Below are 537246 nucleotides of genomic sequence, written 5' to 3' on the forward strand. Positions count from 1 at the left end.
AAATCCCCTAAAATACAAACAGCTTCAGAAGAGAGAGAATGATTTCGATCAGTTGTAGGGTAATTAGATGTTCATTTTACCCTAGTCTTAACCCACCCGACCTTGGCGAGATCTACGACGTTTGATTCGTCCCATATCACAATCCTATGTGATACCTATTATGATTCCAGCATGGCTATTTAAGGGTTCGGCGGCGGAACGGTTAGAGCCTTAAGCCTTCATAACTTCCAAAATACTCAAAGAAATATTCATATAAACTTGATTCATTTTACCAATTAGGGATTTCTATTGAAACAAAGTAATATTTCCTTTACATCAATTACAATTAATTTTGTTATAATTCATGTTTATAATTTAGATATATATATATATATATATAAAGTATTAATATTATTGGAATAAGTTCAAGAATTAAATTTAGCTACATTTTAGATTAAAAATTAATAAGTTTGCGAGGATATAGATTCAAATTATTCAAGATTCATGACGTACAAAATTCACTTTATAAGGCAAAAGTATATGTGGTTTCTTTCATTGGTATCCACTTACCGAAGTTCACCGCCATTGAGCTTAAGGACTGGAACGCTATAGGTGTTTAAAATAATAATTAATAAAAATATTACAATAAATTTGTTTGGCCATGCTCAAATATTATCGCAAAGTTCGTACTTCAATTAAATTCCAAATATTACTCTTTTAAATTCATCGTGACTTATATATATATGTCAAATCATGTTCGATGTTGTTGTTCTTGTTTTCCATTGCGGCGCAACGAGTTTCAGCCTTGTACACACTTCAAGTTCTGGTACGCAACTGCCAGCGTCTAATTCTCTACCTCCTGTGCATACTACCGAACCTCGATCGGCGACAGCGACACAACGCTGTCGCCTCGCTACAAAGCGACAACATCCTAGCAACGGTTGCCTGGCAACCTGGAGGACTCTGGGACACGAAAATGTGTATTCGCACACACACACACATACATTCGCCGACACGGCCATCCTGACCCTAACACGACCTCGTGTAGAAAATAGCAACATTCGAATTTTCTTTCTTTCTTATAATTATTAGACTGAACATTAAATAGTTTCATAACAAAAATCAATTTTTTTATCTTAATTCATAACAAATTATCATATTGACAGTTTCACAAAACAGTATTCAGTTCCATAACTATAATTTTTTTTCATCAATTCAATTTTCTTTCTTTCTTTACATTTCATTGTTTTTCTTCTTCTTTTATATAATCCATTCTTCCTCATTATTCACTCTTATAGTCGCATAATCAAATACCCCACACGCCATGTTCAAAACAAACAATATGTTTTGCACTTGTGCTTGCATTATATTTTATGGACTCAGTACTCTGCCATTTTCATCGGCCAGCAGTACAACTTTGTCACCCTTATTGGTGTACTTCATTTTCTTCTTCAATACTCTCAGTATTTCATTTTCACTCTTTTCTTCAATACTCTCAATATTTTCATTTTCACTCTTTTCTTCAATACTCTCAATATTATCAATATTTTCATTTTCACTCTCTTCTGTAGCGGTTACGTTTCTTACATCTAAATTATTATAATCATCGTACACATTTAGCTCTTCGGGCACTTGCCCCTCTGGTAATTTTCTTAAATCCTCATGTGCATATTTATAATTTCTTTTATTAGTTAAAGACTTTAAAATGTACCTGTCACCTTCCAGAACTTTTACTATTTCAAAAGGCCCCCTAAATTTTGGACTTAGCTTAGTCTGGTGTCTTTCTTCGCTCTTAAGTAATACAAAATCTCCTATTTTGTGCCTTTTTACTTTTGCCTTATTCCTATCAAATCGTTCTTTATCATAAGCTGCACTGGCTAATACATTCTTTGCAGCTTGCGCTCTTACGTTTGGCAAATCAATAACATTTTCTATATCACTAGGTGGAAGTAATCCCAATGGGCGTGCTACCTTTCCAATAACATTTGTAAAGGACTTGCTTTCGTAGTGCGATTGGTTGTACAATTAATTGCCAACTGCACCTCTCCCAACACATCCTGCCAAGACTGTGTTCCCGTTTCAACCGCCGTTAACATATTCTTCAACGTGCTCATAGTTCGCTCCACTTGACCATTAGCTCGACTTGCACCAGTGGCTATCAAATGCAAGTTTATTTTTGATCTGAACAAAATTGACTGAACTTTGCGCCTGTAAAACACCTCCCCTGGTCAGCTATTATTCGGTTTGGTACTCCAAACAATGAAACGGCAGATTGAACGGCCCTTATACAACTCTCACTGTCCAATTTAAGACTATGACTAAGATAGACATATTTGGTAAACGCGTCTATCTGAACAATGACATACTCCTTCTGATCACTCTTGCCACTTAATTTTCCTGTTATATCGATGTGGATAGTGTGCCAAGGAATAGTGACTTTTGGTATTGGATGTAATTCCACCTGTATTTTTCCTGAAGTGGATTTTGACATTTTACAAGTGATGCAGTTGTCGACAAATTTTTTTACGTATTTTGACATATTGTCAAACCAGTAGAAATCGTAAGTTTTATCTAATGTCTTTTCGAAACCTAAATGCATTATGGACTCATGCACTTGATTTATGACAGACCATCTGAAAGCTCGTGGCACCACTGGTAAGCAACGTGTTCTCCCATTTCTTTGTATCTTTCTATGAAGAACTTCTGCCCTTAATTCATAGGTTTTCGCAATATCTTCAGGCAGAGAAAAGTTTTTAAAATTTTTAACAATTTCGACTATGTTCAAATCTCGACGTTGTTCAGCAATAAGCCAGTTGCTTGAAATTTCAGCTAAATTTACTCTTTTTTCTTCGACTATTTTTGCGGTTGTAGTATACTTTTGTGAAAGGGGATTTCTTGATAAAAAGTCAACGTGTGCCATCCTTTTCCCTTCTCTATACTGAATATCGAATGTGAATGCCTGCAAATAACCCCACCAACGCTGAACTCTAGTGGTTAAATCTCGTTTATTTCTCGACGCCTTAAGCGAGTTGCAGTCAGTATAAACTACAAAATTCCTGCCCAGCAAATAATGTCGAAAATGCTTAATGGCGTTCACGACAGCTAAGGTTTCCAACTCGTACGAGTGATATCTTGATTCTGCCGGTGAAGTAGTTTTGCTATAGTATTCTATTACCTGGGGTTTGTTATTAATTTTGTGTAATAAAATTGCACCGTAGCTACTGCAACTGGCGTCTGTGTGTAATTCGATTGGATAATAAGGGTCAAAAATAACAAGGACTGGTTTGTCGGTAAGAGTGGCAATGACCTTTTTCCGTATCTGTTCATGCTCTGTTTTCCAAATAAATTTGTTTTTATCTGCAGTTAAGAAATATAGCGGTTTCATTAATTGTGAAAATCCCTTAATAAACTGTCGGAAATAGGATGCTAGCCCAATGAATTGTTTAAGTGAAGTGACTGACTGTGGAGGCGGAAGAGCAGTCAACGCTACAACTTTCTGTGGGTTTGGACGAATCTCACCCGCACTTATATTGTAACCCAAATATTGAACCGATGTTTTCATGAATGAGCACTTTGTAAGATTGAATGAAAACCCAGCCTTTGTCAAAACATCTAGAACGATCTGTAATCTTTCTAGCGCCTCGCATTTTGTTGAGGCGGCTATCATGATATCATCCATATAGACGATGACAAAGGAATTTGCTAGATCCCCTAGCGCCTGTATTACTAATCGTTGAAAAACGGAAGGTGCGTTTTTGAGCCCAAATGGCATGGACAGGAACTCGTATTGACCATCCGGAGTCACAAACGCCGTGTACTCGATAGAATCTGAATGTAAAGGAATTTGGTAATATCCGCTGGCCATGTCTAGACATGTAAAGTAATTAACTCCCCCAAGCCTATTGATTTGATCTTGTATAAGTGGTAAAGGGTATTTATCAGCGACCGTATTTGAATTCAGCTCTCTAAAGTCAACACAAAGTCTGTCCGTACCATTTTTTTTCTTCACTAATAACATAGGGCTTGCATAAGGTGAGCAGCTTGGCCTAATTATATTGCATTTTAGCAGTTCATTAATTTTGTCCCTAACCAAATCTCGCTCGCATGGACTTAAACGATATGGCCTTCTCTGTACGGTTTTTGTTGGATCAATCAACCTAATTTTCATTTCGCCAATTCTGACTTTAGTACTTGGGATCCCAGTTATAAATGAATTTGAGTACTTTGCCAACAGTGAGTGTAGTTTTATTTTATCTTGTCCCTCAAGCTCAGTATCAATATCGGCTGGCTCATTGCCGGTACACAAATTAACTACTTTGGTCTTTATTTGGGTTGGGCTTTGTTGGGTTTTATTAGTCGCGAATTGATTTTGTTGTTTCTTGAATCTGCATTCAGACATTTATGGCCCACTTTTCCGCAGACACGGCCCCCTATCGGTGATTGTTTTTGCCGTTTCCCATCACCCTCAGACTGATGCTCCATAGCGCCGCTTTTCCTTTTAATAAAAGTGAATGCTTTTAATTCGGACTGTAGATCGCCTCTGGTTCGAACATTTGATGTAAAACTTAAACGCTGCAATCGGTGATCGAAGCTTGCCAGCAGCGCAAGGGTCACAGACACAGCAATCTCTTCGTTATCCATTTGACGCCATTTCGTCGTTAGTTCGGTAACCATGCGACTTGCATGAACAGCCAAACTCTCGCCATCAGTCGGTCGATTTGATAGCATATTAAGAAACATAGCGGCTGGTGTTTCTATAGTGTCGAAGCGTTGTATAAACAATTCTTTAAGCTCAGGCCAAGTAATTTCAGCATAGCACACTTGCGAAAGCCTTTGCGAAGCACTTCCTTTTAAAGCCGAACTCAAAGCCATAACTAACGCACTGCTTCTCAATGTGTTTTCTTGTAAAATTATTTCCACCGTTGTGCACCACGATGATGCGTTGGCTCCTGGTTTGTCTGGGTTGAATTTGGGTAGATGCACAGTTTTGTTCTGCCCTGCATCAGGTACAGTTGTTTTTATGGCTCTGACTAGTTCAATTAAATTTTTATTTTGCAATTCCATCAGGGTACGCCATGGTCCATCTAGTGTTGAAGGCTGGTGGCCAGATCCCACTTCTGATGTCAAATCATGTTCGATGTTGTTGTTCTTGTTTTCCATTGCGGCGCAACGAGTTTCAGCCTTGTACACACTTCAAGTTCTGGTACGCAACTGCCAGCGTCTAATTCTCTACCTCCTGTGCATACTACCGAACCTCGATCGGCGACAGCGACACAACGCTGTCGCCTCGCTACAAAGCGACAACATCCTAGCAACGGTTGCCTGGCAACCTGGAGGACTCTGGGACACGAAAATGTGTATTCGCACACACACACACATACATTCGCCGACATATTTATAAATATATATTTATTTATACTAAAATTAATCAAGAAACTGTAAATAATTATGAATTAGGAATAATTCAAATAATTAGAAATTTATACATTTAATTATTTGCAAAATTATAATAAAAAATAAAAAGTGTGAGGGAAATTTTCTTCCGTGAAAACTCCATAATGAAATAAGCTAAATATAAACTGGAAAGCTTTGTAATAATTATTAAGCAGGCTAATGATTATAAAAACTCACTGCTGATAGATACGACCGTAAACATATCATTCGCCGGAGTTTCTTTCCGTGTAGCGAAATTAAGGTGTCCATTATGTCACCGGAAAAACTGCAGTCGCCTTTTGACTCCAAAGTTGATCAAAAATGATTCTATCCGATTCTGTCGGAATTAATCCAGGTCTAATATTGCTGCATTCCTTAGCTCCTTCACTAAGCTAGCCGATTACGTAACTCTGTACTAGCCGATTATATAACTCGGTACTAGCCGATTACGTCATCTCATACTAGCCGCACTGGCACGTGGAACTGGGAAAATAATTCTTTAAAGAAAACTGCACTGCACTAACTCCAAAACATACCTGGCATAAAATTAACTAAAATCACTAATTCACTGATTTCCACAGCTAGTTCCGCTGGGATTTAATAAATTCTTCCTTGGATTTTGTTTTAATAAAATACGAGTTTATCTCAGCCTTATGTATGCAGCCTTATCTCTTAAGCGTATGCAAGTTAGTGTCTAAGCTTCCCTATATTAATCTAGCCCTAACTATGCTAGAATAAAAATCTCTAAAAAGCTTTCACATAACTGATGCTGCACTATTATCTCGAAATGCAAAAAAACCCAATAGATGAGATCGCGTGATATTTTTCGTTCACTTATCCAAGGTGACCGGAGAATAATAGATACAACACTTTAGCTTTTAAAAAGATCTTAATTTCTATGTTGCCCTGTGATATGAATGCCCTGTTAGAAATTCACACACTACACCACAGTTAATGCCACAAAAATCTTATTCGCAGGGGTCATTAACTGAAATTACTAATATTAACCAAATGAACTATTTTTATTTCCGATATGTTCGATAAATGATATCTTCCTAATATTTTTCCTACCTCATTTACCAATTCATAATAAGAACGTCCTACTTTCTACTTTACTTTGGCTTTTATAAAAAGAGGTGCTAAATTAGCGTTAAACTTCTTGGTGGCGTTACTTTGTGCGAAATTGCAAGCAAAGACTTCATCACCGCTTTTAAATTCTATTGATCTACTTCTTAAAGTATAAACTTTGGCGTTTGTATCATGTGCCAAAGATATGTTATTCTTAGCTTTATTGCGAATACACTGCAAAGCATCGGAAGGCTGTATTTCCGCATTATCTTTTAAGAGATTTAAATTTCTTAACAGTTCGTGAAGAACCATATTCTGACCGAAGGTCATAAAATAAGGCGAAAATCTAGTGCTTTGATGGATACTGGCTCTTAGCGCTGTGCTTATCTCCGGCAGATGTCTATCTTAATTGGAATGATCTGAACCTATATATGCGCGTATCGCGGAGAGAACGGATCGGTTTAGGCGTTCGCTGGCGTTAGCCTGTGGCGAATAGATAGCTGTACAAATATGCTTCGTTCCAAACTGGGCCAAAAATTATTTAAATTTGGATGATCGGAACTGCGAGCCATTAATTTCTGCGAGAAATTCACAGATTCTGCTCGAAGTGAACTTTTTGATCGGATGCAAAAAGTGGAACTTAGTATAATGATCGACTATGACTAGTATGACGATATTTCCTCTTTTGGATCTTGGATATGGGCCTAATAAATCCATGTACAATTTTTGAAAGGGTCTATCTGATGTCATCGGCTTTCCCATTGGAAGTTTCAGCACCGCATTTGGGCTTTTCGTGGTACGACATACGGAACAATTCAAAACGTAATCCCGTATTTGGGTTACCATTTCTGGCCAAAAAAAAAAATCTTTTAAGATTTCTTATCATTTTTCCGATTCCGCAGTGAGCTACATCCGGGGGAACATGTGCTCTGTATAAAATACCTGATCTTAGTTTTGAAGGTACCCATAGTTTCCATGAATTCATTTCTTGAACAACGTCACCTGTTTCCTGCTCTACTCTTTTATAAACAAAATTGTCTACGATCTTTAGATCGGTGTATTCTGCTGATTGGAATTCGACTGAAGTCAAATCTATCATCGGTCCGAAGTCGGTGATTTCAGATACTGCTGGTTCGTGCTGACGGGAAAGAGTGTCGGCTACTACACTGAAAGTACGACGCCTATGTTTAATCTTCATATACTTGACAAAAGGCTGTAATATGACCGCCCATCGTCCAACGCGACCTGTCAAATCTTTCTGTTCCATAAGCCACTTCAATGACGCATGGTCCGTGACTCCGGTAAATTCTAAACCTTCAATATACGCTATAAATTTCTTTCCACCTTTGACTACTGCCAAGCACTCTAGTTCGGTCACCGTGTAATTGCGCTGCGCTTTCGACAGTTTCTCGGACATATAGGCAATCGGCATTTCGTCGCCACTAGCGTTGGCTTGTGCCAACACGCATCCCACTCCATATATACTGGCATCACATAGTAATATGAAGGGTCTGGAAAAATCGGGGGTGTTCAGTATCGGTGCAGATGTCAACTTGTCTTTCAAGTCAACGAATGCTTTGTCTGCCTCTTGGTTCCATTCTAATGGTCTATTTTTCCGTAAAAACTGAGTTAACGGAAAACTAACAGTTGCATAATTGTCTACAAAGCGTCTGTACCATCCTGTGAAACCTAAGAAACGGGAAATTCATTTATAGCTCTAATTTTGTCGGTGTCTGTCTTAAGCTGACCATATCCGATAATGGATCCAAAATATTTTATTTCGCGCATGCAAAAGTTTGACTTTGCAACGTTTATTGTCAAATTGGCTTTCCTTAGACATAGAGCTACTTCTTGAAGAAGCTGCATATGCGACTCAAAATCTTCAGATAAGATAAAGAGATCGTGCAAACAAACAAAAACTCTTGTACGCAAATGAGCTGGAATCCATAGTCCATTAATCTACAAAGTGCCTGGGGTGCATTGCACAGGCCTACAGGTCGCCTACATCGATAGCGTGTTCAATGAGATGAGTGCGGCCCAAGCCTTCTCTGTCAAAAGATGGGAATCTTTGAATGACCTTATCGAGGTTGCCTTGTTGTTCGGGTGACAAAAGGTGCATCTTCGGATTTTCCTTTTGTTCATCCTTATCAATATTTATTTCGGAAATCTTAGGACTGATCAGGCTGTGGACCAAGTTAAAGAATTTCCAAAAATCTATTCCTAAATAAACATCCTGGCTTAATGTTGGGATAACGTAGAATTCAATGGGCTTTGTTTTGCCACGGTAAGAAATGTTAAACACATATTTTCCTACCACGGGACATTTATTATTATTAGCCGTTCGAATATTTCCCGAATATTTTTTAAGTTTGTGATTGCTCATTTTGGTAGCCGCGTTTCCTCCTAAACAACTTACGGATGCTCCTGAATCTATCAATGCAACATAATTCTTCTCTCCTACAATGATGCCTGTATATAGCCTGTCATCAGAGTTACCAAGTATCGAGGAAACTAAAGGGGCCCATCCACAGGCGAGCATGTTCGTCAACCATGTTCGTCAACCTGCTCGCCTAATTGAATTTTATTTTCCTCACTAACTAGAAACAACATTCGTGCGAACATCATTTTTCGATAAATTTTCAAACTATAAACATGTCAACGGACAACGACTGCGGCACTGTAATTGCACTTATGGCAATAAGTATTTGCTTAAAAAAAAAGAAAAAAAAAATAAAGCGAAAAAAAGGAAGCACAGTGCTGATCGAACTCTTTATATTTTTTCAGTTGAACTTCTTATGCATTAATACACAAATGCTTGTTTTTATCTTTATCGCTTTTGGCGTGCCATAATGCAGGCTCATTTTTTAGGCAATAAATAAAATCTTGCAGGAACTTTCTATTCATTTTTCTCTACCAAAACGTTTTTCAAACTGACGTTCGTGCCAACATTGTCATCCATTGGCGAGCATGTTGTTGCAAACGTTGTCAAAATAGAACGGTTTCAATTTCATTCGAACATTTTGAAGAACACAAAATTTGACAACGAACACTACCATCCACAAGAAAAATTTCGGCGAGCACAACATGTTCGCCCAACATGCTCGCCTGCGGATGGGCCCCTTAAATTTCTCCTGGTATTAGTAATATTTCTCCAAAATGATTTTAAACGAGCGGTCGAGCGTTTTTAAAACAAATTCAAAAAATTCGTTTGGGCGTCGAATTTTCGTATCCGAATATGCGACACTTGGCTGCATTATACCTATTCCATCTAATGTGTAGAGGTGCGAATGGGTTTCGCTCGGTAACTGCGTTCAGTTGCTCTTGCGCTTCTTTAACGTTAATATTCTCGGGAATAGGTGTTGAGTATTCCGTTTGAGAATAAGCTTCTTTAACTAGTGGTTTGGGTTGTAAGGATGCGTCAGATTGGTGGTGTTCTGCGCATCCCTCTTTAACTCCGCTAGACATAGACATCTTTAGCAGACAAAATACTGATCGGACTTCCATACAATCGTCGAACCTATGTCCTGACTTCTGACAATTCCAGCAAACTATCTTCCTCCTATGGATTTCGTCTACTTTCATTTCTACTTGATCTTCTGACATGGAATATAAGAAGAGACATGGATCTCTTCGCGTATTCTAGTGAGAGTATTAATACCTAAATGCATCAATTCGTAACGTAACGAGTTATTTGCATTCTTTGCATGGATTTTTCGGAAATGGGAACCTTGAGTCTTCCTAACAAAGTTTCTACAGCAAACTGGTATTCTTCGAATGGTTCCTGTTCTAATTGCCGTCTAGCATTGATCAAGTCCCAAATGTCCATGTCGGAGTCTACCTTCTGGAACTTTTCTCGAAATTCTTGCTGGACGGTTTTCCAAGTGAAATTTTCACAAGAACAATGAAACTTCCAAAACCATTCATTCGCCTTTCCCGCGAACAACAAGTACAAATGATCACACAAAAGTTGATAATCCCCTCCTAAGTTTTTTGATGTAAGGGAGCGAATACGATATAAAAAGTCAATACGATACGATAATACGAAGCTTGCTCTATTGATGTGTTAATTATTTGGGATATGTTCTGTAACATAGCTATTTTGCTGAGCTTGTATACAAGATTGTACTAGATCGGTTATTTCGGTCTGCCTAACCCTTCTCGATTGTTATCAACCTCAAGGAGTTGTCCTTTACGTTGCATTGACCTTGTCTGTACCCCTCTTTTTGGTATAGCACCTTTCCCTGTGTTACTGGGATTACCTCTGGTTGGTTCAACGCTAGGATCTAAAGTTTCTCCTACAGTCTCTGCCCCGTTCAATTCAATCATTAAATTATTGTTTGCAAGAGAAAGCAGGTTAACCGAGCAACTACTATTGCAAACTGGACAAATTGACTTTACTTGTAAAAGTGGCATTAAACAGCTGTAATGAAATTTATGATTACAAGGAGTCGTTGCTAACATCTCATTCAATGTCACAGGCTCGCAACAAATGGAACAAATAGTATCCTGCTCTCCTACGCTTTCAGCCGGATTCTCTAAACTGTGTCTTACTGCCATGGTGAAATATTATATTATCTCTCCGATACACAAATGATCAAATTTAAAGAAAAAAAATATAGAGTTAGAAATATAATAATAAAAAATACCAAACTAAAAAAATCAACAAAAATCCAAAATCAATAAATCAAAAAAAAAAAATTAAATCAAATCCAAAAATCAATATCAAATCCGAAATCAAAAAAAAAAAAAAAAATTAAATCCGCCACCAAAACTCCTATATAGCTCTTCGGGAATCCGAAGTGTGATGGAACACTTAACTGATTAAAGCTCTCATTCTCTGATTCTATTTGGGGACACACTATTAGATTACTGACCCGTATAACTTCCGATAAAATGTACATCCGGTTGGTCAAGAGCTAAAATTCCTCCAGCGTCTTGCAGTTCCTAACCACGATTTATTATACGGACCTGATACGTCTGAAATTATAAAGCGTGGTGAGGTCTGGTTATGCAAAGCAGTCGCTCTGGTCGATCAGTCCAATCTGCTGAACTGCAATCGCAATTCCGATTATGGATTCCATTACTCTCCAAGTTAAACAGACTTCCTAGGTATTACGAGGAAAAAAAAAATACTATTTAGATATATCATTGTCTGACGGGTCAAGATGCCAAAAAAACTGTAGCTTCTTGCAGTTCCACGAAAGACGATAAAAAAAAAATAAAAAGGAATCTGACTAGTTAATAGCCTTCTAAAGCCAAAACTCTAATCAGGCCCCTCAAGTTAGGCGCCAATTTTGTAACGTGTGGGATCTTGTATAAGTTCCAAATAGAACCAAGATGCAAGGTCGAGAGGATATACCTTAGGGACGTATGGATGGGAGTGAAGGGCGTGCACTTCTTGTGGTCTTAGACTTATGATTGATGATTTAATGATGATTTAATGATTTAAATTTATAATCAAATCCGAAAACAAGGAAACAAATCCCCTAAAATACAAACAGCTTCAGAAGAGAGAGAATGATTTCGATCAGTTGTAGGGTAATTAGATGTTCATTTTACCCTAGTCTTAACCCACCCGACCTTGGCGAGATCTACGACGTTTGATTCGTCCCATATCACAATCCTATGTGATACCTATTATGATTCCAGCATGGCTATTTAAGGGTTCGGCGGCGGAACGGTTAGAGCCTTAAGCCTTCATAACTTCCAAAATACTCAAAGAAATATTCATATAAACTTGATTCATTTTACCAATTAGGGATTTCTATTGAAACAAAGTAATATTTCCTTTACATCAATTACAATTAATTTTGTTATAATTCATGTTTATAATTTAGATATATATATATATATATATATAAAGTATTAATATTATTGGAATAAGTTCAAGAATTAAATTTAGCTACATTTTAGATTAAAAATTAATAAGTTTGCGAGGATATAGATTCAAATTATTCAAGATTCATGACGTACAAAATTCACTTTATAAGGCAAAAGTATATGTGGTTTCTTTCATTGGTATCCACTTACCGAAGTTCACCGCCATTGAGCTCAAGGACTGGAACGCTATAGGTGTTTAAAATAATAATTAATAAAAAATATTACAATAAATTTGTTTGGCCATGCTCAAATATTATCGCAAAGTTCGTACTTCAATTAAATTCCAAATATTACTCTTTTAAATTCATCGTGACTTATATATATATATAAATATATATTTATTTATACTAAAAATTAATCAAGAAACTGTAAATAATTATGAATAATTAGGAATAATTCAAATAATTAGAAATTTATACATTTAATTATTTGCAAAATTATAATAAAAAATAAAAAGTGTGAAGGAAATTTTCTTCCGTGAAAACTCCATAATGAAATAAGCTAAATATAAACTGGAAAGCTTTGTAATAATTATTAAGCAGGCTAATGTTTATAAAAATTCACTGGTTATAGATACGACCGTAAACATATAATTCGCAGGAGTTTTCTTTCCGTGTAGCGAAATTAAGGTGTCCATTATGTCACCGGAAAAACTGCAGTCGCCTTTTGACTCCAAAGTTGATCAAAAATGATTCTATCCGATTCTGTCGGAATTAATCCAGGTCTAATATTGCTGCATTCCTTAGCTCCTTCACTAAGCTAGCCGATTACGTAAATCTGTACTCGCCGATTACATAACTCGGTACTAGCCGATTACGTCATCTCATACTAGCCGCACTGGCACGTGGAACTGGGAAAATAATTCTTAAAAGAAAACTGCACTGAACTAACTCCAAAACATACCTGGCATAAAATTAACTAAAATCACTAATTCGCTGATTTCCACAGCTAGTTCCGCTGGGATTTAATGAATTCTTCCTTGGATTTTGTTTTAATAAAATACGAGTTTACTTTCATAAATTTAGGCTTGTAACATATTATCTCAGCCTTATGTATGCAGCCTTATCTCTTAAGCGTATGCAAGTTAGTGTCTAAGCTTCCCTATATTAATCTAGCCCTAACTATGCTAGAATAAAAAGCTCTAAAAAGCTTTCACATAACTGATGCTGCACTATTATCTCGAAATGCCAAAAACCCAATAGATGAGATCGCGTGATATTTTTCGTTCACTTATCCAAGGTGACCGGAGAATAATAGATACAACACTTTAGCTTTTAAAAGATCTTAATTTCTATGTTTCCCTGTAATATGAATGCCCTGTTGGAAATTTTGCGGGCTGACAAAAGTTTAAATTTGTTATAAAACAAGAAAGTAAAGCTAACTTCCGGCGGAGCCGAAGTTGATATACCCTTGCAGTTCAAACCGGATATATATCGCAAACATCGGATATAGTTGGCCGATCCTTATAAAATTTGGTAGATTGGATGAACTGACCAAAAATAGAATCTGTATTAAATTCCAGCTTTCTATCTTCAAAAACACGAAAGTTGGGTCATTTCTGATCGTTCAGTTATATGGCAGCTATAGAATATAGTCGGCCGATCCTTATGAAATTTGGCATGTCGTATTATTTGGCCAAAAATGTCAAATTTGAACTCTCTTACTCTAAAAACACCAAAGTTATACCATTTCCGATCAATCAGTTATATGGCAGCTATAGGATATAGTTGGCCGATCCGGGCCGTTCTGACTTATATACTGCGTGCAAAAGAAAGAAGTGTGTGTGCAAAGTTTCAAAACGATAGCTTTAAAACTGAGAGACTAGTTCGCGTAGAAACAGACAGACAGACGGACAGACAGACGGACAGACAGACGGACAGACGGACATGCTCATATCAACTCAGGATGTGATCCTGATCAAGAATATATATACTTTATAGGGTGGGAGATGTCTCCTTCACTGCGTTGCACACTTTTGACCAAAATTTTAATACCCTCTGCAAGGGTATAAAAAGGTACTACAAACATTGCTGGTTTTAAATATAAATTGAACAGCCACACAAAAAAAAATTTTTTTTTGGGTCTGGAGGTCAGACCATGTTTACTCTATGTTTTCGGGGTCACATTTTTTTTTCCGAGTTCTGGGCTCAGATCATGTTTTCCATATGTTTTTGGGGTTGCTCGGAAAATAAAAATTTTATCAAGTTTTTGAGGTTATGTCGTAACCCTGACATCCTGGAGTTTTTTAGACCTCGGATTAAGATTCAGCGACCCTGAAAACATATATTAAACATGGTCTGACCCACGGACTCGGTTTTTTAAGGTTTTTTGAGTTTTTTTGAGGTGATGTCAGAACCCTGACTTGCTGGGGTTTTTGGGACCTCGGATTCGGATTCAGCGACCCCGAATACATATAGTAAACATGGTCTGACCTCCAGACCCAAAAAAAACTTTTTTTTGTGTGGTAATTTATGTTTATGAATGCAACATCTACTCGCAGGTCACAAAACCTTTATTTTCGTTAACTACATACCTTGAACTTTGAGAAAATGCTAAAATTGATTTCGATCAGACAAAATCAAAAAAAGTGTCGCAAATATAAAAAGACGTCGATCAAGCCCAATTCAACACCTGAAAATTGTATAGTACTATATGTTAGCATTGAGAGCTAACAGCTGATCGAGTTGATCAAGTTTATTGGTTTTGGTATTTTTGTACCGATATTCCATTATTTGACTATCGGTAGGAAAACAAAATTTTAATGCATTTTAACAGTTGAAAATTTGGTTAGTGGAACTTGCTGCCCTTGTAGAAACCGGAACTCTTTTGCTTGGGGTTTTGGCTTGGATAAATTGTCGATTTGTTGATCGTAGAGTTTTGCGTGGGCTTGGAACATTTCCGGTTTTCAATTCCGGAAACTCGGAATGTCACTGGAGTTTCCCAAGCAAGGTTCCCAGGCTTGTATAGCTGTCGTAGATAGTCTAGCGATCAAATGATGAACTATTCATTGTGTGCTAGAATGGATATTCGTTTTGAGACGATTGAACTCGTTTATGCATACGTTAGTTACATTCAGCATATGTTTGATCTCTAATGAGCTTTTCCTTGAGATAAAGGGTTAGTCGTAGAGGGCGTTCATGTGGTGCATGAATTGTAAACGTGGGTTATCATAGCGTTTGATGATAAGATTCCATACGATAATGTAGGCGCCATCCGTTAGTTCCATTTGGAGTACATCTTGATCCTGCTTTTTAAGCAGTTCATGCTTGAGGAGAAGGACCCGCTGAATATTTGACAACGCCTGCTTCTGGTGAAGTAGTTGCATAAACAGATCATGGAAAGCTGGCCAATGTGTATACCTTCCAGAAAAGTTAGGTACTGGCAACTTTGGAAGTTGGACTGTCGCACCAGGGCCGAGTATTTTAGGAACAGGCGTCGCTTGTTGCTCGGCGCACATTGGTAGCTGTCTGAGGAAAAGTGTTTCGGACTCCGTAGATATTAAACAGAACGCTGTGATAAATTCATCTTCGAACTGGTACGCTAAATTATCGACGAAGTATGGGTGTGTGGGGTAGCCAGCGCTTACAAACTCCTGATGGTTCTTGTTGAATTGCTGGCTTAATAAGTTGAGTTTGGAAAGGCACAGTTAGAAATAGCGCTTAGTTTTCCGAGAAGTATTGTCCTTCTTAAAGTTTACTTGGAGTTGGTTGAGCTGATTGTGAAGATCTTACTGGAACGCAAATAAGCTGTCGGCGTTGCCACCCTTTGCCATTATTTCAGACTCTGCACTGGAAGTGCTCGCTGGCTTGGGCTTACTCATTTTGAGATAAGGTTTCCATTAACGAACTCGATGAAAGTGTCGGAGATGACCATGGATTGTGGAGTCGTGTGTGGATTGTTCCCCTCATGGGCCACCAAAAATGTTGTGACAAATTCCGTTCATGGGCGGAATGTCACAGTTGAGCACAGTTCTGCTCGGGGGTTTTGAATCCAAACGACTAGCCAGAGTTATGTATTAAACTTCATTTATTTATTTACTTGATAAATTAATTAATTAATGCTAATTAATGTTGCTTATGTTGGTTAGATTAAAATTATTTTGAAATTCATAACGATCAGAGCAGTAGAACCGAAGTTGTAGCTATTTATAGCGCACTACCTGCACATCAAATTTGAACAAACTTGAAACTTTAAATGTGATTATCTCAGAATCTTTTTTTTCGAAATTACCTTTGCGGTGGAAACGATTACTAAAAAACTATTAATCCGATCAACACCAAATTTTGACCACTCATTAATTATGATAATAGCTAGTCCGTGAACGAAAGATTTTCAATTTTTTCAGAGCATAAAAATCGAAAATCTTATACCTTAAATTTTTTGGAATTTTTGATTTTGGATAAACCGTTCTCGGGATATGATGTTCACCGCAAGACACCATCGAAAAAAGACGTTCTTGGAATTCGGCTATACAATTTTTATTATTTAATTTTTTTTTATGAAAAAATGTAAATAAGTACCCAGAAACATAACTAAACAACGTCGGTAAAATATTTTTAATAAAAATTTTCTATGGTGTCAAAAAAAAATCGACAAAATTTCATTTTTTTGGGCGGTACAACGGTATATAACCCCGTAATCCCTCGTGGTTTATCCCTGACCTTCTCCACCACTCCGATCGCCTTGCTTGCTCTACGACTCTTCTTAAAAAACTACTTTACTAGGGGAGAGAAAAAACAACTAAAGCTTTGCGAAGATTACAGGCAGAAATCTGGGTGGATTTTAAGGTCGCTGAAGATGGAGCGATAAATCGAAAAGATAAATAACGCCCGTACAAGTTTTTTATAACAGTTGTGATGTGCTAAACCAACACTAGTGCATTGTTCTAAATAAATAAGTGGGACGCAATGAGCTCATAAAGCAACGATCAAAAGAACGAGCGTAGAAGTTCAGTGAACCAAAGAAAAGGCTTCGGTAAAGGAATTATAGGCGATTAAGGGCAACCCGGCTCTACTTATCGCAAAAAGCCAAAGGGCACGGTCTCCGACTCTTGCATCATGGAGTTTGCAGTGTAAAACTACACAGACTAGAATGGATTCCAAATTAAGCGCAAGCATAGCCCGCAGAGTAATCCGGCGGGCAATAAATAAAAAATTAACCGCGTCCAGAGGATCGACAAAGAACCAGGCAGATCCAGTAATAACAGATTTGCCCTACTGGAGGAGGTTGGACAAAAAAAAAAAAAAGACACCGCTCAAGCCTCCTCCAATCTATATTCCTCACTTCCTCTCTTTTTCTCTTAGGCGAACGGCCGTGTTTTTTTTTGTGCGCACTGCGTTTTATGATAAATATTGCTAAACCGGTGTTTAATCACTAAATCAATTGAATATATTGAGAATCTTAAGAACCTTAAGCTTAAACCGTATCGCTTCGCGAGTGCTGTGGTATATTTGGAGTCAAATAAATAATTTGTATAATTTCAATTCCAAGCATAGCTCAGCTCTGCTTCTTCCCCGGCTTATCTCTATCTCTATTTCTGCATTTTTCTTTTGCACTGTCAAAAGCTCCCGCTTCGGCTTCTTGTTTGGCACAGTGGTTCAAGCTATTGTGTTTTTTAACTTTTTATATATAAATTTTGTTTTATTAATTAAATGGTTATGTGAAAACGTCGTGCACGCCAAGTGTGCCGGATTCACTGCCTCAGTTTCGGATGCCATTTCCCGTAGGTCGGGTATACACTATTGTTGTGAAAATTGTCGTGTTGTCCAAGGCGAAATGAGGTCGTTCGTGAGACAGACCAAAAATGGATTTAAAGAAACATTTGTCTTTAAAGCCCGATTTAAAGCCAGATCTCTGGCCACCCCAAGGGCTAGAACTGAGAACAATTCGCCGTCCGAATTTATCAAGGAAAATGAACAATTGTTTGAGCAAATGTCCTCTGTGGTATCCCTTCAAGTGATACCACAGGTCCTAGTAAATGAAACCCCCGTCAGAGCCCCCTGCTTTAACGAACTCTCTAGTTCTCATCTAAGCAGATGATTTAAAGCTTTGTCTTCAGTACAAATCCATCTCTGCCCAATGCAGTCTTCAGTCTGACCTTGATAACTTTCAAAAATGGTGTTTAGCTAATGATCTAATACTTAATGGATCTTCTTGCCCTCTTCTTGCCCTCTGCAAGCTACTTATTATATTAATGGGATTGTCTTAGAAAAATTAACCCAGGTTAATGATCTCGGCATCCTATTAGACATTAAACTTTAATTTGCCGACCATATTTCCTTAATGGTTAATAAGGTTAAAGGAGTCCTTGGTTTTATCATAAGGTGGTCAAAAGAATTTAATGACCAAAACATTTGTCATTTCTTTGGTCCGTCCTATACTAGAGTACGGTTCATGTGTCTGGCGTCCCCAATATAGAGTACATAAGGACCGCATAGAACCGCATGCAACCTTATTGCAAACTATTGAGACTGTATGGTGTACAAGGAGTTGAAGAGTTGCATGCGTCAAGCGACCGCAACGCGCAACCAAAATCCATAAAATTTGTACATTGCATCAAAAACTACGCCAAACGTTTTCTTCGCCAAAGCTGCAAGGTCCTCATTCGGTCCCGTAAACACCACCAACGGTTACTCCTATGCCGATGCTCTACGATCTGGAAGGGAAATTCCAATTCAGCCTAACTTACAAAGCGATCAACAGGCCTCAGAACAGCCACATAGAAAAACGAAAACTATGATGCTATGATGATGCTAACATAGTATGATGGAGCTTATGTCATTCATGAAAGCGACCATGCAAATACTTTTTCAAAACCAGAACATGGTAATACAGCTGCTCGTAGAACAACAATCTATGCAGGCTCTACGAATATCAATGTGGAACGCCAATAGTGTCTCATGGCATAAGCTAGAATTGTCACAATTCTTGACCGAAAACCATATGGACGTTTTGGTACTGGTGGAAACGCACTGACTTGTTTTGGGAAAAGCGTTATAACTTTTGTCGTGCTGTCCAAGGCGAAATGAGGTCGTTCGTGAGACAGACCAAAAATGGATTTAAAGAAACATTTGTCTTTAAAGCCCGATTTAAAGCCAGATCTCTGGCCACCCCAAGGGCTAGAACTGAGAACAATTCGCCGTCCGAATTTATCAAGGAAAATGAACAATTGTTTGAGCAAATGTCCTCTGTGGTATCCCTTCAAGTGATACCACAGGTCCTAGTAAATGAAACCCCCGTCAGAGCCCCCTGCTTTAACGAACTCTCTAGTTCTCATCTAAGCAGATGATTTAAAGCTTTGTCTTCAGTACAAGTCCATCTCTGCCCAATGCAGTCTTCAGTCTGACCTTGATAACTTTCAAAAATGGTGTTTAGCTAATGATCTAATACTTAATGGATCTTCTTGCCCTCTTCTTGCCCTCTGCAAGCTACTTATTATATTAATGGGATTGTCTTAGAAAAATTAACCCAGGTTAATGATCTCGGCATCCTATTAGACATTAAACTTTAATTTGCCGACCATATTTCCTTAATGGTTAATAAGGTTAAAGGAGTCCTTGGTTTTATCATAAGGTGGTCAAAAGAATTTAATGACCAAAACATTTGTCATTTCTTTGGTCCGTCCTATACTAGAGTACGGTTCATGTGTCTGGCGTCCCCAATATAGAGTACATAAGGACCGCATAGAACCGCATGCAACCTTATTGCAAACTATTGAGACTGTATGGTGTACAAGGAGTTGAAGAGTTGCATGCGTCAAGCGACCGCAACGCGCAACCAAAATCCATAAAATTTGTACATTGCATCAAAAACTACGCCAAACGTTTTCTTCGCCAAAGCTGCAAGGTCCTCATTCGGTCCCGTAAACACCACCAACGGTTACTCCTATGCCGATGCTCTACGATCTGGAAGGGAAATTCCAATTCAGCCTAACTTACAAAGCGATCAACAGGCCTCAGAACAGCCACATAGAAAAACGAAAACTATGATGCTATGATGATGCTAACATAGTATGATGGAGCTTATGTCATTCATGAAAGCGACCATGCAAATACTTTTTCAAAACCAGAACATGGTAATACAGCTGCTCGTAGAACAACAATCTATGCAGGCTCTACGAATATCAATGTGGAACGCCAATAGTGTCTCATGGCATAAGCTAGAATTGTCACAATTCTTGACCGAAAACCATATGGACGTTTTGGTACTGGTGGAAACGCACTGACTTGTTTTGGGAAAAGCGTTATAACTTCAACAATTTTTCTAATTTTGCTTTAATGAAATTTCTCTCGTTTTATTCAGATTAATGAGACAATATTGATATGTGACAAAAATGATTACATTTCTCGTAAGTGGTACCGAAAAAATGGCGTCATAATCCTAAAAACTCGACAAAAATTCAAAATTGTCAGTTTCTTGTATAAAATTTTTATTCTTTTTGTTTAAATTAATTGAAGATTTTTTTCATTTTTTTTCAAAAGCTACAATATTTAACTATCGTCGGAAATTTTAAAATACGCTTAAAATTTCGCGTTAAGGAATTTATAAGAGCAAAAAGGTCCCGAAAAACCGCTTTTTCAATCAAGATTTTGAGAGTGTTAGAAATATTTCAAATACGATTTTGTAATATTTTCGACCTTATTACCAATTTCTACTGGGTCTCTTCAAAAGTTTCAAATTACTGTCGCACTGTGTAATCCTTCTATCTTGTTTGTCTAAATTGTATGAAAAAAGCTTGGTCACTCGCATAATACCTTCTGGAAGTTTGCAACATTATCCCGGCACACCAATTTGGCTTCCGAAGAAACCACGAAACCATCGAGCAAGTGAACAGATATACATCCGAAATACACTCAGCGAAAATACTGTCGCGCTATTTTTCTCGACGTACCTCAAGCTTTTGACCAAGTTTGGCTTAATGGAGTCATGCACAAAACTAAAACGTATTTGCCAACCTACACCTACGAGCTACTGGAACCATACATCTACAATAGGGTATTCTCAGTAAGATGCAACGCAGCTACTTCGGGCGACTACACCATCGAAGCTGGAGTTCCACAAGGAAGCGAACTCGGCCGTGTCTATATGTTTTGTATACTGCGGATATTCCTACGAACGCGAAACTAACAACGTCAACGTTCGCCGACGATACCGCTATCCTTAGTCACTCCAGATGGCCAACGCAAGCAACAACCCAACTGGCTAATCATCTTATAATAGAGAAAAGGTGGCTGTCCGTCTGGCGCATTAAAATAAACGAACAAAAGTGTAAACATCTATCGCTTACTCTTAATAGTCAAATATGCTCTCCGCTTTCACTAAACGGTATGCAGATCCCTCAAGCTAATGAAGTAACGTACCTTGATAGACGACTTACCTAGCGTAAGCACATTGAATGCAAGAAGATGCACCTAAAACTGAAAGCCAGCAGCCCCTACTGGATGATAAACTCACTTCAAACTCACTTTTACTACTCTACAATTCTACAACCAGTACTCTACTACTCTACATCATACAGTGCGCACAATCAAAAATTTTGGGAATTATCACTCGGGCACCTTGGTATGTTCACAACGAAAATATTCACCGGGATGGGTAGTGATAGACGAAATCCAGAAGCAAAAAGAGTCATACAAAGAAAAACTGTCTTCGCAGCTAAATTTCCTCGCTCGGGGATTGATTCGGGTTTCTAGCGGATCCTGCCTGCGACACAACGACCTCCCAACCCAGCAATTGATTTTTAGGGCCGTCTAACTCTGTATTATCCAATATGACTGTAAGTTAGGTTAAAACAAGAAAGGAAAGCTAACTTCGGGCGGAGCCGAAGTTTATATACCCTTGCAGTTAAAACCGGATATATATCGCAAACATCGGATATAGTTGGCCGATCATTATGGCAATAGGAATATATAATCCAATTTTTTACAATACAAAATCTAAAAAAAATCCCAAACTTCTATCTTCAAAAATACGAAAGTTGATATTTCTACCAAGTACCATTTCCGATCGTTCAGTTATATGGCAGCTATAGGATATAGTCGGCCGATCCTAATGAAATTCGGTAGGTCGGATCAACTGACCAAATATATAATCTGTACCAAGTTCCAGCTTTCTATCTTCAAAAACACGAGTTGGGTCAAAGTTGGGTCATTTCCGATCGTTCAGTTATATGGCAGCTATAGGATATAGTCGGCCGATCCTTACGAAATTTAGCATGTCGTATTATTTTGCCAAAAATAGCTCTCATGTCAAATTTGAACTCTCTTACTCTAAAAACACCAAAGTTATACCATTTCCGATCAATCAGTTATATGGCAGCTATAGGATATAGTCGGCCGATCCGGGCCGTTCCGACTTATATACTGCGTGCAAAGGAAAGAAGGGTGTGTGCAAAGTTTCAAGACGATAGCTTTAAAACTGAGAGACAAGTTTGCGTAGAAACAGACAGACGGACAGACAGACAGACAGACAGACGGACAGACGGACAGACGGACATGCTCATATCAACTCAGGAGGTGATCCTGATCAAGAATATATATACTTTATAGGGTCGGAGATGTCTCCTTCACTGCGTTGCACACTTTTGACCAAAATTATAATACCCTCTGCAAGGGTATAAATATAAGATTTGAAACTCTTCTTGTTAGTCTCGCAAAAAGAAGATTCAAGAAATAAAAGAATGGTTGAAAAAAAAGAGAAAAACCCAAAGTTATGAAGAAGAAACAGTTTCAATAATGAAATTTTTAAACTAATTTTAAGCGGTACAAGCGGTATCAGGTTGATGTACCAATTTCAAGCGGAGTCAGCTATTTTATGCACCAGACAAGTTTTAAACGAACAAAAAATTTAGTTGTTCTAAGTATCTATTCCCTAGAAACACGAAAGTAAAGCTAACTTCGGGCGGAGCCGAAGTTAATATACCCTTGCAGTTCAAACCGGATATATATCGCAAACATCGGATATAGTTGGCCGATCCTTATGAAATGTGGTGAAATGAAATGTGGATGAACTGACCAAAAATAGAATCTGTACCAAGTTCCAGCTTTCTATCTTCAAAAACACGAAAGTTGGGTCATTTTCGATCGTTCAGTTATATGGCAGCTATAGGATATAGTCGACCGATCCCTATAAAATTTGGCATATCGTAATATTTTGAACTCTCTAACTCTAAAAACACCAAAGTTATACCATTTCCGATCAATCAGTTATATAGCAGCTATAGGATATAGTCGGCCGATCCGGGCCGTTCCGACTTATATACTGCGTGCAAAGGAAAGAAGGGTGTGTGCAAAGTTTCAAGACGATAGCTTTAAATCTGAAAGACTAGTTCGCGTAGAAACAGACAGACAGACGGACAGACGGACATGCTCATATCAACTCAGGAGGTGATCCTGATCAAGAATATATATACTTTATAGGGTCGAAGATGTCTCCTTCACTGCGTTGCACACTTTTGACCAAAATTATAATACCCTCTGCAAGGGTATAATAATAATAATATCTAGCTAAACTGGCGAAAGCTCTTTCGGCAAGAGATACTTTAAAAGAGCATTAAAGGACTGTGAGTTAGCCAATTTTATCTACTATTATTTATAATTCTGTTCCAAAGCTGTCCCGATTTTAAAACCATAATTCATTTCTATAATATGTCCGAAATTTGGTTATCTTTTAAAATATTTAATAAACCTTACCGCCCTAAAATCCTTGAATGTTAAATCTCGTCGCAAGATTGAATTGACTTTTTTCGGGAATTGCAACTCTTACTCACGGTCGCCACATAGTTTCCAAATAAAGTTTTCAAGCATTGAACATTATTATATATACAAATTCTTATGTTTCAAGGGATCGGACCCATTAAATAAGAGACAAACAGCATGGTCTAAAACCGATACCCTGCAGCCTAACACAAACACATACATAAGTGGTGCGCTTATCGCACTTGAGAAAGGGTCGCATGCAGCGTGCAGTGCGTTGATAAAAAGTTTTAAATAGATTTAAGATTTTCATGATTTTTAAGATTTACTTACCTATTAGAGAACTTTACCAAATAAAATCTGTTTCCAAAAGGAACTCATTGGAGTAAGACCTATTTATTTAGGGCTCCTCTTAACACAAAGATTTAAATGATTTTGGCTTAAAATTAAAACGGTATTTAGAAGCGCTGACCACTTAAGTTTAATGTTATGACTGGAACATTTTTATACTCCATTGTTAAAGTGAATACTTTTTATATGCAAATGCTACTATACGAATGCCATAACAAACGTCGACTTGGAGCTTGTTGCTGCAACGTTCAAAACGGAATTTGTCCAAACGGAGTATTTAGCTGAAATTACCATAATATAACTATCCGATTAAAACCCTGGACTCCTGTGGTATCCACACAGATCTAGTTTATGTCTCAAAAGTTTTTGAGACATTAATGAAATCATATTTGAGCGCCTATTTTTACATAATTTTTTGATGCCAATCTATTTCAATTGCTTTAATTCAATTGCAATTGCAAATAAATTCAGATTTATTTGACCATTTTTAGGGGATCTAAGCCCTTTATTCCGGTTTCTAAATGGATTGCTTCGGTTGTTATGCAACAACATTTATTTTATTGATAATATAAATTTTATAAATTTAAGTGTGGGTTGGAAATGATGAATTCGAGGTGTCTTACATATAATACCTTAGAGTGGTTTCGGGCTCAACCAAAATCGAGCAGCACTTGGCAGGAGAATAACACTCCACAGTGGATTCGGGTTAGAATAATGGCGACAAGAGAGTTTATCTAAACGAGAAACAGCGCTGTTAATAAAAAGGCCTACGTCGTCCTACCCGGTTTGAGGCGTATGAAAAATCCATGCCCTCCAGTAAGAGACTTAGACATTGCGGAGCTAAGGTTCGCTAACGATAAATCCGTTGAAGTCGAGCGGCCGAAAAAGATATGTGTCTGCGACCAACTAAGGCGATAAGTGTACACAAGAAGTGTATGGCAAATACCTTAACTTATTTAAGTGACGGCTGCTGCGAAAAGTTTCTTCATCGTCATCGAATATTCAAGAGTTCAAATACCTTAACTTATTTAAGTGACGCTGCTGCGAAAAGTTTCTTCATTTATGTATTTACAGGACGGAAAACTTTGACAGCATCATCAAATATTCAAGAGTTCAATTACCTTAACATATTTAAGTGACGGCTGCTGCGAAAAGTTTTATCATTTATGTATTAACAGGACGGAAAACTTTGACAGCGTCATCGTCATAGCGTCATACAAGAACTCACGACGAGAGATTAATGGCCCAAGCCCATTAAAGTGGACCCTAAGACCAATTTCTGTCAGATGTCGTTTGATATTCTGCTGTCAAGCTTGCAGGCGTTTTAGAAAGCGGGAAATAAATGTTTCAAATTTTTTCTCATAATAATAAGTCAAAGAACTAGACATTTAGTGTTTATTTTTATTGAGCAAATAAATAAGTCTCGATCAATCTATCAAAAGAGGGACGATGAGAAATATACTAGAAGTGAGTGCGACTTAACGTTTTACAATATGGGTGGAGCAACCAAGTACGAAACCAAACAGAGTGCCAAAAAGATGGAAATAGGAAGTGGCCAATCGTTTGAATGGGCGATTTAAGGGTGGGCCATTTAGTAATGAAATGACTTTGTATTTGATGCTTCTTTTAGGTTTTTAAAGCTGGGTTTTAGTTATTCAAATGCAGTATTACAGTGCTGCAAAAAAACCAAAGTGAATGAACATTTAAAGCTGGTCAAAATTCTCACTTTTCATAGCACGCGTTGATAGGGTAGGCAATTCTGCCGCAGCGCTGCCGGCACACTGACAGTGTGAGCACTCTCAAATGTTTTTTAAACTTTTGAAAGTTTAAAGTTTGACATAATTAGCAGTTAGACCATGATTGTTTTCAGCAGCTGCATTGCGAGCTCTTAGTTTACGAAAAGTGTCATCATTTTTTAAGCAAAGTCACATTTGTTTTTTGCGCGATATAACAGGGAGTCGTTTTTGGGCTTTGTGTTCCATGGTTCCATGTTCCATGGTTCCATGTTCCATGGTAATAAAATTAATATTAAAGCTTAAATTTGTTTTTGCTTACATATGTATGTTACATATGTAAAAATTTTAGATCCGTTATTGGTCAAAGCTGGGGAAAAAATTGGTTTATATTTATACCCTTGCAGAGGGTATTATAATTTTGTCCAAAAGTGTGCAACGCAGTGAAGGAGACATCTCCGACCCTATAAAGTATATATATTCTTGATCAGGATCACCTCCTGAGTTGATATGAGCATGTCCGTCTGTCCGTCTGTCCGTCTGTCTGTCTGTCTGTTTCTACGCGAACTAGTCTCTCAGTTTTAAAGCTATCGTCTTGAAACTTTGCACACACCCTTCTTTCCTTTGCACGCAGTATATAAGTCGGAACGACCGGGATCGGCCGACTATATCCTATAGCTGCCATATAACTGATTGATCGGAAATGGTATAACTTTGGTGTTTTTAGAGTTAGAGAGTTCAAATTTGACATGAGTGCTATTTTTGGCAAAACATTACGACATGCCAAATTTCATAAGGATCGGCCGACTATATCTTATAGCTGCCATATAACTGAACGATCGGAAATGACCCAACTTTCGTTTTTTTGAAGATAGAAAGCTGAAATTTAATACAGATTCTATTTTTGGTCAGTTGATCCAACGTACCAAATTTCATAAGGATCGGCCGACTATATCCTATAGCTGCCATATAACTGAACGATCGGAAATGACCCAACTTTCGTGTTTTTGAAGATAGAAAGCTGGAACTTGGTACAGATTAAATTTTGATCCATCCTACCAAATTTCATAAGGATCGGCCAACTATATCCGATGTTTGCGATATATATCCGGTTTTAGCTGCAAGGGTATATAAACTTCGGCTCCGCCCGAAGTTAGCTTTCCTTTCTTGTTATACCCTTGCAGAGGGTATTATAATTTTGGTCAAAAGTGTGCAACGCAGTGAAGGAGACATCTCCGACCCTATAAAGTATATATATTCTTGATCAGGATCACCTCCTGAGTTGATATAAGCATGTCCGTCTGTCCGTCTGTCCGTCTGTCTGTCCGTCTGTCTGTCCGTCTGTCTGTCCGTCTGTCTGTTTCTACGCAAACTAGTCTCTCAGTTTTGAAGCTATCGACTTGAAACTTTGCACACACCCTTCTTTCCTTTGCACGAAGTATATAAGTCGGAACGGCCCGGATCGGCCGACTATATCATATAGCTGCCATATAACTGATTGATCGGAAATGGTATAACTTTGGTGTTTTTAGAGTTAAAGAGTTCAAATTTGACTTGAGAGCTATTTTTGGCAAAATAATACGACATGCCAAATTTCGTAAGGATCGGCCGACTATATCCTATAGCTGCCATATAACTGAACGATCGGAAATGACCCAACTTTCGTGTTTTTGAAGATAGAAAGCTGGAACTTGGTACAGATTATATATTTGGTCAGTTGATCCGACCTACCAAATTTCATTAGGATCGGTCGACTATATCCTATAGCTGCCATATAACTGAACGATCGGAAATGGTATTTGGTAGAAATATCAACTTTCGTATTTTTGAAGATAGAAGTTTGGGACTTTTTTTAGATTTTGTATTGTAATAAATTGGATTATATATTCCTATTCCCATAAGGATCGGCCAACTATATCCGATGTTTGCGATATATATCCGGTTTTTAACTGCAAGGGTATATAAACTTCGGCTCCGCCCGAAGTTAGCATTCCTTTCTTGTTTTGTTTAAAATTGTTAACATATCATTTGCTTTATTTTATGGCTTATATCAGTATACCTCGCATGAGAAATCGCCCAATAGCAGTGGTGCCCAAAACCCTATGGCAGTGGTCGGCAGGGCATAGGAACACAAAGGAACGCACTGCCGTACACATAAGGTTTAGTCCAGGGGTGCCCACCCACATTGCTCAATTTCCTCCCTTGTTTTTGGCTTGTTCTTTCATATGGAAAATGAATAGTCACTTACATGTGTGACTCTCAGCATAGGCAAGGGGAAATTGCCTTGATGCGGATTTTTTTTTAATATAACAGTGTGAGTGTCAACACTCCCACCGCCCACAAATAATTGAAAAAATTGAAATTTAATAGCATTTTTATACCCTTGCAGAGTGTATTATAATTTTGTTCGAAAGTGTGTAACGTAGAGAAGGAGACATCACCGACTCTATAAAGTCTATATATTCTTGATAAGGATCACCTCCTGAGTTTATATGAGCATGTCTGTCTTTCCGTTCGTCTGTCTGTTTCTACGCAAACTAGTCTCTCAGTTAAGTCCCGCAGTATATAACTGATTGATGGGATATGCTATAACTTTAGTGTTTTTGATTTAGAGATTTCGTATTTCGTATGATTTTTGGTAAGATATCTATATCCTATAGCTGCCATATAATTAAACAATCCGGAATGACCCAACTTTCGTGTTTTGGAAGATAGAAAGTTGTTACTTCATATAGATTATATTTTTGGTCAGTTGATCCGACCTACCAAATTTCAAAACCAATATAAAAGAATACAAAATTTAAAAAAAAAGTCCCAAGCTTCATCTTTAAAAATACCAAAGTTGGTATTTTTACCAAATACCAAGTTTCGATGATTCTGTAACATGGGTCGAATGCGATACCGAAAGGATAGCCTTTATGACGTGGACAGCGCAAAGTTTTTTGGACGCAACAGGTGTTGCCTGGTTAGTGCCTGAACGAAATGATGCAGCGTTCGCCCAGAAGGCATCCTCGTCTGAGCGATGGACAGAAGATAGTGACGCCCCAACAGGATGGTAGCGTGTTGGTCCCGCAGCCGCGTGTACAGTTGTATACGTGTACAAGACACTACAGTGCAAGTCGGACGTCGATACCAGATGGGATTATTATGGAAGAAGGATCACATTGTGCTGCCTCGTAGCTATGATATGGCGCACATTCGGCTGATCAATATAAAAAAGCGGTTTTTAGTAACATCAAGGAGATATTTCAGCAGGTGCTGATCGGACCTGAAGAAAGATGTGTGCAAAATTTATTGTGAAGAAATGGGGATGACAAACGAGATATTCAAGATTTTGAGATGTGCGTGATGACCTTTGGAGCTGCATGTTCACCGAGTGTGGTGCATCATGTGAAGAGTGTAAATGCCTGGCAATTCTTGGATTCGATGTCTAGAAAGGTCAAGACCATCGTGGATTATCACTAGGTGGATTACTACTACGTAGACGACTATGTTGACAGTTTCGCTAAGGAGATTGAGGTGATTGAAGGAGGTACGTGCAGAAAGCGGGTTCGAGTTTTGCAAATTCTTGTCTAGTTCGCCCACAGTAGAGAGGATGCTCGGACCCAATGGTCACGCCCAGAGTATTATATGGGGCGAGGCCGAACAGAAATTTTCGGGAATGCGGTAGCAGTCAGCCACGGACAACTTCAGGTTTCGAGTGAAGTACCTCAAAGTTGCTCCCATCGTGCTAGGTGGAAAGAGAGTTGCTACAAAAAGGGAATTCTTGAGCATTGTTATGTCGACGATTGGTCCATTAGGATTCGTGTATTGCCTGATGATAACAGCGAAGTTATTATTCCGAGAGGTCTGGAAAAGGAAGATTACATGGGACAAGCCACTATCGGCTAAAATTAACAACGCCTTTATGAATTGGCGCAAGGAGATGAAGAAAAAGGAACAGTTCAGGAGCCCCCGTCACTATTCTGTGACGATTCTGTATTCTGTATTCGGATGGTGCCCATTATAGAAATCGTGTTATGGATTTATTATGTTATGGACAGATTTAAAGAAAGTGCTACGTTGGATTGGCAACGGGCACAGGCGCTAGAAAAAGTTTTTAGGGAACAGAGTAACTGAAATTCTGGAATCAACTAAGGTGGCCCAATGGAGACGGCTACCGTCCGCCGACAACGTGGTGGATGATGCGATTCGGTCGCTATGCAGCGTGGACCTAAGTGAAGAGTCACGCTGGTTAGAAAGACCAGCATTCGGGAGGAGGCAGCTGGCCAGGATCTCCACTCGGTAACGAATCGGATTATAGAGGATGAAGAAGAGATGCAGAGTGAGTTTGTGCTCGTCGGAGCAAGTGATACGTTTATACCGTTGTAGAGGTTCTCAGTCCACAGGACTTGGTAAGGACTATGGCCTGGGTCTTCACACCTAGTCTTCGTTTCGCTAAAGGAAGTGAAATATATTGACTTTCGCCATACCTATATGACCAGTGATCCTTTCGCACTGGCACAGTCTCATGGAGATGATTGTGCGCGATGTCCACAAATCATGGATGAAGCATTTTGTGGATGTTATTTCACTTTATTCATTACAAACTTTACCATCAACAATGGTAAGTTGCAAAGAATGTTCAATATTAATATTTCAACAACATAACAATGAATCAATTTATATGATGCGCCTAAAAGCAAATCTGACCGAAGAATCAGATTGCATTTTTGCGCATGTTATTTTAAAAAATTAAATATTAAGGCTCTACAACAATATGAGGGCCAAGTTAAAAAATCAAGTGAGATTCAAAATTTAAAGGATGTCACAGAGTTTTTAGACCAACGGCTTAGTTCGTTGACATCAGTGGGAAATGAGGTCCCAACAAAGAAAATAATACAAAATATTAACACAAGTGACCAAACATGCCCAATGTGCCAAATGCCCGGGCATTAATTAGTTTATTGCTACAAATTTAAAGCATTAAGTCCACAGGCCAGAAAGGACGTGGCTAAAAAATTGAATTTGTGCTACCAATGTTTAAAGAACAGTCCAAACATCAAATGTACAAGCGAGCTAGTATGATCATATTGTCAAAAATCACATCATAGCATGTTGCATTTTCAAAGGGAGAATTTAAATACATGCATGACCTCTGAAACAGCGTTGTTAGCCACAGCGTATGTTCAGATTAAAGGTCATGATGGTGAATTCGGAAAGTTCAGAGAATTGATTGACAATGGGTCACAAAGCACATTGATTTCTGAAGAAGCGGCACAAAAACTTAAGTTGCCTAAAATAAAAGCGCACACTGAAATAAGTGGAGTATCACCAACAAGTGCGTATGTGTCAAACCACAAGCTAAAATTAAAAATTAAAAATAACAGTAAATATTCTAAAGAATTTTACACAAATGCTTTTATTTTACCCAAATTAATGAAATGTTTCCCCACTAATGAAATTTCTATAAACAAGTCGGATTGAAAAGAATTCCATTTAGCGGATCCCAATTTCGACCAACCTGGTCGAATTGACCTTGTAATTGGTGCGGATTTATATCCACTAATCGAACTGCCGGAGATAACCAAAAAAGGTATTCTTCTTGGGCAAAAAACGGTCTTTGGATGGACAGTGTCAGGGTGCACAAAATCCAGAGGAAGTAAATCGATTGTAGCAACCAGTATAGAACTAAAACATTTGGATCGATATTGGGAGGTAGAAGAAGAGGATAGCAATGACTTAGAGACAGAAATTTGTGAAAATAATTTTAAAAAATATACTAAAAAAGATTCCAATGGAAAATATATTGTAGCTATTCCCTTTAAAGAAAATATAACATAAGGTGACTCAAAGAATCAAGCAATGGCTCGTTTCATGAATTTAGAAAAAAAATTACTAAAAAATGAAAAACTTCGAATTGAATATTCAAAATTTATGAAAGAATATTTAGACTTAGGACATATGGTAGAAGTAAATGATGAAGGCAAATACTATCTTCCTGATAAATTGGCGTAAATGGGAATATGTAGTATCATCGGACATTGAGAAAATGTACCGACAAATCAAAATAAAACATTGGGATCAAAAATTGCAATATATATTGTGGAGGAATGACCCAAAAACAAAAATAAAAACCTACAAATTAACTACTATAACTTATGGTACCGCTTCCGCCCCATATTTAGCAACCAGAGTATTGGCAGATGTAGGTGAAAATTGCGAATACAAAATGATCGGTGAAATAATAAAAAATGATTTTTTTATGGACGACCTTAATAATAGATTAAAATAATAGTCCAAATTTAATTAAGAAGAAGATGCCACAACCATAGATCAATTAATTTCTAAGGAACTATCGAACTGTGGGCTTAATTTGAGAAAGTGGGTTTCAAATAACCCAAAAATATTAGAAATGGTAGAAAACTCGGGAGATAATCAAATAGTTAGCATCAAGGAAGATGATTTTATAAAAACCTTAGGGCTACAATGGGACCCTAGCAAGGACGAGTTTAAATTTACAGTATGTTGTACTGAACCTAAAAAACTAACTAAAAGATTCGTCTTGTCCACATTAGCAAAAATATTCCATCCAGCCTAGATCCATTAGGCTGGTTGGCACCGGTAACAACAATTGAACTATCGAACTGTGGGCTTAATTTGAGAAAGTGGGTTTCAAATAACCCAAAAATATTAGAAATGGTAGAAAACTCAGGAGATAATCAAATAGTTAGCATCAAGGAAGATGAGTTTATAAAAACCTTAGGGCTACAATGGGACCCTAGCAAGGACGAGTTTAAATTTACAGTATGTTGTACTGAACCTAAAAAACTAACTAAAAGATTCGTCTTGTCCACATTAGCAAAAATATTCCATCCAGCCTAGATCCATTAGGCTGGTTGGCACCGGTAACAAATGTTGGAAAAATCGTTATGCAAAAATTGTGGACAGCAGGAATCAATTTGGATGAAGAGCTATTTAATGAAGATCGTAAGCAATGGGAAGAATATAAATCAGGGTTAGAGAAATTAGGGCAAATAAGGGTCCCTAGATGGATTAATTTCAAATTCGAATTATGTTTTTAAATTCATGGTTTTGCAGATGCTTCGGAAAAGGCTTATGCGGCCGTAGTATATGGGATCGAAAGTGACTATAATCGCTAGCAAAGTAGCGTGAATCCGATAAAAAATAGAAAATCTATTCCCAAAATAGAATTATGCGCCGCACATTTGCTGAGTAAGTTAATGATGCGCATAACGGAAGCCATGAAAAATCACAAAGTAGCAATATATGCATGGAGTAATTCAACCATAACGCTACCCTGGATTAAGAATGGGTTGAATAAGGTAAAATTTATCAGACGTAGAACGGACGAAATTCGGGAATTAAAAAATACTGAATGGAATCATATAAGATCCGAGGATAATCCAGCAAACCTTTCCAAAGTGGTTGACTGAGCCAAAAAGCCAATGGCCACAGCCACCGATCATTGAGGAATCCTTAACACTAAATACTTTGATAAAAACCAAAGATGACAGGATTTACGAATTGATGCAAAAGTTCTCTTGTATGCATAAATTAAACCGAGTAATAGCTTACGTACTGCAATTTTTAAAGATAAAAACAAGAACAAACTCTAACCCAAAGTTTTTAACAGCAAAATAATTAAAAGAAGCTGTTCAAGCATTGAACACTATGTTTTATAGAAATTCTTAAGTTAGAGTTTCAAGGGATCGGACCCATGAAATACGAGTCAAACAGATGGTTTAAAACCGATCCCCTGCAGCCTAACACAAACACATACATAGGTGGTGCGCTTATCGCACTTGAGAAAGGGTCGCATAGCAGTTCAGCGCGCAGTACGTGCAGTTTCATAATTAAATAGATTTAAGATTCTCATGTATCGTACTTATAAGAGAACTTTGACGAATAAAATCAGTTTTGAAACGGAACTCATTGGAGTACGACCTTTATTTATTTAGGGCTCCTCTTAACATTTGGTCCTTCGGGGCACCCTGACGTTTTCCCCCCTGTGGTAAGAGACTCAGGGTTAAAAAACTGGCACCTGTAAGGGGCTGAAGAAAAATAAAAATTCTCAGCCCATGGTAGCTAAAAAATAAGGCTGCAATCTGGGTAAAAAGGAGCCCAGCTTAAAAACCGTAGTACTCTGTCGTTTCCCCCCAAGAGGTAAGGGACACAGAGAATAAAATTATATAAATGCCAATGAGCATAAAATAAAAAAAAAATAATAAAAATGAGTCAAAAAAAAAACGGCTCAAGGAGTATTCTCAACCGTATTTTGGGGCTCCTATTAAAATTGGCACCTAAATAGTGGCTAGATGTGCATTGACACAGTCATTCAAAGGTAGCTAAGATGGCTGCGAACTGGGCATAAAAGAGCTCAGTGTAAAATCGTAGTCCTCTGTTGTTTCCCCCAAGTGGTAAGGGACACAGAGATTGAGAATTGCCATCGAGCAATAAGTGCGTTTTTGGCTTAGCGCAGGACTGTCCGAGGCCTTACATCGGATTATTTATGAAAAATCTTTGGGCTGGAATTCAGCCATCGGATCTCCAAAGCGATACGGCGCAAGGAGTTAAAAACACAACTTGTGTAAAAAAAATATATGTTTTTCCGGAACAACACCGGAAATTCATAAATATTGAAAATAATATACGGCGTGTTCGAGGCCAAATATCGAGCAAAAACAAAAAGTCGGGTCCTGGGAGCAACGACAGCCAAAGTCTTTGGCATTTTGTACGGCGGGACCAACGTCTGCGGCAGGACCACCGGCGAGTAGAAGAACAGCATCAGCGGCAGAAAAAACAACGAGCTACACCATCAGCAGCATCAAGGGCGGATCCTTTTACATCATCTTCAAGAGGGACACGCATCAATAAAGAAAATTTAAAAAACTGTATGGTATGGTAAAAAAAAAAAAAATATTTACAATTTAAAAAATAATAGTTAAAAAAAAAATCGGTAAAAAAGATATAAATTATCAATTAAATTTTATACAAAAAAAAAAAATTTAAAAAAACATTAGCCCTCAGTAAAACTAAAATTTAAAAATTACAGTCTACTAAAAAATCGAAGAAAAAATACATTTTTCAAAGTGTACATCTAAAATGGAAAAAATATATACTAAGGCACTTTTGTGGCCCCTTGCAGGATGTTCAAACATTAGGTTGAACATAACATATAAAAGCTTAAATAATTTTAAAATATTTAAAATTCAAATTAAATAATTATTTCACAAATTATTAAAAGAAAAAAATGTTTTAACAAGATACAAGAACAAAAATTTATACAGTCCACTAAAAATTATAATCGAAGAAAAGGTTAAAGTAACATCAAATTTATTCAAAAAATATTAATCAAAAACACATTAAATTTACGCCTCTTTTTGTGGCCCTTTCCAGAATGTTCAAGCATTGAACACTATGTTTTATAGAAATTCTTAAGTTAGAGTTTCAAGGGATCGGACCTATGAAATACGAGTCAAACAGATGGTTTAAAACCGATCCCCTGCAGCCTAACACAAACACATACATAAGTGGTGCGCTTATCGCACTTGAGAAAGGGTCGCATAGCCGGTCAGCGTGCAGTGCGTTGACAAGTAGTTTTACATAGATTTAAGATTCTCATGTATCGTACTTATAAGAGAACTTTGACGAATAAAATCAGTTTTGAAACGGAACTCATTGGACTACGACCTTTATTTTGGGGCTCCTCTTAACAGAAGCTGAAATAATCATAACTAAAACAAGAAAGGAAAGCTAACTTCGGGCGGAGCCGAAGTTGATATACCCTTGCAGTTAGAACCGGATATATAGCAAACATCGGATATAGTTGGCCGATCCTTATGATTACATCATAATAAAACCAATAAATTACAATAAAAAATCTAAAAAAAAAGTCCCAAGCTCCTATCTTCAAAAATACGAAAGTTGGTATTTCTACCAAAAAACATTTCCGATCGTTCAGCTATATGGCAGCTATAGGATATAGTCGGCCGATCCTAATGAAATTTGGTAGGTTAGATCAACTGGCCAAAAATATAATCTGTATTAAGTTTCAGCTTTCTATCTTCAAAAACACGAAAGTTGGGTCATTTCCGATCGTTCAGTTATATTGCAGCTATAGGATATAGTCGGCTGATCCTTATGAAATTTGGCATGTCGTAATAGTTTGCCAAAAATAGCTCTCGTGTTAAATTTGAACTCTTTAACTCTAAAAACACCAAAGTTATACCATTTCCGATCAATCAGTTATATGGCAGCTATAGGATATAGTCGGCCGATCCGGGCCGTTCCGACTTATATACTGCGTGCAAAGGAAAGAAGGGTGTGTGCAAAGTTTCAAGACGATAGCTTCAAAACTGAGAGACTAGTTCGCGTAGAAACGGACAGACAGACAGACGGACAGACAGACGGACAGACGGACAGACGGACATGCTCATATCAACTCAGGAGGTGATCCTGATCAAGAATATATATACTTTATAGGGTCGGAGATGTCTCCTTCACTGCGTTGCACACTTTTGGACAAAATTATAATACCCTCTGCAAGGGTATAAAAACAACAGGAGTGGCAATTTAATAAAGAAATAAAATACCTAAGAAATAATAAAGAGATTGAAATTAGTAGTAAAATAATAGGTCTGAACCCGTTTTTAGATACTAATGGAATATTTCGGGTAGGTGGAAGACTACAAAATTCTAAAGCGGCATTTGAAGTTAAGCATCCTATAGTTTTAGACAAAAGTCACATTTCGACTTTGATAGTAAGGGATGCTCATAAAAACGCGCTTCATGGAGGTATAAATCTAATGAAAAACTTTGTACAACGCAAATATTGGGTATTTGGGTTAAAAAATTTATTAAAAAAGCAGCTGAGAGAATGTGTAAAATGTTCAAGGTATCGAAAAAACACCATAGAAGAAAATATCGATTATGCAGGGCCATACTTTATAAGATGCTCCAAAAACCGAGGGCAAAAAACATTTAAAGGATATATTGCAGTATTTGTTTGCATGGCTACAAAAGCTATTCACTTAGAAGTAGTTAGTGACTAGCTAGCGGTTTGTAGCTAGAAGGGGAAAATGTGCAAACATATATTTAGACAATGGAACGTAGAACGAATTTTGTAGGAGCGTCAAGATAATTAGATGAGGAGTTAGAAAAGGCCATTAGGGAAAATAGTAAGATAGCAGCGGAGTTACAGAGGGAAAGGATAGAGTGGCATTTTATTCTCCCGGAAAGCCCCCATTTTGGAGGACTATGGGAAGCAGGAGTAAAATCAATGAAATACCATTTAAAACGAGTAATCGGAGATAATGTACTAACAAACAAAGAAATGTCTACATTGCTTTGCCAGTTAGAAGACGTTTTAAATTCAAGACCTTTGTACATGTGGTGCTGACTCCAGGTCATTTCTTAATTGGAAGTCCCCCATTAGATGTAATCGAACCTAATAACGAAACTGGGAAAATTAATAATATAGATAGATGGAGACTTATTCAGAAAATAAAACAAGATTTTTGGAATAAATGGAAGGATGATTATTTAAATACTTTGCAACAAAGATACAAATGGAAAAGAAATTCTTCAAATATAAAAGGAGGTCAAATTGTCATATTAAAAGATGATAGTTGCCATCCGGCAAGGTGGCCTCTAGGAAGGGTTGAAGAAGTCCATAAAGGAAAAGACGAAAAAGTTAGAGTCGTTAAGCTTAGGGTGGTAGAGAATTTGGTAACCAGACCATTAAATAAAATTTGCCCCCTAGCTGGTGTAAATAACCAAGATGATGCAGAAGCACATCAAAATAGATCCAACTCGCCCAGAACAAGAAGCTGTGCTAGATTGTCTAAGCTGGGAATGAAGATGGCCTTAATGATGCTCTCATCACAAACGCAGCACCGGCAATAAAAGATCCAAAATACCGTAGTGAACAAATTTCTAAATCCTCGTCCATATATTTAGATCCGATGGGAGACATAGAAGTCGTCTCATCATCAAAAAATTTGGTGATATTCTACGATATGGAAGCATATTTCGAGATGATCCATAATGGAAAGAGCACAATCACCAAAATGAGAGTAGTTTGTGAAAAACTTTATGGGTTTGAGGATCAGTGCTACCTTATTTTGGGCAATACACTCAAACAGATTTTGGAGGTGGAGAGCCCTTGTAGAGGCCCTAAGCTCCCGAGAGAAGTAATACGGAAAAAAAAAAAAACTCAAACAGATTTTAGAGTTGGAGGAGAATAATAAACTCTTCATGACTCATAATAAATCGAGGCAAAGGCGGGCACCGTTTGAATTTATAGGATCTTTATACCATATTCTGTTTGGAGTAATGGATGAAGATGATCAAAATGTTCAAATGGAAATGGAAGAAAACATGAAAAATTTATTGAGCAACCAACAAAATTTAAAAGAATTAAGCAAAAAAAAAACTTCATTAGTCGACTCCACTACTAATATTCTAAAGAAAACAACGGAAGAAGTCAATGCAAACTTCATAAGTATGAATAAAAGGATAGAAAATATAACTTTAATATTGCAAGAGTCATATTACGTATACAAAGAATCTATTAAATTCTTTATGGTCACGAATGAATTAAGTATTCTGATCGATGAATGTGAAAAAATACAAGCAGGCATCATAAGCCTGTTAATTGACGTTAACCATGGAAGGCTTAACACCAAAATTTTGCGTCGAAGTCAGCTTAAAACTGAAATTGCTAAAATTAAGGACGTCCTCTCCGAAAATTTAATTCTTTCAGCAAAAAGATCAGGTACGGAATTAAAGGATGTATACACCTTCCTAACCGCAAGAGGGTTGTCCGTTGATCAAAAACTAATCATCAATGCGAAAATTTCTGTTTGGGCGGCATGCATCTAAACTGTATAGGGTTATTCCTGTTCCAGTCGGAGCAGAAAATCACACTATTACAACTTTGAAATTGATTCATACCACTTAATGACGGAGTCTACAATTAGTAAATGTCAGAAGTGGCAAACAAACAAAAGAGTTTGTGACGGCAGCTGGCCATGGAGCAATGGCACCGATAATAGTTGCCAGCTAGGACCCCTTAAACCTAATAGACCTTCCAATTGCTTTTACAAATCTGTCCTTTCATCAATTTCTTTTTGAGTAGAGTTGGTTGTTTAAAGTTGAGGAAAACACTAAGTTGAGGCTCCAATGTGGACAATCCAAATTCCAGATTATTGATTTACCAGAGCAAGGCATATTAACAATCAGTTCAGAATGTACAGCCCGGACCGATGATAAAGTTCTAATTGCTCAGCACATTATTGAAACTGAAAGTCAATAGGGATTAGCTTTGGCTTATATAGGAAAAATAAGGGAAATTCCTAGAATTGCTTGGGACCCTCTGAAGCCTCCTGTTATAAATCATACAGTAGAAATAGCTCACCTGGCCAAACAAATTGAAGATTTCAAAGCACAAAATTTAGAGTTAAGAAATGTCGATTTTCATCGTGTGGCAGGTGATAGCTCTTTAATTTTAGTAATAATAATCATTGCTGTACTGATTATATCATATTATAAAAAATTAAAATCGAGAAGACAATTGTTGGCTATAGCACTGCCAACTCCAATGTTAAATGTTTAAAAAAAAATAAAAATTTGTTCAGAATTAATATAATAACAATTAAAAAAAAGATATTTTAAATAGAAGATACAAAATTACAGTCCACTATAAACAAAAAATCTAAGAAAAAATTAATTTGTACATCTAAAATGATAAAAAAAAAACATATACTAAGGCACTTTTGTGGCCCTTGCAGGATGTTCAGACATTATGTTGAACACAACAAATAAAAACTTAAACAATTTTAAAATATTAAAGATATTAAAATTCAAAAAGAAAATATATATACAGTCCACTACATTTTGTTATCGAACAATTATAATAATTTTCTAATACCGAGGAAATAAAATTTATAAATGTAATAGAAAAACAAAAATACACATATATATATACAATCTGTTAAAAGATATAAAGTAAAGAGAGTGATGTTGTTAAATAAAATGTTAATCTACAACAACACACACTTTTTTGTGGCCCTTTCCAGGAGGCTTCGTTCAATTTGATCTGTAGTCAAGTCAATTTGACTTGAAGTTATCCGAAGTTATATCGGACAATTGCTCATTTATAGTACAATATTTGGCAGGAAGATATATTTTGGTTCCACCCCTTGGGGCAGCCAGAGATAAAATATGAGTGGCTGCGTAATTGTCGGCTGAACAATGGATGATAGGCTGGGGTGAAAAGATTGTCTTATTTCAAGAGTTAATTGAGCAGACCAATTAAAATTTAATGTTTTATGTAGGGAATTTAATGTAGGGAAGGGTAAGGGAGGAGGAAGGGCGAATCAGGGGAAAAGGGAATGAAGCAGAGCCATTTACATTCCTTTTAGCATTTGAAAAAAATAAGAGGGTATCCGTTTTTAAAATTAAAAAAAAAAACCAACAAAGGAAAGCTTATTTCGGGCGGAGCTGAAGTTGATGTTCCCTTGCAGATACAACCGGATTTGTATCAAAAAGATGGGATATAGTTGGCTGATCCTTATGATTACATCATAATAAAACCAATTTATTACAATACCAAATCTAACAAAAAAGCCTAAGCTTTTAACTTCAAAAATACCAAATTTGGTATTATTACCAAATACCATTGCCGATCGTTCAGTTATATGGCAGCTACGGGATGTGGTCGGCTGATCTTTATACAATTTGGTATGTCGTATTATTTTAAAAATAAAAATAGCATTCATAGAAAATCCGAACTCTCTAACTCAAAAAAAACCAAAGTTTTAACATTTCCGATCAATCAGTTACATATATGACAGCTACAGGGTAATGTCGGCCGATATCAGCAGTTCCGACTTATATACTGCGTGCAAGAAAAAGAACGGTGTGTGCAAAGCTTTAAGTCGATAGCTTTAGCATTTCAAATCGAAAGTGAGATATTATTTCGCGTAGAATCAGGCAGACAGACAGACGAACAACGCGGAATCATTTGAGAACGTTGAGATTGAATTATAAGTAGTGTGGGTAAAAGAGATTGTGAACGGTGTGGGTAAAAATTTGCCAAAAACAGTTCCCGTTTTTATTTTATTTGGCCCTTATCAGCAACCAAGACCCGTGGCCTAGGTAAACCCCCATCGATTCTGCGATCCGTAGAGTTGATGCTCGGTTAACAAGAGCCGCAACTACAAATCCCTTGAATTGGCTCCACTATAACGAGTCAGTAAATAATAGTCGGTTGACCATTGTTAACTACTCTTCCTTTTTTTATATGGAAGTCCTCGGCTATTTCCATGCTCGCTTGGACTTTGTTTCATTGTTCCTGTATTATCCTGAATGAATTATCTTAGGTGCCTGAGATGCCAACAACAGAATGGTCAACCATGTCCCGCAAGGTTTCTTCATTATTGTCGTAAACGCAGCCCTGACACCGATCAGAGTCATTGTACACTGCCACATCAGAGACGAAAAAAAATTTAAGTGTTGTATTTAAGTACTTCATGCCATTGACGAAGGAGACAACTTCTACCATGTATCCCGATGTTCGACCGATGCTACCGACCGATCCGCTTCCAGTCTTGGCCCATTGATAGACCGATCCTAATTTCTTTGTATGATACTCAGCGCATCTAGCTTGACATGATGTTGGGTTGTGGATCTATTGGGTGCAATTTTCTCTAGCGTCTTGAGGTAAATGAGCGGGCGGGCCATTGCATACGGAAATGGAGACTATGTTAGACTATCTAGCTGCATGGTCCAGAGGGAAACTGAATCGCTTAAATTTAAATGGATAACGAAGTAAAGAAGTTTACATAATGTATGGTAATTATTTGGGCTTTATCAGGTAGCAATGTTATAGTGACATTTTCAGAAATTTCTTTAATATCCTCCTGTGAGTTTTCAAATAATTTATGGTCAAAGCGCTTATTTCGCAACGGCTATAGGTATCTTTAAATGTATCGAAAAATGTTGGCTAGTCTTGCGTCATTCATTTCATGAGCTCTATCTGATATTATCCTTGTAAGCCACTCTCCCTTTTACAAGAACCGTGGTTCCCAGATTTCCTGGGGCGGTCTTGAAGAGCGTCTGTTGAATTTAACCAGGACCGTGTCGCCTACATCGAAAAGTATATTTTGTCGAGCCAGATTATTTCGACTCAGCTACTCCTACTGTGCTTTTACAAGTTTTCCAACTATGTCTGGAGCAAGGTTAAGGCTGGCAACGTTCTATTACATTTGATGGCTGCTTGGAGAAAGAACTGTTTGGCAGTTTCAAGCATCTGGCAATCTCTGAAAGAGTGCTGTGAAATCTCTCCTCCTGACCTTTTTAAGTGCTATGTAACAGTGGAGCGCTAACCACATCTTACCGTATTGCAATCGAAGCATTTGGCTGCCGAATTAGAACTTGGAAAACTTATCAACTGCCGTTAAGAAATATTTTCTGGCCGTTAAGAATATATCGATGGGACGTTGGGTTCACTCCAAGCTCTTGCTTTTTGGGATGCAGGACGTATTTTCCGTTCTCGCAAACTCTGCAGTTTATGGTCACTTCAGATGTTATCTTGAGATAAAACAAATAGTCGCGTAAAACCTGCTTAAAATTTTTCTGGGTAACTCTGTGAGCTCTGTTATGCTGTTATGCTCTGTTATCTGTCACCAAATGCCTGCAGTACCAGAACTTGGTCCGACAAAAAAAGTCTAACCAATTTATCGTAAGTATGAACCAGAGTAGGCAGCTCGCAATGTATCCAGAAGTTACATCATCCTTTATAAGATCTACCAAGCTGTCCCCACTATTAAACATATTATAGTGCCGTGTTTTTGAGCTGAATAGTAATAATGTCCTACAATTTTTTTGTGACTATTTCTTCCATAATTATTTGATTCTGGAAGCAGTTCATAGGTCTGTCAGTAGCTTTGATAACGTTAGTTAACAACTATTCTCTTTGTACCGTCGCGGCATCCGACTCAAGCGACTCTGCAAAGCATAAACGTTCTGGTGCGACAAGGCATCTGCTACGTATTTCTCCATCCCGGCGTATATAAAACCATAGCCATTCTTCGATCATCTCTCCTTGTCAGCATGGCTTTATTAAGCATCGCTCCACCACAACAAACTTATTGGAGTTGACATCCTTTGTCATAGATAGCTTTCGTAAGGGATATCAAACCGATGAAATTTACATAGACTTCAGGAAAGAATTTGATTCAGTCAATCACTCACTCTTGTTGAGTAAACTGAATATTTTTTTTTTATTTTTGTAATAGCAGGGTAACGTTTATTTAAAACTGTCCATTAGGGACAACCATTAAATGTTATCACATAAACTTCACTTATAGATAATTTTAAATATTAAAATTGGAGAACTAAATTAGAGTAGTAAGGGGAGGTCCAGCGGGTGTGTCATTCTTAGTCTTCTGGGCTGCTCGCTGTTGTCCAGCAGGGAGCTGGCCAACAGGTTCGGGTGATTATGAAGCCTCTGCATGTAACGTGCGCTGCTTTTTGGATCTCGTCCTTGACCCAAGGGAAATTGAGAACCTCGTGGATGGTGCGATTGTAATGATAGACGTGGGCCCCAGTGGCGATTCGAAGGGCTCTATTTTCGAAAGCTTGTATAGTTCGGACATTCGTCTTGCTCGCAGTGCCCCAGAGCTGTATGCCGTACGTCCAAATTGGGCGTATTATGGCCTTGTAAAAGAGGAGTTTTGTGGAAGTTTTCAGCTTCGATCTCCTACCCATGAGCCAGTAGAAGGATCGAAGTCTTTGATCAGCCTGTTTCCTCTTCTTAATCAGATGGGGCCTCCAGGTGAGCCTCCTGTCTAGGGTGAATCTCAGGTACTTGGGATTGTCTTCCTGTGGGATTGGAGAGCCGTTGAGGTTAACTGGAGGGCAGTTGCCTTTGCAGAGAGAAAATGTGGTGGCAGTGGACTTCTCATTATTGACGGAAATCGCTTTTGCCAGTCGCTGAGCAAGTCAAGCTGCAATTGCATCGTTTCGGCTGCCCCCATGGCGCTATCGGCGGTGGTAAGGTTATAGGTGGCATAGGTTGCTGCGAGCAGGTCAGGCCTCTGAAGAACAGGGAGGTCGGCCGTGTAAGCATTGTACATCAACGGGCCAAGAACGCTGCCTTGGGGTACACCAGCCCGAGCTTCTCTTATACCGGAGAGGGCCTCGCCACATCTAACCGCAAATTTACGGTCTTCCAAGAACGACTTTAGGAACTGGAAGTATGGTCGGGGTAGGCCAGTCTTTAATTTATAAAGAAGACCGGGATGCCAGACTCGGTCGAACGCCTGCTTCACGTCCAGCATGACGGCCATGCAGTACTTCTTGGTTTCAAACGCGTCCAGGATGCACTGCACTACCCGATGGCACTGCTCTGGCGTACCGTGTCGCCGCCTGAAGCCAAACTGGTGGTCAGGGATCAGTCCAGACTCGTCAAATACTGGCAGTGCTCTGCTTAAAAACACTCGTTCCATTATTTTGGAGAGCATTGGTAACAAACTTATTGGTCGGTAGGACGAAAGGTTTGCTTCGGGTTTCCCGGGCTTAGGTATCATAGTTACCTGGGCACGTTTCCATGTGGATGGAAAGTACCCTATCTCCAAGCATCTATTTTTGATCCTCTTAATTAGCTGAATGCTTGGAGGTGCTAACATTTTTAATGCAATTGCATTGATACCATCATCGCCCGGGTCCTTGTTGTTGCTCATGATGGTTATGAGCTCAGCTGTTTCCTCCTCAGTCACTGGTGGTATTGGATCGGCGTCCCTGGAAGGCTCGGCTAGCAGACGGGCAGTTTCAGTAGCATCCTCCGGTGAGCAGCGATCGAAAGGCGTAAAGACACCTTCGAGGTGTTCGGCGAAAGCGTTGGCCCTGTCCATCTCCGATCTGCACCAGCTGCCGTACCGGTTCTTTGTACAGGTGGGATCCTTTTCAGCGGCTGTCTGATAGATTTGGTGACTCGCCATAAGTTATGTTGAGGGTCGCCTGGCTCAAGTTGTTCGACGAACCCGTCAAAGGCCTGCTTTCTTAGTCTTGCCAGCGTTTCTGTCAGACATTTGGTCGCTCTATTGAAGGCGGTTTTGTCCAAAGGATTCCTCGAGAGTATCCACACTCTTCGGAGTCGTTGCTTTTCAAGTTTGAGTTTTTCGACTTCTGGGCTCCAAAAATGGATGTCCCTGTCAGTGGCTCTTGGGCGGTTGGAGGGCTTTGGTGCTGCTTCAGAAGCTGCCGCCTGAATATGTGCTGTTAACTCTTCTACAACGGTGCCGATGTCAACCGGGGAGTCAAGTGTTGGGCTGGGGTCGGTAACGTTGTTCAGGTAAGATTGGTACTTGTCAACGTCTGTTGTCTTGTAGATCAGCTTTTTGCGGGCTGACCTGAGCAAGTCTGGGGTGAAAAGTGACACGGCAAAGGCGCTGTGGTCCGAGAAGAGGTCTTCTACTTCTCTCGCTTGAATTCCGGCAGAATCCAGTCCTCCGGAGATGGCGAAGTGTAGGACATCTGGGATTTTGTGGGGATCCGTAGGCCAGTATGTGGGTGCACCGGTCGCGTGACAGCTCAAGTTTCGGGACTGAATCTACCTGTATAGGGCCGAGCCCTTTGGGTTCGTAATCCTGGAGCCCCACCAGGGGTGTTTAGCATTAAAGTCCCCTCCGATTATGAACTTGGGGCCGAGGCAATCCAGTAGCAAGCTGAATTCCTGTTCGTGGATGTTGTGCCTGGGGGGGCAATATGCTGCAGCGATTGTTATGTCACCGTTGGTAGTGGAGATTTTAATTTGGGCACATTGCACCCAGTCTTCGCACATGGCTGGAAATGTCTCATACTTGATGCAGCTGCGAATAAGGATGGCCGCGCCTCCGCGACCTCTACCTTTCGGGTGGTTAGCGGCAATGAGGTCGTATCCTCTAATAGTCAAGTAAGATCTGTTGGTAAAATGCGTTTCTGATATGAGGAGAACGTCTGCTTGGTGGGTCTTGCAATATAGCTCGACCTCTGGCCTTCTTTTTACCAGGCCGTTAGCATTCCATATGGTTATATCTAATCGCGTATGCATAAGGATTTGCAAAGGGTGGCCATCATTTGGGCTATTTGGCTCAAGACCATCATGCGCTCAAACATAGATTCCATCCTAGCCATTAGGGCGTCCATTGGATTACTTGGAAGACTGGGATCGGGATTGGGGTTGGAGTCAAACTGTGGTGCTCCGTTAATGACTGCGCTAGCACAGCTGATGCTAGGGTTAATTTTGCTGAATTGAGGTTGCTGGCGTCTTGGGGCAGTCTGCTTGGGGCGAACGTGCTCTTTGCCCTTTTGTAGGCTGGACAGCCCTTGTAAGAGGCCGCGTGTGATCCGTTGCAGTGGAGGCAGACGGCTGGTTCACTGGCGATTTTGGTGCATTCGGACGATGGGTGCCTATCTCCACACTTTACGCATCTGTACTCCAGATGGCAGTACCGTTTCGTGTGACCGAAGCCCTGGCAGCGATGGCATTGGGGCACATCGTCGAATTTTTTTGGTGGCTCAACCGTAACCACCGTGCTGCATAGCCGCTTGACTTGAAAGGCCTCCTTGTTGTTTTTGGCTGGCTCGAGGTTAATAAAGAAAATTTTTAGTGGCTTCTTTGTACCTTTTTGCGTAGGATTGTTTATATCCCTGACTTTGTGTCCATGGCTGCTGAAACCCACCTTAATATCCTCCGGGTCGGTGGAGAAGTGGAGGCCTTTAACGACGATCCGATAAGCGCGCTCGTCTCGGGGCTGGAATGTGTGGTATCGATGGTTATTTTCGCTCAGGAACTTTTTCAGAGTTGAGTAAGTATCCTTGTCTGGATATTGTGAGTTTTCAAATAATTTATGGTCAAAGCGCTTATTTCGCAACGGCTATAGCAATCTTTAAATGTATCGAAAAATGTTGGCTAGTCTTGCGTCATTCATTTCATGAGCTCTATCTGATATTATCCTTGTAAGCCACTCTCCCTTTTACAAGAACCGTGGTTCCCAGATTTCCTGGGGCGGTCTTGAAGAGCGTCTGTTGAATTTAACCAGGACCGTGTCGCCTACATCGAAAAGTATATTTTGTCGAGCCAGATTATTTCGACTCAGCTACTCCTACTGTGCTTTTACAAGTTTTCCAACTATGTCTGGAGCAAGGTTAAGGCTGGCAACGTTCTATTACATTTGATGGCTGCTTGGAGAAAGAACTGTTTGGCAGTTTCAAGCATCTGGCAATCTCTGAAAGAGTGCTGTGAAATCTCTCCTCCTGACCGTTTTAAGTGCTATGTAACAGTGGAGCGCTAACCACATCTTACCGTATTGCAATCGAAGCATTTGGCTGCCGAATTAGAACTTGGAAAACTTATCAACTGCCGTTAAGAAATATTTTCTGGCCGTTAAGAATATATCGATGGGACGTTGGGTTCACTCCAAGCTCTTGCTTTTTGGGATGCAGTACCAAAACTTGGTCGCGACAAAAAAAGTCTAACCAATTTATCGTAAATATGAACCAGAGTAGGCAGCTCGCAATGTATCCAGAAGTTACATCATCCTTTATAAGATCTACCAAGCTGTCCCCACTATTAAACATATTATAGTGCCGTGTTTTTGAGCTGAATAGTAATAATGTCCTACAATTTTTTTGTGACTATTTCTTCCATAATTATTTGATTCTGGAAGCAGTTCATAGGTCTGTCAGTAGCTTTGATAACGTTAGTTAACAACTATTCTCTTTGTACCGTCGCGGCATCCGACTCAAGCGACTCTGCAAAGCATAAACGTTCTGGTGCGACAAGGCATCTGCTACGTATTTCTCCATCCCGGCGTATATAAAACCATAGCCATTCTTCGATCATCTCTCCTTGTCAGCATGGCTTTATTAAGCATCGCTCCACCACAACAAACTTATTGGAGTTGACATCCTTTGTCATAGATAGCTTTCGTAAGGGATATCAAACCGATGAAATTTACATAGACTTCAGGAAAGAATTTGATTCTGTCAATCACTCACTCTTGTTGAGTAAACTGAATATGCTGGGATTTTCTACAGACCTCGTAACGTGGATCTGCAGCTACTTAGATGGAAGAACACAAAGAGTTCTATTTAAAAATTAACATTCCTGTTTGCTCCGTGCTACATCTGGCGTCCCTCAAGGAAGTCTTCTCGGACCGTTATTATTTACTCTTTTTATTAATGACTTGCCCCCTGATCTTGAAAACTTTCAAAAATTGTGTTTAGCAAATTATTTAATACTTAATGGATCAAAATGCAAGCTTAGGAACGCAAGGACGATTTCTTTTTATCGTTCTTTCACTCTGCAGGCTACGTATACTCTGTATGGGATTGCCTTAGAGAAATTAACTCAGTTTAATGATTTCGGCATCCTATTTGACACCAAACTTAAATTTGCCGACCGGTTCTTGGTTTTATTAAAAGGTGGTCAAAAGAATTAAACGACCCCTACATAACTAAAACCTTCTTCATTTCTTTGGTCCGTCCGATATTGGAGCACGGTTCATTTTTCAGAAGTCCCCAATATGAAGTACATCAGGACCGCATAGAATCCGTACAAAAGAATTTCTTAACATTTTCACTTAGAGGTCTTAACTGGGATGCAAATCTTCACCTTCCATCTTACAATAGTAGACTCCTTCTTATAAACTTGCATACCTTCACAAATCGTGCCTCAATGCTCGGTATAGTTTTTCTGCATAACCTAATTAATGGGGATGTAGATAGGCAGCATTTACTAACACGCTTAAATTTTAACATTCCTAATAATAGCACGACCCTTTTAGGGTCTTATGTTCGAACTACAATGGTCTCTACTCTAATACATCTCTCTCCTAACCTTCAAATTGAAAGTCTAGAATTATAAATTTCCTTACTAACTCAAGTTTTCATGGAACTACCGAACTGAGTGGACGTGCCTTGCTCGAGCTCCGGAGAAACTGCAACATAAGACAGTTAATCACAAAAAAAAAAAAAAAACTGGGGCAACTATTAAAAGCAATAGAAACTATTAAACTATTAAAAGCAATAGACAAGCTTTTTATAACAGTTGTGATGTGCTAAATCAAAACTAGTGCATTGTTTTAAATAAATAAGTGCCACGCAATGAGCTCATAAAGCAACGATCAAAAGAACGAGCATAGAAGTTCAGTGAACCAAAGAAACGGCTTCTACTCTTACTTTTCAACCCGAGATACCGAAGTGGAAAAATAGCGATTAAGAGCAACCCGGCTTTACTGACCGCTGAAAATCAAAGGGCACGCTCACGCTCACTTGGTCACCGGCTCTGCTCACTCCGACTCCCGCGTCATGGAGTTCGCAGTGTAAAACCCCCCCTCCAATATCGGAAACAAATTACGAACCAACGACTAGCAGTGCTACATTTTCTGCAATCACAGCGACAACCACTGCAATTCAAAATACCGCGACGTCAACGACTACAGCGAGTACAAAAACTACAACTTCGGAAAGTGCCAAGGCGGCCACGGCCACACAGACTGGAATGGATCGCTACATCCAAATTAAGCGCATGCTTACCCTTACCAAAAAACACTTTTTCTGGCCAAAAACCATTTTATGAAAATTAAAGGATTTAAATAATTTTAGCTGCATATCATTCACAATAGATTAATTTTTAATGTTGCATATTAGAAATTTTCATAGATTTTCACTGCGAAGAAATCAGCCGTTAAAAACAGCTGTTGATGTTAACATTTACATGAGCTTAAAATTTACGATTTTTTGGTGCGATTTTAAAAACGCGAATACTGAAAATTTTATGGATAAAATCAAAAGTTTTGAGATGAATACTTTTCAAAGTGGTTTATATTATGTGTTTGTGTATTTGAAGTGTCCAAAAAAATTGTGTTGTCCTTTAAATAAAGTAAAGTAGAAATAAAGCACATTTTTAAAAAGAGATTTAAACTAAGTCAAACCGAGTCAAACATTGTAATTTAGACCATGTTGTAGATTGTTTAATTTTCTTCATATGAGCGAAATATGAAAATGCACTTCTATGCGCTTTCGATTAAATTCATAATTTAAGGAGGCAACCTCAAAACTTTGAATGTGAATCTGTTAGCTGTGAGACTAGTGCAAAACCGATTTAAATTTAAAACAAATAAAAGATTTTTAATGAAAAAAAAAAAACCACACCTACTTTTAAAAAAGAAGACTATGGCTATATAAAACACTAAAAAAGAACCAAATTGAAATATCTTGCTTAGTTCTACAGTTAGCATGTTATTTTAAAATAGGGCGCGGTGGCACGCCCACAATTTTTTCAAATCTGAGTTCTTTTGACTATATAAACTCAAATAAAAAATTAAAATCTAAATATCTAGCTTAGTTTTTGAGTTACAATGTGTTTCTTAAAAAGTGGGCGGTGCCACGCCCACCTTTTTTTTTAAATCTTAAATCTATTGACCATGTGAACTCAAATCAAAAATTACAACTTTAATATCTTTTTTCGTTCTTGAGGTATTATATTTGGCCAGAAAAAGTCATATTTTCTATAGTGCAATGTTACCGCCACGGAAATAAAAACCGCCCTTAAAGAAAAGGGCTTCGCCGCCAAGAATGTTTTTAATGTTCTAAATAACGATAAAAAGCCACAACCTCTCTTCAAGGTCGAGCTCGAGCCGGAAAGCAGGGCGCTGAAGAAGAACGAAGTCCACCCAATCTACAACCTGCAATATCTTTTGCATCGGAGAATCACTGTTGAAGAGCCACATAAACGCAACGGTCCAGTGCAATGCACTAATTGTCAAGAGTATAGACACACCAGGTCTTACTGCACACTTCGGGCTGTCTGTGTAGTCTGCGGGGACGCCCACAACTCCGCTTACCGCACTACAAACAAGGGCAGTACCGTGAAGAAATGTGTAAACTGCGGAGGCAACCTTACGGCAAACTATAGAGGATGTATGGTGTAAAAGGAGTTAAAGAGTCGCATGCGTCAAGCGACCGCAACGCGCAACCAAAATCCACAGAATGCGAACATTGCGTCAAAAACTACGCCGAACGGTTTCTTCGCCAAAGCTGCAAGGGCCTCCTTCGGTCCCGTAAACACCACCAACGGTTTCTCCTATGCCGATGCTCTACGATCTGGAAGGGAAATTCCAATTCAGCCTAACTTACAAAGCGATCAACAGGCCTCAGAACAGCCACATAGAAAAACGAAAACTATGATGCTATGATGATGCTAACATAGTATGATGGAGCTTATGTCATACATGAAAGCGACCATGCAAATACTTTTTCAAAACCAGAACATGGTAATACAGCTGCTCGTAGAACAACAATCTATGCAGGCTCCACGAATATCAATGTGGAACGCCAATAGTGTCTCATGGCATAAACTAGAATTGTCACAATTCTTGACCGAAAACCATATGGACGTTTTGGTACTGGTGGAAACGCACTGACTTGTTTTGGGAAAAGCGTTATAACTTCAACAATTTTTCTAATTTTGCTTTTAAGAAATTTCTCTCGTTTTATTCAGATTAATGAGACAATATTGATATGTTTATGTGAGGGGCCGTTGGGCCGCCGCTCAGTTGAACGTAAGAGCGCATCTGCGCTGAAGAGCGCACCCGCGCTGAAAAGCTCATTCGCTCGCCCCTTTATGCACTCTCGCTCTCTCGTTAGCCGTCATCGATCGTCCGTTTTATTGAACAAGTTAAGTTAATCCTCTGTAAGCAGCCCAATAAAGCTGAACGCGCTTCTTGTGAATTTACCGAAGACGCCCCCGACTTCTCATTTCAACTTTACTCCCAAAATCTTTTGCGGCAGCAACGCCCCCTACAACATTTGGTCCTTCGAGCCGGATAATTCCTGGATTTTCTTCTGCCAGCAGTTCTCGGCATTGTTCCGCCAAAAGATAAGTACATTTTTCCGTCTCCTTCTCTCTGCCGGTCTTCAGCAGTGGTCCGAACATTAAATTTCGTTCACACTGCTGCAAGATTGTTTTTCCCTCTGTGTCAACTCCAAGTCCGAGTTTTCCGACACAACGGCAGTTTGAGATTTTCTACTCTTCCCCGTCTTCAAATTCTGCAATTTTTTCCATCCGTCTCCGTATTATGTGCTGCCCTCGCTGTTTTCGGCCTCTCCGTTATCCATTCGCTTGCCAACGGTCGAGGCATATGTGCATCCACATACATACATACGCACATACATATTTTTTTGGTGCAATTAGTCCGCGAAAAATTCGCAAGTGAACAGTGAAATTGTGTGGTGACAAAAAGAAGGCATAATTAATATTGGCCAGCCGGTGTGAATTAGTTCCGGTATTTTCTAATATTTACCGAACATTCCGCCGCTGTCGTAATATTTGTTTTTTATCTTCCCAATCAGTGTCATTTTTTTACACCACATAACTTTTCTGTTCCCCCAATTATACAGTCCACTTATCAACGCGCCACTGTGCCAACATATGCCCACATGCCCTTACATTTGTAAATCCGTACCTGCATGCATGTCCATATATTTTCTGCCTCCAATTTCAGGAAATATCTAACCGATAAAATTTAACATATACAGTTCACTTATTGACGTTCCACTGTGCCATCATATGCCACACATGCCCTTGCCCTACTTGCATGCATGTCCATATATTTCCAAATATTGTCTGCCTCCAATTTCAGGAAATATATAACCGATAAAATTAAAAAAAAAAAAAACTTTAATTTCCTAAAACCAACATTTATAAACCGCCAATTATAAAACGCCATTTCACTCAAAATCCGTGATTGTGTCGCTTAAATTCAGACCTAGCCGTGTTTTTTGGTGCTGTTTTTTTTTCCTTTGGGGTACGTACAGGGTGCCGACGGCATAACCGGCTGCGTAACAACTCACTTCAACCAAAAAATAAATTAATTATAAATTTTTATATTTATAATTATAACCACCACAATTTATTTAATTAATATTTCCGTTCGAGCGAAGGGCCAGTTTTGTTTTAAGTCTCCTTTCCGGCCACTCAACAATTAAAATTATTAAAAAAAAAATTAATAATCGAAAATTATTAATAATTTAATTACTAACCTTCTGTCCGAATAGAGCCGCGGTTTCAAGTCCACCTTTCCGGCTTCGGGATAACTAAATCCAATTAATTAAAGATTAAGGTTTCAAATCCACCCTTCCATAATAATTAAATCCGACAATTAGCCAAAAATTAATTATTATTGATTATTTATTTTTTTTGGTGTTAAATACAAGCTAAAGTCAAGTCCACCTTTCCGACTCCGCAAGTTCGAAAAGAGTTAAGGATTCAATATCTACGTAGAAACCGCACTTGTATACATACATATATACACATATAAATCGTCATCAATTTGTTTTTCGAACGAGCACGAATTTTTCCATTTTTCGTGCCTCCAACGCTGCTTCTACTCCGCATCAGGCAACATCCGCCTACAATCTGAAAACCTCGTCTCCTTTTGGGTTTTTTTCTGGTGCCTGAAAGGGTTATATACCTTCTTTGTCGAAGAAAAAGAGGAAAGTTCGGAGTTTTTTTTATGTATGAAGCAATTATTTAATTACACGGATGTTTTAATTTTTTATAGTACACTTTATTAACAATGTTTGTGCAAAATTTAAGGGGTGACTGTTTCCCTTAGAGGCCTTTTTTGTTTAGAGCCTTGCGGTGACAGTTCCCCTGGTCGAACAGGTCAACTGAAACCATAAAAGTAAAAACATTTCATTAGTTAGAGGGGCCGTTGGACCGCCGCTCAGCTGAACGTAAGAGGGCACCCGCGCTGAAGAGCTCATCCGCTCGCCCCTTTTTGCACTCTCGCTCTCTCGTCGGCCGTCATCGATCGTCCGTTTTATTGTACATACTAGTTAAGTTAATCTCCTGTAAGCAGCCAAATAAAGCTGAACGCGTTTCTTGTGAATTTACCGAAGACGGCCCCGACTTTTCATTTTAACTTTACTCCTGGAATCTTTTGCGGCAGCAACGCCCCCCTACAACAGATATGTGAGAAATATGATAACATTTCTCGTTAGTGGTACCGAAAAAATGGCGTCAAAGTCCTAAAAACTCGACAAAAATTCAAAATTGTCAGTTTCTTGTATAAAATTTTTATTCTTTTTGTTTAAATTAATTAAAAATTCATTTTTTTTCAAAAGCTACAATATTTAACTATTAAAAACGTCGAAAATTTTAAAATACGCTTAAAATTTTGCGTTAAGGAATTTATAAGAGCAAAAAGGTCCCGAAAAACCGTGTTTTCAATCAAGATTTTGAGGGTGTTAGAAATATTTCAAACACGATTTTGTAATATTTTCGACCCTATTACCGATTTCTCGTGGGTCTCTTCAAAAGTTTCAAATCACTGTCGCACTGTGTAATCCTTTTATCTTGTTTGTCTAAATTGTATGAAAAAAGCTTGGTAACTCGCATAATACCATCTGGAAGTTAGCAACATCCGAAATACACTCAGCGAGAATACGCTATTAGCGCTATTTTTCTCGATGTACCTCAAGCCTTCGACCGAGTTTGGTTTAATGGAGCTATGCACAAAATTAAAACGTATTTGCCAACCTACACCTACAAGCTACTGGAACCATACATCTACAATAGGGTATTCTATTGCAACGCAGCTCAAGATGCAACGCAGCTACTTCGGGCGACTACACCATCGAAGCTGGAGTTCCACAAGGAAGCAAACTCGGCCGTGTCTATATGTTTTGTATACTGCGGATATTCCTACGAACGCGAAACTAACAACGTCAACGTTCGCCGACGATACCGCTATCCTTAGTCACTCCAGATGGCCAACGCAAGCAACAACCCAACTGGCTAATCATCTTATAATAGAGAAAAGGTGGCTGTCCGTCTGGCGCATTAAAATAAACGAACAAAAGTGTAAACATCTATCGCTTACTCTTAATAGTCAAATATGCTCTCCGCTTTCACTAAACGGTATGCAGATCCCTCAAGCTAATGAAGTAACGTACCTTGATAGACGACTTACCTAGCGTAAGCACATTGAATGCAAGAAGATGCACCTAAAACTGAAAGCCAGCAGCCCCTACTGGATGATAAACTCACTTCAAGTTACTACTCTACAATTCTACAACTAGTACTCTACTACTCTACATCATACAGTGCGCACAATCAAAAATTTTGAGAATTATCACTCGGGCACCTTGGTATGTTCACAACGAAAATATTCACCGGGATCTGGGCAGTGATAGACGAAATCCAGAAGCAAAAAGAGTCATACAAAGAAAAACTGTCTTCGCAGCTAAATTTCCTCGCTCGGGGATTGACTCGGTTTTCAAGCGGATCCTGCCTGCGACACAATGACCTCCCAACCCAGCAATTGAATTTTAAGGCCATCTAACTCTGTATCAATCAGTATGACTGTAAGTAAGGTTAAAAATATAAGATTTGAAACTCTTCTTGTTAATCTCGCAAAGAGAAGATTCAAGAAATAAAAGCATGGTTGAAAAAATAGGGAAAACCCCACGGTATGAAGAAGAAATAGTTTCAATAATGAAATTTTTAAACTAATTTTAAGCGGTACAAGCGGTATCAGGTTGGTGTACCAATTTCAAGCGGTGTCAGCTATTTTATGCACCAGACAGGTTTTAAACGAACAAAAAATTTAGTTTTTTAAGTATCTGTTCCCTAGAAACACGAAAGTAAAGCTAACTTCGGGCGGAGCCGAAGTTGATATACCCTTGCAGTTCAAACCGGATATATATCGCAAACATCGGATATAGTTGGCCGATCCTTATGAAATGTGGTAGGTTGGATGAACTGACCAAAAATAGAATCTGTACCAAGTTCCAGCTTTCTATCTTCAAAAACACGAAAGTTGGGTCATTTTCGATCGTTCAGTTATATGGCAGCTATAGGATATAGTCGACCGATCCCTATAAAATTTGGCATATCGTAATATTTTGAACTCTCTAACTCTAAAAACACCAAAGTTATACCATTTCCGATCAATCAGTTATATAGCAGCTATAGGATATAGTCGGCCGATCCGGGCCGTTCCGACTTATATACTGCGTGCAAAGGAAAGAAGGGTGTGTGCAAAGTTTCAAGACGATAGCTTTAAATCTGAAAGACTAGTTCGCGTAGAAACAGACAGACAGACGGACAGACGGACATGCTCATATCAACTCAGGAGGTGATCCTGATCAAGAATATATATACTTTATAGGGTCGAAGATGTCTCCTTCACTGCGTTGCACACTTTTGACCAAAATTATAATACCCTCTGCAAGGGTATAATAATAATAATATCTAGCTAAACTGGCGAAAGCTCTTTCGGCAAGAGATACTTTAAAGGAGCATTAAAGGACTGTGAGTGAGACAATTTTATGTACTATTATTTATAATTCTGTTCCAAAGCCGTCCCGATTTGAAAACCATAATTCATTTCTATAATATGTCCGAAATTTGTTTGTTATCTTTTAAAATTTTTAATAAGCCTTGAACATCCGTCTTTCAGATGGTGACAGATATCTACAATGACAGAGGTGGGACAGACTTTTAGGGGACAGTGATATAAGACCTGTGTGCATGGTTCTTCCCAGTAGTTTTTTTTTTTTTTTTTTTAGGCGTGGGCATTGTTCATTCTTACAGTTCTGCCTTGACAGAGGTCATTTAGCTGTAGAGTCCAACCTTCCAGTCCATGTGTCCCTACAGCTCACTCACAAACACACATACATAAATTGGTGCACTTATCACTTGCCAAGAAAGAAGATCACATCTGTGTTGTTGATTTGGATAGTTTAAGATTTTTGTGATTTTGATTTTTTTGTGAGGGTTGATAAGTGATCACTTGTGGAAGGAACTCAGTGGAGCAGGTTCTGTTTGTTTGGACTCCTCTTGTGCTCTGGTGTGTTGACCCAGTTTTTTAACCATGTTGAATAAACAGTGTTGAGGCACATGTATGCTTAAAGTGCCAAGAAATGTTGAAACTGAGGCATTTACTCTTATGTGGGTGATAAAGCTTTGTGCATTACTGCTAGATACCATGAGCTGGAAAAAGTGGCGGGACACAGCATTAAAACGAAATTATTAATCAATGGATATTAACAAGTACCATAATACAACATACTCAATTAAAACACAGTTATACATGTATCCTTTGGATTATTTATCTCTATGGGCGTGAACATTTTGGCACATAAATCAGTTATTTAATTACTATTTTACTGGTTTTTAAGTCTGTTAGTGGCTTTGAGATTAGTGCACATTTTTTGATTTACAGGAAATATTCTCTGGGACTGTTTGAAGCCCAGGGATCTAAGCCCTTTATTCTGGTTTCCTAATGGATTGCTTCGGTTGTTATTACCAAAGCTGCAAAAGCTTTCCAAAGTTTTATGCAACAACATTTATTTTATTGATAATATAAATTTTATAAGTTTAAGTGTGGGTTGGAAATGATGAATTTGAGGTGTCTTACATACAATAGTATACCTTAGAGTGGTTTCGGGTTGGAATATTGGCGACAAAAAAGATTTTTTGGGAAAAAAAGATTTTTTTCGGACTAAATGTGCTTTTCAACCAAAATCGAGCATCGCTTGCACAGTGGTCCGGCTTGTATGAAGAGAGCGGCCAAAAATACTTCTAGTTGAGGTAGGGACTGGAAACTTGGCACAAAATAACACGACCTACTAAATTTCATAAGGATCAGCCGACTATATCTTATAGCTGCCATTTAACTGATTGATCGGAAATGATATAACTTCGGTGTTTTTAAAGCTAGAGAATTCTGATTTGGTACGAATGCTCTTTTTGGGAAAATAATTCAACATGCCAAATTTCATAAGGATCAGCCGACTATATCCTATAGCTGCCATATAACTGAAAAAACGGAAATTACCCAACTTTCATGTTAAGATGGTGTTAGTATTTTTACGATATTAGACACATAGGCAAATTTTGGCAAAAAATTTTTGCCCATTTGTTACCCTTGGAGACCGACAAACACATTGGTATATAAACGAATTGTAGAATTTTGTGGGATCACTACGAAAACTTCAGCTAAACATGAAAAATACGTTCAAAATATAGGAAAAAAACATGCATTAGTTCATAGTAATATAATAATAACAATAATTATTATAAATATATCAAATTATATCTCATTTTATAGAAAATACCTTCAACTTCAAAATTCATTACAAATAATTTGAATTTGAACACGTAAATAATGATCTGACCACTTCAAAGTGCGGTATAGTTGTGAAATATTCGTGATGCGCGCAGCCGCGCTTTACAAATGAGCATCTTCAAATCATTTTTTAGAAAATCCAGTTAGATTTTTAGACAAATCTGGTTTGTCATGAAGAAGCTTGGACATTTTAGAGGCGATTTGTTTACTTTTCGATTATTTTTGTCGTTATAAATTTTTTTATTTTTGGCCTATGGGAGCAACCACTGTGGCTTGGCAGGAGAATAACACTCCACAGTGGATTCGGGTTAGAATAATGGCGACAAGAGAGTTTATCTAAACGAGAAACAGCGCTGTTAATAAAAAGGCCTACGTCGTCCTACCCGGTTTGAGGCGTATGAAAAATCCATGCCCTCCAGTGAGAGACCTAGGCATTGCGGAGCTAAGGTTCGCTAACGATAAACCCGTTGAAGTCGAGCGGCCGAAAAAGATATGTGTCTGCGACCAACTAAGGCGATAAGTGTACACAAGAAGTGTATGGCAAATACCTTAACTTATTTAAGTGACGGCTGCTGCGAAAAGTTTCTTCATCGTCATCGAATATTCAAGAGTTCAAATACCTTAACTTATTTAAGTGACGCTGCTGCGAAAAGTTTCTTCATTTATGTATTTACAGGACGGAAAACTTTGACAGCATCATCGAATATTCAAGAGTTCAATTACCTTAACATATTTAAGTGAAAAGTTGCTGCTGCGAAAAGTTTTATCATTTATGTATTAACAGGACGGAAAACTTTGACAGCGTCATCGTCATAGCGTCATACAAGAACTCACGACGAGAGATTAATGGCCCAAGCCCATTAAAGTGGACCCTAAGACCAATTTCTGTCAGATGTCGTTTGATATTCTGCTGTCAAGCTTGCAGGCGTTTTAGAAAGCGGGAAATAAATGTTTCAAATTTTTTCTCATAATAATAAGTCAAAGAACTAGACATTTAGTGTTTATTTTTATTGAGAAAATAAATAAGTCTCGATCAATCTATCAAAAGAGGGACGATGAGAAATATACTAGAAGTGAGTGCGACTCAACGTTTTACAATATGGGTGGAGCAACCAAGTACGAAACCAAACAGAGTGCCAAAAAGATGGAAATAGGAAGTGGCCAATCGTTTGAATGGGCGATTTAAGGGTGGGCCATTTAGTAATGAAATGACTTTGTATTTGATGCTTCTTTTAGGTTTTTAAAGCTGGGTTTTAGTTATTTAAATGCATTATTACAGTGCTGCAAAAAAACCAAAGTGAATGAACATTTAAAGCTGTGGGGGTCAAATTCTCACTTTTCATAGCACGCGTTGATAGGGTAGGCAATCCTGATTGTTTTCAGCAGCCGCATTGCAAGCTCTTAGTTTACGAAATGTGTCATCATTTTTTAAGCAAAGCCACATATGTTTTTTGCGCGACATAATAGGGAGTCGTTTTTGGGCTTTGTCTTCCATGGTAAGAGAGCACAGGGAAGATTCTCTGATCATAAGATCCTGTATTTTAAGCCTAAATTTATTATTGCTTATATGGACTTACATATGAATTATGTTTCAAGTTTTTAGATCCGTTACTGATCAAAGGGAAAATTGGTTTATATTTTAGTTTAAAATTGTTGACATATCACTTGCTTTATTTTATGGCTTATTAGCAGTATACCTTGCATGAGAAATCGCCCAATAGCAGTGGTGCCCAAAACCCTATAGCAGTGGTCGGCAGGACCCTATTCCAGGGGCATAGGAACACACAAAGTATAGGAACACAAAGGAACGCACTGCCGTACACATGAGGTTTAATCCAGGGGTGCCCACCCACATTGCTCTCTTTCCTCCCTTGTTATACCCTTGCAAAGGGTATTATAATTTTGTCTAAAAGTGTGCAACGCAGTGAAGGAGGCAACTCTGACCCTATATATTATACATATTCTTGATCAGGATCACATCCTGAGTTGATATGACCATGTCCGTCTGTCCGTCTGTCTGTCTGTCCGTTTCTACGCAAACTAGTCTCTCAGTTTTAAAGCTATCGACTTAAAACTTTGCACACTTCCTTCCTTTCTTTGCACGCAGTATATATTTCGGAACGGCCAGGATCTGCCGGCTATATCCTATAGATGCCATATTGACTTATTGATTGGAAATGGTATAACTTTGCTGTTTTTTTTTAGAGTTGGTGAGTTCAAATTTTACATGAAAGCTATTTTTGGCAAAATAATACGATGTGCTAAGTTTCGGCCGACTATATCCCATAGCTACCATATAACTGAACGATCGGAAGTGACCCAACTTTCGTGTTTTTAAAGATAGAAAACTGGAACTTAGTCCAGATTCTATTTTTGGTCAGTTGATCCTACCAAATTTCATAAGAATCGATTGACTAAATCTTATAGCTGCCATATAACTGAACGATCGGAAATGGGTTTTGGTAGAAATACCAACTTTGGTATTTTTGAAGATAGAAGCTTGAGACTTTTTTTTTTGATATTTTATTTTAATGAATTGGTTTTATTATGATATTCTCATAAGTATCGGCCAACTGTTTTCGATTTTTGCGATATTCCATATATCCGCTTTTTAAAAAATATAAAACAATAAAATTTTTACACAAGAAACCGATATTTTTTGCATTTTTGTCCTGTTTTTCGGACTTTGACGCCATTTTTTCGATACAACTTACAAGAAATGGTACCATTTTTGACACAAATCAATATTGTCTCATTAATCTGAATAAAACGAGAGCAATTTCATTGAAGCAAAATTATGAAAATTGTTAAAGTTATAACGCTTTTGCCAACATAAGTCAGTTTAATCTTGCTAGCGTTCCGGAGCAGTAGTGTGCGAATATATTATTATGTAACAATGTGTGCGAATATATTATTATATGTGTGCGAATATATTATTATCTTATAAATGCGGCATTTTAATCGGCGGCATCAGTCTCGTTATCCAGAAGCGGTTTCGGATCTCCGTGATCGTAGCATCCACGTTTTGATTTGTGGACATCGCGCACAATCATCTCCATGAGACTGTGCCAGTGCGAAAGGATCACTGGTCATATAGGTATGGCGTAAGTCAATATATATCACTTCCTTTAGCGAAACGAAGACTAGGTGTGAAGACCCAGGCCGTAGTCCTTACCAATTGCCTGTGGACTGAGAACCTCTACAACGGTATAAACGTATCACTTGCTCCGACGAGCACAAACTCACTCTGCATCTCTTCTGCATCACTCGCTGGTCCTTCTAACCAGCGTGACTCTTCACTTAGGTCCACGCTGCATAGCGACCGAATCGCATCATCCACCACGTTATCGGCGGACAGTAGCCGTCTCCATTGGGCCACCTTAGTTGATTCCAGAATTTCAGCTACTCTGTTCTCTAAAAACTTTTTCTAGCTCCCGTGCCTGATGCCAATCCAACGCAGCACTTTCTTTAAATCTGTCCATAACACGATTTCTGTAATGGGCACCATCCGACCATATGAGTATGGATGTCATACGCGGTCCTCTAGTAGACCACTACCGTAAATGCCGACTGACTCGCATCCACAAACACGTGCTATCATCATCTTCACCATCCAAAGTCCAGAATAGGGACGGGGGCTCCTGAACTGTTCCTTTTTCTTCATCTCCTTGCGCCAATTCATAAAGGCGTTGTTAATTTTAGCCGATAGTGGCTTGTCCCATGTAATCTTCCTTCTCCGGACCTCTCGCAATAATAACTTCGCTGTTATCATCAGGCAATACACGAATCCTAATGGACCAATCGTCGACATAACAATGCTCAAGAATTCCCTTTTTGTAGCAACTCTCTTTCCACCTAGCACGATGGGAGCAACTTTGAGGTACTTCACTCGAAACCTGAAGTTGTCCGTGGCTGACTGCTACCGCATTCCCGAAAATTTCTGTTCGGCCTCGCCCCATATAATACTCTGGGCGTGACCATTGGGTCCGAGCATTCTCTCTACTGTGGGCGAACTAGACGAAAATTTGCAAAGCTCGAACCCGCTTTCTGCATGTACCTCCTTCAATCACCTCAATCTCCGTAGCGAAACTGTCCACATAGTCGTCTACGTAGTAGTAATCCACCTAGGGGTAATCCACGATGGTCTTGACCTTTCTAGACATCGAATCCAAGAATTGCCAGGAATTTACACTCTTCACATGATGCACCACACTCGGTGAACATGCAGCTCCAAAGGTCATCACGCACATCTCAAAATCTTGAATATCTCGTTTGTCATCCCCATTTCTTCACAATAAATTTTGCACACATCTTTCTTCAGGTCCGATCAGCACCTGCTGAAATATCTCCTTGATGTTACTAAAAACCGCTTTTTTATATTGATCAGCCGAATGTGCGCCATATCATAGCTACTAAATGTGCTTTTCAACCAAAATCGAGCATCGCTTGGCAGGAGAATAACACTCCACAGTGGATTCGGGTTAGAATAATGGCGACAAGAGAGTTTATCTAAACGAGAAACAGCGCTGTTAATAAAAAGGCCTACATCGTCCTACCCGGTTTGAGGCGTATGAAAAATCCATTCCCTCCAGTGAGAGACCTAGGCATTGCGGAGCTAAGGTTCGCTAACGATAAACCCGTTGAAGTCGAGCGGCCGAAAAAGATATGTGTCTGCGACCAACTAAGGCGATAAGTGTACACAAGAAGTGTATGGCAAATACCTTAACTTATTTAAGTGACGGCTGCTGCGAAAAGTTTCTTCATCGTCATCGAATATTCAAGAGTTCAAATACCTTAACTTATTTAAGTGACGCTGCTGCGAAAAGTTTCTTCATTTATGTATTTACAGGACGGAAAACTTTGACAGCATCATCGAATATTCAAGAGTTCAATTACCTTAACATATTTAAGTGACGGCTGCTGCGAAAAGTTTTATCATTTATGTATTAACAGGACGGAAAACTTTGACAGCGTCATCGTCATAACGTCATACAAGAACTCACGACGAGAGATTAATGGCCCAAGCCCATTAAAGTGGACCCTAAGACCAATTTCTGTCAGATGTCGTTTGATATTCTGCTGTCAAGCTTGCAGGCGTTTTAGAAAGCGGGAAATAAATGTTTCAAATTTTTTCTCATAATAATAAGTCAAAGAACTAGACATTTAGTGTTTATTTTTATTGAGAAAATAAATAAGTCTCGATCAATCTATCAAAAGAGGGACGATGAGAAATATACTAGAAGTGAGTGCGACTCAACGTTTTACAATATGGGTGGAGCAACCAAGTACGAAACCAAACAGAGTGCCAAAAAGATGGAAATAGGAAGTGGCCAATCGTTTGAATGGGCGATTTATGGGTGGGCCATTTAGTAATGAAATGACTTTGTATTTGATGCTTCTTTTAGGTTTTTAAAGCTGGGTTTTAGTTATTCAAATGCAGTATTACAGTGCTGCAAAAAAACCAAAGTGAATGAACATTTAAAGCTGTGGGGGTCAAATTCTCACTTTTCATAGCACGCGTTGATAGGGTAGGCAATCCTGATTGTTTTCAGCAGCCGCATTGCAAGCTCTTAGTTTACGAAATGTGTCATCATTTTTTAAGCAAAGCCACATATGTTTTTTGCGCGACATAATAGGGAGTCGTTTTTGGGCTTTGTCTTCCATGGTAAGAGAGCACAGGGAAGATTCTCTGATCATAAGATCCTGTATTTTAAGCCTAAATTTATTATTGCTTATATGGACTTACATATGAATTATGTTTCAAGTTTTTAGATCCGTTACTGATCAAAGCTGGGGAAAATTGGTTTATATTTTAGTTTAAAATTGTTGACATATCACTTGCTTTATTTTATGGCTTATTAGCAGTATACCTTGCATGAGAAATCGCCCAATAGCAGTGGTGCCCAAAACCCTATAGCAGTGGTCGGCAGGACCCTATTCCAGGGGCATAGGAACACACAAAGTATAGGAACACAAAGGAACGCACTGCCGTACACATGAGGTTTAATCCAGGGGTGCCCACCCACATTGCTCTCTTTCCTCCCTTGTTATACCCTTGCAGAGGGTATTGTAATTTTGTCTAAAAGTGTGCAACGCAGTGAAGGAGGCAACTCTGACCCTATATATTATACATATTCTTGATCAGGATCACATCCTGTGTTGATATGACCATGTCCGTCTGTCCGTCTATCTGTCTGTCCGTTTCTACGCAAACTAGTCTCTCAGTTTTAAAGCTATCGACTTAAAACATTGCACACTTCCTTCCTTTCTTTGCACGCAGTATATATTTCGGAACGGCCAGGATCTGCCGGCTATATCCTATAGATGCCATATTGACTTATTGATTGGAAATGGTATAACTTTGCTGTTTTTTTTTAGAGTTGGTGAGTTCAAATTTTACATGAAAGCTATTTTTGGCAAAATAATACGATGTGCTAAGTTTCGGCCGACTATATCCCATAGCTACCATATAACTGAACGATCGGAAGTGACCCAACTTTCGTGTTTTTAAAGATAGAAAACTGGAACTTAGTCCAGATTCTATTTTTGGTCAGTTGATCCTACCAAATTTCATAAGAATCGATTGACTAAATCTTATAGCTGCCATATAACTGAACGATCGGAAATGGGTTTTGGTAGAAATACCAACTTTGGTATTTTTGAAGATAGAAGCTTGAGACTTTTTTTTTTGATATTTTATTTTAATGAATTGGTTTTATTATGATATTCTCATAAGTATCGGCCAACTGTTTTCGATTTTTGCGATATTCCATATATCCGCTTTTTAAAAAATATAAAACAATAAAATTTTTACACAAGAAACCGATATTTTTTGCATTTTTGTCCTGTTTTTCGGACTTTGACGCCATTTTTTCGATACAACTTACAAGAAATGGTACCATTTTTGACACAAATCAATATTGTCTCATTAATCTGAATAAAACGAGAGCAATTTCATTGAAGCAAAATTATGAAAATTGTTAAAGTTATAACGCTTTTGCCAACATAAGTCAGTTTAATCTTGCTAGCGTTCCGGAGCAGTAGTGTGCGAATATATTATTATGTAACAATGTGTGCGAATATATTATTATATGTGTGCGAATATATTATTATCTTATAAATGCGGCATTTTAATCGGCGGCATCAGTCTCGTTATCCAGAAGCGGTTTCGGATCTCCGTGATCGTAGCATCCACGTTTTGATTTGTGGACATCGCGCACAATCATCTCCATGAGACTGTGCCAGTGCGAAAGGATCACTGGTCATATAGGTATGGCGTAAGTCAATATATATCACTTCCTTTAGCGAAACGAAGACTAGGTGTGAAGACCCAGGCCGTAGTCCTTACCAATTGCCTGTGGACTGAGAACCTCTACAACGGTATAAACGTATCACTTGCTCCGACGAGCACAAACTCACTCTGCATCTCTTCTGCATCACTCGCTGGTCCTTCTAACCAGCGTGACTCTTCACTTAGGTCCACGCTGCATAGCGACCGAATCGCATCATCCACCACGTTATCGGCGGACAGTAGCCGTCTCCATTGGGCCACCTTAGTTGATTCCAGAATTTCAGCTACTCTGTTCTCTAAAAACTTTTTCTAGCTCCCGTGCCTGATGCCAATCCAACGCAGCACTTTCTTTAAATCTGTCCATAACACGATTTCTGTAATGGGCACCATCCGACCATATGAGTATGGATGTCATACGCGGTCCTCTAGTAGACCACCACCGTAAATGCCGACTGACTCGCATCCACAAACACGTGCTATCATCATCTTCACCATCCAAAGTCCAGAATAGGGACGGGGGCTCCTGAACTGTTCCTTTTTCTTCATCTCCTTGCGCCAATTCATAAAGGCGTTGTTAATTTTAGCCGATAGTGGCTTGTCCCATGTAATCTTCCTTCTCCGGACCTCTCGCAATAATAACTTCGCTGTTATCATCAGGCAATACACGAATCCTAATGGACCAATCGTCGACATAACAATGCTCAAGAATTCCCTTTTTGTAGCAACTCTCTTTCCACCTAGCACGATGGGAGCAACTTTGAGGTACTTCACTCGAAACCTGAAGTTGTCCGTGGCTGACTGCTACCGCATTCCCGAAAATTTCTGTTCGGCCTCGCCCCATATAATACTCTGGGCGTGACCATTGGGTCCGAGCATTCTCTCTACTGTGGGCGAACTAGACGAAAATTTGCAAAGCTCGAACCCGCTTTCTGCATTTACCTCCTTCAATCACCTCAATCTCCGTAGCGAAACTGTCCACATAGTCGTCTACGTAATAGTAATCCACCTAGTGATAATCCACGATGGTCTTGACCTTTCTAGACATCGAATCCAAGAATTGCCAGGCATTTACACTCTTCACATGATGCACCACACTCGGTGAACATGCAGCTCCAAAGGTCATCACGCACATCTCAAAATCTTGAATATCTCGTTTGTCATCCCCATTTCTTCACAATAAATTTTGCACACATCTTTCTTCAGGTCCGATCAGCACCTGCTGTAATATCTCCTTGATGTTACTAAAAACCGTTTTTTTTATATTGATCAGCCGAATGTGCGCCATATCATAGCTACGAGGCAGCACAATGTGATCCTTCTTCCATAATAATCCCATCTGGTATCGACGTCCGACTTGCACTGTAGTGTCTTTCAAGATCTGCTGGGCCCTCACGTCGGCCCTCACATTGTACACGTGTACAACTGTACACGTGGTCTCGCTGACGCCACACAAGCACTTGTTGGGTTAGGTACCGCCAAGCCCGTTGCAAAGGGCGGCTGATCTAACCTAACCTAACTCAACAAAGCGCGATCAGCACGTTCGTATTAAGGCTACGAGCACGCTCCAAATCCTTCTCCAGCTTGGCATTCCTCTCCAAAATGTCGTTCACATGTGGTTTCCTGGTAGCCCCAGTACTTGCCGACTGGTCAGATAAAGTCGGGTCTTCACTGCCTCGGCCGCCATCTTTCTGCGTCCCCGCACTCGGCTGCGGGACCAATACCGTCCTGTTGGGGCGTCACTATCTTCTGTCCATCGCTCAGACGAGGATGCCTTCTGGGCGAACGCTGCATCATTTCGTCCAGGCACTAACCAGGCAACACCTGTTGCGTCCAAAAAACTTTGCGCTGTCCACGCCACAAAGGCTATCCTTTCGGTATCGCATTCGACCCATGTTACAGAATCATCGAAACTTGGTATTTGGTAAAAATACCAACTTTGGTATTTTTAAAGATGAAGCTTGGGACTTGTTTTTTAAATTTTGTATTCTTTTATATTGGTTTTGAAATTTGGTAGGTCGGATCAACTGACCAAAAATATAATCTGTATGAAGTAACAACTTTCTATCTTCCAAAACACGAAAGTTGGGTCTTTTCGGATTGTTGAATTGTATGGTAGCTATAGGATATAGATGGCCGATTCTTATGAAATTTGGTTCGTCATTGTATCTTACCAAAAACGCATACGAAATACGAACTCTCCAAATCAAAAAACACCAAAGTTATAGCATATCCCATCAATCAGTTGTATACTGCGTGACTAACCTGAGAGACTAGTTTGCGTAGAAACAGACAGACGGACGAAAAGACAGACATGCTCATATAAACTCAGGAGGTGATCCTGATGAAGAATATATAGACTTTATAGAGTCGGTGATGTCTCCGTCTCTACGTTACACACTTTTGAACAAAATTATAATACACTCTGCAAGGGTATAAAAATGCTATTAAATTGCAATTTGTTCAATTATTTTCGGGCGGTGGGGTTGTTGACACTCACACTTTTGTAATCAAAAAACAAGAAAGCAAAGCTAACTTCGGGCGGAGCCGAAGTTTATATACCTGTACGGTCATTTTCGTTGTCGTAATGTTCATTACGTAATGTTAGTGCATACCACAACCCTACAATCGATACCTGCTTGATGTCTATCGATCTCGAAAACCCGGTCCCTTTGGAAAGCGGGACATCTCTAAGCTTCTTCCAATTATTACGACTAAAACACATTCTTGTTATACTGCCAACATTGTTTGATCTCTAAAATCAATTCAAATTAAATTCAGTGACATCCTTGAAACAAACCCTGTGTTTTTATAAAACGGCAATAGCAAAGTCCCCATAGGAGACTTCTGCTAATCATTGACTCCCGTATTCTATCGGCGCAGTCACAACATTTTTGGTGGCCCATGAGGGGAACCTGTTGTTAAATATGCCAATGAATGGAGTTTGAATTGATTTGGAACAAACAATTGGGCTCAAATTAATCTGAAACAAACGGCTATTAACCTATGCCACGTGGAACCACGCTTTCTACGAATAACGGACCGAAGAACAAGGGATCGCTGAGCGACGAATAACGGACAAAGGAAGGAGAGATTGCTGCGAGACGAATAACGGACCAAAGGAACGACGAATTGAAACTGGAAACTGCTACACAGACTGACTGGAAGCCGGTGAGTGTTTGTATGTGAGGGCTGTGATTTCAAGCGTGCTGTTGTAAATTTAATAAAACTATGGGTATCGACGATGAAAAGACAGGCACACAAGCCAATCCTTCCCCATCCGACCAGTTTGCTGGTTTGCACGCGAGACAGAAGGATTTATGGAACAGGTTGACGCAACTCGAGCGTAACTTCAAGAAGGATAGCCAATCCCGAAAATCCAAACATTATTTTCTTCAGCGACTTAGCACGTTAAAGGATTTATCCACCCTGTTTGATGCGAATCACCAACATCAGGTCGATCAGCTGTGTCCCAGTCAACATGTATATTTCTCAGACAACCTATACGAGCGGTTTGTTGAAGAGCACCAGCACATCTTCTGCAACATCTCGGAAGAATACGACAACAAGTTCTCAGTGATAGCCCAAGGTTCCCCACCAATCGAGTCCGTCACTCCAATTTTATCATCCAACATTCCGCTTCCGAAGCTTCCAGTTCCACGCTTTTCGGGAAGCTTTACGGATTGGCCCTCGTTTTACGATGGTTTCCTACAACTCATCCATGACAACAACACTCTCTCTAACATCCAGAAGTTTCACTTTCTCAAGCAGGCCTTGCCCGAAGGACGGGACCAGGATGTCATTCACATGGCATTAACGGATTCTGGGTATACGGTAGCCTGGGATCTCCTCGTCAAGCGCTACAACAATCCACGTCTCCACTTTATGCACACCATGGCGGCACTGTATGGTCTTGAGTCGGTTCCCAAGGAAGCTGCAGAAGGTATCAGGCGCGTGCTAACCCTGGCTAATGTTTGCATTAGTGATCTTCGACGTTTAGAAATAAACATTGATTCCTGCGATCACTGGCTAGTGCATCATCTGTTAACCAAACTACCAAGCAGAACTACGCAAGCGTGGGAGCACTCATTGGGGAGCTCCACCGTGATTCCAACCTTTTCGATGTTGGAGACTTTCCTGCTGGAGCGCTTAGTTAGCATCGACCTAATCGAAAATAGAAATCAACCACTTGGAACTCGTTCAGCACCAGGACAATCTTCCCATCCACGTGCGCCTAACCGATCCAACTTCAGTTCCACTAACCGCCAGAGTTTTCATGTGACTACGGAAATGGGAGCACCCCAGTGCACTCTCTGCCAAAGAAACCAAGTTCTCCGGAGATGCCCCAGTTTTCTCGCGAAGGATTGCTTTGCTCGTAAGACGATCGTCGATCGCATAAAGGCATGCCTCAATTGTCTCAGCACAGGCCACGCGCTAAGTCACTGCGGCAGCACTCGCAATTGCTTACAGTGCGGCCAACGCCACCATACGCTACTGCATTGTCCGAACATAGCAACCCAGCCTACCAACTCTGCCCTATCGCGACAGCCAACGAACGGTGTCCATAGCGCGCAGGGCACCCAACAGAGCGTAGCATCCCGCTCATCTGTTTCGTCTCAACAGCACAGCCCCCGGCTTAACTGCTTCGAACGAGACGCAACTCCTCAGCGCAGTTGCCACCTATCAAAATCCATCCACCACGATTCTCGCCAAACGGGACAATCTGTTTTAGCCAGAGCGTTGATTGACCATGGCTCGGAAGGAACACTTATCACCGAAAGCTTAGTACAGACGCTGGGTCTCTCACGCACCCCTATATCTGCGGAAATAACAGGGATCGGCGACTCCTCTCACAATCGTTGTCGACATAGTACCAATTTTGTCCTAAGCTCGATTTCAGGTTCCCAGTTCCCATCGTTTGTATCCACTGCATTTATTCTCCGTACACTTACAGGGCACCTTCCAAAATTGGATGTCGACCCTCGCTCATTCCAACACCTTAAAGGATTGCAACTCGCCGATCCCAATTTTGCCCGCTCCGGTCGTATTGACGTGCTTGTGAGCGTTGATCTTATTCCACAATTGATGCTCCCAGAAATTCGACGAGGAACTCATGAGGAACCAATCGCACAAAACACTCTTCTTGGTTGGATTGTTTTTGGACCAGTGAGGAAATCCATGACACACTCCATCACTGTCCGTTGTAACACCACGACGCTTGATCATCTGGTGCAAAGGTTCTTCGAACTAGATAGCGTGCCGTCTGAACGCCAACTCACCACAGAGGAACGATGGTGTGAAGAACACTTTCGTCAAACCCATGTTCGACAGCCCAACGGGAAATACATGGTTCGCTTACCACTGAAAACGTTGTTCGACCCGTCACAAGTTCTAGGCCGATCAAAACATATAGCCTTAAATCGTTTCTACACACTAGAGCGAAAATTGCAGCAGCGCGATAAGCTTCATCAACAATATCTCCAAGCAATCGAGGAATATTTTGACTTACAGGATATTTGATACAAGAAGTCACTACAAGCAAAGACAGTCACTCTCATGTCAACACAAATGGGAAGCTCGGCGTCTTCTGCAGCACGATTCCACACCATGCAGTCCTGAAGGAGGACAGCCTGACGACTAAACTCAGGGTAGTCTACCACGCCTCTTGTAAGAGCTCCAACGGGAAATCACTGAATGACATTTTATGTACTGGCCCAGCTCTACAGAACGATTTGGGAGGAGTGATACTAAATTGGCGTTGTTATCGCTATGTTTTCGTGGCGGACATCCAAAGGATGTACCGATGTATCGAAATGCATCCAGAGAACTCTCAATTCCAGCGCATTTGGTGGCGTGACAAAACCGGAGAGTTAAAAGAGTTCCGTCTCACCACAGTTACCTTCGGAACAGCATCAGCGCCATACACAGCGATTTGGGTGATCCACCAAATAGCTCAGGACGAACGAGAAAATTATCCGCTAGCAGAAAAGGTACTGAAAAATGAGATTTATGTTGATGACGTACAAAGCGGCCATGTGACCACGGACGGTGCCATTCGAGTGCGAAACGGGGTCATAGCAGCCCTCCGCTCGGCTGGTATGCATCTTCGAAAATGGGCAGCGAACCACCCGGCGTTGCTTAGCGATATTCCTAAAGTAGACCTCTGCAACCACTCAATCTTCAAAATGGACAATAAAGACAGCATTAAAACGCTTGGACTGTACTGGCAGCCAAATCCGGACGTCTACGGATTCAAAATCCATTTCTCGATCAATCCCACACTTTCGAAAAGGGCTCTTTTATCAACAGTGGCACGGCTCTTCGATCCATTAGGATTTTTAGCACCCTTGATAGTCATGTCAAAAATTCTCTTCAAGGACGTATGGAGCTTTCGTTTGCAGCAAACTGATGGCACTTACCGTGCACTCGATTGGGACGACATGCTACCAGAGTCTTTGGCAGCGCGTTGGCAGCGATATCTCGAACATCTTCCAGAAGTTCAACACATTCGCATACCACGCTGGTTCGGTTGCGATTTCAGCAATGTGATATCTCTTCAATTGCACATGTTCTCCGATGGGTCGTCCCTCGCGTATGCAGCGTGTGCCTACCTTCGAGTACTCGACACTGCTGGAATTATACATACACACTTAGTCGCAGCTCGCACTAGGGTGACACCAACAAAGCCTCTCACCTTACCGCGAGTGGAGCTTTCCGGAGCAGTTCTAGCTACCAAACTCGCCAAAACTTCACGTGCCTCAGATGCGGGTCACAGTGTACTACTGGTCTGACGCCATGATCGTGCTTCACTGGATATATGGAGATCCATGCAGGTGGAAGACTTTTGTAGCCAATCGAATTGGCAGCATCCAAGAGGTCAGCTCTGCTTCACAGTGGGGTCATGTGTCTACACAGGACAACCCTGCGGATTTTGCAACGCGCGGTTTAACCCCACTACAGCTCGCGCAGGATAAGCTCTGGTGGAGCGGCCCAGACTGGTTGCAGGAACCCGAAGATCATTGGCCCAAGGTAACTTTTACTTCTCCAGATCCGAGCACAATCTGCGAGGACCAGGCAGCAAAAGTTATCCACGCTCACACCTGCGCATCCACTGATTCCTTTGTTGAGTCATTTTCGTCATACAGTCGACTTGTATTTTCCACAGCATTCATTAATCGCTTTATCTATAATACTCGCTGCAAAAGGGAGGCTCGGCTTTCCGGACCAATTAGCGTAAAGGAGTTTTCCAAGGCAATGTATACTCTGGTTCGCGTTGTCCAACAGGAAGCATTCTCTCACGAACTGTCCAAGTTGCAAGCAAACAAATCGCTCTCAAAATCTAACAAGCTTAGCCAACTGTCGCCATTCATAGATGCCCAAGGGATCCTCAGAGTGCGGGGCAGACTTCGAAACGCTTTGCAGCTCACCACTCAACAACGCACGCCCATCATCCTACCGAAGTCACATCATTTTACGGACCTCGTTGTAAAAAACGCCCATCTGAACACCATGCATGGGGGAGTGCAACTGACCCGTGCGATCATCCATCAGCAGTTTTGGATCATTAATGGCAAACTAGCGGTAAAAAGAGTTCTCCGACAGTGTGTGGCTTGCTTTCAGCATCGCCCTAAACCCTCTCGACAATTAATGGGTGATCTTCCATACCATCGTGTTAATCCGCCGAAAAGAGCGTTCGAAGCTACAGGTGTGGATTACACAGGATCTATCGATGTCAAGGCCTCGAGGTTCAGAGGACACACTACATACAAGGCCTATATTGCAGTATTCATTTGCCTCGCCAGTAAAGCTATCCATTTGGAGCTGGTGACAGGACTCACAGCACAACATTTTCTCTGGGCTCTCCAACGGTTCATTGGACGCCGCGGTTTTGTGCGGCACATGTACAGTGACTGCGGCACAAATTTTATAGCAGCAGATAAATCCCTACAGTTGTGGTCTAACGAGTTCCGGCAGGAAATCAACCAGACAGTCGTCCCAGAACTCACAAAGCGCTATATTCAGTGGCACTTTAACCCCGCACACAGCCCAAGCTTCGGAGGACTTTGGGAGGCTAACGTCAAAGCCGTAAAGTCTCATCTTCATCGTTCCTTCAAAGGATACCCAATCTCTTATGAACAATTATCAACTGTTCTTATCCAGATCGAGGCCTGTCTTAACTCTCGGCCATTACGCCCGTTAACCGCGGATATTAACGATCTGCAAGTATTGACTCCAGCTCATTTTCTCATCGGAGACTCCATGCAATCGCTTCCTACCCCCAGTGACAAGGACAAGTCGATCAACACACAGTTCATGGAGGGACAACGGATCATACGCCAGTTTTGGAAAAGGTGGAGCTCAGATTGGTTGTCTCACCTTCAGGCACGCCCTAAGTGGAGACAAGAGGAAGGAAACCTACAGGTCAATGACCTAGTTATTATCAAGGACGACAAGACAGGTCCAACCGATTGGAACTCGGTCGTGTTATAGAATTACACCCTGGATCCGATGGGATGGTACGAGTTGCAACAATCTATACAGGTTCGGGTACATATAAGCGTTCAGTATCCAGAATACGAAAGTTAAAACCGGATATATATCGCAAACATCGGATATAGTTGGCCGATCCTTATGATTACACCATAATAAAACCAATTAATTACAATAAAAAATCTAAAAAAAAGTCCCAAGCTTCTATCTTTAAAAATACGAAAGTTGATATATCTACCAAATACCATTTCCGATCGTTCAGTTACATGGCAGCTATAGGATATAGTCGGCCGATCCTAATGACATGTAATCTGTTGCCAAAAATAGCTCTCGTGTCAAGTTTGAACTCTCTAGCTCTAAAAACACTAAAGTTATACCACTTCCGATCAAACAGTTAAGTTAAGTCGGCCGATCTCGGCCGATCCCGGCCGTTCCAGCTTATATTCTGCGTGCAAAGGAAAGAAGGGTGGGTGCAAAGTTTCAAGTCGATAGCTTTAAGACTGAGAGACTAGTTTGCGTAGAAACAGACAGACGGACAGACAAACATGCTCATATCAACTCAGGAGGTGTTCCTGATCAAGAATATATATTCTTTATAGGGTCGGAGATGTCTCCTTCACTGCGTTGCACACTTCTGGACAAAATTATAATACCCTCTGCAAGGGTATAACAAAAAAGGAAAGCTAACTTCGGGCAGAGCCGATCCTAATGAAATTTTGTAGGTTGGGTCAACTGACCAAAAAAAGAATCTGTAAAAAAGAAAAAAGACTTTGGTGTTTTTAGAGTAAGAGAGTTCAAATTTGACACAGGACCTATTTTTGGCAACAAATTACGACATCCGTCTGTCTGTCCGTCCGTCTGTCCGTCGGTCTGTTTCTACGCAAACTAGTCTCTCAGTTTTAAAGCTATCGACTTGAAACTTTGCACCCACCCTTCTTTCCTTTGCACGCAGTTTATAAGTCGGAACGGCCCGGGATCGGCCGACTTTGTCCTATAGCTGCCATATAACTGATTGATCGGAAGTGGTATAACTTTGGTGTTTTCAAAGTTAGAGAGTTCAAATTTTACACGAGAGCTACTTTTGGCAGAATAAAACGGTATGACAATATTCATAAGGGTCGGCCGACTATATCCTATAGCTTCCATATAACTGAACGATCGGAAGTGAGGGGCCGTCCATATATTGCGTGACGCGAATTTCAGACTTTTTTGACTCGAATATAATTGGCCGATCACTATGAGAATATCATAATATAACCAGTTTATTACAATGCAAAATCTAAACAACAATCCAAATTTTTATACCCTTGCAGAGCGTATTATAATTTTGTCCAAAAGTGTGCAACGCAGTGAAGGAGACATCTCCGACCCTATAAAGTATATATATTCTTGATCAGGATCACCTCCTGAGTTGATATGAGCATGTCCGTCTGTCCGTTTGTCCGTTTGTCCGTCTGTCTGTCTGTCCGTCTGTCTTTCCGTTTCTACGCGAACTAGTCTCTCAGTTTTAAAGCTAACGTCTTGAAACTTTGCACACACGCTTCTTTCCTTTGCACGCAGTATATAAGTCGGAACGGCTCGGATCGGCCGACTATATCCTATAGCTGCCATATAACTGAACGATCGGTTTTTTGGCATTAACCGAATAAAGTAACTGATTAGAAAAATTTTATAAAACCTTAACAACATTTTTTGTACTCATGACATGTCGCTGAAATATCCGTCAGCTTAAAATTAAAGGCGGCTTTATAAGGCGCCTCACCAACATCAAAAATAGAATTTTAAATAAACTTAAAAAAGAAAACTTTCTAAAAAATATAAATTACTAATATTCGGTCGGACATAAAATTGTCACATGTTTTCTAGGATGCCTAGATTAGGGCTACCGAACGGGTCGCAGGTTGCGGATAGTGACCGATCTGCAGTAGGTCAGGCTTGAACAAAGCAAACAGAAAAATATCATTATGTGTTATAACACGTAAATGAATAATAACACTGATTAATAACAATAATATCTTGTAAAATTGCTTTATTGTTCTATTGTGGACCACGAAAATTCTTTTTTGTACATTCCATAAGATAGCCAGTATAAAAAGTTACAAAATGCAAAAGAAGTTGGAAAAGCTATTCGTGCGATACGATCAATTAGAGATACGCTATTGACATAATTAGCAGTTTGGCCTTGATTGTTTTCAGCAGCCGCGTTGCGCGCTCTCAGTTTACGAAAAGTGTCATCATTTTTTAAGCAAAGCCACATTTGTTTTTTGCGCGACATAACAGGGAGTCGTTTTTGGGCTTTGTGTTCCATGGTAAGAGAGCACAGGGAAGATTCTCTGATCATAGGATCCTGTATTTAAGGAAAATAAAATTAATATTTAAGCTTAAATTTATTATTTCTTATATGGACTTACATATGTATTATGTTTAAAGTTTTCAGATCCGTTATTGGTCAAAGCTGGGGAAAAATTGGTTTATATTTTAGTTTAAAATTGTTAACATATCACTTGCTTTATTTTATGGCTTATAGCAGTATACCTTGCATGAGAAATGGCCCAAAAGCCGTGATGCCCAAAACCCTATGGCAGTGGTCGGCAGGACCCTATTCCAGGGGCATAGGAACACACAAGGTATAGAAACACAAAGGAACGCACTGCCATACATGCAAGGTTTAATCCAGGGGAGCCCACCCACATTGCTCTCTTTCCTCCCTTGTTTTTGGGAGTTTATGGTTTACTCTGTTTCCATAACTGTTTATGGAAAACAAGAAAGGAAAGCTAACTTCGGGCGGAGTCGAAGTTGATATACCCTTGCAGTTAAACCCGGATATATATCGCAAAAATTGGATACAGTTGGCCGATCCTTATGAAAATATCATAATATAACCCAATTTATTATAATGAATATAAGATTATAATGTAATATAATAATAATTTATTATAGTCGGCCGATCCTTACGAAATTTGGCATGTCGTATTATTTTGCAAAAAATAGCTCCTATATAAAATTTGAACTCTCGAACTCGAAAAACACCAAAGTTATACCATTTCCGATCAATCAGTTATATGGCAGCTATAGAATATAGTCGGCCGATCCCGGCAGTTCTGACTTGTTTACTGCGTGCAAGGGAAGGAAGGGTGTGTGCAAAGTTTCGGGTCGGACAGACAAACATGCTCATATCAACTCAGGAGGTGTTCCTGATCAAGAATATATATTCTTTATAGGGTCGGAGATGTCTCCTTCACTGCGTTGCACACTTCTGGACAAAATTATAATACCCTCTGCAAGGGTATAACAAAAAAGGAAAGCTAACTTCGGGCAGAGCCGATCCTAATGAAATTTTGTAGGTTGGGTCAACTGACCAAAAAAAGAATCTGTAAAAAAGAAAAAAGACTTTGGTGTTTTTAGAGTAAGAGAGTTCAAATTTGACACAGGACCTATTTTTGGCAACAAATTACGACATCCGTCTGTCTGTCCGTCCGTCTGTCCGTCGGTCTGTTTCTACGCAAACTAGTCTCTCAGTTTTAAAGCTATCGACTTGAAACTTTGCACCCACCCTTCTTTCCTTTGCACGCAGTTTATAAGTCGGAACGGCCCGGGATCGGCCGACTTTGTCCTATAGCTGCCATATAACTGATTGATCGGAAGTGGTATAACTTTGGTGTTTTCAAAGTTAGAGAGTTCAAATTTTACACGAGAGCTACTTTTGGCAGAATAAAACGGTATGACAATATTCATAAGGGTCGGCCGACTATATCCTATAGCTTCCATATAACTGAACGATCGGAAGTGAGGGGCCGTCCATATATTGCGTGACGCGAATTTCAGACTTTTTTGACTCGAATATAATTGGCCGATCACTATGAGAATATCATAATATAACCAGTTTATTACAATGCAAAATCTAAACAACAATCCAAATTTTTATACCCTTGCAGAGCGTATTATAATTTTGTCCAAAAGTGTGCAACGCAGTGAAGGAGACATCTCCGACCCTATAAAGTATATATATTCTTGATCAGGATCACCTCCTGAGTTGATATGAGCATGTCCGTCTGTCCGTTTGTCCGTTTGTCCGTCTGTCTGTCTGTCCGTCTGTCTTTCCGTTTCTACGCGAACTAGTCTCTCAGTTTTAAAGCTAACGTCTTGAAACTTTGCACACACGCTTCTTTCCTTTGCACGCAGTATATAAGTCGGAACGGCTCGGATCGGCCGACTATATCCTATAGCTGCCATATAACTGAACGATCGGTTTTTTGGCATTAACCGAATAAAGTAACTGATTAGAAAAATTTTATAAAACCTTAACAACATTTTTTGTACTCATGACATGTCGCTGAAATATCCGTCAGCTTAAAATTAAAGGCGGCTTTATAAGGCGCCTCACCAACATCAAAAATAGAATTTTAAATAAACTTAAAAAGAAAACTTTCTAAAAAATATAAATTACTAATATTCGGTCGGACATAAAATTGTCACATGTTTTCTAGGATGCCTAGATTAGGGCTACCGAACGGGTCGCAGGTTGCGGATAGTGACCGATCTGCAGTAGGTCAGGCTTGAACAAAGCAAACAGAAAAATATCATTATGTGTTATAACACGTAAATGAATAATAACACTGATTAATAACAATAATATCTTGTAAAATTACTTTATTGTTCTATTGTGGACCACGAAAATTCTTTTTTGTACATTCCATAAGATAGCCAGTATAAAAAGTTACAAAATGCAAAAGAAGTTGGAAAAGCTATTCGTGCGATACGATCAATTAGAGATACGCTATTGACATAATTAGCAGTTTGGCCTTGATTGTTTTCAGCAGCCGCGTTGCGCGCTCTCAGTTTACGAAAAGTGTCATCATTTTTTAAGCAAAGCCACATTTGTTTTTTGCGCGACATAACAGGGAGTCGTTTTTGGGCTTTGTGTTCCATGGTAAGAGAGCACAGGGAAGATTCTCTGATCATAGGATCCTGTATTTAAGGAAAATAAAATTAATATTTAAGCTTAAATTTATTATTTCTTATATGGACTTACATATGTATTATGTTTAAAGTTTTCAGATCCGTTATTGGTCAAAGCTGGGGAAAAATTGGTTTATATTTTAGTTTAAAATTGTTAACATATCACTTGCTTTATTTTATGGCTTATAGCAGTATACCTTGCATGAGAAATCGCCCAAAAGCCGTGATGCCCAAAACCCTATGGCAGTGGTCGGCAGGACCCTATTCCAGGGGCATAGGAACACACAAGGTATAGAAACACAAAGGAACGCACTGCCATACATGCAAGGTTTAATCCAGGGGTGCCCACCCACATTGCTCTCTTTCCTCCCTTGTTTTTGGGAGTTTATGGTTTACACTGTTTCCATAACTGTTTATGGAAAACAAGAAAGGAAAGCTAACTTCGGGCGGAGTCGAAGTTGATATACCCTTGCAGTTAAACCCGGATATATATCGCAAAAATTGGATACAGTTGGCCGATCCTTATGAAAATATCATAATATAACCCAATTTATTATAATGAATATAAGATTATAATGTAATATAATAATAATTTATTATAGTCGGCCGATCCTTACGAAATTTGGCATGTCGTATTATTTTGCAAAAAATAGCTCCTATATAAAATTTGAACTCTCGAACTCGAAAAACACCAAAGTTATACCATTTCCGATCAATCAGTTATATGGCAGCTATAGAATATAGTCGGCCGATCCCGGCAGTTCTGACTTGTTTACTGCGTGCAAGGGAAGGATGGGTGTGTGCAAAGTTTCAAGTCGATAGCTTAAAAACTGAGAGATAAGTTCGCGTAGAAACAGACAGACAGACGGACATCGAACATCTTCACAAAAATTATCTCTTTATAAAATTGTCTTGAGGGGGGACATCTGAGTAGAGTTTTGAAGAAATCGAAAATTTTTTTTTCGCTTTAAAAATTTTTTATGGTCTTAAAAATAACATATCAAAAGATAGAGTCCGGCCAAAGTGTCTCAGTGTCGACATTTTCCATTCTGCGGCGATGCCTCACAGGTATATTCCACAGTACTTAAAACTTTAAACACGTTTTTCTCGGACGTTTTTCCACACTTTGGCCGGACTCTATCTTTTGATATGTTATTTTTAAGACCCTAGGGAATTTTTTAAGCGAAAAAAAAATTTTCGATTTTTTCAAAATTCTACTCAGATTTTCCCCCTTAAGGGCTTCTCGTTGGCAGCATATGTACATTGGGGAGCAAAAGTGATTCCATGTTCAGCATATGCATGTTCAACCTCTCATAAAATGTAAACCATGAACCAAATGAAAAAAACTCTTTTTTCTCGATTACTTATAATAAAATAATACAAGCAGAAATGTAAGAAATAGAAAAAACCAGAAAGGAAATATAACTTCGGGTGGAGCCGAAGTTGATAACCGCTTGCTGTTAAAACCGGATATATTTCGAAAACATCGGATATAGTTGTCCGATCCTTATGAGAATATCATAATATAACCAATTTATAAAAAATAAAGCTCAAACAAAGTATCAAGGTTCTATCTACAAAAGTTGGTATTTTTACCAAAAACCAACATCCGATCGTTCCGACCATATAACTGAACGATCGGAAATGGTCGTTCCGACCATATAACTGAACGATCGGAAATGGTATTTGGTAGAAATATCAACTTTCGTATTTTTGAAGATAGAAGCTTGGGACTTTTTTTTAGATTTTTTATTGTAATTAATTGGTTTTATTATGATGTAATCATAAGGATCGGCCAACTATATCCGATGTTTGCGATATATATCCGGTTTTAACTGCAAGGGTATATAAACTTCGGCTCCACCCGAAGTTAGCTTTGCTTTCTTGTTTTTTTATTACAAAAGTGTGAGTGTCAACACCCCCACCGTCCGAAAATAATTGAACAAATTGGAATTTAATAGCATTTTTATACCCTTGCAGAGTGTATTATAATTTTGTTCAAAAGTTTGTAACGTAGAGAAGGAGACATCACCGACTCTATAAAGTCTATATATTCTTCATCAGGATCACCTGATGTTTATATGAGCATGTCTGTCTTTTCGTCCGTCTGTCTGTTTCTACGCAAACTAGTCTCTCAGTTTAGTCACGCAGTATATAACTGATTGATGGGATATGCTATAACTTTGGTGTTTTTTGATTTGGAGAGTTCGTATTTCTTATGCGTTTTTGGTAAGATACAATGACGAACCAAATTTCATAAGAATCGGCCATCTATATCCTATAGCTACCATACAATTAAACAATCCGAAAAGACCCAACTTTCGTGTTTTGGAAGATAGAAAGTTGTCACTTCATACAGATTATATTTTTGGTCAGTTGATCCGACCTACCAAATTTCAAAACCAATATAAAAGAATACAAAATTTAAAAAACAAGTCCCAAGCTCCATCTTTAAAAATACCAAAGTTGGTATTTTTACCAAATACCAAGTTTCGATGATTCTGTAACATGGGTCGAATGCGATACCGAAGGGATAGCCTTTGTGGCGTGGACAGCGCAAAGTTTTTTGGACGCAACAGGTGTTGCCTGGTTAGTGCCTGGACGAAATGATGCAGCGTTCGCCCAGAAGGCATCCTCGTCTGAGCGATGGACAGAAGATAGTGACGCCCCAACAGGACGGTATTGGTCCCGCAGCCGAGTGCGGGGACGCAGAAAGATGGCGGCCGAGGCAGTGAAGACCCGACTTTATCTGACCAGTCGGCAAGTACTGGGGCTACCAGGAAACCACATGTGAACGACATTTTAGAGAGGAATGCCAAGCTGGAGAAGGATTTGGAGCGTGCTCGTAGCCTTAATACGGAGCGTGCTGATCCCGCCTTGTTGAGTAAGGTTAGGTTAGATCAGCCGCCCTTTGCAACGGGCTTGGCGGTACCTAACCCAACAAGTGCTTTTGTGGCGTCAGCGAGACCGCGTGTACAGTTGTACACGTGTACAATGTGAGGGCCGACGTGAGGGCCCAGCAGATCTTGGAAGACACTACAGTGCAAGTCGGACGTCGATACCAGATGGGATTATTATGGAAGAAGGATCACATTGTGCTGCCTCGTAGCTATGATATGGCGCACATTCGGCTGATCAATATAAAAAAGCGGTTTTTAGTAACATCAAGGAGATATTTCAGCAGGTGCTGATCGGACCTGAAGAAAGATGTGTGCAAAATTTATTGTGAAGAAATGGGGATGACAAACGAGATATTCAAGATTTTGAGATGTGCGTGATGACCTTTGGAGCTGCATGTTCACCGAGTGTGGTGCATCATGTGAAGAGTGTAAATGCCTGGCAATTCTTGGATTCGATGTCTATAAAGGTCAAGACCATCGTGGATTATCACTAGGTGGATTACTACTACGTAGACGACTATGTGGACAGTTTCGCTACGGAGATTGAGGTGATTGAAGGAGGTACATGCAGAAAGCGTGTTCGAGCTTTGCAAATTTTCGTCTAGTTCGCCCACAGTAGAGAGGATGCTCGGACCCAATGGTCACGCCCAGAGTATTATATGGGGCGAGGCCGAACAGAAATTTTCGGGAATGCGGTAGCAGTCAGCCACGGACAACTTCAGGTTTCGAGTGAAGTACCTCAAAGTTGCTCCCATCGTGCTAGGTGGAAAGAGAGTTGCTACAAAAAGGGAATTCTTGAGCATTGTTATGTCGACGATTGGTCCATTAGGATTCGTGTATTGCCTGATGATAACAGCGAAGTTATTATTGCGAGAGGTCCGGAGAAGGAAGATTACATGGGACAAGCCACTATCGGCTAAAATTAACAACGCCTTTATGAATTGGCGCAAGGAGATGAAGAAAAAGGAACAGTTCAGGAGCCCCCGTCCCTATTCTGGACTTTGGATGGTGAACGTGTTTGTGGATGCGAGTCAGTCGGCATTTACGGTGGTGGTCTACTAGAGGACCGCGTATGACATCCATACTCATATGGTCGGATGGTGCCCATTACAGAAATCGTGTTATGGACAGATTTAAAGAAAGTGCTGCGTTAGATTGGCATCAGGCACGGGAGCTAGAAAAAGTTTTTAGAGAACAGAGTAGCTGAAATTCTGGAATCAACTAAGGTGGCCCAATGGAGACGGCTACTGTCCGCCGACAACGTGGTGGATGATGCGATTCGGTCGCTATGCAGCGTGGACCTAAGTGAAGCGTCACGCTGGATAGAAGGACCAGCATTCGGGAGGAGGCAGCTGGCCAGGATCTCCACTCGGTAACGAATCGGATTATAGAGGATAAAAAAGAGATGCAGAGTGAGTTTGTGCTCGTCAGAGCAAGTGATACGTTTATACCGTTGCAACGGAAAGGAAGTGAAATATATTGACTAACGCCATACCTATATGACCAGTGATCCTTTCGCACTGGCACAGTCTCATGGAGATGATTGTGCGCGATGTCCACAAATCAAAACGTGGATGCTACGATCACGGAGATCCGAAACCGCTTCTGGATGGTGAGACTGATGCCGCCGATTATAATGCCGCATTTATAAGATAATAATATATTCGCCCTTTCATTTTCCTAGTTCTCCGGAGTAACAGTGGTTTAAGAAAGAAATAAGCGCAATGGAAGGGCACACTACTGCTCCGGAACGCTAGCAAGATTAAACTGACTTGTTTTGGCAAAAGCGTTATAACTTTAACAATTTTCATAATTTTGCTTCAATGAAATTGCTCTCGTTTTATTCAGATTAATGAGACAATATTGATTTGTGTCAAAAATGGTACCATTTCTTGTAAGTTGTATCGAAAAAATGGCGTCAAATTCCGAAAAACAGGACAAAAATGCAAAAAATATCGGTTTCTTGTGTAAAAATTTTATTGTTTTATATCTTTTTAAAAAGCGGATATATGGAATATTGCAAAAATCAAATAAAGTTGGCCGATACTTATGAGAATATCATAATAAAACCAATTCATTAAAATAAAATATCAAAAAAAAAAGTCTCAAGCTTCTATCTTCAAAAATACCAAAGTTGGTATTTCTACCAAAACCCATTTCCGATCGTTCAGTTATATGGCAGCTATAAGATTTAGTCAACCGATTCTTATGAAATTTGGTAGGATCAACAGACCAAAAATAGAATCTGGACTAAGATCCAGTTTTTTATCTTCAAAAACACGAAAGTTGGGTCACTTCCGATCGTTCAGTTATATGGTAGCTATGGGATATAGTCGGCCGAAACTTAGCACATCGTATTATTTTGCCAAAAATAGCTTTTATGTAAAATTTGAACTCTCCAACTCTAAAAAAAACAGCAAAGTTATACCATTTCCAATCAATAAGTTATATGGCATCTATAGGATATAGCCGGCAGATCCTGGCCGTTCCGACATATATACTGCGTGCAAAGAAAGGAAGGAAGTGTGCAAAGTTTTAAGTCGATAGCTTTAAAACTGAGAGACTAGTTTGCGTAGACGCGGACAGACAGACAGACGGATATGCTCATATCAACTCAGGATGTGATCCTGATCAAGAATATTCATACTTTATGGGGTCGGAGATGTCTCCTTCACTGCCTTGCACACTTTTGGACAAAATTATAATACCCTAGAGAGTTCAAATTTTACACGCTTAAAAGATACCTTCCTATGACTTACCACAAATATGCTTCCACTGTTCAAGCTGAGGAATCTCACTGCTAGCCAGCTTAGTAAAGTAGTGTACTCCAGCAAATTCTAATAGCGTAGCAATGCAATATAGAAAGCTCATTAATAAAAACCAATCCAGGGCAGTGGCATATTTTACTTTTGGCAAATCCGTCCGGGAGTCTAAACTAATAGTTGAAAGAGTTAAAACAGCTGTAACACAAAGACCGACTCTGTCGCTAGTAGCTTCTCGATGTATCCAAAATGAGACCCATGACATAACCACAATAAGAATACATGGCACGTAAACCTATAAGATAACAAAGTTTATTAGTTCGAGCTAGCGCTCCGGTGTAAAAGGGTGTAAAAGAAAGGAATAAGCGAAATGGAAGGGCACACTACTGCTCCGGAGCGGAGCGGGAGAGGGGACTAGACGGCGGCGGTCCGAACAGCGCGAGGAGCTTGTGACAAGTGCAGCTTCCCGGAGCTTAGAGGTCAAAAGCATAGGCGTGCGCCTAATTAAGAAGGACAATGCATACAGATGTCCGTCCGAAACGCATCGTTCAGAGAAGAGCAAGCCAACCAGAGATGTGCAAGCGACTGAAACCTATGTCCCTAAAAATTAATATATACAATATAACAGCATAATAATATAATGAATAAATTGACAACATAACTAAAATAAATGTTTTCAGCTGCTCATACAAGACCAAACAGATCTTGTATGATCTGTATGAAGCCAAAAATCTGTGCCTTTAACAAAATTTCTGTAAAGGCTTTAATTTGGATGTGGTAAGGAAGGAACTATCGAAATATAATTTAGTGAGCATGCTACGTAGCCCCTAGAGGCTTGATAGGTAAGTGTTATGAGAAAATTGTTAAGTGAAAGATTAGTTTCTTGAAGTTGCGGGAAAAGAACGTTATTTGAAAGATTGGTCAGTGGTTCTAACATGTGTAAATTTCACTCCCACTAGCTTCCAAAAACTCTGTGAACAAATCGTCTTGAACTGATGTTCAAGGAATCTTGAACGCGGCCACAGGAATCTTGAAAGAAGACGTGCGCCTTATATATTTGTATTTACTTATGTCCTACACCTTTATATCGGCTTTTGTTTTGACTATAAGCCGAGACATAAATCTCAGGGGCAAGCCGAGATATAAACATATGTTTCGCTTAAGGAATCATATGTTTCGCTCTGTTAACAAGAGCCGCAACTACAAATCCCTTGAATTGGCTCCACTATAACGAGTCAGTAAATAATAGTCGGCTGACCATTGTTAACTACTCTATCTTTTTTTATATGGAAGTCCTCGGCTATTTCCATGCTCGCTTGGACTTTGTTTCATTGTTCCTGTATTATCCTGAATGAATTATCTTAGATGCCTGAGATGCCAACAACAGAATGGTCAACCATGTCCCGCAAGGTTTCTTCATTATTGTCGTAAACGCAGCCCTGACACCGATCAGAGTCATTGTACACTGCCACATCAGAGACGAAAAAAAATTTAAGTGTTGTATTTAAGTACTTCATGCCATTGACGAAGGAGACAACTTCTACCATGTATCCCGATGTTCGACCGATGCTACCGACCGATCCGCTTCCAGTCTTGGCCCATTGATAGACCGATCCTAATTTCTTTGTATGATACTCAGCGCATCTAGCTTGACATGATGTTGGGTTGTGGATCTATGTGGTGCAATTTTCTCTAGCGTCTTGAGGTAAATGAGCGGGCGGGCCATTGCATACGGAAATGGAGACTATGTTAGACTATCTAGCTGCATGGTCCAGAGGGAAACTGAATCGCTTAAATTTAAATGGATAACGAAGTAAAGAAGTTTACATAATGTATGGTAATTATTTGGGCTTTATCAGGTAGCAATGTTATAGTAACATTTGCAGAAATTTTTTTAATATCCTCCTGTGAGTTTTCAAATAATTTATGGTCAAAGCGCTTATTTCGCAACGGCTACAGCAATCTTTAAATGTATCGAAAAATGTTGGCTAGTCTTGCGTCATTCATTTCATGAGCTCTATCTGATATTATCCTTGTGAGCCACTCTCCCTTTTACAAGAACCGTGGTTCCCAGATTTCCTGGGGCGGTCTTGAAGAGCGTCTGTTGAATTTAACCAGGACCGTGTCGCCTACATCGAAAAGTATATTTTGTCGAGCCAGATTATTTCGACTCAGCTACTCCTACTGTGCTTTTATAAGTTTTCCAACTATGTCTGGAGCAAGGTTAAGGCTGGCAACGTTCTATTACATTTGATGGCTGCTTGGAGAAAGAACTGTTTGGCAGTTTCAAGCATCTGGCAATCTCTGAAAGAGTGCTGTGAAATCTCTCCTCCTGACCGTTTTAAGTGCTATGTAACAGTGGAGCGCTAACCACATCTTACCGTATTGCAATCGAAGCATTTGGCTGCCGAATTAGAACTTGGAAAACTTATCAACTGCCGTTAAGAAATATTTTTTGGATGTTAAGAATATATCGATGGGACGTTGGGATCACTCCAAGCTCTTGCTTTTTGGGATGCAGGACGTATTTTCCGTTCTCGCAAACTCTGCAGTTTATGGTCACTTCAGATGTTATCTTGAGATGAAACAAATAGTCGCGTAAAACCTGCTTAAAATTTTTCTGGGTAACTCTGTGAGCTCTGTTATGCTGTTATGCTCTGTTATCTGTCACCAAATGCCTGCAGTACCAGAACTTGGTCCGACAAAAAAAGTCTAATTAATTTATCGTAAGTATGAACCAGAGTAGGCAGCTCGCAATGTATCCAGAAGTTACATCATCCTTTATAAGATCTACCAAGCTGTCCCCACTATTAAACATATTATAGTGCCGTGTTTTTGAGCTGAATAGTATTAATGTCCTACAATTTTTTTGTGACTGTTTCTTCCATAATTATTTGATTCTGGAAGCAGTTCATAGGTCTGTCAGTAGCTTTGATAACGTTAGTTAATGACTATTCTCTGTGTACCGTCGCAGCATCCGACTCAAGCGACTCTGCAAAGCATAAACGTTCTGGTGCGACAAGGCATCTGCTACGTATTTCTCCATCCCGGCGTATATAAAACCATAGCCATTCTTCGATCATCTCTCCTTGTCAGCATGGCTTTATTAAGCATCGCTCCACCACAACAAACTTATTGGAGTTGACATCCTTTGTCATAGATAGCTTTCGTAAGGGATATCAAACCGATGAAATTTACATAGGCTTCAGGAAAGAATTTGATTCATCTGGCGTCCCTTAAGGAAGTCTTCTCGGACCGTTATTATTTACTCTTTTTGTTAATGACTTTCCCCCTGATCTTGAAAACTTTCAAAAATTGTGTTTAGCAAATTATTTAATTCTTAATGGATCAAAGTGCAAGCTTAGGAACGCAAGGACGATTTCTTTTTGTCGTTCTTTCACTCTGCAGGCTACGTATACTCTGTATGGGATTGCCTTAGAGAAATTAACTCAGTTTAATGATTTCGGCATCCTATTTGACACCAAACTTAAATTTGCCGACCGGTTCTTGGTTTTATTAAAAGGTGGTCAAAAGAATTAAACGACCCCTACATAACTAAAACCTTCTTCATTTCTTTGGTCCGTCCGATATTGGAGCACGGTTCATTTTTCAGAAGTCCCCAATATGAAGTACATCAGGACCGCATAGAATCCGTACAAAAGAATTTCTTAACATTTTCACTTAGAGGTCTTAACTGGGATGCAAATCTTCACCTTCCATCTTACAATAGTAGACTCCTTCTTATAAACTTGCATACCTTCACAAATCGTCCGACAATGCTCGGTATAGTTTTTCTGCATAACCTAATTAATGGGGATGTAGATAGGCAGCATTTACTAACACGCTTAAATTTTAACATTCCTAATAATAGCACGACCCTTTTAGGGTCTTATGTTCGAACTACAATGGTCTCTACTCTAATACATCTCTCTCCTAACCTTCAAATTGAAAGTCTAGAATTATAAATTTCCTTACTAACTCAAGTTTTCATGGAACTACCGAACTGAGTGGACGTGCCTTGCTCGAGCTCCGAAGAAACTGCAACATAAGACAGCTAATCAAAAAAAAAAAAAAAAAACTGGGGCAACTATTAAAAGCAATAGAAACTATTAAACTATTAAAAGCAATAGACAAGCTTTTTATAACAGTTGTGATGTGCTAAACCAAAACTAGTGCATTGTTTTAAATAAATAAGTGCCACGCAATGAGCTCATAAAGCAACGATCAAAAGAACGAGCATAGAAGTTCAGTGAACCAAAGAAACGGCTTCTACTCTTACTTTTCAACCCGAGATACCGAAATGGAAAAATAGCGATTAAGAGCAACCCGGCTTTACTGACCGCTGAAAATCAAAGGGCACGCTCACGCTCACTTGGTCACCGGCTCTGCTCACTCCGACTCCCGCGTCATAGAGTTCGCAGTGTAAAAACCCCCCCTCCAATATCGGAAACAAATTAGGAACCAACAACTACAATTTCTGCAATCACAGCGACAACCACTGCGAGTACAAAAACTACAACTTCGGAAAGTGCCAAGGCGGCCACGGCCACACAGACTGGAATGGATCGCTACATCCAAATTAAGCGCATGCTTACCCTTACCAAAGAACCCTTTTTCTGGCCAAAAACCATTTTATGAAAATTAAAAGATTTAAATAATTTTAGCTGCATATCATTCACAATAGATTAATTTTTAATGTTGCATATCAGAAATTTTCATAGATTTTCACTGCGAAGAAATCAGCCGTTTAAAACAGCTGTTGATGTTAACATTTACATGAGCTTAAAATTTACGATTTTTTAATGCGATTTTAAAAACGCGAATACTGAAAATTTTATGGATAAAATCAAAAGTTTTGAGATGAATACTTTTCAAAGTGGTTTATATTATGTGTTTGTGTATTTGAAGTGTCCAAAAAAATTGTGTTGTCCTTTAAATAAAGTAAAGTAGAAATAAATCACATTTTTAAAAAGAGATTTAAACTAAGTCAAACCGAGTCAAACATTGTAATTTAGACCATGTTGTAGATTGTTTAATTTTCTTCATATGAGCGAAATATGAAAATGCTCTTCTATGCGCTTTCGATGAAATTCATAATTTAAGGAGGCAACCTCAAAACTTTGAATGTGAATCTGTTAGCTGTGAGACTAGTGCAAAACCGATTTAAATTTAAAAAAAATAAAAGATTTTTAATTAAAAAAAAAAAAACCACACCTACTTTTAAAAAAGAAGACTATGGCTATATAAAACACTAAAAAAGAACTGTTAAGAGGAGCCCCAAAATAAAGGTCGTACTCCAATGAGTTCCGTTTCAAAACTGATTTTATTCGTCAAAGTTCTCTTATAAGTAAGATACATGAAAATCTTAAAACTATTAAAAACTACTTATCAACGCACTGCACGTTGACATGCTATGCGACCCTTTCTCAAGTGTGACAAGCGGATGCACTTATGTTTGTTATTTACGATGCTTGTGTTTGTGTTAGGCTGCAGGGGATCGGTTTTAAACCATGCTGCTTATCTCATATCTCCATGGGTCCGATCCCTTGAAACTCTATCTTTGGAATATATAAAATAGTGTTAAACGCTTGAACATTTTGGAAAGGGCCACAAAAAGGTGTGTGTTGTTTTTAGATTAACATTTTATTTATGTATATGTGTATTTTTGCTTTCGTATTACATTTATTTATTCTATTTCTTCAGTATTATTATAATCGTTCGATAACAAAGAGTAGTGGACTGTATATATATTTTCTTTTTGAATTTTAATATCTTAAATATTTTAAAATTGTTTAAGTTTTTATTTGTTATGTTCGACCTAATGTCTGAACATCCTGCAAGGGGCCACAAAAGAGCCTTAGTGTATATTTTTCTTATCATTTTAGATGTACAAATAACATATTTTTTTTTATAAGATTAATTCTGAACAAATTTGTATTATTTTTTATACATTTGACATTGGAGTTGGCAGTGCTATAGCCAACAATTGTCTTCTTGATTTTAATTTTTTATAATATGATATAATTAGTACAGCAATGATTATTATTAATAAAATTAAGGAGCTATGACCTGACACATGATGAAAGTCGACATTTTTTAACTCTACATGTTGTTTTTTCAAATCTTCAACTTGTTTGGCCAGGTGAGCTATTTCTGCTGTATGATTTATAACAGGAGGCTTTAGAGGGTCCCAAGCAATTCTAGGAATTTCTCCTATTTCTCCTATATAAGCCGAAGCTAATCGCTCTTGACTTTCTGTTTCAATAATGTGCTGAGCAATTAAAATTTTATCATCGGTCCGGGCTGTACATTCTGAACTGATTGTTAATATGCCTTGCTCTGGCAAATCAATAATTTGGATTTTGGATTGGCCACATTTGAGCCTCAACTTAGTGTTTTCCTCAACTTTAAACAACCAACTACTTCTTTTTACTAGCTCTACCCAAAAAGAATTTGATGAAAGGACAGATTTGTAAAAGCAATTTGAAGGTCTGTTAGGTTTAAGGGGTCCTAGCTGGCAACTATTATCGTTGCCATTGCTCCATGGCCAGCTGCCGTCACAAACTCTTTTGTTTGTTTGCCACTTTTGACATTTACTAATTGTAGACTCCGTCATTAAGTGGTATGAATCTATTTCAAAGTTGTACACTAAATATTCCGACTCAATATGAGCTAGAATAGTGTGGTTTTCTGTTCTGACTGGAACAGGAATAACCCTATACAGTTTAGATGCATGTCGCCCAAACAGAGGAATTTTCGCATTGATGATTAATTTTTTATCAACGAATAACCCTCTTGCGGTAAGTAAGGTGTATACATCCTTTAATTCCGTACCTGATCTTTTCCCTGGAAGAATTAAATTTTCGGATAGGACGTCCTTAATTTTAGCAATTTCAGTTTTAAGCTGACTTGGACGCAAAATGTTGGTGTTAAGCCTTCCATGGTTAATGTCAATTAACAGGCTTATGATGCCTGCTTGTATTTTTTCATTCACATTCATCACATTCATCGATCAGACTACTTAATACCTTCGTGACCATAAAAAATTTGATAGATTCTTTGTATACGTAATATGACTCTTGCAATATTAAAGTCATATTTTCTATCCTTTTGTTCATACTTAGGAAGTTTGCATTGACTTCTTCCGTTGTTTTCTTTAGAATATTAGTAGTGGATTCGACTAATGAAGTTTGTTTTTTGCTTAATTCTTTTAAATTTTCTCGAGGTAGTCCTCGAGGTTCTTAATAGCCTCCTCAAGCCTCGTGAAAAGCTCATCCTGGCCAATCATTTTTTTTATTTTTTCCTTTGCGAACTTAAATTTTGATAGCATGCTATCGTAATGATTCGCTTTAAAATAGTCATGATCTACTGGACCTAACTTAATCAAATAATTATGGTTCGTGATGGCTTTTTGCTCCAACTTTTTTAATAATTCCCAGTCCTCTTCTAAATAAGAATTTTTTGCGAGAAGCGCATCTATTTGCCGGGTGAGGAGCACCTGGTCTTCAATTATTGGAATTTTATCCTTAGTCGACATTATATATATATTATTTTAAAATAAATTAAGTTCAAAAACTGAATTTAAGAGTTTATATCAAAATCAAAAACGAAACTTGCCGAGGACTAATTTATAATTATTGCTGCTGATGTTGTTGCCACTGACGTTGCTGCTCCTGATGTTGCCGCTGACGCTGCTGCTCCTGATATTGTCGCTGTGGTTGGCCGTCGGTGCTCTTGCCGACGTTGCTGCTCCTGATGTCGTTGCCGTCGTTGCTTCTGTTGTTGCTGTTGCCGCTGTTGCTCCCGATGTTGGGTTGCCTTTCTCGATGTCGTGTTTGTGTTACTTGTTGTGTTACTATTGTTTTTGTATGTTTTTTGTGGACGTTTTTTAGTTTAATTTTTGTGGATGTTTTTTTTTTTTTAACTTTTTAACTTTAACGGTTGTTGGTGTTGGTTTGTTTATTTTTGGTGTATGTTTGTTTTTATTATTTTGGCGGATGTTGCTTGGGGGTTTGTTTTTTGGGGTTTTATTTTATTTAATTATTTTTTGTTGCTGACAATCACTTTTTTTTTTTTTTTTTTTTTAACTTTTAACTTTTCCGATGTAGGGCCTCGGATACGCCAACACATATATTTTTTAACTTTTCCGATGTAGAGCCTCGGTTACGCTAATACACAAATACTTATTCGGTTATTTGCATATGATTTTTTATTCCGGATTTGTTCCGGGATAAACACACATTTTTTAAAAAAATTTTTTCTTTATGCTCATTGGCATTTATATTATTTTATACCCTGTGTTCCTTACCTCTTGGGGGGAAACAACAGGGGACTACGGTTTTTAAACTGGGTTCTTTTTTACCCAGGTCGCAGCCTTATTTTTTAGCTACCTTGGGCTGAGAATTTTTATTTTTCTTCGCCACTTATAGGTGCCAGTTTTAAACCTGAGTCTCTTACCACAGGGGGGAAAACGTCAGGCTGTCTCAAAGGACCAAATGTTAAGAGGAGCCCCAAAATAAAGGTCGTACTCCAATGAGTTCCGTTTCAAAACTGATTTTATTCGTCAAAGTTCTCTTATAAGTAAGATACATGAAAATCTTAAAACTATTAAAAACTACTTATCAACGCACTGCACGTTGACATGCTATGCGACCCTTTCTCAAGTGTGACAAGCGGATGCACTTATGTTTGTTATTTACGATGCTTGTGTTTGTGTTAGGCTGCAGGGGATCGGTTTTAAACCATGCTGCTTATCTCATATCTCCATGGGTCCGATCCCTTGAAACTCTATCTTTGGAATATATAAAATAGTGTTCAACGCTTGAACATTCTGGAAAGGGCCACAAAAAGGTGTGTGTTGTTTTTAGATTAACATTTTATTTATGTATATGTGTATTTTTGCTTTCGTATTACATTTATTTATTCTATTTCTTCAGTATTATTATAATCGTTCGATAACAAAAAGTAGTGGACTGTATATATATTTTCTTTTTGAATTTTAATATCTTAAATATTTTAAAATTGTTTAAGTTTTTATTTGTTATGTTCGACCTAATGTCTGAACAAGAACAAAATTGAAATATCTTGCTTAGTTCTACAGTTAGCATGTTATTTTAAAATAGGGCGCGGTGGCACGCCCACAATTTTTTCAAATCTAAGTTCTTTTGACTATATAAACTCAAATAAAAAATTAAAATCTAAATATCTAGCTTAGTTTTTGAGTTACAATGTGTTTCTTAAAAAGTGGGCGGTGCGACGCCCACCTTTTTTTTTTAATCTTAAATCTATTGACCATGTGAACTCAAATCAAAAATTACAACTTTAATATCTTTTTTCGTTCTTGAGGTATTATATTTGGCCAGAAAAAGTCATATTTTCTATAGTGCAATGTTACCGCCACGGAAATAAAAACCGCCCTTAAAGAAAAGGACTTCGCCGCCAAGAATGTTTTTAATATTCTAAATAACGATAAAAAGCCACAACCTCTCTTCAAGGTCGAGCTCGAGCAAGAAAGCAGGGCGCTGAAGAAGAACGAAGTCCACCCAATCTACAACCTGCAATATCTTTTGCATCGGAGAATCACTGTTGAAGAGCCACATAAACGCAACGGTCCAGTGCAATGCACTAATTGTCAAGAGTATAGACACACCAGGTCTTACTGCACACTTCGGGCTGTCTGTGTAGTCTGCGGGGACGCCCACAACTCCGCTTACTGCACTACAAACAAGGGCAGTACCGTGAAGAAATGTGGAAACAGCGGAGGCAACCTTACGGCAAACTATAGAGGATGTATGATGTAAAAGGAGTTAAAGAGTCGCATGCGTCAAGCGACCGCAACGCGCAACTAAAATCCACAGAATGCGTACATTGCGTCAAAAACTACGCCAAACGTTTTCTTCGCCAAAGCTGCAAGGTCCTCATTCGGTCCCGTAAACACCACCAACGGTTTCTTTTATGGTTTCTACTATCTGGAACGGAAAATCCAATTCAGCCTAACTTACAAAGCGATCAACAGGCCTCAGAACAGCCACATATCAAAACGAAAACTATGATGCTATGATGATGCCAACATAGTATGATGGAGCTTATGTCATTCAAGAAAACGACCATACAATCGCTCAAAAACCAGAATCGTTCAAAACCAGAACATGGTGATACAGCTGCTTTTAGCACAACAGGTAAATAATCTATGCAGGCTCTACGAATATCAATGTGGAACGCCAATAGTGTCTAATGGCATAAACTAGAATTTTCACAATTCTTGACCGAAAACCATATTGACGTTATGCTACTGGTGGAAACACATCTGACAAGCAAATACAACTTTCAAATAATAGGCTACACAATCTACCGCACAGATCATCCAGATGGGAAAGCCCACGGCGGAACTGGAGTTCTAATCAGAGGACGCATTAAACACCATTTTCACAAAAGGTTTGCAACAAACTTCTTGCAGGCCACATCGATACAAATTCAGTCAAGCAACGGAATCATTTCAATCGCTGCCGTTTACTGCCCTCCTCATTTCTCAATCTCGGAGGGACAATTTATGGACTTCTACAGTTCACTTGGGGATCGTTTTATAGTGGCAGGAGACTACAACGCCAAACATACGCACTGGGGATCACCTCTAGTGACTCCCAAAGGAAGGCAATTGTACAATGCAATTATAAATGTAAAAAATAAACTAGACTACGTTTCCCTGAAAATCCCACATATTGGCCAACAGAATCACGCAAGCTCTTAGACCTTATTGATTTTGCGAAGGAAAAAAACATACCTCGCAATCTAATAAGTGTCAAAGCAGTCTCGGACTTATCATCAGACCACTCGCCTTCGTGAGTGCCCACATAGAACTCGCCCCGGAAATTAGCAGCTAAAATCTCTAATCCTCTAGGGAAAGAAGTAGATCGAAACAAATACTTCAAATCTTATCAGCAAATCGAACAGCTCATGCGAGAAAAGAGGCGCACACGTCGATTGGCAAATCAGCAGATCATTAGCTGCAAAGCAACACCTTAAGGAAGCAACCCGATCGCTCGACCAGGCTTTTCACCAACAGGAAGAAAATACACAGCTGAGGTACATGCGCCTGTGGAGTGTCCACCCAAATCTTAGCGCCCCAATTGAAACGACCACACCGATAAAAAACTCTTCGGGATGCTGGGCTCGCAGCGACGAAGACTGAGCTGAAACACACAAAGTGACACTCCAAAGTGTCTTCCAGCCAAACCCAGAATCAAATTCATTCCTCCTGCCAGTAATTCAGCCAGAGTCCTCCTCTCAGCCAGCTCCACCTTCATTCCGGCCAAACGAAATCGAAAAAGTCGTGGTGACCTATTGACCCCTGAGATGCTGATCGAACTTCCAAAATGCGCTATATAGTTTGTCTATTTAATGGAATCATTAATCTTGGCTATTTCCCAAAAAAGTGGAAGAAATCCATCATTATAACGATATCGGAGCCTGGAAAAGACCACACAATTCCGTCATCATACAGACCAATAAGCCTTCTATCTTGTTTGTCTAAATTAATTGAAAAATGCTTGTTAACTCGCATAATACCACATCTGGAAGCTTGCAATATTATCTCGGCACACCAATTTGGCTTCCGAAGGAACCACGGAACCATCGAACAAGTGTACAGATTAACATCCGAAATACGCTCAGCCTTCGAACAGCGAGAATAGTGTAGCGCTATTTTCCTCGACGTATCTCTAGCTTTCGACCGAGTTTGGCTCATTTGACTCATGCACAAAATTAAAACATATTTGCCAACATACAACCACAAGCTACTGCAATCATACCTCTACAATAGGGTATTCTCAGGGAGATGCAACGCAGCTACTTCGGGCGACTACACCATCGAAGCTGGAGTTCTACAAGGAAGCGCACTCAGCCCGTGTCTATATGTTTTGTATACTGCGGATATTCCTACAAGCGCACAACTAACAACGTCAACGTTCGCCGATGATACCGCTATCCTTAGTCGCTCCAGATGCCCAACGCAGGCAATAACCCAACTGGCTATTCATCTTATAATAGTGGAAAGGTGGCTGTCCGACCGGCGCATTAAAATAAACGAACAAAAGTGTAAAAATATAACGTTTACTCTTAATAGTCAAACATGCTCTCCGCTTTTACTAAACGGTATGCAGATTTCTCAAGCTAACGAAGTAACGTACCTTGGCGTCCACCTTGATAGACAACTTACCTGGCGTAAGCACATCGAATGCAAGTAGATGCACCTTAAACTGAAAGCCAGATGCCTCCACTGGATCATAAACTCACGATCGCCACTGTGGCTTGACTACAAGTTACTACTCTTCAATTCAGTCCTAAACCCAATCTGGAAGTATGGCTCCCAGCTGTGGGGGAACGCGAGCAGCAGCAACGTAGACAATATACTGCGCGCTCAATCAAAAATCTTGAGAACTATAAATGGGGCATCTTGGTATATTCGCAACGAAAGCATCCACCGGGATCTGGGCATCCTAGCAGTGAAAGACGAAATCCAGAAACAAAGAGAGTCATACAAAGAAAAACTGTCTTCGCACCCAAATTTTCTACCTTCAAAAATACCAAAGTTGATATTTCTACCAAAAACCATTTCCGATCGTTCAGTTATATGGCAGCTATAAGATATAGTCGACCGATCCCGGCCGTTCCGACTTATATACTGCATGCAAAGGAAAGAAGGTGAGAGACTAGTTCGCGTAGAAACAGACAGACAGACGGACCGACGGACAGACGGACATGCTCATATCAACTCAGGAGGTGATCCTGATCAAGAATATGTATACTTTATAGGGTCGGAGATGCCTCCTTCACTGCGTTGCACACTTTTGGACAAAATTATAATACCCTCTGCAAGAGTATAAGTATATACATACCAATTATTCGTTTCTCGAGCGCCCCTCGGTCGTCTGGGTCTCTAAGCTCTATGATGAATCCAGAAATGCTAGCTGATGCTCTAATTGATGCACAAGCCATTTCAGAAATTCTGAAAGACCATGAAAAAAAAAAAAAAATATCGTCGTTCTCTTCGTTATGCGCTTTCCAGCGCTTAATTTAGAGTTCGGGCTTTTATCGGAAAAGAAAAATTTTAGTGGCTGATGCTCAGTGTATATATAATGTGGTTTTTTCCGTATGGTTTGGAAGGTCCATACAATTGCCACGAGTACCTTTTCATTTGTAGCGTAGTTTACATCCCTGTCCTTCTGCGTTGAAGAAAGCATGTTTATCGGCCTTTTTTTTGCTATGAAATCGGACATATACCCTTAGCAGAAGCGTTGAATGTCAGGTAAAAAGACCGTGAAAGACTTGGTAGTTTAAAATTACTTCTTCAGAGGCAAGAATTCCTGAGATTCCTGAGACTATGAAACGCATTGTTTTGGTCATCATTAAAATCAACAGGTATATTTTTTTTCAAACGAAGCTTTATATCTTCACCAGCTTCTATTTAGGGATTTTAGGGAATCATTGTAAAAGCTTTGATAAAATACCGGTAATTGTTAGCAAACACTAAGAAGGCAAATAGACAATAGCTCGTAGACAAAACCGGGTTTTTTGAGTTCTTTAATGGGCATGTAACATGTAACCATGTAAGCGGGCAGATGGTAGTGTAGCTGCAAGGAAGTTGCACGCGCTAGTTCCGGCTTTTTGGTCGGTAGATGGGAGTGGATCGCTCGCAGTTATCAATGGTGTGCGGGGGGGTGTTAGTACGTGTTGAAGGAAATAGCGGGAAGTGGGACAAAAAGGATGCTTGCATTGCTTTCGACATTCAAAGTAATTAAGGCCGTTGTCACTGCGCTGATGGAGTTGCAGCAGATGACGTAAAGCTGGGCGGATGTTTTGCCACAGCTGTTGCCCACCCTTCCATGATTACCAGATCCGCGAAATAATTATTGGTGATCCCAAAGAAATCGGCTATCTAATTTCACCTGCCATTTTTATCCTGTATGACTCCCCCTGATAATAGATTTAGCAATTCATTTTTAAACGTTATAAAATTTATTCATAGTTATAAGGTTGCATGAGGCAAAAAGAAGGGGAAATTAAAAGTAAGTATAAAATTAAAAGTATTTAGTAGAAAGGTATAATCAAAAAAAATTATTTTAGAATTTGTATCTCTATTAGTCGGCATAAGGAATAATAAGTTGAATTAATAATAATGAAATAATAATATATATGGCTATTAAGAACAATGTTTATTAAGAGAATCTGGTCTTCCATAGCATGTATTCTCTAATATTATTACTTAAATTAATTTCTTAAAATGTCTTTAAGTAACTTATTTATTTTCAATTCAAATTTGATAGTAAGAGATTTTAATTAACATTAGCAATGTTTTTAATTGTGGAACTTAGCCAAAAATATAATATATAAATAATATTCCAAGATTCCATTAATTTTTATTAAATATTAATTAATTAAGTTATGATCAAAAATAAATTCATTTTTCTTTCCTTATGTTATTGCGGAAGGCCGTAAATTAATATTGGGGAATATATTCAAAAAAGAAAATATATATAAAATCAACAACGTTAGTATTCACGCGCCATAATTTTTTTCAGTGTACCATTGTTCGGTATTTTAATTGCAAACCGCATGGTTCTATTTCACCGTTAGGGAAATAAAAATCTTTCGTGTAAAGCTTTTGGTACACTGAGAAAAATCGGCATAACCACAAAAAATATTTTTAATTTGGAATAATGTGTTTTTTCTTTCACTTACATCGAGTTTGTTTTCCACGTCCAAAAGATCTTTTGTCGGGTTGAGCGATGAATCTATAATTTTTGGGGTTTAAGGGTTATTTTTGTATTCATGTATGGTATATATATATTCACCAAACTGATTAATATTTCCGAACCATTCATTTTTAGTATTTAAGTAATTAAATAAGAAATACAAAATTAAGGGAACTGGAACCGTTATCTTCTTACATTATTAAAATCCAAGCTCCAAAAAAAAATAATTACTACCAAAATAAAAAACTAAATAAAATTAATAATTCCAGAAACCAACATTGGACAGGCATAACTGTCTTGGGGCGATGAGTGACGTCATTGGATGATGAGAATAATTGGGGTGCATATGCTGGCCATTGGCGGGTTTTAGTTAATGATGGAAAATTATTGGCACATGCACCTTACATCCAAAGAAAATTTAATTTCTCACACCAATTTAAATTAATCCATCTAATCCCTCGGTGTGGCGCTACAAGCCCTTCTTAGGGGTAAAACTGGCTAGTTGGGGACTTATAAACTTATTCCCAATGTAAGAACAATAAAAATTTGATTCTTACTGGGTAAGAATTTTTTTGAACAAAAAAACACGTGAGGCCGAAAACAAAGGGCTTATTTTTCTTGAATTGGCACCACAAAAAAAATGTAATTCACTTTTAATGCACTGAGCGCAGCTCACTTCCCTCGGCGTTTAAGGTTTGGGAAACTTATGTGGAAATTCCCCACGTGTCTTATTGCCTTTTTTTCCTTTTTTTAGCCGCTGCTTATACTATGCTTAGACCGAAACTTAAATGATAAATTCTAGAAAGATAATTGATTATCAATAGATAAGGAACTTTAAGCTTAACCAAGCTTTATGTTTTGCTCTTTTTTTTTTTAGCTTAACTAAATGGGGTTTACTTTTAGGCATTTTGTTTTTTTTTTTTTAATATATAACAAGCGCATTACATTTTCCCCCCTGTTTAGGTGAGGGCCCGTTGTGCCGCTCACCTGAAGAGCGCATCCGCGCTGAAGAGCGCACCCGCGCTAAAGAGCGCACCCGCGCTGAAGAACGCATCCACACTCGCCCCTCTGTGCCCTCTCTTCTCGCTCGTTGGTTGTCGTCGATCTCTGTTTGTACTAGTTTTTAAGTTAATTCGATGTACGCAGCCAATAAAGCTGAACGCGCTTTTCTACTGAAACCGAAGACGCCCCCGACTTCTATATTTTCTGGAATCTTTTTGCGGAACCACGCCCCCCTACACATTTTGGTCCTTCGAGCCGGATACCAGGATATTCAGTATATTTTGGATCCACCAGCAGTTCAGGCATTGTTCCGCCCAAAAGATAAGTACGAAATTTTTTCCGTCTCCGTCTCTCTGCCGGTCTTCAGCAGTGGTCCGAACATAAAATTTCGTTCACTCTGCTGCATGATTGTTTTTCCCTCCGTGTCAACTCCAAGTCCGAGTTTTCCAACACCACGGCAGCTTGAGACTTTCCTAAGACAAAAAATTACCAAATTTTCCATCCATCTCCGTTGTGTGTGCCTCGCCATATTCCTCGCCGTTTTTGGTTTTTCCGTTATCCGTTCGCTCGCCAACGGTCGAGGCATATGTACATGCATACACACATACATTGTGTTTGGTGCAATTAATCCGTAAAAAAAAAAAAAATCGGCAAGTGAACAGAGAAAGTGTGTGGTGAAAAAAAAAAAAACAATATATAAAAATAAAAGGGCATAATTAATATTGGCCAGCCGGTGTGAAGTGGTTCCGGGAATCTCCAAGTTCACCGAACAGTCCGCCGCTGTCGTAATATTGGTTTTTCATCCCCAATTTTTTACACCACATAACTTTTTCGTTTCCGCCGTTACACATTATCGACGCTCCACTGTGCCAACATACATATGCCCACATGCCCTTACATACATATATCCGTACCTGCATGCATGTCCACATATCTCCAAATATTTTCTGCCTCCGATTTCAGGAAATATATAACCGATAAAATTTAACCATACAGTCCACTTATCGACGTTCCACTGTGCCATCATATGTCCCACATGCCCTTGCCCTACTTGCATGTATGCCCATATATTTCTCAATATTTTCTGCCTCCAATTTCAGGAAATATATAACCAAACAAATTAAAAAAAAAAATCAATTAATTATAAATTTATTTATTTATATTTACAACTACAAAAATTTATTTAATTCGTATTTTCCGTCCGAGCAAAGGGCCAGGTTTTTTAATTCACCTTTCCGGCCACTCAATAATTAAATCGAAAATTTAATTATCGAAAAAGAAATTATAATTAAATAATTTAATTGTCGATCTTCTTTCTGAACCTAGCCGCGGTTTCAATTCCACCGTTCCAGCTTCGGGTTCCTTAACCTCCATTGATTAAGAATTGAAATTTTCAACTCCACCCGTCTGTTTCCATAATAATTAAATCCGCCAATTAGGCAAAAATTAATTATTTATTTTTTTTCTCTGTGTTCAATCCAAGCCAAGGTCAAGTCCACCTTTCCGGCTCCGCAATTTCGAAAATAGTCAGGAATTGAATATTTACGTACGAGCCATACTGGTCGAAATATACAGACATATCTATATAGACAGTCATCAATTATTTTTCCGAACGATCACGAATTTTCCGGGCCTTGTCCATTTTCCGTTCCGTCATTTCCCTAACGCTGCTTCTACTTCGCATCTGGCAAAATCCGCCTAGAATCTCAACGAACCTTGGCCCTTCTGGGTTTTTCTTTTTGGCTTCCTGAAGTTTCTCCCACATCCGAATTGTGCCGCATCCGACGTTCCTCTCGACATCGGCGCTTCTAATTCCCACTTGGCCTTGCAATCGCAATTCGTCCGCGATCTCACCGGTCTCATCACATTAGTGACCGGCTACCGCTTCGTACGAGGCACCCATTGCGCGCGTCAGTGGACAAGTTCTGACCAGCGAATTGGTGTCTGAGAATGCCCACGGGAGACGACCAAAAGCCACGTCCGATCCCAACCATCCGTCTGGACAGATCTCAATCCGCTTCTCCGCGGACGCCTCTTTTAAAGCCTAAGGCGTACAGTGCCATTCCAAGGGCGAAGAGTGACGAATCCGTCAACACGATCTCCGGTCCTTCACAGAGGCAGACTCGTTCCGTTGCAAAAATGGCTCAAAGTGCGGTCGACGTGGCGCTGAAGAAGTTCATCGCCACTTCAGATCGAGTTAGCCAATTTGAGGCCAACATAAATACTCCGGCCGCCAGAGAAACGGAAGTGGGCTCCCAATACATGTGCGAAGTCCATCGGGACCAAATTCGGGCACTGTGGGAGAAGGTGGAGAAAAGCTATGAGAGCTGCTCCGATTTGCTAGCCGAGTCCGACGACAATGCGGCCATTGTTTCCAAGGCTCCGCTTACCCATGAGGGGTTTGTCGTCGCTTGGCAAAGCCTCACAGACCGCTTTGAGAACCGGCGGCTACTGGTCAATAGCCAGTAGAAAATCCTTTTCAACCTCCAGGCTATTTCGCAAGAGTCCGGGGTCGCGCTGAAGGAGCTCCAAGCCACCATTCAGAGTTGTCTGACAGCCCTAGCAATGTCCGCCATCAATGTTGAAGCTTTGGACTGCCTCCTGGTGTTTATGATTTCGTCAAAGCTCCCCAAAGTCACACTTTCTATGTGGGAGCAATCCGTTCATAACAAGGCCGAAATTTCAACATGGAAGGAATTAGATAACTTCCTGACAGAGCGCCATCGCACTCTAGAGGCAATCGACGACGTCAGGCCTAGTGGCTCCGGGCAACTTCCGCCAAGGTCGGGTATTCCTATTGCCCCTGCTCGGAGGCTCAATTCACACGAGACTCGAGTGGTTCCGGGCCAAAAGGGCTGCGATCTCTGTTCGAGGGAGGACCACCCCATTCGCTTATGTCCGCGGTTCCTAAATATGGATGTAAATGGGCGCTTTGACTACATTACAAGGAAGCACTTATGTCTAAACTGTTTTGACCGAGGGCACCAGCAGCGAGACTGCACGAGCGCCCGTACATGTTTCACATGCCACAGCCGACACCACACCCTCCTGCACCGCGGCAATCCGATCGCCACCGCTCCAAGTCCGCCTATGCCGCCTACCGCTCCAAGTCCGCCTACGCCAGCAAACGGCTCAGAGGATCAGTCGAATGTGCAGGAGCAGTCCTACTGGGCACGGCCCTTATCAACGTGTGCCATTTGGGGTGCACCGTCCAGGCACGAGCACTAATAGACTCAGGGTCCGAAGCGACGTTCATAACGGAACGACTGTTCAACCTCGTCAAGCCTCCCTTCAAGACGATTCAAGCCCAAGTTTCCGGCCTTAATCAAACCATTTCCGTACAATGCCATAGATGTCAGGAATACGGACATACAAAAGCATACTGCACACGGCATTACATCTGCAGAGAATGCGGTGAAAACCACCCTACCCTGGAATGCAAACTTGGGAAGGACGACCCTAGGTGCTGCTTTCACTGCGGCAGCTCTCACGCGGCCAACTTTAGAGGATGCCGCAAATATCTGCAAGTCGCATTTAAGCAAAAAGCTCAATCAAAGCTCACAGCAGCCACAGAATCGAATACGTTTCCTTCAACCGATCACTCACCCAACGTTGGTAAGGAATCATTTGCAAGTGTAGCCAGAAGAAACCTACCTATTCCTCACAAAGTGATGGAAAAAACTCCCCCTCCAACACATTCCACCGAAAACGCCGCTCTGAATGCCAAACTGGAACAGCTTTTCATGAGGCTCGACAGGATGATGTCCCTAGTAGAGACTCTAATGCAAGCAATCCTGCAGACGCGTCCACCCTCCTCTACCCTCCGCAATGGGAGCTCTTAAAATAGCCTGCTGGAACCCCAATGGGATAAGCTCGAAAGCAAACGAGATCATTGCTTTCATAGAGCTTTACGAAATAGACATCCTTTTGTTGTCAGAAGTCCGTCTCTGTTCGCGGTCCACCCTCAGGATCCCTGGATTCACTTTGCACAAAGCCGATCATCCGGATGACCGGCGACATGGGGGCGCAGCGATCTTCGTCAAGTCAGCCATAGCCCATCAACTCTCTTTCACTCTTTCGGAAGAGCACATACAAGCCGTCTCCATCGAGATATCTACAAGAAGAGGGAGGTTTAACGTTGCTTCGGTGTACTGCCCCCCTGCTTTCAGGTGGACGGAAGCAGACTTCACGACTTTCCTCTCCAATCTCGGAGATAAGTTTCTTGCTGCAGGTGACTGGAATGCCAAACACAGATGGTGGGGCAACTACAGGATGTGTGCCAGAGGCCGGACCCTCAGCTCTGTCCTGGCCAATGTCAATGTCGACATTGTAGCAACCGGAGAAGCCACATGCTACCCCTATCGTGCAAACGCCACCCCCAGTGCAATTGACTTTGGCATCTCAAAAGGCTTCAGACAACAGCAGGTCACTGTCAGAGCACTCACCGAGCTATCTTCCGACCACCTCCCGTTGCTCTTCATAATAGACGAAGAAGCTCAATTCCATAAAGGAGTCCCCAAAATGCTACCTGCGCATGCAAACGTTGCCACTTTTAAGTCTTACATCGATGCTCACACCGTGCTCAACACACCAATAGCAACCTGCAGCGATCTGGACGCATACGTAGATAGCTTCACCTCTACAATTACTGAAGCCGCCCAGAGAGCTACGCCACCTCAGCGCCAATCTGGTCACCCATCTAATAGAAGGGCACCAATACTAACCCCGGAGGCAAGGGCACTCCTGGATCTAAAAAGGCACCTCAGAAGGCAATTCATTGCGTCAGGCGATCCTGCAACTAAGCAGCGTCTATCTAGCATCACTAATAGACTGCGCAGGTTGCTAGCGAAAACCCGCCAAAAGAACATCGATACCCTGCTGGAGGGAGCTGGCCCGGACAACTGCAGCGATTTTTCGATATGGAAGCTAACAAGAGGAATTAAAAGACAGCCACCTGTACAATCCCCAATAAAAAGCCGGTGGCTTAAGAACGACTCCGACAAAGCCAACGCTTTTGCGGAACATCTGTCTGCCACCTTCACTCCTTTTCAACTTCCAGACGCGATGAGGTTGCAAACTTCTTACGCGCTCCCTCTCAGCCATCGCGCCCCATCAGACACACCACGCCGCAAGAAGTCACGCTGCAGTTAAAGGCGCTCAATTTAAAAAAGACTCCTGGACCCGATGGCATCGACAATCGAGCGGCCAAGGCTCTTCCACCCATAGGAGTGCTAGCGCTGGTGAAAATTTTCAACGCCATGCTAAGCCTGGGACATTTTCCAAGACAGTGGAAGCAAGCCCGGATCATCATGATCCCGAAGCCAAGCAAGCCACTATCTCGCATCGACTCCTACCGCCCAATCAGCCTGTTATCCACTTTCTCGAAAGTGTTCGAGCGGATTCTACTCAGCCGACTGTTGGAGCTACCACAAGTAGAAGGCCATATTCCTCAACATCAGTTCGGCTTCAGAAAATCGCACGGCTGCCCAGAACAAGTCCATCGCCTGGTCAACCACATCACCCATGGACTCGAGCATAAACTGCACACTGTAGGCGTCTTTCTCGACGTAAAGCAAGCCTTTGACAAGGTGTGGCACGAGGGCCTTCTTTACAAAATCAAGGAACTTCTCCCTACGCCCTATTTCGCCATCCTGAGGTCCTTCATTGCCGACCGAACCTTCGTTGTAGCAGTAAGGGACTCACGATCCAGCTTGGCACACATTCACGCAGGAGTGCCCCAAGGAAGTGTACTTGGTCCGTTCCTATACACCATGTACACGAGTGATATGCCAGTTCCGTCGCCCACCACAGACGCCCGTATGCTTCTGGCTACTTACGCCGACGACACGGCCCTGCTTGCATCCCACACGTCTCAGCTGTCAGCCTCGGCTGCTGTTCAGGACTGGCTGAATGCAATGGAGCGCTGGACCAGGCAATGGAACATTGCCATAAACTGCAGCAAGTCGGCTTGCGTCACTTTTTCCCTAAGACTCGTGATCGACATCGTACATACGTTCAATGGTGACGCTATCAATAACGCCACCTCTCACTGCTACTTAGGTGTACACCTAGATCACAGGCTCATATGGAACACCCACATCACGGCGATCAAAGCCAAATGTGTTCGCAAACTACAAAAGCTCGACTGGCTTCTGGGATCCAAAAGCCTCCAGCTTTCGACGAAAGTTTTGCTGCTCAAAGCAATCCTCACGCCAACCTGGACGTATGCGATCGAGGTATGGGGCACCGCATCCAAGCACCAGCTAAACAGGCTGAGGGTAGTGCAGGCACGTGCTGCGCGACGGGCATCCGGACTTCCCTGGTATGTGACAAACCAGGCCATCCAAAACGACCTACGCCTTGTCCCGGTGGGCGACCTCCTAAACCAACACAGCCGACGGTACTCGGACAGGCTAACGAGTCACCCAAATCCACTGGCTAGCAGGCTGGCCGACCCGCAAACTCTTAGGCGCTTAAAGAGATTTCACCCCAGCGATCTGTCTTCCCGTGTTGTTCAATAATATTGTAAACTAATGTAAATAACTGTAAATTATTGTATAAAGTCTAGGCCCATATCCCATATGTACCATATTCACCCTACCTTCTAAGCGCCCGGTTATGTTCAAATGGTTTTGAACGATTCCGGCGACTAAAATAAAATTTAACTTGTTTTAAAAAAAAAAAAAAAATCAAACCATTTCCGCGCAGTCTACTAAATTGTGCCATTTCTCTATTCGGTCGCCGTCAAGACCCGGGCTACAATTAGAGACTGCGGCTTACGTTCTTCCGCAGTTGCAGGAAATTTGCCATCATATCCGATTTCGCGAGATCGTCTCAAGGGGCTGCCCAATATTACCCTGGCGGACCCCAACTTCTTTGAGAGCTCCCAAGTCGATGTGTTATTAGGAGCTGACATTCTTCCGTCCATTCTCCTCGGTAATTCCAAGGCTAACATCTGCGGGTCGCTTCTCGGTCAGGAGACCATTTTCGGATGGGTGCTGACAGGCCCATTATCTCCAGCCAACCCCCGCAGGGTGTCTGTTTTTTCCGCACGAGTTGCCCGCAGCCTCGGTGACTCACTGGTTCAGGGTTTCGATTCAGGATGCGAGCATAATTCTGTTACGACTCCTTCTTCGATTTACACATCGCATCAAGCTGCACGGTGGCAATCAGCTGATGATCCGACTGGATTCCAAGGTCATATTCAGCACGATGTCGCCACGCCCACGTAACGCCCCGTCACTGGAGAGCAGATGTACTCGAGGTACACTATCCTACCGATGCCGAGTCTGCAATGGGATCCATCCGTTGAAGAAGTGTCGGCGCTTCCTACGCCTTAGTGCCGAGGAGCGGCTCCGAGCGGTTCTCGTGAACCGCTATTGCTCGAGCTGCCTGGCCCACGAGCACTCCGACGGATCCTGTCGGCGTGGGGACGGCTGTAAGACGTGTGGTCAGGATCACCACACGCTGCTGCACCCTGGGACCAAGGAGCACCGGTCACCGCCCACGGGAGACAGTACACGGGGTGTCTCGCTCTCTCGTCGGCCGTCATCCGCCAACTCCTGGCACGGTTCGGGTGCTTCTCACCCTGCGTCCGCCATTTTCCGGCACTCACAAGCCGATCCACGGCCATCGACTTCCCGGCGCTCGCCGGCAACTCCTCGGCATTCTTCCGCCACTGGCTGGCAGTCGTCAAGAGCTCCACTGCTTTCGTCCGCCACTCATCGGGTGCTGTCCACTGCTCTTCCGCCCGCGTCATCCGCGCCCAGGCAACTTTCCGCCTCTCCTCGAGGGCCCCCGCAGGACGCGCTCGCTGCGCCCACCCTATCGTCGCTACTGAGACGGAACAGCGTCAACATCGGGACCCGGATTTTCGACACGGGGGCCTTCATCGACCCGTGTACGCCCTCTAGCTGCAGTGACGCATAGCTAGCGACGAGGGATCTGTTGCAACCCGAGCGATTGCAAGGGGGGGAGAATGTTTAGGTGAGGGGCCGTTGTGCCGCTCACCTGAAGAGGGCATCCGCGCTGAAGAGCGCACCCGCGCTAAAGAGCGCATCCACACTCGCCCCTCTGTGCCCTCTCTTCTCGCTCGTTGGTTGTCGTCGATCTCTGTTTGTACTAGTTTTTAAGTTAATTCGATGTACGCAGCCAATAAAGCTGAACGCGCTTTTCTACTGAAACCGAAGACGCCCCCGACTTCTATATTTTCTGGAATCTTTTTGCGGAACCACGCCCCCCTACACACCTCCCACTAAAATCTAACTTGGGGTGGAACAACACAAGGAAGATTCCCGCTTGTTGTCTACGTTTATGGCTTAAGATCTGTCTGTCAACGGGGAAGTAATAGCGGAATAATCCTTAATAAACTTATGATACCATCCGGTTATACCAAGGAATCTTCGAACCTGCTTAACCGAACGGGGTGTTGGGTAATCTCTTACTGCAGCTATTTTATCAGGATCGGTACTAATAATACCATTACCTATCACGTGTCCTAAATATTTTACCTCTTTCCGACAGAATTTACTTTTTTCAACATTAATTGTCAGATTCGCCCGAGCCAGGTTGGAAGCGACTACCGATAAGACTTCAAGATGTCGTTCGAAGGTATCGGAGACAATGAATAAGTCATCTAAATATATAAAAACCTCATTACGTAAGTCGGCTGGAACTATTTTATCCATAAGTCGCGACATGGACTGCGGGGCATTAGTGAGTCCAAATGGCATGACCACAAATTCATAAAACGGACGTCCGCGTACTGAGAAAGCGGTTTTATCGCGAGATTTCGGGTCTAGAGGTATTTGCCAAAAAGCATCCTTTAAATCGAGGCTAGTAAAGAATGGTGACGGAATTCACCTTCCTACTATCTACGCAGAGTCTTACTTTTCCTGGTTTCTTCACTAACACTACTGGAGATGACCAAGAGCTGTTAGATTCTTGAATAACTCCTAATTCGAGCATTCGATCGAGCTCGTCATACATAAGTTTTTCAATTGCCGGCGACACGGCATAATGTCGCTGCTTAATCGGTTCAGCTTCTCTCACATCGATTGAGTGTAAAATTAACGATGTACGTCCTAGTCCCTGTTTTGAAAATGACGGGAATAATTTGATAACATTCTGCAATGAATTCTGTTGATCCTTAGAAAGTTCTCTCATACTTGGATCGCTGATGGAGGCTAGATTAAGATTTTTGGTTAACAGACGGTCCAAAAGTCAATTCCTAGATATAAGTCTTCGATTAACGTAGGCACCAAATAAAAATACAGGGTTTTTGTCTCTCCTCTGTAAGTAATGTCAGTTGAAAATTTCCCGACTACAGACTTTCCACAAAGCATTACTTGAGCGTGAGGACGTAAGTCAAGAGGATTATCTAATATGGATGAAAGGATTAATTTCTTTTCTATTTTACATTGATTTTTAAAAGCTTCTCGACGACCAGTAGACCGTTTTCTCTTAACGTCTATCTTAGTTATAGGGAATGGTATACTTTTAGGTTGCAGTAGTCGGCCTACAGACGTGAGGTCGTCGGAAAGTGTTACTCTGTATTGGTCGCTATGCTGATTAACTGTTTGCGTGCACTTTTCTGTGGTGCACGCCCTTGGTAGTTTTTTTGAGCGTTTGGGTTACGAGTCCGTTATGTAGGTTTATACGTATCGGCCTTCCCACAACCATAACAGAATATTTTTCGATCAGCCAGACATTCTTGATATCTGTGACCTTTAGCGGCACAGTTCCAGCAGGAAACAGCTCATAGCGCAGACAGCTCATATTCATCCTAACCTGAGTCCACATCTTATGAAGGTGCGACCTTTGGGTTTTGAAAAGAATTGACTTGTCGCCTAAGATTGGGCCGATAAGTCGATAGTGATTTCGATTTTGAGACAGCTCTTAAGAACATTTCTTTTATGCGGACCACTGTTCTTAACTCCTTGAGAATAGTTGTAGGGACGTACAATATTTCATGTTGAATTTCCGGTAATAAATTATATCTTAATGTTTCCACTGGGGAAGCTTTAGATAGTGGGGTTGAAAGTTTGTCGGCTAGGGCCGCTATGACACCATAGAAGTCGTCAAAAAGTTCATTATGACGTTGCTTGCGGTTTTCTATTTCTGACTTAATACTTCTATCCGTTCTATTACTCCGCCCTTCTATACTTCTATCCGTTAAATTGTCCACGAAGGGCCTGGCCAGTTAAGTACTGTGACACTTTTGTGATATCGCCAGAACCATTCGCTAGCACTGCCCTAACAAATTACTGGCATATTTGGCCGTTAAATTAAAATCCCCTTCTAAAGTTTGGATCGAAAGAGCCTCTACACGATAGATAAAGTCTTCAACTGACATAGAAGACCTTCCAGTGAATCTGAGTTTCCAATTTGCCATTATTTGGCTTACCCGATCGGGTCTTACTTCATAATGATTTGGATGAGGCAACTGAGTTGGTAATCCTATGAAAGGTTCTGATCTTGTTTCCGGTGGATTCTGTAATGGCAAACCCGATTGTGCCACCGGTGGCCTACTAGATGGAGATTCATTGGCTGATCCAGCTAAACTACTATCACGAAGGCAACCTGAAAGTGCTTGGATTATCTTGTTAGTCTGATCGGTTAAGCTAGAAGCTATCATCTGAGTTTGTTCTATCATGGCTGCCTTTATTGTTTCGGCAAGAGTTGAGGGTACCGTTTCAGCCGTATTGGTTGGTTCTTGCGGTTGGTTGGTGATAGTCTGAGCCATATTGTTCGAGTCTAAATTAGGAACCTCTGACTGTTGTACGGCCGCCATACGTTTGGTTTAGAGTCGAGTCTGTAGAGATTGAGATGTTGAAGCCATGAGGGTGCTTGTAATAGATAATCGATCTGAGCTAAGGTTTTCAACAGACGCTGAATTAGATTAGGTTAGTTTCTGTTTACAGACGGGACACCTTTTTGACTTTCCTACTTTGGAATTGTAACACGCACGATGAAAGATATGCCCACAAGATGTTGTTAATAATTGCGCTTGGTAAACTATTATTTCGGAGCAAATATAACAATGTTCTCCTGTATCACTCGTATGAGACAAATTCTCCGGGCTATGGGATAACACCATTTCGGGGTTTCCTTAATATAATTTGGTTACCTACAGTAACCTGTAGTAATTTTAGAATTTAATTTTACTTCTAACCTACTATGTGAAATATACTGCCATCAACATCAGAAGAATGACTTTATAAAAATAAAAATATAAGAATATATGAATTCAAGTTTGTATTTTTGTCTTTTTATGAACGAAAGTATTGCAAGATCCTAATTTTTTTTATACTCGTTAACCTCGTAAAACTTCGGCGGTCCATCTTCCGAATCATTGGACATCTTCCAGAAGAATTTTCAAGGCTTTGAATATAAGGATTGAGCCATGGCCATGAAGGATTCGGTTGGAAAAGTGTCTGCATCAGACAAAAGGTATTTTCCAAGTCCGTATACTCTTCGAGCCACAACAGGGGAATAGGTTAGAGAGAATATTCTGTTGGAAAGGCGCCTGCATCAGACAAAAATATATTCCAAATCAGATTTATCTCTCAATCACAACGGAGAAAAGCACATGATGGAAATTTTAAGGGATGACTGCGGCCTGAAATCCGCCAATTCAATTACGCTTAAACTTTACCATCTCTCCCTAAACACCGGAACTAGGTTAAGCCGCGTTGACTCCGGAGTTATATCCAATTAAAGATGTAACGCATCCAGGACGTCGGAGCTTAACCACAGTATCTACATAGTTATCGGAGTTAAACACTTGGCCTTGAAGTCTATGAGAATTTCTTGGATCCGAAACTAACTAATACGTACGAGGGTATATGTCGGATGGAATGACATAGGTATCTTTATTTTTGTACATTTTATTTTCTTGGGCAGCCTTGAACGGCTGGCCCCACGTTGGGTGCCATTTTAAATAATATTCTAACATATAACCATGTAAGCGGGCAGATGGTAGTGTAGCTGCAAGGAAGATGCACGCGCTGCTTCCGGCTTTTTGGTCGGTAGAAGGTTTGAGGTAGAAGGTGTTAGTACGTATTGAAGGAAATAGCGGGAAGTGGGACAAAAAGGATTCTTGCATTGCTTTGGACATTCAAAGTAATTAAGGCCGTTGTCACTGCGCTGATGGAGTTGCAGCAAATGACGTAAAGCTGGGCGGATGTTTTGCCACAGCTGTTGCCCACCCTTCCATGATCACCAGATCCGCGAAATAATTATTGGTGATCCCAAAGAAATCGGCTATCTAATTTCACCTGCCATCTTTATCCTGTATGACTCCCCCTGATAATAGATTTAGCAATTCATTTTTAAACGTTATAAAATTTATTCATAGTTATAAGGTTGCATGAGGCAAAAAGAAGGGGAAATTAAAAGTAAGTATAAAATTAAAAGTATTTAGTAGAAAGGTATAATAAAAAAAAATTATTTTAGAATTTGTATCTCTATTAGTCGGCATAAGGAATAATAAGTTGAATTAATAATAATGAAATAATAATATATATGGCTATTAAGAACAATGTTTATTAAGAGAATCTGGTCTTCCATAGCATGTATTCTCTAATATTATTACTTAAATTAATTTCTTAAAATGTCTTTAAGTAACTTATTTATTTTCAATTCAAATTTGATAGTAAGAGATTTTAATTAACATTAGCAATGTTTTTAATTGTGGAACTCAGCCAAAAATATAATATATAAATAATATTCCAAGATTCCATTAATTTTTATTAAATATTAATTAATTAAGTTATGATCAAAAATAAATTCATTTTTCTTTCCTTATGTTATTGCGGAAGGCCGTAAATTAATATTGGGGAATATATTCAAAAAAGAAAATATATATAAAATCAACAACGTTAGTATTCACGCGCCATAATTTTTTTCAGTGTACCATTGTTCGGTATTTTAATTGCAAACCGCATGGTTCTATTTCACCGTTAGGGAAATAAAAATCTTTCGTGTAAAGCTTTTGGTACACTGAGAAAAATCGGCAGAACCACAAAAAATATTTTTAATTTGGAATAATGTGTTTTTTCTTTCACTTACATCGAGTTTGTTTTCCACGTCCAAAAGATCTTTTGTCGGGTTGAGCGATGAATCTATAATTTTTGGGGTTTAAGGGTTATTATACCCTTGCAGAGGGTATTATAATTTTGGTCAAAAGTGTGCAACGCAGTGAAGGAGACACCTCAGACCCTATAAAGTATATATATTCTTGATCAGGATCACCTCCTGAGTTGATATGAGCATGTCCGTCTGTCCGTCTGTCCGTCTGTCTGTCCGTCTGTCTGTCCGTCTGTCTGTTTCTACGCAAACTAGTCTCTCAGTTTTAAAGCTATCGTCTTGAAACTTTGCACACACCCTTCTATCCTTTGCACGCAGTATATAAGTCGGAACGGCCCGGATCGGCCGACTATATCCTATAGCTGCCATATAACTGATTGATCGGAAATGGTATAACTTTGGTGTTTTTAAAGTTAGAGAGTTCAAATTTTAGGTGAGAGCTATTTTTGGCAAAACATTACGACATGCCAAATTTCATTAGGATCGGCCGACTATATCCTATAGCTGCCATATAACTGAACGATCGGAAATGGTACTTGGTAGAAATATCAACTTTCGTATTTTTGAAGATAGAAGTTTGGGACTTTTTTTAGATTTTGTATTGTAATAAATTGGAATATATATTCCTATTCCCATTAGGATCGGCCAACTATATCCGATGTTTGCGATATATATCCGGTTTTAACTGCAAGGGTATATCAACTTCGGCTCCGCCCGAAGTTAGCTTTGCTTTCTTGTTTTTGTATTCATGTATGGCATGTATGTTCCGAACCATTCATTTTTAGTATTTAAGTAATTAAATAAGAAATACAAAATTAAGGGAACTGGAACCGTTATCTTCTTACATTATTAAAATCCAAGCTCCAAAAAAAAATAATTACTACCAAAATAAAAAACTAAATAAAATTAATAATTCCAGAAACCAACATTGGACAGGCATAACTGTCTTGGGGCGATGAGTGACGTCATTGGATGATGAGAATAATTGGGGTGCATATGCTGGCCATTGGCGGGTTTGAGTTAATGATGGAAAATTATTGGCACATGCACCTTACATCCAAAGAAAATTTAATTTCTCACACCAATTTAAATTAATCCATCTGATCCCTCGGTGTGGCGCTACAAGCCCTTCTTAGGGGTAAAACTGGCTAGTTGGGGACTTATAAACTTATTCCCAATGTAAGAACAATAAAAATTTGATTCTTACTGGGTAAGAATTTTTTTGAACAAAAAAACACGTGAGGCCGAAAACAAAGGGCTTATTTTTCTTGAATTGGCACAACAAAAAAAATGTAATTCACTTTTAATGCACTGAGCGCAGCTCACTTCCCTCGGCGTTTAAGGTTTGGGAAACTTATGTGGAAATTCCCCACGTGTCTTATTGCCTTTTTTTTCCTTTTTTTAGCCGCTGCTTATACTATGCTTAGACCGAAACTTAAATGATAAATTTTAGAAAGATAATTGATTATCAATAGATAAGGAACTTTAAGCTTAACCAAGCTTTATGTTTTGCTCTTTTTTTTTTAGCCTAACTAAATGGGGTTTACTTTTAGGCATTTTCTTTTTTTTTTAATATATAACAAGCGCATTACATTTTCCCCCCCACTAAAATCTAACTTGGGGTGGAACAACACAAGGAAGATTCCCGCTTGTTGTCTACGCTTATGGCTTAAGATCTTTGGCATGGAAATTCCCGATCAGGCGGCCTTGTAGATCTTCTAGCTCGTAATATACCTTCCCTAATTGCCTTCGCACTCGCGCTTTAAGGTAATTGGGAGCCAGCTTGGACCTAAACCCTTTTGCGATTTGCTTTGTTGGAAATTGCGTCGGAAAATTTCTTGACCTACTTTAAAAGAAACCTCCCTGGTTCGTGTGTTATAGAACCTTTCATTCCGATTACGTTGAGATATCATGGTATTCTGGGCTTTACTACGTAAAATGTCTAGGGAGTCTTCCTTATTAAATTGGACACTTCGATCTTCTAACATACCTAAATCTCGTAGTAGTTGAAAGGTTTCGCCTTTCGTGACCATGTTTTGACCAAACGTTAGCTTATACGGGCTTGTGTTTATGGCCAGATGAACTCCAGATCGTAGAGCGCAGTTAATGCAAATAAGGTTTTCGTCCCATTTACTCTGATTTGGGTTTATGTAAGCCTTTATGGCTGAAGGAACTGATCTATTCACTCTTTCCGACGCGTTTGCCTGTGGGGAATAAAATGCCGTATATGTATGTCTGATATTATATTTGTTTAACAAGCAATTAAAAGTTTGCGATTTAAACTGAACTCCATTATCAGAAACCACATATTCTGGAACCCCAAAACAATGAAAAAGATCTTCTTCCAAATATCGCACAATCGAGTCGGCGGTAAACTTGCGGACTGGTTTCAAAAAAGGAAACTTAGTGAGATGGTCGAGCACCACAAATATACCTACATTTCCCGATTTACTTCGTGGATATGGTCCTAAAAAATCAACAAATATCTTCTGAAAGAAACGCTGGGGTATTCCAGTGTTTCCCATAGGAGGTTTAAACGATCGATTAGGGTGTTTCGTGGCCTTACAAATATCGGAACTATTGACAAAAGTTTTTACGTCGTTAACCATGTTAGGCCAGAAATAATATCCTCGGAGCCTTTCTATGGTTTTGTTTATACCCCCGTGGGCATTTAATGGGTCTCCATGAGCAGTCTTAATGGCTTTCGGTACGAGTGGGCGTGGAACCCAAAGTTTCCAGCATTGGTCATCGCAAATTTTGGTATCCTCTGCATGTTCGGAGCGTCGGTATATATGTTTACCTTGGATTTTGAGATCCGGTAGAGAAGAGTTATTAAGTCGGATCTTACTCCTAAGCGAATCGTAGTCGGCTGAATCGAATTCGGAGGAATTGACGTCAACTATTAGGCTATCACAAGCAAGGGTTGACAAGTCTTCGGTAAAGGTTCGCTAGAGAGCGTCTGGGACTACATTGTGAGTACCTTTTAGATGATGTATCTTGAATTGGAATCCTTGAAGCTTAAGGGACCAACGAGCGGGACGCGAGCTTAGATCTGCCTGGGTCATAAGCCATTTTAAGGAGGCATGATCTGTGACTATTACAAAATCCTGTCCTTCGACATAAGCTCTAAATTTTTTTACGGCCAACACAGCAGCATAACACTTCTTCTCGGTAACGGGGTATTGACTTTGACAACGACTTAGCTTCTTTGACATGAAAGCAATCGGCACCTCTGCACCATCTTTATTCACTTGCATTAAGACTGCACCTACTGTGACTTGCGTCGCAATGAAGTGAGAACGGGAGAGAAAAATTGGGGCTGTGCAGTACTGGGGCTGCACACATGCTTGCCTTTATGGACTCAAAAGCCCCCTGGGCTTCACTTGTCCACTCAAACTTCCGATTGGTTTTCAAGGTGTCTGTCAACGGGGAAGTAATAGCGGAATAATCCTTAATAAACTTATGATACCATCCGGTCATACCAAGGAATCTTCGAACCTGCTTAACCGAACGGGGTGTTGGGTAATCTCTTACTGCAGCTATTTTATCAGGATCGGTACTAATAATACCATTACCTATCATGTGTCCTAAATATTTTACCTCTTTCCGACAGAATTTACTTTTTTCAACATTAATTGTCAGATTCGCCCGAGCCAGGTTGGAAGCGACTACCGATAAGACTTCAAGATGTCGTTCGAAGGTATCGGAGACAATGAATAAGTCATCTAAATATATAAAAACCTCATTACGTAAGTCGGCTGGAACTATTTTATCCATAAGTCGCGACATGGACTGCGGGGCATTAGTGAGTCCAAATGGCATGACCACAAATTCATAAAACGGACGTCCGCGTACTGAGAAAGCGGTTTTATCGCGAGATTTCGGGTCTAGAGGTATTTGCCAAAAAGCATCCTTTAAATCGAGGCTAGTAAAGAATGGTGACGGAATTCACCTTCCTACTATCTACGCAGAGTCTTACTTTTCCTGGTTTCTTCACTAACACTACTGGAGATGACCAAGAGCTGTTAGATTCTTGAATAACTCCTAATTCGAGCATTCGATCGAGCTCGTCATACATAAGTTTTTCAATTGCCGGCGACACGGCATAATGTCGCTGCTTAATCGGTTCAGCTTCTCTCACATCGATTGAGTGTAAAATTAACGATGTACGTCCTAGTCCCTGTTTTGAAAATGACGGGAATAATTTGATAACATTCTGCAATGAATTCTGTTGATCCTTAGAAAGTTCTCTCATACTTGGATCGCTGATGGAGGCTAGATTAAGATTTTTGGTTAACAGACGGTCCAAAAGTCAATTCCTAGATATAAGTCTTCGACTAACGTAGGCACCAAATAAAAATACAGGGTTTTTGTCTCTCCTCTGTAAGTAATGTCAGTTGAAAATTTCCCGACTACAGACTTTCCACAAAGCATTACTTGAGCGTGAGGACGTAAGTCAAGAGGATTATCTAATATGGATGAAAGGATTAATTTCTTTTCTATTTTACATTGATTTTTAAAAGCTTCTCGACGACCAGTAGACCGTTTTCTCTTAACGTCTATCTTAGTTATAGGGAATGGTATACTTTTAGGTTGCAGTAGTCGGCCTACAGACGTGAGGTCGTCGGAAAGCGTTACTCTGTATTGGTCGCTATGCTGATTAACTGTTTGCGTGCACTTTTCTGTGGTGCACGCCCTTGGTAGTTTTTTTGAGCGTTTGGGTTACAAGTCCGTTATGTAGGTTTATACGTATCGGCCTTCCCACAACCATAACAGAATATTTTTCGATCAGCCAGACATTCTTGATATCTGTGACCTTTAGCGGCACAGTTCCAGCAGGAAACAGCTCATAGCGCAGACAGCTCATATTCATCCTAACCTGAGTCCACATCTTATGAAGGTGCGACCTTTGGGTTTTGAAAAGAATTGACTTGTCGCCTAAGATTGGGCCGAGAAGTCGATAGTGATTTCGATTTTGAGACAGTTCTTAAGAACATTTCTTTTATGCGGACCACTGTTCTTAACTCCTTGAGAATAGTTGTAGGGACGTACAATATTTCATGTTGAATTTCCGGTAATAAATTATATCTTAATGTTTCCACTGGGGAAGCTTTAGATAGTGGGGTTGAAAGTTTGTCGGCTAGGGCCGCTATGACACCATAGAAGTCGTCAAACAGTTCATTATGACATTGCTTGCGGTGTCCTATTTCCGACTCAATATTCCTATCGGTCCTATCGTCGTTTAATTGTCCACGAAGGGCCGGACACAGACCTGACCAGTTAAGTACTGTGACACTTTTGTGATATCATCAGAACAAATTACTGGCATATTTTGAAGTTAAATTAAAATCCCCTTCTAAAGTTTGGATCGAAAGAGCCTCTACACGATAGATAAAGTCTTCAATTGACATAGAAGACCTTCCAGTGAATCTGAGTTTCCAATTGGCCATTATTTGGCTTACCCGATCGGGTCGTACTTCATAGTGATTTGGATAAAGCAACTGAGTTGGTTGGGTTTTTGTTTTTTTTTGCTTAACTAAATGGGGTTTACTTTTAAGCATTTTGTTTTTTTTTTTTTAATATATATATATTTTTTTTTTTTAAATTACAGGCGCATTACAGGCATCACCTTCTCTACGGTTGTTTTGATACCCTCATTAGAGACAACACAGCCAAGACGTTAATAAACTTGCACTTGACATTTTCCATACTAAATTTAAACTTCTCCCTTGACATCTTCATGTTATCACCGTGCAATATTTTAAGAACTTCGATGAATTATTTTATTTTTAGAAACGACCAATTTTTTTTTTAGGGACATTGCCTATGTCCCTTTATAAAATTCTGGGTGCGTTCTTTAGGCAAAATTGGAGACTTAGAGGTGTAGAATTGTACCCAGACTTGAGGTCAAGAGTTGTGAAAAAGCTAGCCTTTTCTAGGCTTGAAAGTATCATTGAAATACGCGGCTTTGGGTGTTTGTCGGGAATAGTCTTTAAATTGTAAAGTTCGAATTTCCTTATGTTAATTATTAGCATTTTACTTAAGCTTATAACAGCCATGAATAGAGTTCACATTACAACAAGAATGCACAGGAACTGGAGTTGGAGTACTTCTATATTGTCTCTAATAAAGCATTTTGCCGTCCCCGTATCTATCAGAAATTTCCTTATCTTTCCTGCTACTGTCCTTCGTACGAACGGGAGAAGGACCGCTCCTAGTAACGTCATAAGGAAGGAAGAAAGTAACGTCATCATTTTTATAGTCCGTTTCATTTTCTGCGTCTATATTGACTGCCGCGTCGGCAGTCATTATACTGCTTATTGGACTGAGACTATTCTTAGTCTCATTTTTTTTTTGTGCATCAATTAGAGCATCAGATAGTATTCCTGTATTTATCATAAAGCTAGAGGCCTACTAAATTCTACCTTATCAAATAAAGGTTAAGTGGAGAACGGAACTCCCTAAAAAAGTCCGGAAATGGGGTCAGTGACCCGTCAAACTCCAAGGCTCTCAAAGGCCAAGGAGTTGCTCACATGGAGAAGCCCCCCACAGAGGGGCAACATCTCGAGGCGAGACGCGCCGGTGCGGAGGAGGTTGCCAAGGCTTTTTCCTCCAAAGCGGTGTTAGCCATGAGACCACTGAACGGCGTGGAGAGGAAGACCCCAGGATCAACCTCTAAACCAACCGGCGGGGCCCCTAAAGCGAACCCTGAGCTGGGAGTATCTCACTCGACGCTGCGAAAAGGCTCTTATAAAGATAAGAGAAGAGCAGCCTTCATTCTAATGAGGGCGGACCCATCGGCCGAAGCCAACCCGGACCAGGCCGAGATTATAAAGTGGGCAAGGCAGATCCTGCCCGATTTTAAGCCGGGCCCGATTTTTTAAAAAAGGCGGGTGTGAGGCTGGATCCGAACAAACGTGCTGGGTCAGATCGTGCCAAGGAGATTGCGCAAAGCGTGAAAAGGCAGAGGTTCACAGAGGGAGAAGCCCCAAGGCTAAGAAGAGGAAGGCCCAGCCGCAGCCGTCCAACCGCTCGTTCGCCGAGATGACGAAGGGAAAAACCCTAATTGAAGTCCTGGACAAGGGCTCCAAGGATGGGCTTATCCCCAAGGACCTTTGGCGACGGGTGGTAAACGAGTTGCATGGGCGCTTCAGGACCTCCACCAGAATGCAAAGACGCAGGATGGTACTGAGACGCGCGATCGAAAAAGACCTACAATCGTATGGTAGCATCGCTTGGAGAGGTCTACCCTGGAGCTAAGCTAGTGGCGGTTGACTGGGAGGAGATCCCAAGCAAACCGAGGGCGCAAGTGTGGCTCACTGAAAAGCCAGCCGACCCTAAGACCATCCTAACTATGCTTAGGATGTAAAATCCGACGCTTCCCACGTCGGACTGGAGAGTCGCCAAGGTCGAGGAGGCGGTGGGACTGCGGAGGCAGGTCGTCCTACCCTCAACGAGGAGACCGTAAAAGCCCTCAACGAGGAGACCGTAAAAGGAAAGGTCGCAGCACCTGCTGAAGTACGGATTTGAACACGTGACGGTCCGAATTTACAAATCCGATGCGAAGGCCAAACCAGGAGGTATCGGGCTGGAGGCAGACGCGCAAGAGCCAGACTTGGAGGAGCCGACCGAAGAGGGGCACCCGGAAGGAATGTCGGATGAGGCGGAGGACATTCTGGAAGGGTACGCCTCGGAGGAAAGCGACTTGGGAAGGGCACTTAGTGGAGTCGGAATGGAGGACTCTCTGCTGAGCTTCGAGACAGAGGCAGAAGTTAATGTGGTGGAGAATTGTAAGAACGTCCCTGACAATCTTGCAGATAAACCTCCATCACAGTAAAGCGGCGTCACCTGCCCTCCTACTCTACCTCGCCGAGAATGGAGCTGATGTGGCCCTCATCCAGGAACCCTGGATCCTTGGAGATAGGATTCTTGGGTTGGGGGCGTCGGAGTATAGGCTCTGCAAAGCCGATACAACAGGTAAAAGGCGAGCCTGCATCCTTGCGAAAAATAACCTTAACCTCTTTTTGCTACCCAATTCCAGCAATGAAGACCACGTAGCCGCAGCCATAGACAGCCCAAATGGCCCTCTAAGGGTATATTCGGCGTACGGGCCCGTGGATTTGAAAGGCTTGAAGCTTTTTATCGCCCAGCTGACATACCTGTCACTCAATAGGTATTCAAGTTGGCATTGTCCCGGCTCAACTAATTAAAGCCGGACCCAATCTGAGGTCTTGAGTCAAGAAAGCTTTCTCAGCAATTTTCAGAATAGGCATCGTACCCGCAATGTGGTTGCGGACGAAAGTCAATATACCCATATTCGTCGCGGACGAAAGTAGTATACATGCATCCCTAAGGACTTCAGACCAATAAGCCTGTTGTCCTTCCTTCTCAAGACAATGGAGAGACTAATCAGTCGCCATATTAATCTTACTATCAACCCAGATAATATCTCTGGATCACAGCATGCGCATAGGAAAGGCTGATCCACTGAAACGGCACTCCACGAGATCACTACTTTTGTCGAAAAGGCACTTAGTGATAAGGAATACGCTCTCATTGCTTTTCTAGACATAGAAGGTGATTTCAACAACATCCTACCAAGCTCGATAATCAATGCGCTGACGGGACTAGGAATATACAATCAATCCGTACGCCTTATAAAGCAGATCCTGGTAAACAGGACTGTTGAGGCGTCACTAGGAGGAGAATCTATTCATAGATACGTCAGAAGAGGCACTCCGCAAGAAGGCGTACTCTCACCCCTACTGTGAAACGTGGCGGTTAATAGCCTACTGCGATCCCTAGAAGGTGTTGGTTACAAAGTTATTGCAAAACACTCTCCCTCAGCGGTAGCGCCAAGTACCTAGGGATTACGCTAAATAGGAGTTAGATTATGCTAGACGGCTAGATTAGCGGTGCCTAACTTTGATTACTGCAGGAGCTGTGGGGATGTAGAAGCGGAAGAGATGCTGGGACGCAGCCGACTCAAATTCTTGGGTGCAGAAGCACTCATGGACCTAACAGACCCCGCCATTTCCGATATTTTAGTTATATGGCAGCTAAAAGATATAAAATAGAATCTATACAAAGTTCCAAGTTGCTATCTTTAAATATACGAAAGTTGGGTTGGGACCTTCCAAATTTCATAAGGATCGGCCGACTATATCCTATAGCTGACATATAACTGAATGATCGAAAATGACGCATTTTTCGTGTTTTTGAAGATAGAAAGTTGGAAATTACAGATTCGGTCAGATTCTATTTTTGGTCAGGGGATCGCACCTACTTTATTTTATAAGGATCGGCCGGCTATATCTTAAAGCTGCCTTATGCCTGAATGGTCGCAAATGGTACTTGGTGTTTAGTAAAAAAAACTAACTTCTGAATTTTTGAAGATAAAAGCTTATTTCTTTATTAAGATTTTGTATTTTAATAAATTGGTTATATTATGATATTCTCATAATGATCGTCCAACTACATCCGATTTTAGCCATATACATATATCCGGTTTAAATGGGATTGCCTTAGAGAAATTTACTCAGGTTAATGATCTTGGCGTCTTATTAGACATTAAACTTAAATTTTCCGACCATATTTCCTTAATGGTTAATAAGGCTAAAGGTGTCCTTGGTTTTAATTAAAAGTGGTCAAAAGAATTTAATGACCCATACATAATCAAAACATTATTTATTTCTTTGGTCCGTCCGATACGGGAGTACGGCTAATGTGTCTGGAGTCTCCAATATGGAGTACTTTAGGATCGCATAAAATCCGTACATAAGAATTTTTTATTATTCGCACTTAGAGGTCTATACTGGGATGCAAATCTTCAGCTTCCATCCTACAGTAGCAGACTTTTACTTATAAGCTTACCTAGCTTAACAAATGGTAGGACAAGGCTCGGTGTATTCTTTCTGCATAACCTTTTGAATAGGGATGTAGATAGCCAGCATTTACTAACACGCTTAAAATTTAACATTCCTCATGAAAGGACTCGAAACTTTAGTCCTCTGTTCCTTAGCCATTGTAGTTCGACATATGCACTGCATGACACTTTTAGGGTATAATGTTCAAACAACAATGGTCTCTACTCTATAACATCTCTTTCCTGTCCCCCTAATTTGTTAATGAGTTGTAATTCCTGATCCCCTAATGAGTTGGAGGATCGCATATGGAAAGTCCGCCATTCAAGTGTTAGAGCATTTCTAAAAAGGATTCGGTTTTGTTTGAGTTGAAGGACCGCCTTTGGAGAGTCCGATGTATAGTGATAAGTAAATCACTATAAATTTACTTCGATTATCCACAGAGGTTTTCTGAGCCGCTTGCAAACTGATGTGGTATACACTGACTTTAGCAAAGCGTTTGATTCTGTGAACCACCATCTCCTCCTTCATAAGCTATGTCTTATGGGGTTCTCTCCACAAATAGTACAGTGGTTGACCTCCTATCTATCGAACCGCACGCAGCGTGTTTTGTTCTAAAACATTACATCACAGATTATAAACGTTTCATTTGGTGTCCCACAAGGTAGTCACTTAGAACCTCTTCTGTATGTTTTTTTTTGTAAACGATTTACCTAGTGTTGTTAACTGTGCTACTACATTTATGTATGCTGATGATGTAAAGTTATGTCTTTCTTTCTCAGACCATTTCCTTCATAGACACCTGCAATTAGACCTTAACGAAGTCTTCTTGTGGTACTCAAACAATCTCCTTTTACTTAACTGCTCTAAATGTAAGGTTATGACGTTCAATCGCAGTGTGCCTCACATCGTTTTGTACTCACTTGGGAATAACGTCTAAGATCGTATTTCCCTAATTAACGATCTTGGGGTCCTTTTTGACAATAAGTTGTCATTCAACGAACACATATCACTAACAGTTAATAAACACAGAGGTGTGCTAGCTTATATCAAACGTTTGTCTAAAGAATTTGATGATCCTTTCATACCTAAAACTCTATATGTATCTATGATTCGTCCTATCCTGGAATACTGTTCTAGCGTTTGGATTCCGCAATACTTTGTTCACCAAAGAAGGATTGAGTCTGTTCAAAAGCAGTTTCTGTTATTTGCATTAAAAAGCTTAAACTGGGATACTGCCACTTGCCTTCCGTCGTATCATTGCCGGTTAAAACTATTAAATCTACCTCCTTTAAAAGAGCGCCGTACGTGTGCTGGGGTTATGCTACTTCATGTGCTTATTCTTGGACAGGTGGACTCACAAGTACTTCTTGAAAAATTAATGTTCTCTGTTCCAAATAGAATAACTAGATCCTTTCGACCCCTTTGATTACCAATTTTTAGGTCTAATTTCGCTGAACACGATCCATTTCGCGTTATTTGTAAAAATTATCACTCATTGTCCCATTTATTATCCCCTGAACTATCCCTCGATGTATTTAAATCCAAAATTATGGAATATCTTTTATCTGAATTTATCCTTACTTTTAGTTATAATAATCTAGATTCTAGAATAACCGATCATTGTTAATAATAAATAAATAAATAAATATACGAACACTAAATTGGTGACCCCGACGTGATTATATTCACGCGATCACCGGCGCTTACAATGGCAAACACCGACACCCCACAAGACGACGCCGATGCATTTCACGATACCGTTACTCGCGGCTTCGACCCAATCATCAACCGCGTAGCTGTTAAAGTACCGCAGTTTTGGCCCGTACACCCAGAATTACGGCTATCGCAAATCGTAGCCCAATTCGTTCTGGCGGGAATAACCTCTGACGAAACGAAGTTTAACACGATCCTAGCGTCAATTAAAGCATCGGTGTTGGCACGAATTTCCGACGCCATCGTCAACCAACCACGTACATGCACGTATGAAAGCTTAAAATCGTGCATTCTGGAACGCTTCTGCGAAATCGAACAAAAAAAAATCCAGAAATGAATAACGGAGACTGACTTTGGTGACAAGCGCCCCACACACTGTTGAAAGTGCTGTGGCTGCAGCACTTACCAACACAAGTGCATGTGATATTGCAAGCCTCTTACGCCAGCCTATCAAACTTAGCTAAGTTGGAAGACAAATATCAAGCACTGAATGTGCGGCGAATATCAAGCACTGAACAACGTAACAGTGCCGGATCGATATCTTATTCCGTACATACTAGATGTAAAAAGATATTCCCAAAAATCGACGTGCAAAAAGCATAGCACCAGATCCATGTCGAACCACTATATATTCCCAAATCAGCAATTGTCACGCCTTTTGGGATATTAAAATTTTTTGTTCATAACGTTCGGCTTGCGCAACGCAGCTCAAACTTTTCAGCGCCACATAAACGACGTCATACAGGGCCTCGACTTGGTTCTTGCATACATCAACGACATTCTGATCGCTTCAGAATCCGAGGCGCAACACGAGACGCACCTCCGCCCGATCCTCGACCGCCTTCGGAAGGCACATCACACCGTGAACTTCGAGAAATACCAATTTGGTAAATTACAACTCACGATCCTGGGACACGACAACAGCCAGCACGGCTTGAAACCATCCGAAATCAAAGTGGAAGCCATTCGGCACTTTAAAAAACTGCTTATTGCTAAAGACCTAAACAAGTTTCTGGGTATGATCAACTTCTATCGGCCGTCTATCCCACAAGCAACCGAAAACCACATACATACACCAAATGCTGATCTAAGGCAATAAATCTGTCTATCTGGTTTCTTCACCGCCTGCAAGAACGAGCTTGAAAACCATACGTTGTTGAACTAAGGCTAACTAGGTACACATGCATCCGTCGCCGGATAACCATGTCGCCGATAACCAGATACGCCTGTTCATGCCCAGATACTTACCCAAACCGTGGTTCATGCCATGTCGTTCATGTCGATCCAAATTGGTCGCTCATTTTTATAGTTTTATTATACCCTTGCAGAGGGTTTGGTCAAAAGTGTTTTTGAATTTTGGTCAAAAGTGTGCAACGCAGTGAAGGAGACACCTCCGAACCTATTCTTGATCAGGATCCCCTCCTGAGTTGATATAAGCATGTCCGTCTGTCTGTATCTACGCGAACTAGTCTCTCAGTCCTCCTGTAACAAATAGCTGGCATTAATGTAACTGAAGGCATAATAGATTTTAGAGTCATCCGTATACAAGAAGTAAATATGTCGAAAGCAGGAAGAAATGTCATTAATGAAGATAATAAATTGGAGTGGTCTCAGAGAGCTCTCTTGTGGAAGACCAGAGGCTTAAATTCTTGTATCGGGACTTATCTCGGGACTTAAGATGGCGTCTCCAATAGGAACGTGGTGGGTCTGTCTGCCAACTATGACTCGAACCAACTTAATAAGAAAGAATAAAAACCTTATTTATAAAATTTGCCTAGTAGGGCGGCGTGACAAGTTTGTCAAACGCTTTGGAGAAGTCTGTGTAAATGGCATGCACCTGAAATCGGCTGTCAAAAGCTTAAATTCAGTACTCAGAGAAGCCCGCTTAATTCGTTTTAGTAGACTTCCCAGGCAAAAAACCATGCTGGTTGGGGGATATAAAATTACGAATCATAAATGTTAAGTTTTAAGAAACTATCCGCTCCAGTATCTGACCGTTCCGTTACAAATTTAAGCTGTAGCTCGATAGTTGGTAACATCAGACCTACTGCCACCTTTGTGGAATACGCATGATAGAAGTAATCTTCCACGGAAAGGGAAATCTACCAGATGAGAGCGACAAGGAGAACAGCCGTTGAAGAGGAGTAGAAAGGAAAGCGATGCTCTTTTCACATTAAGAAAAGGCTAAATGCTAGAGTTTCATTATCAATCTAAGGAATCTTCGGCTCCAAGTCAGAGGCAAGATATTTTGCAAAAAGTTCCGAAATGCCTTGATCAGAGTTGGCTACCTAATTATCATAACATATGGAAGAAGGTATATCTAATGTTGACTTTTTGCTATTAACAAACCGCCAAAAAACTTTAGGAGTGGATCGGAGGCTAGCTTCGATATCGGATATATACTGGTTGTAAAGAAACTTATTAGGGAATTCAAATTCACGCTTAAATTGCCCGTAAAGCACTTCTGCTCGAGGCTCCCCTGTCTTAATAAATCGTTTGTTATGTCCATCCCCTCTATTCTTTTAGTTTTTTTTAAGCTTTTTGTATACGAGGAGAGCCTACAGGATCTTTGTACCTTCACAGGGGCATAAATATCAATAATTTATTTATTTTATTTACAAAATTAACAATAATACAAAATAATATAAAAGCTAATTATCGCGGTGAGCACTAGCAGCAAGGCCTTCAGCTGTCTTTTTCTTTTTTTTACATTTTAAATTTGAAAGTAGTTGCATTCTTTGAAAAATTTATAGATTTTATTAATATTGAGAATGGATATTTCGAGATGGAATGATAGAAGGGAATTTGGGAAATGGCGTTTCCTAATACTTGCTAATCTCGATCAGGTGTCTAATAAGTGGATGGTGGACGAGGAGGTTGCTGTATGTGGCTTTGCAGTGTCCAATACGGAGACGAACGAAGAGCGTAGATTTGGCGTGGCTGCATTTTGCAAGGTGCCGAACCATCTCCAAGTTGGGATCCAAGTCCTTTTTTGTACCCATGATGGAAGGATCCTGCCAGCCATCGATCCTGATGTTATTTAGGTATATGAAAAGGGCTCTCCTTATGTCCTTTTGGTTTGATGAGATAACCGTTATGGTTGGAGATATTGCTGTTAACTTAGCTGCAGCGTCCGCGAGCTCGTTGCCTTTTATACCCTTGTGGCTGGGCACCCAGAACAGCACCAGCTTCGTGGGCCTCTGTATTAATGATTATCTGATATTGCTTCTAGCGATGATAGGCTATCGCTATAGATCACGAATCTTCCGCGTCTCTTTTGGGTGTAGGTTATGCCTGAAAGTATGGCTACTGCCTATGCTGAGAATATTGAGTAGTAGTCTGGTAGTTGGCCGGCAGCAATGATGTGTCCATCCTGATCTACACATGCGAATGAGGTGTTGTGTTCACTTTTTGACCCATCGGTGAATAGCCACGTTCGGTTTTTAAATATCGGCTTACTCGATTGTTCGGCAAAAACTTTGCGGTAGGACTCTCCAGGGGTGATATCCTTGGGAAGTTTTTGAAGTCCAGTCTGAATGGCGGAGTCCCGTAGTATCCAAGGTGGTGAGGGAAGTTTATGGTTGATGGGCGGCAGGTGGATGTTTAAATGCTTGGCAAGTGCAATGCAACGCCGAAGGGTTGAGATGCCTTTAAATTTTCTGCGTTGCTTAACAATTTTTTGAATTCGCTTTGCAGGAGTTATTTGGGGGAGCAAAAAAGTTTTGGAATGAGTTTTGCTGTAGAGTAGCATACCAGGTTTTCAATAGACGGAAGCCCGGCTTCAGCTAAGATGCATTTTTTTGGTGATGTCGGAAATGCATTGATGCTACTTCTAACAGCAGTGTGATAGTCAGCTCTAAGTAGTCTTATATGCTGACTTGTAGCCCACCCAAATATAAGCAGGCCGTATTCAATTTTAACAAGTTTTAGGGCCCTTGTGACGTGAATGAAGGAGCTTATATTGATAAGAGAGTGCTTCGATGCTAGGTATTTAATGACATTTAGCCTTTTCTCAAGGCTGTCTCTTAAAACTATTAATTGCTTTTTATAAGTAAGTTTCTTATCGAAATATACACCTACTATTTTTAAATTATCAACGCATTCAATTGAAAGTGTATTAAGCTAGGATATGTACATTTGTGCTTTTTACATATGTGCAATATTTTACATTTGTTTGGGGAAAGTGTTGCACCGGAACCCAGCCCCCAATTATAAATTTCATCTAGTATAGTTATTAGAATGTTATTTAATTGTACTAGGTTTTTAATTTTGCTTGCAATAATAGCGTCATTTTTATTTGCATACTTTATTAATTTGACTTGTTTATGCTTTGCTATGATGTTATCAATTTGTTCGAAGGCTATTATAAACAGAACAACAGATAACGGGGATCCCGTGGAATCCCGTTGTGAAGTTTAAAGTAGGAAGAGAGGACATTATTTATCTTAGCGCGAAATGAGCGCTGAGTCATGAAAATCTTTACTAAACTGAAGACTTTCCTACCCACCCCCCATGTTGCAAGCTGTTGAAGAACCGTATGGACACCCACGTGATCGAAAGCTTTTTTAAAATCAGTCGCCAACAGCGTGACGTGATTTTTTGTTGAAAGAGCATCCGACGTTAGGTGTTGCAGGAGCAGCAGGGAATCCATAGTGCTGTGCTAAGGCTTAAAACCGGCTTGGTTCACTTAGACGTTTAGTTTTGGTTATACACCACATAAGTCGACGGGCTAGCATTTTTTCGAGGGTTTTGCTGAGCCATGAAAGCAGAGAGATGGCGCGAACACTTCTGATGGCGGTCTGTTGGGTTTGCATATAGGAGTAACTTTTGCAGACTTCCAAACATGGGGAAAGCGACCTTGGTTAAATATTGAATTGAAGATTTCGAGAAGTTTGGCTTTGGCCGCTGGTCTTAAGTGCTTCAGCATGGGATATGAAATGCGGTCGTAACTAGGGATTTTTCCCTTGGCTGTTAGTAGAGTTGATTCGAGTTCAATAATAGAAAAATCTTTTTCAAATTGATGAGCTGCCAATGTTAGGTTATTTGGAGAGTATATAAGTTAACACAAAACGAATTCGCAACCGAAGTTGGCCACGCGCATCCGGCAATGCAGCAGCAAGCAGAAGTGCAAGGGCAATTTCCCGGCTTCGGTCAATAGCTCCCAAAAGGTGCTGACTGCAGCGTCAGATTCACTTCCCGCTGCAGCGAAGACAACGGCAAAGCTCCGACGTTGGCAGAGGCAGTGACAAAACTATTGGGTATAAATATGCCAGTTTTTGTAAACATAATTTATTTTCAATTTTTTTTACTAATAAATACCGACCAAGTGTCCAACAAAATTATATTTTTTTTTTAAATAATAAACCCAAGTGTGTAACTTATATAGCCTAATAACGATAGTTTTAGTCGGGTATATTCGGTGTTGAAATTTTTATCCCTACAATATTCCGACCATTTTTTAAGCAAATTCGTTAGCAATTTCAAATGGTTCTGTCAGCACTTTGTTTTGAGCTTGGATATATTTATATTTGTTGAAATGGGGCTCTTACAAGTTTTTTAATGTCAGTCCAAAGCCAGTGGGGTTATGTTGGAAGTAAAAGCTACAAACGATTTCCTTTTTGCTGTTTTAACGGCTCTCTTAAAATATGCGTTGGCTGGTTTATAAGAAGTCGCGTCGTTCATTTGATGTTTGTATACATGTCAAAAATGTTGTTTTATTTTCTGTAACTTTTGAAGCTCCAAAACTTTGGTGGAACTTTGTTCCACCAACAAATCTTTTTTGAATAAGTGTAGGGCTTGGTCTCGGGTATTGAAGGGTTTGTAGCAGTTCTTATGCATTTGGTGAATTTGACTACTTGTAATGGGATGTTATTATCGGATGGAAATTGTGAGAAATTCTCACAAACTGAACTATATATATCCCAATTTTCGAACTCTATTTTGTAATTGGGGGAAAATTTATTTTTTGCGAAATTATGTTGTTGGGTTAAATTTCGCTTCCGTTAAGGTCAGGGAGGGCCGACCATTTACAGAAGGGGTAGATGACTGGCGAGGTTAAAGTGAGATCAACATTTGTGAAAGTCTTGTGTGTGTTAAAATGGGTAACTGAGTCATCATTTATCAGTACTAAGTTGCTCTGAGCCACTGCCTCGATTACTTTACTATTAATTTAATGATAGCGTCAACCATGTGGGTTTTTCGTTTCGTCTCTGTTTTCGTTTTATTTTCGTGCTGCTTTAACGCAGCAACGCCTGCATAGCTGCTTGGGCTGGAAATTTTGGGTTGAGAAGCTCTGAAAAAGTTTTTCGCTTCGTGCATTGTATATTTTTTTGTTGTTTTTATTTTTATACCCTTGCAGAGGGTATTATAATTTTGTCCAAAAGTGTGCAACGCAGTGAAGGAGACATCTCCGACCCTATAAAGTATATATATTCTTGATCAGGATCACCTCCTGAGTTGATATGAGCATGTCCGTCTGTCCGTCTGTCCGTCTGTCCGTCTGTCTGTCTGTCTGTTTCTACGCGAACTAGTCTCTCAGTTTTAAAGCTATCGTCTTGAAACTTTGCACACACCCTTCTTTCCTTTGCACGCAGTATATAAGTCGGAACAACCGGGATCGGCCGACTATATCCTATAGCTGCCATATAACTGATTGATCGGAAATGGTATAACTTTGGTGTTTTTAGAGTTAGAGAGTTCAAATTTGACATGAGTGCTATTTTTGGCAAAACATTACGACATGCCAAATTTCATAAGGATCGGCCGACTATATCTTATAGCTGCCATATAACTGAACGATCGGAAATGACCCAACTTTCGTTTTTTTGAAGATAGAAAGCTGAAATTTAATACAGATTCTATTTTTGGTCAGTTGATCCAACGTACCAAATTTCATAAGGATCGGCCGACTATATCCTATAGCTGCCATATAACTGAACGATCGGAAATGACCCAACTTTCGTGTTTTTGAAGATAGAAAGCTGGAACTTGGTACAGATTAAATTTTGATCCATCCTACCAAATTTCATAAGGATCGGCCAACTATATCCGATGTTTGCGATATATATCCGGTTTTAGCTGCAAGGGTATATAAACTTCGGCTCCGCCCGAAGTTAGCTTTCCTTTCTTGTTAGTATTTCTTGTTGCTGTTTTAATTGCGTTGCATTGCTTATCAGAGGCGGCGTGAGCTTCGAAACCATTAACGCATTAGGGGGTAACGTTACCGGAGTGGGGGGATCCACCGCATATATTGCATGCTTGCTCATTTTTGCAATTTTTTGTGTGTGGCCAAGTTTTTGGCAAGACTTGCACCTCATTGGATTATGGATAAATTCAATTCAGCGGGCCTTTTTCAGTTTGCTTCAGGAATTTGTACACTGAGGTGACTTTTTGTGGGCTAAGATACTCAACGATTTCGTCTTCGTCTTTTTCGTCGATTTCTTTCGTCTTTCGTGATACCGTTTATATAGGGTGCGTAAATTGTCCCTTTTATGGAATTTAAAGATTCGTGAAGCTTGCAATCATAAACATAAACCAGGCAGTTGTGTTGTTTTAATAAACGCGTTTGCATCTGTTTCAGTGTTAACCAGCATGAACAAATTTCCGTCTTTTAAGTTAGAAATCGAGTCAAAATTATTATTAATAAGCTTAAGCGCTTTTTGAACCGAAAAGCAATTGTATTCCAAAATAGGTTCGTCACTCTTTTTGGCGGAGATGATAATATATTTGGGGTTCGTTGTAGTTTTTTGTTAGAAGTTCCTGGAAGTCAGAGTAGAGTTTTTGCGCCTGTTTTCGTTTATTAGGTGGGGGCTGACGTTCAGCGAGCTAGAGCAGCGAACTGATTGATTCCCAAATTGGGTGGCCCAGGGCCCCCATGATTGTCTAACTAAGACTAGGTTAGTTTTATGTTAGACAGAGGAGAGACCTTTTTTTGTTTTTGCGAACGAATGCAAGAGCGAAAAGAGGATCGAAATCACTGATAGCGACAATATTTGATTAGCAACTGACGTCTGCTCACCATGAGTGTTAGTCGGCGACTGAAATATCAATAATATTATAAAAGGCAACCAAGAATTTCGAACAACCAAGAACAATCATCAACTGAGAAAAAAAAAGGGAAACCCAATCAAGGGCTGTGTTTGGTCATTGAGCGTTTTCAATGCCGTAAATAAAAGACGAATTTTATTAATTTTGGACGTTACAAATGTTTATTTCTGCATGCAGATCAAGCCGGATGATCCGCAGATAGACCAGCTATGGTGCATGCAGGGACTCAAGTAAAATACAGAGAGGGCGGCCCGACTGGTCACTGCGAAGCTAAAGCTCTCGAATAATGGAGAGGGCGGCCCGACCTAGACACTGCGAGCTAAAACTCTCTATGGAAAGCTTGTTGATTCGAGCGGCCGAGAAAGAGTCGGCTTGCGATCAACAAAGCCTTTGTACAAACTTAAGCCTAATAAATAAACATTACACTAATAATTACACTAAACATTACATAAACATTATTTAAACATTATTTAAACATAAACATTAAACGCCGTGCTGCTGCTTGACCCGACAGGCTGAAATAGAGGCATTAATAAGTGACAAGTTAGTATCATTAAGATGGTAATATGGAATGGGTGACGCAGAAGGCAAAAAACTATAAAACGCAATATTAATTAAAAACGGCTTGTGGTGCATATGACATGGACTTAATTGCATAATTCTGTTTTACTATTAACCCCGTTATTTAAAAATATAAGATCAAGAATTTTATATACTTAATGCGCTGTTTGGAGGGATATACGAGGCAATGATTACGCCTTCAAGTGGCCGACCCTCTACTGAACCAGCTTGCCGTTTCAATCCAGGGCATCCATGGCCCGTTCGGTAGAAGATCGGCGGATAGCGATGATCACACCACCTCCTTGGACACACTGACTACTGGATGCATCTTGGTTTTTTCGAAATACTTGGTAAAAGTTGGGCTCCAAGAACTCAGAGGAGCTAAAGTTTTTTTGAGCCACGTTTCCACAAGAATGATAAAATCAAAATCGCAGGCGACTTGAGCCTCATTCCCGATATATTTTGAAGTACAAATTTTAAGCTTTTATTAGAGTCCGATGCTGAATTATCACAACGGTCCAAACTAGGAATTGGTTGGCTAGGTGGTTTGTTTGTTTTTTTATTATTTAAATTATGTCAAAAAACTTGCAATCTTCTAAGCCCCCTTAATAAAATAATTTAACATTTAATTAACTAATTTTTAATTTAATTAGTAGTTTTTAACAACTCTTAACACCAGCCAAAATATCCTGTAAATTCAACCGAGCTTCGATCTTTTTTGTTTTTGGCAAAGCTTTTTCGATTCCCCTCTTTCAATTCCATGATCCCACCATTCATAACAGCTGTTTGCTTGAATGTGAATTCTACTCTTTTTAAACCATTTTTATACCCTTGCAGAGGGTATTATAATTTTGTCCAAAAGTGTGCAACACAGTGAAGGAGACATCTCCGACCCTATAAAGTATATATATTCTTGATCAGGATCACCTCCTGAGTTGATATGAGCACGTCCGTCTGTCTGTTTCTACGGAAACTAGTCTCTCAGTTTTAAAGCTATCGACTTGAAACTTTGCACACACCCTTTTTTCCTTTGCACGCATAATATAAGTCGGAACGGCCGGGATCGGCCCACTATATCCTATAGCTGCCATATAACTGATTCATCGAAAATGGTATAACTGGTGTTTTTAGAGTTAGAGAGTTTAAATTTTACACGAGCGCTATTTATGGCAAAATAATACGACATGCCAAATTTCATAACTTTCACTTTTGTGTTTTTAAAGAAGAAAAGCTGGAACTTGGTACAGATTTTAGTTTTGGTCAGTTAAACCGACCTATCAAATTTCATAACGATCGGCTGACTATATTTTATAGCTGCCATATAACTGAAAGATCGGAAATGGTTTTTGGTAGAAATATCAACTATCAAAGGCACATGATAGGGTAGAGACCATTGTAGATCGAACAAAAGTCTCTAATAGGGTCGTATTGTGCATATGTCGACTAACACTGGCTAAGAAATAGAGGTCTAGAGTTTCTAGTCCGTCTACTCTGAATATTAAAATTTAAGCTTGTGGATCCTTGTGGAATCCCGTTGCGAAGTTTAAAGTAGGAAGAGAGGACATTATTTATCTTATTTAACTTTTTTTTACATTTTAAATTTGGAAGTAGTTGCATTCTTTGAAAAATTTATAGATTTTATTAATATTGAGAATGGATATTTCGAGATGGAATGATGGAAGGGAATTTGGGAAATGGCGTTTCCTAATACTTGCTAATCTCGATCAGGTGTCTAATAAGTGGATGGTGGACGAGGAGGTTGCTGTATGTGGCTTTGCAGTGTCCAATACGGAGACGAACGAAGAGCGTAGATTTGGCGTGGCTGCATTTTGCAGGGTGCCGAACCATCTCCAAGTTGGGATCCAAGTCCTTTTTTGTACCCATGATGGAAGGATCCTGCCAGCCATCGATCCTGATGTTATTTAGGTATATGAAAAGGGCTCTCCTTATGTCCTTTTGGTTTGATGAGATAACCGTTATGGTTGGAGATATTGCTGTTAACTTAGCTGCAGCGTCCGCGAGCTCGTTGCCTTTTATACCCTTGTGGCTGGGCACCCAGAACAGCACCAGCTTCGTGGGCCTCTGTATTAATGATTATCTGATGTTGCTTCTAGCGATGATAGGCTATCGCTATAGATCACGAATCTTCCGCGTCTCTTTTGGGTGTAGGTTATGCCTGAAAGTATGGCTACTGCCTATGCTGAGAATATTGAGTAGTAGTCTGGTAGTTGGCCGGCAGCAATGATGTGTCCATCCTGATCTACACATGCGAATGAGGTGTTGTGTTCACTTTTTGACCCATCGGTGAATAGCCACGTTCGGTTTTTAAATATCGGCTTACTCGATTGTTCGGCAAAAACTTTGCGGTAGGACTCTCCAGGGGTGATATCCTTGGGAAGTTTTTGAAGTCCAGTCTGAATGGCGGAGTCCCGTAGTATCCAAGGTGGTGAGGGAAGTTTATGGTTGATGGGCGGCAGGTGGATGTTTAAATGCTTGGCAAGTGCAATGCAACGCCGAAGGGTTGAGATGCCTTTAAATTTTCTGCGTTGCTTAACAATTTTTTGAATTAGCTTTGCAGGAGTTATTTGGGGGAGCAAAAAAGTTTTGGAATGAGTTTTGCTGTAGAGTAGCATACCAGGTTTTCAATAGACGGAAGCCCGGCTTCAGCTAAGATGCATTTTTTTGGTGATGTCGGAAATGCATTGATGCTACTTCTAACAGCAGTGTGATAGTCAGCTCTAAGTAGTCTTATATGCTGACTTGTAGCCCACCCAAATATAAGCAGGCCGTATTCAATTTTAACAAGTTTTAGGGCCCTTGTGACGTGAATGAAGGAGCTTATATTGATAAGAGAGTGCTTCGATGCTAGGTATTTAATGACATTTAGCCTTTTCTCAAGGCTGTCTCTTAAAACTATTAATTGCTTTTTATAAGTAAGTTTCTTATCGAAATATACACCTACTATTTTTAAATTATCAACGCATTCAATTGAAAGTGTATTAAGCTAGGATATGTACATTTGTGCTTTTTACATATGTGCAATATTTTACATTTGTTTGGGGAAAGTGTTGCACCGGAACCCAGCCCCCAATTATAAATTTCATCTAGTATAGTTATTAGAATGTTATTTAATTGTACTAGGTTTTTAATTTTGCTTGCAATAATAGCGTCATTTTTATTTGCATACTTTATTAATTTGACTTGTTTATGCTTTGCTATGATTTTATCAATTTGTTCGAAGGCTATTATAAACAGAACAACAGATAACGGGGATCCCGTGGAATCCCGTTGTGAAGTTTAAAGTAGGAAGAGAGGACATTATTTATCTTAGCGCGAAATGAGCGCTGAGTCATGAAAATCTTTACTAAACTGAAGACTTTCCTACCCACCCCCCATGTTGCAAGCTGTTGAAGAACCGTATGGACACCCACGTGATCGAAAGCTTTTTTAAAATCAGTCGCCAACAGCGTGACGTGATTTTTTGTTGAAAGAGCATCCGACGTTAGGTGTTGCAGCAGCAGCAGGGAATCCATAGTGCTGTGCTAAGGCTTAAAACCGGCTTGGTTCACTTAGACGTTTAGTTTTGGTTATACACCACATAAGTCGACGGGCTAGCATTTTTTCGAGGGTTTTGCTGAGCCATGAAAGCAGAGAGATGGCGCGAAAACTTCTGATGGCGGTCTGTTGGGTTTGCATATAGGAGTAACTTTTGCAGACTTCCAAACATGGGGAAAGCGACCTTGGTTAAATATTGAATTGAAGATTTCGAGAAGTTTGGCTTTGGCCGCTGGTCTTAAGTGCTTCAGCATGGGATATGAAATGCGGTCGTAACTAGGGATTTTTCCCTTGGCTGTTAGTAGAGTTGATTCGAGTTCAATAATAGAAAAATCTTTTTCAAATTGATGAGCTGCCAATGTTAGGTTATTTGGAGAGTATATAAGTTAACACAAAACGAATTCGCAACCGAAGTTGGCCACGCGCATCCGGCAATGCAGCAGCAAGCAGAAGTGCAAGGGCAATTTCCCGGCTTCGGTCAATAGCTCCCAAAAGGTGCTGACTGCAGCGTCAGATTCACTTTCCGCTGCAGCGAAGACAACGGCAAAGCTCCGACGTTGGCAGAGGCAGTGACAAAACTATTGGGTATAAATATGCCAATTTTTGTAAACATAATTTATTTTCAATTTTTTTTACTAATAAATACCGACCAAGTGTCCAACAAAATTATATTTTTTTTTAAAAATAATAACCCCAAGTGTGTAACTTATATAGCCTAGTAACGATAGTTTTAGTCGGGTATATTCGGTGTTGAAATTTTTATCCCTACAATATTCCGACCATTTTTTAAGCAAATTCGTTAGCAATTTCAAATGGTTCTGTCAGCACTTTGTTTTGAGCTTGGATAGATTTATATTTGTTGAAATGGGGCTCTTACAAGTTTTTTAATGTCAGTCCAAAGCCAGTGGGGTTATGTTGGAAGTAAAAGCTACAAACGATTTCCTTTTTGCTGTTTTAACGGCTCTCTTAAAATATGCGTTGGCTGGTTTATAAGAAGTCGCGTCGTTCATTTGATGTTTGTATACATGTCAAAAATGTTGTTTTATTTTCTGTAACTTTTGAAGCTCCAAAACTTTGGTGGAACTTTGTTCCACCAACAAATCTTTTTTGAATAAGTGTAGGGCTTGGTCTCGGGTATTGAAGGGTTTGTAGCAGTTCTTATGCATTTGGTGAATTTGACTACTTGTAATGGGATGTTATTATCGGATGGAAATTGTGAGAAATTCTCACAAACTGAACTATATATATCCCAATTTTCGAACTCTATTTTGTAATTGGGGGAAAATTTATTTTTTGCGAAATTATGTTGTTGGGTTAAATTTCGCTTCCGTTAAGGTCAGGGAGGGCCGACCATTTACAGAAGGGGTAGATGACTGGCGAGGTTAAAGTGAGATCAACATTTGTGAAAGTCTTGTGTGTGTTAAAATGGGTAACTGAGTCATCATTTATCAGTACTAAGTTGCTCTGAGCGACTGCCTCGATTACTTTACTATTAATTTAATGATAGCGTCAACCATGTGGGTTTTTCGTTTCGTCTCTGTTTTCGTTTTATTTTCGTGCTGCTTTAACGCAGCAACGCCTGCATAGCTGCTTGGGCTGGAAATTTTGGGTTGAGAAGCTCTGAAAAAGTTTTTCGCTTCGTGCATTGTATATTTTTTTGTTGTTTTTATTTTTAGTATTTCTTTTTGCTGTTTTAATTGCGTTGCATTGCTTATCAGAGGCGGCGTGAGCTTCGAAACCATTAACGCATTAGGGGGTACAGTTACCGGAGTGGGGGGATCCACCGCATATATTGCATGCTTGCTCATTTTTGCAATTTTTTGTGTGTGGCCAAGTTTTTGGCAAGACTTGCACCTCATTGGATTATGGATAAATTCAATTCAGCGGGCCTTTTTCAGTTTGCTTCAGGAATTTGTACACTGAGGTGACTTTTTGTGGGCTAAGATACTCAACGATTTCGTCTTCGTCTTTTTCGTCGATTTATTTCGTCTTTCGTGATACCGTTTATATAGGGTGCGTAAATTGTCCCTTTTATGGAATTTAAAGATTCGTGAAGCTTGCAATCATAAACATAAACCAGGCAGTTGTGTTGTTTTAATAAACGCGTTTGCATCTGTTTCAGTGTTAACCAGCATGAACAAATTTCCGTCTTTTAAGTTAGAAATCGAGTCAAAATTATTATTAATAAGCTTAAGCGCTTTTTGAACCGAAAAGCAATTGTATTCCAAAATAGGTTCGTCACTCTTTTTGGCGGAGATGATAATATATTTGGGGTTCGTTGTAGTTTTTTGTTAGAAGTTCCTGGAAGTCAGAGTAGAGTTTTTGCGCCTGTTTTCGTTTATTAGGTGGGGGCTGACGTTCAGCGAGCTAGAGCAGCGAACTGATTGATTCCCAAATTGGGTGGCCCAGGGCCCCCATGATTGTCTAACTAAGACTAGGTTAGTTTTATGTTAGACAGAGGAGAGACCTTTTTTTGTTTTTGCGAACGAATGCAAGAGCGAAAAGAGGATCGAAATCACTGATAGCGACACTATTTGATTAGCAACTGACGTCTGCTCACCATGAGTGTTAGTCGGCGACTGAAATATCAATAATATTATAAAAGGCAACCAAGAATTTAGAACAACCAAGAACAATCATCAACTGAGAAAAAAAAAGGGAAACCCAATCAAAGGCTAAAATAGAGGCATTAATAAGTGACAAGTTAGTATCATTCAGATGGTAATATGGAATGGGTGACGCAGAAGGCAAAAAACTATAAAACGCAATATTAATTAAAAACGGCTTGTGGTGCATATGACATGGACTTAACTGCATAATTCTATTTTACTATTAACCCCGTTATTTAAAAATATAAGATCAAGAATTTTATATACTTAATGCGCTGTTTGGAGGGATATACGAGGCAATGATTACGCCTTCAAGTGGCCGACCCTCTACTGAACCAGCTTGCCGTTTCAATCCAGGGCATCCATGGCCCGTTCGGCAGAAGATCGGCGGATAGCGATGATCACACCACCTCCTTGGACACACTGACTACTGGATGCATCTTGGTTTTTTCGAAATACTTGGTAAAAGTTGGGCTCCAAGAACTCAGAGGAGCTAAAGTTTTTTTGAGCCACGTTTCCACAAGAATGATAAAATCAAAATCGCAGGCGACTTGAGCCTCATTCCCGATATATTTTGAAGTACAAATTTTAAGCTTTTATTAGAGTCCGATGCTGAATTATCACAACGGTCCAAACTAGGAATTGGTTGGCTAGGTGGTTTGTTTGTTTTTTTATTATTTAAATTATGTCAAAAAACTTGCAATCTTCTAAGCCCCCTTAATAAAATAATTTAACATTTAATTAACTAATTTTTAATTTAATTAGTAGTTTTTAACAACTCTTAACACCAGCCAAAATATCCTGTAAATTCAACCGAGCTTCGATCTTTTTTGTTTTTGGCAAAGCTTTTTCGATTCCCCTCTTTCAATTCCATGATCCCACCATTCATAACAGCTGTTTGCTTGAATGTGAATTCTACTCTTTTTAAACCATTTTTATACCCTTGCAGAGGGTATTATAATTTTGTCCAAAAGTGTGCAACACAGTGAAGGAGACATCTCCGACCCTATAAAGTATATATATTCTTGATCAGGATCACCTCCTGAGTTGATATGAGCACGTCCGTCTGTCTGTTTCTACGGAAACTAGTCTCTCAGTTTTAAAGCTATCGACTTGAAACTTTGCACACACCCTTTTTTCCTTTGCACGCATAATATAAGTCGGAACGGCCGGGATCGGCCCACTATATCCTATAGCTGCCATATAACTGATTCATCGAAAATGGTATAACTGGTGTTTTTAGAGTTAGAGAGTTTAAATTTTACACGAGCGCTATTTATGGCAAAATAATACGACATGCCAAATTTCATAACTTTCACTTTTGTGTTTTTAAAGAAGAAAAGCTGGAACTTGGTACAGATTTTAGTTCTGGTCAGTTAAACCGACCTATCAAATTTCATAACGATCGGCTGACTATATTTTATAGCTGCCATATAACTGAAAGATCGGAAATGGTTTTTGGTAGAAATATCAACTATCAAAGGCACATGATAGGGTAGAGACCATTGTAGATCGAACAAAAGTCTCTAATAGGGTCGTATTGTGCATATGTCGACTAACACTGGCTAAGAAATAGAGGTCTAGAGTTTCTAGTCCGTCTACTCTGAATATTAAAATTTAAGCTTGTGGATCCTTGTGGAATCCCGTTGCGAAGTTTAAAGTAGGAAGAGAGGACATTATTTATCTTATTTAACTTTTTTTTACATTTTAAATTTGGAAGTAGTTGCATTCTTTGAAAAATTTATAGATTTTATTAATATTGAGAATGGATATTTCGAGATGGAATGATGGAAGGGAATTTGGGAAATGGCGTTTCCTAATACTTGCTAATCTCGATCAGGTGTCTAATAAGTGGATGGTGGACGAGGAGGTTGCTGTATGTGGCTTTGCAGTGTCCAATACGGAGACGAACGAAGAGCGTAGACTTGGCGTGGCTGCACTTTGCAGGGTGCCGAACCATCTCCAAGTTGGGATCCAAGTCCTTTTTTGTACCCATGATGGAAGGATCCTGCCAGCCATCGATCCTGATGTTATTTAGGTATATGAAAAGGGCTCTCCTTATGTCCTTTTGGTTTGATGAGATAACCGTTATGGTTGGAGATATTGCTGTTAACTTAGCTGCAGCGTCCGCGAGCTCGTTGCCTTTTATACCCTTGTGGCTGGGCACCCAGAACAGCACCAGCTTCGTGGGCCTCTGTATTAATGATTATCTGATGTTGCTTCTAGCGATGATAGGCTATCGCTATAGATCACGAATCTTCCGCGTCTCTTTTGGGTGTAGGTTATGCCTGAAAGTATGGTTACTGCCTATGCTGAGAATATTGAGTAGTAGTCTGGTAGTTGGCCGGCAGCAATGATGTGTCCATCCTGATCTACACATGCGAATGAGGTGTTGTGTTCACTTTTTGACCCATCGGTGAATAGCCACGTTCGGTTTTTAAATATCGGCTTACTCGATTGTTCGGCAAAAACTTTGCGGTAGGACTCTCCAGGGGTGATATCCTTGGGAAGTTTTTGAAGTCCAGTCTGAATGGCGGAGTCCCGTAGTATCCAAGGTGGTGAGGGAAGTTTATGGTTGATGGGCGGCAGGTGGATGTTTAAATGCTTGGCAAGTGCAATGCAACGCCGAAGGGTTGAGATGCCTTTAAATTTTCTGCGTTGCTTAACAATTTTTTGAATTAGCTTTGCAGGAGTTACTTGGGGGAGCAAAAAAGTTTTGGAATGAGTTTTGCTGTAGAGTAGGATACCAGGTTTTCAATAGACGGAAGCCCGGCTTCAGCTAAGATGCATTTTTTTGGTGATGTCGGAAATGCATTGATGCTACTTCTAACAGCAGTGTGATAGTCAGCTCTAAGTAGTCTTATATGCTGACTTGTAGCCCACCCAAATATAAGCAGGCCGTATTCAATTTTAACACGTTTTAGGGCCCTTGTGACGTGAATGACGTGAATATATTGATAAGAGAGTGCTTCGATGCTAGGTATTTAATGACATTTAGCCTTTTCTCAAGGCTGTCTCTTAAAACTATTAATTGCTTTTTATAAGTAAGTTTCTTATCGAAATATACACTTACTATTTTTAAATTATCAACGCATTCAATTTAAAGTGTATTAAGCTAGGATATGTACATTTGTGCTTTTTACATATGTGCAATATTTTACATTTGTTTGGGGAAAGTGTTGCACCGGAACCCAGCCCCCAATTATAAATTTCATCTAGTATAGTTATTAGAATGTTATTTAATTGTACTAGGTTTTTAATTTTGCTTGCAATAATAGCGTCATTTTTATTTGCATACTTTATTAATTTGACTTGTTTATGCTTTGCTATGATTTTATCAATTTGTTCGAAGGCTATTATAAACAGAACAACAGATAACGGGGATCCCGTGGAATCCCGTTGTGAAGTTTAAAGTAGGAAGAGAGGACATTATTTATCTTAGCGCGAAATGAGCGCTGAGTCATGAAAATCTTTACTAAACTGAAGACTTTCCTACCCACCCCCCATGTTGCAAGCTGTTGAAGAACCGTATGGACACCCACGTGATCGAAAGCTTTTTTAAAATCAGTCGCCAACAGCGTGACGTGATTTTTTGTTGAAAGAGCATCCGACGTTAGGTGTTGCAGGAGCAGCAGGGAATCCATAGTGCTGTGCTAAGGCTTAAAACCGGCTTGGTTCACTTAGACGTTTAGTTTTGGTTATACACCACATAAGTCGACGGGCTAGCATTTTTTCGAGGGTTTTGCTGAGCCATGAAAGCAGAGAGATGGCGCGAACACTTCTGATGGCGGTCTGTTGGGTTTGCATATAGGAGTAACTTTTGCAGACTTCCAAACATGGGGAAAGCGACCTTGGTTAAATATTGAATTGAAGATTTCGAGAAGTTTGGCTTTGGCCGCTGGTCTTAAGTGCTTCAGCATGGGATATGAAATGCGGTCGTAACTAGGGATTTTTCCCTTGGCTGTTAGTAGAGTTGATTCGAGTTCAATAATAGAAAAATCTTTTTCAAATTGATGAGCTGCCAATGTTAGGTTATTTGGAGAGTATATAAGTTAACACAAAACGAATTCGCAACCGAAGTTGGCCACGCGCATCCGGCAATGCAGCAGCAAGCAGAAGTGCAAGGGCAATTTCCCGGCTTCGGTCAATAGCTCCCAAAAGGTGCTGACTGCAGCGTCAGATTCACTTTCCGCTGCAGCGAAGACAACGGCAAAGCTCCGACGTTGGCAGAGGCAGTGACAAAACTATTGGGTATAAATATGCCAATTTTTGTAAACATAATTTATTTTCAATTTTTTTTACTAATAAATACCGACCAAGTGTCCAACAAAATTATATTTTTTTTTTTAAATAATAAACCCAAGTGTGTAACTTATATAGCCTAGTAACGATAGTTTTAGTCGGGTATATTCGGTGTTGAAATTTTTATCCCTACAATATTCCGACCATTTTTTAAGCAAATTCGTTAGCAATTTCAAATGGTTCTGTCAGTAAAAGCTACAAACGATTTCCTTTTTGCTGTTTTAACGGCTCTCTTAAAATATGCGTTGGCTGGTTTATAAGAAGTCGCGTCGTTCATTTGATGTTTGTATACATGTCAAAAATGTTGTTTTATTTTCTGTAACTTTTGAAGCTCCAAAACTTTGGTGGAACTTTGTTCCACCAACAAATCTTTTTTGAATAAGTGTAGGGCTTGGTCTCGGGTATTGAAGGGTTTGTAGCAGTTCTTATGCATTTGGTGAATTTGACTACTTGTAATGGGATGTTATTATCGGATGGAAATTGTGAGAAATTCTCACAAACTGAACTATATATATCCCAATTTTCGAACTCTATTTTGTAATTGGGGGAAAATTTATTTTTTGCGAAATTATGTTGTTGGGTTAAATTTCGCTTCCGTTAAGGTCAGGGAGGGCCGACCATTTACAGAAGGGGTAGATGACTGGCGAGGTTAAAGTGAGATCAACATTTGTGAAAGTCTTGTGTGTGTTAAAATGGGTAACTGAGTCATCATTTATCAGTACTAAGTTGCTCTGAGCGACTGCCTCGATTACTTTACTATTAATTTAATGATAGCGTCAACCATGTGGGTTTTTCGTTTCGTCTCTGTTTTCGTTTTATTTTCGTGCTGCTTTAACGCAGCAACGCCTGCATAGCTGCTTGGGCTGGAAATTTTGGGTTGAGAAGCTCTGTAAAAGTTTTTCGCTTCGTGCATTGTATATTTTTTTGTTGTTTTTATTTTTAGTATTTCTTTTTGCTGTTTTAATTGCGTTGCATTGCTTATCAGAGGCGGCGTGAGCTTCGAAACCATTAACGCATTAGGGGGTACAGTTACCGGAGTGGGGGGATCCACCGCATATATTGCATGCTTGCTCATTTTTGCAATTTTTTGTGTGTGGCCAAGTTTTTGGCAAGACTTGCACCTCATTGGATTATGGATAAATTCAATTCAGCGGGCCTTTTTCAGTTTGCTTCAGGAATTTGTACACTGAGGTGACTTTTTGTGGGCTAAGATACTCAACGATTTCGTCTTCGTCTTTTTCGTCGATTTATTTCGTCTTTCGTGATACCGTTTATATAGGGTGCGTAAATTGTCCCTTTTATGGAATTTAAAGATTCGTGAAGCTTGCAATCATAAACATAAACCAGGCAGTTGTGTTGTTTTAATAAACGCGTTTGCATCTGTTTCAGTGTTAACCAGCATGAACAAATTTCCGTCTTTTAAGTTAGAAATCGAGTCAAAATTATTATTAATAAGCTTAAGCGCTTTTTGAACCGAAAAGCAATTGTATTCCAAAATAGGTTCGTCACTCTTTTTGGCGGAGATGATAATATATTTGGGGTTCGTTGTAGTTTTTTGTTAGAAGTTCCTGGAAGTCAGAGTAGAGTTTTTGCGCCTGTTTTCGTTTATTAGGTGGGGGCTGACGTTCAGCGAGCTAGAGCAGCGAACTGATTGATTCCCAAATTGGGTGGCCCAGGGCCCCCATGATTGTCTAACTAAGACTAGGTTAGTTTTATGTTAGACAGAGGAGAGACCTTTTTTTGTTTTTGCGAACGAATGCAAGAGCGAAAAGAGGATCGAAATCACTGATAGCGACACTATTTGATTAGCAACTGACGTCTGCTCACCATGAGTGTTAGTCGGCGACTGAAATATCAATAATATTATAAAAGGCAACCAAGAATTTAGAACAACCAAGAACAATCATCAACTGAGAAAAAAAAAGGGAAACCCAATCAAAGGCTAAAATAGAGGCATTAATAAGTGACAAGTTAGTATCATTCAGATGGTAATATGGAATGGGTGACGCAGAAGGCAAAAAACTATAAAACGCAATATTAATTAAAAACGGCTTGTGGTGCATATGACATGGACTTAACTGCATAATTCTATTTTACTATTAACCCCGTTATTTAAAAATATAAGATCAAGAATTTTATATACTTAATGCGCTGTTTGGAGGGATATACGAGGCAATGATTACGCCTTCAAGTGGCCGACCCTCTACTGAACCAGCTTGCCGTTTCAATCCAGGGCATCCATGGCCCGTTCGGCAGAAGATCGGCGGATAGCGATGATCACACCACCTCCTTGGACACACTGACTACTGGATGCATCTTGGTTTTTTCGAAATACTTGGTAAAAGTTGGGCTCCAAGAACTCAGAGGAGCTAAAGTTTTTTTGAGCCACGTTTCCACAAGAATGATAAAATCAAAATCGCAGGCGACTTGAGCCTCATTCCCGATATATTTTGAAGTACAAATTTTAAGCTTTTATTAGAGTCCGATGCTGAATTATCACAACGGTCCAAACTAGGAATTGGTTGGCTAGGTGGTTTGTTTGTTTTTTTATTATTTAAATTATGTCAAAAAACTTGCAATCTTCTAAGCCCCCTTAATAAAATAATTTAACATTTAATTAACTAATTTTTAATTTAATTAGTAGTTTTTAACAACTCTTAACACCAGCCAAAATATCCTGTAAATTCAACCGAGCTTCGATCTTTTTTGTTTTTGGCAAAGCTTTTTCGATTCCCCTCTTTCAATTCCATGATCCCACCATTCATAACAGCTGTTTGCTTGAATGTGAATTCTACTCTTTTTAAACCATTTTTATACCCTTGCAGAGGGTATTATAATTTTGTCCAAAAGTGTGCAACACAGTGAAGGAGACATCTCCGACCCTATAAAGTATATATATTCTTGATCAGGATCACCTCCTGAGTTGATATGAGCACGTCCGTCTGTCTGTTTCTACGGAAACTAGTCTCTCAGTTTTAAAGCTATCGACTTGAAACTTTGCACACACCCTTTTTTCCTTTGCACGCATAATATAAGTCGGAACGGCCGGGATCGGCCCACTATATCCTATAGCTGCCATATAACTGATTCATCGAAAATGGTATAACTGGTGTTTTTAGAGTTAGAGAGTTTAAATTTGACATGAGTGCTATTTTTGGCAAAACATTACGACATGCCAAATTTCATAAGGATCGGCCGACTATATCTTATAGCTGCCATATAACTGAACGATCGGAAATGACCCAACTTTCGTTTTTTTGAAGATAGAAAGCTGAAATTTAATACAGATTCTATTTTTGGTCAGTTGATCCAACGTACCAAATTTCATAAGGATCGGCCGACTATATCCTATAGCTGCCATATAACTGAACGATCGGAAATGACCCAACTTTCGTGTTTTTGAAGATAGAAAGCTGGAACTTGGTACAGATTAAATTTTGATCCATCCTACCAAATTTCATAAGGATCGGCCAACTATATCCGATGTTTGCGATATATATCCGGTTTTAGCTGCAAGGGTATATAAACTTCGGCTCCGCCCGAAGTTAGCTTTCCTTTCTTGTTAGTATTTCTTGTTGCTGTTTTAATTGCGTTGCATTGCTTATCAGAGGCGGCGTGAGCTTCGAAACCATTAACGCATTAGGGGGTAACGTTACCGGAGTGGGGGGATCCACCGCATATATTGCATGCTTGCTCATTTTTGCAATTTTTTGTGTGTGGCCAAGTTTTTGGCAAGACTTGCACCTCATTGGATTATGGATAAATTCAATTCAGCGGGCCTTTTTCAGTTTGCTTCAGGAATTTGTACACTGAGGTGACTTTTTGTGGGCTAAGATACTCAACGATTTCGTCTTCGTCTTTTTCGTCGATTTCTTTCGTCTTTCGTGATACCGTTTATATAGGGTGCGTAAATTGTCCCTTTTATGGAATTTAAAGATTCGTGAAGCTTGCAATCATAAACATAAACCAGGCAGTTGTGTTGTTTTAATAAACGCGTTTGCATCTGTTTCAGTGTTAACCAGCATGAACAAATTTCCGTCTTTTAAGTTAGAAATCGAGTCAAAATTATTATTAATAAGCTTAAGCGCTTTTTGAACCGAAAAGCAATTGTATTCGAAAATAGGTTCGTCACTCTTTTTGGCGGAGATGATAATATATTTGGGGTTCGTTGTAGTTTTTTGTTAGAAGTTCCTGGAAGTGAGTTTTTGCGCTTGTTTTCGTTTATTAGGTGGGGGCTGACGTTCAGCGAGCTAGAGCAGCGAACTGATTGATTCCCAAATTGGGTGGCCCAGGGCCCCCATGATTGTCTAACTAAGACTAGGTTAGTTTTATGTTAGACAGAGGAGAGACCTTTTTTTGTTTTTGCGAACGAATGCAAGAGCGAAAACTGGATCGAAATCACTGATAGCGACAATATTTGATTAGCAACTGACGTCTGCTCACCATGAGTGTTAGTCGGCGACTGAAATATCAATAATATTATAAAAGGCAACCAAGAATTTCGAACAACCAAGAACAATCATCAACTGAGAAAAAAAAAGGGAAACCCAATCAAGGGCTGTGTTTGGTCATTGAGCGTTTTCAATGCAGTAAATAAAAGACGAATTTAATTAATTTTTGGACGTTACAAATGTTTATTTCTGCATGCAGATCAAGCCGGATGATCCGCAGATAGACCAGCTATGGTGCATGCAGGGACTCAAGTAAAATACAGAGAGGGCGGCCCGACTGGTCACTGCGAAGCTAAAGCTCTCGAATAATAGAGAGGGTGGCCCGACCTAGACACTGCGAGCTAAAACTCTCTATGGAAAGCTTGTTGATTCGAGCGGCCGAGAAAGAGTCGGCTTGCGATCAACAAAGCCTTTGTACAAACTTAAGCCTAATAAATAAACATTACACTAATAATTACACTAAACATTACATAAACATTATTTAAACATTATTTAAACATAAACATTAAACGCCGTGCTGCTGCTTGACCCGACAGGCTGAAATAGAGGCATTAATAAGTGACAAGTTAGTATCATTCAGATGGTAATATGGAATGGGTGACGCAGAAGGCAAAAAACTATAAAACGCAATATTAATTAAAAACGGCTTGTGGTGCATATGACATGGACTTAACTGCATAATTTTATTTTACTATTAACCCCGTTATTTAAAAATATAAGATCAAGAATTTTATATACTTAATGCGCTGTTTGGAGGGATATACGAGGCAATGATTACGCCTTCAAGTGGCCGACCCTCTACTGAACCAGCTTGCCGTTTCAATCCAGGGCATCCATGGCCCGTTCGGCAGAAGATCGGCGGATAGCGATGATCACACCACCTCCTTGGACACACTGACTACTGGATGCATCTTGGTTTTTTCGAAATACTTGGTAAAAGTTGGGCTCCAAGAACTCAGAGGAGCTAAAGTTTTTTTGAGCCACGTTTCCACAAGAATGATAAAATCAAAATCGCAGGCGACTTGAGCCTCATTCCCGATATATTTTGAAGTACAAATTTTAAGCTTTTATTAGAGTCCGATGCTGAATTATCACAACGGTCCAAACTAGGAATTGGTTGGCTAGGTGGTAATGGTGAAGGTACACCGCTGGTACTGGTACATGTGGAGGTATGTCCAATACGCACAGCTTGCACGATAGCCGACGAAGGCACATAGATAGCACATTAAATCACATTATTTAGCAAACGAAGTAAATGATTTAAAGAATTATTTGAATATTTTCTATGGATAAAGCTTGTTTTAGCCCAATTTCTGAGATAATTGGGCTGTCAAGTTTGGGCTGTTAAAGGAGGCAAAATAAGAGCAAATGAGAGCGCTTCTAAAAAATGTAAGAGTGCTCACACTGTCAGTGTGCCGACAGTGCTGCCGCAGAATTTCCGACTCTATGGAAAACGAGAGTTTTCCCCCCACTGCTGTAAAGAAATGTTGCTCTGGAACTCCCATTTAATGGGATTGGCAACTGGCCTAATGCAGCCTTTTTTCCTAGTGCTGGTAGAAATAGGCGATGAAGCTACAACATGCGCCCAGTTGAAGAGGACTTGGGGCCGGTGCGTCCAGCCGACAAAAAATTTGTTTTTTTATTATTTAAATTATGTCAAAAAACTTGCAATCTTCTAAGCCTTCTTAATAAAATAATTTAACATTTAATTAACTAATTTTTAATTTAATTAGTATTTTTTAACAACTCTTAACACCAGCCAAAATATCCTGTAAATTCAACCGAGCTTCGATCTTTTTTGTTTTTGGCAAAGCTTTTTCGATCCCCCTCTTTCAATTCCATGATCCCACCATTCATAACAGCTGTTTGCTTGAATGTGAATTCTACTCTTTTTAAACCATTTTTATACCCTTGCAGAGGGTATTATAATTTTGTCCAAAAGTGTGCAACACAGTGAAGGAGACATCTCCGACCCTATAAAGTATATATATTCTTGATCAGGATCACCTCCTGAGTTGATATGAGCACGTCCGTCTGTCTGTTTCTACGGAAACTAGTCTCTCAGTTTTAAAGCTATCGACTTGAAACTTTGCACACACCCTTTTTTCCTTTGCACGCATAATATAAGTCGGAACGGCCGGGATCGGCCCACTATATCCTATAGCTGCCATATAACTGATTCATCGAAAATGGTATAACTGGTGTTTTTAGAGTTAGAGAGTTTAAATTTTACACGAGCGCTATTTATGGCAAAATAATACGACATGCCAAATTTCATAACTTTCACTTTTGTGTTTTTAAAGAAGAAAAGCTGGAACTTGGTACAGATTTTAGTTTTGGTCAGTTAAACCGACCTATCAAATTTCATAACGATCGGCTGACTATATTTTATAGCTGCCATATAACTGAAAGATCGGAAATGGTTTTTGGTAGAAATATGAACTTTGGTATTTTTGCAGAAAGAAGTTTAGTTAGTTATCATATTCTCATAAGGATCAGGCAACTTTATCCGATTTTTGCGATATATATCCGGTTTCAACTGCAAGGGTATGTCAACTTCGGCTCTGCCCGAAGTTAGCTTTCCTTTCTTGTTAATTATATCGATAGAAGAAATTTATTTAAAACGGCTACCTTAATCATTCATTACGTTCCGTTTCATTACCCCACTAACTTTTACATTAAAGTAAGGCATAAAAGTGTCGATACATAAGCCCTTAAAATAAAACGTGAATTGCTAGTCTACTTTTTCAAGTTCCAAAATAAAGGTGTATTCAGATTAAAATTTTTTTTTCAGTAACCAATAGCTTAACAGTAAAAACCCATTTACACAAATTATTATTATTATTATTTTTTTTTTATCCCCTGAGGCCGAAGGACTTAGTATCTAAGGCCTTACTTACATTAACTTTAGTATTAAATACTAGATTTAATATGTTAAAATAAATAAAAAAAAATATGAAATATTTTTTTTTCATTATGTGCTATCGTTCTGTCGTTAGGTGCTGTGAGAGCTGTCGTTTTGTAAAGTTTAGGAGATATATGAAAGTAAAAACTGTAACACGTTACTTTTCGTTTTATCACAAGAATGTTATTTACTTGCAAAAAGTAATAACAAAGCCTGCCTAATAAGTTCAACTATGCAAACTAATACTATGCAAACTATGAAAGCAGCTAGCTTAGGGCAGAGCCTTCCAGTTATACCCTTCCAGTTAAAATATGATATATATCGTAAATATCGGATATAACTGGCCGATCCATATAAGAATTCAATTATAAATTAATTTATTTTAAGTGCTTACATTTCTTAGAATTAAAAATTTACAAAATTCACTAGCTTCCATTGTTAAGAATACTAGGTCAGCTGGGTCATTTTCAGCTGTAGGAAATAGTCGGTGGATCCTTATTAATGTATTTTAGCCTTCTTTATTTTGGTAGGTTAGATTAGTTGTCCAAAAGTAAAATCATTAAAAATAAATAGAAAATTTAAAAACACCAAGGTTATGTCACTTTTGATAATTCTGTTATATGGTCGGCCGTTACGACTTATATACTGCACCGCTTCTCATGGTGCAAAAGAAAAGCCGCTGCTTAATCGCATACTATACGATTTGAAAAACGATGACCCAGATTGCTACATTAGATTACAATTTATTGGTGATTTTCTTCTCCAGCCATTCGCATTCACCTGCTTCCTGAATGCGACAGCTTTCTTCTCAGCCAACCTTGCAGGTACGTCAAACAGTTTGACGTTCAGACACTACTCCATCTCATTTCGCGCTCCTTTCGATGATCTTCTCGTCGGATTAATTTTACTAAAACGGAACTTTGAAGAATGAGGACTTTACAACATTAAATACATTTAGTAGAATATCTCGATCTGCTTCCTTTGTCAAAATCATACAACTTTTCGCATTTACAAAATCCTGACCCAACAAGGCATCACATTTCATTACACCTCTGCGAATTACCAAAATATCTGCGAGCTCCTGCCATGATGGCTTTATCTACAGCCCCTAGGGGATGAGACATAAAACTATTTGTCAATCAGCTCTCCTTTCGAAGCATATTCCGCCGGATATCAAATCCAAGCCAACCTGTTTGGGTCATGACTTAAATCCTTGGTTAAGAATGGAGGCCTATCTAAACCTTGTCGGATTTTAAGCAACAGCCACCACGTAGCTCCATAAGGGACTAAGCCATAGCCAGGATGGAAAAATTTCCATGGTCTCTGGCTCCCGTGGTACCAGAAGTTATTATAGCCTTTTGCCAGGTGCCGTGCCGACAAGGACACTAGCAATTTGACTCCAGAACAGTCTTTATTTCAAGCAAATAAGTGCGTAGATGCTTGGAATACAGTCTTAGTACAGTCTAAGTACAATCCACTATGCTCATCGTGGTGCCAGAAAAGTCCTATGATCTGGTTCGTGCATCTAAAAGAAGCACTCCCAGTTTTAGCTACCATGAAGCTCGGGGACTGGTCATTCCGGCAGTGGGCGAAAACCCGGCGAACTTTACAAATATATATTCATTCGATCCTGATTTACCACGATTCACCTCCAACACATCCACAAATCAAAGCCTTCGGCGAAGACTGAAGACAGCACTCGCAAACACATCTGAACACATGTCCGAAGTAGCTCAGGTTCTTTCAAACACTTGTTTGAGTTGAGCAATTGGTTTTCAAACTTGCCCAATACTCATTAAAGAAAAGATACTATTGCAAGAAATTTGATAAAAAAAAAAACTACATTGGGATGAGTCAATTTCAATAGACTTGGAAAATATTTGGAACAAAATAAATATTACCTTGTCGCAATTAAAGGATATCTCTATACCTAGATTGGTTTTTACCGAGCCGATGTCACCAATCATCATTGTTGTCAACGTTCGTATCCAATAAAATTACTGAAATTCAAGAGTGATTAAGAGATTCAAGGTATGATAGCATGTGGAATGTAATATATAATTTCTTTAATAAGCAATTAACATAAAGCCCCTTAAGAAAATTGTCGAGATAGTTAAAAAGCTCAGGTATCAAGAATAAATGGAAAATTTCTAAAAAAAAGCTGCGTTGTTAGGCCAAGTTTACCAAAGGTAAATTTTTTTATGTGTGAATCCTCTTGGGCGGAATTTCCTTTTCGTTGTTGCGGGTTGAGGGGCGACTAGTATTTTTTTTTGTTTCCTTATTACTTCTCTTGGGAGCTTAGGGCCTCTACAAGGGCTCTCCACCTAACTTTATTTGGCGCTGTTTGTTTTATCGTGTCCCAGCTGATGTTTTCCCGGGATATTTCTAGGAGTGCTGTACGGCGCCAGGTCATCTTTGAGCGACCCACTCTTCTGCTTCCTTGTGGGTTCCATTCCAGAGCCATTCTTACGATGATTCCTGATCCTTCCTCAGAGCGTAGCCAATCCATTTCCGTTTCTTTATTTGTTTCTGGATTGGGACCTCTCCTGTGCAGTGCCATAAGTCCTCATTGGATATTTTGTCTGGCCAGAATACCCCAAGTATTATTCTTAGGCACTTATTGATGTAAGCCTGCAGCTTCATAAATATCCTTTGAGTGGTTAGCCACGTCTCCAATCCGTATAGCAGTATGGACTTTACACACGAGTTGAATATGCGCAGCTTTGTTTATCTGCTGGTTTCTCCATACTCGGTGTAGTCTTCCGGGTACCGGGGTAGGTGAAGCTGTCGACGAAGTCAATGGTTTTATCTCCGATTATGATGTTGTTTGTGTTGCAGTTGTTGATCCGCATAGCTTTCGATTTTGATGCGTTGATCTTTAAACCTACAGCGCTGGCTCGGATCTCGAGGTCCCTGGCTTTGGCGTGTATGTCTTCGAATTTGTGAGCCAAGAGACATATACCATCCGCGTAATCCAAGTCTTCTAGATGTCGGGTGAAGTTCCAAGTGATTCCGCGTCTGTCCATGGATCCTTCTCTAATAATTTCGTCGACTACCAAGTTGAACAGAAATGGTGATAGAGGACATCCTTGCTTGACACCTGTGTTCGTCTGCACTAATTTTCCCGTTGTGCAGTACCGCCAGCTCAGCATCATCATACATAGCTTTCACTATGTTTGTGATTTTCACTGGCACCCCCTTTCTTGCAAGTGCCCTCCATATCGCTGCTCTGTCTACCGAATCGAATGCCTTCTGGAAATCTATGAACAAGAGGTACAGTGGCGAGCGCCATTCCACAGTTTGCTCGGTTATTGCGCGTAGTGTGTTTGCCTGGTCTAAGCAGCTCCTGTGTGGTCTGAACCCTCCTTTTTCATCTCGTAGTGTTGGCTCGATCTTTTCCTGAAGACGTTCGTTCAATAGAGTGGCTAGTACCTTGTAACTTGTGTTCAACAGGGTAATGCCTCGCCAGTTGTTGCAGTCACTGAGGTCTCCTTTCTTCGGTAGCTCGATGATGGTTCCTTTTTACCAGGATGTTGGGATCCGCTCACTTTCCCATATATTCCGAAGGGCGACTAGTAAATGCTATCAAGTTTCCAGCTCTGTTGACAAAGCACTCTCTATTTGTTCACAGCTACGTCCGATAATTGCACTAGAAGAATTGCTATGAGGGCCTTTTAAGTCTTTTGCGACAGCGCATATGGATCGTTAATGCACAGGAAATCTGCTGTCAGATAGTACGGTCAAGCATACGCTGCTTTAAATGCAAGCCAGATGACTCAAATAATGGGAGATGTACATTTAGATAAAGTTCGTGCTCTCCGTCACATTTTTGATATGTGGTGTTGATTGTCGTTTCCTTATTTAAAAGACATTAATTCGTGGTAGACCGTGTTATAAGTCCTTCATAGCCTTATATCTTTGTTTTGCGTCCAAGGCAGTTCATTTACAAGCAGGTTCCGACCTTTTAATTTTTTTCGCGGTCTTTTCAGAATTTTGGAAATGGCCTGTGCATCAATTACAGCATCAGCTAACATTCCTGAATTTGTTATAAAGCTTTATTTATTAGTATTAATTAAACTATTAGGAGGTCGACAGCCAACGGGTACAACAGGGGGACCTACACACAAGCAATTGCGTGCAGTAACTGTGTACACCGCTAGTGGAGCGACAATACTCTCAACGTGAGGGAGGCTGGTAACAGGTTCCGGTCAGGTCATGTCTCTGCCGTGGTTGCTGGCAAATTGTATTCGGGCGGGTAGAAGAAGACTCCCTTCCTTAAATCACCCCAATCCCTAAGGTGGAACAATCCAAGGTCGAAGGATGCGTGTCTGAGAGGGAGCCCGGACGCTAATATGCGGAACGACCGACCTCTCAGTTTTAACCAGGCTTATCGTGACAAGCTGGCTATGTCATGTTGGCTATGTCATGAACCCCTTCCCGCCTACTCGTGGGTCCAAACATGAATTCATACTTACCTAACAAAAACCAAATCTGAGAACGGAATTCCGTAATAAACTCCGAAAATGGGGTCAGTGACCCGTCAAACTCCAAGGCCCTCAAAAGCCAAGGAGTTGCTGAGATGAAGAAGCCCCCCACAGAGGGGCAACATCTGGAGGCGGGACGCACCGGTGCGGAGGAGGTTGCCAAGGCTTCTTCGTCGAAAGCGGGGCTAGCCATGGGAACACCGAAAGGCGTGGAGAGGAAGACCCCAGGGTCAACCTCTAAACCAACTGGCGAGCCCCTAAGGCGAACCCTGGTTCGGGAGCGTCTCACTCCACACAGCAAAAAGGCTCTTATAAAGATAATAGAAGAGCAGCCTTCATTCTGATGAGGGCGGACCCATCGGCCGAAACCGAGGGCGCGAGTGTGGCTCACTGAAAAGCCAGCCGACTCTAAGACCATCCTAACTAACGTCCTAACGTTTCGGTCCGTATCTACAAATCCGATGCGAAGGCCAAGCCAGGAGGTATCGGGCTGGAGGCAGACACGCAAGAGCCAGACTTGGAGGAGCCGACCGAAGAGGGGCACCCGGAAGGAATGTCGGATGAGGAGGAGGACATTCTGGAAGGGTACGCCTCGGAGGAAAGCGACTTGGCAAATGCACTTAGTGGAGTCGGAATGGAGGACTCTCTGCTAAGCTCCGAGATGGAGGCAGAAGATACTGTGGTGAAGAATTGTAAGAATGTCCCTGACGATCTTGCAAATAAATCTCCATCACATTAAAGCGGCGTCAGCTGCCCTCCTACTCCACCTCGCCGAGAGTGGAGCTGATGTGGCCCTCATCCAGGAACCCTGGATCCTTGGAGATAGGATTCTTGGGTTCGGGGCGTCGGAGTATAGGCTTTGCAAAGCCGATACAACAGGTAAAAGGCGAGCCTGCATCCTCGCAAAAAAGAACCTTAACCTCTTTTTGCTACCCAATTTCAGCAATGAAGACCACGTAGCCGCAGCCATAGAGAGCCCAAATGGCCCTCTAAGGGTATGTTCGGCATACATAGGCCACGACCCGGGGGGCCCTCCCCCCGCACACACTACTCAAAAAGCTGGTGGAAGACAGCAAGAAGCACAAGATCGACCTGATCATAGGTTGCGATGCTAAAGCCCATCATCATCAGTGGGGAAGCACTGACACGAACGAGAGGGGTGAGTCTATCTCCGACTTTATCCTAGGCTCCAATCTTCTGGTGGGTAACAGGGGTACAGAACCCACCTTCATAGTCAAGAACAGAAGGGAAGTACTTGACGTCAATCTTTACTCTGAATCCCTAGTAGACAAGATTGTTAGATGGGTAGTCCTAGGGAAACACTCTTTCTCGGATCATCGATACATAGAATTAGTGGTCAATTTTGAGAATTTTAATCGACTAACGGTACGCAACCCGAAAAAGCGAACTGGGAGTTTTACAGTAAAAAACTAGAAAGTTCCTTGGGGAAACCTCCAACAAGAGACGTCACTCTTTACTCTGAATCCCTAGTAGACAAGATTGTTAGATGGGTAGTCCTAGAGAAACACTCTTTCTCGGACCACCGATACATAAATTTAGTGGTCAACTTCGAGAACTTTAATCGACTAACGGTACGCAACCCGAAAAAGCGAACTGGGAGTTTTACAGGAAAAAACTAGAAAGTTCCTTGGGGAAACCTCCGACAAGAGACGTCAATCTTTACTCTGAATCCCTAGTAGACAAGATTGTTAGATGGGTAGTCCTAGAGAAACACTCTTTCTCTGAGAACTTTAATTGACTAACGGTATGCCACCCGCGAAAAGCAAACTGGGAGTTATACAAGAAAAAACTAGGAAGTTCCTTGGGGAAACCTCCAACAAGGGACGTTGACAGTAGGGAAGCCCTGGATGCCATGGTGGACACGCTCACGGCAGCGTGCGCCAGAGCATTCAATAAAGCTTGTCCCAAAAGCAGATCGGGCAAAAGCAAGTCAAAGAAACCACCATGGTGGTCGAAAACACTTTCGCCCTTTAAAACCAAGGCCCGCAAGGCCTTTAATTTTGCCAGCAAAACCAACTCGGAGACAGCCTGGGAGTCGTATAAAGCAGACCTTGGGCGATACAACAAAGAACTTCGCAAGGCAAAAAGGAATGCCTGGTCCAAGTTCTGCACGAACATTCAGCAAACATCAGAGGCCTCCCGACTCAGGAAGGTCCTCGAAACTACTGCATCAAATGTAGGAGACATTAAAACCTCAGAAGGTAACTGGACATCGTCCAGCAAAGAAACCCTAGAGGCTCTCACAGAGGCACATTTCCCGGGATGCTCTCTAGAAGATAAAACGATGGAAATGCAAAGACAGGGGGATAGCCCCTCCCTACCTAACCAACTTGAATACCTATTGAGTGACAGGTATAACAGCTGGGCGATAAATAGCTTCAAGCCTTTCTAAACCCCAGGCCCAGATGGCATTGTCCCGGCTCAACTAATTAAGGCCGGACCCAATCTAAGGTCTTGGGTCAAGAAAGCCTTCTCAGCAATTTTCAGAATAGGTATCGTACCCGCAATGTGGTTGCAGACGTAATTCGTATACCCAAGGCGGGAAAACTATCGCACTGCACCCCTAAGGACTTCAGACCAATAAGCCGGTCGTCCTTCCTTCTCAAGACAATGGAGGGACTAATCACCCACCATATTAATCTTACTATCAACCCAAATGATATCTCGGGATCACAGCATGCGCATAAGAAGGGCCGATCCACGGAAACGGCTTAAAGCCTTCTGCAATCCCTAGTAGGTGGTGGTTGCAAAGTTATCGCTTACGCGGATGTGACCGCATGACGAACAAACTTAGGGTCCTTTCAACATGCGCAGTTACACTCAAAATAAAATTTATCCTTAAATTTAGAAATTCGCCATAAAACTTAATTTTTTCTAAATACAAGAAAAAATTTCTAGTTTCTAGAAAAAATTTTCTGAAAACAAGAAAAATTTCTTAAATCAAAGAAGTTTTTCTAAAATATAGAAATAGTCGCCATAAACTGAAATCGCCCTAAAATCAAGAACATTTTTCTATAATTAAGGCAAATTATGACTTATTTTCAGGAAATATTTTCTTAATAATAGAAAGGCTCACCATAAAAGATACTAACCCTATAAAATAGAAAACTGTTTCTACAATATAGAAATTTCTTTCTTAAAAAGATACTAACCCTAAAAAATAGAAAACTGTTTCTACAATATATGTAGATATTCCTTTCTAAAAATGCACAGTGTTACCTTTTAATTTAGGTAACCCTAGAAAATAGAAATATTTTGTTTAATGTAGAATTTTTTTTATATTTTATCTCTATCCGTGGTCGGCACCCAATACATTGATATGATTTTAACGCATTAGGATTAGTATAGCAGAAAGCAAAAAGTAGGCTTTGAGCATGCCGCGTCATGACGTTTCACACACTTATACTGTGTGTGTGGCAGAGCACGGGCAGATAAATGCAGACTGATCTATATTATATTTTATTATTATTATTATTAACAATGAACAATGAACTGTTATTTCTATATTATTATAACTAAGAGTAAGGATAAATTAAGTTAAAAGATATTCCATAATTTTGGATTTAATTACAACTAGGGATAGTTCAGGGGACATTAAATGGGATAACGAGTTATAATTTTTACAAATAACGCGGAATGGATCGTGTTCCGCAAAATTAGATCTATAAATTGGTAACCAAAGGGGTCGGAATGATCTAGTTACTCTATTAGGCACAGAAAACAATAATTTTTCAAGAAGTACTTGTGAGTCAACCTGTCCAAGAATAAGCACATGAAGCAGCATAACCCCAGCACAAGTACGGCGCTCTTTTAAAGGAGGTAGGTTTAGTAATTTTAACCGGCAATTATACGACGGGAGGGAAGTGGCAGTATCCCAGTTTAAGCCTTTTAACGCAAATAGCAGAAACTGCTTTTGGACTGATTCAATCCTCCTTTGGTGAACAAAGTATTGCGGACTCCAAACGCTAGAACAGTATTCTAAGATAGGACGAACCAACGATACGTATAGAGTTTTAGTTGTGAAAGGATCATCAAATTCTTTAGACCAACGTTTGATAAAAGCTAGCACGCCTCTGGCTTTATTCACTGTTAGTGATATGTGGTCGTTGAAGGACAACTTATTGTCAAAAATTACTCCAAGATCGTTAATTAGGAAAACACGATCTAAGACGTTATTCCCAAGAGAGTACGAAACGATGTGAGGCACACTGCGATTGAACGTCATAACCTTACACTTAGAGCAGTTAAGCAAAAGGAGATTGTTTGAGCACCACAAGAAGACTTCGTTAAGGTCTAGTTGCAAGTGTCTATGAAGGAAATGGTCTGAGAAAGAAAGACATAACTTGACATCATCAGCATACATAAATGTAGTAGCATAGTTTACAACACTAGGTAAATCGTTGACAAAAAGAACAAACAGAAGAGGTCCTAAGTGACTACCTTGTGGGACACCAGATGAAACATTTATAATCTGTGATGAACTGTTTTTAAACAAAACACGCTGCGTGCGGTTCGATAGATAAGAGGTCAACCACTGTACTATATGAGGAGAAAACCCCAAAAGACACAGCTTATGAAGGAGGAGATGGTGGTTAACAGAGTCAAACGCTTTACTAAAGTCAGTGTACACCACATCAGTTTGCATGCGGCTCAGAAAACCTCTGTGGATAAACGAAGTGAATTCAAGAAGGTTAGTTGTGGTAGAGCGATGCTTGACAAAACCATGCTGTGAAGTAGAAATAATACTTTTACAAAAATGTTGCAGTTGGAAAGTAACCAGTTTCTCAAGCAGTTTGGGAATCGCAGATAGCTTAGCAATCCCCCGGTAGTTCTCAATAAGTGCTTTAGAGCCTTTCTTATGAAGCGGAATAATAAAAGATTCATTCCATCTCTTGGGGAGACATGCCAGCTCCAAGGATAAGTTGAATAAGATAGTGAGAGGATAGCAAAGGATATCAGAACAGTACCTTAGAACACAGCTAGGAACATTGTCAGGACCAGCAGAGAATGATATATCTATTGTTGAAAGAGCTTCGAACAGATCCTGAATTCGAAATTTTGTAAAGTAAATGTTGTTTATATGTGGTAATTTATAAGGATAAGTAGAATTGTGGTTATATGAATCGGACGAATAGGTGGTTTGAAAAAATGACGCAAAGAGATTAGCAATACCTTGCTCAGAAGAATGTGAAATATTTTTATATGATAGGGAAGGAGGAAAAAGATTTGATTTACGTTTCATATTGACAAAAGAGTAGAAGGAGCTTGGATCATTTCGAAAGTTTACCTTACAATTCCTGATATACTGCTTATAGAGTAGATCGTTGAGAATAATAAACTGGTTGCGAACATAAAGAAAGTTTGACTGGTGGCACATCGATCCTGACTTAAGAAACTTTTTGTAAGCTCTGGATTTCCTGTTCTTAAGACGAGAAAGGTGTTTATTATACCAAGGTGGTTTTGTAGACAATGATACAGGGACTTCCGGAACAAATTTGTTCAAGGCATTATGAATTATTTCGTAAAACGAATCCGTAGCTGCTTCAATTGTGTTTATAGATGAAAGAAAATTCCAATCGATTTCAGCTAAATGATTCCGAAGGGCAATAAAATCAGTCTTTCTGAAGCATTTGAAACGAGGTTTAGCATTAAAGCAAGCATCATTGTGAGGCACATCAATTAACACCGATGCTAATAATGTAGGGTGGTGAATGTCTTCAGGAAGCGATAGCGGCGGGGACCGAATGACTGTCACAGAGGATGACACATTAGAAAAAATAAGGTCGAGAAATCTGCCATGAGTGTTATGAATTGGATTAATTTGGAGCAGGGCAAGATCGGTTAAGCCATCGATAAAGTCGTTATGACAACTGGAAAGCAAGGAATTGTCTACCTCAGACGGGATCCAGGAAATGATGGGAAGGTTGAAATCTCCCATGATTAGGATTAAATCACGGTCCTTGGCCAACGAAGAGATAGACCTAATGGCATCAAGATGGTGAAAGTACACAATATCTTCAGCCATGGGAGGAATGTAGGAACAGGTCAGAAAAATATGAGACGAGCCAATTAAAATTTTCACCGCAATGAACTCAATTCCGAACTCGTTCGTGAAAGGAATAATTTCAGAAGGGTACTTATTAGTAACAGCAATGAGGACACCACCTGCAAAAGTTGGACGATCCAATCGAAACACTATGAATTTGGAAACAAGAATTTCATAATCAGAGACAGAGGAGTTAAGCCAAGTTTCAGTAAGCACGATAGCATCAAAATCAAAAGAAGCACTCTTTGTAAAAAACTGGCTCAGCTTACCCAGAATACTTCTAACGTTTTGATAGCAGCAGGAAAATACTATGTTATTCAGTTTTTTGAAGCAGTTTCTGCAGGGATAGGATTCTGAGCGTCTTTTGCTAGGAATTCATGAACGATACTGTGCTCAGGCCAGGCTACAGGATCAAGTGCTTTTTCAAGGTAGGAATCAGGTAGAACTATTTTAAAAGAAGATATAGAACGCTTATGCTTAAAGTTAAACTTAAAAATAGCTATTTCATTAGGAGCTACCTTAAGATGGTTTAACAGGTGACTCTTGACATCATCAACAGTAGCATCCGGCATAAGCCGAGAGACAAAAATGGCCTTACGAGGAGCAACCGCCCTCAACGTAAGTCCAGAAGATCTAACTTCAGGCGCCACACCAACCAGAGGCCTTGGAGACATCACAGCTAGAGCAGAGGGTAGGTTGTCCAACGATGGGGGTTGTCCAACGATGTCCAACGATGGAGGCTCCAAGATGAGAGGTGGCTCGAGATTTGTACTTGGTACGCTGATCGCTTCTTGCAAGGGATGAATATTAGAGTGCCCTGAAGGAAGGCTCATCAAGTCCCTTGGTACTGGAACAGCATAAGTAGGTAGACTAGTAGGCGACGGTAAAATGTTTGGTGTTGAAAATTCATCGACTTGTACAGCATGGGATGTAGGGGTATTCAATAATTTAGCAGTCAGCAGGTTGTTGTTCGGAATTTTTCGTCTGGGGGATTCACTTAACAACTTTAGCCCAAGGAATTGAGTTTCAAGAGCGAGGAATTGCTCATTAAGGGCCGAGAATTGCTTGCGGACATCTAGGAAACCATTTCTCGTCTGTTTCATAAAAGTCCGCATCTCTGACTCAATTTCTCTACAAGCGATGCAAGACCATGTCAGGCCAATTTTCTTGTTGATAAGGTCACTTATCCGTCCATTGTGTCCTCCTCCAGCACATTTAATATGTGAGCAGTTATTGCAGAGCCAACAAGACAGGTATGAGTCACCCGTGATGGTTCCACCAAATTCACATTTTTTTGCTGTGCAAGTAAGACTCATTTTTGGCTTCTTTTTGACGGAATGCAGACCACTGTAATAACGTGTAAAGAATTTAGGCTCTCTGAAGCACTCTGTAGCCGAGAGTGGACGATCAGATTCAGATCGGATGTAAGAGATGACGTTACAAAAGAGATGTGCAACGAAGGTTCGGCGTCGTGAAGAACAACAAACTCCACAGTAACTATGAATGTAACGGGTTACGTCCGGAGAGTACAGCTCGGAGAGACTTATGTTGGAGAATATAGTTAAAGCGCAACAGAGATAACTTTAACCGATTAAATGTATAAATTGGAAATAAATAGTTCAATGAACTTAATAAGTCGAATTTATTTTTAGGGATTAATTGTTATATTTCAACTTGTCGCAGAAGGAGAAAGCTTGAGTTCAAGATCGAAAATAATTGCAAACTGGCAAGAGCGATCGAAGAAACACGTCCGGGTACGGCAAGTGAATATACAGAACTTGATGTATAAAGTTTTAACATGTTAAATACAAAAAATCATGTTAAGAAATAATGTACCGATATTTGAACTATCAAATATCACATACATAACGGAGTCTTACATCTCTAAGATGTTGACATTACAAGTTTATTAAAAAGTTTATTTAAAAAGTGCTAATGGATTCCTTGCTGAAAAAGATGAACTGAGAAGCCTTTTCTTTTCGCTGGTAAGTTACTAAAAACGTTACTAATTTAATAAGTAATTTAATTTAATTACTAATTTAATTAATCTAGACCTAATTGTGGAAAGACATGATAGATCTTAACATCGGAAAAAAGCCAGAAGGTCTGCTGTATATGGCAAAATATATAATTTGAAGGCTAAGGAGAAAAAGTTATCAACTGGTAAATTACGCCCCTCTTCAAAGGTTGAAAATAATTTTCCAAATACATTTTCAGGTAATATTGCTGATGTTCAATAGTGAAGAGGTGAAGCTTAGCCTTGTGAAGAGGTCAACGCAAAATTTGATCTTACTTTTGAGTGGCGCAAAAGTTTCTATTTCTAGGACGATACAAGTGTAGCTACACTTAGCTTATGGAGGAATTTCCCATTCTTAAGCAGAATTGTGAACACAAATTGGTAATATTTTTTATACATTAATTTTGTTTTATTTAATGCATTTCTTGAATAAATTCTTAGATTGCTGCAATTTTTTCTCTCATTTCTTTTAAAGGAAGTCCAGAGTTTTATCTTTCTAAAAACATTTCCTCAACAAAGAAAAGGTAAAAAGGCAATAATTACACTACCTTAAAACATGTTTTAAAACATTCATATTTATATCGCAATATTAATTGACGTTATTTTCCACAGATAAAAAGGACGCACATGATTCACGCTATTCTAGTCCCCACCAAAAGGGGAAAACGTGGTTCTACTGAAAATTTAAAAGTCAAGTATACAATTCAAGATTTGAGGGTCAAATTTATTATATACCATAAATAAAGTCTTATGTGAAAGTAAGAACTGAAGAGAGCTATCAAAGAAAACAAATATAAATGTAAGAATAATGTAAAACAAGAAAGGAAAGCTAACTTCGGGCGGAGCCGAAGTTGATATACCCTTGCAGTTAAAACCGGATATATCGCAAACATCGGATATAGTTGGCCGATCCTTATTAAAATATGATAATATAACCCAATTTATTATAATACAAAATTTAAAACAAGTCCCAAACTTCTATCTTTAACAATACCAAAGTTGGTATTTCTACCAAAAACCATTTCCGATCGTTCAGTTATATGGCAGCTATAGGATATAGTCGGCCGATTCTAATGAAATTTGGCACGTCGTTATATTTTGCCAAAAATAGCTCTTGTGTCAAATTTGAACTCTCTAACTCTAAAAACATCAAAGTTATACCATTTCCGATCAATCAGTTATATGGCAGCTATAGGATATAGTCGGCCGATCCGGGCCTGTCTGTTTCTACGCGAACTAGTCTCTCAGTTTTAAAGCTATCGTCTTGAAACTTTGCACACACCCTTCTTTCCTTTGCACGCAGCATATAAGTCGGAACGACAGGGATCGGCCGACTATATCCTATAGCTGCCATATAACTGATTGATCGGAAATGGTATAACTTTGGTGTTTTTAGAGTTAGAGAGTTCAAATTTGACATGAGTGCTTATTTTGGCAAAACATTACGACATGATAAATTTTATAAGGATCGGTGGACTATATCTTATAGCTGCCATATAACTGAACGATCGGAAATGACCCAACTTTCGTTTTTTTGAAGATAGAAAGCTGGAACTTGGTACAGATTAAATTTTGATCCATCCTACCAAATTTCATAAGGATCGGCCAACTATATCCGATGTTTGCGATATATATCCGGTTTTAGCTGCAAGGGTATATAAACTTCGGCTCCGCCCGAAGTTAGCTTTCTTTTCTTGTTTTTCTATTTTTTTGAAAATTTTTTCTTATTTTAAGGGCAATTTGCTTTAGATTAGAAAGGAAACGGCATTAATTTTAGAAAAATTTACCCTAAATTTTATGGTGCGGTGCCGTTGAAGACAAAAATAGGGCGAATTTCTCAATCTTAGGGTTAATTTTATTTTGAGTGTAAGAATGGGCTAGGTGTAAACCCGCCCAAAACCGAGCTTGTCCTCTTCACCAGGAAGTACAAAATACCAAACTTAATGCTTCCAAAACTATCAGGAGAAACACTATCCCTCAGCGGTAGTGCCAAGTACCTAGGAATTACGCTAGACAGGAAACTGGAATGGAAGTCCAACACTATGGATAGAGTTACAAGGCAACAATCGCGCTCTAAACTTGCTGAAAAGCCATTGGCCATACATGGGGAATGTCCCCAAAAATAGAAAGATGGCTTTGCACAGCGGTCATAAGACCCATCCTTTTCTACGGGGTGGTGATCTGGTGGCCTGTTCTCACAAACTCCACAATTAGAGAAAAATTTAGGAAAACGCAAAGGATGGCGGAGGCCTGTATCACAGTCAGCCTACGTACCACACCGACGGATGCCCTAGACTTCATACTCGACCTATTACCCGTAGAGATAATGGGGGTCAAGATACCCACGCTATCGGCAATCAGGCTACGAGAGACGGGCACATGGAAATGGACTGGCTATGGACATACCAAGTTAGATCTACACCATTGCACGCCAACGGGGTCTACAGACTACTGCGTACCTGTCGATCATCCCACCTTAAAATACAAGGTCTACATTCCAACAAGGGAGGAATGGGCCACACAAATCCCAGGGGATCACTTTGACCGCGCATCACTGAGGAAATGGAGAAATCTCCAAAACTGCAAAAACTCACGCATGATATGGCCTATCCGCTCTAGGAAGAGGTCAATGATGCTTATCACCTTCAATAGGCAGGGCTGCAGTCTGGCAGTCAAGGCCATCATGGGACATTGGTTTATAGGACCACACGCGGCTAGATTAGCGGTGCCTAACTATGATTACTGCAGGAGCTGTGGGAATGTAGAAGCGAAAGAGATGCTGGGACGCAGCCGACTCAAATTCTTGGGTGCAGAAGCACTCATGGACCTAACAGACCCCGCCATTTCCGATATTTTAGTTATATGGCAGCTAAAAGATATAAAATAGAATCTATACAAAGTTCCAAGTTGCTATCTTTAAAAATACGAAAGTTGGGTTGGGACCAACCAAATTTCATAAGGATCGGCCGACTATATCCTATAGCTGCCATATAACTGAATGATCGAAAATGACGCATTTTTAGTGTTTTTGAAGATAGAAAGTTGGAAATTACAGATTCGGTCAGATTCTATTTTTGGTCAGGGGATCGCACCTACTTTATTTTATAAGGATCGGCCGACTATATCTTAAAGCTGCCTTATGCCTGAATGGTCGCAAATGGTACTTGGTGTTTAGTAAAAAAAACTAACTTCTGAATTTTTGAAGATAAAAGCTTATTTCTTTATTAAGATTTTGTATTTTAATAAATTGGTTATATTATGATATTCTCATAATGATCGTCCAACTACATCCGATTTTAGCCATATACATATATCCGGTTTAAATGGGATTGCCTTAGAGAAATTTACTCAGGTTAATGATCTTGGCGTCTTATTAGACATTAAACTTAAATTTTCCGACCATATTTCCTTAATGGTTAATAAGGCTAAAGGTGTCCTTGGTTTTAATTAAAGGTGGTCAAAAGAATTTAATGACCCATACATAACCAAAACATTATTTATTTCTTTGGTCCGTCCGATACGGGAGTACGGCTAATGTTTCTGGAGTCTCCAATATGGAGTACTTTAGGATATCATAAAATCCGTACATAAGAATTTTTTATTATTCGCACTTAGAGGTCTATACTGGGATGCAAATCTTCAGCTTCCATCCTACAGTAGCAGACTTTTACTTATAAACTTACCTAGCTTAACAAATGGTAGGACAAGGCTCGGTGTATTCTTTCTGCATAACCTTTTGAATAGGGATGTAGATAGCCAGCATTTACTAACACGCTTAAAATTTAACATTCGTCATGAAAGGACTCGAAACTTTAGTCCTCTGTTCCTTAGCCATTGTAGTTCGACATATGCACTGCATGACACTTTTAGGGTATAATGTTCAAACAACAATGGTCTCTACTCTATAACATCTCTTTCCTGTCCCCCTAATTTGTTAATGAGTTGTAATTCCTGATCCCCTAATGAGTTGGAGGATCGCATATGGAAAGTCCGCCATTCAAGTGTTAGAGCGTTTCTAAAAAGGATTCGGTTTTGTTTGAGTTGAAGGACCGCCTTTGGAGAGTCCGATGTATAGTGATAAGTAAATCACTATAAATTTACTTCGATTATCCACAGAGGTTTTCTGAGCCGCATGCAAACTGATGTGGTATACACTGACTTTAGCAAAGCGTTTGATTCTGTGAACCACCATCTCCTCCTTCATAAGCTATGTCTTATGGGGTTCTCTCCACAAATAGTACAGTGGTTGACCTCCTATCTATCGAACCGCACGCAGCGTGTTTTGTTCTAAAACATTACATCACAGATTATAAACGTTTCATTTGGTGTCCCACAAGGTAGTCACTTAGAACCTCTTCTGTATGTTTTTTTTTGTAAACGATTTACCTAGTGTTGTTAACTGTGCTACTACATTTATGTATGCTGATGATGTAAAGTTATGTCTTTCTTTCTCAGACCATTTCCTTCATAGACCTGCAATTAGACCTTAACGAAGTCTTCTTGTGGTACTCAAACAATCTCCTTTTACTTAACTGCTCTAAATGTAAGGTTATGACGTTCAATCGCAGTGTGCCTCACATCGTTTTGTACTCACTTGGAAATAACGTCTAAGATCGTATTTCCCTAATTAACGATCTTGGGGTCCTTTTTGACAATAAGTTGTCATTCAACGAACACATATCACTAACAGTTAATAAACACAGAGGTGTGCTAGCTTATATCAAACGTTTGTCTAAAGAATTTGATGATCCTTTCATACCTAAAACTCTATATGCATCTATGATTCGTCCTATCCTGGAATACTGTTCTAGCGTTTGGATTCCGCAATACTTTGTTCACCAAAGAAGGATTGAGTCTGTTCAAAAGCAGTTTCTGTTATTTGCATTAAAAAGCTTAAACTGGCATACTGCCACTTGCCTTCCGTCGTATCATTGCCGGTTAAAACTATTAAATCTACCTCCTTTAAAAGAGCGCCGTACGTGTGCTGGGGTTATGCTACTTCATGTGCTTATTCTTGGACAGGTGGACTCACAAGTACTTCTTGAAAAATTAATGTTCTCTGTTCCAAATAGAATAACTAGATCCTTTCGACCCCTTTGATTACCAATTTTTAGGTCTAATTTCGCTGAACACGATCCATTTCGCGTTATTTGTAAAAATTATCACTCATTGTCCCATTTATTATCCCCTGAACTATCCCTCGATGTATTTAAATCCAAAATTATGGAATATCTTTTATCTGAATTTATCCTTACTTTTAGATATAATAATCTAGATTCTAGAATAACAGATCATTGTTAATAATAAATAAATAAATAAATATACGAACACTAAATTGGTGACCCCGACGTGATTATATTCACGCGATCACCGGCGCTTACAATGGCAAACAACGACACCCCACAAGACGACGACGATGCCTTTCACGATACCGTTACTCGCGGCTTCGACCCAATCATCAACCGCGTAGCTGTTAAAGTACCGCAGTTTTGGCCCGTACACCCAGAATTATGGCTATCGCAAGTCGCAGCCCAATTCGTTCTGGCGGGAACAACCTCTGACGAAACGAAGTTTAACACGATCCTAGCGTGAATCAAAGCATCGGTGTTGGCACGAACTTCCGACGCCATCGTCAACCAACCACGTACATGCACGTATGAAAACTTAAAATCGTGTATTCTGGAACGCTTCTGCGAAATCGAACAAAAAAAAATCCAGAAATGGATGTCGGAGACCGACTTTGGTGACAAGCGCCCCACACACTGTTGAAAGTTCTGTGGCTGCAGCACTTACCAACACAAGTGCATGTGATATTGCAAGCCTCTTACGCCAGCCTATCAAACTTAGCTAAGTTGGAAGACAAATATCAAGCACTGAATGTGCGGCGAATATCAAGCACTGAACAACGTAACAGTGTCGGATCGATATCTTATTCCGTACATACTAAATGCATACGGTAAAAAGATATTCCCAAAAATCGACGTGCAAAAAGCATAGCACCAGATCCATGTCGAACCACTATATAATCCCAAATCAGCAATTGTCACGCCTTTTGGGATATTAAAATTTTTTGTTCATGACGTTCGGTTTGCGCAACGCAGCTCGAACTTTTCAGCGCCACATAAACGACGTCTAACAGGGCCTCGACTTGGTTCTTGCATACATCAACGACATTCTGATCGCTTCAGAATCCGAGGCGCAACACGAGACACACCTCCGCCCGATCCTCGGCCGCCTTCGGAAGGCACATCACACCGTGAACTTCGAGAAGTACCAATTTGGTAAATTACAACTCACGATCCTGGGACACGACAACAGCCTTGAAACCATCCGAAATCAAAGTGGAAGCCATTCGGCACTTTAAAAAACTGCTTATTGCTAGAAAGACCTAAACAAGTTTCTGGGTATGATCAACTTCTATCGGCCGTCTATCCCACAAGCAACCGAAAACCACATACATACACCAAATGCTGATCTAAGGCAATAAATCTGTCTATCTGGTCTCTTCACCGCCTGCAAGAACGAGCTTGAAAACCATACGTTGTTGAACTAAGGCTAACTAGGTACACATGCATCCGTCGATGCCATGTGTGCCGTAGTACATCAGATCATCGACGGACAGACACAACCACTGTTTTTCTTCTTCAAGAAATTCACATCGACGAAAAAAAAGAAGTACAGCACCTCCGATAGAGAGCTGGCTGCTATCTATCAGCCCGTTATGCATTTCAAGTGCGCACTGAAGGGTAGAAACTTCATCATTTTTACCGACCATAAGCCGCTAATAAACGCCTTTAGTCAAACTAGCGAGAAAGCATATGATATCCGGCATATCTCTGGAGAAGAATACAACGTGGCTGATCTTCTTTCATGCATGGACGCCATCGAACACATCTATTTCGACGAGATGGCACTGGAACAGAAAGACGATGATGAACTACAATCCTTGCCCAATTCTAACGCCGAAAATGCCATCTCACTAACAAAATTTTCTTTTTTGGGAGAGGCTCAAACTAGCAATTGTACTGCCATGTCGCCGATAGCTAGATACGCCTGTTCATGCCCAGATACATACCCAAACCGTGGTTCATGCCATGTGGTTCATGTCGATCCAAATTGGTCGCTCATTTTTATAGTTTTATTATACCCTTGCAGAGGGTTTGGTCAAAAGTGTTTTTGAATTTTGGTCAAAAGTATGCAACGCTGTGAAGGAGACACCTCCGAACCTAAAAAGTACATACATTCTTGATCAGGATCCCCTCCTGAGTTGATATAAGCATGTCCGTCTGTCTGTATCTACGCGAACTAGTCTCTCAGTATTAAAGCTATCGTCTTGAAACTTTGCACACACCCTTCTATCCTTTGCACGCAGAATATAAGTCGGAACGGCCGGGATTGGCCAACTACATCCTATAGCTGCCACATAACTGATTGATCGGAAATGGCATTTGATAGAAATATCAACTTTCGTATTTTTGAAGAAAGAAGCTTGGGACTTATTTTTTGGATTTTTATTGTAACTAATTGGTTTTATTATGATATTCTCATACGGATCGGCCAACTATATCCAATTTTCACGATATATATCCGGTTTTAACTGCAAGGGTATATCCACTTCGGCTCCGCCCGAAATTAGCTTTCCTTTTTTGTTATTTATTTTAATTTATTTTTATTTGTTTCGTGGTCTTTCAGAATTTTGGAAATAGCTTGTGTTCAAGCATTGAACGATATTGTATATACAAAATTTTAAGATACATTTCAAGAGATTTCAAGAACAGCATGGTCTTTCACCAATCCCCTGCAGCCTAAAACAAATACATAATCGCACTTAAGAAAGGGTCGCATAGCAGGTCAGCGTGCAGTGCGTTGATAAGTAGTTTTAAATAGATTTAATATTTTCATTTATGTTTCTTGTAAGAGAATTGTACAAAATAAAAACAGTTTCCAGTACGACCTATTTCTTTGGGGCTCCTCTTAACAGCTTGTGCATCAATTAGAGCATCAGCCAGCATTCCTGTATTAATCATAAAGCTTAGAGGCCCAGACGACCGAGGATCGCTTGAGAAACGATTTATTAGTATATGTTACGCTATTTATAATTTTTTAAGCTAGGAGGAGCTAGTAAGGAAATTTAAAATTCTTTATTTTACATTTTAAGGAAAGGAAAGAGATGTTATAGAGTAGAGACCATTGTAGTTAAGAAATTCTTTTGTACGGATTCTATGCGGATGAACTCCATTATCGGGACTCCAGACACATGAACCGTACTTCAGTATCGGACGGACCAAAGAAATAAATAAGGTTTTAGTTATGTAGGGGTCGTTAAATTCTTTTGACCACATTGGTCAGGCGGGACTCCAGGTGTAGGACCAGACGGGAATGTATGTTTTTAAATAAGACTCTTTGTGTTCTTCCATCAAAGTAGCTGGAGATCTACGTTAAAAGGTCTGTAGAAAATCCAAGCCTGGCGAATAAATTGGTTTGACCCTTAGAAGATCCAATAATAAGTTATTCTCGGAGAGAAACGGACAGAAAATAATATTTGCTGATTGAATTTTGTAAGGTTATGACGTTCAATCGCAGTGTGCCTCACATCGTTTTGTACTCACTTGGAAATAACGTCTAAGATCGTATTTCCCTAATTAACGATCTTGGGGTCCTTTTTGACAATAAGTTGTCATTCAACGAATACATATCACTAACAGTTAATAAACACAGAGGTGTGCTAGCTTATATCAAACGTTTGTCTAAAGAATTTGATGATCCTTTCATACCTAAAACTCTATATGCATCTATGATTCGTCCTATCCTAGAATACTGTTCTAGCGTTTGGATTCCGCAATACTTTGTTCACCAAAGAAGGATTGAGTCTGTTCAAAAGCAGTTTCTGTTATTTGCATTAAAAAGCTTAAACTGGCATACTGCCACTTGCCTTCCGTCGTATCATTGCCGGTTAAAACTATTAAATCTACCTCCTTTAAAAGAGCGCCGTACGTGTGCTGGGGTTATGCTACTTCATGTGCTTATTCTTGGACAGGTGGACTCACAAGTACTTCTTGAAAAATTAATGTTCTCTGTTCCAAATAGAATAACTAGATCCTTTCGACCCCTTTGATTACCAATTTTTAGGTCTAATTTCGCTGAACACGATCCATTTCGCGTTATTTGTAAAAATTATCACTCATTGTCCCATTTATTATCCCCTGAACTATCCCTCGATGTATTTAAATCCAAAATTATGGAATATCTTTTATCTGAATTTATCCTTACTTTTAGATATAATAATCTAGATTCTAGAATAACAGATCATTGTTAATAATAAATAAATAAATAAATATACGAACACTAAATTGGTGACCCCGACGTGATTATATTCACGCGATCACCGGCGCTTACAATGGCAAACAACGACACCCCACAAGACGACGACGATGCCTTTCACGATACCGTTACTCGCGGCTTCGACCCAATCATCAACCGCGTAGCTGTTAAAGTACCGCAGTTTTGGCCCGTACACCCAGAATTATGGCTATCGCAAGTCGCAGCCCAATTCGTTCTGGCGGGAACAACCTCTGACGAAACGAAGTTTAACACGATCCTAGCGTGAATCAAAGCATCGGTGTTGGCACGAACTTCCGACGCCATCGTCAACCAACCACGTACATGCACGTATGAAAACTTAAAATCGTGTATTCTGGAACGCTTCTGCGAAATCGAACAAAAAAAAATCCAGAAATGGATGTCGGAGACCGACTTTGGTGACAAGCGCCCCACACACTGTTGAAAGTTCTGTGGCTGCAGCACTTACCAACACAAGTGCATGTGATATTGCAAGCCTCTTACGCCAGCCTATCAAACTTAGCTAAGTTGGAAGACAAATATCAAGCACTGAATGTGCGACGAATATCAAGCACTGAACAACGTAACAGTGTCGGATCGATATCTTATTCCGTACATACTAAATGCATACGGTAAAAAGATATTCCCAAAAATCGACGTGCAAAAAGCATAGCACCAGATCCATGTCGAACCACTATATAATCCCAAATCAGCAATTGTCACGCCTTTTGGGATATTAAAATTTTTTGTTCATGACGTTCGGTTTGCGCAACGCAGCTCGAACTTTTCAGCGCCACATAAACGACGTCTAACAGGGCCTCGACTTGGTTCTTGCATACATCAACGACATTCTGATCGCTTCAGAATCCGAGGCGCAACACGAGACGCACCTCCGCCCGATCCTCGGCCGCCTTCGGAAGGCACATCACACCGTGAACTTCGAGAAGTACCAATTTGGTAAATTACAACTCACGATCCTGGGACACGACAACAGCCTTGAAACCATCCGAAATCAAAGTGGAAGCCATTCGGCACTTTAAAAAACTGCTTATTGCTAGAAAGACCTAAACAAGTTTCTGGGTATGATCAACTTCTATCGGCCGTCTATCCCACAAGCAACCGAAAACCACATACATACACCAAATGCTGATCTAAGGCAATAAATCTGTCTATCTGGTCTCTTCACCGCCTGCAAGAACGAGCTTGAAAACCATACGTTGTTGAACTAAGGCTAACTAGGTACACATGCATCCGTCGATGCCATGTGTGCCGTAGTACATCAGATCATCGACGGACAGACACAACCACTGTTTTTCTTCTTCAAGAAATTCACATCGACGAAAAAAAAGAAGTACAGCACCTCCGATAGAGAGCTGGCTGCTATCTATCAGCCCGTTATGCATTTCAAGTGCGCACTGAAGGGTAGAAACTTCATCATTTTTACCGACCATAAGCCGCTAATAAACGCCTTTAGTCAAACTAGCGAGAAAGCATATGATATCCGGCATATCTCTGGAGAAGAATACAACGTGACTGATCTTCTTTCATGCATGGACGCCATCGAACACATCTATTTCGACGAGATGGCACTGGAACAGAAAGACGATGATGAACTACAATCCTTGCCCAATTCTAACGCCGAAAATGCCATCTCACTAACAAAATTTTCTTTTTTGGGAGAGGCTCAAACTAGCAATTGTACTGCCATGTCGCCGATAGCTAGATACGCCTGTTCATGCCCAAATACATACCCAAACCGTGGTTCATGCCATGTGGTTCATGTCGATCCAAATTGGTCGCTCATTTTTATAGTTTTATTATACCCTTGCAGAGGGTTTGGTCAAAAGTGTTTTTGAATTTTGGTCAAAAGTATGCAACGCTGTGAAGGAGACACCTCCGAACCTAAAAAGTACATACATTCTTGATCAGGATCCCCTCCTGAGTTGATATAAGCATGTCCGTCTGTCTGTATCTACGCGAACTAGTCTCTCAGTATTAAAGCTATCGTCTTGAAACTTTGCACACACCCTTCTATCCTTTGCACGCAGAATATAAGTCGGAACGGCCGGGATTGGCCAACTACATCCTATAGCTGCCACATAACTGATTGATCGGAAATGGCATTTGATAGAAATATCAACTTTCGTATTTTTGAAGAAAGAAGCTTGGGACTTATTTTTTGGATTTTTATTGTAACTAATTGGTTTTATTATGATATTCTCATACGGATCGGCCAACTATATCCAATTTTCACGATATATATCCGGTTTTAACTGCAAGGGTATATCCACTTCGGCTCCGCCCGAAATTAGCTTTCCTTTTTTGTTATTTATTTTAATTTATTTTTATTTGTTTCGTGGTCTTTCAGAATTTTGGAAATAGCTTGTGTTCAAGCATTGAACGATATTGTATATACAAAATTTTAAGATACATTTCAAGAGATTTCAAGAACAGCATGGTCTTTCACCAATCCCCTGCAGCCTAAAACAAATACATAATCGCACTTAAGAAAGGGTCGCATAGCAGGTCAGCGTGCAGTGCGTTGATAAGTAGTTTTAAATAGATTTAATATTTTCATTTATGTTTCTTGTAAGAGAATTGTACAAAATAAAAACAGTTTCCAAAAGGTACTCATTTTGGAACTCAGTACGACCTATTTCTTTGGGGCTCCTCTTAACAGCTTGTGCATCAATTAGAGCATCAGCCAGCATTCCTGTATTAATCATAAAGCTTAGAGGCCCAGACGACCGAGGATCGCTTGAGAAACGATTTATTAGTATATGTTACGCTATTTATAATTTTTTAAGCTAGGAGGAGCTAGTAAGGAAATTTAAAATTCTTTATTTTACATTTTAAGGAAAGGAAAGAGATGTTATAGAGTAGAGACCATTGTAGTTAAGAAATTCTTTTGTACGGATTCTATGCGGATGAACTCCATTATCGGGACTCCAGACACATGAACCGTACTTCAGTATCGGACGGACCAAAGAAATAAATAAGGTTTTAGTTATGTAGGGGTCGTTAAATTCTTTTGACCACATTGGTCGGGCGGGACTCCAGGTGTAGGACCAGACGGGAATGTATGTTTTTAAATAAGACTCTTTGTGTTCTTCCATCAAAGTAGCTGGAGATCTACGTTAAAAGGTCTGTAGAAAATCCAAGCCTGGCGAATAAATTGGTTTGACCCTTAGAAGATCCAATAATAAGTTATTATCGGAGAGAAACGGACAGAAAATAATATTTGCTGATTGAATGTTGTATGCGTAAGGATGATCAGTCAATTTAGGCGGAGAATAAGTTGTTTGAAAAAAGTTCTGCAAATAGATAGGCAATGCCCTGATCAGAGGTCGCAGGTGAATTTACAAACGTAAGCAGGGGTGGAAAAGATACGTTTTTAGGCTTAGTGCTTACAAAGTTATAAAACACAAATTACAAAAACTCAATAATATACAACTAAATATAATATTTACCAGTTTTTAAACATTAATTGAATCAATTATACAATTTTTTTTTGTTTTTTTATATTTTTGATCAGAGACTGCACAACCAATTCAGATTACCACATTCACCAAATTGGCGTGAAAAGTAATAACCTGTTAAGTATTGGACAGAATTCTGAGTGATCAACACTTTTTATATAAAAAACGAAAGTTGCTGAACTGCATAAAAAAGATTTTGGACAGTTTTGTAACGCAGTTTGATAAATAATTGAATTTAAACGGTATGATGCAGATCTGCATCACCACCATGTAAAGGGTTAAGGATAATCAAAAATAAAGTATTATAATCCATAAGAAAATACAATTTAAGAAAAATTCAATTTAAACTAATATTCAAATAGGAAAGTAAAAGAAAGTGTCATGGATTTCCCATTGTATTCAAATTCAATAATCACTCATTTACTTTGGTTTACTCACTCAGCTTTTCCGACTCTGCATCAATCGTTGGGCCCAAGAGGATGAGGTGCTTTTCGCTGTTTACTTTTAAAAAGGAGAAGGAATACATTTGGGAAATACCTGACAAATATTTCTGATTTGGTCTGCTTACGAAACTACTTAAAATAAGGTGTTTGGTCATTGATGATTTTCAATGCCAGTAAATAAAATCAGAATTTAATCAAGTTCAACGTTATAAACTTTATTCAGGCCGCATATGAAATTAGGATTTATGAACAATATGGGAAATCCAATTTAGGATGCGAGCGCAGTAAGAAGACGAACGAGAGTGGCGCCAACCTTCCAGAATAGGCTGAGCGAATGCTCGATAACTTTAAACGCCGAATTAGCAAAGCCGATCGGCCGAAAGAGAGTCGGCTTGCGACCAACAAAACATCAGTTACTAATTAATTATTATGTTTAAATTAGTTGCTTGCTGCTTGACCCGACATTCTCCCCCCAGTTGAGGCTTCTACTCCAACTTCCTCCTTAAGGGGCAAAAGGCACAGCTTAGTCACTGCTCGCTTGGTAATTCCAGATGAGGTTTTTATCACCGCCACTCGAAAGATACCATCCCGACCAGGGATTAACTCCATTATTCTCGCAAGCAGCCATTTCATCGGAGGTAGATTCGTCCTTTACTAGCACCACATCGTTCGGGGCCAAGGCAGGACCGGAGGCGCGCCATTTACTGGAGAGCGCTGCTGGAGAAGGCTTAGGTACTCCTCCTTCCATCGGGACCAGAAAGACTGCTGCAGGAAAGACACGCGCTGCCAGCTATCCAACCGGTTGAAGTTCAGCTTTGTGACATCAGGCTTGATTAAGCTGACTGATGGACCACCAGTTAAAAAATGAGCCGGGGTCAGAACATCAAGGTCTGCAGGATTTTCTGAAAGAGACAATAAGGGTCGTGAATTTATAACAGCCCCAATATGGCACATCAGCTAAAAAAAAAATGACCAGTTAAAAAATGAGCCGGGGTCAGAACATCAAGGTCTGCAGGATTTTCTGAAAGAGACAATAAGGGCCGTGAATTTATAACAGCCCCAAGATGGCACAGCAGCGTTCGCAGCTCCTCGAATCCAAGAACAGCTGTGTTCCAGATTTTATATCGCTAGCAGTAACACCGTTGTGGCGAATTTGTTTAGAAAACTTGTAAACGTAAGCGAATATCCTCTGCATCGCTGGCAACAAATAAGCGTACTTAGAAAGCGCTGTTATATCCACGTACGGAGACCGAATGAGCAGGACCCTTGCACGTAACTCCAGGGTTGATCTCTCAGATGGGACCGCGGTTGGCCACGTCTCTTGGGATCCAATGAGAAACGGAGGACCGTAAGACCACAGCTTATTCTAAACCAATTCATTGGGAAGAGCACCACGCGACAGGATATCTGCTGGGTTCAAGGAAGTGGGAACATACCGCCACTCCATTTCTCTAGTTAAATTCTGAATGGCCGAAACTCGATTGGCGCGAAAACATTAAGCCCAAAGGGTTCTTCTTGAATCCAAGACAGAGCCACAGCAGAATCGCACCAGAAAAAATACTTTCCAACGTAGACCTTCAACTGTGCTACTTCCGACATAAGTCGAGCCAACAGCTCGGCTCCCGATAACTCCAGCTTTGGCACAGTAACAGTCTTTAACGGCGCAACTCGATACTTCGTACAGAGTAAATAGCTTGCAGATCCTGCGCCCTTGGACATAACATAAACGCATGCCCCATACGCCTCAATGCTGGCGTCACAGAATCCATGGACCTGCACCTCGGATTTCGATGTTAGCACCCATCTAGGGAATTCGGCGCGCTGCGTACTAACAAAGCTGCCACTAATCATATTCCAGTCGCAGTGAAGAGCTTGAGGAAGACTTTCATCCCAGGACAACTTCTCACGGCACAGCTTCTGAAGAAAGATCTTTGCCTTTGAAATTACAGGACCAACAAGGCCTAAGGGGTCATAAAGCCGAGCGACTGAAGAGCGCACAATGCGCCTAGTGGGCTTTGAGGTTAACTGAATCCCTTCAAAAGAAAATAGCAAGCGGTCAGTTGCAGGATCCCAAGCAAGACCCAGTGTCTTTGTGAAGTTGCTGCCATCATCAAACCTTAGGAAAGACTCCCGATCTTCTTCAGGCACCTTATCAATCACGCCAGCAACATTGGAGCACCACTTCCTTAACCGAAAATGGCCTTTGGCAAGGATCGCGGATGTTTGCTGCATTATGCTAATAGCTTCATCTATAGGGTCGCCTCCGGAAAGCAGATCATCCACATAAAAGTCGCGACGCAGAATTTCGGCCCCCTTTGGAAACATTAATTGCTCATCATCTGCCTACTGATGCATTGTCCGAACTGCTAAAATCGAGGCAGGCTTCGTTCCATAGGTGACCGCTTCCAGCTCAAAAACCTGTAACTCATCCTGGGTGGAATCCCGCCAAAAACTACACAAAAGATAGCTGTCCTCAGGAAAAACCCTGACGCAACGATACATTTTACAAATATCTCCAGTAATGGCCACCCGATGGCATCGGAACCTTAACAGAATATGCAGTAACTTTGGCTGAACAACTGGGCCAGACATCAAAACGTCATTTAATGAATATCCAGTTGTGACAGCAGATCCATCAAAAACAACCCTAAGCTTGTTGAACTGTCCTACTTTTAAACACAATGGTGTGGAAGAAAGTATTGACCAGTGACGCTCGCATCAGCAGGGACTGGAGACATGTGACCCAACTCCAAAAACTCCTTTATGAAGGCAGCATATTGCTCCTTCAATTGAGGACGGCGACAGAGCTTCCTTTCGAGGGAAAGAAATCGTCGAACGGCTTGAGGGTAAGACTCTTCCAGCAACTTTGAGCCGCATTTTAACGGAAGCCTCACAGCGTAAGCGCCGGAATCTAGCCGAGCAACATGTTGCACGAAATGCGCATCGCAATCTAGCTCTTCCTTCGTCCGCTTCACAATAGGCTCGGAGCAGTCATCGATTTCCCAAAACCGGCGGAGCAGAAAATCCAGCTGATCATCCAGCATTGTTGCGCTCTCCGGAACATCCTTGTGGGCAGTGGAAACGAGTGATCTTCTCGGGACATGTGAACCGCCTCCACACAAGACCCATCCAAGTCGAGTTTTCCGCAGCAATGGCAGGCCGGCTGAGAGCTTAATTTGCCCAACACACAACAGCTCATAAAACAGACTGGCTCCGATAAGAAGGTCGATGCGCTGTGGGCGGAAAAATTCAGGATCAGCCAAAGAAAGATTGCCAGGAATATTCCAAATGGAGACATCCAAACTGAAGCTAGGCTGCAGGTCCGTGATATTGGCGGCGATGACGGCGTTAACTAGGGCCGAGTATTCGAAACAGTGGGAACGTAAAAGAACATCAACAGAGAATTCATCTGTCGCAAAGCCGGTATCTCCAATACCAGACACCGCCATGAATGATTTGTACCTCCGGAGCTGCAGCTGACTTGCCAGCCGGGAAGTGATTATGTGCACCTGAGATACAGAATCCATTAGAGCTCGGCATAGAACAAGGGATCCAGCGCGACTACGAACAAAAATGTTCGCTGTAGCAAGCAACGATATATCGCCGCTGCGACCTTGAGCAACTAGTGCATTAGCAGTGGACGGCGAAGAGGCTACAGGCTCGGCGACCTCGGCTATGGCTGACGTAGGAGGACCAACCAAAGGCTGGCCGCTAGATGCCTGCGGCTCCAGGAAATGCAGCAGGCTGTGATGCCTCCTTCCACAACTACGACAATTAGCAGCGAGGCACTCACGCATGTGATGGCCCGTTTGCAGACACTTCCGACAAAGACCGAGTCGCCTGGGCTCACCAAGGCAAATATCAGGGGGCATTGATAGAAATCGGGGGCATGCAGACATTATATGGGACCATCCCGCGCATAGCGCACAGGTAGAGAGAAGCGAATTAGTAACAATAAAGGATGATCTACTATTATTTGCACCTCGACGCCTTCCCACATGAGCGCCCGGGGCGTATGCAGCCATGGCCACGTCCATAGCCTCCAGCGTCCTACACCGCTGCTCCAAAACTTCGGCCATCGACTCCCAAGTAGGGATGGCGTCTGAACCTGAGGGGTTTTGACTCTCCTCCCACTTGGCCTGGGTAGCTGGGTCCAACCTTTGAAGCAGCACTTGGACGATGTTGCAGCTGGCGATCTGAACTGATGTACCCAAATTCTGTAAGGCTCGCATATGGGCATTGAATTTGTCCGAAAGATCTCGAAGAGCTGCTATTGAGCAACTTTTCAACAGACTGAGGCCCAAAATCTCGTTCACGTTTGCCTGAAATATTAAGCGACGGTTATTAAATCGTGTTTCCAATAAATTCAGCGCGACATCATAGTTCTCGTCGAAGACTTCCAAGGAACGAACTGTTTTGAAAGCGGACTCCCGAAGAAAAGATCGCAACCTTTGCAACTTTTCCACCTTACTATTAGTACTGCTGCCGACGGTTGTAGAGAAGATCGAGTAAAATTTAGCCCATTCCGAGTATCCACCGCTGAACGTAGGGAGCGGCAAAGGAGGCAGCACTTGAAAACTTTGACCTAACCCTGGGTCAGCCTGCATGATGCCATTCCGTTGGCAAGGGTGGAGTGGGCAGCAATGTGAGATGAGCGAAGGGTCGTCTCGTGCTCAATTTCCGCCTGCATCGTCGCTATGAGCTCCGAAACAGTCCATCAAAGGTCACTGCTGATCTGCAAAATGTCAAAATCCTCAAGCTCCCCGTGGATGGCCCTGAAGTCGCTGATCATGGTGGCTATTTGACCATGTCGCACGTGTAGCATGGCATCATCCACCTTGGAAATAGGGTGAAGAGCTCCTTGAATACTCTGTAAGTCCTGGAGAATACCCAGTAGTAATTTAAAATAGCACTCCGGGTTGGAGTGGGAGCTCCTGTGACGGCGCCGCTGGAGTTCATGATTTATTATATTGAGTTCCGAACAACCCGAAATAAATTTTATTTGCTCGCGGCGAACACGATCTGTCCCACTGTGCGCTCAGAACCGTAGCGGAATTGTGGAATGTATATACATATATATGAAGCTATGTGCGAGCGAATGCACTTGCGTTGTGAATCAAAAGTTTGTATGAAGTCTATGCGCGGGCGAATGCACTTGCGTTGTGGATCGTATGTTTGTATGAAGTCTATGCGCGGGCGAATGCACTTGCGTTGTGGATCGTATGTTTGTATGAAGTCTATGCGCGGGCGAATGCACTTGCGTTGTGGATCGTAAATATGTATGTGTGCTTGTTAACTAACGTTTATGTTTATGCCTGTATGTATGTATAATATAATAATATATTATAATTTTTTTATTATTGAAAACAAACTTATTATCCAGGTATGATAATTTTTCACATAACACTGTTTACAAAATTGTTTTGTTTTTATTTAGTAATTTGTTTATGTGTATATAAATATATTAACGATCACGTCGGGGTCACCAATGTTTGGTCATTGATGATTTTCAATGCCAGTAAATAAAATCAGAATTTAATCAAGTTCAACGTTATAAACTTTATTCAGGCCGCATATGAAATTAGGATTTATGAACAATATGGGAAATCCAATTTAGGATGCGAGCGCAGTAAGAAGACGAACGAGAGTGGCGTCAACCTTCCAGAATAGGCTGAGCGGATGCTCGATAACTTTAAACGCCGAATTAGCAAAGCCGAGCGGCCGAAAGAGAGTCGGCTTGCGACCAACAAAACATCAGTTACTAATTAATTATTATGTTTAAATTAGTTGCTTGCTGCTTGACCCGACATAAGGTCCTATGCTTAATAATTTATACTCCTTAGAGTTTACATTTACGCAATAATAAGAAAATTAAGAATTTATGAAATTAAATTAAAGAAAATTATACATGATTTCAATTAGGGTGGGAATCGATACTAATTTGGCGCAGCTATCGAGGTTCGCCTTAGAATATTTTTGTGTAATTCAATATTGCCGAAAGTGTTTACATACACATGCTCGCAGGCAAGGTTATTGTTTTTTTCCCTGTGTAGTACTGATATTTGGTACATTCAGGCTCACAAAAGAAAATAGTCAAAATACGGAACTTTCACTCTAATAAGTGGCTGGCTGCACGCTGAAGCACAAAAATAAACTAAACTGAACTGCAGCGGCAACAGTTATTTGTTGTTGTGAATGTTCTTATTTCTCCTCTACATCCTGATCCTCCCTAATGCACGCTTAATTTGGGATTCTCGGTCAGCTGGTTACGTCACTATCAGGCTGCACCTTGTCGGAATCGTAGTGCACTGTGCCGCCTGACAAGGAATTGGTCATGTTGGCGTATCGGAACTATTAAAATATTTTCTCACCTTAAATTATTCCTTCCCCCAATACGATCACTATCACTATGGCTTTTAACTTTATTTCAGGCCGAATCGAATTGTGGGTGTGGGTTTTTCTTTGTTGTGCAAGTTAACTGAAGTTAACCGAGCAGCGGCAATGTCCGATTATTTAAGAGCTCGCTCTGGCCAAACTGCTGACACAGCGTCTGGCCGGAAGGCCATGCATAGCGGCAAGCAATGCACATTTGCGTGGCCGCTATGAAATACTTTTTGTTAGCTTTAAGTTTCAGTTTGTGTCAGAGTCTCATACAATAAAGAGCACCATAAAACCAATCTCCGGCACTGCCGTTAACTTGTAAATTCATTTGTTGAATTGGTCACCGCGTCTCAAGGGCCGTGACAACGGCGCAAGTGCTCCCATCATAACTCCAGTCACAGAACGGATCTCCCCTCGGCAACCGCCAGGGATCTCAACCACTACCTACAAGGAGTAGCAACGCCCCCCGGCAACCGCCAGGGGTAATTACCTTACAACATATCTCCAGCATCTACGGCATCACCGACTGCAGCGAGGGATAACCAACAACAACATCATATAACAAACACCAAAATTATATTATTTGGCGCCCATCGTAAAAAACCATGTAAGTGAGCACTTTTATTTACACAGTACTTCTAAGTCTGCATGAATTTTTTTTTGTATTAAAAAAAAAAAAAAAGAAAGAAAGACAAGAATAGTAAAATATTGTGCTTACGCTAACAAAAAACTGCAGCCCAATAAAATTTTTAAAATTTAAATAATCTTTATTAGTTGGCTGACGGTTTAGCATTAACATTTTTTATCTATTAAAAAATGTTTAAACCATTTTATTTTGTAAACCAATTATTGTCCCAATATTGTTTGCATTTCTGTTTTTTGCATTTCTGGCAGAAAGTTTTAAATTTCAATCGGAAATAATGTATATAATCGCGTGTATTTAATTCAGCTTTTATATGTCTTTTTTGTTACACAAGAATTCTTGGTTTTAGCCGTATTAGCTGGCTTTGGTTATTTATTTTTTTTTCCGTTTTGTTTCCCCACTCCATTTTTAAGAACAAGATACGGCCGCACATGCAGTGTGTGGCAATTCGTTTTTTTAATTTTTTTTCTTCATTTATAATAAGCGGAGGCTCAGTCCCCGCGCACCCCTAACCTTTTCTCTGCTTGGCAAGGCAACAGCGCAGTTCGACGAGCTCGCACACATAGCTGAAGCGGCGGCTCAGCCCCCGCGAACCCCCCACAAGCCCAAATGTCTCTATAGACATGCAATTCGAGCATGCATTAATTCTTTTGGGCGATATTATGGGTACAGCTCCACATTTTTTTTTTTTTGTAATAGCAGGGTGATGTTTATTTAAAACTGTCCATTAGGGACAACCATTAAATGTTATCGCATAAACTTCACTTATAGATAATTTTAAATATTAATATGGTAGAAATAAATTAGAGTAGTAAGGGGAGGTCCAGCGGGTGAGTCCTTTTTAGTCTTCTGGGCTGCTCGCTGTTGTCCAGCAGGGAGCTGGCCATTAGGTTCGGGTGATTATGAAGCCTCTGCATGTAACGTGCGCTGCTTCTTTGTATCTCGTCCTTGACCCGAGGGAAATTGAGAACCTCGTGGATAGTGCGATTGTCATGATAGACGTGGGCCCCAGTGGCGATTCGAAGGGCTCTATTTTCGAAAGCTTGCATAGTTCGGACATTCGTCTTGCTCGCAGTGCCCCAGAGCTGTATGCCGTACGTCCAGATTGGGCGTATTATTGCCTTGTAAATGAGGATTTTAGTGGAAGTTCTCAGCTTCGATCTCCTACCCATAAGCCAGTAGAAGGATCGAAGTCTTTGATTAGCCTGTTTCCTCTTCTTAATCAGATGGGGCTTCCAGGTGAGCCTCCTGTTAAGGGTGAATCCCAGGTACTTGGGATTGTCTACCTGTGGGATTGGAGAGCCGTTAAGGTTAACTGGAGGGCAGTTGCCTTTGCAGAGAGAAAATGTGGAGGCAGTGGACTTCTCATTATTGACGGCAATGTTCCATCGCTTTTGCCAGTCGCTGAGCAAGTCAAGCTGCAATTGCATCGTTTCGGCTGCCCCCGATGCGCTATCGGCGGTGGTAAGGTTATAGGTGGCATAGGTTGCTGCGAGCAGGTCAGGCCTCTGAAGAACAGGGAGGTCGGCCGTGTAAGCATTGTACATCAACGGGCCAAGAACGCTGCCTTGGGGTACACCAGCCCGAGCTTCTCTTATACCGGAGATGGCCTCGCCACATCTAACCGCAAATTTACGGTCTTCCAAGAACGACTTTAGGAACTGGAAGAATGGTCGGGGTAGGCCAGTCTTTAATATATAGAAGACCGGGATGCCAGACTCGGTCAAACGCCTGCTTCACTACTACTTCACTACTACTACTTTTCAGTACTTCTTGGTTTCAAACGCGTCCAGGATGCACTGCACTACCCGATGGCACTGCTCTGGCGTACCGTGTCACCGCCTGAAGCCAAACTGGTGGTAAGGGATCAGTCCAGACTCGTCAAATACTGGAAGTGCTCTGCTTAAAAACACTCGTTCCATTATTTTGGAGAGCATTGGTAACAAACTTATTGGTCGGTAGGACGAAAGGTTTGCTTCGGGTTTCCCGGGCTTAGGTATCATAGTTACCTGGGCACGTTTCCATGTGGATGGAAAGTACCCTATCTCCAAGCATCTATTATTGATCCTCGTAATTAGCTGAATGCTTGGAGGTGGTAACATTTTTAATGCAATTGCATTGATACCATCATCGCCCGGGTCCTTGTTGTTGCTCATGATGGTTATGAGCTCAGTTGTTTCCTCCTCAGTCACTGGTGGTATTGGATCGGCGTCCCTGGAAGGCTCGGCTAGCAGACGGGCAGTTTCAGTAGCATCCTCCGGTGAGCAGCGATCGAAAGGCGTAAAGACACCTTCGAGGTGTTCGGCGAAAGCGTTGGCCCTGTCCATCTCCGATCTGCACCAGCTGCCGTCGGTTCTTTGTACAGGTGGGATCCTTTTCAGCGGCTGTCTGATAGATTTGGTGACTCGCTATATGTTATGTTGAGGGTCGCCTGGTTCAAGTTGTTTGACGAACCCGTTAAAGGCCTGCTTTCTTAGTCTTGCCAGAGTTTCTGTCAGACATTTGGTCGCTCTATTGAAGGTGGTTTTGTCCAAAAGATTCCTCGAGAGCATCCTCATCCACAAGTTTGAGTTCTTCAACTTCTGGGCTTCAAAAATGGATGTCTCTGTCAGTGGCTCTTGGGCGGTTGGAAGGCCTTGGTGCTGCTTCAGAAGCTGCCGCCTGAATATGGGCTGTTAACTCTTCTACAACGGTGTCGATGTCAACCGGGGAGTCAAGTGTCGGGCTGGGGTCGGTAACGTTGTTCAGGTAAGATTGGTACTTGTCAACGTCTGTTGTCTTGTAGATCAGCTTTTTGCGGGCTGACCTGAGCAAGGCTGGGGTGAAAAGTGACACGGCAAAGGCACAGATCCACACGAGCAGCCCTTTTCACCACTAAAGGAGTATAAGACAATTCTCCAGCGACTCTGAGTCCGACGCCGCAAATATGGCATTCAACGTGGAACAAATGACGGCCACTATACAGGCGGCCGTTAACCGGGAAGCCAATACTGAAAGCCAGCGTAGACAAAATGAGGTACGTCTAGCTATACAACAACTGACCGAACGGGTCGACGCAACACAAATAGCTCTCGCCCAAGCGGAAGCTTCCCAAATAAAAGCCTATAAACCTATAGAAATAAAGGTCGACGTCAAATGTGACGAGCCCCTAGATGCCGTCAACTGCCTGCCCGAATTTACGGGAGCACAGGACGCATACGTCTCCTGGAGACAAGCGGCAGTAGCCGCTTATCAGGCAGTTATTATTATTAGGAATAAAATAAGGGGCCCTGCCGATGCCGTACTGTCTTCGTTTGGCACTGTACTAAATTACGATGCGACTATAAATCGACTCGACTTTACGTACAGTGATAAGCGTCAGATTCACGTTATCGAGCAAGAAATGGGTACTCTCAGGCAGGGAAATCTAACCCTCCTGCAATACTACGACGAGGTCGAGAAAAAACTCACCTTGCTCACCAACAAAGCTACCATGTCGTACGAAGCCTCGGCGGCAAAAGTTTTGTGTGACAAATTCCGGGATGACACACTCCGAGTATTTATCTCGGGGCTTAAGCGCAGCCTTACGGATGTCCTTTTCTCGGCAAAGCCGAAAGATATGCCTTCAGCTCTCGCTTTGGCACAAGAAGTGGAATCTAACCACGAGAGGTACTCCTTCGCGGCTTCATTTGCCAAAAGCTAGGAGGACAAAGACAAAAATCCGTACTACGCCAAACAACGCAAGGCGCAGGTACACACTGCTCCACGCAGTGCAAATACCCATGAACCCATGGACATTGACCCATCGCGGGTCAGTTTCTTAATCTATCTCAGGCCCCGTCATACCAAAACAGGGAGCCAACCGTGTCCGATCGATCGGGCCTACACAACAAACAGAAGGTTAACCACGTCGCGCAGAGCGTAGGCGGAACCGGGGAGAAATATACAGCCGCAGCTTCAAGCACGGCTCAGAAAATTGACGCCGACGTCATTCTAGATTATGATTCGGACGTCATTAATTTTTTAAGGGAATATCCCTGCTACACGTCGGCCAACGACAAGAGGCCAGCCGACGCGGTTCAAACGGAATCGAATGACCCACAATACGTAATACAGGATACGATCAAACACGCCCATAATAAGTTCCGCGACAGGAGAAATGCTTCCCGGCAAAACAGGGTTTTCGAAGTTGGCGAAAAGATCCTAGTGTAGTCTAGCAGGCGACTGAGCAACAAACTGTCACCTAAAACTCCTATTTGTCCTGTCGCCCACCTACGCGACCTGCTCGACTCTTTGAGCATCCATCATAGGGTAGCAAGAAGTTTAGACTTCTTAGGGACTGCGCTAAAAGTAGTGGCAGGAACGCCGGACGCAGAAGATTTTGAAAGAATTCCAATTAACAAATGCAAACAATAGACAGGTTAATATTAACAACAAAGTACAAATTCAAATCAATAAAATTTCCGCTACCGTCAACCAACTTCTGAGGTCAGCAAAAAAGTCCCAAATTGATACTGGGCACCTATTCGAAATAAGGATGATAAATCGAAAAATCTGGGCTTTTAAATCTGGGCTTTTAAATCGAAATAGGATGATAGCAATGGAGCTTCAGGGGTTGATGCTAGCAGTGGCACTTGCCAAAGTTAATATGGTTAGCCCCAGCATCCTAGATCATGCAGACCTGGAAGGTGTGTGGATGGAAGAGCCCACCGTATCGTCCGTTAAGATCTTACAGTCCCATAACATATTACACTTTATTGTTAAGTTTCCGAAGATAAAGTCGGCCTGCAGCAAGATCACCGTTTTCCCAGTGTCACATCACGACACCATGCTCAGGCTGGAAGACAACGTCATTGCCGAATGCGACAGCGAGATCCACACCGTGGAAAAGTGCTCCCCGACATCAGGAGCTACATTTTGCCGACTGGCTCGCAGAAGATCATGCGCCCAAGAGCTTCATGCTGGAGGCACGGCGCATTGCGAGATCCAACAAAGCGATTTACACCCCATCACTAATGTTTATGAAGGGATAGTAATTGTAAATGCTCACTCGGCTCACGTGTGTGTGGATAATGGCACCTGTGTCCATATAAAGGGCACATATCTTATCACTTTTGAAAAGAGTGCCATTGTCAACAAAACCCGATTGGTCAATCATGACACAGCCCAGAAGAGGGCTCCAGGAGTGTTCATAGCGGGAGCAATATGCTGCGCTTTAATTGGCATCGGCTTGACCTATCGGCGAGTCACTCAGGCCCGAAAAACCGCGGCCCAGCTGAAGGAGATGATTGCCCAAATAGGGTCGGCCTAGGGCGGCCTCATTCTTGAAGGGGGAATAGTTAACTGAAGTTAACCGAGCAGCGGCAATGTCCGATTATTTAAGAGCTCGCTCTGGCCAAACTGCCGACACAGCGTCTGGCCGAAAGCCCATGCATAGCGGCAAGCACTGCACATTTGCGTGGCCGCTATGAAATACTTTTTGTTAGCTTTAAGTTTCAGTTTGTGTCAGAGTCTCATACAATAAAGAGCACCATAAAACCAATCTCCGGCACTGCCGTTAACTTGTAAATTCATTTTTTGAATTGGTCACCGCGTCTCAAGGGCCGTGACAACGGGGCAAGTGCTCCCATCATAACTAATATGCTGGCGGAACTTCTTTGCTCGGCCAAAGATCAGAAAAGAATAAATGCGAAAAACTGCTAAGAGTTTCAGCATACCCATGCTTCCATAAAACTTCCCTACCTAACGGAGTAATCGAAAATATAAGTAACGAAATATTGGCCTACCTAGATGTTTGTTTTCATTTTGGGAATGTGGTGCACACTACAGTTTCAAAATCGTTTTTTTTTAATGTGTGGTACAGAGGAGTTGTTAGCACTTATAGTTCTACCCAAATAGTTGACGTTATCTACATTATTTAAGGTGATATTATTACACTGAACATTTAAATGTCTTCTTCTAAGGTTAAAATGAATAGTGGCTGATTAATTGGCATTAAAAATAAAATTTATTACATAAAACATTTCAATAAAGAGATTAACTTTTTGCTCGAATTTAGTTTCAGACAACGATAAATTCTTATCATAACAGACATAAAAAAAAATCTTTCGCGTATTGGAAAAGAGTACTATCATCGTTTCTTAGATTATGACTGTATCGACTGTAACCACTGCCTTGCCCATAGTAAGAATTCTTTTATTAGGTATGGGAGTGATTAAAACCTAAATATACTAATTTTCTACCTAAGATAGGAATTTGTGCAGAATCAAAAGCTTTGTTTAGGCCAAGTATTGCTGCTGTTACGTGGAAGCCACAAACTTTAAAATTATCTATGGTGTTGATTGAATCATTGATCCATTAAGCAGTAGAATGGTTTTTCCTAAAATCATAGGACCTTGGAGGGAGAATATCGTGTCTATTAATGTGATTCTCCATACTCAACTTAGTTGAATCCTTTAAGCATTTGAAAATTACACTTAAAAGGCAATTACGTTTTTAATTACCTAAAAGTAAATTTTTTTCTTTGGTACAGGAACAAATTTTATTCTACGCTAATTATGTAAAATAACGGGTAGGCGGACATGCTCATATCAACTCAGGAGGTGATCCTGACCAAGAATATGTATAATTTAGTGGGTCGGAGATGTCTCCTTCATTGCGTTGCACACTTTTGGACAAAATTATAATACCCTCTGCAAGGGTATAAAACAGATTATTTAGATACATATAAAACCTCTTGACGAGGTAAAACCCCGGTGCGGAATCCACAAGCCACGACCAAAATATCTGATATCCTTTTTTGTGACGAACAAATTTAATATCGATAAGATACGAACTTCTGTCATCAAAATTGCCAAAGTTGGGATCCTTTAACGAGATTCTCAGCAACAAATTTTAGGCAAAAAAAAAACAACTACAGCCTCTCTATTAATACCTAGGGCCATACTACCGACTCAGTGGGGCAGCAAACCAAAATGTCTATACCTCTCCTAAAACTTATCCGATTTGGCATCTAAACATTTTTTAAAAAACGTTAACAAATTGGCACTACAACCAGATCTCTATTTTTGGGGGAGGGAGTTGGCGTGGCAAAATTTTGACACCAACTTGATCTGCGCTTAAGATCCCAAGTACCAAGTCTGAAAGTTCTACCTCATAGTCTTATACCCAACGCGTTTAGAATTTTTAAATATAATCCCTTGAACCAAATAAAGAACATAAGCTTCTCTAGGGAGACAATTAAAAAACTAGAAACCAAGACCCATCATCTAAAAGAACGCTTAGATTCAATAGCTCTCAAAGTTAGTTAGAAAGTAGAAGTAGCTAAAAACGGTTAAGGCTCATGATGAAAATCATTTCGTGTAACATGGACAAAATAAGATCTAAATTCCACAAAATACACAAGTTGGGCACTTCTGTAAAATTAAAAACGAATCCATTATTCGTTTTAAAAATATCACAAAGCACATTTACGAAGATCAGAAGATTATAAGTAGATTATAAGAAAGTTTATAGAAAATGTCCCTGTTGCGGTTACTAACATTAACACTTACATGTTTTTAATATTATTGGTTAGTACACATTTATTAAAGTTAATACGATTTAAAAATTAAAGAAGATGAATCTCTTTCTGTTCTTGTGAGAGTTTATAAAAAATTTCCCTGTTGCGGTTACTTACATTAACCGCATCCGGTCGATATTAAAAACATAGCGGAGAGCATTCTCTTCATCAAACTAAAATTCATTTTTAATACGAAAGAAATAGAATATACTCAAATTTGTATTAAGAAACAGAACTTTGAGCTAGAAAACGATATAAAATATAAAACACTGAAACAATAGCCAACGACCCAAAAAAATTTTTTAAATCCAAAAACTCACAATTAATATAAATATATACCACCTATAAACAAAATTAGATTACGTAAAAGATAAGTGTCAAAAAATTGCGAAAGTGTACCTATGCCAAGGGGAAGATTCTTCGGATCCCAAGTCTCAAAATAAATGCTTGGAGGAAATCTTATCAGGAACACCAACGACATTCGTAACAAAGGAAACCGACCAGGAGTAACGGATCTGGCAATCAGAGGGCGTAAGCATCGTCCTAATCAACATCGCCCTAATAATTTCTTGATACGGTCAACCTCATACTTCAGGCAACTATAGAATACAACAAAACTAACCTACAATACTGTTTATAAGTACAATAAGTATAAGTATGATACAATAAGTATGAGGTTGACCGTATCACTCACGCCTCTTTCAAGTTTCAGGTAGCGTGCTACTTCTAAAAGTGTGCTGTGAACCCTTTTCACCTGTCCATTTGAAGTACTAAGGAGTGGTGGTGCGTTTGCTATCTCAACATTAAATCTACGAGGGGTATTCAAAAAGTAAGTTTCCCTAGTCTGGCGTTTCTCTCAGACGCCACCTAGCGGACTCTAGCTGAACATAGTTTCAGTGTAGATTCTACCGATAAGAGCGGAATTGGTTTTGGTGGCCAAGAATACTTTTTTCAGCAGTACCAGCTCAATAATCATGGAGTTACCAGTGCAAAGCGTGTCCGATTGTGAATTACGTTCGGTTATTCGTTTTTTAACTGCAAAAGGGTTAAACGGTAATGAAATTCACAGTGAATTGGTGTCTATTTATGGTGAAGACTGTATGAGTGTGCAGATGGTGCGAAGATGGCGCACAGATTTTCTCAACGGACGCGCAGAAGTGCACGATGAGCAGCGTGCCGGACGCCCAAAAAGCGCCATTACGGACGATGCGATTGCAGCGGTTGAAAACATTATTCAGGAGGACGGACGATGGACTATTGACCATATTTTGGAAATGATGCCTTCTAAATGTCAAAATCACCGAACTTCAGTCCAGCACTTCGTTTCAAATGACGAAATCAAACAAGTCGTCAAATCGTAGATCAAAAAACAGGGCACGGAATTTTTTAAGGAAGGTTTACTTAAGCTTTCACACAGATACCAAAAATGTATTGTAGTCCAAGGCGACTATGTAGAAAAATAGTTTAAGAGTCAAAGAATAAAATAAATTTATTTTTACTGCCTAAAACTTGTTTTTTATTTTTCCCCCAACACAGGGAAACTTACTTTTTGAATACCCCTCGTATTTGAAACAAGTGACCTGATTGACTCGGAATTTGTAGACGGTTCATTGTCACAAAATATTGTCATTTGTTGACAGATAAAAGGCCGATCGACATCATTCATTCAATTTCTTCCGAATTTGACCATGAAATCAAAGGGAAAATTAAAGAAGCTCAGGAGATACAGCTAAGAAGAATAAACGAGACAGAACTTTTGAGGTGGGAGAAACCGTCCTAGTCAAATTGAACAAACGTCTGGGAAATAAACTTACCCCACGATATAGGACAGAAATGATTTTAAATTCTTTAGTCTTGTTGCTTATCTTTTGGGCTGACAACCTCCAAGAACGAAGGAATGCAGACTAAATACCGGTATCAAGGTTGGCAAACGTTTGTCAATTAATCAATTGACAAATCTTACTAAAAATAAATCAAACTACAACTTGGTATCATTTTTTTGCATCATTCTCTTTAGCATAGCTAAAGAAAAATATTATACTCCAATGATTTCACAAATTTAAAGTTTACGTAACCAGAGATTTTTGTAAAAAATGTATTCAATCAATAAGCGTTCTACTAATGCGACAAAAACAAATTTTATATATAAATCGCTTTCATATTCTCGTAATTATAATTTGTAATTGAACTTGTATTTAAAGCTTAAAATATTTAATATTTAGGAAGGGTCTTCAATCTATAAACTAGAGCTGCAAAAAAATATATCGACTTCGATATTTTTTAGACTATCACGATAGTCTTTAGACTATCTTTTAAGCTTTTTAAGCTTTTAGACTATCACGACTATCACTTCCATCACTTGGAAGAAAAATTCCCATCACTTGGACTTCGAAGGAACAAGAAGGTAGTACCTTCAAAGTACGCATATTTTCCGCACAAAAAAATTTACTACTTTTATACTAATTTTCTCTAGTTTTCAACAGAAATATTCAAAAAGTAAGTTGATGGCAAAGATATTAAGAGATTAAATTCACATAGATTCTTCATGAAACTATAGGTGGTAACAAGTATGTGGAGCATGAAGTAAAGCATGGTGTGGAGCAGGATGTGGAAATCGTGGGCAACGTGCAAGGAGCAAAGTCACTAAAAAAGGTCAACCGACTTGGAAGTTCGGTGTGGGATATTTTTGAGAAGGCCAAAGATGGAAAGTCAGCCAAATGCCGCATTTGTAAAAAGGTGTATAAAACAAGTGGAAACACCAGCAACCTTGCTGATCACCTCAGGAGATTCCACCCGACCCAACATTAACATAAGCTAGCACAAGCGACTGTCAAAAAATTTTTCAACAACAATGAGTACGACAGCAAGTCAGTGCGAAAAGCAAACCTTGACACGGCGTTGATGCAGATGATTCCCAAGGATATACAACCGTTCTCTATTGTGGATGACGAAGGCTTTAGAAACTTCGTGAAAGTGTTGGATCCGCGCTATACTTGGCCGTCACGCACGACTTTGCAAAACGTGCACATGCAAAACATTTACGCGGAGATGAAAGTAAAACTGCAGACCATCTTTGTCAAAGTCGATCAGTGCGCAGTTACTATAGACTGCTGGACTAGCAAGGCAAATACAGGATATTTGACCATTACCGTGCACTTTATTGACGAAAAGTTCCAGCTGAGATCGGCAGTATTGTCAACGCAGCCACTCCTATGTGCAACAAACCATTCTGCTGAAAACATCGCATCATCAGTGCGCGCAGAACTCATTAGCTGGAATTTGTTGCCAAAAGTCTGCGCAATTGTAACAGATAATGCTAGCAGCATGATAAAGGCTTGTGAGCTGCTGGAAAAGAGACATCTGCCATGCTACGCGCATTGCATAAATCTTATTGTACAGGACTCGCTTTCTCTAAACTCTATTCAAACGATTTTGACTAAGTGCAAGCGTATTGTCACATTTTTTAAATGCAGCACTATCGCATACGAGAAGTTCAAAAAAGCGCAAGGAGTCGACAAGCCGTACAGCTTAATACGTACGAGGTACGTACCCGCTGGAACAGCGCGTTTAAAATGGTAGAGCGCATACTATTGACCAAGGAGCATATTTCGCCTGCACTTCTAAGTTTGTCCAAGGCGCCGGAGCCTTGGAAGTCTTGAAAGATTTGAAAGACGTGCTGACTCCATTCAATAAAGTAACCAATCAATTATCTTCGAGTACAAAAGTAACAGTATCATCCGTTATTCCCATATCGAATGGTCTTGTGCAAAGTTTACGCGAAATAAAAGAGAATTTAAAAACCAAAGAAGACGAGAAACTGTGTGCAATTTTGATTGAAAAGTGTAAAAAACGTCTTTTTCCCTTTGAAGAAAGGTCCTCCACTAGGTTGGCCACATTTTTAGGCCCTCGGTTTAAAAAAGAGGGTTTCAGGTCCCCATTTAATGCGGAGCAAGCCGTATCTCTGCTAGAAAAAACACTTTCTTCTCTACCCCATACCAACAAGGAACCCATTTTAACCACCCAACCACCGGAACCACCAAAACCGAAATCTTCGCTCCTCAATTTTGTAAAGCAAAACATAGAGCTTAAACAGAGGTCTAGCAAAGTTGAGTCGATAATTCAAATAAGGCAGTATTTTGAAAAAATGAACATTGATGAAAATCAGGACCCAATGGAGTACCCAAGTTAATAAAAGCTAAAAGTACTATTCTTTAAAATTTTTATAATTGCAGCAACATGAATTAGAGATGCCCCAACTGACAATAAGCGCTAAGCAGGGGCTCTGCATTCCGGCAACCTCGACAGAATCGGAAAGGATGTTTTCCAAAGCGGGCCTAACAATTTGTGACCAACGGGCGTCCCTAAAGCCAAAAACAGTAAACAAATTGTTATTTGTTAACAAAAATTGGTTTTTAAGCAAAGAAATGATATATAATTTTTCCTGGCATATATGAAATAAAAAGATATCGTTTGAATTAAAACTGAATGCGTTTTTAATTAAAACAGGGGTATTCATGTAAAACCAATATAATAGGGGTATTCCCTTAAAAAAAAATATTTTAAGTATGTTGGTTTTACATGAATACCCCTAATGTTTATATTTGAGCGATAGTATCGAGGTTTAGTCCGAAAACTATCGATGGGGCTACCATCGATGTTTTTGCAGCTCTACTATAAACTTAAAAATCGCCACAGACAATAATGCGGCAACAAGGTTATTGCGCTTAAGTGCTGCAACGCCGCGGACTTGAATACTTACTGCTATTAGCTGTTTTATGCAACATGCTTACAAAAACTACACTCCAGCGCTATAGAAAACGGAATCCTAAACATTTTCAAGTCAAGTAGTAAAACCGACAATGGCACCTGATCATACACATTATGGCTAGACGCAATACCAGTACGGGATTGATCGGCAAAGAAGATATCAAAATACATCACGAATGCTATCAAGAGAAACAGTTTCCAATTAGACCGTCGTTCAAGTCCTCACAGTCAATTTTAAGAAGTTTGTGGACAGCCTTCGACGTAGAAAGGGAGGAGTTAACACAATCACTCGGCGGAAAATTTAGTTAATATAAAATCTGATAATATAATAATATAACATATTTTGACATATAGTCGTAAGACCCGACCGCAATGGACTTGGGTAGTAGTAAGGCGAGCTTTAGAGATGAAAACATTTCGGTACTTTGTTTTCGTTAGTAGATTTAGCATAATAGATAAGAACATATTCTGAACAGTCAGTCGATTTTTGGAGATCTCATGCGCCGGTCATCACCGCGCAAGCCTCGTAATAAAACTCTCAACTCACAAAAATCACGTGGATAATCATTATACAATTAATAGGGAACGCTAGACAGCGGACCCTATAAATAAATCGTATAAACAAGAAAGGAAAGCTAACTTCGGGCGGTGCCGAAGTTGATATACCCTTGCAGTTAAAACCGGATATATATCGCAAAAATCGGATATAGTTGGCCGATCCTTATGAGAATATGATAATATAACCCAATTTATTATAATACAAAATTTAAAACAAGTCCCAAACTTCTATCTTTAACAATACCAAACCATTTCCGATCGTTCAGTTATATGGCAGCTATAGGATATAGTCGGCCGATTATAATGAAATTTGGTAGGTTGTATCAACTAATCAAAAATATAATCTGTACTAAGTTTCAGCTTTCTATCTAAGTTTCTATCTTTAAAAACACGAAAGTTGGGTCATTTCCGATCGTTCAGTTATATGGCAGCTATAGGATATAGTCGGCCGATTCTAATGAAATTTGGCACGTCGTTATATTTTGCCAAAAATATGCCAAAATTTGCTCTTGTGTCAAATTTGAACTCTCTAACTCTAAAAATACCAAAGTTATACCATTTCCGATCAATCAGTTATATGGCAGCTATAGGATATAGTCGGCCGATCCGGGCCGTTCCGACTTATATACTGCGTGCAAAGGAAAGAAGGGTGTGTGCAAAGTTTCAAGACGATAGCTTCAAAACTGAGAGACTAGTTCGCGTAGAAACAGACAGACAGACGGACAGACAGACGGACAGACGGACATGCTCATATCAACTCAGGAGGTGATCCTGATCAAGAATATATATACTTTATAGGGTCGGAGATGTCTCCTTCACTGCGTTGCACACTTTTGGACAAAATTTTAATACCCTCTGCAAGGGTATAAAAAAACATAAACTTTTTTTTTTTTTCTTATTACTCCTCTTTGGAGCTTAGGGCCTGTACAAAGGGCTCTCCACCTAGCTTTATTTGGCGCTGTTTGTTTTTATCGTGTCCCAGCTGATGTTTTCCCGGGATATTTCTAGGAGTGCTGTACGGCGCCAGGTCATCTTTGGGTAACCCACTCTTTCGCTTCCTTGTGGGTTCCATTCCATTCTTACGATGCTTCCTGGTTCCTTCCTCAGAGCGTGGCCAATCCATTTCCATTTCCGTTTCTTTATTTATTTCTGGATTGGGACCTCTCCTGTGCAATGCCATAAGTCCTCATTCTGCCTTATATTAGTTTCGTTAATCATTGTTTTTCAGTCGATCCGGTGATTAGCCAGGTGCGACCAATCCCAGAGGTGGGGCTGCCACCTGTGATATGGGAATATATGGGATATATGGGAATACCGTTTTTCGACATCACATGTTTAGTAGCATCGGAGAAGAGTCCACTAAGCATAATAGAGCCGAAAAATTTTGGAGGTCATGATGTGTCATAAGTGGGATTCGAACCCACGTCCCCACGCTTAGCGTGCAGCTACACTATCCACTAGGCTATGGGGCCCCCCAAGAGACAAGAGGACAAGGACAAGAACAAGAGATCGGAGCAGGATTTGATTATGCAGTTGACCGATATTAAGGAAAAGAAGCTGGAATTGGAGGCCTTATACACCAAAATCATGACTCTGAAGAAGGCCCTAGTGAGTATTATGGCCAAGTCCAGCGAGCCAGGCGTGTTATTGAGGAGCCAAATGAAGTCCAAATGGTATAAAGAAATGGCCATAAACGCTTTTGTGCCAGCTTTGAAAGGACCAATAGGGGTAACTATAAGGAACATGGAGGTGACCAATGTAGCCAAAGCTTATGAAATAGCCTGCAGAGAAAAGAATTTGGGAACCTTGGTGGAAACAGAACTGGAGGTAAAAGGTCAAGGACTAATTGAGTCACAGGGAAAAGAGGAGAAGGAAAGTCCAAAACAGGAGCCGGGAAAACAAGATAATCTTGTACCGGAATCACAGACTGGCATTTTGTCTTAGTATAGGTGGACGGAAAGTACCCGACCGCAGTTCCCAATGCCGTTCCCGATGCCCAACATGAATGGATGCCGGGGTTTTGATTCCCGTATCCAATGATAGAAAATCCTTTCAGAACAGACGGTTTTAATCAGGAATAAAACTCCAATTATTCAAGACCAATTATCGAAACTATTGGTACAAAAACAATAATTGGAACAACAATGGAACTACGGACCAAATAATAGAAACAGGCAGTGGTAGAAACAGAATAATAGAAACAGGCCTAAAGAGGGTCAGCTAGCACTTCAGGCGGAGGGAGATACGCAAGGCAGTGGTCAGACAAAAATGTCTAGGAACTCAAACTACTTCGGGCAATCGTATAATACTGGAAATTCAAGGCAGTCAAATAACTCTGCCAACACAAGGCAGACGTATAATTCGGTTGGTAACTCAGATAGAGGTGGAAATCGACCGTAAATCAGTGGCAGGTTGCATAATATTCAAGAGGATGATGCAAATTTTTCATTACCAGCCTCGAACAACCAACAGAGACTAGAGACTACTACTTAGAGACTAGAAGGTGATACTCAACCCTACCATACGTATTGATTAATATCACTCCGGAAAGAACGATAAGGATGTTAGTTGACACAGAAAAAATGTTTAAATAAGCTTATTTATCAACAGAGGGGGGAGATGGAGAGATGAGCATGCTACCTTTCAGGTTCCACCAGTTTTTTTAAGGACTAATTGGGATAGATTTGTTAAAACAACTAAAGGCCGTGATCGGCAAAGAAAATGGCGGTCTCCACACGGTAAACGGGAAGTTGCAGATTCAGTTTGCCGAGTATAAACCAAGGTATACAAGGAGGTTCACACAATAGAACCCGGAAAAAAGAAGGTTATTCCTGTCCCAGTACAAGTAGCTGATGGAGATTTTTTGTTAAGCAGAACAACAGTGAATGGGGATATGGTTATCTCAGAGGGGACTTACAGAGCTGTAGCTGGTCAAAGCCTGGTAGATGTGACGAATTATGCGGAGATGGACCAAGACTTGTTTTTAGAAGAACCCCTAAATGTTGCGGAATTTTAATCCGAGCTGCCTTTCGTACTCAATAATATAGAGGAGAGAGAAAACAGAGATAAAAACATACCGTTCGACAAGATCAGGATGTAGCATTTAAATACCGAAGAGTTCAAGGAACTTCGGATGATTTGTAGGAAATAATCCAAAGTATTCTATAAGGAAGGGGACAAATTGTCATTCACCAATGCGGTAGAGCATAAGATTAGAATGAGTGATGACATACCGGTGTATGTCAGGTCGTATAGGGAGGTATTCAAGAAGAGACAGGAAGTTAGGAAACAGCTAGAGAAGTTACTAAATCAGAAGACATTATTAGACATAGCAAATTGCCATGGAGTGCGCCGCTTTGGCTGGTGCCCAAGAAAAAGGACCCCTCGGGAGAGAGAAAATGGAGAATGGTGGTGGACTATAGGATATTAAAGGGTTAGTACGTATTGAAGAAAATAGCGGGAAGTGGGATAAAAAGGACTCTTGCATTGCTCTCGTTATTCAAAGTAATTAAGGTTGTTTCTGGTGGTGGAGTTGCAGAAGATGACGTAAAGCTGGGCGGATTTTTTGCCAGCCGTTGCCCATGATCACCAGTTCCGCGAAATAATTATTGATGATCCCAAAGAAATCCGCTATTTAATTTCACTTGCCATCTTCATCCTGTATGCCTCCCACAGATAATAGATTAGCAATTCATTTTTAAACGTTATAAAATTTATTCATGGATATAAGGTTGCATAAGGCGAAAAAAAGGGAAATTTAAATTAAATTATAATTAAATGTATTTAGTAGATATCTATTAGTCGGCATTAGAAATAATAAGTCGAATTAATATGAAATAAAAACATACAAGGCTATGCACAGAATCGAGAATAGAGAATCTTGTTTTCATTAGCGGGTATTCTCTAATACTATTTCCTAAATTTATTTATAAAATGTCTCAAAAGTAACTTATTTATTTTCAATTCAAATTTGATAGCAAGGGATTTTTTTAATAACATTATAAAAAATTTTAATTTTGGAACACAGCAAAAACAGTATAATAATATTCCAAGATTCCATTAATTTTTATTAAATGTTATTAATTAATTAAAGAGAAAAAATAAATTTATTTTTCTTTTCTTATGTCATTGCGGAAGGCCATAATTTAATATTGGGGAATATATAAAAAAAGGAAAATATATACATAATAAAAAAACTGTTAGCATTCACGCGCCAGAATTTTTTTCAGTGTACCATAGATCTGTATTTTAATTGCAAGCCGCATGGTTCTATTTCACCGTTAGGGAAATACAAATCTTTCATTTAAAGCTTTTAAAGCACTGAGAAAAATCGACATAACCACAAACAATTTTAATTTGGGTAATGTGTTTTTTTTTCTTTTTATTCACTTACATCGAATTTATTTTCCACGTCCAAAAGATCTTTCGTCGGTTGAGTGATGAGTGATGATCTATAATTTTGGGTTTAAAAGTTATGTTTATGTATGTATATATATAATATATATATATATATATTCACCAAACTAATTAATATTTCCGAACCATTCATTTTTAGTATTTAAGTAATTATATAAAAAATACAAAATTAAGGGAACTGGAAACGTTATTTTTTTACATTATTAGACTCCAAGCTCCAAAAAAATAAATAGTACCAAAATAAAAAAAATCGAAATCAAATTAATAATACTAATAATTCCAGAAACCAATGTGTTTTATTTAATGGGGAAAAATAATAGGCACATGCACCTTACTTCCAAAGAAAATTTCATTTCTTGCACCAATTATAATTAATCCATCTGATTCCGCGGTGTGGCGCTGCGAGCCCTTTTTATACCCTTGCAGAGGGTATTATAATTTTGTCCAAAAGTGTGCAACGCAGTGAAGGAGACATCTCTGACCCTATAAAGTATATATATTCTTGATCAGGATCACCTCCTGAGTTGATATGAGCATGTCCGTCTGTCCGTCTGTCTGTCCGTCTGTCTGTCCGTCTGTCTGTCCGTCTGTCTGTCTGTCCGTTTCTACGCGAACTAGTCTCTCAGTTTTGAAGCTATCGTCTTGAAACTTTGCACACACCCTTCTTTCCTTTGCACGCAGTATATAAGTCGGAACGGCCGGGATCGGCCGACTATATCCTATAGCTGCCATATAACTGATTGATCGGAAATGGTATAACTTTGGTGTTTTTAGAGTTAGAGACTTCGAATTTGACATGAGAGCTATGTTTGGCAACAAATTACGACATGCCAAATTTCATAAGGATCGGCCGACTATATCTTATAGCTGCCATATAACTGAACGATCGGAAATGACCCAACTTTCGTGTTTTTGAAGATAGAAAGCTGGAATTTGGTACAGATTATATATTTGGTCAGTTAATCTGACCTACCAAATTTCATTAGGATCGGCCGACTATATCCTATAGCTGCCATATAACTGAACGATCGGAAATGGTATTTGGTAGAAACATCAACTTTCGTATTTTTGAAGATAGGAGTTTGGGACTTTTTTTAGATTTTTTATTGTAATTAATTGGTTTTATTATGATAAATCATAATCATAAGGATCGGCCAACTATATCCGATGTTTGCGATATATATCCGGTTTTAACTGCAAGGGTATATAAACTTCGGCTCCGTCCGAAGTTAGCTTTCCTTTCTTGTTAGGGGTAGAACTGGCTAGTTGGGGATTTATAGACTTATTCCCAATGTAAGGACAAAAAAAAAGAGTTCTTAATGGGTGCCAATTCGACCTTAAAAGAATAAGTCGAATTGAAAAAACACGTGAGACCGAAAACAAAGGTTTTATTTACCTTGAATTGGCACCACACAAAAAAAATGTACTTCAATTTTTATGCACTGACCGCTGCTAACTTCCCTCGGCGCTTAAGTTGTGGAAACTTATATGAAAATTTCCCACCACGTGTCTTATTTTTTCCGGGGGTTAAATATATACTTGAGTTTAACCGCGAGCAAAGCGCTTATCTAAGCAGCCACAAGAGAAAAGGACTTGGACGCTGCTTATTCTATGCTTAGATCGATACTCAAATGATCAATTCTAGGTAGATAATTGATTATCAATAGATTAGGAACTTTAAGCTTAACAAAGTTTTTTTTTTGTAATTTTTGGTTATTCCAAGCTTAACTAACTGCGGATTCTTTTTAGGCATTTTGTTTTTTTTTTTTGTTTAGTTACAACAAGCGCAATACAATGCCTTTCGGACTTAATAATGCTCCCGCAACCTTTCAAAGACTAATGAATAACATTTTTGAGGAATTTATAAGAAAATGTTGTCTCGTTTATATGGACGTATACATGGACGTATACATGGACGATACATGTTTTCAGCGTCGCTGCAAGATTACATGGCAGATTTAGAGAAAATTTGTAAGAAGCTTGCAGAAGCAAATTTAAAGTTACAATTGGAAAATACGGAATTTTTGAGGAAAGAGTATCTGGGTCACGTAGTTACTCAGCAAGGTATTTAACCTAGCCCGGGAAAAATCTAAGCAATAAAAGGATTCGAGATTCCAAAACTAGGAAGCAAATTAAATCATTCCTAGGTTTATTGGGGTATTACAGAAAATTTATACTTATTACAGGATTTTATATTTCGTAGCTATTAAAAAGCCAATGACGAAGCATTTGAAGGGCAAAAAGCCTGTATAGAAAGACCCAGAATACACAGAAGCATTCGAAGTATGCAAGACTTTATTATGCAACGACCCGATCATACAATTTCCCGATTTTAACAAACCATTCATCCGTATTACGGATGCAAACAACTATGCGATTGCTGCCGTATTATCCCAAGGAAAGGTGGAAGCGGACAGACCGATAGCTCATGCTAGAACAACCTTATCAGAGTCAGAGGTGAAATATGCGACCATAAAAAAAGAAATGCTGGCCATTATCTGGGCATTTTAGACATTATGTGTACAAGTTAACAACCAACTCCCAGCTTAGGCTGAGCAGGCCAATTCCCTTTATAAATATTTACCATTTTTTAGTATAATTATTATTATTACTTATTATTAGTATAATTATTATTATTACAAACTCTTATACCACTCATGTATGGGCCGTTATGGACAGGGGGCCGTTAAAGCTCATGGGCCGTTATGGACAGTGGCCTTGTCTCATTGGCTGACAGCGATCGTATGACTTCTGCAAAAGTCCATGGTTAGCGGTCTGCCACGGGCATGCGGTCTTGCATAAGCTTTTGTTAAGTCTTAAGTAAGTTCATATTTTGTGTTCAATAAAGCAAGAGCACCAGCTCATACTAATGAAACTCCGGCACTGAGTCGCCAAATCCTTTATTAACTAATATACCGACTGAGTCTCTAGGCCAGCGGTATCGAAGGACAGTTGCCTTCCACCATATCTCCTTATCTCAGCATAGGAGCAGTACGGCCAACCGGCTACTAATAATTGGAGACAGCGGCGAGGGACAGCACTTCGACCGTTCCCCTCCCCTCACACCCGTTAATTGGCGCCCAACTACTGGATAATATTACAAATTGATCACTCTTCGAATCTCACTCTAAGGAATATAAAATGTAAGTGACTGTGCGCCTAAGATAGCATCCAGGTCAATACGTGATATTGTAATAAATTAAGTGTCTACGAACTCTCCACACCCTACCATTCCACACTCAATAAATATCAACAAAAATTTTACCTACAAACTTGTGCCAGAGCTAGCAATTTAAATTAAACAAAAAATTATTTAAAATACATATTTATTTGCATTTTTGAGGGGCGATCACGCATAGGAAAACTTGCCCCTCACCTTTTTCCCTTGATTATTCTGTAAAAATACTTGATTTGCACGTGTTTATTTAAAAACAAGAAAGCAAAGCTAACTTCGGGCGGAGCCGAAGTTGATATACCCTTGCAGCTATTACCGGATATATATCGCAAACATCGGATATAGTTGGCCGATCCTTATGATTACATCATAATTAAAACAATTAATTACAATAAAAAATCTTTTAAAAAGTGCCAAGCTTCTATCTTCAAAAATACGAAAGTTGATATTTCTACCAAATACCATTTCCGATCGTTCAGTTATTCGTCAGCTATAAGATATAGTCAACCGATCGTTATGAAATTTGGTAGGTCGGATTAACTGACCAAAAATATAATCTGTACCAAGTTCCAGCTTTCTATCTTCAAAAACACGAAAGTTGGGTCATTTCCGATCGTTCAGTTATATGGCATCTATAAGATATAGTCGGCCGATCCTTATGAAATTTGGCATGTCGTAATGTTTTGCCAAAAATAGCTCTCATGTCAAATTTGAAGTCTCTAACTTGAAAAACACCAAAGTTATACTATTTTCGATCAATCAGTTATATGGCAGCTATAGGATATAGTCGGCCGATCCCCTTATATACTGCGTGCAAAGGAAAGAAGGGTGTGTGCAAAGTTTCAAGTCGATAGCTTTAAAACTGATAGACTAGTTCGCGTAGAAACAGACAGACGGACAGACGGACATGCTCATATCAACTCAGGAGGTGATCCTGATCAAGAATATATATACTTTATAGGGTCGGAGATGTCTCCTTCACTGCGTTGCACACTTTTGGACAAAATTATAATACCCTCTGCAAGGGTATAAAAAAAAACAGAAATTTTGCGTGATTGCTAAGCCTGTTGCTTCGCTCCAACCAATTCCCAACTGGAGTTTTTCTTGGGATGTATAAATTCTGCGGGTTTACTATTATATTTTCTCTTTCAATTAATTGTGCTGCACCCACCGTGTAGTGACTCCTCTAAAATAATTGTCCATCGTCGCAAGACCCTGAATTGGCTACAGGTGTTGTCCAACTAAACGTCGTGCGCAAACGCAAATTTTCGCCCTTATTACTGCCGATTAACTTACTCAGCCCCATTTGCTGCCGATGAGTTGGGAATACAGGGAAGTAAAACAGGAAGTGGACAGTGACGATAGTGAAGAAATCGGATTTTATCACACAACGACACAACTAGAATCACCAACAATGAACCCAAAAATGATACAAGCGCTCATAACAAATGCCGTCAATGTCGCACTAACCGCACAGGAGCATCGCTGGCCAGCAGAAATTGAATCAGTTAGAAACCAGGTCAGCTCGCTAACTGTGCAGGCACCCCAAGTAGAAGTATATGAAAGGGTAACACCGGACCCCACCATAGAGTGCGGTGTCAAATTAGACATCGTAAAATCTCTCCCAACCTTTAGTGGCAGCCACGACGAATACGTGTCGTGGAGGCAGGCCGCATTAGATGCGTATGAGGTATTCAAGAGATACAAAGGCAGCGAGTCCCACTATGAAGCAGTGCACTATGGGCAAAAAATCGATTTTTTTGGCATCAATTCTAATTTTGAAGATAGAGACTTGAAACTTTGCAGATATGTCTTAACAATTATGCCTGAATTTCGGATTTTTTTTTTTTTTGTAGTTTGACCACGCCTTCCGATCCGCCCCCTTAAAGCTATGGGCAAACAGTCTTTGATTTTCAGGAATAAAGTCTGATTCCTAGAATTTTTATAATAGACGATTAAGACTTTCAACATTTTAATCCATCAAAATGGATTATCCGATTTTGACCCATCAAACCCATAGCTGGCAATTAGTTTACACTGCGTAATGTGTAATTGAGAAATTACTTCTTCTTGAATTTACAATATGCGGTTAGCAGTATGATTTAACAAATCTTGAAGCGATACTTCTGCCTTTGTTTCTGAATAACAAATTTGTTTGGGTCTATATTTTAGTTTTATTTGAGTAAGCGCAGAATACGGCGGATAGATATCGCATCCATGCTGCTTAGATATGGCTTTAATGTTGATGTATTGCTGTTTTGTTAGCCCATTTTCTATTAAAAAGGCTAAGGCCTTATCAGGACTTATTTTTATACCCTTGCAGAGGGTATTTTGGTCAAAAGTGTGCAACGCAGTGAAGGAGACATCTCCGACCCTATAAAGTATAAATATTCTTGATCAGGATCACCTGAGTTGATATGAGCATGTCCGTCTGTCCGTCTGTCCGTCTGTCCGTCTGTCTGTCCGTCTGTCTGTCCGTCTGTCTGTCCGTCTGTCTGTCCGTCTGTCTGTCCGTCTGTCTGTTTCTACGCAAACTAGTCTCTCAGTTTTAAAGCTATCGTCTTGAAACTTTGCACACACCCTTCTTTCCTTTGCACGCAGTATATAAGTCGGAACGGCCGGGATCGGCCGACTATATCCTATAGCTGCCATATAACTGATTGATCGGAAATGGTATAACTTTGGTGTTTTTCAAGTTAGAGACTTCAAATTTTAGGTGAGAGCTATTTTTGGCAAAATAATACGACATGCTAAATTTCGTAAGGATCGGCCGACTATATCCTGTAGCTGCCATATAACTGAACGATCGGAAATGACCCAACTTTAACCCAACTCGTGTTTTTGAAGATAGAAAGCTGGAACTTGGTACAGATTATATATTTGGTCAGTTGATCCGACCTACCAAATTTCATTAGGATCGGCCGACTATATCCTATAGCTGCCATATAACTGAACGATCGGAAATGGTACTTGGTAGAAATATCAACTTTCGTATTTTTGAAGATAGAAGTTTGGGACTTTTTTTAGATTTTGTATTGTAAAAAATTGGATTACATATTCCTATTGCCATAAGGATCGGCCAACTATATCCGATGTTTGCGATATATATCCGGTTTTAACTGCAAGGGTATATAAACTTCGGCTCCGCCCGAAGTTAGCTTTCCTTTCTTGTTATAACAGCATTCTGCTTAGGGCTCTTTACATTTCCGCTAATATTTTCGTTTCGTAGCAAAAGTGCACTATCGATTAGTTTGGTTTTTTTTGCCGAGACTGAAGTTGCATGCAACAATAATGGCACGGAATTTTCGTTTTCTTTGGCCAGTTCAGATGCTAATTTCCGTATCAGTCTTGGTCCTGCCTCAGCATACGTCAAGGATTTTCGACCACGTGTATCATGGGTCACGTCCTTCTCCATTACACCAAATTTTAAACTTGACGCGAGCCACTGCGAATGTTTTGATATGAAGCGATCTAGATTTCTGTTGCATTTCGCCAATTTCTGATTAAGAAAACCAAAAAACTGCTTCAGTTTTTGCTTAATCAATTTGCACTGAGCATCGTTTAAATCGATTTCGCCCATATTTTATGGGCATTAACATTATAAAGTTATATACTGGAGCTTGTTGCCAATTATTGTCATTCCATACATCAAGCAACGTTGAATGGCAAAACTCAAGTGCAACTGCATCATATCAAATTATTGCCAAATGGAACAAAAAGAAGCAAGACAGCTTTATGTTATTGGGTTCAGATAATATCAGTTGTTAAGTTTTAACTTTCACCTTGCGTTAACCCTCGTCAGCTTGTTAGTTTCATTCCACGAAACACACATCTACATTTTTCAGTTGGGACATAAAAGCACAGCACCAACACATTGAAATATTGGACAACACAACACATATAACAAAAATTTCCAGCTTATAACTTTTTTGACTTACCATGACCTTTTAATTCCATATTCAACTGATTTTATTTGATTCACAATTATTAAGTTATGAAACTGCAAAGATCGACAACTTTTGCGCGCTTTTTCTTTAAGGTGAGACCAGATCTCAAACTTTCGACTTCGTTAAAAAAAAAGGACTAAAAAATAACATTTAAAAATGTTTAAAAATTATATTTGGGATCCTGATGGTTTTCTTAATCAGGTGAAATAGTTTGTTTTTTAATACAAAACAACAAAAAAATTTTAAAAATGCCAAAATTTCGGACTTTTTGCCCTAGTGCAGTGGTTATTATCAAGAACAAAATTTGCGGTAACGCGCGATCACTCCTCACGTCCCATAATACCGTTTTAAATTTCGATGCAATTCTAGCTAGGCTGGATTGCACATACGTGGACAAAACGTCCCTAAGGGTGCTACGCCAGAATTTAGAAATGGTTCGGCAAGGAGATGCCGACCTTATGACATATTATGACGAGGTCGAGAGGAAACTCACCCTCGTCACCAACAAGATAGTCATGTATCATACTATGGACACGGCAAAGATCTTGAATAAGGAGGTTAGGGATGACGCCCTTCATGCCTTCATTGCAGGGCTAAAAAGACCTCTCAAATCACTCGTGCTGCCAGCACAACCTAAGGGCCTTCCGTCCGCACTAGCTTTAGCGCGGGAGGCTGAGAACAGCATTGAAAGAAGTGCGTTCGCGGCATCCTACGCGAAAGCCATAGAAGACAAGGACCCTTTTTATGAGGGCAATAGACGCAACAATAAAAATCAGGGAAGACAATGGAAAGCTGAGGATAAAAATCCGCACTTCATTCCTAGGCAGGGCCAAGGTAAGTCTCACGAGGATAACCTATTCCCGAAATGCGAGGATTCTGAAACCATGCACCAGAATAAAGTTCAACCCATGGAAGTAGACCCCTCGACGGCCAAGTTCAGACAGGAGACAAGCTGGAGGAAGCCGCAAAGAAATAATAATTACAAAAGGCAGAACTCGTCCCAGCGTCAATCGGGCCAAAGACGCCAACTCGTTAACAATATAGCCACAGTGGAAACGGAAGTGGCCGACTTTGAAGAAGACGTTGACACTGCCGAACTTAATGACCTCCTTAATTTTTTAGGGAGCGCTCCCAACTGCCGTTCGTCGAGCGACAGTTGGCTAGTAGAACACTAAAAATACTCATAGACACGGGGGCGGCAAAGAATTACGTTAAGCCCGTAAAGGAGCTAAGGAATGTAATGCCGGTCAAGACCCCCTTCACTGTAAGCTCTATTCACGGCTCCAGTGACGTCAAGAACAAGTGCATAATGCGCATTTTTAGGTTAGATGCCCCATTTTTTTTTGTTGGACACACTGAGCACGTTCGATGCTATAATAGGGTTCGACTCGCTAACGCGAGCAGGAGTGGCATTGGACTTAGGCGACAGCGTAATAAAATACGGAAACGTTACTGAAAAGCTCAAGTTCTTTGACTGTGAAAACGTTAATTTCACCAAAATTGACGACATAGTGGTACCAAATTCGGCGAAAGCCGAATTCAAAAAAGTTATTCTTAAAAGAATAAAGGTGTTTTCGACCTCTAACGAGGCGCTAACTTTCAACACCTCTGTCATCGCCACTATTCGAACTAAGAGTGACGAACCCGTCTACTCCAGATTATACCCCTACCCCATGGGGGCAGCAGGCTTTGTTAAAAACGAAATCAAGGAGCTGCTGAGCAATGGCATAATCAGGCCTTCCAGATCCCCGTACAACAGCCGTACTTGGGTAGTTGACAAAAAAGGGACTGACGATAATGGCATCAGGAAGAAGCGTTTGGTAATCGACTTTAGGAAACTAAACGAGCAAATAATTGCCTATCGCTACCCTATACCAAGCATTCCCATGATTCTGGCGAACTTGGGGAAAGCCAAATACTTTACTACCCTAGACTTGAGGTCAGGGTACCATCAGATATACTTGGCCGAGAAAGATCGGGAAAAAACCTCGTTCTCAGTTATTGGAGGGAAATACGAATTTTGCCGACTGCCTTTCGGATTAAAAAACGCAGGTAGCATTTTCCAAAGAGCCATCAATGATGTGCTGCGGGAAGAAATAGGCAAGATATGTTACGTCTACGTCGATGACGTTATCATTTTTTCCGAAAACGAAACCGAACATGTTAAGCACATCGATATAGTGTTTAAGCGGCTTATCGATGCCAACATGAAGGTGGCACGAGAAAAGACTAAATTCTTTAAAGAAAGCGTAGAATTTTTAGGTCAGGGAAAAAGTCAGGGCAATACAAGAATTCCCCGAACCCAAAACTCTGTTTAGCCTCAGGTCCTTCCTCGGCCTGGCGGGCTATTACAGAATCTTTATCAAGAATTTTGCCTCCATTGTCAGGCCCCTTACTCACATTCTCAAAGGGCAAAACGAATCGGTCAGTAAAAACATGTCGAAAAAACTTCCTATTACGTTAGATGAAACCCAGCGCAATGCGTTTGACCATCTGCGTAATATCCTGGCATCAGAAGATGTCATTCTGATGTACCCCGATTTCAAATTACCATTTGACCTAACCACCGACGCTTCAGCCAGTGGAATAGGCGCGGTATTGTCCCAAAACAAGAGGCCCATTACAATGATCTCGCGTACGCTTAAAGATCACGAACTAAATTACGCCACCAACGAAAGAGAATTGTTGGCGATAGATTGTGCCATAGGCAAACTACAGAACTACCTTTACGGCACTCAGGGAGTTCGGATCTTCACAGACCACCAGCCGCTGACTTACGCGGTATCTGACAAAAACACCAACACTAAAATCAAGCGATGGAAGGCCTTTATAGACCAAAACAAAGGGAAGGTGTTTTACATGCCTGGGAAGCAAAACATTGTAGCCGATGCACTGTCTCGGCAACACTTGAACAACCTATAGGATGAGGCTCAGTCCGATGCTGCCACGGAGCATAGTGAGCTTTCGCTCTCATACACCATCGAGACTACGGATAAACCCCTAAACTGTTTCAGAAACTAAATTATTTTGGAAGAGGCAAACCAAACACTTCGGCGAGACTTCATTGTTTTTGGCAATAGAACTCGCCACGTTATTCACTTTAATAACAAAACCCTACTTGTCGAATCTGTAAAAGAAATCATCAACGCCAACGTCGTAAACGCGATCCACTGCGACTTTCCGACACTAGCTTGTATTCAACACGCCTTGAGGCAGGAGTTCCCTGCAACGAAATTTTGGCACTGTAAAAACTTTGTAACTGACCTTACAAATACCAATGAACAGCTGGAAATCGTTTATGCCGAACGCAACCGCGCCCACAGGGCTGCGCAGGAAAACGCCAAGCAAATTTTTCGTGACTACTATTTCCCGAACATGTCAAAACTGGCCAGCGAAGTTGTCGCGAATTGCAAGGTCTGCAATAAAGCCAAATACGATCGCCACCCCAAGCGACAGGAGTTAGGAAGCACCCCAATTCCTTCATATGTAGGGGAGATGTTACATATTGACATTTTCTCTACCGACAAAAAGACCTTCCTAACTTGCATCGATAAGTTCTCAAAGTTCGCCATTGTACAACCCTTATCTTCTAGGGCAATAGTTGATGTACGGGCCCCTATACTCCAACTGGTAAATTTCTACCACAAAACTAGAACCATCTATTGTGACAATGAGGCTTCCTTTAATTCTGAAACGATAACGTCTTTGCTAAAAACCCAATACAGCATCGATGTCATTAATGCGCCACCGCTTCACAGTAGCTCCAATGGCCAAGTGGAAAGATTCCACAGCACCTTGGCAGAAATAGCCAGGTGCCTCAAAATCGATCAAAAAATTGACGACACTGTGGAATTAATTTTGCGGGCTACGGTAGAATACAATAGATCGTTGCACTCAGTCACGGATTGTAGGCCAGCGGAAGTTATCCATGCCAGCAGCGACGAAGTCAACTCGGCTATTAGAGCCAAGATTGACAAGGCGCAACAGACCAACCTCGACAGAATCAACACTTCAAGACAAAACAGAGTATTTGAAGTTGGGGAAAAGGTTCTCGTGCGCAATAATAAAAGACTCGGAAATAAGCTGACGCCGCTCTACTCAGAAGAGCGCATAGAAGCAGATCTAAACACGTCGGTTCTCATTAAAGGGAGGGTGGTCCATAAGGACAATATAAAATAAACATCTTCACCATCCATACTCGCCCTTATGTTATACAGAACTCGATACTACCGCAATCCCCACAGGCTTGCCGTGATACTAATATCACTGCTGTCTATAGCGAGCACGCTAACCACCGACTCTCTCACGCAAAGTATATTCCGTTATTGGATAGAATGGCCAGGAGCTTAGATTTCCTGGACTCGGCACTCTAGGTTGTGGTAGGCACGGCCGACGCGGAGGACCTCTATAATATTAAAACAAAGGAAGCAGCGCAAGCAATGGGCAGGTTGTAATCAACACAGAAACACATTAACTAACTTACAGATTCAGTAAATAAAATTCTCAAGGAAAAAAGGGACGGGTAAGTTGACGCCGGCCACCTTTTCGAAACACTTCTTGCCAGGAATAGAATCCTTATTTCAGAGTTACAAAATTGCATGCTCGGACTTGTCAAGAACAATATTATAAATATATTTAATCACAACGACCTCAAATCTATCTCTGACGAACAGCTCACGGAGGTCCCCATAGTTAGCCTTATAGCTGTATCTAAGATATAAATTTTTTCAATCTAATGTTTTTACATAGTCCTGTATCCTAGAGTTAAGCTTATCTGTAAAAAAGTCCTGCTCTCCCCTGTCGCACACTACCATACTATGCTACAAATAAGAGACATCATCATGGCGGAATGCGACGACGGAGTCCTAGCAGTCTCCGATTGCGCTTCTACCAACTTGGCCACATTTTGCAAAAGGCGTCCCACGACACTAACCCACAACTAAACCTTGCGCCAGGCATTACGTGCAGGCGAGGTTTCAGCAATCTGAAACCCCTTACAATCGTGGACGACGGAGTAATAATCGTCAACGAAAAACTTACGAGGATTACCATCGATGACGGTCCCACAGCAACCATGATAGAGACCCACCTTTTTACTTTTGAAAGGATTTGAACCTCAATTACTTTGTGAAAAAGAGCCTGGGTATCGCGGCCTCTCCCTTAACTAACATCACGGGACACGATCACATACTAAGTCAGCCACTACCACAACGAATGAACGAGCACAACCTGCGTCTGATGCAGGAGCTCAAAGACGACGCGTTGACTGGAGGTGCACCAAGGATTTGGTTCGCCGCGGGAGTTGCCGTCAGCCTCACACTATGCGGCTGGGTCCTGCTCAAACAACACTGCAGGCGCAAACGAAAGGCATCCCAATTACGATAGTCCATCGACGAATTGGCTTTATTTTATTCCAAATTCCCTTTATAAATATTTACCATTTTTTAGTATAATTATTATTATTACTTATCATTAGTATAATTATTATTATTACTTATTATTAGTATAATTATTATTATTACAAACTCTTATACCACTCATGTATGGGCCGTTATGGACAGGGGGCCGTTAAAGCTCATGGGCCGTTATGGACAGTGGCCTTGTCTCATTGACTGACAGCGATCGTATGACTTCTGCAAAAGTCCATGGTTAGCGGTATGCGACGGGCATGCGGTCTTGCTTTTGTTAAGTCTTAAGTTAGTTCATATTTTGTATTCAATAAAGCAAAAGCACCAGCTCATACTAATGAAACTCCAGCACTGAGTCGTCAAATCCTTTATTTACTAATATACCGACTGAGTCTCTAGGCCAGCGGTATCGAAGGACAGTTCCCTTCCACCATATCTCCTAATCTCAGCATAGGAGCAGTACGGCCAACCGGCTACTAATTATTGGAGACAGCGGCGAGGGACAGCACATCGACCGTTCCCCTCCCCTCACACCCGTTAATTTACATAATGCACAAAAGTTGGCGTGGTTGATCGTGATTGAACCGGCGAAAAGGTGTGAATAGGTTTTTGCTATATGTATCCTATTGTAAGGACCTTCCGGCCCCCCACTGCGCTGGGGGAGTAGTGATTGGTCTCGTGAGCGCGACGGACGTGCGCTGTCCGAACTGCTGAATGCCGTGCCGAGAGTCTGGGGCCGAGGCCGCCGAGAGACAATAAAGCGAATCTATATTCAACTTCAACAAAAACAAAAAAAGAACAAGAAAGGAAAGCTTACTTCGGGCGGAGCCGACGTTGATATACCCTTGCAGTTAAAACCGGATATATATAATCCTTATGAGAATATAGTAGTATAACCTAATTTTTTATAATACAAAATCTTAAAAAAGTCCCAAACGTCTATCTTCAAAAATACCAAAGTTGGTATTTCTACCAAAACCCATTTCCGATCGTTCAGTTATATGGCAGCTATAGGATATAATCGGCCGATCCATATGAAATTTGGCATGTCGTAATTTTTTGGCATGTCGTAATGCCAAAAATAGCTTCCGTGTCAAATTTAAACTCTGTAACTCTAAAAACTTCAAAGTTATACCATTTCCGATCAATCAGTTATATGGCAGCTATAGGATATAGTCGGCCGATCCGGGCCGTTCCGACTTATTTACTGCAATATATATACTGCAAAGGAAAGAAGGGTGTGTGCAAAGTTTCAAGTCGATGGTTTTAAAACTGAGAGACTAGTTTGCGTAAAAACAGTCAGACGGACAGGCAGACAGACGGACAGACGGACATGGTTATATCAACTCAGGAGGTGTATCAAGAATATATATACTTTATAGGGTCGGAGATGTCTCGGATATAATACCCTCTGTAAGGGTATAAAAAGCAGATGCATTAAGCACAATTCAACCGGAGCTGAATGTGTTAGAAAATGCCTCAAAGATAGCGATGAATGGAGAGACAATTCACTCCGCAGGCGAGGACCTGCAACTGGGATCCCCGATATCAGAGAAACCACTGAACGAATATAATATTCAAGTGGTTATACGGAAAGGGAGAATAGCAGGGGTAGTAAAGCAAACTCTGTTGGGAATAACTCTAGACGGAGAACAAGTTTGATGACGAGACAGTTGGCCGTAGGTTGAAAGAAATTCTAAAAACCAACAGAACGTTGGCGTTGTTGATTTCCGAACACTTGGCGATCTATGCGAACACCTATGGAAAAAGCGCACATAGATCTGTATTATGTGAACAAGGAAAACGTACTAACCATAATAGAAAAGTTCTCGAGGTAAGCGTAGGGAAGTAAAAGCAGTTAAAAGTTTCATGGACTTATTTGGAGTACCCAAAGAGATAGTTTGTGATTAGGGAGTAGAAGTCTAACCACTTCAAAGACTTTTGTAGGTAGTAGGATTTGGAACTGCACACAACGTCCTTTCAGCAAGACTACACTCCGCAATTACGGAAATATACAGGCTTATAAATGAAACAAAGACAACAAATAAATTGGAAATCAGGAAATGAGGAGGTTCGAGATGAAGCATTTATAACGTATAATAACTCTATTAATTTAGCTACTTAGTTCACACCACAGGAGTTTTTCACTGGGAGAACACATAATTTCTTAAATAGCGTGGCTTTTAATAACGAACACAATTATTTGCAGGAGATTAATGCGTTTAAAGCGGAACTATACCCAAAAATCAGGGAAAGGCTAGAACAACAGAAGACCAAGAGAATAGAATCAGCGAATCTAGATAGACAGGACCCAGACTCATTACTGCAGGGGGCGACGATATTAAAGAAAAAAAAGTATAGGAGGGATAAGCTTACATCTCGGTTCTTACAATATAAGGTTATGGAAGACAATGGGGTGACATTATCGTCAACCAGGCCACAGAAAATTAACAAGGACAAAATCAGAAGATTAACCAGACCAAATGAATAAACAATTACAGGTGGTTAAGGACCATTGAAGGGATACGAGCCGTTGGCGCAGATCAATTTAGGTTCGGCGAGAATAATACAGACGCACAAAACATTTATACACATAGACTTCAAGAATAACAAGAAGCAGTAGAAGGCATTGAGCAAACTCTCAGGGACATAGTTGAGGATACAGAAACACAGGATCTGGTGAGAGCACTTCAAAAAAAATTACAAATGATAAAGACAAGATTGGACCCAAGAAGCTACATATCCGAGAAGTAGGAAAAAGAGGGGAATAATAAACGGTTTAGGTTCAGTCGTCAAATCGATAACAGGGAATCAGGACGCAGAAGATGCGAAAAGGCTAAAAAGGAGAATGCAGGAAGAAGAAAAAAGATTGAGGAAAGACATAAGCTTTTAGGATAAGACAAGTAGTAAGATCATATAATGTTCAAAAATCTAACAAAGTACATTAATGAGGAACAAACCAGAGTTACCAATTTCATAAATATTTATAAGAACGGAATAAGCAAGATAGATCGGATTTCCGTAACAACAGATATATTGGGATTGCATCTAAACGATATTACAGAAAGCTGGTTGTTGGCAAAGTTGTTTCTTATCTCGAAATTTATATTCGACATGAGGGAAGCAGCGAGGTGTTACAAGAGCTAGAAGGCCAAGACATACAAATAATGTCCGAAGAACACATGTATGAATTTTTAGAATTAAAATGAATAATTAATGGGACAGACGTTATATTTTCCATAAAATTACCGATTTTTAAAAAAGGAACGTATTCTTTGCATAGCATTAAAGCGTTACCCATGAATAAAACCGAGTTTGTAATAACACCAGATTATGTAGTAACCAACAAAGAAAAATTATTGTATTCAACATCAATTTCACCCTGAACTCCGACCAGTAAAGACGTGCGACTATTTAAAACCCAAGGCTACTGCTTATCTACTTTTCTAACTCGGTTCGCGAACAATACTTCGTGACAAACTATCACCCGAACAAAACTTACAACAAACACTTAGAACATTATCTACAAACAAATCCCGTTAGGGCCCGAGCCCTCGAGACACAACAATGTCACTACCTCCCGACCGACCCCCGCCAACATCCCCAAGTGAACCTAAATACATACTTATCACCAGAAAAGACAATACCTTAAAAAAAAAAAAATAAACCCATTCCTAATCAAACAAGAAAGGAAAGCTAACTTCGGGCGGAGCCGAAGTTGATATACCCTTGCATTTAAAAGCGGATAAAAATCGCAAACATCGGATAAAGGTTGCCGGTCCTTATGAGAATATCATCATAAAACATATTAATTACAATAAAATATATAAAAAAAATTCCCAAGCTTCTATCTTCAAAAATATCAAAGTTGGAATTTCTACCAAAAACCATTTCCGATCATTCAGTTATATGTCAGCTATAAGATATAGTCAACCGATCGTTATGAAATTTGGTAGATCGGATTAACTGACCAAAAAAAAAATGTATACCAAGTACCAGCTTTCTATCAACAAAAACACGAAAGTTGGGTCATTTCCGATCGTTCAGTTATATGGCAGCTATAGGATATAGTCAGCTGATCCTTATGAAATTTGGCATGTCGTATTATTTTGCCAAAAATAGCTCTCGTGTAAAATTTGCTCTCTCTTGCTCTAAAAACAGTAAAGTTATACTATTTCCGATCAATCAGTTATATGGCAGCTATAGGATATAGTCGGCCGATAAGGGCCGTTCCGACTTATATACTGCAATAAATATACTTCAAAGGAAAAAAGGGTGTGTGCAAAGTTTCAAATCGATAGCTTTAAAACTGAGAGACTAGTTTGCGTAGAAACAGACAGACGGACAGACGGGCATGCTCATATCAACTCAGGAGGTGATCCTGATAAAGAATATATATACTTTATAGGGTCGGAGATGTCTCCTTCACTGCGTTGCACACTTTTGGACAAAATTATAACACCTTCTTCAAGGGTATAAAAAGTAGTTGACTTTGAATGCAGTGGTGCAGTCGAAGTTTGCCATAAAACAAAATCTGGGCCCTACTGGTGAAAACCAAAAATTCTTTTCAAGCCCAGAAATTAATTAAAATGCGAACTTTCCACAACTTTCCAAATCGTGCGGAAGAATACAGATCTTTAAACACTTCTAAAGGAGTCATCTACTCCAACGATTTGCGGTACTTACAAGAAAACGAAATTTTAAAGAACTTAAGTTCCAAAAAGTAGTTGTAGGCACAAACAGGTCTTATAATACTCACGTTCGGAAAAGTAACCTTACCAAATATATTATGGATAGGCTACGAGAGCGTACAAGTACGACCACACATACTATGATGCTTACCCTCCAACAAAGTATGATGGAGCTTATGTCATTCATGAAAACGACCATGCAAACGCTTTTTCAAAACAAGAACATGATGATACAGCTGCTCGTAGCACAACAGTCTAAATAATCTATGCAGGCGCTACGAATATCAATGTGGAACGCCAATAGTGTCTCATGGCATAAACTAGAATTTTCACAATTCTTGACCGAAAACCATATTGACGTTATGCTACTGGTGGAAACGCATCTTACAAGCAAATACAACTTTCATATAAGAGGCTACACAATCTACCGCACAGATCATCCAGATGGGAAAGCCCACGGCGGAACTGGAGTTCTAATCAGAGAACGCATTAAACACCACTTTCACAAAAGGTTTGCAACAAACTTCTTGCAGGCCACATCGATACAAATTCAGTCAAGCAACGGAATCCTTTCAATCGCTGCCGTTTACTGCCCTCCTCGTTTCTCAATCTCGGAAGGACAATTTATGGACTTCTACAATTCACTTGGGGACCGATTTATAGCCGCAGGAGACTACAACGCCAAACATACGCACTGGGGATCACGTCTAGTGACTCCCAAAGGAAGACAATTGTACAATGCAATTATAAATGTGAAAAATAAACTGGACTACGTTTCCCCTGGAAGTCCCACATACTGGCCAACAGACTCACGAAAGCTCCCAGACCTTATTGATTTTGCAGTAACAAAAAACATATCTCGCAATCTAATAAGTGCCAAAGAAGTCTCGGACTTATCATCAGACCACTCGCCTGTGCTTCTAACGCTTCTTCAAAGCCCAGAAATAACCGAACACCCCTTCAGCCTGACGACGCCAAAAACGAATCGGACATCGACTACACTACGAGCGCCCTGGAAGAAGTACTCGTTGCAGTACTAAAAGTACTAAAGTACTAAAATCTCTACTCCTCATAGGAAAGATGTAGACCGAATCAAACACTTCAAATCTTATCAGCAAATCGAACAGCTCGTGCGAGAAAAGAGGCGCACGCGTCGTGATTGGCAAAACAGCAGATCACCAGCATCAAAACAACGCCTTAAGGAAGCAACCCGATCACTCGACCAGGCTCTTCACCAACAGGAAGAAAATGCACAGCTGAGGTACATCCAGAATCTCTCGCCAACAAGCACAAAGTACCCCCAGTGGAGGGCCCACCCAAATCTTAGCGCCCCAATTGAAACGACCACCCCGATAAGAAACTCTTCGAGATGCGGGCTTGCAGCGACGAAGACCGAGCTGAAACATTCGCCACACATCTCCAAAGTGTCTTCCAGCCAAACCCAGCCTCAAATTCATTCCTCCTGCCAGAGTCCTCCCCACAGCCAGCCGCACCTTCATTCCGGCCGAACGAAATCGAAAAGTCATAAAAGGATTAAAACCAAAAAAGGGTCCCGGTGGTGACCTATTGACCCCAAACATGCTGATCGAACTTCTAAAATGCGCTATAGAGGTCGTCTGCAAACTATTCAATGGAATCATTAATCTTGGCTATTTCCCAAACGAGTGGAAGAAATCCATCATTATAATGATACCGAAGCCTGGAAAAGACCACACGATTCCGTCATCATACAGACCAAAAAGCCTTCTATTTTGTTTGTCTAAATTGTTTGAAAAATGCTTGTTAACTCACATAATACCACATCTGGAAGCTTGCAATTTCATCCCGGCACACCAATTTGGCTTTCGAAGAAACCACGGAACCATCGAACAAGTGAACAGATTAACATCCGAAATACGCTCAGCCTTCGAACATCGAAAATACTGCAGCGCTATTTTCCTCGACGTATCTCAAGCTTTCGACCGAGTTTGGCTCATCGGACTCATGCACAAAATTAAAACGTATTTGCCAACATACACCCACAAGCTACTGGAATCATACCTCTACAATAGGGTATTCTCAGTGAGATGCAACGCAGCTACTTCGGGCGACTACACCATCGAAGCTGGAGTTCCGCAAGGAAGCGCACTCAGCCTGTGTCTATAAGTTTTGTATACTGCGGATATTCCTACGAGCGCACAACCAACAACCTCAACGTTCGCCGACGATACCGCTATCCTTAGTCGCTCCAGATGCCCAACGCAGGAGCAAGAGGGAGACTTCGCAGGCGGCGACTCGAACAAGGGCGGAGAGCCACTGCTCCTACTGAAAAAGTCAGGGGAGGAAACAGCAGCTTTCAAAGCCCTGGTCTCGGAATCGGAAGATGATCAGGTGGAAGTGCGCTCCTTGTCGCACAAGATCGAAATCGAGTGTAGGGATCTGGACGAGATCACTACAAAGGAGGAGGTGTTGAAGCCATTAGAAAGCTGGTGGAATCTCCAGGGGTGCCGGTAAGCGACATCCTTTTAAGGAAGGCTTTTCGACAGACGCAGACAGCCATAATTGGACTGCCTGCAGCGTGTGCTCGGAAAGCAATGAAGATAGGCTGGTTGAAGGTAGGCTGGGTGCGGTGCAGACTCAGGGAAAGGACCAGAGTCATCAAATGCTTCAGATGCCTCGAGTTTGGGCACATGGCGAAACAATGTCACAGCGCCATCGACCGCTCACGACTATGTAGGAGATGTGGCAAGGACGGCCTTATGGCAAAAGACTGCGCGGAAGAACCGAAGTGTGCGTTCTGCAGCAACGCCGGGAAGGAAGCAGGACACATAGCAGGAAGTGGGAAATGTCCGATGTTCAGGAGCGCCCTCTCACAAAGGAAAAGCTAATGAAGTGCACCCAGCTCAACCTTAACCATTGCGAGGCGCCTCAATCGCTGCTTAGGCAGGCGGTCAGAGATGAGCAGACACAAGTAGTCCTCATCTCGGAACCATATAAGAGCATCCCAGGAAACGGATGGCTGGCAAGCAGCTGCAAGGGAGCGGCTCTGTGGTCACTGTGGTCAACGGAGACGGCTCCCCAGGACATAAGGACATCCAGCGAAGGTTTTGTCCGGGCCAAAATAAATGGGGTTACATTTTACAGCTGCTACGCCCCGCCAAGATGGGAAATCTCGCGCTACCTAAGGATGCTACGAAGCTTGGTTGCGGATGCAAGAGGCAGATCGCCGGTGGTCATCGGAGGAGACTTCAACGCCTGGTCCCGGAGTGGGGAAGCCGAGCACCGAACGAGAGAGGATTCAGTCTCCTGGAACACTTTGCGGTACTGGACGTGGATTTGGCCAATAGAGGCCAAAAGCTGACATACAGAAAGGCAGGGCGTGGATCTATCATCGACATCACCTTTGTTAGCAGCGCACTAATAAGGAGGTGCCACTGGGAGGTCAGCGACGCTTTTACTTTCAGCGACCACCAGGCAATACACTTCACCCTTGGAGGGGTAAGTAGGAAACGGATTCCCAAGGTGACAGGACCGAAATGGAAGGACACGCGTTTGGATCGGACTTCATCATCATCCCCGGAGGGAGCAGTGGAGGAACTCTCAGGATCACTAGCACATGCTTGCGACAGTGCCATGCCTAAGAGGAAACCCAGCAGAAGAGGAGCACCAGTATAATGGTGGAACCAGGACATCCAGCAGCTAAGAACCGCCTGCCTGCGGGCAAGAAGACGCTTCCAAAGGGCAAGAGGCTCAGAGGGCCTAACCACCAGAACGGAGGAGTTCAAGGCAGCTAAGAGGGCCTTGAAACTGGCTATAAAAGCAAGCAAACGTGAATTCTTCAAAAAAATCTGTGACGAGGCGGAGGTGGCCTACAAGGTTGTCATGAAAAGGATTAAAGGGCAAGAACACCTTAGACCAACATGCCCTACCCTATACAGGAAAATAGTGGAGGCTCTGTTCCCGAAGCACCCGCCAAAAGGGAGACTATACCAGCCGATGATGGGGAGCCGTTTACGCCAGTTACGGAGGAGGAGATCCGGAGCTACGCGAAAAAGATTAAGGCTGGAAAGACTCCAGGACCAGACAGAGTGCCAAATTCCGTCCTGAGGCAGGCCATGCAGGAGAAACCGGAGGTCTATGCTGAGACCTTCAACAAGTGTCTTCAGCACGGCACTTTTCCAAAAAAGTGGAAGAGGCAGAACCTCATTCTGCTGCCGAAAGGGAACAAGGTGACAGACGACCCATCAGGATTCAGGCCCATATGTCTCCTAGACACAGTAGGGAAAGTCATCGAGATGGCCATAGCTACTCGCGTCTCGAAATTCGCTGAGGACAAAGGAACGCTCTCGGTCAGCCAGTACGGCTTCCGTAAGGCGTGCTCCACGAAGGATGCCATCAAAGCCGTGACCGACACTGCGGAAGCAGCCATCGCGGGAACTCGGTGGAAATGGGCAGATAACGAGTATTGCGCGATGGTAAAACTGGACATCCGCAACGTCTTCAACTCGGCTAATTGAACACGTATCCAACGAGCCTTGTGTTTGGCAGGCACTCCTGGATACCTTCAACTAATATTATCCAGCTACCTTTCAGACAGGACACTGCTGTATGACACGGACGAAGGACCAAAATCCTATGAGGTTACTGCGGGGGCACCGCAAGGATCGGCCCTCGGGCCACTTCTTTGGAACATAATGTACGACGAAGTACTCAGGATCCAACTACCGACGGGATGTACACTCATCGGCTTCGCGGACGACCTGGCGCTGCTCGTGGTGGCGAAGGAAACCAAGGACGTGGAAACCAATGCGAATGAAGCAATACGGAGAATTTCAACATGGATGACTGACTCTGGAATGGACCTAGCAGCACATAAAACGGAGGCAGTTCTCTTCACGAGCAGAAGGAAGGTGGAGTACAATACCATCCAGGTGGGCAATTGCTACATCACGTCAAAGGAGGCAATTAAATACCTAGGGGTAATGCTGGACAACAGGATGTTCTACGGAGCGCACGTGGAGTACTCCACCATAAAAGCTGCAAGGATCCAAGGAGCACTCTCAAGGATGCTGCCAAACGTGGGAGACCCAAAGAAAGGCAGGAGACGTCTTTTAGCCAGTGTCGTCACTGTCTTGCTGTACGCAGCGCCGATATGGGCAGCGTCAGTCAGAAGACAACAGGGGCTAGAGAAAAAGCTAGGGGCATTGTACCGACTTGCGGCCCTACGTGTCATATCCGGCTTTAGAACTATATCCGAGGAAGCCGCCCTCGTTCTAGCCGGAATGATTCCAATTGATATACTGGCAAATGAAGCGGAGGAAATCTACGCGTCCAATCGGCAACGGGGAATTAATTCATCCCGAGAGGCCATCAGGAGGTCGGCCCGACAAGCGGCATTATCCTCATGTCAGGAGAAGTGCGATTCAACGACTATAGGAAGATGGACGCACAGGCTAATCCCAAACATCCAGGAGTGGATCGGAGAACCAACGGTCAGGTTAGTTACCAGCTTACCCAGTTTCTTACAGTTTACGGGGGTACAGAAAATACCTCCATAGATTCGGACACGACGAAAGTCCAGTGTGCCCCAACTGCCCAGGAGCAGACGAGGACCCAGAGCACATTTTGTACAATTGTAGGAGATATTGTGCCGTCGTCGGATCGCTACCAGATCCGGAGCAGCTTGTGGAATACATGTGTAGCTCACAGGAGCAATGGGACTGGGTAAGCCAGTTGATAGCTTATACACAGGGCGACTTAAGAAAACTTGAAAACGAACGTCGCTTAAGGGAAAATGCCTAGATTAGGCAACCCTTCCTCGCGAAGTAATACTTTGCAGTGGTAACGCGGGGTCTGTGGTGTGTGCGGGGGTGTCTTTAGTACGTAGGCGCCGGCTAGACATGCCGGTGAATCGTGCATGGTATTGGTACATGCCAATAGTATCTAGGATAGATTTTCACCTCAATGGTGCAATCCAAAAACAAAAAAAAAAAACACAACAATCATTAACATCATCAACACCTCAACCAACAACCTCAACTTCTAAATCAACATCTTCATCCTCATTAACCCCATAAACACCAGCCCACTCTAGGAGACAATGCACCACCTACGACGACCTACTCGATGAACCCATGGACACGACTTCTTCAAAATACACAACGCGATCTGAACTCTCCGTTGACCTTAAACTTAAAATATTCTCAGTTAAGCCAAATAAAATAGGTACCCCTTAAAATCCAAAGAGAAACTCAACACCAAGACTAAGCCCGACAAGAAAACTAAGAAAAAAAATACAGATAACACTAGCACAGACGAAGACTTAGATCTATAAATTTCACCCACTCCATATTCAAAAATCACCATGCTCAAAATAATTCAATGGAACATGGACGGATACATAAAAAATTATAGCCAATTACAAATCCTCATAAAAAAACACTGTCCCTATATAATTTCTATTCAAGAAACACACCTACACTGCACTCAAAATATACCTATACCGATTAACTATACGCTATATCACGAAAAAACTTCCACCAAAAGTTTTGGGGGTGTCGCTCTCCTCATCAACAACTCACTGCAACAACAAAATGAACCAATTTACTTTTACTTTGACTCAGTAGCAGTATCAATTCAGTCCAAAACTAAATTCACGATAGTATCTTCATACATACCACCCAACAAAAACTACACAATACAAAACCTTAGAAACATATCGACAATTTAAGACCTCCTCTACCTCTTACTGGCGACTTTAATAGCTGGCACAGAAGCTGGGGCTCACCAACCAACAAAAAAAGAGGTAAAATTTTATTTAAATAAATCAATCAATCTTCGCTCACAACTCTAAACAATGGCTGAGCCACCCACTTCACCACCCACAACACATTCACGCACATAGATGTCTCAATTCCACCTCTTAATCTGAGCTCCAAATGGTATACGGATACCTCCCTATCAGGCAGCGACCATTATCCAATCCATATCAAAATGTTTGACGAACATAGAGTAAACAACCCCACTGAAAGACCAAGATTTAATCTAAAAAAGGCAAACTGGCCACTCTTTCAGGAAATCGCAGATAAATTATCCGCCGAAAAACACCCCAGCGCTAATATAAACAAAGAAACTGCCAATATAACCAAGATAATATTCCAATCTGCCAACGAATCCATTCCCCAATCACACCCTTTTAACAAAAGGAGGAACATACCATGGTGGGACCAAACTCTCCAAAAACTACAAAATGAAAAACAAATTGCTTGGACAAATCTAAACAGAAACATTGACACCACAAACATACTAATTTACAAAAAAGCCAACGCTAAACTCAAACGGGAAATAAAAATTAGAAAAAAAATCCATGGAAAACTTCACTGCACAAATCAACCCAAATTCTCCAATCGGAGAAATATGGTCCAATATCAACCGTTTCTGCGGCCTGAAAACCAGACACAACATCCACTGCCTTACCAATCCCATTGACACAAAAAGCATTCTAGACAACAACGAAATAGCCAACACCCTCTGCACACACTGGTCAAATGCATCACTCGACAGCAACTTCCACGAAAATTTCATTCAACGAAAAACTAACCCAACCCCTAACACACACATTCCGTCACCCACAGCACTTGAGATCGAAAAAGAAATAACGCTTATAGAACTACAGGCTGCACTCAACCAACTCAAGGGAAAAACTCCTGGCAGAGACCGCATAAGCTATCCAATGCTGAAGTACTTACCCACTAATCTAAAAATTAGACTTCTTAATCTCTTCAACAACATCCTCCGATCAAATATCCCCCAGCAATTTAATGTAAGCAGTGTAATTCCCATACTCAAACAAAATAATGACAACATTAACTCATACCGACCCATCTCGCTTAACCCCTGCATTTCAAAGGTTCTCGATAAGATAAGATAGCAAAACGGCTATGGTGGCTAGCTACATATGGCAAGCTTCTTGATAACCGTCAAATGGGATTTAGAAAGGGAAAATCGGTTTCTGACCCTCTAGTTCTGCTGGATTATCAGATAACTACGGCCCTTTCCAGAAAAAAACACATTTCGATCATCTCATTAGATTTCGCCAAAGCTTTTGACAGAATAGGCATCCACAGCATCGTCTCTACTCTGGCGCATTGCTTTCAACCAGCAAGTGCAAACACTTGCATATCTGCAGAAAGAAAAACTGCTGCCTCATACTTGGAATACTTGGAATCACAGTAACCAAAAACTACAAATGGAACAAACATGTAGAAAACCGTACTCTAGAACTAGCCAAAAGACTCGACGTAGTCAAATGTCTTTCTAGCAAAAAATTCTGCTGCAACACAGCCACAATTTTATACTTGGTCAAATCCATCATTATGTCAAAAATCGACTACGGGTTACACATATATGGGCATGCAACAATATACCAATCAGCAATAAGAATCACTTTCAACGCATTCCGTACAACCCCAATCAACAATCTCCTCCACAAAGCCAACATATTACCAACAGAACATAGAACACCATTTGCAACGCAAACAAATTTCAAAACTATAATCCACTCCAAACACTCTCCAATAAAAAAAATAATCTACAAAATCAAAAACTCAAAAAATACTCCAAAACTCCCGTCGGTACTACACAACACAATAGAACAATTTAAAAATCTTAATATTCACATATCACCGGTAACATGCAAAAAGGAAAAGACCCCTCACTGGAAAAGCAGCAACGCAAACATAAACACTTCATTACTCGCACTACACAAAGAAAACACAACATCTACCAGCTAAAATTCAATGAACTAAAAAACACACTACCAAATAGACAATTCCTCTACACAGACGGATCTAAATCTGAGGACGGCGTTTCATTCAGCGCCACAAGAGAAAACGAGGTCATCGAACACTACATACAACCTCAGTACTCCTCCGTATACACTGCTGAAATATCGGCAATACTAACAGTATTGGTAACCGATGGTACCGCTCTCTCCAGAGCTTTCTCCCTTTCAACCCCAGAGGATCGATATCATCCCACGCTGGAGGTCTCAATCAAAACCTTGTATTGTATTGTATTGATCAGATATCTCCATGCGTGACAAATAAGATTTGCCGCTTCCGTAAAGCTGATTTCCACAAACTTAATATCCTGGCATGCACCGATCTTAATGTCTCCTTAGAAAAATTTTACTGTACTTTAAAAACATTTTTAAACTCCTGTGTGCCATGGAAATATCCGTCCGCTTCAACAAATCCTCCTTTATTAACAAGGTGCCACACTAACCAAAAAAATACTAAAAATAAGCTCTTACTTAAATATAAAAAAACCTTCAGTAGTATTGATTTCTCAAGATACCTACTAGCTCGGTCGAATTTTACCGTGCATAACGCGGAATGTTGTAGGAATTATATTGACCGCTGCCAGATACAATTTACTCAGGATCTTAAGCAGTTTTATAATTTTGTAAGCACTAAGCGTAAACACGTATCTTTTTCACCCCTGCTTACGTTTGAAAATGCCTCTGCGACCTCTGATCAGGCCATTGCCGATCTATTCGCAGAATTTTTTCAAACAACTTATTCTCCGCCTAATTTGACAGATCAGCCTTACGCATATAACATTCAAGCAGCAAATCTTATTTTCTGTCCGTTTTTTACTGAGAACAACTTATTATCTGATCTTTTAAGGGTATAACCCATTTATTCGCCAGGCCCCGATGGAGTACCAGGCTGTTTGCTAAAATACTGTGCCAGGGCTCTGTGTAAACCTCTTCTAAGACTTTTCAACTTATCTTTGGAAACCTCGATTTTTCCCCTTAAGTGAAGGAATCATTCATAATTCCCCTACATAAAAAAAAGAAAAAGTCTGAGGCTGCCAACTACAGAGGTATCTCTTAGTTGTCGGCAATTCCAAAGTTATTTGAAAAATTAATTACCCCTCATTTGCAACACCTTTGCTCTTCGATTATCACTCCATGTCAGCATGGCTTTATTAAGCGTCGCTCCACCACCACAAACTTATTGGAGTTGACATCCTTTGTCATAGATGGCTTTTGTAAGGGATATCAAACCGATGTAATTTACACAGACTTCAGCAAAGCATTTGATTCAGTTAGGTAATCACTCACTCTTGATGAGTAAACTGAATATGCTGGGTTTTCCTAAAGACCTCTTAACGTGGATCTCCAGCTACCTAGATGGAAGGACACAAAGAGTCTTATTTAAAAACATACAGTCCCGTCTGGTCCGGGCTCCATCCGGCGTCCCTCAAGGAAGTCATCTTGGCCCGTTATTATTTACGCTTTTTATAAACGACTTGCCTCCTGCTTTAACGAACTCTCTAGTTCTTATGTATGCAGATGATGTAAAGCTTTGTCTTCAGTACAAATCCATCTCTGCCCAATGCAGTCTTCAGTCTGACCTTGATAACTTTCAAGAACGGTGTTTAGCTAATGATCTAATACTTAATGGATCTAAATGCAAGCTTATGTCTTTTTATCGTTCTTGCCTTCTGCAGGCTACGTATACTCTCTATGGGATTGCCTTAAAAAAATTAGCCCAGGTTAATGATCTCGGCGTCCTATTAGACATTAAACTTAAATGTGCCAACCATATTTCCTTAACGGTTAATAAGCCTATAGGAGTCCTTAATTGTATTAAAAGGTATTCAAAAGAATTTAATGACCCGTATATAACCAAAACATTATTCATTTCTTTGGCCCGTCTGATACTGGAGTACGGTTCATGTGTCTGGAGTCCCCAATGTACACCATACATAGGACCGCATAAAATCCGTACAAAAGAATTTCTTAACTTTTTTTCTTAGAGGTCTAAATTGGGATCTAAATCAAATCTTCATCTTCCATCTTAAATAGTAGACTCTTACTTATAAACTTACCTAGCTTAATAAATCGTAGGACAATGCTCGGTGTAGTTTTTCTGCATAACCTAATTAATGGTGATGTAGATAGCCAGCATTTTAAAAGCAGCCAGCATTGTTAAAACTAACACGCTTAAATTTTAACATTCCTAATAGAAGGACTAGAAACTTTAGTCCTCTTTCCTTAGCCATTGTAGTTCGACATATGCACAGCATGACCCTGTTAGGGTCTTATGTTCGAACTACAAAGTTTCTCTTTTAAGGTTTCAGTTGTGACATGTGCTCGTGTGTTTTGCAATGGAATCAAACCTAAGTGAACTATTTCAATCGTTTTTTAAAAGACCGTCGGATTGCCAAAAGAAAGCAACGGCAATATGGAAATCAGCAAAAAAAGAACAAAAATATTTTCAAACATATATAAAAGATGTAATAAAAAAATTTTAAGATCATGTGCTTCAAAAAAAAATCAAAACGATGTCATTTTTTATGAATGCTTCAAAGGTATGTACGATATTCTAAATATATTTAATTTAGTTCGCTATACATATGCATTCATAGTGTTAACGAAATAAAAAAATTGTGGTATAAATTATGACAAACACATGCTTTTGCATGTTGGTGGACAAATTACTATACTTTTTAATTATTTACAGAATATATGTACTCCCAAAAACGATGTTCCTCTCTCAACGATCGATAATAAAAATTCTATCGATCTAAGGTCTCAGCAAAGTTTAGATGAAAATTAAAATCATATTCCCCAATCTGTGATCGATTCAAATGAAAATTCCATCGATCTAAAGAATGATCAGGGTAAGTAAATAATAATCAAAAATATTAAGTAACAGACCAACTTAATCACTTAAATACTTTACTATTGTAGATGAAAAGTCAAAAACTAATGTCAACAGGGAAAGAAGCTACAGAAAGCCTGCGCAAGAAAAGGCATAGGCAAATATTGTATCATTAACTGAGAGAGCAGCAGTCCTGACGCAGGCAAATAATTCATCAATGTCTAGCGAAATCCAAAAGAAGCTTGTTAAATCTAGGCAAGAAATTGAAAAGGAAAGGAAAAGCCGCAAGTGCAAGCAACAAATAAATACAGGCATAATAAAAAACAAAAATTGAGTTGCGTATTTGAGGAAATTCCTGAAGCCAAAAGTCTTTGTAACCAACGATCTACAGCCGGCAGGCCCCAATCGAAGACGATCAACCGCATCTCCATAAAACTATTTTGGAGATAGCCATGTTTGGAAGTGAAGCTGATGAAAGGAGGCGTTCTAACCTTGTTAGAAGTGTGAAAACCTTGTCTGATCTCCATGAAGAGCTCAAAAAAGAAGTGTTTAACTTGTCGAGAAGCGCAACCTATCTAAGACTATGGCCCAGAAGCTCTTCCTCATATCAGAACGGTACCGCTAAAGCTTCGTTGAGCCCAAGCAGATTATTACAAGCAGCATATAGATGGATATTTTTCTACAGCATCTATAAAATATCTTGACAACATTGCCTTTGTTCTCGGCCCTGCTCAAGTAATTTTTTTGTCACAAGACGACAAGGCTAGGTTGCTAATTGGCTTGACTGCTGCAAATAAGCAAGCGCCGCTGCTTATGCATCTTGAATACAAGGTCAAGCTGCCAAATCACGATTGGGTTGTTGCCACAAGGCATAAGCTAATCCCATCAGTTTATGCGGGGGTAATTATAAGTCCACAAAAAATGGGAGACCCGAAAGCTGTTGGTTATTCTGGCCCCACATTTATAAGCATTAGAAGTGGAAAGCATTCTTCATCTACTGCTGGAACCCATGCTAGAGATTTCGACAGTATTGTGAAACTAGAGTCTTTTAAATCAATAGCAAGGACCGATGAAGGACTAGTTTAGCTGGTGGTTATTATAACTTCTGATGGTGGCCCTGATGAAAATCCCAGGTATGGGAAGGTTATTTCCCATGCAGTACAACATTTTAAAGCATACAATTTGGATGCAATTTTTGTTGCCATAAATGCTCCAGGTACAATTTTTATCTAAGTAATAGCTAAATTGGGGGAGAATGGGGGAAAGCATACAGGTCAAAGTGTCTGATTGCATTCAACTTGGTGAATGCCAGCATGATTCCTGTCACTGCTTTCTTCAAGCCGACGCACTACCTCCACGTGGTTCTCCCTGGATTGTCGCTCGACAGTCGTTGAGTGGCAACTAAAGCGCTCGACGAGAGTCCTAACTCTACTAGGTTTTGGCGTAGGACTTGAAATCCACCCATGTAAAACACAATATCAGTGAAGGAAGCAAGAGAAGCCTCGGAAAGGAACCGATCTAACGTTGACGACCATAGCAAGCGTAAAAAGGACAATGATTTGAGAGTACGAACATTGCACCTGGAACGTACGAACATTGTACAAACCTGGTGCTGCTCAACAACTAGCAGATACTCTCAACAAATGTAGGGCTGACATCACTGCTATCCAGGAAATGTTGTGAATTTGGTTGTGGTTTCATTGTAGGTGCCAGACTGCGGCGCCGTGTCTCTCACTTTCGGCCAACAAACGAGAGAATTGCAACGATCCGAATTACTGCCAAATTCTTTAACATCAGCCTGATATGCGCACCACGCATCTTATATACTCGACGTGCGATCCTGTCGGGGTCCCAACATCGACTCTGACCATTATCTTGTTGCAGCTATGATTTGCACACGGCTATGTGTGACGAAGATTGCACGTCGAAGTGCGTTAAGAAGACTGGACATCGGAAAACTGAAATCACAACAGGCGAAGAATGCATTCTCCACTCACGTCTCGGGGCTATTAAGCCGAGCACCATCAATACCTGAAGACATAAGCGATATGTGGGCGCTCATATCTCACTCCCTGCGAGCTTCGGCAGTAGAAGTGCTTGGATTCCAGCGTCCTCTAACAAGGAATCCATGGTACGATCAGGAGTGTCATGACGCAACAGCTGCGAAGGACGCCGCCTACAGAAGAACACTGCAGGCTGGGGCGACACGAGCTATTGTGGATGTATACAGGTCGAGAAGAAGAGACGAAAAACGCCTTTTCAGACGCAAGAAGAAAGAGCAGGAAAGGCGAGAGTGTGAGAGCACAGAGAGCAGCAGACGCAGAAATGAAGCACGTAACTTCTACCAGAGGGTTAAGCGTCTGACCCAAGGATTTAAGACTGGTGCAGTGGCGTACAGGGACGATGATGGTAATCTTGTCACAGAAGCAGAGGTCGTGCTGAGGTTATGGAGGGATCACTTCTCGAGTCTGTCAAGCACAGACTCTGAAGACTATGACCCACAAACCCCAATCTATGGCACTGATATTGAAGTGCCAATCCCAAGTCATATTGAAGTCAAGGATGCAATCCAACGGCTTAAAAACCACAAGTCTGCAGGTGCTGACGGCCTGCCGGCAGAATCGTTTAAGGCAGCTGGTGATATGTTGGTAGGGAGCATGCACCAACTAATCAGTAAGATATGGCTCACGGAGAGCATGCCCGAAGATTGGAACCTCAGCATGATCTGTCCTATCCTGAAGAAGGGTGATGCCACGGTGCGCACCAACTACCGCGGAATTAGTCTTCTTCCAGTTACATATAAGGTCCTAACGAGCGTATTGTGTGAAAGACTGAAACCCCATGCTGAAGTATTGATTGGACCTTATCAGTGCGGATTCAGGCCTGGCAAGTCCACTGCTGACCAGATTTTCACCTTGCGCCAAATCCTGGAGAAATCTTACGAAAACCAGATCAACACATACCATCTCTTCGTCGACTATAAAGCCGCATTTGATAGCCCCCGGCGAGATCGCCTATATGCCGCTATGTCTGAGCTTGGTATACCAGCAAAGCTGACTAGACTTTGCAGAATGACATTGAGCAACACCATCAGCTCTGTCAAGGTAGGAAGTGGCCAATCCGAAACCTTTATTACCAAGTGTGGCCTCAGACAAGGTGACTCGCTGTCTTGTATACTCTTCAATATTTTAAGGGAGAGTATTATAAGAAAGGCTGGTGTACATCGGTCGGGCACGATATTAACCAACAGATGTGTCCAGCTCTTTGGTTACGCTGATGATATTGATATCATTGGCCGCACCAAGCGTGATGTCACAGGAGCCTTCGGGGCTATTGAAAAGGAATCAGCAAAAGTCGGACTAGCAGTGAATATGGAGAAAACAAAGTTTATGGTGTGCTCTAGCAGAGAATCGCGGCGTCTTGATTCTCAGCTGACTGCAGAAAACTATAGCTTTTGTCCGTCAAGGAGTTTATCTACCTAGGCACTACTATAACAAGCACAAATGATGTCAGTCTGGAGATTAAGCGGAGAATAACACTTGCCAGCTGCTCTTGGAGTGTTCGAGAGGAAAATTCTTCGAAAAATCTTTGGTCCAATCTGCGTAGACGATGTTTATCGCATCCGATACAACCACGAGCTGTATGAGCTGTACGGTGATGTTGACGTAGCCAGTCGAGTGAAATCTCAAAGACTTCGCTGGCTGGGTCACGTTTCCCGTATGGATGAAGACGCTTTAGCTCGTGAGGTGTTTGATGCGGTGATTGTTGGGACACGAAGGAGAGGATGACCCCGAACGCGTTGGCAAGACCAGGTGATGGAAACCCTGTCCACACTTGGGGTTACCAACTGGCGAAGGCGCGCTCAGGACAGAGACGCATGGAGGCACATTGCGCTTCAGGCCGAGACCCGAAAAAGGCCATATATTGTCATGGCCATATAATAATAATAATAGCTAAATAGCTATTATATTGTAAGATCCATTTTTATTTCAGGAAGAAGTGCTTTTAACCGAATCGAAAGGAGAAGCCGGGAATTGTCTGGGTTGATTTTGCCGCACGATATGTTTGGAAGCCATTTGGATAACTAAGGCAGAACCACAGACTACGACTTAGAGAAACAAAATTTTGAATTCGCTGGGAGAACATTGGCCAATGTTTGGGGCAACATGGTTCTCGATGACTTTTCTGTGACTGCCAAATATTGTCTACCTAACGAAGAAGAGGCAGAACTGGATGACATAGATCAGTACTGGTATCAAGAACATGTTCGTGAGAGTCAATATTTTCATTTAATTGTTCATTAAATGATTACTTTTGATTACCAAGGGGGTAGGGGGTCAAAAATCGCAGAAAAGGTAATATATGGACAGCCCCTAAGATGAATACAGAAATGCTAGCTGATGCACTAATTGATGCACAAGCCATTCTGAAACACCGCGAAAAAAAAACCAAAAAAAAAAACAAGCGAGGGAATAATCGCTTGGCACAGCTAGACTAAAATTGGAGATAACCCACGTCGAACCTATCCAGCTTATGGTTGGATCAACTGACCAAAAATAGAATCTGTACTAAGTTCTAGATTTCTATCTTCAAAAACCCGAAAGTTGGGTCATTTCCGATCGTTCAGCTATATGGCAGCTAAAGGATATAGTCGGCCGATCCTTACAAAATTTGGCACTTCGTATTATTTTGCCAAAAATAGCTCTCGTGTCAAATTTAAACATTGTTACTTTAAAAACACTAAAGTTACACCATTTCCGATCAATATGGCAGATATAGGATATAGTCGGCCGATCCCAGTCTTTCCGGCTCATGTACAAAGGAAAGAGAAAGGAAAGAAAGAAGGGTGCAAAGGAAAGAAGGGTGTGTGTAAAGTTTCAAGTCGATAGTTTTAAAACTGAGAGACTAGTTTGCGTAGAAACAGACAGACGGACATGCTCATATTAACTCAGGAGGAGATCCTGATCAAGAATATATATACTTTATAGGGTCGTAGATGTCTCCTTTACTACGTTGCACACTTTTGACCAAAATTATAATACCCTCTGCAAGGGTATAAAAATTAACGGAAAAGCTAATAACCCTCTATATGAAAATGTAGAACCCTGTAATGAAATAAAAAAGGATCGAACAATTATATCCTATACATAGGTGACATATAGCTGATTGATCGCAAATGTTATTTTCGAAGCTTATGACTTTCACGAGATTATATTTTTGACCGACTGGCCCTATCCATACTGCTAAACTTGCGAGTTTCCACAGGTTTATATTTGGCATATTAAGCTATTTTACAAAATTTTTGTCAGACCGGCCAACTACATCCCATCCTAACCGACTTGTATGCAAGGGGAAGAAGAATATGTGCTAAGTTTAAACTCAAAAGCTTTAAAGGTGAAAAACTAGGTGATGTAGAAACAGACGATTATTCAGATCAACGATATTTATGCGTAATACGGTCGAATATGCTTTTTGCCATTTAACTGACGATTTGAATACACTCTGCAAGAGAATAAACAGGTTTGATTAAGATTTTTGCCGAAAAACTATAAAATTCGGCTGAATTAAAGCATATTGTTAAAAAATTTATCATTTAGTAAGTAAAACTTGCGATATAACGGATTTATATACATGTAATATATAATAGACTTACCTGAATAAGAAAATATCCAGTATGACGTTTAAGATTAAAAGCAACATGTAAAACGGAAAAGATACCTTCACGTCGAGCAGATGTAGAATTTCGATACATCATGTTAATAAGGTCAAATTGATTAAGGGTCATACCAGGAACAAATGTTACCGCATCATTATTATTTTGCCATTCATACACCAATTGCTTCTTTGTATATCCATCTAAAAAATATTATGTTATTAAATACAAATTGTATTTAAAGACACTTGCAACTTCCGATTACGAGCGGGCAGGACTGTCTGTCCATTGGAAAGTTATTCAGTTCCATAGGGCATGAGGCCTTTATAGTTAGTCTGCAATACGAGATAGAGTTTAAAAATTAACTAAGTCTGTTACCTTTATCTGTACCAGAAAACTTGTATACCATTTTATTTTGGTTAAAAACTAATATAAGTACAAGTTTTAATTTTTTGTGTGTTTTTAAAAAAGTTTTTGGAACACTCCGTTTTCTTGTCCAAGACGTGAAACTCCTATCAAGGATAATACTTATCCGATTCTGGCAGACATAAAAATAATATCTGAAGTAATCCTATCTAAATTCTACACCGCCCAAATGCCTTAAAAACTCTCGGCTCTTAATGAGCAATTCCGTGCACTTGAAACCCAATTCCGTGGTCTTCATTTGTTAAGCGATTTTCTAAGAAGAAAAATTTCAAACAATAACCTGCAGTCAGTTAATTTATCGGACTGCCTCCCATGTGGTACAAATCGTACAAGTAAGAGTACGTGGTATAAGTACAATTCCCTGGAAAGATTAATGCTGCCAAATAACCTAGCCTACTTGCTTACCTGATGCCGTTCCAGTATGTGGAGTCTTCTAGCAACTTTAGACATAAGTGTTGCACTCGTATATCTAATTTTTAAATTTTTTAATCTTATTCCTACCTCGGAAAAGCATTTGATCCTGCTGCCTGAGCTGAGCAATGTACCATTTATGAATTTCTTCATATTCATTTCTTCTTAGCTCTGACGAAACTGCTCCAAAAAAATTAATAAGATAGTATTTTCCAGTTGCCACCAAAACGTGTGAAATATTCTGGGTAAATTGAGCGAATTTTTTACAAAAAATGTTTCTTTTCATGCTATCGCGCTTACTGAAACTTGGCTTAGTTACTCTGTCTCTGATTATGAAATTTTGGTTCCCAAGTTGACTTTTGGATTTCTTTCATAGACACTTGCAATTTGACTTTTGCAATTTGAGCGAAGTCTTCTTGTGCTGTTTAAATAATCTTCTGTAACTTAACTGCTCAAAGTTTAAGGTTGACATTCAATCGCAGTGTGCTTCACATTGACTCATAACCACTTGAAGAGAACGTCCTATATCGTATTTTCTTAATAAACGTTCTAAATAATAAAATAAACGTTGACCATAAGCTGTCGTTTAATGAATAATAAAGCTATTCATTAAGTTAATGAATAATAAAGCTATTCATTCAGTTAATAAAGCTAGGATTGTGCTAGCTTTATCAAACATTATCAAATATGGATCAATTAATTTTATGATCCTTTTACCATTAAGACTTTCTATGTCCTTTGGTTCGTCCTATCTTGGAATACTGTTCGTGCGTTCGAAATCCGCATGACTTTGTTCGTCAAAAGACTATTCAATCTGTCCAAAATCAGTTTCTATTATTTGCATGATAAAATTTAAGGTGGGATACTGCCAGTTGCTAAAACTATTAATTTACCTTCATTGTAAGAGCGCCGCGCTTGTGCTGGAGTTATACTACTTAATATGTTTATTCTTAAACTGGTGGATTCAAAATTACTTCTGGAAAAACTCATGGTTTCTGTTACTAATAGGTAAAATAGGTAGGTAAATAGGGTAAATAGGTTAGACCCCATTGGTTACCAATTTTTATACCATTGCAGAGGGTATTATAATTTTGGTCAAAAGTGCGCAATGCAGTGAAGAACACATCTCCGACTATATATATATTCTTGATCAGGATCACCTTCTGAGTTGATATAAGCATGTCCGTCTATCTGTCAGGCTGTTCGTCTGTCTGTCTGTTTCTAGGCGAACTAGTCTTTCAGTTTTAAAGCTATTGTACGGTCATTTAATGTTCATTACGTAATGTTAGTGCATACCACAACCCTACAATCGATACCTGCTTGATGTCTATCGATCTCGAGATCCCGGTCCCTTTGGAAAGCGGGACATCTCTAAGCTTCTTCCAATTATTACGACTAAAACACATTCTTGTTATACTGCCAACATTGTTTGATCTCTAAAATCAATTCAAATTAAATTCAGTGACATCCTTGAAACAAACCCTGTGTTTTTATAAAACGGCAATAGCAAAGTCCCCATAGGAGACTTCTGCTAATCATTGACTCCCGTATTCTATCGGCGCAGTCACAACATTTTTGGTGGCCCATGAGGGGAACCTGTTGTTAAATATGCCAATGAATGGAGTTTGAATTGATTTGGAACAAACAATTGGGCTCAAATTAATCTGAAACAAACGGCTATTAACCTATGCCACGTGGAACCACGCTTTCTACGAATAACGGACCGAAGAACAAGGGATCGCTGAGCGACGAATAACGGACAAAGGAAGGAGAGATTGCTGCGAGACGAATAACGGACCAAAGGAACGACGAATTGAAACTGGAAACTGCTACACAGACTGACTGGAAGCCGGTGAGTGTTTGTATGTGAGGGCTGTGATTTCAAGCGTGCTGTTGTAAATTCAATAAAACTATGGGTATCGACGATGAAAAGACAGGCACACAAGCCAATCCTTCCCCATCCGACCAGTTTGCTGGTTTGCACGCGAGACAGAAGGATTTATGGAACAGGTTGACGCAACTCGAGCGTAACTTCAAGAAGGATAGCCAATCCCGAAAATCCAAACATTATTTTCTTCAGCGACTTAGCACGTTAAAGGATTTATCCACCCTGTTTGATGCGAATCACCAACAATTGGTCGATCAGCTGTGTCCCAGTCAACATGTATATTTCTCAGACAACCTATACGAGCGGTTTGTTGAAGAGCACCAGCACATCTTCTGCAACATCTCGGAAGAATACGACAACAAGTTCTCAGTGATAGCCCAAGGTTCCCCACCAATCGAGTCCGTCACTCCAATTTTATCATCCAACATTCCGCTTCCGAAGCTTCCAGTTCCACGCTTTTCGGGAAGCTTTACGGATTGGCCCTCGTTTTACGATGGTTTCCTACAACTCATCCATGACAACAACACTCTCTCTAACATCCAGAAGTTTCACTTTCTCAAGCAGGCCTTGCCCGAAGGACGGGACCAGGATGTCATTCACATGGCATTAACGGATTCTGGGTATACGGTAGCCTGGGATCTCCTCGTCAAGCGCTACAACAATCCACGTCTCCACTTTATGCACACCATGGCGGCACTGTATGGTCTTGAGTCGGTTCCCAAGGAAGCTGCAGAAGGTATCAGGCGCGTGCTAACCCTGGCTAATGTTTGCATTAGTGATCTTCGACGTTTAGAAATAAACATTGATTCCTGCGATCACTGGCTAGTGCATCATCTGTTAACCAAACTACCAAGCAGCACTACGCAAGCGTGGGAGCACTCATTGGGGAGCTCCACCGTGATTCCAACCTTTTCGATGTTGGAGACTTTCCTGCTGGAGCGCTTAGTTAGCATCGACCTAATCGAAAATCGAAATCAACCACTTGGAACTCGTTCAGCACCAGGACAATCTTCCCATCCACGTGCGCCTAACCGATCCAACTTCAGTTCCACTAACCGCCAGAGTTTTCATGTGACTACGGAAATGGGAGCACCCCAGTGCACTCTCTGCCACAGAAACCATGTTCTCCGGAGATGCCCCAGTTTTCTCGCGAAGGATTGCTTTGCTCGTAAGACGATCGTCGATCGCATAAAAGCATGCCTCAATTGTCTCAGCACAGGCCACGCGCTAAGTCACTGCGGCAGCACTCGCAATTGCTTACAGTGCGGCCAACGCCACCATACGCTACTGCATTGTCCGAACATAGCAACCCAGCCTACCAACTCTGCCCTATCGCGACAGCCAACGAACAGTGTCCATAGCGCGCAGGGCACCCAACAGAGCGTAGCATCCCGCTCATCTGTTTTGTCTTAACAGCACAGCCCCCGGCTTAACTGCTTCGAACGAGACGCAACTCCTCAGCGCAGTTGCCACCTATCAAAATCCATCCACCACGATTCTCGCCACGGCCCTAATCCGAATTGTCAACGACCAAACGGGACAATCTGTTTTAGCCAGAGCGTTGATTGACCATGGCTCGGAAGGAACACTTATCACCGAAAGCTTAGGACAGACGATGGGTCTCTCACGCACCCTTATATCTGCGGAAATAACAGGGATCGGCGACTCCTCTCACAATCGTTGTCGATTGAAACTGCGACCATAGTACCAATTTTGTCCTAAGCTCGATTTCAGGTTCCCAGTTCACATCGTTTGTATCCACTGCATTTATTCTCCGTACACTTACAGGGCACCTTCCAAAATTGGATGTCGACCCTCGCTCATTCCAACACCTTAAAGGATTGCAACTCGCCGATCCCAATTTTGCCCGCTCCGGTCGTATTGACGTGCTTGTGGGCGTTGATCTTATTCCACAATTGATGCTCCCAGAAATTCGACGAGGAACTCATGAGGAACCAATCGCACAAAACACTCTTCTTGGTTGGATTGTTTTTGGACCAGTGAGGAAATCCATGACACACTCCATCACTGTCCGTTGTAACACCACGACGCTTGATCATCTGGTGCAAAGGTTCTTCGAACTAGATAGCGTGCCGTCTGAACGCCAACTCACCACAGAGGAACGATGGTGTGAAGAACACTTTCGTCAAACCCATGTTCGACAGCCCAACGGGAAATACATGGTTCGCTTACCACTGAAAACGTTGTTCGACCCGTCACAAGTTCTAGGCCGATCAAAACATATAGCCTTAAATCGTTTCTACACACTAGAGCGAAAATTGCAGCAGCGCGATAAGCTTCATCAACAATATCTCCAAGCAATCGAGGAATATTTTGACTTACAGGATATTTGATACAAGAAGTCACTACAAGCAAAGACAGTCACTCTCATGTCAACACAAATGGGAAGCTCGGCGTCTTCTGCAGCACGATTCCACACCATGCAGTCCTGAAGGAGGACAGCCTGACGACTAAACTCAGGGTAGTCTACCACGCCTCTTGTAAGAGCTCCAACGGGAAATCACTGAATGACATTTTATGTACTGGCCCAGCTCTACAGAACGATTTGGGAGGAGTGATACTAAATTGGCGTTGTTATCGCTATGTTTTCGTGGCGGACATCCAAAGGATGTACCGATGTATCGAAATGCATCCAGAGAACTCTCAATTCCAGCGCATTTGGTGGCGTGACAAAACCGGAGAGTTAAAAGAGTTCCGTCTCACCACAGTTACCTTCGGAACAGCATCAGCGCCATACACAGCGATTTGGGTGATCCACCAAATAGCTCAGGACGAACGAGAAAATTATCCGCTAGCAGAAAAGGTACTGAAAGCAGCGAACCACCCGGCGTTGCTTAGCGATATTCCTAAAGTAGACCTCTGCAACCACTCAATCTTCAAAATGGACAATAAAGACAGCATTAAAACGCTTGGACTGTACTGGCAGCCAAATCCGGACGTCTACGGATTCAAAATCCATTTCTCGATCAATCCCACACTTTCGAAAAGGGCTCTTTTATCAACAGTGGCACGGCTCTTCGATCCATTATGATTTTTAGCACCCTTGATAGTCATGTCAAAAATTCTCTTCAAGGACGTATGGAGCTTTCGTTTGCAGCAAACTGATGGCACTTACCGTGCACTCGATTGGGACGACATGCTACCAGAGTCTTTGGCAGCGCGTTGGCAGCGATATCTCGAACATCTTCCAGAAGTTCAACACATTCGCATACCACGCTGGTTCGGTTGCGATTTCAGCAATGTGATATCTCTTCAATTGCACATGTTCTCCGATGGGTCGTCCCTCGCGTATGCAGCGTGTGCCTACCTTCGAGTACTCGACACTGCTGGAATTATACATACACACTTAGTCGCAGCTCGCACTAGGGTGACACCAACAAAGCCTCTCACCATACCGCGAGTGGAGCTTTCCGGAGCAGTTCTAGCTACCAAACTCGCCAAAACTTCACGTGCCTCAGATGCGGGTCACAGTGTACTACTGGTCTGACGCCATGATCGTGCTTCACTGGATATATGGAGATCCATGCAGGTGGAAGACTTTTGTAGCCAATCGAATTGGCAGCATCCAAGAGGTCAGCTCTGCTTCACAGTGGGGTCATGTGCAGGGCCGTAGCTAGAGCCTCGGGGGCCCTGGGGCAACAAGTAAATTTTGGGCCCCCTATACGGAAGTCTTTTGTCCCGGCGGGGCCCCTTCCCTTCGGGGCCCTGGGGCACCACCCCACCTGCCCCATGCTAGCTACGGCCCTGGTCATGTGTCTACACAGGACAACCCTGCGGATTGTGCAACGCGCGGTTTAACCCCACTACAGCTCGCGCAGGATAAGCTCTGGTGGAGCGGCCCAGACTGGTTGCAGGAACCCGAAGATCATTGGCCCAAGGTAACTTTTACTTCTCCAGATCCGAGCACAATCTGCGAGGACCAGGCAGCAAAAGTTATCCACGCTCACACCTGCGCATCCACTGATTCCTTTGTTGAGTCATTTTCGTCATACAGTCGACTTGTATTTTCCACAGCATTCATTAATCGCTTTATCTATAATACTCGCTGCAAAAGGGAGGCTCGGCTTTCCGGACCAATTAGCGTAAAGGAGTTTTCCAAGGCAATGTATACTCTGGTTCGCGTTGTCCAACAGGAAGCATTCTCTCACGAACTGTCCAAGTTGCAAGCAAACAAATCGCTCTCAAAATCTAACAAGCTTAGCCAACTGTCGCCATTCATAGATGCCCAAGGGATCCTCAGAGTGCGGGGCAGACTTCGAAACGCTTTGCAGCTCACCACTCAACAACGCACGCCCATCATCCTACCGAAGTCACATCATTTTACGGACCTCGTTGTAAAAAACGCCCATCTGAACACCATGCATGGGGGAGTGCAACTGACCCGTGCGATCATCCATCAGCAGTTTTGGATCATTAATGGCAAACTAGCGGTAAAAAGAGTTCTCCGACAGTGTGTGGCTTGCTTTCAGCATCGCCCTAAACCCTCTCGACAATTAATGGGTGATCTTCCATACCATCGTGTTAATCCGCCGAAAAGAGCGTTCGAAGCTACAGGTGGTGATTACACAGGATCTATCGATGTCAAGGCCTCGAGGTTCAGAGGACACACTACATACAAGGCCTATATTGCAGTATTCATTTGCCTCGCCAGTAAAGCTATCCATTTGGAGCTGGTGACAGGACTCACGGCACAACATTTTCTCTGGGCTCTCCAACGGTTCATTGGACGCCGCGGTTTTGTGCGGCACATGTACAGTGACTGCGGCACAAATTTTATAGCAGCAGATAAATCCCTACAGTTGTGGTCTAACGAGTTCCGGCAGGAAATCAACCAGACAGTCGTCCCAGAACTCACAAAGCGCTATATTCAGTGGCATATTAACCCCCCACACAGCCCAAGCTTCGGAGGACTTTGGGAGGCTAACGTCAAAGCCGTAAAGTCTCATCTTCATCGTTCCTTCAAAGGATACCCAATGACTTATGAATAACTATCAACCGTTCTTATCCAGATCGAGGCCTGTCTTAACTCTCGGCCATTATGCCCGTTAACCGCGGATATTAACGATCTGCAAGTATTGACTCCAGCTCATTTTCTCATCGGAGACTCCATGCAATCGCTTCCTACCCCCAGTGACAAGGACAAGTCGCTCAACACACAGTTCATGGAGGGACAACGGATCCTACGCCAGTTCTGGAAAAGGTGGAGCTCAGATTGGTTGTCTCACCTTCAGGCACGCCCTAAGGGGAGACAAGAGGAAGAAAACCTACAGGTCAATGACCTAGTTATTATCAAGGACGACAGGACAGGTCCAACCGATTGGAAACTAGGTCGTGTTATAGAATTACACCCTGGAGCCGATGGGATGGTACGAGTTGCAACAATCTATACAGGTTCGGGTACATATAAGCGATCAGTATCCAAGATCTGCAGATTACCCATCCCGAATTACACGGAAGCTAAAGTCGAGGAAGCTAATCTTGAACAATAGTGATACACGCATTTGATCTCACATCCATACCACAGCAAACATTTCACCTGTTTCTTTCAGTTACCATTAGAAGGATGTCTTAATGCTGGACCCAGCATTGCGGGGCGGCATGTACGGTCATTTTCGTTGTCGTAATGTTCGTTACGTAATGTTAGTGCATACCACAACCCTACAATCGATACCTGCTTGATGTCTATAGATCTCGAGACCCCGGTCCCTTTGGAAAGCGGGACATCTCTAAGCTTCTTCCAATTATTACTACTAAAACACATTCTTGTTATACTGCCAACATTGTTTGATCTCTAAAATCAATTCAAATTAAATTCAGTGACATCCTTGAAACAAACCCTGTGTTTTTATAAAACGGCAACAGCAAAGTCCCCATAGCAGACTTCTGCTAATCATTGACTCCCGTATTCTATCGGCGCAGTCACAACAGCTATCGTTATGCAACTTTGCATGCATTATATAAGTCGGAACGGCCGGGATCGCCCGACTATATCCTATAGCTGCCATATAATTGATTGCTTGGAAATGGTATAATTTTGGTTTTTTTAGAGTTAGAGAGTTCGAATTTCGGTATGAGTGCAAAACAATACGCCATACAAAAAATTTTATAAGGGTCGGTCGACTATATCCTATAGCTCCCATATAACTGAACAATCAGAAATGACCAAGCCTCTGTGTTTATTTAGATAGAAAGCTGTAACTTCGTACAAATTCTATTTTTCTTAAGTTGATCCGACCTCTCAAATTTCTCAAGGATCCCCAAACTTCATCTTATAGTTGCTATATGACTAAACGATCTGAAATGACCTAACTTTCGTGTTTTTGAAGATTGAATGTAGGAACTTCGTACAGTGTTCTTTTATTTTTAGTCAGTTGATCCGACCTACCAAATCTATAACCGATCGGCCGACTATATCTTTAAGCTGCAATTAAGGTATTGGTGAAAATACCTACATTTGTATTTTTAAAGATAGAAGCTTGAGGTTTTTTTTTTAAGATTTTGTGTTGTAATAAATTGATTATATTATATTATTTTCATAAGGATCGACCAACTTTATCCGATGTTTGTGATATTGTTTCGGTTTTAACTGCAAAGGTATATCAACTTCGGGCCCGCCCCAAATTTTGGCCAAATCAGGATCACCTCCTGAGTTAATATAAGCATGTCCGTCTGTCCGTCTTTCTGTTTCTACGCAAATTAATCTCTTAGTTTTAAAGCTATCGTCTTGAAACTTTGCACACACCCTTCTTTCCTTTGCACGCGGTATATAAGACGGAACTATATTCTATAGCTTCCATATAACTGATTGATCGGAAATGGTATAACTTTGGTGTTTTTCGAAATAGTAGTTCAAATTTTACATTAAAGTTTGCGATATATATCCGGTTTTAATATATTAATATATATTCAGTTTTGCTTCCGCCCGAAGTTTGCTTTCCTTTCTTGTTTTTCAATATATTAAGTTCTCTTTTAAATTGTGCGCGTTTGCAATTAAGAATATTTTTTTTTAAATGTTTTTTGTAAGTTTTTTTCAGGTTTCTATGTTAAGGCTCTAAGTTCTGTTAGTTTTTTGTTCCATCAGGGTACTTTATATGAGTATTCAATTTTAATTCAATTAAAGTTATTCTTTAAAAAAATTCAAAATTTTCAAAAAGTGCGTGATAATATTATGGAATAGATTTTAAAGAGTCCAGGAAAAATACTTGATCAAATTAGAATAGACAATGGGTAGTGACAAATTGTTTGGTGTTTCCAATATTGAAGTGTGTGAGAAAAATACTAAAACCGCGTACAATTTCTTAACCTACAAAAATAAAAATTTAGGTCTTACAACTAAAAGTTATAATCTAAGGCTAGATCGTTTAAATGAGGGTACGTGGAGTTCTGACATCTTAAATAGAAACAACGAGTAAGGCATGGAAGTCTATCTGAAACTAACTCGATGTTAGCAGTATTATGAAGATCAGTCGTAGCGTGGTGCCAAGGTAGGTTGTATATCATTTATAATATTTTATTTTGGGACCCTTGGAGCTTATTTAAATGGCATTTCGCTATATCTGCCCAGACAGGTGCACCATAAAAAATTATTGCTTGCAAAATTGACCTAAATAGAAATGTGTTATTTTTTAAGCTCAGGCGGGCGTTTCTGTTTAAAAAGTGGTAAAGAGTTAGAACTGTGATGTCGACCTTTTTAATGGTGTTTTTTATATGGTCGCCAAATTTCAGTTTTTTGTCTAGTATTAGTCGTAGATATTTGACGCCAGTTGACATAACCCAAATTAAAAAGAAGGTAGGCAAGCAATATCCTCGAGGAACTGGATAAGCCTCTTTTTAATTATTTTCTCTAATATTTTGCTTACTGAGGAAAGGAGACTAATTGGCCTATACGAAGAAGGTAAATCTATCGGTTTGTTTTATTTGGCAATGGGGATTACCTTCGACTTTTTCCATGCATTTGGAAAGTAGCAGAGTTGAAGACATTTGCCAAACAGTACTGTGAAAAAGCTTATATCCTTGCGAGGTAGGTGCCTAAGACATAGGTTGTCTATTCCATCGACACCAGGCGTTTTTTTAATTTTGAGGGATTTTAAGACACCTTTTAATTGGTCTCTCGTTAATGGTGGAATGTTTTTAAGATTTATAGGAGGGTACGGATTTTATTCGCAAGGGCACGGATAGAGCTGAAGTAGTTGATGGGTCACTAAGATCAGCGGACAAAAAGTAGTTGCGATAGAACAAGTGGGCCAATATTTCTGCTTTTTCCTCCGGAGTGTTATATCGAGTAGCATTTTCCACAAGGGTGGGCATTACTATGCGTTTCTTCTTAATGACTTTTGATAGTTTCCAAAAGGGAGAAGAGCCCTTGTCTAAGGATTATAGTGTGGTGTTCCAAGCCTTAAATCTAAGGTTGAACATCGCTTCTGTGATCAAAAAGTTTTGTAACTTAAACATTGCTAGGTCGATATGATGTCTAAACCTTTGCCATTTCAGATTGCCATGATTGCGATTCCTTATGAGGTTGGTTACATTCCTAGAAAACGGCTTGGAATATTATTTATTTATTGTTTATGAGGAATACAATAGTGAGCACTTTGTAAAATAATTTTTGATAAAGTTGAGTATAACTTTCAATTGGCTTTCTTCATTTTGAAAAAAGGTCGGCAATAGTTAGTGGATGTAGTTGCGTTTGGGAATAAATTTACTTTTATTGGAAAGTGGTCACTTCCACAAAGGTCATCTATAATATTCCATTCACTTACATGTACAATTTCAGGAGAAACTTTCGTTAGGTCTATCTTAGTAAAAGTATTAATGGGTGGGTTGTGTAATGTAAAATGTGAAATGTAAAATGGGTTTGTGAGTTATCGTTTGCTAGATTTTTAATTGAGAATGGCTTATTTGGTAAGATATACGCTGAGAAGATAGATATACGCTGAGAAGACGCAGAGAATAGTTTTTTTGTGTTGGCTGTATTTCTATTGCAATGGATTCAAAATCATTTTTAACAAGAAAGGAAAGCTAACTTCGGACGGAGCCGAAGTTGATATACCCTTGCAGTTAAAACTGGATATATATCGCAAACATCGGATATAGTTGACCGATCCTTATGAGAACATCATAATAAAACCAAGCTTCTATTTTTAAAAATACCAAAGTTGGTATTTCTACCAAAAACCATTTCCGATCTTTTAGTTATATGGCAGCTATAAGATAAAGTTGGCCGATCCTTACGAAATTTGTCAGGTCGGATCAAATGACCAAAAATAGAATCTCTACAAATTTCCAAGTTTATATCTTTAAAAATACGAAAGTTGGGTCATTTCCGATCGTTCATTTATATGGCAGCTATAGGATTTAGTCGGCCGATCCTTATAAAATTTGCACGTGATAATATTTTGCCAAAAATAGCATTCTAACTCTCTAACTATAAAAACACCAAAGTAATAGCATTCCCGATAAATCAGTTATATGGCAGCTATAGGATATAAACAGGCGATCCTAATGAATCCTTATGTCGTATTATTTTGACAAAAATAGCTCTCATGTAATTTGAACTCTCTAACTTTAAAAATAACAAAGTTATACCATTTCCGATCAATACGTTGTATGGCAGCTATAGGATATAGTAGACCGATCCCGGTCGTTCCGACATACATATATACTGCTTGCAAAGGAAAGAAGGGTGTGTGCAAAGTTTCAAGACGATAGCTTCAAAACTGAGAGACTAGTTCGCGTAGAAACAGACAGACAGACGGACAGACGGACATGCTCATATCAACTCAGGAGGTGATCCTGATCAAGAATATATATACTTTATTGTGTCTGAGATGTCTCCTGCGTTGAACACTTTTGGACAAAATTAGAATACCCTCTGCAAGGGTATACAAATTTGGGGCCGTAGAGAATGTAGTGTAAAACCAATTTATTAGAAAACAAAATGTAACAAAAATCCCAAGCTTTTATCTTCAAAAACTCTCTAACTCTAAAAACATTTAAGTTAAAGCACTTCCTATCAATGAGTTTTATGACTCCTATAGAGTATAGTCGGCCGAACCAGACCGTTGCGGCTTATATATTATGAGCAAAGGAAAGAAGGGCTTGTGCCAACGGACATTCTGATATAAACTAAGAAGGTGATCCTGATCAGGAAATCACTGCGTTGAACACTTGAGACCAAAATAATAATACCCTCTGCCAGGGTATAATATAGGAAAAAATACCTTTTTTTATCCATCTAATAAAACATTGATAAAATTGTAATTAATAGGTCCAAACTTTGTCAACTAACGCTTGCAAGTCCGTGTGCATTTCTTTTTTGTTTTGTTTTAATGCTATATTTTTTTTATTTAAACATATCCTTAACTTTCGTTGACCCCACAAAAAAAACATTCATCCCCCAAAATTGAGACTAACCCACAAAATGTTGTACTTAAATTCCGCTAGATTCCAAAAATCGTACAATCTGTGATGGTTTAATCACACCATTAAACATAATTTCCTCGATATGCGCCTAGTTTGAATTGCATTTAAGTGAGAGCTATTTTGGGTCAGTTAATCCAACCTACCAAATTTCATAACGATCGGCCGACTACATCTTTTAGCTGCCATATAACTGAACGATCGAAAATGGTTTTTGGTAGAAATACCAACTTTGGTATTTTTGAAGTTAGAAGTTTGGAACGTTTTTTTAGATTTTTATTAGAATAAATTGGGTTATATTATGATATTCTCATAATGATCGGCCAACTATATCCGATGTTTGCGATATATATCCGGTTTTAAATGCAAGGGTATATCAATTTCGGCTCCGTCCGAAGTAAGCTTTCATTTCTTGTTATATCTTCTTGGGTGTTGTTTAATTCACATTAAGAGCACAATTGCTTATGTAACCGTTAATATGCCACTGTATAATTTTGAGTGAAATTTGATTATTTTAGAGCTGCAGATAATTGCAGCTTTATGGAAATATTTTACTTGTTAATATTATATTTAATGAGATATTTTGAAATAACGGGGTCGCCAAGAACGAGGATTAAAACCGTCTTCCTTTGAAAGAGTATCCTCTTCTGTCAGACAACCCAAGATTGATAACAATTAATTTTACTTTTGGTAGACCGTACATTCTCTCGTCTTCATCTTCCGTGTCATTGTTGTTTAAAGTAGTTTAAATTTGTTTGATACCTATTTGTTGGCTGCGTTGATTGAGTTGTCTTTTTGAAGTCTTTCTTGGGAGGATAACTGTCTTTTTTGTGTTCTTGAGGTTTGTTTTGTTTTTTTGGCAGGTAGTGCTTTCTTTTCATCAAAGATTATAAAGTACATAGATGGGACATCTCATACAAAGAAAAATGTACTATGCCGGGTTCCAGCGCTGGAACCCGCTGGAACGAGCGGGTTCCACAGCGCGTCAAGTTAAGTTTGAGAAATTTTTCGCGCGACAACGAATAAGGGATAGCCTAGTGGTAGAGTGCTTGACGGATGTGCCAAGTAAAACGAGTTCAAACCAGGCTCGGGACATTCATTTTTTTTAAATTTTAAATCTATTTATATTATATCTTTATTCTTTTAATGTTTTTTCCTAAATTTATAATGCAATAAAAAAAAATACAAAATTTTAAAATAACCTTAACATTGTCTCAGTTCGAAGTGAAACCCTCTGTAAAAATGCTTATAAGTGCGGGTTCTACGGCATTTTGGCAGGCCGCGTCGTGGAACCCGCTCTCAAATGTTTTCATTTTTGCGTCGTAGAACCCGCTGTAAAAATAAAAATATTTGAGAGCGGGTTCCACGACAAACGGCTGGCATATGAGAGAGGGATAGAAGGAATTCCATTTTTAGATTGTTACATCTTTGGAACGATGAAAGTTTGAAACGTTCAAATCGAACCAATGTGAGAGCAGAGAGATCAGAAATATCTTCTACTATCCTTAATCTTCAGCTCTGTTTTTGGTATGGATTCTAGCGCTTACTTAAAATCCAATTTTAAGTATCGTTAAATCAACTTCGAGGGTAGCCTAGATGGATAGTGCGTGCTCCTTATTCTTAGGGTCCTGGGTTCGGTTTCATTAGCGGGCGGTTGTTGTAAGTTTTAGTTTTCTGATTATTTTTATATTTACTTTTATTTTGTTATTCATATATTTTTTACTTTTCATATTTACTTTATTATTATTATTTTTAATTGCATTCTATTACAATTGCTGTAAAAATAAGTGACGGACGTGCCTGATGACAAAATGGAGGAAGCACTCCCTTGAAATTTTATTATCCGGATATAATAAAAAAATAAACAATTTTACAATTGTAAAATTACAGAAAAATATTACAATTAAGGAAAAATAAAAAAAATTAATAATTATAAAAGAAAAAGTTCGAAGTCCTTACGTGGATTTGAACACAGAGATATTATACATTATACATATCTCGATCTGCATCGAATAAAAATACTATTTGTTCTACTAAATACCACATCGGCGCATTGAAAACAGAAACGAGAAATTGAAATTGAAATTTGAAAGCCAAAACATTTTTACGCCGTCGTGCGCCGTTTTTGTTGACGGATACATGTAAAGAGTTCTAAAAATAGAATTGTATGCTTGGGGGTCCCCCCTCACCAACGAGATCGACGAAAAAAGTTGACCATTTTGGGCCCTGATGTCCCATCTATGTAATTTCATCACCACGGAATTGTCCCTATCGCAGCACTAGATAGCTGTGCTTTCTACTTGAGAATTCAATTTCAATTAAATCAGTGGGTGGCAAAGATTCACTTATATTGACATTTTAGCGTAAAATTCCATCATGGCTCCGAAGCGACGTTTAAGTCGTCGGCAAAGTTCAAGTGTAAATGATGTCAATGATGGCAACGATCGTGCTAATTCATTACTCTCGCGTCTTAAATGGGAGAGTTTATGCAACAACAAATCGTATGCATTCGAGACAGCGAATAAGAGTGCAGATTAGGTATTTTAAACAATTACATAAATCGTGCATAAGTGTGTAGCCACAAAATCTCTTTATATGTCAGCTAATGTACAAACTCGAAGACCTCTGTTGTAGGGGGGCGTTGCTGCCGCATAAGATTCCAGAAGTAGTAAAAAAGAAAAAAGTGGGGGGCGTCGTGGTTGATTTCAAAAAATGCGTTCAGCTTTATTTCGCTGCTTACAGGAGAGTAATCTCAACTTAGAAAAGAACGGATGATCGATGGCCCCCGTGTTGAAAATCCGGAGCCCGGTGTTGACGCGGTTCCGCTTCAGCAGCGACGATACGGTGGGCGCAGCGACCGCGTCCTGCAGGGGCCCTCGAGGAAAAGCGGAAAATTGCCTAGGCGGATGACGCGGGCGGACGAGCGGTGGACAGCACCCGATGAGTGGCGGACGAAAGCAGTGGAGCGCTTGACGACACCCGGCCAGTGGCGGAAGAATGCCGAGGAGTTGCCGACGAGCGCCGAGAAGTCGATGGTGGATCGGCTTGTGAGTGCCGTAAAGTGGCGGACGAAGGCCGAGAAGCACCCGAACAGCGCCAGGAGTTGGCGGACGACGGCCGAGCGCCAGCTGAAACAATCCGTGTACTGTCTCCCGCGCTCCGTGCCCGGTGCTCCTCTTGACGTGCCTTGCGCCGAGCCACTTCTTCAATGGATGGATATCATTGCAGACTCGACATTGGTAGGGTTGTATACCTCGAGTACATCTGCTCTCCAGTGACTGGACGTTGCGTGGGCGTGGCGACATCGTGATGAATATGACCCTGGAATCCAGAATTTGGCCCGAATTAGACGGATCATCAGCTGATTGCCACCGTGCAGCGTGATGCAATGCGTAAATTAAAGAAGGAGTCGACACATAATTGTGCTCGCAACCTGAATCCGATTCCGAATTGATCCGTGTGGGCACCTCTCCCTGATCCAGTGAGTCACCGAGGCAGCGGGCAACTCGTGCGGAAAAAACAGACACGCTGCGGGGGTTGGCTGGAGATAATAGTGCCTGTCAGCACCCATCCAAAAATGATCTCCTGACCGAGAAGCGACCCGCAGATGTTAGCCTTGAAATTCCCGAGGAGAATGGACGGAAGAATGTCAGCTCCTAATAACACATCGACTTGGGAGCTCTCAAAGAAATTGGGGTCCGCCAGGGGAATGTCGGGCAACCCCTTCAGAAGATCTCGCGAAATCGGATATGATGGCAGATTTCCTGCCAACTGCGGAAGAACGTAAGCCGTAGTCTCTAATTGTAGCCCGGGTCTAGACGGCGACCGAATGGAGAAATGGCACAATTTAGTAGACTGCGCGGAAATGGTCTGATTAAGACCGGAAACTTGTGCGTGAATCGTCTTGAAAGGAAACTTGACAAGGTTGAACAGTCGTTCCGTTATGGAAGTCGCTTCGGACCCTGAGTCTATCAGTGCTCGTGCCTGGACGATGCACCCCAAATGGCACACGTTGAAAAGGGCCGTGTCCAGTAGGACTGCAGGACTGCTCCTGACCCGGAAGCGAAACACACCTGCACATTCGACTGATCCTCTGAGCCGTTTGTTGACGTAGGCGGACTTGGAGCGGTAAGCTGCGTAGGAGGACTTGGAGCGGTTGCGAATGGATTGCCGCGGTGCAAGAGGGTGTGGTGTCTGCTGTGGCATGTGAAGCAGGTATGGGCGCTCGTGCAGTCTCGCTGCTGGTGCCCTCGGGCAAAACAGTTTAAGCATAACTGCTTCCTCCTTATGTAGTCAGAGCGCCCATTTACATCCATTTCTAGGAAACGCGGACATAAGCGAATGGGGTGGTCCTCCCTCGAACAGAGATCGCAGCCCTTTTGGCCCGGAACCACTCGAGTCTCGTATGAAGTGAGCCTCCGAGCAGGGGCAGTAGGAAGTCCCGACCTTGGCGGAAGTTGCCCGGAGCCACTAGGCCTGACGTCGTCGATAGCTTCCAGAGTGCCATGGCGCTCTCACAGGAAGTTATCTAATTCCTTCCATGTTGAAATTTCGGCCTTATTATGGACGGATTGCTCCCACATGGAAAGTGTGACTTTGGGTAGCTTTGACGAAATCATAAACACCAGGAGGCAGTCCCAAGCCTCAACATTGATGGCGGACATTGCTAGGGCAGACAACTCTGAATGGTGGCTTGCAGCTCCTTCAGCGCGACCCCGGACTCTTGTCGCGAAATAGCCTGGAGGTTGAAAAGGATTTTCAACTGTCTATTGACCAATAGCCGCCGGTTCTCAAAGCGGTCTGTGAGGCTTTGCCAAGCGACGACAAACCCCTCATGGGTAAGCGGAGCCTTAGAAACAATGGCGTGGGCGTCACCACTTGTTTTGGACAGTAAGTGGAACAACCTCTCTACCGGGGTGAGCCGCGAGTTTTGGATGTAAATGGCCGTAAAAAAGTCTCTGAAGGTAGGCCACCGAAGATAATCACCCGCAAAGATCTCGGTATCCACTGGAGGTAACCGGCAGCCTGTAGGCGCGGGCGTGTGGACATTGACGGAAGCCTCAGTGGATTGGGAGGCAATTTTCTCCCGAAGCTGTGCAATACACCTCGAATAGACGGAGTAACAGTAGCTGTACTTCGCTTCTGTCGAGGCGGCCGCATTGTCGTCGGACACGGCTAGCAAATCGGAGCAGCTCTCATAGCTCTTCTCCACCTTCTCCCATAGTGCCCGAGTTTGGTCCCGATGGACTTGGGAGGATTGGGAGGCATTTGGATTGGGAGGCAATTGGGCGGCCTGAGTGGATTGCGAGGCAATTTTCTCCCGAATCTGGGCAATACATCTCGAATAGACGGAGAAACAGTAGCTGTACTTCGCTTCCAGCACTGTCGAGGCGGCCGCATTGTCGTCGGACACGGCTAGCAACTTGGAGCAGCTCTCATAGCTTTTCTCCAACTTCTCCCACAGTACCCGAATTCGGTCCCGATGGACTTCGCACATGTATTGGGATCCTACTTCCGTTTCTGGGGCGCCCGGAGTATTTAAGTTAGCCAAAGTTAGTCAAATTGGCTAATTCGATCTGTTGTGGCGATGAACTTTTTCAGCGCCACGTCGACCGTACTTTGAGCCATTTTTGCAACCAAACAAGTCTGCCTCTATAAAGAACCAGGGATTGTATTGACGGATTCATCACTCTTTGCGCTTGGAATGGCATTAGTCGCTTTAGGCTTCAACAGAGGCGTCCGCGGAGATGCGGATTGAGATCTGTCCAAACTGATGGCTGGGATCGAACGCGGCTTTTTGTCGTCTCCCGTGGGCATTCTCAGAATCCAATTCGCTGGTCAGCGCTTGTCAACTGACTTGCGCAGTAGGTGCCTCGTACGAAGCGGTGGCCGGCCACACTTATGTGATGAGAACGGTGAGGTCGCGGATGAAATGCTATTACAAGGCACAAGTGGGAATTAGTAGCGCCGATGTCGAAAGGAACGTCGTATGCGGCACAATTCGAATGTGGAAGAAAAACTTCAGGAACTCCAAAAAATTAAGTGGGACGAGGTTTGTTGAGATTCTAGGCGGATGTTGCCTGATGCAGAGTAGAAGCAGCGTTAGAGGGACGGAAAATGGACAAGGACCGGAAAATTCGTGCTCGTTCGGAAAAAAACTGATGACGGTCTATATATGTATATTTCGACCAGTGTGGCTCGTACGTAAATATTGAATTCTTAACTGTTTTCGAGTTTGCGGAGCCAGAAAAGTGGACTTGACCTTAGCTTAGATTTAGCACGCAAAAAAAAAGAAAATAAATAATTAATTATAATTAATTTTGACTAATTGTCGTATTTAATTATTATGAAAGGAGTAGAAGTAGGAGTTGAAACCTTAATCTTTAATTAATTGGGTTTAATTATCCCGAAGCCAGAAAGGTGGAATTGAAACCGCGGGGATAGAAGGAGAACCGCGAATTTTAAGTGAAATGGCGGTATATAATTGTTGGTTTAATTGTTGGAAAATTAAAATTTTTTTTCTTAAATTTTCGTTGAAAATCTATCCTAGATACTTTTGGCATGTACCAATAGCATGCACGATTCACCGGCATGTCTAGCCGGCGCCTACGTACTAAAGACACCCCCGCACACACCACAGACCCCGCGTTACCACTGCAAAGAAATACTTCGCGAGGAAGGGTTGCCTAATCTAGGCATTCTCCCTTAAGCGACGTTTGTTTTCAAGTTTTCTTAAGTCACCCTGTGTATAAGCTATCAACTGGCTTACCCAGTCCCATTGCTTTCCACAAGCTGCTCCGGATCTGGTAGCGATCCGACGACGGCACAATATCTCCTACAATTGTACAAAATGTGCTCTGGGTCCTCGTCTGCTCCTGGGCAGTTGGGGCACACTGGACTTTCGTCGTGTCCGAATCTATGGAGGTATTTTCTGTACCCCCGTGAACTGTAAGAAACTGGGTAAGCTGGTAACTAACCTGACCGTTGGTTCTCCGATCCACTCCTGGATGTTTGGGATTAGCCTGTGCGTCCATCTTCCTATAGTCGTTGAATCGCACTTCTCCTGACATGAGGATAATGCCGCTTGTCGGGCCGACCTCCTGATGGCCTCTCGGGATGAATTAATTCCCCGTTGCCGATTGGACGCGTAGATTTCCTCCGCTTCATTTGCCAGTATATCAATTGGAATCATTCCGGCTAGAACGAGGGCGGCTTCCTCGGATATGGTTCTAAAGCCGGATATGACACGTAGGGCCGCAAGTCGGTACAATGCCCCTAGCTTTTTCTCTAGCCCCTGTTGTCTTCTGACTGACGCTGCCCATATCGGCGCTGCGTACAGCAAGACAGTGACGACACTGGCTAAAAGACGTCTCCTGCCTTTCTTTGGGTCTCCCACGTTTGGCAGCATCCTTGAGAGTGCTCCTTGGATCCTTGCAGCTTTTATGGTGGAGTACTCCACGTGCGCTCCGTAGGACATCCTGTTGTCCAGCATTACCCCTAGGTATTTAATTGCCTCCTTTGACGTGATGTAGCAATTGCCCACCTGGATGGTAATGTACTCCACCTTCTTCCTGCTCGTGAAGAGAACTGCCTCCGTTTTATGTGCTGCTAGGTCCATTCCAGAGTCAGTCATCCATGTTGAAATTCTCCGTATTGCTTCATTCGCATTGGTTTCCACGTCCTTGGTTTCCTTCGCCACCACGAGCAGCGCCAGGTCGTCCGCGAAGCCGATGAGTGTACATCCCGTCGGTAGTTGGATCCTGAGTACTTCGTCGTACATTATGTTCCAAAGAAGTGGCCCGAGGACCGATCCTTGCGGTACCCCCGCAGTCACCTCATAGAATTTTGGTCCTTCGTCCGTGTCGTACAGCAGTGTCCTGTCTGAAAGGTAGCTGGATAATATTAGTTGAAGGTATCCAGGAGTGCCTGCCAAGAACAAGGCTCGTTGGATACGTGTTCAATTAGCCGAGTTGAAGACGTTGCGGATGTCCAGTTTTACCATCGCGCAATACTCGTTATCTGCCCATTTCCACCGAGTTCCCGCGATGGCTGCTTCCGCAGTGTCGGTCACGGCTTTGATGGCGTCCTTCGTGGAGCACGCCTTACGGAAGCCGTACTGGCTGACCGAGAGCGTTCCTTTGGCCTCAGCGAATTTCGAGACGCGAGTAGCTATGGCCATCTCCATGACTTTCCCTACCGTGTCTAGGAGACATATGGGCCTGAATCCTGATGGGTCGTCTGTCACCTTGTTCCCTTTCGGCAGCAGAATGAGGTTCTGCCTCTTCCACTTTTTTGGAAAAGTGCCGTGCTGAAGACACTTGTTGAAGGTCTCAGCATAGACCTCCGGTTTCTCCTGCATGGCCTGCCTCAGGACGGAATTTGGCTCTCTGTCTGGTCCTGGAGTCTTTCCAGCCTTAATCTTTTTCGCGTAGCTCCGGATCTCCTCCTCCGTAACTGGCGTAAACGGCTCCCCATCATCGGCTGGTATAGTCTCCCTTTTGGCGGGTGCTTCGGGAACAGAGCCTCCACTATTTTCCTGTATAGGGTAGGGCATGTTGGTCTAAGGTGTTCTTGCCCTTTAATCCTTTTCATGACAACCTTGTAGGCCACCTCCGCCTCGTCACAGATTTTTTTGAAGAATTCACGTTTGCTTGCTTTTATAGCCAGTTTCAAGGCCCTCTTAGCTGCCTTGAACTCCTCCGTTCTGGTGGTTAGGCCCTCTGAGCCTCTTGCCCTTTGGAAGCGTCTTCTTGCCCGCAGGCAGGCGGTTCTTAGCTGCTGGATGTCCTGGTTCCACCATTATACTGGTGCTCCTCTTCTGCTGGGTTTCCTCTTAGGCATGGCACTGTCGCAAGCATTTGCTAGTGATCCTGAGAGTTCCTCCACTGCTCCCTCCGGGGATGATGATGAAGTCCGATCCAAACGCGTGTCCTTCCATTTCGGTCCTGTCACCTTGGGAATCCGTTTCCTACTTACCCCTCCAAGGGTGAAGTGTATTGCCTGGTGATCGCTGAAAGTAAAAGCGTCGCTGACCTTCCAGTTGCACCTCCTTATTAGTGCGCTGCTAAAGAAGGTGATGTCGACGATAGATCTGCGATCTGCCTTTCTCTACGTCAGCTTTTGGCCTCTATTGGCCAAAACCACGTCCAGTGCCGCAAAGTGTTCCAGGAGACTGAATCCCCTCTCGTTCGGTGCTCGGCTTCCCCACTCTGGGACCAGGCGTTGAAGTCCCCTCCGATGACCACCGGCGATCTGCCTCTTGCATCCGCAACCAAGCTTCGTAGCATCCTTAGGTAGCGCGAGATTTCCCATCTTGGCGGGGCGTAGCAGCTGTAAAATGTAACCCCATTTATTTTGGCCCGGACAAAACCTTCGCTGGATGTCCTTATGTCCTGGGGAGCCGTCTCCGTTGACCACAGTGACCACAGAGCCGCTCCCTTGCAGCTGCTTGCCAGCCATCCGTTTCCTGGGATGCTCTTATATGGTTCCGAGATGAGGACTACTTGTGTCTGCTCATCTCTGACCGCCTGCCTAAGCAGCGATTGAGGCGCCTCGCAATGGTTAAGGTTGAGCTGGGTGCACTTCATTAGCTTTTCCTTTGTGAGAGGGCGCTCCTGAACATCGGACATTTCCCACTTCCTTCTATGTGTCCTGCGTCCTTCCCGGCGTTGCTGCAGAACGCACACTTCGGTTCTTCCGCGCAGTCTTTTGCCATAAGGCCGTCCTTGCCACATCTCCTACACAGTCGTGAGCGGTCGATGGCGCTGTGACATTGTTTCGCCATGTGCCCAAACTCGAGGCATCTGAAGCATTTGATGACTCTGGTCCTTTCCCTGAGTCTGCACCGCACCCAGCCTACCTTCAACCAGCCTATCTTCATTGCTTTCCGAGCACACGCTGCAGGCAGTCCAATTATGGCTGTCTGCGTCTGTCGAAAAGCCTTCCTTAAAAGGATGTCGCTTACCGGCACCCCTGGAGATTCCACCAGCTTTCTAATGGCTTCAACACCTCCTCCTTTGTAGTGATCTCGTCCAGATCCCTACACTCGATTTCAATCTTGTGCGACAAGGAGCGCATTTCCACCTGATCATCTTCCAATTCCGAGACCTGATTTCTTCAGTAGGAGCAGTGGTTCTCCTTTCTGGGTCCTCCTAATCCTCGATACTGCTTCGCCTAGACCTTGCAGCTTCTTGTCCTGCTTTACCCGTCGCAGGATATCGGCGTAGCTAGATTCGCCCTTAGCCGTGATGACCAGTGCGTCCGGCCTTGGCTTCTCCTTGGGCATTGAGCTAGTTGCCCGCTGCTTCTTCAGCAGTTTCTTTTTGGGGCCAACCAGCTTCCATTCTTGGACCACCTTGCTCGCTTGAGTTGCAGGTTCCACGGTCTGCCATGTTGCCCTGGCTTCCGCCCTCGTTCGAGTCGCCGCCTGCGAAGTCTCCCTCTCGCTCCTCATGTTGTTGGGGGGGTCTGGGCCTGTTCACTTCTTTCTGGGTTCCGCTACCGGTCGAAAAAGGGGCGATGTTTGTGACGCCTGGTAGGATTTAGGCGCTTCCTTACGTCCCTGCTCGTCCGTCTGAGCGGCCAGTCGCTCGTAGAGAGCTCGGATGCTCACTATGATGTCCCTCATTGGCTGGATGGACCTCCTTTTGCCGTCTTCCAGCATCTCCACTAGCTGCGCAATCTCTTTCCCGAGTTCCTGCAGTGTTGTTGCGTCTCCGGCCTTCTGATTTTTACTCCTGTTCTGGTCCACTCGGATCCCTGAAATAGGAGGGGTACCAACCAGCTTGCTGCTGGGTGATCTTGAAATTTTGCAGCTTTTCGCGAGAGCCGCCTCTCCAACTGAATTCATTGATGTAATGTTACTCAGTTTAAAGGGTCCCAACTCCTGAGCCGTTGTCCTTAGGTGTTATGCAGTCGCGTCCTTGATCCCATGGGTACCTTTGCGCGCAGTGAGGTCCATGCAAGGGTTGACTCTAGCCCTTACGAGGTGTAGAGCTCAGAGCAAGATCCGCGTTGGCCAGGAATGGTTCATCTGAGCCTGCACGGCCAGCTTAGTGGCGACACCAAAGGAGCGTTTTCTGGAGACTTGCCAAATTTTAGCGGGACGGGTGCAGAAGCTGCATTAGCCTGGCAGCCATTTCGACGGGAGTTCACTCCGCGTACTCAGGTGCCAGAATACAGTTGTCCGTCAGCTCAGGGTTCATCGTCTCGAGTTTCTTTATTCCAGTTGCCTATCCCAGGGCTTTACTGGACTTAGCTCTGGTCGCTTTCTCGCTATTTTGAAGGGGATGCCTTTCGGGTTATGACCATCTAGCGCCGTCTACCACCTCTCCGTCTTCGTTGCCCCACACTGTCAGGGCTGCATTAATAAACGGCTTGCAGTGCATTGCGCTTTTTTTGGTGGGTGGCCACGCTCGCGTTCTTTCCGGAGAAAATATCTCACAGAAGCAGGAAGAGCTGCAAAGAGAGTGACCGGAAGAGAAAGTGATCTCCCCGTCTCTTACCTTGGCGTTGGCGCCATCAATCCGGACGCGTCGGATGAACCCGGATTATTGCGTTTCGAGGCGGATGGAAAAGTTTGCAGAATTTGAAGACGAAGAAGAGTAGAAAATTTCAAACTGCCGTTGTGACTTTGACGTTGTAAAAACTCGGACTTGGAGTTAACACAGAGGGAAAAACAATCTTGCAGCAGTGTGAACGAAATTTAATGTTCGGACCACTGCTGAACACCGGCGGAGAGAAGGAGACGGAAAAATGTACTTATCTTTTGGCGGAACAATGCCGAGAACTGCTGGTAGAAGAAAATCCAGGAATTATCCGGCTCGAAGGACCAAAATGTTATAGGGGGGCGTTGCTGCCGCTAAAGATTCCAGAAGTAGTAAAAAAGAAAGAAGTGGGGGGCGTCGTGGTTGATTTCAAAAAACGCGTTCAGCTTTATTTCACTGCTTACAGGAGATTAAACTTAACTTAGAAAAGAACGGATGATCGATGACGGCCGACGAGAGCGCGAGAGTGCATAGAGGGGCGAGCGCGGATGCACTCTTTTGCGCGGATGAGCTCTTCAGCGCGGGTGCGCTCTTCAGCGCGGATGCGCTCTTAAGTTTAGCGGCCCAACGGCCCCTCACATAAACAACCACCATTACTTAACTCGACCCTTAATACTACAAGCTCGCAATAAAAATTTACCCCAAATGAATTTACCCAAGTTTTCCGGATGCTACTCAGAGTAGAAGAACTATATTGGTTTATTCACCAGTCTCATAGATAGCGATCCAACTCTTAGCGACGTCGAAAAATTTTATCACCTGTTGTCATGGCTGGAGAAAGAACCATTGGGGACCGTGAAAGCATACCAAATAACTGAGACTAATTACCCAAAGGCACTTGCCGCCTTAAATCGGGTGTATGAAAATCAGTTTTTAATTTTTTTTATTGTATTTCACGCCTCTTTGACATTCCCTCATGCAGCGTCTGCCTTGTCACTGCGACACATGATAGATACTGTTACAGCTATCTACGAATCCTTGCTTTCACTAGGCAATGACAAAGTAATAACAAATGCAATGCTCATACACATCGTCATGACCAAAGAGGACGCAAAAACTAAGTCTAAATGGGAAGAAAGTTTAGACTTTCAAAACATCCCCCTTTGGCAGGACAGCCAAGATGCACTCAATAAACGCTACCAACATTTATCAGCAGATGAAGCTACGTCAAGCACGTAAGGTTTCGTAAGCTGGGGCGGCCAAATTCTTTAAAGAACTTTAGTAAAACTTCCTTGTCCGTTGCCAATACTACTCGTACCGAGGATCCAAAATGATATTATTGCAAAGGATCACTACATTCGCGCGTGCAGTTCGTTTGTGGCCGCATCAGTCGCTACACGATTCGAAAATCGCTAAGACGTTCAGAAACATTCATTGACATTCCATTCTGGATAAACTGCCTAAGGAAAGGGCATTCCGTTCTTTCGTGTCAATCCTCTAAGTGCCGCGTGTGTTTGAAACCACATCATTCACTGCTGCATAGATACAGCTCCGACTCTTCACCGTCCGAGCTGGCTTCCACTCAAGAACCGATTGTGACACAACCTTTGACCACCTCTGCCGTCCACCACACGACGACAGCCGACTCAAATCAGGTTGTAGTAGCTACAGCCCTTGTTAACATTACAGGTAGCAATGGTCAAATGCATATTGCTCGTGTGCTATTAGATTCCGGGTCACAGGTGAACTTTATAACAGAGGAGTTATCCAAAATTCTAAAACTTAAGAGCGATCGAAAAGACACAAATCTTCTTGGAATAGGTCAATCAGCTGTATCAGCTCGCCATGTAGTTCAAGCAACTATGCACTCCCGAACACAGGCATTTCAATTGGAAGCTGAACTTATTGTTCTGAAGTCAATATCATCGTCCCAACCAGAGAGGGCAGTTCAAGTGTTAGACTGGGACCTCCCTGACAAAATAAAGTTAGCTGATCCACTGTTCCACAAACCTCAGAGAATTGACATATTTCTTGGTGCTGACGCATTTTTCGAGTTGTTAAAGAAAGGGTAATTAAAGCAAGAAACACATGCTCCAGTCCTACAAAACTCCGTTTTTGGATGGATCGTATCAGGTCGGTGCAAGTCATCAAAAACAAATTTCAAACAGGCTACCTCAATGTTAAGCGCGGTTGAAGATCATTGCAGCATCGCACAGAAAAAACTTTATACTCCCGAGCGAAGAGCGAAAGAGAATTCATGGAGAGTATTGTTCGGTTACCCTCCGGTCGACTTCAAGTTTCATTGCCATTTAAGTCCAGCCCTACTTGTCTCGGCTCGTCGTTCGAAATCGCAAAAATGCGGTTCTTAGCACTAGAAAGGAGGATGTCTAATAACCCAGAAATAAATTCCATGTACGTTGCCTTTATGAAGTACTCCTTCCATTTCCTTAGGCCATATGGCCATTCCTTATCAATCAATCAGCAAAGTTCAAGCACTAAACTTAGAGTGGTATTCGATGAATCGAGTAAGACAAGCTGATGATCGGACCAACTATACAGCCGTGTCTATACGCTATATTACTAAGGTTTCTGTTGTATCTATACGCTACATCACTAAGGTTTCGTTTTCGCAAATACGCTATCATAGCAGATATCGTCACAATGTACAGACAAGTAGAAATAACTGAATCCCATCGTAATTTTCAACTAATAGTATGGAGGCAGTATAAGGATGAAAAATTACAAGTCTATCGCTTGAATACCATTACATACGGCACCGTTCTTAGCCATCCGCGTCCTCAAGTACCTTAGTGAGTTATATTCAGTTTCTTACCCTCTAGGATCCTTAGTCTTATCGAATAGCTTCTACGTCAGGCGCGGATACAACCGAAGAACTTACGTCAATGCGAAACAAAGTAGTTGAAATCTTAGGTTCGGCCGGGCTTGTTTTTTCAAAGTGGGCAATCAATTGTGAGCAGCTAATAAGTCTTAATCAGTCTACAGATGTATCTGTCGGGGAGCACGAAGATAGAAAGGAGTTAGGGCTCGTTTGGAACCCAAAACATGACATCTTTAAGTTTTCTTCGCGAGAGATGTAAACAAGCCATGAGCCAACAAAAAGATATATGCTGTCCCTTATCTTATCTGTCCTGTTGTTACAAAGGCAAAAATTCTCATACAACAGATTTGGCTGCTTTAGATAGAGTGGAATGATCCAATTCCTGACAGCCTTCAGCAGAAATGGCAATCAATCACAATTGGTTTGGAAGAGTTGGATATATTGACTATTCCAAGAAATGCAGGTACGCCACAAAATACCGTATGTCAAATACATGGCTTTACGAATGCCTCAATTGAGGCATACGGATGTTGCCTGTACATCCGTGTCGAACATCCACATGGTGTGGAAGTTAAATTGCTTACTGCAAAATCAAGAGTGGCCCCTCTAAGAACAAAGTCGGTACTACGACTGGAGTTTTGGTCGGCGCACTTGCTAGCCAACTTGTGGGAAGAAGTTCGTCCACTGATGGACTCTCCAGTTGAACGAGTTGTAATGTGGTCCGATTTAGAAATCGTCTTGTATTGGCTGCAAACACATCCTTTAAAACTAAAAACCTTTGTTGCCAACCGCGTCAGTGAGATTCAAGAGATAACCTCATGGGCTAGTTGGCGCCATGTACCCACTGACAGCAAACCAGCGGACTTTCCATCTCGGGGTTGTACAGTTAATGAATTAAAAAATTCATTTTGGTTTGATGGTCCTCACTACTTGACTCAATATCAAAGGCTTTGGCCTTAAAATACAAAAACTCAGAAAATCAACATTAATGAAGACTTAGAGATTCGGAATATAACAACTAGCCACATTACAACACAACTCGAGCCGAATCCGATAGAAACAATTGCCGAAAATTCATCTTTATTTCTCAAAGTAATGCGCATTGTTTCGTACTTGCTGCGATTCGTTAACGCAACAAAATCTTGCTCGTGGTCTTCACTAAATCCTACCTCGGTTGAGCTCGGCTCGGCCTTTTTACTCATTGTAAGCGTCATCCAGCAAAATGCATATAAAAGTAAACTCATGAAATTACAAAAATCAGTTAAGTTGCCAGACTCACTTTAAAAATTAAGTCCATTCGTTGTGACTGAATCAATTGGAAACTAAAGGTGTCTTTGTTGCGAGTAGGAGGTCGATTGTTCAATGCACAGTTAGGCTACAGCCTAAAGTTTCCGCTTCTTATGCCAAAGGGCAACAGATTCGTGATTTTATACATTCAACATCTGCATAGAACCAACTGTCATGCAGGACCCAGAGCATTGGTTGGTCTCATTGGTCAAACAATTTGGCTCATAAACGCTAGGCGCGAATGTAGCGCGGTCGTACGAAAATATGTACATTGCTTTCGATACAAGCCAAAATTAGTTTCACAAATTATGGGTAACTTACCAGCCGATCGTTTGATAGGAACAAGGCTGTTTGCAATTAGTGGAGTTAACTTATTTGGGCCGATTCGAGTATCGCTAGGAATTCGTGGTAAGCCTCCAATGTATCGATATTCATTTGCTTCCTGTCAAAAGCCGTTCATCTTGAACTTGTAAAAAATCTTATCACTAATACATTCATTATGTGTTTATCTAGATTTGTCGGACGACGCGGACCTATAGAGAAATTGTATTGGGATAATGACACGAATTTCTTGGGGTCGAATCGCATCATACATGACCTAATGAGCAAATTGGAAACCCATAAGGACGCTATGACAGCGTTTGGAGCACCTCGTCGATTCGAATTTATCTTCATCTCTCCCAGAGCCCCACATTTTTGAGGGCAGTGGGAGGCGGCCGTTAAATCAGCAAAGCACTTGTTTCTCCGAGCTGTGGGTAACGCGTTGCTAAAGGAAGACGAGCTCCAGACGGTGCTGAATGCGCGGCCGACTATCGCTGACGGCTCAAGTCCAAACGATGGTGAGGCTATAACCCTCCCGCCCCCCTCCTCGTCGGGACCAGCTTGGCAACCTTGCCTCCAGCATCCGGTCAGGCAAAAGTGGAACCGAATTTATCGTTTCTTCACCGCTGGCATCTGGTGCCTGCGATAAAACAACGCTTTTGGCAGGATTGGTCACGAAACTACTTGTTGAGCTTACAACAATGCGTGAAATGGAATAAAGAGTCGCCAAATTTAACTGCTGGGACCGTTGTCGCAATTCAGGAGGACAACCTGCCACCTCAGACATGACATGGCCTCAGACATCATCACTAAAACAGGTGCTGATGGAAAAGTCCGAGTCACCATCGTCAAAACTAAAAATGGAATCTAGAAACGTGCTGTCCATCAACTAGCACCATTACCTATCATTTGAAGCCCTTCGACCATTCAACGCGGCCGATGTTTGGTCGTAACTCGTTTAGAAAATAATATGTGAGGGAAATACGTAGAACTCGCCACTTGGGCTACTTAGCTATGAGAAAAGATTATAAAGTACATACATCAGGGCCCAAAACGGTCAACTTTTTTCGTCGAGCTTGGTGAGGGGGAAACACACATGCATACGATTCTATTTTTAGAACTCTTGTATCATGTAGTATCCGTCAACAAAAATGTGAGGGTTTGTATGTATGTGTGACTGCTCGCACGACGGCGTAAAAATGTTTTGGCTTCCAAATTTCAATTTCTCGAAGTTGATTTAACGATGCTTAAAATTGGATTTAAAGTAAGCGCTAGAATCCATACCAAAAACAGAGCTGAAGATTAAGGATAGTAGAAGATATTTCTGATCTCTCTGCTCTCACATTGGTTCGATTTGAACGTTTCAAACTTTCATCGTTCCAAAGATGTTACAATCTTAAAATAGAATTCCCTCTATCCCTCCCTCATATGCCAGCCGTTTGTCGTGGAACCCGCTCTCAAATATTTTCATTATTACAGCGGGTTCCACGACTCGGCCGGCCAATATGCTATAGAACCCGCACTTATAAAGATTTTTACAGCAGGTTCCACTACGAGCTAAGGTGATTTTAAAATTTTGTATTTTTCTTGATTGCATTATAAATTTTGAAAAAAAGTTTAAAACAATAAAAATATAATATAAATAGATTTAAAATAAAAAAAAATTGGACTTCCCGAGCCTGGTTTGAACACATTTTACTCTGTAAATCAGCCAAGCACTCTACCACTAGACTATCCCTTATTCGTTGTCGCGCGAAAAATTTCTCAAACTTAACTTGTCGCGCAATGGAACCCGCTCGTTCCAGCGGGTTCTACTGCTAGAACCCACCTAAAGATATTATCGCTTGTACCACCTAAAGATATTATCACTCTGTTAAGTTCTCGTTTTTGTTACACGCTGCGTCGCAGTTGCAAATTAAAGAAGAAAAGGAGCAGAGAGAAACTAGTAATAAATGCACTTCCATTGAATTCGGTTGATGCGTTTCTACTGGGACCATAGTTTCTGGCCTGAAACAGGCATTTTCGCAGTTTGCCAATTTGGAGCAAACAAATAGGAAATAAAAGCAAATTAAATGCAGAAAATGTTCTTCGATTTCAAAGAGGCTTTATATTTATGGTTTTTTATTTAATTTATTTCTAAATTAACAATAGCTTACACCTCATTTTAATTCGAATGCAAAAACATTATTTTGTTAATATTTTCCGAATTAGGGGCTATTTGACAACGCTTTTCTGTAATTATATTTCTTTCGTTTGAAAATGTACGTTCCGAAGACGCGCTGCTGTTTTGTGAAAAAATGGCTTATTCATATGCCACCAAGCTAAAGCATTAAAATCAATAGTGTATGCAATATTAATATTACAATTTCCAGAAATCCACCATGTCTTGCATTGTCTCAACATGGTGGACATCGAAATAATCAGCAAATTCATCGCCTACTATATGGGATTCATTATGGTTGAGTTGAAAGTTGTCTTGGAAAAATTGACTCATAATAATTTTTCAGTCTTTAATTATCGTCTCATTCTCAGTTTGTGAGAATTGAATAAGTTTGTTTTTTTGGGAAAAAAGGAACAATGCTATGCTATGGTATTTTGTCAAATTTGGATTAACTGTTGATTACATTTGGCTATTGAGTTGGAATTTAAAGCTTTTAATTATTTCTGTGTCATTGTTCTCGATATTGCCGGATTAAAAAAAAATCGTTTAGAATCTTCAAGTTTTTTGGACACATTCTTAAAAACTTCTAGTACTCGTACAATTCCAACTAAATGATTTATAATTATGTTTTTAACTCAGCAAAACTAATTTTTTTTCTTTTAAAATAGCTGTTAGCTCTATCCATTAAATTCAATGGACTTAAGCAAATAGTGGACGGTATTCCACCGAGTTGAACAAAAGCTCTTGAAAGACACCTTTAAAGATGAATTATTTCCTGAATTTTTTAAACATTTGACTAGCTTGCTGCAACTTGTGACGTTGTTAAGCAAGTGGTTTATGCAGTAAACTTTCTCTGAGTTTGAAAAGGCTCAAAATGGCCTCTATTTTTGTCTTTATATTGACACCTTGATAAAGAAAAAATTATAATTCTACTTTTAACCTGTTCTGGGCGAGCCCTTTATTGACTTCATGGCCATAAGGCGTTCGATCAAAACTCCCTCTCTTATGTAATACACGACAAATATGCTGTTTTTAAGAAGTTATCCGTCCATATTTCAGTGGAAATAGCATATCCAAAGGCTTTGTACTTTTCTATTTCCGTTATTATTGAGCCAAAAAGTGACGAATATATTGATTGTATGTTTCGGGATACGGTTATTGGATGTGGTACCAGCTTACAAACGTCGACATTTGCACCATATTTAGCACCAACATTAATTAAAAATGATGCAAACTGTTTAATGCCAGAGTCGTCAATAATTTTAAGTAGTAGTTCTTAAGAACCTTCGTCTTTTGTAGCTTTCTTTACTTCAATAAGATTAGGGCTGCGGAATTTACGATGTAGCATTTATGTTTCACAAGGGTTGATGTGCTTCCTGTAAACTTTAAAACAGACTACAAAGTCGACAAGTAGTTCTCCATTTTGGTTTTGAATTTTGAAGAAAAATTCCCAGACTTAGCTTCTGCCTCTCTTTTCAATTAAGGTGTACATGCCACTTTGCGCAACTTGTCGAAAACACGGATGCTTAGCAGCAGTCACTGAATTGCTAACCAAACAACGGCAGCCAACGAGTGACCCACCGGTGCTAGTAAACTGTCTTTTCAAGCAGCTGCACACTACGACAGGTCCCCTAACAACTTGTGACGGATTCTTGCAGAGGCGGAATAAGCAAAAGCGGTCTTGCATTTAATAATAAACTAATTTATACACAATCTAAACACAAAACTTAAAATAACGAGGTCTACAAATACATACAGATTCGTCGGCTTCTTTTTTTATTTGGTTGTCCATATTTTCGTCTTTGTTCTGGAGTTGTCAAAAAGGGAATGTATCGGAATCCTATGAAACAATTTGAATGATTTAAGTATAAAAGGCATTGCCAAATCGTTCATTTCACTTTTCGTTTCGTTCATTCTCTTTCATTTAGTTGGACCTGTCAAATTATGAGAGAAACACAAACTTGTACTCATTTAATTACATTTCATTTCTAGTATTCCTTTCACTCCACTCTATTCCATTCGAAAGTATTCCTTGAGAAGGTATGTTATAAATGTAATCACTCGGCTACATTACACCCAGTACTCATCTCTTTAACCCACACTATAACTGATCTTTAAAGTATAGATTCTCACAAAAAAAAAACAAAAAAGAAATAAAAGTTATTTCATATTTTTATATGCTTTGGAAATAAAAACTGAAAAATCAATTCAATAGAAGTGCAGAATCATATATAGACTATCATATCATATATCATATACAGAATCACTCGTATACGAACTACCGAACTGAGCGGACGTGCTTTGCCCGAGCTTCGGGAAAACTGCACCATAATACAGCTAATCAAAGAAACTGGGGTAACCCAATATAAGCGAAAAGACGCTGAACTACAATTTACTAAAAGCGACAGACAAGTTTTTTATAACAGTTGTGATGTGCTAAACCAAAACTAGTGCATTTTTCAAAAAAAAAAAGTAAGAGCCACGCAATGAGCTCATTGAGCAACGATCAAAAGAACGAGCGTAGAAGTTCAGTGAACCAACGAAACGGCTTCTACTCTTACGATTATAAGCAACCCGGCTTTACTGACCGTTGAAACCCAAAGGGCACGGTCTTGCTCACCCGCTCTGCTCACTCCGACTCCCGCGTCATGGAGTTCGCAGTGTAAAACCCCCCCTCCAATATCGGAAACAAATTTCGCACCAACAACTAGCAGCGCTACAACATCTGCAACAACAGCGAAAACCTCTGCAACTCAAAGTACCGCGACGTCGATGACTACAGCGAGTACAAAAACAACAACCTCGGAAAGTGCCAAAGCGGTAACGGCCACACAGACTGGAATGGATCGCTACATCCAAATTAAGCGCAAGCTTAGCCCGCAGAGTAATCCGGCAGGCCACAAAACAAAAATTAACCGTGTCCTGAATATCGATAAAGAATCAGACAGATCCACTACTAACAGATTTGCCCTACTGACGGAGGCTGAGGAAAACCAACCAGCCCAAGACACCGCAAAAAAACCCAAGCCCCCTCCAATCTATATTAGGGAATAAAGCTCGAGTGCCCTGGTCAACAAAGTTGCGTCGTTGATCGGGAACGGTGACAACTTTCATGTTGTTCCGCTTATCAAAGGGAACATCCATGAAACAAAGGTGCAAACCAAGACTGTACAGAAAAACTATTACACGTACCAGCTGAAAAGCAGTAAGGGCCTACAAGTGGTAGTAAAGGGAATAGAACCTGATGTTACCGCCGAGGAAATAAAAACCGCCCTTAAAGAAAAGGGCTTCGCCACCAAGAATGTTATTAACATTCTAAATAAAGATAAAAAGCCACAACCCCTCTTCAAGGTCGAGCTCGAGCCAGAAAGCAGGTCGCTGAAAAAGAACGAAGTCCACCCAATCTACAACCTGCAATATCTTTTGCATCGGAAAATCACTGTTGAAGAACCACATAAACGCAACAGTCCAGTGTAATGCACTAACTGTCAAGAGTATGGACACACAAGGTCTTACTGCACACTTCGGGCTGTCTGTGTAGTCTGCGGGGACGCCCACAAGTCCGCTTGCTGCACTACAAACAAGGACAGTACCGTGAAGAAATGTGGAAACTGCGGAGGCAGCCATACAGCAAACTATAGAGGATGTATGGTGTAAAAGGAGTTAAAGAGTCCGCGACCGCAACGCGCAACCAAAATCCACAGAATGCGTACATTGCGTCAAAAATTACGCCAGACGTCTTCTTCGCCAAAGCTGCGAGATCCTCATTCGGTCCACTAAACACCACCAACGGCTTCTCCTACGCCGATGCTCTACGATCTGGAAGGGAAATTCCAATTCAGCCTAACTCTCAAAGCGCTCAACAGGCCCCAGAACAGCCACGCAGCAAAATGGAAACTATGATGCTTACCCTCCAACAAAGTATGATGGAGCTTATGTCATTCATGAAAACGACCATGCAAACGGTTGTTCAAAACCAGAACATGGTGATACAGCTGCTCGTAGCACAACAGTCTAAATAATCTATGCAGGCGCTACGAATATCAATGTGGAACGCCAATAGTTTCTCATGGCATAAACTAGAATTTTCACAATTCTTGACCGAAAACCATATTGACGTTATGCTACTGGTGGAAACGCATCTTACAAGCAAATACAACTTTCATATAAGAGGCTACACAATCTACCGCACAGATCATCCAGATGGGAAAGCCCACGGCGGAACTGGAGTTCTAATCAGAGAACGCATTAAACACCACTTTCACAAAAGGTTTGCAACAAACTTCTTGCAGGCCACATCGATACAAATTCAGTCAAGCAACGGAATCCTTTCAATCGCTGCCGTTTACTGCCCTCCTCGCTTCTCAATCTCGGAAGGACAATTTATGGACTTCTACAATTCACTTGGGGATCGATTTATAGCCGCAGGAGACTACAACGCCAAACATACGCACTGGGGATCACGTCTAGTGACTCCCAAAGGAAGACAATTGTACAATGCAATTATAAATGTGAAAAATAAACTGGACTACGTTTCCCCTGGAAGTCCCACATACTGGCCAACAGACTCACGAAAGCTCCCAGACCTTATTGATTTTGCAGTGATAAAAAACATACCTCGCAATCTAATAAGTGCCAAAGAAGTCTCGGACTTATCATCGGACCACTCGCTTGTGCTTCTAACGCTTCTTCAAAGCCCAGAAGTAACCGAACACCTCTTCAGACTGACGACGCCAAAAACGAACTGGCTAAAATAAAAACAGTACGTGAGTGCCCACATAGAACTCGCCCCGAAATTTATCATGAAATCGGACATCGACTACACTACGAGCGCCCTAGAAGAAGTACTCGTTGCGGCAGCTAAAATCTTGCTTCCTCATGGGAAAGAAGTAGACCGAAACAAATACTTCAAATCTAATTAGCAAATCAACCAGCTCGTGCGAGAAAAGAGGCAAACACCCACAAGCTACTGGAATCATACCTCTACAATAGGGTATTCTCAGTGAGATGCAACGCAGCTACTTCGGGCGACTACACCATCGAAGCTGGAGTTCCGCAAGGAAGCGCACTCAGCCCGTGTCTATAAGTTTTGTGTACTGCGGATATTCCTACAAGCACACAACTAACAACGTCAACGTTCGCCGATGATACCGCTATCCTTAGTCGCTCCAGATGCCCAACGCAGGCAACAACCCAACTGGCTAATCACCTCATAATAGTGGAAAAGTGGCTGTCCGACTGGCGCATAAAAATAAACGAACAAAAGTGTAAGCATATAACGTTTACTCTTAATAGGCAAACATGCCCTCCGCTTTTACTAAACGGTATGCAGATCCCTCAAGCTTTCTTTAGCTTTCGTTAGTAACGTACCTTGGCGTGCACCTTGAAAGACGACTTACCTGGCGTAAGCACATCGAATGCAAGAAGATGCACCTAAAACTGAAAGCCAGATGCCTCCACTGGATCATAAACTCACGATCGCCACTGTGGCTTGGCTACAAGTTACTACTCTTCCATTCAGTCCTAAACCCAATCTGGACATATGGCTCCAAACTGTGGGGGAATGCGAGCAGCAGCAACGTAGACAATATACTGCGCGCTCAATCAAAAATCTTGAGAACTATAAATGGGGCATCTTGGTATATTCGCAATGAAAGCATCCACCGGAATCTGGGCATCCTAGCAGTGAAAGACGAAATCCAGAAACAAAGAGAGTTATACAAAGAAAAACTGTCTTTGCACCCAAATTTTCTCGGTATGGGATTGACTCGGGTTTTTAGCGTATCCCGCTTTCGACGCAACGACCTCCCAACCCAGCAATCGATTCTTAGGGCCGTCTTACTCTAGTTTAGTTTAAAATATAAGATTTGATACACCTCTTGTTAGTCTCGCAAAAAAAAGATTCAAGGGAGCAATGATGTTTTTGCAACTCCACACTATATCATACCTCACTAGTGTGTCTTACGGCCTCAAAGCACATAGACCAAACTATGAGTCGTTTTCGACGCGTCTTGTAAGACATCGACACAGAAGTGCGTGAACGATTTATTGATGGTTAGTCCTACAATCCAGTAGGTGTTAGATTCAAAAAAGTCCTTGAAATTGTGTAAGCTCAATACCATTACAAATGGCCAGTCCTATTCCTAGCCATAAGGTGTTTGAAGAGATTGAGTGAATCTGTGAGAAATACATTCCCTCGAACTACCGAAGTTATTGGGTCCAACTTTTACGTCGACGACATGTTAACGGGTGCTGGTTGTTTTGAGGAGCTAAAAACAATTAATTCTGAAAGAACTCAGGTTCATTAAAATGCTGGGTTTGAATTAAGAAAGTGGTTTTCAAACTCGCCTTAAGTTACTTCATCCGAGAGCACGGTTAAGCTTATAACATTTTCGGACTCAGAACTGACTAAAGCATTAGGAATCGCTTGGGTTCCTAAAGAAGATATATTTAAATTTAAAATTGATGCTTCAGTTATGGGTCAAAGGGCGACTAAGCGGACGATTATTTCGGTGACATCGAAGCTGTTTGACCCCCTTGGCTTATTGAGCCCCATACTTATAAAAGTATGGAATGAGTCATTTTCATTGCACTTGAAATCAGCGTGGAACGAAGTACAGATTGCCTTGTCGCATTTAGAGGACATCTCATTCGTGTTTACAGAGCCGATGTAACCCATTCAAATTCATCCCTTTTCTGACGCATCGATGAGAGCCTATGGAGAAATCGTCTATATTCGTTACAAATCTGCAGAAAGTTTTTAAGTTAGTTGACTAAAAAGTCTAAAGTAGCGCCGCTTAAAACAAAGCCCCTCCCCCGTCGTGAGATATATGTGCCGCTCACGTTCTCGCAGAGACGTAAGAATGTACCCGTTTAAACTTTGTCAATGGAAAACGAGCTGTTAATGCAGCTAACAAAAAAAACTGCCTGAAAATTTGCTACAATCAAACAAAGATGGCGGGAATGCTCCCTCGGAACAACTATAAGGTATTTCCATGCTTGCAGAGGAAGCAGAGGCCCAGGAAAGTAGGCCACATAATGAACCACTGGAAAGTATGGTTTTTGTGGTGTTGGTGATACTTTAGGGGTGGATACCTCTATTTACAGGGTAGAAGCTTTAACACACCAGACACTTTCAGGGGAAGTTCTCTCTTGTACAACAATGCGAATATCTTGTTTAAAGACAGAGCTTGTGGGGGTCGCTCGTTGGACCAAAACCAAACAAAATTAAATAAAAGATTAATTTAAAAATTTTAAAAAATAGTAAACAAAAAAACATATGGTCTATCTGACCCAATGCAGCTGATAATTAATATCGATAGGCTCAGCTGACCCCAACTGACATTCACCCCCCCACAGCTGCTTCCCTTTTTGAAATTCACCCACCCGCGTATGCACCTGTCAAAAGGTGACAACCATAAGGTGCCATTGCCTGTCTGCCACCTGATTTCACTTTTCTTCTGAATCTCGCTGCGGGCAGATCATTAAATTCGTGCATAAAAATTATAAGACCAGTGACCCAACACCGTGGAAAAAAAAAAATTTGTGTGCATTTTTTATAACAAAATAGAGGTGAGCAAATATTAAGCTCCACGCCATTCCCTGCATTGGCTTAGTGTATATTTTCCCGTATAGCGGATTTTTGCTGCTGGATGACCATCGATGCCAGTTGATTTGGGGGTACCACCTGACCTAACCCCGGCATCCATCCAACGTGAGCACCACAGTGCCACGGTAGGCTCTTCTACAGGAGATCTCCCCAAGCTTCAATGATTATATTTTTACGACCCGTCGCTAAAATCCCGCCAGCAATATCAACCCCTCTGCCTGTGGAGTCTTGGATTTTTTTATGTATTTTTTATATAAAAAAATACAAAAGCACATAAATACAGTTTTAAATATCCCAGCGAGAGAGAGATAATAGCGAGATAAAAACCAATAATAACGTATAATCCCTAACGTATAATTACTCAAATGAAAAAGAAAAAAAAAAACTTAAAATCCCTAATTGTCAATTTTTATATCATTTTTGAATACTTTCTGAATTGTTATTTCTAAGCAATCCCAATGAAATATTATTTTTTGTAAGCACCAAACTGAATTTTTATCTTTAATTATCTTTAATTATTATTATCTTTACTATTGAATTGTTATAATTACGGCCATATTAATATTAATTATCATCAAAGTTTTTTTTTTATTGTGTTTACGTGAGGGGCCGTTGTGCCGCAACTTTAAGAGCGCACCCGCGCTGAAGAGCGCACCAGCACTGAAGAGCGCACCCGCGCTGAAGAGCGCATCCGCGCTTGCCCCTCTTTGCGCTTTCGCTCCTTCGTCGCCCGTCGTCGATCGTATTTTTTTTATTACTTTTGCCTTGTTTTCTTTCTAAGTTAAGTTTTTAATTCGATGTACGCAGCCAATAAAGCTGAACGCGCTTCTTTTGGAAATTACTGAAGACGCCCCCGACTTTTCATTTCATCCCCATTTCTGGAGTCTTTTGCGGAAGCAACGCCCCCCTACAAACATTGGTCCTTTGTTTTTGTTTTGTCTTTGTATTGTCCTTTGGAGCCGGATAATTACTGGATTTTCTTCTGCCAGCAGTTCTCGGCATTGTTCCGCCAAGAGATAAGTACATTTTTCCGTCTCCACCTCTCTGCCGGTCTTCAGCAGTGATCCGAACATTAAATTGCGTTCACACTGCTGCAAGATTGTTTTTCCCTCCGTGTCAACTCCAAGTCTGAGTTTTCCGACACAACGGCAGGTTAAGATTTTCTAATAAATTATAATAATTTTAAAATTCTGCAAATTTTTCCATCCGTCTCCGTTTTGTGTGCTGCCCATATTCCTCGCCGTTTTCGGCCTCTCCGTTATCCATTCGCTTGCCAACGGTCGAGGCATATGTGCATCCACATACATACATACGCACATACATATTTTTTTTGGTGCATTAATCCGCGAAAAATTCGCAAGTGAACAGTGAAATTGTGTGGTGACAAAAAGAAGGCATAATTAATATTGGCCAGCCGGTGTGAAATAGTTCCGGAATTTCCAAATTCACCGAACAGTCCGCCGCTGTCGTAATATTTGTTTTTATCTTCCTCAATCAGTGTCATTTTTTACACCACACAACTTTTCTGTTCCCCCAATTATACAGTCCACTTATCAAAGCTCCACTGTGCCAACATATGCCCACAAGCTCTTACATATATCCGTACCTGCATGCATGTCCACATATTTTCTGCCTCCAATTTCAGAAAATATATAACCGATAAAATTTAACCTATACAGTCCACTTATCGACGTTCCACTGTGCCATCATATGCCCCACATGCCCTTGCTCTACTTGCATGCATGCCCATATATTTCTCAATATTTTCTGCCTCCAATTTCAGGAAATATATAACCAAACAAATTAAAAAAAATATTCGGTTTGACGATTTATTAGAGACTTAAAAACGCTGCACGCAGGCAGAACCCGAATTTAAAGAGGAATGATAATTCGTTACTCGTTACTTTAGTGTTTAACATAAGAGGAATAAGATATACAGTGGTGCATATACAAATATTTTCAACAGTCCTTCTCACCGCGGTATATCTAATTCAAAAGATTCTTTTTTAGTTTAACCCTAGTGAAGTAATACATTTTGTGTGCTTAACTTTACATAGAGCTTTAGTTAGAACATCTGAAATCATATTTTCGGTTGGAACATATTCAATATCAATAACTTTCTTCTTATATAAATCTCTTATGAAATGATACTTGATATCAATATGTTTACTTCTAGCATGAAAACTCGCATTCTTCGCTAAACATTGGCCGCTCTGGTTGTCACTGTAGATCATCAATGTTGGCGCCGTCTCGAAACCCATTTCAGATATCAGCTTCAGCATGTAAGCTGCCTCCTTAGCTGCTGTTGAAAGCGCCACATACTCAGCCTCCGTGCTACTGAGTGCTATGATGCTCTGCTTCTTCGACTCCCACGAAAACGCTGCTCCACCAAAAAGAACGCCCAACCACTGAACGATTTGCGGTCAGAACAGTCACCTGCCCAGTCTGCATCCACAAAACAGTGAACAGGCACACCAGTTCGATCAAAGTGCAGCTTCAAGCTCGAAGTTCCTCTTAGGTAACGAAGGACGCGTTTAGCGGCCACCTCATGTTCCTTATGGGGGTCACTGCACTTCTGAGCCAACTTTGCCACACAATAAACAATGTCCGGCCTCGTAGTCATTGCTAGGTACAGCAGTGATCCAATGAGCGATTGATACTGCTACTGGTTGGCTCGTGGACAGTCTTCCAAAACACATAAGTTCTGATAACCAACCTCCAAAGGCGTTGCATTCGGCTTACAGTCTTCCATGCCATAATCTCGTAACAGCCCGTCGATATACTGCTTGTGGCCAATTGCCACACTGCCCGTCTCTCCATCCCGCTCGATCTCCATGCCTAAAAAATGTTTCAGCTCTCCGCCATCTACTACTTCGAATTCCCGTGCGATTTGAAGTTTTATGTCGACAAGGTCTTCTTTTATGGAACAGGCAATAATTAGATCATCTACATATACAACAATTATGTTAAATTTTTTTCCGTTGTTCTTGGTGTAAATGCATGGCTCACTGGGACATTGTACAAAACCAATACGCTGAAGAGTACTGTCCAATTTCTGGTTCCATTCACGCCCACTCTGCTTCAGACCGTATAAAGACTTGTGTAACTTCAACACCCTTTTTGGATACGCTGTGTCCACGAACCCTTCCGGTTGCCGTAGTAGACTACATCTTGTAGGTCGCTATTTAGCTACGCAGCTGGGACGTCCATTTGATGCATAAACATTTTGTTCTCGACAGCCAGTGCGATCACCAATCGGATAGAAGAATACCGAGCCACTGGGGAAAATGTTTCTGTGTAGTTTATGCCGTACTCCCGTCCACAACCTTTTGCAACTAAGCGAGCCTTGAACCGTTCCATTTGCATCCAATAGTTCTCTCGCCAGGAGGAAGATTTACAAGACTCCATGTATTGGTGGACTGTAGTTGAGAATACTCCTTCTGCATCGCAACCTTCCATTCTTCAGCCTGTATCGAGCTCAAAGCCTCCTTGATTCCACTCGGTACTTGGACGTCGGCAACTCCAATAGCGTTAAGCATATTGTACTCCTTACGTGGTCGTCCTGGCCTTCCAGTACGAATTATCTTAGGCCTACCTGGGCCTCGCTGAACTCGTTCGACGCTATCAACCAACTCGTCTTCACCATCTTCGGCTCCCGACTGTCCGTCCCTTGCATGATCTCCGTCATTTTCATCGTGACCCCCATTTATCTCCTTACCAAAAACGCTTCCGTTTTCTGCCAATTCTACTGTCGATATATCCTCGGTTTTTGTTATATCGTGCTCAAGGAACACCACATCTCTGGCTTCCTTGATAGCTTGCGTATCAGGATTGAAGAGTCTATACGCTTTGGCAGTTTCTGAATACCCAACCAGGATATGCTCTATTCCTTTCTGAGAAAATTTTCTTTTCATTGTCTTGTCTAGCACAATTGCCTTTGTACCAAACACCTTAAGATGGGATACGCTGGGTTTTTTCTCAAACCATGCTTCGTATGGAGTCATGTCTGGCAATGTAGACGTTTCTGATCGGTTCCTCAAATACATCGCAGTCATTATCGCTTCCCCCCACAGGTACTCGTTCGCATTAGCGTGAACCATCATGCTCCTTGCCATTTCCACTAGCGTCCGATTGGCACGCTCAGCCACGCCGTTTTGCTGTGGAGTATGGGGAACGGTGAGCTGCCTCTTAATTCCATTGCTTACCAGGAAGTTTTCGAATGCTCCATTTATGTACTCTCTACCATTATCGCTCCGTATAGCTTTAATCTGCTGCCCAGTTTGCTTCTCAGCCAACAACATAAATTCTTTTAACTTCTCAAAAACTTTGTTTTTTTGTTTTAAGCATATACACCGATACATAACGTGTCTTGTCGTCTATGAATGTAGCAAAATAACGCGCTCCACCTTTGGAAACTGTACTCATAGGACCGCACACGTCCGTATGGATCAGCCCCAACACTTTGTTCGAACGATTTTCCGCCACTTTTGGAAATTGTTTTACGCATATCTTGCTTTTCGCACAAGTCTCGCAAACAAAGTCATTCGTGCTACCGGTTACTCCGCGTAGACCATACACCAGTTCTTTTCGAATCATGGATTTTAAACTTTCGAAATTTAAATGTCCGAATCTATTGTGCCACGTTATTACTTGATTTGTTTTTCCTTTTGCAGCAAAAGCCGTTTTGTTTTTATTTTCGAAAATAAACAAGTCATTCTGTTTGTTTGCTTTTAATACCGTTTCGCCGTTCTTATTATTGACACTAGCACTATTTTTTGAAAAACTTATTTCGAACCCGTTATTAGTTGCTCTCGACAACGAAATAAAATTACACTGAAGGTTTTGTACGAAGAATACATCAACCAATTCAATAATGTTTTCTTGCCAAAACAGTTTTACTGTTCCAATGCCTTCAGCCTCAATGTAATTTTCTCCAACCAGCATTATTTTTTCCTTATGCTCACGAATTGAAACAAATAACGATTTGTTTGCACATAAATGGGCTGTTGCCCCACTGTCAATGCACCAAATATTCTTCGTTAGTCCACTTTGGCTCGCTGCGGCAGCGAAAACCGAGAACGACTTTTTGTTCTCTTCGCGTTTGCTCACACTATTGGTATCCTTTTCTGATCTTGCGTTTTTCTGTTTTGAGTAGCACTTTACCGAAACATGTCCGTAACGACCGCAGTTCCAACATTCCTTATTTTTCATGTCCTTCTTATGCTTGGGCTATTCCTTTCCGGCACGCGACGAGTACATTTTCTGTTCCGCTTTATTTTCCGTTTTGTCTCCACTTTTCGTCGTTCTCCCTCTTCCAGCAACTTAATTTTTAGAGAAATCAAAGAAGGCAAAGAATCACGCGTCTCCATAGCAATTACGATATTTTCGTACGAATCAGATAGGCTGGACAACAAAATTATTACAAACATTTCTTCTGGGACTGATTGATCGATCTCTTGTAATTTCTCGATGACGTTATTGGAATTACTCAAATGCACTGTGACTCTGTCTGACTCTGACATCTTCATATACAGCAACTGTTTAAACAACTGTATTTTACGCGCTGGTCCACTAGGCATGTGAACACTAGCCAGCTTTTTCCAAGCTTCCATCGATGATTTGCAGTGTTTAACATAGTTAATCTGGGACGGCTTTATACACAACAAAATACTCGCGAGGGCTTTTTCATCCTTGTTATCAAAATTTGCTTGCTCTGAAACCGTTCCACTTTCGTTTTTAATTTCACGACCACACACAATTGACCAAAGTTCTGAGTGTACCAGCAGACTTTTCATTTGCACTGCCCACGAACTATAATTGTCACTATCAAGTTTTTCTATTGAGTATTGCGAACTCATCTTGTTTATCTTGTTCATTAAACACCACCGAATCTCTAATTATTTTATAATCTTTTCGACTATTACGCAGTAGTTTTCTTGCTGGCCTGGGCCCATAACCTATTCGGTTTGACGATTTATTAGAGACTAAAAAATGCTGCACGCAGGCAGAACCAGAACTTAAAGAGGAATGATAATTCGTTACTCGTTACTTTAGTGTATAACATAAGAGGAATAAGATATACAGTGGTGCATATACAAATATTTTCAACAAAAAAAATCAATTAATTATAAATTTATTTATTTATAATTATAACTACAAAAATTTATTTAATTCGTATTTTCCGTCCGAGCAAAGGGCCAGGGTTTTTTAATTCGCCTTTCCGGCCACTCAATAATTAAAGTCGAAAATTTAATTATCGAAAAAAAAATTATAATTAAATAATTTAATTATCGATCTTCTTTCTGAACCTAGCCGCGGTTTCAATTCCACCGTTCCAGCTTCGGGTTACTTAACCTCTATTGATTTAAAATTGAAATTTTCAACTCCACCTGTCTGTTTCCATAATAATTAAATCCGACAATTAGGCAAAAATTAACTATTTATTTTTTTCTCTGTGTTCAATCCAAGCCAAGGTCAAGTCCACCTTTCCGGCTCCGCAAATTCGAACATAGTTAGTAATTAAATATTTACGTACGAGCCATACTGGTCGAATTATACATTCATATATAGACAGTCATCAATTATTTTTCCGAACGATCACGAATTTTCCGGTCCTTGTCCATTTTCCGTTCCGTCATTTTCCTAACGCTGCTTCTACTCCGCATCTAGCAACATCCGCCTACAATCCGAGCAAACCTCGTCTCCTTTTGGGTTTTTTCTGGTGCCTGAAGTTTTTCTTTCCACATTCGAATTGTGCCGCACACGACTTTCCTTTCCAGATCGGCGCCACTAGTTCGCACTTGCTCCTTGTAATTGCCTTTCATCCGCGATCTTACCGTTCTCATCACATTAGTGCGACCGACCACCACTTCGTACGAGGCACCAGTCGACAAGCGCTGACCAGCGAATTGGACTCTGAGAATGCCCACGGGAAACGACAAAAAGCCGCGTTCGATCCCAGCCATCCGTTTGGACAGATCTCAATCCGCATCTTCGCGGACGCCACTTTTGAAGCCTAAGGCTACCAGTGCCAGTCCAAGGGCAAGGAGTGTCGAATCCGTCAATACAACCCCCGGTCCTTCACAGAGGCAGACTCACTCCGTTGCAAAAATGGCTCCAAGTGCGGTCGAAGTGGCGTTGAAAAAGTTCATCGCCACAACAGATCGAATTATCCAATTTGAGGCTAACATAAGTACTCCGGGCGCCCCAGAAACGGAAATAGGCTCCCAATACATGTGCGAAGTCCATCGGGACCAAATTCGGGCACTATGGGAGAAGGTGGAGAAGAGCTATGAGAGCTGCTCCGATTTGCTAGCCGTGTCCGACGACAATACGGCCGCCTCTACAGTGCTGGAAGCGAAGAACAGCTACTGTTACTCCGTCTATTCGAGATTTATTGCCCAGCTTCGGGAGAAAATTGATTCCCAATCCACTCAGGCTCCCGTCAATGTCCACACGCCCGCGCCTACAGGCTGCCGGTTACCTCCGGTGGATACCGAGGTCTTCGCGGGTGATTATCTTCGGTGGCCCACCTTCAGAGATTTGTTTACGGCCATTTACATCCAAAACTCGCGGCTCACCCCGGTAGAGAAATTGTTTCACTTATTGTCCAAAACAAGTGGTGACGCCCACGCCATTGTTTCTAAGGCTCCGCTTACCCATGAGGGGTTTGTCGTCGCTTGGCAAAGCCTCACAGACCGCTTTGAGAACCGGCGGCTATTGGTCAACAGCCAGTTGAAGATTCTTTTCAACATCCAGGCTATTTCTCAAGAGTCCGGGGTCGCGCTGAAGGAGCTGCAAGCTACCATTCAGAGTTGTTTGACAGCCCTAGAAATGTCCTCCGTTAATGCTGAGGCTTGGGACTGTCTCCTTGTATTTATGATTTCGTCAAAGCTCCCCAAGGTCACACTTTCTATGTGGGAGCAATCCGTTCATAATAAGGCCGAGATTCCAACATGGAAGGAATTAGATAACTTCCTGACAGAGCGCTATCGCACTCTGGAGGCCATCGACGACGTCAGGCCTAGTGGCTCCGTGCAATTTCCGCCAAGGTCGGGACTTCCTACTGCCCCTGCTCGGAGGCTCACTTCATACGAGACTCGAGTGGTTCCGGGCCAAAAGGGCTGCGATCTATGTTCGAGGGAGGACCACCCCATTCGCTTATGTCCGCGTTTCCTAGAAATGGATGTAAATGGGCGCTCTGACTACATAAGGAGGAAGCAGTTATGCTTAAACTGTTTTGCCCGAGGGCACCAGCAGCGAGACTGCACGAGCGCCCATACCTGCTTCACATGCCACAGCAGACACCACACCCTCTTGCACCGCGGCAATCCATTCGCAACCGCTCCAAGTCCTCCTACGCAGCTTACCGCTCCAAGTCCGCCTACGTCAACAAACGGCTCAGAGGATCAGTCGAATGTGCAGGTGTGTTTCGCTTCCGGGTCAGGAGCCGTCCTACTGGGCACGGCCCTTATCAACGTGTGCCATTTGGGGTGCACCGTCCAGGCACGAGCACTGATAGACTCCATCCATTGAAGAGGTGTCGGCGCTTCCTACGCCTTAGTGCCGAGGAGCGGCTCCGAGCGGCTCTAGTGAACCGCTATTGCTCGAGCTGCCTGGCCCACGAGCACTTCGACGGATCCTGTCGGCGTGGGGACGGCTGTAAGACGTGTGGTCAGGATCACCACACGCTGCTGCACCCCGTGAACAAGGGGCACCGGTCACCGCCCGCGAGAGACAGAACACGGGGTGTCTCGCTCTCTCGTCGGCCGTCATCCGCCAACTCCCGGCGCGGTTCGGGTGTTTCTCGCCCTGCGTCCGCCAATTTCCGGCATTCCCAAACCGATCCACGGCCGCCGACTTCCCGGCACTCTTCGATAACTCTTCGGCATTCTTCCGCCACTGGCCGGCAGCCGTCAAGTGCTCCACTGCATTCGTCCGCCACCCATCGGGTGCCGTCCACCGCCCGTCCGCCCGCGGCATCCGCGCCTAGGCAATTTTCCGCCTCTCCTCGAGGGCCCTCGCAGGACGCGGTCGCTGCGCCCACCCTATCGTAGCTGCTGAACCGGAACAGCGACCACACCGGGACCCGGATCTTCGAAACGGGGGCCTTCATCGACCCGTGTACGCCCTCTAGCTGCAGTGACGCATAGCTAGCGACGAGGGATCTGCTGCAACCCGAGCGATTGCAAGGGGGGGAGGATGTTTACGTGAGGGGCCGTTGTGCCGCAACTTTAAGAGCGCACCCGCGCTGAAGAGCGCACCAGCACTTAAGAGCGCACCCGCGCTGAAGAGCGCATCCGCGCTTGCCCCTCTTTGCGCTTTCGCTCCTTCGTCGCCCGTCGTCGATCGTATTTTTTCTATTACTTTTGCCTTGTTTTCTTTCTAAGTTAAGTTTTTAATTCGATGTACGCAGCCAATAATGCTGAACGCGCTTCTTTTGGAAATTACTGAAGACGCCCCCGACTTTTCATTTCATCCCCATTTCTGGAGTCTTTTGCGGAAGCAACGCCCCCCTACAAACATATTGTTATGGTTAATGAAAACCACCTTATGTTAATTTATTTTATAAGAGATTTGCATGAATTATAACGTTAACTAAAATGAATTTTTACTAGATCTTTTGTTTGGGCACCGGAAGGATTCGCGCCACCTATGTAGTTCAACAACATTTATTCACCTCGAACAAATCTCTTAGCCAAGGAATCTTTTTTTGTTATCCCCCTCACGATTCTATTTGGGAATCCTTCTCCCAGTCCCTTTTCTACGATTCGATCTACGACGATTCGCGTGACGACCATGTCCCTACTGAAGGTACAAGAACAACTCCCACTTTCCCTGAGCACGGCTGGAGCCTGCTAGTAGATCGAAGTACCTTCAGGACATGTGCCAAACCGTTACAAGCTGCAGATTTCTTTTGGCGACATCACAAAGCAGTGGGAGTACTACGCTGGCAAAAGCTGTGTTTGGCCCTCAGAAAACTGCTAACGGACTCCAGAATGGATGTTGACATCCTTCAGTTGATAAGAGATCGGAAGCAAAGAGAAAAATAATCCTTTGAAGCATTTAACGATGCTATTTTAAAGCTTGTGGACCGATTATATTAGCCCATGTCCGATAAAACACCCATAGAAATTATCCGTCGAAATCTAAGGCCCAAAATTCAACACGAAATATTAAATATTTTGCTGGCGCCCATGGAACACCTTTGACATATTTGCCGCAAACGGGAATGGTTTTTAGAAGAAGTCAAAGATCTCATAACTACTAGAAGATGATGACATTTAAAAGACAAGTGGCTGAGTTACTGGTGGAAGACGAGATGGACGATGCATCTAAGTTTGAGTAAGACATGTTGGCAGGAGAGACAGCACGGGTATCATTAATTTTTGTGCCCGGTAATCGTAGAGTATATTTTAGTCGTGTGAATGAATGTAACATAGAGAAGGAATCATCACCCCATAAAGTATATATATTTATTTATTTTTTTCGCCAACGGACAAAACCTTACATGGCTACATAATAACAACTTACACCTAATAAATAAAACTACAAAATTAATAAAAACTTAATAAATGCCGTATTACCTTGCGTTTTAACACACCCTTATCAGAGCCCCACTCAATTCGGAGGCTAGGCGGCAAAGAATTAAAATTAGAAAGAGCCCGCTCTATCGGCTCATTTAAAAGATAATTGGCCCTATGACACTTGACCCGAAAGGGGGCAAAGGTACGAAGATCCCTTTGAGGAACATTAAAATTAACGAGTCCCAACAAAAAAGGACAATAAATGTTATCAACAATTAAATTATTTAAAAAAGTTAACGCTGCAAGTTTACGCCGATCCTCCAACGTGCAAACGTTCAAAAGAAGGCAACGGCTCTGGTATGAAGGAACAGGATCCTGAAACCTTAGAGGCAGAAGTGCAAATTTTAAAAATTTTTTCTGGAGTCGCTCAATTCGGTTGGAACGAACTTTACACTCCGGATTCCAAATGATTGAGGCGTATTCCAGCCTCGACCGAATGAATGCAGCATAGACGCTGAGGCTCGAGTATGGACTTTTTAACTGGTTCACGTGCCTCTTAACAAAGCCCAGCATAGCATACGCTTTAGGTAAAATATAGTCTAAGTGACCAGAAAATTTAAATTTGCTGTCGAAAAAGACACCAAGGTCTAACACCTCTTCTTTAGCTGCCAAATTATAATTATTGATGGAATAACCCGTACAGATTTCAAGAGACCGCCTACTGTAACGGGTAAACATACACTTAGATAAGTTTAATGGAAGAAGATTGCGGGAGCACCATGAGTAAACTCTGGATATATCCTCCTGTAACAAGTAACTGTCACTAATGCAGCTAATCTCTTTATAGATTTTAAGGTCATCCGCATACATTAAAAAGTGCGAATGACGAAAGCATGACGAGATGTCATTAATGAAAATGATAAATAGAAGAGGTCCAAGAGAGCTGCCTTGTGGAAGACCAGAGGAGGTGACAAATGGACTTGAGATAGCATCTCCAACAGTAACGTGGCAAGGTCGGTCAGCCAGATAAGACTCGAACCAACTTAATAGGCAGGAATGAATACCTAATTTATATAATTTGGCCAGAAGGGCAGCATGACACACTTTGTCGAAGGCTTTGGAGAAGTCGGTGTAAATGGCATCAACCTGAAATCGGTTTTCAAAAGCTTCAAAGCAGTGCTTAGAAAAGACAGCTAAATTAGTGGTAGTGGACCTCCCAGGCAGAAAACCATGCTGGTTGGGGGATATGAAATTGCGAGCCAGAAAAGTCAATTTTTTAGTTACTATCCGCTCCAGTATCTTAGCGACGTTGCAAATTTTGGCAATAGGTCGATAGTTGGTAACATCACACCTACTGCCACCTTTGTGAATAGGCGTTATAGAAGTCATCTTCCACCGGTGGGGGAATCTACCAAATGAGAGCGAAAAGGAGAACAGCAGCTGAAGGGGAGTAGAAAGAGAAGCGATACTCCTCTTAAGAAAGAATGGGGAGATACCGTCCACGTCAGATGTGAGCGACTCGGTCAAATGTCCAGTGGCTTCAACTAGGTCACCGTCCAAAATGTCCATGTTACTCACATTAAGAAAAGGCTCAATGCTAAGAAGAGTTTCATGAACACTCCAAGGAACCTTCGGCTTCAAGTTAGAGGCAAAGTATTTTGCAAAAAGATCAGAAACGCCCTGATCCGAGTCGGCTGCTAAATTACCATAACATATGGATGATTTTGACTTTTTGCTGTTAACAAACCGCCAAAAAGCTTTAGGATTGGATCGAAGGCTAGCTTCGACATCGGATATATACTGATTGTAGAGGAACTTATTAAGGAAATCAAATTCCCGCTTAAATTGCCGGTACAGCTCTCCTGCTCGAGTCTCACTTGTCATTATAAATCGTTTGTAGTGCTTATCCCTTCTATTCTTTAAATTTTTTAAACCTTTTGTATACCAGGGAAGCCTATAGGATCTTCGTACCCTCACAGGGGCATCGAAGTATCAATAATATTAAAAAGGGCAACCAAGAACTTAGTATAACAATCATCGATTGAGCCATCCGAAAAAAGGGAAACCAATTCAAAGGCTGAAATAGAGGCGTTAATAAGTGACAAGTTAGTATCATTCAGATGATAGTATGGAATTGGAGAAGCAGAAGGCAGAAAACTATAAAACTCAATATTAATTACCAACGGCTTGTGGTGCATATCACAAGGACTTAATGGTACATTGCATAATTCTACTTTACTATTAACCAAATTATTTAAAACAAGAAAGGAAAGCTAATTTCGGGCGGAGCTGAAGTTTATATACCCTTGCAGTTAAAACCGGATATATATCGCAAACATCGGATATAGTTGGCCGATCCTTATGGCAATAGGAATATATAATCCAATTTTTTACAATACAAAATCTAAAAAAAATCCCAAACTTCTATCTTCAAAAATACGAAAGTTGATATTTCTACCAAGTACCATTTCCGATCGTTCAGTTATATGGCAGCTATAAGATATAGTCGGCCGATCCTAATGAAATTTGGAAATTTCAAAAACACGAGTTGGGTCAAAGTTGGGTCATTTCCGATCGTTCAGTTATATGGCAGCTATAGGATATAGTCGGCCGATCCGGGCCGTTCCGACTTATATACTGCGTGCAAAGGAAAGAAGGGTGTGTGCAAAGTTTCAAGACAATAGCTTTAAAACTGAGAGACTAGTTTGCGTAGAAACAGACAGACGGACAGACAGACGGACAGACGGACATGCTCATATCAACTCAGGAGGTGATCCTGATCAAGAATATATATACTTTATAGGGTCGGAGATGTCTCCTTCACTGCGTTGCACACTTTTGACCAAAATTATAATACCCTCTGCAAGGGTATAAATATAAGATCAAGAATTTTGGATAAATCATTAAAAATATTATTTACTTGGAAGAGGCCCAGACTAAAAATATCATCTAAAACTACAATTTCATGACTCTGGTGAACGTTGCTAGGTAGCATGCAAGGAGAATCCGGGTCCCAAGACCAGACAATGGAGCTCAGGTTGAAATCGCCAGCTACCATCAAAGCGGTAGGGTCCGACGTTCTAGCACAGACACTACTGATGTTTTCCATATGCGCATGATAGATACTAAATGCGCTGTTCGGAGGGATGTATGATGCAATGATGACGAACGGGCCATGGACGCCCTGGATTGAAACCGCAAGCTGATCCAGTAAAGGGTCGGCCACCGGAAGGCGCAGTGGTGTAGCCTGAAGAGATCGACGGATAGCGATGATCACACCTCCACCTCGCTCACACTGGGTACTGAATGCATCTCGGTCCTTTCGAAATACATGGTACAAATTAGGCTCGAAGAACTCAGAAGAGCTGAATTTGTCATTGCCACGTTTCCACAAGGATGATTACATCAAAATCGCAGGCAGAAGAATTGAGGAATACCATCCGGGTCTTGGTTCTCATTCCCGATATATTTTGGAATAGAACTTTTAGGCTTTTATTAGGGTCCGAGGACGACGAGTAGCTACAGTCCAAACTGGGAATTGGACGGCAAGGCGGTGATGGTGAAAGTGCACTCCTGGTTCTGGTGCATGTGGAGGCATATCCAATACGCATAGCTTGCAAAATAGCCGACAAGGACACATAGACATTTCCATTAGACTCATCAGTAGACCTGCGAGAGTCCAGTAGCAAGGCAGATTCCGTGCCAGGTGAAAACATTGAGCCTTCATAGTCGGGCACATCCAAACGCAGCAAAGATCCACCCACGGGTCCAAAACGTAAATAAACATCTTCCATCGGCGAAAAGAAAGCACCAGCGAGTGGCACAGCGAAAAGAGATAAGATAAGCGATGCGCTGCCAACGTCTCGATTACCATCGTCTTGTTGTTGCTGGGCATCCACAAGTGAAGATAAGAAATAAACAACTCGCCTTGAAAAAAGTTGTTGTTGTTGAAGAATATCGATCAGCAAACGAAGCCAATTATTGGAGGAATTGAAGACAGCGTCAACCGTTACCATGAACGCCCACGCCGATTGTTGTTGGTAGCGCAGGAGAGAGCAATCGGGGTGACGAACTGCAGCTTGAGAAAAATAAGATGTAACGGCGACAGTGGCGCCGCTTACTGGGGGTTTTTTGAAGATTGCGAATGCGGTAAAGGTAGAATCGCCGGGAGGTCAATAACCTTAGCCGGCTCTCTATGAACAAACCGGCTGACTTTTACCGACATAGGCCAAAAATCGTCATTGAAGACTGTTGGGAAATTTTGCTCCGGAACTCCCAATTTAAAATTGACGAACTTGAGGGCGTTTATGTCAGCATCCTTTTTGATCAGCCTAGCACAGACTAAATCATTGGGCTCCACGTTCAGCTTATCTGCGACAAATTTGCACAGTGCATCCGGTTGAGTAGAAGTCGCGAATTTACCCACATGAAGGTATTTCAAGGTGGGAAGCACTTGAAGTTGAGCGCAACTGGGAGCTTGTCCCACAATGCGCCTATTAGGGTTGATCCGCTTCTTCTTCGGGACAGCCCCCTTAGATGCCGTTGGGGCCTGCCCCAGAGTAGCCTTTATGCTCCCAGTGCTGGTGGGCATTGCAGGGGGAGCAACAACATGCACCCCCGCCGAGGAGGCGCGTCCAGCGGGCACAGCCGCTCCATTTACCAGGGCAAGGTCAACTTTGGCATTAAGGCTTTCGAAGCGGGACTCCAGATCTAGAACTTTATGATTTAGCTCATCAATTTTGGAATGCGAATCATTTCCAATGACGCAGCTATCACATTGCCACATTAAGTTCGGAATGTTCATAAGTAATTTTATAGCCTCCGAGGGCAAATAAACACAAGCGGTGTGGTAGGCACGCCGGCAGATCGACGCGCACCGAACGGCCTGCAAATGATTATTCCTGCATGCAGATGAAGCCGGATGATCCGCAGATAGACCAGCTTATGGTGCATGCAGGGACTCAAGTAAATAGAGAGAGAGGGCGGCCCGACAAGTCACCTCGAGCTAAAGCTCTCGAAAGTGGAGAGGGCGGCCCGACTTAGTCATTGCCGAGCTAAAACTCTCTATGGAAAGCTTGTTGAGTCGACACCAATAATTACACTAAACATTACATAAACAATATTTAAACATAAACATTAAACGCCGTGCTGCTGCTTGACCCGACATTCATGATCAGCATGATCGTGCCCGTCTGTCCGTATGAACGCGTGGACCGTATGAACGCAGAGACAAGAGTAGGGCTAGAGTTTGTTTCAAAATTTTGCCACGCCCCCTACCGCCCCCAAAAATTGCGAAATTTTGTATCACAAGTACTGGAAGATTTTTTGAGAAACTTTTGATGTCCAACTATTTCTTTGGTTAATATATATAAAAAAAAAATTCCATCCGAATCGGCCGATTTTCGGAGGCGACATACCCGTATATATGCATATATATTTACATACTGATTTTTACCTACTTACCTTATGACTATGCGCCAAGGGCAAAAGTGTGCAACAAACATTTTTTCCTGAGAATACATTTTGTTAAAGTTTAAACTTCAAAGGTTAGTTAAATTGTGATTGGAAGAGATTAGTACCAGGTATAATAAAGGCGGAGAACTCGACTATAGCCGTCCTCTTTTTTTTCTCGGTCTTTCAAAAATGAGGGAATGGCTCGTGCACCAATTAATTCAGCCGCTAGCAACAACAATTTGTTGCTGAGAATACATACTGTTAAAGTTTAAATTTTAAAGGTAAGCTAAATTGTGGGAGATGAGTGGTAAAGATGAGTGCCGGGTATAATATAGGCATCCTTTCTTTTTTTGCTGTCTTTTAAAATTGAAGGAATACCTCGGGCACCAGCTAGCATTCCTGCATTCATCTTAAAGCTTAGAGGCCCAGACGACCGAGGGGCGTTGGAGAAACGATTTATTAATAATTTATTATTTATTAAGCTAAGGAATTAGTAAGGAAATTTAAAATACTCGATTTTGAACAAATTCCTTTTGACTCCATATGGGGGACTCCAGACACATGAACCGTATTCCAGTATCGGACGGACCAAAGAAATGAAGAAGCTTTTAGTAATGTAGCGGTCGTTAAATTCTTTTGACCACCTTTTATTTAAACCAAGGACACCATTAGGACACATTAAATATTGTGGAATTATTGTCTGCAAATATGAGTTTTCAGTCTAATAGGAAACCGAGATCATTAACCTGAGTTTATTTTTCTAAGGCAATCCTATAGAAAAAAAAGGTAGCCTGGAGAGGGCAAGAACGAAAAAAAGACATAAGTTTGCATAATTGGCTTTCTTGTAAATCCTGTCCTGTCATCTTTTTTAAATTCAGCTTGGTTATAAATTTCTTCATTTTAATTGAAAAATCATTCTCATGGTGGAGGTGGAGACCAGCTTTGATTAGATTTCCTTATATCATTGATCCTAATTTGTGGTGTACCCGATCAATGTCTCCCAACTCGATTTCAACACTCCCTTAGTCTCGACACAACTCGACACTCCCTTAGTCTCTGATATAACTTCTTTTTTTTAGAAATTGAACTCTTAACTGGACTATTTTTATGAATCCCAAGTATTCGTTACCATCACTTGTCGATGGAGGTTGACGTCTGATTTTCTCATTACTCTTCGATTCTTGTATTGCGCAGATACGGTGGCCCCTCAGGTCTTGGCTCTGTCTGCACTACGGGGATCTCTCATTTTCTGATTTGGGAGCCTTCGTTATTGGTTCGAAAACTTTTTGACAACCCTGGATAACATACTTGATGCGGCTCTCCTTTAATTTTTTTTCCTGTTCCAATTATGGATGACGTGCAGTGGTTTCTCAGGTCTTAGTTATGTCTGGATCTCTTATTTCCTGATTTTTTTCAAGATTTGATTTCTTAATTTGTTATTTGACTTCCTGATGTGCTCCTAATATGGAATTTGAATCGTTTCTATTTTAGTCAATGGTTTCTTAATTTCAAGAGCCATTCGATTTCTGATTTATTGACTTCTGATTTATTCCTTTTACTTTAAAGTCCCATTTGAGCTGAGTTGTAGCTTGGTCATTTTAGTTAGAAGTGGGTGAAGCTCCTTCCAGTGGAAGTCCTGCTTCGAAAAATTCTTAAAATTTTAGAACTATATTTAAGCAATGTTTTGAATAAGGAAAGTCGCTTCTGGGTTCTCTGATTATTAAATGGTACTTTATTTCCTGATCAGATACAAGTTGGCAGAGCTATTGCCATTGGAAGGAGCAAAAGTGGGGAAATCAGGGAAACCCACACTTTTATGGGGGTAAAAAACGACATTTAAGCAACGATATTAAAAACGATATTTAAGCAATGTTTTGAATGAGAAGAGTCGCTTCTGGGTTCTCTTATTAAAAAAATGGTACTTTATGGTATTTTCTTATCGGATACAAGTTGGCAGAGCTATGGCCATCGGGAGAATGGGGAAATCAGAAAAACCCACAATATTATCGGAATACCCCTTGGAAAAAATTCGAAAAATTTAAAAACGATAGTAAGCGATATTTCAAGCGAATGAAGCAATAAGCTTCTGGGTAAAATTCAAAATATTTGGTGGCTGCTAACTATTAAACGATAAGTAAGCAATCGAAAGCAATCTGCCTCTTTAACGTTGTAATTAAATTGATGTATTTTTGCTCTAATATTAAGCATACCTCGCACCGAATTCGCACCAGAGCGAATATGAGCTTTCGATCCCCTCCGCCTTAAGCTATCTTATGTTAGATTTAAAGAACTTACAAGTAAATTATGATAACAATTAAAATTCAAAACCAAATCCACAATTATAGAAACGGCGTATCCGTTGGCAACGGCCCCGTTGAAGGCCTCCATCCGGCTGCAAGTAATTGACAGCCGCACCAGCTTATGGACTGCTTTCCTAAACTCCGCTCCTGAGCTACTCATGACGATGGCGACCCTGACCCTTCCGTCCGCAACGGCGTGCGTTGCTCCGACCCTTCCAGTGAGCCACTGTTGTGGCTGTTGGTGACGTGGCCCAAGACGTGGTTCGGGGTCCGCGGTGCTGGTGGGGCGATGAGCCACCTCGCCGTCACACAGTGGCCGATTTGGCTATTCTAGCGTCAGATTAAGCAAATTTTCAACTGTTTAAAATTCATAAAAATTTTGTCTCCTACCGATAGTCAAATAATTGAATGAGTCAAATATAATAATAATTGATATAATTAATATCATTATTTAATACTCAATAATAATTGAGTCAAATAATTGAATATCGGTAAATAAAAAATACCAAAACTTATAGACTAGATCAACGAGATCAGCTGTAAGCTCTCAAAGTTAAAAAATGGGACTATACAATTTTCAGGTGTTGAATTTGGCTTGATCGACGTCTTTTTTAATATTTGCGACACTTTTTTTGATTTTCTCTGATCAAAAACAATTTTAGCATTTTCTCAAAGTTCAAGGTATGTATTAAACAAAGAAAAAGGTTTTGTGACCTGTGAGTAGATTTTGCATTCATAATTTATGTTTAAAACCAGAAATGTTTGTAGTACCCTTTTTTATAACAAATTTCAACTTCTGTGAAGGATTACTTTGTAAAGGTCGTCTCGGCCCTCAAAAAGCGTATATTTTTGGTAAACTATGGTTCGTCTAGTGTATAAATTGTCCATGTTCAACTGCCCCAACGTGCCCCTGTTAAATATAGCGATATTTTCAGCAATCATGTCCGCCTGTAACAAGCACTTTTTGCAGTATGGCATGGGTGTTTGATCACATTTTCAGCGATATAGTTGATAAATCCAAATATTCCGAGACGGACTTGACATCTATAGAATGTACCATTACAAATTTTTGCAAAACTCTTTCTAAAAGATGGAAAAAATCGAATAGATGTAGGTGCGTTTCGAGAGGAAGAACTCGGGTTGGTTAACCGAACATTTGGTTCTATCTACTGTACTATCTACTTTACATAGTGGGATTCGTTGCTTTGAATGCATGCTGCACATTGGTTATCGGCTACCCATTAAAAAGTGGCAAGTGAGGGGATCAGATAAAACCAAAGTTGGTCAATGAAAAGCAACCATACAAGATAGGTTTAGAGTCGAAATGGCTTTAATGGTTGATATTCCAATGCAAGGATCGGTCAATAGTGGGAATTTGGCTAGGCGATTTTTGAGAACTACTTTTGCTTGCTGAAATAACCGGAGTGAACAAGGAACTTATAAAAAGGTTATCACTGATTTTGCGCTGTATGGCTTCCGGATATACTATTAATATTCCAAGATTTTGCGAATATACCTTCGAAACTGCAATAATTTTTGTTAGGGAATATCCGTGGTTTTACATGCCATCCTCAATGCACAAAATTTTCATTCACGGGGCGGATATTATAGAAAATGTAACACTTCCGATCGGAATGATATCAGAAGAAGCCTTAGAAGCCCGAAACAAAGATTTAAGAAATTTTCGCTTGAGCCATACGCGTAAAAACTCACGCCAAAACACAATGCATTTATTGTTAGTATCGTCAGATCCACTAATTACAAGCGTTTCCAAAAGTTCGGCCGACAACTCCAGCAAGGCAGTTTCCTTTGAGATTGAAGGCCAGAATCTTCTTCTGGACTACAATGCTCAAGAAGAAAATTCGGATTCTGACTCAGAAAAAATGTAGATTCAGACTAGGAAACCTAAAACTAGTTTATTTGGAAAACTGTATTTGAAAAAAAAATAAATAAAAAAATTTAATTAAATAAAATATAAAAAATAATAAATACAAAATTTTACTTCATTGAAACTACTAAATTTTCTTCTTCGTGGGTTAGCATTCCATAAAAATTTCAAACTCCTTAAAATGATCATTATTTTTAAAGATATTCCACATCTGACGCTAAATTACCCAAATAGGCCACTGTGCGCCGCCTGGGTCCTGACTCAGAGCTACCTTGGCCCGTGACTTTAAGATGGCCTCGACTCCAACGGGGAGGGTTTGCAGCTCCTCAACGGTCAGCTTTGCCGTGCTTACCGCTCGTAAGAGTAGGTGCTTGGCAGACTTCATACCTGCATCCCATTTTCCGCCCATATCGGACCCCGTGGCGGTACAAACGCAAATACGCCTCCGCTTCTCGATGCGTATTGTGTGACCGCGGCGACCAAGTTCGTCGCGTTGTCGCAGTGCACGATCGGCGGATATCCTTGGCGCCCAACGAACCTTTGAAAAGCCTTGGACGCAAAACACACAATAAAAGCAATCGCCTATCGTCTTCACTTAACATTACTTAGCGATATATTTTTTTATGTCAGCTATCAGAGCAAATCTGTTTTAGCCGGAACCGTAGAAGGGTTGAGTAAAACTCTTCCAGGATTGTAGGACCAACCATGAGTAGACCGTTTAGGCACTTCTGTTTTTATGTCTTACAAGACGCGTAAAAATGACTCGTAGCTTAGACGGTGTGCTTTGAGGCCGTAAGTTACACTGTTGGGGTATGAAATAGTGTGGAGTAGCAAGAACACCATTACTTGTAGGGGACTTATGACCTAAGGATACGTATTCTTCCATAAATTCCACATACATTTTTTCTAAATTCGGGTCTCGAGATAATCTTCTTTAGTGCGACAAATATCGGGGCTTGGCTACCGCAAACGAGTTTCTCAAACCATCCGATTTAAATTGAAGTTTGACTTCGAATCGACCTGAAGGCAGTACAACAGTATTCTTCTGAGATAATATTCCTTACATAACTCTTGTTAAGGTGACAAAAGCTTTTTACGAGTTGGTGCTTCTTCCAACGACCAGAATTTTTATACCCTTGCAGAGGGTATTATTATTTTGGTCAAAAGTGTGCAACGCAGTGAAGGAGACATCTCCGACCCTATAAAGTATATATATTCTTGATCAGGATCACCTCCTGAAATGATATGAGCATGTCCGTATGTCCGTCTCTACTGTCTGTCTGTCTGTTTCTACGCGAACTAGTCTCTCCAGAGGGGAACTAGAGAACTCCAGACACATGAACCGTATTCCAGTATCGGACGGACCAAAGAAATGAAGAAGCTTTTAGTAATGTAGCGGTCGTTAAATTCTTTTGACCACCTTTTATTTAAACCAAGGACACCATTAGGACACATTAAATATTGTGGAATTATTGTCTGCAAATATGAGTTTTCAGTCTAATAGGAAACCGAGATCATTAACCTGAGTTTATTTTTCTAAGGCAATCCTATAGAAAAAAAGGTAGCCTGGAGAGGGCAAGAACGAAAAAAAGACATAAGTTTGCATAATTGGCTTTCTTGTAAATCCTGTCCTGTCATCTTTTTTAAATTCAGCTTGGTTATAAATTTCTTCATTTTAATTGAAAAATCATTCTCATGGTGGAGGTGGAGACCAGCTTTGATTAGATTTCCTTATATCATTGATCCTAATTTGTGGTGTACCCGATCAATGTCTCCCAACTCGATTTCAACACTCCCTTAGTCTCGACACAACTCGACACTCCCTTAGTCTCTGATATAACTTCTTTTTTTTAGAAATTGAACTCTTAACTGGACTATTTTTATGAATCCCAAGTATTCGTTACCATCACTTGTCGATGGAGGTTGACGTCTGATTTTCTCATTACTCTTCGATTCTTGTATTGCGCAGATACGGTGGCCCCTCAGGTCTTGGCTCTGTCTGCACTACGGGGATCTCTCATTTTCTGATTTGGGAGCCTTCGTTATTGGTTCGAAAACTTTTTGACAACCCTGGATAACATACTTGATGCGGCTCTCCTTTAATTTTTTTTCCTGTTCCAATTATGGATGACGTGCAGTGGTTTCTCAGGTCTTAGTTATGTCTGGATCTCTTATTTCTTGATTTTTTTCAAGATTTGATTTCTTAATTTGTTATTTGACTTCCTGATGTGCTCCTAATATGGAATTTGAATCGTTTCTATTTTAGTCAATGGTTTCTTAATTTCAAGAGCCATTCGATTTCTGATTTATTGACTTCTGATTTATTCCTTTTACTTTAAAGTCCCATTTGAGCTGAGTTGTAGCTTGGTCATTTTAGTTAGAAGTGGGTGAAGCTCCTTCCAGTGGAAGTCCTGCTTCGAAAAATTCTTAAAATTTTAGAACTATATTTAAGCAATGTTTTGAATAAGGAAAGTCGCTTCTGGGTTCTCTGATTATTAAATGGTACTTTATTTCCTGATCAGATACAAGTTGGCAGAGCTATTGCCATTGGAAGGAGCAAAAGTGGGGAAATCAGGGAAACCCACACTTTTATGGGGGTAAAAAACGACATTTAAGCAACGATATTAAAAACGATATTTAAGCAATGTTTTGAATGAGAAGAGTCGCTTCTGGGTTCTCTTATTAAAAAAATGGTACTTTATGGTATTTTCTTATCGGATACAAGTTGGCAGAGCTATGGCCATCGGGAGAATGGGGAAATCAGAAAAACCCACAATATTATCGGAATACCCCTTGGAAAAAATTCGAAAAATTTAAAAACGATAGTAAGCGATATTTCAAGCGAATGAAGCAATAAGCTTCTGGGTAAAATTCAAAATATTTGGTGGCTGCTAACTATTAAACGATAAGTAAGCAATCGAAAGCAATCTGCCTCTTTAACGTTGTAATTAAATTGATGTATTTTTGCTCTAATATTAAGCATACCTCGCACCGAATTCGCACCAGAGCGAATATGAGCTTTCGATCCCCTCCGCCTTAAGCTATCTTATGTTAGATTTAAAGAACTTACAAGTAAATTATGATAACAATTAAAATTCAAAACCAAATCCACAATTATAGAAACGGCGTATCCGTTGGCAACGGCCCCGTTGAAGGCCTCCATCCGGCTTCAAGTAATTGACAGCCGCACCAGCTTATGGACTGCTTTCCTAAACTCCGCTCCTGAGCTACTCATGACGATGGCGACCCTGACCCTTCCGTCCGCAACGGCGTGCGTTGCTCCGACCCTTCCAGTGAGCCACTGTTGTGGCTGTTGGTGACGTGGCCCAAGACGTGGTTCGGGGTCCGCGGTGCTGGTGGGGCGATGAGCCACCTCGCCGTCACACAGTGGCCGATTTGGCTATTCTAGCGTCAGATTAAGCAAATTTTCAACTGTTTAAAATTCATAAAAATTTTGTCTCCTACCGATAGTCAAATAATTGAATGAGTCAAATATAATAATAATTGATATAATTAATATCATTATTTAATACTCAATAATAATTGAGTCAAATAATTGAATATCGGTAAATAAAAAATACCAAAACTTATAGACTAGATCAACGAGATCAGCTGTAAGCTCTCAAAGTTAAAAAATGGGACTATACAATTTTCAGGTGTTGAATTTGGCTTGATCGACGTCTTTTTTAATATTTGCGACACTTTTTTTGATTTTCTCTGATCAAAAACAATTTTAGCATTTTCTCAAAGTTCAAGGTATGTATTAAACAAAGAAAAAGGTTTTGTGACCTGTGAGTAGATTTTGCATTCATAATTTATGTTTAAAACCAGAAATGTTTGTAGTACCCTTTTTTATAACAAATTTCAACTTCTGTGAAGGATTACTTTGTAAAGGTCGTCTCGGCCCTCAAAAAGCGTATATTTTTGGTAAACTATGGTTCGTCTAGTGTATAAATTGTCCATGTTCAACTGCCCCAACGTGCCCCTGTTAAATATAGCGATATTTTCAGCAATCATGTCCGCCTGTAACAAGCACTTTTTGCAGTATGGCATGGGTGTTTGATCACATTTTCAGCGATATAGTTGATAAATCCAAATATTCCGAGACGGACTTGACATCTATAGAATGTACCATTACAAATTTTTGCAAAACTCTTTCTAAAAGATGGAAAAAATCGAATAGATGTAAGGTGCGTTTCGAGAGGAAGAACTCGGGTTGGTTAACCGAACATTTGGTTCTATCTACTGTACTATCTACTTTACATAGTGGGATTCGTTGCTTTGAATGCATGCTGCACATTGGTTATCGGCTACCCATTAAAAAGTGGCAAGTGAGGGGATCAGATAAAACCAAAGTTGGTCAATGAAAAGCAACCATACAAGATAGGTTTAGAGTCGAAATGGCTTTAATGGTTGATATTCCAATGCAAGGATCGGTCAATAGTGGGAATTTGGCTAGGCGATTTTTTGAGAACTACTTTTGCTTGCTGAAATAACCGGAGTGAACAAGGAACTTATAAAAAGGTTATCACTGATTTTGCGCTGTATGGCTTCCGGATATACTATTAATATTCCAAGATTTTGCGAATATACCTTCGAAACTGCAATAATTTTTGTTAGGGAATATCCGTGGTTTTACATGCCATCCTCAATGCACAAAATTTTCATTCACGGGGCGGATATTATAGAAAATGTAACACTTCCGATCGGAATGATATCAGAAGAAGCCTTAGAAGCCCGAAACAAAGATTTAAGAAATTTTCGCTTGAGCCATACGCGTAAAAACTCACGCCAAAACACAATGCATTTATTGTTAGTATCGTCAGATCCACTAATTACAAGCGTTTCCAAAAGTTCGGCCGACAACTCCAGCAAGGCAGTTTCCTTTGAGATTGAAGGCCAGAATCTTCTTCTGGACTACAATGCTCAAGAAGAAAATTCGGATTCTGACTCAGAAAAAAATGTAGATTCAGACTAGGAAACCTAAAACTAGTTTATTTGGAAAACTGTATTTGAAAAAAAAAAAAATAAATAAAAAAAATTTAATTAAATAAAATATAAAAAATAATAAATACAAAATTTTACTTAATTAAAACTACTAAATTTTATTCTTAGTGGGTTAGCATTCCATAAAAATTTCAAACTCCTTAAAATGATCATTATTTTTAAAGATATTCCACATCTGACGCTAAATTACCCAAATAGGCCACTGTGCGCCGCCTGGGTCCTGACTCAGAGCTACCTTGGCCCGTGACTTTAAGATGGCCTCGACTCCAACGGGGAGGGTTTGCAGCTCCTCAACGGTCAGCTTTGCCGTGCTTACCGCTCGTAAGAGTAGGTGCTTGGCAGACTTCATACCTGCATCCCATTTTCCGCCCATATCGGACCCCGTGGCGGTACAAACGCAAATACGCCTCCGCTTCTCGATGCGTATTGTGTGACCGCGGCGACCAAGTTCGTCGCGTTGTCGCAGTGCACGATCGGCGGATATCCTTGGCGCCCAACGAACCTTTGAAAAGCCTTGGACGCAAAACACACAATAAAAGCAATCGCCTATCGGCTTCACTTAACATTACTTAGCGATATATTTTTTTTATGTCAGCTATCAGAGCAAATCTGTTTTAGCCGGAACCGCAGAAGGGTTGAGTAAAACTCTTCCAGGATTGTAGGACCAACCATGAGTAGACCGTTTAGGCACTTCTGTTTTTATGTCTTACAAGACGCGTAAAAAATGACTCGTAGCTTAGACGGTGTGCTTTGAGGCCGTAAGTTACACTGTTGGGGTATGAAATAGTGTGGAGTAGCAAGAACACCATTACTTGTAGGGGACTTATGACCTAAGGATACGTATTCTTCCATAAATTCCACATACATTTTTTTCTAAATTCGGGTCTCGAGATAATCTTCTTTAGTGCGACAAATATCGGGGCTTGGCTACCGCAAACGAGTTTCTCAAACCATCCGATTTAAATTGAAGTTTGACTTCGAATCGACCTGAAGGCAGTACAACAGTATTCTTCTGAGATAATATTCCTTACATAACTCTTGTTAAGGTGACAAAAGCTTTTTACGAGTTGGTGCTTCTTCCAACGACCAGAATTTTTATACCCTTGCAGAGGGTATTATTATTTTGGTCAAAAGTGTGCAACGCAGTGAAGGAGACATCTCCGACCCTATAAAGTATATATATTCTTGATCAGGATCACCTCCTGAAATGATATGAGCATGTCCGTATGTCCGTCTCTACTGTCTGTCTGTCTGTTTCTACGCGAACTAGTCTCTCCAGAGGGGAACTAGAGAACTCCAGACACATGAACCGTATTCCAGTATCGGACGGACCAAAGAAATGAAGAAGCTTTTAGTAATGTAGCGGTCGTTAAATTCTTTTGACCACCTTTTATTTAAACCAAGGACACCATTAGGACACATTAAATATTGTGGAATTATTGTCTGCAAATATGAGTTTTCAGTCTAATAGGAAACCGAGATCATTAACCTGAGTTTATTTTTCTAAGGCAATCCTATAGAAAAAAAAGGTAGCCTGGAGAGGGCAAGAACGAAAAAAAGACATAAGTTTGCATAATTGGCTTTCTTGTAAATCCTGTCCTGTCATCTTTTTTAAATTCAGCTTGGTTATAAATTTCTTCATTTTAATTGAAAAATCATTCTCATGGTGGAGGTGGAGACCAGCTTTGATTAGATTTCCTTATATTATTGATCCTAATTTGTGGTGTACCCGATCAATGTCTCCCAACTCGATTTCAACACTCCCTTAGTCTCGACACAACTCGACACTCCCTTAGTCTCTGATATAACTTCTTTTTTTTAGAAATTGAACTCTTAACTGGGCTATTTTTATGAATCCCAAGAATTCGTTACCATCACTTGTCGATGGAGGTTGACGTCTGATTTTCTCATTACTCTTCGATTCTTGTATTGCGCAGATACTGCACTACGGGGATCTCTCATTTTCTGATTTGGGAGCCTTCGTTAATGGTTCGAAAACTTTTTGACAACCCTGGATAACATACTTGATGCGGCTCTCCTTTAATTTTTTTTCCTGTTCCAATTATGGATGACGTGCAGTGGTTTCTCAGGTCTTAGTTATGTCTGGATCTCTTATTTCCTGACTTTTTTCAAGATTTGATTTCTTAATTTGTTATTTGACTTCCTGATGTGCTCCTAATATGGAATTTGAATCGTTTCTATTTTAGTCAATGGTTTCTTAATTTCAAGAGCCATTCGATTTCTGATTTATTGACTTCTGATTTATTCCTTTTACTTTAAAGTCCCATTTGAGCTGAGTTGTAGCTTGGTCATTTTAGTTAGAAGTGGGTGAAGCTCCTTCCAGTGGAAGTCCTGCTTCGAAAAATTCTTAAAATTTTAGAACTATATTTAAGCAATGTTTCGAATAAGGAAAGTCGCTTCTGGGTTCTCTGATTATTAAATGGTACTTTATTTCCTGATCAGATACAAGTTGGCAGAGCTATTGCCATTGGAAGGAGCAAAAGTGGGGAAATCAGGGAAACCCACACTTTTATGGGGGTAAAAAACGACATTTAAGCAACGATATTAAAAACGATATTTAAGCAATGTTTTGAATGAGAAGAGTCGCTTCTGGGTTCTCTTATTAAAAAAATGGTACTTTATGGTATTTTCTTATCGGATACAAGTTGGCAGAGCTATGGCCATCGGGAGAATGGGGAAATCAGAAAAACCCACAATATTATCGGAATACCCCTTGGAAAAAATTCGAAAAATTTAAAAACGATAGTAAGCGATATTTCAAACGAATGAAGCAATAAGCTTCTGGGTAAAATTCAAAATATTTGGTGGCTGCTAACTATTAAACGATAAGTAAGCAATCGAAAGCAATCTGCCTCTTTAACGTTGTAATTAAATTGATGTATTTTTGCTCTAATATTAAGCATACCTCGCACCGAATTCGCACCAGAGCGAATATGAGCTTTCGATCCCCTCCGCCTTAAGCTATCTTATGTTAGATTTAAAGAACTTACAAGTAAATTATGATAACAATTAAAATTCAAAACCAAATCCACAATTATAGAAACGGCGTATCCGTTGGCAACGGCCCCGTTGAAGGCCTCCATCCGGCTTCAAGTAATTGACAGCCGCACCAGCTTATGGACTGCTTTCCTAAACTCCGCTCCTGAGCTACTCATGACGATGGCGACCCTGACCCTTCCGTCCGCAACGGCGTGCGTTGCTCCGACCCTTCCAGTGAGCCACTGTTGTGGCTGTTGGTGACGTGGCCCAAGACGTGGTTCGGGGTCCGCGGTGCTGGTGGGGCGATGAGCCACCTCGCCGTCACACAGTGGCCGATTTGGCTATTCTAGCGTCAGATTAAGCAAATTTTCAACTGTTCAAAATTCATAAAAATTTTGTCTCCTACCGATAGTCAAATAATTGAATGAGTCAAATATAATAATAATTGATATAATTAATATCATTATTTAATACTCAATAATAATTGAGTCAAATAATTGAATATCGGTAAATAAAAAATACCAAAACTTATAGACTAGATCAACGAGATCAGCTGTAAGCTCTCAAAGTTAAAAAATGGGACTATACAATTTTCAGGTGTTGAATTTGGCTTGATCGACGTCTTTTTTAATATTTGCGACACTTTTTTTGATTTTCTCTGATCAAAAACAATTTTAGCATTTTCTCAAAGTTCAAGGTATGTATTAAACAAAGAAAAAGGTTTTGTGACCTGTGAGTAGATTTTGCATTCATAATTTATGTTTAAAACCAGAAATGTTTGTAGTACCCTTTTTTATAACAAATTTCAACTTCTGTGAAGGAATTACTTTGTAAAGGTCGTCTCGGCCCTCAAAAAGCGTATATTTTTGGTAAACTATGGTTCGTCTAGTGTATAAATTGTCCATGTTCAACTGCCCCAACGTGCCCCTGTTAAATATAGCGATATTTTCAGCAATCATGTCCGCCTGTAACAAGCACTTTTTGCAGTATGGCATGGGTGTTTGATCACATTTTCAGCGATATAGTTGATAAATCCAAATATTCCGAGACGGACTTGACATCTATAGAATGTACCATTACAAATTTTTGCAAAACTCTTTCTAAAAGATGGAAAAAATCGAATAGATGTAAGGTGCGTTTCGAGAGGAAGAACTCGGGTTGGTTAACCGAACATTTGGTTCTATCTACTGTACTATCTACTTTACATAGTGGGATTCGTTGCTTTGAATGCATGCTGCACATTGGTTATCGGCTACCCATTAAAAAGTGGCAAGTGAGGGGATCAGATAAAACCAAAGTTGGTCAATGAAAAGCAACCATACAAGATAGGTTTAGAGTCGAAATGGCTTTAATGGTTGATATTCCAATGCAAGGATCGGTCAATAGTGGGAATTTGGCTAGGCGATTTTTTGAGAACTACTTTTGCTTGCTGAAATAACCGGAGTGAACAAGGAACTTATAAAAAGGTTATCACTGATTTTGCGCTGTATGGCTTCCGGATATACTATTAATATTCCAAGATTTTGCGAATATACCTTCGAAACTGCAATAATTTTTGTTAGGGAATATCCGTGGTTTTACATGCCATCCTCAATGCACAAAATTTTCATTCACGGGGCGGATATTATAGAAAATGTAACACTTCCGATCGGAATGATATCAGAAGAAGCCTTAGAAGCCCGAAACAAAGATTTAAGAAATTTTCGCTTGAGCCATACGCGTAAAAACTCACGCCAAAACACAATGCATTTATTGTTAGTATCGTCAGATCCACTAATTACAAGCGTTTCCAAAAGTTCGGCCGACAACTCCAGCAAGGCAGTTTCCTTTGAGATTGAAGGCCAGAATCTTCTTCTGGACTACAATGCTCAAGAAGAAAATTCGGATTCTGACTCAGAAAAAAATGTAGATTCAGACTAGGAAACCTAAAACTAGTTTATTTGGAAAACTGTATTTGAAAAAAAAAAAATAAATAAAAAAAATCTAATTAAATAAAATATAAAAAATAATAAATACAAAATTTTACTTAATTAAAACTACTAAATTTTATTCTTAGTGGGTTAGCATTCCATAAAAATTTCAAACTCCTTAAAATGATCATTATTTTTAAAGATATTCCACATCTGACGCTAAATTACCCAAATAGGCCACTGTGCGCCGCCTGGGTCCTGACTCAGAGCTACCTTGGCCCGTGACTTTAAGATGGCCTCGACTCCAACGGGGAGGGTTTGCAGCTCCTCAACGGTCAGCTTTGCCGTGCTTACCGCTCGTAAGAGTAGGTGCTTGGCAGACTTCATACCTGCATCCCATTTTCCGCCCATATCGGACCCCGTGGCGGTACAAACGCAAATACGCCTCCGCTTCTCGATGCGTATTGTGTGACCGCGGCGACCAAGTTCGTCGCGTTGTCGCAGTGCACGATCGGCGGATATCCTTGGCGCCCAACGAACCTTTGAAAAGCCTTGGACGCAAAACACACAATAAAAGCAATCGCCTATCGGCTTCACTTAACATTACTTAGCGATATATTTTTTTTATGTCAGCTATCAGAGCAAATCTGTTTTAGCCGGAACCGCAGAAGGGTTGAGTAAAACTCTTCCAGGATTGTAGGACCAACCATGAGTAGACCGTTTAGGCACTTCTGTTTTTATGTCTTACAAGACGCGTAAAAAATGACTCGTAGCTTAGACGGTGTGCTTTGAGGCCGTAAGTTACACTGTTGGGGTATGAAATAGTGTGGAGCAAGAACACCATTACTTGTAGGGGACTTATGACCTAAGGATTCGTATTCTTCCATAAATTCCACATACATTTTTTTCTAAATTCGGGTCTCGAGATAATCTTCTTTAGTGCGACAAATATCGGGGCTTGGCTACCGCAAACGAGTTTCTCAAACCATCCGATTTAAATTGAAGTTTGACTTCGAATCGACCTGAAGGCAGTACAACAGTATTCTTCTGAGATAATATTCCTTACATAACTCTTGTTAAGGTGACAAAAGCTTTTTACGAGTTGGTGCTTCTTCCAACGACCAGAATTTTTATACCCTTGCAGAGGGTATTATTATTTTGGTCAAAAGTGTGCAACGCAGTGAAGGAGACATCTCCGACCCTATAAAGTATATATATTCTTGATCAGGATCACCTCCTGAAATGATATGAGCATGTCCGTATGTCCGTCTCTACTGTCTGTCTGTCTGTTTCTACGCGAACTAGTCTCTCCAGAGGGGAACTAGAGAACTCCAGACACATGAACCGTATTCCAGTATCGGACGGACCAAAGAAATGAAGAAGCGTTTAGTAGTGTAGCGGTCGGTAAATTCTTTTGACCACCTTTTATTTAAACCAAGGACACCATTAGGACACATTAAATATTGTGGAATTATTGTCTGCAAATATGAGTTTTCAGTCTAATAGGAAACCGAGATCATTAACCTGAGTTTATTTTTCTAAGGCAATCCTATAGAAAAAAAAGGTAGCCTGGAGAGGGCAAGAACGAAAAAAAGACATAAGTTTGCATAATTGGCTTTCTTGTAAATCCTGTCCTGTCATCTTTTTTAAATTCAGCTTGGTTATAAATTTCTTCATTTTAACTGAAAAATCATTCTCATGGTGGAGACCAGCTTTGATTAGATTTCCTTATATCATTGATCCTAATTTGTGGTGTACCCGATCAATGTCTCCCAACTCGATTTCAACACTCCCTTAGTCTCGACACAACTCGACACTCCCTTAGTCTCTGATATAACTTCTTTTTTTTAGAAATTGAACTCTTAACTGGACTATTTTTATGAATCCCAAGTATTCGTTACCATCACTTGTCGATGGAGGTTGACGTCTGATTTTCTCATTACTCTTCGATTCTTGTATTGCGCAGATACGGTGGCCCCTCAGATCTTGGCTCTATCTGCACTACGGGGATCTCTCATTTTCTGATTTGGGAGCCTTCGTTAATGGTTCGAAAACTTTTTGACAACCCTGGATAACATACTTGATGCGGCTCTCCTTTAATTTTTTTCCTGTTCCAATTATGGATGACGTGCAGTGGTTTCTCAGGTCTAAGTTATGTCTGGATCTCTTATTTCCTGATTTTTTTCAAGATTTGATTTCTTAATTTGTTGTTTGACTTCCTGATGTGCTCCTAATATGGAATTTGAATCGTTTCTATTTTAGTCAATGGTTTCTTTATTTCAAGAGCCATTCGATTTCTGATTTATTGACTTCTGATTTATTCCTTTTACTTTAAAGTCCCATTTGAGCTGAGTTGTAGCTTGGTCATTTTAGTTAGAAGTGGGTGAAGCTCCTTCCAGTGGAAGTCCTGCTTCGAAAAATTCTTAAAATTTTAGAACTATATTTAAGCAATGTTTTGAATAAGGAAAGTCGCTTCTGGGTTCTCTGATTATTAAATGGTACTTTATTTCCTAATCAGATACAAGTTGGCAGAGCTATTGCCATTGGAAGGAGCAAAAGTGGGGAAATCAGGGAAACCCACACTTTTATGGGGGTAAAAAACGACATTTAAGCAACGATATTAAAAACGATATTTAAGCAATGTTTTGAATGAGAAGAGTCGCTTCTGGGTTCTCTTATTAAAAAATGGTACTTTATGGTATTTTCTCATCGGATACAAGTTGGCAGAGCTATGGCCATCGGGAGAATGGGGAAATCAGAAAAACCCACAATATTATCGGAATACCCCTTGGAAAAAATTCGAAAAATTTAAAAACGATAGTAAGCGATATTTCAAGCGAATGAAACAAGAAGCTTCTGGGTAAAATTCAAAATATTTGGTGGCTGCTAACTATTAAACGATAAGTAAGCAATCGAAAGCAATCTGCCTCTTTAACGTTGTAATTAAATTGATGTATTTTTGCTCTAATATTAAGCATACCTCGCACCGAATTCGCACCAGAGCGAATATGAGCTTTCGATCCCCTCCGCCTTAAGCTATCTTATGTTAGATTTAAAGAACTTACAAGTAAATTATGATAACAATTAAAATTCAAAACCAAATCCACAATTATAGAAACGGCGTATCCGTTGGCAACGGCCCCGTTGAAGGCCTCCATCCGGCTTCAAGTAATTGACAGCCGCACCAGCTTATGGACTGCTTTCCTAAACTCCGCTCCTGAGCTACTCATGACGATGGCGACCCTGACCCTTCCGTCCGCAACGGCGTGCGTTGCTCCGACCCTTCCAGTGAGCCACTGTTGTGGCTGTTGGTGACGTGGCCCAAGACGTGGTTCGGGGTCCGCGGTGCTGGTGGGGCGATGAGCCACCTCGCCGTCACACAGTGGCCGATTTGGCTATTCTAGCGTCAGATTAAGCAAATTTTCAACTGTTCAAAATTCATAAAAATTTTGTCTCCTACCGATAGTCAAATAATTGAATATCGGTAAATAAAAAATACCAAAACTTATAGACTAGATCAACGAGATCAGCTGTAAGCTCTCAAAGTTAAAAAATGGTATTATACAATTTTCAGGTGTTGAATTTGGCTTGATCGACGTCTTTTTTAATATTTGCGACACTTTTTTTGATTTTGTCTGATCAAAAACAATTTTAGCATTTTCTCAAAGTTCAAGGTATGTATTAAACAAAGAAAAAGGTTTTGTGACCTGTGAGTAGATTTTGCATTAATAATTTATGTTTAAAACCAGAAATGTTTGTAGTACCCTTTTTTATAACAAATTTCAACTTCTGTGAAGGAATACTTTGTAAAGGTCGTCTCGGCCCTCAAAAAGCGTATATTTTTGGTAAACTATGGTTCGTCTAGTGTATAAATTGTCCATGTTCAACTGCCCCAACGTGCCCCTGTTAAATATAGCGATATTTTCAGCAATCATGTCCGCCTGTAACAAGCACTTTTTGCAGTATGGCATGGGTGTTTGATCACATTTTCAGCGATATAGTTGATAAATCCAAATATTCCGAGACGGACTTGACATCTATATAATGTACCATTACAAATTTTTGCAAAACTCTTTCTAAAAGATGGAAAAAATCGAATAGATGTAAGGTGCGTTTCGAGAGGAAGAACTCGGGTTGGTTAACCGAACATTTGGTTCTATCTACTGTACTATCTACTTTACATAGTGGGATTCGTTGCTTTGAATGCATGCTGCACATTGGTTATCGGCTACCCATTAAAAAGTGGCAAGTGAGGGGATCAGATAAAACCAAAGTTGGTCAATGAAAAGCAACCATACAAGATAGGTTTAGAGTCGAAATGGCTTTAATGGTTGATATTCCAATGCAAGGATCGGTCAATAGTGAGAATTTGGCTAGGCGATTTTTTGAGAACTACTTTTGTTTGCTGAAATAAACGGAGTGAACAAGGAACTTATAAAAAGGTTATCACTGATTTTGCGCTGTATGGCTTCCGGATATACTATTAATATTCCAAGATTTTGCGAATATACCTTCGAAACTGCAATAATTTTTGTTAGGGAATATCCGTGGTTTTACATGCCATCCTCAATGCACAAAATTTTCATTCACGGGGCGGATATTATAGAAAATGTAACACTTCCGATCGGAATGATATCAGAAGAAGCCTTAGAAGCCCGAAACAAAGATTTAAGAAATTTTCGCTTGAGCCATACGCGTAAAAACTCTCGCCAAAACACAATGCATTTATTGTTAGTATCGTCAGATCCACTAATTACAAGCGTTTCCAAAAGTTCGGCCGACAACTCCAGCAAGGCAGTTTCTTTTGAGATTGAAGGCCAGAATCTTCTTCTGGACTACAATGCTCAAGAAGAAAATTCGGATTCTGACTCAGAAAAAAATGTAGATTCAGACTAGGAAACCTAAAACTAGTTTATTTGGAAAACTGTATTTGAAAAAAAAAAAATAAATAAAAAAAATTTAATTAAATAAAATATAAAAAATAATAAATACAAAATTTTACTTAATTAAAACTACTAAATTTTATTCTTAGTGGGTTAGCATTCCATAAAAATTTCAAACTCCTTAAAATGATCATTATTTTTAAAGATATTCCACATCTGACGCTAAATTACCCAAATAGGCCACTGTGCGCCGCCTGGGTCCTGACTCAGAGCTACCTTGGCCCGTGACTTTAAGATGGCCTCGACTCCAACGGGGAGGGTTTGCAGCTCCTCAACGGTCAGCTTTGCCGTGCTTACCGCTCGTAAGAGTAGGTGCTTGGCAGACTTCATACCTGCATCCCATTTTCCGCCCATATCGGACCCCGTGGCGGTACAAACGCAAATACGCCTCCGCTTCTCGATGCGTATTGTGTGACCGCGGCGACCAAGTTCGTCGCGTTGTCGCAGTGCACGATCGGCGGATATCCTTGGCGCCCAACGAACCTTTGAAAAGCCTTGGACGCAAAACACACAATAAAAGCAATCGCCTATCGGCTTCACTTAACATTACTTAGCGATATATTTTTTTTATGTCAGCTATCAGAGCAAATCTGTTTTAGCCGGAACCGCAGAAGGGTTGAGTAAAACTCTTCCAGGATTGTAGGACCAACCATGAGTAGACCGTTTAGGCACTTCTGTTTTTATGTCTTACAAGACGCGTAAAAAATGACTCGTAGCTTAGACGGTGTGCTTTGAGGCCGTAAGTTACACTGTTGGGGTATGAAATAGTGTGGAGCAAGAACACCATTACTTGTAGGGGACTTATGACCTAAGGATTCGTATTCTTCCATAAATTCCACATACATTTTTTTCTAAATTCGGGTCTCGAGATAATCTTCTTTAGTGCGACAAATATCGGGGTTTGGCTACCGCAAACGAGTTTCTCAAACCATCCGATTTAAATTGAAGTTTGACTTCGAATCGACCTGAAGGCAGTACAACAGTATTCTTCTGAGATAATATTCCTTACATAACTCTTGTTAAGGTGACAAAAGCTTTTTACGAGTTGGTGCTTCTTCCAACGACCAGAATTTTTATACCCTTGCAGAGGGTATTATTATTTTGGTCAAAAGTGTGCAACGCAGTGAAGGAGACATCTCCGACCCTATAAAGTATATATATTCTTGATCAGGATCACCTCCTGAAATGATATGAGCATGTCCGTATGTCCGTCTCTACTGTCTGTCTGTCTGTTTCTACGCGAACTAGTCTCTCCAGAGGGGAACTAGAGAACTCCAGACACATGAACCGTATTCCAGTATCGGACGGACCAAAGAAATGAAGAAGCGTTTAGTAGTGTAGCGGTCGGTAAATTCTTTTGACCACCTTTTATTTAAACCAAGGACACCATTAGGACACATTAAATATTGTGGAATTATTGTCTGCAAATATGAGTTTTCAGTCTAATAGGAAACCGAGATCATTAACCTGAGTTTATTTTTCTAAGGCAATCCTATAGAAAAAAAAGGTAGCCTGGAGAGGGCAAGAACGAAAAAAAGACATAAGTTTGCATAATTGGCTTTCTTGTAAATCCTGTCCTGTCATCTTTTTTAAATTCAGCTTGGTTATAAATTTCTTCATTTTAATTGAAAAATCATTCTCATGGTGGAGGTGGAGACCAGCTTTGATTAGATTTCCTTATATCATTGATCCTAATTTGTGGTGTACCCGATCAATGTCTCCCAACTCGATTTCAACACTCCCTTAGTCTCGACACAACTCGACACTCCCTTAGTCTCTGATATAACTTCTTTTTTTTAGAAATTGAACTCTTAACTGGACTATTTTTATGAATCCCAAGTATTCGTTACCATCACTTGTCGATGGAGGTTGACGTCTGATTTTCTCATTACTCTTCGATTCTTGTATTGCGCAGATACTGCACTACGGGGATCTCTCATTTTCTGATTTGGGAGCCTTCGTTAATGGTTCGAAAACTTTTTGACAACCCTGGATAACATACTTGATGCGGCTCTCCTTTAATTTTTTTTCCTGTTCCAATTATGGATGACGTGCAGTGGTTTCTCAGGTCTAAGTTATGTCTGGATCTCTTATTTCCTGATTTTTTTCAAGATTTGATTTCTTAATTTGTTGTTTGACTTCCTGATGTGCTCCTAATATGGAATTTGAATCGTTTCTATTTTAGTCAATGGTTTCTTTATTTCAAGAGCCATTCGATTTCTGATTTATTGACTTCTGATTTATTCCTTTTACTTTAAAGTCCCATTTGAGCTGAGTTGTAGCTTGGTCATTTTAGTTAGAAGTGGGTGAAGCTCCTTCCAGTGGAAGTCCTGCTTCGAAAAATTCTTAAAATTTTAGAACTATATTTAAGCAATGTTTTGAATAAGGAAAGTCGCTTCTGGGTTCTCTGATTATTAAATGGTACTTTATTTCCTAATCAGATACAAGTTGGCAGAGCTATTGCCATTGGAAGGAGCAAAAGTGGGGAAATCAGGGAAACCCACACTTTTATGGGGGTAAAAAACGACATATGTTTTGAATGAGGAGAGTCGCTTCTGGGTTTTCTTATTAAAAAATGGTACTTTATGGTATGTTCTTATCGGATACAAGTTGGCAGAGCTATGGCCATCGGGAGAATGGGGAAATCAGAAAAACCCACAATATTATCGGAATACCCCTTGGAAAAAAATTCGAAAAATTTAAAAACGATAGTAAGCGATATTTCAAGCGAATGAAGCAAGAAGCTTCTGGGTAAAATTAAAAATATTTGGTGGCTGCTAACTATTAAACGATAAGTAAGCAATCGAAAGCAATCTGCCTCTTTAACGTTGTAATTAAATTGATGTATTTTTGCTCTAATATTAAGCATACCTCGCACCGAATTCGCACCAGAGCGAATATGAGCTTTCGATCCCCTCCGCCTTAAGCTATCTTATGTTAGATTTAAAGAACTTACAAGTAAATTATGATAACAATTAAAATTCAAAACCAAATCCACAATTATAGAAACGGCGTATCCGTTGGCAACGGCCCCGTTGAAGGCCTCCATCCGGCTTCAAGTAATTGACAGCCGCACCAGCTTATGGACTGCTTTCCTAAACTCCGCTTCTGAGCTACTCATGACGATGGCGACCCCGACCCTTCCGTCCGCAACGGCGTGCGTTGCTCCGACCCTTCCAGTGAGCCACTGTTGTGGCTGTTGGTGACGTGGCCCAAGACGTGGTTCGGGGTCCGCGGTGCTGGTGGGGCGATGAGCCACCTCGCCGTCACACAGTGGCCGATTTGGCTATTCTAGCGTCAGATTAAGCAAATTTTCAACTGTTCAAAATTCATAAAAATTTTGTCTCCTACCGATAGTCAAATAATTGAATGAGTCAAATATAATAATAATTGATATAATTAATATCATTATTTAATACTCAATAATAATTGAGTCAAATAATTGAATATCGGTAAATAAAAAATACCAAAACTTATAGACTAGATCAACGAGATCAGCTGTAAGCTCTCAAAGTTAAAAAATGGTACTATACAATTTTCAGGTGTTGAATTTGGCTTGATCGACGTCTTTTTTAATAATTGCGACACTTTTTTTGATTTTGTCTGATCAAAAACAATTTTAGCATTTTCTCAAAGTTCAAGGTATGTATTCAACAAAGAAAAAGGTTTTGTGACCTGTGAGTAGATTTTGCATTAATAATTTATGTTTAAAACCAGAAATGTTTGTAGTACCCTTTTTTATAACAAATTTCAACTTCTGTGAAGGATTACTTTGTAAAGGTCGTCTCGGCCCTCAAAAAGCGTATATTTTTGGTAAACTATGGTTCGTCTAGTGTATAAATTGTCCATGTTCAACTGCCCCAACGTGCCCCTGTTAAATATAGCGATATTTTCAGCAACCATGTCCGCCGGTAACAAGCACTTTTTGCAGTATGGCATGGGTGTTTGATCACATTTTCAGCGATATAGTTGATAAATCCAAATATTCCGAGACGGACTTGACATCTATAGAATGTACCATTACAAATTTTTGCAAAACTCTTTCTAAAAGATGGAAAAAATCGAATAGATGTAAGGTGCGTTTCGAGAGGAAGAACTCGGGTTGGTTAACCGAACATTTGGTTCTATCTACTGTACTATCTACTTTACATAGTGGGATTCGTTGCTTTGAATGCATGCTGCACATTGGTTATCGGCTACCCATTAAAAAGTGGCAAGTGAGGGGATCAGATAAAACCAAAGTTGGTCAATGAAAAGCAACCATACAAGATAGGTTTAGAGTCGAAATGGCTTTAATGGTTGATATTCCAATGCAAGGATCGGTCAATAGTGGGAATTTGGCTAGGCGATTTTTTGAGAACTACTTTTGCTTGCTGAAATAACCGGAGTGAACAAGGAACTTATAAAAAGGTTATCACTGATTTTGCGCTGTATGGCTTCCGGATATACTATTAATATTCCAAGATTTTGCGAATATACCTTCGAAACTGCAATAATTTTTGTTAGGGAATATCCGTGGTTTTACATGCCATCCTCAATGCACAAAATTTTCATTCACGGGGCGGATATTATAGAAAATGTACCACTTCCGATCGGAATGATATCAGAAGAAGCCTTAGAAGCCCGAAACAAAGATTTAAGAAATTTTCGCTTGAGCCATACGCGTAAAAACTCTCGCCAAAACACAATGCATTTATTGTTAGTATCGTCAGATCCACTAATTACAAGCGTTTCCAAAAGTTCGGCCGACAACTCCAGCAAGGCAGTTTCCTTTGAGATTGAAGGCCAGAATCTTCTTCTGGACTACAATGCTCAAGAAGAAAATTCGGATTCTGACTCAGAAAAAAATGTAGATTCAGACTAGGAAACCTAAAACTAGTTTATTTGGAAAACTGTATTTGAAAAAAAAAAAATAAATAAAAAAAATTTAATTAAATAAAATATAAAAAATAATAAATACAAAATTTTACTTAATTAAAACTACTAAATTTTATTCTTAGTGGGTTAGCATTCCATAAAAATTTCAAACTCCTTAAAATGATCATTATTTTTAAAGATATTCCACATCTGACGCTAAATTACCCAAATAGGCCACTGTGCGCCGCCTGGGTCCTGACTCAGAGCTACCTTGGCCCGTGACTTTAAGATGGCCTCGACTCCAACGGGGAGGGTTTGCAGCTCCTCAACGGTCAGCTTTGCCGTGCTTACCGCTCGTAAGAGTAGGTGCTTGGCAGACTTCATACCTGCATCCCATTTTCCGCCCATATCGGACCCCGTGGCGGTACAAACGCAAATACGCCTCCGCTTCTCGATGCGTATTGTGTGACCGCGGCGACCAAGTTCGTCGCGTTGTCGCAGTGCACGATCGGCGGATATCCTTGGCGCCCAACGAACCTTTGAAAAGCCTTGGACGCAAAACACACAATAAAAGCAATCGCCTATCGGCTTCACTTAACATTACTTAGCGATATATTTTTTTTATGTCAGCTATCAGAGAAAATCTGTTTTAGCCGGAACCGCAGAAGGGTTGAGTAAAACTCTTCCAGGATTGTAGGACCAACCATGAGTAGACCGTTTAGGCACTTCTGTTTTTATGTCTTACAAGATGCGTAAAAAATGACAGACAGACGGACAGAAAGATGTCTCTTCGGAGATGAGATGTCTCTTCACTGCGTTGCACACTTTTGACCAAAATTATAATACCCTCTGCAAGGGTATAAAAGCTGGCCTTTGTGATTAGATTTATCACTTGACATGAACAATTAATAAATTAAATTTTTAAAACTGCTGCAGCCACTTATAATTTTTTTTAAATTTTTATATTTTTATTATTAATAATGTATAGTTTAATCAGATTCCTCTTCCTTTAAATATATTTCCAAACAATAAATTTAATTATCGTAATCGGATTCATCTTCGGAGATATCTATGTATCTATGTTTCATTTAATATTGGCTCTTCAAAAAGATGGATAACCTCTGCTTTCTTTTGTTTTGCCTTTTGGTGATGCAGGGATTAGAGAGTAAAAGATCGGACGAATCCATAGCCCTGTGAAACACATCAGACATATTGTCAATGCGGCTATGTAGCCGCAAAAGAAAATTTTTTCTTGCGTGATGCTGTCAGCTTTAAATAATTTGTTCCTTGTTTCCGATGCACCTTCTCCCAAAGAGCCAACGATTGATCCTTGTATGATTTTATATCCGTGTACTACAATTTTATGTACAGTCGGAGACATGAGTACGGCATTCGTAGAGTAAAGACGTGTGTTCGATAATTACCTCTTTCAATCCGTTACCGCTCGTGTGTACACCTTGCACACGAAGTCTATTTTCGACCACTGCAGAGCGGTGGCTGCTATCGTCGTGAAATCAAACAGCGATAAGCGAGACTTAAAGCATGGTGTCTATACCCCTCGCTCTGCGCGTTGCGTAAGCGTGAGGTTGTTTACAAATTATTCTGCAGACTTTGATTGAACTATGAATATAATTTCCTTTATACGTCATAAGTATAAAGTCAAGTGATATAATGGAAGAGTCATCTGCTCGCTCGCAGCCTAGCAATAGGAGCGATAAATTTAAGAAGATGAGACAAATAGCTGGTGCAGGCCCTAGAGATATAAGATCCCAAATCCGCGCCCGCCATTCATATCAATCCGCCTACCTTGCAGGTATGCCTGATCAAACAGCAATCACCAGCTCCATGATGGCAATTAGCAGTAACTACTACAAGTGTTATCTGCACCATTACAAACACCAAAACAATCTTGGGCAATACCTCTACTTACACCGTGGCTGCGACTGCGGCCAGCAGCATATGCTCAACTACGTCTCCGCTGACAAATGTATTAACTCTGTTAGAGAATAAACCAAGTAAATGTCTGTTCCAAGCTCCTGGACGAAAAGTCACCCGAAAACGAAAAGACGTGGCTCAGCCCTCTTAACCTGTCTGCACTCCGCCCCCGATACGCAAAACTAAGTTGCAGACCACAACGGCGATCAAAAAGCCGGCCGATTCTTCCTCTGCAAACGCATTGGGTAAAAATCGATTCACAATTCTGGCTGCTGAAGCAGAACAAATGGAACAGGACCTGGAGGATGTTGAATCTATCAGTGGGGATACAATTCCGCTTGGTGGTGACGATCAATCCGCAAAATCCAACAAGATACCTGCTATTTGCGTACCGAACGTAAGCGATCCGGTCTTATTGGAAAAGTCTCTTAATCATAGCATTGGCTCCACTAACTACAACATTCGCACTTCCAAATTTGGTGTTTCTAGAATATATGCAGCCAACTCTGACGCTTTTAGGGTAGCTGTAAAAACACTGACATCGCTTAACTGCCAATTTTGGCACCATCAGCTAAAACAAGACAAGGCCTTCAGAGTAGTTCTCAAAGGAATCCATACAAATGTTCCAAAATCACAGATTGAACGGGGATTTACTGACAACGGCTTTGAGGTCCTTAACATATACTGCCCCAAAAAGACAGATTGGAAGAACATAGAGGTTAACGAAAATGATAATGCAGCCACAATAAATTTTAAAACTAGGCAAAACTTGTTTTATGTCAACCTAAAGCAGGGTGAAAACGTAGCAGATTCCCTAAAAATAACAAATCTTGGGAGATATAGAGTCACTGTCGAGCGTGCTTTCCGCAGAAAGGAATTGTCAAAGATGTCAAATTTTTGGGCACTCGAAAAACTACTGTGTCCTGGACGCAGTTTGTGGTAAATGTAATGGGCCTCACGAAACTGGTTCCTTACTCTGTGTGAGCGACACATACTTGTGCGTAAACTGTGGTGGTAACCACGCCACGACAGATTCAAGCTGCCCAGTCAGAATAGAAAAAATAAAAAACAAAAGCCGAGGCCTAGCATAGACATAATGCTTTCCACAGAAACACACATGCGCGCTGGTCAGCACATCTACTTGCCAGGCTATCTCATATACCATGCTTACCACCCCAATGGCAACAGCAGAGGTGGCTCTGCAGTTATTATAAAGGATTCCCTAAGTCACATCCCTCTACCCTCCGTCTCTAGCAACGACAGTCAGATAGCGAGCGTCCAATTACAGACTTCGGAAGGGAATGTCAGATTAGTGGCAATATTTCTACCTCCATCAGAAACATGGGTTCAATCAGAATTCGAATCCTTGCTGGCCGGATTTGGAAGTAAGTTCATTGCCAACGGTGATTATAACGCCAAACATGCATGGTGGGGAAACTCACGAGCCTGTAGAAGGGGTAAGCTGTTGCATGAAGTCATTGCGAACGGGCATTACCAAGTACTTTCCACGCGTGAACCGACTTTTTACTCATATAACCCCCTAATAACACCGACAGCGCTTGATTTTTTCATTATCAATGGATACGGTATAGACAGGCTACAAGTAAGAACAATCCATGAACTATCCTCGGATCACACTCCTATAATGGCCATACTGCACGCAACACCTGAGAGAAAACCACAGCGCTCGCGACTCCTTGCCAGAGGTGCTAATTTAAACGCTTTCAAAGTCCACCTAGAACAGCTGAGCGAGGTTAGCATAGAAATCCAGGAACCTTCTGTCATTGACAATGCCATCAGCCTTTTCATGCGCATGATAAACCAGGCTGCTGAGATAGCTGCACCCAGCAACCATCAACATACAGAGACATCTATACATCCCCAGCTACGGCCCAGAATTGGTGCGCTCCTCAATCTAAAGCGAAGAGTAAGAAGAGAATATTCAAGAACGGGAGACGTCCGAATCTATCAGATATATAATCGGCTGGCTAACTGTCTAAGTAAGGCGCTCGCCAGAAGAAAAAAAACATCCATAGACAGATTTTTGGAAAATCTAGACACAGATGCTAGTTCAAACTACTCGCTGTGGCTTATCACAAAACGGTCCCTCAGAAATCCCTCAGGTGGCTGGTGCCGTACGAGCCTAGAGAAAACTGAAATGTTTGCTAACAACCTTGAGCAACGCTTCAAGCCTTACGAATACTCGCCTGAAAGTATATGTCGACAAGTTGAAGAGTTTCTTGAATCTCTATTCCAAATGAGTCTGCCTGCTAACCCCGTCTCACTGAAAGAAGTGAAAGACCTTGTAGGTAAACTCTCGCCAAAGAAAACTCCTGGTTTCCTCCTGTTGGACAACAGGACGATCCAACTTTTACCGGATCAAGCCTTGCAATTCCTGGTGACGTTGTTCAACAGCATACTAACTGTTGGATACTTTCCGAAAGTTTGGAAATCGGCAAACATACATATGATCCCAAAACCAGGAAAATCGCCAACGGACGTGGACTCAAACAGGCCCATTAGTCTTTTACCATCCCTGGGAAAAATTATGGAAAGGCTGATCCTGAACAGGCTACTTATTCTTGAGAATGTCACCAGTGCGATCCCGAAATTCCAGTTCGGCTTTCGTCTTCAACATGGAACTCCTGAGCAATTGCACAGAGTTGTTAACTTTGCCTTAGAAGCCTTTGAGAAGAAGGAGTATGCAGTAGCTGCCTTCCTTGACATTCAGCAGGCTTTTGACAGAGTATGGCACCCTGGGCTCCTGTATAAAGCCAAATGTCTTCTTACCCCACAGCTTTTCCAGTTCGTGAAAAGCTTCCTGGAAGAACGCACATTCCACCTATCTGCTGATGGATACAAGTCGTCCACCAAACCGATCTCTGCTGGTGTTCCCCAAGGTAGCGTTCTCGGCCCTACTCTATACTCCATCTATGCTTCAGATATGCCTACAAAAACTCCAATCACTGAAGTGAATGAGCAAGACGTGCTAATTGCGACCTACGCTGATGACACGGCTGTCCTGACCAAAAGCAGTAGTATCTTGGCAGCCACTTTTGCATTGCAGGAGTATCTGGACGCATTTCACCAATAGGCCACAAACTGGAACATTCGTGTAAACGCAGACAAATGTGCCAATGTAACGTTTACCAATTGCCGAAGTACCTGCCCAGGAGTCAACCTCAACCATAGGCTAATCAGAGCCCTTCCTGCATACAAGTACCTCGGTGTCACCTTGGACAAAAAACTCACTTTTGGCAGGCACATTACCTGTATCCAAAACTCTTTCAGGACTAAAGTGGCTCGGATGTCCTGGCTCCTCACACCACGCAATAAGATCGCACTTGGATGTAAGGTGCAGATTTACAAGTCTATTCTAGCGCCAAGTCTTTTCTACGGACTCCAGGTTTATGGTATCGCTGCAAAACCAACCTGAACAAAATCCGGGTTTTGCAAGCGAAAACTCTTTGAAGGATCTCTGGAGCTCCGTGGTTTATGCGAACCAGAGACATCGAACGAGATGTCAACGTGCCTAAAATCGGAGACAAGCTGCAGGAACTTGCTCGGAAATACGTGGAAAGTATAAATGAGCACCCCAACAGCCTAGTTAAAAAACTTGGTACCGCTGCTATCAGGAGCGCTGATCCAAGTAATCGAGTCAAGAGAAGACTAAAAAGACACCACCCTCAAGACCTACCAAACCGGATCTTGACCTAGCCATTTCGTCACCCTCGACATAAACATAAATAAAAATAAGTTAAAATAAAAAAAAAACCATTTAATCACCTCTTGCCCTAAGTAACGCTTAGACTAAGTTTTTTTAAAAATTTGTAAAAAGTGATTAGATTAAGCTGTCAATTTGGTAGCAGTGCGCTAAACTTAAGAATAAAATTTCAACATTCAAAGTTAGTAAAAAATCTTAGATAACGGTTCTTGGCTAATTAGGGTATGTAAATTCAAAAAATATATTTTATTTTTAAAAATAAATTGTAAAATAATTTCATTTTATGCCAAAAAAATTGACTTTTTTCCCATAGTGCAAGGGACAAAAGTTGGAAAAATGAGTCTGCTTCAGTTAAGATGTCTATCCGCTGAGGTTTATAAATATGGGTCTGCTAAAGGTAAGTTTTTTGATAGGTCCCAATCTTTCACGTTCACTGACTGGTCAGAATGATAACCTGAAATTGTTCCCAAAATCCAAAAGTCGAACGGAAACTCGATACCATTAATTCTCGACATCACCACATTCGATTTACACTTCGCATTCGTATGATCCTTTCGCAGAATATTTATACATAGTGAGGCTGACTTTACAAACTTAAACCGTTGCATTGCAGCATGGTGATTGAATGGACTAAACTGGGCAAGACTATGGTCTTGTGCGTAACCATAATTCCAAGAGTGCTTATTATTGGAAGCGAAGCTTTCTAAACCCGGTTTTTTCCTGTTTTGGCTTGCCAGTCTCTTTAGCGGAAAAATGCTGATACCTACATTTATATTTTTTTTTTGAAATCGGACTACAGCAGAAATTTCTGATAATCCACCGATTCTTCCTATTTTTAGGATCCACTCTGGTCAAAACTAAATAAATAATTAAATAATTATTTAAAGTGTCATCTCGTATGGATGACCCGTAAATCGATGACACTGTGTAGATGAAACTTCTCAACGACGACGCAGACGGCTGGGAGACTTTCGGTAGGTTCAATAATTTGCCTATTTGGTTCTCAAAGATGAGACATTCGTTATTTTTTGGTCATTGATAGTTTTCAATGCCGGTAAATCAAAAACCAAAAGTAATTTAAGTTTAAACGTTATAAAAATATTTATTTGGCCTCATATGAAATTGAAATTTTACAGAGAAGAGCCAATTTAGGGTGCGAGCGAAATAAGATACGCGAACCTTAGATAATAGGCTAAGCGGATGCTCAGCTAGCTTGAGATGCTGAATTAGTTAAAGCTGAGCGGCCGACAGGGAGTCGGCTTGTGACCAACAATGATTACGTTATTAATTAATTATCTATGCCAAGTAGTTGCTTGCTGCTTGACTCGACATTCTCCCCCCAGTTGGGGCTTGTACTCCAACTTCATCCTTAAGGGGCAACAGGTACAGCTAAGAAACTGCACGCTTGGTAACTACAGATAAGGTTTTAATCGCCACCACGCGAAAGGATTCTATCTCGACCAGGGATTAACCGAATTCTCACAAGCGGCCATATCATCGGCCCCCGAACCACATCGTTCAGGGCCAAGGCAGGACCGGTGGCACGCCATTTAGAGCGCTGCACAGTGGTCGATTTGGCCTCGCTATAGCACGATGCCGAATTTCGGCCCCCTTCGGAAACATTAGTTGCTCATCCTCTGCCAACTGATCCATTGTCCGAACAACTTAAAATGAAGAAGGCTTCATTACATAGGTTACAGTATCCAACTTAAAAACCTGTAACTCATCCTGGGTGGAATCCCGCCAAAGAATACACTGAAGATAGTTGTCCTCAGGAAAAACCCTGACGCAACGATACATTTCGCAAATATCGCCAGTAATGGCCACCCGATGGCATCGGAACTTAAACAGAATATGCAGTAACTTTGACTGAATAACTGGGCCAGACATCAACACGTCATTCAATGAATATCCAGAAGTGGTGACAGCAGATCCATCAAAAACAACCCTAAGCTTGTTGAACTGTCCTCCTTTAAAACACAATGGTGTGGCAGAAAGTACTGGCTAGTGATGCTCGCATCAGCAAGGACTGGAGACATATGGCCCAAATCCAAAAACTTATAAATGAAGGAAGCGTATTGCTTCTTCAATTGAGGAGGGCGACAGGGCTTCACAGCCTAAGCGCCGGAATCCAACCAAGCAACATGTTGCACGCAATGCGCATCGCAATCTAGCTCTTCCTTCGTCCGCTTCACAATAGGCTCGAAGCAGTCTTCGATTTCCGAAAACCGGTGGAGCCGGAGAATCCAGAGAATCCAACTGATCATCCAGCATAGCTGCGATCTTCGGAACATCTTTTTGTGAGAGTGATCCTGGAAAGAGTGATCTTCTCTGGTGAGAGAACGGACATCCAAACTAAAGCCAGGCTGCTGGTCCGTGATATTGGCAGCGATGACGACGTTAACAGGGGCAGAGTATTCGGAGTAGTGGGACCGCAGTGGGACATCAATAGAGAATCCGTCTATCGCAAATACCAGACACCGCAATAAATGTCTTGCACCTCCGGAGCTGCAGCTGACTTGCCAGCCGGGAAGTGATCGCGTGCACCTGCGATCCAGAATCCAACAGAGCTCGGCATGGAACAAGGGATCCAGCGCGACAACAAACAAGAATGTTCGCTGTAGCAAGCAAAGATATATCGCCGCTGCGACCTTGAACAACTAGTGAATTAGCAGTGGACGGCTGGCCTCACCAAGGCGGCTCTCAGGAGGCATTGACAAGAATCGGGAATCGGGCATGCGGATATTACATGGGACCATGCACCGCATTTAATACAGGCAGAGGGAAGCGAGTTAGTAACAATAAAGGATGATCTACTGTTGTTTTCACCTCGACGCCTTCCCGACTGAGCGCTCAGGGCGTATAAAGCATCCAGCATCCTGCATTACTGCTCCAAAACTTCAGCCATCGACTCCCAAGTTGTAGCAGAAACCTTTGTAGCAGAAACTGGACCAAAACTTCCAAAGAACGAACTGCTTCCAAATCCAACTCCCGAAAGCAAGATCGCAACCTTTGCAGCTTTTTCACCTTACACCTCACTTCCCTCTCTTTCTCTTAAGCAAACGGTCGTGTTTTTTTTGTGCGCACTGCGTTATATTATAAATGTTGGTAAACCGGTGTTTACTCACTTAATCAATTGCATACATATATTGTGAATCTTAAGCTTAAACCGTATCGCTTTGCGAGTGCTGTGGTATATTTGGAGTCGAATTAATAAATTGAATAATTTCAATTCAAACCATAGCTCAGCTCTGCTTCTTCCCCGGCTTATCTCTATTTCTATTTCTCTTTTGCACTATTCAAAGCTCCCGCTTCGATTTCCTATTTGGCACAGTGGTTCAAGGTATTGTGTTCTTTAAATTTTTATATATTCATTTTTGTTTTATTAATTAAAAAAAAAAATGGAATTTAAACTTGTCTGCGCTATAAAGTCTTGTAAAAAGACAGTTTCCACATCCCAGCCTACCATCCATTGCTGGTTATGTGAAAACGTCGTGCACGCCAAGTGTGCCGGATTCACTGCCTCAGTTTCGGATGCCATTTCCCGTAGGTCGGGTATACACTATTGTTGTGAAAATTGTCGTGCTGTCCAAGGCGAAATGAGGTCGTTCATGAGACAGACCAAAAATGGATTTAAAGTGTTGATCACTGGTTTTCGTAAAGTCAATGAACAACTCTGTGCTCTTGACACTCAGTTTAGAGGCCTTCAGCTGCTAAATGAGTCCCCTAAGCGTAAGAAATCCGCTGTTTCTGATCCGCCTCCGCCTGCTCAGCCGACATAAATGCAGCCGCTTATATATCTGGCCACCCCAAGGGCTAGAACTGAGAATAATTCGTCCGAATTTCTCAGGGATAATGAGCAATTGTCTGATATGTCCGCCATGGCATCCCTTCAAGTGATGCCACAGGTCCTAGGGAACGAAACCCCCATTAGAGTCACCCAAAAGTGTATTCCACAGTCCGGACCACCGGCACCGACTGATGCTGCAGTTCTCGTACCTGCGACACCAAAACCCTTACAGGTTCGATTCCTTCATCGAAACATATATTTGTTTCTCGGCTTGCCCCTGATACTTCAGAGATTGATATCTCGGCTTATATCAAAGCCAAAACAAAAGCCGATATAAAGGTGGAGGACATAACTAAATTTAAATATAATAATACACGGCGCACGTCTTTTTTCAAGATTCGTATGCCCGCGCTGATTTTCAAGACGATTTGTTCTCCCAGTTTTTGGCCAGAGAATCTTTTCGTCCAAGAACATCAGCCTAGTTCCGTAAAGAAAAAAGTTAAAAAACCAGTGGGAGTGAGACTTCCCAATATCGGAACCACTGACCAACCCTCCACCTCTTCTTTGGCCACTAACCCAAAAAACTAGTTTCGTCACTAACACTTACCTATCAGTGTTACCAGAACACTAGGGGGCTCCGTAGCAAACTCCCTAAACTATATTCTGATAGTTCTTTCTTTGCATCCCACATTATAGCCTTTACAGAAACTTGGTTAAAGCCGGAGATCTTTAGCTCCAAAATTTTTCCAACTAAGTACCACCACTTTTAAACGGGATCGACCCCAGCGAAGGGGGGGTGGAGCTCTAATTTCGGTAGACTCTACTCTTGCTTCTGAAGAGGTAAAATCCCAAGAGTTTGGTGACATAGAATTTATTTGCGTTAAAATCACTATGTCCGTGAAATCTTTATACATTACATGTTCTATATACCACCTATGTCTGAACCGCCGGTGGGCGACTTTAATATCCCAGAATTAAAGTGGTCCAACGTCGATAACTCACCATCTTTGTCACTTATCACTCACCATGACTTCACCGCGGGCATGTTTGACATGTCCCAAGGTCAGATTAACCATGTTAGAAATTCGTTAGTTCGGCTTTTAGACTTATGTTTTGTATCTGATCCTGATGGTACCGCTCTCTCCAGAGCTTTTCCTCTTTCAACCCCAGAGGATCCTTATCACCCCACGCTGGAGGTCTGTATCGAAACTATTCCTGGTATCGATCAGATGTCTCTATGCGTGGTAAATAAGATTCGCTGATTCCGTAAAGCTGATTTTCAGAAACTTAATAGCCTTATCGATACATTTGACTGGTCTGATATTCTGGCGTGCACTGATCTTAATGTCACTTTAGAAAAATTTTATTTTAATTTAAATAAATGATCTATTCACATAATTTTTTCAAGCAACTTATTCTCCGCCTAATTTGACAGCCTTACGCATATAACATTCAAGCAGCAAATCTTATTTTCTGTCCGTTTTTTTCTGAGAACAACTTATTATCCTGTCTTTTAAACCCAAAGGTAAAACCCATTTATTCGCCAGGCCCCGACGGAGTACCAGGCTGTGTGCTAAAATACTGCGCCAGGGCTCTGTGAAAACCTCTTTTAAGACTTTTCAACTTATCTTTGGAAACCTTGATTTTTCCCCTTAAGTGGAAGGAATCATTCATAATTCCTCTACATAAAAAGGAAAAAAGTCCGAGGCTGCCAACTATAGAGGCATCTCTAAGTTGTCGGCAATTCCAAAGTTATTTGAAAAATTAATTACCCCTCATTTGCAACACCTTTGCTCTTTCAAATCCATTTCTGCCCAATGCAGTCTTCAGTCTGACCTTGATAACTTTCAAAAATGGTGTTTAGCTAATGATCTAATACTTAATGGATCTAAATGCAAACATATGTCTTTTTATCGTTCTTGCCCTCAGCAAGCTACTTATTCTATTAATGGGATTGCCTTAGAAAAATTAACCCAGGTTAATGATTTCGGCATCCTATTAGATATCAAACTTAAATTTGCCGACCATATTTCCTTAATGGTTAATAAGGCTAAAGGAGTCCTTGGTTTTATCAAAAGGTGGTCAAAAGAATTTAATGACCCCTATACAACCAAAACTTTATTCATTTCTTTGGTCCGTCCTATACTAGAGTACGGTTCATGTGTCTGGAGTCCCCAATATGGAGTACATAAGGACCTCATAGAATCCGTACAAAAGAACTTTTTAATATTTGCACTTAGAGGTCTATACTGGGATGTAAATCTTCAGCTTCCATCCTACAGTAGCAGACTTTTACTTATAAACTTACCTTACTTAACTTAACAAATCGTAGGACAATGATCGGTGTAGTTTTTCTCAATAACCTTATTAACGGGGATGGAGATAGCCAGCATTTACTAACACGCTTAAATTTTAACATTCCTATTAGAAGGACTCGAAACTTTAGTCCTCAGTTCCTTAGCCATTGTAGTTCGACATATGCACTGCACGACCCTTTTAGGGTATTATGTTTGAACTACAATGGTCTCTACTCCATTACTCCACTTTCCTGTCCCTCTTATTTAAAATATAGAATTTTAAATTTCTTTACTAACTCCTCTTAGCTTAACAAATTTTAAATAGCTTAATATAACTAAGAAATCGTTTCTCGAGCGCCCCTGGGTCGTCTGGACCTCTAAGCTTTATGATGAATACAGGAATGCTAGCAGATGCTCTTATTGATGCACAAACCATTTCCAAATTCTGAAAAACCGCGAAAAAAAAAAAAAAACAAAAAAAAAATATACGAGGTTTGTTACCGACGATTGTAGAGAAAATTGAGTACAATTCACCCATCCAACTATTCACCGCTGAATGCAGGGAGAGACAGACGAGGCAACGCTTAAAAAGTTTGACTTAACCCTGGGTCAGCCTGCATGGTGACAAGAGTGGAGTGGGCAGCAATTCGAGAAGAGCGAAGGGTCGTCTCGTCAATTTCGGCCTGCATCGTCGCTACGAGCTCCGAAACAGTCCATCGGAGGTCACTACTGATCTGAAAAATGTCCAAATCCTCGAGCTCCCCGTGGATGGCAGTAGGGAGTAAATAGGCAATCGGCTGATTTCTTGCGTCATATCCATGTATGCATGTATATGTTGGTGGGAACGTAAATCCACAATCAAATATATACTCACATATATATATAATCATCCGACCCTGACATAAATATGTCTCCTGCAAGAAAGTGATAAAAACGGATCGCAGCAGGTCAATTGGTTCCTTTTTTATTTTTCTTGACCCTTCAGGGTGGATTTTCACTTTTCTACGAAAGGGTTTTCTTGTGATATACTTACTCCTTGTAAAATTCTGTATTATATTTTATATTATAAAATTAAATTTCTTTATATAAGTCCGAGTTAATTTAAAATTAATTAAAAAAGAATTGGAGTAAAAAATCCTTTTAAATGATATGCAACACCATAATAAAATTTTGCATATTTTTTTTTAAATAATTATTTGTTCTTCATCATTAATTTTAAATGAATTACAAAATAATTATAGTAAAATACATTTTTAAATGAACTGCAGCACCATGAATATTATTTTTGTAAATAAGCATTTTATTTTTTGTTCATCAATTTTATTTATTTTTCACGATCCTGAATCTTATTTATTTTTTCACGATCCTGAATCTTAGACAGGTATCTTAAGTGGACAGTTGAATTTGTAGGGAATTAGGCAAACGGCGTATAAGCACAGAAAAATTTTAGTTGTATGTAATTGGGCAAACGGCGTACGACGTAAATTTAGTGGCGCCATCTATGGGTCAAGTTTGTGTAAAATTGGGCAGCGCCATCTACCGTAATATTTTATACACCCTCTATTGGCATAAAAGCAAACGATCATGTCAAAAATTATACTTGCCAGGATCATCGCCGTCTATGTTTTCTATATTTTCTGATATCTTGCATTGATTCCCATTAAGGGAATCAAAAGAAAGGTAAAGGAAAGGTAAAGAAAAGATCATGTAAAAATGAAACTTGCCAGGATCATCGTTTGCCTAATTACATACTACTAAAATTTTTCTGCCGCTTATACGCCGTTTGCCTAATTCCCTACAAATTCAACTGTCCACTTAAGATACCTGTCTAAGATTCAGGATCGTGAAAAAACGGCGTAAAAGCGCCAGAAAAATTTTAGTAGTATGTAATTAGGCAAACGGCGTACGACGTAAATTTAGTGGCGCCATCTATGGGTCAAGTTTGTGTAAAATTGGGCAGCGCCATCTACCGTAATATTTTATACGCCCTCTATTGGCATAAAAGCAAACGATCATGTCAAAAAAATATACTTGCCAGGATCATCGCCGTCTATGTTTTCTACATTTTCTGATATCTTGCATTGGTTTCCATTAAGAGAAATATGCATGTAAAGAAAAGATCATGTAAAAATGAAACTTGCCAGGATCATCGTTTGCCTAATTACATACTACTAAAATTTTTCTGGCGCTTATACGCCGTTTGCCTAATTCCCTACAAATTCAACTGTCCACTTAAGATACCTGTCTAAGATTCAGGATCGTGAAAAAATAAATAAGATTCAGGATCGTGAAAAAATAAATAAAATTGATTAACAAAAAATAAAATGCTTATTTACAAAAATTATATTCATGCTGCTGCAGTTCATTTAAAAATGTATTTTACTATAATTATTTTGTAATTAATTTAAAATTAATGATGAAGAACAAATAATTATTTAAAAAAAATATGCAAAATTTTATTATGGTGTTGCATATCATTTAAAAGGATTTTTTACTCCAATTCTTTTTTAATTAATTTTAAATAACCTCGGACTTATATAAAGAAATTTAATTTTATAATATAAAATATAATACAGAATTTTACAAGGAGTAAGTATATCACAAGAAAACCTTTTCGTAGAAAAGTGAAAATCCACCCTGAAGGGTCAAGAAAAAAAAAGGAACCAATTGACCTGCTGCGATCCCTTTTTATCACTTTCTTGCAGGAGACATATTTATGTCAGGGTCGGATGAAAGGTCAATATGTATTTTTTATTTAGGATTATATATATATGTGAGTGTATATTGGATTGTGGATTTACGTTCCCACCAACATATACATGCATACACGGATATGACGCAAGAAATCAGCCGATTGCCTATTTACTCCCTACTGTAGGCTCTAGGCTCTAAGCGTTATCTTTTCTTTCGAGTCTTCTGATTGGTTTTCCCGATTCATTAACCGGAAAAATGTGGGGAAAATTGGGGTGGTTTTCATGCGTTAACTCATGTACATGTATTGATGATACCAATACATTCAAACACAAGTACCTGTTTTCCGTTTTCGAGGATCAATAGGTTTTGAGGTTTATGCTAAGAATCAAATTTTTAGTATAAATCTTGCCTTGCCGGTTAAAGCAATTTTTACGCTTTTTCTTTTTCACAAAAAAATAAAAAACAAAAACCTAAAAACATAAAAATGGAGTCGAAAGTTGCATGTGACTTGTGCTCTAAAGTTATTAGTGTGAATGAGTTTATAACTCATTATGAGCGATGTGAAGGACCGCGAAATGCCTTCTCGGAGATGAACAAGAAATCTCAGGCCAACGGTTTGGCGAAAGTTTTGTATCGTTCGCGAACAACGGTGTCCAAAAAACAGGATGAAAATCAACAACCAAAAATGCAAGGAATCAGGAACCAAGGAACTGCTGCGAAACATAGTATATTCAACGTATCATCAGCTGTAAAACGGAAGGCTGGTGTGCCCAAGGAAACTATCCCTCAAGAGGGTCAACCCATGGATTTTGAAGAACAGCCATCAACATCAAAAAGAGCTAGACTAGACCGCACAATTGCTGAGAAGAATATTTGTCCCGATTGTAAGCAAAATTGTGCTTTCGTTGAGGAAATAATTCATTTACATTCTCCAAATCATAGAGCAGCATTAAGGAAACTTGTGTGGCAAAATGCTAACATTTTTCCTATAACCCAAAGTGATACTTTTTACACAAAAAAGTATAAAGTATTCGGAGTGCGCGATCTAGATTTAAAAGAATTTTACATTGGATGTAAAAATAATCTTTCAAACATTATAAAATATGCACTTAGCGAATTAAGAGCTATAAAAGTGCGTCTATCAGTTCATGGAAAATATGTAAAACCAACTGAAGAAACTGATAAGATGCAAGAAGAAACAAAACATTTCTCAACAAACTATAAAGCAATTTACGTCAGCTCATATAACGACGTCGAATACATTTTAAATGACGATAACGAAATGTTAATTGCAAAAGCCGATGAATTCCAGGAGAGGGATTCTGGATGGGCTATTAAGCATTTTACATTTTATGAAATACAAATATTAAAGCAAGAGCACCTTCCTGGTTCAGGATATGTTGAAGCACCTAAGAGAATAAGAAAAAGAAATGCTCTCATAAATGTTAAAAATAATGACATTTATTGTTTTAAGTGGTGTATTTTGGCTCACATAGCATATATGAACCACATACAAATCAATTTTGATACATCAGCGCAAAAAAAATCAGCTCGCGAAAAACTGCCCAGAACTTCATTTTATGGAATTTTGGATATTAGCCAACCCATTATAAAATATGATCAAAAAAGATTAAACTTTTCGGGAATAGAGTTTCCCATTACAAAGGATGGAATAAAGCTGTTTGAGAAAAATAACTCAAATTACAGCATAAATGTATATGAAATTTATAACGGTCGCATAGAAGGTCCTACAATTAGGACTAAGGAAGTTAAAAGCAATCATATTGATATATTGGGTATAGAAAATCCTAAAGAAAATTGTTTGCATTATGCGTACATTACAAGCATAAAAACATTGTGTAAATCACAAGTGAACAACTCAAATTCGGAGAGATATTTTTGTAGAAATTGCCTACAATTTTATTGCAGCACTAACAAGACCCACAATATAAAGGAGTGCGGTCAAGTGGCTTCACTATACCCACAACCAAACACTAAAACCAAATTTGAAAATTTTTCAAAAAAACTGGCACCACCCGTGGTAATTTATGCGGACATTGAGGCAGTTTTGGAACATTACCAAACAGCCTCAAATAATCCAAACGAATCCTATACCAAGCCTGTGCAGAAACATACAGCATGTGCTGTTTCGTTTTATGTTGCCCATAAATACAACCCTCAGCTGAATAAATTATGGACCTATGAAGGTAAATAAATTATTTTAAAATAAATGAAAAGTTTAAAAGTTAATAAATTTTTCCTTTTTACAAATTACAGGACATGACTGTATGAAGGTTTTTGTTAAAACTTTGGAAGAGGAGACAATGGCCTTATATAGCAAATACTGGAAGGGATCAAAAAAACCTATATATAACTTTGACATCTGCGATGAGGACTACCAGGAGCATGGGAACTGCTATGCGTGTGAAGAGGTCATCAGTACGGATGAACGCGTACAATATTTTAAACAGTTCACGGGTAAATACCAAGGCCCTATCCATAGAAGTTGTAAAGATAGTTTTAAGTTAAGAGCTTATTTTCCTGTAGTTTTTCATAATTTATCTAGATATGATATCCACCTATTTATTAATGCCCTAGGGGGTAAATTGTAACCAATACCCTCCACTAAAGAGTTATATATTGCACTAAATCAAACTATTTTTGAAAAGAGAAAGACTAATTATACTATAGATACATAGATTCCAATAGGTTTTTAAATTCTAGTTTAGAAAAATTAGCTTACAACATGGAAGATAAAGATTTTAAAATATTAAAATCAAAATTTAGTGGAGAGAAGTTTAGGCAAATGAGAAGAAAGGGAGTATTTCCCTATGATTATTTGGATAGTTTTGAAAAATTCAATGAAACCGAACTTCCTCCTAGGGAATATTTTTATAATTCGTTGAAAGACGAAGAGTGTAGTATTAGCGAATACAATTTCGCTAAAGAAATTTGGAGTTCGTTTCAGTGCAGAACTCTAAAAGACTATATGAAATTGTATTTGGAGAGTGACGTACTAATTTTAGCAGACGTTTTTGAAAACTTCCGTAATATATGCTCAAAAATTTATAAATTAGACCCTGTTAATTATGTTTCAGCCCCATCTATTTCATGGGATGCTATGCTGAAGTATACTAAAGTAGAATTAGATTTAATAAGTGACCCCAACATATACAATTTTGTTAAAAGAGGTATACGGGGCGGTCTGACTCAATGTACTCAAAGAATTTCAAAAGCAAATAATGAGTACATGAGAAATTATGATAAAACAAAACCAAAAAATTATTTGTCGTATATTGACGCAAATAATTTATATGGTTGGGCTATGAGCCAAAAACTCCCATTTTCAAATTTTCAATTTTTAAGCGAAAATGAAACTAATTTATTTGATGTAGAAAATGCTGATTCCTCAGGAGACACAGGATATATTTTAGAAGTAGATTTAGAATATCCTGATGAAATTCATGACAAACATAACAGTCTACCATTTTGTCCTGAAAACAAGGTTCCCCCAGGAGGAAAACAGCCAAAATTAATAGCTGATTTAAATTCTAAAGAGTTTTATATTATTCATTTAAAACAGCTTCAATTGTGTCTTAAACAGGGATTAAAATTAAAGAAAATTCATAGAATTTTATCTTTTAAGCAGTCATACTGGTTAAAGCCCTATATAGATTTAAATACCCAACATAGAAAAATAGCAAAAAATGAATTTGAAAAAAATGTTTATAAATTAATCAATAATGCCGTATACGGCAAAACCATGGAAAACGTAGAAAAGCGTCGAGAAATAACACTAGTAACTCGTTATGAATCGGCGCAAAACTCTCCAGGGTTTAGACAACTAGTTGCAAGGAATAATTTTCATAGTTTAGAAATTTTTGGAGAAAATTTAGCTGCAATTGAGACTACAAAGACTTCAATTTTGTATGATAAGCCTATTTATATTGGATTTACTGTTCTCGATTTGTCCAAATGGCTAATGTATGATTACTATTATAACTTTTTATTAGTAGAGTGTCCCTCAGCAAAAATAATATATATGGATACAGACTCTTTTATAGTTTCCTGTGAAGAGGATATATACAAAATAATAAAAAAAAATTCTAGCCGTTTTGACACATCAAATTATGAGACAGGAAACCGATTCAACATTATTCAAGCTAACAACAAAGAATTGGGCTTATTCAAAGATGAAAATGCTGGAAAAATTATGACCTCTAATTATGAAAATTATGATTTTGCCGTATACGGCAAAACCATGGAAAACGTAGAAAAGCGTCGAGAAATAACACTAGTAACTCGTTATGAATCGGCGCAAAACTCTCCAGGGTTTAGACAACTAGTTGCAAGGAACAATTTTCATAGTTTAGAAATTTTTGGAGAAAATTTAGCTGCAATTGAGACTACAAAGACTTCAATTTTGTATGATAAGCCTATTTATATTGGATTTACTGTTCTCGATTTGTCCAAATGGCTAATGTATGATTACTATTATAACTTTTTATTAGTAGAGTGTCCCTCAGCAAAAATAATATATATGAATACAGACTCTTTTATAGTTTCCTGTGAAGAGGATATATACAAAATAATAAAAAAAAATTCTAGCCGTTTTGACACATCAAATTATGAGACAGGAAACCGATTCAACATTATTCAAGCTAACAACAAAGAATTGGGCTTATTCAAAGATGAAAATGCTGGAAAAATTATGACCTCTAATTATGAAAATTATGATTTTGCCGTATACGGCAAAACCATGGAAAACGTAGAAAAGCGTCGAGAAATAACACTAGTAACTCGTTATGAATCGGCGCAAAACTCTCCAGGGTTTAGACAACTAGTTGCAAGGAACAATTTTCATAGTTTAGAAATTTTTGGAGAAAATTTAGCTGCAATTGAGACTACAAAGACTTCAATTTTGTATGATAAGCCTATTTATATTGGATTTACTGTTCTCGATTTGTCCAAATGGCTAATGTATGATTACTATTATAACTTTTTATTAGTAGAGTGTCCCTCAGCAAAAATAATATATATGAATACAGACTCTTTTATAGTTTCCTGTGAAGAGGATATATACAAAATAATAAAAAAAAATTCTAGCCGTTTTGACACATCAAATTATGAGACAGGAAACCGATTCAACATTATTCAAGCTAACAACAAAGAATTGGGCTTATTCAAAGATGAAAATGCTGGAAAAATTATGACCTCTTTCGCTGGTCTAAAAGCTAAAGCATATTCATTTTTAGTAGAAAACAATGACGAATATATAGATACAAAGAAAGTTAAGGGTGTTAAGCAATCAGTAATCAAAAAACTGTGTCATTTAGATTATATTGAATGTATTAGACATAAGAAAACGTACTATGGAGAACAAAGATGTATAAGAAGTAGGGGCCATCAGTTATATACTGATGTAGTTAATAAAGTAAGTCTTAGCCCTAGAGATGATAAAAGATGGGTATTAGCTTGTAATATTAATACTTTAGCATATGATCATTATAAATTAAGATCTTTATTAAATACAAATGAATAATGTCAATAATATTGTACGTATTTTTAAAAATATTAAATAAGCGACAAAAAAAAAAAATAAAATAAAAATTAAAAAAAAACAAAAAAATAAAATAAAAATAAATAATAATAATAAAAATTAAAAATGTATATAAATAATAATAAAAATTAAAAATGTATATATGTATGTATAATTTGTATAAATAAATTCCAAATTGTAAAATTTTATTTTAATAAATCTGTTTTATTTATCCATGAGTTATGAGTTTCATCAAAACCTAGCCATTTTACAAAAATTTGGTCTTTTTTTCTTTTTATTACTTTTTCAACAAGGAATGCACTTTTGTCTTTAACTTTTTGAATTTCAGCTTCATAAAATGTACCTTTTATAGGGTCACCCTTATAATCAATGAGCTCGTAAGTAACTGGGAATGTAGTCCTTATTTTTGAAATTGTAAATATTTCAGTGGTCCAGTTAGGTTCATATCCTTTAACAAATACACCCTTGTATTTGCTTATTCTAACATGTTCTCCTACTACATATTTATGCCTTGGAAATACCTTAACAATGTTATAACATGTTTTCAAAATAAACTCTTCATTCTGTTTACAAACATCGATTGGCCTCATTTTTATAGTTCTGTGGTAAGAATGGTTGTAGTCTTCTACAAGCGAATTCAAATGGGTAATCCATCGATAATTTCCATTAAAACTAAACATTTTCCACATCCTATTTTTTAAAGTTCTGTTAAATCGTTCACAAATCGAAGCCTTAAGGTGTGTAAATGTATGATAATGATTTATATTATTTTTCTTCATAAGTTCTTTAAAGAGTTGATTAAAAAATTCTTTGCCTTGATCGGAATGTATATTTTTTGGCTTGTATTTGGAATCTTTCAATATAGATTCCATAACAGTTGCAACATCCATTGCCGATTTTGATTTTACAGGCTTAGCAAAAGCATATTTTGAAAATGTATCAATAACCGTTAGTAAATATTTATATCCATTATTCTGATTGGAATATGGGATCATTTCAACCAAATCAATTTGCCAAGTATCATGAAACCCTTTTGAACGAACTTTCGACGTAAAAAATTTTTTCTACAAGTTTTATGTATTTCATCAACAACTTGTTGCTTACTCATTTTTATTTAAAAAAAAAAACTTATTTTTTATTGTTAATGTCTGAGGTCTTAGAGATTAATGATTTCTTATAATGAATTACATCTTCTTTTATTTCTTTTGTCATTTTTTTTAGATATTTCGAAACATAAACGTGTTAAATCTATTTGAACATTTTTATCATAGTTACCATCTAAATCAGATAATTGAATATCGAATTTTTGTAAAGAGACACACTTCGGAATGATATGATTATAGTACAGATAGGATATTTGCTGTTTTAATATAGTGTTCCAACATAAAAATGTAGTTAAAAATATAGCTAGGCGAATTAATGATCTCCAAGTTTAACTATCTATTTCAATTTTATTACCGAATTGATTTAGTATCAGAACATATGTTTATCTGATTTTCTAAATCTAAAATTACATTTAATAGTTGATTAAATAGGGTGATCCAAAACTGTATCAGACATTAGGAAGTCATACTGATCAATCTTTAATTGTATAAATTCCTTGTATGTAAGCAGTTGCATCCATTCTTCTTTATCAAATCCAATATAATTGTTTTTGTGCTGCTGCATCCAAATCATTGGAGTAAATTTTCTAGATGTCGAAAATCCACATTTTATTTTCAAATTTTGAGCCACAAAATATTCAAAACCAAATATAACTTCATGGTTCTGTTTTTTTTCTTATGGCTCTTTCTCTTTTAGCTTGGAGTGTATCCATTGAATCTGAATGTTATTAACAAACTGAAATTAGTTACTAAAATGTGTGGTTTATAAAGGGCTTAGTATGACGTATATACATATATATATATATTATACATTATGTATTACATAATGAAATGAAATATATATCCATATATACAAACTCCTAAGATGTGAGAGCAACTTTTATATTATATATTACATAATGCATGCATTATATAATAAAATGAATGGTATATAAAGACCTAAAATGTAGACACCAAAGTCAGTTTACATTTAAAACTCATTCTAAAATGACTAAATTTGATAGATCAAATTCCGTTATAGTAGATTTTCAATATGTTGTTGGAAATAACAATCAAATTTTTGTTAAGGAATTGGCCTTCATGCCTGGAGGAACTGTAATACCAAACTTCTTTCACTTCAAACCTCCATACAACATTAAGGAGTTGAATTATGATACATTACAACAACATAATATTCATCGAAAAAACATAAACGGATTGGACTGGATGGAAGGAGAAATACCCTATAACTGCTTAAGCGATGTACTTTCTCCACTAAATAAGTTTTCCAATATAATTGTACGTGGCGAAGTAAAAAAGGAATTTTTATCCAAGTTTCTATCGAATAATATTATCGATATAGATATAGGAAAGAGCCTGACATGTTATCCTAATTTTTTTACCAACTGTAAAATTCACAAAAAACTTAAGCTTAGATATGCTCTAAATAATTTATTTAAGCTTTTTGTAATTTTAGAAAACTGTAATTACGATATATACTATAACGGAGAATCATATGTATAAATTACTTTAATAAACAGTATGATTTTAGTACTTTAATTGAGAAGTTGTTTTAGCAAAATGGATCGCATCTTTGGAAAAGATCCTCGTAAAAAAGGATACAGTCAACTTATATACTGCAACTATTGTGGTTCTGATACTCATTTTGAAAAGGACTGCGCTAAAAAACGGGACCAGGAAAAAAATCATTAGAAAATTTTTTTTTTTGATAATTAGCATTGAATAAACAAAAAACTTTTATCAAAATGTTTACACAATTTGTTCATCCTTTTACGATGCTTATTTGTGGTCCCTCAGGATCGGGTAAAACAACATTTTTGAAAAATTTAATTAATGGAAGGAAGGACTTAATAAGTACTTCAATAGATAGAATAATATGGTGTTACGGTGAAGAGCAAGCGAAACCAAATTTTACCAACATTGAATATTACCATGGGGTACCTGACTCCATTGAAAATGAAAATAATGAACCTATACTTTTGGTATTAGATGATTTAATGATGGGAGCATTTAATAAAAATGTATGTGAACTTTTTACCAAAGGATCTCATCATCGAAATTTATCTGTAATTGTTGTGACACAAAATATATTTCATAAATCTACTCACACCCGAGACATATCACTAAATACAAAATACATTGTGGCATTTAAAAATCCTAGAGACAAATTACAATTTCAATGTTTAGCTAGACAGATATATCCTGAAAACCCTAAAGAACTTTTTAGAATATATAAAGAAGTCACGAATGAACCTCATGGTTATTTACTTATCGATCTTACGCAAGGAATAAATGATCTTTTAAGATTTAGAACAGAGATTTTTAATCCATTATATTCAATTTGCTATTCAGATGAAAATGGTTTGCAAAAAGAGCATAAGGCGATTGAAAGCGAACAAACATTTATTGTATGTGCTCAAAAAAGCAAATAATAAACTTCGAAAAGCGATTATTTGCAATAGTGATAGCGAGTTAGTAAAAACATTGTCGGAGATAGTGATAAATACTTTAAAAGGAAACCATAAAATATCAAAAAATATCTTGAATTCATTAAAAAAGTATAAAAATGTATTACGACATATTTCCAGCTCAAAACAATCTTTAAATTCTAAGAGAAGAGTTCTTATTCAAAAAGGAGGATTTTTACCAATTTTAATAAGTTCATTGCTTTCTGGGATTTTTGGAAAAATTTTGAATCATGATTAAAAGTAAGCATCAGCTAAACAAAGTAATCTTAATGCATCCAAATGCATACCATAAACTTTTAGTAAATGATCGAGGAAATGATCTTATAAATTTAAAATTTTTACCAATTTTAAACAATAAAAAAATTAGTGATTATGATAAATGGATTAAAATTCAACAAGAATTATGTGCATACCAAAATAAAAAGAGAAACAAAGCTGTTTTGCATCAATCGGTATCGAAACCCCCGTTTTCATTAAATCAAAATGTAGAAACCCAAACATATATAGATGATTGGAAAGATTCTATTGCCAGTACTTTTAAAGAATACAAGAACGAGTCATCATTTAAAAGAGAGGATTTACCCGATTTAGCCATTTTACCCAGCGATGAAGAAGAACAATCATCTGAGAAATCTGTTTCAATTCCAATTAATAATAAACGATCACTCGCAGATACTTCTTTCACTGATGATAAGATTTTAAAAAAATCATTAGTTGAGAAAACAAGAATTATAAAAGGAAATTCTACTGAAAAGAAACTGAAACTGAGAAATAAGGTTAAAAAGAATAGAGATTCCCCCTATCCACTAAGAAATCTTAAGTATATAAGTGATTTAGAAAAATTGCAAAGGGCAAACCGCAAAGAAAACAATATCCAAATTGGTAAAAATAAATTAAATTGGGTCTCATATTCTTAACTGCAGAGCTTAAAATGTTTTTTCAAAACGAGTTTTATATTACATTGCTCAGCAATGACTCCTTAAATGTGTTTCCTGATAATGTAAAATGCGCTTTTACAAATATTGTAAACCTTCCTGAAACAATGTCTGAGGAATGGGAAGTCGGTATAACTGATATATATTTAAATAATTCTTTTCGAAAAAATCCTAAAAAAAGGAGAGAAACAAAAGAAAATGAATCAGAAGAATCAAGCTCTAATTCAACAGAATTTATAAGTTTAGTAAATTCTGAAACATTTCGATACAAATCGGCATCAATGAAAGCGGATGAGATGGAATGCGGTGCAATATTTATTTACACAGACATTATAAAGCCTCGTTGTGTAGGAAGCAAAAGACCACGTTGCTTAAGAGTTTTATTTACAAATGGAAAAGAAAAATTTATGCAGTTTAGAAATGTTGAATATTATCCTATTGAAAATTTTTCACCAAACGAAATTTCAATATTAATTACTGATTCAAGTGGATATAAATTCCCCTTTGAAACTTCATCAGTTCCAATTTTTCTAACTCTGCATTTTAGAAAAAGAAGAAAAAATCTATAAATAATAATGTTAAGGGAAACTAACATTTAGAATTGATTTACCAACCATGGCGAAATGTTATCATCAATATTATTTAAATCAGTGCGGTGGAAGCTTAAGTAACATAGGTAGTCTCTATGTTTCCCCAAGAATTGTTCAGCATGGTCGTGGTATTGGAAATTTCTTTAGTGGACTTTTTAATTACATTAAGCCGCTTTTTCTGTCAGGGATAAATGCACTTAAAAATCATGCTGCTGAAACCGAAAAGGCTGTTATAAATGATTTGGGTCGAAAACCTCTACGAAATATCATTCAAGAACAAAGTAAAATCGCATTACACAATCTATCTGACAAAGCAATTCATAAAATTACTAAATTACAAAGTGGTAAAGGAAAAAGGCATAAAAAGAGGAGACCAAGAAAAAATCGCAATCATTTAACAACTAAACAACGTCGTAAACATACGCGTTCAAAAAAGTCAAGAAAAAAAGCATCTAAAAAATTTAAAATTAGTGACATATTTTCCAAATCAAAATGAGTAATCACATTGAATGCATGAAAAGCGAATTGGATCTTTTTGAGCCTCATCCAACGCAAAGCTGTATTTTGAAAACCGAAGAAGTTTCATACAACCCTATTGCTTCTTTGGATAGTGCTTCATCAATTGAATTCGTTTGTTTAGGAAATGGAGAAACCTACAGAGATCTTTCAAGTGTTTACTTAAAACTTGTGGTTCAACTTAAAAAAATTGATAATAGTAGTATTGAAGGAAATGCTGTTGGTGTAGCAAATAATATATTGCATTCTATATTTAGAAGCTCATCGGTATATTTAAATAATACTTTGGTTTCCCAAAGCGACAATAATTATCATTATAGATCATATTTGCAAACAATTTTAAACTATGGTTGTGATGCAAGTGAAAGTCATTTAGCAACACAAGGATATTTCCCAAATTATGGTACCCAAACACCATTTAAAAGTGATGGCAGTCAAATTCTTAAAAACATGTTTCAAAATAGTAATAAAGTAGAATTATTTGGAAAAGTGCATGGAGATATTTTCAACCAACCAAAACTGCTTGTAAATAATGTTGATTTGCGCATTACTTTTAATATTGAAAAAACAGCATTTTATTTATTGGAAACCGAAACTGAATCGAATCTAAAGATCTTGGAAGCCCAGCTGTTCATGAATCATGTAGTAGTCAACCCCAGCATTTTATTAGCTCATCATCACGTTTTACAATCAAAAAATGCAATATACCCATACAATAAAGTTGAAGTAAAATCATTCACAATATACCCAGGAAATAATACATTATCCATCGATAACGCAGTTATTGGTCAAATTCCAAATTTTTTGGCCTTTTGTATGGTAAAAAACAGAGCATACTCAGGAAATCGAGGATTAGATCCTTTTAATTTTGAAAACTTTAAAATACAACGATTCAATCTGCTAGTTAATGGAGTACAGGTACCTTCTCAGGCACTTGAATTTGATTTCTCAAATCCTACCAATACCCAAAGTTCAAGAGCATATAATTTACTATTTAAAGCATGTGGAATTAAGCATTATGATCGTGGTCTCCAAATTTCCAAGGATATGTTTGACAAAAATAATTTTATATTAGCGTTTGATTTAACTGCTGATCACTCCAATTCTAAAGTTTGCGCTAACCTGATTTCTCAAGGAACGATCAGAATAGAAGGAAGATTCTCTGAGCCTCTGGCTGAGGCTGTTACTTGCATTGTTTATTGTGAATACGACTCTATGATTGATATTGATAAGCATCGAAATATTCGAGTACTTTTGTAAAAATGAATACAATACAAATCATGGACTTGCTCTCCAAGCATCCTCAAACTAAAAAAATTTTTTTTTTTTTTTTTTTTTTTTTTTTTTTTTCGCGGTCTTTCAGAATTTGGAAATGGCTTGTGCATCAATAAGAGCATCAGCTAGCATTCCTGTATTCATCATAAAGCTTAGAGGCCCAGACGACCGAGGGGCGCTCGAGAAACGATTTGTTAGAGTATATTAAGTTATTTGTTAATTATTAAGCTACGAGGAGTTAGTAAGGAAATTTAAAATTCTATATTTTAAATTAGAGGGACAGGAAAGAGATGTAATAGAGTAGAGACCATTGTAGTTCGAACATAATACCCTAAAAGGGTCATGCAGTGCATATGTCGAACTACAACGGCTAAGGAACAGAGGACTAAAGTTTCGAGTCCTTCTATTAGGAATGTTGAAATTTAAGCGTGTTAGTAAATGCTGGCTATCTACATCCCCGTTGATAAGGTTATGCAGAAAAACTACACCGAGCATTGTCCTACGATTTGTTAAGCTAGGTAAGTTAATAAGTAAAAGTCTGCTACTGTAGGATGGAAGCTGAAGATTTGCATCCCAGTATAGACCTCTAAGTGCAAAAGTTCTTTTGTACGGATTCTATGCGGTCCTTATGTACTCCATATTGGGGACTCCAGACACATGAACCGTACTCTAGTATCGGACGGACCAAAGAAATGAATAAAGTTTTGGTTATATAGGGGTCATTAAATTCTTTTGACCACCTTTTAATAAAACCAAGGACTCCTTTAGCCTTATTAACCATTAAGGAAATATGGTCGGCAAATTTAAGTTTTATGTCTAATAGGATGCCGAGATCATTAACATGGGGTAATTTTTCTAAGGCAATCCCATTAATGGAATACGTAGCTTGCAGAGGGCAAGAACGATAAAAAGACATATGCTTGCATTTTGATCCATTAAGTATTAGATCATTAGCCAAACACCATTTTTGAAAGTTATCAAGGTCAGACTGAAGACTGCATTGGGCAGAGATGGATTTGTACTGAAGACAAAGCTTTACATCATCTGCATACATAAGAACTAGAGAGTTCGTTAAAGCAGGGGGCAAGTCGTTTATAAAAAGCGTAAATAATAATGGGCCAAGATGACTTCCTTGAGGGACGCCGGATGTAGCACGGACCAGACGGGACTGTATGTTTTTAAATAAGACTCTTTGTGTCCTTCCATCTAGGTAGCTGGAGATCCACGTTAAGAGGTCTTTAGGAAAACCCAGCATATTCAGTTTACTCAACAAAAGTGAGTGATTAACTGAATCAAATGCTTTGCTGAAGTCTGTGTAAATTACATCGGTTTGATATCCCTTACAAAAGCCGTCTATGACAAAGGATGTCAACTCCAATAAGTTTGTGGTGCTGGAGCGACGCTTAATAAAGCCATGCTGACAAGGAGTGATGATCGAAGAGCAAAGGTGTTGCAAATGAGGGGTAATTAATTTTTCAAATAACTTTGGAATTGCCGACAACTTAGAGATGCCTCTGTAGTTGGCAGCCTCGGACTTTTTCCCCTTTTTATGTAGGGGAATTATAAATGATTCCTTCCACTTAAGGGGAAAAATCGAGGTTTCCAAAGATAAGTTGAAAAGTCTTAGAAGAGGTTTGCACAGAGCCCTGGCGCAGTATTTTAGCACACAGCCTGGTACTCCGTCGGGGCCTGGCGAATAAATGGGTTTTACCCTTAAAAGACCAGATAATAAGTTGTTCTCAGAAAAAGACGGACAGAAAATAAGATTTGCTGCTTGAATGTTATATGCATAAGGCTGATCAGTCAATTTAGGAGGAGAATAAGTTGTTTGAAAAAATTCTGCGAATAGATCGGCAATGGCCTGATCCGAAGTCGCAGAGGAATTTTCAAACGTAAGCAGAGGTGAAAAAGATACGTGTTTACGCTTAGTGTTTACAAAATTATAAAACTGCTTTGGATCCTGAGTAAATTGAATCCGGCAGCGGTCAATATAATTCCTATAACATTCAGCGTTATGCACGGTAAAATTCGACCGAGCTAGTAGGTATCTTGAGAAATCAACACTACTGCAGGTTTTTTTATATTTAAGTAAAAGCTTATTTTTTTTATTTTTTAGGTTAGTGAGGGACCTTGTATACCAAGGAGGATTTGTTGAAGCGGACGGATGTTTCCAAGGCACACATGAGTCAAAAAATGTATTTAAAGTAAAATAAAATTTTTCTAAAGTGACATTAAGATCAGTGCACGCCAGAATATCAGACCAGTCAAATGTATCGATAAGGCTATTAAGTTTTTGAAAATCAGCTTTACGGAAACAGCGAATCTTATTTACCACGCTCGGAGACATCTGATCGATACCAGGAGTGGTTTCGATTGAGACCTCCAGCGTGGGGTGATATGGATCCTCTGGGGCTGAAAGGGGAAAAGCTCTGGAGAGAGCGGTACCATCCGGATCAGATACAAAACATAAGTCTAAGAGCCGACCTAGCGAATTTCTAACATGATTGATCTGACCTAGGGACATGTCAAACATGCCCGCGGTGAAGTCATGGTAAGTTATAAGTGACAAAGATGGTGAGTTATCGACGTTGGACCACTTTAATTCTGGGATATTAAAGTCGCCCACCGCTACGAGTTGGTCACGATCCGTCATAAGATTAGAGACGTATCGAATAGCGGACAAATGCTGCCAATATGTGGGCGGTTCAGACATAGGAGGTATATATGAACATGTAATGTATAAAGCTTTCACGGACATAGTGATTTTAACGCAAATAAATTCTATGTCACCAAACTCTTGGGATTTCACCTCTTCAGAAGCAAAAGTAGAGTCTACCGAAATGAGGACTCCACCTCCTCTCCGCTGAGATCGATCCCGTCTAAAAGTGGTGTACTTACTTGGAAAAACTTCGGAGCTAAAGATCTCCGGATTTAACCAAGTTTCTGTAAATGCTATTATATGGGATGCAAAGGGGTTTTTTAAGGGTTTTTAAAGGGATTTAAAGGGGTTTTTTCGGCCGATAAACTACCAAAAGAAATTCGTGAATATCCAGCATTGATTGTAGCTAACACTGATTATTCATACCAACCAGGAATGCATTGGGTTGCATTTTACTTCTATAACAAAAAGTCAGCAGAATTTTTCGATTCTTATGGACAATATCCTCAGAAAAAAGAATTTATTGCATTTTTAAAAAGAAATGCATCAAAATATACTTATAACAAGCAACAATTGCAAGGATACTTTTCAAATACCTGTGGACATTACTGCATGCTTTTTGGTCTTTACAAAAGCAATCGAAAAACTTTAAAGAGTTTTACACAGAATTTTAAGATAAAAGATTTCACCTATAATGATAAGTTAATTTCAAAAATGTTTAGTAAATGTTTTAAATGATTTAAAAAAAAATTTTTTTTTTTTTAACCCAATATGAAAAATAAACAATATTATTTATAATATCTATACAAAAAACTTTTTTATTTTCATGGATTTGGATACATTCTTTTAGTTATTTTATAGTATCTTATCATAATATCCGTAGCTTCCTTTATATATAGAGGAAGTTTGTTGCAGTTACAAGTGTCTGGACCTTCGGTTGCTTCATCATCACTCCAGGGACATATTTTGTAGTGGAATCCATATTTCGAGTACAGCATTTCCTTTTCTTCCAAATCCTCTAAAGTTGTTTTTAAAAATTGAAGTTTTTTAAGGTGCTCCTCGAAAAGCATATCTTCAAATTGAAGTAAAAATAATTTTATTTGATGCGCGTACATCGAGAGGCTTGAGAGAGGAGTTGTTTTTGATTTAATGGGAAAAATGAAACTGATAAAACATTATAAGGAATCGACTCTTTTATACAGTTACTCCTTTGAGATAAATTGTAAACAGGCTGAGCTATATCTAGTCATCTCTTTTCCTTTATATACAAGATGCGTTATTCCATTTTCCTTCAATTTCTTAAATGGTGTTTTAGTTGAAAATTTATTCACGTAGCTCTTTGGTAAAAATATCCAGAGTGGTTCGTCGTCCTTATCAGTCAAATAAAGGGCTATTTTCGTCCCATATGTCGTTTTCTTTATCTTACAGCCAATGATCTTGTATTCGAAATTAATACATAGGTCTTCAGTCTTTGTGTAGCCAATAACAGGCTTTTGATCATTCAAAGTATCTAAGAAAGACTATGATATACATAAACATAAGGATATTTTTTGATTGGTTGTGAGAATTTGTAAACATACCATCATTTATAACTCACGTACTCCTGGATTCGCTTCAAAAAGGTTACTGTTAGGTACTAATCAATTTATTTAATGATCCCGCTCTTTTATACCTTTCAATAATAAATTCACTCTTCTTTGTGGTTACATATATACATATACATACATATTTATGTATATATATATATATATATATATATATCTATATAAGTATATTAATACGAATAATATACTTTTATTTAAATGAAAGGGATGACATCATACCACTTTTATAAATGTATTTGTGTATATAAAGAATTTATAGCTAGGGATATGGTAATTATTATTAGGAATGAAAGAGATGACTGCATGGTCATTTAATTTTAAAATATATAGGTCAATTATATACCATAGCACAGATTCAATCTTAAAAATATAATATAAAAACAAGTTCTAGTGTTGCTTTCTATCAGTTTATTTTCAAATCTTCGAAATGAAAACGTTCGTTTGTGATCTCTGTATAGAAAGTCCTTCCTTTAAATATCGCTATGGTTTAAAACGTCACATTCTAAAAAAACACAACTTCAGCAATACAAAAGCCAGATCCTCATACTATAACTGCTACTTCTGTCCTGAAGTGAAAAAGTACTGGCTCCGAAGTGAATTATACACCCATTTCTTGATGGATCATCCAACGATATTAATTGAAATAATTAACTTAACACAAACTTCAAAATATTTCTTTTAAATTTTAAATCTTGGTTTTAATTTAATTTCAATCAACTATTTTAAATTTATAATGTATTTTAATTTTTAAGTTCATTTTAACTAAACTTTGATAAAAAGAAAGATTTCAAAAATAATTTTGTTTGAATAATTATTTATTTTTCATGAATTAAAAATAATTACACAATAATAAAATAACATAGTTTTTAATTTATTCATTATTTATAAGCCAATCGATTAAAATGTTGTCGAATTCCTCATCCATTAAACTTTCATAATTATCTTTTCCCTCATTAATTTCCAAAAATATGTGGTCATCATCCGGGAAAGTAAACTCTGGTTTTGATGATATTTCCACTAGTTCTGGGGTCTCCGGAATAAAGCACGGAGAAGCAGGTATGTCGTCGTCGAAATCCTCAAATATATTTTCTTGAGTGTCCGGGACATACATTTTATCCTCGATGATAGTTAATTCGTAATCCCATGTTGGCGTTAGCAAATCGTACATGGATGTCAGAGAATCATCCTGTAGATTATTAAATAGCTCTTCTTGTGTATTTTTCCCAATACCAATTAATGATAAAAGTGCACCGTTTGATACACAAATATCACTAAGTGCTGGTTGGGTATCCTCGAATATAATTTCCAGCTCGCTCATATTTTTCTTTATATTTTAACTTCAAACTCTTTCTTTAGGATTTGGATTTATACTAAAAATTTGATTCTTAGCATAAACCTCAAAACCTATTGATCCTCGAAATCGGAAAACAGGTACTTGTGTTTGAATGTATTGGTATCATCAATACATGTACATGAGTTAACGCATGAAAACCACCCCAATTTTCCCCACATTTTTCCGGTTAATGAATCGGGAAAACCAATCAGAAGACTCGAAAGAAAAGATAACGCTTAGAGCCTAGAGCCTACAGTAGGGAGTAAATAGGCAATCGGCTGATTTCTTGCGTCATATCCGTGTATGCATGTATATGTTGGTGGGAACGTAAATCCACAATCCAATATACACTCACATATATATATAATCCTAAATAAAAAATACATATTGACCTTTCATCCGACCCTGACATAAATATGTCTCCTGCAAGAAAGTCATAAAAAGGGATCGCAGCAGGTCAATTGGTTCCTTTTTTTTTCTTGACCCTTCAGGGTGGATTTTCACTTTTCTACGAAAAGGTTTTCTTGTGATATACTTACTCCTTGTAAAATTCTGTATTATATTTTATATTATAAAATTAAATTTCTTTATATAAGTCCGAGTTAATTAAAAATTAATTAAAAAAGAATTGGAGTAAAAAATCCTTTTAAATGATATGCAACACCATAATAAAATTTTGGATATTTTTTTTTTAAAATAATTATTTGTTCATCATTAATTTTAAATTAATTACAAAATAATTATAATAAAATACATTTTTAAATGAACTGCAGCACCATGAATATAATTTTTGTAAATAAGCATTTTATTTTTTGTTAATCAATTTTATTTATTTTTTCACGATCCTGAATCTTATTTATTTTTTCACGATCCTGAATCTTAGACAGGTATCTTAAGTGGACAGTTGAATTTGTAGGGAATTAGGCAAACGGCGTATAAGCGCCAGAAAAATTTTAGTAGTATGTAATTAGGCAAACGATGATCCTGGCAAGTTTCATTTTTACATGATCTTTTCTTTACATGCATATTTCCCTTAATGGGACCCAATGCAAGATATCAGAAAATATAGAAAACGTAGACGGCGATGATCCTGACAAGTTTCATTCTTACATGATCTTTTCTTTACATGCATATTTCTCTTAATGGAAACCAATGCAAGATATCAGAAAATGTAGAAAACATAGACGGCGATGATCCTGGCAAGTATATTTTTTTGACATGATCGTTTGCTTTTATGCCAATAGAGGGCGTATAAAATATTACGGTAGATGGCGCTGCCCAATTTTACACAAACTTGACCCATAGATGGCGCCACTAAATTTACGTCGTACGCCGTTTGCCTAATTACATACTACTAAAATTTTTCTGGCGCTTTTACGCCGTTTGCGTAATTCCCTACAAATTCAACTGTCCACTTAAGATACCTGTCTAAGATTCAGGATCGTGAAAAAATAAATAAGATTCAGGATCGTGAAAAAATAAATAAAATTGATTAACAAAAAATAAAATGCTTATTTACAAAAATTATATTCATGGTGCTGCAGTTCATTTAAAAATGTATTTTATTATAATTATTTTGTAATTAATTTAAATTTAATGATGAACAAATAATTATTTAAAAAAAAAAAAATATCCAAAATTTTATTATGGTGTTGCATATCATTTAAAAGGATTTTTTACTCCAATTATTTTTTAATTAATTTTAAATTAACTCGGACTTATATAAAGAAATTTAATTTTATAATATAAAATATAATACAGAATTTTACAAGGAGTAAGTATATCACAAGAAAACCTTTTCGTAGAAAAGTGAAAATCCACCCTGAAGGGTCAAGAAAAAAAAAGGAACCAATTGACCTGCTGCGATCCCTTTTTATCACTTTCTTGCAGGAGACATATTTATGTCAGGGTCGGATGAAAGGTCAATATGTATTTTTTATTTAGGATTATATATATATGTGAGTGTATATTGGATTGTGGATTTACGTTCCCACCAACATATACATGCATACACGGATATGACGCAAGAAATCAGCCGATTGCCTATTTACTCCCTACTTATGACATTCAATCTTCTTAAGTCATGAAGAGTCGTGAATTTTAATTTCTGTTTATTATTATCCATTTTCTGATTTTATTTATTTTTGATAAGCAGACAATGATACAAATTTTTAAATGTTTACTTTATTTATTTATTTTCAAATACAATTTTTTATTTTATTTTATTAATTAGTTAAAAAAAAAAGTTAAACAGTTTAAGTCATGTGGGATGAACAAAACAATGCATTCTTCGCCCATACAGAAAATATTTTGTTAACAATGCTTTTCGATGAAAGAAAAACAGTTCGCGAAAGTGCAATAAATAAAATTATGTATTATCGCGAAATTATATGACCCAACTAAACTTAGAACTTATAAAAAGAATCGCATTAATTTCGATTGCACCGATTATATGCATTTAATTGACTTAGATAATGACGACATCTTATTTGAACCTCCATTTACTGCAAACATCCCACATGATCACTTGTTGGAATACATCAATTCTGCTAAAATCGCACACTGCCAGATCCAGCAATTCCATCGCACATACAGGGCACCGAACGATGTGTGCAGTTGTTAACACATGCCACAGTTATGCCACAGAATCGAGATGCTGTTATGTCATTGACTTTAGAAAGTCGTTCCAAAGTTCCTCAAATGGAGTCAAAGAAAGACTTAAGATTCTAATAAGATGACGTTATAGTCCAAGTCAACAAAATGCAAAAACAACTTACTTGTTGGAAAGCAAATAAACTTTATAATAACAAATTTAATTAAATTCCGCCTTTTATCATGCCACGCCTACTTTTATTTAGTTGCTTAAAATGCCTTTGAATATATATTTCATTATTCAGATCGATACCGTACTTCGTTAAAAAGTTACAGACGCATTGCTCCTACTTTCGTATATGAGACCAAGTACATGGCTAGTTTGACTCTTTTTTTCGAAATCAAAAATAAACTATAAGTTAAATAAATTTAAATAAAAAAATTATAAAATTTGTTGTAAAAAGATGAATCAGAATTGACTCCAACATAATTGGAAAATGCGTATGTTTTTTTTTAAATACATTAAAATATCTTAAATACCTCGAAATACCTTATGTACCTCATGTGAAATCTTTAAGCTTCACGGCGCGAGCTAGGAATTCATTTTAGACACATGGTTTCATGGTGAAATTTTCTTAGAATTCTTCGTAGATTCCGATTATGGGGGACGATTTTCAGGATTTTTTGGACAGGAACAAATTGACCCGCCCTAATATACATTTATACAGCAGCGGGAACCGGTAGAAGCGAAATACCTCTGGAACTTTTTGGAACTTTTGAAGAGACCTAGTAGGAATTGCTCATTATGTCGAATATAGTATGAAAACGTGTTTGCAATTTTTCTAACACCCTCAAAATCTTGATTTATTTAGAAAAAACGGTTTTTCGGGACTTTTTTGCTCTTAATAATTCCTAAGCGCGTAATTTTAAACCCATTTAAAAATTTTCAATTGGTTAATGATTCAATGGAACGTTTTTCGATGGTTAAATGTTGTAGCTTTTGAAAAAAAATAGATCTTTAATTTATTTCAACAAAAAGGATACAATTTTTACGCAAGAAACTGACATTTATGAATTTCCTAAATTTCATTAGGAATGGCCGACTATATCCTATAGCTGCCATATAACTGAACGACCGGAAATGGTATTTGGTAGAAATATCAACTTTCGTATTTTTGAAAATAGAAGTTTGGGACTTTTTTTTAGATTTTTTATTGTAATAAATTGGATTATATATTCCTTTTCCCATAAGGATCGGCCAACTATATCCGATGTTTGCGATATATATGTATCCGGTATTAACTGCAAGGGTATATAAACTTCGGCTACGCCCGAAGTTAGCTTTCCTTTCTTGTTATTTACTGGCATTGAAAATTATCAATGAACAAAAATTGGTGATCCCCGAAGTATATATATTATATTATACATTACATACAGACATAAACATAAACGTTAGGTCGCAAGCACACATTCATTTTTACGTTCCACAACGCAAGTGCATTCGCCCGCGCATAGACTTTATACAAACATACGATCCACAATTCCGCTACGGTTCTGAGCGCACAGTGGGACAGATCGTGTTCGCCGCGAGCAAATAAATTTTACTTCGGGTTGTTCGGAATTTAATATAATCAACCATGAACTGCAGCGGCGCCGTCACAGGAGCACCCACTCCAACCCGTAGTGCTATTTTAAAGTGCAAGGCCCTGGGCATTCTCCAGGACTTACAGAGGATCCAAGGAGCTCTTCAGCCTGTTTCCAACGTGGATGATGCCATGCTACACGTGCGACAGGGTCAGATAGCCACCATGTTCAGCGACTTAAGGCCATCCACGGGAAGCTTGAGGATTTGGACATTTTGCAGATCGGCAGTGACCTTTGATGGACTGTTTTGGAGCTCGTAGCGACTATGCAGGCACGAGACGACCCTTCGCTCTTCTCGAATTGCTGCCCACTTTACCTTTGCCAACGGAATTTCCACCATGCAGGCTTACCCAGGCATAGGTCAAAGTTTTCAAATGCTGCCTCCTCTGCCGCTCCCTACGTTCAGCGGGGGATACTCTTAATGGGCTGAATTTTACTCGATTTTCTCTACAATCGTCGGCAGTAATCCTCGTATTAGTCAGGTAGAAAAGTTGCAAAGGTTGCGACCTTTCCTTCGGGAGTCCGCTTTCGAAGCAGTTCGTTCCTTGGAAGTCTCCGACGAGAACTATGATGTCGCGCTTTACTGGAGAAACGATTTAAAAACCGTCGTTTAATATTTCAGGCACACGTGAACGAGATTCTGGGCCTCAGTCTGTTAGAAAGTGGCTCAATAGCAGCTCTTCGACGTCTTTCGGACAAATTCAATGCCCATATGCGAGCCTTAAAGAATTAGGGTTCATAAGTGCAGATCGCCAGCTGCATCATCGTTCAGGTTCTGCTTCAAAGGTTGGACCCAGCTACCCAGGCTAAGTGAGAGGAGAGTTAAAACTCCTCAGGTTCAGATGCCATCCCTACTTGGGAGTCAATGGCCGAATTTTTGGAGCAGCGATGTAGGACGCTGGAGGCTATGCTGCCCACTTCGCCTTTGCCAACGGAATTTCCACCATGCAGGCAAACCCAGGGCGTGGCGTGACGTGGCAATGGCTGCATACGCCCCGGGCGCTCACGTGGGAAGGCGTCGAGTTGCAAATAATAGTAGATCATCCTTAATTGTTAATATCGTTGCTTGCTACAGCGAACATTCTTGTTCGTAGTCGCGCTGGATCCCTTGTTCCATGCCGAGCTCTGTTGGATTCTGGATCTCAGGTGCACGTGATCACTTCCGGCTTGCAAGTCAGCTGCAGCTTCGGAGGTACAAGACATTCATGGCGGTGTCTGGTATTGGCGATATCAGCTTTGCGATAGACGGATTCTCTGTTGATGTCCCACTGCGGTCCCACTACTCCGAATACTCGGCCCTAGTTAACGCCGTCATCACCGCCAATATCACGGACCTGCAGCCTAGCTTCAGCTTGGATGTCTCCAGTTGGAATATTCCTGGCAATCTTTCTTTGAGCTGCTGTGTGTTGGGCAAATTAAGCTCTCAGCTGGCCTGCCATTGCTGCAGAAAACTCGACTTGGATGGGTCGTGTGTGGGGGAGGTTCACATGTTCAGAGAAGATTACTCGTTTCCACTGCCCACAAGGATGTTCCGGAGAGCGCAACAATGCTGGACGATCAGTTGGATTCTCTGTTCCGCCGGTTTTCGGAAATTGAAGACTGCTCCGAGCCTACTGTGAAGCGGGCGAAGGAAGAGCTAGATTGCGATGAGCATTTTGTGCAACATATTGCTTGGTTGGATTCCGGCGCTTAGGCTGTGAAGATTTAGATTTAGATTTTTAGCAGTTCGGACAATGCATCAGTTGGCAGATGATGAGCAATTAATGTTTCCAAAGGGGGCCGAAATTCTGCGTCGCGACTTTTATGTGGATGATCTGCTTTCCGGAGGCGACCCTATAGATGAAGCTATTAGCATAATGCAGCAAACATCCGCGATCCTTGCCAAAGGCCATTTTCGGTTAAGGAAGTGGTGCTACAATGTTGCTGACGTGCTGGATAAGGTGCCTGAAGAAGATCGGGAGTCTTTCCTAAGGTTTGATGATGGCAGCAACTTCACAAAGACACTGGGTCTTGCTTGGGATCCTGCAACTGACCGCTTGCTATTTTCTTTTGAAGGGATTCAGTCAATCTCAAAGCCCACTAGGCGCATTGTGCGCTCTTCAGTCTCTCGGCTTTATGACCCCTTAGGCCTTGTTGGTCCTGTAATTTCAAAGGCAAAGATCTTTCTCCAGAAACTGTGCCGTGAGAAGTTGTCCTGGGATGAAAGTCTTCCTCAAGCTCTTCACTGCGACTGGAATATGTTTTGTAGCAGCTTTGGTAGTACGCAGCGCGCCGAATTCCCTAGATGGGTGCTAACATCGAAATCCGAGGTGGAGGTCCATGGATTCTGTGACGCCAGCATTGAGGCGTATGGGGCATGCGTTTATGTTATGTCCAAGGGCGCAGTATCTGCAAGCTATTTACTCTGTACGAAGTATCGAGTTGCGCCGTTAAAAACTGTTACTGTGCCGAAGCTGGAGTTATCGGGAGCCGAGCTGTTGGCTCGACTTATGTCGGAAGTAGCACAGTTGAAGGTCTACGTTGGAAAGTATTTTTGCTGGTGCGATTCTGCTGTGGCTCTGTCTTGGATTCAAGAAGAACCCTCTGGGTTTAATGTTTTCTCGCCAATTGAGTTTCGGCCAGAAGGTAACTAGAGAAATGGAGTGGCGGTATGTTCCCACTTCCTTGAACCCAGCAGATATCCTGTCGCGTGGTGCTCTTCCCAATGAATTGGTTCAGAATAAGCTGTGGTCTTACGGTCCTCCGTTTCTCATTGGATTCCAAGAGGCGTGGCCAACCGCGGTCCCTTCTGAGAGATCGACCCTGTAGTTACGTTCAAGGGTCCTGCTCATTCAGTCTCCGTACGTGGATATAACAGCGGTTTCTAAGTACGCTAATTTGTTGCCAGCGATCCAAAGGATATTCGCTAACGTTTACAAGTTTTCTAAACGAATTCGCCACAACGGTGTTACGGCTAGCGATATAAAATCTGGAACACAGCTGTTATTGCGGCTAGTGCAGCGTGTGCATTTTTGGGAAGACATAAAGGCTTTTCAAAATGGAAAAGAGATAGCGGTATCTAGTGCCCTTGCCTCATCCTCTCCCTTCTTGGATAAATTTGGACTGTTGCGCGTAAACGGTCGGCTAAAAAATTCGTCGTTGGATTTTGATAGTCAGCATCCAATTATACTTCCAAGAAGCCATCCAGTTACGCTGGCTATAATTGTGGATTTCCATGAGCGAAATTTACATACGGGACCTCGCGCACTTTTGGCAATTATTTGGTCCCAATATTGGCCAATTGGGGGGAGAAAACCCGTGACGAAGGCAATACACAAATGCATCCGATGCCTCCGGACTAAGCCTCGGTTGTTGGAGCACATTATGGCACATCTCCCGGAGCAAAGAGTTAGCAGCTCCCAGGTCTTTGGAGTCACTGGTGTGGATATATGGTAGCTATAAGATATAGTCGGCCGATCATAATGAAATTTGGAAGGTCGGATCAACTGACTAAAAATAGAATCTGTATGAAGTTTCAGCTTTCTATCTTCAAAAACACGAATGTTGGGTCATTTTCGATCGTTCAGTTATATCGCAGCTATAGGATATAGTCCACCGATCCTTATAAAACTTGGACTCCTTATGACGTATTATTTTGCCAAAAATAGCTCTCTTGTAAAATTTGAACTTTCTAACTCTAAAAACACCAAAGTTATACCATTTCTGATCAATCAGTTATATGACAGCTATAGGATATCCTATACGGCCGATCCGGGCCGTTCCGACTTATATACTTCGTGCAAAGGAAAGAAGGGCGTGTGCAAAGTTTCAAGACGATAGCTTTAAAACTGAGAGACTAGTTTGCGTAGCAACAGACAAACGGACAGACTGTAATGGGTAACCGTTTGTAGCCGAGATGTTGGGGTGCTCGGATATGGCCGCACGTATGATTTCCGACTACTGGCTCGTCAGAAAAAGGGGGGTGATGTTAAAGTGCCATATCCCGAGGCCTACGGGCTTATTATAATAAAAAAACGTGCAAGACGAACCAAGAACAACAAGGAACAGACCGGACAGAACAATTCACGAGCTATGACAATTTTGTTTAGGACAACACTATCTCGGGGTCAATCGCGTGGATCCGCTGCTAGTGTTGCGGCTCCTTTTGTGCCCACCCAACCTTGGCCATGGTTTCCTACCATAATGACATGATGACCCCTACAAGGTGTTAGGGAAGGGGTTCCTTAGCGGAGATCAAAATGGGGCTTTCTTTAAAACATTATAAGGATTTTATTATAATTTAAAACAATAAAAAAAATTTACTAACTATCAAATTACAAAAGTTTACTATTAATTTTAGGACGTAATATAAATTATTAAGCGCCAATTTAACAAAAAAAAAATTCAAAAAACCAAAATAAACTATTCGCCAAATTGCCTTAAGGCCTCCGGTTGGCAGCATATGTACATGCCAAATAAAATCATTTAAATTGCTATTCAAAACTGTACGGGACTTTTATGACCGTCAGGTGCACTTTTTTCTTCTATTTTATAAGTTTGGCTCCACTCACACTACAGGGAACTCTCAATAATGGATACGAAAGCAATGAGGGTAATACAAAGGAAAATTCCACTTACATTTTTTCTCCATTTTCCGGCAGGGATCCACGAAAGCGCTTTCCTGGGTTGCGGCTGAAAATTAGAATTACCGATTTTTCAAGAGTTTCTGTCCCTTGTAGACAGATTTCACTTTGCTTAAGAACTATGCACCTTGCGCGATCATAAGGCCTGTTAAGGGTCAATGCCCTTTCCTTGGTCTTTTCACTTTACCCCTTCACCTAGTTGTTTTCTTAAAGCTACTTATATAGGAAAACTATGGACTACGTGACCCTATCCTGCCTGGCCTTAGATTTTGACGAACCCCACGTTTGGGGAAGGATAAACCGCCGCCGACCGCCGTCCGCCGACCGCCGAGTTGAATACCGCGTTTTCTACTGAAGTGGCGTTCTCCTCGGTCCTCCTCTGCACTGTCGCACAGTCGCAGCCGATGCTATCCAAAAAAAAATTAACACATCCATATAAGCGCACCAGGCAATGGATTAGCGCCACTTACCCTTCGAGATAAATCCCCTGATTTTTCTTCCTCTCTTTACCACCGAGAATAAACTCAGCCAATACGTCCTAGTGCCGTCCTAGGTTTTTCCAAAAACTAAATCACCAATTTCGAACATTGAATATGTCTTCACCGCTCCAGGCTTCAGATGGGAAAGAAAATTTGACCGTTCGACAGGCAGCCATTAGTCTAGACCTTTCACCTTTCCCTTTTTAGTCGCTCCTTGGCACTTTCTAATTTTCTTTCGCTTTTAAGTGCCTGGAAGCGACTGTTAGCTGACCTAACAGAAACCGCTAGCAAACCTAACAGAGACCGCTACCGTAACAGCCTCACCTAACAGAGCAGCTACATTACAAATTCCCCCCGCCAAAATCAGACTTGGGGTTTAACGCTTACACATCCACAAGGCTGAACAGACTGTAGCTGCTATTGCCGCAAGTTCTTCGCGTTGTAATTTCCGATGCTCCTACCTTGCATGTCTTCCAGCTCATAAATAGAGTTTCCTATCTTGCTTCTGATCCTTGCCTTCACAAACGCTAAGCCTAATTTGGCGTTGTAACCCGCCTGGAAGTTACTTTGCTTAAAATTACGCCGATATACTTCTTGCCTGATCTTATAGGATACCTCCCGTGGCCTAAGGTTGTAATGCTTCCCCAATATTTTGGACGCTCTCTTTCTCACTACCTCAAGTGAGTCCTCACGGTTAAAAATAGCTGCTTTATCCTCCAGCATAGACAAATTCCTCAATAAGGAGTAGGTTGCGCCAGAAGTCATCATCTGCTGCCCAAAAACCATATAATAAGGTGTAGATCCCAGACCGGAATGGGTTGCTGACCTCAGTCCTTTTGGTCGCTGCGAATATAAGCACGAATGCCAGCAATCACAGAGCGATTTACCCGCTCCGAAGCATTAGCCTGAGGAGCGTGCACTGCCGTCAAAACATGTTTAATGCTCCTAAGCATCCCTTGAAATTTTTCTGATCTGAACTGTGACCCGTTGTCGGACACAATGCTCTCTGGGAAACCAAATCTGGTGAAAAAGATCCTCCATAAGGTACTTAAGAACCACGTCCGCTGTAAGTTTCTTGACTGCTTTGAGGAAAACAAACTTGGAATAGTGATCTAGCACTATGAAAATTCCAACATTCCCGCTACGCGACCTAGGATAAGGGCCTAAAAAATCAATATAGAGCCGCTGAAAAAACCTCTGCGTCTCGACTGCCTTTCCTATAGGTGGCCTTAACGGAGTGTTCGGAGCCTTAGACATCCTACAACTTTCACATGCTGAAATATAGTCCTTCACGTCGTTCACCATTCCTGGCCAAAAGTAATACCGACGAATCCTCTAAACCTCTAAGGTTTTTGTTAATTCCGCCGTGAGACGCTAATGGATGGTCATGCGATTTCTTTAATACCTCCGGGATCATAGTTTTCGGTATCCACAATTTCCATGCGTAAGCAACATTGAGGAGTTCCCCTTTAGAATGTTCGGAGCGTCGATAAACTAGTGAATCCACGATTTTCTGATCCGGAAGTTTATCTAAATTATTCTTAATCCCCTCCATCAACTGTAAGTAATCAGCGGACTTGAAATGTTCGGAGTCGATGTCCACCAGCAATCCGTGATTGAAGTCTACTGCCGCTATCTGTTCATGTTCCACTCTCGACAAAACATCGGGAACAACATTTAGTAGCCCCTTTCGATGCTCGATTGCGAACCGAAACCCTTGCAGTTTTAAAGCCCACCTTGCCAATCTTGTGTTTAAATCGTTCTGCGACATCAGCCACTTTAAAGACGCATGATCCGTGATAATTGTACATTCAAGACCTTCTACATAAGCCCGGAATTTGTTTATGCTTACTAACGCAGCAAGGCATTCCTGATTTGTAACCGTATAATTTTTCTGTACTTTATTTAATTTTTTTGACACAAAGGCTATATGTAATTCATCTTCAGTCTCAGATTTCTGCACGAGGACCAGTTTTACTCGCGTCACAGTGTATGAAAAAGGGTTTCTCGAAGTCTGGGGTTTGCAATACTGGAGCACTACCTAGCCTAGCCTTCAACATTTCGAAAGCCTCTTTCCCCTCCGGAGTCATTACAAATTTACGTTTGTTCTGTAAAAGGTTGGTCAAAAGAGCAGAAATTGACGCAAAATTTCTTATAAATTTTCGGTACCATCCAGCTAATCTTAAAAAACTTCTTAAGGATTTAAATGAGGTTGGCTGCGAAAAATCTGTAATCGCCGAGATTTTTTCTGGATCTGTTCGAATACCTCCATCTCTTATTATATGCCCCAAGTACTTTACAGTGCGTCTACCGAATTTGCTCTTCTCCACATTCAAGGTTAAATTTGCTTCTTGGATCCGTTTGGCCACCGTCTCTAAAACTTGCAAATGTTTCTCGAATGTATCAGAAAACACCAAAAAATCGTCCAGATACACAAATACTTCGTTTCTAAGCGATGCAGGAATTACCTTGTCCATGAACCTCGTCATGGTCTGTGAAGCATTAGAGAGGCCAAAAGGCATAACCTTATAATGGTATAGAGGACGCCCTGGTATCGTGAATGCCGTTTACGCTCTCGACAGCGGATCCTACGGTATTTGCCAAAACGCGTCTTTCAGGTCAAGGCTACTTATGAAATTTGCCTTCGGTAGACGACTAAGTATATCATCGATCTGAGGAAGCGGGTATGCATCCTTCTCTGTTACCGCATTGACCTTTTTACTATCGAGACACACTCTTACTTTGCCTGGCTTTTGGACCAGTACAACTGGCAAGGACCATGGACTGTCGGACTCTTCAATAATACCAAGTTTCAGCATTCTATCTACCTCAGCATAAAGCAATTTCTTAATGGCCGGAGATACCGGGAAATGTCTTTGCTTAATTGGCTTTGCCATTCCCGTATCTATCGTGTGCATCAGAAGTGAGGTTTTCCCTAAACCTTTGGACGCTAATTACTAATATATCTAATAGACTATTACTAATAGACTTGGTAGAAGATCGAATTGCTTCCAGAAATCGATTCCCAAGTAAAGATCTTGCTTCAGCGATGGAATAACATACAATTCAATTCTCTTTTCTTCCCCTTTATATGCTATCATAGTATTAATCCTACCTAAAATAGTTTGGTTGTTTCCATCTGCCGTACAGGTGTAAAAAAACACTCTTTTGAATGGCTTAGTGCTTTAAATATATTCCTTAGCTAAGTCTCCGCCTATGCAACTCATGGCCGCACCGGTGGGTAGCAACCCTTCCACTTTTCTCCCCAGAAGATTCACTACTGCATATACTGTCGATTATCCTGACTGTTTTTTCTAATTGCTCCTATCATTTTAGTGGATTTCCAAAAGTCTCTCATTCGCTTACTACTGCGCGATAATTTTCGCGACTTCTCCGCTTTATAGGGTAAACCATAATTTTTAAGAACCTCCAGTTTTCTATGCCAGTATACTGTAGGATCCTCATTTTTAGAAATAGGTTGCTCGCTAACCGACTGCTGTTGATCTACAACTAATTTCTCTGAGCTGCTGGATTTTGTGGAACACTGATCGCCTGGCGTGTGGCAGATGTGTTCCGTGCGCCGTTTGTTAAGCATTTGCTACATGTGTATGTTGGGAGTCCCACACCCATAACAGAACACCTTCCTTTTGCAGCACAATCTTGATACACGTGCCCCTCTTTACGACAGTATCCACAAATTAGGGATACCGCTGCTATCCCTCCTGTTAACTCTTCTTCCTCAAACTCAGATGCATCGTCCATCTCCTCCTCCACAACTAACTCTGCCACTTGCCTCTTAAATGGCACCATCTTCTGGTAGCCATGAGATTTCCTCACTTCTTCTAAAAAGCACTTCCGTTTGCGGCAAATATCCCGCAGGTGTTCCATGGACGCCAGTGAAATATTTAATATTTCTGGCCTTAAATTTCGACGGACAGTCTCAATAAGTGTTTTGTCGGACATGGGCTGATCTAATCGGTCCACTAGCTTCAAAATAGCATCGTAATATGTCTCAAAAGATTCTTTCTCTCTCTGCTTCCTATCTCTTATCGTTTGGAGGATGTCAACATCCGTTCTGGAGTCAACACCCGTTCTGCACGAGAGAGAAAAATTTCCCTTAAGTGTCTGGTGGGTTAGGGCTTCTACTCTGTAGATAAAATTGTCCACCCTTAAAGTATCACCCACACCCGAAAACCGCAGTTTCCAGTTGTTCATTATTTGGCCTACTCTATCGGGCCTCTGAGCCAGATCGGATACATTTGATCTATTCGACAATGGTCGAGCCGTTGGTGGTTGTATAGCTTCCTGTGAAAGCATGGAAATACCTAAAAGTTGTTCCAAGGGAGCATTCCGCCCATCTTCGTTTGCTTGTTGAAAATTTCCGTGCTGCCCTCGCCCTAAATGAGCTTCAATGTTAGTCTGATTCAGACTTGCCATCTTCTCTGTTAACTGGGTTAACAGCTCGTTTTGCATTGCTTTAACAGCAGCTGCTATCTCAGTACTTGATGTATTCATTTCCGCTGTTGATTGCTCCTGACTGGTCCCTGGACGATCGTCCGAAATATTTTCTAAATTTGCCTCACTGTTTGAACGCGAGAGCGATACATACAAAGCTTGTTGCCGGATTTTAAGAGCCAAATTGGTAGGTTGACTCTTTTACAGACTGGGCAATTTGTTGTTACCATAAACTGGGTCTTAATTCATGGTCTATGAAATTCATGACGACACCTCGTGGTGTATTTATCGTCTGGTTCAATGGAGCTACTACAAAGGCTGCAAGTACTAGCCGGAGGAGCTACACCTCTTTCCGGACTCCTATCTAATCTCATGAAACTTACAATCAAACTTATCAAACGATTCATAAATAAAATGTATCTTCCGACTAAGTTACTACCACCTATCCCATTAACCTTGTATTTCCGATTGATACCGAGTTAGCATGTAGAAACATAAGAATAGAGAGAAAATAAAAGGTTCTAGAACCCATACTAGTGGATAGGAGGCAGTCATCTGACTAACTCAACCTATTTCCAACTAGCAAAACTGGTTCTTTTAACAGATTTGACTTTAAGAAAAACTAAACAAAATTAAATGTCTACAAAGTCAAGTAGCTAGAAGGCGCTATTGTAAACTACTCTTTTTATTTTTAGCTCGCTTTTTATAGCCATTTAAAAGATGGGATACTAAAACCAATAGACAAAATTAAAAGCATGTTAGACGTGGTCAGTGGTAAGCTACCTATAGCCAATTCCACTGCATTCCCATGCATCTAATCAAGCTATCCCTTTTCCCTTGAAATTAAAACGAAATCGAACCTTCATTACTTTTTTGGCCAAACTAGCCGCTGTAAAGCTGCTGCGTTTATTGTCCAAAAAAATGCATGCAGACCAATTCCGGCTGCAAGATGAAAACTTATTCGCTCAAACAAAGCTATAAGTCTTTGAAACTTAAATGAAAATCGAAGAAAGGCTAGAAAATTGTCATACGTAAATTGTGTGTGTCTAGTTACTTAGTGCCATATAAAATCCCATAAAATAACTAAGCCGACACGATGGGCGCCAAAAATAATAAGTTACTAATGATTATCCCTGTAATGGGTAACCGCTTGTAGCCGAGATGTTTGGGTGCTCGGATATGGCCGCACGTATGATTTCCGACTATTGGCTCGTCAGAAAAAGGGGGGTGATGTTAAAGTGCCATATCCCGAGGCCTACGGGCTTATTATAATAAAAAAACGTGCAAGACGAACCAAGAACAACAAGGAACAGACCGGACAGAACAATTCACGAGCTATGACAATTTTGTTTAGGACAACACTATCTCGGGGTCAATCGCGTGGATCCGCTGCTAGTGTTGCGGCTCCTTTTGTGCCCACCCAACCTTGGCCATGGTTTCCTACCATAATGACATGATGACCCCTACAAGGTGTTAGGGAAGGGGTTCCTTAGCGGAGATCAAAATGGGGCTTTCTTTAAAACATTATAAGGATTTTATTATAATTTAAAACAATAAAAAAAATTTACTAACTATCAAATTACAAAAGTTTACTATTAATTTTAGGACATAATATAAATTATTAAGCGCCAATTTAACAAAAAAAAAATTCAAAAATCCAAAATAAACTATTCGCCAAATTGCCTTAAGGCCTCCGGTTGGCAGCATATGTACATGCCAAATAAAATCATTTAAATTGCTATTCAAAACTGTACGGGACTTTTATGACCGTCAGGTGCACTTTTTTCTTCTATTTTATAAGTTTGGCTCCACTCACACTACAGGGAACTCTCAATAATGGATACGAAAGCAATGAGGGTAATACAAAGGAAAATTCCACTTACATTTTTTTCCCCATTTTCCGGCAGGGATCCACGAAAGCGCTTTCCTGGGTTGCGGCTGAAAATTAGAATTACCGATTTTTTTTTAGAGTTTCTGTCCCTTGTAGGGAGATTTCACTTTGCTTAAGACTATGCACCTTGCGCGATCATAAGGCCTGTTAAGGGTCAATGCCCTTTCTTTGGTCTTTTCACTTTACCCCTTCACCTAGTTGTTTTCTTAAAGCTACTTATATAGGAAAACTATGGACTACGTGACCCTATCCTGCCTGGCCTTAGATTTTGACGAACCCCACGTTTGGGGAAGGATAAACCGCCGCCGACCGCCGTCCGCCGACCGCCGAGTTGAATACCGCGTTTTCTACTGAAGTGGCGTTCTCCTCGGTCCTCCTCTGCACTGTCGCACAGTCGCAGCCGATGCTATCCAAAAAAAAATTAACACATCCATATAAGCGCACCAGGCAATGGATTAGCGCCACTTACCCTTCGAGATAAATCCCCTGATTTTTCTTCCTCTCTTTACCACCGAGAATAAACTCAGCCAATACGTCCTAGTGCCGTCCTAGGTTTTTCCCACAAATATAGTAGGTTTTTCCAAAAACTAAACCACCAATTTCCAACATTGAATATGTCTTCACCGCTCCAGGCTTCAGATGGGAAAGAAAATTTGCCCGTTCGACTGGCAGCCATTAGTCTAGACCTTTCGCTTTTCCCTTTTTAGTCGCTCCTTAGCACTTTCTAATTTTCTTTCGCTTTTAAGTGCCTGGAAGCGACTGTTAGCTGACCTAAAAGAGACCGCTAGCAAACCTAACAGAGACAGCTACCGTAACAGCCTAACCCAACAGAGCAGCTACATTACAAGACAGACAGACGGACAGACAGACGGACATGCGTATATTAACTTAGGAGGTGATCCTTATCAAGAATATATATACTTTATAGGGTCGGAGATGTCTCCTTCACTGCGTTGCACGCTTTTGACCAAAATTATAATACCCTCTGCAAGGGTATAAGAATGGTATACTTTTAATCTCGTCTTCAACACTATATACTTGGGCTGCATCTTCCGGTTTTGGAGAAACTAAAAATGCAATAACTTCACTTGACAATGAGTGTGATTTTGAAAGTATTTTTTTCCTTCTTAGCAGACAAAGCAGCTGTAGAAGTTTTGAATTTTCTCTTGCATGTTCGGAGGCAAATCTTCTTTATGCCGTAAACTTCCTTCGTCATAAGTGACTAATTTTTCTGTGTGCTTTGTTCAGCAGTCTATTAATTTGAATAAAAAAGTTTTTTACTTTGTTTTAATCACCTTGTTTAATAACAAGCAAGCTTGTGCAACTCACAAGCAAGCAAGAAAGGTAGCATTTTCTTACTTGAAACGACTAAAATTTCTGTGTGCTTTGTTCAGCAGTCTCTTAATTTGAACAATAAAGTTTTTTATTTTGTTTTTAATAACCTCGTTTAATCAAAAATCGTTTTCCGGAAAATCAAAGTCAAAAGTAGCGTTGAAATTGCGATTCGCATCCAGCCAAACTTCCAGTGTCACCTCAACGAATAGCAACCTTGCTTAAATCTGTCGACATATTTAGTCCCTCCGCAAATTCCCGCCAATTATTTAAATGCTATCTGAATATACACATAATAACTTATACTACCATAAAGGTTTTTATTTGAATTCTGTTGTATCTTGCTTGATATGCTCCACAAAACACAAATATTTTCAGGTTAGAATCAACAAAACTACTATTTACGTATTATATTAAAAACATGACAACGCAAAAGCACATATAATTATACACTTATACAAATATTTTCTACATACCATGCGAAACATTTTCCATTTTAAGGTATTTTAATTGGTCAAACTGTTTAAAAATTCGAGAACGCCAAAATTTAGGAACTTCACTTATCAGCAAGAGCTCACTTTCAAGAGCTGGTGCAAGACGAGTGCTCCGCTGGAGTGTAACATTATTGATATATTAATACGCATGTTAATTGATTTGTCATTATTTTGAAGTTGTCGAAAATTTGAAGTATAGTTTATAGTTGAATTATATTTTGTAGTTGTTAGTCTCTAAATTTACTCTAAGATAGCTTAGGGCGGAGCGGGAGCGAAAGCTCATATTCGCTCTTGTGCGAACTCGCCCCGCTTCGCCGCAATAGATAAGTTAGGCTTAAGATTAGAGAAAAATACATTCGAAATTATAACGTTGATGAGGCACGACCATTTTTTTCGTTATCGTTTCTTTCGCATTTATTTAAATATTTAGCAGCCACCCTTTTTTTGTTATTTTTACGAGTGTGAGATCTCGTTCTCGTTTCTCGTTGTTTCGTTTCGTTCTCTCTCGTTTCAATCTCGTTAAAAATTTTGGCGCCCCCGGGTGGACTATAGTGAGAAATATTTAAAAAATAAGCATAAATAAAAGTGACAGTGACAGTTTAATATTATACACAAATTAAAATTCAAAGCGCTACTCGCGACGCGTCCGTGAAGTGCAGAATAAAAAACAAAATTCACCGCGCCGTGAAACCGCCGCAAGCCTCCAAGATCATTACCGCAGGATCATCGAAAGGATCATCGATCAAGGAAAGTGGCAGGGGGATTAAAGGATCCCATGGCAGAACCGCAGGTATTTGTGCAAAAAATTTTCAAGTTGAGAAAAAACAAATTAAATCTTCGTCTTGTGCTGGAATATTGCACCCTCCTTTCAATTCTTGGCGCATACGTACTTGAAATTAGTAGAGCTAAAAACTTGAATAGTTCAGTTAAAATAATTAACAAACTGCCAAAAATAATTTGGCGTGCATACAATTATATGCAGCGGTAAAATTTTCGTTTTCGCTCCAACCGTTGTCCGCTGCTATATATGTAAGTATGTATATGCATTAGTTTGGCGCATTTTATTTTACCGGAACGCCAAGTGACGCGCTACCCTATAATTGTGGGGTATACACCTTTTTCGGTGTCATTGGCAACCAACTATTTTCTTGGATACTCAGTGCCTCGACTATCAGCATTATTCGACTATCAAATTATTTCATCTTTTTCGCCATATTAATTAATTATTTTTCGTTTTCGTCAGATATTAAATTAAATATTTTTTTTCGTTTATTTTCGTTTTTGAATTTAATTTATTAATTAAATAATTAGTAATTAGTTCCTTTAGTGAAGACCGAGCTAGAGTGCAGGCTTCAGGTTTTAAATGAGAAAATATTTAAGGCAAACGAGTTTCAAGACCAGATCGAGCAATTAGATGAGGAAGATGAATTTGGAGCCGAGTTGGAAGAATTAGAGATAACAACTAAGGCAAGGGTGATGTCTTTATTAAATGCTTTCACGTTAGCTGAAGAGTCCCCACCAGCTACTGCCATTTCTGCAGCCCCAACTCGAGCTCGACTTCCCAGTTTGGCATTGCCAAAATTCAGTGGAAACTATTCGGAGTTTAAAAATTTCATGAGTCTCTTTGAGACATTAGTAGACAAGGATGTGAACATTCCTGTTATCGAGAAATTTAACCATTTAATTTCTTGCCTCTCTGGTGAAGCCTTAGGAACTATCAAGGCATTCCAAGTCACCGAGAGTGAATATGACAGAGCTATTGCTAGTCTGGAAAGAGTTTACGATAATGAATGTCTCATCTTTGCGAACCAAATAAGCAAATTATTCAGCCTTCCGAAAGTTTCCCAGCCGTCCGCGTCGTCGTTGAGAGGTCTCATCGACACAGTGTCATCGATCTATGGGTCACTATTATCGATAGGAGATGACACTAAAATTGCAAACTCAATGATCATTTCCTTAGTTTTGAGTAGAGTAGATCCAGTGACCAGAGAAAAATGGGAAGTCACTGGATTATGAGGAATTGCCGCTGTGGTCCGATTTCGAAAAAATATTAAACCGTAGGTACCAGCACCTGTCCGCTGAAGAGACTGGCAAGCCAAAACAGGAGAAAATTGGGTTCGGGAAGCAGCACAATAGGAGTTCGTTGGCTTGCTCCGCTTCCAATAAACAAGCTTGCAGTTATTGCAACGCACAAGACCATAGTCTTGCCCAGTGTAGTCCGTTCGCTCGCCTTGCTGTAATGCAACGGTTTGAGTTTGTCAAGTCAGCCTCATTATGTTTAAATTGTCTGCGAAAAGGTCACACGGTTGCGAAGTGTAAATCGACTGGGTGCCAAATTTGTGCAAGATCACACCACAAACTTCTGCACCGATTTACTGTGACCGAAAATAACTTTGCGTTACCACCACCAAATGAACATCCTCCCCCAGCGCTACATCTTGATGGCCCTTTTACGTCACATGCTTTGCATGCGTCATCTCTAGAAAGGGTTTTGTTAGCGACGTCGATCGTAAGCGTTAGAACTAAAAATGGCGAGCACATATTGGCCCGAGCACTACTTGACTCTGGGTCACAAATGAACTTTATTACTGAAGAACTTACAAATCCGTAGGGAGGAATCGTGTATCAACTTGCTTGGAATTGGTCAAGCTAATTCCCAGGTTAAGAAAAAGATACACACTGTGGTGAAGTCAACGATTAATGGTAGTGAGTTTCAGTTCGACTTTTGGATTTTGAGAACTATCTCGGGTTATAATCCTGACCAGTCTGTGAATGTGAAAGGTTGGGACCTACAAAGAACTTGCCGCTAGCAGACCCATATTACAAACCTCATCGGATAGATATGTTATATGCTGAGTCATTTTTCGAATTGTTGTCCGTTGGCCAAATAAAACAAGGGCCAAACCATCCCATCCTCCAAAAAACTCTCCTTGGATGGATAGTATCGGGAAAATATAAGGCAAATACCTCAACTCCTCAACAGCCTGTCTCTAGCCTGAATTGCCAAGAAGAATTACTCGAGTCGATAGATGGCAATTTGAAAAAATTCTGGTCGTTGGAAGAAGTACCAACTTCCAAAAAGCTTTTGTCACCTGAACAAGAGTTATGTGAGGAACACTATCAGAAAAATACAGTTGTACTGCCTTCAGGTCGATTTGAAGTCAGGCTTCCATTTAAATCGGATCCAAGCGTTTTGGGAAACTCGTTCGAGGTAGCCAAACGCCGTTTTTTGTCACTCGAGAGAAGATTTTCTCGAGATTTGAATTTAAAGAAAATGTATGTGGAATATATGGAAGAATACGAATCCTTAGGTCATATGTCCCCTACAAGCGATTATGTTCTTCCTACTCCACACTACGTCATACCCTATGAGTGTGTTACGGCCTCAAAGCACATCGACCAAATTACGAGTCGTGTTGATGCGTCTTGTAAGACATCACGATCTGTTGATGGTTGATCCTACCATCCAGGAAGAGTTGTATTCAATTCTTCTTAGGTTCCGGCTGAACAGATTCGCTCTGATAGCCGACATAAAAAAGATGTGTCGCCAAGTAATGGTAAATGAAGCCGATAGGCGATACCAGCTGATAGTGTGGAGGAAAGACCCATCAGATTCCTCGAAACTGTGCAAGCGCAACACCGTTACATATGGCACTGCGCCAGCCCCATTCCTGGCCATAAGGTGTTTAAAGAGGTTGAGTGAATCTGTGACAAATACATTCCCTCGAGCTGCCGAAGTTATTAGGTCCGACTTTTACGTCGACGACATGTTAACGGGTGCTGGTTGCATTGAGGAGCTAAAGACAATTAAGTCTGAAGTAACTCAGGTTCTTCAAAACGCTGGGATTGAGTTGAGCAAGTGGTTTTCAAACTCGCCTGAAGTTACTGCATCCGAGAGCACGGTTAAGCCAATAACACTTTCGGACTCAGAACTGACTAAAGCATTAGGAATCGCTTGGGTTCCTAAAGAAGATATATTTAAATTTTAAATTTATGCTTTAAACATGGGTCAAAAGACGACCAAGCGAAACATACTTTTGGTGACATCGAAGTTGTTTGACCCCCTTGGCTTATTAAGCCCTATACTTATAAAAGGAAAGATCCTATTGCAGGAACTTTGGCTAAATAAGCTAGATTGGGATGAGTCAATTCCACTGCACTTAGAAACAGCGTGGAACAAAGTACAAATTTCCTTGTCGCATTTAGAGGACATCTCATCACCAAGATTCGTGTTTACAGAGCCGATGTCACCGATTCAAATTCATGCCTTTTCTGACGCATCGATGAGAGCCTATGGAGCCTGCGTCTATATTTGTTGCGAATCGGCAGAAGGTATTAAAGTTTCATTGTTGACGGCAAAGTCCAAAGTAGCGCCGCTCAAGACAAATACGCTCCCCCGTCGTGAGTTATGTGCCGCTCACCTTCTCACAGATCTCTGCCGCAAGATAAAGCCTCTAATAAAAGTTCCGATCGAACGAAGTGTATTTGGTCGGATTCAGAAGTAACTCTTCATTGGATTCGTTCCCATCCATCGTCGTTGTCAACGTTCGTATCGAATAGAGTAGCTGAAATTCAAGAGTGGTCAGATGATAGCATGTACCAACTAAACAGAACCCGGCAGATATAGTGTCCAGAGGTGGAGACGTAAAGGAGACTGTAGAAGCGATCTGGCTTACAGGTCCATCGTTTTTAAAGGAACCGGAAGATAAGTGGCCGACGAGCCCCCGGTTCGATCCGTCACCAGAACTTCTACAGATGGAAGCAAAAAACAATGCGGTCGGATTAACCGCAATCGTATCTACCTCAGATTTATTGGAAGTGGTAGAAGGTTATTCCTCTCACCTAAAACTGCTGCGAGTGTTCGTTTATATGTTCCGCTTTATAAGGAAATCGAAGAAATTAGTAGTGAATTCTGATATTGTTCCCTCACCTGTCGAATAGAATGAAGCCTTTAAGAAAATAGTCGAAATAGTCCAAGAGCACGAGTATCAAGATGAAATAGAAAAGATCTGAAAAAATTTAAGTGTTAGCCCTAGCCTACAAAAGCTAAATCCCTTTCTACACGAATCTTCAGAGGCTGGGCCTACCTTTTCGTAGTTGCGGGTGGGGGGGCGACTAGCTAATGCTCCTATATCGTACGATGCCAAGTTTCCAGTATTGTTGACAAAATGCTCTCAATTTGTTCAGAGCTACGTCCGATACTTGCACGAGTCGAATTTTCATGTGGGTCCACGAGCACTTGTGAGTCTTTTGCGACAGCGCATATGAATCGTAAATGCGTAGGAAGTCTGCAGTCAGACAGTACTGTCATACATACGCTGCTTTAAATGCAAGCCTCGTCTGATGACTCAAATCATGGGTGATTTACCCTTAGATAGAATTCGTGCTCTCCGCCCATTTTCCATATGTGGTGTTGATTTTTGTGGCCCTATAGATACGACATTGAAAATTCGTGGTAGGCCACCCTATAAGTCCTACATTGCCTTATTTGCTTGTTTTGCGTCCAAGGCAGTTCATTTAGAAGTAGTTTCCGACCTTTCAACTGATTCCTTTTTGTTGGCTTTTCAAAGGTTCGTTGGGCGCCGAGGATGTCCGCAGATCGAGCACTGCGACAACGCGACGAACTTCGTCGGAGCGAATCGCCACTTCACAGACCTTCGTCGGAGAATCAAAGACGAGGTCGACGCGGTCACGCAATACGCATCAAAAAACGGATGCGTATTTTCGTTCATACCGCCGCGGGCTCCGCACATGGGCGGACTATGGGAGGCAGGTGTGAAGTCTGCAAAACACCTACTCCTACGAGCGGTAGGGAACGCCAGGCTGACCGCGGAGGAGCTGCAGACCGTCCTCGTTGGAGTCAGGGCCGTCCTGAACTCACGACCCCTGGGGGCTCTGAGTCAGGACCCAAGCGACGGCGAGGCGCTTACTCCCGAGCACCTGTTGACAGGCGGGCCGCTCATTGCCCCACCAGCACCGCGGACATCGGACCAGCAGGGTCTAACGTGCTTGCGGCGATGGCGGCTTGTCTCGTCAATCAAGCCAATGTTTTCGTCTGAGTACGTCTTGAACCTACAGGCGCGGTCGAAGTGGCAGAACGAGGAGGACGACATCCGGACGGGCGAGCTGGTCCTGATCGCAGAGGATCACCAGCCGCCACAACAGTGGCTCACAGGACGAGTAGCAGCAACACACGCCGGCGCGGACGGAAGAGTCAGGGTCGCCAACGTCAGAACTAGCTCTGGAGCGGAATACAGGAGAGCGGTCCACAAGCTGGCGCGGCTGACAATTGGTTGAAGCCTGATGAAGGCCTTCAACGGGACCGGTGTTAATTGATGTGTCATTATATTGAAGTTGTCGAAAATTTGAAGTATAGTTTATAGTTGAATTGTATTTTGTAGTTGTTAGTCTCTAAATTTACTCTAGGATAGCTTAGGGCGGAGCGGGAGCTCTTGTGCGAATTCGCCCGCTTCGCCGCAATGGATAAGTTAGGCTTAAGATTAGAGAAAAATACATTCGAAATTGAGGCACGTTAATGAGGCACGTTAATAAGGCACGACCATTTTTTTCGTTATCGTTTTTTTCTCATTTTTTTAAATATTTAGCAGCCATTCTTTTTTTGTTATTTTTACAAGTGTGAGATAAAACAATCTCGGTAAACAACGAACTTTTCAGGTTTTGGCGAAATTAAAGGCATTTCATCCCAATGTGCAGTGGTTCAAGCTATAGTGTTTTTCAACATTCTTTATAGTTTTTTATGTTCCTACTAGCAAACCCGGCCTACTTTGTTTTGCCCCTTTCCGAAGGAGACATCTCAACCCTATAAAGTATATATATTCTTGATAACAATCACCTCCTAGGCTGATATAAGCATGTCCGTCTGTCTGTTTCTACGCAAACTAGTCTCTCAGTTTTAAAGCTATCAACTTAAAACCTTGCACACACCCTTCTTTCCTCTGCACGTAGTATAAACACTTCGGTGTTTTTTTAGAAAGAGAGTTCGGATAATATGACCCAGTTTAAAAAGATCGGCCGAGTATATCCTAAAGCTGCCATATAACTAAATATAAACAAGTTTTTTTTTCATTTATTTTGGTTCATAAATACTTTCCAGTATTTCCAGTACATCCAGTATTTTCACTTTCAGCAACTTTCTCATCGCCAATATCTAACAGTTGTTTAGAGAAAGTTTCGGCGGATGGATCCCAAAGCAACGTGCATATTCTTTGTCAGTTGTAATTTTTCAACATTGCGCCATAATCAAGATGATTTAAACCAAGCATTAATTTAAACAGCTTACGTTAAACGTGAAATAACGGGAAGAGTTTGTCTGAAATCATCTGAAAGGAGTAACAAAGAGCCGCCAAATAGCTTATCATTGTTTATATCCCTCAATGTCCAATCCAATGCATCAAGCGAATGTTTACGTGCCAAAGTGCATTTAAATCAAATAATTATTTTATAGTGTTTCAGCACTATGTCCGTAGACGATTTAATTAAGGCCGTTATCACTGCGCTGGTGGAATTGCAGCAGATGACGTAAAGCTGGGTGGATGTTTTGACACAGCCGTTGCCCACCCTTCCTAATTACCAGTTCCCCGAAATAATTATTGGTGATCCCAAAAAAATCGTCTTTTTAATTTCACTTGCCATATTCATTCTGTATGACTCCCACAGATAATGGATAAGAAATTAATTTTTAAACGTTATAAAATTTATTCGGTTATTCGGCTGCATAAGACAAAAACAAGGGAAATTTAAATTAGGTATATAATTAAATGTATTTAGTAGAAAATTCGGAAGTCTTTAACTGAAAAAAAAAGATTAACTTAGAGTTATATCTCTATTAGTCTGCATAAGATATAATAAGTCGAGTTAATATGAAATATAAGGTTATATAAAAGTAATATTAATAGCCATGTTTATGAAGAGAATCTTGTATTACATAAAGGGTATTCTCTAATATTATTTCCTAAATTTATTTCTTAAAATGTCTCAAAGGTAATTTAATTATATTCAATTCAAATTTGAAAGCAAAAGAAATAAATAAGTGACCAGCAGTAGTTAGCTATCATACTAACATGGTTTTTTCCTGCGAACCGTTTTTCAATCGTTGATATTTCTTGGTGAAATCGTTCACCTTGTTCGTCACTCAATTTACCAAGATTGTCCGGGAAAAATTCCAAATGAGAATGCAAAAAATGAATTTTGATTGACATATTGCATCCCATTTCTTCATAAGCTTTCAAAAATTCATGGACCACCTCTATGTAATTTGAACTTCTTTCGTTTCCAAGAAAGTTGTGGCACAAAGAAATGAAACTCAACCAAGCTCTTTTCTCTACTGGGTACAATTTTTTTACGAAGTTCTCATCAGTCAAAAGCTTACGAATCTGCGGTCCAATGAAAACTCCTGTAATTCGTGATAGAAATGTAAAAATAAATTTGGATCATTTTTTCTGAAGAATGTGGTGTATGGATTTTTTTATAAATACCCTCTTTAATCTTGGCGTCGCTCAATTTTGGGAAAACAAGTTTCAGGTGTAAAAAAGCTTCGCTGTTTTTATCGAGTCGTTTAACGAACTGCTTCATATACCCCAATTTTAAGTGCAACGGCGGCAAAATTATATCATCAGTCTTCACTAATGGAATGTTAAGAACATTCTTTTTGCCTATTTGAAATATTCTCAGTGGCCAGTTGTTACACTTGTACTGATCTTTGGCACGACTGTCCCATTCACAAAAGTAACAAGGGTACTTAGTGTAGCCTCCTTGCACTTAAACGTGAAACTGATGACTCTTCTTATAAACGCAAAAGATCATGCAAACATTTTTAGCATTTTTAAACATTGATAAAAGCTATGAAATCAATAAAAATAAGACTGACAAGAATAATCTTCCATTGAGTTTCTATCTTTCTGTTAACTTACATACTGGTACTTACATACTGTTACGGTGCGCTCGAATTTGAATTGACTTGTTTTGGGAAAAGCGTAATAACTTCAACAATTTTCATAATTGGTCGTAATGAAATTGTTCTTGTTTTATTCAGGATTAATGAGACAATATTAATATGTGTTAAGAATGATACCCTTTCTTGGAAGTTGTACCGAAAAAATGGCGTCAAAGTTTGAAAAACGTGACAAAAATTCAAAAAAGTCAGTTTCTTTTGTAAAATTTGTATCCTTTCTGTTTAAATAAATTAAAGATGTATTTTTTTTTTCAAAAGCTACAACATTTTACTATTGAAAAACATAAAAAAATTGAAAATCGGCCTAAAATTGCGCGTTCAGGAATTTTTAAGAGCAAAACACTTTCGAAAAACCGTTTTTTCGAAATAAATCAAGATTTGAGGGTGTAGGAAAAATTTCAAACATGGTTTTATACTATACTCGACCTAATGAACAATTCCTACTAGGTCTCTTCAAAAGTTCCTCCAACTTTTCTTTTTTTGTCGCACTGTGTTATAATTAATCCATCTGATTTCGCGATGTGGCGGTACGAGCCCTTTCCAGGGGAAAATCTGGCTTATTGGGGATGTCTAAGCTTATTCGCAATGTAAGAACAAAAAAAATGGGTTCTTACTGGGTGCCAATTCAACCTTAAGAAAAATAAGTCGAATTGAAAAAAAAAACACGTGAGCCCGAAAACATAGGTTTTATTTACCTTGAATTGGCTCCAAAAAAAAAATTTACTTCACTTTTTATACACTTTTTATACGCTGCTAACTTCCCTCGGCGCTTAAGTTATGGAAACTTAAATGGAAATTTCCCACTACGTGTCTTATTTTTTCCGGGAGATAAATATATACTTGAGTTTAACCGCGAGCGATGCGATTACTTAAGCAGCCACAAGAGAAAAGAAGTTGGCCGCTGCTTATTTTATGCTTAGACCGATACTTCAATGATCAATTCTAGGTAGAAAATTTATTTTCAATACATAAGGAACTTAAAGCTTAACAAAGCTTTTTGTTTTGTTAATTTTGGTTTTTTTTCCAACTGGCTCATTTTTAAATTTTAGTGCATTACACTACGGGCATTCTTTGTCCAAAGTACCCATAATCACTTTGGAATGAACAAAATGGACAACATCAGGTTCGTACTGGAATGCTACCCAAAGAAATTGCCCTGATGTAAATCCTTGATGAACTTATTGGCGTGGTTGGTTAATTCTTCTTCTAACTAAGACAACTGCGCTTTTCTTCGTTGCAGTTGTCTCTTAACAACCGAATGCCAACAAGCGCATTTTCATGATCTTCTTCGATTCGTTCTTATGATCTTCGTTCTCTTCTATCTCGCGCGGCTCTAGAATTGACCGTTTGACGACAAAAAGGGGACCAACACGCTGTCGAACGGGATAAAAAGTATCCTATGCCCGTCTCCTGACTCTAAGCTACCTCCTAACCAATTTCCCTACCAATGACTGACTCAGTTTCGGATTCCATTTCCCGTAGGTCTGGTTAGCATGACAAAAGGGTAAACCACAGTCCGGACCAGCGGTACCGAATGATGCTGCAGCTTGCGTACCTAAAACACAAAAACCCTTACAGGTGATTCCTCCTTCGGAACATACAAAAATTTTCGTCCAAGAACATTAGCATAGAACTATAAACAAAAAAGGTTTAAGACCAGTGGGAGTAAACCTTCCCCATATTACCCGTTACCAACTAACCAACCTTCCACCTCTTCTTCGTCTTTTTATCCAAAAAACTGATATCGTACAGCTAAAACTAATCTAAACTGCTAAAACTTACATATCAGAACACTAGTGGGCTACGTAACAATCTCCCTAAACTACATTTTAATAGTTCTCTCCTTGCATCCCATATTATAGCCTTTACAGAGACTTGGTTAAAGCCGGATATTTTTAGCTCCGAAGTTTTTCCAAATAAGTACACCACATTAAGACGTGATTGCCCTCTGAACCCTCTCGACCTCTCGACACCCCCAAGGTGCTGCGGAGTCCTCATTTCGGTAGACTCCCAACTTGCTTCTGATAAGGTGAAATCACAAAAGTTTGGTGACATAGAATTTTTTTGCATTAAAATAATTTTATCCGCTAAATCTTTATACATACATGTTCATATATACAGCCTTCGTCTGAACCGATCACATACTGGCATCATTTGTCCGCTATTCAATCCGTTTTTAATCTAATGAGCGATCATGGCTAGCTTATAGCTCTGGGTAACTTTAATATCTCTGAATTAAAGTGGTCAAATGTCGATTACTCACCATGACCGCGGGCATGTTTGACATGTCCCTAGGTCAAATCAACCATGTTAGAAATTCGTTAGGTTGGCTTTTAGACTTATGTTTTGTAGCTGATCCTGATGGTATCACTCTTTCCAGAGTTTTCCCTCTTTAAACTCTTGAGGATCCGTTTCACATCACGCTCGAGGTTTCAATCGAAACCATTTCTGGTATCGATCAGAAGTTTTCATGCGTGGCAAATAAAATTAGCTATTTCTTTAAAGCTAATTTTCACCATATATATTTCACCAACCATATTTCCACAATGAAAAGGTGGTAAAAAAATTAAACAACCCCTTTATTAAGGGGGTTATCCCTTAATAAAGGTAGCACTTGAGTAGCCGTTTCAAAAAATCGAAAAAAAATTTTTTTCACCTTAAAAATTCTTTATGGTCTTAAAAATAACATACCCTAAGCTAGAGTCCGGCAAAAGTGTCTGTGTCGAAATTTTCCATTCTGCGGCGATGCCTCACAGGTAAATCCCACAGTACTTAAAACATTAAATGCGTATTTCTCAAACCACTTTTTTTGAGACTGCCGGAAACTCGAACAAATCTTGACCGATCGATTTTGAATTTTGACAGTATATTTAAAATACCTTTATCTATCCAGACACGTAGGATTTTTGTTTTGCTTACTTTTTTTTTATTAACAGTATTGTGACGATTTTTTTGTGTGAAAATTTTAACTTTTTTGTTTTCGATTTATTCAAAAAAATTTTTATTTTGTACTTTGCATTTAATATAATAAAACCTAATTTACAATTTTTCCATAGAATTTTTCATTTGGCCAAAAAAAATTCCAGAAAATCCGCTTTTTTTACCACTGGTACTCAGATGTCCCCCCTTAATTAAAACATGTTTCAAATTTTTGGTCCGTCCGATACTAGAATACGGTTCATGAGTCTGGAGTCCGTCAAGACCGCAAAAAATATGTACAAAAGAATTTTTAAACATTTGCCCTTAGATGTCTTCTGGGTGCAAACTAGGTGCAAATCTTTATCTTCCCTCTTATCGTAGTAGACTCTTACTAATAAACCTACCACCCCACTATGGCCAAAAAGTCCCAAATTGAAGATAGAAACACGAAACTTGGTACATATACCTAATAAATAAAGATAGACTTTCGAATTTTTTGAATTGGACCACGCCTTTCTTCCCGCCCATCTCTCGGTAGCCTTTTTTAAATTTTAATCTTTGGCGTTCCTTTAGATGATATAGTATTCAGGCGACTGGATTTCATTCCATGAGAAAGCCTATCGCGTTTTTACAGTTTATTGCGCGCTTCTGACGCATTTTCACCGAGAGCACCTAGAGAAAGTTCGGAGGTTTCCATAATTTGGTACCCATGTACCAATACTTTATGCACAGTTGGAGACATTGGATACCAATCATAAGTTTCAACGTATAAGTTGAACGTTTTCGTACATAAATCTTCAAATTTTTCTGGTGTTAATATATATTCACACGATGCAAAAATTAATATGATATAAAACAAGAAAGCAAAGCCAACTTCGGGCGGGGCCGAAGCTGATATAACCTTGCAGTTAAAACCGGATATATATAGCAAAAATCTGATGTAGTTGGCCGAACATTATACGAATATCATAATAAAACCAACCTAATACAAAACAATATCTAAAAAAAAAAGACCCAAGCTTCTTTCTTCAAAAATACAAAAGTTGGTATTTCTACCAAATACCATTACCGATCGTTCAGTTATATGGCAGCTATAAGATATAGTCGGCCGTTATAAAATTTGGTAGGTCGAATTAACTGACCTAACTGTCATGTCGTATTATTTTGCCAAACATAGCACTCATGCAAAATACGAACTATCTAACTCTAGAAACACCAAAGTTATAGCATTTCCGATCAATCAGTTATATGGCAGCTATGTATAGGATATAGTCGGCCGATCCAGGCCGTTCCGACTAATATACTGGGTGCAAAGGAAAGAAGGGTGTGTGCAAAGTTTCAAGTCGATAGCTTAAAAACTGAGAGACTAGTTCGCGTAGAAAAAGACAGACAGACAGACGTACATGCTCATTTAAACTCAGGAGTTTATCCTGATCAAAAATATGTAAGTTAACAATGCAACGGTGATCTGAAATAAGGACACGAAGACGGACGACGCATATGGTCTTACGACGGGCGTTGGCCGACAGCTGTGATCTGTGCGAGTTGGGGTTACGATTAAGCTCTCCTTATCTTATGTTAGTTAGTTATGAGCTGACAGCCGAAGAATGAAGGCACCTCTTCCAAGTCTTGTGTTTTATTCCTAATCACCGTTGGAGGAATAACTGTAGCCACGACCCGGCTACCAGTTTACAAGAAGAGGATCAGCAGTTGATCATTGTCACTGATCGTGGCCACCACCTGGTCTTGATCGATGCCCTGCATCATTACAGGAGTGCAGAGACATCTACAAAGTGTCCGGCCGTTGTGGGCAGCATTTTGCATCGGTTTCGTCAGAACCTACAATTCCGTTAGCAGCACGTGCCACGGTAGAACCCTCCTGCAAGAGCTGTGCAGGTGGAAAATGTTGTAGGCAAACACGCTGCCACAACTAAAGAAAACCTTATCTGGCGCCCAACCAAGTCGAAGACCCCGACGAAATCTCCAAGCCTCGAAAACACGAGGAAAAACAAAATCATCATCTTAAAACTGGTAATGTGGTCTGGACCATACACAAGACTGCGAAAAGGAAGGAAAACTTTCATAGATTCATGTAAGTGAAATCCTTTTGTGACATATATGTGCCAAACATATTTAGATTTGTGTTATTTCTTATAAAACATTTGTTTTGAAAACAGTGGCGGCAAGAAAGTCAAGAAATTAGAGTGATTTATTTCTCTCTGTGTTGCGATTTTTTTCTTTTCTCAAATCAGTAAGACCAATTCGTGGGAAAGAGTACGGTAAATAGATAGCGCCTAGCTTGGCGACGGTCCAATATTTTTTTTAAACGATTTTATGAGCGATTCAGAGTCTGAAATCTGGATTGTTCGGCTAAATAACCTCACCTTATCAGAAGAGGCCGCCGAACGTATAGTACAGAAAAAACAAAGTATGGATCCACAACAGCTACAGGTTATCATAAATGCAGCGGTTTCGGCCGCATTACAGGTGCAGAAACAAGAGTTTGAAGAGAAATTACAAAAAGTCACTGATAGGTTTAGCGCTGGGACACTATCTGCTCCTGATATTGCGGTATACTCGCCTGTTGCTATATCCGGTAATACGCCATGTGACGAAGGCCTTGAGGCGGTAAAATCATTGCCAGAGTTTGATGGCTGACAGGGAAAATGTTTCTTGGCGACACTAGCAGCACTAGCATCATATGAGTCGTTCAGACGTTTTGACGGAAGTTCTAAGCATTATCAGGCTGTTCTGATAATCCGTAACAAGATTAGGGGATCTGCTGATTTTATACTTTCATCCTTTAATACTATTCTTAACTTTAAGGCTATTATAAGCCGCCTTGACTTTACCTTTTCTGATAAGCGTCCATTATACTTGCTCGAGCAAGAGCTCACAACACTTAGGCAGGGGCAGCTGATACTCCTAACAAATAAGACAACTATGACATATGAGACTGACCATGCTCGATATATCAATGAAAAGTATAGGGCTGATGCCCTACGTGTATTTATTTCCGGGCTGAAGAGAAACTTAACAGATGTGCTCTTTGCTGCTCAGCCTAGGGACTTGCCATCAGCCTTGGCAATGGCTCAGGAAATAGAGGCAAACCACGAGAGGCATGCCTTTGCCACACAGTATGCCAGGTCCATAGAGGAGAAACATCTTAGACAGGCCCAGAGTAGTCCGTTACAAGGGACACCCGATTCCAACCACAAACAGATACTTAACAAGAAAGGAAAGCTAACTTCGGGCGGAGCCGAAGTTTTTATACCCTTGCAGTTGAAACCGGATATATATCGCAAACATCGGATATAGTTGGCCGATCCTTATGGGAATAGGAATATATAATCCAATTTATTTCAATACAAAATCTAAAAAAAGTCCCAAACTTCTATCTTCAAAAATACGAAAGTTGATATTTCTACCAAATACCATTTCCGATCGTTCAGTTATATGGCAGCTATGGGATATAGTCGGCCGATCCTAATGAAATTTGGTAGGTTGGATCAACTGGCCAAAAATATAATCTGTATTCAGTTTTAGCTTTCTATCTTCAAAAACACGAAAGTTGGGTCAATTCCGATCGTTCAGTTATATGGCAGCTATAGGATATAGTCGGCCGATCCTTATGAAATTTGGCATGACGTAATGTTTTGCCAAAAATAGCTCACATGTCAAATTTGAACTTTCTAACTCTAAAAACACCAAAGTTATACCATTTCCGATCAATCAGTTATATGGCAGCTATAGGATATAGTCGGCCGATCCGGGCCGTTCCGACTTATATACTGCGTGCAAAGGAAAGAAGGGTGTGTGCAAAGTCTCAAGACGATAGCTTTAAAACTGAGAGACTAGTTCGCGTAGAAACAGACAGACAGACGGACAGACAGACGGACAGACGGACAGACGGACAGACGGACAGACGGACATGCTCATATCAACTCAGGAGGTGATCCTGATCAAGAATATATATACTTTATAGGGTCGGAGATGTCTCCTTCACTGCGTTGCACACTTTTGACCAAAATTATAATACCCTCTGCAAGGGTATAAAAAGGGGTGGAAAAATCCATATTTTACCAGGGATCAAGGTCAACGAACCATTGTTGATAATACACTATTAGAGAAGATGGACTTAGATCCAACATCGTCTAAATTTCGTCAAGCGACAAACTTTCAGCGCTCTCAGGGATCTTCCGCGCTGCAGGCACTGGATACACATCCACAAAATTTACACAAGAGGCCGATGAACTCTCAAAGGTTGTCTGACTATAGGCATCAAAAGGTTAATCATCTGTTTGAAGAAGATAATAGTTGTTAAACCGAGGATTATTATAATCAGATAGCTAGTGATGCGTTAGATGACATAGACGATGAAGAAAAAACGGGCTATAAAAGTGATGCCGTGCATTTTTTAGGGGAATCGTCCCTACTTCCGTTCGTCCAACGAGTAGCGTGGGAACCACGAAAGTTTCTAGTTGACACGGGGGCCTCTAAAAGCTACATCAAGAGAAAGATTGGGCGGCCAACTTCAATGCCCGTTGATTCTCCATTTACTGTCAAGTCGCTTCATGGGGTCGAAAAAATGATAATGAGCCAGTTCATTCAAAACTGTACCCGTTTCCGATGGGTTCTTCCGATTTTGTCAATCAGGAGACCAAGGACTTACTAAAAAATGACATTATTCGACCATCTCGGTCTCCCTATAATAACCCCATATGGGTTGTAGGTAAAAAGGGCTCCGACGCTTCGGGATCGCCCAATTAACGCTAAGTAGTCGATTTCAGAAAATTAAATTTGAAAACTATTGCCGATAGATACCCCATGCCGAGTATAAATATGATACTGTCGAATGTGAGAAGGGCCAAATTTTTCACTACCCTCGACCTTATGGATGTAGTCTCATGTGTGAGGTTGAAAAAATCGATTTTTTCACATATTTCGAAAGAACTGTTTATTAAGAATGTACTGTTAAAGTTTCAAATAAAAATATCAAAAAAAGACAGAGATAAATCCCATAATCGAGAGCGTGCCTACACCGAATAGTATGAGTTACTCGGTAGCGAATAAACTTTAAACGCGTTTTTCTCGGAACGACATTTTTGTGTGCGGCGCAGGTGATTCACAAAATTCTATGGTATTTCATGGTACCTCAGAATCATTTATTTTTTAATGATTAGTTTTTTATACCCTTGCAGAGGGTATTATAATTTTGGTCAAAAGTGTGCAACGCAGTGAAGGAGACATCTCCGACCCTATAAAGTATATATATTCTTGATCAGGATCACCTCCTGAGTAGATATGAGCATGTCCGTCTGTCCGTCTGTCCGTCTGTCCGTCTGTCCGTCTGTCCGTCTGTCTGTCCGTCTGTCTGTTTCTACGCAAACTAGTCTCTCAGTTTTAAAGCTATCGTCTTGAAACTTTGCACACACCCTTCTTTCCTTTGCACGCAGTATATAAGTCGGAACGGCCCGGATCGGCCGACTATATCCTATAGCTGCCATATAACTGATTGATCGGAAATGGTATAACTTTGGTGTTTTTAAAGTTAGAGAGTTCAAATTTTAGGTGAGAGCTATTTTTGGCAAAATAATACGACATGCTAAATTTCGTAAGGATCGGCCGACTATATCCTATAGCTGCCATACAACTGAACGATCGGAAATGACCCAACTTTCGTGTTTTTGAAGATAGAAAGCTGGAACTTGGTACAGATTATATTTTTGGTCAGTTAATTCGACCTACAAAATTTCATTAGGATCGGCCGACTATATCCTATAGCTTCCATATAACTGAACGATCGGAAATGACCCAACTTTCGTGTTTTTGAAGATAGAAAGCTGGCACTTGGTACACATTCTATTTTTGGTCAGTCAATCCGATCTACCAAATTTCATAACGATCGGTTGACTATATCTTATAGCTGACATATAACTGAACGATCGGAAATGGTATTTGGTAGAAATATCAACTTTCGAATTTTTGAAGATAGAAGCTTGGGACTTTTATTTAGATTCTTTATTGTAATTAATTGGTTTTATTATGATGTAATCATAAGGATCGGCCAACTATATCCGATGTTTGCGATATATATCCGGTTATAGCTGCAAGGGTATATAAACTTCGGCTCCGCCCGAAGTTAGCTTTGCTTTCTTGTTTTTTTTTAATTACAGATACATTTTTTTAATTACAGATACATTTTTTTAATTAAAAAAAAATTTTTTTTTTGTGAGTTTCATTTTGTTGTTTATTGATGAAAATATTTCATTCTAGTACGGGACAGAGCCATAAGCTTACAAAACAATAATCTATTCTAATTTTTTGTTTCGGATGACTCTAGCAGTCGAAATCACCTGCGCCAGGGACCTACCTTTTCTTTTATATACATAATTTTGCATGCTATAAAGTGTATTAAACTACATAAGAATAAATTAAAAAAAATATTTTCAAATAGTTTATGATGCCTTTAAAAACATATTTGAAAATTGAAAAAATCGCATTATTTTTTATTCCAAAAAAAATTTTTGTAATAACCTCTATAAAATAGGCCGGAACATGAGACTACATCCATAAGTCCGGATACCACCAGATAGAGCTTGCTGAATTGGACAGGGAGAAAACTTCTTTTTCCAGGACAAGCAAGGAAAATGTTAAAGCCATCAACGATTTTAAACAGCCAAGTAATTTGTTCGAGCTGAGATCGTTTTTTGGGCTTAGCGAGTTACTATCGATGCTTCATCAAAGATTTCGCATCAATAGCGAGACCTTTGACAAAGTTACTGAAGGATGAAGGTGGCAGGGTCAGCAAATACCGTTCGAAAGGCATTTTGGTAAGCTTTGATTAGTCCCAGTTAAGCGCATTTGAAAAGCTTAGAAATATTCTTGCTTCGGAGGACGTTATCCTCCATTACCCAGATTTTACGCGACCAATTGATTGGACAACTGATGCTTCATCCTTTGGCATAGGTGCAGTTTTGTCTCAGGAAAGTAGGCCTATAACGATGGTATCCAGAACGTTGAAGGATAGGGAATTAAATTATGCCACGAATGAAAGGGAACTACTAGCAATGGTATGGGCCTTGGATAGTCTTCGTCACTATCTCTATGGGAAAAGTGACATAAACATATTTACGGACCATCAGCCCCTTATATTTGCGGTTTCTGATAAGAATCCTAATTCAAAACTCAAGCGATGGAAGGCCCGCATAGAAGAAAGTGGTGCAAAGCTCATGTATAAGCCAAGAAAGGAAAACTGTGTGGCGGACGCTTTGTCGCGACAACGTATTCACACTTTGCAAAGTTCAGCGGAGTCGGATCGAGCCACTATTCACAGTGAAGAGTCATCAACACTTGTTATTGAGGCCACGGAAAAGCCAGTTAACTGTTTTTAAAACCAAATAATATTGCAGGAGGCGTCCACGTCAAATAAGCGACTATTTATTGTGTTTGGTACTAAGACTCGACATCAATTTGATTTTCTTAGTGACTTAGTGAAAGACGTAGTAAAGCTCAACGTCGTGAACGCCAAACATTGTAAGCTTCCAATTTTGGCCCGCATTCAAGATAGTCTGGTTCGGCTCTTCCCGACCACTATATTTTGGTTTTGTATGTATTGGGTGTCGGACGTTATCAGACGAGCAAAAAGAAATACTAGTTGTGGAGCATAACAGGGCTCACAGAGCTGCCCAGGAAAATATTAAACAAGTGCTGCTTGACTATTATTTTCCAAAAATGGACAAAATAGCAACTGAAATCGTTCTAAACTGCAGGATTTGTCAGAAAGCAAAATATAATAGGCACCCGTTAAAGCAGGAATTAGGAATTTCGCCAATACCATCTCGAGTGGGAGAAAGGAGGAAACGGGGGAAAGTACTTTCTCACTGCTGTCGATAAATCTAGCAAGTTTGCGGTGGTCCAGCCAATAGCATCGCGCGCCATTTTAGATGTGAAAATTCCAATCCTTTAACTGGTGAATCTCTTCTCTAATGTTCGATCGATTTATTGCGATAATATGGCATCGTTTAACTCCGAAACTATACGATCCATGCTAAAAAATCATTACGATATCGATATAGCAACTGCCCCACCTTTACACAGTACATCAAATGGACAGGTGGAAAGATTCCACAGTACTCTTATAGAAATTGCCAGGTGTCTAAAATTGGAGAGGAAAATAGACGATGTCACGCAATTATTCCTTCAGGCGACTATGGAGTACAATAGGTCATTTCACTCTGTCATTAATAGAAAACCTATTGAGATCATCCATGCTAGTGCTGACTCTGCCCGGACATAATTATGAACCTTAAAAAAGCACAGCAGGAGCAGTTAAATCGTGACAATCCAGCTCGACAGAATAGGGTATTCAACGTAGGTGAGAGAGTTTTATTAAAACCAACAAGAGACTGGGAGATAAGATTACTCCTTTGTATGTCGAGAACAGGGTCGAAGCTGATACTGGGACAACGGTCCTAATTAATGGAAGGGGGGTCCACAAGGACAATATTCGATAAGGGCCACCAAAAAAATATTGTTTCCCAGGCTTAATGTACCAAATTGTGGTAGGTACCCTAAGCTCTGAAAACTTGCAGAGGTAGACTCTTACCATCGATGTCGAATCGAATCTGGCTCAAAAGAACGCTCACACAACCGTAGTCAATAGTTTAAATTGAAAATAACGTATCTGCTCTCACTCTTTCAAATGTAAATGTGGAGATCCGTATCAGCAGCGAAGAGCGACGGCAGAGATGCGATTGACGCGCTTTCTCAAAAGAAGTAAAGGACGTAAGAAGAAGAAAAGTACCATTCGATCGGAGTTGGTTGACTGGTAACGCCCGGTGTGCCAGGACTTATAAAAGGAGCTGAAATACCGTATTTGGAACTGTTGTTCAAATTGGGGATTTGGAGTCGTTACACTGGCGAAGAGAAGAAAAACTGGGGTATGAGTACTACGGCCAAGTTAAAGAAAAAAAAAACTAAATAAAGAAGTAACTGGAGAAAAATGGCGCATGCCTCGCCATTACATATATATATGTAGGAGGCGTAAAAAAGGAAAACGGTAAGAAAAGGTGGACAGCACAAGCCGATTAAATTCCGGCGGATGCACTAAAAGAGTCTGTTCCTAAGAGAACGAGAGCAAAATAAGAGCGAACGCAATATGTAATTTTCGCATTAAGAGAATCTTTTCCAAATAGAGCAAGATTAAGCAGCGTTAGCCGATTAAATTCCGGCTGCTGCATTAAAGGAGTCGGTTCCAAAGGGAATGCGATCCAGAGAAAAAAGAGCAGCGCTAGCGGATTAAATTCTTGCTGTTGCATTTAAAGAGCCGGTTCCAAAGGGAATGCGGAGAGAAAAAAATAAGAAGAGCGAAACATAATTTGAGATGTTCGCATAAAGAGCCTATTCAAAATGGAATGAGACCAATAACACAAAAAAATAAGGGATTGCTAATGGCCATCTAATTTTAATTACCTTTCAGGTTATACTAAACATGACGATATTAAAACCATTCCTGTGCCAGGGAATGGATAAAGCGCTATGGAAGACAGAGTGGGAGGCGTGGTTGCGCGCGTTTAATATATATATTGAAACCGTATAATCACATCCGTGTGTAAGAAGAGAAACAAGCTTCTGCATCTGGGTGGACCGCAGCTCCAGGCTGTAGTCTACAGCATTCCGGGAGCATTAATTCCTTTTGTCGAAGAGGAGCAAAATGATGTCTTAAGACATCTTATTACCAAATTAAACGAGTATTTTTCACCGCTGCGCAACTCGGCTGTTGAAAGACATTTGTTTCGATCGATGATCCCAATAGAGGGAGAATGTTTCACAGAGTTTTTGATGAGGCTTCGCCGCCAAATAGTTAAATGTTCATTTGGAGAGACCAAAGAACAGATAGAGGATATCTGTCTAAAAGATAGGATCATCGATGTCTGGGCTTCGTTCGAGCTAAAAAAGGAGCTATTGGAAAATGAATTTACTTTGGAGGAGGTCATAAAAACATGTAATATCGACGAACAAGTTAATAAACAAACGCAATCTATGATCCCGCAATCGAATGCAGATAGCATCAACAAAATAGTTCAGCGCAGCGCGAGTTCCGAATGTGGCAGATGTGGCCAAAAAGGGCACCAAGAAAATAGTTTGGACTGCCCAGCCAGAAACGCGAAATTCAGGAAATGCGAAAGAATTGGACATTTTTATCGGAAATGCCGTACAATAAAAGGAAGCCATACGACAAATGGGAAGGATCAGATAGAAAGCGACGACAACGTGATCATTCTATAATCAAGTCCATATCTAGTGGCTCTAAAAGTTACTCGGATAGTCGAAACGACGCGAAATTATTCAGAGTGGAACATGGATCATCACGAGAAGAAGAAATTCCATGTAAAACAAGGGGCGATGCAGTCACTATGATAATTGATTCGGGCTCGAAGTACAATCTAATAAGTCAGTCGGATTGGCGACAATTGTGCGAGAAAAGGGCAGTAATGTTTAACTCGCGCGCGGAATCAGCCAACCAGTTTCACGCATATGCTTCTGATCATCTGCTTAAAGTGCTACAAGTTTTTGAAGCCCCGATTTCGGTGCTAAGCGATCCTGAACTGATTGCTACTTTTTACGTCATTGCAAATAGTAGACAATCGCTGTTGGGACGTGACACAGCAATCAAACTCAAGGTTCTAAAAGTGGGCTTAGACGTACATCGAGTTGAAAAGGCCGAGCCTTTCCCCAAATGGCGTGATGTGTCGGTCAAGCTGTTCATTGATAAGTCAATAGTCCCAGTGAAGCAACCAATGAGGCGAGTGCCAACAGCGTTGGAAAGTAAAGTCACCGATAAATTCGAGGAAGCATTAAATTTGGACAACATCGAACCAGTATTGGGCCCGAGCGCTTGGATATCGCCAGTCGTGATTGCGTTTAAGGACGACAGGGATATCCGGGTATGCTTGGACATGAGACGCGCAAACAAGGCAATAAAACGAGAAAACTACCCGTTGCCAACGTTTGAAACGTGTATGACTAAGCTGAAAGGTGCCAAGTATTTTTCGCGACTTGATTTAAAGAGCGCTTACCATCAGCTGGAGCTGACCGAGTCCAGCCGAGAAATTACTACCTTCATAACGCACCGCGGGTTATTTCGATATAAGCGACTAATGTTTGGCGTGAATTCAGCCCCAGAAATATTTCAACGGTTAATGGAGGAAATGTTGGCCACTTGTCAGAATGCTTTGAATTACATTGATGACGTGATCATTTTTGGCAACAATATTGAGGAGCATGACAAATCACTCGCAAAGGTCAAGGAAATATTTCGAGCTAATAATGTAGCACTAAATGAGAAGAAATGCGTATTTCGAGTACAGAAATTGAAATTTCTAGGTCATATCCCCTCGGACAAGGGGATCAAAGTTGACCCCGAGAAAGTGAAGGTGATTACAACGTTTAGAGCGCCCAAAAATAAAGAAGAGGTACGCAGTTTCCTCGGGTTAGTCACATACATTGGGAAATTTGTATCTAATCTGACGGATAATACAGAGCCTTTGAGGAAATTACTGAAAAGCCATGAAACGTTCTGTTGGGGCAAGCCACAGGAAGAAGCATTCCAAAATCTCAAAGCTAAAATTTCCACAGTTCCAATGCTGTCAAATTTTAACCTGCAGGATAAAACGTGTTTGATCGCAGATGCCAGCCCAGTGGCCTTGGGAGCAGTGTTAGTGCAATTTGATAAATTGAATACTGCACGTATAATTAAATTCTTGCTGTTGCATTTAAAGAGCCGGTTCCAAAGGGAATGCGGAGAGAAAAAAATAAGAAGAGCGAAACATAATTTGAGATGTTCGCATAAAGAGCCTATTCAAAATGGAATGAGACCAATAACACAAAAAAATAAGGGATTGCTAATGGCCATCTAATTTTAATTACCTTTCAGGTTATACTAAACATGACGATATTAAAACCATTCCTGTGCCAGGGAATGGATAAAGCGCTATGGAAGACAGAGTGGGAGGCGTGGTTGCGCGCGTTTAATATATATATTGAAACCGTATAATCACATCCGTGTGTAAGAAGAGAAACAAGCTTCTGCATCTGGGTGGACCGCAGCTCCAGGCTGTAGTCTACAGCATTCCGGGAGCATTAATTCCTTTTGTCGAAGAGGAGCAAAATGATGTCTTAAGACATCTTATTACCAAATTAAACGAGTATTTTTCACCGCTGCGCAACTCGGCTGTTGAAAGACATTTGTTTCGATCGATGATCCCAATAGAGGGAGAATGTTTCACAGAGTTTTTGATGAGGCTTCGCCGCCAAATAGTTAAATGTTCATTTGGAGAGACCAAAGAACAGATAGAGGATATCTGTCTAAAAGATAGGATCATCGATGTCTGGGCTTCGTTCGAGCTAAAAAAGGAGCTATTGGAAAATGAATTTACTTTGGAGGAGGTCATAAAAACATGTAATATCGACGAACAAGTTAATAAACAAACGCAATCTATGATCCCGCAATCGAATGCAGATAGCATCAACAAAATAGTTCAGCGCAGCGCGAGTTCCGAATGTGGCAGATGTGGCCAAAAAGGGCACCAAGAAAATAGTTTGGACTGCCCAGCCAGAAACGCGAAATTCAGGAAATGCGAAAGAATTGGACATTTTTATCGGAAATGCCGTACAATAAAAGGAAGCCATACGACAAATGGGAAGGATCAGATAGAAAGCGACGACAACGTGATCATTCTATAATCAAGTCCATATCTAGTGGCTCTAAAAGTTACTCGGATAGTCGAAACGACGCGAAATTATTCAGAGTGGAACATGGATCATCACGAGAAGAAGAAATTCCATGTAAAACAAGGGGCGATGCAGTCACTATGATAATTGATTCGGGCTCGAAGTACAATCTAATAAGTCAGTCGGATTGGCGACAATTGTGCGAGAAAAGGGCAGTAATGTTTAACTCGCGCGCGGAATCAGCCAACCAGTTTCACGCATATGCTTCTGATCATCTGCTTAAAGTGCTACAAGTTTTTGAAGCCCCGATTTCGGTGCTAAGCGATCCTGAACTGATTGCTACTTTTTACGTCATTGCAAATAGTAGACAATCGCTGTTGGGACGTGACACAGCAATCAAACTCAAGGTTCTAAAAGTGGGCTTAGACGTACATCGAGTTGAAAAGGCCGAGCCTTTCCCCAAATGGCGTGATGTGTCGGTCAAGCTGTTCATTGATAAGTCAATAGTCCCAGTGAAGCAACCAATGAGGCGAGTGCCAACAGCGTTGGAAAGTAAAGTCACCGATAAATTCGAGGAAGCATTAAATTTGGACAACATCGAACCAGTATTGGGCCCGAGCGCTTGGATATCGCCAGTCGTGATTGCGTTTAAGGACGACAGGGATATCCGGGTATGCTTGGACATGAGACGCGCAAACAAGGCAATAAAACGAGAAAACTACCCGTTGCCAACGTTTGAAACGTTTATGACTAAGCTGAAAGGTGCCAAGTATTTTTCGCGACTTGATTTAAAGAGCGCTTACCATCAGCTGGAGCTGACCGAGTCCAGCCGAGAAATTACTACCTTCATAACGCACCGCGGGTTATTTCGATATAAGCGACTAATGTTTGGCGTGAATTCAGCCCCAGAAATATTTCAACGGTTAATGGAGGAAATGTTGGCCACTTGTCAGAATGCTTTGAATTACATTGATGACGTGATCATTTTTGGCAACAATATTGAGGAGCATGACAAATCACTCGCAAAGGTCAAGGAAATATTTCGAGCTAATAATGTAGCACTAAATGAGAAGAAATGCGTATTTCGAGTACAGAAATTGAAATTTCTAGGTCATATCCCCTCGGACAAGGGGATCAAAGTTGACCCCGAGAAAGTGAAGGTGATTACAACGTTTAGAGCGCCCAAAAATAAAGAAGAGGTACGCAGTTTCCTCGGGTTAGTCACATACATTGGGAAATTTGTATCTAATCTGACGGATAATACAGAGCCTTTGAGGAAATTACTGAAAAGCCATGAAACGTTCTGTTGGGGCAAGCCACAGGAAGAAGCATTCCAAAATCTCAAAGCTAAAATTTCCACAGTTCCAATGCTGTCAAATTTTAACCTGCAGGATAAAACGTGTTTGATCGCAGATGCCAGCCCAGTGGCCTTGGGAGCAGTGTTAGTGCAATTTGATAAATTGAATACTGCACGTATAATATCGTTTGCTAGTAAGAGTTTGTTGTCGGTAAAAAAAAAATATTCAAAAACAGAAAAAGAAAGCCTGGCATTGGTGTGGGCGGTGGAAAAATTTTATTATTATTTAGTGGGATTAAAGTTTGATCTGATAACTGACCACAAGTCACTTGAATCAATCTTTGAACCAACTTCGCGACCCCCGGCCAGGATTGAAAGGTGATTGCTGCGATTACAATCTTTCCGATTCCGAGTGGTATATGAGGCAGGAAAGGAGAATATTTCCGACTCACTATCAAGACTTTGCGAAGTAACCGATGCAGACCCTTATGACTGGGCTGGTGAGGACCACATATTTCGCGTGGTGTCAACCTCAATTCCTAGATCGCTCCCCATATCGAAGGTCACAGAGATGAGCACCCAGAATGAGGAAATAATAGACGTGATTGCCTTACGTGCCTTGGTCAGGATTCATGGAACTCAAATATGTCTAGCTCGTACTATCCATTTCGTTTAGAACTCTCGATTGTGGGAAATATTCTATTGCGGGGCACAAGACTAGTAATTCCGTGGAAGTTACGTGGACCAGTACTTGAACTCGCTCATGAAAGGCATCCCGGGATAAGCGCTATGAAACGGAGGCTTCGTTCCGGAGGACAAGGACACAAAACAGTATGTTAAGGAGGGCCGCGATTGCCTGTTAGTATCAATGCCATCAAATCCGGCCCCCATGAAAAGACATCCGTTTCCGAATGGACCCTGAAGATGCGTAGCGACCGATCTTTTGGGCCCTTTACCAAATGGTGAGAATGTACTCGTATTAATAGACTATTACTCGCGGTATATGGAATTCAAACTCATCAAATCGATATCATCGAAAACCATTATTGTGGAAATGGAAGAGATCTTTTCCAGATTGGGATTCCCGGAAACATTAACAACTGATAATGGGAGGCAATTTGCCAGCGTCGACTTTAAAAATTTTTGTGAAAGCAGCGGCATTTGGCTAATGCCAACTCCCCCATACTGGCCCCAGGCCAACGGCGAAGTAGAAAACATGAACAGATCTCTGGTGAAACGCCTAAAGATAGCTCATGCCAATAACGACAATTACAAAAAAGAAATTCAAAAATTTGTATTAATGTATAACGTCACTCCACACGGGACCACGGGCGCACCACCAACAGAGCTAATGTTTAACAGAGTGATAAGGGACAAAATTCCTGGCATACAAGACCTCGTGGGCGAAACGGTTGATTCAGAAGAGAGAGACAGGGAGACAGGGAAGAAAGAGAAAGAGTTAGCCGACAACGCTAGGAAAGTGGGAGTGATCAATATAAAAGTAGGTGACAAAGTTCTCCTAAAAAACGTAATATTCCCGCATAAGCTGACGCCAACATTCGATACGACCACATATGAAGTAACTAACCGAGAGGGAAATGTTGTTCAAACTTCTGGTGGCGGTAAGTCGTATACTAGGAATGTAAGCCACTTGAAAAAGATCATCGGCGCAGACTCTTCGAAATCGTTTAACTCTATCTGACGCGCTCTTTCAAAAGAAGTTAAGGACGTTAGAAGAAGAAAAGTATTAATGTTAACCATTCGATCGGAGTTAGTTGACTGGTAACGCCCGCTGTGCCGGGACTAATAAAAGGAGCTGAAATACCGTATTTGGAACTGTTGCTTAAATTGGGGATTTGGAGTCGTTAGAGTAAATGTTGTAAATCATTTAAAATTAATACTAATGTCCACTTATAACCACCACTTAAGGTGGTTCTGAAAGAGGGTTTCACAAAGGCTAACTTGCTGCTTAATGGGGCTTAGATGAAAATGAGAAATTTTTGAATTTTGTAGAATTAATATTTAGTTTGTATTAATATTTAGATGGAAATACGAGCTAGCAAGAAATTGTTGAATTTTGTAGAATCAATATTTACTTTGTATGGTAGATCATATGTATCTTTTCCAATCGCACACCTACCATACGCCAGATATCACACGCTTTTACGTCATATGTTACGATTTACCATTCGCAGCGATTGAAGGATAACCCATGCAGGCTCGCCACCGCAACGAAACGCTCTCAGACTCCACTCCCTTTTAAGCCTGTCCTTTTTTCACTAAACGAAAAAAGCCCGCAGCATATAACGGAGCTGCAATCGCTTACAACAAAATGCCAGCTTAACTGCTTCGCGTTCTGTGTATCGATAAAGATTTATCAGACGGCGAAGCAGAGCCTCGATAGTGGTGACTCAAATCCTTGCTAACATGGATATGGCCGAGGACGTCCATGTTTTGAAAAAGGAGAGTAGTTAACAATGCAACGGTGATCTGAGATAAGGACACGAAGACGGACGACGCATATGGTCTTAGGAGGGGCGTTGGCCGACGGCTGTGATCTGTGCGAGTTGGGCTTACGATTAAGCTCTCCTTATCTTCAGGATAGAACTACAGGATGTTGCTTACATGCAAACATATGCAAATTACAAACAAACTTAATAATATTTTTATGCGGGGTTTTCTTTTAAATACTCCCTTACCTTTCTTTATAAAGTTGCTAAACTTAGTATTAGGATGAAGCTATTATTTTAATGTTTATTTAACACTTTTCAAAAACCAAACTTTTCAACCTTTTTTTTGCACAATGAATTTGTCAACTACACTCTCGGGAAAATAGCTTCAATCAGAACCCGTGTGGAGCTGACTACCGAACAAATATGTATAATCTCGCTCAACACATGCAGCTATTTTTCTGCGAAAAAATCAAAACAAAATGAATGAAAATACGCGAGATAGAGGCTCATAAATACATTGCATATGCAAAAGCGGGCATGAGAGGGTTAATAATACGGAACAACAAAATGTTAAAAATGCCGCTATTTGGGACTTTTTGCCCATAGTGCCCTTTTAACAAATAAATGGACAATGCTGGGTGTCGTTTTTCTACATAACCTCATAAATGGTGATGTAGATAGCCAGCATTTACTAACACGATTACATTTAAATATACCTGATATAAGGACTAGAAACTTAAGTCCTTTATTCCTTGAAGGAATGTGAAATGCCGCTATTTGAGACTTTTTGACAATAGTGCACCCTTAAAAAATCATTGGAAAATGCTGGGTGTCTGGATAAATGGTGATGTACATATATAGGCAGCATTTACTAACACGTTTACATTAAAATATTTATTTATTTATTTATTTATTTTTTATATTTATTTTATTTATTTTATTTACAAAGAATTAAAATAAGAAAGAGCCCGCTCTATCGGCTCATTTAAAAGATAATTGGCCCTATTACACTTGACCCGAAAGGGGGCAAAGGTACGAAGATCCCTTTGAGGAACATTAAAATTAACGAGTCCCAACAAAAAAGGACAATCAATGTTATCGACGATTAAATTATTTAAAAAAGTTAACGCTGCCAGTTTACGCCGATCCTCCAACGTGCAAACGTTCAGAAGAAGGCAACGGCTCTGGTATGAAGGAACAGGATCCTGAAACCTTAGAGGCAGAAGTGCAAATTTTAAAAATTTTTTCTGGAGTCGCTCAATTCTATTGGAACGAACTTTACACTCCGGGTTCCAAATGATTGAGGCATATTCCAGCCTCGACCGAATGAATTCAGCATAGACGCTGAGGCTCGAGTATGGACTTTCACGCGGCATATGAACTGGTTCACGTGCCTCTTAACAAAGCCCAGCATAGCATACGTTTTAGGTAAAATATAGTCTAAGTGACCAGAAAATTTAAATTTGCTGTCGAATAAGACACCAAGGTCTAACACCTCTTCTTTAGCTGTCAAATTATAATTATTGATGGAATAACCCGTACAGATTTCAAGAGACCGCCTACTGTAACGGGTAAACATACACTTAGATAAGTTTAATGGAAGAAGATTGCGGGAGCACCATGAGTAAACTCTGGATATATCCTCCTGTAACAAGTAACTGTCACTAATGCAGCTAATCTCTTTATAGATTTTAAGGTCATCCGCTTACATTAAACAGTGCGAAGGACGAAAGCATGACGAGATGTCATTAATGAAAATGATAAATAGAAGAGATCCAAGAGAGCTACCTTGTGGAAGACCAGAGGAGGTGACAAATGGACTTGAGATAGCATCTCCAACAGTAACGTGGCAAGGTCGGTCAGCCAGATAAGACTCGAACCAACTTAATAGGCAGGAATGAATACCTAATTTATATAATTTGGCCAGAAGGGCAGCATGACACACTTTGTCGAAGGCTTTGGAGAAGTCGGTGTAAATGGCATCAACCTGAAATCGGTTTTCAAAAGCTTCAAAGCAGTGCTTAGAAAAAACAGCTAAATTAGTGGTAGTGGACCTCCCAGGCAGAAAACCATGCTGGTTGGGGGATATGAAATTGCGAGCCAGAAAAGTCAATTTTTTAGTTACTATCCGCTCCAGTATCTTAGCGACATTGCAAATTTTGGCAATAGGTCGATAATTGGTAACATCACACCTACTGCCACCTTTGTGAATAGGCGTTATGGAAGTCATCTTCCACCGGTGGGGGAATCTACCAGATGAGAGCGAAAAGGAGAACAGCAGCTGAAGGGGAGTAGAAAGAGAAGCGATACTCCTCTTAAGAAAGAATGGGGAGATACCGTACACTTCAGGTGTGAGCGACTCGGTCAAATGTCCAGTGGCTTCAACTAGGTCACCGTCCAAAATGTCCATGTTACTCACATTAAGAAAAGGCTCAATGCTAAGAAGAGTTTCATGATCACTCCAAGGAACCTTCGGCTCCAAGTTAGAGGCAAAGTATTTTGCAAAAAGATCAGAAACGCCCTGATCCGAGTCGGCTGCTAAATTACCATAACATATGGATGATTTTGACTTTTTGCTGTTAACAAACCGCCAAAAAGCTTTAGGATTGGATCGAAGGCTAGCTTCGACATCGGATATATACTGATTGTAGAGGAACTTATTAAGGAAATCAAATTCCCGCTTAAATTGCCGGTACAGCTCTCCTGCTCGAGTCTCACCTGTCATTATAAATCGTTTATAGTGCTTATCCCTTCTATTCTTTAAATTTTTTAAACCTTTTGTATACCAGGGAAGCCTATAAGATCTCCGTACCCTCAAGGGGCATCGAAGTATCAATAATATTAAAAAGGGCAACCAAGAACTTAGTATAACAATCATCGATTGAGCCATCCGAAAAAAGGGAAACCCAATCAAAGGCTGAAATAGAGGCGTTAATAAGTGACAAGTTAGTATCATTCAGATGATAATATGGAATTGGAGAAGCAGAAAACTATAAAACTCAATATTAATTACCAACGGCTTGTGGTGCATATCACAAGGACTTAATGATACATTACATAATTCTACTTTACTCTTAACCAAATTATTTAAAAATATAAGATCAAGAATTTTGGATAAATCATTAAAAATATTATTTACTTGGGAGAGGCCCAGACTAAAAATATCATCTAAAACTACAATTTCATGACTCTGGTGAACGTCGCTAGGTAGCATGCAAGGAGAATCCGGGTCCCAAGACCAGACAATGGAGCTCAGGTTGAAATCGCCAGCTACCATCAAAGCGGTAGGGTCCGACGTTCTAGCACAGACACTACTGATGTTTTCCATATGCGCATGATAGATACTAAATGCGCTGTTCGGAGGGATGTATGATGCAATGATGACGAACGGGCCATGGACGCCCTGGATTGAAACCGCAAGCTGATCCAGTAGAGGGTCGGCCACCGGAAGGCGCAGTGGTGTAGCCTGAAGAGATCGACGGATAGCGATGATCACACCTCCACCTCGCTCACACTGGGTACTGAATGCATCTCGGTCCTTTCGAAATACATGGTACAAATTAGGCTCGAAGAACTCAGAAGAGCTGAATTTGTCATTGAGCCACGTTTCCACAAGGATGATTACATCAAAATCGCAGGCAGAAGAATTGAGGAATACCATCCGGGTCTTGGTTCTCATTCCCGATATATTTTGGAATAGAACTTTTAGGCTTTTATTAGGGTCCAAGGACGACGAGTAGCTACAGTCCAAACTGGGAATTGGACGGCAAGGCGGTGATGGTGAAAGTGCACTCCTGGTGCTGGTGCATGTGGAGGCATATCCAATACGCATAGCTTGCAAAATAGCCGACAGGGACACATAGAAATTTCCATTAGACTCATCAGTAGACCTGCGAGAGTCCAGTAGCAAGGCAGATTCCGTGCCAGGTGAAAACATTGAGCCTTCATAGTCGGGCACATCCAAACGCAGCAAAGATCCACCCACGGGTCCAAAACGTAAATAAACATCTTCCATCGGCGAAAAGAAAGCACCAGCGAGTGGCACAGCGAAAAGAGATAAGATAAGCGATGCGCTGCCAACGTCTCGATTACCATCGTCTTGTTGTTGCTGGGCATCCACAAGTGAAGATAAGAAATAAACAACTCGCCTTGAAAAAAGTTGTTGTTGTTGAAGAATATCGATCAGCAAACGAAGCCAATTATTGGAGGAATTGAAGACAGCGTCAACCGTTACCATGAACGCCCACGCCGATTGTTGTTGGTAGCGCAGGAGAGAGCAATCGGGGTGACGAACTGCAGCTTGAGAAAAATAAGATGTAACGGCGATAGTGGCGCCGCTTACTGGGGGTTTTTTGAAGATTGCGAATGCGGTAAAGGTAGAATCGCCGGGAGGTCAATAACCTTAGCCGGCTCTCTGTGAACAAACCGGCTGACTTTTACTGACATAGGCCAAAAATCGTCATTGAAGACTGTTGGGAAATTTTGCTCCGGAACTCCCAATTTAAAATTGACGAACTTGAGGGCGTTTATGTCAGCATCCTTTTTGATCAGCCTAGCACAGACTAAATCATTGGGCTCCACGTTCAGCTTATCTGCGACAAATTTGCACAGTGCATCCGGTTGAGTAGAAGTCGCGAATTTACCCACATGAAGGTATTTCAAGGTGGGAAGCACTTGAAGTTGAGCGCAACTGGGAGCTTGTCCCACAATGCGCCTATTAGGGTTGATCCGCTTCTTCTTCGGGACAGCCCCCTTAGATGCCGTTGGGGCCTGCCCCAGAGTAGCCTTTATGCTCCCAGTGCTGGTGCGCATTGCAGGGGGAGCAACAACATGCACCCCCGCCGAGGAGGCGCGTCCAGCGGGCACAGCCGCTCCATTTACCAGGGCAAGGTCAACTTTGGCATTAAGGCTTTCGAAGCGGGACTCCAGATCTAGAACTTTATGATTTAGCTCATCAATTTTGGAATGCGAATCATTTCCAATGACGCAGCTATCACATTGCCACATTAAGTTCGGAATGTTAATAAGTAATTTTATAGCCTCCGAGGGCAAATCAACACAAGCGGTGTGATAGGCACGCCGGCAGATCGACGCGCACCCTCTTAGGGTCTTATGTTCAAACCCCAATGGTGCCTTCTTTATCTTCTCTCTTTCCTGTCCTTCAAATTTATAAAAATGTATTTTAAATTTCCTAAGTAATTCTTCTTAGCTACTTTCCGACTTTTTTGTAAATAATTTGTTTTTCAAGCGCCACTCGGTCGTCAGGGCCTCTAACCTCTGTGATGAATACAGGAATGCTAGCTGGGGCACTAATTGGTGCACGAATCTTTCCCCTAATTCTAAGAGATCGCGCAAAAAATAAAAAGACGCTGGAAATTATAGGTGAATTTCTTAATTTTCATCCATTCCGAAGATTACAAAACAATGTATTATTTCACATTTGCAATACTTTTGTATCTTAATTATTTCATTTCATCAGCATGGTTTTATTAAGCCGCGCTTATTCAGTTTTTTGGGTTTCCCAACTGATTAATTGAATTTCGAGCTACTTAACTATAAGAACCTAATTTTTTTTTAAGAGTCTTACTCGCCATCGAGGACCCTTACTTTTCGCACTGTTTATTAACGACTTCTTCCGTTAGCTACCTCACAGGTGCTTATGTACGCTGATGCCGTTAATTTGATAACGTGATGTCGTCAATATAAATTACTAGTTACCAATCTAAACTTCAATCCGATTTTGATAACTTTAAAACATTGTGCTTAGATAATTACTTTAAGCTTAATAGATCGCAATGCAAACTCATGTTTTTATCGATCAAGTCCATGTAGAATAAGATAGATAGGACCTCAGATAGAATAATTTATGTTAGATAAACGATATTGATGTCCTATAAGATTTTTAATTAATAGATTTTAAACTAAAATGTACCGACCGTATTTTCACCATGGTTTATAAAGTAAATGATGTTCTTGGTTTTATTAAAGATGGTCTAAAGAAATTAGTGGCCCTTATTTAACCAAAACATTATACGTATCTTTGTTCCGTCGTTGGGATGCAAATCTTCACCTTCCTTTCTTCCGTAGTAGACTTTTATTAATGAACTTGCCCTTACCTGATAAGGTTTAGCTTAGGTTTAAATGCCTGTCTGCTTTAAAAGCAGACACACTTAGACCGTATTCGGTCTATTGTAATACCGTGTTTAGGATCTTCCGTTCCTGTACTCTGAAGACTCCTAGGTTGGCAGTTCGGCCACCCTGGGCTTTGATAAATTTCTGTATCCTGTTGGGATCCTGTTGGGACTGACACCTCTTAGATGCCAATAAGGAATTTGTTTATGTCTACGAGATCGAGGAGCTGGGCAGTGACAAAGAAGATGCTCTACTGTTTTTTTTTTGTCCTCGTGAATTCGTTTGCCTAGAATTTGTTACCACTAGCCAGTGCCCCGTGCTGACTTTGATAGCCGTGCTTATTCGGGTCCCATCCATCCATAGAAGTTGGGATGTTTTTTTATTTGAGATAAAAGGCAAAAGTTGGTTGGTCAACCGGCAATTCGAAACGGAATTCCAACTGAGCCGAATTTCAAATGATTGAAGCATATTCTAGCCTCGACCGAATAAATGCAGCGTAGACGCTGAGGGTAGAGTGTGGACTTTAGAATTGGTTTACGTGGATTTTCACAGATCCCAGCATAGCATACGCTTTAGGCAGAATCTTTAGGCAGAATCTAAGGGCAATTCAAAATTGCCCAGAAAATTTGAATTTGCTGTTGAATAAGACACCGAGATCTGACACCCCCTTCTTAGCTGCCAAACTATAATTATTGATGAAATAACCCGTGCAGATGTCAAGAGACCGCTTACTGTAACGGGTGAACAGACACTTTGATAAGTTTAATGGAAGAAAATTACGGGAGCACCTGGATCTCTGGATCCTGGATAAACTCTGTATATATCTTCCTGTAACAAGTAACTGTCATTAATGCAACTAATGGCCTTATAGATTTTAGGGTCATCTGTATACAGCAAGAAGTAGGCATTACGAAATCATGGAGAGATGTCATTACTAAAGGTAATAAATAGAAGAGGTTTCAAAAAGCTGCCTTGTGGAAGACCAGAGGAGGTGACAAATGGACTTGAGATAGCGTATTCAATAGAATCGTGGCAAGGTCGATCTGCCAGATAAGCCTCAAACCAACTTGGCCAGAAGGGCAGCATGAAAAAATTTTTGTCAAAGGCTTTAGAGAAGTCATTGTAAATGGAATCAACCTGAAATCGGGTTTTAAAAGCTTTAAAGCAGTGCTTAGAGAAGACCGCTAAATTAGTTGTCTGAGGTTTGCTGGTAGTCGAGCGGTTTTGGTGATATTCTTCTCAAGGGCTTCGGAATATTTGCCATAGTAAGTTTTCCTTGTGGTTTGAAAAACTTCTGGCATTGAGAGTTTGAAAAACAGAGAGTTTCTATATATCTATGGTCGGAGAAAGAATGAACAATGAGAGACAGAGTTCAATATCTACTTAGATACTAGGGTTATATCTATTGATACCTTAATGGTTATTATAATAAAGGTGGGACATCTCAGCTGTGGCAGAAGAACAGTTTTGACCTATGTGTACAATTAAAAAGAGACTCACCGTGGCCGTTCATGTTTGAGATCGCCCACTGGGTGTGCTGAGCGTTGGAGTCACATACTATTAAGAGGCCTATGTTGAGCTTTTCGCTGTCTTCTGCTAACTTAACCACTATCTGGTCTGGGGGTTCTGGCCTTTTATAGGTCATTTATGGTGACAGTACCCTGATTGGAGTTACCTGACACTCCACAGTCGCTGCTGCGTTGCCCACGTAACAATCAACCTGAAATGAGTGCAACCCGTGCTACATGACAAGAAATGCAGGTTCTCCATCAGAAAGTCAAGGCTGCGATGGGCCCGAAGACTTAAGCGAGAAGCGTCTGCGGAATCGATGCAACATGCTTCAGGAGGAGTTGGAGAAACTAAATTATAGCAAAATTGGGAGTGATTTATATTGGAAATTCTAGTACCTGGTACCTTTGAATGGTGCTGATATTAAACCTACTTTATACAGGTCGGCTCCCTAGAGTTTTTGAAGTTTTAACTTTTTCATGGGTTCTTAGTATTTGGCTAGCGCTTCTCTTCTCCTCGTACGTATATTTCCTCGCTACCTGCTGGAGGCCCGCCTTCATTCACTGCATCTAAAGATGCCATCATGGCACTGGGACCGGGAGATTATACAATGGCGGCAGTTTTGGATGGCTTGCTTCCAGCCATCCCCTATTTGGGACGAAACCATACCGGAACCTGCTTATCGGTGTTGGCCTGGCAGGTCTCGCTGCCTTAGACTAATGTCAGAGTGCACACGAGAAGGGAAGGAAAACGATGCGAGAAGATGGCGGAGTGAGAGCTTTGCGAGAAGCAAAATGTTCTATTTGTTAGTTATTAATGTGATTGTGCTGAATTCGGACGATTTTATTTTTTTGAGTGCAACACTTAACTTTGTGTTAAAAAAAAGTGGTGTTTATCAGCTGAAACTGCAGTAGGAACAAAAAAGGAGAGTTAGAAAATTTGTATAATGACTAGCGAAACCACCCAGAAAAGTATTTTAACCGTTCACGGATGTCTATTTCGGCTTTTGACTACATATTTAATAAAACTAGTAGTCGGATGGAGAAGCTTTGGCCAAATTTTGTGACACAACCCATATTTGTCTTGCACAACAACCGTACTCTCTGAAAGAGTTGCAGCGATACAGCACGTTGCAATCTGCTCTATCGCTTTGATCTCGCTTTATCGCTTGAACTCGCAAGTGGGCATTCCTTTAGCAACGTGTAGGCTGAAATGCAGGCATCACTTCGACCTGAGGAAATGGAGGAATCTTCAGAACTGCAGGATCTTAAGCATGGTCTGGCGCCTCTCCTCTAGGAAAAGATCAATGATGTTTATCTCCCTTAATATGCAGTCTATCCATTAGGGCCAGCACGGGGCACTGACTAATAGGAACGCACGGAGCTGGAATATCTAGAATAGACTTAAGAGGAAGAGGAGATGGTCTAGGAGCTGCTCCTATGTCACTACCCTGCGCTTGGGCAGGGTGTGCAGAAACTCTTACGGACCTAACAGACCTCATGGAGATCGCTCCACGCGGGCTTGTATCCTTCATCCGGAGAGCAAGAGGGTACCGCGGTATGATGGTATCGTACCGATGGCAGATAAGAAGGAGGGATCCTCTTGTAGGACCCTTTGCCCATACGGTATCACAAGGACCCCACGCGGTATACGGGTGGTCAGCTACTCGTCTCCTTTGCGACAGATCATTTTTTATTTTTTTGAATGTTGCTTTTATTTCTTGAATCTTTTCATTGCGAGACTAACAAGAGGTGTATCAAATCTTATATTTTTAACTTAACTAACAGTCATATTGACTGATACGGAGTTAGACGGCCCTAAGAATTGGTTGCTGAGTTGGGAGGTCGTGTCGTCGGAGGCGGGATATGCTAAAAACCCGAGTGAATCCCCGAGCGGAAAAATATGGGTGCGAAGACAGTTTTTCTTTGTATAACTCTTTTTGCTTCTGGATTTCGTCTTCAAATCTTATATTTTTAACTAAACTAGAGTTAGACGGCCCTAAGAATCGATTGCTGGGTTGGAAGGTCGTTGCGTCGGAGGCGGGATACGCTAAAAACCCGAGTCAAACCCCGAGCGGGAAAATTTGGGTGCGAAGACAGTTTTTCTTTGTATAACTCTTTTTGCTTCTGGATTTCGTCTTTCACGCCTAGGATGCCCAGATCCCGGTGGATGCTTTCGTTGCGAATCTACCAAGGTGCCCCATTCATAGTTCTCAAGATTTTTGATTGAGCGCGCTGTATATTGTCTACGTTGCTGCTGCTCGCATTCCCCCACAGCTTGGAGCCATATGTCCAGATTGGCTTTGCATTCGATGTGCTTACGCCAGGTAAGTCGTCTTTCAAGGTGAACGCCAAGGTACGTTACTAACGAAAGCTAACGAAATCTTGAGGGATCTGCATACCGTTGAGTAAAAGCGGAGGGCATGTTTGCCTATTAAGAGTAAACGTTGCATGTTTACACTTTTGTTCTTTTAATTTAATGCGCCAGTCGGACAGCCACCTATCCACTACTATTAGATGATTAGCCAGATGGGTTGTTGCTTGCGTTGGGCATCTGGAGCGACTAAGCGGTATCATCGGCGAACGTTTACGTTGTTAGTTGTGCGCTCGTAGGAATATCCGCAGTGTACGAAACATATAGACACAAGGCGAGTTCGCTTTCTTATGGAACTCCAATTCGAATGCTAAATGTATTTCGGATGTTAATCTATTCACTTGCTCGATGGTTCCATGGTTTCTTCGAAAGCCAAATTGTTGTGCCGGGATGAAATTGCAAGCTTCCAAATGTGGTATTATGCGAGTTAACAAGCATTTTTCAAACAATTTAGACAAACAAGATAGAAGGCTTATTGGTCTGTATGATGACGGAACTGTGTGGTCTTTTCCAGGCTTCGGTATCATTAAAATGGTGGATTTCTTCCACTTTTTTGGGAAATAGCCAAGATTAATGATTCCATTAAATAGTTTGCAGACGACCTCTATAGCGCATTTTAGAAGTTCGATCAGCATCTTTGGGGTCAATAGGTCACCACCGGGACCCTTTTTTGGTTTTAATCCTCTTATGACTTTTTCGATTTCGTTCGGCCGGAATGAAGGTGCGGCTGGCTGTGGGGAGGACTCTGGCAGGAGGAATGAATTTGAGGCTGGGTTTGGCTGGAAGGCACTTTGGAGATGTGTAGCGAATGCTTCAGCTCGGTCTTCGTCGCTGCGAGCCTAGCATTCCAAAGAGTTTTTTATCGGGGTAGTCATTTCCATTGGACGCTAAGATTTGGGTGGACCCTCCACAGGGGGTACTTTGTGCTTGTTGGCGAAAGATTCTGGATGTACCTCAGCTGTTTTTTTTATACCCTTGCAGAGGGTATTATAATTTTGGTCAAAAGTGTGCAACGCAGTGAAGGAGACATCTCCGACCCTATAAAGTATATCAGGATCACCTCCTGAGTTGATATGAGCATGTCCGTCTGTCCGTCTGTCTGTCTGTTTCTACGCGAACTAGTCTCTCAGTTTTAAAGCTATCGACTTGAAACTTTGCACACACCATTCTTTCTTTTGCACGCAGTATATAAGTCGGAACGGCCCGGATCGGCCGACTATATCCTATAGCTGCCATATAACTGATTGATCGGAAATGGTATAACTGGTGTATAAATGGTGTTTTTAGAGTTAGAGAGTTCAAATTTCACATGAGAGCTATTTTTGGCAAAATAATACGACATGCCAAATTTCGTAAGGATCAGCCGACTATACCCTATAGCTGCAATAGAACTGAACGATCGAAAATGACCCAACTTTCGTGTTTTTGAAGATAGAAAGCTGGAACTTGGTACAGATTATATTTTTGGTCAGTTTATCCGACCTAACAAATTTCATAACGATCGGCCGACTATATCTTATAGCTGCCATATAACTGAACGATCGGAAGATAGAAGTTTGGGACTTTTTTTAGATTTTGTATTGTAATAAATTGGATTATATATTCATATTCCCATAAGGAGCGGCCAACTATATCCGATGTTTGCGATATATATCCGGTTTTAACTGCAAGGGTATATACACTTCGGCTCCGCCCGAAGTTAGCTTTCCTTTCTTGTTTATTATATATTTTATTGTAATTAATATGCTTTATGATGATATTCTCATAAGGACCGGCAACCTTTATCCGATGTTTGCGATATATATCCGGTTTAAACTGCAAGGGTATATAAACTTCGGCTCCGCCCGAAGTTAGCTTTCCTTTCTTGTTTTTCTTCCTGTTGGTGAAGAGCCTTGTCGAGAGATCGGGTTGCTTCCTTAAGGCGTTGCTTTGAAGCTGGTGATCTGCTGTTTTGCCAATCGACGTGTACGCCTCTTTTCTCGCACAAGCTGTTCGATTTGCTGATTCGATTTGTAGTATTTGTTTCGGTCTTATTTCTTCCCATGAGGAATAGAGATTTTAGCCGCAACGAGTACTTCTTTCACAACGCTCGTATTGTAATCGATGTCCGATTCCACGTAAAGATCTCGGGCGAGTTCTGTATGGGCACGTTTTAAGCCAGTTTGTTTATGGCGTCGTCAGGCTGCAGGGGTGTTCGGTTATTTCTGGGCTTTGAAGAAGCGTTAAGAGCACAGGCGAGTGGTCTGATGATAAGTCTGGAACTGCTTTGGCACTTATTAGATTGCGGGGTATGTTTTTTGTTACTGCAAAATCAATAAGCTCTTGGAGCTTGCGTGTGTCGGTTGGCCAGTATGTGGGACTTCCAGGGGAAACATAGTCCAGTTTATTTTTCATATTTATAATTGCATTGAACAATTGCTTTCCTTTGGGAGTCACTAGACATGATCCCTAGTGCGTATTTGTGGCGTTGAAGTCTCCTGCGGCTATAAAACGATCCCCAAGTGAATTGTAGTAGTCCTTAAATTGTCCTTCCGAGATTGAGAAACGAGTGCAGGGCAGTAAACGCCAGCGATTGAAAGGATTCCGTTGCTTGACTGAATTTGTATCGATGTGGCCTTTTGTGAAAATGGTGTTTAATGCGTTCTCTGATTAGAACTTCAGCTCCGCCGTGGGCTTTCCCATCTGGAAGATCTGTGCGGTACATTGTGTAGCCTCTTATTTGAATGTTGTATTTGCTTGTAAGATGCAATTTCACCAGTAGCATAACGTTAATATGGTTTTCGGTCAAGAATTGTGACAATTTTAGTTTATGCCGTGAGACACCATTGGCGTTCCACATTGATATTCGTAGAGCCTGCATAGATTATTAAGACTATTAAGATTAAGTTGTGTTTGCATGGTCGTTTTCATGAATGACATAAGCTCCATCATACTTTGTTGGAGGGTAAGCATCATAGTTTCCGTTTTGCTGTGTGGCTGTTCTGTCCTGTTGAGCGCTTTGTGAGTTAGGCTGAACTAAAATTTCCATTATAGATTTTAGAGCAACAGCATAGGAGAAGCCGTTGGTTGTGTTTAGAGGACCGAATGAGGACCTCGCAGCTTTAGCGAAGAAGACGTCTGGCGTAGTTTTTAATGCACTGTACACATTCTGTGGATTTTGGTTGCGCGTTGCTCCTTTTACACCACCATCGTCCATAGTTTGCGGCATGGTTACCTCCACACCCACATGGATGTTTCCACATTTCTTTACGGTACTAATGTTGTTGATAGTGCAGTGATCGGAGTTGTGGGCATCCCCACAGACGACACAGACAGCCCAAAGTATGCAGTATAACCTGGTACGTTCATGCTTTGAAATAAGTGCATTGCACTGGACCGTTGCGTTAATATGGCTCTTAAACAGTGATTTTCCGATGCAGCTTGTTGATTGGGTGAACTTCGTTCTCCTTCAGCGACCTGCTTTCTGGCTCGAGCTCGACCTTGAAGAGGGGTTGTGGCTTTTTATCTTTATTAAGAACTAGCGACCCCGTCAAACGTTGTTTTGCCCTTTTTTGTTTTCTATAAGGGCTAGCTGTTTTTTCTTCATTTATTTTGGTTAATAAATGTTTTTCAGTATTTCAAGTACATCCAGTTATTTTACGTACAGCAAAATTTCCCTCGCCAATATCTAACAGTTGTTTAGAGAAAGGATGGATCCTGAAGCATTTGATCGCGCATATTCTTGGTCAGTTCTTTTTCAACATTACGCCACAGTTGCGATGATTTTCATTGAATTCATCAGCGTACATTAACCGTGAACACCTGAAAGGAGTAACAAAGGGCCGTAAAATAGTTTATCATTGTTCCTTATATCCCTAAATGACCAATCCAATTCCCCAAGCGATTTTTTACGTCCTATAGTGCATTCATCCAAAATATGGGCACTATGCCCATAGACGATTGTTTTTATGTTGCACACTGCATCTGGATTATTTTGAATGTTCAATGACAGCTTAAGTGCTGAATGAGCTGTTATGCCTCCATCTAATAAGGTTGCTGCAACGCCAGAAGATGAAATGGCCACTGCGTTGCCATTTTTTTTTAATCGTAATTCGGCAGGAAGAAGCGAAATAAGGAATGTTCACTTTGGAACTTTCACTTTGAATGTTCACAATAATCACTTTGGAATAAGCAGAATTTTCAACCGGCTCTTACTGGAATGCTAGTCGAAGAAATTGCCCAGATGTGAATCCTCGATAAACTTGTTGCCGTTGTTAGTTAATTCTTTTTCTAACTATTAATCTGTGCGCTTCTCTTCTTTGAAAAGTGGTCTTTGTTGATTATGTTCATCTCGTGCATCTTTCGATTGTGATTCACGTAACTGCACCATGCTTACACGCGCCTTTTCATTACCTTTATAAATTTGTTCTCCTGATCTCGTATTCTTCTATCTCGCGCAGCTCTAGAATTGACTGTTTGATGACTAAAATTGGCCCAATTGCGTTTTCTTGGCATTGGTGACTGTAGATAAGTAATCGGCGGACCCCTATTTCATTTGTAAATGTACAATACGTTACCCTCTCAGCCTACTTATTGTTATTCATTACTATAAAAGCAGCCATTTCGGAGGAATATAATTCCCGTTGTCGAACGGGATAAAAAGTATCCTATGTCCGTCTCCTGGCTCTAAGCTACCTCCCTACCAATTTTCAGCCAAATCTGTTCTGCCGTTCTTGAGTTATAAGTGGTGTAACTAACACGACTTTCTTTTATATATATAGATAAATACCTTAAATGTCGGATTAAAACCTCCTTCTTCGATAATGTCTGCCCCAAATGACGTCATTTGGAAACAACTATTGTATTTTCGAGTATTTGCAAGAAAGTGGCGTGATTCTTGTGTTTCGCCGCAAAGCAATGAATACAATGGCTCATGTTGCGGAGTCAGCACTGGCAATTTCACTTTACCATTAACGCAGCATAATCCAGGCGTTTCTCCGGAAAACTTTAATGCACCACAATACTCGCAAACAACGTCCATTTGCCCAATGCAAACGCTAGGATGCAAGCTGTAATCATTGCTGCAATCGTATCGAAACGCAGCTCGATTCAAATCAGCTAAATATCTTGTTCTGCGTCGCAAATTATCTATTTGTTGACTTCTGTTGTTCGCTCGACGATTCTGCATTGCCAACCGAGCTGTTTCACGGGCTGCTTCACTTTGCTCTCGTGATTGAGAAGCACGAAGTCGAGCCATACTATTGCGGCGCTGTTCACGTGCAATTTCTTGTTCTTCTTCAGTCCATTCATTTGCAGTATTTTGTATTCTTCTTGCATTACGGCTTTGTCGGGAAAGATTCGATCGTCTTGGTCGCGGCATTATTAATTAAACATCCGAATCAAATCGATTGCTGCAGAACGCGACTGCCTAACTCTCAATCGTGTTCGCTCAAGCCTAGCTGCTGACATTTTGACATTTGACATTTTCATTTGACATTTTCTTGTGCATCTTTCGATTGTGATTCACGTAACCTTTATACATCTAGATAAATGTATAAATACATAATATCGTACATAAAAATATGATACGTTACGCTCACAGCCTACTTACTTTTATTCATTACTATAAGTGGAGTATAGCGCTGTCGAACGGGACAAAAAGTATCCTATGTCCTTCTCCTGGCTCTAAGCTACCTCCCTACCAATTTTCACTCAAATCTGTTCTTCCGTTCTTGATTTATAAGTGGTGTAACATATAACACGACTTTCTTTTATATATATAGATGTTAATAATATTCTTGGCGACGAAGCCCTTTTCGTTTAGGGCGGTTTTTATTTCCGCACTGTCTTTGTTTGCACTTTTGTTTCATGGATGTTCCCTTTGATAAGCGGGAAATATGAAATATGTTATCGTTCCCGATCAACGCCATAATTGGGTTTATAAGGGCGTTCGAGCTGATGTGGATTGGAGGGGGATTGGGTTTTTTTGCGGTGTCTGGCGCTGGTTAGTTTTTCTCAACCTCCGCCAGTAGGGAAAATCTGTTACTAATTTTACTGTTACGATCTTCAGGACGCGGCTAATTATTGTTCTATTGCCTGCCGGATAACTCTGTGGATAAGCTTGCGCTTAATTCCGAAATTTGTTTCCGATGTTGGAGGGGGGATTTTACACTGTGAACTCCATGACGCGGGAGTCGGAGTGAGCAGAGCGGTTGAGCAGGACCGTTCCCTGGTTTTAGCGGTCAGTAGAGCCGGGTTGCTCTTAATCGCCGATTTTTCCACTTCGGTATCGCGGGTTAAAAAGTAAGAGTAGAAGCCCTTTCTTTGGTTCACTGAACTTCTTAGCTCGTTCTTTTGATCGTTGCTTAATGAGCTCATTGCGTGGCACTTATTTATTTAAAAAAATTCACTAGTTTTGGTTTTAGCACATCACAACTGTTATAAAAATCTTGTCTATTGATCTTAAGCGGACCCCCCCCATTCTCGGTTTCAAAAAATCGATTTTTTTTCGAATTTTTTGTTCGAACTAAGAACTATTCGAGAATGTTCCCTGAAAATTTCAAGTGAAAATCTCAAAAACTCTTGAAGATGTAGCCTATTTTTGGTGGTAGCCTCAGGCGACGGCGAGAGCCGTCTCAAAACTTTAAACGCGCTTTTCTCGAAACAGTGTTTTTACGACTGGCGCATGAGGTTACTCAAAAACTATTAATCCAATCGGTTCCAAATTTTAACACGTTATTCTAAACATATATAGCTTTGGTACTATATACTTACTAGGATAAATCAAATCGGTGAAGATCTTCTTTACTTTTCAGCTTGATTTGTGGCTAAAATAATTAAAATATTTTTCAAAGGTCCACCATTTTGTTAATTTTTGAGCAAAGTTAATAATCCTAGTTTATACGAGAGCCAAACATGTACTCTTTTCAATCTAGTTGGAATTTTTGGTTTCAGATGTTCCAGTGAGCGGAAATCACATGCGCCGCCAAAAAGAAGGGCTTTTTTTTATTGCTAAGAACAACAACAACAAAATAAAATAAAAAAATTTTGTAAAATGGTTATATTCTTTTTTATGTCTTAATATATGTATGCACAGTTACAACCCTAAAAAATAATTTCTGTTCATTTGCCAGCCCATTGAAAATCGTCAAAATTTAAAATCGAGAATGGGGGGTTCCCCTTAATACATTGTGGTTCAGCGTCTTTTTGCTTATATTGGGTTACTCGGGCAAAGCACATCCACTCAGTTCGTAGTTCGATTGGCTATTGTATGCTCGAAGTTAGCTTTCCTTTCCTATTTTTGTTTAGATTGTTATTAAAATTCACCGAGTTGTTTTTGGTGCATTTTTTATGGCGGCTTTGATTTTTACCGAAAGTTTTCTTTAAGATTGGGTGTTATTAATAGATGTGTTTTTATTATGAAAAATTATTATGTATGTAAGTAAATTATGTGTCTTTATTTATATCTAGTTTCCGTAAAGCCCGTAAAAACTAGGTATTTTTAAAGATATTGGAAAGATATCACGACATACTTCACTTCCCTCTCTTTCTTTCAAGCGAACGGTCATGTTTTTTTTGTGCGCACTGCGTTTTATTAAAAATATTGGTAAACCGGTGTTTACATACTTGTGAATTTAATCTTGTGAATCTTAACAATCTTAAAGCCTAAACCGTATCGCTTCGCGAGTGCTGTGGTATATTTGGAGTCGAATTAATAATTTGCCTAAATTCTATTCCAAGCATAGCTCAGCTCTGCTTTTTCCCCGCCTTATCTATATTTCTGCATTTCTCTTTTACACTCTTTCAAAGCTCCCGCTTCGGCTTCTTGTTTGGCACAGTGGTTCAAGGTATTGTGTTTTTTAACTTTTTAAATATTAATTTTTGTTTTATTAAATAAAAAAAAAAATAAAAAATAAATAAAATGGAATTTAAACTGGTCTGTGCCATTAAGTCTTGTAACAAGACAATTTCCACATCCCAGCCTAGCATCCATTGCTGGTTATGTGAAAACGTCGTGCACGCCAAGTGTGCCGGTTTCACTGCATCAGTTTCGGATGCCATTTCCCGTAGGTCTGGGATACATTATTGTTGTGATAATTGTCGTGCTGTGCAAGGCGAAATGAGGTCGTTCATGAGACAGACCAAAAATGGATTTAAAGAGCTGATCACTGGTTTTCGTAAAATCAATGAACAGCTCTGTGCGCTGGACACTCAGTTTAGTGGCCTTCAGCTGCTAAATGAGTCCCCTAAGCGTAAGAAATCCGCTGTTTCTGATCCGCCTCAGCCTGCTCAGCCGACATTAATGCAGCCGCTTATATACCTGGCCACCCCAAGGGCTAGAACTGAGAAAAATTCGTCCGAATTTCTCAGGGATAATGAGCAATTGTCTGATATGTCCGCCATGGCATCTCTTCAAGTGATGCCACAGGTCCTAGGGAACGAAACCCCCATTAGAGTCACCCAAAAGGGTATTCCACAGTCCGGACCACCGGCACCGACTGATGCTGCAGTTCTCGTACCTGCGACACCAAAACCCTTACAGGTGATTCCTCCATCGAAACATATATTTGTTTCTCGGCTTGCCCCTGATACTTCAGAGATTAATATCCCGGCTTATATCAAAGCCAAACCAAAAGCCGATATAAAGGTGGAGGACATAACTAAATTTAAATATAATTATACACGGCGCACGTCTTCTTTCAAGATTCGTGTGCCCGCGCTGATGTTCAAGACGATTTGTTCTCCCAGTTTTTGGCCAGAGAATCTTTTCGTCCAAGAACATCAGCCTAGTTCCGTGAAGAAAAAAGTTAAAAAACCAGTGGGAGTGAGACTTTCCAATATCGGAACCACCGACCAACCCTCCACCTCTTCTTTGGCTACTAACCCAAAAAACTAGTTTCCTCATTAACTCTTACCTATCAGAATACTAGGGGGCTACGTAGCAAACTCCCAAAGCTATATTCTGATAGTTCTTTCTTTGCATCCCATATAATAGCATTTACAGAAACTTGGTTAAATCCGGAGATCTTTAGCTCCGAAGTTTTTCCAAGTAAGTACACCACTTTTAGACGGGATCGATTTCAGCGAAGAGGAGGTGGAGTCCTCATTTCGGTAGACTCTACTCTTGCTTCTGAAGAGGTGAAATCCCATGAGTTTGGTGACATAGAATTTATTTGCGTTAAAATCACTATGTCCGTTAAAGCTTTATACATCACATGTTCATATATACCTCCTATGTCTGAACCGCCTACATATTGGCAGCATTTGTCCGCTATTCGATACGTCTCTAATCTTATGACGGAACGTGACCAACTTGTAGCGGTGGGCGACTTTAATATCCCAGAATTAAAGTGGTCCAACGTCGATAACTCACCATCTTTGTCACTTATAACTTACCATGACTTCACCGCGGGCATGTTTGACATGTCCCTAGGTCAGATCAATCATGTTAGAAATTCGCTATGTCGGCTCTTAGACTTATGTTTTGTATCTGATCCTGATGGTACTGCTCTCTCCAGAGCTTTTCCCCTTTCAACCCCAGAGGATCCATATCACCCCACGCTGGAGGTCTCAATCGAAACCACTCCTGGTATCGATCAGATGTCTCCGAGCATGGTAAATAAGATTCGCTGTTTCCGTAAAGCTGATTTTCAGAAACTTAATAGCCTTATCAATACATTTGACTGGTCTGATATTCTGGAGTGCATGATGTTAATGTAACTTTAGAAAAATTTTATTTTACTTTAAATAAATTTTTTGACTCATGTGTGCATTGGAAATATCCGTCCGCTTCAACAAATCCTCCTTGGTTTACAAGGTGCCTTACTAACTTAAAAAATAAAAAAAATAAGCTTTTACTTAAATATAAAAAAACCTGCAGTAGTGTTGATTTCTCAAGATACCTACTAGCTCGGTCGAATTTTACCGTGCATAACGCTGAATGTTATAGGAATTATATTGACCGCTGCCGGATTCAATTTACTCAGGATCCAAAGCAGTTTTATAATTTTGTAAACACTAAGCGTAAACACGTATCTTTTTCACCTCTGCTTACGTTTGAAAACTCCTCTGCGACTTCGGATCAGGCCATTGCCGATCTATTCGCAGAATTTTTTCAAACAACTTATTCTCCTCCTAAATTGACTGATCAGCCTTATGCATATAACATTCAAGCAGCAAATCTTATTTTCTGTCCGTCTTTTTCTGAGAACAACTTATTATCTGGTCTTTTAAGGGTAAAACCCATTTATTCGCCAGGCCCCGACGGAGTACCAGGCTGTGTGCTAAAATACTGCGCCAGGGCTCTGTGCAAACCTCTTCTAAGACTTTTCAACTTATCTTTGGAAACCTCGATTTTTCCCCTTAAGTGGAAGGAATCATTTATAATTCCCCTACATAAAAAGGGGAAAAAGTCCGAGGCTGCCAACTACAGAGGCATCTCTAAGTTGTCGGCAATTCCAAATTTATTTGAAAAATTAATTACCCCTCATTTGCAATTAATTACCTTTGCTCTTCGATTATCACTCCTTGTCAGCATGGCTTTATTAAGCGTCGCTCCTCCACCACAAACTTATTGGAGTTGACATCCTTTGTCATAGATGGCTTTTGTAAGGGATATCAAACCGATGTAATTTGCACAGACTTCAGCAAAGCATTTGATTCAGTTAATCACTCACTCTTGTTGAGTAAACTGAATATGCTGGGTTTTCCTAAAGACCTCTTAACGTGGATTTCCAGCTACCTTGATGGAAGGACACAAAGAGTTTTATTTAAAAACATTCAGTCCCGTCTGGTCCGTGCTACATCCGGCGTCCCTCAAGGAAGTCATCTTGGCCCGTTATTATTTACGCTTTTTATAAACGACTTGCCCCCTGCTTTAACGAACTCTCTAGTTCTTATGTATGCAGATGATGTAAAGCTTTGTCTTCAGTACAAATCCATCTCTGCCCAATGCAGTCTTCAGTCTGACCTTGATAACTTTCAAAAATGGTGTTTAGCTAATGATCTAATACTTAATGGATCTAAATGCAAGCATATGTCTTTTTATCGTTCTTGCCCTCTGCAAGCTACTTATTCTATTAATGGGATTGCCTTAGAAAAATTAACCCAGGTTAATGATCTCGGCATCCTATTAGACATCAAACTTAAATTTGCCGACCATATTTCCTTAATGGTTAATAAGGCTAAAGGAGTCCTTGGTTTTATCAAAAGGTGGTCAAAAGAATTTAATGACCCCTATATAACCAAAACACTATTCATTTCTTTGGTCCGCCCTATACTGGAGTACGGTTCATGTGTCTGGAGTCCCCAATATGGAGTACATCAGGACCGCATAGAATCCGTACAAAAGAATTTCCTAACTTTTTCACTTAGAGGTCTAAACTGGGATGCAAATCTTCAACTTCCATCTTATAGTAGTAGACTCTTACTCATAAACTTACCTAGCTTAACAAATCGTAGGACAATGCTCGGTGTAGTTTTTCTGCATAACCTTATTAACGGGGATGTAGATAGCCAGCATTTACTAACACGCTTAAATTTTAACATTCCTAATAGAAGGACTCGAAACTTTAGTCCTCTGTTCCTTAGCCGTTGTAGTTCGACATATGCACTGCATGACCCTTTTAGGGTATTATGTTCGAACTACAATGGTCTCTACTCTATTACATCTCTTTCCTGTCCCTCTAACTTAAAATATAGAATTTTAAATTTCCTTACTAACTCCTCTTAGCTTAATAATTAACAAATAACTTAATACTCTAACAAATCGTTTCTTGAGCGCCCCTCGGTCGTCTGGGCCTCTAAGCTTTATGATGAATACAGGAATGCTAGCTGATGCTCTTATTGATGCACAAGCCATTTCCAAATTCTGAAAGACCGGTACAAAAAAAAAAAAAAAAAAAAAAAAAACACATACGATATCTTACTCTAAATTCTACTCCGGGCTCCGGCTCGAGCCGGGTTGCAGGCAGTTGCACCCGGAATGCGTAGTCAACACTTTTGTCATTGGGCGTGTGGTCCGCCAGAGCCGGTGCGTAATACGGCACTTTTCACAAATTCTTTCTTCGCGTGTTAACTTAAATGTTTACGTTCAGTGTTTACAAAGTTATAAAACTGGCTCGGATATATGTATAGTATATAATACAATTTATATAACATTTCGCGTTATTCGTGGTAAAGAAAGACCAAGCAACTAAGTAACTAATTGTACATTCCTTTTTCTATGTTCATGTAAGAGTCTAATCTTAACGTTCTTTAACTTAGATAAATGCCTTGTAGTTCAAGGCGGAGTTCTTAAAACGGACGGATATTTCCATGACACGCAGGAGTCAAAATATGAATTTAAAGTATAATCAAATTTTTGTAAGGCCTAGGACAGGTAATAAAATTTACGGGACAAAATGATGCGAAATTGAAAACTACTGAAATGGAGACTCAAGCCCCTTTCGCTGCGGTCGTGTGGTGAACCCCTAAAGTGGTGAATGTACTCGGAGAAATTTCGGAGCTAAATATCTTTAACCAAGTTTCTGTAAAGGCAATAATATAGTAGAGGTCTGTAGGAATAAATTCTTATTGCCTCAGCCCTTGAATACATCCGAATGGAATAGAATGAATGAGTGCAAGAGACACAACGAATTGAGTGAGAGGGAGTGAGAGAGTAAGAGAGCATTCTAACTCATGGGCATTCTCTTTCCTTAAAACCGAGTGAATTGGGGTGGGAAGTAAAAAGAGTTTTTAACACACTCTATGCATTCATTTATTTTCTTCTGTTGAGCAAAACGCTTCTTTTTATACTTCTTTTATAATAAGGGAGATGACCGAAAGGTAAATTAAAATGTTTTTTTACTTATGGTTTTAAGCTGTTATTATTAGAAACCATATAATAGAACCCAAAAATTACCACCAAATATTAAAACAAAAATTAATTACTTCACCTAAATTGCAAAACAGGTAGGTCAGGTACATAAAATAAATATTGATTTTTTTTGCCTTTTTTAAAAGGGATTAAAATAGGGAACAATAAAAGGGTCAAAGGATAATACTTTTTTGCTTGGGATATTACCTATATTGGCTATATATTCAGAAATCCTAAAACACTTAGATCAGTCAATGAACAAAATTTATCGAGTGACGACGTCACTCTGTCAGTTTGTGAAAGTATTTTTACAAGTGCTAAATTTTAACAGTGCGGAAGTATTTTTTTACCAGTGCAAAATTTAAATTGTTCGGAAGTATTTTTTTACCAGTGAAAAATTTAAATCGAGAAATCAAATTGTGCAAAAGTATTTTTTTTACTCGTGATTTAAAATTTAAAATTATTAAATTAAATTTGTATTATAAATTAAAAGTACGTTAATAGCGCGCTAAAGATTGATTTGAAAAACAAACCTTTGTAAGTTTATTTATCTAAAAACTCCTTAAATTTCGAATTAGCGTAAAGTCCTGAGGACGAAATTCCATGTGATTTCTATATTAATTTCATTATTTTAATTTTTTTGTACAGCACTATAAAAGAATGCCTTGCGTGTCACGTTTTTCCCAGGAGCAACGCCGCCAAGCTGCTTTAAGCCGCAGCAGGGCCCGCTATGAACGGAATGCATCCCAAATACGAACTCGGAATTCTCAACATATCGACAATGTCTGCGACAATAATCCAAACTTCCGATAGGAAAGTCGTGCTCAAGATCCCACTGCACGTGCGCAGCGAAGAAGAAATGAGAGGGTTCGCAACCTTGAACGGATTCGGGACGCACAAGCACATGCAACTCGGGAGACGGACGGGAGAACTCTGAGGAGCGACGACGAGAGCAGTTGCGATACACTGCTGAGCACTCTACTAGGAGGACTGTTCCGGAACTTAGAGTTCCTGAACGGATTCGGGACATGGATGCACACGCGAGGCATCGAGAGGACCCCAAGGAGCGACGACGAGAGCACTTGCGAAACAATGTTAAGCACTCTACTCGGAGGACTGTTCCGGAACTTCAAATTCCTAAACGCATTCGGGACGTTAGCAACGCTTTTTATTTCCAACGAAATTTCCCAGTCCGTCCGTTAAATGTAAAGTTTGCCACAATTGTTGTCGTGTCATCTCTCTTGGCAAACTCCCGTCACTCTGCCTTTCTAATGGGTTCGACTTCCCAGAAATTCCTGAGTGCTTGAATGGACTCACCTGCCTTGAAGAACGCCTTAAAAGAATTCCTTTTATGAGGATTATTTCCCTCGGGTATGAAAGGCAATGCGGAATCAGAGGGTCATTGGTGAATGTTCCAATATCATTTCCCGATATTGTGACTGCGCTTCAGCGCTCTTTCAACTCTACTCATGTCATCCAAGTCCATCTTAACAGGAAACTAGAGTACGCTCACAATTTCATGACTGAAACTATTCGACCCGCTCGCGTCCTTGAAGCTGTACGGTACTTAGTGAATACCGAGCTCTACAGACAGTACAACATTTCACTGAACAAATCATGGCTAGCAGAACTTAAAGGAATTAATGAAATTCCTTTTATTGCTAACGAATCCGATCGCGAAGCAGTAGAGCAACTTTTTTGCCAGCAACACCACTTCCAAAATGCTGCAGCTCTCGAAGAAAATTTAAATCCCGGAGGCCATGAAACATTATTGGAAAATAATGATACTGCTTTTCAACGCATTGCATTGGCACCGGGTGAAGGCCATCGGCCAATAAGCTTTCCTTTCCTTTCCAATTATTTCTTGCGGAGAAATATTTAAAAGAAATACAACCAATGCGAAAAGGTCCAGATCTCAAATCCGATTTTACGACCGTCGTTGCGCTGTAGTTCCTAAAGTTGTATACATGTATAAATATTCGAAATGCAGCGCATTCAAAATTCTTTTTCAATTGCTTTACGCAAAAAGTCAAGTGCAGTTACCGCTGGTAATCTGCGGGATAAGTAATTTGATGATGGCTACCACATCCTTAAAGGCTTACGGTCTGCACCAGCTCATTGGGAGGCTGAAAAAAAGTTATTGCTATGACTCGACAATATGGGTTGCCAACCTTTTTCATTACCCTTTCCGCTGCTGAAACTAAGTGGAATGAACTTTTAGTTATCTTTTCCCTTCTATTGGATAGGGCTACAAGCGAAGAAGAAGCGGCAGCTCTTTCAGGCTCCGAAAAGGCTCGGTTAATCCGATCCAGTGACGTGCTCTCGATATTTCGATTACAGGTTGCGACAAATTATGAAATTGTTCAAAATCGATATTTTTGGGGAATTCAATCTTTCCCATTTTTATTGGAGAATCGAATTCCAGCACAGAGGATCTTCGCACTCTCTGCTGGTATTCCTAAGCTCGAAGACCTCGAAATACCGAGCAAGTAATAAACTTTATCGATAGGTTTATTACTACAAATGGAGACGATCCTGAGCTACAAGAAGTAATTCAGTATTAACGCCAGAAGCATAGAGCTTCGTGCCTGAGAGAGTTACGCGTACTGGAGTTCTGCCGATTTAATATGACATATCCTCCTATGCCCGAAACGCAACTTTTGCATCCAATAGTAGAAAACGAAGTGAATGTTGAAGAACATAAAACTTTGTTCAAAAAAATTAAGGAAGCTTTAATGACCATTTCTAATGAAGACGCAGCTTTAAATAATAATTTAGAAGCAGCATATGATATTTTGGGTCTGCATATGTCGGAGGCAAGTGAAGGTACTATTTTTATCAACACTTGCCATCCAGACAAGCGAGTTAGATTGGCTCGCTCAAATGACGAATTAGAGCGACTACCAAACAACTCGGTGGATATTTTTGTGAGTAATATTCTTGACCGATATCTGCAAAGGCATGAGCAGTTGGAAGGAATTTGTTAAGCAGATTTCACAGCTTGGTACAGATTTGTCAAGCGGAATTCACGATCTGCCGCTAATCATAGGGAAGACTATGATGAAGCAAATGATGTGAAGGGCCGATCCCGGTCGTTCCGACTTATATACTGCCTTTGCATGCAGTGTGTGTGCAAAGTTTCTTTGCTTGAAGTGTGTGTGCAAAGATTCAAGTCGATAGCTTTTAAACTGAGAGAATAGTTTGCGTAGAAACATACTGACGGACATGCTCATATCAACTCAGGAGGTGATCCTGATAAAGAAAATATGTACTTTATAGGGTCGGAGATGTCTCCTTCACTGCGTTGCGCACTTTTGGACAAAATTATAATACCTTCTGCAAGGGTATAAATATGTAAAATAAAATGTACAACGTAATAATAAATATTTCTGAAAAAAATACAATGACTTGCTTTCACTTTTGAATTATTTTATTATCAGCATCTAAAAAAACAAGCAAATATGCATAGTTGTATCGTACATCCTAGAATGCATTCGAAACCATGCGAATGCGAACTGTAACTGTAACTCATTCGATTCGGTTTTCATCCCCCGAATGTTGTGCGAGGGAGACCTATACAGTCGCACTTTCGTCTCAGCATTCTATCTCACTCAATTCATTTTTCAGATTGTGCATTCGAATGTCGTTTTTTAGCTATTCATGCAGACCTCTATAATATAGGATGCAAAGAAAGAATTATCAAAATTGAGATTTGGGAGCTTGCAACGTGGATGGTAGGCTGATATAAAAAGATTTTCTAACTCAAGAAATAATTGAGCAGACCAATTTAAATTCCATATAAGTCTCAAGAGTAACAAAAATATCAAAAACAAAGGTACCTTGAACAACTGTACCAAATTGTACCAATAGAAGAGCGATTGGAGTAGGCAAAAGAAAGTGCAGAAATAGATATAAGAACCTCAATTGCATAAAAAAGGGGAAATAGCAAAGATGAGCTACGCTTGGATTAAAGTTAAATTCGCCTCTAAATATCTTTCCGTTTTTCTATCCGTTTTCAGTTTTATAGCTACTTAAACTTAGCACACATCCTTCTTTGCACGCAGTATATAAATCGCAACGGCCGGGCTCTGATTAATGATAAACGATTCATCAAAAAATATACAGTATATTATAGCAGTACAGTATACAAAAGCCGAGTCGATATAGTCATATCCGTATGAACGCGTGGATCTCATAAACTATAAGATATAAATGCCCACGCAGTTTAAATTTATTTAAAATTTTGCCACGCCCCAAAACAGAAGTCTGGGGTAAGCGCCAGTTCGTTAATGTTTTTGGAAAATTTGTTGATGCCAAACTTTTCCAATGGGTAATCTATACCTATAAGTCAACAAGAAAGGAAAGCTAACTTCGGGCGGAGCCGAAGTTGATATACCCTTGCAGTTAAAACTGGATATATATTGCAAACATCGGATATAGTTAGAATATAGAACATATGATAATAAAACCCAATTTATTATAACACAAAATCTAAAAAAAAGTCTCAATCTTCTAACTTAAAAAACACCAAAGTTGAAATTTCTACCAAAATCCATTTCCGATCGTTCAGTTATATGGCAGCTATAAGATATAGTCGGCCGATCCCAACCGTTCCGACTTATATACTGCGTGCAACGGAAAGGGCGTGTGCAAAGTTTCAAGTCGATAGCTTTAAATCAATAATATATATACTGATCAATAATATTTATACTTTATAGGGTTGGAAATGTCTTCTTTACTGCGTTGCACACTTTTGGACAAAATTATAATTCCCTCTGCAAGGGTATAAAAAGGAGCCGAATCGGATAATTTATACACTGTTATATCCTCTATATAGGATAGAGAAGTTATAGACTTTTTAGTCTGCCTCCCTACTAAATCGGTAATACGGCCGTAAGTTTGTTGTTTTTCCCAAACGCAAAAGTATGGGTGAAAGAGATGAGTACCGGGTATAATATACACTAATATATCTAAAGCTATAAATCAGACGACATGCAGATAACGATATTGAAAAACTAGAACAAAGTTTCAATTAAGATTTAGTATAAAACCTTGTTTCTGAAGTCCTTTTAACGAAATATCGGATCGGAATAATTGAGGTGTTAATCGAATCGGAATCAACAGAGAATTTTAGATTTTTTTGACGACTTCAACGTCAGATTTTTAATTTTTCGGATTTTTAATTCTTCCTCATTTATAGTAGTCTACTCGCGCATGCTAAGGCCCACAAAGATATCCTTATTCTAAGCTATAATTTAGTTAACCATACCGCATTGAATAAAGTATTCCACCATTTTGATAAAGTCTTAACAACTTGTTCGGAACAGTAATTGTATGTATATGTGAATGTTTTCCATTATATAAATAAGTATCAGGGCGCCAAATCTTGTCCAGAATTTTAATACTTAGTGATAAGCTCTTGATAGGACCATTAAAACTGAGGCGGTTGTCATGCCAATATTGTCTAAAATAACAATCCATTCCGTAGTCCATGTTCAACTCAGAAACTGGGCCCATACTACGTATGAGAATATTGGTCCGAACCACCGTCGGAAAATGGCTTCCATGTGTGGGTAATTGTGTTTTTTCATAGTGCTGAAGAAGGTTTTCCAAAATTATTGAGATATTTCGTCCTAGCATATCCACAGATACCATTGGTAACCGTTTTTCATGATGGAAAAAGCCGTTACTGAGACGTCTACTGATTAACCGTGCTGGTAATATTTGAAAGGATTCATATATTTTACTTGCATGAAAATCCTTTGATATATTAGCTTCCAAATTATTTGATATTGTCTCTTCAGATAGACTCTTTCCAAAACAGCATAGCTTATAAGAAAAATTTCTGTCAGAATAAATATAAATAAATTAATATCAGTTAATATTTTATATGGACAATAAATATGAGAAGATTGAAACAAAATTATTGTTATAAGATACTTGTATTTAAACTATGCATATAAGTAAAACCAATTAAAAACAAGAAAGAAACCTAACGTAACCTAACGAAGTTTAAAAACACTGATAGTATCCGATGATAATATCGGATATGTTTAGGTGAGGGGCCGTGGTGCCACTCACCTGAAGAGCGCATCCGCACTGAAGAGCGCACCCGCCACACTCGCCCCTCTGTGCCCTCTCTTCTCGCTCGCTGGTTGTCGGCGATCTCTTTTTGCACTAGTTTTAAAGTTGTCAATTCGATGTACGCAGCCAATAAAGCTGAACGCGTTCTTTATACTGAAACTGAAGACGCCCCCGACTTCTAATTTTTCAACCCCCATTCTGGAATACTTTTGCGGAACCAACGCCCCCCTACACATTTTGGTCCTTCGAGCTGGATACCAGGATATTCAGGATATTTTGGATCCACCAGCAGTTCAGGCATTGTTCCGCCCAAAAGATAAGTACGAAATTTTTTCCGTCTCCGTCTCTCTGCCGGTCTTCAGCAGTGGTCCGAACATAAAATTTCGTTCACACTGCTGCAAGATTGTTTTTCCCTCCGTGTCAACTCCAAGTCCGAGTTTTCCGACACCACGGCAGCTTGAGACTTTTCTAAGACAAAAAAATTACCAAATTTTCCATCCATCTCCGTTGTGAGTGCCTCGCCATATTCCTCGCCGTTTTTGGCTTTTCCGTTATACGTTCGCTCGCCAACGGTCGAGGCATATGTACATGCATACACACATACATTGTGTTTACTGCAATTAATCCGCAAAAAAAAATCGGCAAGTAAACAGTGAAAGTGTGTGGTGAAAAAAAAAAATATATATATAAAAATAAAAGGGCATAATTGATATTGGCCAGCCGGTGTGAAGTGGTTCCGGGAATCTCCAAGTTCACCGAACAGTCCGCCGCTGTCGTAATATTGTAATATTGTAAATTGTCGTAATATATTTCAACTCCACCCGTCTGTTTCCATAATAATTAAATCCGCCAATTAGGCAAAAATTAATTATTAATTTTTTTTTCTCTGTGTTCAATCCAAGCCAAGGTCAAGTCCACCTTTCCGGCTCCGCAATTTCGAAAATAGTCAGGAATTGAATATTTACGTACGAGCCATACTGGTCGAAATATACAGACATATCTATATAGACAGTCATCAATTATTTTTCCGAACGATCACGAGTTTTCCGGGCCTTGTCCATTTTCCGTTCCGTCATTTTCCTAACGCGGCTTCTACTTCGCATCTGGCAACATCCGCCTAGAATCTCAACGAACCTTGGCCCTTCTGGGTTTGTTTTTGGCTTCCTGAAGTTTCTCCCACATCCGAATTGTGCCGCATCCGACGTTCCTCTCGACATCGGCGCTTCTAATTCCCACTTGGCCTTGCAATCGCAATTCGTCCGCGATCTCACCGGTCTCATCACATTAGTGACCGGCTACCGCTTCGTACGAGGCACCCATTGCGCGCGTCAGTCGACAAGTTCTGACCAGCGAATTGGTGTCTGAGAATGCCCACGGGAGACGACCAAAAGCCACGTCCGATCCCAACCATCCGTCTGGACAGATTTCAATCCGCTTCTCCGCGGACGCCTCTTTTAAAGCCTAAGGCGTACAGTGCCATTCCAAGGGCAAAGAGTGACGAATCCGTCAATACAATCCCCGGTCCTTCACAGAGGCAGACTCGTTCCGCTGCAAAAATGGCTCAAAATGCGGTCAACGTGGCGCTGAAAAGGTTCATCGCCGCAACGGATCGAATTAGCCAATTTGAGGCTAACATAAATACTCCGGGCGCCAGAGAAACGGAAGGAGGCTCCCAATACATTTGCGAGGTCCATCGGGACCAAATTCGGGCACTGTGGGAGAAGGTGGAGAAAAGCTATGAGAGCTGCTCCGACTTACTAGCCGTGTCAGACGACAATGTGGCCACCTCGACCGCGCTGGAATCGAAGTACAACTACTGCTACTCCGTCTATTCGAGATGTATTGCCCAGCTTCGGGAGAAAATTGCTTCCCAATCCACTCAGGCTTCCGTCAATGTCCACACGCCCGCGCCTACAGGCTGCCGGTTACCTCCGGTGGATACCGAGGTCTTTGCGGGTGATTATCTTCGGTGGCCCACCTTCAGAGACTTGTTTACGGCCATTTACATCCAAAACTCGCGGCTCACCCCGTTAGAGAGGTTGTTCCACTTACTGTCCAAAACAAGTGGAGACGCCCACGCCTCCGCCTCCAAGGCTCCGCTTACCCATGAGGGGTTTGTCGTCGCTTGGCAAAGCCTCACAGACCGCTTTGAGAACCGGCGGCTACTGGTCAATAGCCAGTTGAAAATCCTTTTCAACCTCCAGGCTATTTCTCAAGAGTCCGGGGTCGCGCTGAAAGAGCTCCAAGCCACCATTCAGAGTTGTCTGACAGCCCTCGCAATGTCCGTCATTAATGTTGAGGCTTGGGACTGCCTTCTGGTGTTTATGATTTCGTCAAAGCTCCCCAAAGTCACACTTTCCATGTGGGAGCAATCCGTTCATAACAAGGCCAAAATTCCAACATGGAAGGAATTAGACAACTTCCTGACAGAGCGCCATCGCACTCTGGAAGCAATCGACGACGTCAGGCCTAGTAGTTCCGGGCAACTTCCGCCAAGGTCGGGAACTCCTACTGCCCCTGCTCGAAGGCTCCATTCATACGAGACTCGAGTGGTTCCGGGCCCCAAGGGTTGCGATCTCTGTTCGAGGGAGAACCACCCCATTCGCTTATGTCCGCGGTTCTTGGAAATGGACGTAAATGGGCGCTCGGACTATATTAAAAGAAAGCAGCTATGTTTGAACTGTTTTGCCCGAGGGCACCAGCAACGAGACTGCACGAGCGCCCATACCTGCTTCACATGTCACAGCCGACACCATACCCTTCTGCACCGCGGCAATCCGTTCGCCACCGCTCCAAGTCCGCCTACGACAGCAAGGGCTCGACCCGCACAGACTGCCAGAAGCACAAACGGCCCAGAGGACCAATCGGATGTGCAGGTGTGTTTCGCTTCCGGGTCAGGAGCCGTCCTACTAGGCACGGCCCTTATCAACGTGTGCCATTTGGGGTGCAGCTTCCAGGCACGAGCTCTGATCGACTCAGGGTCCGAAGCGACCTTCATCACGGAACGACTGTTCAACCTCGTCAAACCACCCTTCAAGACGATTCAAGCCCAAGTTTCCGGCCTTAATCAGACCATTTCCGCGCAGTCTACAAAATTGTGCCATTTCTCCATTCGGTCGCCGTCTAGACCTGGGCTACAATTAGGCTACGTTCTGCCGCAGTTGGCAGGAAATCTGCCATCATACCCGATTCTCGTCTCAGATCGTCTCAAGGGGCTGCCCGACATTCCCCTGGCGGACCCCAACTTCTTTGAGAGCTCCCAAGTCGATGTACTAATAGGAGCTGACATTCTTCCGTCCATTCTCCTCGGTAATGCCAAGGCTAACATATGCGGGTCGCTTCTCGGTCAGGAGACCATTTTTGGATGGGTGCTGACAGGACCATTATCTCCAGCCAATCCCCGCAGCGTGTCCGTTTTTTCCACACGAGTGGCCCCCAGCCTCGGTGACTCACTGGATCAGCTCCTCACCAACTTCTGGGAGGTGGAAGATGTGCCCACACCGATAAGTTCGGAATCGGATTCAGTTTACGAGCACAATTTTGTCCAGACGACGAAAAGAGACGAGTGTGGCAAGTACATTGTGACGCTCCCCTTACGCGACCCCGGGCAGAAGGGTTCCGAGCTAGCGGCTTCACGGTCTTTTGCCCTTGCTCAGTTTCTGCGTAATGAGCAGCGCCTGAAAAGAGACCCGCCCCTTAAGGCCCGCTATGACCCGGTAATTCAGGAGTACATCGACTTAGGCCACATGACCGAGGTCTCTCCCGCTAGCAACTCCGCTACCTACTATCTTCCACATCATGCCGTCTTCAAGCCCGAAAGCACGACCACCAAGGTGCGAGTGGTCTTCAATGATTCGAGCCCGTCCGCAAACGGGACCAGTCTGAACGACATTCTTTACGCGGGCCCGGTCTTACAATCCGACCTGACGATTCAAATCCTAAAGTGGCGATACTTTAGGTTTGTCTTCAACGCCGACATCGAGAAGATGTATCGGCAAATTTGGGTAGACCCCAAGCATACTCCGCTCCAACGTATTTTGTTTCGCAATCCCGATGGGGATATTCGCGACTACGAGTTGAAAACGGTCACCTTCGGTGTCAATTGTGCCCCGTTCCTGGCGATCCGTGTACTGCGACAGCTCGCTGACGACGAAGAGTCGAAGTATCCGCAGGCAAGCCAAATTATCCGGCAGTTTATGTACGTTGATGACGTTCTCGCGGGGGCAGACTCCAAAACTGAAGCCCAAGCTTCGATTCGGGAGCTGAAAGGGGCCCTAGAGTCAGCAGGGTTCCCACTTAGGAAATGGACGTCGAATAACAAGGCAATCCTGTCCGACATTCCGATCGATCACCGTCTCCGTGCTGACTTTCTCGACATCGATGCAGAGAGCACGGCCAAGACACTCGGCGTGCGGTGGAAAGCGGCGACTGATGAATTCTTTTTTGTCTCGCCAGAATTGACTTCCGGCTCGGTTTTCACGAAGCGCCAAGTCCTCTCCCAAATTGCCAAATTGTTCGATCCAGCAGGTTGGCTCGCTCCTTTCATTGTTCGGGCAAAAATGTTCATGCAAGACATTTGGCTTCTGGATCTAGGGTAGGATGACGCCCTCCCTCAAGATTTCTGTCAGCGATGGGTTGACTTCCTAAAGAATTACTCGGTGCTCGATCAGATTCGTGTTCCTCGATGGGTCGCGTTCCGACCATACCTAAAGGTCGAACACCACGGGTTCTGCGACGCTTCACAGAAGGCGTACGGCGCAGCCATTTACGTTCGTGTCGAAATCGGGTCCAAGGTAATAGTGACCCTGCTGACTGCAAAGACTCGAGTGGCCCCAGTTAAGACGGTGTCGCTCCCTCGACTAGAACTGTGCGGTGCCTTATTGTTGTCCGAGATGGCCACCGCCGTTCTGCCACAAATGCCAGGGGCCGCGTCTGCCCTATACTGTTGGACCGACTCGACTATTGTCCTCGCGTGGCTGCATAAGCCAGCGTGCCAGTGGACAACGTTCGTGGCCAACCGGGTGACCAAGATCACCCAGTTCACCGACGTGCAGAAATGGGCACATGTCCGCTCCGAGCATAACCCTGCGGATCTCGCTAGCCGGGGCGTAGCTCTCCAAGATCTTGCAGATAACCAGTTGTGGTGGCACGGTCCTGACTGGCTGCAGCGGCCTCGCAGCGACTGGCCCACTCAAGGCTATGATGCCCCCGTGACTGAACTCGAGAAGCGAGCAGTCAAGGTCCATGTCGCGAAAGTACCCCCCGAAGATCTCCTTGAGCGTTTTTCCACACTCGACAAGGCATTACGAGTCCTTGCCTATGTTAATCGCTGTTAATCATCCAGCGCGCGCGGAAGATTCGACCCTCGTTTGAAGAACACCTGACCGCTAATGAGGTTACGTCGGCTGAACGTCTTCTAGTTTCCGTCACTCAGCGCAGACACTTCGTCTTTGAGATGGGCTGCTTATTCACAGTCCGATTCACAATCTGAACCCCTTCGTGGATTCGCAAGGCCTTATGAGAGCCTGCGGCCGGGTCACGTCCTCTGAGCTTCTCCAATATGACGAACGGCACCCTATTATCCTTCCGTACGACTGTCAGCTGTCTCGACTCCTGGTTCAATTTACACATCGCATCACGCTGCACGGTGGCAGTCAGCTGATGATCCGTCTGATCCGGGCCAAGTTCTGGATTCCAAGGGTGAGGAATTTGGTCAAGTCCGTTGTCCATTCTTGTAAGGTATGTGTCATCCACAAGAAGAAGTTGCAGACGCAGCTCATGGGAGAGCTACACAAGGAACGGACGTCCTTCTCGCGCCCGTTCACGCACACCGGTGTGGATTATGCCGGTCCCTTCGAGATAAAAAACTATACGGGGAGGGCCTGTCTCATCACAAAGGGTTATGTGTTGGTGTTTGTGTGTTTCTCCACTAAGGCCATCCATTTAGAGCCTACGTCGGACCTTACGACCGAGAAATTTCTGGCGGCTTTCGCACGGTTCGTGTCCCGGAGAGGATGCCCCCGTCAAGTGCAGTTCGACAACGGGAAGACCTTTGTGGGAGCAGCTGCTCTACTATCCCGCGATTTTCTCCAGAGCCTAAAGGGGGCTGTGACCGGTGCCTATAGTCACCAGCAGCTTCTCTGGCATTTCATTCCTCCGGGAGCTCCCCACATGGGGGTCCTTTGGGAAGCAGGGGTCAAGAGCTTCAAGACCTTGTTCTACAAGTCCGCCGCCACGCGAAAATACACCTTTGAGGAGCTGGCTACTCTCCTGGCGAAGATCGAGGCGTGCCTGAATTCGCGGCCACTCGCGCCAATGTCCGAAGACCCTGCTGACCTGCTAGCTCTTACACCCGGGCACTTTCTTGTGGCAGGACCCCTTCTCGCCACGGTCGAGCCCGAGATAAAGGGGGACACCAATTCCATCATCAATCGTTGGGAACACCTCAAGGCGCTTCAGCAGGAATTTCAGCTCCGATGGAAGGAGGAGTACCTCAAGGAGCTCCATAAGAGAAACAAGTGGCGAGCCCCTACGAGGGACCTCCGCGTTGGGTATATGGCCGTCATCAAGGAAGACAACATTCCGTCCAATGAGTGGCGTTTAGGCATGGTTGACGCGGTGTATCCCGGCTCTGATGGCCATGTCCGCGTGATCGACATCCGCACCGCGCGAGGGCTCGTAAAGCGGCCCGTGGTTAAGGTCGTGCTTCTTCCGTTGGACACGTCCGCCTACCCACAGTAATCGACATTTCTTCCGCTCCAGTGTTCCTGTCCATTGTGCTGTCCCGTAGCTCTGCCCGTAGTTCCGAACTTTCATTTACACCGATTCTGATCATGTTATTTGTTCCTTTATCATATTTCCGTCAGCCATAGCCAACACGATGTCGCCACGTCCACGCAACACCCACGCATCGCTGGAGAGCAGATGTTCTCGCGGTATTCAATCCTACCGTTGCCGAGTTTGCAATGGAATCCACGCCTTAAGGAAGTGTCAGCGCTTCCTACGCCTTAGCGCCGAGAAGCGGCTCCGAGCGGTTCTTGTGAACCGGTATTGCTCGAGCTGCCTGGCCCACGAGCACTCCGACGGATCCTGTCGTCGGGGTGACGGTTGTAAGACGTGTGGACAGGATCACCACACGCTGCTGCATCTCGTGGAGAAGCCGTGGGCTCGGCGCAAGGCACGCCGAGAGGAGCACCGGTCACGGAGCGCGGGAGTCAGGACACAGAGTGTCTCGTCTGGCGCCCGGTCGTCATCCGCCAACTCCCGGCGCGGTTCGGGTGCTCCTCGGCCTGGGTCCGCCACTTTCCGGCAATCCCAACCCCATCCACGGCCACCGACGTCCCGGCACTCGTCGATGCATCCTCGGCCTTCTTCCGCCACTCCTCGATTGTCAACCACCGCTCATCCGCCCGCGTCATCCGCACCTAGGCAAAGTTCCGCCTCTCGTCGAGGGCCCCGCTGGACGCGGTCGCTGCGCCCACCCTTTCATCGCTGCTGCAACGGAACAGCGTCAACGTGCTGCCGACTGTACTAGTGCGGATCGACACCGGGACCCGGAGCTTCGACACGGGGGCCCTCATCGACCCATGCACGCCCTCGAGCTGCATCGACGCTTCGCTCGCTGCGTGTTTCCGGCTGCCCACTACCAGCGTGGGGGACGAACAGGTGTGTTCCGCCACCGTGGGGTCAACGAACGATGACAGCGTTCCTGCAATACACCAATACCAATACCAAGATCGAGCCTCACGGGCGAGTTCGTACGCAGTCCCGGGAGCTGAGCGAGGCGGTGCGTGCCCACTTCCGAGGCGTGACCCTGGCGGATGAGCGATTCCATCTGCCAGCGACAATCTCCGTCGTCCTGGGCGCAGATATGTACCCACGGATTATTCAACCGGGCTTCCTGAAGATCCAGGACGGACTGCCAGTGGCCCAGAGCACCGTGTTTGGATGGGTCGTGTCCGGAGCCTGCCACCAGCCATAACTTCGAGGGAGCTATTGCAACCCGAGCGATTACAAGGGGGGCGGAATGTTTAGGTGAGGGGCCGTGGTGCCACTCACCTGAAGAGCGCATCCGCGCTGAAGAGCGCACCCGCGCTAAAGAGCGCACCCACGCTAAAGAGCGCGTCCACACTCGCCCCTCTGTGCCCTCTCTTCTCGCTCGCTGGTTGTCGGCGATCTCTTTTTGCACTAGTTTTTAAGTTGTCAATTCGATGTACGCAGCCAATAAAGCTGAACGCGTTCTTTATACTGAAACTGAAGACGCCCCCGACTTCTAATTTTTCAACCCCCATTCTGGAATACTTTTGCGGAACCAACGCCCCCCTACACAGGATATATATCGCAAAAACCGGACTTTGTTGACCTATCCTTATGAGAATTTACTATAAAATCATGTTTTTGGAATTGATGATTGATGTTCTTTGATGACTCATTGAGCAGTTGAAGGACGCTGACTAACTCTTTGAATACGCTCTTAGTCTGTCTCATGAATAATATCATTTAGTCCTGGACAACATGACAATTATTGCAATAATTGTTCACTGATGCACTGAATCGGGCACACTTGGTGTGTACATAATCTTCACCAGCCAGTCAGCTTCCCAGATGGTGTGCTGCGATGAAGAGATTATGTTATAACAATACATAACAGAGCAGACCAATTTTAATTCCATATAAATTTCAAGAGTGCCAAAAATATCAAAAACGAAGGAAGCTTAAACCACTTTACCAAATTGTACCAATAGAAGAGCGATCGGAGTTGCCAAAGGAAACTCCAAAAATAGATATAAGAAGCTCTATTGTGCAAGAAAAAAGAATTGTAACTAAAAAAAAAGGGGAAAAATCAGAGCCAAGCTATGCTCGGATTAAAGTTAGTTGCCTTCATTATGTCACAGCTCACGAAAATCGATACGGTTTTTGTTGAATTGAGTAAAAAATTTCTTTGACTTCAATGCAAAGTTGGTAAGCACCGTTTTAAATTTGGAAATTTGTAAAAAACGGAGTGCAACACATGAAAGAAAACATCTTTGACCCTATAAAGAAGTATATATATATATTCTCTATCACGATAACCTCCTGAGTCGATATAAGCATGTTTGCCTATCCGTTTGTTTCTCTGTTTTCAGCTTGCAAGCTATAAACTTCAAACTTAGTACACATCTTAAATAAGAACGGCCGCAATTGGCTGACTATATCCTACAGTTCCCATATAACTTATTGACCGGAAATGCCGCAACTCTCGTGATTTAGAATAAAGAAGGTTGGATTTTTACAGACTTAATTTTTGGCCAATTGATCTGACCTACCAAATTTCATACGGATCGACCGACTATGTCCTATAGTTGTCATATAACTGAATAATCAGAAGATCTTTGTTAAATTTTGTATTATTTAGAATTTTAAAAAAATGAAATTTCATATGGATCGGCCAACTTTATCCATTATTTGCGATATATATCCGATCGTTACTGCAAGAGTGTATCAGCTTAGGCACCGCCCGAACTAAGCTTTCTTTTTTCACTTAAATTGTAGTGCAATAAGTCGGACGACAGTCAGATAACAAGATGGAAAACCAGAAAATTGTCAACAAAATTATTAATTGACATGTGATGTAAAAATCTTGTTTTTAAAAACCTTTTGATGAATTATCAGATCGGAGTTATTAAGGTTATTAAGTTATAGTATTGAATAATAAATTAAAAAATGTAATTAACAATAAGCGAAATATTAGGTCAACACAAAAAAAATGCAGAGAATTGCTGAGGTTTCCATCCAAACTCTTAAATTTTGAATTATTCATTTAAGCTATTTATCCATTAATTTACCACCAATACAATACCAATGTGTTAACTTAGCTATAAATATTCCAGTTTTATATCAATAAAATTAGTCTCGACAAAACCTACTCCAAACACACATTTCTTTCCCCACGTCAAATTTGTTCAAGTCCATGTTGCGGTAACACCATAAAGGAGGAACTATTCCTTTCGAACTAACTAGCGATTCCTTTCGTTGCTATTGCATTGAGGATCAAGGAAGACTCCTGCCAAAAAGGGCGGAACGATCTTCTTACAAGTGTGACGTTGTCCTTTAAGGCACCTTATCACCTTGTGGGGTCCAAAAAATCGATTTTTTTTTTTTGTCTTATCGTGTAGATATATGTTCCAAAAATGTGCTGTAAAAGTTTCAGATCGAAATCTGAAAAATTTCGAAAGTTATATTGTTCATATTTTATCATATTTGTTCATTTCTTTTTGAAGCCAAAACTTTAAACGCGTTTTTCTCAGAACCATGTTTTTGGACCTTACGTGCAGGATTAAAGACGCTACAATGAACCAATCGTCACCAAATTTTTTTAAAAATGTTCCTTAGGGTTTTTTCTAACAAATGACCCGTGACCAGCCAAAAATATTGGAAATTGTTTATTTAAAAAAATAATCAGTACAGAAAAAAATGCGAAAATTGACATTTTTTTTTCAAAACCTCATAACTTTTGGAATTTTGATTTTTTTTTCATGATAGAGGGTCATTTGATAGATAATACGATACTAATTAAGAATGTGTTCGGTTTTTTTGTTTCAGATCACGGGTTCTCAGCCAATCCTGCACGGGAGCAAAATGCATGCCGCCACCAATGGGCGCCCCCTCCCCCCCCTTTTTGGATTTTTTCAAGTTCAAAATTTGTATTCTTTGAATAAATATATGTTTATATTCTGACGAAAATTTCAGCGCTGTATCTTTAACCGTTTTCTCAAAAAAAATTCCTAAAAAAAGAGCACTTTTTGACCCAACAAGGTGATAAGGTGCCTTAAGTAGATTAGAGGCACCACACGCAGGGGCAAGTCTGTGGACCAAGCCGCATAAAAAGGCCGACTTACTTTCAAACAAAGCTAAAAGTCTTTGAAGGAGCTTTAAACTGAGTCCTACGGCCAGAACCGAATTCTACGCTGAATATGTTGAGGACCTCCAAAACACCTTCGATTAATATTTCGACATCTTCAAAGATAGCCGTGTTTATAATTTATTCAAAGCTGGAGTCGTGAGAAAGATGCTGAAGACCAGATCGAAGGTCAGTGACAGAATAACAATGTAATGTCGTCGACAAGAAAAAGTAGAGTCGGTAAGAGGCATGTGGAATATGATACTCATATGTATGTATGTATGTAATACTATACGATATGTAATACTCATACGATCATACCCAATAGAAAGTGGATACCACAAGCAGACATACCTTAATTTACAAACAGAGGTGTAGAACGCCTAAAATTTTATGCAAATGTTATGAAGTGGAAACAATTCCATGATCTCGTATTTTCATGTCCGCGTTTTCTGAAAACTATTCACATGCTTGTCGCATAAAAGTGGGATCATATAATAACGGGAAAAGTATCGGGAGAAGGATTTGGTGTTGGAGGTAATCGGCTATAAAAGAGGAGCCGTTGGAGACGTACGGCCTTTATTTTTAGAGATGTCACCAGCCACAAACATAATACCTACGGTCTCGTCAAACGAAAACGACTGGGAGGTGGCCAGCAAGCCGAGCGGACAATCGCAAAGCGAAGACAGTATGGGCCGTGCAACGGGAAGCGATCCAACGGCCAGCGTTGGATCCCGATAGGCTGCACAAAGGTGAATAAGTATTCTTAAGCCGAGAGTTCCGCTGAGTTTCTGAGAGTGGTGCTGAGTTCGCGCCATGCGATCAAGAGGGAGCTTCGCAGACTGAAAACAATGGTGGCGGCAATAGACCTAGCCAAAACAAGGGCCTAGTTGGCCGACACCGTCCGGCAGAGGGCCATGTGGAAATGGGAAGGGGCGAAAGAGGAGAGCCGCAAACGAATACTGGAGGTGGCCAGAAAGAGGACGATGGAGCAGCGGCAGTCCGTAGAATGGGCCCGACAGGAGGCGGGCAACGCAAGTTTGGGTTGGGTAACAGGCTCGCGGAGGTGGACCACTCGGCGGAGAACAGTTTCGGCAGGGATCGAAAAGAAAGATGGTCACCGGAGCTCAGCGCGAAGGTGGCGGGAGATGTCGAAAAAATGGCGTAAAGGTGACGGAAAAGCACTAGAATGCGCAGCGCAGCTGTGTTTAGAAAGTGCGGCAGAGCTAGCATCAGCGGAGGAACAACGAGTGGAGGGCGGGCGACGCAAAGTGTAGCGGGCCCTGGAAGTCCGCCGGTGCACCGCATAGCAACAGCAAAGGTCCGTGGCAGGGAAAGGCGAGGAGGCACGGCAGTCAACTTGCCAACGGGAACGTCACATTCCCGTTGGCAGGTTGCGTTTCGATTCTGAAAGAAGGATTAACGGCAAGAGCAGAATCCAGGAGGAGTAACGGCCGCTCCAAGCAGCATAAGCTGATCGGGGACACCCCAGTAACGGACGCTCCAAGCAGCATAAGCTGATCGGGGACACCCCGGTCAGCAGTAAAAAAACTTCCCATCTGGTTTCAGTGGCGCGTTATTTTCTTGTTGCATCGGAGGTGCAATTCATCGTCTTTACTGGCGAACTCCCGATCCGGACTCGCTAGCGCGTTTACGCGGTGTTTCTTTGGTGAAGCAGAGGCAGGACGACCATCGGTCAACTCCCGATCCGGACTTGCTAGAGCGTATGATCGGTGTTTTCTTGGTGTACCGGAGGTGCAATAACCACAAGAACACTCCATTCCCGGACTCGCTAGCGCGTTTGCGCGGTGTTACCTTGGGGTAACGGAGGCACGACGATCATCGTTGAACTCCCGATCTGGACTCGCTACTGGGCATGCGCGGTGTATTCTTGGTGTAGCGGAGGTGTGACGATCAGCAGCTAACTCCCGATCCGGACTCGCTAGCGTGAATGAGCGGTGCCTCCTTGGTGTAGCGGAGGTGCGACATTTACAAAAACACTCCATTCCACTCACTATTGCGTATGTGCGGTGTTTCCTTGGTAAAGCGGAGGTGCAATTGACGGTCTTTGGTGGCGAATTCCCGATCCAGACTCGCTAGTGCGTTTGCGCAATGTTGCCTTGGGGTGGCCAAGGCGCGACGATCATCGTTCGGACTCGCTAGCGCGAGATATGTATTAATGAGTAATGTACCAAGTGAAATACAGCACTAGTATGTTTTTATTAGTACTTACTTAACTTATTTATTGGTAAATGATTCCACTCAGAGGTTGGTAAAAAAATTGATCTTAAAACTATACAATCTTTTTGTTTGGGCTTAAGATTTAAGTGCTAGGTGTGATATGATTTCAGAGTGCAGAGTCTGGTTGTGGGTTCTAAGTGGGGAGTTTCATTCAAGTCGTTAGGTGGTTATTATACCCCTGCAGAGGGTATTATAATTTTGTCTAAAAGTGTGCAACTCAGTGAAGGAGACATCTCCGACCCTATAAAGTATATAAATTCTTGATCAGGATCACCTCCTGAGTTGAAATGAGCATGTCCGTCTGTCCGTCTGTCTGTCTGTTTCTACGCGAACAGTTTTAAAGCTATCGTCTTGAGCTGCCATATAACTGATTGATCGGAAAAGGTATAACTTTGGTGTTTTTAGAGAAAAAGAGTTCAATTTTTACATGAGAGCTACTTTCAGCAAAATAATATGACTTGCCAAATTTCATTAGGATCGGCCGACTATATCTTATAGCTGCCATATAACTGAACGATCGAAAATGACCCAACTTTCGTGTTTTTGATAGAAAGCTGAAACTTAGTACATATTCCTATTTTGGTCAGTTGATCCAACCTACCAAATTTCATTAGGATCGGCCGACTATATCCTATAGCTGCCATATAACTGAACGATCGGAAATGGTATTTGGTAGAAATATCAACTTTCGTATTTTGGAATATTGGAGCTTGGGACTTTTTTTTAGATTTTTTATTGTAATTTATTGGTTTTTTTATGATGTAATCATAAGGATCGGCCAACTATATCCGATGTTTGCGATATATATCCGGTCTTAACTGCAAGGGTATATCAACTTCAGCTCCGCCCGAAGTTAGCTTTCCTTTCTTGTTTTAGATTTTTTATTGTAATTTATTGGTTTTATTTTGATGTAATCATAAGGATCGGCCAACTATATCCGATGTTTGCGATATATATTCGGTTTTAACTGCAAGGGTATATAAACTTCGGCTCCACCCGAAGTTAGCTTTCCTTTCTTGTTTTAATATTTTGTTCTCTTAATTTTACGTATAAATAAAGTATTAATGTAATAATAATTAAAACGTTTTTTATTAAATTTGAATTTGGCAATTTACAAATTGTATTAGGCTTTTTCTGTTTAGTGTTATTTTTCTTTGGTCGCAATTTTGTTTTAGTTTTTCGTTATTTGCGTTCCTTACGACTATTGTTTCTTCATCTATTTATCCTACGCTGGGTTTTTTATTAGATATAAATCCGCAATTATTAAAAAGATACAGCTTTTGCTTAAATAAAGTTCTTTTAAATTACATTTTTCTTAGATTCATACGTTTTATTATTTATTTGTGTAGCTAGTACATTTTCTTGATTAATTTCAATATGTTTAACATTTGGTATTGGAGTGATTATTTTGATATCTGCTTTGACATAGTTTTAAGGCAGAGGTCGACACCCCAATACATTGATATGATTTTACCGCATTAGTGTTAGTAACGTATAGCAGAAAGTAGGCTTTGAGCATGACGTTTCACACATTTATACTGTGTGTGTGAGGCAGAGCTCGGGCAGAGAAATTTCCTATGCCCCCGAGATAGGGCCGTGCCGACATCTGTTTTAAGGTAACATAATTGCCATAACAATTGCACCATTTTTGTATTTCAAAATGCCCGTTCTTATTATTGTGAGTTTAAATAAATCTATTTAAAAATTTATTTTTTTCATCTTTTAATAATATCCATATAAGAATATATTGTTTTTGGCTGATGCTATGTTTTCTTGAATATAGTTTAATTTTTCTTCTATATTCTTTAAAGTTCCCATTTGGTTAATAAATAAAATTTTCATTATTGTGTCCTTGCTTTGTTCATTAATTTTTTCTGAAAAAAGGCGTATTATACTTCTATCTTGACGAACTGTATCTGCTAATGTATTAATAGTGTCGTTAAAATGTGTATTAAGGTAAATTTGTTTGTTTAGATTTTTAATTTGATTGTGGTTATTCTGGTCTATAATACTGAAGTGTTCTAATATGTCTTCCCTATCCTCATTGTTCATTATTCCAACGAGCCATTTGTAAAGTGTGCCTACACCATTAATAAGTCCTCTCTTTGTTATTGTGGTTGGAGTAATTGATTTGATTTGCTCTAATTGGCTCTAATTAATTCTATTTTTTCAATGATCAATTCTTTGTTTTCTATGTCAGTATCCTCTATTTTATTTATAAATCTGGTGATAATTATGGTAATAATTAGATATAATCATGTTTATGTGTTCTTTTAGTTCTGGGAAGTACATTTTGTCTTTTAAGGGGGGACATCTGAGTAGAATTTTAAAAATCCGAATTTTTTTTTCGCTTAAAAAATTCTTTACGGTCTTAAAAATGACATATCAAAAGATAGAGTATGGCAAAAGTGTCTAAGTGTCGAAATTTCCCATTCTGCGGCGATGCCTCACAGGTATATCCCACAGTACTTAAAACTTTAAGCGCCTTTTTCTCGAAACCGCTTTTTTTGAGTTGGCCGAACACATAACTCGACTCTTAACCTATCGATCTAGTTTTGACAGTATACTCAGAATACCTATGTCTATCGACACACGACACATTTTTTTTTATTTTGCTTACTTTTTTTTATACCCTTGCAGAGGGTATTATAATTTTGGTCAAAAGTGTGCAACGCAGTGAAGGAGACATCTCCGACCCTATAAAGTATATATATTCTTGATCAGGATCACCTCCTGAGTTGATATGAGCATGTCCGTCTGTCCGTCTGTCCGTCTGTCCGTCTGTCCGTCTGTCTGTCCGTCTGTCTGTTTCTACGCGAACTAGTCTCTCAGTTTTAAAGCTATCGTCTTGAAACTTTGCACACACCCTTCTTTCCTTTGCACGCAGTATATAAGTCGGAACGGCCCGGATCGGCCGACTATATCCTATAGCTGCCATATAACTGATTGATCGGAAATGGTATAACTTTGGTGTTTTTAGAGTTAGAGAGTTCAAATTTGACATGTGAGCTATTTTTGGCAAAACATTACGTCATGCCAAATTTCATAAGGATCGGCCGACTATATCCTATAGCTGCCATATAACTGAACGATCGGAAATGACCCAACTTTCGTGTTTTTGAAGATAGAAAGCTGGAACTTAGTACAGATTTAATTCTTGGTCAGTTGATCCAACCTACCAAATTTCATTAGGATCGGCCGACTATATCCCATAGCTGCCATATAACTGAACGATCGGAAATGGTATTTGGTAGAAATATCAACTTTCGTATTTTTGAAGATAGAAGTTTGGGACTTTTTTTAGATTTTGTATTGTAATAAATTGGATTATATATTCCTATTCCCATAAGGATCGGCCAACTATATCCGATGTTTGCGATATATATCCGGTTTTAACTGCAAGGGTATATAAACTTCGGCTCCGCCCGAAGTTAGCTTTCCTTTCTTGTTTATCAAAAATTTTGTGAAGTTTTTTGTTCACTATTTTGCAAAAAATTAATATATCAAAAAAATCCTACGTGTGTCGATAGCCGTTGAGATACAAAAACTAACCAAACTTGATTGTTCTAGATCAAAAATTAAGGACGTTAGGTGTTTGGCCATGGACCCCTTTTAAAAAAATAGGGCCTACGAATAAAAGCTGCAGGGCCGCCATTTTGTTTTCGATTTATTAAAAATTTTATTGTGTACTTTAAATATAATATAATAAAACCTCATTTACAAATTTTCGATTAGTTGTTTTGATTTGACCACAAAAAATTCCAGAAAATTCGCTATTTTTTGGCCTGTTACTCAGATGCCCCCCTTAAGCTGTAAAATGCTCAGGGCCGTCTAGAGCCATGTCGGGCCCCGGGGCATGGATTCCGCACGGGCCCTTTTTCGTTTTCGTCTCTCATTTAAATTACACTAAAGCGTGACACATCACAGGCTAGTTGGATGATAAAGATAAAAATGACATTTTGAGACGGTTACTAATAAAATCACCTGGGTGGTTCCGATATTTATAGTCCGTTTATCAGAACGTATTTGGTACATTTTTGTTGAACTTTGGTTTAATATCTCCTTTGGTAGATTGATTCAATGTAAACGACTAACGGACGACTAGAGTAGTAAAAACTAATTAATCCAAAAAAACCTTTTCCAAAAATCCGAAAATTAAAAAAAAAAAAAAAAATAAGACCCCGCTGCCGGGCCCCTGTCCGTTGCGGGACCCGGGCTGACCCCCCTCTCATCGGGCCTGGAAATGCCACTATCTGGAAAAACACTATCCACTGTGAAAAGGTTCTTTTGTATGATATCGAGAAATTTGTTTAATTTTTTTATTTCTTCGTAGTCTATTTCCGCCGCCCTTTTTGTGCATTTAAAAAATTTTACATTTGGTGTGTCTTTAAAGATGTCTATTATGATGCATTGAACTTTATAATATACTGTGTCGGGTACATCTGAAAATATACTTATTGTACCGTTTTTTGTATTATAAAATAATTTCTGTTTCATTTTTAGTGAGTCCTCTGCTGGGATAATTTATATAATTTTCTGTCGTTTTTGTAAATTCACGGCTTATAAGTCTGCTACTTTATTATCTTTTCCTTTAACATATTGAATGTCACAACCAAATTGTTGTAACATTATTGTCCATCTTTCATACCTATCTTTTAAATCTTTTCCCTTATATTTTTTATTTAAGTACTTAATTGGTTGATAAACTGTTATGATTCGAAACTGTGATCCGTATAAATAATGTCTAAAATAATCAACTGCGAAAACAATGCCTAAAAATTCTTTATCAGTTGCGCTGTAATGTTTTTTATGTTTTTTAAAGTTCTTGATACAAACGCTACTGGTTGACTCTGTTGTGACAAAACCTAGAATCCTGTCATTCCTAAGAAACCTTTAAGTTGTTTCTCTGTTTTCGGAATCGGTATAGCTAAAATATCCTGTTTTTTTTTTTGAATTGGTTGCATTCCATCTTTGCTCAGGACGAGTTCTAAAAATTCTGTATGTTGTTTCATAAATGAATTTATCTGGCTGAATTTGTAAGTTGTGTTTTTCAAGTTTTCGAAAAAATTTTTCTACTGCATGTTTATGTTCTGCTAGGGCAGAAATATTGAAAAAATATTAATGTATCGTCAAGGTATACTACGCATATTTTGTTTATGTAGTCCCTTAAAATATCTTTCATTAATCTTTGGAAAGTTGCCAGGGCGTTTTTTACTCCAAATGGCATTCTAACATATGTATTTCTAAAGTCCCATTGGTGTAGCAAATGCTGTTTCTATATCTTCTTCCGCCATCAAAATTTGGTGGTAGCCCTTTGCTAGGTCTAACGTACTGAAATATTGTGCTCGCCAAGTTTGTTTAAAATTGAATCCATAAGAGGTAATAGGTATTTATCTGGTATCTATCTATATGGTATAGAACTATATTTATACCCTTGCAGGGGGTGTTATAATTTTGGTCAAAAGTGTGCAACACAGTGAAGGAGACATCTCCGACCCTATAAAGTATATATATTCTTGATCAGGATCACCTCCTGAGTTAATATACGCATGTCCGTCTGTCCGTCTGTCTGTCCGTTTGTCTGTTTCTACGCAAACTAGTCTCTCAGTTTTAAAGTTATCGTCTTGAAACTTTGCACACACCTTTCTTTCTTTTGCACGCAGTATATAAGTCGAAACTGCCCAGATCGGCCGACTAAATCCTATAGCTGTCATATAACTGACTGATCGGAAATGGTATAACTTTGGTGTTTTTAAAGTTAGAGAGTTTACAGGAGAGCTTTTTTTGGAAAAATAATACGGCATGCCAAATTTCATAAGGATCGGTGGACTATATCCTATAGCTGCCATATAACTGAACGAACGAAAATGACCCAACTTTCGTGTTTTTGAAGATAAAGCTGAAAGCTGAAACTTCATACAGATTCTATTTTTAGTCAGATAATCCGACCTACCAAATTTTATAACGATCGGTCGACTATATCCTATATCTCCCATATAACTGAACGATCGGAAATGTTTTTTGGTAGAAATACCAACTTTGGTATTTTTGAAGATAGAAGCTTGAGACTTTTTTTAGATTTTGTATTGTAATAAATTGGATTATATATTCATATTCTCATAAGGATCGGCCAACTATATCCGATGTTTGGGATATATATCTGGCTTAAACTTCACAGGTATACCAACTTCGGCTCCGCCCGAAAGCTATACATGCAAATTTGGAATGGAATTTCAACATCATTTATTAGTTTAAGTGTTTTGTTTACGTTATCTATATTTTTAACATTTCTTTGGATGAAATCCATACCCAATAGAAGATCATATTATTTTTCCAGGCGTTAGATCAGTGTAGGTGGCAACCCCGGGGAGGGGAGATGGCAACCGATCTGGGTACCTTTTGCCGTAGTAGGACCATAGCAAGGCGTTAGGCGTTGCCGGAGTCTAGGGTCTGGCCAACGGAGTGAATCGGTTTTCGGAAGCTGGAAGCTAGAAGCAGAAATCTTAGCGGGTACAGCACTTTCTTTTTTATTTCTGGCGTGACCCAAGGAAGTTCATCCAAGAAGTTTTCTGGCGTGACCCAAAGAAGTTCAACGCACAAGCAAGGTGGAGAACAAGCACCTTCGGAAGTCACCAGCAAATCACAGCAGCAAAATAGAAGCGCAGCTTGTGGGCAGACGCGCCAAAGGGTCGGCGCTAAAGTGAGGCAGGTCACGGATCATAGTGGCGGTGAGTGGTTAGGTTAGGTCAGGGTCGATCGGGTCTGATGTGTAATTTTGGCTTTTTAGAACGGAGGGCCTGGTACGAGGAGTACGTTGCGGTCGTAAGGAGAGACGTTGGAGTCGTGCGAGGTTCCCAGTGGAGCAGTCGACGGCGCAAATCGAGACGGTGCGCGGCGCGAAACCGCCCACGAGGCACGGCCGCGAAAGGACTAGGTTCCGACCGGAGAGCACGGTCTGAGCAGTCGCCGGAAGAGCTAGAGCTGGTTGTGGTCCGAGGCGAGCGAGCTCGCGGGCTAGGCTCGGAGCGTTTGCGGCGTTTTTAAGGAACGCTCCGCCCTTAGAAAAGGGAAAAAAAGAAGGGGAGCGTAATCAGTCCAACTGGTGGCCTCGTGGTGCCACAAGGAACCGTGCGGAGTTGGTGAGCGGAGGGTTCCGCTCCGGATAAAGACTTCGATTGGCTAGCTAAGTGAATATTTTCTTATGTGTGAACGGGTTAGCGAAAGCTTTCCCGAGATATTTCCTTTCAAGCTTCGAGCACGTGGAAGCGCTTCAACCAGCTCGTCGCGGACAAAGGGGTGAGTGAGTACGAGTAGTTTTACATAAAGCCAAACGAAGCGACGCGGAACATTCCGGTCGTCAAACTACCGCATCGTCCGATTCCCGGCCGAAGGGGGTCCACCAAGTGGACGGTTGCCTTCGCCATAGACACCGCGAGCGATCCGATAAAGAACCCGATCCTAAAATGTAACAAGGGCATCGCCGAACCGTTCTTATGTAATGCTAGCTCGCGGAAAAAGACGGCTGAGTCCATTATAGAAAAACGCGCAGATACGCAGCGAATCCACATACGCCAGGCACAGTAAGCCTTTCACCACGAAGCGGTGCAGAAGAGCTTGAGGGTGTAATTTTAATTTTATTATTTGGAGAACAGAGCAAGAGATACATGAAATGAAATATTATTCGTTAATTCCCTAATTTAAGCTAACTCTAAGATATATTACATTGGAATTCATTGCCCCCGCGCTACTATTTTAAGTTTTTTCAATTTCGATCATTTAACCTAGCATCTAGTTGGTAGATACGTAAGCCAAGAAGGAAAACTGAGTTTTTTAGCTAAGTAAGGGGAAACAGGGATGGGGAAAAGGTAAATGTATAAAATTACCTTAACCTAATAAACATGAATTTTATAATGAGATAAAAGAAAAATAATTCGCCTCGCTTAATTCGCCACCGCCTTGCCGCTGTACCACCCCCAACTTTTGCGTTCTCGATGATCTTGAGGATCTAAATAAAATCTGTTTTGAGAGGACTATGTTTGGCCTTCGCATTTCGAGAGGCCGTGCACGCATTCTATTAACGATAGAATTTATGATCTTCGAGGTAAGCATCAGGGAGAGAGAGGGGGCCCTATATGACCCACCCATTAGCCGACGAGGCCTAGCTGGCAACCGCGTGCAACCCCTTTTCTCAGCCGTTAGTCCAAAGATGCCACCTCACCAGGTCGACTGTTCGTTACAGTAATAATTATCATAAATTTTTCTGGCGCCCAACTTAGTGGCCATGTTTTCAGTATGGCTAAACGCAGCCATGTTTTGCGATCAATTCATTTCGGCTGGTTATAGTAGCATGGAAGTAACCAGACCAAAAGCCTCAGCAGCGGTGCGGCTACCGCATGCAATTCTACACTTAGTGAAAGGGTAGACCACGGTGCCACAGCAGTAGCAGCAATAGTTTGGAGTAGCAGTTCAGTATCTCGCGTAGGATTTCGTAGCGTAGTTGACTCGCGGTGCCTGGGAATAGCAGGGACGGGCGACGAAGAGGCGTAGAGGGGAGTTGCTCGAGCCACCTCCCGAACAGATCAGAATGAGGAGCAAAGAAGAAAGAAGAAGAACAAAAGGCAGCGTGTATTGGCGGTAGGCAAGTTAAACGAGGGCGAAGTTTGGTTTCATATTAATAGTAATCAGAGTTGTGGTAGTCGAAGAGAGAGCATCTGTTAGTGTATCTTCAGATTTAGAAAGTAAAATACGAAAAGATGAATCCGGCAGAGGCAGAGAAGGGGGCAGCGACACCCATGAAGATGCCCATCTGCATGATATGCAACAAAGAAATGGCAACTGGCAGAGCCAGGACCAAGTGCGGGCACGAATTTCACAAGACATGCATAACAACACATGCCAGGTCGAAGTCGTCATGCCCGACGTGCAAAGTAGTGTGCTTTGAGAAAGTCCAAGCGGCAAGTGACACGACCGCTGCGAGTACGAGCCAGCAGACTCGCCGGCCAGACTCACCCTGCGGGACTAGCCAAGCAGGATCTCAGGCAGAATCTCTAGGAAGCACAGCGGTCCTGCAAGCATTGGTGTCCCAATCAGTGAGCGCCATGCAGGCGACATTACTGAAACAGCTATCGGCACAGGTGGACAGACTATTCCACCAAAGGGAGCGTCCAGAAAGGGATGAAGAAGTGAGAGCTGGAGTCCACGAACAACCCAGCGGGATTTACGATAATGAAGGGGCGATTCAAGATCAAAGTTACAGTTTTAGGAACGGTATAAGGCAACAAGCAGGACAAAGCCTAGCGTACAGACCAGATAAGGTGGGCCACATTATAAACAATTGGAAGATTCGGTTTAGTGGACATCCAGAGGGGATGACTGTCGATAATTTCATCTATCGGATAGAAGCATTGACCCACCAAACACTGGATAGTAATTTCTCAGCTCTGTGCGGTAATGCGAGCTTGCTGTTCGACGGTAAAGCGGGAGAATTTTACTGGCGTTTCCATAAGTTAAAAAGAGGAATGAGATGGGGCGAGTTGTGCGACGCGCTTAGAAATCATTTCAGGGACAATAGAACGGATGAGGACATACGTGAAGCAATAAGAGACCGAAAGCAACGCGAAAGAGAGGATTTTGATTCATTTTACGAGGCGGTAGAGCACCTGATGGATGGGTTGAGTGTTCCCTTGAGCGAAGCCACCCTAGTAGAAATGGTTAGAAGAAATCTCAGGTCCGAGATCCGCCACGAGTTACTGAATGTATCAATAAGTTCGATAGGCCACTTACGAGAAGTTTGCAGGCGTCGTGAGCGATTCTTAGAGGAAGTGCGTCGAGATAGCAGCTCGTCAAAGCCGGGTTGGACAAAGAAGGCATATGGAGAAACCCAGAGACGAGAAGACAAAGGCTCGCATAGGGGCTATGCCTCCGGCAAAGCGGTAGCGGAGTAAGGCAGTGATCTGGAATGGAAAGAGGCCCAAGAGTTCACTGACGAAAAAACAGACGGAGTGGAGGCTGTGGCTCTCATCTGCTGGAAATGCAGGAAGGAGGGTCACAGGTATCACGACTGCGCAGGAAAGCGGAAGGTCTTCTGTTTTGGATGTGGGTCACCTTATACACATTAGGTGACCCGCATCCAAAACAGAAGACTTTCCGCTTTCCTGCGCAGTCGTGATACCTGTGACCCTCCTTCCATCTTGTCCGAAATGTCAAAAAAACGGGAAAGCGAATGCACCGGACCGTCCACCCCAGCGCATTCCGTTAGGCTCAAACAAGGACAAGTAGGAGAGAAGGAAGAGAGCGACATCGAGCTTCGCGAAGGAGAGCATAGTAAAGCCAAGGTAGACGATATGATTAGGTCTAGAAACACTAACAGGTTAAGACAATATTGGAATTCGTTAAGGAAAATTGAAACAATAAGGTATAAAACTTCGGACAAGCGTCCATTTGCAGAAGTTAGATTGTTAGGAGAAGTAGTCCTGGGTCTGCTTGACACCAGGGCAGCGGTCAGTTGTATCGGGGGGAGTTTCGCAGAAAGGTTCATAAAAAGCAAGGCAGACTTTAAGCGGAAAGGAACAACAGTGAGCACGGCTGATGGTCAACGACAACAGGTTGTGGGACAGCTGACGACGGATGTGGAGTTCAAAGGCCTAAGCAAAACTCATACCTTTTACCTAGTTCCCACGTTAAGCCAAGATCTATATCTAGGTATTGATTTTTGGAAGAGTTTCGAACTTTTGCCCTCGGAGTTCCAGATCGGCGAGGTTTCGGTTAGGCAGAAGTTGTCCGAAACCCAGCAAACGAGTTTACAGGCGGTGATAGAGCTGTTTCCATCCTTCGCCAAGCTAGGCTTGGGCAAAACCCGTTTGATTAGCCATAGTATCGACGTTGGAGAGACGAAAGCGGTAAAGCAGAGGCATTATCCGGTGTCTCCGGCAGTAGAGAAGCTGCTCTACGGAGAGATCGAGAGAATGATGAAGCTAGGGGTGATCGAAGAATCGCAAAGTGCTTGGTCGTCGCCGGTGGTGCTGGTGCAGAAGCCGGGCAAAGTCCGGTTATGTTTGGACTGTAGGAAGGTGAATAGCTTCACCCAAGGCGATGCCTATCCACTACCACAGATCGACGCAATCCTAAGCAGACTTCCTAAAGCGATGTTCATCTCGAGTTTGGATCTGAAGGACGCTTACTGGCAGATCCCGCTGGAACCAGCTTCACGCGATAAGACCGCTTTTACCATTCCTGGGAAGCCTCTTTACCAGTTTAGGGTCATGCCTTTCGGGCTCATGAATGCTTCTCAAACCATGACGCGACTCATGGATAAAGTTATTCCGGCCGCGCTACGGAAAGAGGTATTCGTGTATTTGGACGACCTGCTCGTCGTATCCGATACTTTCGAATCGCATCTAGCGGTCCTGACGACGGTGGCGAAGCACATAAAGCAAGCGGAGCTAACGCTGAATATCGAAAAGAGCCATTTCTGCATGAGGACTGTCAAGTATCTACGTCATGTGATCGGGGAAGGCATCATAAGAACAGATCCCGAGAAGATATCTGCCATGGTAGATTACCCTGTTCCGCGGACATTGAAGGCGTTACGCAGTTTTATAGGCATGGCCGGATGGTATAGCAAATTTATAAGTAACTATGCGGATATAGCAGCACCTCTAACCGATTTGATGAGACCCAAATGTCGTATTACGATGACGCAGGCGGGTTTGGAGCCATTCTCAAAACTTAAAGACGCAATGTGTCAGGCTCCGGTTTTGCATAGTCCGGATTTTAGGAAACCCGTTCTACATCCACTGCAACGCAAGCAGTTATGGGATCGGCGGAGTATTGGTTTAGAAGACAGAAGGAGAGAAAGGGGAAGAGTACCCAATTGCCTTCGTTTCGAAAAAATTGAGCAAGGCCCAACGGAACTATTCCGTCACGGAACAGGAATCCCTGGCCGCGATTATTTGTATTAAGCGGTTCAGACCTTACGTAGAGGGACACAGATTTACGGTGATTACAGATCACGCATCGTTAGAGTGGCTCATGGCACAACCAGACTTAAGGTCTCGGCTGGGACGATGGGCGTCGAAACTGCAGGCGTATAAATTCAAAATAGAACATCGGAAAGGCAAACTTCATGTAGTTCCTGACGCGTTGTCTAGGGCGTATGAAGGAGAAGCAGAGGAGGAGGTAGTCGCCGGCTTAGGGATGGACTATGAATCTCCGTTTTTCGAGACGGATGAGTATAAGACTCTAAGGAACACGGTCGAAGCTAATAGGGAAACGGTGCCAGACTTGAAAGTCATGGAAGGGAAGCTTTTCCGGCGGGCGAAACAAGATCAGAAAGTAGGGCTAGGCGAGAGTTTCGCGTGGAAGTTATGGGTGCCGAACGAGATGATCCCGGAGGTAATGAAAGAAGCCCACGACAGTCCCACAGCAGCCCATGGAGGGATCCATAAAACACTGGAGAGGATTCGACGGATGTATTACTGGCCAGGATTAGTTAGGGACGTGAAGGACTACGTAGGCAATTGTGAGGTGTGCAAAGCGTGTAAGGTACCTTTTATGTATGCGCAAGCATATATTAAATTTATTCAATATAATTCAGTAATGAAAATGGAAGTAACAATTAGTACTGGGGGTTATTATAATGACGGGGAAATGATGGATGGCCGTGACTGCAGCTCGATCTGCAGTGGCTCACGATTGAGTGAAGACTGACTTCAGTCGAACGAGATCGCCGCACGAGAGAATCCAGTCGCATACATAACACCCCTTAACACCCAGACGGATCGTAGAACTGGGGCCGACGACGGTCACGGGCCGATCTGCGTGGCGGTCCTTCAGTCCCGCCTTGCTCAGGCAAGCGCTGTGGCCCAGCTGGAGTTGAGGATCCGCCAGCTACTGCGTCAGTTGGGGTTGGAGTGGAATAGCAAGTTGGTGATGCTGTCTGCTCTGGTGTTGGCTGCTGCGAAGGACTGCGCAATCGCAGCTGATCCAGATGTCGCCTGACTGTTCGGTCGTCCTCGAGACACACCGAATCGGTCCCGTTCGCTTCGAGACGTGGCCCTCAAGCCACTTGGGACCGCTTGCATAGTTTCGGACCCAAACAGGGCTGCCTGTAACAAAAGACTTTTTAGTTTGGGCATCGCAGATCTTACCATATGATCTTTCGCCTGGACTTAATTTGTCAAAGAATGTCTGGAGCTCCCTATTGAATAGTAACTCCGCTGGCGAATGCTTCGTAACGGAATGGGGCGTAGTATGCTGGTCAAACAAGAAACGAGCCAATGCTAAGTTGACATCTGTTTGACGATCTAGTTTCTTCAGGTAACTCTTCGTGGTTTGAACCATTCGTTCAGCCTGTCCGTTGGTTGCAGGGTGGAACGGCGCGGATCGGATATGACGGATCCGATTGTTTTTTGTAAACAACATAAACTCCTCGGAGGTGAAAGCAGTTCCGTTGTCGGACACGATTTCATCCGGAATGCCATGGGTGGCGAACAGTTGCCGAAGGAAGGTGATTGCAGCTGACGCGGATGTCGATTTTACGAGGCAGACTTCAAGCCACTTCGTAAAAGAGTCGACGACTAACACAAACGTGTTCCCTCGGAAAGGTCCGGCAAAATCAATGTGCAAGCGGGACCATGGTTTCTTGGCAGACTCCCAGTGATGTACGTCCGATCGTGGGGGGGGATTTCTCGTATGTTGGCACGCTAAACATTGACTCACCGCCTTCTCGATATCTGCATCCAAACCGGGCCACCAGACGTAACTGCGGGCTAAAGCCTTCATTCTAACGATTCCGGGATGGTGCGCGTGCAACGCAGAGAGAATTTCCTGCCTGTCCGTCAAGGGAATAACTGCTCGATTACCCCAAAATAATATTCCTTGATTACTGGTCAGTTCGTTTCGCCGCACGAAGAAAGGGTACAGGTCATCATTACGCTGAACTTTAGCACTACTCCATCCCCTTAACACCCAGTTGAGCACCTTTCTGAGGCTGCAATCCTTAGACGTGTTGGTAGCTAGGGTGTTCGCGGTGACAGTGGGATCAGTTGCCCATTCGATCATGAAAACTTCTTCCGTTCTAGGCTCATAGTGTATATCCGACGTTGGCCAGCGGCTTAGGAAATCTGCATTACTTATTTTGGTTCCAGGCTGATGAATCAACTTGAATTTATACGCTCTCAAAAATATTGCTCGACGCATCATCGGGTTGGAAATGATTTGAGGGATTGGCTTTTCTGTCGCAAAAATTCCAAGCAGTGGGCGATGATCTGTAATAAGCGTGAACTTTCTTCCATATAAATAGTTATGGAATTTTTTGACACCTGCGACCAAGGCTACCGCTTCTCTGTCGATCTGGGAGTAGTTCCTCTCTGCCTTTGACAGCGTGCGAGAGTAAAACGCAATCGGTTTCTGTGTTCCGTCTTCCATTTCGTGGCTAAGCACTGCTCCTAACCCGTATGGTGACGCATCGCAAGTTAAGATCAGTGGGCGGTCCGGAGAGTAATGAATTAGGACCGCATCCGATGCGATCAGATTCTTTAGTTCTGCGAATGCTTTTTGGTGCTCTGGACGCCATGTCCATTGTACGTTCTTGTCTAGAAGTCTATGTAATGGCTCCGCAATGGTGGCTTTCTGGGGCAAAAATGAGTGATAAAAATTGGTCAGTCCCAGAAACGCTTGCAACTGTTTTCTCTCTTTTGGTGGTGGCGCCTCATGGATGGCTCAAACTTTGTCGGCTGATGGCCTAATGCCGAGAGCGTCAACTTTGAATCCAAGAAATTCGATGGAAGATACCCCAAACTGACATTTGTCCTTGCGCAGACGTAATCCTGCCTGGTCCATACGGGCTAGCACTTCGCCTAATCTACTCGCAAGTTCTTCTTCTGATTTACCCATAATTACAATATCGTCAAAATACGGAAGGACGCCCGGTATATTTTGCAGTATTCTTTCAATGCAGCTTTGGAATATTCCTGGGGCAGCTGAAATTCCGAATTGTAGTCTTGTTACCTTAAATGCTCCTTTGTGAGTAGCGATTGTTTGCATCAAAGCTGATTTCTCGTCTACTACCAATTGTTGATACGCTTGGGCCAAATCTATTTTTGCGAAAATTGAGCCTCCTTCTATCTAATAGCATATTCTTCATATGGCTTGAGGAGTGCGTAAGGAATTCGACGCGGTGGTAGTCTGACCGGCGGAACTTCCTGGTCCACTTTGAGGGCCACTGGCGGCCCCGTATACCGGCCAAGTTCTGATGAAAACAAATGGTCGAATTTTCTTAGAATTTCCGCGATACCATTGCCGCACTGCACGCCATGAATGCCTTCTATGCGGATTCCGAGGGGTTCAAACCAGTTGCATCCTAGAAGGTTTGTCCCGGTGCCGGACGTGACGACCAATGGCAGATTGCAGATACGGCGATTGTTGTAGTGGATTGACGTGTCGGTGATTCCCTTGACCGGAATGGGGTTACGTTGATAGTCGCTTAGCTTTAGGTGGCACTTGACGAGATCGGGATTACCATTTGGCCAGATGTATCGATACGAAGACTCCTTCATGATGGTGACGGGCGACCCGGAATCCACTTCGAACTGGCATGATCGACCGTTGATGACCACGGCCACAGATTTCTTGGGGCTGACCACCGGAACTATTTGATGAACGCGTCCGTGCGATGGCCTGTTGTTACGCATATTACTGGGCGTAGGAGATGACGATTTTGCTGACCCAGCTTGACTGTTACTGCCGCATACCCGACGTATGTGGCCAGTTCGACCACAGGAATGACAAGTGGCGTTGCGGAACGGGCACTTCTTACGGACGTGCCGACCCCCACAACCCGCACAACTCGAACTTATTCCGTGGATGGACTCGGTGCTCGAAGACTCGAGGCGTCGGATATTGTCGCCTCGAATCGACAACGCACTCGCAGCGGCTGCTTCACTAGTGACGGCTCGTTCCATGGCCCGCTGCACCGTCAATTCGGGGTCGGCTAGCAGGCTTCGCTGAAGACCTTCGTCGCGCATGCCACACACAAATCGGTCCCGCAACATGCGATCCAGCATCTGCCCGAAATTGCACCCTACCGCCAGGCTTCTTAATGTGGCCATGTAGTTACCGACGGACTCGTCGGGTTGCTGATCACGCTTGTGGAAATGGTAGAATGCAGCAATCTCCGATTGGCGTGGTACCAAGTGACTGGTTAATATATCATAGACTTCTGTTAATTCCAAATCACTGACTTGCCTGGGTGATGCTAACGACACTAGTAACTCATAAAGGGGTGCGCCCGCTAGTGTAAGAAACGCCGCCTTCTTCCGATCCTTGTCCATGATGCCATTCGCTAAAAGGTACAGCTCGAAGCGATCTCGATACGCCTTCCATTTCCCAGGGGTTAGCAAGTCGAAAGGTTCCAGAGTTCCAACTCCCGCCATGGCGACTCCGCAAGTTTGGAAAACCGCTTTCCGCTTATCCGTACTGGCCGTAGTATTTGGCTCAACTGTACAGCCGCTCTCAGTGAGACTCCCTCGTGGAGTTGATTGATTATCACTTATTTCTTGTTTTACCTCTTCGCCGGAGCTTTTCTCAGCTTGACCAAAAGCTCGGCGCTTATCCATGTGCTTGCTTCAAGAATAATACGACTACCGCAATTGGACGTACGGTAAATACTCGTCACCGTCAATTCCGTCTCTCTTTCTCCCTGTACGATAACTGTTGAATTTAATTAGCTTACGCTCGGGGATTAGAATCCCATCCTCGTCGCCAATTTTATGTATGCGCAAGCATATATTAAATTTATTCAATATAATTCAGTAATGAAAATGGAAGTAACAATTAGTACTGGGGGTTATTATAATGAGGGGAAATGATGGATGGCCGTGACTGCAGCTCGATCTGCAGTGGCTCACGATTGAGTGAAGACTGACTTCAGTCGAACGAGATCGCCGCACGAGAGAATCCAGTCGCATACATAACAGTACCCAAGCAAATAACGAGACCCGCGACGGAAAGGCCAGCAGAGACGCAGAGATTCTTCCAGAGAATTTATGTGGACTTTTTAGGGCCGTATCCGAGATCCAAAAGAGGGAATATCGGAATATTTATCGCACGAAGCGACGCGGAACAAACTACCGGTCCGGTCGTCAAACTACCGCATCGTCCGATTCCCGGCCGAAGGGGGTCCACCAAGTGGACGGTTGCCTTCGCCATAGACACCGCGAGCAATCCGATAAAGAGCCCGATCCTAAAATGTAACAAGGGCATCGCCGAACCGTTCTTATGTAATGCTAGCTCGCGGAAAAAGACGGCTGAGTCCATTATAGAAAAACGCGCAGATACGCAGCGAATCCACATACGCCAGGCACAGTAAGCCTTTCACCACGAAGCGGTGCAGAAGAGCTTGAGGGTGTAATTTTAATTTTATTATTTGGAGAACAGAGAAAGAGATACATGAAATGAAATATTATTCGTTAATTCCCTAATTTAAGCTAACTCTAAGATATATTACATTGGAATTCATTGCCCCCGCGCTACTATTTTAAGTTTTTTCAATTTCGATCATTTAACCTAGCATCTAGTTGGTAGATACGTAAGCCAAGAAGGAAAACTGAGTTTTTTAGCTAAGTAAGGGGAAACAGGGATGGGGAAAAGGTAAATGTATAAAATTACCTAAGCCTAATAAACATGAATTTTATAATGAGATAAAAGAAAAATAATTCGCCTCGCTTAATTCGCCACCGCCTTGCCGCTGTACCACCCCCAACTTTTGCGTTCTCGAGGATCTTGAGGATCTAAATAAAATCTGTTTTGAGAGGACTATGTTTGGCCTTCGCGATACGATACTAACGATAGAATTTATGATCTTCGAGGTAAGCATCAGGGAGAGAGAGGGGGCCCTATATGACCCATCCATTAGCCGACGAGGCCTAGCTGGCAACCGCGTGCAACCCCTTATCTCAGCCGTTAGTCCAAAGATGCCACCTCACCAGGTCGACTGTTCGTTACAAAGCCACCCATTTTGCACGCATATTTTGGGAATATCAAATATCCCTTGGTACTTATTTTTATACCCTTGCAGAGGCTTTCGCCCGAAGTTAGCTTTCTTTTCTTGTTTTACTAAGAAATCGTTGGTTTGAAATTTCGTGTTAACAGTATGAATTATTTTTGAATTTTGCTTAATAATTATTATAATTTAGTAAAAATTTTTATTAACTTTAATGCCGTTAAGTATACTATCATAATTGTGGATCCTGTGTCCAGTAAAAATAAAAATGTACAGTCCTCAATTGTTCTTTCGAGGCGTCCAAATAAAAAAATCCTTGGGGGTTCATTTAATTTTTTATTATTTTCCTCTTCGGTTAAGTTATACATACTCATTGCCGCTAAAGGATTTTGTCGAATGTTTTGGCTATGATTTCTGTTATAATTATTATTTAAATTAAGTGGGCTTTGGTTTTGCTGAATATTATTATTATTCGGATTTTACTAGGTGCTTAAGTGCTAGGTGTAATATGATTTCAGATTGCAGAGTCTGGGTTCTAAGTTGCGAGTGTGTTTAAATCTTTGGATTCACTCTGCATATTTGTTATTGGGTTTCTGTGTTTTACCATTGCTATTGTTTACATTAATTTAGATTGCAACGTTGGCCTTATTAGAAGTTGTGTATTAGCGGGTAGAGTGTAGGGTGTATTAGGGGGGTAGTGATGACAATTGTATAACTCGCGTATGGGCGATGTTTCCTGGGTGTAGCGGAGGTGCGACGACCAGCGGTCAACTCCCGATCCAGACTTGCCAGCGCTTATGCGCGATGTTTCCTTGGTGTAGCGGAGGCGGGACGACCAGCGGCCAACTCCCGATCCGGACTCGCTAGCGCGTACGCGCGTTGTTTTCTTGGTGTAGCGGAGGTGCGACGCTTGGTCTTTAATGGCGAACTCCCGATCCGGACTTGCTAGTGCGTATGCGCGGTGTTTCCTTGAAGTTACGGAGGCACGATGCACGGTTTTTGGTGGCGAACTCCTGAGTCAGACTGGCTAACGCGCATTCGAGTTAGAAAAGCAGTGCGTTAGGATGTATTCACGGCAAGTATGAATCAACTCGGATGATTAATTTAATCAACTAATAGTTTAGTGAAGACCTCAGATACTACTGACTTAGCACAGTCATCTACGGCGCTAAGAACGCCCGGGTGCTATTTGACGTGTGCTAATTTAGTCGCCAAAACAATTCAAATCTAAAGGGAACTCAAGAAAGTATTACGCCTACATGCTACGCCTTCAAACTTCGAAAATGGTGCTCAAACAATGCAGACCTTTTGCAGGAAGTACCTAAGGAAGATACTGTGTGCGACGTGAAACTGGTTAAAACGCTGGATCCATTCAATGTCAGAACCCTTGGGCTCATACGAATGACCAACAAATACTATATTTGCGGAAGAACACAAAAATTCAAAGGTTGTCCTCGACCCGATACAGTTATTTAAGCCAGTTGAATTGAAGGCATAAATCTTCATAAAATACCTCTTCATGCAATACCTCTAAGAATTTAAAATAGACTGGGAGGATGAACTCCTGTTAGATCTCCAGTCAGAATAAAAACTAGCAAGCCTTGACAAGGCTTCTATACCCAGAGTGGCATCTGCAACAAAGCAATCATTACCTTGACTGCAATTGTGCGCAGCACTTCTCAAGCATAGAGTCTGACAAGATTAATGCTTAACTTTACCATCCTAAAAGAAACCATCTCCAGAGGAATGAGAACCATCTCCATAGGAACAAGCGCAAAATTATTACATTAAAAATTAACAATTACAACAAATTTACATAACAATTTTTGATTTTATGGTTTGGTATTTTTGCCTTCGTGTGAGTACCTGCAAGAGCTGCAAAATTGCCAAAATTGGAAGCATGCATCTCAAATTATTAAAAAGAAATTGCAAAGGGAAGATAATATGCCTATGATGAGTTTTCCAATGGGACGAGTCTTCAAAACAAATCCTGGACCCGATAATTTCGTCCGGGTAGTTGACATCAAAACGTCATCTCGAATTATCAAGAGACCAGTGGTGCGGTTAGCTCCCCTGTTTCCAGAAGAAATCAACAACATGCGCCCCTTGGACACTACCAGTAAGTCTGAACAGTCTGAGGAGCCCCCCACACAACGCAAAAGGGAAAGCCTTTCACCAAAACACATAATACTAGCACTTGTGTTGCAGTTTCCACTGGTCATGGTACAGTCAATAAAAATAACTGGTTGAGCAACAAGCCTGTAGTACGACAGTCTGGAAACAACGAGAATGGTAGTCTCAGAGTGGACAATGATAGTCTACTACGACCCATTTTGAAGGTCATGAAGTTTCTCTCAGCTGGATTGAGTAAACTTTCACATAAGTGCCAAAAATTGAAAGACACGGCATCCTGCAGATCAATTTTATAACCATCTGTTCGCGGAGCTTAAGTCAGGAAATACCTTAATGCATCACTCCCAACAACATCGATTACCGGTAATACCATTGGAAATGTAGCTAATAAATTATTCGGCATACTTGATTCCACGTACGCAGAAGGTATGGTCAAAATTATTGCAAAGGTAAAAGGCTACGAGGATTTCTCCTTCAGCTGGTCAAAAACCAAGTCTCTATTGTTGACTCTACCATTAACGTGGTGAGAAAGGTAAGCGAAGCTCCTACCAATCGCCTAAGATCTTTGGAACAACATATGACCATTATAAATCAACAACAAGAAAAATAACAAGGGACGCATCTGAAGAAATCATTTGTGATCCTCACAGCTCGAATGAGTGTACATGCAAATGGAATACAGCAAATGGTGTACATGCAAATGGAATAATTTCGCCCCTGATCAGATCTTTCAAGTTGCCAATTTTTAATAGTTTATATAATAACTATTAGATAATAACTTTAATAATAAATATTAACTATTACTTATTAAGTAAATAAAAGCTTACTTAATAAGTGTAAACAGGAAATGTATCATCTTCATTATTATTGTTTCTCTTAAGCACATGAATAGATTACAATTGTAGCGTATCACATTTTCTTAAAAAAAATATAAATTTCGAAAAATTCAGAAATTTTGACAAAAATTAATAAATTATATGTACATATATATTTCTGTTTCCATACTATATATTGGTGGTGTTGCTGTCAAAATTGTTCAAGCTAAAAAATAAGTTTGGCAATTACACCCATATAAGCTCATATGTTAATACAACCGAAATTCGCAAACACAAAATTTTGACATTTTTCCAATTATGTCTTAAGTTATTTTAAAATAAGTTATTTTAAACTTATTGTTCAAAGTTGTTCTTCTTTCATTTTTTACTTACAGTACTTTTAATTTACTTATTATCTTCACATTTCTATTAACCTTTTTACTTAATCATATTTTTGTTAGTTTTACTTCGTAGAACTATGCCATTCCTTAAAAGATATTTACTAAGTTAAGCTTTGTCTTTATACGCGTATGTACAAAGTATTAATTTTCTTTATATTTTTTGTTTATATACTTGTTTTTCCATGACGATTTATAAATTTGTTTTTTTATCATTTTTCTTTTACCGATGGGGTCTTATCTATTCTTATGCATGCATTTTCTTTTTTTTGGAACTACTAATAGTTTGGAAATACATAGAAATTTATTCCGTTGGCCATAGCTGACTGACAGCAGAGGGCCAACGGGCAAGCACATTTTGGAATCATTTAATTGCTTATTTTGGGTTTATAACGTGAAAAAAATTTAATTTAAGCTTTTCGGACGGGCTATTGGTTTTTTTTGTTGTTGTTGATTAAATGAAATTGCATAAGGATCGCTAAACTATATGATATAGCTGTCATATAACTGAACGATCAGAAATGACCATATTTATACTCAAGAATACAAGGGTATATTATATTCGTTTGAATGTGTGCAACATATAGAAGGAATCATCTAGAAGACATTTTCAGAGACTATAAAAGATCGATCTATAGAATTTGGCATGGAGAAAAGAGCAAGTACAACTTTTCTTACTCGGCACGTTCTAAAAAAAATCTAAAAAAAATTACACACGAGCCGTGTAGGAATAGTTTTTATACCCTTGCAGCGCATATTATAATTTTGGTCAAAAGTGTGCAACGCAGTGAAGGAGACATCTCCGACCCTATAAAGTATATATATTCTTGATCAGGATCACCTCCTGAGTTGATATGTGCATGTCCGTCTGTCTGTTTCTACGCAAGCTAGTCTCTCAGTTTTAAAGCTATCGACTTGAAACTTTGCACACACCCTTCTTTCTTTTGCACGCAGTATATAAGTCGGAACGACCGGAATCGGCCGACTATATCCTATGGCTGCCATATAACTGATTGATCGGAAGTAGTAAAATTTTCTAAAGTTTTCTAAAGATGTTTCTAAAGTTAAAGAGTTCAAATTTTACAAGAGAGCTATTGTTGGCAAAATAAAAATACTTGCCAAATTTCATTTCAGGATCGGCCGAATATATCCTATAGCTGCCATATAACTGAACGATTGGAAATGACCCAACTTTCGTGTTTTTGAAGATAGAAAGCTGGAACTTAGTACGGATTCTATTTTTGGTCAGTTGATCTAACCTACAAATTTCATAACGATCGGTCGACTATATCTTATAACTGACATTTAACTGAACGATCGGAAATGGTATTTGGCATTTATGAAGATAACTTAGGTATTTTTGAAGATAGAAGCTTGGGACTTTTTTTTTAGATTTTTTATTGTAATAAATTTTTTTTATTATGATATTTTCATAAGGATCGGCTAACTGTATTCGATGTTTGCGGTATATATATCCGGTTTTAACTGCAAGGGTATATAAACTTGGGTTCCGCCCGAAGTTAGCTTTCCTTTCTTTTTTTTGCCTGAAATTGGGAAAAAAATCAGGCACTATAAGAAATTTTAAAATTTTTTCTGGCCAAATCCTATTTTTATTTTGTTTTTTAGAATCAATAAAATAATTGTTGTTTATTTTCAAAGTTGTCGGTAGCCGACAAGTTTCCCAAGTTCGATTAATAATCAAAGCAATCCATTAATATGCCTTTATTTTGGCCGATACCACCTTCACCTTCTTCGTAGTTCATTTCGTCAGCAAGTCCATAACTCTTAGCGATCTCAAGAAAACTCATTCCGTCATCGACTATGTTCGCCTCATGTGGCATTATCAAAGGCGTAGGAGCAACAAGATAACCCAATGCTACAACTGCCAAATGTTCGAGCATAAATCAAATCAATGTTCTGTTAAAGCGTACTGTGCTGTCTGCGCTGGAAATCATAAAATTGCCGACTGCAACGAAAACTTAATTGCTTAGTGTGCCAATAGTCATAGAAATCACAAATCATCATCGCTCAAGTGTACTTCTCGAGATAATTACATCCAGCTAAGAGCGAAGGGCTATCCAAGACTATCTAGAAGTAACCTAGTTAAGGGGAGGGTAAGGTCAAATCATGCGAAAAAAGCCATTTTTTTGTGACTTTTTTCCTGACGGCACAGTTAAAATTTATTTATTCAACCAACGGTATATTAAAGTATGACATTAGAAGAATGTTTTATCAAATTTTTAAAAAAAAATATTTAAAAACAAGAAAGGAAAGCTAACTTCGGGCGGAGCCGAAGTTTATATACCCTTGCAGCTAAAACCGGATATATATCGCAAACATCGGATATAGTTGGCCGATCCTTATGAAATTTGGTAGGATGGATCAAAATTTAATCTGTACCAAGTTCCAGCTTTCTATCTTCAAAAACACGAAAGTTGGGTCATTTCCGATCGTTCAGTTATATGGCAGCTATAGGATATAGTCGGCCGATCCTTATGAAATTTGGTACGTTGGATCAACTGACCAAAAATAGAATCTGTATTAAATTTCAGCTTTCTATCTTCAAAAAAACGAAAGTTGGGTCATTTCCGATCGTTCAGTTATATGGCAGCTATAAGATATAGTCGGCCGATCCTTATGAAATTTGGCATGTCGTAATGTTTTGCCTCATGTCAAATTTGAACTCTCTAACTCTAAAAACACCAAAGTTATACCATTTCCGATCAATCAGTTATATGGCAGCTATAGGATATAGTCGGCCGATCCCGGTCGTTCCGACTATATACTGCGTGCAAAGGAAAGAAGGGTGTGTGCAAAGTTTCAAGACGATAGCTTTAAAACTGAGAGACTAGTTCGCGTAGAAACAGACAGACAGACAGACGGACAGACGGACATGCTCATATCAACTCAGGAGGTGATCCTGATCAAGAATATATATACTTTATAGGGTCGGAGATGTCTCCTTCACTGCGTTGCACACTTTTGGACAAAATTATAATACCCTCTGCAAGGGTATAAATATGGCAATGGTAGCAATTGTCCGGACGTGTCGCCAAAAAAAGTTGAATTGCGGTGCCCCTCATAACTCGGTGCTGGATCATTTGTAATCAAAAAATGAAAGTTCATTCGTTAGATAATAGTTCGCCCCAGGTAACGCTGTGAAGGTTTTTTGAAAATTGCAATTTTTTAATTTTTTCGAAGACTTTGAAGTGAAAAACTCAATTTTTTGGGAAAAAAATCGGTTAATTTGTCATTGCAAAATCAAAATTATGAACAAAAAAAAAAACTCGACAGCGTTACCTCGTAAAATATGTACAGAAATAGTGTTTAAAATTTCAAAAGGATCGGTGCAGTAGTTTTGAAGTTATGAGGGGCACCGACTTTGAAAACGTGAGTTGTGGGAAAAACGCTTTAAAGTTTTAAACACAAAAAAATCCAGTGTAAAACGTTTATGAGCAACTTCGTCAATAACTAATAACTTCGTCAATTTTGCTTTAATTGACTTGAAATTTTGACACAATATTCTTCAAATATTATGCACTCAATTTAAAAAATAAAAAAAAAATTAAAAAAAAAAAAAATTTAATACCTTACCCTCCCCTTAAATCTCCTTCTCTGCATTGCGGTTTTCTGATATTGTCGCTTCGAATTCTGCAGCTCAATAGGTTATGGGCCCAGGCACTGGAGAGTTCAAGTTATTCGGTGTGTCACTCGAGATTAAGAATAATGCGTGCTCTTTATCAAATTGATAAGTTAGAGGAGACAAACTATGACACATGGAAAATGCAGATGCGATCTGTATTAGTGCATTACGGTCTGTGGAGTGTTAAGTCTGGAGAGCTAACTGAAACGAATGTTCCGGAAGGACAACAGCTTGCGGCCTTAGACAGTAAGGCGTTGGCGACAATAACATTGAGTGTAAAGACATCTCAATTGGCCTACATCAAGAATTGCTTAACGGCAGTGGAGGCATGGACCAAGTTGAAGGAAGTTCATCAACCAAGCGGACCTGTACGAAAAGTACAGTTATACAAGAAACTGCTTCATAAACGTATGGAGCAAGGGCAGAGCATGCCGACCTACATAAGTGAATTTGTGGAAATTCTGGATTGTCTAACTGGAGTTGGAATAGAGATAAACGACGAACTTCGCACTATCGTTTTGCTATCAAGTCTTCCAGAGCAATTTGAACATTTCGTGGTCGCTATGGAGACACGAGATCAGTTACCTTCGTTCGAAGTTCTCACCATAAAGTTAAAGGAGGAGAGCGAAAGAAAAGGAATAACAGAAGAACGAGTAGACACTAAAGCATTTGCTGCAACGCACAACTCCCAGACTAAAACATATGGACAAAAAAAAACGAAAAAATATCGTTTGTTTCAAGTGTGGTGAAAAAGGGCATATTAGTTCCAGTGTCGAAGTGAGGGTGAGGGAGATCACCGCATGGCATCAAGAAGTGTGATGAATTGACAAAGCAGCCTGTTGCTTGCCTGTGACGTCAACAACATTGACAATTTAACATGGTGCTTGGATAGTGGCGCAACAAGCCATATGTGTTTCGCAAGAGAGCTATTTACAAAGTTTGAGAAGCACACTGAACAGATCGGACTGGCCGATGCTGGTTTCCTTCAAGCAGAAAGTATAGGTGACGTCAAGATTCAGATAGGCCAGTGCATGTTGACACTAAAAAATTTTCTCAATGTTCCGAAGATGACCGGAAATTTCTATTCCGTGAGCAGTTCTGTCCAGAACGGGTGCAAGGTGACCTTTAACGTAGAGGATGCCAAGGTGATGCAAGATGAAGAATGCATAGTGAAAGCCAAAAAGATTGGCAACTTGTTCTTGTTTGAAGGTGGCCGAAGTAAATGTTTGTCAGTTGTTGATAAAATCTTGCTACACAAGAGATACGGACATATTTTTTCTCTAGCTTGAATGAAATGGTATCCAAAGGGATAGTTCGTGGGATAGATAATATTCGGTGGCCAGAGAATATTCATTGCAAAACGTGTATGGTTAGCAAAAGCCATGTTCAACCTTTTCCATCATCAACTAGTAATCGGGCTAAGTAGCTTTTGGATCTGATACACGCAGATGTTTGTGGACCTTTTCCAACACTGTCCCTTGGAGTTTCCAAGTATTTTTATTGACAATAAATCCAGGAGAATTTTTTTTTACTTCCTGCATGGAAAGAATGAGGTGGTATCCAAATTCATCGAATTCAAAAATCTGGTGAAACGGCAGACAGGAAGAAGACTGAAATGCCTGCGGAGTGATAATGGCGGAGAATTTGTCAATAAACAGTTTCACGAATGTCTGAGGCAGCATGGAATCGACAGACAGCTAACAATAGCGTATACTCCCCAGCAATTGCGGAACGGGCAAATCGAACGCTAGAAATCGCTATAAAATAATCCCCTACCAGCATTACAGAGTATGACTCCTATGTAAGCGTGGACGGGTAAGAGACCTTAGGTAAAAAACCTTAAAGACCTTAGGTAAAAGAGACCCCTTAGGTTTTTGGGTCTCTTGCAGTTGCTCTGGACAAGGGTCCGAGGAAGGGCAGAAAATTTCAACCTAAATTTATGATTGGGTACTCTGTGGCAACCAAAGGTTATCGACTATATGACCCATCAACTGGACAATTGCTCGAGAAACGGGATGTATTATATTATGACGTGGCATCCAAGGGTGATACTGTGACGTTAGAGCCGGAGGAACTGGAAGAGGCCCGCCAGCAGCAGGGACCCGGAGATGCAGAAATCGTTTCTGACTTATCCATCGACGCTCCGATGAGAGCACAGATCAGTTCGAGAGTGCTGAATAAAAGGGTGAGCATATCGTGGAGGAGGCATGCAGGGGCCCCGGCCGGCCTAAGATCACCTGGACTGGAAAACCTGGACGCCCAAAGAAGCAGTACAATATCCTAGGCGCCCTTGTTTCGGAAAATGTTCCGATTCGGTTATTTTGCAAAGAGGTGCTGAAAAGTACAACTGAAAAGGAGTGGCGTGAAGCCATGGAAAGAAAATATGATTCTCTGGTTGACAACCAGACTTGGCAAATCACTGATTTACCCAAAAATCAGCGAGCCATTGGATGCAAGTGGGTGTTCAACGTGAAGCGTGATAAAGATGGCCAAATAGAACATTTCAAGGCTCGACTGGTAGCAAATCGATGCGCCCAGCAGTTTGGCGTAAATTACCAAGAAACATTTTTGTCGGTATGCCGATTGGAGAGTGTTCGCTTTAATATAGCACTGTCGGCGGAGCTCAAGCTACATCTTCATCAAATGGATGTATGCACAGCGTATCTCAACAGCAATCTGAGTGAGACAGTCTACGAAGCAGCCGGAAGGGTACTCAGATGAATCAAATCCTGACAAGGTATTGCTTCTGAAGAGAGTAATATATGGCTTGAAACAATCAGGAGGGGCCTGGAACGAGAAGCTAAATGGCGTATTGGTTAATATGGGATTTGTTGCCTGTTTGTACGAACATTTAACGAACCATGTTTGTACAAACATTGTGGCAAAGGTAATCTTGTACTAATCCTTGTATATGTTGACGATATAATTATAGCTTGCCAATCGCACGAGGATTTGCTGAAAATAAAGAGCAGCATCTCACAATCATTCGAGTGTGTTGACAAGTTGTGTCGTCAACTTAACCATTTCCTGGGCATGGAAATCGAACGAGACGGCGATCTTGCAGCAATTACTTTGGGACATACGCAATATATCAAGGACCTTTTGCATACCCATGGAAGTGATTTTCGCAAGTCGGCGAAGACACCTTTGGATTCTGGTTTCCAAGTAGACTGTACAAGCCCTCAATGCAAAAAGGTGGATCCCACTACTTATCAGTCCATAGTAGGAGAGCTTATGTGGTTAGCCCTTACAACAAGGCCAGACATATTGCATTCGGTGTCAAAATTGGCACAGCGGAATCAAAACCCGCATGCTGAACACATGGCTGGCATAAAGCACATCTTTATCTAAAGGTATCTACCTTTCATGTACGATTGACATGAAACTACACTATCGGCAATGTGGTCAATCGTTCTGTGGATACGTGGATGCGGATTAGGCAGGCGATAGGCTTGACAGGAAGTAATATACTAGTTACATCCACCTGTTAGAAAATGGTCAGATTTCTTGGCGTTCGGAAAAGCAGCGAAGTGTGGCGTTAAGCAGTACCGAGGCAGAGTACACGGCACTATCGGCGGCATTTAAGGAGGCGATAGTCATGGAAAGGCTGAATATGGAGATCGGTTGCGGAGACAACGACACCCCGATCGCCGTGTATGGGGATAATCTGAGTGCGCAGGCGTTAACCAAGAATCTTTTGTTTGATATTAACTTTTGTAAACAAGCTTGCATTAAGGAGAGTGTAGAAAATAAAGTACCCTGTATACATATTTTTAGTATGTTGCAATGCACGCTTGTATAGTTATAGGAAAAAGAAAGAGATCTTTTAGCAGTTACAATTGTCTTTCTCTAAGGAGTAGGGAATAAGAAATTATGTATACCAACTTTTTCATTTTTCCTTAACATAAATTTTAGTCGCAAATAAGGTTCCGAAGCATACACACGGTTTTCTGATTTTGTCGCTTCGAGTTCTACCGCTCAATAGAATATACTTTTTGTCTGATGTAGACACTTTTCCAACCGAATTTTTCTTGGCCATGGCCAATCCTAATATTCAAAGCCAAGGCATCTTGTAAACATATCTTTCACCGTGCGTATTACAATTCCAAAGTAGGAAAGTCAAAAAGGTGTCCCGTCTGTAAACAGGAACTAACCCAATCTAATTCAGCGTCTGTTGAAAGCCTTAATTCATGGCTTCAACATCGCAATCTCTATAGACTCGACTCCAAACAAAACGTATGGGTGCCGTACAACAGTCAGACGTTCCTAATTTAGACTCGAACAATATAAATCAGACCATCACCAACCAACCGTAAGAACCCGCCAATACGGCTGAAACAGTACCTTCAACTTTTGCCGAAGAAATAAAAGCAGCCATGATAGAACAAACTCAGATGATAGCTTCTAGCTTAACCGATCAGACTAATAAGGTAATCCAAGGACTCTCAGGTTGCCATCGTGATAGTAGTTTAGCTGATTCAGCCGGTGAATCTCCATCTAGTAGGCCAACGGTGGCACAATCGGGCTTGCCATTACAGAATCCACCAGGAACATGACCAGAACCTTTCATAGGATAACCCAACCAACTCAGTTGCTTTATCCAAATCACTATGAAGTACGACCCGATCGGGTAAGCCAAATAATAACCAATTGGAAGCTCAGATTCACTGGAAGGTCTTCTATGTCAATTGAAGACTTTATCTATCGTGTAGAGGCTCTTTCGATCCAAACTTTAGAAGGGGATTTTAATTTAACTTCAAAATATGCCAGTAATTTGTTCTGGTGATATCACAAAAGTGTCACAGTACTTAACTGGCCAGGTCTGTGTCCGGCCCATCGTGGACAATTTAACGACGATAGGACCGATAGGAATATTGAGTCGGAAATAGGACACCGCAAGCAATGTCATAATGAACTGTTTGACGACTTCTATGGTGTCATAGCGACCCTAGCCGACAAACTTTCAACCCCACTATCTAAAACTTCCCCAGTGGAAACATTAAGATATATAATAATTTATTACCGGAAATTCAACATGAAATATTGTACGTCCCTACAACTATGGTCCGCATAAAAGAAATGTTCTTAAGAACTGTCTCAAAATCGAAATCACTATCGACTTCTCGGCCCAATCTTAGGCGACAAGTCAATTCTTTTCAAAACCCAAAGGTCGCACCTTCATAAGATGTGGACTCAGGTTAGGATGAATATGAGCTGTCTGCGCTATGAGCTGTTTCCTGCTGGAACTGTGCCGCTAAAGGTCACAGATATCAAGAATGTATGGCAGATCGAAAAATATGTTGCTATGGTTGTGGAAAGGCAGATACGTATAAGCCTACATGTCGGACTTGTAACCCAAACGCTCAAAAAAACTACCAAAAGCGTGCACCACAGAAAAGTGCACGCAAACAGTTAATCAGCATAGCGACCAATACAGCGTAACACATTCCGACGACCTCACGACCGTAGGCTCACTACCGCAACCTAAATTTAAACCATTTCCTAATATTAAGCTACACGTTGAGAGAAAAGGGTCTACTGGTCGTCGAGAAGTTTTTAAAAACAATGCAACGTAGAAAAGAAATTAATCCTTAATCCATATTAGATAATCCTCTTGACTTACATCCTCACGCTGAAATGATACTTTGTGAAAAGTCTATAGTTGGGTTAATGAACACTGGGGCTTCTGTAAGGGGCTTCTGCATAGATGATCGACTTGCAAACGATCTTCTTCAGGAAAACCTTAAATACAAGTAAGTGACCTCCAAAATCAAAACGGCTGACGGAAAAAGTCAAACTATAGTCGGAAAATTTTCAACCGACATTTCTTACAGAAGAGAAACAAAAATGCTGTCTTTTTATTTAGTTCCTATTTTGTTTGAAGACTTTTTACATACTCCCAATGCATCTGTTTTCCAAAAATCTTAATCTAGCCTCCATCAGCGATCCAAGAAAGATAGAAATTTTTATTGCAGAATTTATTGCAGAATGTTGTCAAATTGTTCCCGTCATTTTAAAAACAAGGACTAGGACGTATGTTATCATTTTCATACTCGATCGATGTGAGAGAAGCTCAACTGATTAAGGAGAGACATTATGCTGTGTCGCCTGCAATTGAAAAACTTATGTATAACGAGCTCGAATGAGGAGTTATACAAGAATCTAACAGCTCTTGGTCATCTCCGGTAGTGTTAGCGAAGAAACAGGAAAAGCAAGACTCTGCGTAGATAGTAGGAAGGTGATTTCCGTCCCCGTAGAGGATGCATATCCAATGCCGATAATCGATGGTACTAGTCTCGATTTAAAAGATGCTTCTTGGCAAATTCCTAAATTTTGCGATAAAACCGCTTTCTCAGTACCCGGACGTCCTTTGTATGAATTTGTGGTCATGACATTTGGCCCCACTAATGCCCCGCAGTCCATGTCACGACTTATGGATCAAATAGTTCCAGCCTATTTACAAAATGAGGTTTTTATATATTTAGACGCTTTTACGCTGATATGTAGTCGCTTCCAAGAGGTAAAGCATTCAGGACACGTGGTAGGTAATGGTATTATTAGTACCGATCCTGATAAGATAGCTGCAGTCAGAGATTACCCAACACCCCGTTCGGTTAAGCAGGTTCGAAGATTCCTTGGTACGACCGGATGGTATCATAAGTTCATTAAAGATTATTCCGCTGTTACTTCCCTTATGACAGATCCCTTGAAAACCAATCGGAAGTTTGAGTGGTTAGTGAAGCTCAGGGGGCTTTCGAGTCCATAAAGGCAAGCATGTGTGCAGCCCCAGTACTGTACAGCCCCAATTTTTCTCTCCCTTTCTCACTTCTTTGCGTAGCAAGCCACACAGGAGTAGGCGCAGTCTTAATGTAAGTGAATAAAGATGGCACAGAGGTGCCGATCGCTTTCATGTCAAAGAAGCTAAATCGTTGTCAACGTCAATACACCGTTACAGAGAAGGAGTGTTTTGCTGGTGTGTTGGCCGTTAAAAAATTTAGAGCTTATGTCGAAGGACAGGATTTCGTAATAGTCGCAGATCATGCCTCCTTAAAATTATGGCTTAGGCAGATCTAAGCTCGCGTCTCGCTCGTTGGTCTCTTTAGCTTCAAGGATTCCAATTCAAGATACATCATCGAAATGGTACCTACAATGTAGTCTTAGACGCTCTCTCGCGAACCCTTACCGAAGACTTGTAAACCCTTGCTTGTAATAGCCTAATATTTGACGACAATTCCTCCGAATTTGATTCAACCGAATACGATTTGCTTAGGAGTAAAATCCGACGCTCCAAACATGCAGAGAATACCAAAATTTTCGATTATCAATGCTGGAAATTTTGGGTCCCACGCCCAATGCTATTAAGACTGCTCCTGGACACCCATTACATTACGGGGGTATAAACAAAACCATAGAAATGCTCCGACAATATTATTTCGGGCCTAACATGGTTAACGACGTAAAATCCTTTGTCAATACTTGCGATATTCATAAGGCCATATTCATAATATTCTGGGGATTCAGAATATGTGGTTTCTGATAATGGAGTTCAGCTTATACCACAAACTTTTAATTGCTTGTTAAACAAATATAATATCAGACATAAATATACGGCATTTTATTCCCCACAGGCAAACGCGTCGGAAAGAGTGAATAGATCAGTTCTTTCAGCCATTTCAGCCTACATCACACGAACCAGGGACGTTTCTTTTAAAGTAGGTCAAGAAATTTTCCAACGCAATTCCCAACAATTTCGCAAAAGGGTTTAGCTCCGAGCTGGCTCCCAATTACCTTAAAACGCAAGTACGTAGGAAATTAGGGAAGGTATATTACGAGCTAGAAGATCTACAAGGCTGCTTCATCGGGAATTTACATGCCAAAGATCTTAAGCCATAAGCGTAGACAACAAGAGGGAATCTTCCTTGTTTTGTGTCACCCCAAGTTAGATTTTAGTGAGGGAGGGAAATGTGATGCGCTTGTTGTAACTAAAAAAAAATTACTAAATGTAAGTCCCAATTTGGCTAAGCTTGGTATAACCAAAAATAACAAAACAAAAAGCTTTCTTATCTCTTGATAACAAATTATCTATCTAGAATTGATCATTGGAGTATCGATCTAAGCATAGAATAAGCAGCGGCCAACTTTTTTTGTCTTGTGGCTGCTAAGATAAGCGTATCGCTCGCGGTTAAACCCAAGTATATATTAAAATCCCGTAAAAAAGACAAAAATAAGACACGTGGTGGGAAATATTCATATAAGTTTCCACATCTTAAGCGCCGAGGGAGGTGAGCAGCGCTCAGTGCATAAAAAGTGAAGTATATTTTTTTTGTGGTGTCAATTCAAGGTAAATTAAACCTGTGTATTCGGCCTCACGTGTTTTTTTTTTTCAATTCGACTTATTTTTGTTAAGGTCGTTTTGGCACCCAGAAAGAACCAATTTTTGTGGTTTTAATTTTCTCTCATTAAATAAAACCCGCCAATGGCCAGCATATGCACCCGAATTTTCGGTTAGCTTGGGGTCTCCTCGAGTCAACCGCCAAAAGTTTTGCCCCGGGGTAGATCTCTCCAAGCCCATCTTTGAAACCCTTGTCCAGGACTCCAATTTGGGTTCTTTCCTTCGTCACTTCGGTGGACTAACGGTTAGACGGCTGCTGCTGGGCCTTCCTCTTCTTGGCTTGGGGGGCTTCTCCCTCCGTGGACCTCTGCCTTTTCGCGCTTTGCGCGGTCTCCTTGGCAGGGTCTGACCCAGTACGTTTATTCGGATCCAGCCTCACTCCCGCCTTTTCCGGACTAAAGTCGGGCAGGATCTCCCTTGCCCACTTAATAATCTCGGCCTGGTCCGGGTTGGCTTCGGCCGATGGGTCCGCCCTCATTAAAATTAAGGCTGCTTTCCTCCTATTTTTATAAGAGCCCTTTCGCTGCGTCGAGTGAGACGCTCCAGGACCGGGGTTCGCCTTAGGGGCCCCGACGGTTGGTTTGGAGGTTGTTGCCCCTCTGTGGGGGGCTTCTCCATCTCAGCATCTGGTTGGCTTTTGAGGGCCTTGGAATTTGACGGGTCACTGACCCCATTTCCGGATTTTTTGTTTTTGTTTGGTAAAGTAGTATTCATGTTTGGTCCCACTAGGAGGCGGGAATAGAGAACTATGTTACACTGAAAAAAATTGTGACGCATGAATGCTAACAATTCCGATAATTATATTTATTTTCCTTTTTTTATGTATATATTCCCCAATATTAAATTATGGCCTTAGGCAATGACATGTTACACTGAAAAAAATTCTGACGCATGAATGCTAACAATTCCGATAATTATATTTATTTTCCTTTTTTTATGTATATATTCCCCAATATTAAATTATGGCCTTAGGCAATGACATAAAAAAAGAAAATTAAATGTATTTATGCTCTTAAATTAATTAATTAATATTGAATAGGAATTAATGGAATCTTGGAATATTATTTTTATTGTTTTTTCTGTGTTCCAAAATTAAATATATTTATAATGCTAATCTAAATCTTTTACTATCAAAATTGAATTGACTATAAATAAGTTACCTTTGAGACATTTTAAGAAATAAATTTAGGAAATAATATTAGAGAATACCCGCTTTGGAATACAAAATTCTCTTCATGGTTCTTAATTTTATATTTATATAGCCTTATATATTATTATTTTATATTAATTCGACTTATTATATCTTATGCAGACTAATAGAGATATAAATTCTAAGAAAATCTGTTTTCTCGGTTAAAGATTTCCAAATTTTCTACTAAATCCATTTAATTATATACCTAATTTAAATTTCCCTTGTTTTTTCCTTATGCAGCCGAATAACCATGAATAAATTTTATAACGTTTAAAAATGAATTGCTAATCTATTATCTGTGGGACGCATACAGGATAAAGATTGCAAGTGAAATTAAATAGCCGATTTCTTTGGGATCACCAATACTTATTTCGCGGATCTGGTGATGATGGAAGGGTGGGCAACAGCTGTGGAAAAACATCCACCCAGCTTTACGTCATCTGCTGCAACTCCACCAGCGCAGTGACAATAACTTTGAATGTCGAAAGCAATGCAAGAATCCTAATTGTCCAACTTCCCGCTATTTCTTTCAATACGTACCTCGTACGTATAAGTAGTAGTTTTTAGTTAAGGATGCCACTTTGAATCCAAGAAATTCTCATAGATTTCAAGGCCAAGTGTTTAATTCCGATAACTAGATACAATAATTAACCTACGATTACCTGGATGCGTTACGTCTTTCATTGGATATAACTCCAGAGTCAACTTGGCTTAACCTAGTTCCGGTGTTTAGGCAGGGATGGTAAAGCTTAAGCGTAATTGAATTGGCGGATTTCAAGCCGCAGTCATCCCTTAAAATTTCCATCCTGTGCTGTTCTCCATTGTGGTTGGGAGATATATCTGATTTGGAAAATATCTTTGTCTGATGCAGGCGCCCTTCCAACAGAATATCCTCTTTAATCTATTCCCGTACGAACGAGGTATACGAACTACCGAACTGAGCGGACGTGCTTTGTCCGAGCTCCGGGAAAACTGCACCATAATACAGCTAACCAAAAAAAACTGGGGTAACCCAATATAAGCGAAAAGACGCTGAACTACAATTTACTAAAAGCGACAGACAAGCTTTTTATAACAGTTGTGATGTGCTAAACCAAAACTAGTGCATTGTTAAAAAAAAAAAAGTAAGAGCCACGCAATGAGCTCATTGAGCAACGATCAAAAGAACGAGCGTAGAAATTCAGTGAACCAAAGAAACGGCTTCTACTCTTACTTTTCAACCCGAAGTGGAAAAATCGGCGATAAAGAGCAACCCGGCTTCACTGACCGCTGAAAAACAAAGGGCACGGTCTTGCTCACCCGCTCTGCTCACTCCGATTCCAGCGTCATGGAGTTCGCAGTGTAAAACCCCCCTCCAATATCGGAAACAAATTTCGCTCCAACAACTAGCAGTGCTACAATTTTTGCAATCACAGCGACAACCACTGCAACTCAAAGCACCGCGACGTCAACGACTACAGCGAGTACAAAAACAACAACCTCGGAAAGTGCCAAAGCGGTAACGGCCACACAGACTGGAATGGATCGCTACATCCAAATTAAGCTCAAGCTTAGCCCGCAGAGTAATCCGGCAGGCAACAAAACAAAAATTAACCGTGTCCTGAATATCGATAAAGAACCAGACAGATCCTGTACTAACAGATTTGCCCTACTGGCGGAGGCTGAGGAAAACCAACCAGCCCAAGACACCGCAAAAAAACCCAAGCCCCCTCCAATCTATATTAGGGAAAAGAGCTCGAGTGCCCTGGTCAACAAAATTGCGTCGTTGATTGGGAACGGTGACAACTTTCATGTTGTTCCGCTTATCAAAGGGAACATCCATGAAACAAAGGTGCAAACCAAGACTGAAGAGCACTTCCGAATCGTGTCCAAATATCTGGACACTGTACAGAAAAACTGTTACACGTACCAGCTGAAAAGCAGTAAGGGCCTACAAGTGGTAGTAAAGGGAATAGAACCTGATGTTACCGCCGAGGACATAAAAACCGTCCTTAAAGAAAAGGGCTTCGCCGCCAAGAATGTTATTAACATTCTAAATAAAGATAAAAAGCCACAACTCCTCTTCAAGGTCGAGCTCGAGCCAGAAAGCAGGTCGCTGAAGAAGAACGAAGTCCACCCAATTTACAACCTGCAATATCTTTTGCGTCGGAAAATCACTGTTGAAGAGCCACATAAACGCAACGGTCAAGTGCAATGCACTAACTGTCAAGAGTATGGACACACAAGGTCTTACTGCACACTTCGGGCTGTCTGTGTAAACTGCGGGGACGCCCACAAGTCCGCTTGCTGCACTACAAACAAGGACAAAACCGTGAAGAAATGTGGAAACTGCGGAGGCAGCGATACAGCAAACTATAGAGGATGTATGGTGTATAAGGAGTTAAAGAGTCGCATGCGTCAAGCGACCGCCACGTGCAACCAAAATCCACAGAACGCGTTCATTGCGTCAAAAATTACGCCAGACCTCTTCTTCGCCAAAGCTGCGAGATCCTCATTCCGTTCACTAAACACCACCAACGGCTTCTCCTGTGCCGATGCTCTACGATTTGGAAGGGAAATTCCAATTCAGCTTAACTCTCAAAGCGCTCAACAGGCCCCAGAACAGCCACACAGCAAAATGGAAACTATGATGCTTACCCTCCAACAAAGTATGATGGAGCTTATGTCATTCATGAAAACGACAATGCAAACGCTTGTTCAAAACCAGAACATGGTGATACAGCTGCTCGTAGCACAACAGTCTAAATAATCTATGCAGGCGCTACGAATATCAATGTGGAACGCCAATGGTGTCTCACGGCATAAACTAGAATTGTCACAATTCTTAACCGAAAACCATATTGACGTTATGCTACTGGTGGAAACGCATCTTACAAGCAAATACAACTTTCATATAAGAGGCTACACAATCTACCGCACAGATCATCCAGATGGGAAAGCCCACGGCGGAACTGGAGTTCTATTCAGAGAACGCATTAAACACCACTTTCACAAAAGGATTGCAACAAACTTCTTGCAGGCCACATCGATACAAATTCAGTCAAGCAACGGAATCCTTTCAATCGCTGCCGTTTACTGCCCTCCTCGTTTCTCAATCTCGGAAGGACAATTTATGGACTTTTACAATTCACTTGGGGACCGATTTATAGCCGCAGGAGACTACAACGCCAAACATACGCACTGGGGATCACGTCTAGTGACTCCCAAAGGAAGACAATTGTACAATGCAATTATAAATGTAAAAAATAAACTGGACTACGTTTCCCCTGGAAGTCCCACATACTGACCAACAGACTCACGAAAGCTCCCAGACTTTATTGATTTTGCAGTGACAAAAAACATACCTCGCAATCTAATAAGTGCCAAAGCAGTCTCGGACTTATCATCCGACCACTCGCCTGTGCTTCTAACGCTTCTTCAAAGCCCAGAAATAACCGAACACCCCTTCAGCCTGACGACGCCAAAAACGAACTGGCTAAAATACAAAAAGTACGAGAGTGCCCACATAGAACTCGCCCCGAGATTTAACATGGAATCGGACATCGACTACACTATGAGCGCCCTGGAGGAAGTACTCGTTGCGGCAGCTAAAATCTCTACTCCTCATAGGAAAGATGTAGACCGAAACAAACACTTCAAATCTAATCAGCAAATCGAACAGCTCGTGCGAGAAAAGAGGTGCACGTGTCGTGATTGGCAAAACAGCAAATCACCAGCTTCAAAACAAAGCCTTAAGGAAGCAACCCGATCACTCGACCAGGCTCTTCACCAACAGGAAGAAAATGCACAGCTGAGGTACATCCAGAATCTCTCGCCAACAAGCACAAAGTACCCCCTGTGGAGGACCCACCCAAATCTTAGCACCCCAATTGAAACGACCACCCCGATAAGAAACTCTTCGGGATGCTGGGCTCGCAGCGACGAAGACCGAGCTGAAACATTCGCCATACATCTCCAAAGTGTCTTCCAGCCAAACCCAGCCTAAAATTCATTCCTCCTGCCAGTAATTCAGCCAGAGTCCTCCCCTCAGCCAGCCGCACCTCCATTCCGGCCGAACGAAATCGAAAAAGTCATAAGAGGACTAAAACCAAAAAAGGCTCCAGGTGCTGACCTATTGACCCCAAAGATGCTGATCGAACTTCCAAAATGCGCTATAGAGATCGTCTGCAAACTATTTAATGGAATCATTAATCTTGGCTATTTCCCAAAAGAGTGGAAGAAATCCATCATTATAATGATACCGAAGCCTGGAAAAGACCACACAATTCCGTCATCATACAGACCAATAAGCCTTCTATCTTGTTTGTCTAAATTGTTTGAAAAATGCTTGTTAACTCACATAATACCACATCTGGAAGCTTGCAATTTCATCCCGGCACACCAATGTGGCTTTCGAAGAAACCATGGAACCATCGAGCAAGTGAACAGATTAACATCCGAAATACGCTCAGCCTTCGAACATCGAGAATACTGCAGCGCTATTTTCCTCGACGTATCTCAAGCTTTCGACTGAGTTTGGCTCATCGGACTCATGCGCAAAATTAAAACGTATTTGCCAACATACACCCACAAGCTAATGGAATCATACCTCTACAATAGGGTATTCTCAGTGAGATGCAACGCAGCTACTTCGGGCGACTACACCATCGAAGCTGGAGTTCCACAAGGAAGCGCACTCGGCCCGTGTCTATATGTTTTGTATACTGCGGATATTCCTACGAGCGCACAACTAACAACCTATCCTATACCGCTATTCTTAGTCGCTCCCGATGCCCAACGCAGGCAACAACCCAACTGGCTAATCATCTCACAATAGTGGAAAGATGGCTGTCCGACTGGCGCATTAAAATAAACGAACAAAAGTGTAAACATATAACGTTTACTCTTAATAGACAAACATGCCCTCCGCTTTTACTAAACGGTATGCAGATCCCTCAAGCTAACGACGTAACGTACCTTGGCGTCCACCTTAATAGACGACTTACCTAGCGTAAGCACATCGAATGCAAAAAGATGCACCTAAAACTGATAGCCAGCAGCCTCCACTGGATCACAAACTCACGATCGCCACTGTGCCTGGACTACAAGTTACTACTGTACAATTCAGTCCTAAAGCCAATCTGGACGTATGGCTCCCAGCTGTGGGGGAACGCGAGCAGCAGCAACATAGACATCATACAGCGCGCACAATCAAAAATTTTGAGAACTATCACAGGGGCACCTTGGTATGTTCGCAACGAAAACATCCACCGTGATCTGGGCATCTTTGCAGTGAAAGACGATATCCAGAAGCAAAAAGAGTCATACAAAGAAAAACTGTCTTTGCACCCAAATTTTCTCGCTCGGGGATTGACTCGGGTTTCTAGCGTATCCCGCCTTAGACGCAACGACCTCCCAACTCAGCAATCGATTTTTGAGGCCGTCTAACTCCGTATCAGTAAATATGACTGTTAGTTAAGTTAAAAATTTAAGATTTGATACACCTCTTGTTAGTCTCGCAAAGAGAAGATTCAAGAAATAAAAGCAACGTTAAAATAATAGATAGAAGAAGATAGAAGGAAAGAAGAGTATACCGACTTGGAATATGAAGAAAATGAAGTACCCTGTATATTTTTAGTATGTTGCAATGCAGGTGCATGTCATTACGCCCAGTGTCAAAGCGCCCACACTTTTAAAAGTGTCATATCGCCCGCACCGAAAATGTCACAGCGCCCGTGGGCCTTATGACATTTTCAACCTGTGTCATAACGCCCTCAATTTCTTAAAACTTGCAAAGTGGTACTATTACCTTGTAGCCACTTCAAAATATGTTTTGAGTGCTTCAAAGTGACGAAAATGAGAGCGGCGAAATCTATATTGCTCTGCCCATATTGCAGGCAAATAGTAGGCATCCACATCAAAGTTTATCAATAATGTTTAAATGAAATAAATGACATGTTAACACAATTTTGTATTTAAATTAACACGATTAAAAGCGCAAGCAAAAATTGTTTAACATAAAAATCGCGCGATTTATATTAAACGCCCGTGGGCGCTATGACACTGGGCGTTATGCCATGCACCCTTGCAATGCACGCTTATATAGTTCTAGTAAAGAGAAAGAGATCTTGAAGTAGTTATAATTGTCTTTCTCGAAAACTACAGAATGACAATTATGTATTCCAGCTTTTTAATTTTTCTCTAACATAAAATTTAGTTGCAAATAAAGTTCCGAAGCATACACACGGTTTTCTGATTTTGTCGCTTCGAATTCTGCCGCTCAATAGGTTATGGGCCCAGGCACTGGAGAGTTCAAGTTATTCGGTGTGTGACTCGACATTGAGAACAATGAGTGCTCTTTATCAAATTGATAAACTATGACACATGGAAAATACAGATGCGATCTGTATTTGTGCATTCCGGTCTGTGGAGAGTTACGTCTGGAGAGCTAACTGAAACGAATGTTCCGGAAGGACAACAGTTTGCGGCCTTGGACAGTAAGGCGTTGTCGACAATAACATTGAGTGTCAAGACATCTCAATTGGCCTACATCAAGAATTGCTTAACGGCAGTGGAGGCATGGACCAAGTTGAAGGAAGTTCATCAACCAAGCGGACCTGTACGAAAAGTACAGTTATACAAGAAACTGCTTCATAAACGTATGGAGCAAGGGCAGAGCATGCCGACCTACATAAGTGAATTTGTGGAAATTCTGGGTTGTCTAACTGGAGTTGGAATAGAGATAAACGACGAACTTCGCACTATCGTTTTGCTATCAAGTCTTCCAGAGCAATTTGAACATTTCGTGGTCGCTATGGAGACACAAGATCAGTTACCTTCGTTCGAAGTTCTCACCATAAAGTTAAAGGAGGAGAGCGAAAGAAAAGGAATAACAGAAGAACGAGTAGACACTAAAGCATTTGCTGCAACGCACAACTCCCAGACTAAAACATATGGACAAAAAAAAACGAAAAAATATCGTTTGTTTCAAGTGTGGTGAAAAAGGGCACATTTAGTTCCAGTGTCGAAGTGAGGGTGAGGGAGATCACCGCATGGCATCAAGAAGTGTGATGAATTGACAAAGCAGCCTGTTGCTTGCCTGTGACGTCAACAACATTGACAATTTAACATGGTGCTTGGATAGTGGCGCAACAAGCCATATGTGTTTCGCAAGAGAGCTATTTACAAAGTTTGAGAAGCACACTGAACAGATCGGACTGGCCGATGCTGGTTTCCTTCAAGCAGAAGGTATAGGTGACGTCAAGATACAGATAGGCCAGTGCATGTTGACACTAAAAAATTTTCTCAATGTTCCGAAGATGACCGGAAATTTCTATTCCGTGAGCAGTTCTGTCCAGAACGGGTGCAAGGTGACCTTTAACGTAGAGGATGCCAAGGTGATGCAAGATGAAGAATGCATAGTGAAAGCCAAAAAGATTGGCAACTTGTTCTTGTTTGAAGGTGGCCGAAGTAAATGTTTGTCAGTTGTTGATAAAATCTTGCTACACAAGAGATACGGACATATTTTTTCTCTAGCTTGAAAGAAATGGTATCCAAAGGGATAGTTCGTGGGATAGATAATATTCGGTGGCCAGAGAATATTCATTGCAAAACGTGTATGGTTAGCAAAAGCCATGTTCAACCTTTTCCATCATCAACTAGTAATCGGGCTAAGTAGCTTTTGGATCTGATACACGCAGATGTTTGTGGACCTTTTCCAACACTGTCCCTTGGAGTTTCCAAGTATTTTTATTGACAATAAATCCAGGAGAATTTTTTTTTACTTCCTGCATGGAAAGAATGAGGTGGTATCCAAATTCATCGAATTCAAAAATCTGGTGAAACGGCAGACAGGAAGAAGACTGAAATGCCTGCGGAGTGATAATGGCGGAGAATTTGTCAATAAACAGTTTCACGAATGTCTGAGGCAGCATGGAATCGACAGACAGCTAACAATAGCGTATACTCCCCAGCAATTGCGGACAAATCGGGCAAATCGAATGCTAGAAATCGCTATAAAAAAATCCCCTACCAGCATTAGAGAGTATGACTCCTATGTAAGCGTGGACGGGTAAGAGACCTTAGGTAAAACACCTTAAAGACCTTAGCTAAAAGAGACCCCTTAGGTTTTTGGGTCTCTTGCAGTTGCTCTGGACAAGGGTCCGAGGAAGGGCAGAAAATTTCAACCTAAATTTATGATTGGGTACTCTGTGGCAACCAAAGGTTATCGACTATATGACCCATCAACTGGACAATTGCTCGAGAAACGGGATGTATTATATTATGACGTGGCATCCAAGGGTGATACTGTGACGTTAGAGCCGGAGGAACTGGAAGAGGCCCGCCAGCAGCAGGGACCCGGAGATGCAGAAATCGTTTCTGACTTATCCATCGACGCTCCGATGAGAGCACAGATCAGTTCGAGAGTGCTGAATAAAAGGGTGAGCATATCGTGGAGGAGGCATGCAGGGGCCCCGGCCGGCCTTAGATCACCTGGACTGGAAAACCTGGACGCCCAAAGAAGCAGTACAATATCCTAGGCGCCCTTGTTTCGGAAAATGTTCCGATTCGGTTATTTTGCAAAGAGGTGCTGAAAAGTACAACTGAAAAGGAGTGGCGTGAAGCCATGGAAAGAAAATATGATTCTCTGGTTGACAACCAGACTTGGCAAATCACTGATTTACCCAAAAATCAGCGAGCCATTGGATGCAAGTGGGTGTTCAACGTGAAGCGTGATAAAGATGGCCAAATAGAACATTTCAAGGCTCGACTGGTAGCAAATCGATGCGCCCAGCAGTTTGGCGTAAATTACCAAGAAACATTTTTGTCGGTATGCCGATTGGAGAGTGTTCGCTTTAATATAGCACTGTCGGCGGAGCTCAAGCTACATCTTCATCAAATGGATGTATGCACAGCGTATCTCAACAGCAATCTGAGTGAGACAGTCTACGAAGCAGCCGGAAGGGTACTCAGATGAATCAAATCCTGACAAGGTATTGCTTCTGAAGAGAGTAATATATGGCTTGAAACAATCAGGAGGGGCCTGGAACGAGAAGCTAAATGGCGTATTGGTTAATATGGGATTTGTTGCCTGTTTGTACGAACATTTAACGAACCATGTTTGTACAAACATTGTGGCAAAGGTAATCTTGTACTAATCCTTGTATATGTTGACGATATAATTATAGCTTGCCAATCGCACGAGGATTTGCTGAAAATAAAGAGCAGCATCTCACAATCATTCGAGTGTGTTGACAAGTTGTGTCGTCAACTTAACCATTTCCTGGGCATGGAAATCGAACGAGACGGCGATCTTGCAGCAATTACTTTGGGACATACGCAATATATCAAGGACCTTTTGCATACCCATGGAAGTGATTTTCGCAAGTCGGCGAAGACACCTTTGGATTCTGGTTTCCAAGTAGACTGTACAAGCCCTCAATGCAAAAAGGTGGATCCCACTACTTATCAGTCCATAGTAGGAGAGCTTATGTGGTTAGCCCTTACAACAAGGCCAGACATATTGCATTCGGTGTCAAAATTGGCACAGCGGAATCAAAACCCGCATGCTGAACACATGGCTGGCATAAAGCACATCTTTATCTAAAGGTATCTACCTTTCATGTACGATTGACATGAAACTACACTATCGGCAATGTGGTCAATCGTTCTGTGGATACGTGGATGCGGATTAGGCAGGCGATAGGCTTGACAGGAAGTAATATACTAGTTACATCCACCTGTTAGAAAATGGTCAGATTTCTTGGCGTTCGGAAAAGCAGCGAAGTGTGGCGTTAAGCAGTACCGAGGCAGAGTACACGGCACTATCGGCGGCATTTAAGGAGGCGATAGTCATGGAAAGGCTGAATATGGAGATCGGTTGCGGAGATAATCGGAGATCGGTTGTATGGGGATAATCTGAGTGCGCAGGCGTTAACCAAGAATCTTTTGTTTGATATTAACTTTTGTAAACAAGCTTGCATTAAGGAGAGTGTAAAAAATAAAGTACCCTGTATACATATTTTTAGTATGTTGCAATGAACGCTTGTATAGTTATAGGAAAAAGAAAGAGATCTTTTAGCAGTTACAATTTTCTTTCTCTAAGGAGTAGGGAATAAGAAATTATGTATACCAACTTTTTCATTTTTCCTTAACATAAATTTTAGTCGCAAATAAGGTTCCGAAGCATACACACGGTTTTCTGATTTTGTCGCTTCGAGTTCTGCCGCTCAATAGAATATACTTTTTGTCTGATGTAGACACTTTTCCAACCGAATTTTTCTTGGCCATGGCCAATCCTAATATTCAAAGCCAAGGCATCTTGTAAACATATCTTTCACCGTGCGTATTACAATTCCAAAGTAGGAAAGTCAAAAAGGTGTCCCGTCTGTAAGCAGGAACTAACCCAATCTAATTCAGCGTCTGTTGAAAGCCTTAATTCATGGCTTCAACATCGCAATCCCTATAGACTCGACTCCAAACAAAACGTATGGGTGCCGTACAACAGTCAGACGTTCCTAATTTAGACTCGAACAATATGAATCAGACCATCACCAACCAACCGTAAGAACCCGCCAATACGGCTGAAACAGTACCTTCAACTTTTGCCGAAGAAATAAAAGCAGCCATGATAGAACAAACTCAGATGATAGCTTCTAGCTTAACCGATCAGACTAATAAGGTAATCCAAGGACTCTCAGGTTGCCATCGTGATAGTAGTTTAGCTGATTCAGCCGGTGAATCTCCATCTAGTAGGCCAACGGTGGCACAATCGGGCTTGCCATTACAGAATCCACCAGGAACATGACCAGAACCTTTCATAGGATAACCCAACCAACTCAGTTGCTTTATCCAAATCACTATGAAGTACGACCCGATCGGGTAAGCCAAATAATAACCAATTGGAAGCTCAGATTCACTGGAAGGTCTTCTATGTCAATTGAAGACTTTATCTATCGTGTAGAGGCTCTTTCGATCCAAGCTTTAGAAGGGGATTTTAATTTAACTTCAAAATATGCCAGTAATTTGTTCTGGTGATATCACAAAAGTGCCACAGTACTTAACTGGCCAGGTCTGTGTCCGGCCCTTCGTGGACAATTTAACGACGATAGGACCGATAGGAATATTGAGTCGGAAATAGGACACCGCAAGCAATGTAAAATTAAGGCTGCTCTCCTCCTATTTTTATAAGAGCCCTTTCGCTTCGTCGAGTGAGACGCTCCCGGACCGGGGTTCGCCTTAGGGGCCCTGACGGTTGGTTTGGAGGTTGACCCTGGGGTCTTCCCCCCCACGCCGTGCGGTGGTCCCATGGCTAGCCCCGCTTTGGAAGAAGATGCCTTGGCAACCTCCTCCGCACCGGCGCGTCCCGCCTCCAGATGTTGCCCCTCTGTGGGGGGCTTTTCCATCTCAGCATCTGGTTGGCTTTTGAGGGCCTTGGAATTTGACGGGTCACTGACCCCTTTTCCGGATTTTTTGTTTTTGTTTGGTAAAGTAGTATTCATGTTTGGTCCCACGAGGAGGCAGGAAGGAATTCGTCCATCCCGCTTGTCACGATAAGCCTGGTCAAAACTGGGAGGTCGGCCGGTCCCCCAAAGTTCGCATATTAGCGACCGAGCCACCCCTCGGACACGCATCTTTCGGACACGCATCCTTCGGCAACCCAAAAGAAGTGAAAAAACAAAAAAAAAGGAATTACCCAAGTTAAAATTTTTAAAAAATGTATTTGTGCTCTTCAATTAATTAATTAATATTGAATAGGAATAAAAGGAATCTTGGAATATTATTTTTATTGTTTTTTCTGTGTTCCAAAATTAAATATATTTATAATGCTAATCTAAATCTTTTACTATCAAAATTGAATTGACTATAAATAAGTTACCTTTGAGACATTTTAAGAAATAAATTTAGGAAATAATATTAGAGAATACCCGCTTTGGAATACAAAATTCTCTTCATGGTTCTTAATTTTATATTTATATAGCCTTATATATTATTATTTTATATTAATTCGACTTATTATATCTTATGCAGACTAATAAAGATATAAATTCTAAGAAAATCTGTTTTCTCGGTTAAAGATTTCCAAATTTTCTACTAAATCCATTTAATTATATACCTAATTTAAATTTCCCTTGTTTTTTCCTTATGCAGCCGAATAACCATGAATAAATTTTATAACGTTTAAAAATGAATTGCTAATCTATTATCTGTGGAAGGCATATAGGAAGAAGGCAAGTGAAATTAAATAGCCGATTTCTTTGGGATCACCAATAACTATTTCGCGGATCTGGTGATCATGGAAGGGTGGGCAACGGCTGTGGAAAAACATCCACCCAGCTTTACTTCATCTGCTGCAACTTCACCAGCGAAGTGACAACGGCCTTAATTACTTTGAATGTCGAAAGCAATGCAAGAATCCTTTTTGTCCCACTTCCGCTACTTCCTTTAATACGTACAAGATCGTATGGAGCGGAGCAAAAACCAAGAAAGGCACTGCTTACCCCTTACGCTCCTGTCCTAGGTGTCAGAATCGGAGCAGATGCCATCAGCGCTCTAGGAACTCTCCCCCTTCGGCAGGTGAGCATAGCTTGCGCCTCGCAGTAGCCACCTGACGTCTCACCTGACTAAGTTTACTAGGAGCTCAAAAACGGTACGTCCGCACCGTAAGAACGTCAACTCGACTCGTGTGCGGTAGATTGTGTAGTCTCTTATTTTAAAGTTGTATTTGCTTGTATTTGCTCAATATAGTTTTCGGCTAAGAATTGTGAAAATTCTAGTTTAAGCCGTGAGACTCTATTGGCGTTCGACATTGATATTCGTAGAGCCTGCATAGATTATTTAGACTGTTGTGCTACAAGCTGCTGTATTACCATGTTCTTCAAACAAGTGTTTGAATGGTCGTTTTCATGAATGACATAATCATACTTTGTTGGAGGGTAAGCATCATAGTTTCCGTTTTGCGGTGTGGCTGTTCTGGGGCCTGTTGAGCGCTTTGTGAGTTGGACTGAACTGGAATTTCCCTTCCAGATCGTAGAACATCGGCATAGGAGAACCCGTTGATGGTGTTTAGTGGACCGAATGAGGACCTCGCAGCTTTGGCGAAAAAGACATTTAACGTATTTTTTGACGCAATGTACGCATTCTGTGGATTTTGTTGTTGCATGCAACTCTTCAACTCCTTGTGCACCATACATCCTCTTTAGTTTGCTATATGGTTGCCTCCGCAGTTTCCACATTTCTTCGCGGACTGTCCTTGTTTGTAGTGTAGTGAGCAGGGTTGTAGGTGTCCCCGCAGGCTACACAGACAGGACAGCCCGAAGTGTCCAGTATGACCTAGTGTGTCCATACTCTTGGCAAGTAGTGCATTGCACTGGACCGTTGCGTTAATATGGCTCTTTAACAGTGATTTTTCGATGCAGCTTGTCGATTGGGCTTGTCGAGCGACCTGCTTTCTGGCTCGATCTCGACATTGAAGAGGGGTTGTGGCTTTTTATTTTTATTTAGAATGTTAATAACATTCTTGGCGGCGAAGCCCTTTTTTCTAAGGTTTTTATTTCCTCGGCGGTAACATCGGGTTTGATTCCCTTTACTACCACTGGTACGCCCTTTTAGCTGCTTTTTAGCTGGTACGTGTAATAGTTTTTCTGAGCACTGTCCAGATATTTGGACACGATTTGGAAGTGCTCTTCAGTCTTGGTTTGCACCTTGGTTTCATGGATTTTCCCTTTTATAAGCGGGACAACATGTTCCCGATCAACGTCGGAATTCGGTTGACCTGGGCACTCGAGCTTTTCTTCCTGATATAGATTGAAGGGGACTTGGGTTTTTTTGCTGTGTCTCGGGCTGGTTTGTTTTCCTCAACCTCCGCCAGTAGGGCAAATCTGTTACTAGTGGATCTACCTGGTTCTTCGTCGATCTTCATGACGCGGTTAATTATTTTTTTATTGCCCTGCCGGATTACTCTGCGGGCTATGGTTGCGCCTAATTTGGATGTAGCGATCCATTCCAGTCTGTGTGGCCGAAGCCTCTTTGGCGCTGTAGTCGTTGACGTCGCGGTAGTTTGAACTTAAGTGGTTGTCGCTGTGGTTGCAAAAATTGAAGCACTGCTTGTTGTTGGTGCGAGCTTTGTTTCCGATATTGGAGGGGGTGTTTTACACTGCGAACTCCATGTTGCGGGAGTCGGAGTGAGCAGAGCGGATGAGCAGGACCGTGCCTCTTGCGTTTCAGCGGTCAGTAGACCGCTCAGTAGCGGTCAGTTGCTCTTAATCGCCGATTTCGTGACCTTGCTCATTGCGTGGCACTTATTTATTTAAAACAATGCACTAGTTTTGGCTTTTTATCACAACTATTATAAAAAGCTTGTCTATTGCTCTTAATAAATTGTGGTTCAGCATCTTTTCGCTTATATTGGGTTACCCCAGTATTTTTTTTTTGTTTGATTAGCTGTTTTATGTTGCAGTTTTCCCGGAGCTCGGGCAAAGCACGGTTGCTCAGTTCGGTAATTCGATGGTTATGGCACTCAAACATAACAAAGGCACTTTTGTGGTCCAAAAGGATGTTTGTGGATGTGGAGGATGTTCAAACATTAGGTTAATTACGACATCAATAACATAAACAGTTTAAAAATATTAAAAAAATTGCAATTTAAAAATATTTATATATACAGTCATTTTGTTATTAACAGTTATAATTATAATAATTTTTTAGTACTAAAGAAATGAAATTTATAAATTTAATACAAAAATAGACATATATACAGTCCATTAAATTATGTAATCGAAGGAAAGGTTAAATTTACATAAAATTACTTTAAAATTTAAAATTTAAATCTAAAACACATTAAATTTACATATTTTTTCTGACCCTTTCCAGAATGTTCAAGAATTGAACACGATTTTAGGTACAAATTCCAAAGAATACGTTTCAAGGGATCGGACCCATGGAAATACGAGATAAACAGCATGGGCTAAAACCGATCACCTGCAGCCTTAACAAATGCATAAGTGGTGTGCTTAACGCACTTAAGAAAGGAAAGAATGCATTCGGCTGTCAGAGCTAAAGGTGCCCATTTACGTGATATCATTTTTAATAATAATTTGTAAAAAATCTCCTTGGACCCAAATAAATGATTTTTGGAATAGGAATTTTTGGAACTTCTACTTCTAAAACGAAACCATAGTTCTTGAATTTTTAAGTGAAGTAAGTTAATTTATAGAAGTCTACAAGGAAGGTGTAGATTTGTATCCAAATTTTGTCATCTGAGAGAAAAATTCATTTGCACAGATTTAACATAATCTCGTTGTATTCTGTATTGAGGGTTCCAGACACAATATCCATACTCATATACCGGACGAACCAAAGATTCTTATAAAGCTTTAATTAAAAAGGAGTCAATAAGTTCTTTAGACCACATTTTTATAAAACCATTTGCTTTATTAACAATGGTGTAAAAATGGTGAGAGAATTTAAGTTTCCAATCTATATGACACCAAGACCTTTAAGATTTTTTTAAAGGCGCACCTACCCAGAAAGTACATATCCTGTATGGACTAGATCGATAAAAAGACATAAGCTTGCATTTGATCTATTAAGCTTTAAATTATTTGCTAAACACCGTTTTGAAAGTTTCTCAAGCTAGATTGAGTCTAGATTGGGCACAAGTGAATTTGTTTTGAACACAATGCTACGTAAAGCATCGTACATCGTACATCGTACAAAAGTAAGCATTAGCGTGCTAATGCAAAAAAAAAACCAATGAGATTATGAAAACAAGGAGTAAATCGTTAATAAACGGAGTAAAAATTAAAGGTCCGAGATTGCTTCCTTAAAGGACACCAGATTTAATACGAACTTGCGAGTGCGAGTAAACGTTTTCCAAAGGGACACATTGGGTTTTTCCAGTTAAGTAGCTACAAATCCAACTGATGAGATCAGTTGCAAAACCCAAAAGTGTCAGCTTACCGAAAAAGAGCAAGTGGCTTAAAGAGTCAAATGCTTTACTAAAGTCACTATAAATGACATCTGTTTATAAACCACTCTGGATTTCATCCACGAAAAATGAAGTTAGCTCCAAAAAGTTAAAATATGTGATACTTTATCTGTATCAGATAAAGTTCACTTATCGTGAAGTAACAGTATCTGATAGTTTAAAATTGTCTCTTTTATTGGCATAGTAAGATTTTTCCCCTTTTTTAAGCAGAGGTATTTTCTAATATTCCTTCCACCTGAGGGAAAATAATAAAAATTTTTAGAGATAGAATGAAAAGTTAAACGAGAGGCTTTCACTGTGCCTCGGCACAGTTCTGCAAAACACAGCCTTATACTCCATTGGGGCCTGGCAAAAAACGGGCTTAACCTTGAGAAGATTCGATAACCAACTCCTTTAAGTAAAATATGGGAAAAATAAGGTTTGTGGCTTGGGTACTATAAAAATAAGGCTGAGCCGGAATGGTGGAAGATGAGAACGTTGTTTTTGTTCCGTCCTCGTAGTGCAAAAATGAAAGTTTTTTTTGTACAAGTTCGATGTGATCTTTGTGTAGACACACAATAAGAACGACCAAATATACCTACTAGTTTTTTGTTAAATAGAGGTCATTAAATTCTTTATAATATCGTTAAATAAAACCAAGTATAGCCTTTGCTTTATTAACCATTATTATTTACGTTGGTGAGAGAGTTGAGATTTTCTTCGGACGCTATTTTTGGCAAACCGATACAACATAATGAATTTCATAAGGATATTTTATAGCTGCCATATAACTGAATGATCGGAAATGACCCAACTTTTGTGTTTTTATACCTGGTACCCGTAGAGCTTAAGGGTATATTGTAGTAGTGTGAATGTATGTTACATAAAGGAGATAGATTTTTAGAAGAGATATACCAATATATATTTACATACAATACAATACAATACATATTTACAATACATATTTACACCATCTGGGGTCGTAGATGATTTCTTCTATGTGTTACATGCATCCAACGAGAACAATATACAATAAACAATAAACAATAAACAATAAACAATAAACAATAAACAATAAACAATAAACAATAAACAATAAATAATAAATAATAAACAATAAACAATAAACAATAAACAATAAACAATAAACAATAAACAATAAACAATAAACAATAAACAATAAACAATAAACAATAAACAATAAACAATAAACAATAAACAATAAACAATAAACAATAAACAATAAACAATAAACAATAAACAATAAACAATAAACAATAAACAATAAACAATAAACAATAAACAATAAACAATAAACAATAAACAATAAACAATAAACAATAAACAATAAACAATAAACAATAAACAATAAACAATAAACAATAAACAATAAACAATAAACAATAAACAATAAACAATAAACAAGAAAAAATAAACAATAAACAATAAACAATAAACAATAAACAATAAACAATAAACAATAAACAATAAACAATAAACAATAAACAATAAACAATAAACAATAAACAATAAACAATAAACAATAAACAATAAACAATAAACAATAAACAATAAACAATAAACAATAAACAATAAACAATAAACAATAAACAATAAACAATAAACAATAAACAATAAACAATAAACAATAAACAATAAACAATAAACAATAAACAATAAACAATAAACAATAAACAATAAACAATAAACAATAAACAATAAACAATAAACAATAAACAATAAACAATAAACAATAAACAATAAACAATAAACAATAAACAATAAACAATAAACAATAAACAATAAACAATAAACAATAAACAATAAACAATAAACAATAAACAATAAACAATAAACAATAAACAATAAACAATAAATAATAAACAATAAACAATAAACAATAAACAATAAACAATAAACAATAAACAATAAACAATAAACAATAAACAATAAACAATAAACAATAAACAATAAACAATAAACAATAAACAATAAACAATAAACAATAAACAATAAACAATAAACAATAAACAATAAACAATAAACAATAAACAATAAACAAACAAGGTATAATAAAAAGTAAAAGATTCATATAAATATCTATATAATATGGAAGAAAAGTATCTAATATAAATAAAATGGTTTTGACTTAAAAGTTTTGTTTTAAATATTTTTCCATGCGTCATTATTTTTTTCTACTCTCCAAAAATATGAATTCTACTTTATTAAATAAAAACCGAAGTGGAGAACGGAACTCCCTAAAAACCCTGGACCCTCAACGGCTCGTCAAACTCCAAGGCCCTCAAAAGCCAAGGAGCTGCTGGGATGGAGAAGCTCCCTAGAGGGGCAACCTTCGGAGGCGGGACGCGCCGCTGCGGAGGGGGGTGCCAAGGCAAAAGCGGGGCTAGCCATGGGACCACCAAACGGCCTGGAGGGGAAGACCCCAGGGTCAACTTCTAAACCAACCGGCGGGGCCCCTATGGTGAACCCTGGAAGAGGAAGGCCCAGCCGCAGCCGTCCAACCACTCGTTCGCCGAGGTATCGAAGGGAAGAACCCTCATTGGAGTCCTGGAAAACGGAACCAAGGATGGGCTCATCCTCAAGGTCTTTTGGCGACGTGTTGTAAACGAGTTGCATGGGCGCTTCATAAAAGATTTTAAATAGCGGAGGATCCCCGCCAGAATGCGAAGATGCAGAATGGTATCAGAGTAGCGTCAAGGTTATTGCCTGTCATGACGCGCGATCGGTGGAGACATTCAAGCGAATTATAGCATCGATTGGAGAGATCTACCCCGGGGAAAAGCTGATGGCGGTTGACTGGGCTCACAGAAAAGCCAGTCGACTCTTACACCATCGTGGCGATGCTGAGGATGTCCAATCCGACGATTTTCACGGCGGAATGAAGAGTCGCCAAGGTGGAAGAGGCGGTAGAACTGCGGATGCAGGTTGTCCTCACTCTGAACGAGGAGACCGGGAAGATCCTTGAAGAATCGGAGCACCGGATCAAATACGGATTTAAACACGTAACGGTCCGTATTTACAAGTCCGATGCTCACTGCCTTGTAAAAGTTCGATGACCATAGGTTGAGATGCCAACGCCCATCATCATCAGTAAGGAAGAACTGACACAAACGAGAGGGGTGAGTCAATTTTCGATTTTATCCTAGGCTCAAATCTTATGGTGGGTAACAGGGTTACAGAACCCACTTTCATAGTAAAGAACAGAAGGGAAGTACTTGACATTACTCTATACTCTGACTCCCTCGCTTAAGGGATTGTTAGATGGGGAGTCCTAGAGAAGCACTTCTTCTTGGTCATCAATACATACATATTGTGGTCAATTTCGAAAACTTCACTCGACTAACATTACACAATCCTAGTAAAGCAAACTGGGAGATATACAAGAAAAAATTAGAAATATCCTTGGGGAAACTTCTAACAAGGGACGTTAACAGCAAGAAAGACCTGGATGACATGTTGGGCACAATAACGCATGCGCCAGGGCATTCAATAAGGTCTGCCCCAAAGCAGATCGGGTAGTAGAAAGTCAAAGAAACCACCGCAAACACTTGCGCAATTCTTACTTAATTTAAAATGATTAAATTATTTTAATCTTATAAAAAGAGAATTTTTTTTTATAAGGTGAAAAGTTACTTTAATTGTTGTAAGCACGTTGTTAATTGTTGTATAAACCTATAACAAAACTTTGATTAGAACGCAAAGCGGGGCACGGCCCTATCCCGAGGGCATAGGAAATTTGCCCGAGCTCTGCCACACACATAATGTATAAATGTGTTAAACGTCATGCTCACAGCCTACTTTCTGCTATTTGTTACTAACACTAATGCGTTTAAATCATATCAATCCTCCATTTCAAGGCCTGTATGATGCTGCGAGTCTTCGTTGCCTTTGTTGCTCATAGCCGTCACTTACTCAACAGTCCTCAACAGGAAACCACACTAAAGCTCGGGACGAATAGAAGTAACGAGTGAAACTTAGAAAAACCAGATCCAGCAACACAACGAAGCCACACACGGCCTCAGTTCGCAAACTGAGTTCCCATCATACCAGAAATGGTATATCCTTGCACGACCTATGGTTACACCATAGAGTCTTGGTCTAACGATAAACATCTGAATTTCATTCCACTTTATAATTTTAATATCAAATTCGTATAATGTTCCTTAACATTACTTGACTAAACTTTTACAAGCCAACTTTTGAATTCCTCGCCCAACACTTGGCTTCACGAATTCATCAAACACATTACTCGTCCATCGCCCAACCCTTGGCTTCACGAATTCATCAAACACATCACTCGTCCATAGCCCAACACTTGGCTTCACGAATTCATCAAACACATTACTCGTCCATCGCCCAACCCTTGGCTTCACGAATTCATCAAACACATCACTCGTCCATAGCCCAACACTTGGCTTCACGAATTCATCAAACACATATCTAAAGCAACTCTCGTTCATCGCCAATCACATGGCTTCACGAATTCTTTTTTTCAACAGGCTTTTCCAACTGACTGTTCTTTGTAATTTACATCAAGCTCTTCTGGTATTTGCACATCCGGTAACTTTCGCACACTTTCTTGTGGGTACTTCTAACGTATATTGTTCTGAATAGACTTTAAAACGTATCGATCTCCCTCCAATACCTCGTCCACCAAAAAGGGTCCTCTGAACTTAGAATCTAGTTTCGTTTGCTGTCTCTCGGTGTTTTTAAGCAGCACAAAGTCCCCCACGCAGAACCTTATTACTTTAGCCATATTTTTATCAAATTTGGTCTTCTCATATTTAGCGGCCTCCTCCATATTCTTAGCAGCAAACACCCTTGATTTAATCTTGTCAATTTCAACTTTGGTATCACTAATAGGTATCAACCCTAGTGGTCGCCCAACTTTACCAATCAAAAGTTCTAAAGGACTACACTTAGTGCTACGATTAACTGTACAGTTAAGAGCAAACTGCACATCCCCTAGTGCATCCTGGAGTCTAGAGTTTCCGATCTAGAGTGTGTCTCAACAGCCGTCAAAAGATTTTTCAGGGTACTCATGACTCTTTCAACTTGACCATTGGCTCCACTTGCACCCGTTTCAATTAGATGTAATTGTATTTTTTGGCTAGAACAAAATTGCACAAACTTTGTGCCCGTGAAGCTGCGCCCCTTATCGGCAATTAAACGTGTTGGCACGCCAAAAACGGCAATAGAAGATTTCATGGCATTTATACAAGTATTAGCATCCAAGAAAAAGGTGTGAAATAGATAAACGTATTTTGTAAAAGCGTCTATTTGAGCAATGATGTATTCTTTACAATCGCTTTTTCCGCTCAATTTTCCTGATATATCTATGTATGTGAACAGTGTGCCAAGGAATGCTTATTTTTGGAATTGGGTGTAATTCCATTTGAGGTTTTCCTGACGTACCCTTAGAAACTCTACGTGTAATGTAGTTTTCCGCAAATCTTCGAACATATTTTGCTATACCCGAACACCAGTAATGATCGTACACTTTATCCAGTGTTTATCCACTTTATCCATCCAACATAGATGCATGATAGACTCATGTACCTAATTTATAACTGACCAACGAAAAGTACGAGGAACAACAGGTAAACAACGAGTTTTTGAATTCCTTTGAATCGTTCTATACAAGACATTTGATCTAATTTCATATGTGGCAACTAATCTGAGAAAACCCCTGAATGAATTGAAGAAAATATGACGTTAACCCAATGAACTTTCTTAAAGAAGCAACTGACTTTGGTGGAGGCAACGCCATTAGTGATTCTATTTTGTTAGCATTTGGACGTATCTCCCCCGCTTGTATCTTATAGCCCAGATAGCGTACTGTTGTTCTCATGAAAAAGCACTTTGAAATTTTGAAGGAGAATCCTGCCTTCACTAAAACGTCTAATACAAGTTTCAAACTTTCATGCGCTTTTTCCTTCGTTTCTGAAACAATTAATAAATCCTCCTTGTAGGACTTATGCTCACACAATAGAGTCTCGGTCTAACGAGAGATTGAATTGTCTCTTCTCCCATAACTACAATAACTTATCTAATTAGGTTTTGTGGGAGTGCGTTGAATACGAATATGAAGTCATTCAAAAGGTAGTGCGGTAAGAACAAACCTCCAAAAACGTTTTAAATTTTTGGAGGTACATGGTTTTTTTTTGTTTATGGAATTATATGTAACTCGGAAAAAAGAAGAAAACCTGGCATATTGGATTCGATGTATGGATGCCACACGATTTAATGCAGAAAAACATCACAGAGTACGACGCATTTGATACGCTGCTGTATCTCAACAAAATCGACCCGTTTCTGAAGCAAAAAAGTGGCTGGTGGTGAAAAATGCGTCCATAACGACAACATGAACCGTCGTGGTCGAAGCACGGTGAAGGGGCCCAAACGGTGGCCAAGCGGCCGCTGGCGGTGGATTGACGGCCAGGAAGGTTTTGTTGTATCCTGTGGATGTAAAAATGAATCTGAGTTTTTTGCCAATAGAGAAGCGAGCTTCTGTGAGAGGGGGATTATGAAGATGGCATTTCGTTGGGAACTAGTCATCGAACAAAATGGCGCCTATTTGGGTTCAAGCGCATTGAAGTACTGATCTTTATTATCCCCTCAAAACTCATAAAATTTGTTTCTCTCGTAAGGCTGACTATATGAAACTTACCATATATGGATACCATAAGCAACATGAAAGGAAAGCAAACCTATGGCGGAGCCGAAGTTGATATACCCTTGCAGCTAAAACCGGATATATATCGCAAACATCGGATATAGTTGGCCGATCCTTATGAGAATATCATAATAAAACCAATTAATTACAATACAAAATCTAAAAAAAGTCCCAAACTTCTATCTTGAAAAAAACAAAAGTTGGTATTTTTACCAAATACCAAAAATCATTTCTTATCGTTCAGCTATGGCAGCTATAACATATAGTCCGCCGATCCTTATGAAATTTGGTGGGTCGTATTATTTTTCCCAAAATAGCACTCATGCAAAATTCAAACTCTCTAACTCAAAAACAACTTAACAGCATTTCCGATCAATCAGTTATATTACAGCTATAGGATATAGTCGGCCGACTTCGGTTGTTCTGACTTATATACTGCATGCAAAGAAAAGAAAACATTTCAAGCCGATACAAACAGTCGGTGCAACATTCAAGTCGATAGCTTTAAAACTGAGATACTAGTTTGCGTAGAAACAGACAGACAGACAGACGAACATGCTTATATCAACTCAGGAGGTGATCCTGATGAAGAATATATATACTTTATAGGGTCGAAGATGTCTCCTTCACTGCGTTGCGCACTTTTGACCAAATTTTAATACCATCTGCAAGGGTATAACAATTACAAAAAAAATTTGAATAGAGAATTACATAAAAAGAGAATTAAGAAAAGAGAATTAAGAAAATATATGGATATAATTAGAAAAACAAGAAAGGAAGCCGGTCGAAGCCGGAATTGATATATCCTTGGATGTATACCCGGATATATCGCAAACATCGGATACAATTGACTGATCCTTATGAGAATATCATAATATAACCAATTTATTACAATAAAAAATCTAAAAAAAAAGTCCCAAGGTTTTTTCTTCAAAAATACCAAAGTTCCGATCGTTTAGTTTTATGGCAGCTATAAGATATAGTCGGTCGATCTTTATGAAATTTGCTGGGTCGTATTATTTTGCCAAATTCGAATTCTTTAACTCTAAAAACACCAATGTTATAGCATTTCCGATCAATAAGTTATGTGGCAGCTATAGGATACAGTCGGCAGATCTTGGCTGTTCCGGCTTATTAATTGCGTGCCAAGTAAAGAAGGGTGTGTTCAAAGTTTCAAATCGGTAAATTTAAAACTGAAAGACTAGCAGAAGGGAAGTACTTGAAATTACTCTCTTCTCTGACTCCCTAGCTGACAGGATTGTTAGATGGGGAGTCCTAGAGAAGCACTTCTTCTTGGACCATAGATACAAAGTGGTCAACTTCTAGAACTTCACTCGACTTACATTACGTAATCCTAGGAAAGCAAACTGGGAGCTATGCAAGAAAAAATTAGAAAGATCCTTGGGAAAGACCTGGACGCCACGGTGCGCACGCTAACGACGGCAAGCGCCAGGGCATTCAATAAGGCCTGCCCCAAAAGCAGATCGGGTAGTAGCAAGTCAAAGAATCCACCATGGTGGTCGCAAACACTTTCGCCCTTTAAGACTACAGTCCGTAAAGCCTTTAATTTAGCTAGTGAGGTAAACACTGAGACAACCTGGGAGACGTACAAAGCGGACCTCAAGCAGTACAACTAAGAACTGCGTATGGCAAAGAGGAATGCCTGGACCAAGTTCAGCACATTCAACAGACATCGGAGGCCTCCCGACTCAGGAAGGTCCTCGCAACAACTGCACCAAGTGCAGGATACATTAAAACCTTGGATGGTAGCTGGACCATGTCCAGTAAAGAAACCCTAGAGACTCTCACAAATGCACAATTCCCAGTGTGCTCTCAAGAAAAAACAACCCCGGAAACGCAGAGACAGGAGGACAGCCCCTACCTCCAAATCAACTCGATTACCTATTTAGTAATATGTATCTCAGTTGGGCGATAAACAGCTTCAAGCCCTTCAAAACCCCAGATGGCATTTTCCCGGCGCAATTAATCAAAGCGGGATCCAATTTGAGGTCATGGGTCAGGAAAGCTTTCTAAGCAATTTTAGAATAGGCATCGTGCCCGCAACGTGGTTGCGGACGAAGGTCGTAATCATACCCAAAGCGGTAAAACCATCACACTGCACCCCTAATGACTTTAGACGTGTAAGCTTGTCGTCCTTCTTCCTCAAGACAACGAAGGGACTAATCAGCATCCACATTAAAGTTTCCATAAGCCCCGATGATATCTCGGGATCACAGCATGCATAGAGAAAGGGCCGATCCACGGAGACGGCACTCCACGAGATCACTACGTTCGTCGAAAAGGCACTTAGTGAGAAGACATAGAAGGTGCGTTCAACAACATCCTGCCATGCTCGATAATCAATGCGCTGACGGTACTAGGAAAAGACTATCAAGCAAATCTTGGTAGATCCTCTTTTGGGACTTCTTGCCTGTGCGGTATCACAAGCAACCCCAGCGCACACTGGGGAATTTGCCCTGTTTTTGTGGCATAAATGTGTTTTTTAAAAGTTTTTAAATTTTTGATATTTTAGTGTTATTGTGTTAAAAATAAATCAAAACTGTATGTTACATATCAAAATGACGTTTCGTGTTTGCATTTGGCTTCATTTAGTAGTGTGTTTTCCAATTAATAGTTCTTGAACGTCGAAGCACAAATCAATAAAATTTAAAATGGATAGTCATGCTCCAGGCTTATACTATTTGTTAATACTAATATTTTGCCAAATTTTTGCTTGTCTTTCTAAGAATTTGTAATTAAAGTGTAGTGTAGTGTCCGGACAAAACTTTCGTAATGAAAGTTCAACTTTGGGAAGAGTTTTAAAAAAATGTTTAGATTCGATCAGTGAGTGACTATATTCATGTTGTAGAGCCATTAATTCTTAATTCAGAACATCCTAGGTTCAATAGCGCCTTTTTGCGCCTTTCTGCGAAATTCCAATTTTTTAGGAAGGAAGTTTGCAATCAGAATTGCGGTGCTGCTGGAAGTGTTTGGCCAAAAAAACAATTTGGGGAGGGTGTGGGACACGCCTACTTTGCTTCAAAAACTTGTATAGCACTACAAAAAAACACCAAATATCTTGCCTCGTTTTTAAGTTTTTAATTAATGCCAAAAAAAACAGAGCGAATTTTCTGCGATTTCCCGTAAGAAAAAAGTTGGAACAAGCCCATTTTTTTTACAAAATGCATAAAACTAGCATTATTGCCATAAAAAGAAAAAACAAATTTTTTTTTAATTTTTACCGTAAAAAAAAAAATAAAAAATGGATTAAAAAATGGCGGAACCACGCCCATTTTTTTGTAATATCTTCATTTCTTTATTATTAACTAAATTCAAAAAACAGAATTTAAAAATGTTGAATTGTTTTAAGTTATTAATTAATGCCACAAAAAACACATCCACATCCCCACTGTGCAGCGGCTCAAGTGATTGGGGGTGTCAGTGACTGGCCCCGCATCGCCGCCTCAACCTAACCTATCCTATATCTAGGGATAATTCAAGGGATAATAAATGGTAAAATAGGTTGAAATATTCACGAATTGGATAGTTTTCGGTGAAACTAGATCTAAAATCTAAAATCGAAACTATAGATCTAAGATCTAAGAAGCGTTACCCCAGTAAGAAGCGATAGCACACCCATGGTATCTAGGACGTTAAATCGTAAAAACACGATTTAGGACGTTATTCTCAAGTGAGTACGAGACGGTGTGAGGCATACTGCGATTTAACGGTATAACCTTAATATTTAAGCAGTTAAGTAAGAGGATATTGTTAAAACACCACAAGAAGCTTTCGTCATAATTCTAATTCAAGTTTCTGTGAAGGAAATGATTTAAGAAAGAAAAACATAACTTGATGTAAAGGACATATTAACAGACATCAAAAAAGTCGTAAAACCGTTATTAAAACGAACAAATACGTATGTTTATATTCTGTAATGTAATTTTTTAAAGCAAAACGCTTTTTAAATAAAATGCTTTGCTCAGTGTATAGTATAGATCTGGGTGTCATATTAGATTGGAAACTTAAATTCTCTCACCATTTTTCACCATTGTTAATAAAGCAAAGAGTGCACTTGGTTTTATAAAAATGTGGTCTAAAGAACTTATTGACTCCTTTTTAATTAAAGCTTTATAAGAATCTTTGGTTCGTCCGATATATGAGTATGGATATTGTGTCTGGAACCCTCAATACAGAATACAACGAGATTATGTTAAATATGTGCAAATGAATTTGGATCTTAGATGGCTAAATTCGGATAAAAATCTACACCTTCCTTGTAGACTTCTATAAATTAACTTGCTTCATTTAAAACTCCAAGAACAATGCTGCGTTTCGTTTTTTAAACATATTTAACGTTCCTAGTAGGAACTATCTTATGTCTTTTTTTCGTTCTAGTCTTCTCCACATTACGTTAATTTTATGGGACTGCCTTAAAAAAATTAAATTAGATTTACGTACTTGGTGTCCCATTAGACTTGCCGACCATATTTCCACAATGGTTAATAAACCTTAAGGTTTTCTTGTTAAAAAATGGTCAAAAGCATTTAACGCACCCTATTTCCAAAAGCTTATTTATATTTTTTGTCTGCCGGATACGGTTAAGTGTCTGGACTCCAAAACTTAGGTTTCTTCATCAGAATCTGTACAAAAAAATTCCTTCTATTTGCTTCTTTAGTATCACAGCTGACTCTTGCTAACTTACTCTCTTAACAAATCGTAGAACGATGCTACACAATCGTGACGTTTTTCTACACAATCTCAATAATGGTGATGTAGATAGCCATCATATACTAACACACTTAAAATTTAACGTTCCCAGTTAAAGGAGGGAAAGGCTGGAAATCCCGAAAAACGAAGTTGTAATTTTTACAAATAACGCGAAATGGATAGTTTTCAGTCAAATTAGATGTATAAATTGGTAAGCAAATGGGTGGAAAGATCTAGTTTTTCTGTTAGAAACTGAAAAAATTTATTAAATTTTAACACGACAAGAAGACTTCGTTCAAAAGGTCAAATTTCAATTGTCTTTAAAGGAAATAGTCCGGGAAAGAAAAAAATAAAATGATGTCCTCAGCATACATAAATGTAGTAGCATAGTTTAAAAAACAAACAGAAGAAACAGATTTATAATCTTTTAGGAAAACGAAGAAAATTTAAGGTTGGTTGTATTAGCGATCATTGATAAAACCATGCTGTAAGGAAATGGTGCTTTTGCAAAAATGTTGCAGAATTAAATTCCGTGTTACTACTCAATGAGTGCTTTGGAACCTTTCTTATATAGCGGAATAATAAATGATTCATTCCATCGCAAAGACATGCGAGGTTCAAGGATAAATTGAATAAGATAGAAAAAGGAAAGAAAATGAGATATCCATTGTCAAAACATCATGATATTGAAATTTAGACAAATTTATGTTGTTTTTGTTCGGTAATTTATAGGGATAGGAAGAATAGAGATCATATGAATCGGACTAAAAAAATTTTTGAAAAAAACGACGCAAAAAGATTTGCAATAACTAAGAAGAATTTGAGATGTTTTTATATTACAGGAAAGGAAGAAAAACATTTTATTAACGTTTCATATTGACAAAAGAATGTAAGAAGATCATTTCTCATCATTACCTTACAATTTATAATATAATGCTTATAAAGTTTATTGTTGAGAATGCTTAATATACAAAGTAAAACTAATGAAAGAAGCAACCTGATTTAAGAATTTTTTTATTCGCTTTTTACTTCCTTTTTTCAGACGGGAAAGGTAAGATTAAGCCAAGAAGGTTTTGTGCATAATAATGGTGAGACTTTAAGAACCAATTTGATTAACGCACTATGATTTATTTCGTAAAGCGAATCCGTAGCAGCTTCGATATAGTTTAAAGATAAAAACAAGTGTCCAATCAATACAGCCAAATGATTACGAAGGGCATTGTAATCCATTTTTTCTTAAAACTGAAGCGAGGTTGAACCTTAAAGCTGGCATGATTACAAGGCACATCGATTAACACAGAAGCTAATAGTGTAGGATGGTGTCCTCCGGAAGCAATAGTGGCGACGACCGAATTAATATTACAGAGCATTGGTGAATATAAGGTCCCCCATTGGATAATATAAGTTCCAGAAGTTAGAAGAAGAAGAAGAAGAATTAATATTACAGAGCATTGGTGAATATAAGGTCCCCCATTGGATAATATAAGTTCCAGAAGTTAAGTTCGAAAAGTGCAATATTAGTTTAGCCATCAAGTCATTATGTCATTATGACAATTGGTAACCAGGAAATTGTCATCCTCAGATGGGCTCCAGAAAATGAGAGAAAAGTTAAAGTCGCCCATAATTATCATTAAATTCGATTGACCATTGTTCATTGACATTACTGACCAACGAAACAAATAAACTTAATGGCCTGAAGGTGGTGAAAATATACGATATCTTCTACCAAGTACAAGGTATCAGGAACAGGTCAGGGAAAAAGAAAGGCATGTTGGTTGTTCAACGATGGAGGTTCTAAGACGATAGGTGTATCTAAATTGATACGACTTGGTTAACTCATCACTTCATGCATGAAATCGAAATTAGCCTGTCCTGCTGGGAGGCTGAACATATGACGTGGTACTGGAACAAATATTTGTCGTCCAAAAAGTGTCCAAGGAAAATACCCACGTACTTGTATCTGTACTACTTGTACCACATGGGAGGTAGGTGTACCCAATAAATTAATTGACTGCAGGCTATTGTTTGGAATATTTCTTGTTTGAGATTCCCTTAACAATTTAAGGCTAAGGAATTGGGTCTCAAGTGAAAAAAATTGCTCATTAAGGGCCGAGAATTGCTTACGAGAATCTAGAAAACCATTTTTTGTCTGCTTTATAAAAGTTCGCATCTCAGAATCAATTTCTCTACAAGTCCACGTCAAGCCAATCTTATTGTTGGCTTCTTAATAAAAGGATCGCTTAGCCGTCATTTGTGTCCACCTTCAACACTTTTAATGGGTGAGCAGTTAAAACAAAGCCACCAAGACAGTTACGAGTCAAACGTAATGAATCCACCGTATTCAATTTATTTTTGCAAATACGACTCAATGTTGGCGGATTTATCGGAAATGGTATATACATTAGGGCGGGTCAATTTTATTTCGCAAAAATCGTCCCCCATAATCGGAATCTACGAAGAATTCTAAGAAAATTTCACCATGAAACCATGTGTCTAAAATGAATTCCTAGCTCGCGCCGTGAAGCTTAAAGATTTCACTATGAGGTACACAAGGTATTTCGAGGTATTTAAGACATTTTAATGTATTTAAAAAAAACATACGCATTTTCCAATTATGTTGGAGTCAATTCTGATTCATCTTTTTACAAAAAATTTTATAATTTTTTTTTTTAATTTATTTAACTTATAATTTATTTTTAATTTCGAAAAAAAGAGTCAAAATATCCATGTACTTAGCCTCATATAAGAAAGAAGGAGCAATACGTCTGTAACTTTTTAACAAAGCACGGTATCGATCTGAAAAATGAAATATATATTCAAAGGCATTTTAAGCAACTAAATAAAAGTAGGCGTGGCATGATAAAAGGCGGAATTTAATTAAATTTTGTATTATAAAGTTTATTTGCTTTCCAACAAGTAAGTAGTTTTTGCATTTTGTTGACTTGGACTATAACGTCATCTTATTAGAATCTCAAGTCTTTCTTTGACTCCATTTGAGGAACTTTGGAACGACTTTCTAAAGTCAATGACATAACAGCATCTCGATTCTGTGGCATAACTGTGGCATGTGTTAACAACTGCACACATCGTTCGGTGCCCTGTATGTGCGATGGAATTGCTGGATCTGGCATTGTGCGATTTTAGCAGAATTGATGTATTCCAACAATTTCGTCTCGGAATATTTGGATTTATCAACTATATCGCTGAAAATGTGATCAAACACCCATGCCATACTGCATAAAGTGCTTGTTTGACAGGCGAACATGATTGCTGAAAATATCGCTATATTTAACAGGGGCACGTTGGGGCAGTTGAACATGGAAAATTTATACACTAGACGAACCATAGTTTACCAAAAATATACGCTTTTTGAGGGCCGAGGCGACCTTTACAAAGTATTCCTTCACAGAAGTTGAAATTTGTTATAAAAAAGGGTACTACAAACATTTCTGGTTTTAAACATAAATTATGAATGCAAAATCTACTCACAGGTCACAAAACCTTTTTCTTTGTTTAATACATACCTTGAACTTTGAGAAAATGCTAAAATTGTTTTTGATCAGACAAAATCAAAAAAAGTGTCGCAAATATTAAAAAAGACGTCGATCAAGCCAAATTCAACACCTGAAAATTCTTACCAATTTAAATTTAGTACCATTTTTTAACTTTGAGAGCTTACAGCTGATCTCGTTGATCTAGTCTATAAGTTTTGGTATTTTTTTTTTACCGATATTCAATTATTTGACTATCGGTAGGAGACAAAATTTTAATGAATTTTGAACAGTTGAAAATTTGCTTAATATGACGCTAGAATAGCCAAATCGGCCACTGTGTGACGGCGAGGTGGCTCATCGCCCCACCAGCACCGCGGACCCCAAACCACGTCTTGGGCCACGTCACCAACAGCCACAACAGTGTCTCACTGGAGGGGTCGGAGCAACGCACGCCGTTGCGGACGGAAGGGTCAGGGTCGCCATCGTCATGAGTAGCTCAGGAGCGGAGTTTAGGAAAGCAGTCCATAGGCTGGTGCGGCTGTCAATTACTTGAAGCCGGATGGAGGCCTTCAACGGGGCCGTTGCCAACGGATACGCCGTTTCTATAATTTTTGATTTGGTTTTGAATTTGAATTGTTATCATAATTTACTTGTAAGTTCTTTAAATCTAACATAAGATAGCTTAAGGCGGAGTGAGATCGAAAGCTCATATTCGCTCTGGTGCGAATTCGGTGCGAGGTATGCTTAATATTAGAGCAAAAATATTTGCTTAATATATAGGTTTCGGGCCACCGTATCTGCGCAATACAAGAATCGAATAGTAATGAGAAAATCAGACGTCAACCTCCATCGACAAGTGATGGCAACGCATACTTGGGATTCATAAAAATAGTCCAGTTAAGAGTTAAATATCTAAAAAAAAGAAGTTATATCAGAGACTAAGGGAATGCGTCTCCTCTATTTAAAAAAACAGTTCTTTGGAATCGAGTTGGGACACATTGATCGGGACCACCACAAAGTAGGATCAATGACATAAGGAAATCTAATCAAAGCTGGTCTCCACCTCCACCATGAGAATGATTTTTCAATTAAAATGAAGAAATTTATAACCAAGCTAAATTTAAAAAAGATGGCAGGACAGGATTTACAAGAAAGCTAACTATGCAAACTTATGTCTTTTTTTCGTTCTTGCCCTCTCCAGGCTACCTTTTTTTCTATAGGATTGCCTTAGAAAAATAAACTCAGGTTAATGATCTCGGTTTCCTATTAGACTGAAAACTCATATTTGCAGACAATAATTCCACAATATTTAATGTGTCTTAATGGTGTCCTTGGCTTAAATGAAAGGTGGTCAAAAGACTTTAACGACCGCTACATTACTAAAAGCTTATTCATTTCTTTGGTCCGTCCGATACTGGAATACGGTTTATGTGTCTGGAGGTCCCTAGTTCCCATCTGGAGAGACTAGTTTGCGTAGAAACAGACAGACAGACGGACAGTCGGACATGCTCATATCAACTCAGGAGGTGATCCTGATCAAGAATATACATATATACTTTATAGGGTCGGAGATGTCTCCTTCACTGCGTTGCACACTTTTGACCAAAATTGTAATACCCTCTGCAAGGGTATAAAAATTCTGACAGGTCATAAGTCCCCGACAAGTAATGGTGTTCTTGCTACTCCACATTATTTCATACCCCAACAGTGTAACTTACGGCCTCAAAGCACACCGTCTAAGCTACGAGTCATTTTTTACGCGTCTTGTAAGACATAAAAACAGAAATGCCTAAACGGTCTACTCATGGTTGGTCCTACAATCCTGGAAGAGTTTTACTCAACCCTTCTGCGGTTCCGGCTAAAACAGATTTGCTCTGATAGCTGACATAAAAAAAATATATCGCTAAGTAATGTTAAGTGAAGCCGATAGGCGATTGCTTTTTTTGTGTGTTTTGCGTCCAAGGCTTTTCAAAGGTTCGTTGGGCGCCAAAGATATCCGCCGATCGCCTAGCCAAATTCCCACTTTTGACCGATCCTTGCATTGGAATATCAACCAATAAAGCCATTTCGACTCTAAACCTATCTTGTATGGCTGCTTTTCATTGACCTACTTTGGTTTTATCTGATCCCCTCACTTGCCACTTTTTAATGGGAAGCCGATAACCAATGTGCAGCATGCATTCAAAGCAACGAATCCCACTATGTACAGTAGATAGTAAAGTAGATAGAATTAAATGTTCGGTTAACCAACCCGAGTTCTTCCTCTCGAAACGCGCCTTACATCTATTCGATTTTTTCCATCTTTTAGAAAATGTTTTGCAAAAATTTGTAATGGTACGTTCTATAGATGTCAAGTCCGTCTCGGAATATTTGGATTTATCAACTATATCGCTGAAAATGTGATCAAACACCCATGCCATACTGCAAAAAGTGCGTGTTTACAGGCGGACACGATTGCTGAAAATATCACTATATTTAACAGGGTCACGTTGGGGCAGTTGAACATGGACAATTTATACACTAGACGAACAATAGTTTACCAAAAATATACGCTTTTTGAGGGCCGAGACGACCTTTACAAAGTATTCCTTCACAGAAGTTGCAATTTGTTATAAAAAAGGGTACTACAAACATTTCTGGTTTTAAACATAAATTATGAATGCAAAATCTACTCACAGGTCACAAAACCTTTTTCTTTGTTTAATACATACCTTGAACTTTGAGAAAATGATAAAATTGTTTTTGATCAGACAAAATCAAAAAAAGTGTCGCAAATATTAAAAAAGACGTCGATCAAGCCAAATTCAACACCTGAAAATTGTATAGTACCATTTTTTAACTTTAAGAGCTTACAGCTGATCTCGTTGATCTAGTTTATAGGTTTTGGTATTTTTTTTTACGGATATTCAATTATTTGACTATCGGTAGGAAACAAAATTTTAATGAATTTTGAACAGTTGAAAATTTGCCAAATCTGACGCTAGAATAGTCAAATCGGCCACTGTGGGTAAGGGGAAAGTAAAGACCAGGAGCCAAGCCATGGGGCGGTGAGGAGCAAAGTGCCGAACGTAACGGTTCCCGGAGCGGCAGTATAGCAATGGAAAAGTAGCTAAAAGGGAGAAGGGGGGACAGCCGTGTTTAGAAAGTGCGGCGGGGCTAGCAGCAGCAAAGAATAAAGAAGTGGAGGGGTGCGACGCAAAGTCCGTCGCCGGGTGAGGCAAAAAAAAAATAATAATAAAATTAAACATAAGACTCTTATTAACTGAACCTCGAAAACAATGGGTCTGAACGACGTTCGCATACAACGTCAACGCGAGCAAGATGAGAAACGGCTGTCGTCTAAGTACCTTCAGGACCGCTTACTTTTCTTCTCATCTTACAAGTGAAACGAAGATTGTACGTTATTTTTAAGCACATAGTTGAGCTTAAAAAAATTATTTGAATACTTTTTTTCTATTATTTTTGAAAGTAGTTTTAGAGTGTAAAAAAAAAAATTTACTATAATTTTTTTTTTAAATAAAATTGTATTTTTTTTTTATTTTTATTATAATTTTTAATTAATTTTTTATTTTGTTTGTAGGGGGGCGAGTTGCCGCAAAATATTCCAGAAATGTTCCAGAAGAGTAGAAATGTTGAATTAAAAAAGTCGGGGGCGTCTTCCAGTGAATGTAACGCGGTCAGCTTTATTGGGCTGCTTACAGAGAATACTGAACTTAACTTAGGAAGAATAAACGCTAAACGTAAATATAAGCCAGAGCGGACGATCGACGATGGCCGACGAGAGAGGGAGAACGCATAGAGGGGCGAGCGCGGATACACTCTTTAGCGCGGATGAGCTCTTCAGTGAGAGTGCGCTGTTCAGCGGTCGTGGATCGGCTTGTGAGTGCCGGAAACTGGCGGACGAAGGCCGAGAAGTACCCGAACCGCGCCGGGAGTTGGCGGACGACGGCCGACGAGAGAGCGAGACACCCCGTGTACTGTGACCGTGCTCCTCGGTCACAAGGTGCAGCAGCGTGTGGTGATCCTGACCACACGTCTTACAGCCGTCCCCACGCCGACAGGATCCGTCAGAGTGCTCGTAGGCCAGGCAGCTCGAGCAATACCGGTTCACGAAAACTGCTCGGAGCCGCTTCTCGGCACTAAGGCGTAGGAAGCGCCGACACTTCTTCAATGGATGGATCCCATTGCAGACTTGGCATCGGTAGGATTGCACACCTCTAGTACATCTGCTCTCCAGTAACTGGGCGTTGCGTGGGCGTGGCGACATAGTGCTGAAGATGACCTTAGAATCCAATGAGTCGCTGAGGCTGCGGGCAACTCGTGTGGAAAAAACAGACACGCTGCGGGGGTTGGCTGGAGATAATGGGCCTGTCAGCACCCATCCAAAAATGGTTTCCTGACCGAGAAGCGACCCGCAGCTGTTAGCCTTGGCATTACCGAGGAGAATGGACGGAAGCATGCCAGCTCTTATTAACACAACGACTTGGGAGCTCCCAAAGAAGTTGGGGTCCGCCAGGGGAATGTCGGGCAGCCCCTTCAGAAGATCTCGCAAAATCGGATATGATGGCAGATTCCCTGCCAATTGCGGAAGAACGTAAACCGCAGTCTCTAATTGTAGCCCGGGTCTAGACGGCGACCGAATGGAAAAATGGCACAATTTAGTAGACTGCGCGGAAATGGTCTGATTAAGGCCGGAAACTTGTGCGTGAATCGTCTTGAAAGGAAACTTGACAAGGTTAAACAGTCGTTATGTTATGGAAGTCGCTTCGGACCCTGAGTCTATCAGTGCTCGTGCCTGGGCGGTGCACCCCAAATGGCACACGTTGATAAGGGCCGTGCCCAGTAGGACTGCTCCTGACCCAGAAGCGAAACACACCTGCACTGATTCGACTGATCCTTTGAGCCGTTTGCTGGCGTAGGCGGACTTGGAGCGGTAGGTGGAGTTGGAGCGGTGGCGAGCGGATTGCCTCCGTGCAGGAGGCTGTGGTGTCGGCTGTGGCATGTGAAGCAGGTATGGGCGCTCGTACAGTCTCGCTGCTGGTGCCCTCGGGCAAAACAGTTTAAACATAACTGCTTCCTCCTTGTGTAGTCAGAGCGCCCATTTACGTCCATATCCAGGAACCGCGGACATAAGCGAATGGGGTGGTTCTCCCTCGAACAGAGATCGCAGCCCTTTTGGCCCGGAACCACTCGAGTCTCGTATAAAGTGAGCCTCCGAGCAGGGGCAGTAGGAAGTCCTACTATCCTTTGAGGAGCTGGCTACTCTCCTGGCGAAGATCGAGGCGTGCCTGAATTCGCGGCCACTCGCGCCAATGTCCGAAGACCCTGCTGATCTGTTGGCTCTTACACCCGGGCACTTTCTTGTGGGAGGCCCACGGTCGAGCCCGAGATAAAGGGGGATACCACTTCCATCATTAATCGCTGGCAACACCTCAAGGCTCTTCAGCAGCAATTTCGGCTGCGATGGAAGGAAGAGTACCTCAAGGAGCGAGCCCCTACGAGGAACCTCCGCGTTGAGGATATGGTCATCATCAAGGAGGACAACCTTCCGTCCAATGAGTGGTGTTTAGGCAGGGTTGACGCGGTGTATCCAGGATCCGATGGCCATGTCCGCATGATCGACATCCGCACCGCGCGAGGGCTCATCAAGCGGCCCGTTGCTAAGGTCGTGCTTCTTCCGTTGGAAGCGTCCGCCTACCCACAATAATTAAAATTTCTTCTGCTACAATCTTCCTGTCCATTGTGCTGTCTCGTAGCTCTGTCCGTAGTTCCGAACAATCATTCACACCGATTGTGCTCGTAAACTGAATCCGATTCCGAACTTATCTGTGTGGGCACATCTTCCACCTCCCAGAATTTGGTGAGAAGCTGATCCAGTGAGTCACTGAGGCTGGGGGCCACTCGTGTGGTAGTAGACAATGGAGAAATTGCACAATTTAGTAGACTGCGGGTAAATGGTCTGATTAAGGCCGGAAACTTGGGCTAGAATCGTCATGAAGGGAAGTTGACAAGGTTGAACAGTCGTTCCGTTATGGAAGTCGCTTCGGACCCTGAGTCTATCAGTGCTCGTGCCTGGACGGTGCACCACGTGGCAAAGTCGTGCTGAATATGACCTTGGAATTCAGAATTTGGCCCGGATCAGGGCCAATGGTGCAGCGTGATGCGATGCGGAAATTGAACAAGGAGTCGAGACAGAATTGTGCTCGCAACCTGAATCCGATTCCGAACTGATCTGAGTGGGCACATCTCTATGATCCAGTGATTCACCGAAGTTGCGGGCAACTCGTGTGGAAAAAACGGACACGCTGCGGGCTGGAGATAATGGGCCTGTCAGCACCCATCCAAAAATGATCTCCTGACCGAGAAGCGACCCGTAGATGTTAGCCTTGGCATTACCGAGGAGAATGGACGGAAGAATGTCAGCTCCTATTAACACAACGACTTGGGAGCTCTTAAAGAAGTTGGGGTCGACCAGGGGAATGTCGGGCAGCCCCTTTAGACGATCTCGCGGAATCTGATATGATGGCAGATTTCCTGCCAATTGCGGAAGAACGTAAGCCGCAGTCTCTAAATGTAGCCCGGGTCTAGACGGCGACCGAATGGAGAAATTGCACAATTTAGTAGACTGCGCGGAAATAGTCTGATTAAGGCCAGAAACTTGGGCTTTAATCGTCTGGAAGGGAGGCTTGACGAGGTTGAACAGTCGTTCCTTTATGAAAGTCGCTTCGGAGCCTGAGTCTATCAGTGCTCGTGCCTGGACGGTGCACCCCAAATGGCACACGTTGATAAGGGCCGTGCCCAGTAGGACGGCTCCTGACCCGGAAGCGAAACACACCTGCACATTCGACTGATCCTCTGAGCCGTTTGCTGGCGTAGGTGGACTTGGAGCAGTAGGCGGCGTAGGTGGACTTGGAGCGGTGGCGATCGGATTGCCGCGGTGCAGGAGGGTGTGGTGTCGGTATTGTTTTGGGAATCTTGTTCAAGGTAGCCAAAAGCCGTTTTTTCGAGAGAAGATCATCTTGAGATCCGAATTTAAAGAAAATGTATTTGGAATTTATAGAAAAATTCGAATCTTTAGGTCATATGTCTCCTACAAGCAATGATGTTTTTGCTACTCCACACTATGTCATACCCCATTGCTGTGTCTTACGGCCTCAAAGCACATAGACCAAATCACGAGTCGTGTTTGATGCGTCTTGTAAGACATCAACACAAAAGTGTCTAAACGATCTGGATATGGTTGGTGTTACCATCCAGGAAGAGTTGTTTTCATTTCTTCTTCGGTTCCGGCTGAAGAGATTCGCTCTGATAGCCGACATAAAAAAAATGTATCGCCAAGTAATGGTAAATGAAACCGATAAGCGAAACCAGCTGATAGTGTGGAGGAAAGACCCCTCAGAGTCCTCGAAACTGTGCAAGCTAAACACCGTTACATATGGCACTGCGCCAGCCCCATTCCTGGCCATAAGGTGTTTGAAGAGGTTGAGTGAATCTGTGAAAAATACATTCCCTCGACCTGCCGAAGTTATTGGGTCTGACTTTTACGTCGACGACATGTTAACGGGTGCTGGTTGCATTGAGGAGCTAAAGACAATTAAGTCTGAAGTAACTCGGTTATCCAAAACGCTGGGTTTGAATTGAGAAAATGGTTTTCAAACTCGCCTGAAGTTACTGCATCCGAGAGCACCGTTAAGCCAATAACACTTTCGGACTCAGAACTGACTAAAGCATTAGGAATCGCTTGGTTTCCTAAAGAAGATATATTTAAATTTTAAATTTATGCTTCAGTCGTGGGCCAAAGGGCGACCAAGCGGAACATCCTTTCGGTGACATCAAAGCTGTTTGACCCCCTTGGCTTATTGCAGGAACTTTGGCTAAATAAGCTAGATTGGGATGAGTCAATACCACTGCACTTAGAAACAGCGTGGAACGAAATACAAATTGCCTTGTCGCAATTGGAGGACATCTCTATTCCGAGATTCGTATTTACCGAGTCGATGTCAGCGATTCAAATTCATGCCTTTTCTGACGCATCGATGAGAGCCTATGGAGCCTGCGTCTATATTTGTTGCGAATCTGCAGAAGGTATTCATTGTTGACGGCAAAGTCCAAAGTTGAGCCGCTCAAGACAACCGCGGACCCCGGACCAGCAGGGTCTAACGTACCTGCGGCGATGGCGCGGTCGAAGTGGCAGAACCAGGAGGGCGACATCCTTCAATGGATGGAGGCCTTCAATGGGGCCGGTGTTAACGGATTTGATTGAATTGGACATTTATTTGAAGTTGTTTTTAATTTGAATTGTATTTTGTCGTTGAATTGTTAGTCTCCAAATCTATTCTTAGATAGCTTAAGGCGGAGCGGGGCGAAAGCTTAAAGTCGCTCTTGTGCGAATTCGCCCCGCTTCGCTGCAATAGATAAGTTAGTCTTAAGATTTGAGAAATATAGGTCGAGTTACAACGTTGAAGAGGACACATTTTTTTTGTTTTCGCTATCGACATTTTTTTTATATATAGCAGTCACCGTTATTTTTTATTTTTTGTGTTATCGTGAAAGATAACACCATAACTTCCAAAATTATCAGGGGAAACACACTCCCTCAGGGGTAACGCCAATTACCTAGGGCTTACGCTAGAAAGAAAACTGGACTGGAAGTTAAATACTAAAATAAATATCCAGTCAAACACTGGATAGAGCAAGCAAGGCAACAACCGCGCTCTATATAGCCGCAAGGCCAGTGGTCTCAGATTATGAATGTCCCCAAAGGTAGTCAGATGGCTTTTCATATCGGTCATAAGACCCACCCTATTCTCCGGGGTGGTGGCCTGGTGACCTGCTCTAACAAACTCTATATGTAAAAAGAGATTTAAAAAACGCAAAAGATGGCGAAGGTCTGCATTACAGGCACCTTACTTACCACACCAACAGACGCCCTAGACTTTAAACTCGACCTCCGAGTAAAAAAAGATCTCTTTTAACTGCTAAAAGATCTCTTTCTTTTTCCTATAACTATACAAGCGTGCATTGCAACATACTAAAAATATGTATACAGGGTACTTTATTTTCTACACTCTCCTCAATGCAAGCTTGTTTACAAAAGTAAATATCAAACAAAAGATTCTTTGTTAACGCCTGCGCACTCAGATTATCCCCATACACGACGATCGGGGTGTCGTTGTCTCTGCAACCGATCTCCATATTCAGCCTTTCCATGACTATCGCCTCCTTAAATGCCGCCGATAGTGCCGTGTACTCTGCCTCGGTACTGCTTAACGCCACACTTCGCTGCTTTTCCGAACGCCAAGAAATCTGACCATTTTCTAACAGGTGGATGTAACTAGTATATTACTTCCTGTCAAGCCTATCGCCTGCCTAATCCGCATCCACGTATCCACAGAACGATTGACCACATTGCCGATAGTGTAGTTTCATGTCCATCGTACATGAAAGGTAGATACCTTTAGATAAAGATGTGCTTTATGCCAGCCATGTGTTCAGCATGCGGGTTTTGATTCCGCTGTGCCAATTTTGACACCAAATGCAATATGTCTGGCCTTGTTGTAAGGGCTAGCCACATAAGCTCTCCTACTATGGACTGATAAGTAGTGGGATCCACCTTTTTGCATTGAGGGCTTGTACAGTCTACTTGGAAACCAGAATCCAAAGGTGTCTTCGCCGACTTGCGAAAATCACTTCCATGGGTATGCAAAAGGTCCTTGATATATTGCGTATGTCCCAAAGTAATTGCTGCAAGATCGCCGTCTCGTTCGATTTCCATGCCCAGGAAATGGTTAAGTTGACCCTTGTCAACACACTCGAATGATTGTGAGATGCTGCTCTTTATTTTCAGCAAATCCTCGTGCGATTGGCAAGCTATAAATATATCGTCAACATATACAAGGATTAGTACAAGATTACCTTTGCCACAATGTTTGTACAAACATGGTTCGTTAAATGTTCGTACAAACAGGCAACAAATCCCATATTAACCAATACGCCATTTAGCTTCTCGTTCCAGGCCCCTCCTGATTGTTTCAAGCCAATATTACTCTCTTCAGAAGCAATACCTTGTCAGGATTTGATTCATCTGAGTACCCTTCCGGCTGCTTCGTAGACCGTCTCACTCAGATTGCTGTTGAGATACGCGGTGCATACATCCATTTGATGAAGATGTAGCTTGAGCTCCGCCGACAGTGCTATCTATTATAATAGGCTCAGACAAATATGACCTTGTGTTATGGTAAAAAAAAAAATATTCAATTTTGACTAAATTAAGACAGATTAAATTAATTTAATCTTTTAAAAAAAGAATTTTTTTTAAGGTAAACAGTCAATTACTTTAATTGTTGTAAACACGGGTTTATAACAAAACTTCCATTAAAACGCAGTGCGCACACAAAAACACGGTCTTTTGCTTTAGGAAGAAGTTGTTGTAGTATGGTTAATATAAATTGAATAGATAAGCCGACACAATTATAACATACACATACAATTTTTACATATATTTCGTAAAACCAGGTAAGTAATTGCTCCAAGATCGCCGTCTCGTTCGATTTCCATGCCCAGGAAATGGTTAAGTTGACCCTTGTCAACACATTCGAATGATTGTGAGATGCTGCTCTTTATTTTCAGCAAATCCTCGTGCGATTGGCAAGCTATAAATATATCGTCAACATATACAAGGATTAGTACAAGATTAACTTTGCCACAATGTTTGTACAAACATGGTTCGTTATCCCAGGCAACAAATCCCATATTAACCAATACGCCATTTAGCTTCTCGTTCCAGGCCCCTCCTGATTGTTTCAAGCCATATATTACTCTCTTCAGAAGCAATACCTTGTCAGGATTTGATTCATCTGAGTACCCTTCCGGCTGCTTCGTAGACTGTCTCACTCAGATTGCTGTTGAGATACGCTGTGCATACATCCATTTGATGAAGATGTAGCTTGAGCTCCGCCGACAGTGCTATATTAAAGCGAACACTCTCCAATCGGCATACCGACAAAAATGTTTCTTGGTAATTTACGCCAAACTGCTGGGCGCATCGATTTGCTACCAGTCGAGCCTTGAAATGTTCTATTTGGCCATCTTTATCACGCTTCACGTTGAACACCCACTTGCATCCAATGGCTCGCTGATTTTTGGGTAAATCAGTGATTTGCCAAGTCTGGTTGTCAACCAGAGAATCAGTGGCGGATTTAAGGAAAAAGGCCCAGTGGGCAAAATTTTTTCTGGGCCCCCCTGTCACCCCATACACCACATACCCTGTCACCACCCTATGCTGGGGGGGCCCCTCTTCTAGGATTGCACCCAAAAGTTATTTGATTTTATATTCAATTTACGATAGTTATCAAGCATTGCAATTATTCTGATAACAGGGGGCCCTGAATGAAAATTAAACTTGTGTTGTCCACAAGAGACTCACCAAAACATTTTTTCAACAAAAAAATAAAAAAAAGAAATCGAAGGTGTAACTTTCAGCAAGAGGTGCCCTGAAAGCCTTTCGTCGGGGGGGCCCAGTGGGTAAGCGCGCCTTTGCCCACCTGTTAAATCCGCCACTGCAGAGAATCATATTTTCTTTCCATGGCTTCACGCCACTCCTTTTCAGTTGTACTTTTCAGCACCTCTTTGCAAAATAACCGAATCGGAACTTTTTCCGAAACAAGGGCGCCTAGGATATTGTACTGCTTCTTTGGGCGTCCAGGTTTTCCAGTCCAGATGATCTTAGGGCGGCCGGGGCCCCTGCATGCCTCCTCCACGATATGCTCACCCTTATTCAGCACTCTCGAACTGATCTGTGCTCTCATCGGAGCGTCGATGGATAAGTCAGAAACGATTTCTGCATCTCCGGGTCCCTGCTGCTGGCGGGCCTCTTCCAGTTCCTCCGGCTCTAACGTCACAGTATCACCCTTGGATGCCACGTCATGATGTTCATAATATAATACATCCCGTTTCTCGACCAATTGTCCAGTTGATGGGTCATATAGTCGATAACCTTTGGTTGCCACAGAGTACCCAACCATAATTTACTCTTTGCCCTTAGGTTGAAATTTTCTGCCCTTCCTCGGACCCTTGTCCAGAGCAACTGCAAGAGACCCAAAAACCTAAGGGGTCTCTTTTACCTAAGGTCTTTAAGGTGTTTTACCTAAGGTCTCTTACCCGTCCACGCTTACATAGGAGTCATACTCTGTACTCTGGTAGGGTACAGATTTTTTATAGCGATTTCTAGCGTTCGATTTGCCCGTTCCGCAATTGCTGGGGAGTATACGCTATTGTTAGCTGTGAAACTGTTTATTGACAAATTCTCCGTCATTATGGGCTAGAAATCCATACACACCATCAATTACTTTCTTATGAAATTTCTCATAACAAGAAAGGAAAGCTAACTTCGGGCGGAGCCGAAGTTGATATACCCTTGCAGTTAAAGTCGAATATATATCGCAAACATCGGATATAGTTGGCCGATCCTTACGATTACATCATAATAAAACCAATTAATTAAAATAAAAAATCTAAAAAAAAGTCCCAAGCTTCTATCTTCAAAAATACGAAAGTCGCTATTTCTACCAAATACCATTTCCGGTCGTTCAGTTATATGGCAGATATAGTCGTCCGATCCTAATGAAATTGGTAGGTTGGATCAACTGACCAAAATAAGAATCTGTACTAAGCTTTCTATATTCAAAAACACGAAAGTTGGGTCATTTTCGATTGTTCAGTTATAAGGCAGCTATAAGATATAGTCGGCAGATCCTTATGAAATTTGGCATGTCGTAATGTTTGCCAAAAATAGCTCTCATGTAAAATTTGAACTCTCTAACTTTAAAAACACCAAAGTTATACCATTTCCGATCAATCAGTTATATGGCAGCTAAAGAATATAGTCAGCCGATCCAGGCAAATCGGACTTATATACTGCAAAGGAATGAAGCGTGCAAAGGAAAGAAGGGTGTGTGCAAAGTTTCAAGACGATAGCTTTAAACTGAGAGACAAGTTCGCGTAGAAACAGACAGACATACGGACAGACAGACGGACATGCTCATATCAACTCAGGAGGTGATTCTGTTCAAGAATATATATACTTTATAGGGTCGGAGATGTCTCCTTCACTGCGTTGCAGTTTAAAACTTTTAACCAAAGTAAAAAGTTTACTTTTAACCAAAATTATAATACAAGGGTAGAATAAATACATCAAATTATTCTTCCACACATTTCCACCGTTGCACTATAGATTGTTGGTTGGTATAGATGGTTGGCACCAAGGAACGATTTTCGTGGCCTTCAAGAAGACCATTAGAATGAAAGATGTTTCATTGGGTTTCTTTATTCGTTATATAGATTGCCTAAGGACCTAAAAAGCTATCGAAGAAAAGTGGGGTGGTAGCGCCCTGTAAGGGCGATAAGCCCACAAAAAATCGGAATATTTTGGACGTTTTTAAAGCTACCCCTTTTAAATTAAATCGTCACAGTCACCGACTTACTCTCATTGAGCGCAAACGTCAGCGCCTTATCTCTCGTGTAATCCCATTTTCTTTCGTGGCCTCGTTCCACATTCTTATCCGCTAAAAACGGTTCTTTATTATTTTTCTTCAGAGCAAGTGTTCAAGCCTAAACTTAATAGTCTCAAAATATTAAGAACATGCCCTCTGGGCCCTCAAAACTTAGGGGATAACCGCTAAGCATTGCTTTATTATATAAGCATGCTTTATAAGCATTATTTTTCTTCAGAGCAAGTGTTCAAGCCTAAACTTAATAGTCTCAAAATATTAAGAACATGCCCTCTGGGCCCTCAAAACTTAGGGGATAACCGCTAAGCATTGCTTTATTATATAAGCATGCTTTATAAGCATTATTTTTCTTCAGAGCAAGTGTTCAAGCCTAAACTTAATAGTCTCAAAATATTAAGAACATGCCCTCTGGGCCCTCAAAACTTAGGGGATAACCGCTAAGCATTGCTTAGCGATAGCCCCGAATCAAAAGAAAAATACGTTTCCAAAAACTTTAAAAACTCGAAACCACAAAAGAAAATCTAATGTAAATAATTATATTGTCAAAAAACACAAGCAATAAAGTTTCAGAGATTTTTTTCTTTGCTGTAAACCGTCCGTTTAAAATTAGTAGCAATGAAATTCTGGAATAGCTGGAATATGCGATTTTGAATGCAAATAGCACGATTCCCATTTAGGCCTCTTGCCTTATTAACATCCCTGAAGACGAAATTGTGAAAGAACTGGCCAGCCAAAACGTCCACTCGGTATTAAAATTTACCAGGAAAATCGACGGCATCACCCTCCGGTGTTATTCTCGTAACTTTTGATGCACAAAAAAACTGGGTGTGTCAGACTCACGCACGGCAGAAGTGAAACTTCTAAGTAGGTTGTTCTATGCATGGGAGCCTCGGTTTAGATCTCTCCCACCTCTCTCGTGTTTAATTCAGGTTTCCATATATTTTTTGGATAACCAGTATTTTATCAGGCATATTGCGACAAGTATCTGTTGATGAGTCGCATCTGATGCGCAAGTTTGCCTCACATAAGTCTCACTCTGACTCATTTTGCCCGTAACTTAATGTACGATGTACGATGTGAAATAAACTTTTTTGATAAAATTCCAATTTACTTAAAACAGTACCCATACTATCAAGCAGTATACGAGTTCGCAAACCTAGAAATAAGTCGCATGCTCGACGAAGACATTATTAGACCCAGTAAAACCTTTATAATTCGGATGATTGTAGTATTGTACCCAAACACAGACTTTGTATCGATTTAAAAAAATTAAACCTTAGTACAGTTTAAGATAAATACCCAATGCAGGACACGTCAGTTATTTTATAAAATCTAGAAAAAGGTGAATATTTTACCTTTATAGACGCAGAAAAAACTTAATTTTTCATAATCAATGGAATTTGGTCTAACAAACGCACCTCGAGTCTTTCAGAAGGCAACAGACGACATATTTGGGGAACAAAAATTGTTACAAGTACTCAAGACGAGGCTGCAATACAGGCCTCTAATTAACTTAATGATCACCTAGTTTGCCAAATAGCATTAGCCCAACAAGATTATTTACAACAGTTTATTTTAACAACCTAAAACAAACAATACTAAAACACTTAATAAAATTGAGAGATACTACGTGACGATTAAAAATAAACTTCAAGTAATAGTGTGGGAATTAAGACCCGGAAGAAACTATTTATATGGAGTGTCAGGGCTAGAAATCCATACACACCATCAATTACTTTTTTATGAAATTTCTCATAACAAGAAAGGAAAGCTAACTTCGGGCGGAGCCGAAGTTGATATACCCTTGCAGTTAAAGTCGAATATATATCGCAAACATCGGATATAGTTGGCCGATCCTTACGATTACATCATAATAAAACCAATTAATTAAAATAAAAAATCTAAAAAAAAGTCCCAAGCTTCTATCTTCAAAAATACGAAAGTCGCTATTTCTACCAAATACCATTTCCGGTCGTTCAGTTATATGGCAGATATAGTCGTCCGATCCTAATGAAATTGGTAGGTTGGATCAACTGACCAAAATAAGAATCTGTACTAAGCTTTCTATATTCAAAAACACGAAAGTTGGGTCATTTTCGATTGTTCAGTTATAAGGCAGCTATAAGATATAGTCGGCAGATCCTTATGAAATTTGGCATGTCGTAATGTTTGCCAAAAATAGCTCTCATGTAAAATTTGAACTCTCTAACTTTAAAAACACCAAAGTTATACCATTTCCGATCAATCAGTTATATGGCAGCTAAAGAATATAGTCAGCCGATCCAGGCAAATCGGACTTATATACTGCAAAGGAATGAAGCGTGCAAAGGAAAGAAGGGTGTGTGCAAAGTTTCAAGACGATAGCTTTAAACTGAGAGACAAGTTCGCGTAGAAACAGACAGACATACGGACAGACAGACGGACATGCTCATATCAACTCAGGAGTTGATTCTGTTCAAGAATATATATACTTTATAGGGTCGGAGATGTCTCCTTCACTGCGTTGCAGTTTAAAACTTTTAACCAAAGTAAAAAGTTTACTTTTAACCAAAATTATAATACAAGGGTAGAATAAATACATCAAATTATTCTTCCACACATTTCCACCGTTGCACTATAGATTGTTGGTTGGTATAGATGGTTGGCACCAAGGAACGATTTTCGTGGCCTTCAAGAAGACCATTAGAATGAAAGATGTTTCATTGGGTTTCTTTATTCGTTATATAGATTGCCTAAGGACCTAAAAAGCTATCGAAGAAAAGTGGGGTGGTAGCGCCCTGTAAGGGCGATAAGCCCACAAAAAATCGGAATATTTTGGACGTTTTTAAAGCTACCCCTTTTAAATTAAATCGTCACAGTCACCGAATTACTCTCATTGAGCGCAAACGTCAGCGCCTTATCTCTCGTGTAATCCCATTTTCTTTCGTGGCCTCGTTCCACATTCTTATCCGCTAAAAACGGTTCTTTATTATTTTTCTTCAGAGCAAGTGTTCAAGCCTAAACTTAATAGTCTCAAAATATTAAGAACATGCCCTCTGGGCCCTCAAAACTTAGGGGATAACCGCTAAGCATTGCTTTATTATATAAGCATGCTTTATAAGCATTATTTTTCTTCAGAGCAAGTGTTCAAGCCTAAACTTAATAGTCTCAAAATATTAAGAACATGCCCTCTGGGCCCTCAAAACTTAGGGGATAACCGCTAAGCATTGCTTTATTATATAAGCATGCTTTATAAGCATTATTTTTCTTCAGAGCAAGTGTTCAAGCCTAAACTTAATAGTCTCAAAATATTAAGAACATGCCCTCTGGGCCCTCAAAACTTAGGGGATAACCGCTAAGCATTGCTTAGCGATAGCCCCGAATCAAAAGAAAAATACGTTTCCAAAAACTTTAAAAACTCGAAACCACAAAAGAAAATCTAATGTAAATAATTATATTGTCAAAAAACACAAGCAATAAAGTTTCAGAGATTTTTTTCTTTGCTGTAAACCGTCCGTTTAAAATTAGTAGCAATGAAATTCTGGAATAGCTGGAATATGCGATTTTGAATGCAAATAGCACGATTCCCATTTAGGCCTCTTGCCTTATTAACATCCCTGAAGACGAAATTGTGAAAGAACTGGCCAGCCAAAACGTCCACTCGGTATTAAAATTTACCAGGAAAATCGACGGCATCACCCTCCGGTGTTATTCTCGTAACTTTTGATGCACAAAAAAACTGGGTGTGTCAGACTCACGCACGGCAGAAGTGAAACTTCTAAGTAGGTTGTTCTATGCATGGGAGCCTCGGTTTAGATCTCTCCCACCTCTCTCGTGTTTAATTCAGGTTTCCATATATTTTTTGGATAACCAGTATTTTATCAGGCATATTGCGACAAGTATCTGTTGATGAGTCGCATCTGATGCGCAAGTTTGCCTCACATAAGTCTCACTCTGACTCATTTTGCCCGTAACTTAATGTACGATGTACGATGTGAAATAAACTTTTTTGATAAAATTCCAATTTACTTAAAACAGTACCCATACTATCAAGCAGTATACGAGTTCGCAAACCTAGAAATAAGTCGCATGCTCGACGAAGACATTATTAGACCCAGTAAAACCTTTATAATTCGGATGATTGTAGTATTGTACCCAAACACAGACTTTGTATCGATTTAAAAAAATTAAACCTTAGTACAGTTTAAGATAAATACCCAATGCAGGACACGTCAGTTATTTTATAAAATCTAGAAAAAGGTGAATATTTTACCTTTATAGACGCAGAAAAAACTTAATTTTTCATAATCAATGGAATTTGGTCTAACAAACGCACCTCGAGTCTTTCAGAAGGCAACAGACGACATATTTGGGGAACAAAAATTGTTACAAGTACTCAAGACGAGGCTGCAATACAGGCCTCTAATTAACTTAATGATCACCTAGTTTGCCAAATAGCATTAGCCCAACAAGATTATTTACAACAGTTTATTTTAACAACCTAAAACAAACAATACTAAAACACTTAATAAAATTGAGAGATACTACGTGACGATTAAAAATAAACTTCAAGTAATAGTGTGGGAATTAAGACCCGGAAGAAACTATTTATATGGAGTGTCAGGGCTAGAAATCCATACACACCATCAATTACTTTTTTATGAAATTTCTCATAACAAGAAAGGAAAGCTAACTTCGGGCGGAGCCGAAGTTGATATACCCTTGCAGTTAAAGTCGAATATATATCGCAAACATCGGATATAGTTGGCCGATCCTTACGATTACATCATAATAAAACCAATTAATTAAAATAAAAAATCTAAAAAAAAGTCCCAAGCTTCTATCTTCAAAAATACGAAAGTCGCTATTTCTACCAAATACCATTTCCGGTCGTTCAGTTATATGGCAGATATAGTCGTCCGATCCTAATGAAATTGGTAGGTTGGATCAACTGACCAAAATAAGAATCTGTACTAAGCTTTCTATATTCAAAAACACGAAAGTTGGGTCATTTTCGATTGTTCAGTTATAAGGCAGCTATAAGATATAGTCGGCAGATCCTTATGAAATTTGGCATGTCGTAATGTTTGCCAAAAATAGCTCTCATGTAAAATTTGAACTCTCTAACTTTAAAAACACCAAAGTTATACCATTTCCGATCAATCAGTTATATGGCAGCTAAAGAATATAGTCAGCCGATCCAGGCAAATCGGACTTATATACTGCAAAGGAATGAAGCGTGCAAAGGAAAGAAGGGTGTGTGCAAAGTTTCAAGACGATAGCTTTAAACTGAGAGACAAGTTCGCGTAGAAACAGACAGACATACGGACAGACAGACGGACATGCTCATATCAACTCAGGAGTTGATTCTGTTCAAGAATATATATACTTTATAGGGTCGGAGATGTCTCCTTCACTGCGTTGCAGTTTAAAACTTTTAACCAAAGTAAAAAGTTTACTTTTAACCAAAATTATAATACAAGGGTAGAATAAATACATCAAATTATTCTTCCACACATTTCCACCGTTGCACTATAGATTGTTGGTTGGTATAGATGGTTGGCACCAAGGAACGATTTTCGTGGCCTTCAAGAAGACCATTAGAATGAAAGATGTTTCATTGGGTTTCTTTATTCGTTATATAGATTGCCTAAGGACCTAAAAAGCTATCGAAGAAAAGTGGGGTGGTAGCGCCCTGTAAGGGCGATAAGCCCACAAAAAATCGGAATATTTTGGACGTTTTTAAAGCTACCCCTTTTAATCAGCCTTCCATAATCAGCCTTTGCATGACTATCGCCTCCTTAAATGCCGCCGATAGTGCCGTGTACTCTGCCTCGGTACTGCTTAACGCCACACTTCGCTGCTTTTCCGAACGCCAAGAAATCTGACCATTTTCTAACAGGTGGATGTAACTACTATATTATTTCCTGTCAAGCCTATCGCCTGCGAAATCCGCATCCACGTATCCACAGAACGATTGACCACATTGCCGATAGTGTAGTTTCATGTCAATCGTACATGAAAGGTAGATACCTTTAGATAAAGATGTGCTTTATGCCAGCCATGTGTTCAGCATGCGGGTTTTGATTCCGCTGTGCCAATTTTGACACCAAATGCAATATGTCTGGCCTTGTTGTAAGGGCTAGCCACATAAGCTCTCCTACTATGGACTGATAAGTAGTGGGATCCACCTTTTTGCATTGAGGGCTTGTACAGTCTACTTGGAAACCAGAATCCAAAGGTGTCTTCGCCGACTTGCGAAAATCACTTCCATGGGTATGCAAAAGGTCCTTGATATATTGCGTATGTCCCAAAGTAATTGCTCCAAGATCGCCGTCTCGTTCGATTTCCATGCCCAGGAAATGGTTAAGTTGACCCTTGTCAACACACTCGAATGATTGTGAGATGCTGCTCTTTATTTTCAGCAAATCCTCGTGCGATTGGCAAGCTATAAATATATCGTCAACATATACAAGGATTAGTACAAGATTACCTTTGCCACAATGTTTGTACAAACATGGTTCGTTATCCCAGGCAACAAATCCCATATTAACCAATACGCCATTTAGCTTCTCGTTCCAGGCCCCTCCTGATTGTTTCAAGCCAATATTACTCTCTTCAGAAGCAATACCTTGTCAGGATTTGATTCATCTGAGTACCCTTCCGGCTGCTTCGTAGACCGTCTCACTCAGATTGCTGTTGAGATACGCGGTGCATACATCCATTTGATGAAGATGTAGCTTGAGCTCCGCCGACAGTGCTATCTATTATAATAGGCTCAGACAAATATGACCTTGTGTTATGGTAAAAAAAAAAATATTCAATTTTGACTAAATTAAGACAGATTAAATTAATTTAATCTTTTAAAAAAAGAATTTTTTTTAAGGTAAACAGTCAATTACTTTAATTGTTGTAAACACGGGTTTATAACAAAACTTCCATTAAAACGCAGTGCGCACACAAAAACACGGTCTTTTGCTTTAGGAAGAAGTTGTTGTAGTATGGTTAATATAAATTGAATAGATAAGCCGACACAATTATAACATACACATACAATTTTTACATATATTTCGTAAAACCAGGTAAGTAATTGCTCCAAGATCGCCGTCTCGTTCGATTTCCATGCCCAGGAAATGGTTAAGTTGACCCTTGTCAACACATTCGAATGATTGTGAGATGCTGCTCTTTATTTTCAGCAAATCCTCGTGCGATTGGCAAGCTATAAATATATCGTCAACATATACAAGGATTAGTACAAGATTAACTTTGCCACAATGTTTGTACAAACATGGTTCGTTATCCCAGGCAACAAATCCCATATTAACCAATACGCCATTTAGCTTCTCGTTCCAGGCCCCTCCTGATTGTTTCAAGCCATATATTACTCTCTTCAGAAGCAATACCTTGTCAGGATTTGATTCATCTGAGTACCCTTCCGGCTGCTTCGTAGACCGTCTCACTCAGATTGCTGTTGAGATACGCGGTGCATACATCCATTTGATGAAGATGTAGCTTGAGCTCCGCCGACAGTGCTATCTATTATAATAGGCTCAGACAAATATGACCTTGTGTTATGGTAAAAAAAAAATATTCAATTTTGACTAAATTAAGACAGATTAAATTAATTTAATCTTTTAAAAAAAGAATTTTTTTTAAGGTAAACAGTCAATTACTTTAATTGTTGTAAACACGGGTTTATAACAAAACTTCCATTAAAACGCAGTGCGCACACAAAAACACGGTCTTTTGCTTTAGGAAGAAGTTGTTGTAGTATGGTTAATATAAATTGAATAGATAAGCCGACACAATTATAACATACACATACAATTTTTACATATATTTCGTAAAACCAGGTAATTATTAGTATCTTTATTCTCTTGTTCATTATTTGTATTACAATATTTTTTATATGAATAACTTTCAGTAAAGTTAAGGTTGTTAATTTACAAACTACAATAATTTATCCAATTAGGTTTTGTGGGAGTGCGCTGAACACGATTTTAAAGTCAGTCAAGAGCTAGTGCGGTAAGAACTAACCTCCAAAAACGTTTTAAATTTTTCGAGGTATAAGGTATTGTATAAGGTTTTATTCTTCTCTCATTTTTGTCTTTCCAATTGTAATAAAATGGTTGTACTCATCGCATCACGTACTATGTATATCATCGCAAACATGAAGCAAAATCAAGAGATAATCCGATGGGTGTCACACGACGTAATGCACAAAAAAACTGGGTGTGTCAGACTCACGAACGGCAGAAGTGAAACTTCTAAGTTGGTTGTTCTATGCATGCGAACCTCGGTTTAGATCTCTCCCACCTCTCTCGTGTTTAATTCAGATTTCCATATTTTTTTTGGATAACCAGTATTTTATCAGGCATATTGCGACAACTATCTGTTGATGAGTCGCATCTGATGCGCAAGTTTGCCTCACATCAGTCTCACTCTGACTCATTTTGCCCGTAACTTAATGTACGATGTACGATGTGAAATAAACTTTTTTGATAAAAGTCCAATTTACTTAAAACAGTACCCATACTATCAAGCAGTATACGAGTTCGCAAACCTAGAAATAGTCAAACCGTAACTTAATGTACGATGTATGATGTGAAATAAACTTTTTTGATAAAAGTCCAATTTACTTAAAACAGTACCCATACTATCAAGCAGTATACGAGTTCGCAAACCTAGAAATAAGTCGCATGCTCGACGAAGACATTATTAGGAATTTGGTCTAACAAACGCACCTCGAGTCTTTCAGAAGGCAACAGACGACATATTTGGGGAACAAAAATTGTTGCAAGTACTCAAGACGAGGCTGCAATACAGGCCTCTAATTAACTTAATGATCACCTAGTTTGCCAAATAGCATTAGCCCAACAAGATTATTTACAACAGTTTATTTTAACAACCTAAAACAAACAATACTAAAACACTTAATAAAATTGAGAGATACTACGTGACGATTAAAAATAAACTTCAAGTAATAGTGTGGGAATTAAGACCCGGAAGAAACTATTTATATGGAGTGTCAGGGCTAGAAATCCATACACACCATCAATTACTGTTTGGTCAATAAGCGTTTTCAATGCCGTAAATAAAAGACGAATTTAAATTTAGTATGAACGTTATAAAAATGTTTATTTCTGCCTGCAGATGAAGCCGGATGATCATCTGATAGACCAGCATTAACCGCTTTTTTGCGATTTCAAACGACAAGCCGACCAAGTAGAGCTAATCCATTATTGCTTTTTCGCACATATTTTGCTTCGGAGTGTAAAGTTTATTCTGTGCAATGCTCGGGTGCATGCAGAGACTAAAGTAAAATACAGAGAGGGCGGCCCGACTGGTCACTGTGAAGCTAAAGCTCTCGAATAATGGAGAGGGCGGCCCGACCTAGACACTGCGAGCTAAAACTCTCTATAGAAAGCCCGTTGAATCGAGCGGCCGAGAGAGAGTCGGCTTGCGATCAACTAAGCTTTTGTATAAACTTAAGCCATAAATAAACATTACAAAACATTACGCTAACATATTTAAACATTAAAATTACACCGCTGCTGCCTGACCCGACATTCCCCCCTCCGTTGGGGCCTGTCCTCCAACTATATTCGTAAGGGGCGAGGTACAGCTTAATCAGCTCCCAGCGAAGCACTCCAACCCGAAGAGGGATCCGCTCCATAGCTCTGCCCAGCGGCCACATCCATAGCCTCCAAAGTCCTGCATCGCTGCTCCAGAAACTCTGCCAGCGACTCCCAAGTAGGGATGGCGTCGGAACTTGAAGAATTTAGACTCTCCTCCCACTTAACCTGGGTAGCTGGGTCCAACCGTTGAAGAAGCACCTGGACAATGATGCAGCCGGCTATCTCATTCGTCGAACCCAAATTCTTCAAAGTTTTCATATGGGCATTGAATTTGTCGGATAACCCTCGAAGACCTGTTATTGAATCACCTTCCACTAGAGTGAGGCCAAGAATCTCGTTCACATGAGCCTGAAATATTAAACGACGGCTATTAAATCGTTTCTCCAACAAATTCAGCGCGACATCATAATTCTCATCGGAGACTTCCAAGGAGCAAACTGCTTCGAAAGCGGACTCCCGAAGGCAAGATCGCAACCTTTGCAGCTTTTCCACCCTACTGATGCTCGGATTACCGCCGACGATTGTACAGAAAATCGAGTAAAACTCAGGCCATTCAGAGTATCCACCGCTGAAGGTAGGAAGAGGCAAGGGAGAGGCCTTTGACCTGACCCCGAGTCAACCTGCATGGTGGACATTCCGTTAGCTAGGGTGGAGTGGGCAGCAATTCGGGAAGAGCGAAGGGTCGTCTCGTGCTCAATTTCGGCCTGCATTGTCACTACCAGCTCCGAGACAGTCCATCGGAGCTCACTACTGATCTGCGAAATGTCCAAATCCTCAAGCTCCCCGTGGATGGCCTTGAAGTCGCTGAACATGGCGGCTATCTGACCATGACGCACGTTGAGCATGGCATCGTCCACCTTGGAAACAGGCTGAAGAGCTCTTTGGATCCTCTGCAAGTCCTGAAGAATACCCAGGGCCTTGCACTTAAGAACAGCACTACGGGTTGGAGTGGGTGCTCCTGTGTCTGCGCCGCTGGAGTTCATGGTTGATTTATTAAGTTCCGACCAACCCGAAGTAAATAATTCCGGCGCCAAATTTTTTTTTTTTTCTCCAAATTTATTTGCCCGCGACGAACACGACTTGTCCCACTGTGCGCTCAGAACCGTAGCGGAATTGTGGAACGTATATATATATGAAGTCTATGCGCGGGCGAATGCACTTGCTTTGTGGAACGTAAATATGTATGTTTTTTTTAAATGTTTTTTCGCGGCTCAATAGTTTTTTTAAATTGTTAATTATATTAACTAAATCACGTCGGGGTCACCAATGTTTGGTCGTTGAGCGTTTTCAATGCCGTAAATAAAAGACGAATTTAAATTTAGTATGAACGTTATAAAAATGTTTATTTCTGCCTGCAGATGAAGCCGGATGATCATCTGGTAGACCAGCTTATGGTGCATGCAGAGACTAAAGTAAAATACAGAGAGGGCGGCCCGACTGGTCACTGCGAAGCTAAAGCTCTCGAATAATGGAGAGGGCGGCCCGATCTAGACACTATCCGTTTATTAAGCAGTTTCTTGTATAACTGTACTTTTCGTACACGTCCGCTTGGTTGATGAACTTCCTTCAACTTGGTCCATGCCTCCACAGCCGTTAAGCAATTCTTGAGTCAGCCGATCCAGGCCAATCGGACTTATATACTGCAAAGGAATGAAGCGTGCAAAGGAAAGAAGGGTGTGTGCAAAGTTTCAAGACGATAGCTTTAAACTGAGAGACAAGTTCGCGTAGAAACAGACAGACATACGGACAGACAGACGGACATGCTCATATCAACTCAGGAGGTGATTCTGTTCAAGAATATATATACTTTATAGGGTCGGAGATGTCTCCTTCACTGCGTTGCAGTTTAAAACTTTTAACCAAAGTAAAAAGTTTACTTTTAACCAAAATTATAATACAAGGGTAGAATAAATACATCAAATTATTCTTCCACACATTTCCACCGTTGCACTATAGATTGTTGGTTGGTATAGATGGTTGGCACCAAGGAACGATTTTCGTGGCCTTCAAGAAGACCATTAGAATGAAAGATGTTTCATTGGGTTTCTTTATTCGTTATATAGATTGCCTAAGGACCTAAAAAGCTATCGAAGAAAAGTGGGGTGGTAGCGCCCTGTAAGGGCGATAAGCCCACAAAAAATCGGAATATTTTGGACGTTTTTAAAGCTACCCCTTTTAAATTAAATCGTCACAGTCACCGACTTACTCTCATTGAGCGCAAACGTCAGCGCCTTATCTCTCGTGTAATCCCATTTTCTTTCGTGGCCTCGTTCCACATTCTTATCCGCTAAAAACGGTTCTTTATTATTTTTCTTCAGAGCAAGTGTTCAAGCCTAAACTTAATAGTCTCAAAATATTAAGAACATGCCCTCTGGGCCCTCAAAACTTAGGGGATAACCGCTAAGCATTGCTTTATTATATAAGCATGCTTTATAAGCATTATTTTTCTTCAGAGCAAGTGTTCAAGCCTAAACTTAATAGTCTCAAAATATTAAGAACATGCCCTCTGGGCCCTCAAAACTTAGGGGATAACCGCTAAGCATTGCTTTATTATATAAGCATGCTTTATAAGCATTATTTTTCTTCAGAGCAAGTGTTCAAGCCTAAACTTAATAGTCTCAAAATATTAAGAACATGCCCTCTGGGCCCTCAAAACTTAGGGGATAACCGCTAAGCATTGCTTAGCGATAGCCCCGAATCAAAAGAAAAATACGTTTCCAAAAACTTTAAAAACTCGAAACCACAAAAGAAAATCTAATGTAAATAATTATATTGTCAAAAAACACAAGCAATAAAGTTTCAGAGATTTTTTTCTTTGCTGTAAACCGTCCGTTTAAAATTAGTAGCAATGAAATTCTGGAATAGCTGGAATATGCGATTTTGAATGCAAATAGCACGATTCCCATTTAGGCCTCTTGCCTTATTAACATCCCTGAAGACGAAATTGTGAAAGAACTGGCCAGCCAAAACGTCCACTCGGTATTAAAATTTACCAGGAAAATCGACGGCATCACCCTCCGGTGTTATTCTCGTAACTTTTGATGCACAAAAAAACTGGGTGTGTCAGACTCACGCACGGCAGAAGTGAAACTTCTAAGTAGGTTGTTCTATGCATGGGAGCCTCGGTTTAGATCTCTCCCACCTCTCTCGTGTTTAATTCAGGTTTCCATATATTTTTTGGATAACCAGTATTTTATCAGGCATATTGCGACAAGTATCTGTTGATGAGTCGCATCTGATGCGCAAGTTTGCCTCACATCAGTCTCACTCTGACTCATTTTGCCCGTAACTTAATGTACGATGTACGATGTGAAATAAACTTTTTTGATAAAATTCCAATTTACTTAAAACAGTACCCATACTATCAAGCAGTATACGAGTTCGCAAACCTAGAAATAAGTCGCATGCTCGACGAAGACATTATTAGACCCAGTAAAACCTTTATAATTCGGATGATTGTAGTATTGTACCCAAACACAGACTTTGTATCGATTTAAAAAAATTAAACCTTAGTACAGTTTAAGATAAATACCCAATGCAGGACACGTCAGTTATTTTATAAAATCTAGAAAAAGGTGAATATTTTACCTTTATAGACGCAGAAAAAACTTAATTTTTCATAATCAATGGAATTTGGTCTAACAATTTGGTCTACAAGACATATTTGGGGAACAAAAATTGTTGCAAGTACTCAAGACGAGGCTGCAATACAGGCCTCTAATTAACTTAATGATCACCTAGTTTGCCAAATAGCATTAGCCCAACAAGATTATTTACAACAGTTTATTTTAACAACCTAAAACAAACAATACTAAAACACTTAATAAAATTGAGAGATACTACGTGACGATTAAAAATAAACTTCAAGTAATAGTGTGGGAATTAAGACCCGGAAGAAACTATTTATATGGAGTGTCAGGGCTAGAAATCCATACACACCATCAATTACTGTTTGGTCATTGAGCGTTTTCAATGCCGTAAATAAAAGACGAATTTAAATTTAGTATGAACGTTATAAAAATGTTTATTTCTGCCTGCAGATGAAGCCGGATGATCATCTGATAGACCAGCATTAACCGCTTTTTTGCGATTTCAAACGACAAGCCGACCAAGTAGAGCTAATCCATTATTGCTTTTTCGCACATATTTTGCTTCGGAGTGTAAAGTTTATTCTGTGCAATGCTCGGGTGCATGCAGAGACTAAAGTAAAATACAGAGAGGGCGGCCCGACTGGTCACTGTGAAGCTAAAGCTCTCGAATAATGGAGAGGGCGGCCCGACCTAGACACTGCGAGCTAAAACTCTCTATAGAAAGCCCGTTGAATCGAGCGGCCGAGAGAGAGTCGGCTTGCGATCAACTAAGCTTTTGTATAAACTTAAGCCATAAATAAACATTACAAAACATTACGCTAACATATTTAAACATTAAAATTACACCGCTGCTGCCTGACCCGACATTCCCCCCTCCGTTGGGGCCTGTCCTCCAACTATATTCGTAAGGGGCGAGGTACAGCTTAATCAGCTCCCAGCGAAGCACTCCAACCCGAAGAGGGATCCGCTCCATAGCTCTGCCCAGCGGCCACATCCATAGCCTCCAAAGTCCTGCATCGCTGCTCCAGAAACTCTGCCAGCGACTCCCAAGTAGGGATGGCGTCGGAACTTGAAGAATTTAGACTCTCCTCCCACTTAACCTGGGTAGCTGGGTCCAACCGTTGAAGAAGCACCTGGACAATGATGCAGCCGGCTATCTCATTCGTCGAACCCAAATTCTTCAAAGTTTTCATATGGGCATTGAATTTGTCGGATAACCCTCGAAGACCTGTTATTGAATCACCTTCCACTAGAGTGAGGCCAAGAATCTCGTTCACATGAGCCTGAAATATTAAACGACGGCTATTAAATCGTTTCTCCAACAAATTCAGCGCGACATCATAATTCTCATCGGAGACTTCCAAGGAGCAAACTGCTTCGAAAGCGGACTCCCGAAGGCAAGATCGCAACCTTTGCAGCTTTTCCACCCTACTGATGCTCGGATTACCGCCGACGATTGTACAGAAAATCGAGTAAAACTCAGGCCATTCAGAGTATCCACCGCTGAAGGTAGGAAGAGGCAAGGGAGGCAAAGCTTGAAACCTTTGACCTGACCCCGAGTCAACCTGCATGGTGGACATTCCGTTAGCTAGGGTGGAGTGGGCAGCAATTCGGGAAGAGCGAAGGGTCGTCTCGTGCTCAATTTCGGCCTGCATTGTCACTACCAGCTCCGAGACAGTCCATCGGAGCTCACTACTGATCTGCGAAATGTCCAAATCCTCAAGCTCCCCGTGGATGGCCTTGAAGTCGCTGAACATGGCGGCTATCTGACCATGACGCACGTTGAGCATGGCATCGTCCACCTTGGAAACAGGCTGAAGAGCTCTTTGGATCCTCTGCAAGTCCTGAAGAATACCCAGGGCCTTGCACTTAAGAACAGCACTACGGGTTGGAGTGGGTGCTCCTGTGTCTGCGCCGCTGGAGTTCATGGTTGATTTATTAAGTTCCGACCAACCCGAAGTAAATAATTCCGGCGCCAAATTTTTTTTTTTTTCTCCAAATTTATTTGCCCGCGACGAACACGACTTGTCCCACTGTGCGCTCAGAACCGTAGCGGAATTGTGGAACGTATATATATATGAAGTCTATGCGCGGGCGAATGCACTTGCTTTGTGGAACGTAAATATGTATGTTTTTTTTAAATGTTTTTTCGCGGCTCAATAGTTTTTTTAAATTGTTAATTATATTATGGAGGAGATGGAGAGGGCGGCCCGATCTAGACACTATCCGTTTATTAAGCAGTTTCTTGTATAACTGTACTTTTCGTACACGTCCGCTTGGTTGATGAACTTCCTTCAACTTGGTCCATGCCTCCACAGCCGTTAAGCAATTCTTGAGTCAGCCGATCCAGGCCAATCGGACTTATATACTGCAAAGGAATGAAGCGTGCAAAGGAAAGAAGGGTGTGTGCAAAGTTTTAAGACGATAGCTTTAAACTGAGAGACAAGTTCGCGTAGAAACAGACAGACATACGGACAGACAGACGGACATGCTCATATCAACTCAGGAGGTGATTCTGTTCAAGAATATATATACTTTATAGGGTCGGAGATGTCTCCTTCACTGCGTTGCAGTTTAAAACTTTTAACCAAAGTAAAAAGTTTACTTTTAACCAAAATTATAATACAAGGGTAGAATAAATACATCAAATTATTCTTCCACACATTTCCACCGTTGCACTATAGATTGTTGGTTGGTATAGATGGTTGGCACCAAGGAACGATTTTCGTGGCCTTCAAGAAGACCATTAGAATGAAAGATGTTTCATTGGGTTTCTTTATTCGTTATATAGATTGCCTAAGGACCTAAAAAGCTATCGAAGAAAAGTGGGGTGGTAGCGCCCTGTAAGGGCGATAAGCCCACAAAAAATCGGAATATTTTGGACGTTTTTAAAGCTACCCCTTTTAAATTAAATCGTCACAGTCACCGACTTACTCTCATTGAGCGCAAACGTCAGCGCCTTATCTCTCGTGTAATCCCATTTTCTTTCGTGGCCTCGTTCCACATTCTTATCCGCTAAAAACGGTTCTTTATTATTTTTCTTCAGAGCAAGTGTTCAAGCCTAAACTTAATAGTCTCAAAATATTAAGAACATGCCCTCTGGGCCCTCAAAACTTAGGGGATAACCGCTAAGCATTGCTTTATTATATAAGCATGCTTTATAAGCATTATTTTTCTTCAGAGCAAGTGTTCAAGCCTAAACTTAATAGTCTCAAAATATTAAGAACATGCCCTCTGGGCCCTCAAAACTTAGGGGATAACCGCTAAGCATTGCTTTATTATATAAGCATGCTTTATAAGCATTATTTTTCTTCAGAGCAAGTGTTCAAGCCTAAACTTAATAGTCTCAAAATATTAAGAACATGCCCTCTGGGCCCTCAAAACTTAGGGGATAACCGCTAAGCATTGCTTAGCGATAGCCCCGAATCAAAAGAAAAATACGTTTCCAAAAACTTTAAAAACTCGAAACCACAAAAGAAAATCTAATGTAAATAATTATATTGTCAAAAAACACAAGCAATAAAGTTTCAGAGATTTTTTTCTTTGCTGTAAACCGTCCGTTTAAAATTAGTAGCAATGAAATTCTGGAATAGCTGGAATATGCGATTTTGAATGCAAATAGCACGATTCCCATTTAGGCCTCTTGCCTTATTAACATCCCTGAAGACGAAATTGTGAAAGAACTGGCCAGCCAAAACGTCCACTCGGTATTAAAATTTACCAGGAAAATCGACGGCATCACCCTCCGGTGTTATTCTCGTAACTTTTGATGCACAAAAAAACTGGGTGTGTCAGACTCACGCACGGCAGAAGTGAAACTTCTAAGTAGGTTGTTCTATGCATGGGAGCCTCGGTTTAGATCTCTCCCACCTCTCTCGTGTTTAATTCAGGTTTCCATATATTTTTTGGATAACCAGTATTTTATCAGGCATATTGCGACAAGTATCTGTTGATGAGTCGCATCTGATGCGCAAGTTTGCCTCACATCAGTCTCACTCTGACTCATTTTGCCCGTAACTTAATGTACGATGTACGATGTGAAATAAACTTTTTTGATAAAATTCCAATTTACTTAAAACAGTACCCATACTATCAAGCAGTATACGAGTTCGCAAACCTAGAAATAAGTCGCATGCTCGACGAAGACATTATTAGACCCAGTAAAACCTTTATAATTCGGATGATTGTAGTATTGTACCCAAACACAGACTTTGTATCGATTTAAAAAAATTAAACCTTAGTACAGTTTAAGATAAATACCCAATGCAGGACACGTCAGTTATTTTATAAAATCTAGAAAAAGGTGAATATTTTACCTTTATAGACGCAGAAAAAACTTAATTTTTCATAATCAATGGAATTTGGTCTAACAAACGCACCTCGAGTCTTTCAGAAGGCAACAGACGACATATTTGGGGAACAAAAATTGTTACAAGTACTCAAGACGAGGCTGCAATACAGGCCTCTAATTAACTTAATGATCACCTAGTTTGCCAAATAGCATTAGCCCAACAAGATTATTTACAACAGTTTATTTTAACAACCTAAAACAAACAATACTAAAACACTTAATAAAATTGAGAGATACTACGTGACGATTAAAAATAAACTTCAAGTAATAGTGTGGGAATTAAGACCCGGAAGAAACTATTTATATGGAGTGTCAGGGCTAGAAATCCATACACACCATCAATTACTTTTTTATGAAATTTCTCATAACAAGAAAGGAAAGCTAACTTCGGGCGGAGCCGAAGTTGATATACCCTTGCAGTTAAAGTCGAATATATATCGCAAACATCGGATATAGTTGGCCGATCCTTACGATTACATCATAATAAAACCAATTAATTAAAATAAAAAATCTAAAAAAAAGTCCCAAGCTTCTATCTTCAAAAATACGAAAGTCGCTATTTCTACCAAATACCATTTCCGGTCGTTCAGTTATATGGCAGATATAGTCGTCCGATCCTAATGAAATTGGTAGGTTGGATCAACTGACCAAAATAAGAATCTGTACTAAGCTTTCTATATTCAAAAACACGAAAGTTGGGTCATTTTCGATTGTTCAGTTATAAGGCAGCTATAAGATATAGTCGGCAGATCCTTATGAAATTTGGCATGTCGTAATGTTTGCCAAAAATAGCTCTCATGTAAAATTTGAACTCTCTAACTTTAAAAACACCAAAGTTATACCATTTCCGATCAATCAGTTATATGGCAGCTAAAGAATATAGTCAGCCGATCCAGGCAAATCGGACTTATATACTGCAAAGGAATGAAGCGTGCAAAGGAAAGAAGGGTGTGTGCAAAGTTTCAAGACGATAGCTTTAAACTGAGAGACAAGTTCGCGTAGAAACAGACAGACATACGGACAGACAGACGGACATGCTCATATCAACTCAGGAGTTGATTCTGTTCAAGAATATATATACTTTATAGGGTCGGAGATGTCTCCTTCACTGCGTTGCAGTTTAAAACTTTTAACCAAAGTAAAAAGTTTACTTTTAACCAAAATTATAATACAAGGGTAGAATAAATACATCAAATTATTCTTCCACACATTTCCACCGTTGCACTATAGATTGTTGGTTGGTATAGATGGTTGGCACCAAGGAACGATTTTCGTGGCCTTCAAGAAGACCATTAGAATGAAAGATGTTTCATTGGGTTTCTTTATTCGTTATATAGATTGCCTAAGGACCTAAAAAGCTATCGAAGAAAAGTGGGGTGGTAGCGCCCTGTAAGGGCGATAAGCCCACAAAAAATCGGAATATTTTGGACGTTTTTAAAGCTACCCCTTTTAAATTAAATCGTCACAGTCACCGAATTACTCTCATTGAGCGCAAACGTCAGCGCCTTATCTCTCGTGTAATCCCATTTTCTTTCGTGGCCTCGTTCCACATTCTTATCCGCTAAAAACGGTTCTTTATTATTTTTCTTCAGAGCAAGTGTTCAAGCCTAAACTTAATAGTCTCAAAATATTAAGAACATGCCCTCTGGGCCCTCAAAACTTAGGGGATAACCGCTAAGCATTGCTTTATTATATAAGCATGCTTTATAAGCATTATTTTTCTTCAGAGCAAGTGTTCAAGCCTAAACTTAATAGTCTCAAAATATTAAGAACATGCCCTCTGGGCCCTCAAAACTTAGGGGATAACCGCTAAGCATTGCTTTATTATATAAGCATGCTTTATAAGCATTATTTTTCTTCAGAGCAAGTGTTCAAGCCTAAACTTAATAGTCTCAAAATATTAAGAACATGCCCTCTGGGCCCTCAAAACTTAGGGGATAACCGCTAAGCATTGCTTAGCGATAGCCCCGAATCAAAAGAAAAATACGTTTCCAAAAACTTTAAAAACTCGAAACCACAAAAGAAAATCTAATGTAAATAATTATATTGTCAAAAAACACAAGCAATAAAGTTTCAGAGATTTTTTTCTTTGCTGTAAACCGTCCGTTTAAAATTAGTAGCAATGAAATTCTGGAATAGCTGGAATATGCGATTTTGAATGCAAATAGCACGATTCCCATTTAGGCCTCTTGCCTTATTAACATCCCTGAAGACGAAATTGTGAAAGAACTGGCCAGCCAAAACGTCCACTCGGTATTAAAATTTACCAGGAAAATCGACGGCATCACCCTCCGGTGTTATTCTCGTAACTTTTGATGCACAAAAAAACTGGGTGTGTCAGACTCACGCACGGCAGAAGTGAAACTTCTAAGTAGGTTGTTCTATGCATGGGAGCCTCGGTTTAGATCTCTCCCACCTCTCTCGTGTTTAATTCAGGTTTCCATATATTTTTTGGATAACCAGTATTTTATCAGGCATATTGCGACAAGTATCTGTTGATGAGTCGCATCTGATGCGCAAGTTTGCCTCACATCAGTCTCACTCTGACTCATTTTGCCCGTAACTTAATGTACGATGTACGATGTGAAATAAACTTTTTTGATAAAATTCCAATTTACTTAAAACAGTACCCATACTATCAAGCAGTATACGAGTTCGCAAACCTAGAAATAAGTCGCATGCTCGACGAAGACATTATTAGACCCAGTAAAACCTTTATAATTCGGATGATTGTAGTATTGTACCCAAACACAGACTTTGTATCGATTTAAAAAAATTAAACCTTAGTACAGTTTAAGATAAATACCCAATGCAGGACACGTCAGTTATTTTATAAAATCTAGAAAAAGGTGAATATTTTACCTTTATAGACGCAGAAAAAACTTAATTTTTCATAATCAATGGAATTTGGTCTAACAAACGCACCTCGAGTCTTTCAGAAGGCAACAGACGACATATTTGGGGAACAAAAATTGTTACAAGTACTCAAGACGAGGCTGCAATACAGGCCTCTAATTAACTTAATGATCACCTAGTTTGCCAAATAGCATTAGCCCAACAAGATTATTTACAACAGTTTATTTTAACAACCTAAAACAAACAATACTAAAACACTTAATAAAATTGAGAGATACTACGTGACGATTAAAAATAAACTTCAAGTAATAGTGTGGGAATTAAGACCCGGAAGAAACTATTTATATGGAGTGTCAGGGCTAGAAATCCATACACACCATCAATTACTTTTTTATGAAATTTCTCATAACAAGAAAGGAAAGCTAACTTCGGGCGGAGCCGAAGTTGATATACCCTTGCAGTTAAAGTCGAATATATATCGCAAACATCGGATATAGTTGGCCGATCCTTACGATTACATCATAATAAAACCAATTAATTAAAATAAAAAATCTAAAAAAAAGTCCCAAGCTTCTATCTTCAAAAATACGAAAGTCGCTATTTCTACCAAATACCATTTCCGGTCGTTCAGTTATATGGCAGATATAGTCGTCCGATCCTAATGAAATTGGTAGGTTGGATCAACTGACCAAAATAAGAATCTGTACTAAGCTTTCTATATTCAAAAACACGAAAGTTGGGTCATTTTCGATTGTTCAGTTATAAGGCAGCTATAAGATATAGTCGGCAGATCCTTATGAAATTTGGCATGTCGTAATGTTTGCCAAAAATAGCTCTCATGTAAAATTTGAACTCTCTAACTTTAAAAACACCAAAGTTATACCATTTCCGATCAATCAGTTATATGGCAGCTAAAGAATATAGTCAGCCGATCCAGGCAAATCGGACTTATATACTGCAAAGGAATGAAGCGTGCAAAGGAAAGAAGGGTGTGTGCAAAGTTTCAAGACGATAGCTTTAAACTGAGAGACAAGTTCGCGTAGAAACAGACAGACATACGGACAGACAGACGGACATGCTCATATCAACTCAGGAGGTGATTCTGTTCAAGAATATATATACTTTATAGGGTCGGAGATGTCTCCTTCACTGCGTTGCAGTTTAAAACTTTTAACCAAAGTAAAAAGTTTACTTTTAACCAAAATTATAATACAAGGGTAGAATAAATACATCAAATTATTCTTCCACACATTTCCACCGTTGCACTATAGATTGTTGGTTGGTATAGATGGTTGGCACCAAGGAACGATTTTCGTGGCCTTCAAGAAGACCATTAGAATGAAAGATGTTTCATTGGGTTTCTTTATTCGTTATATAGATTGCCTAAGGACCTAAAAAGCTATCGAAGAAAAGTGGGGTGGTAGCGCCCTGTAAGGGCGATAAGCCCACAAAAAATCGGAATATTTTGGACGTTTTTAAAGCTACCCCTTTTAATCAGCCTTCCATAATCAGCCTTTGCATGACTATCGCCTCCTTAAATGCCGCCGATAGTGCCGTGTACTCTGCCTCGGTACTGCTTAACGCCACACTTCGCTGCTTTTCCGAACGCCAAGAAATCTGACCATTTTCTAACAGGTGGATGTAACTACTATATTATTTCCTGTCAAGCCTATCGCCTGCGAAATCCGCATCCACGTATCCACAGAACGATTGACCACATTGCCGATAGTGTAGTTTCATGTCAATCGTACATGAAAGGTAGATACCTTTAGATAAAGATGTGCTTTATGCCAGCCATGTGTTCAGCATGCGGGTTTTGATTCCGCTGTGCCAATTTTGACACCAAATGCAATATGTCTGGCCTTGTTGTAAGGGCTAGCCACATAAGCTCTCCTACTATGGACTGATAAGTAGTGGGATCCACCTTTTTGCATTGAGGGCTTGTACAGTCTACTTGGAAACCAGAATCCAAAGGTGTCTTCGCCGACTTGCGAAAATCACTTCCATGGGTATGCAAAAGGTCCTTGATATATTGCGTATGTCCCAAAGTAATTGCTCCAAGATCGCCGTCTCGTTCGATTTCCATGCCCAGGAAATGGTTAAGTTGACCCTTGTCAACACACTCGAATGATTGTGAGATGCTGCTCTTTATTTTCAGCAAATCCTCGTGCGATTGGCAAGCTATAAATATATCGTCAACATATACAAGGATTAGTACAAGATTACCTTTGCCACAATGTTTGTACAAACATGGTTCGTTATCCCAGGCAACAAATCCCATATTAACCAATACGCCATTTAGCTTCTCGTTCCAGGCCCCTCCTGATTGTTTCAAGCCAATATTACTCTCTTCAGAAGCAATACCTTGTCAGGATTTGATTCATCTGAGTACCCTTCCGGCTGCTTCGTAGACCGTCTCACTCAGATTGCTGTTGAGATACGCGGTGCATACATCCATTTGATGAAGATGTAGCTTGAGCTCCGCCGACAGTGC

At 40.5% G+C, this 537246-nt stretch overlaps 6 protein-coding genes across 6 annotated transcripts; 3 read left to right on the forward strand and 3 right to left on the reverse strand.

Annotated features, from left to right (window-relative positions):
• Window positions 1–68845: 68845 nt before the first annotated feature.
• On the forward strand, window positions 68846–69896 carry LOC138926516 (uncharacterized). The gene is made up of 2 exons (XM_070280941.1): window positions 68846–69766; window positions 69819–69896. Exons 1-2 carry the CDS (start codon window positions 68846–68848, stop codon window positions 69894–69896), a joined length of 999 nt encoding a protein of 332 aa, XP_070137042.1.
• Window positions 69897–71427: 1531 nt separating this feature from the next.
• On the forward strand, window positions 71428–74104 carry LOC122321341 (uncharacterized). The gene is made up of 3 exons (XM_043211180.1): window positions 71428–72206; window positions 72448–73699; window positions 73775–74104. Exons 1-3 carry the CDS (start codon window positions 71428–71430, stop codon window positions 74102–74104), a joined length of 2361 nt encoding a protein of 786 aa, XP_043067115.1.
• Window positions 74105–78754: 4650 nt separating this feature from the next.
• LOC108126008 (gamma-aminobutyric acid receptor alpha-like) lies at window positions 78755–421860 on the reverse strand. The gene is made up of 6 exons (XM_043211181.2): window positions 421475–421860; window positions 236489–236571; window positions 236237–236439; window positions 84723–85020; window positions 79137–79180; window positions 78755–79072 (listed from the first exon to the last, which is right to left on the reverse strand). The coding sequence occupies exons 1-6, from the start codon at window positions 421858–421860 to the stop codon at window positions 78755–78757; spliced, it is 1332 nt and encodes a 443-aa protein (XP_043067116.2).
• A 6600-nt stretch (window positions 421861–428460) lies between these two features.
• On the forward strand, window positions 428461–429030 carry LOC138926518 (uncharacterized). Its single transcript, XM_070280946.1, has one exon. The coding sequence runs from the start codon at window positions 428461–428463 to the stop codon at window positions 429028–429030; it is 570 nt and encodes a 189-aa protein (XP_070137047.1).
• Window positions 429031–450531: 21501 nt separating this feature from the next.
• LOC122321344 (uncharacterized) lies at window positions 450532–452025 on the reverse strand. The gene has a single exon (XM_043211183.2). The coding sequence runs from the start codon at window positions 452023–452025 to the stop codon at window positions 450532–450534; it is 1494 nt and encodes a 497-aa protein (XP_043067118.2).
• Window positions 452026–528468: 76443 nt separating this feature from the next.
• On the reverse strand, window positions 528469–529473 carry LOC138926519 (uncharacterized). The gene is made up of 2 exons (XM_070280956.1): window positions 528919–529473; window positions 528469–528828 (listed from the first exon to the last, which is right to left on the reverse strand). The coding sequence occupies exons 1-2, from the start codon at window positions 529471–529473 to the stop codon at window positions 528469–528471; spliced, it is 915 nt and encodes a 304-aa protein (XP_070137057.1).
• Window positions 529474–537246: the final 7773 nt, after the last annotated feature.

This window comes from Drosophila bipectinata, chromosome XL (genome assembly GCF_030179905.1).
Source record: "Drosophila bipectinata strain 14024-0381.07 chromosome XL, DbipHiC1v2, whole genome shotgun sequence".
NCBI classification, from domain to species: domain Eukaryota; kingdom Metazoa; phylum Arthropoda; class Insecta; order Diptera; family Drosophilidae; genus Drosophila; species Drosophila bipectinata.

What these genes read in the sequence shown, in the direction of transcription:
- LOC138926516 (XM_070280941.1), top strand. Translation starts at nt 68,846, where the DNA reads ATGGGTATCGACGATGAAAAGACAGGCACACAAGCCAATCCTTCCCCA. An exon ending in CTTTCCTGCTGGAGCGCTTA is followed by an intron (nt 69,767 to 69,818) that starts GTTAGCATCGAC and finishes GAACTCGTTCAG; the next exon opens with CACCAGGACAATCTTCCCAT.
- LOC122321341 (XM_043211180.1), top strand. Translation starts at nt 71,428, where the DNA reads ATGCATCCAGAGAACTCTCAATTCCAGCGCATTTGGTGGCGTGACAAA. An exon ending in TCCGATGGGTCGTCCCTCGC is followed by an intron (nt 72,207 to 72,447) that starts GTATGCAGCGTG and finishes AGATCCATGCAG; the next exon opens with GTGGAAGACTTTTGTAGCCA. An exon ending in GGGAGGCTAACGTCAAAGCC is followed by an intron (nt 73,700 to 73,774) that starts GTAAAGTCTCAT and finishes GTTCTTATCCAG; the next exon opens with ATCGAGGCCTGTCTTAACTC.
- LOC108126008 (XM_043211181.2), bottom strand. Translation starts at nt 421,860, where the DNA reads ATGGTATCTGTGGATATGCTAGGACGAAATATCTCAATAATTTTGGAA. An exon ending in CTGGATATTTTCTTATTCAG is followed by an intron (nt 85,021 to 236,236) that starts GTAAGTCTATTA and finishes GTTATCTTATAG; the next exon opens with GTTTACGTGCCATGTATTCT. An exon ending in ACTTTAAACATAATACATAT is followed by an intron (nt 79,073 to 79,136) that starts GTAAGTCCATAT and finishes CCTTAAATACAG; the next exon opens with GATCCTATGATCAGAGAATC.
- LOC138926518 (XM_070280946.1), top strand. Translation starts at nt 428,461, where the DNA reads ATGGGGGTCCTTTGGGAAGCAGGGGTCAAGAGCTTCAAGACCTTGTTC.
- LOC122321344 (XM_043211183.2), bottom strand. Translation starts at nt 452,025, where the DNA reads ATGGATAAGCGCCGAGCTTTTGGTCAAGCTGAGAAAAGCTCCGGCGAA.
- LOC138926519 (XM_070280956.1), bottom strand. Translation starts at nt 529,473, where the DNA reads ATGAACTCCAGCGGCGCAGACACAGGAGCACCCACTCCAACCCGTAGT. An exon ending in GGGAGTCCGCTTTCGAAGCA is followed by an intron (nt 528,829 to 528,918) that starts GTTTGCTCCTTG and finishes TTAATATTTCAG; the next exon opens with GCTCATGTGAACGAGATTCT.